A 576,716-nucleotide genomic window follows, 5' to 3' on the forward strand; every position below is an offset into this window, starting at 1 on the left:
AGGGAAGTCGTCCCTAACCTTTTATCATTTTTGTCACCCTTCTCTGTACCCTTTCTAATTCCGCTATATCTTTTTTGAGATACAGCGACCAAAACTGCATACAGTATTCAAGTTGCGGCCATATCATAGAGCAATACGAGGGCATTATAACATTTTCATCTTTGTTTTCCATTTTTTTCCTGTTAATTCCTATTTGCTTTCTTAGGTGCTTCCGCACATTGAGCTGAGGGTTTCAACTTATCCTCAACAATGACACCTATATCCTTTTCCTGGGCAGTAACTCTTAACACAGAACCCAGCATATGTAGCTATAGTTCAAGTTTCTCTTTCCCACATGCATCACTTTGCACTTGCTCAAATTAAACGTCTTCTGCCATTTTGATGCCCAGTCTTCCAGTCTCACAAGGTCCTCTTGCAATTTTTCACAATCCTCTTGCAATTTAACAACTTTGAACAAATTTGTGTCATCAGCAAATTTAATTCTCTCTAGTTAATCCCATCTCTAGATCATTGATAAATATGTTAAAAAGCATCAAATGTAATTGTCATATTATTGGCTGAAAGTGAAATCATCAGCATAGCGAAGGTTATTGATGAGTCTTCCATCAATTTTCATATCCTGTTTCTTTTCAATGAGGGGAGCTCTGATAGAGATGTTTAATTACCTAAGTGGCATAAATGTGTATGAGGTAAGTCTCTCTTAATTGTAAAGAAACTCCAGAATGAGAGGGCATAGAATGAAGTTAAGAGGCTTTCACTTCCTAGCTCCAACCCACCTGCTAAGTACCCATATCTGTCTTGTCTTATTACCTCTGTAATTTCCCACCTGAGCACTGTGTATAGATGTACCTTTTTTTGTCCAATTTGTCTGTCATAGATGTAAGCTCTTTCGAGCAGGGACTGTCTCTTCCATGTTTGATGTACAGCACTGTGTATGCCTGGTAGAAGTATAGAAATGATAAGTAATAGCAGTAATCTAAGGAAATACTCTTACAGAAAGGTTGGTAGATGTGTGGAATAGTTTCCCAGTAGTGGTGGTGGAGACAAAGACTAACTGAATTCAAGAAAGAATGGGAGAGAAGGAGATAGTGGTTGGGAGGGGCTGGAGGGTGGAGTCATGTGTCCTCTTTTTTTTGGTCTTCACTCTGAAAGAAAATCACTTTTTATACTCCCTCCAGTTTTAAACTCGTGTTTTTCTGACCAGTCCTGAGTTAACAGCAAAAAGGCAGAAGTCCATTACAACATGTAACATATTCATTCCATAGACACACAGGCAACACCTTCAAAAAGTCGAAAGAGCAAATGATCATGGTTCAGCAAACAGACAAAAAGCTGTTTTAAAATAGGAGCTTTCACAAAGCCATTAGATGTGACAGCTCCTCAAATCATGTTGGTTTTAAACTCCTGTTTTACTGACCAGTCCTGAGTTAGTAGCAAAAAGGCAGAAGTCCCTTGCAGCTAAAAATTCATGGAGGACATCATACCTAGTGACATCATCAAAGGGGGCAGGAAATGGGTGGGGCTTGGGCAAATCCTCACTTCTAATTGGCTGGTGTGCCCAGAAGTGGGCATGGCCACCTGTCAAAAATATACAAATTATGTTTGACAGAAGCTATACCTTATTATTACTTACATGCATTAAGCATGCTTGGGGAGTGCTGACATCAGCAACTGGAAGCATGTCATTGATTTTCTCACTCCTCCTGAACCTTTTGGCAGCACTCTCAGGCCCCTTCCCATCCCTTCCTCTCTTGGACCTGCCCACAGCTCTAAGTGCCCACCCACTCAGTGTACCATCATCATTTATTAATATGATATACTGCATGGTACCATAAAGTGATTTACATGTAGTTTACAACTAAAACAGAACAAAGAAGCAAGAAAAGAAGGGCATTAAGAAAAAATGGCTGTAAAAGATTAATTGTTAAAGCCTGTTATGAAGGTGGTGTAGGAAGACTCCTGGTGGAGGTGAATGCATTAATGATTAGGGCATGTTTGGATAGTCCTCTAAAAAGAGGACATATCCTGGTAAATCTGGACATCTGGTAACCCTAGGTTATCCCTAGTGTAGGAGCCTTCTAATCTAACTGGACTTACAGAAAACTTTTTTACTTGGTTCAAGCTACAATTTAAGAAGATACCTGGATAATTCCCTAAAGTTCTGAATGATGCTCAAATTCTCCAGATATATCAGACAAATGTTTGTTTGTGTTATGTTCCATGTATAATGTGGCTGAATAAATTCCTACAAACTACAGTGTGTTTTGCAGTGAAACAGGGTTAAATTTCTGCTTCAGCAGTAAAGCTCTAATTCTTTGGTGACATAGGAACCAATTTTTCAAAATTGACTGGAGGTGGGTGCTAAACTGAAGAGTTTGCTTTTGCCATGTATAACCCTAATAATAATAATAACAATAACAGCTTATATACCGCAATACCGTGAAGTTCTATGCGGTTTACAAAAGATTAAGCAAAAGTACAAATTGACTGACTTCAAAAGGGGAAGTAATTAGACAGGAAATTCATTGTTGAGGAGAAAAGTGATCAAAAGGACAGTAGGTCGCTATTGAGAGGAAAGAGAGCGAGTTGGAGCGGTGTTAATAAGGCCACACACTTCTGTAAGGCTTTCTTTTGCAACTTCTGCAAAGCTGCACTTACCACTAGGAGGCGCTGGTCGCTCTGAGAGAGCAGGGAGAGTACCAGCTTTGATCAGGGAACACAATAACGTGTCCATGACGCCACTTCCGGTCTACTTCCCAAGATGGCAGCTCGCAAGAGAAAGCGTGGTGGAGTCTCCGAATCAAATAAAAGCAATAAAAAAGCGAAGATTACAGAAAATGCAGGCAGTGGAACGGCGGAGAATGAGTACGTGATACCGGCGCCTGTGTCTCAGGTAATGTTGAGGAAGTCTCGCTGGGTAAATGTGTCTCGGTAGAGTTTTTTGTATAAGTTGCTTTCATGGAAATGGAGCTTCATAAGATCCGACTTATAAGGAGGTCCAGGTTACCGAGTATGGTAAGCAATAGCCCCATCTGTAAAGTGAGAAAGGTAGTCCGAATGTTGGTCTTCTCTGATGGTTTTTGTGACGTTAGTCTGGAAGGCAACTTATCCATGAAGTAGAACCCAAGTAGTAATGTTGCTTCACAGTCTACAAATTGATATGTGCCTTGTATATATCTTTTTAAGTCAAGGTGTTTTTATTGAAAAGTTTTTAAGACAATTGTGGTAGTGAAAGCATGGTACGTGGGTTAAATTATTACTTTTTATTTCGGTGTTCTCCTAAGAACGTCTATCAATACATTTTACAGTGTTTCGTTAGAAGCAATACTCGTCTAGGATATAATCACTGCTCAGTTGAAATTTATCCAGTTTGGTACCTGTATGCACAAAACCTCTTGTGCAACCCACCTGCCACCTTTTTCTCTCGCCTTAGCAGTTTTATCCTCCCTTATAGTACTGCCATCTTGGGGTTGTCTCCCGCCCCACGTTCACACTTGTGTTTTTCAACCAAAACGAAGGAGAGGCATCTATGTTGTATTCCTCCTGCTAACTTCACTTTAAGTCTGAACATTTGATGTCTGCAGACAACCACCATGAAAGTGAAAATGGCAAAAGAGGTAATATATACATAGGAAATGACAGCAGATAAAGACCTGAACGGGCCATCCGGTTTGCCCATAAGTTAAACCCATTAAAAATACATGATTAGATTAACTTGTCTCTTCTTTAATATTTTGGGGCCGTAGACTGTAAAGTCTGGTATTGTCCTAGGTTCCAAATGCTGAAGTTGCCATCCAAGCTCACTCCAACCATCCTGTTGTTTGCAGGATATCTACCATAAAGTCTGACCAGTAACATCCTCATGTTCCAATTTAGTGAAGTTCTCATTGATGCCTACCCCAGCCCATCCTACACATAGGCAGTTTCCTTTTGCCAGCCCAAAGGGTTCCAACAAGGTAACAGATATTAGAGGAGGGATCAGGCTAGGGAGTGTTGACACTCATGGAATGCAGTGTTCTCCCTAGAGCCTTTTAGCCGGGCGCTGCGCCCGGCTATCATCTCAGTCGCGAATCCTGTTGCTGCCGCTGCTGCTCAAACATTTCTAAATAAAACACCGGCTTGGGGATTCCCTGGGCTGACTCGGCACAGCCTGAAGAGCCACCAGAAGTTGAACGTTTGACTCCTGCCTCTGCTTGACTTTTTTTCTTTTTTAAAGTGCCAGCAAGCGACTTGAACCCATGCTCCAGGGTCCTAACAGTAACACTGTGCGTGCCGGCTTCCCTTATTCCCTTCCGAAACCGGAAGTTATGTCCTGAGGGGGAGAGGGAAGAGAAAGGAAACCGGCACGGACAGTGTTACCTTTAGAGCAGACAGACAGATAGACAAACAGAGAAAAATGCTTTCATACCTGAATACATTTATGTACACTGTTCTGAGCTTCCTTGGGAGAACAGAATAGAAAATTGAATAAATTAATTAATTCATTTGTTAATTAAAACAGATCAAGTATACAATCAATGCCAACAGAAAACCATATCTCTCAAAATATGCAGACTGCAGATCTTCATTCAGTTTAGAATAACTAACCACAATATAAAAATAGAAATAAAAATTAAACTGAACCTCCAATAAGTTAGAGTCTTCATATAGTGCAGTACCAGAGAAAGACTAACATTCCAATCACTACATTACAAATTAATAAATGCAAATTTTTTTAAAAATGGAAAAGGATAAATGTATTTTTCAATTGGCTATTATGATGTCCTGTCCTGACCGGACCTGAGGAAGGATGTTTTGGTCTCTAAAGTTAGTCAAAAAGGTATTAAGATTCCATTTTCTATGTATTTTTACTTACTGTTTATTAACACAGTTGCCACACTACTTTATCATAAAAATAAAATTCTCTTTTTTTTTTACCTTTGTTGTCTGGCTGTTTACTTTTTTTCAATTGTGTTAGTACAAGTCTCTGGTTTTCATCATCTTCCCTTTGGCTTCCCCCATCCATCATTTCTCTCCTCCTCCCCCCAACATCTGCCATCTGGCTTAGTGGTTAGACTAGAGCAACAGCCTCAGCACCCTGACGTTGTAGGTTCAAATCCTACACTGCTGCTTGTGACCCTGGGCAAGTCACTTAAACCCCCCACTGCCCCAGGTACATTAGGTAGATTGTGAGCCCATCATGATAGATAGGAAAAATGCTTGAGTACCTGATTGTAAACTGCTTAGATAGGCGGTATAGAAATACTTAAAAATAGAAATAGAATCTGTCTTCCCCACTTCTATATAGCATTTGCTCCCCCTCTCTTTCTCTCCCTATCCCCTTCCATCCATCCTCTGTGGTGTCTCCCCCACTTCCATACAGCATCTGCTGTGCTCCTCTCTCTTTTCCATCTAACATCTCCCCTTTCACTTCCCCCTTCCATCTCTCCCCACCTTTGTCTCTTCCCTACACCATCTGCCTTCTTTCTCTCCCCTCTTCCATCCTGTATCTGCCCTCTGTCTCCCTATCCCCTTCTATAGAGCATCTGTCCCTCGCTCCCTTTCCATCAGTATCTCTTAATGTTTCCCCCACCCCCTTCCATACAGCATCAGCCTCCTCTCTTTACATTCAGTGTCTTCCTCTCTCTCATCTCCTCCCTGTTTCATCAGATCTCCCTCCTGTCTCTTTCCCATCTGACACCCCAGCTGCTGCTTCTTGGGCCGGTCATGCCCTTCTGACATCCTCTTCTGGTTCTAGAGCAGAGCCAATAGCTGATCATACTGAGAATGTGAGTGGACTCGTGTAGAGAAGCAGCAGAAGCGGCCAGTATGATGGTGGGAGGGAGGTGGGAAAGTGCTGCCCCTGCTGTGTGGCAGTCCTGAAATGCGGCACAGGGTCTTCAAAAGAGGTGCGCGGCTTAGAGGGACCGTCATTCTCTACTCATTCCTAATAATTCCTAACTGTTTGCTTTGTTGGTCACTGCCGAACACTGAGCAGAGGATTTCAGTCTATTGGCCAGGATGTACCTAGATCCTTTTTTTCCTGGATGGTGGCTTCTAACATGGAACCTTACATTGTGTAATAATAGTTTGGGTTCTTGTATATACTGTTCCATATAATGTTATGGTCGAAATATGGGGTCTCTCTTGCAACCTGCTTCTGTAAAAGTTCACAGTAAGTGAAACATACAAGAATACACCAGGATAAAAAGGAATCAGTAAAGCTGTCTGAAAATTACATGTTAAACTAGTGACCTTTTCAGTCTCCAGCATATAATAATGAGTTCTCTCATGAATCTGTTCCTTTAGGGGAAGTGGAAGAACAAGGAAAGAGTACTTGTGTTTTCCTCCAGAGGAATCAATTTTAGGACAAGGCATTTAATGCATGACTTGAGAACGCTGATGCCACATTCTAGAGCAGGTAAGCTGTCATTATTCTGAGCAGACCTGAAGCATACTTTTGTTCTTTGCAAATTAATCTGAGTCAGATCAAGATCCATTGAGCCCACTATTCTATCTTGACAGTGACAAGTCTAGGTCACAAGTAACTGTTTCTCATAGCTCATTTCCAGGAATAAATAATGGCTCTCCCAAATCCACCTGATTAATAATGTTTATGAATTTTTCCTTCAGGAACTTGTCCAAACCTTTCTGAATCTTATGTTAGTTGCCTTCATTATATCCTTTGGCAACAGTTACACTATGGGAGTAATTTTCTATAGGTCACCTAAATTCTCTATAAACACAGGGATTCCTCACAGTGCTTTCCAGGATGCACCAGGAAGGGAAGAGCTTCCATTTTGAAAAGGTGGGCCTGCCAGCAGGAGAGAGTGGGCATAACTGCCGCTGAACTTTTTCATCTAAAAGGTTTTGGGATGGCTGTAGTAGCCCACTAGACCACAGTTCTTCAACCGCCGGTCCGCGGACTGGTGTCGGTCCGCAAAAAAATGTTGCTGTCCGCGAAGGATTCAGGTCCCCAGCCACAGCAAAAAGTGCCGGCATCAGCTGACGTGCAACTTCCTGTTGCTGTCGCTATGCCGACACTCCTGCCTTCCACCTCCTACTCCTGCCGCATATGTCTCCGCACCCCCAGACAAGCAGGGGCAGCTTTGTGTGCTTTTAACTTCGGCCACACAGCTGCCCCTAGGCAGTATTTTAGCGCGGTTTCATGAGGCAGCCTCGGGGCCTTTGATAGGCTGGCCCATATCGCATCATCAAAGCGGGCCGGCCTACCAAAGGCCCCGAGGCTCCCTCATGAAACCGCGCTAAAATACTGCTTAGGGGCAGCTGTGTGCCGAAGTTAAAAGCACACAGAGCTGCCGCTAGCCTACATAGAGGAAACATTTGCTGGAGAGGGAAGGAGGGAAGGGAGCAGTGTTCCCTCTAAGCGGGCGGGTGTTGTGAGCAAACTTTTTTCACTGTGAGCTAAAAATATCGGGCGCCAGCAAGTTATGAGCCAAATAAATATGTTGTCAAAGTTGCTGATACATGAGGACGAGGTATTCAAAGGAATTTTAGGCCTACACGCTAAATTAAATAACGTTAAATAATATTTTTAAGAACACAAAACAACGCATTAATTCTTGAAAGTACAAAATTCTTTATTTTTATTTATTTATTTATTTTTTTTTACCAGAAAAACTCAAATTTATTTTAAAACAGTCTACAGAAATTGTAGGGATGAAATGATATCTTAATAAATGTTTTACAACAAATGTAGTTATGTCTGTTACATCCATATGTGTAAACTGTAAATTAAAAACAGTCCAGAAGACAATACGTTTGATGCTTTCAATTTCTAGACAATCTATCAATTCCAGCTTCTACACAAAAGTATAAATACATTAAAACAAAATATTGAAAACCATTTTATTGGGCACAAAGTTTGCCTTCAGTGAGAAGAGTTCACTCAATATGTTGTAGAATAATTGTTGTGAAACTGGAATGGAATCAATTCTTCACTCAAGTTAGATATCATCAATATCTTCATCATCATCCCCAATATCATCAAACTGGATTTCATCGTCATCACCGGGGCCAAATGTGTCCGTTTCATTGATTTTAGCATGTTCTGGAAGTTCTCCATAGGCTTTTAGGCTCCAAAATTCTTTATTAAGATTGTTCTCTTCTGCCTTTTTCTGATTTCAAAAAATTGTAAACACTGTCTATGTTTACATTATTTCCTGTGGCTAAATAAAGTTTGATTCTAATTAGGCATTCCAAATGTTCTACTCTTAACTTATTACGAGTCTTTGTCTTTATAGCATTCATCAAGCTAAATCCTCTCTCACAATCGGCACTTGAAGCCTGAAAGGTGCCACACACGTCTAATAGAGCATTTAGTCCACTGAACTGTTTATGCTGCTGAGCAAAATTGTACATTTCCTGAAGCGTTTGTATAACCCCAATCCCCCCTCCCACACAGCCGGGCCAGGGTCGGAAACCCCAATCCCCCCTCCCACACAGCCGGGCCAGGGTCGGAAACCCCAATCCCCCCTCCCACACAGCCGGGCCAGGGTCGGAAACCCCAATCCCCCCTCCCACACAGCCGGGCCGCCCAGGGTCGGAAACCCCAATCCCCCCTCCCACACAGCCGGGCCGCCCAGGGAGGGGAAGACAGCGACGCGGCCGCCCAGGGTCGGAAACCCCAATCCCCCCTCCCACACAGCCGGGCCGCCCAGGGTCGGAAACCCCAATCCCCCCTCCCACACAGCCGGGCCGCCCAGGGAGGGGAAGACAGCGACGCGGCCGCCAGGGTCGGAAACCAAACCCCAATCCCCCCTCCCACACAGCCGGGCCGCCCAGGGAGGGGAAGGACTCCAGCCACGCTGAGCAGATGAGACGGCGGCAGCCACACCACCGGGGGTGAAACATACCTGGGGGCGAAATGTGGGGGGCGAAATGTGAGGGGCGAAACTTCCGTGAACCCTCGCACCCCCACCCCGACGTCCGATTCCTCCCCCAGCCTCCCCTTACCTTTGCGACGCGTGTGTGCGCTGTGACGAGAAACTTGTGCGCTGCGATGTAATATTTTGTGCGCCAGCGCACGCCAGCGCAGCTTAGCGGGAACACTGGAAGGGAGTAGAGGTGCTCCTGGACAAGGGAGGGGAAGGGGCTACTGCTGACAGGGGAGAAGGGACCAGAGTTACCGTTGGATAAGAGGAGGAGGAAAGGGAGAAGGGGTACTGCTGGACAAGGGAGGGGAAAGGGCTACTGCTGACAGGGGAGAAGGGAAAGGGAAGGGACGAGAGTTACTGTTGGATAAGAGGAGGAGGAAAGGGAGAAGGGGTGCTCCTGGACAAGGGAGGGGAAAGGGCTACTGCTGACAGGGGAGAAGGGAAAGGGAAGGGACGAGAGTTACTGTTGGATAAAAGGAAGAGAAAAGGGGGAAGGGGTGCTCCTGGACAAGGGAGGGGAAAAGGCTACTGCTGACAGGGGGGAAGGGACGAGAGTTACCGTTGGATAAGAGGAGGAGGAAAGGGAGGAGGGGTACTCCTGGACAAGGGAGGGGAAAGGGCTACTGCTGACGGGAGAAGGGAAAGGGAAGGGACGAGAGTTACTGTTGGATAAGAGGAGGAGGAAAGGGAGAAGGGGTGCTCCTGGACAAGGGAGGGGAAAGGGCTACTGCTGACAGGGGAGAAGGGAAAGGGAAGGGACGAGAGTTACTGTTGGATAAGAGGAGGAGGAAAGGGAGAAGGGGTGCTCCTGGACAAGGGAGGGGAAAGGGCTACTGCTGACAGGGGAGAAGGGAAAGGGAAGGGACGAGAGTTACTGTTGGATAAGAGGAGGAGGAAAGGGAGAAGGGGTACTCCTGGACAAGGGAGGGGAAGGGGCTACTGCTGACAGGGGAGAAGGGGAAGGGATGAGAATTACTGTTGGATAAGGGGAGGAAGAAAGGGAGAATGTACTTCTGGACAGGGGAGGAGGAACATTGGAAGGAATCAGCTGGCAGGGAGATTAGAGGAGGGGAAGGAGTCAGGATGGAGGGGAAAGGGCTACTGCTGACAGGGGAGAAGGGAAAGGGAAGGGACGAGAGTTACCGTTGCATAAGAGGAGGAGGAAAGGGAGAAGGGGTACTCCTGGACAAGGGAGGGGAAAGGGCTACTGCTGACAGGGGAGAAGGGAAAGGGAAGGGACGAGAGTTACTGTTGGATAAGAGGAGGAGGAAAGGGAGAAGGGGTGCTCCTGGACAAGGGAGGGGAAAGGGCTACTGCTGACAGGGGAGAAGGGAAAGGGAAGGGACGAGAGTTACCGTTGGATAAGAGGAGGAGGAAAGGGAGAAGGGGTACTCCTGGACAAGGGAGGGGAAAGGGCTACTGCTGACAGGGGAGAAGGGAAAGGGAAGGGACGAGAGTTACTGTTGGATAAGAGGAGGAGGAAAGGGAGAAGGGGTACTCCTGGACAAGGGAGGGGAAGGGGCTACTGCTGACAGGGGAGAAGGGGAAGGGATGAGAATTACTGTTGGATAAGGGGAGGAAGAAAGGGAGAAGGTACTTCTGGACAGGGGAGGAGGAACATTGGAAGGAATCAGCTGGCAGGGAGATTAGAGGAGGGGAAGGAGTCAGGATGGAGGGGAAAGGGCTACTGCTGACAGGGGAGAAGGGAAAGGGAAGGGACGAGAGTTACCGTTGGATAAGAGGAGGAGGAAAGGGAGAAGGGGTACTCCTGGACAAGGGAGGGGAAAGGGCTACTGCTGACAGGGGAGAAGGGAAAGGGAAGGGACGAGAGTTACTGTTGGATAAGAGGAGGAGGAAAGGGAGAAGGGGTGCTCCTGGACAAGGGAGGGGAAAGGGCTACTGCTGACAGGGGAGAAGGGAAAGGGAAGGGACGAGAGTTACTGTTGGATAAGAGGAGGAGGAAAGGGAGAAGGGGTGCTCCTGGACAAGGGAGGGGAAAGGGCTACTGCTGACAGGGGAGAAGGGAAAGGGAAGGGACGAGAGTTACCGTTGGATAAGAGGAGGAGGAAAGGGAGAAGGGGTACTCCTGGACAAGGGAGGGGAAAGGGCTACTGCTGACAGGGGAGAAGGGAAAGGGAAGGGACGAGAGTTACTGTTGGATAAGAGGAGGAGGAAAGGGAGAAGGGGTGCTCCTGGACAAGGGAGGGGAAAGGGCTACTGCTGATAGGGGAGAAGGGAAAGGGAAGGGACGAGAGTTACTGTTGGATAAGAGGAGGAGGAAAGGGAGAAGGGGTGCTCCTGGACAAGGGAGGGGAAAGGGCTACTGCTGACAGGGGAGAAGGGAAAAAGGGAAGGGACGAGAGTTACTGTTGGATAAGAGGAGGAGGAAAGGGAGAAGGGGTGCTCCTGGACAAGGGAGGGGAAAGGGCTACTGCTGACAGGGGAGAAGGGAAAGGGAAGGGACGAGAGTTACCGTTGGATAAGAGGAGGAGGAAAGGGAGAAGGGGTACTCCTGGACAAGGGAGGGGAAAGGGCTACTGCTGACAGGGGAGAAGGGAAAGGGAAGGGATGAGAGTTACTGTTGGATAAGAGGAGGAGGAAAGGGAGAAGGGGTGCTCCTGGACAAGGGAGGGGAAAGGGCTACTGCTGACAGGGGAGAAGGGAAAGGGAAGGGACGAGAGTTACTGTTGGATAAGAGGAGGAGGAAAGGGAGAAGGGGTGCTCCTGGACAAGGGAGGGGAAAGGGCTACTGCTGACAGGGGAGAAGGGAAGGGACGAGAGTTACCGTTGGATAAGAGGAGGAGGAAAGGGAGAAGGGGTACTCCTGGACAAGGGAGGGGAAAGGGCTACTGCTGACAGGGGAGAAGGGAAAGGGAAGGGACGAGAGTTACTGTTGGATAAGAGGAGGAGGAAAGGGAGAAGGGGTGCTCCTGGACAAGGGAGGGGAAAGGGCTACTGCTGACAGGGGAGAAGGGAAAGGGAAGGGACGAGAGTTACTGTTGGATAAGAGGAGGAGGAAAGGGAGAAGGGGTGCTCCTGGACAAGGGAGGGGAAAGGGCTACTGCTGACAGGGGAGAAGGGAAAGGGAAGGGACGAGAGTTACTGTTGGATAAGAGGAGGAGGAAAGGGAGAAGAGGTGCTCCTGGACAAGGGAGGGGAAAGGGCTACTGCTGACAGGGGAGAAGGGAAAGGGAAGGGACGAGAGTTACTGTTGGATAAGAGGAGGAGGAAAGGGAGAAGGGGTACTCCTGGACAAGGGAGGGGAAGGGGCTACTGCTGAGAAGGGGAAGGGATGAGAATTACTGTTGGATAAGGGGAGGAAGAAAGGGAGAAGGTACTTCTGGACAGGGGAGGAGGAACATTGGAAGGAATCAGCTGGCAGGGAGATTAGAGGAGGGGAAGGAGTCAGGATGGAATGGAGAGATCAGATGAGGGAAAGGGGAGAGACAGAGGAATGACAAAGTAGAAAGAGATTGATGCTGGGAAGGGGGATCAGATGAAAAATAAGGAAAGAGGGACAAAGATGCTAGATCTGGTGTAGGAGAGAGGGGCATAGAAAGAACACAGATACCATATGGAAGGGGGAGGGGTAGAGGGCAGACAGTGGATGGAAGAGGCAGATGCTGGATGGAAGAGAGTGAAAAGAAGATGAAAGCAGAAACCAGAGACGACAAAAGGTAGAAAATAATAATTTTATTTCTATCTTGTGATTAGAATATATCAGATTTAAAATATGTATCCTGCTAGAGCTGATGTTAGACATAACTGGGGAGTGCAAAGCCCAGGCAGTGCATCTTTAGCTTCCAGCTGACTTAGGGCTCTCTCTGACCAGGAGGCAGTTGCCCTAGTTCCACTCCCCTAACACCATTCCTGCCATGTGTGACTGTGGTATTCTGTTAGCATGATATTTGTGTAGTATTCTGTAATAATTTGGCTTATTCAGTTTTCTTGATAGTAGAGGGAATATATGTGAAGGAGAGGGGAGACAGGGATTTTGTTGATCCTTGCCCTGTATTATTTATATTTATAAAATGACAATTGTACAGAATATTGTTTCTTTTTATACTTTAATAAAATATGTTCAATATAAAATCATAACTATTTGAGGCTTGTGCGGATGGGATCAGATGGTTAATGGGACCGAGCTCGCGGGGATGGGGCGACAATGGGGTTTTTAAAAATTTCAGTCTTATTAGTTTGCCGGTCCACAAAATAATTATTTTATTTCCGCTGGTCCATAGGTGTAAAAAGGTTGAAGAACACTGCACTAGACCACTAAGTGCCTTTTTTTTGGGGGGGGGGTTGTTGTGTGGAGGGGAAAGGACACTTTTTTTTCTGCTGCTTTCCCTCTCAGTCAATCAGCTGAGCCAGCAGTAATACCCCAAAGGTGTCAATCAGTAGCTTCGGGGCTTCCCCTACTGCTCAGCTGTTCGGGACTTCCCCTGTCGGCTCATTGCTGAGTTGGCAGGGGAATCCCCAAACAGCTGAGTGGCAGTGGAAGTCCCAAAGCCATGATGGCCTTGGGGAGTCCTGCCGGTGCTGATCGGCAGGCAGGGAGAGCAGCAAAAAAATTTTGACAGGAGGAATAGGGAGGATCTGTGCCTAGCAATTGCTCTACTGAGCAAGCACCAGGCACAGTTCATACCCTTTTTAACAGCGTTGCTCTGCATGAATAGCGTGCATATAATTTGCATACTATTCATGCTGAGCATTAGTCATTGGGAAAAAATTGCTCCTGCCACAGTAATTTTTACTGTGGCATTGAAGCATTGTGTATCTGGGCCTCTGTCTCTTACCCATCTATTCCCCCCCCCCTTTTTTTTTTTCTTTCACCTTACTCACCTTTCACTCTTTTGTAGGTTTTATCACTGAAATGCTTTGATGTTTCAGTTGCATATACTGGCAGTTGTCAACATTTGCTTATATTTGCTAATTTCTGATCTGAAGAAGAGTTACCTTTGAAAGCACTCCCCCTGCCCTGCCCCCGTTTTACAAAACCATACAAGAGGTTTTTAGCGCTGGCTGATGCACTGAATGCTCTGTGCTGCTCCAACGGTCGCACTCTATGACCATTGAAGCAGCACAGAGCAATCAGTTCGCTGGCCAGCGCTAAAAACCTCTTGCACGGTTTTCTTAAAGGAGAGGTAAGTTAGTTCAATAAAAAATGGTATTATCTTTATTCCTTTTGTTTTATTTCTATTTAATTCTATATATTATACCAAAATCAAAAAAATGGAGAAAAAAACCTTGGTAAGATTGAGTGAGTCAACACGTTGCAGGTAAAAAAAAAAAATAATCCACCAGTCATACTGAACAAGAAAACATCAGTTAACATTTATTTAGATTTATTAACCACCTTTTTTATGAAGAGATTCACATCGTTTAATTCATAGAATAGTAATACTTATATCACAGTGACCAACACTTAACTGAGTTCCGTTGTTACTGTCTCTCACTTATCATGTCAGACATCCCAATAGGAAACTCCTGTTTTGCTGCTTGCCATTTTGGAAGGCAAGATTGTGAGCAAAACATGGAATGTTCCTCTTGAGGCAGCATGCAGCAAAACGGGGATTTCTGAGATTACCAAGGTTTTCTTTTCCACCTTTTTGATTATGGTTTGAAATTTTGTCTTGTTTTCATGTTCTATCCTTATTGAAATGCAAGAGGGTTTTGGGGCGGGGGGAGGTTCAGTACTCTACTGTCACATTTTGTGCACTAAACAAACCCTTATGGCAACACTGATCTGAGATAATATCACAGCCTTTTAGAGGATTCATTGTGTACCATGTCTTTTTAACTTTGGAGAATAGCGAGATAGTAATTTGTCTACGATTACATAGTTTGAATGGGAGGTAGGACTAAATCCTCTGTCTTCCAGTGTTATACTTGTGGACTGTAACCTTTCCATTACCAGATTCAACTATTTCTAGGTATCCATAATAAGCCAGTTCAAGCTTTAGGTCTGCTTTACGTTATGTTACTGAGACTTTTTTCCCATTCTTTGTCTCTGAAGAGGTTTTTTGAGTAAGGCCTTTAATTTATGTTTAAAAAAACGTTAAATTTCCCCATTTACTTTTTCTTCTTTTATTTGCAGACACTAAGATGGACCGTAAGGACAAGCTATTTGTGATCAATGAGGTGATTCAATTACATCCTGAAGTTACATTTGGACCCTATGAAAGAGAAATGCGTGTGTGGTCTCGGTGAAATCTTTGTGCATTTTTAGGCATTTTGTAATAGGCAATGCTGTTTATTGTCGAGACTCCATCCTTTGATGTCTACCAGTAGCTTTGTGTGTATCTTCATTGTAAACCGCCTAGAAGTCTTTCGACTATGGCGGTATAGAAAAATAAAGTTATTATTATTATATGAAGCTAGGCCTGTGCAGGACCAACCTAACCATTAGTGGCCGTCTAGGGTGGCAGTCTGCATTGAACTGGTGTTTGTTTGGTTTTTGTTTTTATTCATTTGTTACAAATTATATAACAAATTCAGGAATATCCAGTTATAACCATCAACTTAAACACTTAAAAGGAAAATAATATCATTCAATGATCTAGTCCACATTATCTGGCCGACAGTGCTTTCCTTTTAGCAATATACATTTAATATAAGGGAAAACAGCTAAATAGGCAGAATGTGGCATTTACATCTATGTATTTCTTCATTTATCCTCCCTAGCTAGAAATTAAACAAAAAAAGAAATTCATTCTAAGATACTGTTTGAACCGGTTTATCGTTCACAAAACCTTCTAACTGGACTGGGTCTAAAATGACATATTTAGCACTTAAATATGAGATTAGGCATTTACATGGAAATTTTAAGAAGAAGGTCCCTCCCACCACTAAGGCTTTAGGCCTAAGTGCCAGGAACTGCTCTCTTCATTTGGGTCTGTTTAGAAACATCTGGAAATATCAGGATTCGTTGACCACAAAACAGAGCCTGTTTCATGGTGAAATATAATCTCAAAATAGTCTGTTTTTCTAACTCTGTATTAAAAATTACCAAAAGTGTAGCACGTTTTGTAATTATGTGAACTGGTGTTTTTTTAAAGCTATTAATTCCTGAAAAATTGGACATGGTATAATCTTTCTGTAACATTAGAATCAAAAACAGTATATATAAACTGTTAGATTTCTTTAACCAGTTTGATACAGTAAGTAATTTTCCCAGAAAGTTTGTGAGCGTCATGGCACTTTGATTTTAGTCCTTTATTCTGCCCTTTTCTGTCTAGGTTTGTGAGATAAAAAACTGCAACAAATGCATTTATTTTGAAGCCAAGAAAAAGCAGGATCTGTATATGTGGTGAGTACATACATGTGATTTTGGAGTGATGTGTGTCATGTTGATCCTTTATCATTGATTCTCTTTTTATATCTCTGCAATTAGCCCTATTATTGCAGCTAAGAGTATTTCCTTTTTAAAAAATCTTTATTGAAATTTCCAATGCAATGGGTGAGACATTCTAGACCAAGGATCTCAAATTCCCTCCTTGAGGGCCGCAATCCAGTCGGGTTTTCAGGTTTTCCCCAATGAATATGTATGAGATCTATGTGTATGCACTGTTTTCAATGCATATTCATTGGGGAAATCCTAAAAACCCGACTGGATTGCGGCCCTCAAAGAGGGACTTTGAGATCCCTGTTCTAGACTGTAGGGTTATTTCCCTTTAGTCGCATGGTTGAGAATGCCTCGCCTATACTGGAAAAGAGCTTATCAAGGTATGTACATAATCTCTTTTTCAACATTAAATCACAATACACATTTCTTGTTACAAGTAACTCAGAGAAGGCATGTTTCATAAAAAAGATAAAGAAAAGAAGCATTAATATTATCTCTTCACTAGACCACTATACACATGGAGAGGCATAATAAAAAAAACGTCTAAGTCCCCTTTTGGCCTCTGGCCCTAAATGTTGAGAGCTCCTTTTACGAAGGCGCGTTAGGGCCTTAACGCGTGGAATAGCGCGCGCGTGCTAGCTGCTACCACCTCCTTTTGAGCAGGGGGTAGATTTTTGGCTAACGCGCGCTAATCCGTTGCGTGCGCTAAAACGCTTAGCGCACCTTCATAAAAGGAGCCCTGAAAGTAGCAGCAGGGAAAATGTCCATTCTCAAATAAAACGTCCAAAATGAGGGGTTTTTTTGAGAATGGCCTACCTCTACGTTCAGCAGTTTAATCGCCCAGACCACCACTAAGCCTAAGTTTAGAACACATTATCAACCAAAATATTGCCCAAGTCCCAAACACCCAAAACAAGACCTTTTAGGCAAAGGATGGGTCAGTCCATTACCTTAAAAGCTGGATTCTGTAACCGGAGTCTCTCAAAAACAACACCGGTTACAGAATCCCCTCCTCTAGGCTTTGTCCCACCTCTGGTGGTCTAGTGGTAGGCCAGGACAGGAAAGATCCTTCCCGGCCCGGCCAAAACAAATAATTTTTTTACCCTCCCCCACCCCCCCACCCCTCCACGTACCTTGTCAGTAATCCCTGGTGATCCAGCAGTATATGCTCCTGCCATGCCTACCTCCTTCCAGGCTCGGGACTCGCCAATTGGGGCTCGCGGCGCACAGGCATATAGGAGCGAGCTTCTCGAGCTCTCGCAAGGCGCTGCATCACTAGCTGAATGGCTGCCGCCAAGTCCCAAAAATCTCGCTAGCTGGGTATTTTATTTTATGAGATAAGACAAAATGTTATGGTATAAATATTTCCAGTTAGGTGGCCAAGTGTAAGGTTTGGAAATTTTGTAGATTAGGAGCCTGACCTTCTTTGAAATAGTAAGTGTTCAGTCTTGTTAAATTCTCTGCCTCAAATGTGCACACATGAAATACAGTTGGGATACTAAAGGGAGGTGGGAAAGAGGTAAAAATTCTTAGAATCAGCTGGGACAGAAGGTGGGAGGGATCTCTCCTTCCTAGTCACCGCTGGACCACCAAGAATACTAAAGGTACGTGGGGGAGGTGGGAGGAAGGTAAAAATTCTTAGAATTGGCTGGGACAGGAGGCAGGAGGGACCCCTCCTGTCCCAGCTGCTGGACTACCAGGTCTCACGGCAGGCCCGGCAGAGGCCTGCAACAGGTTCAGGAGGGGGGTGGGATGCAAATATAAACAGAGACCCCCTTTTGGGCTATTTTTTGGCCCCAAAATCTCGGTTTATAATCGAGTATATATGGTATATGCCTACATAGATGTTTTATTTAAACAGCAGTAATTAGGGAGACATTTGAAAGTGGCTGCTGACTAGATTGTAATGTACATATTGAATTTTAATAAGACAATATAGAAGGTAAAGTGGCCAATGGAAATAAAACTAGCATTTTTTATAATAAAATACAGCGCATTTTGGATTTTTTCACTGCATACTATATAGAGCATTTTGCTTAAACAGAAATAAATTTTATACTCCTCTTTCTGTTACAGGTTTGCAAATTGTCCCCAAGGCCCATCAGCTAAGTTCCTAGTGCAGAATAGTAAGTTGAAGCTGCCTTTGAGCTGTTCACTTTTTTGTTTTTACATTTTTTATTTATAAATTTCAAATTTATTACCAAAGTACTCTGTGATATACAGGAAAAGCAACAATAATCCTGAGGAAATATATTATCAATTATGAGAAAACTAACTACAAAATTTCATCCACCAATGAACTGTTCACTTTTCTGCATCAGTACAAAGCATGTCTCGAGATTAGAAAGTCCTTAAAATCTAAGACACTTGTTTCTAAATCCTTGATGTCCAAGTTACTCCTGCTTTTCAACTGTTTGCAGTTCACACGTTGGCTGAGCTGAAAATGACAGGGAACTGCCTGAGAGGATCCAGGCCTCTTCTCTCCTTTGATTCGGTGAGCTCAGGACTCCAGCCACTGATTTTTGACTCTCAGTGCTGTTAAGCTGTCTTTTCCTATAGAAGCTGCAGAATACTTACTCTTCTTATTTTTTTTTTTGTTGTTGTTTCTGTTTATAGACCTTTGATGAAGTGCCACATTACGCTTTGCTGAAAGAACTCTTTATACAGGTTAGTATCCAGCAAAATCAGTGTGTTTGTTTTATTTCAATAGAGGAACCAGAAAGGAAAATGAACAAAGTAACCGTAGAACAGAGAAGATATTTCTACCAATTTTGGTTTAAAAGATACATTGATGCCGGGCCCTGACATTATCGGTGATCGTTAGACTTTTTCTTATTTTAGATGTGTGCAGTGCATAGATATTAAGTAGTTCTGTGCTGTGCTTAGATAGAAGGCAGCTCTGTACAATGCTTGATACAGGTTTTGTGTTCCCTTCTTTTATTTCAGATTAATGCTTCTGACAATTATGTATTACCCTTACTTTTCTCAGGCTGTGAATTTTTTTTATGTTTATGATAATTACGATATATAGTGAAAGATACACCAAACTAAAAATATGATGAAGTGAATTGAACAGAATAGGGTGTAATTTATCTAAAGGTGCTACATAACATTTACTTGTCAATCATGCACACACATGATTAGAATAGGAGCAGGGCTTAATTTGTAGACAAAAAAAAGTGGAGCTGGATGAGGGGACAGGTGAGTTAGGGGCAGCAGCAACAGGAAAAAGGGGGCTGAATTATGTTTTCGCCTCTGCTCCATGCTCACTCCATTGTCTCCTGCCCCCTGCAGGCTTTCTGAAAGGGAGGTACTAGAGCAAACATTCCTGCTACTCTGGAATCTAAAAAGAAGTGGTGGGACTGTGTTCTAGGCTATTCCCCTGGAAATTAAGGGCCTGATTCACTAACCTGCCTGATCAATTCTGGAAGCCAGAATATTATAATGGGGGCGCTCGGAGGCACGCCCCCATCCGCCGACACAGATCGCATGCACAGACCATCTACTTTGCCTATAGATGGTCTGCGCAAGTTTGCTGTCTGTTTTTTGGGGGTTTTTAAGAACTTTTATTTACTGGCCCCGACTCACCTGCTCTCTGCCGCCCTTCCCTGCAGTTTGAACCCGTGGTTTTAACCCGCTGGTTTAAAGCAGGTTAAAACCATGGGCTCGCACTGCAGGGAAGGGTGGCAGAGAGCAGGAGAGTTGGGGGAGGCAGAGAGCCGGGGAGCCAGAGAGAGAGTCGGGGAGGCAGAGAGCAGGTTTATTTCAGAGCTGCAGGGCTGGCAAGACAGTCGGAAAGGACATGAGCGATTGGTTCCCATCAGTTGCTTCTTGTTGATCAGCCAGCCCAGTCGGTGTTCAAGAAAAAGTTTAGTGAATCATGTCCCTGCCTACTTTGCATGCCATTTCCCCTCATTTGCATGCATGGATCAGAAATGGATCGGTACACAAGTTAGTGAATTGGGTCGGAGGGAAATCGGGTTGCAAACCAATCTAGCCCTAAGTCCTGAAAAGAAGTGTATATATATATATATATAAACAAATTCAAGAAAGTGTGGGACAGGCATGTGAGATCTCCTAGGGAGAGGAGGAGATTGTGGATGTTGTGGCTAGGCAGACTGGATGGGCCATTTGGCCTTTATCTGCCATCATGTTTCTATGTTTGTGGGCACATAAATGCCAAAATTCCACACAAGTGCTGTTTTGTAAATATCTACATATCTTACATAGTATCTGCATAGTATCCCAATATCTAGCTCTTTAATAAATCCTATTGCTAGGAGCATCAGAGGGAAAGATAGTTAAAAAGTGGTTGGAACCAATATCTTATGACCCAAATCTTCATTGGTCCATTTTTTAAGTATTATTTATAATTCCATAAACATTCTATATAGGCTTTAAACATTTTTGTGTCATAAATGATGAAAACTTCTTAAACATGTTTCTATTCTTCACATTCAAGCTCAAACATCTTTTGGATTAATTCCAGGAGACTATTATTCCAACATGACATGTTTCGGGGAGGTCTCCTAAAATACAAAACAAGTCTTTGCTATTCAGTCCTATAATTTCTTAAAATATCAACCACTCGGAAGTCATATTTCAGTAGTTCAGTTATCTTGAATCGTACATGGTAAACATTTTACAAGTAGGAATGTACATGGAGTGGATCTGGGTGAGACTTAAAACTGATGTGCATAACTTATAGAAAACTATAAGTTATACATGCATTTCTGGCATGTATAACTTATACAAGCACTTAAGAGGCCTATGTTCTTGTTACACTAGTGTTCCATAAAGGAATGTATGGCAAGGATTTTCAGCTACCCTTATATATTTCCCCTGCTGCCACCTTCCTTTTCCCCGTCATTCATGTTTGATAAATCACTATTATTCTGGTTTGCTCTATATTATACTCTGTTTAGGAGTGTAAGCTGCCTATATGTCCTGGCTTGATAGGTAAGATAGAAAGTTCTAAAATAAACTTGATTAAAGTAGGCTTCTAAATATAGGTGCAGTTATAGATCTGCCCTCAATAAGTGCACCAAGCACTTGTTTCTTGAAGCAGTAAATATTCAAGCATGCTTCCATTAACTCAGAAGGCATTCCAGTGCAACGGGAGCAGAGATCCTGAACTAAATGTTAATGTTGCAACAAGTGGAAGGATTTCTTGCCACGTCTGAACAGCTTGATTGTAAACTGAGCACAGCATGTGATCTCCTTGTTTTCTTAATTTGGTAGATCTTTGCCACCCCACAGTATCATCCGAAGAGCCAGCCGTTTGTAGACCACGTGTTCACCTTCACTGTCGTGGATAACCGAATCTGGTTCCGGAACTATCAGGTGAACCACGCTTCTTTATTCTTCCCTGTTGGAGGACTAGCTGCCTCTCTTGCATTCTTCTCCTGTGTTGAATTCATCTTTGTGTAAAGAGGTAGATGTTTTGAGGAGCAGATGAGGTCAAGACATGCAGAATATTCTGGTCCCTTCTGCAGGCTTGTGAATCGAATCCTTTCATGATTGGGATGTAAGCTGGTGTCTTTACAAGATATGAATCTTGGCTCAAGAACAAATGTTCAAACAGTAACTAAAGTCTTGTTTTCCCTTTTATCACATGCAAAACAAAATACCATCAAGATGATTCAGAGAGAGAGAAAATTACTTTTGGCTTATCTCTTCCTCCCCCTCCCCCCCAAGATTCTTGCAGCCTTCAATTTTTACTTTCTCTACCTCTACCCAAGGAAATGTTAAGCATGGTACTTAGTATCGGTGCTTTAAAATGTGGTCTTTACTCACTGGCTAAGTAATTTTAGCCAGATCTTCAGTACCAGGTTTAGAGAATGACATGGGGGAAAAATTTGTCACAATACAAAAATCCTCACTTGACAGGATTGAAAGTCCACATAAGTAGTAATCAATGAATAATAAAAAACAAAGATGACGGACCAACTTGTGTCATTCTTCACATTTCTTTTATTGTAATATTCTTGCCCCTATGCTAAAATGCCCGACGGGACCCGTTTCGCCAACACTGGCTTTTTCAAGGGTTCCAGCAGGGAGCACTCGTTTTCGGCTTCCTCATACTTTTTATTATTCATTGATTACTACTTATGTGGACTTTCAATCCTGTCAAGTGAGGATTTTTGTATTGTGTGGAGTTTTCCTATAGACCTCACTTCCTATCTTCAATTTTTTTGACTTAGTGATTACTAAGGAAAAATTTGTCCCCATGCCCACCATCCCTGTCACCGCCCCATCCCGCAACCACTGTCCCTGCAGCATCCATACAAGCCTCAGTACTGCAATATTTAGCTTATTCCTTCCTTATAAATCAAAGTTATGGCTGCTGAACTAGAGAAAAAGATGTTCAGCTGGCAGGACTTTGTTTATAAATTTTTATCAATACTGTACAACTAATATACTACTTTATCCTAAAGCAAAAAAAGAATGGAAATAGAAATTTTGTTTCTACCTTTGTTGTCTGGTTTCTGCTTTCCTCATCTTCTCCTCATTCAATTCCTTCCATCCACTGTCTTGCCTTCTCTCTGCGTCTTCCATTTGCTCTGGTACTGTGCCTCTCCCTTCCATCTCTCCCTCCGCTTCCCCCATAGTCTGGCATCTCTGTCTTCTTCCCTTCCAGCATCTTCTCCCTACTCTCTGTTCCCTATTTCCCTTCCAGCATCTTCTCCCCATTCTCTGTTCCCTATTTCTCTTCAGCGTCTTTTCCCCACTCTCTCGTCCCCATTTCCCTTTAGCATCTGTTTCATTCCACCGCCCTTCAGCACCCCTTGCGCGGTACGAGCATCTCCCTCCCTCTTACCTTCGTGGCACGTTTTACTTTACAGGGTAATTTGTTCAAGCCGCCGGAACTTGCCTGAAGTTGCGTGTATCTGCGGGTGGAAGCTTTTCCTCTGATGCAACTTCTAGTTGTTTCAGAGGAGAAGTTTAAGCCCGCAGATGCACGTGACTTCAGGCAGTCTCCAGTGGCTTGAACAAATTACCCTGTAAAGTAAAACGCGCCAAGAAGGTAAGGGGGAGGGAGGGAGATAGATGCGGCCAGTAGGTAGGAAGGAGGGAGGGGGCCGCGTGCGATCGGTGACCGCGTGCATTCCCTCCCTTAACTGCGAAGACAAGGCCATTCACCGCTCCATGGGGCAGTAGATAGCCTTGTCCCCATACCTGCAGTAAGCACTCCCCCCCCCCCCCCACCGTTTTGGCGGGTTAACTGCGGCTACCAGCCACAGTGTCATTCTCTACCAGGTTTTTCAGAATGTGTATAAATCACTGGATTGTTCTGTGTGTTTTATTAAATTATCTGAGAATCCACATTAAACTGAAGCAGTTCTTTTCTGAGAGAACCTAGATAAAGGAAAGTTGCATGTCTGTTTTTAATCTCCCCCTGCAACAGTGTTCATGTCTCACTCTCACACTATTTGTGTCAACATAAAATATTTTTGGACTTGATATGAATGCCTTGTGAATGTAACAGAATTAATAATACACCAGAAACAAATCTAAATTAGCCAACACCATCCAGCTATTCCCAACATGTAAATTCTGTGTAGGAGGTATGTTTGAGAGGATTTTTTTGTTGATGTTGTTTTAATCCTATTTTAAAATTTTTAACTGTAGTTATTGAGCAAAACCCAATGATCAATTTACAGTTCCAGGACTTCCAAATAAAAAGTCACTTATCTGTTTGATTACTGCCATTGGAATCATCCAACAGAATATTCTGTTTGAATTTCCTTCATCAGGGTCTGTTTACCGTCCACAGCGACTTCATTCTTGCATTAATATTGAAACATAGCATCTTCCCTTTTGGTTTCTTTAAATGAGATTTTTTTTTAAGGCAACATAAGCACTAACTGGCAAATTCTGTATAGTCTACTTAAAGTTAGGCACTTAGCCAGAATAGGTGCCTAACTTAATAGGCTTAATTGGCACTTAATGCCTCACAATTGGCTTTAATTGGACTTAGGTGCCTAACTTTCAGTTAACTCAAACATGATTCTTTTTTTTTTTTGACAATTCTTTATTCGTTTTCAAATTGAACAAGTGCACAAAAGAGTATATTACACTAAAATATTCCACAATATCACTTTGATATCTATACAAAAAAATCTAGTACATCAACATCCCCCCTACCACCCACCCTTCATCATATTTTCAATAAAATACACACAAATTATATATCATATTATAACATATTATGTAAAATTATTTCCAAATTCCCCCCCCCCCCCTTTTTTTAGTGTGCCGTAAAAGAAGAAGTGATGACTATTCAGTACAATATTTTGTCAATGGCCCCCAAATTTTTATAAAGTTAGTATATGTCCCTCTTTGAATTGCTATTTGTTCCTCTTTGAATTGCTATTGCTCGTTCCATTTTAAATATATGGCATAATGTATTCCACCAAAAAGTATAACTAAGGTTGCTGTGATTTTTCCAATTGTTGGTTATATGTTGGATGGCAACCCCTGTCATAACTAATAAAATCTTGTTCTCTGGTGATATTTGACTCTTTTTCCTCATCATCATACCAAATAGCACTGTATCGTAAGAGAGTGCCAAATGATTTTCCAATAATGCATTTACTTGAAACCATATTGAGTTCCAAAATATCTTAATATAGGGACAATAATAAATTAGATGATCTAATGTCCCAGGTTCCAGATTACAGTGCCAGCATCTATTGGACTTAGAACTATCTAATTTTTGTAAGCGAACAGGGGTCCAAAACACTCTATGTAACAAAAATAACCAAGTTTGTCTCATAGATGCTGACACTGTACATCTCATTCTCCAAGACCAAATTTGTGGCCATTGAGATGCAAAAATTTGATGCTTAATCTCAATGCTCCAAATGTCTCTCAGACCATTCTTTGGTTTTTGATTCAAGTATCCAGATAATAATTTATACCACAATGCGGCTTGATGTCCTAAGAAGTCTGCTTGGAAGCATAAGAACTCAAGACTATACTGACTCTATACATGATTCTATAAAAAGTAGACAACTACTTAAAAGTAAGCATGGTTAGGGGTGGATCATGGTTCTCTGCTTTCGAGTTGAGCATCTCTTTGTGAATTCGGCACAGAAAACTCTGGCATGAATAGGGTGCACCTATTAAGACACCTAGTGACTCCTAATCATGCTTAAGCAGTGTTAAGTGTGATTCTATAAAGTGTGCCTAACTTATATGGAATCACATTTAGCTCTGCAATCAGCACCAATTTTTTTTAGGCCACATATAAAGATTTGGGCCCTATGTGTCTTTACAGAACAGGTTTACAGAACCAACCCCAATGTATACATCTACCCTGCTTTCAAAGTGTAAATGTGTGTGCGTATGCTACATGTGTACCTGTGTTTTATAAAATTGTGTAGCACTACTCTCAAAGTTTCAAAGTTTATTATTTTTCTTGATTAATCGCTTTATCTAATTCAAAGCGATGTACATAGTAAAATATAATTAAAAGAAAACATACAATACAAACTTTAAATACTTACAATGAATAATAAAAACTACATTACATTGGGTAAGAGGGGTTTATGAAATACATTTGTCGAATAAAAGAGATACATAGGAAAAACACAAAAGGGGAAACATTAAAACGAATGGTACAAAAATATTGAAATCATTGGTCTGAATATTATTAAATTAAGTATTAAAAGCATCATTAAATAAAAATGTTTTTAATTGTATTTTAAATTTTACCAAGTCTTGTTCATTACGTAAAAAAATTGGAAGAGCATTCCAGGTTTGTGGGGCTGTTACAGAAAATATAAATTGTCGTCTGGTGTTTATAAATTTTAATGAGGGAACCGTCAGTAAATTTTGATCAATAGATCTTAATGTTCTAATTGGTTGGTACGGTATAAGTAATTTATAAATGAAAGCAGGTGTCTTATATAGTAATGTCTTGAATGTAAGTAGACAAAGTTTATACCCAGATATGTAAGAGTGCATTTTTCATGCTCATTATGTGTATTAAGAACCCTTTTCTGCATATAAAATAGTCTTTACATGTGGGAAAAGCTTTATAAAATTTCCCTCTTTGCTCCTGCTAGACTTTTCATGGATGTGATTAATGACCATGCAATAAACATTTCTTTCTTTCCTCTGTTAAGCTTCTGCTCTTCCTAGAGAAAGTGAAAAGTAAAATACTCTAGTGATCAAAGTGGTTCACACTTGCATGGAAACTAAAAAGTGACCTTGTACTTCCTTTGCTCTGCATGCAAATTGTAAGCAGGTCCATAGTGTGCCATTTTGGGACAGGAAAGATTGTGCAGTTTGGGCTCCCCAGGGCAACAGGTTGTAGATCTCGGTGCAGCGATATTACATTTTATTCTGTGAGGTGCTTAAGTACATTTGTCTCATTGGTGTGATTGCTGACTTGCATGAAGGAAGAGATTTAGCTTCTGCATTTTTGTTTAAATAATGTTCTTTAGCACTCTCCAGACCAGTAGAGGTTAACTTTACGATTGGGTATATATCTAATCATGACCAGCAGGTGGAGACTGAAAACAAAACTTTGGGACAGTATATCCTAGCCCCTCCTCTCTATTTCCCTCAGTCTTCTTTCAGTCTCCAGCAGGTGTTGAGTGATCTGTACCCATCTCCCTTGGTAGGGCTGTTGGAATTTGTTTAGAGGTTTATTGTCCCTGTTTTTAGCCGGACGGAGCTTGGACGGACTCTGTTTGGGGGTTCGTCCGACCTCGGGGGTGTCAAACCCGGCGGGTCACGAGCGGGGTCCCTCCCCCCACTTCCTCCACCTCCCCATATTTTTTTAGAGGAGCCTCAGCAGTAAGCCTTGCCCCCTAAATCAAGCAAGGCATATTGCTTCGAGAGCCTGTGGAGTCTGTTCTGTAAAAAAAAAAAAAAAAAAAAATCCTGAGGTAGTGCTGGTCTGGAGGGTTGTATCCCTTTAAGAAAACTGTATTTTACTGTATTTTTTCAACTAACCGGCACTTTTTTACAGCTAGGTCGCGTATGGAGCAATGAGCACTTCTAAAGGGAAAAAGTGCTCATTGTGCTCCAGACGCGAGGCACTCGCGGCCGGCCTGTGCAAGCGGTGTTCAGGCCGGTGCGGTGGAGGAGCTCCGTCGGCAGCGGCTGCAGGCGCCCAGAGCTCCCCGCCGATGGTGCCTCGCGAGTCGGCAGGGAACGGTGGAGAAGCCCGGTCTTCTCCGTCCGCCCACGGAGGGATTCCCCGAGCCGCCGACGGTCGGGTTTTAGAGGATTCCCTCTCAGCTGATATTTTGACAGCTGATGCCGGCTTGCCTGTTTTAGCGGCTGAGACTATTCAGGTCTCTCAGCCGCTTCAGGCTGTGGAGGGAGCTGTTTTGGCGGGAAAGACGCCATCTTCTCTGTCTGGCCCCTCCATTTTGTCTTCCACCTCAGGTGACCTTCCCCCTGTTTTGTCTAAGCAGGGGCAGGTTTCTGCTGGGTCCCCTGCTGTGGCAGGGAGTCCCTTGGGACCCTCGGGGGGTTTTTCCCCTGATTTTTTCTTTTCATTATGCAAAGCCTATTTTCAGGCGGCTGGGGGTCCCGGTTGCGCCCAGGGGGTCTCGGGGGGTGGGGTTTCCTCCGCGCTCCCTGCGGCTTTGCCTCTCTCGTCTGACGTGACGTCCCCTCCGCCGCCTCTCTTGTCCAAGCGTCCGCGGGTGTCGTGGGACGAGGATTTGTGGTCGGAGGAACGTGTCGGTATGGAGGAGGACCTGGACCCTTCTGAGGAATTCCAGGACCCTCTGGAGGGGACGGAAGCTGGCGGCGGGTTGTCGGGTTTCCCGTTCTCCAGTGACGAGGCGTCCGTGGTGCGCCTTTTTCAGAGAGATGAGCTGCCTGACCTTATTCAACAGGTTTCTTCGGCTTTGCGTTTTGAGGACGCGCCGCCGGAGACTCCGCGTGTGGGGGACCCTCTGTTACGAGGGATCCGTTCCGTTTCCCGCTCTTTTCCTATGCATCAGGATATTCGGGATATTATTCTTGAGCAGTGGAAAACGCCGGAGACGCCGTTTCGGCTGGCGCGCAGCATGGCTCGCCTGTATCCCATTCCTGAAGGGGATCGGGCTACGTTAGCTTCGCCAGTCGTGGATGCGGTGGTCTCGGCTATTTCCAAGCGGCATACCGTGCCTGTTGAGGGCGGTTCTGCCTTGCGGGACTCTGAGGAGCGCAAATTGGAGAACATCCTTAAGCAAAATTTTCAAGTCTCTGCTTTTGGGGTCCAGGCGGCTATTTGTGGGGGACTGGTCGCTCGCGCCGTGTTTCGGTGGGCGGAGCGGGTCTTGGATCGAGAGTCTGACGACTGGTCTCTGGTGGATCAGGAGGTAGCAAAGATTGAGATGGCTGCCTCATTCCTCTCGGATGCTCTGTATGACTTGGTGCGGATCTCGGCTAAGTCCATGGCTTTTGGCGTGGCCGCAAGGCGTGTGTTGTGGCTGCGCGCTTGGGCGGCGGATGCTGCGTCCAAAGCTAAGCTTACTAAATTTCCCTTTCGGGGGTCGTTTTTATTTGGAGAGGACTTGGATAAGTTAATTCAGACTCTGTCGGACTCGAAAGTTCCCCGTTTGCCGGAGGACCGTGCCCGCCCGGCGTCTCGGGGGGGTGCGGCCCGGGGGCGTTTGCGGGAATTTCGCAAGTATCGCCCTGGGCGTGGGGCTGCTTCTTTCCAGTCTCCGGGGTTTTCCCGGGGTCGGTTCTTCCAGCGCATGCAGCCCTTTCGGGGGGCCCGTCGGGGGGCAGGGAACCCCTCCGCCGGTTCCCCCGCTTCCCGTCCTGCACAATGACGCCTTGCCGGCGCCCCCCTTGGTTCCGGTGGGGGCCCGGCTGCGCGACTTTTTTCCCAAATGGGCCGAGATCACGTCCGATCAGTGGGTCCTGGAGGTGGTGCGGGACGGTTATGCCCTGGAGTTCGCCCGCTCTCTGCCGGATTTTTTCCTCGCTTCTCCGTGTCAGACTCCGGGGAAGAAGCAGGCTTTTCGCCAGACCCTTCAGCGCTTGCTATATCTCAGGGCAGTAGTTCCGGTGCCCCCCCCGGAGTGGGGCACGGGCAGGTACTCCATTTACTTTGTGGTGCCCAAGAAGGAGGGGACTTTTCGGCCCATCCTCGATTTGAAAGGGGTCAACAGGGCTCTCAAGGTTCCCTCTTTCCGTATGGAAACGCTGCGGTCGGTCATTCTGGCGGTTCAGCCGGGGGAGTTTCTCACTTCTCTCGATCTGACGGAGGCCTACTTGCATGTTCCTATTCGGAGGTACACCCCTACCTGGACGACTGGTTAATTCGGGCCAAGTCGTTGCAGGAAAGCTACCGGGTTACGGCTCGGGTGGTGGAGTTTCTCCGGTCGCTGGGCTGGGTGGTCAACCTTTCCAAGAGTCGGTTGGTTCCGGCTCAGCGTCTGGAGTACCTCGGGGTGCTGTTCGACACCTCCTTGGGGAAGGTCTTCCTCCCAGAGGCCCGGGTGAGCAAATTGCAGTCTCAGATTCGCCTGCTTTTGGCGTCCCGGTGTCCTCGGGCGCGAGATTTCCTCCAGGTCCTGGGGTCGATGGCGGCGTCCCTGGACGTGGTGAGGTGGGCGCGGGCCCACATGCGTCCTCTTCAGTATGCTCTGCTCCGGAGGTGGTCTCCCCAGAGGCACGGGATGGATGTTCCGGTTCCCCTGCGAGGCTTGGCGCGCTGCAGTCTGCGTTGGTGGCTCCGGACCCCTCACCTAGTTCAGGGGGTGGGTCTGGATCTTCCGCAGTGGACGGTGCTCCTTACGGATGCGAGTCTCCTGGGTTGGGGGGCCCAGTGTCTGGGTCACTCTGCTCAGGGAACCTGGTCCACGGAGGAGGCCTCCTGGTCGATCAACGTGTTGGAGACCAGGGCGGTCCGGCTGGCGCTGTTGGCTTTCCACTCCCTTTTGTTGGGCAAGTCGGTCAGAGTCCTGTCGGACAATGCCACGGCAGTGGCTTATGTCAATCGTCAGGGGGGCACCAAGAGCACTCTGGTGGCGCAGGAGGCGGCTCGGCTCATGGTTTGGGCGGAGTCGCATCTTCTGGACCTCTCGGCCTCTCACATTGCCGGGGTAGAAAACGTTCAGGCGGACTTCCTCAGTCGTCACTTCTTGGATCCGGGAGAGTGGTGTCTCGGCGCCGAGGCGTTTCAGTTGCTAGTGCGTGCTTGGGGGCAGCCCCTGATGGATCTGATGGCTACAAGTGGCAACGCCAAAGTACCCCGCTTCTTCAGTCGTCGCAGGGACGGTCTGGCCGAGGGTCTGGATGCTCTGGTCCAACCGTGGCCAACGGAGGGGCTGTTGTATGTGTTCCCTCCTTGGCCATTAGTAGGCAGAGTACTGCTTCGCATTGTTCGCCATCCGGGGCTGGTGGTCTTGGTGGCTCCGGATTGGCCTCGTCGTCCGTGGTATGCGGATCTGGTGAGGCATCTGGTGGCGGATCCTCTTCCTCTGCCTCTCGAGTGCGATCTTCTGACGCAGGGTCCCATTCCCATGTTCGACCCGTCTCCCTTTTGTCTTACGGCTTGGCTCTTGAAAGGGGCCGCCTGAGTAAGAAGGGATATTCCGACAAGGTGATCTCTACACTTTTGGGGTCCCGGAGGCTTTCTACCTCTCGGGCTTATGTACGGGTTTGGCGTCTGTTTGAGGAATGGTGCCGAGCGCGGGGAGTGGTCTCCTTTCGCGCTTCTCTGCCTAACATTCTAGAGTTTTTGCAGGATGGCCTGGATAGGGGCCTGGCCTGGTCTTCTCTTCGGGTTCATCTGGCGGCCCTGTCGGCTTTTCGGGGGCTGGTGACAGGTCAGCGTTTGTCAGCCATTCCTGATGTGATTCGCTTTCTTAGGGCGGCCAAGTTGCTCAGGCCTCCCATAAGGCCCTCGATTCCCTCTTGGGATCTCAATCTGGTTCTCTCTGTTCTAGTGCGCCCTCCTTTCGAGCCGTTGGATGGCTGTTCGTTGAAGGACCTTACGCTGAAGTCGGTCTTTTTGGTGGCCATTACTTCCGCTAGACGGGTGTCGGAGCTACAGGCTTTCTCTTGTAGGGCTCCCTTCCTGGAGTTTTCAAAGGAGCGGGTTGTTTTGCGGCCTGTTCCTTCCTTTCTGCCGAAGGTAGTTTCTCCTTTTCATGTCAATCAATCGGTGGTCCTCCCGGTCTTGGGTAGTCGGGAGGGTTCTTCTGAGCAACGACAGCTGCGCAAGTTGGATGTCGGTCGGGTCCTCCATGCTTATGTGCAGCGGACCCGGGATTTTCGGAGCTCCGATCATCTCTTTGTGCTTCTGGCGGGTCCTCGTCGGGGGGCTGGCGCTTCTAAGGCTACTATTGCGCGCTGGATCAAGGAGACGATCGCTTCCGCTTATCTTCTGAGTCAGAAGCCGGTTCCGGAGTTTCTCAGGGCTCATTCCACTAGGGGTCAGGCGGCTTCTTGGGCTGAGTCGTCGCTCGTGCCTCCGGTGGATATTTGTAAGGCTGCGGTTTGGTCCTCCTTGCATTCATTTGTTCGGCATTATCGGGTAGATGTTCAGGCGCGTCGGGACGCGGTGTTCGGTGAGCGTGTTCTGGTATCGGCCCTTCGGGGGTCCCGCCCGTGAGAGGGACTGCTTTGGTACGTCCCAATCGTAAAGTTAACCTCTACTGGTCTGGAGAGTGCTAAAGAAGGAGAAATTAGGTTCTTACCTGCTAATTTACTTTCTTTTAGCTTCTCCAGACCAGTAGAGGTCCCCACCCTGTCTGTTGTTGTTGTTGTTGGGGCTGTTGCGCGGGCAGTTTTTGGTTTTTGCTGCGGGTTCTAGTATTTTTCTAGGGCCGGGGAGAATTGAAGAACAGCGGCTGTGGCTCGGCTGGCTTAGCTGGCGAGCTGTGGGGACCTTCTTCCTTCGGGAATTTCTCCTCTGCATTTTCCAACAGCATTTTTTGGGTATGTTATTGGTTACTCCTTTCGGAGTATTGTTTTTTCTCTCTGTTGTTTCCAGTTCTTGGTTCTGCTTGGCTATTCGGCAGACTGAGGGAAATAGAGAGGAGGGGCTAGGATATACTGTCCCAAAGTTTTGTTTTCAGTCTCCACCTGCTGGTCATGATTAGATATATACCCAATCGTAAAGTTAACCTCTACTGGTCTGGAGAAGCTAAAAGAAAGTAAATTAGCAGGTAAGAACCTAATTTCTCCTTTTTTTCCCTTGTTGAATAAATAGGTTTTGATTTCTGTTTCTGGAGAATGTTACCTGTGAAGAATTTTTATTTTGTTAGTCCATAGATGTGTCACTCTGCTTTTTCTGCCCACCAGCATTTCTAGGTTTCAAACACTAAAGCAAACCTTTTCCATTTGATTGCAGATTCTAGAAGAAGATTCATCTCTGGTTGAAATTGGACCCCGTTTTGTTTTAAATCTTATCAAAATATTTCAGGGCAGCTTTGGAGGACCAACCCTATATGAAAACCCACATTACCAGTCTCCAAACATGGTAAATAGTTCCATTGGTGTGTTATTCTCTATTTAAAATGTTCCTGTGGGGTTTGTTTGTTTTGGGTTTTTTTAGTGCTATGTATCTTCAGTAAAAAAAATAATACGGTAATTTGATTAATTTCTGTTATGTATTTAATAGAAAAATAAGTTATTGCAATGAAAAACTAATTCTATTGCAGTGCTATGCTAGGGTTATACATCTGAACCTCCAAGTTACTTGCAGAATGATATCACTCATCTTTCAACTCTGCCTCCTTTCTAGTATGCTTGTTACTGTCCCCTCAAGTTTTCCTTCTGCAAGCAAGTTGCTCAGATGTGTTTCTTCTCTGCAGCTTTAGTATTTTGGGGGTTTTCCTGACGTTTTAAGCTTGAGGCTCGATGCCCAGAGGTTACACAGCAGAAGTCTGCTGCTAGCAGGATCAGCCCTTGGAAACACCTATCTAGCCAGCCTGCTGTAATATTTTTGAAGTTTGGGAACTATCCCCAGGAGCTTGAGTGCAGGCTGTTTGGCTCCTTCCCAGCTTGGCTGGGATTAATAGCAGGCTGGCTGTGTGGTCCTCCCACCGTCGAGGCAAGAGTTTCCAGGGGTTAAAGCTTAGTCCAACATTGGTCCGACTAACAGCCCAAAGACCAAGTTCTTAGAGCAAACCTGTGAGGCAGAGTTCATCTCCATTTGTTCCAGCTGCACTTCTGAGTTGAGGCAGGCAGGCACCTCAAGGCACAGTGAGTAAGGCTATTATAGCCTATGAGAAAAATCAGGATGTGGGGAATATGAAAAATTAATCTTTGAAGGTTTCTAGAGCCAGAGCTAGAGTCACCCTCCTCCAAAACCCCTTTCCCTGTAGTTTCTGAAAGTCAGAGGAGCCCCCCACGCTGTTTTTGAAGCAAATTCGCTGGCAGTGGCAATCTTAGATTTTAAATATTTTTTTCTAAAGCCTTCATATGTTTGTTTATTAAAATCTTTATATACCGCTATACAGCCAAAAAGAATCAAAGTCTTGCAATACGAGTACATACAGTATGCATGCGTCACATTATCACAACTGAGTCAATGGTTCTTCTCTGACGCTGCAAGTGTAGTGACTGTTCTAAATGAGCGAGGTCTTGCAATACAAGTACGTATAGTGTTTTGTATTAAAATTTTTGGTTGTGGAATGAATCATCCGAGTTTCCATTATTCCCTATGAGGAAATTTGCTTTGAATTACAAGCATGCTTCTGGAACGAATTATGCTTTCAAACCAAGGTTTGACTGTATATAAAAGAACTCCATTTTGAATAGGAAAGAAAAGCAAAAAGAACAAAGAACATAGTTTCTAATACATAATAAAATTAAAAACTATTAATACCAATTTAAAACATGCCTTAAAACCCCTCTATTTTGCTTAAAATTGATAGGGATGGATCCCTCAGGCATTTCCCTGTATAATGCCAGGTTTGTGCTGGATGGTCAGCTGAGGAGCACGCAGGGGAGAGGTGGAAGCCTTAGACTCTGCCTCTTCTAGGGCTGGGGATCCGCAGGAGGCTCAATCCCAGGGGAAGAGGCCATTGTCAGAGCCCTTCAAAGGAGATTTGGTGAAGGGAAAACATGTGAACGCCGCAGAGCCCAGGAGGGTCTTCAGGGAGTTCCTGCTGGGATCATTGAGACCCCCTGTACAATTCTTCACTCCAAATTTTTTGAGCCTGATGTGGAATGCTTATTTAAACTGCTGGGGTTCCCTAGCATCTCCTGGGGTGGCAACAGTTGTGGAGGCACTGGGGATTGGTCCTCGGCCCATGCCACATGCAGTCAGGGACCCAGAGATGGACCAGAGGGTCCAGTCTAACATCGACTTGTAGGATGGAAAGTCCGATTCCATGCCCTTGTTGTCCCAGGATGCAGTTTCCCTGGTAGATTCTGCTTCTTTGTATGAGACCAGTGGACAAGAATCAATGGTGGCCCTGGACCAGGGAAAAGACCTGCACTATTCGAAGACTGTTCAAGGTATCAGCACTCCCAGGCATAATAGCTAATTAGCTGTGTGAATTAAAGCTGGAATTTCCACCAGCCTCCACATCACAATGCTCAGTAATGAGCGGCTCAGTGACTCCAACCACATTCTTTCCCTCATATTCTGACATTACGAATCTAGTTACTGACCAGAGAGGTTGCTGTGAGTGGCCAAGACTACAGCCGAGCTTTAGTTCATGGATCTGGATTTTCAACAGCTATTTGTTCAGCCGAAGGTGAATTCACTGGTAGCACAGGTCACCAAGCGAACTTCCTTGCCCAGTGAAGGAGGTGTGATATTGAAAAATACTCAGGACTGCAAGGTAGAAGTAATTCTCAAGAGGCTATTTGAAGTTTTAGCCTTAAGAATTAAAGCAGCAGCTGCAGCTTTCTTTGTCACAAATATTGCCGCAAATACCAAAATCTACGGCTCTATTGCTTTACCAGACCCAGGCTTTTCGAGGGGAGAGCCCATGCTCATAATTCAGCTACACCATCATCGGCATACACTTTGTGTGCTTAATCATGCTTAAAAATGTGATTAATGCTAATAAATTTCAAAATAATATATAATAAAACAATACAGTGATGCAGCACTCCTACTTGAGTTCAGCCCGACAGAATAACAAATGCAGGAGGTCTGAACCAATCAGGCCTTAGGCCCCTCCCTGTACATCAAATGATTCACTTTGGAGGAGAAAGCCTACTATTTTGGACTAGGGGCAAGGTGATCAAAGACCCTGGGTGAGTATAAGCCCTCAGGTGAGTAAATCACTGAATACCTCTACATAGATGGGAAAATGGGGCAATGTCTAGAAAGCATAAGCAATGCCTCCGCTGGGTCAGACCTGAGGTCCATCATGCCCAGCAGTCCGCTCACGCAGCGGCCCAACAGGTCCAGGACCTGTGCAGTAAACCTCTATCTATACCCTTCTATCCCCTTTTCCAGCAGGAAATTGTCCAATCCTTTCTTAAACCCAAGTACTGTACTCTGCCCTATAACGTCCTCTGGAAGTGCATTCCAGGTGTCCACCACACGTTGGGTAAAGAAGAACTTCCTAGCATTAGTTTTGAATCTGTCCCCTTTCAACTTTTCCGAATGTCCTCTTGTTTTTTTATTTTCTGAAAGTTTGAAGAATCTGTCCCTCTCTACTCTCTCTATGCCCTTCATGATCTTATAAGTCTCTATCATATCCCCTCTAAGTCTCCTCTTCTCCAGGGAAAAGAGACCCAGTTTCTCCAATCTCTCAGCGTATGAGAGGTTTTCCATCCCTTTTATCAAACGTGTCGCTCTCCTCTGAACCCTCTCGAGTAACACCATATCCTTCTTAAGGTACGGCGACCAATATTGGATGCAGTATTCCAGATGCGGGAGCACCATCGTCCGATACAATGGCAGGATAACTTCTACCGTCCTTGTTGTAATACCCTTCTTGATTATGCCTAGCATTCTATTTGCTTTCTTAGCGGCCGCTGCGCACTGTGCCGTCGGCTTCATTGTCATGTCCACCATTACCCCCAAGTCCCTTTCTTGGCTACTCTCATTCAGTAATATCCCTCCCATTGTATAGTTGTACCTCGGGTTTCCGCTTCCCACATGCAATACTTTACATTTCTCAACATTGAACTTCATCTGCCATCTCGCCGCCCATTCCCCCAGTTTGTTCAAGTCCCTTTGCAATTCTTCACATTCCTCTTTAGTCCCAGCTCCACTAAATAGTTTTGTATCGTCCGCAAATTTTATTATCTCACACTTCGTGCCTGTTTCTAGATCATTTATGAATATATTAAATAGCAGCGGCCCGAGCACCGAGCCCTGCAGAACACCACTCGTGACCCTCATCCAGTCCGAATAGTGGCCCTTTACCCATACCCTCTGTTTCCTACCCGCCAACCAGTTTCTGATCCATCTATGTACGTCTCCGTCCACTCCATGGTTCTTCAGTTTCCGGAGTAGACGCTCGTGAGGCACCTTGTCAAAGGCTTTTTGGAAATCAAGGTATATGATGTCTATGGGGTCTCCTCTGTCCATCCGTTTGTTAATTCCTTCGAAGAAGTGCAATAAGTTCGTTAGGCATGATCTCCCCCTGCAGAAACCATGTTGGCTTGTTATCAGAAGTTAGTTTCTTTCCAAATGTTCATCGATGTGTTCTTTAATCAGTGCTTCCGCCATTTTCCCCGGAACCGAGGTCAGACTCACTGGTCTGTAGTTTCCTGGGTCACCTCTTGATCCCTTTTTAAAGATGGGCGTGACGTTGGCTATCTTCCAATCCTCTGGGATCACGCCTGTTTTCAAGGATAGGTTGCAAATTTGCTGCACTAGTTCCGCTATCTCTTCCTTTAATTCCTTCAGAACCCTTGGATGGATTCCGTCCGGACCCGGGGATTTGTCAGTTTTAAGTTTTTCTATCTGCCTGTGTACATCAAGGCTCACTTCCATGGATGTTAATTTTTCTGCTTGATTTTCATTGAAGTTTTGCTCAGGTTCCGGTATATTGGTTGTGTCTTCGTTTGTAAATACAGACGAGAAGAACATGTTGAGTCTTTCTGCGACTTCTTTCTCCTCCTTCACCGCTCCCTTCCTGTCTCCTTCATCCAGCGGTCCTACCTCCTCCCTAGCTGGCTGTTTCCCTTTAACATATCTGAAGAATGGTTTGAAATTTCGTGCCTCCCTGGCTAGCCTCTCTTCATACTCTCTTTTGGCTTTTCGTACCACACGGTGACATTCTTTTTGATACTTCCTGTGCTCCTTCTGGTTCCCTTCAGTTTTGTCCTTTTTCCATTTCCTGAATGAATTTTTCTTATTGCCTATCGCTTCCTTCACTATTTTAGTCATTCATACCGGGTCTTTTGTTCGACTCTTTTTGCACCCCTTTCTGAATCTGGGGATGTGCAGATTTTGCGCCTCGCTCACCATGTCCTTGAAAAAAGACCAGGCATGTTCTACTGTTTGCCATTTTTTGGAAGTGTTCCTAAGTTTCTTCCTTACCATTTCCCTCATTGCTTCATAGTTTCCTTTCCTGAAGTTGAATGTTGTCGCTATGGTTCTCTTTCCGTTCGGTATTCCTACTTCAACCTTGAACTTGATCATGTTATGATCGCTGTTTCCCAACGGTCCCACTAATTCCACTTCCTTTGCAGGTCCCCTTAGTCCATTTAGGATTAGATCCAGAGTGGCATTTCCTCTCGTCGGTTCTCTAACAAGCTGCTCCATGAAGCAATCTTGTATAGCCTCCAGGAATTCTGTCTCCCTAGCGCATCTTGAGCTTCCAAGACTCCAGTCTATCCCAGGGTAATTGAAGTCTCCCATAACAACTGTGTAACCGCTTTTGCATTCTCGCTTCATCTCGGCATCCATTTCTTTATCGCTATCTCCGGTTTACCCGGGTGGACGATAGTATAGTCCCATCTTTATTTCATGCCCTTTCCTACCCGTTATTTTAACCCATAGCGATTCCAGTTTGTTGGTCGTCTCCGCTGTGTCCATTCTTGTCGATTGTATGCTTTCTTTTACGTATAGGGCTATTCCTCCTCCTTTCTGTCCTGACCTGTCCTGGCGATAGAGCTTGTACCCCGGCAGTGCCATATCCCATTTGTTTTCCTCATTCCACCACATTTCAGTGATTCCAATGATGTCTATGTCCTCGCTATTGGCCATGGCTTCTAGTTCCCCCATTTTGTTTCTTAGGCTCCTTGCATTAGTATATATGCAGTTTAGATCCTGGCATTTTGTGGTCTTCATTTCTTTTCCCTGTGCTTCGGTCTTTGGTGTCTTCTCTTTTGCTACAATCTTTCTAACCTCCTCCTCTGGGTTAGTTGACTCCTGTAATTTGTCCCTTGTTTCTTCCCAGCCTTTTTTCCCCTCAGTATCTTCACTGGATACCTTCTTCCGAATCATCGACGCTAGGTCGACTGTCGGCTTTCCCCTTTCTCTTAGTTTAAAGCCTGTTCTAGTCCTCTCTTGATGTTGTTTGCTAGAAGTCTTGTTCCCGCCGTGCTCAGGTGCAGTCCATCTCTCCTGTAGAGCTTGCTCTTGCCCCAGAACGTTGTCCAATTTCTCACGAAGAGGAACCCTTCTTCCTCACACCATCTCCTCATCCACGCATTTATTGATTGTAGTTCTTCCTGCCTTTTCACATCTGCCCTCGGTACCGGTAGGATCTCTGAGAATGCTATCTTCTGGGTCCTCATCTTCAGCTTCCTTCCCAGAATCCTGAACTGTTCTATCAGCGTGCCTCTTCTGTAGTCTCTCCTGCTGACATCATTCGTCCCGATGTGGATCATTACTGCGGTCTCTTCCGTCTCCGCTCCTTCCAGGATCATCCCAATTTTGTCCACGATGTCCTTGGTTCTCGCTCCTGGGAGGCAGGTCACAGGTCAATCCTCTCTTCCTCCTGCTATGTGGCTGTCCACATGCCTCAGTATCGAGTCTCCCACCAGGATTGTTGATTTTCCCTTCTTCAGTTGACGTTTCGGTCTCCCTACAAGAATTCTCATGAGAAGGGATTGACTATCCACAGGTTCAGGAATGTAGTGTCTATCTACTAGAAATATTTCCACAGTAAGAACCTAATATTTCCTTTATGTTGCAGGATGAAAATGAGATTCAGCTTGTATTTTGAAAAATTATAACAAGTCACTGCTCCCCTACCCAGTCCTTGGGTTACATCCAGCCAGGCTTTCAGATTTGCATGCATTGCTTCTTCGGTATACAGATTTATGTCACGCATATTCATTGTGCATATCCTGAAAATTCAACTGGTTAGGTGTGTCCTAAGGACTGGGTTGAGAAGCATAGTCATAGGCCACATCACAAAACGGTTGCTGCAGCACAGGAAACTCCAGTTTAAACCTCCTGTGTGACAGTTTAGTTGGGGCCATACCAGCTGTGGTGAATGTTGACAAAGAATATAGTCTTTTGGAAAAGTCTTGTGTCATACATAGCCAGTGTAAGTTTTATGCTGTATTGGTAGGGGAAGAGAGGCATTGTAGTGCACTTAACAAGCTTTTATTTATCTTCCAGCACCGACGCCTACTACGATTGGCCACTGCTGCTAAGGTCAGAGAGAAACAGCAGATGAAGTTGCTGCAGAAGCAACAGACAGAGAAGATTGTGGTTCTAGCGGACCCTACAGAAGATGTCTTTCAGACACCTGCTGAGAAGAAACCATTGCTAATAGAAACAGTACCACCAGAGCCAAAACGCAGTGTCAGAAGGAAAGACAAAGCGTTCAAGCGACAGAGGAAGATGAAACAACGCCTTTGAACCATTGAAACAATTGTTGGAAGGGAACTTTTTAAAATGTGTGTGTGGCATCAATTGTCAAGCTGTGACACACATGTATTGTACATAATGTTTTTTTTCTTTTGAAAAAAGCATCTTTATAATATTGGAATCTGGTCAATAAGATTAAATAAAAATAACTTAGTAACAGTAGTTGTTGACCCAACCAGTTTGATCAGTAACTCTGGATGGCCCACACAGTCTCTGCTTGTATCAATTCCTCACCCGTATCAATACTTGTGCATTTGTCTTGAGCATGCTTGAAATAGATAAATGGAGCACAGGGTTCAGCTTGCACCTTGCTAGATTGAGGGTTTTGTTTTCTGAGATGCACAGGGTAGCATAGTTAAATGAATATCTGAGAGAGAAAAATATTAAACTTCTTGAGTGGAAAGAATAAACTTTGTATACCAAATCAAATGTTTCTTAAGAAAGTCAAACACCAAGATGAGTATCTGTTAAAGGTGCAGAGCTATGAAAGAAAAGTTCCTCACTTGTATGAATTTTTTCCCCAAAATCTTTTTTTTTTTAACCTCTGGAGAGTAGAGAGCGCTAAATGCACAAACAGCAACTGATATAAGTGCTGCTAGGCAGAACAAAAAAAGAAAAGATTGGTCATAGTCTGAGACTGCAGGAAAAACCCTCTACTCTCATGTACCACATTATGTGCTTTGGCTAAGTGGTATATTTAGAATTTTTATTAAATATGTGCCCTGCCATACTGGCAGTGGAGACTGTTGGCAGTTAAGACTGATTGAAATAGGGTTGGGGAAGAGTTTTAGGGGAGATACGGGTTAAAAGAACTAAGGCCAGTACTGGACAGACTTGCATGGTCTGTGTCACGTATATGGCCATTCAGTTGAGGATGGGCTGGGATGGTTTAAATGAGCTGGAGTGAGCTTTGATGGAGACTCCAGTAAATGCACAATACTGGGCAGAGCTCTGGGTTTCTGGTCCAGAAACATCTAAGAAAAAGAACAAATTAAATTATAGAGAATGTATATTTGGGCAGACTGGATGGACCATTCAGGTCTGTTATCTGCTGTCATTTACTATGTTACTATGAAAAAGTGTGGAAAATTTATAAACATTGCTCTGAGTGTGTCAGAGCAGCTGGTCTAGCTACAATAAAATCATTATAGAGAGTCCTATGCTGCCCCCCCCACCCCCCCCCAGCGTTATTGCTAAGGGCTTTTGGCTCAATATACTTTATACAGCACTGGTTTTCACATTGAAGTCTTTCTGCCTCTGTTCAAAAATAGTAATGATCATGTCATTAGGAAATTAACATCAAATAGAAGAATGTACCGGTATAGCATTCTATGTCACATGCACACTAAAGCTTATCTTTAAATCATTCCCTTTTCTAAATACAGGTATATGCTAATTTAGATACAGTATATAAACCTAAGGTTTAGATTAGATATCTGCTAACGTAATGGGGACTAGAGCTGCCTGATTCTCGATTAAAATCGATTTGCCGATTCACTCTGGCATATAGTCATTGGAACAGGGGGACATAGAGGCCATGGTTCCCCCCCAAATACTGTCCTTTGATTTCTCCTCATTCCTTCCCCAGCAGCCCCCCTTCTACACTCTTACCTTCCCAGCCAGCACTGCTTTGCCTTACATACTAGCACTGCCAGCTGGTTGGCTGGCCAGTTTTGAGTCTCCGCTCTATGGCAGACTGCCATAGAGAGGAGATGAATTGGCCAGCTGGTAGTGCTAGCATGTAAGGCAAAACAGTGTTGGCTGGGAAGGGAGGCTGTGGGGGAGGGAATGAGGAGAGAGAGACCAGCTGGGGGAGGGAAGGTAAAAGAGAAAAGACTGGACTGCATAGGGGAGTGAGCGAGCGAGTTAGAAAGGAAAGAGAGAGACCTGACCCAGGGGGTTAAGTGAGAGACACCACAAGGAGGCGGGGGGGGGGGGGAAGAGAGAGACCTATGGAGAGAAAGGGAGGGAGATGGTAGACAGTGGGAAAGAAACAAATGGATATGGCAGTGGAAGGGAAGATACAGAGAAGGAAGCTGGATGGTGAGCATAGAGAAGATGTCAAAAGGGTAGGAGATCATGTGAGTGAACAGAAGACAAAAACTAGAGCCTGGGACCAACATGATTTGAATAATAAAATGACCTGAAAACTAAAAGGTAAAAAAATAATAATTTTATTTCCTATTTTGTGATTACAATATGTCAGATTTGAAATGTGTATCCTGCCAGAGCTGGTGTTAGCAAGCGTGAGCTAGGACCTAACAGAGAGAGGAAAATACTTCTTTGTATACACCACAGCACTGGGGTAGGGTTGGAGAGGGCAAAAGTGGGTGAAGAGACTACAAAATAAACCCGCCAGGACATTGAAAAAAATGCTCGATTGGGCAGGAAAATAAAATCAAAAAATTGATCAATAGGCCAACTCGAATCGAAACATTTTTCCCTGAATTGGGCAGCACTACTGGGGACTGCGTTGATGTAGAAAATAGACCATTAATCTAATCACTGCATAGGTCTCTACATGGTGTTACTGAGATTGTAATATGAAACTTGGGTGGATTTGTGTCAGATTTTTTGAATGAAAATTATTGATTTGAATAAATTAAAAGCATAAAGTCCAACACTGTAGAAGATGTCAGTATTATCTGTTAGCCTAACCAATGTCAGCAAAGGCCTAATGGCATGTGAGTGCAGATAAACCTTAGGGCTCCTGGTCATTCATACTCAGGAAAGACATTAGAATAACTTCTAGATTATTATTACTTAAGATTAATCTTATATACCTTCATTCATGCAAGCAACCTCTTCCCTGCTTTTTCCACACCCTTCAGCTTCTAAACAAACACAAATCCCTGCCCCTCTCTCTGGATTCTGGCTTATTTCCCTCTCCTTACCTAGCTAATCTTCTTTCTCGTAAACAAGAATGGTAGTCTTGACCAGTGGGTTAAACTCTCACTAGTCGCAAGGGTTGTAGAGAGCCCATTGTTTGTTTTCATGCTCCGCCTCCCATCATGCGGGGATGATCCCACCCCCCTTCAAGCAAGTCCTAGAGTGCAAACAAGAGGGGAAATTCCCTGAAATTACATAAGTCTGTTCTGCTCTAAATGCAATTCCTCCTATTGGGGTGTTTGGTTGTTTTTTTTGTAATTCTTTATTTAAACACTGCAAATGTAACCCAAAGAACATACAACATAATAGTGCATATCTCAGAAACAGCTCTTAAACAATAACTGCCCTAGTACCTCATTAACAGTGTGAGCCAATTTCTTAAGCCCCCAATGAAACACCCCCCTGACCCCTTCCCAAAAACCTCCCTCTCTCCTCTGAGAGACAGTTTATAGAACCCACCCTCCCTTAGTACTACTAATCCAGTACTGCATCATGATAAAATATAGCAATACAAGTACCAAACCCCCAGGACCCCCCCCCCCCCCCCCTCCGAATCAACATGGGTCAATACCCTCTACTTCCAAAAATCTACCCCATATATCCTCAACTTGCTACCATCGATGTGTCAATAGAGCAGAGTCTATATTTCTCACAGACCCACCCCACTTTTTCCCTCATCAAATTCAAGGTGACTCTTCCTAAACGAAGCCAACACCAATCTGGCTGTCGTGAATGTCAGCTGAGCCCCCAATAATGCAGTTTCAGCCCTCACTACCACCCGACATTGTAAATGTTGTCCCACATACCCAAATACCTGGGTCTAGTGACCCAAAAGTCTAGGGTACTCCCACCACATATATAAAAATGTGCATCGCTGGCCACACCCTTTCCAACAGTCATCAGTACATCTTGCTAAGCACCACCGGTGTAATATACCACCGCACCAATAGCTTAATGGCATTCTCTATCAACTGTGGCACCACCGTTACATGGTGAATCCTCAAAGCTATCTGTTCTCATTCCTCCCCAGTAAACGTGATCCCCAAGTCCCCCCCCCCCCCCTTCATATAGGATGTTTTCTGAGCGCTATCGGCATGTAACCATTTATACAAAACTGAAATACAGCCCCAGCAAACTGGGGCCCCAAGCAACAATTCAAATGGGGAACTCCGTAGAACTATAGGGTCCCTCACCTGAGCTTTTTAAAAGTATTTCCCTGTAACTTCATCAAGTGTCCCCCTAGTCTTTGTAATTTTTTTTTTGTAAATAATATTTAGTGGTATTCTCAAATGCAACAGAAAGAAAGCTCAACAAATGCCATAACTCACAAAAGTCAATGTAGATACAGCCACAAACCAAGCATGGAAAAAAATAGCACCCTGTAACACTCCAGAACATTTTTTGCAATGAAACATAACAATTTCCCACAAAGACACATATCCTCCCATCCACCCTGTCCTCCCATTTCCAAACAACTAACACCCCCTCCCCCTCCCCAGTTCTGGATCTTGCTATCCCCCAGAGTACAAAAACCATCAAAGGAAAGAAAAATACAGATTCCATTCAGGGAGTCTTAGAGCAGTAAATAAGACAATCAAAGGTCTCAATACTGAGTGGTCCCCCCTGTGGTATCATACCAATTCCAATAAAGTTCCGCTTGTGCCATTTCTCTCATCTGAGTCAGCCACAGGCCCATCCCTGGAGATGCTTCATCCATAAATAATAAAACTCTAGAGCGCGCATGCGCTCTTGAAAAATCGTGATCCCTGGCGCCGTGTTTTCTGATCCATGGCCGCGTTCCATTTTAGAACGCGGCCAGGGATCACTCTGGCCACTCCCCTCCTCACCAATCCGAAGCAAGCTCCTCACCAATCAGAAGCAAGCACCTCACCTCCCACCCTCGCTCACCGCTGCTGCTGCCGCTGATCCTTCTCTTCGGGGCAGCCTGCGATTGTGGCCGGCTTTGGTGGGCCTCGCGGGCCGCTTTCCGGCCTCGGTAGCACGTTCCCTCTGACGCACGGGATCGCGTCGGGAGGGAGCGTGCTTCCGGGTTGGGGAGCGGCCTGTGAGGTTTGCTGGGGTCAGCCACCACGATCGCGGCCTGGAGCAGGCCAGAAGTCACCGGGATGCAGGGAGGGTAAGCAGGGGAATCAATACAGGGCGCCAGAGGGAGAGGGAAAGGGGGCTGCTTTGGGGGAGGGGTGTGCTTAGGGCAAACAGCTTTGCTCTGGGGGGGAAGACAGAAGGCCATGGAGAGACAGGGAGAGAGAAAGGGGGCTGCTTTGAGGGGAGGGGTGTGCTGGAGGCAGATAGCTTTGCTCGGGGGGGGGGGGGGGGGGAGACAGGACACAGACAGCGGCCAAGGAGAGAGAGATAAAGAAACAGACAGACAGACACACATATATTCTAGCACCCGTTAATGTAACGGGCTTAACGACTAGTCCATAAATAACCACAAAATGGTGCACTTAGCCAGGAGCAGCTCCACCAAGACATTTACACTGAGCAGTGGAAAGATGCTGTTCTTGAATGTCCAAGAAATGTACCAATATAGCATAAGATCTATCCATCTTACATCCCAGTAACTGAGAGATACGATCCAGCACACCATTCCAAAAATCACTCAAACACCTATATTCCAGCAACATGTGAAGAAAAGTGCCCGGGGTGAACTTACATTTCACACAAAGTATACTGTCCCAAAGCCCCATCCAGACCCCTTTGACTCTAGAAATGTATACCCTATGCAGAATCTTAAACTGCATCTCTTAGAATTGTGCATTACGAGACACTTTGGCAGCATTAGTGAAACATTCTACTAGTCCCCTTCCTGGCAAGCCCCCCCCCCCCCCCCGCCCCCCAGATCTGCCTCCTAAGCTGTCACCAGAGAGGGCAACCATTCATTCCCCCTCTCCTCCCTCCCCATCTTATAGAGGGAATATGAAAAAGAATGTGTCCAGTTTGGAAAAAGTGCCAAATCCCGGAGCTCATCGATCCCACTGATGATAACAGAGATGAACCTGGAGATAGCGAAATAAATCCTGGCTAGTAAATCATAATGGGCCTGACATTGAGCAAAAGAGGGGAAGGAGCTGCCACCTACTACCATATAATGGCCCAACATAACATCCTGCCCCAAAAATGCATCTGGCGCCACCCCCACCCCCCACCCCCCTACCTGCCATGTCAGGTAGAAACTTCGGATTATCCCATACCGCCTACCTCACCACCATGTCCTTGCCTTCTTCAGAGAAACGAGATATACATTGGGGGCTCTGCCCAACTCTCCAGGCCAGTGCCCAACACCCATATATGCTCGAAAGCCATACAGGGAAGTCCACAAATCCAAGAGGCCAGAAGGGGCAAACCGGGAGTCCCCCACATAAACCTCATGAATCCATTGGAACAGGGCCACTACATTATAATGCCTGAGGTCCAGTAATTGAATACTCCCCTCCCCATTCTCTGACTCAATTTCCAATAACGGATATGCTCTCTTTTATGCCCCCAAATAAAAGCCCCAATAGATGACTTGAACAACTGCTCATCACATTTACGAATCCAGCCAACATCTGCAAAGGATATAAAATTTTCGGCAACATGACTATATTGACCCGTCCAAATAGAGACAGAGGGAGCCCCCGCCAATGAATGCACAGGTCCTTAAGGTGAAATAATTTGTCTCTTATATTCTGATATACCAAATGCCAATCTACGCTTAAATAAATGTCTCTGATATACCACATGCCATGTCTCTGATATACCACATGCCAGTCCGGAAAAAGAACCAAACTGCTCAATGATGGTAATTAGGCTTGAAGATTTTCTAGCCAGTTGCCAGATTATGTGGGGAGTTTCTGTGAGTATGCACATTACACTGCAGGTTAGTTCTACATTGTTCCTCAATGTTTTTCTTTTTTATATATACATTCTTCATTAAAGTAGTTTCAAAATACAAAAGCATTAAATCTTGCTTCATAACAATCATATACAATATTGTATATTTTCCTTCCAAATTCCCAACATATATCAATTTAAAAAATATATATTCATAATCACACTCTTTCCTTACAATATTTATCATTAATCCTTAAATCTCATCCCTCCCCCCAATAACACAACCCATAATCCCTACCTCAATGTTTTTCTAAATTGCCTTTGTGCCTGTTTATCACTTGTTAATGTTTTGCAGAACAAACCAGTTATGTTGATGGGGATTCTTGTCATGGATTTGTTCAGGTATGTTACTTGGTTTTGGGACTTAACTGGATCTGTTTACTAACTCTCAAGCTAAGAGGGTAGAGCATGGGCTCAGAAAAGTTGATTTCTGCAACTCCTGGACTGCGGGTTGGAATTCACCAGGGACTAACAGAAAGAAGATTATCGAAGATATGTATAAACCTAATCTTCCATTGTCGTCACATTATCTGATAAAACTCAGCCTGCCTTTCTTTCTAGGGCACTGCCCAGGGCTTACAGAATTAACTGTATCATTCTCGGCTCCAAGTGGTTGATTGACCACTTTCTCTGAAATGGGGACCACTGCCTTTGGAGCAGATGTCCCTCGTAATGAGGTCATCAGCCAAACAGATATCTGTCATCAGGACTGTCCACCTGAGGAGTCCATCTACTGTATACTGTTTTCTATCAAAAATATGGGGTATTGAGGCAGATGGAGGCTTTTAAAACAAAACCAGGAAATCCAAGATGGCCACCGCAATAGTCATTTTGGTGCCTAAAAGGGCCTTGTGGAGAAAAAATTGCTAATTCAACAAATGCAGAGAAGGGGTTTGGGGAGGTGGGAGACCTCATCCCTAACTTAAGAAACCTTTAAAAATGACCTCTGTTGAAAATGAGCAACATAGATTCTGAATGACTTCAGCATCTTCATTTTCGTGTTTATTGCACTGACTGCCTGTTAGGGTCCAAGTACAATTTGATATCTTGATTCTCATTTTTCAGGCCTTCAGAGTTCCCCTTACTTGAGGGAGAGACTTATTTACTATTCAGCAATTGCCCTGTATTCAAGCCAAAGAGTGCTGGAGAACATAAGAATAGCCTTACAGGGTCAGACCAATGGTCCATCAAGGCCAGTAGCCCATTCTTATGGTGGCTAATCTAGGTCCTTAGCACCTGGCCAAAACCCAAGGAGTAGCAACATTCCAGGATGTTTTTTTGCAGATCGCCCCTAACTATGGAACAAATTACCAAAGAGATCAGGTAGAAAATTAATTACAATTTCAATAGAAGGTAAAATCTTGGTTATTCCCAAGTGAAGTGGAAGGGTATATTAGAGTTAGACTGGTGACTTGATGTGCCCTAGATTAGTCAATGTATATTTTATGGCAGGTTTTGAGTTTGTTGATTTTATGTAGTTTATTTGGTTTGCATTACCTTTGTTTTATATTTTTATGTAGACGTGCTTATTTTAACATAAGAACATAAGAACTGCCATCTCCGGATCAGACCTTCGGTCCATCAAGTCCGGCGATCCGCACACGCGGAGGCCCTGCCAGGTGTACACCTGTCGTAATTTATGGTCCTGAAACTGAAAAAACCCGAAAAAGATGGGAGCTACAACAATCAAAGAACTAGAATACTCCCAAGCCCCAAGGCGAAAAACTATGATCAGGGGTAGAGACCGCCCACGAGGAGAAAGAAGGAACTAAAGTGTTCCACTATAAATAACCTAAGAGAATATAACTTAGAATTGTGTAGAGAGCCCTCAGTCACACAGCCACCTCCGAATGGAGGCAAAGGCTGTCACTGGCATACACCAAAAGGTGTCAACTGTGAAACATCCTTGGGCTCTCAGTGAATTTAGTGCAAAATAACACAAACAGTGCTTAAAGTGCTTACTTAGTCTTCACTCGTAGTGAGTAGTCTCTACCCCTGATCCAGGGGGGCTAGCAAAAAAAACACAAGTGTCCAAATTCAACCAGCAAAATTTAAAGAAGGTACTTAGCTTCTTCAAAAAGGCGATCAGCGTATCACCACACGTCCTACGGGACTCCGTTTCGGGGGAGTACTCCCCCTTCCTCAGGAACAGCTGACGCTGGGCAGGAGCCGGTCAATCTTACGGCTGCTGCTTGAAAGCAATAGAAGAAAATGGCGCTTGACCAGAACAGACGCCTCCGATTTAAACCAGCAGACTAAGAGGCGTGACCCAGGTAAACGATCACGTGATATTACCCAGGTGAAACACCAGTGCAGATTAGTATCGCACTACCAGACCAGTCCTTGAATTCAATAGAACAAAGCAAAAAAAGAAAAAGTTAAATTGATAAATTGACAGAAAATAAACCAAAACAAGCTCAAAATGTATGATGCCACTCTATATAATCGTTGTGTCCTGAAGGGGTAAGTGTTTGGAGCTCATAAATCCAAAATTGTTCCCTTCTTTGTAACCACGCTGATTTATCCCCTTGGTAGTCCGGGAAGATCTTTCACAGTTGACACCTTTTGGTTTATGCCAGGGACAGCCTTTGCCTCCATTCGGAGGTGGCTGTGTGACTGAGGGCTCTCTACACAATTCTAAGTTATATTCTCTTAGGTTATTTATAGTGGAACACTTTAGTTCCTTCTTTCTCCTCGTGGGCGGTCTCTACCCCTGATCACAGTTTTTCGCCTTGGGGCTTGGGAGTATTCTAGTAATTTATGGTCCACCATATCCTTATATGCCTCTCTTAAGGAGATATGTATCTAGTTTGCTCTTGAAGCCTAGGACGGTCGATTCCGCAATAATCTCATCTGGGAGGGCATTCCAGGTGTCAACCACTCTCTGAGTGAAGCAGAACTTCCTGACATTAGTCCTGAACCTGTCCCCCCTTAGCTTCATTCCATGTCCTCTAGTCCGTGTCAAATTGGACAATGTAAATAATCTTCTCTGCTCTATTTTGTCGATTCCTTTCAGTATTTTGAAGGTCTCGATCATATCCCCACGCAGTCTCCTTTTCTCAAGGGAGAACAATCCTAGTGTTATAAGTCTGTCCTCGTATTCCAGTTTCTCCATACCCTTCACCAGTTTTGTTGCTCGTCTCTGCACCCTCTCCAGCAGTTTTATATCCTTCTTTAGGTAGGGAGACCAATGTTGGACGCAGTATTCCAAGTGTGGTCTGACCATTTCCCTATAAAGCGGCATTATAACTTTCTCCGATCTACTCGAGATTCCTTTCTTTATCATGCCCAACATTCTATTTGCCTTCTTTGCCGCTGCCGCGCATTGTGCCGACGGCTTCAGGGTCCTATCTATCAGTACACCCAGGTCCTTTTCTTGTTCACTCTTCCCCAGAGTTGCACCTGACATTGTATACTCGTATTCCTTATTCTTATTGCCTAAATGCATTACCTTGCATTTCTCCACATTGAACTTCATCTGCCATTTCTCCGCCCATGTTTCTAACCGACACAAGTCGCTCTGGAGTTTCTCTCTATCCTCCTGCGATCTGATCGCCCGGCATAGTTTTGTATCGTCTGCAAACTTAAAAGTGCTAGTCATGTTTTAGACTTGCATTTGCATAAGTGTCTAAATCCCAATTTTATAAATCTAGGATATATGTTTTTAAAACTCAAAAACATGCATAGGGCAAGGGGATTTTGTTTTGAAATGGCCCAAAAACATACATTCTCCGTTTCATAGGGAAATGCAAGTCTATGTCAAAACAGATCAACATAGACCTGCTAGCCAGGAAATCTAGGTTTTATAAAAGTGCTTGTATTGAGCAATGGTCTACTGGAATAGTTAGGGAAGGTCACCCCATAATCCCACAGTGGTTGATGTTCCTCCAGATGCAAAACTGGAAAGGATATTGGACTCTTTGACAGCTTTGGATAAACATGTATGTTTCTGTTCTGTCCCATAAACATCTATGTTTTTTCAGAACATGCATTTGTACATGTTGCACATAAGCATTTATGTTGCTATGCTGACCTCATTAAGGTTGTTTGCGAATGTTCAGCTACGCAGTTCTCTGAGTGATACATTTTTTACCAGTACATTTCCCTTAGATGCTAAGTGCTTCAGTGCGATCTAGTGGATTGCCATCTACACCCCTGAGGCAGGCCTCAGTTTTGAGGCCGAAACACAGACTGTGTTGGGTCTGGGTTGGTTTTGGTTTTTTTTTCCAATTTTCTATACCATTCTCCCAGGGGAGCTCAGAATGGTTTACATTAATTTATTCAGGTACTCAAGCATGTTCCCTGTCTGTCCCGACAGGCTCACAATCAATCTAATGTATCTAGGGGATTGGGTGACTTGCCAAGGGTCACAGGGAGCATCCTGGGTTTGAACCCACAATCTTAGGGTGCTGAGGCTGTAGCTTTAACCACTGTGCCACATTCTCCCTGAAAGGATATACAAGATATGCTGATGATTATTACTATACGTGTTGTATTTAACAAATGATTGTATTCAATAAACTCAATTCTATCTCAGGTTGATGTGAACGGTTCCCTCCCCACTTTTCTTCTTCTGTTTCTGTTCTGTCTCATAAACATCAGAACATGCACTTGTACATGTTGCACATAAATATCATTAATATATTGTTTGTGATTATAAGATGGATCTTGCTGCCGCTGCAGATGAAGGGACATATCAATGTGACATCTAAGTCCGAATTGAAACGTTTTGCTAAAAATGTCTAAAAATCGAGTGATGAATAGATGTCTCTATGCAGCATATCTATACCACTAATGTCATTTTCATCTCTTCCTTTTTTTTCCCCCTCTCACCTTTGAATTACTGTCCACGTACCTTAAGTTCATCAGTCTTTTTATATTCCTATTGATTGTATGTAGCCTTGAACCTAGTCAGGTATAGAGCAACTCATAAATATTAGATTAGATTTTTCTGGTTTGAAAATCACTTTATCTTTTAGGTTTGAAAATTGCCATTATTTGGATGTTTTGGGGCTCAATACATCTTTCTTTAGGTACCATTTTTGGGAAAACATACAGAAACAAGCTGGGAAAGGGGGGGGGGGGGTAATGCTACCTTGTTTCCCTGAAAATAAGACAGTGTCTTATTCATTTGGGGCCCAAAAAAATGCACTAGGTCTTATTTTCGGGTAGGGCTTATTTTTTTCATGTACATGATCATCTCTCCCTTCCCCTCCAATTCTTCCTTTTTGCTTTCCTCCACATGTGCAACATCTTTCCTCCCCTCTCACCCATCCCCTTGTGCCTTCCTTCTGCAGCATCTTTCTATCCCTCCCATCCCCCTATGCAGCAGAACCCTTTGCCCAGCTTCCATCCTTCCCTCTCTCCCATCCCTTGTGCAGCAGAACCCTTTGCCCGGCTTCCATCCTTCCCTCACCTCCCATCCCTCGTGCAGCAGAACCCTTGAGCACCGCTGCCACCCCGCCATGCAGCCAAACCGCCAATGACCCTCCATCCTTCCCTCCTAACCGATCCCCATCGACCATGACCCTAAATACCTTGCTGCAGAGGAGGATCTGGCCAGCAGCACTCACAGGCTGCTTCGCAACCTTCTCGCTGGGGCAGCCTAAGGGGTACTGCAGTGTACACATCTCACCTTATATTGTGTGCTCCAAGAGCAGAATAGGTATTTAGTGGTTTTTGAAGGGCTCACACTCTTCTAGCTTAAGTGTACCACTGTTTGCTGAGAAACCTAGGAAGGGAGAAAGGGACCCTGTTAAGCCCCAAAAGGGGGCAGGAGCAGGACTCTAGAGGAGCAAAAGACTGATTAGTGGGGAGAGAGGACTCACCATAACTATACAAGGGTAACTAAAGAAATGCCTCCAAGCTAAAGAAGTTGGAGACTGAGGCTAGAATGCGAGAGGTGACCCTTGAGGAAAATGAAGGAGCTGAAGCAAGAAGGATCATGGAATGACTTCTGGTTGAAGAGCCAAATCAAGAAGGATCATGGACTGATTTTTAGGCAGAGAAGTGATGCTGGTGAACAAGTTGACTAGTTTATTACTATTTTAGGTTTTCTTTTACTAAGCCACAGTAAAAGTTTCTACTGCGACCAAGAGCACTAAATGCTCCATCGCTCATAACAGTGTCAGAGTATTTAGCACTCTGTGCTGCAGTATAAACCACTACTGCAACTTAATTTAAAAAAAGGGGGGATGTTAATAAATTTAAAAATCTGTATTTTATTCTGGCAAGGATATTGCTTAAAATAGATTGTTAAATAATTGCATTGTTTTTCTAGAGGACTAATTGTAATTGCAATTTGAAGGGTTCCTTTTTTCTATACCTGTATTCTGCATTTATTGTAAATTCCCATAGCATGTGAGTAGAAATACTATAAATAAAATTTTCATTAATCAGATGTAAATTATGAATTGTTTTATTGCTGAGCTATGCAAACTGATCCCTTGTCTAGATTTTTCATTCCCACATAAATTCTTAATAATACAATAGAACATACAGGAGTCCTTTTACCAAGCTGCAGTAAGTGCTAGTGCGTATTTACTATGGTATGCGTTGAGGTGTCCTATGGTAATTTTGCACTCTACACACTAAAAAATTATTTTCTTTTTGCAGAGGGACATGGTTTGGGGTGTTTCTGCACTAACTGATCAGTATGTGATTAGCACTTGAGCTCTTACTGCCTACAAAACAATAGCATGTGACCATTGGCCACTGTGATGATGGGCTACTGGGCTAGATATACCATTGGTCTGACCCAGTAATTATGTTAATTCTGGAAATTGATCATTTTCCAGCTATGAGAAGAAATGGCCTTAGCATGCTCTTCATGTACTAAGGCCACTTTTTCCTGCACCTTTATAATAAAAGAACCCACAGTATTAGGTGCACTATTAGCATCATACAACATAATAGGAAATTTGAAATGAAAATGCTCATACATAAAGGGAAAAAAATACAAATGTCAACATATACTAATATATCAGGATTCGCCTCCACGTCCTCGAGATCTTAAAAAAAAAAACCGGAAAGAAAATTAACAGTATTTGCATACAGAAGGACATCTTTGTTTTAAAGGTTGGTAGTTTTGGCATTAAAATGTTAGAAAGTTAAAAACTGTGCAAAAAATTACGCTCCCCCGCTTTTTTTTTTCAAAGCCGCACTAGTGGCTGCTGCTGCGGTACGTGCCCCAAAGCCCATAGAGATTTAGGGCTCCCTTTACTAAGGTGTGTTAGCGGTTTTAGCGTGCACTACAATGCCGTGTGCGCTAAATACTAACGCCTCCATAGAGCTTGCGTTAATATTTTTCATTTAGCGCGTGGTTAGCACGCGCTAAAAACACTAGCGCACCTTAGTAAAAGGAGCCCTTAGCGGACTTCAGGGCTTTTGCCACGTGGCAGCTGCTAGCGTGGCTTTGTAAAATGAGAGGTAATATAGGAAAAATATAATACTCTGGAACAAAAGTCATGCAATATGAAAACATTTGTAGGCTAAGGTACTTACTAACACATGACTGATTTTATGAAATAATTTTTCCAGCTTTGGCAATACAGAACAATTTAAACAAACATAATCCCCTTTCATAGGAGAGCTTAATTTCCTTCACTAAAAGTTATTAACACAAGACGTAGCACAATCTTTTCAATAACAGCCCCTCAAACCTGGAACAACCTCCCACTATACCTAAGACAAGAAAAAAACCTGTCAAAATTTAAGTCTGAACTAAAAAGTTTTCTATTTAAAGATGCTTTTAACAATTAAATCCTTCATACTCTTAGTTTAATTATTAGGCCAAATGTCTTCGTTTCCCCTTCCTAATGTTTTTCCCTCGAATTTAATGTTTTTAATAGCGATTGTAACCATTAAATAATTTTCCTTTTGTTTCATTATAGTATGTAGAAATTCCCTCTAAAATGTATTGTAATCTGTATACATAAGTTTATTATTTTTTTAATTTAATTATTGTATGTACATTACCAAAAACTTTTATTTACCTGTACATCGCCTTAAATTTTGAATAGGCGATTAATCAAAATATTTAATAAACTTGGATAAACTTGGAAACTTGGTGATTCAAGTATGAAAAATATACAGTTGCTCCCAGAAATTTTGAGAACTACCTGACCAAATTGTCTTATCTAAAATGTTGATCTAAGCAGTAATGAGAAGTAAATGTGTAGACTGAGGACCAAGTGGCTGCTTTGCAGATGTCTTGAATGGGAGTGGGCACAAAAATCCCTAAATGACAGACCACAAAACTAAGTACTTTGTTTAATACTTAAAATTTAAGCAAAAATATTATTTTCTTAATTATTTAAGATCCAGTGATGAGCTGACACATTAAGCTTCGGGCAGTGAGAGGTTATCGAGCCCAAAGTGGTGTCGCTGAGGATCTGGGTAAAAATTATTCTAATGAGGAGTGTGACTGGATGCACTAGAATCAAGTGGAATATAGAAGTTTCCTCATTGAAGCAGTTTTGGAAAGATAAGTGCGATCAGTAAATTGAATGCCATAGCTTTTACTCTTTGAGCAGTGACATAGCCATCTAGCATCAGTCAAGCCTGAGAATATGCAAAGGATATGCAGTCTACTAGCCAGCATGAAATAGTCTTCTTGGTATCTGGAACTCCCAATCTGTTAGGGTCAAAGGAGATAAACAATTGATTCCTATGTGATTTGGTTCAATCCAAGTAGTAGGCAAGAGTTCTTTTACAGTCCAGGGTATGGAGAGCTTACTCCCCAGGATGTGCATGTGGTTTTGGAAAGAAAACAGGTTAAACAATGGACTGGTTGAGATGAAATTTAGAAACCACTTTCAGTAAAAACTTTGGATGAGTAAGGAGGGCAACTTTGTTGTGATAAAATCTGGTATAGAGTGGATTCGATGCCAGTTCTTGACGTGCAGAAATAAGTGCAATCAGGAAAGTCACTTTCCAGGTGAGGTGTTTTAGTGAAGCAGACAAGAGAGGTTCAAATGGTGGCTTCATGAATAGGGAAAGAACATTCAAATCCCATTGCACAGGCAGTGGTCTGAATGGAGGCTTGGTGCGGTAAAGATCGTTCATGAAGCTGGAGACCAATGGATGCATCGAGATGGGTCTACTATTCAATTGAGTATAAAAAGCGCTGAATGCACTGAGATGGGCACGTTCAGAAGAAGTTTAAAGTCCAGAATTGGAAAGATAAAGGAGGTAGTCTAGAAGAGACGGTAGATGACATGTGACTGGATCCAAGGGGTGGAGATCCCACCAAAGAGTAAATTGTGTCCATTTAAATTGGTAACAGCATTGGTAGATGACTTTCTGGATGCTTCAATAATGTTTAAGACTGAAGGTAAAAGGGGAGAGGTATCTACTTCCGGGACGAGAGATACCAAGCTGTGAGTGCCAGTGAACAAAGATTGGGATGAAGGAGAGAACCATTTCTGAGTTAGAGCTGTAAATAACGAGCGGGATGGGATCCCTATTGCTGAGTTGTAGGAGGAATGGAAACCAGGCTTGTTGTGGCCAACGTGGTGCTATGAGAATCATTGAAGCTTACTCTTGGCAAAGTGTGAGTAGAGTTTTCCCGATTAGTGGTACTGGAGGAAATGCATGGAGGAAGTGTCCTTGCCAGTCAAGGAGAAAGGCATTGAATTCAAGACAGTTGGGATTGAACAGTCTGGAGCAGTAAAGCAGCAGCTTGTGATTGGTGGGAGATGCAAAGAGATCTATGTTGGAAGTTCCCCATAATGTGAAAATTTCACGCACAGTCATTGTGTGGAGTGACCACTCTTGAGGTTTGATAAATCTGCTCAATTTGTCTACCAGACAGTTTTCATTTCCCGCTAGATATAATGCTTTAAGAAAGATGTGAGTGTTTGACAAAGTCCAAATTTGGATAGCTTCTTAGCAAAGGGATGAGAGCCTATGCCACCTTGCTTGTTTATATAATACATGGCTATTTGATTGTCAGTGCACATGAGAACTACATGGTTTTGCAAGTGATCCTGAAAGGCAAACAGAGCATTGTAGATCACCTGTAAATCTAGTAGGTTGATTTGCAGTATTTTCTCCTGAGGAGACCAGATTCCTTGAGTGCCAAGGCCGTGTAGGTGAGTCCCCCAACCAAAAAGTGAAGCATTTTTAAAAAGGTTCCAGGGGAGATCCAGGAAATTACAGACTGGTAAGCCTGACTTCAGTGCCGGCCAAAATAGTGGAAACAATTATAAAAATTGTGGAATACGTAACATAGTAACATAATAGATGACGGCAGATACAGACTCGAATGGTCCATCCAGTCTGCCCAATCTGATTCAATTTAAATTTTTTCTTCTTAGCTATTTCTGGGCAAGAATCCAAAGCTCTACCTGGTACTGTGCTTGGGTTCCAACTGCCAAAATCTCTGTTAAAACCTACTCCATCCCATCTAAACCCTCCCAGCCATTGAAGCCCTCTCCAGCCCATCCTCCCCCAAACGGCCATATACAGACACAGACCATGCAAGTCTGCCCAGTACTGGCCTTAGTTCAATATTTAATATTATTTTCTGATTCTAGATCCTAGACAAACATGATTTAATAGGACAGAGCTAGCAAGGTTCTGGTGTCATTCATTTTACATAATAATGAGCTACTTCACATGTGCTTGCATGCTTTGCATCTAATTATTATTAAACCCATGTAGTAGTAAGAAACATGTTATTCATTTAACACACTTCAATAACTTCCCTGTTAATGCGTTGTATCTTACCTCTGTAGCATGTTCAGTAGCTCCCATGTTTCTTTGGTTTTCTTATGCTGAGACCCATAAACTACATTCTGAATCTCCAAACACTGCATGTCAAATGAAAAAAAGAAAAAGAAGCAAGGAAAAGGTGATGCTGTGAAATGTGAAACTGAGTTATCAGATGACTCCATGGGGCTATATAGTAAAGCTGTGGATGCATACACAAAGGCCGTTTTGACACGAGCACAAAGTACTGTGGCATGCAACAATATTGTGATATGCACACTCAACCAGGATCACAAGATCTTAGTTGAATAAGTTAAAATTAGCATGTAGCACATGTAAATGAAGGGACATCATTTACAAATGCATTTTTTAATTCAATTTTCTTTACCATTCTCCCAGGAGAGCTCAGAACGGTTTACATGAGATTATTCAGGTACAAATGAGACTTTAGTGTATGAACAGGAAATAGTGCGATATGCTCTTTCCCACAATATTTAGCCTGCACTTACTGATGCTGAAAATGTAACTCCTGCAAATTAACATGGGATGTTTTCTATGCTTCCAACCTCCCTTTGAATATAAGCCTCTCTGCCCTCTGAGTACCATTTATTTACTGACCCTACTCTTAGGGCTGGATTCACTAACCTGCCCGATCGAGTCCGATCCTGGTAGGTCCGACTGATTCAGTAAACTTAAACATGCAGATGAGGGTGATCGGAGGAACGCCCCCCATTTGTCTGCATGGCTTGCGCATGCGCAAACCATAGGAGCAACGATCTTTTTTTAAAAAACTTTTTGACTTCTGGGAAACGTTGCCACCTCCACTGACCCCTAACCCGCGTGGCTCCTAAAAGCTGATCCCGCTTTTGCCAGCTGCCGCCCTCACAAAAAGATTAATGGAGCCCGTGGTTTTAACCTGCTTTAAACCCGCGGGTTAAAACCACGGGCTCGCTGGGCGGGGAAGGGCAGGAGAACAGCGATGCGGCAGGGGAAGATAGAGGCAGCTCTCAGCATCTCCTCCAAGGTGGGTGATCTAAACCCCTTCCCCCCACGTCCTCCATGCTAATCTTGTGGTGGCCTAATTCTGTTTTGGTACACTTGCTAATTTGAACGATGGCTGTGTGGCTTGTCTCACAATTGGTTTGCTTAGTGAATATAGCCCTTAGATCAGACATGCCACAAAGCCCTGCCCCACCCCTGAGAAAGATTAGGCATAACTAAGCACCTACCTATCACTCCATCCCCAACAGGAAGCACCCAGATGTTTATGAAGACAAGATTTCCCTTTTACCTATCCAGAATGAGGTTCATCCATTGTTAAAGATCTGACTCTTCACAGGCAGCAGGGATTTCAGAACATTTCACCCACATAGCTGTAGCCTGATAAATTATATTACTAGGTGAAATATCACCCATTATGTGGTGATATACCGCTTAGTGGCTTCATTCAGACTGTGGCAGTTTGGGTATACAGAACCAGATCCTCCACAATGGTAGTATCTCAATCGGGAAGAGTGGAAGTAAGGTTAGACCTTCAAGCTGTGAGGGTGAGGGACTCACTGTGAGTAGGGGCTGGAAAATGCTCAGGGAAGCCGGGCTTTCCATAGGAGGTATGGGAGAGTTGAATTGAATAGTGCTCTGAGGACCAAAGAATGGTTGGGGAGCTGCAGATTGTCATTTGTAAGGGATGTTGGGAAGAGAAAGTGTCCCACACTAATTGGTTCTCTTTCTTTGAACAGGTTAGCTTGGGGATTTCAAGATGCAGAATTTGGATGTTAGTGTTGGTATCCATGCCAATATTGTCCACAAGCTAATGATTATTTTTAGCATGAATTCAGTAATATTTATTGCATCAAATTATATTTCTGGATGCATATTAAAACTATAATGATTTTAATGCAGGTTTTATTGCATACATTCCATGTCAACTAAGAGGACAGCATTAATCTCAAATGAAAACATTAATGCCACACAAATGTTTGGTAGCTGAAAATGCACTGTTATCTGGCTTTCTCTGTTATTACCTCTTTCTCTCTCTCTCTCTCTCTCTCTCTCTCTTTGTCTTTATCTGTAAGCAATAAATAGGCCTTGTTTCCAAAAAAACCTTTTTGCCATGCCTCACTCTTTCTGAACATGTGGAAGTAGGGTTACCATATTGTGCGTGAAAAAATCCCAGACACATGGCCATGCCCTGTTCCGCCCCAGCCCAGCCTTGTTCTGCCCTGACCTATTCCACCTCCAGCCCCGCCACATTCTGCCTCTAGCCTTGCCCCATTCCGCCCCCCACAGCCCCACCCCCAAAAGGTTTCATCTTTTCATTCCTAACCTCCGGTCCACATCCGAGGGCCTCCGAACATTCGCGGAAGCATATTATCATTCATGCATGCTCAGAGGCCCTCCAGATGCAGACAGAGCTGTCCAAAACCTAGACAAACTGCTGGGTTTTAAAAAGTCTGTCTGGGCACCTGTACAATCCTCTAAAAAGAGGACATGTCTGGGTTTTCCCAGACGCCTTGTAACCCTATATGGCAGTGGTTCCCAACCCTGTCCTGGAGGAACACCAGGCCAATTGGGTTTTCAGGCTAGCCCTAATGAATATGCATGAAGCAAATTTGCATGCCTATCACTTCCATCATATGCAAATCTCTCTCATGCATATTCATTAGGGCTAGCCTGAAAACCCGATTGGCCTGGTGGTCCTCCAGGACAGGGTTGGGAATCACTGCTATATGGAAGCACCTATTTCAAGCCTATATTATTATTATTATTATTCTTTATTCTTATATACCGCCATACCCAGTGAGTTCTAGGCGGTTTACATCAATTAGCAAATGATCTGCATTGAGTAGCAGATTTACAACAAAATTAGAGGTAGGTTTACAAAATTAGAATCAGATTTACAGCATTGAATAGCAGATTTACAACAATATTAGAAGTAGGTTTACAAAATTAGAAGCAGATTTACAGCATAATTAGAAGAATTTTTGACAGAAAATTGCAGGCCGAATTACGATAAATTACAGTGATTTGCCGCAGTCAGCCATGAAGTTACAGCGATTCTTAACTGTCTGCACAGAGGGCAGGTTTACATCAATATTACAGAAATTGCAGGTTTGACCGAGCTAGGTAGGGGAGGTAGAGGGTGGGGGAGGGAGGGGGGGACTGGTGAAGGAGGAAGGGGGCAGCGGTGGGGTAAGTGTCCTGTGAGGTGAATGGGTTATTAAGGGTCGTGTTTGCTGAAAAGGTACGTTTTTAGTAGTTTTCTGAATGATAGGTAAGTGGGGGCCTCGAGTATCATCTGTGCTAGCCATGGATTCGACTTGGCTGCTTGGAAGGCAAAAGTTCTATCCAGGAATCTTTTGAGAGGGCAGTGTTTAGGCGAAGGGAAGGCGAACAGTTGAGTTCTCCGTGATGTCCTGTTGCTGCAGTAGAGGTTAAAGTGTGTGTTTATGTAACTTGGGGAGGAGCCGTTAACCGATTTGTAGCAGAAGCATGCAAATTTAAAGAGGATTCTAGATTCAAATGGTAGCCAGTGTAGTTGGTGATAGAAAGGGGTGACATGTTCCCATTTCTTTAGGCCAAAGATGAGGCGCACCGCGGTATTTTGGACTGTTTTTAGTCTCCTGGTAGTTTTCTTAGTGGCGTTAAGGTAGATGATATTGCAGTAGTCGAGGATGCTGAGGATGGAGGACTGTACAAGTAGGCGGAATGCATTGTCATAGAAGTGTTTTTTTATGGTGCGAAGTTTCCAAAGTACCGAGAAGCTTTTCCTAATTATGAGGTCTGTATGGTTATCTAGAGATAAGTTTTTGTCCAGCGTGACTCCCAGAATTTTTATGGTCGGATCAAGGGGGAAGGTCTTTCCTTTTAGTTGAATTGTGGTTTCCTTAATTTTATCTTTGGGGGAGGCTAGAAAAAATTTTGTTTTGTCTGGGTTTAATTTCAGTCTGAATGAAAGCATCCAGAGTTCTATCTGGTTGAGAGTGTTTGAGATGTGGTCGAGTAGTTCTTGTGAAAAGTTGGTTAATGGAATGGTTATTGTGATATCGTCTGCATAAATGAAGAATTTGAGATTTAGGTTGTGTAGGAGTTTACCTAGTGAGGCAAGGTAAATGTTGAATAGGATGGGGGATAAGGGGGAGCCCTGTGGGACCCCGCAGGTGTTGTCCCAGCAGTATGAGAAAGAGTTATTCTTGAGTACCTTGTATGATCTATTTTGTAGGAACCCCTGAAACCAATTGAGGACCTGGTCTGAGATGCCTATGTGCGCTAGGCATTCCAGGAGAATGGTGTGGTCGACCAGGTCGAAAGCACTGCTCAGATCGAGTTGAATGATCAGGGCACTTGAGCCTTGACTGAAGAGTGTGAGGAGGTGGTCGAGAAGGGAGGCTATGATGGTTTCAGTGCTGTGGTCCGCCCGAAATCCTGATTGGTTGTCACTTAGAATGTTGAATTTTTCAAGGTATGCGGAAAGTTCCGCTTTTACCAGCCCTTCCGCTATTTTGGTAAATAGGGGGATACTGGCGATCGGCCTATAATTAGAAGGGGAGTTTGGTGGTTCTTTCTCATTTTTTAAAATTGGGGTGATCATTATTTGACCCTGCTCCGATGGGAAGTTACCTTTGGATAATAGGTAATTAACCCATGTCATCATTTTTGCTTTAAAATGGGGAGGGGCCGTTCTCATGATTTTTGGTGGGCATGTGTCCAGATGGCAGTAGGAGTGAGTATACTTGTTGTAGTAAGTATTGAAGGTTTGCCAATCGGTTACTGCGAACTGTTTCCAAATAAGGTCGACTTTGGCTCCCGGGTCTGGGTTTGGTGGATTCATGTCTGTGAGGATGGGGAAGAGCTCGAGGGGGTTGGGGCTGGCTGGTAGAGTTGTTCTTATTTTTTGGATCTTGGTATTGAAGAAGTCAGCCAGGGTGTTGGCGGTTAAGGTGGCTTCTTCGTGTAGGTTTGTGTAGGTTTCTATGTTGTAAAGATCATTGACCAATCTGAAGAGGTTATTGCTATTGGTTTTAGGATTACCGATTTTGTTGGAGTAGAATTTTTTTCTTTTTTCACTAGTGAGGGTTTTGTACTGTTTTAATTTTTGTCTCCATGCCAGTCTGTGTTCTAGCGTTCCGGTTTTTTGCCATGATCTTTCGGCTTTTCTGAGGTCCTTCTTGCATTGCAGCAGTTCAGAATCAAACCAGCCTTCTTGGTTGGGGTTTCTTATTCTGCGGGTTTTTTTTGGGGGCAATCTCGTTTAGTATATTGGTACTATCATGTATCCATGAGGTCATGATTTGTTCCGTATCTTCTATTGGATTGGTGTTGATTTCGAAGTGGGACCAGAATTCCATTGGGTCAATCTTTCCTCTGGTATTGTGGGTTTTGACTGTTCTTGTTTTTTCGCTTTTAGGGGGTTTAAGTTGGCATCCAATGGTGAAGCTACATAGGCGGTGATCTGACCAAAGGGAGTCTGACCAGTTGCCTTGTTTCCAATAAAAAGTGGGATTGGTCTGTTCCTTGGAGGATAGAGTTACCAGGTCTAACTGATGTCCTCTTTGGTGGGTTTTGATCGGGGGGTGTTTGTCAAAGCCTAGTTGTGAGAGCAGTGACCAGAAGTCCGCGGTTTCAGGTTGGTCAGTTTGCTCGAGGTGTATGTTGATGTCCCCACACAGTAGGTTGTATGGGCTTGTTAGCGAATTGGTAAGAAGTAATTCAGCAAAGTCGTCTTTGGTCGTGGTCCATTTTTTGGGGGGTATGTAAAATAGAGTGATGGTTAGTGAGGAGGGCAGAGATGTTGATGCTAGGGCGATGGTTAGCATTTCGGAATTAGGTGAAGAGGTTGTGTTAAGAACGGAAGCGTTGAGATGGTCTCGGAAGATTATTGCTAGTCCTCCTCCTCTTCCCCATGTTCTGGCTAGGGAGAGTATCTTGAATTTTGGTGGTAGACAATCTTTAATAATGATGTCTTTGTCTGAAAGCAACCAGGTTTCTGTGAGAAGGACGAAGTCAGGGTTGTTTTCAGTTAGCCAGTCTTTGATTAGTGTGGATTTATTCCTCATAGATCTGATATTCAGGTAAAAGCCCTGCAGGGACTGGTGGTTGGTGTGATTGGGTGGGGAGTAGTGGGAGTACGCCAGTTTTTTTAGGGTTCTTAGTTTTTTTGGGTGGGACTTGGTCGGTTTGTAGTGGTGGGGGGGGTTGTTGGGCAAGTGGGCGTGTGGGTGGTCTTGTGTGGTGTGGAGAGTGTATGTAATGGTTCTGGGTTTTACCGATCGGTGTAGCGTGATGTGGATGGGAATGGGGGATGCATTGGAGTTGTCTGCGTTGCAGAGCCTGGAAGAGAGCAAGAGGAGTGTAAGTAGAGCTACGCATTGTTGTGTATTTGGCTTGGCCATTGTGAGGGGCTCGTCCCAGCTGTGGTTGGAGACGTTGGGGTGTTTCCTGTGATTGAGGACAGGATTAGTGCAAGGGGGGAAAGAAGAACGGAAGTTGGGGTTTCTAGATTGGTGGGTCAGAGGGCGGTTTGGTATATTCCTGTAAGCTGTCCTGAAGGTTAAGCAGTGTAACAAGGATAAACAATGTGGTTTCAATACAGTGGTGCTATGATCTGTATAGGTCCGGCAGGGTTATACATTAGAGTTTTTTGTAACAGGAACGTATCCGGATTGGGGGTTTCAGGGTTCTGTCCACGAGACCCGGAGTCGGTGCTGTTGGATCTGTCTGGGAAGGAGTTCCTTTTTGGGTTGAGACGGTTGAGTCTTTGTTGGAGTGCTGGGGCTGTGACTGTAGTGGTCTGGGCAGGTTCTGTGGTCGGTGGGCTGGTATCGGAGGCTGCCTGTGCTGGTGTCTTCCCGCAAGTGCTTCGCGGTTGGGTTCCTGCTGGTTAGGGAGGGGTGTCCGGCTGAGTAGGCTGGGTGTTGTTGGGATCCGGGTGAGAGGATCGGGCTCGCCGGTTCAGGAGTCGTTTGAAGTCGCTTTGCAAAGGGTGTCCAATGTCGGTCCTCGAGGGCCGCAATCCAGTCAGATTTTCAGGATTTCCCCAATGAATATGCATGAGATCTATTTGCATGCACTGCTTTCAATGCATATTCATTGGGGAAATCCTGAAAACCCGACTGGATTGCGGCCCTCGAGGACCGACATTGGACACCCCTGCTATACTATAAAGAAAAGTAAGCAACTACTTTCATTTATAGAATACTAGTGTAACCAGGTATATATGCATGTGTTTAGCCATGAGCACTTGTACCAGCCATAGAGCTGCTATAAATTCTCGCATCTAGACTGGATTGATATGTGCATGACATAGTATTCTATAAGCTAAGCACATAAGTGTAAGCGCCATTCATGCTCTTGTAAATGCCCACCTGTCAATTACACACCATTGAAGACGGGTGTGTAATTTTAGAACAGCATGTAGCCAGATTATGAGCATACATAGGCAAATGACTATTGGTATTTACACATGTCCATGCCACCTAAATCTAGATGGTTTCTTACATAATTACTCACGGGATAATTTTACAATAGGGTGCTTTGATTTAGAGGCAAGAAGGCACCTATTTTGGCAAAAGTTTATTTACTAAGCATTAAATGCATTAAATGGACCCATCTACTATGCATTAAAACAGCATAGTAAACCAGCCGCTGTAGCTGCTTAACACAGGAATAGGAAGTGTGTGGGCATGACTTCAGAAGTGCTGAGTAGTGGCCTACTATGACAACTAGTTTATGAGTCATTACTGCATACTAGCTGTCACAATTTCCAGTAGCGTGGCTGAACTTACCGCCACCTCAAGAGGAGGAGGTAGATGCAGCCTCACTATCAACACTATGGTAACATGACTGCTAAAGACGCAACCCCAACTTCTGATCTTGATACAAATCCAGCCTTCCAGTCATCCCCATTCCAATCCCCTTGACACAAACCTGCTCCCTCATACCCCTTTTAGACTTAGATGTTCTGAAGGACTAACGACCTGCAAGATATCTACATTTTTAGTTTTGAAAATCGGCACTTGGATGTTTTGGCGAGCAAAATATCCAAGTGCCAACTTAAGCGTTTTTTGGGATGATTTTGTGTTTTGATTATGCCCCTGTGTGTTTCTCTTTGCTGCCCCCACTTTAAGGAATAACTTACCTTTATTTTTGTGCTCATACTTATCAAATAAAATTTTTCACATGACTCGGACAACTCACTTTTTCAGTAAGGCATATGTCATATCTTCAAAGGATTGCATTCTGTACTCTGTCCAACTTGTCTTCTTGGACAGAACACTCTTGAAAACAACTGTTATAAACTGCTCTGGTGTGAACAAATCTATCCTGGTTGACTGCAGCTTTGTATTTTTTTAAAATGGAGTTCCTTTTTGTTTTCTATTTTATTATGTGCACCACCTTAATCTGTATGTTAGATAAGGAAGTTTAGAAAAAAATAAACTGGGCATAACACCTGAATCAGAAAACAATGATACATAATAATCACCTTCTTCAGTAATTTGTAGGCCTTTTGTAGTTTTCCCTCTGCTAGACAGATACTGCCCATGAGGTGCCGAATTTCAGCCTTTTTCTCACTGAAATCTAGATCAATGTCTTCTTCACATTTGAAAGAATCATTTAGCAAATCATATGCTTCCTAGGAAGATGAAACAGTCCAGATTATGCAAGGTTATTATTGCCAAACTGATGTTTAAGTCCGTTACATTAACGGGTGCTAGAAAGCAGCCCCCTTTCCCTCTCCCCCTCCAGTTCCTCCCTGACTGTCTCTCCGTGGCCCCCTTCTGTTTCCCCTCCCCCAAGCAAAGCTGTCTGCCTCCCAGCATACTCCTCCCCCCAAAGCAGCCTCCTTTCCCTCTCCCCCTTCAGTTCCTCCCTGTCTCTCCTTGGCCCCCCTTCTGTCTTCCCCCCCCAAGCAAAGCTGTCTGCCTCCCAGCACACCCCTCCCCCAAAGCAGCCCCCTTTCCCTCTCCCCCTCCTTTGAGAATTTTTACCTGCATGGGACACCTGCAGCACCGGCATGATACCCTCCAGCCGTTCCTCTGAGCGAAAATGCCACCACTGCTCAAACTGCAGCGAAACTGCCACCACCTGTTCAAACTCCTTCACGTGCCACCCACCTACACGGTGCTGAAGCTGCCATGCACCATCCCCGCGGTCTGGACGGCTCCCTTAGTCCCTTGCCGCCCCCCCCCCCCTTCCCTTCCCGCAGTCCCGACAAACCTCCTGACTCCAGCAGTGGCCGCAGCACTCTAAACACACTGCTTCGCGGCCTTCTATTGCCCTGATTTGCTCTGCCATGTCCCTGATGACATCATCAGAAACGGGCAGAGCAAATCAAGGCAGTAGAAGGCCGCGAAGCAGCGTGTTTAGAGTGCTGCGGCTGCTGCTGGAGTCAGGAGGTTTGTCGGGACCGCGGGAAGGGAAAGGGGCGGCGGCAAGGGACTAAGCGAGCTGGATCCGGGGAGGATCGAATGGGAGGGTCAGACCATGGTGGGAGGGTCGGATGAGAGGCTGAACAGGGGTTAGGGTGTTCTGGGGAGGGGGGTGGGGGGGAGAAGATGACGCCAACAAACTGTCTTACAGGAAAAAAACCCCTAAGCGCGCATGCACACTCCTGCGGCCACAGACCTACAGATCAGGGATCAGGGAACACGCAAGTAGGAGTGCGCATGCGCGCTTAGGGTTTTATTATTATTATAGATGATTGTATCCATCTTCTTTTCTTATTAGGTTCAGATGTGTAACCTGCAATCTGAGCCTGTAAACAAATCAGCACGGCAGGCCCTTTATTTCTAAGGTGAAACATATTTTTTACTAAGATACTTGATGACAGGGGGTAGTTTAGTACTGTGTCTGCATTTCCATCCACCCTATCCGGTGGCATGCGGTGAGAGGATTCAGTGAATCCCCAGCTTTACAAACTTGCTTTCTTATTCTTTTTTTTTGTTTGTTTACTTTTTGATTGGTGCAGTTTGATTTGTTGAGTAGGCAGCCAAACTGCATCAAACAAAAAGTAAACAAAAAAAAAGCAGGGTTCTTGGACTAGGGATTCTCCGAGTCCACCTGAAGGCCATGACAGTACGTATTTGAATTTGATTGGCTGAGCAGCATCTCTGCCTATTGCCTGCTCAACTAATAAAATTCAGAGCAGTGCCCTCAGGACTTTTAGGGGGTGGGATGAATCCCCTGAAGGCCCTAACCAGAAGCCACTGACCCTTTCACAGCTATATCTCATATCCCAGTAACACACTGACTATTATCCCCCATCTCCAAAGAGATTTGAACAAGTCAAGAACTGTATCTTTAAGCCCAATGGAAGCAGGATGGAGTCAAAAGTATATGACAGATCCAAAGAAACCAATATACGGTAGTTAACTGACCTTGATCTAGAACAGTATAGATGTTGCTCAACAAGACAGTTAAGAGAAGCTCTTTGCTGTGACTCTTAAAAACCTGCCTTAACTTAAATTTTTGGTGGGCAAATTTATGTTTAATTTATAGATTTGAAAAAATGAACACGGATATACTGGGACATACTAAGAGATTTAGGTTAATCTGGGGCCCTTTGATATCTTTTATGGAGTCATTGTAATTGTTTTTTCCTTTGTTCCTGTTGGTATATTGCACACACACCCAGGGGGAGGGAGGGCGGGAAGGGGGTATTTCTTTGTATGGTTCTATTCCCTGATGAAATATTGGTTGGGTGGGGGGGTTGTTGTATGGATTGTGATTGTGTATAAATGCATATATGATTAATATTATTTGTATAGATACTGTATTGCATTTTTGTTAGCTTTAGAAACTCAATAAAGATTTTTTTTAAAAACCTGCTTGATGGGAGTGAAGAATCACGGATTTAGTAATAAACTTAGTAAGTTGTAATCTTTGAAAAGATTCGTTGAAAACATAATAATAAGAAAAGATAAGTTGGAAACATAATAATAGTATGAAGGAGAGTAGCTAAGAGTTGCATTATATAATTAAAAAAGAATAGGATCTAAGCCAGAAATCATTGTTCTTATAGAGAAGATGACTCTCTAAAACTAGTGAAGATGTCAAATTGAACATTCCGGAACTTGGAGGCGAGGAGGATGGCAGTTTGAGTGCAGAGCTCCTCTCCCTGGACAATCTGCCTGCTTTTAAATATCAGCAGCAGTGGGAGATCAATTACTTTTACACCTAAGCAGCAACGGGACCAACCCACCAAAAACCCACAGTCCCGGTCCTGCAAAAATATGAGCTCCACCCTCCCTGCAGTTCGCTAGGAAAATCAACTGCTTTTACACCTAAGCAGCAGCAGGACCGATCCAGCCAGGCATGTGAGCTCCTCCCTCTGCAGTCCATTGGAGAGATCAATCTACCTGCTTTTAAATATCAGCAACAGTGGGAAATCAACTGCTTTTACACCTCAGCAGCAGCGGAACTATCCGCAACTACCAAGAGCACACAGACCCGATCCAGCCAAGAGTGTGAGCTCCACCTCCCCCTGCAGTCCACTAGGAAGATCAACTGTTTTTTACACCTAAGCAGCAACAGGACCAGCCACCACTACCGAGAGCCCTTTGCCCTGATCCAGCCAAACAAGTAAGCTCTTCCCCCAGCATTCCGTTGGAAAAATCAATATGCTTGCTTTTAAATATTATCAGAAGTAGGAGATCAACTGCTTTTACACCTAAGCAGCCTATAATAGGAGCCCTTGCCCCGATCCAACCAGGCATGTGAGCTCCTCCCCCTATATCCCGTTTAAGAGATCAATCTACCTGCTTTAAATATCAGCAGCAGTAGAAAAACAACTGCTTTTACATACAAGCAGCAGCGAGACCTACCTCAACCACCAAGAGCCCACAGACCCGATCCTGCCAGGAGTGTGAACTCCTCCCCCTGCAGTCCATTGGAGAGATCAATCTGCCTGCTTTTAAATATCAGCAGCAGTGGAGATCAACTGCTTTTACACCTAAGCAGCAACGAGACCAGCCACAACCACCGAGAGCACACAGACCCGATCCTACCAAGAGTGTGAACTCTTCCCCCCATGCAATCCGCTAAGAAGATCGACTGTCGGCTCCGGGCGGCTTTCCCGCAGAGGAGAGAATCCTGCATTCACCGTGGGCCTCATCTGGGGCAGCCTCCTTGGAGCGGCTGGGGCACGGGCAGTGTGTCTGGGAGGGAATGCATGGATGGGAGAACATCGCAGGGGAGGAGACATAGGCATCCTGGGACTGTCTGCCAAGTCTCTTCCCTGAAGAAGCCCTTTCTGGAAACGTCAATCGCTCCTCCTAAACTTACTTGCTCCACTTCATCACTGACGCTGAAACCGTGGATTGAAGACAAAGTTTTATTTTATTTTTCTTTCCAGCTTATGATTTATCTTTAATCTTATCTATTGTTTTGCCTTTTGTCTTTGTTTTGTTCTATTTCTATCATTTAAATTTCTCCAGAATTCTACTGTTCAACGGCTCCCCCTTCTGCTTCTATTCCTTTCTCTCCTCTCTTCTACCTTCCAAAGTATTTAGATCAATGCTGTCTTGTTAAAATGTTTATTTTATTTTTATTTTTCCTCTAACTCTACTTTTCACTTCTCTATTACCCTCCAGGTACTTTAGTTAGATTGTGAGCCTTCGGGACAGTAAGGGAATTTTTCAAGTACCTTTCTTATTTCTAATCTTAATGTATATTTTCTGTAAACCGCTTAGAACCTAACGGATGTAGCGGTATATAAGAAATAAATTACAAATTACAATTACAAAGACCAAACTGAGGAAAATCTGAAGGAAAGATTATGACTCTCATAAAACATGATGGCAGATAAAGGCCAAATGGCCCATCCAGTCTGCCCATCTGCAGTAATCATTTATCTCTTCCTCTCTCTAAAAGATCCCACGTGCCTATCCCACGCTTTCTTTTTTTTTTTTAATCTTTATTCATTTTTCAAACTTACAATAAGTGCATCAACAAGTACAATCATTTAAACTTAGATAAAACACTTAGAGGGGCATAATCGAAAGGGACGTCTAAGTCCGTTTACGTCCATCTTGCAAGTCGTCCAAAGTTAAAAAGAGCCTAAGACACGTTTTCGAAAGAGAAGTCCAACTTTTTTTTACTTTCGAAAATCGTCTAATTATATGTCCTGCCGATCTGATCATCCAAGCCGCTAAATCGTCCATCTTTATACCACATTTCCGTCCAACTTTCCGTCCAAGTCCAAAATGCCTAGAACAAGCCCTGTTGGACGTGGGAGGGGTCTGCAAAGTGATGGACTGCACATCCAGACATGCCACCTAAATAGTGGGGTACCTGAAAGGGCACTGCTGTGAACTTCACAAAAAGGGTGCCATGGCTTCTCCTCCCTACAGCTCCCTTATAGGTGAAGGTGAGCCCCTCAAACCACCTCCAGAATCCCCTAGACCCACTTATCTACCACCCCAATAGCCCTTATGGCTGCAGGAGCCACTTATATGCCAGTACAAAAGGGTTTTGGGGGTGTATAGGGCAGTGCACATGTTTAAGTATCAATGCAGTGATTACATGGGCTTATGGGCATGGGTCCTCCTCTCTATGGGTCCCTAACCCACCCCCAAGACAACTTAAGCTGCCTCTGGGCTGGCCAACTAGGCTCTCCTATGCCAGTCGGCCAGGTGATGACGGTCTGGAGGCTGAAATTTAAAGTTGTGAATAAAATTTTTATGGGGGTGGGGAGGTGGTGATCACTGGGTTAGTGTGTGGGGGTCTATGTTATGTGTTTGCAGTGCTTATCTGGTGAGTTTAGGTGGGTTTTTGTGACTTAGACCATGTTTTACATGGTCTAAGTCACAACGTCCAAGTTCCGTTGATCTTGGGCTGTATAACTTTTGGTTATACATGCTGAATGATTAACCCACATCCCGCCCAACTCCCGCCCTCGACACGCCTCCCAAAACGCCCCGTTTAGCTTTGGACGTTGAGCAGCACTATGAAGGCCTAGGTTGTTTAGAAATACGTCCAAAACCCGTTTTTATTTTCGGCGCTTGGACATTTTTGAGAAATGTTCATCCAAGTGCCGACTTAGGCCGGTTTTTGGACATTTTTCTCTTTTGATTATGAGCCCCTTAATATTCAGCAATAAATTAAATTATAAAGTTTATCTCCCTCCCTCCCACCCCTTTCATATTATGTATTAAACACATATCATTTAATAAATACTTTCCTATCCTTCTTACCATTAATAAAAGATCATAAATTATCCCCCCTCCCCCTATCTTGAACTTATACTATTAAGGGAAAAATGAAATCTATTCATTGCAATAATTTGTTAATGGCCCCCAAACATCTTGGAATTTTTTTTAATTCCCTTTCTGTATCTAACTTTTGTAAACAAACTGGGGTCCAGAATGCTCTATGTAAAAGAAAAAAACACCTTTGTCTCATAGATGCCGATACTGTACATCTCAAACTCCAAATCCAAATTCGTGGCCTTTGAGATGCAGAAATTTGATGCTTTATCTCAATACTCCAAATGTCCCGAAGACCAGTTTTGGGTTTTTTATTCATGAGTCCAGATATCAGTTTATACCACTGTGTGGCCTGGTGTCCCAGGAAGTCCACCTGAAAGCATAAGAACTCTAAACTATATTGATTATTAAGATTTTTCCATTCAGCTGCAACCATCTAAAACTTTGTGATTTATTAAGTCCAAATTTGTGTTGCAACTGTGAAAATTCAAGCAGCTTACCATTAGATATAACATCATCTAAAATACGTATTCCTGCTATCATCCAATGCTTCCAGATGACCTTAAATCCGCCAATTTGAATCTTGGAGTTTAGCCATATAGTCTGATTTGTTGATTTATGTATTGGGATAGGTGTTAAATTACTGACATATCGTAATGTTTTCCGTGTATCTACTAATATTCTGTTTTCTTTATATAATCTAGGCATTTTGATACTGAGAACATGGCATAGTCGCAGAGGAAACATGAGTCGCCATTCCAACCAAAACCAATCTGGGATATTTTTGATGAGCTCTGGGAGGACCCAAAACATACCCTGGCGTAAAATATAGGCTTGATGATACCTATAAAAATTGGGGAAATTTACCCCTCTCTCTGTAATTGGTTTTTGTAAAGATACTAAAGCAATTCTAGCCTTTTTACCCAGGCAAATAAATTTTGTAAGAATACGATTTAATTTTTTATAAAAGGACCCCAGAAAAAAAACTGGTATCATACCCATTTGATAACAAACCACAGGCAATATCATCATTTTAATAGTTTGAACTTTCCCCCACCAAGAAAGATGTAAAGGATTCCATTGCTCACACATTTCTGTTACCTTCTGTAATAAAAACTTTTCATTCACTTTCATTGTTTCTTCCAGTGTGTTTTTTATCCAAATACCTAAATATTTTATTCCATCCTCCTTCCATAGAAAGGGGAATAAATCAAACAGACCTTTTGTACAATACACATTAAATGGAAGAACTTTTGATTTACTCCAATTTATCTTATATCCTGAATATTTTCCAAATTTCTCAATCAATTCAAGCAAGCATGGAATGGTTGTTTCAGGATTCCTCAAATGAAGCAGTATATCATCTGCATATGCAGAGACCTTGTAATCCCAATCTGAGTATGGAATGCCCTGTATCTCCTTCACTTGCTGAATAGCTAATAACAAGGATTCTAATACAATATCAAAAAGCAAAAGAGATAAGGGACAACCTTGTCTAACTCCCCTCTGCAAATTGAATCATTTTGAAAAATTATTATTAATATACAATCTAGCAACAGGGGAACTATACAAAGTTTGGATCATTTGTATAAATCCAGAACCTATACCAAACCACTCCAATGCTTGATACATGAAGGTCCATTCCACCCGATCAAAGGCTTTCTCTGCATCCAAAGATACAGAAAAGGCCGGATCATTCATGGCTTTTGTTAAATTTAATATATGAAAAGCCAATCTGGTGTTATTAGAAGAATGTCTCTGAGCAACAAACCCTGTTTGGTGCATACCAATAATAAAAGGGAGAGCCTTAGCCACGCTTTCTTGAATTCAGACACAGTCTCTGTCTCCACCACCTCTTCCAGGAGACTGTTCCACACATCTACCACTCTTTCTGTAAAAAAGTATTTTTTTAGATTACTCCTGAGCCTATCACCTCTTAACTTCATCCTATGACCTCTCATTCCAGAGCTTCCTTTCAAATGAAAGAAACGCGACTCATGCAGAAAGGCTGATCCCAAGTAACAGTAAGCACTGGAGTTGAACATGAAAATTCTGTCCTAATGATTTTGATTTTTGAGCGAAAATAAGAAGCCAAGTCAGTTATAGGTGGTAGTTTAAAAGATATGTTGGTTAAGACTAGAGTTAGAGGAAAAATATACATATTTTTAGTGAGTTTCATATTTATCTGGTACTTTTGCTATTGTGCTTTGTAGAACTTGTGATGATAATCTGATTTGGTCTTCCGTTAAAACCACAGTCTACTTTTGCAGATACTTCAATAGTTAAGGATTGGAGTGGTATCATGGTTGACAGGGTATTGTTTTGGGGTTTTGTTTAGTTTTTTTAAATAAGGAACTAAGAGGGTCAAATTGCCCATGTCACTAATGAATAATATTCCACATAACTACTACATCTGATAAAAGCAGAGAGACAAAATTAGCTGGAATTAAGAAGCATTGCATACACAATTTATCCATATTTATGTTTGATAAACTCCTAACCAGATTCAATTTCCACTGCAGCTCCTTGTGACTCTGGGCAAATTATTTAGGGGGATGTTCTATAAACAGTACTGAAACTTAGGCACCTAAGTTAATTAAGAAACAGTTTAAAATGCTGTTGTTCCTCTTTCCCCAGGATTTCTTGCTCATTCTTTTTGAAAAGGACAACTTTGATCTTCTCTCTTCTCTTAGGGGAATACACTGCCATACTTTTGCTGAATGCCACGCACATCTCACACAGGGTTCAAATATGTTGCGATTACAGTACTATTGTACACAATAGCATGTCTTGGTAATCAGAGACAAATGGCATACTTGAAGTGGCTTAAAACTTGAAAAATATCTATTCATTGATATTATAAATAAATTACCACTGGACTTCCGTAAAATTGAATTCTATGAACTCCATCATCAGCTCATATAAGCCCAGGAATTAAAATGCTTCCTTCACACAATAAAAAAAACAAAAAACAAAAAAAAACTTACTCACAGCATTTTTCAATAAAAGAGAAAACCTTGTAAAATATATCCAAGTTTTAACATAACTGCTATTCTTTTTATCATTCTTATTTCCACAAAACTCCATATATTAAATAGACATAGGCTCTGCATTCAACAAGAATTCTTTTAGTTTTTCTGGATCTTGAAAATACCATGGATTTATTCCCGTTTTCCTTTCTGATGGATACATGTATTTTATTGGGGGGAGGGGGGAAATTGGATGATTAATATTTTTATTTAATGATTGGATTTCTGTATGTATTATGAAAATTTTCATTGAAGAATTGTTGGGTAGGGGGAAAGGGTTATAATTTCTACTTTAATGGATTATATGTATAAGAATGTCAAGTGCTGTATATTTTTTTAGTAATGTAATGTTTTAATATTAATCACTTGTTTGTCAGTTTTAAAATGAATAAAGAATTTTTTTAAAAAAGAAACATTACATTACATTACATTAGTGATTTCTATTCCGCTTGTGCCTTGCGGTTCTAAGCGGATTACAAGTTAGAAGACTGGACATTTCCAGGAACGTTACAGTACATAGAATCAAGAATGTATCAAGTTACAATTGTTAGTCTGGACATTTCCAGGAGAATTGAAAGCAAAGAGTAAATATATAATAGGTTATTGTGATGAATAGTAATAATACAGTCGGGATACAGAAGTGAGTTGTACAATGTTGAGGTGTTGCTGTGGTGGTGGTGGTGGTGTTCATGAGAGTATTTTCTAGTGCTATAGTGAGGTTAAGATGATGGGAAGTGTTTTTTGAAGAGATGAGTTTTGATTTCTTTTCGGAATACTTTAATGTCTGTTGATTTGATCAGTAGATTGGAGATGGTAGTGTCAATCTTTGCTGCCTGTGTCGCTAAAAGGCTGTCGTATAGTTTCTTGCGTCGTGTACCATTGAGAGGGGGGTAAATGAATAGGCTCTGAGTTCTCCTTAATCTGTGTGAGAGGTTACGGTAAAGTCTGTTGTTTAGGTAGCTGGGTGCTGTTCCATGTGTTACTTTGTATAGTAGACAGTAGAATTTGAACTGGGATCTTGCTTTTATTGGTAGCCAGTGTGAGTCTAGGTATGCATTGGTGATGTGTTCATATTTGCTGAGGGAGTAGATGAGTCTGAGGGCCGTGTTCTGAACAGTCTGTAGTTGTTTTATCATGTAGTTTGGGCATGATAGGTAGAGGCTGTTGCAGTAATCTACAATACTTAGTACTAGGGATTGTACTAATATTTTGTATTGATCTTTGTTGAAGAATTTTCTTATTTTTCTTAGGTTACGCATTGTGAAGAATGCTCTTTGGATGATTTTGTGGATTTGAGTCTGCATTGTGCAGTTTCTGTCTAGTTGTATTCCCAGGATCTTAAGTGTGTTTTGCATTGGGTACTTGATTGTGTTTAATTCCAGTTCTGTGAAAGATGTTTTTTTTTCCTTCTGTAGTAGTAGGAATTTAGTTTTTTCTGGGTTCAGTTTCAGTTTATGACTTGACATCCATTTTTCTACCGTTTCCATTATTATTTTCAGGTGGTTTGTGGATAAGGGGTCTTGAATGTTAAAGGGGAGGAGGATAGTTATATCATCCGCGTAGCTAAATGATACAGTGTTTAGGGCGTCTAGGGTTATGCCGAGGGATGCTATGAAGAAGTTGAATAGTATGGGTGATAATGGTGATCCTTGTGGTACTCCACATGGGTTTGACCATGGGTCGGATAGGTGCTCTTTTGACTTGACTCTGTATGTTCGAGTTTTAAGGAAGCCTTGGAACCAGTTGTGAACATTGCCTGAGATTCCTATTGCGTTTAATATCTGGAGTAGTGTGGGATGGTGAAAAACGGTAAAAATAAAGCGAGTACTGGCGCCTAAATAATAGGCACCAGAATCATGCCTATGTAGGCGTTTACAGGCCATTATGGACATGGCTAACGCCAGAAGTGGCATTAAGCACAATTCATGGCATAGATGGGTGCTGGAAATGTAGAACCAGAAAACCCTGGCCTACATTTCCGGTGCTATCTTTCATGGAGGCGTGATTCTCTATAGGGCGCCATCTCATGATTGACATGTGCTTGGCAACCGCTTTATAGGCAGCTGCCAATATTGGCGCCCTAAAGAGAATTTGGGCCTTAAGCCTTCATTGTCCCAGAAGGTGGTATATCAAATCCCATCTTTCCCTAGAAAGCTTAATAGTGGGAACAATAGGACGATCTGAGAATTGCATAACAAGGTAGAATCTTATCAAGAAGTGGTCTGATCAGAAAAATGACAGTATGGAAAAATTTTGAAAATCTATGTCAGTGGCATAGTAAGGGAGCAGGGGGGCGGATTGCACCGGGTGCTATCTTGGTGGAGGCGCCGGCACCTTTCCGAAACCATGCTGCTTTTGCCGGATACTGTTTCCTTTCTAAAAATTGGTGCCACAGAACAAGAAATGGTGTGGCTGCTGTCTTACCTCAACTGAATATTAATGTACAACCCAATAATTATCACCTGTTGATTCCTCAATTATTTGATCTTATATCAAGTTTTACTTCCAAAGATGTTTCAATATTTCTCTTCAACCAATCTTATTTATATCAATTTAAGACATTTGTATGGACCTTCTGTTTGTAACTAGGCACCACACTGCCGGTTACTTTTTATTCTGCATCAGTCCAAATTTATTAAACAACTTTATTTTATTCTGTAGGAGGAACTGTCTACTGTTAAGATAAGTGACGGGTTCCTTTTAATCACAGCGCCAACAGGAATATGAAAACTATTAGGCTTGAGTTATATACAAAAATGATAGATACATCGTTTTTTTAAAAAAATTAAATAATGAAAAAATACAGAATAAAATAAAGTTGTTTAATAAATTTGGACTGATGCAGAATAAAAAGTAACCGGTAGTGTGGTGCCTAGTTACCTCAACTGAAGCCATTCTTGTTCAAATCAATTCTTTCCCCTCCTGTCATGTGCTTTTAATATGTGCCCGCTTTATTGGGGAGACCATGTCCTTTTAATATGTATCCCATCCTTCAGGGATGGGCTGTCTATTTTTATATGATGTGGCCATGCAATACAATAACCTGATTTTCTGGGGTGATTCTAATATTAATATGCTTAACACAGTTAAAATTTTTTTTACTTCCATTGACCAATCTGGGGCTTGTATAAAATGTTTCCTTCTCTCCACACTCAGGTGGCAACACATTAGATTTAATTTTCTCCATGAAAATCATGTCCCACAGACAGTGGCTGAATCAAGAGATTCAGCCACTCTTTTATTTTCAAACCATCCAAGCTCTGGAATGAGTTACCGCTTTCACTTAAAAGCCCCTTCATTTTATTTCGGAAAGCTCTGAAAACTTTCTCGTTTACTAAACACTTTGGAAACTAAGCCATTCTAGATTACATTCTTCTTCTATATTTATGTACTATAATTACATTATTGTAAACCGAGTCGAGCACCTTGATGGTTGAAGACCCGGTCCTCTTCTCCACCTCCCGCTCCTTCCCCGCACTCTACCATACACACATGCACCCTTTCGCCTGTACCTTTTTAACTTCCCCGGCACAAGCAGCATCGTCAGCCTGCTGCTCGTGCTGGCCTAGGCTCTCCCTCTGAAGTCACATAATTGGCATTAATGCGTATCAATCCAGGTTAGTAAATTCACCCCTTAGTTTGTAAGTTAGATTTTGTTACCTGTTTTTTTCCAACTTGTATGAGCCATTTGCTGAATTCCACTATGGTGTTGAGAGTGTGACTATCATCTGGTCCCCGTGTCATTCGGTATGCATAGACAGATTCTACAAAATACATTTCGGCAGCCTCTAGACAGAGACACAAGTGACAGTAGATGAAGACCAACTGCCCATCAAGTCACTTATACCCTTCTTAGAAGCCCTTTTAGTAAACCATATCAAGACTAATGAGCGCATAATGTGGAGGAAAAAAGCATTTTGCATTAGTTTTGCTATATGTGTGTTCTAAAGGCCATATTCTATAAATGGAACCATAAGTTAGGCGGTGGTAGACACCCTACCACAGTGGTCTTAAACTTGCGGCCCCCGCCAGGTACTATTTTGAGGCCTTCAGTATATTTATCATAATCACAAAAGTAAAATAAAACAGTTTCTTGATCATGTCTCTTTAGCTATAAATTACAATATTATTATTAAGACTTAGCCAAAAGTCTAAGATTTATAGCCAAAAGTCTAAGATTTATAAACTTTACAGTTTTACCTCTTGCAAAATTGTCATTTCTTTAATAAGACATTAACTATTTTTTTCTGAAGCCCTCCAAGTACCTACAAATCCAAAATGTGGCTCTGCAAAGGGTTTGAGTTGAGACCACTGCCCTACCACTACCTAACTTAATTGATTTTATTGGCTTTAATTGATGCAGTAATTGACTGCATTTAAAGCTATAAAGCTTGCAGACAGTAGAAATGTGGCTGTTCTGCCTGTGACCCATGTGGGCAAGCATTCATGAGTTCCCAGTAGGAAGACATTGTCAAGAAAAAAGTTATGATAAAGGGCCCTTGCTGGAATAATGAAAGTCAGGGAGTAGAAAAAATAGAGCACAAAATGATTTAACCGAGCAGGAGAGTATACACATTGTCAGCAGCAGCATCTTGGCTCACCAAAAATCCTCAAGATGTTTCCACAGTGAATTAATCATAAATGTATTCAATTATAACATTTTAATTTTGTTCCATTGGCTCAGCAGCGGCAGTAATGAACAAGCAAGTGTTAATAGCACAATGTATCTCCCCGCCTTGAAAAAGAGTAGCGAAACGTGTCAGCAAGGGGGATGTGTGGCGCAGTGGTTGGATCTACAGCCTCAGCACCCTGGGGTTGTGGGTTCAAACCCCGCACTGCTCCTTGTGACCCTGGGCAAGTCACTTAATCCTCCATAGCCCCAGGTACGTTAGATAGATTATGAGCCCACCGGGACAGAGAGGGAAAATGCTTGAGTACCTGATTGTAAAAACCGCTTAGATAACCTTGATAGGCGGTATATAAAATCCTAATAATAATAAATATAATAATAATAATAATAATAATAATAAATATGAACAGATACAAAAAGCTAAGTACCTGTATATCTAAATATACCTAATGCTATGAATAAAAAACATTAAAATTTAAAATCATAAAAAATAGTATATACTCCAGCAGGATCGATGAGAAATTAATCCACTTGAAGTTAAGATACTCGGTGGTGGTCTGAAGATCCTTGAAGACTGGAGTTTTATTCTCTGGCATAATAGGGAATGTGTATTATACACTGTTGGATAAAGCATACTGGACTTGATGAACCTTTGGTCTGTCCCAGTATGGCAACTTTTATGTTCTTATAATGTCATATGGGTGCCCAGATTCTTTTATGGAATACTAGCATACCTGATATTGTTTACCTTACATTTACATCAGCCATAGACCTGGTATAACTACAGCCACATAAATGCGTCAGGGATGCACATAACTTGCAGTATGTTGTAAGTTACACATGTAAATGGGAATCCCCTGCCAATGTACCATCCATCCTCCTTCCTTGTATATGTCTCTTCCTCCTTGCATTTAGGCACTATGAAAGTTACACACACTGTTGCTGAATAGCACTTAGAAACCATGCTGGCACTTTCACAGGTAAGTGCAATCTTACACATGCAAATGCTAATATTCTATACATTTACACACAAAGGGGCGCATAAATATAGGCATCTAGATTACAGAATAGTCCCTTAGCTGTATTGACTTTCCACTTTGTTTTCTTATGACCCGTTGCTTATTAGTTGCTCAGGTATTGGTTTGTTTACTTGATGCTGTGCTGCTGCACTCAGAAATATGGGGAAGGGACACAGTCGACCAACTTCAAAGACTATCAAATTATTGAAAGCATATAAAGCTAAAACACATACAAGAAATGCATGTCCCTTCCCCACTCTTTTTCTGTTTTGTATTATTATATGTAGGGTTGTTTTTTTCCTTTTTTTGTGGCATACAGCACTCAGAAGTATACCATGATACTTGATTTAATTATTTTGTTCACTGTAACAAAAAAAATGGTAATGTGATAGTTACTTTACATGATTAAGGTACATCAACTATTATTACTTACGAATATTTTGAAATATTTCTGAAGCAGCATGAGCTCTAGCTAGCAAGATGCCTGTCTGAGCAGCTTCAATGCTTTCCTTCTTGTACAGGGCTACAGCTATTGAATGAGCCTAAAATAATAACAAAAAAGTTGAAAATTATATTTCCTCTACAAGTAAAATCAGTTCAGCTGCATCTAGCAATGCAAAGTGATGTAATGCTTATCATTTGTTTTGAGAAGCCACTGAATAATCACAGTTCACACATTGGCTTAGAAGGTAAGTGCTACTATGAATGTCCATGAGAAAACTCTTGAATCAATCCCTTGGTCAAGATTTCTACTTCCCAGGTAGGCTAATGATGCAGTGTTGCAGGGAAGATGACTTGTGTCCCTTGTATGAAAGTGGACAAATTAGGGGATCATGGTTGTCAAGTTCCAAAGGAATTAGAATGCATGTCCTCCAGGATACAGAAGTTGCTGCAATGACCTAATAAAAATATGGAGAAGAACAAGGTTGTGGGGTCAGAATCAGAAGCAATTTCTTACCTAGGTGTTCCCTCTCAAGAGTAAAGCTGTAAGACAAAAGGGACCTGGGTCGAAAATTGGAATGGGGCTCTGAGTCAGAAGGTTGGGCGAGAGGGGCAGCGGAAGAGGATCTGCAACGAGAAGACGAACCAGATCCACGTACCATGGGTGCCTTAGCCAGTCCAGAGTTACCACTGCTGGGGTGCCGAGCAATGTGAAGGACTGCCCACCATCAGCCACGGAGGAAGCACATACAGGAGGCTCACTGGCAGCCAAGACTGTACTAGAGCATCCAGCGCTTTGGCCTGAACATCCCTGTGCCCTGTGAAGAACCGTGGTGCTTTGGTGTTGACATTTGTGGCCATCAGGACCATGACCAACAGCCCCCAAGACTGCACAATCAACTCAAAGGCTGTGGGACCGAGACACCACTCTCCAGGATCTAGCACATGACAACTGAGGAAGTCCGCCTGACGATTAACATAAGCTACTGCAATATCATTGTCCAAGAGAACCCAAACAGACTTGCCCGTCAACAACATCTGGAATGCTAGCAATGCCAGCTGTATGGCTCTGGTCTCCAGAACATTGATCAACCAAGATGCCTACTCCAAATACAAGCTGCCCTGAGTTGAGCGAACAAGACATTGAACTCCCCAGCCGAGGAGACTGGAATCCGTGAGAAGCATTGTCCACTGGGGCTGATCCAGACTCACTTCCTGCACCAGATTGGAAGACTGTAGCCACCAATGGAGACTGCAATGAACTAACCCCCGAAGAGGAACAGGAAAGTCCAAATCATGCACCTGGGGTGACCACCGCTGAAGCAGAGCATGCTGAAGCGGGCACATGTGAGCCCGGGCCCACCAAACCAAGTCCAGAGAAGCTGCCATCGACCACAAGACCTGGAGAAAAACCTGCGCCCGAGGATACCAGGAAACCATCAGAAGGCGAATTTGCGACTGCAACTTAACTACTCGGGCCTATGGCAGGAAGACCTTCCCCAAGCTGGTGTCAAAAAGAACCCAAAGGTACTCCAGGTGCTGAGATGGAGCCAACCAGCTCTTGGACAGGTTGACTACCCATCCCAGCTACTGCAGGAAATCCACAAACTGAGCCATCACTCTGGAACTCTCCTGAAAAGACTTTGCTCAGATCAACTAGTCATCCAGATAGGGGTGAACCAGAATGCTTTCCTTGCGCAAGGCTGCCACCATGACCATCATAATCTTGGTCCGTTGTGATCTTGGACCACCCCTGGTAAAAGTCTCACAACTAAGCATCCACCGGAACCAAGGGAGGCACCGGCAAGGAGTCATTGGGTGGGACTGGTGGCGGGGGAACTGGCGGAGGAATCACATCCCCCCATATGGGCTTCCTGAAAGGACTGCATGCACTGAAAGAATTTGCACTGGGGAGACCCAGAGGCAGGAAAAGAAGCAGCCTCTCGACCAGGGTAATATCTGCAGAAATCATGCAAAGCCCCTGAGCTCTGCTACCTTGTGCAGCCGGACGGGCACAATCTTCAGGAAGATGGGGAACCTTAGAGTCCTTTAAGGTCTGAACTAACTTGTCCAAATCCTTGCCAAACAAAAAAGACCCACAAAAGGGAAATTTCATCAGCTTAGCTTTAGATGCTGCATCTGCCAACTAAGCCCGGAGCCACAAGGTATGACGAGCGGCCACCCTGAAAACCATGGACTTGGTCAAGGCCCGCAACAGGTCACACATGGCATCAGAGAGATAAGAAGCACCCATCTCAATTTTGGCTACTTCCTGTTCCACCAAGGACCAGTTACACTGCACAACAAAGTTTTTGCTTCCTGAACACTGCTGGGTGTTTCTTATAGAATTTTGGGTGCTGATCATGAATATTACATCAAAAATTACCCATCACGTACCATTTCAGAGAAATCTTCAATTTTGTCGTGATTTTTTCTTATATTTGGATGCAAACAATTTTTTCTCCCATAAGTGTCTTATCAATAACGGTTTGTGCCGCCTGGGTATGTCCATGCATAAAATCTAGCCAGGTTGGAAGCTGTTTTATGGAAGATGACATCCTGGGCATGTCTGGGCAGGTCTGAACGAGCTTGCGCTGTCTCACCATGCTATAATGGTGGCTTCCATACACCGATCCTGCTCATTTGGTTAATATAGATAGTCCGTGTGTGTATATAGTATCAGTATAGTAAAGTATAGTAGTATAGTAGCTGTAGCAATATAACAGTAAGTAAGCTTGATGCTATAGACGTTTTGGTGTCGGGCAATATGTCTCGTCGGTGTCGTAACAGCCGCGACACATTCTGCTATATCTGTGGGGAATATACACTTACGCCTCAGAGACGTTCGATGAGTGCCCTTGTAAAGAAAGCCTATCATCTGTATTTTGGCTGCAAAATAGGTGATCAAGACAAGCAATGGGCGCCTCACATTTGCTGTGCGACATGTGCTGTTAGTCTGAGAGCCTGGCTCAGAGGTACTCGAAAGACGATGCCATTTGCTGTTCCGATGATATGGCGAGAACAGAAAGACCATGTGACGGACTGTTATTTCTGTTTGACTAATGTGTCTGGTTTCTCTGCCAAAAACAAGAAGTCAATTGAATATCCTAATCTGCCTTCAGCAATGAGACCCATGCCACATGATGACAGTCTTCCAGTTCCGAAACCACCAGAGGATTGGACCTTAGACGAACCAGATGAAGAAACTGCAGTGCAGGGTTCTAACAGTGACATTGACCCGGATTTTGAACCATCCTCATCAGGCGATCCACATCTGATAACACAGTCCGAATTGAACGATTTGGTCAGAGATTTGGGTCTGTCAAAAGCAAAAGCTGAGCTGCTAGGTTCGAGACTGCAGGAATGGTGTTTGCTATCACCAGGTACGAAAATTTCTGTGTTTCGAGACCGGCATCATGATATAACCAAATTTTTTGCACAAGTCGACAGTCTCTGTTTCTGTTGTGACATTGAAGGATTGTTCTCGGTCTTTGGTTGTGATCACAACCCGGAAGAGTGGCGTCTTTTCATTGATTCGTCAATGTTAAGCCTGAAAGCTGTTCTGTTGCACAATGGCAACGTTTATCCTTCAGTACCTGTTGGCTATGCAGCACATATGAAAGAAACATATGAGAATATGGAAATGTTACTAAAGTATGTCCAGTATACCAGGTATAACTGGAATATCTGTGGAGACCTCAAAGTCGTTGCTCTGTTACTAGGACTGCAGCTTGGCTATACAAAGTACTGCTGTTTCATCTGCGAATGGGACAGCCGAGACAGAGAGTCGCACTATTCTAGAAAGAACTGGCCACTCCGTAAAAAGTTAGTTCCAGGACAGAAAAATGTAGCACATGAATCGCTTGTTGACCCGACAAAGATATTTTTGCCTCCTCTTCACATTAAACTGGGACTCATGAAGAATTTTGTGAAAGCAATGAACAAGGAAGGGGAAGGTTTTCGTTATTTAAGACAGATGTTCCCAAGAATAACTGATGCCAAGATCAAAGAGGGTATTTTTGTTGGCCCCCAGATCAGACATGTTATGAGTGACAAGCGATTTGAAGATCTGTTAGTTGGGCCGGAAAAAATTGGCTGGAAAGCCTTGAAAGACGTTGTTGACAATTTTCTGGGCAATTACAGAGCCCCAAACTACATTCAGCTGGTAGACAAACTTCTCAAAGCATACAAGAGAATGAAGTGCAATATGTCACTCAAGATTCATTTCCTCCATTCACACTTGGACTTCTTCCCCGCAAATCTCGGTGCTGTGAGTGACGAGCACGGTGAAAGGTTTCATCAAGACATAGCTACGATGGAGAAACGATACCAGGGCAATTGGAATCCGTCAATGCTTGCCGACTATTGTTGGATGCTACAACGTGATGCACCAGACACTGAATATAAAAGAAACTCGGGAGCAAAACACTTTTAATTCTGTTTCATTTAGTCGCTTGTGCGAAACGTAAACTTGACTATATATTTTATTGTCAGTAAACATAAAAATGTCTATTTCTCATAGTTCTTACGTGATGCAGTAAAACCAAAACCATATTTGAGCATATCAAGTTGGTACCTGTCATAATCACCAAAAACTTTTCAGGAATCAAGACTTAACCAAAAAATTGTTGTGCAGTGTTATCAGACTCATAGTCAAGGACACGCTTGGCCCACCGAAAACAAGCCCGAGCTACCGGACCGCCACACATCACCACCTGAACCTCAAGGGCAGTAACGTCAAAATTCTGCTTAAGGAGGGACTCGAACCTACGCTCCTCAGCAACCCTCAAGGCTGAGCCACCCTTAACGGGCACTCTATACTGCTTCATGATGGCCGAGACCACCGCATCCACAACTGGCAACTTCAAGGTATCCCTATCCTCCTCTGGGATACAGGTGAGCCATAGAGCACGCAAAATGAAAGGGTGCCTCCAGCGCATTTCACTGCATAAAACAATATCCCAAATATCCTGATGCATAGGAAAAGAGTGGGATGCTGAGCAGATCCTCCGAAGAAGAGGGTCCACAATATGCGGAGGCTCCTGCACGTCTTCCTCGAAACACAACACCGAGGAGACCTGAAGAATAAGCTCCTGGAGCTCTTCCCACTGATGCATACTCACTAGCTGAAAGACCCAAAAAAACACCAGCAGTGGCATCCATCCCCCTGAGAGGATCCTGGAGGTCTTCCAAAGGGTCCAGGTCCTCATCAAGAGAAACTACTCCCATAGAAAAAATCATCATCTCAAGAGACCCTCGGCTGCTTGAATGAGAGAGGAGGAGACAGGGATGAAACTGGCGCCGAGGGGAGTCGAACCGGAGTGGACGCAGAGGGACCCCCAGGGCAGAAGTAGGACCCCAGCCACCTGAAGATAAGCCTTACACAGGGTGAAAATAAAATCAGGGGAAAACCCCCCTGGCGGCCCAATGGGACTCACTGCCAAAGCAGAGGACCCAGAAGAAACCTGCCCCTGTCTCTCCAATACAGGGGGGAAAGTCACCTGAGGCTGCAGACAAAATGGAGGTGCTTCCCTCCAAAATCAGAGCAAAGCCCGCTGAAAAACATGTCCCCGAGGCCTGTAGCAGCTGAGAAGCCTGAACTGTCCCAAATGCTAAAGCAGGCAAGCCGGCAGCAGCAGTGTGTGTGTGTGGGAACCAAATAAAGCCAGTAAACTAATACAAACACATCAAACCTCTCTGAAACATAAGGAAAAGAAGTATGGATTAATTACAATAAAATCTAGGGTATGGGGCATGGGCGTTCCAGAAAGGTTATGCAGAGTTTTACAGAATAGCACCATTTACATGCTGAAATGCTATGAAGTTTCAGCTGGCATAAATTTCAGTGCTCAACTTTATATGCAGAAATCATTTATGCACTGTTCTATAAAGTGTGCTCATCTTAACAGTACCCTTTACAGAATAGCACTTAGCACCAGTTGTTATCAGCACTGATTTCCGAGTACCATTTACTGAGTCTAGTGTTTTTTTCCCAACTTTGTAATTATAGCAAACATCCAAATTCCTTAATCCTAGACCAGCAACCTTACAATGATGTCATTAGCACACATAAAAAGCCAAGTATTTGATGGAAACTGAACTTTCCCAAGTGTACTCATCAAAATGTAGGAGAATGGGCAATAGAGGTGATCCCTGTTGGATACCATAAGGGGGACACCAGTACAGGAAGTACAACACATGCACTGTTGAGGTGATGAAAGCTTTTATATGTTGTCTGAAGTTTTCCTGCCCCCAGTAACATAGGACGGGAGTGGGGCTGCCAATCATCAGCACAGCAGTGATGTGGCTGGTGAGTATCCCCAATCCCTGCCAAATGAGTCCTGGCATCTCTCCTTTCCCCAACTCCAGAGAGTGATAGTGGGTCTCTTAACTGCACTCCCCCCACAGTACATTTTGAATCCTTCTATGTTTTGCCGGCAGTGAGCAGAAATTCCTATCCACTGCTCATGCTGGCCTCAAGCTCTCCCTCTGAAAGGTATGTCAAGGCTTGAGGGTAGAAGCCCCTGCTTGCTGCTAGTGAAGAACAGAATGATTTAAAAGGTACTGGGGGGAGAACAGTTAAGACCCCACCCCTATTGTTGGGGGGGATGACAGGCACCATCTTCCTTCCATCTCAGGTGCCATCTTCCCTTATTACACCGCTGCCTGCTCCAGACTTCATTGGATAATGTCACCCGCTTGTGTGGATTTGCAATCCCGATTTCCTCAAGAACAATTTTTACTAGATTGTATAGGCCAAAAATGAAAATGCATATCAACTCCCATTTTACTTAACTGCTATAGTGAAATAATTACTCTTAAAAGCAGCCAAACACAATTTTGACAGTGCGTTATCTTTTCAATATTTAAAAGCTGCAGTTATGGTAGCATTGGGTAATCTAGGGTGGGAAAGGAGAGAGGAAGAGAGAACAAGGGAAAATGATCTATTTCAGTGATTACAGTTTCAGACTGGGAACCAGTCAATTTTCCAGGAGACCTAATTTTTCTTCAACCATTGATTCTCTAGGATACTTGCAAAATTAGTTTATCTCACTGTACCCAATTATTCATATGTAGTTGGGTAAAAAGTACTTCCAGCAGTAACTCAGGAGTTATTGGAATTTATAGATAATATAGATTTTTGTCCTTTTTTAGGACCTTTCATTGCTGACAGATGATGACGGAATGTGGTATTTTCTGATGGTTACCTGTAATAAATGTTCTATGGCTTTCTCAGGCATTTTCCTCAGCTGCTCAGCTTTGGCTATATCCTGGTAAAGGTTTATTAGTTCAGTAACTGTATCCCCATTCTCAGATATTATATAATTGATAGCCTTTTCAAAATACTCTATAGCCAAAGTTAATTTGTTCTGCAGCAAACATGCCCTGTGAGAAAATGATAGAGAAAATATTATGATGGACTCATTATTTAACAGGGCAGGACAAACTCCTGCTTGGTCAAATTGCACTCAGTAGGTCATCTGCTGATATTCCGCAGCACTTAAATGGGCAGTGCCACTGAATATTGGCAGAGACTGGCTCTGTCTAGGTAGAGTAAGGAAAGCCCAAGGACAAAATTGGAGTAGAACATGGAAGCACTGATGATATTCAGTGCCCTTGCTCACATACCTAACCAAGTAAGCTGAACCACCTACAAGGGTGTCCTAACTTTGTCTGGTTAAGTATGCAGGTAAGGCACTGACTGGGGAATTCTATAAATGGCGCCTAATTGCAGTCACCTTGCGATGCCTTAGTTTGGTATCCGTGCCCAATTTTTATTTTTTAGTTGACTTAATTGGCATGGTAATTGACCATGCTGGTTTTCAGCCAATCAAAACAATCATTAATTAATCAATTTAATAGTTCATTACCAAACTCTTAGGATGCCTAGCGACACCTAAGGATGCCACATGATGCCTATGTTTAAAAGTAGGCATGGTTATAGACGGAGAATAGGCGTGGTTGATTTAGGAATTGTTAAGCATCCAACATAGGCACCACCAAATTAGGTAAGTGAAAAGCTGGCCAATGGAGCAGCCTCTATGTCTAGGATGCCTAGAAATGCCTAAGTCTGCTTAGGTGCTGCTAGGTGTGATTCTATAAATGGCGCTGTATTTTTGATTGACAACCGTGCCAAGCAGCACCTACAATGTAAGCACCACTCAACACCATTAATAGAATCTGGCCCTAAATGTTGGCCATAATCATATATCTTCCAATTACAACTATTCGTTACTGATACAGCACTGTACACTAAACACGTATGAGAGTCTCTGCTCAACAGAACTGATTATCTATTCAAGACAGACAAACTTATACTTTTTATTTATGAATGGTCTCTGTTATGTATAGGTTTTATGGTTTGGTTTTGTTTTTAAATAAATGATATGTGTGAAGTATATTCTTGTGAGATATTTATATTTTGACCAGAGGTACCTAATTTAATATTTACATGCTAACTCAGATATTCATTTATGCATAGTTTTGACACTGATGCCATTTGATATGCTAAAGGATAGTCATTAATTTATTACCAAGTCACTCTTCAATTCAATTATCGGTTTCTAGCACAGAATCATTTTGGGTTAGTTCTTAAAGATTTTAAGTTTTATTGGATTTTTTTTTAATTGATGTGATAGCTGTTGACTCCTATGTGTTGGTATTATGCACAATTTTCATGATATTTTTGAATATATACACACACACACACACACACTAAAACAGGGGAAACAAATCCACAAAAAACAAGCAAGCAAGAGCAAAGTGGAAATGACCAATCAGAATGGTGCACAAAAGTGTCTTTCAATTCATCTGATAAATCCAAAGGTCTTTATTCATCCAAAATAACTCATACATCCAAAGTAACTCAATGACTCGACATGATCATGTTTCGGCCACCCGGCCTGCATCAGGAGTCTATGAATTATATATATAAACAATAGTGAGTAAATAAACATAATCATACATAAGAACATAAACAACAAATATTAAAAATATATGACAAAATAATATTATGTTAAAAAACAGCAAAGAATAAAACCAAATAACATATAAAAAGTCCAGCATTGTTAAAAACAAAGACCTACTATGTCTGCACAAATTAAAAAAACATAAAAAAGCTTTTTACCAAACAAAATGACCAAACATCTAATAAACTCTGCATCAATGATACATTAAAAAAGTAAGGCTAATCAAAAATACATAGAAGAGATACATTGAAACTAATAATTGCAAATTATTCGATAATAATCACCAATAAAAAAATGCACAATGAAAATATTATAAAGGACTTATGAGTCCAATATGATAAAGAGTATAGATCACAAAACAACTATGCATATGTTAAAAACATGAGCCAAAATATAAAGAAACTCGATGAATACCTAAACATATGAAATTAAATGAAACTAGTTTCAATGTAATAAAATAAATGACAAACAGTTTGTAGCTCAAGTGGTCAGTACTAATACATATAATGGATGGACAAAATAGTATGTTTATGAAAAAAATATATATATATAAAAAATGATAAAAACTTAAAAAATGGTATAAAGAACCTATATTATATCAAACACATATAAACTTGTTCAATAATGCAAGAAAGGGACATACATTTATTAAAAAAGCAAAAATGATCAAATCGTTGCTCCTGCAGTAATAAAAAGAAAAAATGAAATAAAATGAAGAATACAAAAAAAGAGAAAAGAACCTAAGTTGTGCACAATTCTGATTGGTCATTTCCACTTTGCTCTTGCTTGCATTTTTGAATATATGACATGTGAGAAACTCATTTTCGCATTTACACATATAATATTTCTAATGTATGCTTTTGCTACATTCGCAAGGTACATCGGACTTTCATCCACCCAATCATCATGTGTTCAAATTAATTGAATTACATACGAATGTATAAAAAATGTCACCTTTTTGTAATACGTTATAGTGGTTGATTTCTACTTTTTGGCCTATTTAATTGCTTCCAATGGTAATTTACTTGTTTTCTCACTGGCACTTTTGGTTGATTTAAATTTTCTATACATTTTTCATGTAACCAATTTATATTTTAAATTTATTTGTAGGTGTGTCTATTATAAAGCTCTTTATGTGTATGTACAATCTGACACATTGTATGACTTGGTAAGATTATTCAAGTTCATTTAATTTTATTTTGATAGCATCTTATGTATGTATATATTTATTTTAATATGTTTTTATTTTATTTTTTTAGAATTGGACTCCTGATAAAGTCAATTCACTGAAACACAGCTTGTGTTGAGTCCATTTTATGAAAAGTCATAATAAAGAGCATTTTTATCTAAGCACTTCTTAGTTTTAGGCGGCCTAGAAATATTAGAAATAAATAATAAAATAAAATATGTGCCTTGCTTAGATTCCTGCTTATCTTGTTTGCTTTTCGTGGGTTATTTGCTTCTTCTTTGTGTATTGTGGACTTCCCATACTGTATTTACCTTGCCTCTATCTATGATCCAAAACATACAAACAAACAAAAAAATATCAGAGGGAAGGCTGCCAGATGAGGCGTGGGATGCACGTGAGGAGCCGCTTCCCACAGCTTTGTGCAATGCAGCACTCAGGGAGCCGGCCCGAAGACCCTGTGTTGATTGCACAGTGGACCGGCCCAAAGATAACCTAGGGGCAGGCCAGAAGGCAAGGGCACATGGAGGGAGAGAGACAACAACGGTAAGGGAAATGCTTTTATTTTTTTTATTTAGTGATTGATTTGTCTGTTCAGGAAGAAATGCATTTGTTTCTTTTCCTCTGGGGTTGTACTGCTTGCAGAGTCTTGCATCTTAGGGTTTGTTTGTAAATATTAGTACTTTTAGTTTTTGGTCCTGCATTTGCATGGGGTTATCTGTTTTCTGGTAGGAATGAATGTTGAAAAGCATAGTGTGCTTTGTGTATTTTAATTTTGTGGTTAACCATTATGTGTTGTTAATACAATTATATTGTATATGTGTATATATGAAAAATGGATGGAAAAATAGGTGTTACAATTAGTACTATTATGGGGGCGGGGTCTGGGGTGGAGATGGGCACAACTTAGCCCAGTGTTCTTCAACTGCCAGTCCGTGGACCGGTGCTGGTCCACAAAATAATTATTTTATTTCTGCCGGTCCATAGGTATCAAAAGGTTGAAGAACACTGTTTTAGATCATTATCATATTTCTGAATCTTGGACAGTACAGCAAACGGTGACAGGTCAAAAGCGCGTGACGACAAAGGCGCGCCTACAACCCAGCGCAGACAACTGAGCATTCTAATCCCTGTCTAACACCTTCACATCCCACACTGACTTCATGCTTACCTGCCCAGGGCAATTCTGATATCATTTTCAGATGTTTTTAATTCTGGAATCTCATTTCGATGTAATCCCTGCATTTCTCTCATAATTTGTTCCACCTTTTGCAGACTGAGGTAGGATTCTCTTCCAGTTAAACAGTCAAGTAAAAGAACATGAACAGTGTAGCAAGAATTCAAAAAGTTAGAAGTCAGTCACTTTGAAATTACAGACTACTACATCAAACAATGGTTGGGTTCCATTTTGTTTTTGCAAACACTCTACCATTTATTTTGGGGAAAAGATAACCTGTGCTGGAAGTTATTGGTTAAACCAGGAAACAATAAGGGGAAGTATTGCTTCATCCCTTGACTACAGAATTTTGAAACCTGATGTAAATCTTAGCAACCTTTCATAAGTCCCATTTTTTATGTGCTACTACTACTACTATTAATTTGCCTTGAGCTACTATTGATAAGGTGTGAGCTACATCTTAACTATTTCTGGTAGTTTACTCTTACCTTCTTTTGTTTCCATGTATTATTTTAGATCATTTTACTTTTACTTGTCAGTCCTACTAAAATCTGGAGGATGAAAACTGTCCGTCCCTATTTTGCCTTAGAGCATATTCTGGGAATCATTTACTAATAGCATGTGCTATCTGCTGCAAGATCCACTGGAACAAAAGGGGTTCTGCAGCACATAGTGTGTACTAGTTAAATGTTACATTGAGAAGTACTAGGGAGGTAAAATTTCTAGATGTCATAAATGACTGCTTCTTGTTGCAACTGGTCCAATAACCAACAAAGAGGGGATGCTATTATAGATTTGGTCCTTAGTGGAATGCAAGACATAGTACAAGAGTTAACTGTGTTGGGTCCGCTGGGAAAGTGTGATCATAATGTAATCAAATTTGAGCTGATACTGGGAGTAAGGTCGCAAAAGAAATCTACTGAAGGGGCGTTTAATTTTCAAAAGTGTGACTATGATAAAATGAGGAAAATGGTTAAAAAGAAGCTAAAAGGATCAATTGCAAAGGTTAGGACTGTAAACCAAGTGTGGATGTTATTTAAAAATACCATTGTGGAAGCCCAGACTAGAGGTATTCCACTTATCAGCAAAGGTGGAAAGAAGAGGAAACGAGAGCCGGCGTGGTTAAAAGATGAAGTAAAAGTGGCTATTAGAGCCAAAAAACATCCTTTAAAGAATGGAAAAAGGATCTGAATGAAGAAAATAAGAAGAAATACAAGCATTGGCAAGTTAGATGCAAAGCATTGATATAGACAGCTAAGAAAGAATATGAAGAGAAACTTGCAAAAGAGGCAAAAACTCATAGCAATTTTTTTTTTTAGGTACATCAGAAGCAGAAAACTTGTGAGGGAATCTGTGGGACAGTTGGATGATCAAGGAGTAAAAGGGGCACTCAGGGAGGATAAGGCAATAGCGGAAAGACTGAATTAATTCTTTGCTTCGGTCTTTACCGAAGAAGATGTAAGAGACTCCAGAAGAACCTTCCAGTCTTCACCCAGAGAGTGGTAGAAAACTGGAACGCTCTTCCAGAGTCTGTTATAGGTGAAAATACCCTCCAGGGATTCAAGACAAAGTTGGACAAGTTCCTGCTACACTGGAACATACGGAGGTGAGGCTGGACTCATTTAGAGCACTGGTGCTTGACCTGGCGGCTACCGCAATTCTTATGTTCTTATCTACCTGATCCGGAAATGGTTTTCAAGGGTGATGATGATGAGGAACTGAAAAAAATCTCTGTGAATCTGGAAGATGTACTAAGCCAAATCGATTAAAAAGTGATAAATTGTCAGGACCAGATGGTATACATCCCATCAGTGGCATCCTACCCTATGTGACACCTGGGGCCCATCATTTTTTGACCCCCCCCCCTCCATCTGTATGAAAAACATGATTTTTAGTAACAATCCACACGTCACAGAAGAGTGTACCTAGGAAAAGGCAGCATCTTACATACTGCAGTGAACAGTACAACTTCAATACACCCATTGTAAAACTAAACAAGCCAGACTAGTACAGATGAATCCTGCACAGTCAATCCTAACAGAAAATCATATCTTTTGAACACACAGAACAAAGAAAACACCTTAGCCTAGTAAGGAATATGTAATCACAAACTAACCCTTCCCCTTTTACAAAACTGTTGTATAGTTTTTAGCCATGGTGGTAACAGCTCCGACTCTCATAGAATACTGAGTATCCAAGTTGTTACCACCACGGCCAGCACTAAAAAACGCTCTACAGTTTTGTAAAAAGGGAGATAAAATAGAAATACATAGACAAAGATTAAATTGAACCACCATGAAGCTGGACTCTGCATACAATGCAACACCACAGAAACAGCGATGTATCTCCCCTAAAGCAAAAAAATAAATAAATATAATTTTTTTTCTACCTTGTCTTCTCTGGTTTCTGTTTTCCTCATCGTCTTATCACTCTATTCCTTTTATTCACTGTCTACCCTCTCTCTGCCCCTTCTATATGACATCTTCCCTCCTTCTATTCCCCTTCCAGAAACTTTATGCCTCCCCCCTTCCAGCTCTTCCTTCACACCCTTTGGTCTGGCATCCATCTTCTTCCCTTCCCTCCTCCAATGGTCTGGAATTTCTCTCCTCTCCTCTTCTTCCCTTTCCTCTCCCACACCCCCATGGTCTGGCATTTCACTCTCTCCTCTTCCTTCTCCCAACTTCCATCAGCATCTGCCCCCTTTCTTTCCCTCCAACCTAATTCCATCCAGTATCCTTTCCCCTTATGTCTCTCTCTCCTTCCCCTGCTCACCAATTCCATCAGCATCTGCCCCCTTTCTCTCCTTCCACCACCCTTTCATACCACCCTGCCCCTTTCTCTCCCTCCACTACCCTTCCATACCACCCTGACCCCCTTTCTCTCCCTCCACCACCCTTCTATGCTCCTCTCTCCCTCCAAACCAGCAAGGTCCCGTGATGACTGCTTCTGCTGCCTCTGCTCTGGAAGACGTCAGTGACGTTGGAGGGGGTGGGCTGGCAGACGCAGGGAATTGCGGCAAGGTCCTGTGATGACTGCAACTGCCAGTCCACCCCCTCCGACGTCACGTACGTCTTTCAGAGCAGAGCCGGCAGATGTAGTCATCGCAGGACCTTCCTGCACTTCAGCGCAGCTGCCGACTCTGCTTCGGAATAAGTACAGCAGCCATGCTGAGGTGCAGTTGCCATTTAGAGCAGCATGGTAGGTTCTGGACCTGGTCGGCTGTGCACCCCCCTAGGGCTACACCACTGCATCCCAGTGTACTAAAAGAGCTCAAACATGAAATTGTTGACCTGCTGTTAGTGATCTGTAACCTGTCACTAAAATCATTTGTAGTACCAGAGACTTCGGAGCCTTGGGAGAGAGGCTGAAGCAGACAAGTGCGCAGGTAGTCTTCTCATCAATCCTCCCAGTTAGAGGCAAGGGAAGAGCCAGAGATGAATGCATCCGGAGAACAAACGAATGGCTACAAGGATGGTGTCGAGATATGAACTTCGGATTCCTGGATCATAGAGAGGCGCTGCAGGGACTACAGGGACCAGACGGACTCCATTTGACCAGCAGAGGTAAGAACGTCTTCGGACACCGACTAGCCCGCCTGCTTCGCAGGGCTTTAAACTAGGTAAGTTGGGGGAGGGGACCTACTCATATACTGGTGTGGAAAGGAACTATCCTGATGGGACGAGTCGACACTCTGTTTCCGAGGTAAGGACCCAATATGCAAACAGTTCTCTAGGAGCCACACAGACTCAGTCAGGAATAGCCTTACAGGGACTCAGCAAACACAAAGTGTGGAGGGCCATGTATGTTAATGCACACAGTTTAGGCAATAAAATTCTAGAACTGGAAACTGAAATAAGGGATGCCAACCTGGACGTAGTGGCAATATCCGAGACTTGGTTCACGGACGCACATGGGTGGGATATGGCTATACCGGGGTACAATTTACTTTGTCAGGACAGAGAGGGCAGGTTAGGAGGAGGGGTAGCACTATACATTAAAGAGGACATCAAGACCACCAGGATCACTGATGTCAAGTATACCGGGGAATCCCTCTGGGTAAACCTGGCAAGAGGTGGCAAAAAATGCCTGTATCTTGGAGTGGTATACAGACCTCCAAGACAACCGGAAGACATGGACGCAGAATTAATTGAAGACATAGAGAATATAACTCTACGGGGCGAAACTGTACTGCTAGGGGACTTCAACATACCTGATGCAGACTGGAACACATTTTCAGCAACAACCAGCAGCAGCAGGAGGCTTTTGACCTCCATAAAAGGAGTACATCTCAGACAGATGGTAACGGAACCCACTAGAGCCCAGGCAATCCTAGACCTAGTACTCACCAACGGGGAAAGCGTCTCAGAGGTCTCGGTAGGAGATACGCTAGCCTCCAGCGACCATAACATGGTATGGTTCAACCTTGGGAAAGGATCCCCTAAATCAATTACAAAAACAAAGGTGCTCCAATTCCGGGGCACCGACTTCGCACGCATGGGCGATTTCGTTCATCAGAAGCTACAGGACCAAGCAGAGACCGGCAATGTGGAAACCATGTGGTCGTATCTGAAATCATCCATACACGAAGCAACTAATCGCTACATAAAATCAGTAGATAAATGACAAAGAAACAACAAACCCCAATGGTTCACTGAAGAGATCTCGCACCTCATTAAAGAGAAGAAAAAAGCATTTCTTTCCTACAAACGTACGCAGAGAAGAGAAACTAAAGTAGAATATAAGACCAGATCTGCAATGGTCAAAAGAGCAGTTAGGGAGGCCAAACTTCGAGTGGAAGAAACTCTGGCAAAGAACATTAAAAAAGGGGACAAATCCTTCTTTAGGTATATCAGTGATAGGAAAAGGAACACAGACGGTATAGTACGCCTTAGACAACCGGACGGAAACTACACGGTGGCGGATTCAGAAAAAGCAGAACTACTAAATGAATATTTCTGCTCAGTCTTCACCTGCGAAGCACCGGGACACGGACCACAGTTGATGATAAAACAAGACGTGGATGACCCGTTTCAGAATTTTGAGTTCACACCTGGGGACGTTTACAATGAACTGGCAAGGCTAAAGGTAAACAAGGCCATGGGACCGGACAATTTACACCCAAGAGTGCTCAGAGAATTGAGAGACGTTCTGGCAGAACCGTTGGCAGTGCTCTTCAATCTCTCACTAAGTACGGGGAAAGTTCCGTTAGACTGGAAAACAGCCAACGTCGTTCCTCTACATAAAAAGGGCTGCAAGGCTGAGGCTGCAAACTATAGACCGGTAAGCCTCACCTCAATTGTGTGTAAACTCATGGAAACACTAATTAAGTATAAATTAGATACGATCCTGAACGAGGGAAATCTCCGGGATCCCAACCAACATGGATTCACCAAGGGTAGGTCATGCCAGTCAAATCTAATCAACTTCTTTGACTGGGTAACAAGAAGACTGGATTCAGGAGAGTCTTTGGACGTCGTGTACCTAGACTTCAGCAAAGCGTTTGACAGTGTCCCACACCGCAGGCTGCTGAACAAGATGAAATCGATGGGATTAGGAGAGACTCTAGCTGCATGGGTTAAAGATTGGCTTAATGGCAGACTTCAGAGGGTGGTAGTTAACGGTACCCTCTCTAAAATGTCAGAGGTGACTAGTGGAGTACCACAGGGTTCGGTCCTGGGCCCACTCCTCTTCAACATATTCATTGGGGATCTGACTCAAGGGCTTCAAGGCAAAGTAACCTTATTCGCTGATGACGCCAAACTATGCAATATAGTAAACGGATATAAACTACAGGATGCTATGGAACAAGACCTGCGTACTTTAGAAAATTGGTCCTTGACATGGCAGCTGGGCTTTAACGCCAAGAAATGTAAGGTCATGCATCTCGGTAACGGAAATCCTTGTAAAACTTACACCTTGAATGGAGAAACTTTAACCAGAACTACGGCAGAACGAGACTTGGGAGTAATCATCAGTGCTGACATGAAAGCAGCCACTCAAGTGGAGAAGGCTTCATCTAAAGCACGGCAGATGATAGGTTGTATCAAGAGAAGCTTCGTCAACAGGAAACCTGAAGTCATGATGCCATTGTATAGAGCCATGGTGAGACCTCATCTGGAGTACTGTGTGCAATTCTGGAGGCCGCATTACCGTAAGGATGTGCTCAGAATTGAATCGGTTCAGCGGATGGCCACCAGATTGGTCTCGGGGCTAAAGGGTCTCCCGTACGAGGAAAGACTGAGCAAATTGCAGCTCTACACTCTTGAAGAGCGTAGGGAGAGGGGAGACATGATTGAGACATTTAAGTACATCACAGGACGGGTCGAGGTGGAAGACGATATCTTTCTTCTCAGGGGACCCTCGACCACAAGAGGACATCCGCTCAAACTCAGGGGAGGGAAGTTTCGTGGAGACGTCAGGAAGTACTTCTTCACGGAGAGAGTGATCGAGCATTGGAACAAGCTTCCAGTGCAGGTGGTCGAGGCACGCAGCATCCCAGACTTCAAGAACAAATGGGATACCCATGTGGGATCCCTACGAGGTCATGCCAAGGATAGGGTCACTAGGACTTGAATGAGCGGGTCAGTAGAGTGACGGTATAATTACAATGAGCAGGTCAGTAGAGTGACAGTATAATTACAATTATACTTAAGAGGTCAGAAGACCTAAGAGGGTGGGTAAATAGTGTGGGCAGACTTGATGGGCTATATGGCCCTTATCTGCCATCATTTTTCTATGTTTCTATGTTTCTACCTGAAGATTGGAGAGTGGCCAATGTTACGCCGATTTTTAAAAAGGGCTCCAGGGGAAATCCATGACATTACAGACCCGTAAGCCTCACTTTGGTGCTGGGCAAAATGGTAGAAATGATTATAAAAAATAAAATTGTGGAACACGTAGACAAACATGATTTAATGAGATGGAGTCAGCATGGGTTCAACTAGGGAGATCTTGCCTCACAAATTTGCTTGACTTCTTTGAAGGTGTGAATAAACATGTGGATAAAGGTAAGCCGGTTGAAATAGTATATCTACATTTTCAGAAAGCTTTTGATAAAGTTCCTCACAAGAGGCTCCTGAGAAAATTAAAGTGTCATGGGATAGGTGGCAAAGTTCAGTTGTGGATTAAGAATTGGTTATCAGATAGAAAAGAGGGTAGGGTTAAATGGTCATTTTTCTCAATGGAGGAGAGTAAACAGTGGAGTGCCGCAGGGGTCTCTGTACTGGGACCAGTGCTATTTAACTTATTTATAAATGATCTGGACATTGGAACGATGAGTGAGGTGGTTAAATTTGCAGATGACACTAAACTGTTCAAAGTTGTTGAAACGCATGCGGATTGTGAAAAATTGCATGCGGACCTAAGGAAATTGGAAGACTGCGTGTCCAAATGGCAAATGAAATGGACAAATGCAAAGTGATGTACATTGGGAAGAATAACCTGAATCACAGTTACCGGATGCTAGGGTCCTTGGGGGTTAGCGCCCAAGAAAAGGATCTGGGTATCATTGTAGATAATACGATGAAACCTTCCGCCCAATGTGTGGTGGCGGCCAAAAAAGCAAACAGGATGCTGGGAATTATTAAAAAAGGTTAACAAGACTAAGAATGTCATAATGCCCCTGTATCGCTCCATAGTGCAACCTCATCTGGAGTATTGCATTCAATTCTGGTCTCCTTATCTCAAAAAAGATATAGTGGCGCTAGAAAAGGTTCAAAGAAGAGTGACCAAGATGGTAAAGGGACTCCTCTCGTATAAGGAAAGACTAAAATGGTTAGGGCTCTTCAGCTTGGAAAAGAGACGGCTGAGGGGAGATATGATTGAAGTCTACAAAATCCTGAATGGAGTAAAACGGTACAAGTGGAAATACTTTTAAAACCAATAGAGGGGTGTCTACTCTACTGCAGATTTTGTTATCACCAAGAGGCAACTCTTACCTGACAGCCCTTCAGCAATATCATTTATAAAAATGTTAAAAGGAACAGGCCCAAGAACTGAACCTTGAGGCACACCATTGGTAACATCCCTTTCCTCAGAGTGATCTCCATTGACCACTACCCTCTGTTGCCTTCCACTCAACCAGTTGCTGATCCTGTCCGTCACTTTAGTGCCCATCCTGAGGTCACTTAGATTATTAGACACCTTTTTGGAACACTGCCAAAGGCTTTGCTAAAATCTAAATATACCACATTTAGGCTTTCCCTCTTTCTAATTCTAATCAGATTTCTAAATCTAATCAGATTTGTCTGACAAGACCTGCCTCTTGTGAATCCATGTTTCCTTGGTTCCTCTAATCCACTGGATTCCAGAAGTTGTACTATTATATGTTTTAAAAAAGTGTTTCCATTAATTTACATACCACAAAAGTCTTATCAACCTGTAGTTTCTTACTTTTTCCTTACTTCCACTTTTGTGGTGAGAGACCACTCCCAACTCTAGAGAAGCATTGAAAAGGTCAGCCAGTGGAGCTGCCAGAACTTCCCTAAGTTACTTCAGTACCCTCAGATATACTCTTCTCCTTTCTTTATGGAAAGGGTGGTAAATTTATGGAACAGCCTCCCAGTAGTGGTGGTGAAGATGAAAACAGTATCTGAATTCAAGAAAGTTTGGGAAAAGTATATAGGATCTCTAAAGAAGTGAAAGGGAGAGTAGACAGCTTGGAGGGGCAGGCTAGATAGGCCATATTGTCTTTATCTGCCTTCATTTTTTATGTTTTTATGTACAGCATGAGTTAACCTTTAGCAAATGATCTTCTCTGTCATTTGCCCTTTCTCCACAGTACATACATATCTTCTCAGAGAATTACAGATTTTTAGTTAATAGAAGTTATTCAGGACAATTACACTGTGAAGTTTGCTCAGCCTTTTCCTAAGTGTTTCTGGAATTGCTCTGTCATTCTCACTTAAAAGAGGCAGCAGTTTGACAGTTCTTATTTAGGTTACTTCAGTTCAAAGCAGTGGCTCCCATTCTGCCTCCAGAAGAGAGAACAAGATTATATTCAATTTTTTTGTAGTTCTAAAAAAACGAAGGTACTTTGGGGCAGATTCTGTAAAGGACATCTAAAAATCAGGTGTTGTTTAGACATACAGGAGCAGAATGCTGAGCGTGATTCTATAATGCATAGCTGCACTATAGAGAATCGCGCTCAGAGGCACTGAATTAATCTAAGCATGTCTATATTGTTAGATGTCCTTTGCAAAATCGCCTTTTAGGTGTTACATAGACATCCTAATAACGTCTGTAACGTTATCATGTGTTAGCAATATGATGTCATTAGAATGGTGATTTTATGCTGGTTTTTTTACATAAAATTTAATGCAGTAAAATTTACCACTTATATCCTATGTGGTATTTAAATTTGGCTCCTTTATCCTATTTCTCTTCTGTTCCGGTTGCCCAGGGACACAAGGAGAAGTGGGAGATTTGAACCAACAACATTAAGGTGCTAAGGCTGTAGCTCTAAACACACAACCACACACACACACACAGATAGCAAACTGCATAGCAATTCCAAAACCAAGCTTATCCCAGGACAAGCAGGCAGCCTATTCTCACATGTGGGTGATGTCATCCATGGAGCCCGGATGCAGACAGCCTCGCAAGCAGACTTGCTTGAAGAAACTCAGAAGTTTTGAGTCTGCCGCACTGCGAATGCGCGAGTGCCTTCCCGCCCAGCACAGGGCGCGTCGCCTTAGTTCGCTTTGTGCCTTCTCTCTGCGGCTCGTGTTTTATTTCTTTATTACCATGTCACGGTGTTTCTTTTCATTGTTACAAAAAAAAAAAAAAAAAGTTAAGTAGAATTTTTTCGTCGAGTGACGGCGGAGCCTGTCGTGCATCCTCAGCCTGTGGGCTTCAACTTTGAGGCAGCTATTTTTCCTTCTATGTTCCAGCCAGTCACAGGCTTTATGAACTGTAGCCAGTGCCAGCGTGCGATCTCTCTCACTGACCCAAACTGCTGGTGCCTTCAGTGTTTGGGGCCTGACCACTGCCCGGAGTCATGCGTTCACTGTGCTACCCTTCAAACTCGAGCCCTTAAACGTCGTCGAGTGCAAGTGGAGAAGATTTTCAGCAAGGAAACCCCCACTCTGGCCTCGACCTCGACCTCCGACTCGGTCAAGCCTGCCACGGGGTATCCTCTTGCTTCTACGACTTTGACCTTGACTCTCAACAGACCTTCCAATCCTTCGCAGACCGCCCTTCTTCTTCAGGAAGCTCAAGCTCTGCTTTGTCCACACTCTACAACAGGGCTGCCCAAGTCCGGTCCTCGAGATCTACTGGTAGGCCAGGTTTTCTGGATATTTGCAATGAACATGCATGAGAGAGATTTGCATACCAAGAAGGCAGTGTAGGCAGCCCTGCTCTACAAGCTGTTACAGTGCCCCATTTAACTTATTCCAAGCTCTCTCAGTGCCTCCTCTAACCCACCCCTCACAAGCCCATACAGTGCCCCCTTCTGCTGTCCCCAAGTTCTTAGTTTCCCTCTCACCATGCCTCCTTTCTATCCATCCTTTTCCTAGTGCAAATACAATAGCCAGCAGACCTATTTGATTCTCCTCTCCAGTCACCAGTGGCAGGAGAAGCAGCTCTTAATGTAGCATCTGCTTCACTTCCGGTTCACCACACAATTGTTTCCCACATACACACCTTTATAGGACCCCTGAAGAAGACTTTTTGTCGAAACGTGGACCGTGTTGGGTCCTGTATCCCTAGCGGACTAGGTCCTTTAAGGATCTTATGTGGATGATTTACTTTTATGTGGATGTTATTATTTTATGTGGATGATTTTAGTGTACCTTTGGAACTTTGATACTTTCAAATAAAGTCCATTTGGGAACATCGTCACTCCACAGAGTTTTTATGGTTTTCTCTGGATTTTCTTCTTTGTGGATATTTTGGGGTCAATTCCTTTTGTTTTTTGCATCTGCTTCCTTTCCATATAGGTCCAGTCTTATGAACCATGTAAATCTCACATCTTACTGTGAGATTGGCCTCACTCACTCCTCACAGGAAGTGGGCACTGGATTAAGTGCCTCTTGTTTGCTGGGGGCCCTTGGAAGGATCGGGGGGGGGGAGGTAGGAAGGGGGGGAGGGGGGAGGCAGAGCAAGTGACAGCATGGGAGATGTTTAGAGGGAAGAGTTTAGGAGTTTTTCAGTCATGCTGGCTGCCTCAGAGAAACTGAGAATAAAGAAAGCAGCAGCTCTGGCTCTGCTTGCAACTAACTATAGGTGTCTCCCAGTCTATCTAATTGTTGGGATCCCCTAATGGCCACCTTCACCCTGATTATAGGAAAATCAAAACAAGCATGGGGTAAACCCAGGACTGCATCAGTAAATAAGAAACAATGATTTTCTAATGAAGCTTTTGAAGGAGTAAGTAAATATGTCATGGAAAGGATATTTGTCCTGCATAAGATGTGCCATGCCTATAGTATAGTAGATAGTCACAAGAGTCCCTAATATCTCTTTTTTTTCTTCTTCAGATTTGGTTGCTTGAACTGTGCTCAGAAGGATGTCCTTTGCAGATTCAGCATGTGCTTTGGCTTGGGCGGGAAAACCTAAAAAGAGAGGGGGAAACCAGTTAAATCTTCACTATCCTGAATTAGGTGAGAGGGCTTAGTTTAGAAGATCACTCATTCCTCCTTTGAAGATTACTCCAGTGTAGTCTGCAGTCTAATACAGTCCAATATCAAACAGCAGTGTAGTACAAAAAATTGAAAGTACTACAATAGCCAAAAACAAAGTCAGTAATTTCTACATTTTCAAGTTTTTAGCTATGGTATACAACTGAAATATGAAGCACATGGGCCTGCTAAGCAAAAGGACTTATATATATATACTAGTGTTTAAGCCCGTTACATTAACGGGTGCTAGAATAGATGTGTAGACTTTTAGCACAATGGGTCACTGAGGCGTTTCTTTCTTTCTTACTTTATGTTTTTTATCTCTCTCCCTGTCCCCCTTTCTTTCTGTCTCTGTCCCCCCTGTGTGTCTCTGTCTCTTCTCTGGCTGGCTGTCAGTCTTTCTTTGTTTCTGTATCTTCTCCCTTCACGAGTGTGGAGCAGTTGTAGGCGCGCATGCGCACTCCTTCTGGCCACGGACATATGGAACACGCAGGTATGAGTGCGCTTGCGCCGCTTAGGGTTTTATCTAGTCATTAAGCCCGTTACATTAACGGGTGCTAGAATATATGTCTGTATGTCTCCCTCCTGCTGACTCTCTCTCTCTCTCTCCCTGGCCCCCTTTCCCTGTCTGTCTTTCTGTCCCTCTCCCTGCCCCTGTGTCTTTCTTTCTTTCTGTCTCCCTCCCTCCCACTGTCTGCCTGTCATTTTTTCCCATTTCCCTGTGCAGCAGCATTTCCATCCCACTTCCCTATGCAGCAGCAACAGCATTTTCCTCCTATCCCCCCCCCTTTCCTGTGTAGAAGCAGCAGCGGTATTTCCCTTCCCCTCCAGGTCCCTGTGTAGCAGTAGCAGCATTTTCCACCACCCCCCTTTCCCTTCTCTTACCGCGAACTGGCTTGCTCCGTTCGGCCCCTCCCCCTTCTTTTAATGCGTTGTCCTGCTCGATCTGGCCTGCTCCTGACCCTCCCATCCGACCCTCCCACCACCGACAAACCTCCTGTCTCCAGCCGCGTAGGCAGCACTTTAAACACGCTGCTTCGCGGCCTTCTACTACCGATTTCCTCTCCCGCCTCTGTCTCCGATGATGTCATCAGAGATGCAGCAGAGGAAATCAGCAGTAGAAGGGCGCAAAGCAGCGTGTTTAAAGTGCTGCCTACGCTGCTGGAGCCGGGAGGTTTGTGGAGGGTCAACGGGCAGAGCGGGGCTGCTCTCCACCACTCAGTTGCTGGCACTGGAATGCAAAGCGGACTTTGAGTGTGGGGCAGTTGTAGGCGCGCATGCGCACTTCTTCCGGCCACGGACATACGGAACACGCAAGTAGAAGTGCGCATGCGCGGCTTAGGGTTTTATTATAGAGATATATCTATCTAATCAGTCAGTCAGTAAATATATGTGCACTGGCTGCCAGTTTAATTTTGTAAAGATTATTTTTTTTTTACACATAAAACCCTTTTAAATGCATAATAAGGCTTTTCTAAAAGTGCTCTATGAGTTAGGTGCATAAAAGTATGCATAGAGAAAAGAAGGCATGTGCTTTCATATGACCTCTGTGCATGCTTGTTCAGGGGCAGGTTTTGGACAGAGCATGGGTAGGATTGTGATTAGTGTGCATGTTTAATAAATATATGTGTTTGTACATAATTTACATACAAACATTTATACCTGTTCCCAACCGGTTTTATTTTAGTCATGATTTCTTTCACTTTTTGTTTTAATATTTTACAGTACTATATATAGACACATAGGTACCTCTGGCTCTTATTTTAGAAGTTCAATTCATGATTTACACACATACACATACCAGCATATTTAATATCCACCTTAAATAAATGAAAAAAACAGTTTTAGAAAGCTGAGATTATACATGCATATTGAAAGGCAATGTGGTATGGACAAGACTAGGGTGATACTAAACCTTAAACGTGTATTCCCCATTTCAAAAAGGGAATGCACATGGAAAAATTAGGTCTTACACAAACAAATTGGCATTAAATATAAATAAGACCAAATCAATGCTCTTCACCTGGAAAAAAGATATAACCCTGAAGACCTCATTTATTCTTAACAATATTCCTCTATACCTAGTCTCTACAGTTAAAATCCTTGGGGTTATAATCGACGATAAACATATTTCTCTTACTGTTAAAAATTGCTTTTTTAAGTTACGTTTGATCCGATCAATTGCTAAATTTTTGAGTCCCAATTCAATCAAAATACTAATCCACTCTCTGATTATAGCAAAACTTGACTATTGCAATGCACTTCTCCTCAATATTTCCCAAAAAGAAAAAAGGAGACTTCAAATAATACAAAACACTGCAAACATAAGAACATAAGAAACACCCTCACTGGATCAGACCGAGGTCCATCTAGTCCGGCGATCCGCACACGCGGCGGCCCATTTAGGTACTCCTTTTTGGAGACCCGGATTTACCGTATCCCTCAATATGATATGCAAGAAGGTGTGCATCCAACTTGCGTTTGAATCCCAGAACAGCAGTCTTCTCCACAACCTCCTCCGGGAGTGCATTCATACGCGCTGTATGAAACAGAATTTCCTGACATTTGTCCTAAACCTGCTGCCACTCAATTTCAGTCTATGTCCTCTTGTCCGTGTCACATCAGAATATTTCAGTAATGCTTCTTCTTGGTCTATTTTATCAAATCCTTTTAATATTTTTAAAGTCTCTATCAAATCCCCTCTCAGTCTTCTCTTCTCAAGGGTAAACAGTCCCAGCTTCCTGAGTCGATCTTTATAGCTCAAATTTTCCATTCCTTTGATAAGTTTCGTGGCTCGCCTCTGCACTTTTTCCAGCAGAGTTATATCCTTTTTAAGGTATGGAGACCAGTGTTGGATACAGTATTCTAAGTGCGGTCGGACCATTGTTCTATAAAGTGGCATTATGACCTCTTCCGTTCTACTCGTAATCCCCTTCTTAATTATGCCCAACATCCTGTTCGCTTTCTTCGCTGCTGCCGCACATTGTGCCGATGGTTTTAGGGTACTGTCAATCAGTACCCCCAAATCCCTTTCCTGTTCGCATTTTGCTAACTTCACCCCCAACATCCTGTACTCATGTTCCTTGTTTTTCTTTCCTAGATGCATCACCTTGCATTTGTTTATGTTAAAGTTCATCTGCCACTTTATCGCCCACGTTTCCAGCTGGTTCAGATCCTTCTGGAGGTCCTCGCAGTCCCTTAGAGAGCCAACCGCCCGACATAGTTTTGTATCATCTGCAAACTTTATCATATTGCATGTTGTTTCCTCTTCCAGGTCGTTTATAAAAATATTGAACAGGATAGGCCCAAGAACCGAGCCCTGGGGCACGCCGCTAGTCACTTTCTCCCAGTCCGAGAATTTCCCATTTATGCTAACCCTTTGCCTTCTGTTTTCAAGCCATTTGCCGATCCATCTGTGTACTTCTCCTCCTATTCCATGGCTTAGTAGTTTCTTCATAAGCCTTGCATGAGGGACTTTGTCAAACGCTTTCTGAAAGTCCAAGTAAATTATATCCACTGGTTCTCCACTATCCACTTATATACAATGCTAGGAAATATGACCATGTCTCGCCGTTGTTGATAGATGCCCATTGGCTTCCAATTGGCCATCGGATCTTTTTAAAAATAATGTTGCTTATATTTAAAACTTTAGCATTCAACGAACCCCAATTTATATCAAGATTGTTAATACCACATAATACTCAACGCCCACTTCGGTCATCAAGCCAAAATCTCCTTTCTGTTCCTTCTTTGAAAATTGTAGGAACAAGAAGATTGGACATGTTTTCTGTGATGGGCCCTCAATGGTGGAACTCTTTGCCACAATATATTAGAAACGAAAAAGATCTTACATTGTTCAAAAAAATTTTTAAATCTTATCTCTTTAAAGATGCTTTTAATATTTAAACTTTTTAATAAAGGTCTCAAAATGTGCTAAAGTTTAACTACCCCCTCCCTCTTGTTTTTTTCTACCAAGACGAAAATTGTAACTTTTCTACTTTCCCTCCCAACTCATGTTTGTATTATATGAAAGAATTTTGTTAATATGTTAGTCTCTTTGTACTATACTCTATTTTTAATTTTGTTCATCGCTTAGTAATTCTAATAAGCGATTCATCAAATATACTAATAAACTTGAAACTAATTTGCTTTCCTTTAGTTCCTTCAGACTAGCTCAGAGAAGACTGATAAGTTATACACTCCTACCAGCAGGTAGAGACTGAGAATTCTTGACTCCTATGTGAGCCTGTGCAGACCCTCAGAGAGTTAGTATTAACATCCCAAAGCAGAATGCTAATACACTCCAAAACTCTCTTTCCATGCTTTGCTTCTTGCAGCACAGATGCACGCACATCTTGAGCACCTCAGGCCAAGCTAACAGTCATCAAACAAAAACTTCATGAGGTACTCTCCCATATTTCAGCATTTTTTTTATTGGCATTTAAAATTTTACATCAAAGAATAAACTCTGAATAAGAAATATAAAGTAATATATATATATAAAAAAGAAAAAATAGATAAAAGGAAAAATTTACATAATATAGTCCACATTCAGAAGAGATGCCAAGAACAAAATTCCAGTGGAAGTTGGAATAAATCCAGGAAAAAGTAAAAGAAGAAATATATGTGTTTGTACATAATTTACAAGCTATATGGCTTCTGTTGTCAATATTTAAAGGACCATAAATCTGTGTGGCATTATTAGGGGTCCCAGAGACAGCTTTGTCTTCCAGAAAAAAGTGTAATTGTCCTGGCTCAAAGAACACCTATTAACAACTATTATTTTGATTTAAAAAACCCAAAGTATTTGCATAAAAAGCACAGTTGAAAAGTAGTTCCCAAATTCAAAGTCAACTGACATAAAACCAGAAATTTCTTCTAAGTTGCGTCCATTTGGAAACATCAAGAGACACTGCAACTCTATTACCAAAGAAAGCACCCTTCCCAGATCTACAAAATAGTCTTAGAATGGCTTCTTTATCTTGAATAAACACATAGGTCACTAGTAAAGTAAGCTCTATGTACATTTTATTGTAATTTGTTTAGGCATTAAGGCAGGGATGTCCAATGTCGGTCCTCGAGGGCCACAGTCCAGTCGGGTTTTCAAGATTTCCCCAATGAATATTCATGAGATCTATTTGCATGCACTGATTTCATTGTATGCTAATAGATCTCATGCATATTCATTGGGGAAATCCTGAAAACCCGACTGGATTGCGGCCCTCGAGGACCGACATTGGACACCCCTGCATTAAGGGGTCCTTTTACTAAGGTGCACTAGCTGTTTTAGCGAACACTAATGCGTCCATTATAGTCTATGGATGCGTTAGTGTTTAGTGCACGCTAATATTTAGCATGCGCTAAAACAGCTAGTGCACCGTAGTAAAAGGACCCCTAAGTGGAATAGAACATTTTAAAATAAATAAATACCCGTAACCTTCACTTGAGGTGATTCTGGAATCCCCAAGACATCCAGTTCACCAGGTTCTTCTCCCACAGCTTCTTCATTCTTAGATGGATTTTTATAATACAATTTCTTTACTGTTGGAATATTAGTTTCAGGATACTTCAAAATTGATGTAAAAAAAACATCAAAATAACTCCTTAGGTGACTAATCTGGAAAATGAACAATTAAGAAATCTCAAATTAAAGTTTCTATTTGCATTTTCCATATTTTCTATCCTCCTTATAAGTAAATTTATCTTTAGTCTGTTGATTCAATGAAACTTTCACCTCAGAAATCGAAATCGATTTTTCTATAGAGTCCATTCCAGCAGAATATTGTTGAACTCTTTCCTCGATAGCTTTCAACTGAATGGAAGAATTAATAAATAGAGAGCATACCTGATGTAAGTTCTCATTGGTTTCCCATAGTGACTCCATATCTACATCTGGTGGCACCAACTGAAGAAACACCTTCTCCTTGGAAAATTCTAGAAGGATTCCTATATGATAATGCTTGCAGCTTCGATAACCTCCTGGCTGAGATATCCGCAAGAAACACAGCCTTCAAGATGAGATCTTTAGTCATACAGGTGCCAAGTGTTTCAAAGAACAGTCTTACCAAGAACAATAAACACCAAATTAAGATTTCAAGGAGGCAAGAATGGCCAGCAAGGGGGCCAAATAAGATTGACCCCTCTCAGGAATCTGTCAATATCCAGATGAGAGGCCAGCAATTTGCCCATGATATGACCCTCAAAATATGCCCATACCGCCACTTGAACCTTTAAAGGAACTAAGGCCAATCCCTTGTCCAAACCATTCTGAAGAAAATTCAAAACATCAGCCACTGACAATTTCAAAGGGATCACCTAGCGATCCCTATACAAGTATTAAAAAATGGCCAAGACTGAGTTTCTTCTCTTTGCCCCTAAACTAAACCCTTTTCTTCCCCCATTTTCTATTTCTGTGGATAACACGCTCATTCGCCATGTCTCATTATCTCGTAACTTTGGGTCATCCAACAGACTGCTAAAACCTGTCATTTATAACATCACCAAAATTCATCCATTCCTTTCTGAAGACATCACTAAAGCCCTTATTCACAATTTTATCACCTCATGTTTAAATTACTGCAATTTGACTCTCACAGGTCTCCCACTAAACCATCTCTTTCCTTCAATCTGTTCAAAATTCTGCTGCATGTCAAATATATTTATTGAGCTTAACAAAAGAAATGAAATAGGTAAAAATACACATAACAGGTAAAACAAGCCCAAAACATTTTCAAGAAACCCACATCATAGAACAACTCCCCCCCCCCAAACCCCCAAGTTCCCTACCCCACCCCAACCCACCCTAGGTCCTCCTTCCAAGTGAATCCCCAGCATCGGACTGCATGACAACATAAGAAGATAAACTTATAAAGGATATAACAATAGAAAGGAATATCAACAATTAAGTAGGCGGCTACGGGCCACTGAAGTCATAGTAGTCTAAAAGGGCTCCCAAGTAGACTGGAAAAGGCGACCCGGGGGCCAGGAGAAGTTCCGTACCTCTCGACGCTCCCACATCAGAAGAGTAATCATCTTGCACCTCCACAGGCAATAATCTGGTGCCTCTCCATCAAGCCATTTAAACAAAATACATTTCAAGGCAATAAGTACTATCCATTTGAGAAAAGCAGCAACTCCTCGTTTGCAGGGAGAATAATGTGGAACAGCTCCAAACAGGACCAGCGGAGAGCGCTTGACAGTGATACCCCAAATACGTTCCACAAAAAAGAAAAATAGAGCCCCAAAAAGACTGAATGGAAGGGTAGGTCCAGAACATATGTCCCAAATCCGCCACAGAAACCTGACAATGGCGACAGGCTGCAGACATACAAAACCCAGCAAGATAAGCCCGTTTAGGTGAAATATACAAGCGAAGAGTCAACTTATAGTGTTGTTCCCAAAAAGTAGCATATTTACAAAATGCAGACAGCCTGCGAACAGCTTGTAAAATCACATCATCAGGTAGTTCAATAGCAAGATTACGCGCCCAGGCTTCCCGCAACCTTGAGTGGTCAAACAAAGGGGACTCATCTTTTAAGTGACGATGATGGAATTTAAGCGGGACAGGAAGTTGGGAATCAATAGTAAAGGCCGTAGATTGCAACTCCTGGCAGGAAGCCGTTAAGGAACTCAAAGGCAAAGAGTGGAGGTAATGCTGAATTTGAAGGTAAGCAAAATAATCAGTAGGCGGAAGATCAAACTCCTCCCGCAACTGATGAAAGGAGCAGAGTTTCCCATCATCGTCCACCAATTGAAACACATAATGAATACCCTTTGTTTCCCATCGTGCAAAACTGGGCCCATCCACCCCAGGGAGGAAGGAGTTATTAAAGCGGATAGGCAGAAAAGGGGTTACAGAGGCAGTAACAGAATGAAATTTACAGGCCCAATGCCAAACCTTCCTCAAGGGTTGATGGAGCACCCTACGAGAAAGAGGCTCCGGTAAGGTAGAAGAAATAGAATGAAGGTATGCACTAAAATGATCAAACCGAAAGCAGGAAAGTTCTAAAGAGGTGTTGGTGAAGACACAAGTACCCCTAAAAAGGTCATTGATAATGGCACATGCCACAACCAACGGTCAAATACCGAAGATTTAACAAACCTAGACCCCCCTTGTGCCACGGCAAAGCCGCCAACTTATAATGCAGTCGAGGACGCTTGCCTCCCCAAAGAAACCGTTGAACCAAATGTTCTAGGCGTCTCTCATCTCGAGAGATCAAATAAAGGGAGAGAACTTGAAAAACATATAACAATGGGACAATAAGCATGTTATATAAGTGCACTCGACCCAGGAGTGAGAAAGGGAAGCCTCTCCAAAGTTGTAATTTATTTTGAAGGGCTGGAAACAGCAGTTCCACGTTCAAAGGATACAAACGAGAGAGGTCAAACGGGATGAGCACCCCCAAGTATTTCAACGAAAAATCAGCCCAGCGCAAAGGAAATGTACCCTTGCTGCATGACTTATATTCTGACAGTGTCACTATACTCACATTAGCCCTCTCCTCAAGACACTTCATTAGCTCCCTATGTGTTTATGCATACAGTTCAAACTCCTTTTATTGACTTATAAGTACATTCATTCTGCAGCTCCTCAGTATCTCTCCACTCTTATTACTCCAAGTTTAATAAACATTTGATAAAATGCCCATCCAGGGATCCATACTGAGTGGTTTACACCAATACAATACAATAATTAGAAAAGGAAGTACAAAAATAAAGTTACATCATAAATATTGTAGAAAAAGAGATAGAGATGTATAGTTGGACAGTGTCAGTGCCGCTAATCAATGAAGAATGGTACAAAACTGCTTTTATCAGTGGAAATTGGGCCCACATAGCTGTCAATTGGGCTTTTTAGAGGCCTCTTCTAGGTATCCAAAGCCTTACCTTGGGCCTCATTATCTAATATACCCATGTTTACAATGCATGGTTTCTGAATCCCCCTGAAACAGCCAGAGACCTTCGCCTATAGAATGACACAGGGACAAATTTGTCCCAAATTATTCTCTACCTCCACCATTCCCTTATCATTTAGTAACTGAAGGAGATAAACATTACTTTTTTCATCCTGAATATGGGCATTTAGCCTGCCAGAGACTCTGAGACTCATGTATGCATATGTGATTGCAAGAAACAGAAGACAAAATGTTACACAAATCAAAACAGACAGCAGCAGGAAGGATAGAGAGAAGTGCACCTTGTTGATGTTCATATACGTGAATTTATTGATGCACAGAATGACTTAATATAAATCATGTTTCAGCCTCAATGGCCTGTCTCAGGAGTCTATCTGCAGTGCAAAATAAAACTTCTTACCATGGTAATGAAACTGAATATGGGTCAAATAGAAGCATGCTAAAATCCAATTGAAAAGGGAAGCATATAAGCCCTCAGAGAAGAATATCTGCCTCTTGCTTCTAATATACGTACCTAAAAACGTTATTACTATGTGTTTTTGCCTCCAAGGCATCTTCTTTTCAAAGTCTCTCTTTGCCTTTCTTATCAATGCTTTGCATCTGACTTGTCATTCCTTATGCTGTTTCCATTTTAGAACATGGTTCATGTTGCCATTCAACTCCCAGGTTACTATGTCCATCTGTCTTGAAAACCAAAGTAATCAGCAAAATAAAGTAGCTAGCATAATAGAAGGAGTAACTTAAGAACCCAGAGAAGCCTTCAGAAAAGAAGTCAGACCAGTGTCTTCTTTATCCACCATTCATTCCCTGAGGTCCAAAGACCATCCACAGGATTAGGTGAAAGTAGATTTTATAATATGTAAAACAGGTCATAAAGTTTCTTCTGGAATTTTTAATTCCCCCATAAAATGTTTCTTAAAAATATCTTTAGTAGCTGCTTAATGAAGTTTGGGAAAATTTATAAACTTCAAGTTCCTTTTCCTAAAAACATTTTCCAAGTTCTCAAGTTTATTATGAAGTATATAATAATATCTTTAATTAAAGCAACTTCTTTCTGTACCAAAGAATTCAACATCACTCCTACTTCTTACAGGCTTTTACCAAGCTTCTGAGACAGTAACTCCACAAAACAAACTGCCAGAAAGGATGGACATTTGAGAATTGAGCTGGGCAAGCTGATCAGTAAATAACTTACTCAGTCCCTCAATTGTAGAACAAATACTGTTCATGGAAATAACTTCAGGATGCTATAATTTAATTTGCAAACCACTTCACTTGCCTCTGATCTCCAGAATCCTGAAGCCCCAAATCAATTGCTTCAGGAGTGATGCAATTTCATGTTTTTATTTATTTATTTCGGTTTCTATCCCATTCTCCCAGAAGCTCCGAACGGGTTACAAGTAGACATTCACAATCGTTTGAAAGCAGACTGGTTATGACAACAAATAGGTTACAGTAGACAGTAACAGAGCTTATTCTAGAGACCAGACTGGTCATAGAGAAGAGTACTAGGAGAAGTATATTGAGGAAGCAGTTTTTAATGGCCCAATTGGGGGAAGAGGAAGGTCTTTACTGCTCTGCGGAAAGTCATTAGTGAGTCTAGCGACCTAATCTGTGTGGGTAGTCGGTTCCATAGCTGAGGTAGGAAATGGCTGTAGGATCTTTTGTGCACCGTACTCATTCGGAGGGATTGCCCTGCGGGAATGCCGAGTCTTTGTTCTGCTTTGGAGCGGAGGGGGCGGTTAGGGGTGTATAGGCGTAGATGGGATGCTATGTAGGCTGGGGTTTTTTGGTAGAATCTCTTGTGTGTCATGGCCAGGGCTTTGAAGATGCATCGCTTTTTGACTGGTAACCAGTGAGCTGCATAGAGCGCTGGAGTAATGGGATCATGGTAGCTGAGGTTGTATAGGAGTCGAATTGCTGAGTTCTGGACTTATTTACCACAACAGTCACTCTCCAAGATAACATCACGCCAGACTCTTCTTATGTGGTGTAGTATCTGAACTTCCTATGGCTGGGTTGGATAGTTGCTGCCTCTCTTCTAGGAGTTAACCCCCCCTCCACCTGAAAATTATCTCTGCCATAAAGACAGAGACCATAGATTTTCAGTGGGTCACTGAAATAGAGATGAGTCCCAGGGGACAGTGAAGCCATGTGGGAGGAAAGGGAGGGCCCTCCAGATTAGTGAGGGGGGCATATTAAAGGAGAGTGAGGGAGGATATTCCTGACTTTTTGATTGTTCTTTTCTCCTGCCAGAACCCTAAGACAGAGGGAGGGAACTGCAGTTTGGGAGGGAACTGCAGAAATAGATATGACTTGTAATAATTGGATTTGGAGTAACCTGAAAGTGGTTCAGTGTATTTTTATGGACTTTTCAGTTTTGTATCCAGCTGCTGACTGAAACCTGCGAATATGTAAATAGTTGATTGCTACCATCTGTAAGAAAGTTAATAAACTGTTCAATTCGTTTCAGTTTACCTCTTGGTTTCTGCCTGTTTCTTCATCCTGGTGGGCAGGGGAGACTAAGAGAGTGGCTGGAGCCCAAGGATCTGCTTCTCCTCTGGCCAGCTGGACTTTTCCAGCCCTGCTCCCCATGCTAATATCAAGCAGTCAACTTGATTTTTTTTGTGAATCCTGGTCTGGGGCAGGCAAAACCCCTGACCCCAAAGAGCTGGCCGGAGCCCACTATGAGGTGTGGGCAGGTAGGACGCCAGGGCTACAAAGCAATTATGTTATGTCATCAATTTCTATATGGTACGATGCCTGAAATTTTTAAGAATATGATGTCTCGTTATCAACCACAAAGATCCCTGCATTCTGAAAGTGCCACATTGCTGAAAACAAAGGCTAACCCTACATATGTGGAAAAAAATGCTATGACTTTCACATGCAATTGAGAAAACTGACTCGAGTCAATTAAACCTCCAGGAGAAGGACTCATAAACACTGTAACGCTGCTCAGAGACTTGTAACTCTAAAGAGAGGGAGGTAACCCTCTCTTGAAACAAGAGTTATTCTTTCAAATCATAGCATAGTATTTAGTAAAAACGAGTCCAACTCTTGAGGGTGTGCAAAGCTTGAAAAATATATTCAATGCTTGGGTGTTAGTAATTCACAAGATTTTTTAAAAGTCCAAAATAATGATGATTGCATTCAGGAAATGCTAAAAATTGTACTTAGCTTATATGCACATCATGCAACTTTCCAGGGCCCCGACGTGGCCCCGTTTCGGCGACTGCTTCAGGAGACCCCCGCCAACCGAAAGTAAATAGATTTTGTCAAAAATCACACTGAGTATAAGTGCTTCAATTGTAAGCGGTTCAAAAACTGAAAAGTCCCCTGCAGGGAACTTTTCAGTTTTTGAACCGCTTACAATTGAAGCACTTATACTCAGTGTGATTTTTGACAAAATCTATTTACTTTCGGTTGGCGGGGGTCTCCTGAAGCAGTCGCCGAAACGGGGCCACGTCGGGACCCTGGAAAGTTGCATGATGTGCATATAAGCTAAGTACAATTTTTAGCATTTCCTGAATGCAATCATCATTATTTTGGACTTTTAAAAAATCTTGTGAATTACTAACACCCAAGCATTGAATATATTTTTCAAGCTTTGCACACCCTCAAGAGTTGGACTCGTTTTTACTAAATACTATGCTATGATTTGAAAGAATAACTCTTGTTTCAAGAGAGGGTTACCTCCCTCTCTTTAGAGTTACAAGTCTCTGAGCAGCGTTACAGTGTTTATGAGTCCTTCTCCTGGAGGTTTAATTGACTCGAGTCAGTTTTCTCAATTGCATTTCAGCTATTTTCTGACTCTTAATTGCTACATTGTCCCTGTGTATTGGAAACATAGTATGACTTTCACATGTGCAGGAATCAAGCTATGGAATGGCCTTGTTGGCCAGATTCGAAAATGTGGAGAGAGGAATTCATTAAAGAAAATGTTGAAGACAGCTATTTGTTGATGCATTTATCTGACCAATTGATTTTATGTAAGACTGAACTTGTCTGTTTTTATTTTTAATTTTGTATAGACTTTTAATATTTTATGTATGAAACTCCTTGTAAACCGTTTTGGAAAAAAACGGTATAGAAATTTAAAAAATAAATAAATACATGGAGGGGCATAATCGAAAGAAACATCTATGTCCGTTTTCGTCTAAGTCGCAAGTCATCCAAAGTCAGACACAGCTTAGGACACATTTTCAATAAATACGCCCAAAATATTTTTTTCCCCGAAAATTGTCTAACTATACGTCCAGCCGTCTGATCGTCCAAGTTGCTAAATCATCCATCTTTATACCACATTTTTGTACAAATAGTCATCCAAGTCAAAAACGCCTAGAATAAGCCCTGTTGGAAGTGGGAGGGGTCAGCAAAGTGATGGACTGGACACCCAGACATGGCACCTGAATAGTGGGGTACCTTACAGGGCACTGTTGTAAACTTCACAAAAAGGGTGCCCCATAAACATCTCACTACAGCTCCCTTATAGGTCAGGGTGAGCCCCCCCAAAACACCCCCAAAATGTACTATACCCACATGTCTACAACCCCAATAGGCCTTATGGATGTAGGAGCCACTTATATGGCAGTACAAAAGGGTTTGGGGTTTTTTGGGGGAGTGCACATGTTTCACCATGAATGCAGTGATTACAGTGGCTTATGGGCCTGGGTCGTCCTCTCCATGGGTCCCTAACCCACCTCCAAGACGACTTAAGCCGCCTCTGTGCAGCTCTACTAGGTTTTCCTATGACAGGCTGCCAGGTGCTGATGTTCTGGAGGCAGATATTTAAAGTTGTGATTACGATTTTTATGGGGGTGGGGGGGGGGGGGTCGGTGATCACTGGGGTAGTGTGTGGGGGGGTCTGTACTATGTGTTTGCAGTGCTTATCTGGTCACTTTATATAGACTTAGAACATGTTTTAAATGACCTAAGTCACAACGTCCAAGTTCCGTCTAGGCTGTGTTGTAAAACTTTCGGTTATACATTCAGTATGACTAAGTCTAGCAAGCCCACATCCCATCCAAATCCCACCCTCGACATTCCTCCTGAAACATCCCGTTTAGCTCTGGTCGTTCAGCGGCACTGGGAAAGCCTAGGTCATTTGTAAACACATCCATTTCGATTATCGGCACTTGGACGTCTTCGTTTATGATCATCCAAGTGCCAACTTAGGCCGGTTTGTGGACATTTTTCTCTTTCGATTATGAGCCTCATAGGCTATAAGAGTTCTCGACCAAGGGAGAAATTGAACCATCTTGTTCTCTTGGTGCTCTTTACAGCTCCTGAACTAGCTCTCCTCAATGTGGCTTGCTGAACAAAAGAATCCATTGAACTGGAGGATGAGTGCAACAGAACAAAAGAGGGGAGTTCCTAGCTCCTGCCCTTCATCTTCTACTTCAAAAAAATAAAGCAGCAGCATGCAGCACCCACAAAAGCAGAAGGTTTAAACTAAAGTGCCCCATTTTAGTACCATGATCACTTATTTCATATTTTCTTTTTAACTTTCTTTTTATTAAAGTTTAACAAATTTTACAAGCTGAATATATCACTTGTCCAGGAAATAGGATCTATATGAAACAATTGACCATATTTTATTTTTCAAGAAAGAAACAATATAAATTTTCCCTACTCTGGCAACTTTGATATTAAGTTACTTGAAAGGCAATTCTATAAACTAGTGCCTAAAGTTAGGAACCAATAGTGGGCCTAGTTTATAGAATATTAGTGCTTACACACATGATTGGTGCCAATAATTGGCAGTGTGCCTGAACAATGTACCTACATAGATAGCTTAGTGCACAACTAGGGGTGTGTGCACATGGGCGGAGCATGGGACTGTTGCTAAATGATGCTTGCAACTTATAGAATACTATCAGCTGTTCATGTTGAAGGCACAGGTGTTCTTACTTACGCCAGCCATTGACCTTTTTTAAGTAGACACGCCTAGCTTTTGGCCCACCAATGTGGCTTTGTGTTAATATTCTATAGCTGTTTAGGTGCGCCCTTAGGCCATTACAAAATTGGTGCTAAAGTGTGCCCCTTTGTAGTCCCTAAAATAAAGAGTTAATTTATAGACTTGCTGCCTTGCCATGAAGCCTCAGATTGAGCAGCATACTATTGCAAATAAAGTCATGGAAACAGCAACAAAAATATACTATCATCATCTTTGATAGGGTTGTATGTATGGGAGGTAGATAGGGAATAAGGTTACCAGATGTCCGGGAAAACCAGAGGATTGTCTGGGTTCTCGGACAGACTTTCCAAAATCCAGCAGTTTGTCTGGGTTTTGGAAAGCCCTGAGCTCTGGCCGCGTCTGGAGGGCCTTTAACAAGCATGTGCAGATGACATCACATGCATCCGCGACTGCTGGAGGCCTTCCAGATGCGGTCTGGAGGTCAGGAAAAAAAGAGATGTGTTTTATGGGGGTGGAGCTGAAGGCAGAACAGGGTGGGGCTGGAGTCAAAACAGGACAGGGCTGGAGGCGGAACGGGATGGGCTGGAGGCGGAACAAGGTGGGGCTGGGGGCAGAATGAAGTAGGGCCACTGGTTTTTCCAGTGTCAAATATGGTAACCTTAGTAGGGAGTAAAGGAAAGACATGCATGACGTGTAAATAAAGATGTTTCTAGTCTGTTGGCTGTCTTTGTCTTACTGTACTTTAAATTATTAGACAGTTACCTCGGAGAGTCAGATAGCCATGAGCAAGATTGGCAAATGACTGTGCCAGTCTCCAGTGTCCATCTCCATGAACAATTCTGGTGAGAGCTACAATTCGTATCAATTCCTTGTTGGCTTTGAGAATCTGAAAATAACAGAGAAATGGTTGCTTTTGAATCTGAATGGGTTCTAGAAATATCAGCAAAAGGAAGACTAAGTCCTTACCTCGATAATCTTGTTTCTGCTAACATTGCATACAAGTCCTGACAAGCGAGTTTACCACCCCAATCGCGAGCTGTTGCAGAAGGAATCATACAAATTTTCTTCAGCTCCGCCTTCTTCCTCAGTGGGCTGTACTGCCTCTCTTCAGTTTGTATCAAAGCAGTGAATAACCACTAAAATAGGAAACATATGAAGGAGGGTACAAGAAACTTCTCCAACAATACACTTCTGTTCTGCTTTGTAACAAGTATAATAAACAAACTTAATCAAAAATATATCATATAAACAAGGTGGAATAACCTCCACCTATCTGAGTGCAACCAGCACTAAGAAAGCATTTATGAACTTGAAAAATTGAAGGTGGACAAAGTTATGGGATCGAACGGCATTCATTCTAGGATATTGAGGGAATTCAGAGAGGTTCTAGAGGCTCCACTTAAAGATTTGTTCAATAAATCCCTGGATATGGGAGTGGTTCCATGGGATTGGAGAAGAATGGATGTGGTTCCTCTTCATAAAAGTGGTTGCAGAGATGCAGCGAGAAACTACAGGCCTGTAAGCCTCACTTTGGTTATTGGAAAAATAATGGAAGTGTTGCTGAAGGAAGGGATAGTGAAATTCTTAGAATTAAACAGGTTACAAGATCTGAGACAACATAGCTTTACTAAAGGTAAATCGTTCCAAATGAATCTGATTGAATTCCTTGACTGCATAACCGAAGAATTAAGTTGAGGAAGTGTGTTAAATATAATTTACTTAGATTTCAGCAAAGCCTTTGACACGGTTCCTCATAAGAGACTTGAACAAACTTAACCAGCTGAAGTTAGAACCCAAAGTGGTGAAATGGATTAGAAACTAGTTGATGGACAGACACCAGAGGGTAGTGGTTAATGGAACTTGCTCAGAGGAAGGAAAAGTGAGTAGTGGAGTGCCACAAGGATTGGTGTAGGAGCCAATTCTCTTCAATATATTTGTGAGCAACATTGCTGAAGAGTTAGAAGGTAAGGTTTGGCTTTTTGCGGATGATACCAAGATTTGTAACAGAGTGGACACCCCGGAGGGAATGGAAAACATGAAAAAGGATCTGCAAATTTAGAAGAATGGTCTAAATGTTTGGCAACTAAAATTCAATGCGAAGAAGTGCAGAGTGATGCATTTGTGGAGTAGAAATCTGAGGGAACCATATGTGCTGAGAGGTTGTTATACACGGATGGGGAGAGGAACCTTGTGATGATAATGTCTGAAGATCTGAAGGCAACAAACAGTGTGACAAGGCGATGGCTGTAGCCAGAATATTCAGAGGTAGTCATTTCTATTCTCCAACAAGCTACTGTTGCAGCCTACACTAAGACCTGGAAGGCTTTTCAGCTCTGGTGCACCAAAGATGGTGTGGAGCCTTTCAAGGCTCCAATTCTGATGATCCATGACTTTCCGCAGGCTAGACTAGAGAAAGGCCTGGCAGTGGCATCTCTCAAGGTACAAGTGACAGACCTCTCATGCTTTTGAGCCTGAATGGGAAAGCTTTTGCTGGCAAATCAACCAGATGTGACCAGATTTTTGAAGAGAGCGCTCAGATTGCAGCCTCCTTTACACCAGCCTTTTCCAACATGGAATCTTAACATCATCCTGAAGGGACTTTGTAAGCCTCTGTACAACCCCATTCAAGAGACTTCCCCCTGCTGGATCTCACAGCAAAGACACTGTTTTTGGTGGCAATTGTCTCAGCGAGAAGGGTCTCAGAATTGCAGGCATTCTTGTGCAGAGAACCATACCTCAAGATCACAGAGACAGTAATTGTCCTAGGCATACAGATAAGGGTAGATAAGAGTATGGAAAGAGTATAGATGAAAACAAGGGGGCTATAGGGCTAAATCAAGATAACATGACAGGTCATGGACCTGATGGGCCGCCGCGGGTGCGGACTGCTGGGCGCGATGGACCTCTGGTCTGACCCAGCGGAGGCAAATTCTTATGTTCTTATGTTCATAATATTTTCTTTTCTACTGAAGGTTGTTTTGACCTTTCATGTCAACCAAGAGGTCTGTCTACCCATGTTTCAGTATACGAGTTTGGCCAAGCAGGCTAAAATATTGCAGAGACTGTATGTAGGGAGAGTTTTATTCCATATTTGGAATGGACCAATGCCTTTCATTTTTTTAACCATCTTTTTGTTCTAACCAGTCAAGACGAGGCAGATCAGCTTCCAAGGCATCTATTGCCAGATGGATTTGTATGGCAACCTCATTGACATACATTGCTTGTGGCAAACAGCTGCCTATTTCTCTCAAAGCTCATTCAACTAGAAGTGTGTTGGCTTTCTGGGTGGAGACCAGTGCAGTGCCACCCAATGAGATATGTAGAGTAGCTACTTGGTCTACTCTCCATACCTTTATCAGATTCTACAGAGTGAATGTGGCGGCTCGGGAGGATGCCACTTTTGGGTCCTCAGTCATGCAGGCAGGCTCATCTGTCCCACTGCAGACATCTGCTCCTGCTTTGGTATGTCACCTAGAGCAGTGTTTTCAACTTTTTCAAGCCAAGTACCCCCTAAGTCTAACAAATATCAACCGAGTACCCTGCCCAAGCTCCACCCCAAACCCACCTAGGCTCCACCCCAAACTCTGCCCCAGGCTCCACCCCCATAATAATAGTAGTACTAATTGTAATGCAATTTCTTCCATCCATTTTTCATATTCACACAATATAATCTTATTAATACATAATGGTAACCACAAAATAACCCCCCCCCCAAAAAAAAACAAAGTACACTGTATGCAGAGAAAATGTTAATTATTTATATTTGGCGGGGGGGGGGGTCAAAGAAGTCAAGGCAGATGACTTTAAAATATGCAATGTCATCTCAATAATAATTATAGAAAAATATAGTGCAAAATATACACAGCAGATATAAATTCTCAAAACAGACACATTTCGATTGCTAAATTGAAAATAAAATCATTTTTCCTACCTTTATTGGCTGGTGAATTCAAGAGTCTCTGGTTGCACTTCCTTCTGACTGTGCATCCAATATTTCTTTCTTTCTGCCTCCTGCACGCTTCCTCTCCTCCAGATCTCATTCCTATTCCCAACCAACATCTCTTTCTCTGTCCTTCTATGAGTCCAACATTTCTTCCTCTCTCATCCCCAGGATCTAATGTGCAGCATTTTTCACCACTGCCCACCAGCCCTATGCTCATTTCTCCTTCTATCACCCATCTCCAGCACCATGCCACATCTCTTCCTCAATCACTATGTCCAATATTCCTCCCCTTGCATCCCCTTCAATCTGCCTGTTCCTTCTCCACCACCATATCCAACATTTCTCCCTCTCATCCTTCTCTTCCCCATGCATCTCTACCTCTCTCTTCTCTCTATGCCCAATTTTCCTCTTTCTTTCTTTCTCCATGTGCCACCATCTCTTTCCCTCTCTCTCACACACTCATGCCCAACAATTCTTCCTTTCTATTTCCATCCTTCCTATGTCCCAAGTTAGTGCCCCCTTCCTCCCTCTCTTCTGTGTTCCATGTACATGCCACCTCTCTTCCTTCTGAGTCAAGTTCATGCCCCCTATCCTCCCTGCCTTCCAGCTGTTGTCCCAGAATCATGCCCCTCCAATGCTCCAATGCACTCTTTCTCCCCCCTTTCTCCCTTTGTCCCAGAAAGATCATGTCCTCTTACTTGTTCGAGCCACACTTGCTCCATCTGCCAAAAACCGCAAAAATGATTAAAAAAAAGATATATACAGAGAAGATTAGAAAGACTCCTTCCAGCTTGCATACAGAAGGAAAAACTGAAGGGAGCAGAAGCACCCTCTAGTGAAGTAGGATGTGTTGAAAAGCTGTAATGGATTCCTTCTGCACAGCTCGTGAGTATGTGGAGATTACCTGTCCATCCAGAATGACACTACTATTGCACTAGAATAAGCTTTCCACATGAGACTCACAAAATCAGGGGTAAAACCCTGGGTAGGAAGCATAGAGGACCCTTTAGGGGACTAACTGTGTTGTCTCTTGGGCTCTGCAGCATCCATGCATTTGTGTTTCACCAAATCGCTCTCCAAGGACTCTGGGAAGAATTTCCTCCCTGACAAACAAGTCCCTGTGATTCACCATAAGAACATAAGAACATAAGAACATAAGAAGCGCCATCTCCGGATCAGACCTTCGGTCCATCAAGTCCGGCGATCCGCACACGCGGAGGCCCTGCCAGGTATACACCTGGTTTATTTTATAGCCAACCATACTTTATATGCCTCTCTCAAGGAGATATGCATCTAGTTTGCTTTTGAAGCCTAGGACTGTCGATTCTGCAATAATCTCCCCTGGGAGAGTATTCCAGATGCCAACCACTCTCTGTGTGAAGCAGAACTTTCTGACATTAGTCCTGAACTTGTCCCCCCTTAGCTTCATTTCATGTCCTCTTGTCCGTGTCAAATTGGACAATGTAAATAATCTTCTCTGCTCTATTATGTCGATTCCTTTCAGTATTTTGAAGGTTTCGATCATATCCCCACGCAGTCTCCTTTTCTCAAGGGAGAACAATCCCAGTGTTTTAAGTCGATCCTCAGTCCTAGAAGTACCAAAGGAGACTAAGCCCAAGGTCCTTGCCTCCTCATGTGTGCCAAGGCATGTGGGACATGAATGTTCCTTCGTTGACCATGCAGTGCAAAACTGGCATGATACAGGGGTAGAAAGGTCTGAGGACTCTATAAGAAATGATTTTAGGTAAAATTGAGGTGTTTTGAGGCAGATAGAGGCTTTTTAATTCAAATCGGGAAATCCAAGATGGCCGTGGCGGCAGACTATTGACATAAAAAAACAGCCCAGAAAAGCTACAGCAAGTTACAAAAAATTTAGGGAAGGGAATTTTGGAGGTGGTGACCCTTTATCTAGTCTCAGAAACTACCAAAACTGCCTTTTGGAGATCTCCTCACCCCAGATTTTCCTATAGGCTATAATGGACTATGCTGTGCTGTACTGGTGCTATAGCCTGCCTCAGCTCTCATTGCAGCTGAATAGTAGAGAATATCTTTGCCTCAAACAAGTAAATCTTCAGTCCAGGACCCTTCAGTCTTCAGGCTGTCAGTCAGGCAAACGCCAAACTGAGACCTCAGACCCCCACAATCTGTGCACCATTATGAGGGGAGGAAAAACACAGCTGGCACTGTCAAAGCCTTCCCGGACCACCGGAGGGCCAAACAGCCTGCGTTTAAGCACTTGATAAATCAGGGGTGAGCCTTGCTCCCAGGGGAACGATCCCCCGAGCTCCCCAATACCTGATCTCTAGAGCCGCTATTCACTAATTTTAATTTGCCAGTTCTACTCAATTTGTAGCATTTTTAATCATTGTAAATCGCATAGAACTTCATGGTCCTATGGTATATAAACTGTTATTATTATTATTAACTATTAGTGCAGTCTGACTAGACAGGTTCCTTTACGGCTGACTCAACAAAGGGTCTGTATCCTCTCCCAGGCAGACCTGCCCATGGACCACTGGGGATCTTCTAAGCATACCAAATGATAAAAAATTCTCAGAGCAGATCAGAAAGATACTTTCCAGCTCGCTTGCAAAAGGAAAAATTGAAGAAAGGCAGTACAGCCCTCTGAGGAATGTGGTGTTGAAGAAAAATGGTATGATTCCTTCTCCAACAGCTCACGATTGGGGGTAGTAAACCCACTTGTCAGTATTTGTATTCCTTGAGTAACAGAAGCAGCAGCTCTAAATCAACGTATTCTGAGCCAAGGGCTGCACTGTTTTGAAATTATGTCCTTCAAAACAGAGGCCCACATTCCAAAGATCTGTCCAGTTGACTTCAGGAGTTACCTGAATAAATCTTTGATTTTGAAAATCCTTCCCTCTGCCAGCTAATGAGAAACATAATTAATATTAATTAATTTTAACTTCTATTAAGTTCGTTAAAATATCCATAAACCTGAGGCAAGATGGAGGTTGAGAACAGAGAGCGCCTTAAGTTTGTTTAAGGAGGGCAAAAACTTTCTTTTTTTAAAAAATAATTCTTTATTCATTTTCAAATTTGACAACAAATGCACAAAATAATATAATTCAACAAGTTATTACACAATAGCACTTTGATATCTACTACATAAAAATCTAATGATACATTTAACCCCCACTACCTTCCAACCTTCATCTATATTTTCAATCAGAATATACACATATTATAGAGCATATTGTAACATATTATGTAAGATTGTTCCCAACACCCTCCCCCCTTTGGTGTGCCAAAAGAAGAAAAAGAAGAGAAGAAGTGATGACTATTCACTACAATATTTTGTCAATGGCCCCCATATTTTTATAAATTTAGTATAAGTCCCTCTTTGAATTGCTATTGCTCGTTCCATTTTAAATATATGACATAATGTATTCCACCAAAATGTATAACTAACTTTCTGACAACAGTGACCACAGCAAATGAATCAACCAAGTGACTGTTGAGGAATTTCAAGATTGATATATTACTGAATAAAGATTAAAGAGTAATAAAAGACAGTTTTCACTCTACCTCTTTTTCTTGAATGAACTTCTCAACCATTGTCAGTGCTTGGGCCAATTTTTCCTGGGGAACTGAAGTCACCTTCCTATGTTGGAATTTATTTTTGGGTTTAGCTGGCTTTTTGTCACTGTCTTCCAATGTGCTCCCATCCATCGAATTATGAAGATAATCAGGAAGAGATGTGTCTGTCTCCTGTGTCCTGACATAATTGATTACAAGGTCAGAATAATCACATGATGATGTTTATTTACAACCTCCTCTCTCTACTACCTGAGGATAAAGCCTAAAAATGTAGGTTTTTATTTTTCAGGTTTTTCAATTTTCTCATTTGCAATAATTATGTAATGTGACTGGCAAGGGCCCTAGTAAAAAGAATTAGCTAAGGGTTCCCATATAACCCCTCTTTCTTCTGTATCCTTCTCTCACCATCCTTCTCTCACAATGTAATTTAGGGCTCCTTTTATGAAGGTGCATTAGGGCCTTAACACACGGAATAGCGTGCACTAAAATGCCGCACGCGCAAGCCGCTACCACCTCCTCTTGAGCAGGTGGTAGTTTATCTGCTAGTACGCACTAATCCAGTGCATGCACTAAAAACGCTAGCGCACCTTCGTAAAAGGAGCCCTTACTGTTATAGAAATTGAAAACATAAACAGCTATAACTGTAATAGTAATACAGGAACATACAGAAAAAGTAATTAAAGATTAGGTGTTTACCTGGATAATCTTCTTTCTGTTAATCTTTTCAGGAGTCCATATGTTAGGTGATCAATCCATTCCCACGAACAGGGTTTTGCAGAAATGTGATATTTACAACTTTCAGCATATCCCACATTGCCAATATAATGCCTCCTTTAGTTACATCCCAAAGCAATCGAGCTCCACTGGAACAGAATACTAAGAAGGAGGGTTACAGGGAACTTTCCTGCAGACATCACACAATTCTGTTCTGCTCTGCTTGAAGTACCTGTATGTAAACCGCTTTGAGTGTGGTTGTAAAACTACAAAAAGGCAGTATAAAAGTTCCTATCATTTTCCCTTCCCCTTTCCTCTCTGTAACTTAGAAACAAATTAGAATAATGATCAACAGGAATTTAAAACATTGCAGCAACAAAGAACTAATGTGCAGAACAGGCAGGCATCGGTTGTAAAAATTCACCCACTCCATGATTCCAGGAGGCATACCCTTCGACAATGAGTTTCCCTGAAGCCACCAGCATAAGCTGTTCTTCACTGTCCCTGTCCATGGGAGCTGCATCTGAAGAGAGTGCCTCTGAGGGGATCACTGAAACAGAAGAGCATCTTGGAGAGGCCGCATGTGTGCCCTGGCCTAGGGAACAACCTCCAGGGAGGCTGCAATGGAACCGAACACCTGATGGTAATGCCACCTGAAGGATCCAGCTCTGTTGACTTATCAGAATTTGGTGTTACAAGATCTGAGCATTTGGGAAGCTGCACTACCTATGTTTAAATGCAAGAAGAATTTGACTGTTGCACAGATGTTAGCGTTGATTAAACTATGAGACAATCGTCAATTGATGATTTTGCAAGCAGACAAAAGGGGTGCAGTGGTTGTGACAGTTGACAGATGTCATAACTTATAAACTCCTTGAGGGGAACCCTTTGCCTACTATTAAGAATGATTTAAAGTTTTTGGTGGAGAGTGCTGTAAAGAAAGGTATGCTGACCAACAGGGAGGGTGCTTTCTTCTTTCCACCTTATCCATCTACCCCCGTATATATTTTCTCACCAAAATCCACAACAATATTATGTTTATGTTTATTTGTTACAACATCATAGCAGTTTATATAATATAAAACAGGAAGAAGAACTCCCATCATCAAAAGAAAAGTAAAATCTGAAATAAAAAAAATACAAACTAAAATAGAAAACATAAAATGTTAAAAATATAAAGGCTGCAACTGCAAATCTCTCCCCCAGTGTTCACATCAGCATAATAGTAATTCTCCTTTGAGGAAAAAAAAGTAGAGCCTAAGAAAATGTTAATTCAAAAACATGACTTTTTAACAAACTTCTAAATTTAATATAAGATTCACTATATAAATCTATTGGCAAAGAATTCTATAAATAAGGTACAGAAGCAAAAAGCAGAATTACGTGTAGAAGTCAATCTCACCAGGTAGACTGAAGGCAAGGACAATTGATGACTATTATAATGCAAAGTTCTAACAGGTTTATACGGAATCAAAGTTAAGGTCAAAGCGTTATACATTAATCGGAACTTTATCGGAAGTCAATGAGATTCTTTCAAAAGTGGAGTGATGTGATCATATCTATGAGCATTAGTTAACATTCTAATAGCAGTCTGAAATTTTTTGAGAGCTATTTTTGGAAGACCCATATAAACAATATTGCAGTAATCCAACTTTGAAGTAACCAATGCATAAATCAAAGATTCACAGCAAGTTTTATCTATATAATGACGTATTAATCGAACTTGACATAATGATGCAAAGCAAGATCTAACGACAGAAGTTAATTGCAAGTTCAATGACATGAAAATATCTAATTGGATTCCCACATATCTCATATTATTCAATAGTGTGATTGATTGATCACGCAAAAAGAGAGCAATAGTAGGAGAACTAGAAGTATTGGTAATCCAAATACCAGTGGTTTTTTGAGAGTTCAGAACAAGTTTATTAACTATAGTCCATTCGTGTGTTAAATCAAGATTATTCAATCTTTGTGGAACTACTAATAAAATGTCATCTACATAAAAATAGCTCTTAATTTGAAATTCTTGGATCCTTGATGCCAAAGGACTCAAGATGATGTTGAATAATAACGGAGAAAGTACTGAACCCTGAAGTACACCACAAGTAAGTTTGCTAGAATGAGAATTAGAAGATGAGAATGATACTCTAAACGTTCTGTTGGTTAAAAAGAATTCAAACCATTTCAAAACAGCCCCTGAGAGACCTAAAGATGAGCATGAGAGGTTCGCTGTTGCAGCCAGCAGGACAGTTTATTGATTATATTTTGCAACCCAGTGCAAGAGCGGTGAGGTCATATTCATTTTTTGCAATCAATTTCAGCTATTCAAGTAACTAAATTGGATATTTTGGTAACAATGGATATTACTTCACTGTATACTATGATACCTCAACAGTTCGGACTAGAAATTAAATAGGATAATTTGAACACCAGAACATCTAATCTATGTATAACAACAGACATTTTGATGCAATTCTCTCATTTGGTAAACAATAGATATTATTTTCTTTTTTTGTGGTGACTTTTACCTTCAAACACAAGGGGTGGCAATGGGTGCCTCCCTAGCACAATCTGTAGCCATGGTATACGTGGCTCGCATTGAAGAAAAATTGATCTATGGTTCAGAGTGGTTTTAATATGTCAAAATTTGGAAGAGATTCCTGGACAATATCTTTTTTGTTTGGTTTGGAACACAGAGTGAATTGAGCAAGTTTTTACAGTAGATAAACATATGAGACCATCATTTGCAATTTACGGCACAACATCATTTGACTTCCATTGACTTTTTAGATGTCCAAGTGTTTAAAAATGGAAATGCTTTAAATACTTCATTATATCACAGAAATGCATTTTTGCAGTCTGAAAGTTTTCATCCTTATTCTCTTAAATCTAGCAAACCAGTGGGTCAGTTTTTGCAACTTCATTGGATTTATTCATCCTAGGAGGATTTTAAAGTTTTGTCTGATGACCTGGAGCCCTGATTTTTAGATCTTGGTTACCCCCAAAAAATTATTCATAAGGCATATACACGGGAAAGATATGCTCAGCGGGAATTATTGTTACAATATAAGAATAGACCACAGGGAGACATGTTGATAGCTGTGTTTCCTCATTCACAATATAATTCAACGACAATATCTATATGTATGAAACATTGGGAAATTCTATCCTTACATTCGTGTTTTAAGGACTGACCAATGGTTTTTTTTTTGTATAAACTGTTTATTCACAAAAGCAGGAAATACACGCATAACATAGGAATCTCAATTTTGTTTTCCAAGACAAAACAAAAGGCAACCACCCAACAAGAGACCCTAGACAACATTGAGAGTCCAGGCTTGTGTTCTGATAGCCTGGAGCCCTCCAGATCCAATCCGAAAAGCAACCCACCCACCCATCTCAGCCCCAGCCCCCAAAACCCCTCCCTCAACCCACTGGCAATACAGAGACTACTGGCTTCCGCAAACGATTGACCACCTGGCTTTTTATCATAGGGGGCAAAGTATCCAAATAGGAGGCCCAAATGGACAGAAAAAGCTTGCTCCGAGATCAAGAAAACCAAGCGGACATGGACTCCCAGACCATTAAAAGATGAAATTTATTGCGCCAATACCAGATGGTGGGTGGGGAGTCCTGAATCCAATGATTAAGAATACATTTCTTCCCCACAATATAACCCTTACGAATAAGCAAACTGTCGCCTGCAGAAAGTCCACCCAAATAGCCCTCCGCCAAAAAAATAGTCCCTTCCACCGACGAGGGGAGCTGATATCCCACCAAAGATTCCAAATAACACCGGACCTCCAACCAAAAGGCAGAGATAGAGGCACACAACCACACCCCATGTGCCAGAGAGTTAGCTACCCGGTAACATTTCAGACAAATAGCTGTAGGGGCACACCCAAAATAAAAGGCCTGTTGCTGAGAAACATAACCCCGATGGAGGACCCAAAATTGACATTCCTGAAGCTCAGCGCTCTGCACCACCCGAGGAATCAGTTGCACCAAAGGAGCCAAGGATGCCACCCGCGGGCGACATCCCAGGTCCCGGGCCCATAAAGTCAAAAGCCGCTGGTAATCCCGCCTAGGCTGCAAAGCCACCAATCGACGATGATATTAAGAGATAGAAAGCCAATCCCACTGAGCATCAAAGAAAAATTTGTGTAAAGTGACCTCAAAAGACTGAGTTAAAGAGTCTCTGGGCAAAGAGGCTACATAATGAGAAAGCTGCATATAAGCAAAATGATCCGTCGTACCCAAGGACCAGGACGCCTGGAGAGTCAAAAAGGGAACAACACTGCCATCCGTCTGTAGAAACTGCTCCAAAGAGCGGAGCCCCTTCCGCACCCAACGTTTGAAAACAACATTCTCCTGTCCAGGACTAAAGTCCGCATTGCCCACTATGGGCAGCAAAACAGAACTAAAAGGGAAATGACCCCAAAACTAAGAAACACATCTCCAAGCCCGACGGAGCGGCTCCACCAAGCAACTACGGGCCCCAGGGCCCAATCGCACTTTCCCATCCCAATGTAAAAGATAAGGCAGAGCCCACAGAAAGAAATAATCAACCTCCAACTCCCGATCAGTATACTGAGAACTGAGAAAAAGCCAATCCCAGACATGCCGAAGCAAGCAGGCCAAATTATACAGATGAACCGAGGGAAGACCCAAACCACCCAATGCCCAGGACCCTTGAAGAAAAGATCGATGCATTTTACCTTTCTTGCCTCCCCAGCAAAATGAGATCACCAATCTCTGGAGACTCAGGAGATCCTTTTTCAAAAGAAACAAAGGAAGCGTTTGCAAGACATATAACCATTTAGGGAAGATAATCATGCGAAAGAGATGAACACGGCCCAATAATGAAAGAGGAAGATTCAGCCAGCGACACAAGAGCCCCTTAGTCTCCTGCAACAAGCGATCAACATTCAAACGGTACAACGCGGAGACATCCATGGACAACAAAATACCAAGGTACCTAAAAGAGTGACCCGCCCAACGCAAAGGAAAATCCGGTCCCCAATCCACCCGCAAAGAGTCTGGGAACGCCAAAGCCTCCGACTTCTGCTGATTCAAACGGAACCCAGAGAAATCCCCATACTCACGAAAACACTCCAAGAGGGCAGGGAGGGAGGCCCGAGGGTCCGTCAAATAGACCAAAAGGTCATCTGCGAAAGCTGCCAGTTTAAAATGATGAGCCCCCACTACCATGCCCATGACGTCCGGGTTACCCTGAACATCCCGAATAAGAGGATCTAAGGTCAAAATAAATAACAAAGGCGACAGGGGGCAACCCTGGCAAGTACCCCTACAAATTGGAAAAGGATCGGAAAGAGTGTCATTGGCCCACACACGGGCCACCGGGTCTACATAAAGAGTCCGCACCGCCTGAATAAACCAAGGGCCTAGACCATACACTCGCAAGACCTCAAACAGAAAACCCCAATCCACCTGGTCAAAGGCCTTCTCGGCATCAAAGCTGATTATCAAAGAAGGCACCTGATCCTGTGCAGTCCGTTCCAGAGCCGCCAAAATACGGCGTACATTTTTAGCAATCGCGCGGCCCTTCACGAAGCCAACCTGCTGATCGGAAATAAGACTCGGGAGTACCAAGGCAAGACGGGTAGCCAAAATTTTTGCGAAAAGCTTAGCCTCAAAGTTCAACAAGGATATCGGTTGGTACGACTCGGGTCTATTCGGATCCTTCCCAGGTTTGAACAAAACGATGAGCTGAGCTATATTCAAGTGGCGAGGAAGCACCCCCAACCCAACCGCCTCATTAAACACCAAAGCCAACAAAGGCGCCACCTCAGCTCGCAAAATCTTATAAAACTCACTACGTAGACCATCCGGGCCAGGAGACTTACCCAATGCGCTAGCCTGGATAGACCGCTCAATCTCCTCCGCCGTAAACTCAACCTCCAACTGCACCTGAGAAGAATCCGAAAGAGTCGGGAGATCCTGACCAGCCAAATATACCGCCCCATCTAGCGGAGGATCGGAGGGAGCAGAATATAGGTGCTCAAAAAAATCTCGCAAAACCCTATTAATGTCCCTATCAGTAAGCACTATCTCCGAGTTCCACGTCTGAAGAGAAGCAATACGCGTGCTACCCCGCTGCTGTCGAACTAACTTTGCAAGAAGTTTGCTGCTCTTATTCGCAAAACGATAAAGATGAAACCTATAATGCTTCATAGACCTACGAGCATGTTGGTGTAACAGAGAATTAAGCGAACACTGGGCCTCCAACAATCGAGCACGATCCGGGAGTGCCCGGGTACTGCCATAACGTCGACGGAGAGAAGAAACCAATCTCTCCAGCCGAAGCAGCTCTCGCTGGCGCGCTTTACGCTGAAAACTAACATAAGAAATAATCTCACCCCGAAGGACAGCCTTTGCCGTTTCCCACGCTAACGAAGGAGTGGCAAAATGAGCCGCATTAGTATCCTGAAAAAAGCGCCACCGGGCTACCAGATGTTCATGAAATTTGCTGTCACGATAAAGATGGCTAGGAAAGCGCCAACCACGAGGGGTCCCTGGCGTCCGAGATAACTGCCAGACCAGCGCCACCCACGCATGATCAGAGACCTCTATAGGTCCCAGCGTAGAATCTACTATCTCCGAAAACAAAGAGCGGGAACAAAGAATATAGTCTATACGGGATAAAGAAGCATGGGTCCGGGAAACGTGAGTAAAATCCTTCTCCAGGGGATGCAAGACTCTCCAGGCGTCCACCAAGTCGAGGGAGGCACAAAGAATTGCAATTCCAGTAGCAGATTTCCGAGATTCCCTCCCCACCCCAGACGAGCGGTCCCAAAGAGGATCCGCCACCTCATTGAAATCACCCCCCACCACCAGGGGAACATCTCCATAGACAGACAGAAGATCCGCTAAGTGATGAAAAAATCCCACACCCGGGCTATTGGGGGCATAAAGATTGCAAAGAATATAAGGTTTAGAGTTCAAACTAACCGAAGCAATCACATATCTACCCTCTGGGTCTTTAAGGACATCCCGTACCACCAAATGAAGATGTTTACCCACCAGAATAGCCACCCCAGCATTCTTACCCAAAGCAGGGGAGTCCAGGACGTCTCCCACCCACCAGGTTCGCAACTTGGCATGCTCCGCAGCTGTCAAATGCGTTTCCTGCAGAAAGGCCACGTCCGCCCGGTTCCTCCGAAGCTGTCGAAGCACCTTCTGTCGCTTTATGGGGGAATGAATGCCCCCCACATTCCAAGATAATAGCTTAAGGGACATAAAAGTGAAACAAAAATAACCAACAAAGAATCAAAAAATTCAAAAGCCTAGGAAGAGGCGTCCCAGCAAGCCCCCCTCCTAAGGCCATACCCATGCGGAAGCCAGTGCCAGCAGTCACCCTGGATCTAGAAGAACAACTCTCCCCACCCAACCCTCCCCTCCCCCCAAAACCAATCCAAACCCCAGAACCCAACCAACCTGCTCCTACCCCACCAAGCCCCTCCTGCCCCACCCTCCCCATCCCTTCCGGTCCCCGAAGGAAACCAATCACTACAGACGCCCCCTCCCCAGAATCCCCCGGATAACAACAAAAGGGACTAGGCTAGACCCCAAAGAGCAAATCAGACAGCCTTAGAACCCAGATCACTAACCCAAGACATCATATAATACCACAATGTCCCAGGATGGGCACCTCTACCCTGAAGATCCCAATCCCAGAACCCACCCATCCCAAGACAGCCCTCAAAAAATACACACCAAGAACCCCAAAACATGAGCTCAACAAGAACCACAACCCCCCACCCCAACACCACTCCCCCCCTCCTAGTCCAGTGCAACATACAAACAGCCCACCATACATCCCCAAACTCGCACCTCACCCCAGTCATCAAGCGCAACAACGCCCGCTCCAGAAGGTGGACCAGGACCGCCGGCCACCCGAAACAGCCCTGGCCGTTCAGGAGTGGAAAGAGACCCTGGGCCCCTTCAATAAACAGAAAAGCCCCACAAAACTACCCCGGGGCACAGTCACAGCTCAAAGCAAAAAAGCAGAGCAACACCACAGTCAAAGGCAGAGCCGGACAAGTCCAACCAAGGTCCTGACAGAACTCCAATGAGGAGCCCAGGGTTGCAGCCGAGCCCGAAGAAAGAGTATCTCCGAAGACAGACATTCATCAGGCCGGACCAGCAGTAGAGGAGATCACACCAGCAGCACTAGTAGAAGTCAGGTCCGCATTCCACGCACCCAACAGGTTCTGCGCCTCCGCTATGGTAGAGCAAAACTGAGTAGCGTCGTTGTGATGAACCCGCAACCGCGCGGGGTAGAGGAGGGCGAAGCGAACATGACGGGCTGCCAGGGTAGAGCACACCGGAGCAAATGCTCGCCGTTGCTGAGCCACTTTGGTAGAATAGTCCTGAAAACAGAGCACCCTGCCGTTTTGATAGGTGAGAGAGCGCTCGCCCCGAGCCGCCTGAAGAATCGACTGTTTGTGAGCATAGTTCAAGATCTTTGCTATTACCACCCGCGGCCGGGCCTGATGAGCAGAACGGAGGCCCAGGCGATGCGCCCGCTCAATACGGAGCGGGCCCAAATCAGCAGGGAAGGTGACGGAGGCAGCCAGCCAGGTTTCCAGTTCACCCCTCAAGTCCCGCTCCGACACAGCTTCTGGAAAACCAATGAAACGCAAATTGGACCAGCGAGATCTATTTTCCAGGTCCTCAATGCGGTCCTCGAGGGCAGAGACAAGGCGCTGATGTTGAGTCTGGGCGTCCTCCACGTGCTGCAGCCGATCCTCCACAGCACTCACCCGCTGCCGGAACGCTCCCACTTCCTGGCCCATAGCGTCCAACGAGGCTTGGACCATAGCCAGCTTGTGGTCCAGAGGCAGGAGTTTCTGCTCCAATACGAGCTCCATCGCCGCCGTGACTCCCGAAGTGATTTCGGCGATCCATGCCGGCCCCCCGTAGCGGCTCCAGGACTCGGCGGCGCCACCATTTTAAGGTCTCCCTGCTTGCCGCGGTCCTTTTCCTTGCGGGCCGATTTCATCGACATGCCCCTTTAAAATCGGCCCGGAACTCACCCACAGGATCCGGAGGGGTGGAAGTGACGGAGGGCCCAGTCCAAAGGCTCAAAAGCCGAAAAAACCCCCGAGAAGAAAGGGGAAACTGCGAAGGGCAGCGGGAGCGACACAGGCTAGCGTCTGTCCCGCTGCATGGCGTCACACCAATGTTTTTTCTTTCAGACATTAGAACATAGGAGAGATCTTGACTTATAGAAGAATGAATTATCAGCTTAATGATGAGGTTATATCGGGCCAGCAGAAATGTGAATCCTGTCAGTGGTGTGATTGGGACCAAATTGGAGTCAAGTGGAGAGATCCTCAAACATTTTGGATGTTTTCAGCCAGAGTGAATACCACTTGCAACTCTTCTTACTGTATGTTATATACTGCATTACTTTTCCTTGTGGACTGGTATATTTGGGGGAAAAAACTTCTTGTTCTGTAAAGACAAGATTAACTGAGCACAAATCACAAATTAATTAGTCAGTCACAATGGCTCCATTGGTAATGCATTGGATGGAGAAAAAAACATATTATTGATTATTTGAAATGGAGAATTTTGGACGTATTCAGTTGGGGAGGGGGAGTAGTGGATTTTTCAGCTAAACAGTTCAACCTGCAGGACTGAATTTAGAAATTGGATGGATGTCTGCAATCTAATTTCATTCAATCAGCTGGTAGAGTGGGCTGTAGTCCTGATTGGCTGACACACATCATATGATACATCCCCTATAAAAGAATTTGAAACTCAGGTGCTCAGTTCTTATGAAGAAGCTGAGGAGAGCAACTCAGAGCTGAAGGGGATTTTTTAAAATTATTTTATTTATATTCTAACTAATAAATTCACAAGCATCCACTTGTTTAAGAAATATAGAGATTAAGAAAAAGTTACACAAAGAAGAAAAAATAAAGAAGAAAACATAACAGTTACTTACTCTTCATTAGACCAAAATTCTGTAGGGGGGAGGGAAAAAGAGATAAGGAGATCTCTAATAGGAAACTTTATATACTTTAAAGAAAACTAAGCTTAATGTATAACTTCATCTTTTCATCATACCAACCCTATACATTCTGGATTAACTTCTTAGTATCTAAAAATACTCAAAGCTGATCAGGAGCAACAAAAGACATATTTTATCCCTGCATATCTAACTAGACATTTACAAGGGTAGCTCAATAAAAGGTAGCTCCTAAACTTTTTACTTCTTGTCTCATATTCAAAAACAATTTCCTACATTCTTGAGTTGTCTTTGTCATATCAGGGAAAACCCAAATTCTTTGCCCATAAAACAAAGTTTGTGAAAAATGAAAATATACATGCATAATAGCATTCAAGTCTTGCTCAAATACAAAAGAGACAAGCAAGGTAGAATGAGACTCAATTTCTACTAATGAGCTTTTAAGTAGATCAGACAAATTATTCAAATCCATGCCTTATGCATTATTAACTTCTGAGGAGTTTTCTGGTTTCTGTTTTACAGGTAAATAATATATTCAGTTAATAGGAGGTAAAGATTCAGAAGTAAATACAATATTTTTGAACATATCTCCAGATGTAACTCCTGTAGATTTAGGAAAGTTTAATATTCTAATATTCCGTCTCCTGTTGAAATTCTCAATTTCTTCGATTTTCCTTTGAAGAAAGTTTATCTTTCACAAAGTTTGCTGATAAATTTTGTAAAGAAGCTACTTCTTGATTTATCTAGTCAAATCTATTAGAAGTTTCAGTTGTAATAGCTTCAATCTAATATAATAAAACCCTAAGCACGCATGCGCACTGTTACCTGCATGGTTCCGTTTTCCATGAGCTGTAGGGCCCCGCTGGCAAGAGTGCACATGTGCGCTTCTACTCCCTCCCTCCCTCACTGTAAGTTTGCCACTGTCGTTCGCCGCCCTCTCCCCTCCCCCATGCACCCATTCCCGGCACACATGAACCCCCATTGACCCTCCCACCGCGAGACGCACAAACCTCCCGGCTCCAGCAGCGGCCACATCACACTAAAGACGCTGCTTCGCGGCCTTCCCATGCTCTGATTTCCTCTGCCGGCATCTCAAAACATGGGAAGGCCGCAAAGCAGCGTTTTTAGTGTGATGCGGCCACTGCTGGAGCCGGTAGGTTTGACGGTCATCTCGCGGTGGGAGGGCTAGTGGGGTCGGCTGCATGGCGGCGATAGGGGGGGGAGAGGGTTCTACTGCACAGAGGGATGGCTGGCAGGCAGGTTGGCTTCAGAGGGTGTGGGAGGGACAAAGTATGGAAGGCAGTGAGGGAGAGCAGGGAAGAGGTACTGCTGGACTGGGTGAGCAGGGAAGAGGTGCTGCTGGAAAGGGGGAGCATGGAAGAGGGACAGGGGGAGCACGGAAAAGGGACAGGGGGAGCACGGAAGAGGTGCTGCTGCAAAGAGAAGTGGGTTGGGGGAGGAAAATGCTGCTGCTGCACAGGAGAGGGGGAGGGTATGCTTCTGCTGCTGGAAAGGGGGAGCAGGGAAGAGGGACCGTGGAGCAGGGAAGAGGTGCTGCTGGCGGGGGGTGGGGGGGAGTTCTACTGCACAGGGGGATGGCAGGCAGGCAAACTGGCTTCGGAGGGTGGGGGTGGGACAAAGTCTGGAAGGCAGTGAGGGGGGAGCAGGGAAGAGGTGCTGCTGGACCAGGGGAGCAGGGAAGAGGTGCTGCTGGACTGGGGGAGCAGGGAAGAGGGAAAAGGGAGCAGGGAAGAAGTGCTGCTGGACAGGGGGAGCAGGGAAGAGGGGCAGGGGGAGTACAGAAGAGGTGCTGCTGGACAGGGGGAGCAGGGAAGAGGGACCGGGGGAGCAGGGAAGAAGTGCTGCTAGACCGGGGGAGCAGGGAAGAGGGACAGGGGGGAGCACGGAAAAGGGACAGGAGGAACACAGAAGAGGTGCTGCTGCACAGAGAAGTGGGTTGGGGGAGGAAAATGCTGCTGCTGCTGCACAGGAGAATGGAGGGGGAGGGTATGCTTCTGCTGCTACTGCACAGGGAAGTGGAGTGGGGAGGGAAATGCTGCTGGTGAGAAAAGGAGGCTGGGGATAAAAGGGAAAAGATGGGAGAAGAGGGCCGGGGGGGGGTAAAAATGGGTTTGGAGCTGAGGCTGAAAATAGGGTACATGTGAGGGAAGGAGGCTTTACTAGCACCCGTTAATGTAACGGGCCTAAACACTAATATTAGATAATAAACTGTCAATTTTACTCACAATAAGTTTTCCTGTTCATTTAGGGCTCCTTTTATCAATAATAATAATAATAATAACTTTATTCTTCTATACCGCCACAATCTTGCGACTTCTAGGCGGTTTACAATCAAGAGTGCTGGACATTCAGCGAAATACAATAAGTAGATATTCAGAGGAAATACAGAGATCAGAGACCTCAGGAGGCAATAGTATAGAAATACAAGGCGTGCTACGGGGGTTAGCGCGTCGGACATTTCATCACGTGCTAACCCCCGCGGCAGCCTAAAATCCTAACGCCTCGTCAATGGAGGCGTTAGGTACTAGCGCGGCAGGCGGTTTAACGCGCGGTATTCCACGCGTTAAACCGCTACCACGCTTTAGTAAAAGGACCCCTTAGTCATAGCAGATTTGAGTCTTTGAAGAGCCTTCCATATATTCTCCATAGTCACCACTGTAAAGGAGCTTCCTTTCCGAGTTCCTTGGGTGTTCAAAAACACGGCCACTTGATCCGCTTGTGCCCCTCTCTAATTGGGTGTAGTAACCCCTTCTGGGCCACATCCTGCTCCATTATCAGACTCTAGCACCGGATACGGTGGAGGTCGGGTAATCGAAGGTGATAAAGATGTATCCAATTCCAAAACTCCAGAGGCTTTTTCCTCTAAAGCAAATGCGGGAAACTCAACTCCGGTAAGTGATGATTGTCCGGCTGAATAGGGATTCAACCAGACAGTGCTCTCATGTTGAGTATGCGGCACTGTACTGAAGAAAGGCAAAAAAAGAACAAATTTGCCAACTGAAGAATCTTGGCAAGGACAAGACGGAGCACTAACGCTAACTTCTAACACACCACCATCTTAACCATTCCCCCCAGCCTATTCAGTGATGGGGATTTTTGTGAGTTTAATCAAGTGATAGGAAATATATTTTTTAAGATGTTCACTTCCTTATTGTAGGAGCATGTTTAATGCCTTGCATTTTTGTTAAAATGGTGTTTTGTTTTTCTTCTTTTTTTTTCAGGAGTCTGTTTGTTCTGATGCAGCAGTCGGAACATATCTATGTCAGCAAATGGCTCTCCCATGCTGAAATAAGATAAGTTTTGCTATTTTTGAATATTTCAGTTTAAAGCACAAGAATTATAAAACCAATTTTGATAAACAAAATATACATGACTAAGATGAACTCACAATGAACTTTCTGGACGTATGTCCACATGATATTGATACATCTCTGATCATAAATAAACATAGCTATCCTGTTTAGTTAACCATTAAGATATTGTGTGTGATATTGGATCAGGGCTTGACTATGAAGAATTAGATGAACTCTTTGGTTAGAAAGAGCTTTTTTACCTTTTGGAAGCTTCGATCCATAAGGGCTTATTTTGATGCTTCGTCATTTAGACTTTTGGTGCAGTCCCTTATACTCAATCAGCTCAATTACTGTAATATTGCCTATTTGGCAGTATCTCAGAGAAATATGCAGCGACTGCGTATAATTCAAAATGCGGCGGTTAGATTGATCTTTAGGTTGAAAAAATATGACCATATAACACCTTTCTTTCGAAAACTGCATTGGCTGCCAGTGGAGGTGTGGGTGAAGTTTAAGTTTGCTTGTTTTTGTTTCAAGGTTTTCTGTGGTCTTACCCCTAAATATTTAACCGATCTCTTTTCCTTTGCAACTAATAAACACAGAGTTCACATTCCACCTGTTAAAGGTTGTAAACTTAAAAAAAAAAAATCACCCAACATCTTTTGTTGTATCAGGCGGCATTATGGGGCAAGGATTTGGAATATTTGATCAGATCCTCCAATATGTGGAATTTAGGAGGCATTTAAAGACATATCTCTGTTCTAAATATTTGGGTAACTAGTTTTCAATCTACCTATACATCTTAAACTCTGTAAACCGCATAGATCTTTATAGTCCTATCTTCTAAATATTTGAGCATCTAACTCAACTTAATTGAGATAGGAAGGTGGGATCTCTCAGAGAGAGAAAGAGATAATGGTTATTGTGGATGGACAGACTAGATGGGCCATTTGGCCTTTATCTGCTGTCATGTTTCTATCCTACTTTTTGTAAACCGAATAGAACTTCACGGTCCTGCGGAATATAAGTTGATTGTTATGTTATGTTAATAGTCACATCTGAGAAGTCCTTAAAAAGAGCATTTAAGTTGGCATAGTAGGATATACTTCTGTGTCTGACTATAGTTAAGCAGTAGGAATCAAGATCTGTTGCTCGAGTTTCTGTTAGCATGGCTCGGGAAGAAAAACATGGCCCTGAGCCGTGTCAAAATGAATGTCCAGATACTCTAAACCAGGGCTGCCAAAGTCCCTCCTCGAGGGCCGCAATCCAGTCTGGTTTTCAGGATTTCCCCAATGAATATGCACTGGTCGCCATACATGAAGAAGGACATGGTACTACTCGAAAGGGTCCAGAGAAGAGTGACTAAAATGGTTAAGGGGCTGGAGGAGTTGCCGTACAGTGAGAGATTTGAGAAACTGGGCCTCTTCTCCCTTGAAAAGAGGAGCCTGAGAGGGGACATGATCAATTTACTCCAATTTTTTGAGACCGTAAACGAGCAAATTGATAGTGGGAAGCCTGTGGACATAATATACTTGGACTTCCAGAAAGCGTTCGACAAAGTTCCACACGAAAGACTTTTCAGGAAACTACAAAGCCATGGCATAGAGGGAGATATACAAAGATGGATAGGCAAATGGCTGGAAAACCGAAAGCAGAGAGTGGGCATAAATGGGAAGTTCTCCGACTGGGAGAAAGTGACTAGTGGTGTACCCCAGGGCTCGGTACTTGGGCCGATCCTTTTTAATATTTATATCAATGACCTGGAGGAAGGAACATCCAGTGAGATCATCAAGTTTGCAGACGATACAAAACTATGCCGGGCAATCAGATCGCAGGAGGATAGAGAGAAACTCCAGAGCGACTTGTGTCGGTTAGAAACATGGGCGGAGAAATGGCAGATGAAGTTCAATGTGGAGAAATGCAAGGTAATGCATTTAGGCAATAAGAATAAGGAATACGAGTATACAATGTCAGGTGCAACTCTGGGGAAGAGTGAACAAGAAAGGGACCTGGGTGTACTGATAGATAAGACCCTGAAGCCGTCGGCACAATGCGCAGCAGCGGCAAAGAAGGCAAATAGAATGTTGGGCATGATAAAGAAAGGAATCTCGAGTAGATCGGAGAAAGTTATAATGCCGCTTTATAGGGCAATGGTCAGACCACACTTGGAATACTGCGTCCAACATTGGTCTCCCTACCTAAAGAAGGATATAAAACTGCTGGAGAGGGTGCAGAGACGAGCAACAAAACTGGTGAAGGGTATGGAGAGACTGGAATATGAGGATAGACTTATAACACTGGGATTGTTCTCCCTTGAGAAAAGGAGAATGCGTGGGGATATGATCGAGACCTTCAAAATACTGAAAGGAATCGACAAAATAGAGCAGAGAAGATTATTTACACTGTCCAATTTGACACGGACTAGAGGACATGGAATGAAGCTGAGGGGGGACAGGTTCAGGACTAATATCAGGAAGTTCTGCTTCACTCAGAGAGTGGTTGACACCTGGAATGCCCTCCCAGAGGAGATTATTGCGGAATCGACCGTCCTAGGCTTCAAGAGCAAACTAGATGCATATCTCCTTAAGAGAGGCATATAAAGATATGGTGGACTATAAATTACGTAGCAAAAATGGATGGAACACTAGTGATGTATATAACGTGATTTAAATCAAGGGAAAAAAGACCTCAAAATACCCCTAAAATGTGAGCAATAAAGTCACAAATATTTTGGGGTTGGGTATCATCACTGGTCAAAAACCCTTGAAGTATTTTTAATATTTTTACTTTTAATTAATTTTTAATATTTTTAAATATTTTTAAAATATTTTTTCTATTAATGTGAATATAGTGTATATCATTTTTATATTCGCATTTTCTTTCTCTGGACAAATGAGCATATAAATGGCTAGCAACTGTTAGTTTAATACCAAAGTAATCATCATGCTTATATAACCCAAATATAAGCATGATGATTACTTTGGTATTAAACTAACAGTTGCTAGCCATTTATATGCTCATTTGTCCAGAGAAAGAAAATGCGAATATAAAAATGATATACACTATATTCACATTAATAGAAAAAATATTTTAAAAATATTTAAAAATATTAAAAATTAATTAAAAGTAAAAATATTAAAAATACTTCAAGGGTTTTTGACCGGTGATGATACCCAACCCCAAAATATTTGTGACTTTATTGCTCACATTTTAGGGGTATTTTGAGGTCTTTTTTCCCTTGATTTAAATCACGTTATATACATCACTAGTGTTCCATCCATTTTTGCTACATTACATGATTATTTGGACACTATTTTGTTTTCCATTCTTTCATTCAGCTGGGACTATAAATTACGCCAGGTGTACACCTGGCGGGGCCTCCGCGTGTGCGGATCGCCGGACTTGATGGACCGAAGGTCTGATCCGGTGATGGCAGTTCTTATGTTCTTATGTAAAACATTCAAAATACTGAAGGGAATAGACTTAGCAGATAAAGAGAGATTGTTCACCCTCTCCAAGGTAGGGAGAACGAGAGGGCACTCTCTAAAGTTGAAAGGGGATAGATTCCATACAAACGAAAGGAAGTTCTTCTTCACCCAGAGAGTGGTAGAAAACTGGAACGCTCTTCCGGAGTCTGTTATAGGGGAAAACACCTTCCAGGGATTCAAGACAAAGTTGGACAAGTTCCTGCTAAACGGGAACGTTCGCAGGTGAGGCTGGACTCATTTAGAGCATTAGTCTTTGACCTGGGGTTCGCTGCCTGGGCACGATGGACCACTGGTCTGACCCAGCAGCAGCAATTCTTATAAGATCTATTAGCATACAATGAAAGCAGTGCATGCAAATAGATCTCATGCATATTCATTGGGGAAATCCTGAAAACCCGACAGGATTGCGGCCCTCGTGGAGGGACTTCGACACCCCTACTCTAAACTCTGGGTTGGTTCTAGGTGGCTCTTCTTGAAGTTGACTATGCAGCCTTGCTCGCACTCCCTTTTGGACGGAGCTCTGATTAGCCAATTGTCCTGATAGGGATATACATCTGGATTCCCATCTTTAGGAGATGGGCTGCAACCACCACCATTACCTTGGTGAAAATGTGGGGGGGGGGCTGTTGCTAATCTGAATGAGAGAGTTGCAAACTGGAAATGCTCCTGAAGTACATGAAACCTCAGCTATTTCCTGTGGCCCAGAAAGATGGGAATATGCAGATCTGCTACTATTTATAAAAAGCCTGGATTCTCTAACCGGCACAGATTTTTTAGGTGTCGGTAGACACCCAAGCTCAGTAAATATGAGCCATTTAAATTATGTTTTTAACTGAGTTTCAAGGTGCCTAAAAAATCTGCAATGGAATTGCGCCTCTGTAGGTACTTTAGGCTGCCTAACACCACTGTGGGTGTGACTAATGCTGGAAGTAGTGTTAGATGGCCTAAATCAACTATGGAGATGCAATTCATATCAAAGGTAGAACCACTTTTTTTAAGGCATCTGCCGACAATGGTGCTGGTTATAGAATCTGGGCCATACTGCCTCTGCCAAAATAGGTTCTAATTTATATGCCAAATCAGACTTTTCAGAGAAACTTGAGCTTTGATTGAGAAGTAAACTTGCAAGGTGGCTCTCATGGGAAAATCATAACTTGGATTTAGAAACAGATTCTCTGTTGGGAAAATTCAAACAGACATTTTTGAATAGTTTAAAGGAGACAGCAATCACGTTTTAGGAATATCCCCCAAAATATGTCCTGCAACAGCTTCCATATGCATATGTTCCATATGTTTTCATGCAGATTTAAGCTGTCCTTGATGTTAAGTATATCTCTGGACTTCAAAACTGTTACATGGACACAGAGATTCATCCATTGCAGTTTTCTTTCATGATGTTCCACTTTACAAACTGTCTCCTTAGAAAATTTGCTAACTCCATAGTAAAAAAGGAGACCCCCAGGAAAGTGCAATCTCAGAGGTTTTAGGCACCGAGAAGTTCAAATTTCCACCATTATCATGCAAGTCTGATTTAACAGACCCACTTCTTGATTTTTGTTTGGCCCCTTACATTGAATCATATGCTTACAATTGTAAGTTCACCCAATCACCCATGGACACTGTAGGTATACATATCGGGCTAGCCTGCATCTCTGTCCTGAAACAAGAAGAAATATACTGCATGTCATCTCGGGGGGTCATCACTTTTAATTTGGCTAATGTTTTTCATTAACATACATTTCAGCACAAGCACTTTGAGTCACTTTATGGCTATAGTTGTACTTGGACATCTACTATCAACCTCTCATCATACAAGATAAGTGAACATGTTATATTAATAAAGAAGTGTTACTGTATGAGAGGTTTGGGACCTTAAAGAGCTGTGATGGTCCCACTACAATCATAGTTCTGTTGTTATCACAGATGATTTGGGTTATGAGTCTGAGCACTTTACAAATATTTATATAAATTAAATGACTTATTAGAGCTGTGATCAATTAGTGTGAATCTTAATTAATCATCACAGACTATTAGTTTTTTTCCCTATATTGAGTATATATTCCTATCTGACCAAACATCACTCGTCTTCCCAACATGTTAAGCACCTCCCATCTCTGTATCCCTATTCTTGCCTTGTCCAACATAACTGTTGTTTCTCTTCCCTATCCCACGTGTCAGCATCTCTCTGTCTTCCTTCCTGTCTCCCTCTATCTTGCCTCCCTCTCCTCTCCCCCCAGGGGTCCAGCAAATGTTCCTCTCTCTCCCCTCACTCCTGTTCTTTTTCTCCTTTGCAAGATCAGCATCTCTCCCTCTTTTTTCTTGCCTTGAAGATCCTGGTACCTCTGTCTCTCTCTTTATCCTCCCCCTTCCACATCCAGCATATCTTTCCCTTTCTGCACCCTCTTTCTTCCTCACCCCACTCATTGGATCTATCTTTCCTACCTGACTTCTTGTTCAGCACTTCTCTCCCTCATTTTTCCCTGATTTAGATCTGTCCCCTCTCTTCCCTGCCAAACAAAGTCCAGCAACTCCCTGTCCTCTATACCTAATGGTGCAGCAGCCCTGTGTCCCCTCCACTTCCCTTATGATCCAGAAACTCTATATCCCTTCTATTCCTCCACTCCTATTTCCAACAATTCCAAGTCCCCTCTTCCCCATCACCCTATGGTCACGCAACTGTGCCTCCTCTCCCCCCCCCCCAGCTCTATAACCCCGCAGCTCCATGTTGCTTCCCATCCCCATAGTTCTGCATCTCCATGTTCTTTCTCCCCCCTCCAAAAGAAGTGCAGCCTCAGTCCTCTAGCAGCTGGGAAGGGAGAGCTATGGAGACAGCAAACTGCATTTAACAAGGTTTTCAGTTCCAGGTCAAGTGGAGGGGAGGGTGGGGAGAACAAGTCTAGTGGCAGAGAAGGGGATAGGAGAGTGATACTAAACCTTGCAGTAGAAAGAGACAGGGTGATGCAGGTGATGTCATGTGGTGGAGGGATACAATGCGTATGTTCAGGCCCCTTAAACGTGCGAGCTGGAGATGGGGTCCAAATGCATGTGGCTTGGCATATCTGCGGTCCACAGGGATATTTAGGCAATCCAGATCCACAAGGGCCACCACAGACATTTTGAGGGGTGGGGTATATTGTATGGAGAAGGCAGTGTGGAGGGGAGGGGGGCTTACTTGGACCACTAGAGTCTTTTGTAAAGGGCCATGGGGTTTCCAGGGCCATGGGGCCATGGGGTATCCAGGTCACTAGGGACATTTTGAGGGTCAGAGAGTTCCGGATCTCTGATCCTACATTGCATGTTTATGGCAACCGTGAACCAGTGTACAATTTAGAGCTATGATTGTGTGCTAGATTTTAGTGCAGTTTTTACATCAGGAGCAATTTAATATGCAATGATTTGCATGCCCCACTGTCCTACCCTTTAGTGAATTGGTTAATGGCTTTATGTTTAATCTTTCTTCCTGTATCGAGAGCAAGACTAGCAAAGAAGAATCATGAGTAAACAGCTGTGCTAGTGGGTAATGCAGAATTATGGCATCAGCCCCTTAATATAGTGGTGAGAAAGCAAGCCAAAAAATCATTTTGGCATATCATGCCAATCCCCTTTGCATGTCATCTGCATGATAAGGACCACAACGCCTCAAGCAAGGGATATTAAATCCTTGCACAATTATCAGTTTCATGGATCTCTTTATTATTCCTTGTTTGCAGCCCTGCATCCCCTGGTTCCCCCCTCCTACAAAGGTTCCAGGGTGTTAGTTTCCCGTTTGCTTTGAAGATGAGTCACCTGCTTCTTTTGTTTCCCACATGGATCAACCCTCTGATTACTTCTTCCTCTCCATATCAAAAAGGGATCCAGCAAAAATATAATCATAAGATAACTTGCTAGAAATAACAAGTCTATAAATATTTTTCAGTCCTCTGGTATAAGTAAAACAAATTATATTCAAAAAATGGAGGGAAAAGACCTCTCTAATCATTACTCATCAATCAGTTATGAGGGTATGGTATGTTTTAGCTATAATATCATTAAAAAAAAAAACCTCCCCAATTCTTTTATTTTTTTTTTTAAAAAGTGCATCAAAATCTAATGAGTAGTGGCTACTGCGATCTTTCCCGTCATTTTTTTGTTTTTAAATATAATTTGTGCAATGTTATTAGATGCCTAAAATCTATTTCTCCCTTTAGCCACTGTTCACGTCTTCCCCCACCTTTATTGTTGCTTTTTCTCCTTTAAAGTCCGAGTTAGAATGATTGATTTCAAAACCTCCGGGGAAGTGGGGTCCCAAGCACTGCAGCGTTCAATACCTGTGGCCACTCCAGGATGTGGGTTTGGGCTATGCAACTTCGGCTCGCCTCTAGCGCTCTTTCTCCTCTATTCTAGTATACAGCGTCCCGGGTTGCCATGGTGACAGCCTAACCACCCTAGCGGTATCCAAGGTAACCCCACAAGCTGGAAGAAGTTTCCTGTGTCGGGCCGGCTCTAAAAATAGCCCTTCCCCTCTTCCAGGGCGTTTCCGCCCCCCACTGTCACTGGCTTTGCTTCCGCCCTGTCAGGGCCATTCGCTGAGGGGGCGGGGCAGGCAGGGCACTGGAAGGCCGTCAGCATTTGAGGGGCCCGCCTTTATGTTTTCTTTTTCAGGTGAGCAGCAGCAGACTTGGGAGATGTGGAAAAAGAGGTTGACTTAGGGTTTCCACATTTGTGAAGAAAAAAAAAAAAGGACAGCACCCTGCTCCCAGCCTCCCACAAACTGAGCCATATGCAGGTGCCAGTAGATCAGGTGACCTCAGTGGCATACCTACGGTAGTATATTTGGCACCTGGAGCCAATCATTTTTAACACCTTCCTTCTTTATATAAATGTTTATCAAAACGTAGGGGTTGCCAAATTTCCTCTATAATTAAAACAACATGTCCCTGCCCCATTCCACCCAGCCATGCCCCATTTCAGCTCTCCCCCCTGCCCCCCCCCCAAAAAAAACCACCCCAAGCTCAGGACCACGTTTGTGATATCAACATGATGATGCCACACGCGTGTGTGTTACATCGTGCTGACATCCGTGCATCCACAGACGCCATCCAGATGCTGCCCTAAGGTTGGAGATTTCCAAACCTGGACAAACTGCTGGATTTTGGAAATCCATCTGGGCATCCAGACAGTCCTCTGACAAGAGGACATGTCCACGTTTTCCCAGGCATTTGGTAACCCTATCACAACAGCTACAATACTACTTTATCCTAAGGCAAAAAAAAAAATAAAAAATCATATATATATATATATATATTTTTTTTTAATCTTTGCGTCTCTGGTTTCTGCTTTCCTAATCTTTTTACTCCCATCCATCCAACGTCTATTCGCTTTCTCTGACCCTTCATATAACGTCTGTCCTCTGTCTGTGCCCCTTCCATTCAGCCTATGTAAAAAAGAGAGAGGTGCCCCTCTCTCCTTTTCACATGATTCATTCCAGGTTTACCCCCTCTTCATTTTTATCTTTCCTTTCTCTTTCCCCCTTTCTCCCATGCTCTGGGATGTCTCATCTCCCTTCCATCCCATCCCATGGTCTGGCATCTCTTCCTCCTTCCCGTCCATCTCTCCCTCCCTCTCTTCATCCTTACTCCCCCCTCCCCTCCCGTCCAATGGTTTGGCATCTTTTTCTGCCCCCAGTTCTGGTATCTCAGTCTCCTTCCTTTCCATCTCTCCCTCTCACCCCACCCCCTAGTCTGGCATCTCTCTCTTTCTTTTTCCTTCCTATCCAGCTCTAATCTAATCTTCAATTTCTTGTACAACCCCATTCTATTCCTGAACACTAGGGTAATCAATTCCATCTTGCAAGATTCTTTGTAGGAAGCCTCATTACCATAGCTTTTTGCTCCTCCTCTCTTACCTCTAGATTGCCCTCCAACTTGCAGTTGTCTTCCTACAAGCGAGGAGTGAGTCTTTTCTGCTCATGACAATAAAAGCATACAGATAGAGACTTGGAGGATAAGGGGCCTATCGGATTCAGGCCAGCCTCAGATACTGAGGCAGATGTGCACTGAGAGCCCAAACCCCCTTACATGCCACCAGACTGCCCCTGGGGATCTCATCCACCCAGATAAGCTCTCCATCTGAGATTGACAAATTCTGGAGAAAATACCAAATTAGGCAGCACAAAGGCTCCTTTAGCTGACTCTAGCTTGTGGCTCTTGAGCTCCACAGCCTCCATGCTCCTGCGCTTAGAATGACCACCATTCTGGGACTCAGGAAGGAATTTACTCCCAACCGATAGAGCCAGCGACCCTTCCTCAGCTCTAGAGAGCAAAGGGTGGTTAAGCCAGTTGTTCCTGCCCCCCTTCACATGCTGCATGACAGGTGGCACAAGGGCATTCCTTGGGCTTCATCCAGCACAACCCTGGCATGAACTAAGGGTAAAGGAGCCTGAGGACTCCATTCATGCCAGCTCTGAAGCAAAACTAGGTGATTTGAAGGTTCTGGAAAACTTTAAAAATCAAGAAATCCAAGATGGCCACCATGGCAACATTTTGGCTCAAAAAACAGCTCAGAACACTTTGACTAAAAATAAAAAAACAGGGAAAAAGGGATTTTGGAGGTGGGGGAACCCTAAGAGAAGGGGCAGAAACCTGAAAAAAAAGGCTTTTAAAACCCCTTCCCCTAATTTTCCTCATAGGCTGTAACAGCCTTACTCATTGAGACCTATGCTGGAGATGTGCTGCAGCCTGCCTCAGCTCCTAAAGTAGATGTATCTGGGAGAAGAAATCACTGCCTCAACTGGACTGTTCCTCCAATGCTGAATCTTTAAGCTGCAAGTCAGACCAAAGACTGACCGAGCCTCAAACCCCACGGAACCACAGATGTGAAAGATGGTGGCAAAAGACAGCCGGTACACTGAAGAGCCCCTTTGAGCCTCCTCTGGATGCCTAACAGCCTGCGCTCAAGTTCCTGTGACCCAGTGGTCAAGCAGTGCTACAAGAGGAACAGTCCCCAAGCTCCACAAAAGTTTCTGCAGGCTGGCTAACAGGTACAACAGAGGGATTGGGCTGTCAGCTGTAGATCTCAGTCTGCTTCTCCACACAGACAAGAACTTTTCCCTTGAATAGGGAGCTCTGAGCATCAAAAACCACAACAAAAAACAAAAATAAAGAAATAGAAGGAAAAGATCAGAAAGACTCCTTCTGGCTTACATGCACAAGGAAAAACTGAAGGGAGTAGCAGAGCCCTCTGGTGAAGGAGTTGGGATTCAAAACTTGGAGTGGATTCCTTCTGCATGGTGAGATTACTCATCCATTCTGAATGGCACACCTATTGAACTAGAAAATACATTAACTTGGGAAATGTGCATAGCAGATGTCTTTTTATTGTTTATTGTCAATTAAAATTTGAATGAGGTAGAGTTAAAATCAGTAAATTTTTACTTAATAGGACTACCATGAAACTGTTTCAAAAATATACTTATTAACAGTACTAAAATTCAAATAAGAGATATAGTACATACTAAAAGGGAGGCATAAAACATATGATGCATCTAATGAGCACAAATCAGAACATTCAAATAACATAGATATGATGCTACTGCTTATCTATAATACAGCTTATCCTATACTGAGGGGTCAAATGTAGATATTAGATGGGTACAAGATGGGTGGTAGAGTGCTTTGGGATGAGACTGTAGACCACCACCTTCTCCCTTGATCCTCACTTGGATTTCAGGACCCTCTTCCTTCTTGAGTCTCTTCTTATCTCTCATATCGCATCTGTGGATCCTCCTCCACAGCTATCCCACTATCAGTCTGGGTACACCAGGGCTCTTCTTTTCTCCATCTATACTCTGATTTCCTCCCATGGTTTTCAATATCACCTCTAGGCTGATGACTCCCAGATCTACCTCTTTATACCAGAAATCTCAAAAGGAATCCAGGCCCGATTCTCAGCCTGCCTGAATGTCCCAATGCCACTTAAAACTGAACATGTTCAAGACTGAGCTACTTATCCTTCTACCTAAACCTACCCTCTTCTCTCTTACATTACATTCCACAATTACCTTGCGGTTCAAGGCGGATTACAAAATAATTATCAAGGATGTATTACAAAAAGATATTACAAAGAGATATCTGGTCATTTTCAAGGAGAGTAGAAAATGAGTATGGCTAGTTGTTTTAGGTTGGGGGCTTTAGTGAGAGACGGGATTTGAAACTTGTGGTGCTATTCCACTCTTCCACTCTCTATCTCAATGGATAACACTCTCATTCTCCCTGTCTCATCAGCTCGCAACCTCGGGGTCATCTTTTATCTCTTTTTCTCTGCACAAATTCAACCGAGCACCAAAACCTGTCATTTCTTTCTCTACAATATCTCCAAAATTCAACCTTTCTTCTCTAAGCACACTACTAAAACCATTATCCACATCCTTATCACCTCTTGCCTAGACCACTGCAACTTGCTTCTCATAGGTCATAGAAACATAGAAGATGACGGCAGAAAAGGGCTACAGCCCATCAAGTCTGCCCACTCTGCTTACCCACCCCCTGTCTATGCCCTAATGACCCAATTTCCTTATCTTGACCCTCATAGGGATCCCACATGGGTATCCCATTTATTCTTAAAGTCTGGCTCGCTGTCTGCCTCGATCACCTGCACTGGAAGCTTGTTCCAATGATCAACCACTCTCTCTGTGAAGAAATACTTTCTGGTGTCGCCATGAAATTTTCCGCCCCTGAGTTTGAGCGGGTGCCCTCTTGTGGCCGAGGGTCCCTTGAGAAAGAAAATATCATCTTCCACTTCGACACGTCCTGTGAGGTACTTAAATGTTTCGATCATGTCTTCCACGTTACCATCCCTTTCCCCCTTCAGTCTGTTCAAAATTTTGCTGCACAACATATTCTGCCAGAGTCACTATGCTCACATCACCATTGGATCCCTAAAATCATACCATTGGATCCCTAAAATTTCTACATACAGTTCAAACTCCTCTTGGCTTACAAGTGCATTCACTCTGCAGCTCCTCAACATTTCTCCTCTCCCTATACTTCTTCCCGGGAACTCCATTCTTTGGGCAAGTCTCTCTTATCTGTACCCTTCTCTACTGCCAACTCCAGACTACATTCCTTCTCTCTTGCTGCACCATACACCTGGAACAGACTGCCTGAATCAGTATGTCAAAGCTCCTTCCCTGGCAGTATTCACATCCAGGCTAAAAGCCCACTTTTTCGAGGTTGCTTTTAACTCCTAACCCTCACTTGCTTGTAAAGCACCCATTCCTGAGAAACTCCTTAAATCCCTTACTTAGCCTGTTTGATTAGATTGTAAGCTCTACTGAGCAGGGACTGTCTCTTGAATGTTTTAATGTACAGTGCTGTTTACATCTAGCAATGCTATAGAAATGAAAAGTAGTAGTAGAGATAAGTATGCAAACCCAAGTCTGCAACTTCAACAGTCTATCACTCTCTGGGAAGAAACACTTTCCAATTATGAGTATCAAATTTGGGTCCTAGATACTCCAGAGCTTGAGATGGCTTTTGAAGAGGCTGACAACTTCTGCAACATAGCACTCAACTTGGGAACAGTTCTCTCTCTGAAAGACTTCACTCTGATGAGCCAGTCAATCATTCAAAAAAGGGTTGACTAAAATACCTTCTTGCTTTAGAGCACCACTACCACTACTATAACCTTGCTGAAAGTTCTGGGTGCTGTGATAAAGCCAAAGGGAACAGCATTGAAAAGTTGCAGCTGAGGGATCTAAGATGGTGGCAGATCCTGTCAAAACTAGCTCTCAGAAAGAGAGCATCAACAGTCCAAAAGGATCCCCTTGTTACATTTCCAAACAGTCTCCCATGCTGTGCACAGTTTTGTCTTCACATCCACAGCACTGTCCAGCCACCGCCTAGGCTAACTAGTGTGCACCACAGTCTGCATACCACTTACTGTGTTTTAAGAAACCCAGTGGCTCTTCTGTGCACGCAGTCTGTGCCCGATGGAGATTCACCACTGTTCTAAATGGGACAAAGTTTAGCCTTTCTCCTTTCTGCCAGACAGCTCTGAATTTGACACTGACCTGCTGCTATAGACTGCAGTCAAGGCAGATAAACAGAATGGGCTTCTATTTTTTGTCTGCTGTGGAGAATGGACCCCAGGCTGACAGGTAACCTGTCCCAATCCTGGGCAGGGGGCCAAAGCGCAACAAACCAAGTTCACAAACTCACCGGGGGGTATGGGGGCAGGACCTTGCTCTCCCAAGTACCAAGACCATCAAAGCAAGTCACTAGCAACTTTTTATCCCTTTTACAAGGCTCTCTTAGTCACAAAATTCTGCTGAGATGCAGAGAAAGCATTTTATAGGGTCAAATGATCCTTTATGTATAAAGTTATGCAGTGGTTTGGTATGGGCACTGGCTTTATACATATGGGCAGAACATTATATAGCCATCCTAATACTAAAATATCCTATATAATAAAACGCTAGCCGCGCATGCGCACTCATACCTGCGTGATCTATGATCCCTGATCCGTAGGTCCGTGGCTAACGCTCCTTCTCTCGCAGACCGCAAGGTCTTGCCGGCTCTGGCTCCCTTATTTTAAAGTTCACAGCGGTGGCGGTGGCTCCTCTCCCGGCTCCCTTACACTTAGAGCGCCTCCTGCCCCCCTCCCCTCTCCGGGACGAACCGAGAAATGGAGCCGGGCTGGCCTCCGCGACAGACCAGAGACATCCGAGTCTTTTGCCGCCCCCGCCCCCTTCCCTTCCCTTCCTGCGGACTCAACTACGAACCTGGCGATTCAAGCAGCATGTGCAGCAGTCTTCACACGCTGCTTCGGGCCCTTCTACTGCCCTGATTTGCTCTGCCGTGTCTCTGATGATGTCATCAGGGACATGCCAGAGTAAATCAGGACAGTAGAAGGACCCGAAGCAACATGTGAAGACCGCTGCACACGCTGCTGGAATCACCAAGTTCATAGTTGGGCCCGTGGGAAGTGAAGGGTGGGGTGGCAAGGACTCTCTATCCGAGTAAAGAACAAACTCCGGGGAGAACGGCAGAGACCGGGCTTGTACTAACTCCCGTGGACAGGGAGATCAGGAAGAGGTGCTGATGGACAAGGAGGGGGGGGGGGAATGAAGGGAGGCCTACTGCTGGACAGAGAGAGCAGAAAGAAGTACTGAAGAACAGGGGGGGGGGGGAGAAAGGAAGGGAGGCTTACTGCTGGACAGGGGGAGCAGAAAGAGGTGCTGATGGACAGGGGGGAAAAAAAAGGAAGGGAGGCCTACTGCTGGACAGGGGGAGAAGGAAGAGGTGCTGATGGACAGGGGGGAAAAAAAGGAAGGGAGGCCTACCGCTGGACAGGGAGATCAGGAAGAGGTGCTGATGGACAGGGGGGAGGTAAAACAAAGGGAGAAGGGCTGCTGCTGGATAAGGGGAGCAGTGAAGGGGTGGTGGTAGACACAGGGGAGGTAAAAAGAAGGGAGAATGGACAGGTGGAATACGCAAGGGGTGGTGGTGGACAGCCAAAAGAAAGAAAGAAAGACAGAAATACAGAAAGCAGCTAAGGAGACAGAGAGAGAAAGAAATAAAGACAGACACACACATATATTCTAGCACCCATTAATGTAACGGGCTTTAAAGCTAGTGTATTAATAAAGCACTTACTGAAAAGTTATTTCTTTTCTGTGGTGTTAGATAAGGATGCCTTCTCTCTCCACTACTATTTTTGACCTAGTTCTGGAGCCTCTTCTTTTGGCTATTCAATAGTCAGAAGATATCAAGGGTATATCTTATAAAAATCATATGTATAAGATCTTGGCTTATGCTGATGATCATTTGATATATCTTACGGAACCAGAAACATCAGTACCAGCTTTACTGCAGTTAATTGATACCTTTGGATTTTTTTGGGGATACAAGATTGCCTGGAGTAAATCTGAAGTACTACCCTTAAATGTTCGTTGTGTGGAATCTCTCTTAGATCCTTGCCTATTTGTTTGGAAACCTAAGGGCATTAAATACTTAGGAGTAATGCTTTTGCCAACTGTGGCAGATACAATGTCAACTAATGAGAATTGTCTTCTTTCTTAAATACAAGGGTTGTGTGATAAATGGTGTCTCTTACATCTCATCTGGTGGGGAAGAGTTCATACTGTTTAATATTATACGAGTACGTTACCTATCTCTTATTTTGTAAGATTTTACAAACAAGTTAACAGAATATTTACAAAATTTATATGGTCTGGGAAACCACCTAGAATTGCACTTGCAACACCTCAGAAATCTAGAGATCATGAGGGGTGTTAACTTTCCCAACTTTAGGTTGTACCATCATGCTTATATCTTGAGACAAGGAATGTGTTGGATATTACAGGAGTTATGTGAGCGAATGCCTGAATGTTTGGAATCTGCTTAGATGTCACCACTTCGGTTATACCATTTCATGGGTATATGACTTCCAAGTGTATATAATAATAATAATGAAATTTTTCAATCTACATGGCAAGCTGTAGCATTTTTAGATGCTTTATTAACAACTTCAACTAAAGGTTCTAAACAAATATCTTTATGGTTGAACTCTGCAATTATCATTAATGGCTTCAAGATACTCTGGAAAACCTGACTGCAACAGATATTAGAACCTTGAAAGATGTGATGTGTCAGAGACATTTGGTAACCTTTCAGACTTTACAACATAATTTTGCTTTGCCATTTTCACAGTATTCTAAACAGTTGTAGATCCAGCATGCTATTAAAGCCAGTTTTTCATCTCTTGGCAATCTGAATGAACAACCAAGTTTACCAGTTGTATGCTTTACTGTAGGATTTCAGGGCCATGAAGCTTCTAGCTGGTATAAGCTTTTATGTTCATACTTACTTAAGAAACCTCTTTCTGGCCTTCATTCTGTTTGGTCTCAAGAACTGCAATGTTCTGTTTCATCTGAGAATTGGAAAAAAGTGTGGTTTTGGAAGATAACGATGTACGGCCTCAGTAACTTTGCAACAAACCCTTTATTTTGTGTTACACAGAGTTTTGTGAACACCGGTACGATTACAAAAATAGGACACTACCTTGCCCAAAACTTGTTGGAATTGTACGATGGATGTGGGTACACTGGATCATCTTCTATTTTATTGTCCACTAGTTCAAATATTTTGGTAAGAAATTTGGAATAAAATACAATGCATACTGGAAGTTCGTATACCTTTCTCATATGGCATTTTGATTGATCTAAGGTGATATGTGGAACACATGCTGCTTCTGTAACCCTATTAACAGTTAACAAAGATAAACTGTTTCTAATATTGACTGGAGTGGCACTACAGTTGATAGTTAAAAATTGGAAAAGCATCACTCTCTTGCATTTTTATTTTTGGTGGGAAAGTGTCTTTATTATCGGCATAAAGCTAATTTGGCAGAAAAATCTGGGAATATGGCTTCTTTTGTAGATGTGTGTGGCCCTTTAGAGGGCTTTAAGCAATGTGTGTGAATGTGGTTGACCTGCCAGACAAAATGGAAAAGGGGGGGGGGGAGGGGTGTGCTTGGGTAAGGAAGGGTTGATAAGATACTGTATATTATGAGGGTTTTTCTCATGATGTAATTGCTGCGAATTGCCAAACTATTACTGATTATTTGCAACTCTGCACCATTGTGTAAGATGTTAAAAGTTTAATAAAGATTGAACTAAAAAATAAGGAAAAATAAACCATAATACTACCAGATCACTCTAAGCTGCACAGGGAAGCTGTCCTATGGTCTAAGAAATCCTTATTAGCCAAATGGGCTGTACAGGGCTCTTATGGTATGACATCACAGCTTAGTTCTCATTCTCACTACTACAATTTACTCCTAAACAGGTCTTCTGCTGAACTGCCTCCCCCCCCCCCCCCCCCCGCAGTCTGTGCAAAACTCTATTGCATGACACATCTTCTGCCAGCCTCACTATGCTCACATTACCTCTCTCCTCAAATCACTTCACTGGCTCCCTATCTGCCTTCACATTCAGTTCAGATTCTTATTACTAACCTACAAATGTGTTCATTCTACAGCCCCTCAGTATCTCTCCTCCCACACTTCTCTAAGAACTCCGTTCCTCAGATAAGTTGCTTATATGTATACCCTCCTCCTCCACTGCCAATTCCAGACTTTATCTCAATGCCCTGTATGCCTGGAACTACCTGACAGATGACACTTAGGTTCATCCCGAAACAGGTAAAATGTATGAAGTGAAGACCAGAACGGACTATAAATCTTCTCATCTATAATAATAAAACCCTAAGCGCACATGCGCACTCCTATCTGCGTGTTCCGTATGTCCGTGGCAGATAGGAGTGCGCATGCATGCTTCAAATTCTCCCTCACTCACTGTAAGGCAGAGTTCTTCATCATCGTCATCGCTTCCCCCCCCCCCCCGGCACACCCAAACCCCCGTTGACCCTCCCACTGCTGAGTCCAGCGAGGAGAGGTTCCCTCAACAGGAAGCGTCTGGTTGAATTCAAATGCTCCCGGCAGGTCGGGAGGGGGCGGAGCAGGCTCACACGCCCGGCGGGGACAGGGCAGGAATGAGACTCCCTACAGGAGCTGGCCCGATGGCTGGAGATCGCCGGACTGGACAGGGGGAGCAGGTATGGGGTGCTGCTGGATGGGGGAGAGGGGAGGTAACAGGAAGTGCTGGATAGGGGAAGCAGGCTGCTAGACAGGGGGGGAAGGTAAAAGGAAGGAAGAAGACCTACTGCTGGACAGGGGGAGGAGTGAAGGGGTGCTGCTGGACAGGGGAAGACTTAAAAAGAAGGGAGAAGAGTTCCTGCTGCACAGGGGGAACAGGGAAGGGGTGCTGCTGGACAGGGAAAGCAGGCAAGAGGTGGTGGTGGACAGCTGAGGAAAGACAGAAAGCGGCCAAGGAGAGAAAAAGAAAGAGACAGATACACACATATTCTAGCACCCATTAATGTAATTAGATTAGTGTAATATATATCATCCAGTGCCCCTGTCCGAGATTATATGTGGGGCGTACTGCCCGTTCTATTAATGTCAGGTTGACTGAACACAAATCTAGGGTGCACACAGTTAAGGAAACTGCTCCATTAGTCCATCAGTGGACGTTATTCAAACATACTGTTGCAAATTTAAAATGGAGAGTGATAAGACATTGTATGCATTGGGTGGGAGGGTGGAAATATTGAGCATATTTTAAATTTAAAAGAACTACGCTGGATGTTTGAATTAAACAGCATGTTCCCACAGAGTCTGAATGAAACAAGTGATTGTATGACGCTAGCAGCATAATGCATAGGAGGAGGGGCCATAGTCTAAGAATTTCTTTGCTTCCTCATTGGAGGTTGGGCTCACTGAGGTCACAGGGGTTGGTTTTTAGCATGATTAAGAACGCTGCAGCCATATTATTAGTAGCAGCGGCTTTAAGTAAGGAGTAAGCCTAAAGCTTAATAAAGTCTGGTAAGCAATCTCTTTCTGAGTTTTGGTAATTTAGGTAATAGTGTTAGGGTTTACAATCGAGTAATGGGAGTTCTTTACAATGCAGCACGTCCAGTATCCCCGACCCTGAGGCAGAATGAAACGTGGTAGTGGGGACTGGTGCAGCAATGTTAAGAGCTAAGTTCTCTAATTCACTTTAAGAAAAATTTCATATAGAAGTAAACTATGAAATGTTTGAAGATTAATGCTCAAATGAATTAATTTTATACAACAAAATATTTATTAAAAAAAAAATTATATATAAAAAATTTATACACCGGAAAAAGAAGGGCACCTGTGAGGAGTGCTGCCACAACAATCACAGTGATTTGGGTGGCATTCTGAGGTCCCTTGAGGTGAAGAAGCAAATTGCATGCCAGAAGTACAATGTGCTAGTGATTGTGGTGTTAAGGAACTACGTGAGTCCACCTTTTTGAGAGAGCGTTCAGCTCTTAACCCTGCTCCCCTTTGCTCACCATTGTATCCTGTAATAGTAAAACAGTGGACTGAGATCCTGGTGAACTGAGTTCAGTTCCTGCGGCAGCTCCTTGTGACCTTGGACAAGTTACCTACCCCTCCATGGCGCCAGGTACAAAACTTTAAATTGTTAACCCACCAGAGACAGAAGAAGTACCTGCAAAGCACTGTGTATGTCTAGTACTGCTATTGAAATAATAATAATTATTAGTTGTTAGTCTCCAACTGCTGATAGGAGAGCATAACCCAACTATTTAGACTGGTCTGGAGAGCCCGTTAAAAACTAGTTATTGGAGGATAGGCAGAGGCACAGCACAGCACAAGTACTACTACCACTACTATTAATTATTTTTATAGCGCTATCAGATGCACGCAGCGATGCAGAGTCACAAAGAATAAGAAAACAGTCCCTGCATGAAAAAGCTTTCAATCTAAACAGGCAAGACAGACAAACAGAATGTCATAGATAGGGATGGGAAACAGACACAAGGAAAGATTTAACACTATATTAAAGCAACAAAAATCTACAGCTGCTTTTTATAGCATATATCATTATGCAACCTTTTCCACCCAAAAAAAAACATTTTATAGAGTTCAAAGATTGAGGTGTAGTTAAGTGAAATTTCCCTGAGTTATGTAAAAGTGATAATTTATACATTGTCATAGTTACCATACTGTATGTCCTGTATACTGTGCATTTGTACCATTCCATAATAGTCCATTCTCTTCAACAATAAAGCCTGAACAATTTTCATAATTTCAATATTAAACCTTTAGATCACAGGTGTCAAAGTCGGTCCTCGAGGGCCAGAATCCAGTCGGGTTTTCAGGATTTCCCCAATGAATATGCATGAGATCTATTTGCATGCACTGCTTTCAATGCATATTCATTGGGGAAATCCAGAAAACCCGACTGGATTCCGGCCCTCGAGGAGGGACTTTGACACCCCTGCTTTAGATAAATTGGTTTTGTTACTGATTTTATGTTTAAAATAACCATTTAGTACAATTATTTAAAATACTATATTATTCTTTGATGCATCTGCAGTCAGAATTATATACAATAATCTTTAATGCTGTTCTGTAAAATCTAACACATTCCCCTTTTTGCCACTGAGTGGTGCTAGAGTTCCTTTGTCTACCTCTAGCTAGTACTTCCTACTAACCATCAACATACTTTATCATTTACTCTCAGATAAGTAGAAATGGAACATGTGCTATAAGTGAGGGAGAGAAGAAAATAGAAGCATGGAGACATAGCAGAAAATGCATCTTGTATTGTAAACTTGTACTGTAATTATGGCAAATCGTAACCTATTAAATGTATGTTTAACCTGTAACCCATTGAGCTCTTTGGGGAAAATGGGATAGAAAATAAATTAAATAAATTTAGTCACCAGGTACTTGTGATCATATCTACGAGTTCTCATTTTCTCTCAAATATTCTGTATCTAAATGAATTAAACAATACAGCATAACATCATGGTACATATTTAAATGAATAAAACAAAACAGCATAACCTCATGGTACTCATAGAGGTGTGTATGCGATATTAACCAGGTCTTCAAAGACGAATGATCCAGTTTCTCAGCCTGCCATTTTCCAATCACTTTTATTTGGAAAATGCAGAGTAATGCATTTACAGCAATCCGTCCAAGGATGATCTGAACTGCAAAGAGTTCAAAGGGTCTATAAATTGATGTGACATCTGTGATTTAAAACATTGAATAGGAGTGGGGCATTTTCCTATCAGACAAAAGAAGCTTGTAGTTAAGATTATTAAGTCTGCCTAGAATACTGTGGGAAATCAGAAAGATTTATTTTCCTCCAGATGGGAGATCTCATTTCAAAGGCCAGCAGTAGCCAGTAGCTAACTAACTGTGGAGAGGCTGATATGATGCAGTGTCAAAGAGGGGCAGCTAAGCCTTTTTTTCTATTGGGGAAAAAAAGTGACCTTCGGAAGCAGCATTGTGCAAGTCTGAAATATCCAGTTAATTGTATGGCCTTCTGCAACGTTATCATACAATGTGAACTCAAATAGATTTTTCCAGTGTTTTATGTAAACATTAAAATTCTAACACAAAACACTTTTAATACTGGTAGGGTGGTAACAGTATTCTGTTTAAGCTTAGATCTGAAAGGAACGATGACACGTTTTAAGTGGTACAAAAAATGAGGCATTAGTTTGTTAGCATTCTACAGTACAAAGGGTCTAGCACATAATCAAAAATGCCAAACCAAAACTAATATACCAAGCAGAGTATTATAGAGTTGAATTACAACAGATAGAAATATATTTGTGATCTATTTTGAGGGGATGAAGGAAAATTAAGAGTGACAAATACAGATTACGGTGTGAATAAAATTCTAAAGCATGAGTACAAGTGCTTGACATTCAATTTCTTTAGGTTTGAAAGCAGATTAATGGAAAAGGACAATGTGACTGACTCAAATTTCTCTGTGCTTCTTCTTGGGGGAAGACAAGAGATGCATCTGTTGGCTCCACCAAGTGATCTGAACATGTGAGAGATCTGATGCACTGGAGATTCTGCAATAGTGGCTGAAATTTACAAGTTCTTTGTGCACTCAGACAGTAGCTAATGGAAATGTGTTACACAGAACTGGAGCCACTTGGAATCTAATTTTATTCAGAATGACTACAAAACTGAAGCAGTCAAAAGAAAGGTCACATAATAATACTGTTAATTGCTAGGATCAGCATGATAATACAAGTTGTAAGACCAAAATCACCCAAATAAACCATCTTTTATCTTTTTTTGTTATTTTTTAAAATTTTAGCTCATGCCTTTTCAGTAGTAATACAAAACAAAGAAAAAACTGCAGATACAATATACAAGGTGTAAAACCTGATCTTTTTAAAAGAAGATTCAATGTAGCATTCAAAAATGAGTAAAAGTTAAAAAAAAAAAAAAAATTATGGTTCTCAGGTGTGAATCCACAGGACCTGACACAGTCTGTGTTTCACACTCCTTCCTCAGGGGTCTGAGGGCATATGCAAAGACGCAGAGAACCTAACAAAACAAGTGACGCCTGGAGGGCACGTGAATTCTCCTATCCAGCAGCAGCGTAAAATGCTTGCGGACAGCAAAATCAATTTTGATGTCCGCAAGCACTTTACGCTGCTGCTGGATAGGAGCTTTTATTCTGTCCATCTTTTTGCACTTATCCTTTTTCTGCCTTCTCTTCTGCTTTCACATTTATATTTAAATCCTACCTGAGCTTTCAAACAGTGAAAAGCTAATGGATGGATTTGTGGAACATTCTAACACACTGATCTTCCCTCACTATCCCTCCTCTTAACCTTTCCAGTTTTCCACCAGTCTTCTCCTATGTAACCCCTGTTTGTGTATAAAAGTGTACAGAAAGAGAAAGACAAGCCATAGGGACAGACAGTCTGTTAAAAACTGTGTGGCTGGCACTGCTGCTCTATGTAAATTTAAATCAACAGGCAGCGCGGCCTGTAAATGAGCCACTGAGGTGCAAATTGGAAAAGAAAGCCCTGATCTCTGTTTTACTACTAATCAAGGGCTGCAGCAGATTAGTATTGTTGCTGTTGGGAGATGCTAAAGCTAAGCCCTGAAAGAGAAGAGACAGCAACTAATGGTTCACGTGCAGTGCAGACAGGGCCAATCTCTCACAATAAAATAAACTGCATTATGGGGGAAGGGAGAGAAATCCTCACATGAACTTATAGTAGAAGGAAGGGCTAAGGCAGAGGGAAAGCCCAAGTGGGCCTGTGTAGATCAACTGCTGAATCGGATTTCAAAAATAAAATTTATTTGAATCGATAAAAAGATTTATTTGAATCGATTCAGCCAAAGTGAATCAGTGAATTGGGCAGTTCTAGTCTGGACTGGTTTGGTAGGAGCAGGGGTCCCCAAAGTCCCTCCTTGAGGGCTGAATCCAGTCGGGTTTTCAGGATTTCCCCAATGAATATGCATTGAAAGCAGTGCATGCACATAGATCTCATGCATATTCATTGAGGAAATCCTGAAAACCTGACTGGATTCGGCCCTCAAGGAGGGACTTTGGGGACCCCTGGGTAGGAGAATAAAGAAGCTGGGAGTTGTTTACTGATAAGATAATGCTTTGTGCTTCATATCCAGTCCTTGAGGTCTGCCAACAGGTCAGATTTTCAAGATATTCCTAATATGCATGAGAGAAGTTTACATACAGCAGAGGTAGTAGGCATAAAAATCTCTCACCTATATTCATTAAATATCTAAAAATACAAAAAGCTAATATATAACCTATTTCATTTATTATTATACATCAAAACATTTATTATATAACTTATCATTTGCATTATATTCCACCCATACATTCATTAAATAGACAGAGCACTCTTAAAATCTCTTGTTAAAGTGCATAGAAATCTTCAATTGATTCAATTTTTCATTCCATAATGTCATAAATACTTGGATGCCATGAACAATAATTACGCTCAACACGTTTTCGTATTTCGCCACAAAGGAGTCTTCAGGAGCCTCACTGGTTGCAGCTCCACTCCTTGCTCATGACATTATGGAATGAAAAATTGAATCAATTGAAGAATATCTACAATAAGAAATATCAATTGTAAATGTAGTTGCTGCTAATTTATGGACATACGGGTAAACATTTCTATGCACTTTAACAAGAGATTTTAATTGGGTTGAATGAACTGGAGGGCTCTGTTTGTTTAATGAATGTATGGGTGGAATATAATGCAAATGATAAGTTATATAATATATTTTTTGATGTATGATAATAAATGAAATAGGTTATTGTGATATTAGCTTTTTGTATTTTTAAAATGGAGCGAGTAATATAGCCTTACAGCAGGGGCATTTTAGGAAATTTAAGGACGTTTAGAAGCCATTAACAAAATATTGTACAGAATGAATATTGTTTTTTCCCTTTGTTCATACATGTCCAGGGTGGGGAGGGGGGGGGGATATTTTATGTTTTTTTATGTTTAAGTACAATTGTTGGGTATGGGGGGGTTATTTGATGTGAATCAGATTCTGATGGGATATTAAGTGATGTTAAAGTTTAAAATGATTTAATCTTATATTGCACTTATTGAAAGTTTTAAAAATGAATAAAGAATTAAAAAAAGAAAGAAGATAATGATATGTATTAATAGATAGTGTATATTGGTGGACCAATATTCATTAGGGATATCCTAAAAATCTGCTGTGGGTGGTCTTTGAGGACTGGGAGTGAACAAGGGACTAATGATGGCAGGGGCAAAACTGGGATCACAATTCAGAAACACATGGAACAAGTACAGAAATTCCTAAGTAGGAGGAAAACAAGTTAAATAAAGGAGCTTCCCCCTTTTCCTTTCTATCCTAGCCAGAATTGTATAGCTCACCCCTTTTCCCTTCTTCTATGGCTTCTTAGTTGTTGAATTATTCTCCTCTGTAAGCTGCTCAGATAGCTTGTTTGATGGGCAGGGTAGAAAGCACTAAAACATGGAAATGGGAAATGGGCTGACTAGATGGACTTAGAAATCTTTTATCTATTGAAAATTCCTTGGTTTGTGAACTCAGGGCAGTGGGGTTTGGTTATCTGTTTGGTGGTGGTTTATTGAATAAGCAGCAGAGACTATTTTGTATTTCCTAGGGCCTCCAGACCAATAATTCTGAATCTTTTTTTGTTTCCACAATGATCAATGAAACCCTAGTATCCTCTTTCTAAACCAGGCAATTCCAGTCTTCGAGAGCCATAGGCAGGTCAGGTTTTCAGGCTATCCACAATGAATATGTATGAGATGGATTTGCATGCACTGCCTCCTTGAAATGCAAATGTAGCTCATGCATATTTAGTGTGGATATCCTGAAAACCTGATCTGCCTGCGGCTCTCGAGGACCGGAATTTCCTACCCCTGTTCTAAACCATGTGCCCATTAGATCACAGCCTCTGTCACAAAGACATGATTGTAAAACCTGGAGCAGCAGTGTGCAAATGAAGTTAAAAAAAATATAAGTTTTGTTACCATTAGTGTTTACAGTAGACCAGTGCTCAAAACTATGGTTCAGTTGTTGAAAGCACAACAGGCATATTTGTCTGTTTCTGTTCTGGGGAAATTATTTTGAAAACTGTCCTAACTGCCTTCATTCTATCTAAAATGTTTCAGTAAATTGCCTCAGATTTCAAGACCCTTCTCCTTACCTTGATTGACCTCTTTTAGGCACCACTGGTTAAGAACACTGCTCTAGACTAAGGGGGCTGGTTTGGAACATGTCCTTGACAATGGAATATAATTTGACAAATGCACAATGCTGCCTTTTCAATGAAAAGGTAAAAACTAAGTACAGTATTTATTATCTAATCAGTTTTATAATAGGGATGCGGTGGGCTTGGTAGCTTACTGAGTAGAAAGTAGAAAAGCTTGTTTTAGCTACTGGAGCTTCCTGACTAGAAAGGAGAAACTTGCAGCCATGAAAAAGGGGAAAAAGTGGTCATGGAGATAAATATAATTGCTATAAAGATCTCAATATGATTTTATATAATAAAAGCAAGCTACAGAATTTAGGTGTGATCAGAATTAAACATAGCAAACTAGTAAAAAGTGAGGAACAGAAGGGTGAAAATGATAAAGTTTATTTATGTATAAGGAAATATTCGTTTAGATGGTTTTTTTTTCCTGTAAATTACATAGTAAAACAAATGATATGCTAATAGCACTGTAAACTTTCCAAGATTTAACAAACATGGCTATAATAAATACAAAGAAAAAGGGCCAAATCTTTCAGGCAGCCTACAAAAAATTCTGTAGTGTCCAATTTTTGTGCTTGAAAAACATTTTAGCATTGCATGAAGAAAATCAGCTCATACCCATTCCCTTGGAATAGTTTTAAAATATCACTGCCTACAAAGTACAGCCTGGAAATAGCTGGCATCAAAGAACCAAGGAGGGGTGGAGAAAAATTTAACCACAATCTGAAATAGGAAGTTTATCACACTTGTCCTTAGCATTGTGTCTTCTTAGGAGGCACCTGCAGACCAATTATCAATAATACAATGTATAAGGAATGACTCCTTATACAATACAAAAATGAGGAAATTTGCACCACATATACTCCCATCTACTTAAAACTCTGTGAAGCAGCAGATTTAGTTTTTTACTATGTTACACTTCTCCCTCCCCATATTCGTGTTTTCAGCAATTGTGGTTTCGATTGTTTGCGGTTTTTAGCTTGCTGGCTCCTCCCCCCAAGTTATGTCAGCTTGCATAAAGAAAAATCAATGATTCCCATCACTTTCTTTACCGTGTTTTGCCTCTCCTTCAGGAACAGGCCAGGTCTCCCACCATGTTATTTGCGCTTTCACCATATTCATGATGGTTTTTAATAGACAACCGTGAATAACAAATGAAAAAGTTATCCACAGTTTTTCTGTATTCGCGGGTCTGTTAATCCCCTATCACAGTGAATACAGAGGGAGAAGTGTACTATGAAGTGTTTATACCAAAGCACTTTCCTACCATCAAACAGCTGTAGATTAGCAGGTTTTCATATTTTGTACTTTTGGCTGCAGTTTCAGTAAGTCCCATCCTCCCCCTCCATTTAGGATGTAAGTATATGTTTCCAAGCTGCAGAAGTTTCATCATTACCTGTGCTCCATTAGTCTGGAATATATTGACGGACAAATGTATTATTAAGCTCTCTTTTGCTTGTAACTACTGACTGCATAGTTAACTCGGTACTCCTCATCTTGTCATTTTAATTGGGTTAATCTGAGTCATTCATAGAAGGCATGGCCTTAGAACTAATTGCCATCATCTTACAATGCAACTTCTAAATTGTTACACAAAAATCTCCTAAGCTAGAAAAGAAATACAAATTTTGCCGCTGACTATATCAGACAGCCATAAGCTTGACTTATGTTTTAGCCACTTCTAGTTTACTTTGCTTAGTTTTCGTAGATGGCCAATTATAACCTAAAGGTTCAACATTTTCACTCTTTTTTTTCTTTCCCCTCCTCCCCTATCATATGTATCTAGCTGTGCAAACTGCAAATGTTTAAAAGCTAAACTATCATTTCCTAAGTGTGCACTGATAGCCTACATAAGTTGGGGATCTTAGTTATATTTCAGTTGGAAGGGGGAGGGGGAAGGAGGTACAGCTAATTTGGATATTTTCATTAGAGCTGCTCATAATCTAAAAAAATGTATTGCAAATATTAAGTGCACATAAAATTAATGGACAAATTGCTGACTATAGTCAATGCTGTCTACATACAGCTCTACTAGTATACTGAGGCTGCATTTGAACATAAATTGACAGAAAATTGCCCACTCTCAATGCAGATGAAGTCTGCACATTCTTCTACAGCACATATACTTTTAGCCACATCCAGATTGTGGGAGGAAAAGGGTACACATAAATTGCATTTCAGATCTGTATACTTACAAAGCAAAATTCTACTCACAAATAGTAGGTAGAAGTGACTGTGTTTATCTTGTACCTATGGCAATTTTCATGTACTTTCACCTTGAGGAATAGTGCAAAGACCATGGGTATAAGAATGCATCATCTCTGAATCTGTAATGCCTAGGTACACCAACTCAAGTAAAGGGTGGCTTGTGACATGCGCAAATTACTGTTCAAGAGGGGACGCTCAGAACCATCAAGCTTAATTCATTTATATCAGCCAGGATTTGCCACTGAAGTTCAAGTGTGAAAATACAAAAGCATTTAGTTGCTTCTCCTTCACTTTGCCCTTTCATTTGTTTTCTTTTATAAATACACCTTACCGAACAGCTCTTTCTTGAGACTTATTTACAGATGGAGTTGCAAAACTTAGTACAAAAATTTGCTGTTGCATGAAAACTTGTAGAAAAATAAATATGTTTTGGGTACAAAAGGCTTCCTGAAGGGCCTGAGCAGCCATTCACTAGCAATACAGTGCATACAATGGACAGAAGAGACTGGCAGACACTGGTGAAGGCTCCGATTCAAAGGCATGGTACAGTTACTGGCTGTAACTTGAATTTCCCTACAATGGCAGTGTGCAGCAGTGGCAATCAGCAGGAAAGTGAAAGCTCACATCACTTTTTTGGGGACTGGCTTTTACACATGGTTAGTATCTGCTTTAATACTCTTTGAACATCTTCATCCATTTGTCCCTAGGGAAAGAAAGCAAAATAATTTCAGATTCAGGTGAACTAGGATAAATATAAGAACTGAACAAGAAGCATGCCATAGAACAGGACAACCTTGGCAAGAGAAAAATCATTTTCTGCATTCTATTTATAAAAAAAAAAAAAAAAGTGTGACTTTTCAAGGAGCTAGAAGAGTTTAAACTCACTGACCTTTCAGTAAAACACCCCCCAAACACACACACAAAAACAATAAAATGCAACCCCCCCAGTTATAACCATGCACCAATGATCAAACAAAAAACGTCAATCAGCAAGAACAAAATTCTAATATCAAACAAGGGCCCTGCGATGATGTACATTCCTCCAGTTGCATGCTTTGGTTTTCCCAATATGTGATACAGTGATGATAGAGGAGGTGCTATCACTGTGATGCAACCTCCAAATCAGCTTCCTCGTCTCGGAAACAAACCCTCAAAACAGTCACATCTCAGCCATATCAGCATAAGAACATAAGAATAGCCTTACTGGGTCAGACCAATGGTCCACCAAGCCCAGTAGCCCATTCTCACGATGGCCAATCCAGTTCGCTAGTACCTGGCCAAAACCCAAGGAATAGCAATATTCCATGCTACCAATACAGGGCAAGCAGTGGTGTCCCCCATGTCTTTCTCAATAACAATGGACTTTCCTCCAGGAATTTGTCCAAATCTTTCTTAAAACCAGTTACGCTATCCGCTCTTACCACATCCTCTGGCAATGCATTCCAGAGCTTAACTATTCTCTGAGTGAAAAAAAATTTCCTCCTATTAGTTTTAAGAGTATTTCCCTGTAATTTCATCGTGTCCCCTAGTCTTTGTAATTTTTGACGGAGCGAAAAATCGATCCACTTGTACCCGTTCTACTCCACTCAGGATTTTGTAGACTTCAATCATATCTCTCCTCAGCCCATCTCTTTTCCAAACTGAAGAGCCCTAACCGCTTTAGTCTTTCCTCATACGAGAGGAGTTCCATCCCCTTTACCATCTTGGTCGCTCTTCTTTGAACCTTTTCTAGCAGTTAAAAAAAAAAAAAAAAAAAAATTTTCCCTTCTAGTGAAACACAGCATTTTGCAGGAAATTTCAATACAAAGGATGCTCCCAAAGCTTGGATTATTGGTCCATATGCTAAGAAGTCTTTTCTTCTCTTCTGTGTCATTTGAGATATATCTGGAAACAATCGAATTGTCAAATCAAAAAATGTATCATTCATATGTCTAAAGTAAGTTTTAAGAATTAAATCTCTATCAAACTCGAGGGCAAGTGTCACTATAAGAGTAGTTCTTTCAGTTATTACTTCCAGTGAATTCTCCAGAAAATTAGTCAAATTCATTCTACCCTTTTCTATTCCCACTGCTCCAGTGGGAGCAGAACTATCTTGTTTCTTCCCCAGAGAAATATGCTGAGCCCTAATTATCGGTGGTAGACTTTCCATTGATATTAACAAAGTCTCTTTCAGATATCTACAAACCATTTCAACCGCTGGTATTATTGGGGATTTAGGAAACTTTAAACGCCTCAGATTATTCCTTCTCTGTTTATTTTCCATATATTCCTATTTTTCTGAATAAAGGCTCTTTCTTTAACAATCTCCACTTCTAAAGTTTGAACCTGATTAATCTGTTCTTCATGTCTCTTTATATTCTCACTTTGTTCTTGCAACATTTCACCATGGACATTTACTTGGGAGCTGATAGAAGCAATCAGATCGTACCATAGATACTGCCTTTTTGAGATTGGAGTCCATGATTGCAATAGCTCTCCTCAGTTCGTCCATACTCACGGAAGATGAGATCTCTCCAGCCTCCGTGTTGAGTGCCGATGTCTGGGCTCCAGCGGGATCTCTCTCTGCTAACAACTCTCTTCCCACTGCTTCTCCAGGGCTGAACAGCAGCATTTCTTCTTGAGCAGACTGTATTGCCTCTCTCTCCACAGGGCTCTCTCTCTTCCAGGTTGGAGAGGAGCCTGTCCCTGGATTGGGCTAAGGGAAACTTGATCTGAACAAAGGCTCGCCATAGAGTTCGGCGTTCTTCCCAAGGTCGAGAATGTTTCCTTCATTTGGCGCGTTATTCTCATGTCCATTGTTGTCTGTACCAGGTTTCTGGAGCTCCCGGACACTAGAGGATTTGGCTGAGCAGCTCCCTTCCGCTTCCCCGTATCGACTACCAAGGTACATAATGTTGAATTTAAAATCATCTGATATTACCCCAAATCTAGCTGATCTACATTAGTTGCCTATTATATGTAGAACTAGTTGTTTAGCCCGTTACATTAACGGGTGCTAGAAGGTAGCTAGCAACTCCCCTTTCTCCCATCCCCCCATGGTAGCCAGCATCTCCTTTTCCATCCCCCCATTCAGCATCTACCCTTTCTTACCCTCAGGTAGTCAGTGTGCTCTCTTCCTCTCTATACCCTATTTTGAAATGCCGTCCGTGCTCGGCTGCCGCGGCCTGCAACCGCCGACAGCCACCGCGGCCGACATCCACCTTGGGCCGCCGACAGCCGCCTCGGCCTACATCCGCCTCGGGGGGGGGGGGGGGAGAGAGTGTTTCACGCGCATGCGCATTCCTATCTGCGGTGCCCTACATCGCACAGAAAATGGAACACGCGATGGGAGTGCGCATGCGCGGCTTAGGCTTTTATTATATTAGATACAATTTAAGATTCTTTGCCTAGTGTTCTAGGCACTTTAATGATGGGCCCTCTTATTTGGGAACTTTGAATCAAATTTATGAGCCATCAAGGGCTCATTGCAACAATTTTTCTTCAGATTCCAGAATATTAAGCTACAGCCTACTCCTACTCAGTCATGTGCTTTCTAATGAGCATGTAAATTTATCTTGCATGCTTCAGTTAGAGGGGTTAACACAGTTCAACATAAATTCACCAAAAATGAGAGCAACAACTATCACCAGTAATTAATGCGAAAATAATAATAATAAAATAAGTCTCAGTACCTGCACGGCATAGAGAAGATGTGTTCTGTAAACTGATACAATTTCCTGATGTTGTTTTCTGGACTCCTGGAATTGATAAGTCAATCAGTTAGAGAAGAAATTGCCATTAAAAAGGTTCTTTCACTTAAAAAAAATAAAAGGATATTTACTGCAATATCGGTAAAGAATACATGGAAAGAAAATACATCTAGGCATATGCTATATTACAGAATTGCATGATTTATTAAGCATTCTCTCCTTGTCTGTGTTTGCCATAAAAGTGCTCAATGAGCCATCCTCAGTCTTAAGTATGACACTACAAGCATTTTGAGATGAGCTCTCATTATGTATTTACTTGACTTTATTGCTAAACTTCACTCATCCTCAAAAGCTTCCATAATTACTTGCCCTTCAAAGAAAAAAAAAAAAAGAAGGCATAGCTGTATGAAACCTAAAAGCGATAGGATTATTCCCTTATTTAGAGAACTCCACTGGCTGTAGAATGGATTTCAAAAATGTTCTGATTTATATTTAGTCTTGAATACTAACTGCCTTTCTATCCACACTTGTGAAGATTTACCTTACTTTAGTATCCAATCATTCTATCCATATTAATAAACTTGAAATTATGTCTCCTTCATTAATTAGGCTTTCCCCAACAATTACTCTTTAACGTAGTTGATCCTCAAAAATGGAACACTTTTCCTTTTAATATTAGAACTGAAAAACACTATTTGAGGCTTTGTAAATTGCTAAAGACCTGATTATTTGTTAAATATCTTGGATAATCTAGCTATTAATTACTATTTATTTTAAATTGGTATTGTCAAATCTGTTCTTTGGAACTGTTCAGAGTAGTGAAGATGCAGGGGGATTGCATAATCAGGCTCGAGGAATGGGCTGCGACATGGCAGATGAGGTTCAACATGGACAAGTGTAAAGTGATGCATGTTGGTAACAAAAATCTCATGCACAAATACAGGATGTCCGGGGAGGTACTTGGAGAGACCTCCCAGGAAAGGGACTTGGGAGTTCTGATCGACAAGTTGATGAAGCCTTCCGTGCAATGTGCGGTGGCAGCGAAAAGGGCGAACAGAATGCTAGGAATAATAAAGAAGGGGAACACAAACAGATCGGAGAAGGTTATAATGCCACTGTACCGGACCATGGTGCGCTCTCACCTTAAGTACTGCGTCCAGCACTGGTCGCCGTATATGAAGAAGGACACAGTACTACTCGAAAAAGTCCAGAGAAGAGCGACTAAGATGTTAAGGGATTGGAGGAGCTGCCGTACAGCGAAAGATTAGAGAAACTGGGCCTCTTCTCCCTCGAACAGAGGAGATTGAGAGGGGACATGATTGAAACATTCAAGGTACTGAAGGGGATAGACTTAGTAGATAAGGACAGGATGTTCATCCTCTCCAAGGTAGGGAGAACGAGAGGGCACTCTCTAAAGTTGAAAGGGGACAGATTTCGCACAAACGTAAGGAAGTTCTTCTTCACCCAGAGGGTGGTAGGAAACTGGAACGCTCTTCTGGAGTCTGTCATAGGGGAAAACACCCTCCAGGGATTCAAGACTAAGTTAGACAAGTTCCTGCTGAACAAGGACGTATGCTGGCAGGGTAGTGTCAGTTAGGGCGCTGGCCTTTGACCAAAGGGCCGCCGCGTGAGCGGACTGCTGGGCATGATGGACCACTGGTCTGACCCAGCAGCGGCAATTTTTATGTTCTTATTGGGTGGAGAGGGTATATAAAAAAAATAAAATCTGTTATTACTATATGTGCTTCATACTGTATGCCACCAAGTTAACACCTGCTCTCAGGAGCATCCCAAGCTAGAATTACATCCAGTGCAACATGGATAGTTTAGCATTAATTACTTTCCATGAGAGATCTGATATGGCATGGATACCACATCATTCAGGAATTAAAGTGTTTATGAACAATTGGGATTGGACGGCATCCATCCCAGGATTTTGAGGGAGCTCAGGGAGGTTCTGGCAGCTCCACTTAAAAGATTTGTTCAATAAATCCCTGGAGGTGGGAGTGGTTCCAAGGGATTAGAGAAGAGCTGATGTAGGTCCTTTTCACAAAAGTGGTTGCAGAGATGAAGTAGGAAAGTACAGGCAGGTAAGCCTCACTTTGGTTATTAGAAAAATAATGGAAGCATTGCTGAAGGAGAGGATAGTGAAATTCCTAGAATCTAATGGGTTACAAGATCATGATGACATAAATAGTGCCAAACAAATCCGAATTAATTTTTTGACTAGGTAACCAGAGAATTATATTTAGGAAGTGTACTAGATAAAATTTACTTAGATTTCAGCAAAGCCTTTTACACAGTTCCTCACAGGAGGTTCTTGAACAAACCTGACTAGCTGAAGTTAGGACCCAAAGTGTCATGTGTTTTCTTTGCTTTCAAGAATGAGTTGATTGGAGCACTGTTTAGTCAGAAAAAAAGGGTAGCTTTTTAGCAAGAAAACTAAAGCTATGTTTTTCATGTGCTGTGCGCTTCAGTTAATGGATCTTTTCCTCTAATAAGCAAATAGCATTGCTGTTTGTCCACAAAATAGGTTTTGCATGCAATGTGGAAAAATTAGGTTCTTACCTGCTAATTTTCTTTCTGTTAGCTTGTACACCGATATAGTTCCTTTGCGGATGGGTATTATACCTCACTGCTACCAGCAGGTGGAGACTGAGATCAAACTTGTATATTAGTATAGCATCCCCTGTACTAATCCAGTCTGCCGAATAGCCAAGCAGAACCTAGGAAAGTTTATAACTGAAAACAGTATAACACACTCCGAACAGGAGTGGAGAAAAACAACAAATACTTATAAACCACAGTTGGAACATGTGTAGAACATAAACCTGGTATAGAAAAACATCCCCACAGCTCACCAGCAAAGCCAGCTAAGCCATAGCTGCTGTTCTTACTTCTCCCTGGCCCTAGAAAAATACTAGAACCCGCAGAAAAATTCAAAATCTGCACGCAAGCAAAAACCCACAAATATCACACAAAGACAGATAGGGTGGGAAACTATACTGGTCAACAAGCTAACAGAAAGAAAATTAGCAGATAAGAACCTAATTTCTTCTTCTGCATCGCTTGATAGACCGATATAATTCCTTTACAGATGGGATGTACCAAAGCAGTACCCATCAAGGCCCCCGAAGGGCTGACACCAGAACACGTTCACCGAATACCGCGTCCCGACGCGCTTGAACATCTACACGGTAGTATCTGACAAAGGAATGCAGAGAAGACCAGACTGCAGCCACTGGAGGTACTAGAGAAGATTCAGCCCAAGAAGCTGCCTGACCCCTAGTGGAATGAGTCTAGAGAAATTCTGGAACAGGCTTCTTCTTCAGAAGATAAGAGAAAGCAAGAGTCTCCTTGATCCAGCGCACAATAGTAGCCTTAGAAGCACCATCCCCCTTACGAGGACCCACTAGAAGGACAAAGAGATGATCTTATTTCCTGATTTCCTGGGTCGTCTGCACATAAGAGCAAAGGACCAGACTGACATCCAATTTGCGCAGCTGTCTTTGCTCAGAAGAGCCCTCCCGAGTACCTAATACTGGGAGGACTAACGATTGATTGACATGAAAAGGAGAAACTACTTTTGGCAGAAAGGAAGAAACAGGCCTCAAGACAACCCGCTCCCTAGAAAACTCCAAGAAGGGAGCCCTACAAGAGAAAGCCTGTAGCTCAGAAACACGTCTAGCTGAAGTAATGGACACCAAGAAGACTGCTTTGAGAGTAAGGTCCTTCAAAGAGCAGTCGCCCAACGGTTTAAAAGAAGGGTGCACTAGAACTGACAGAACTAGATTGAGATCCCACGATGAACAGAGGGCCACATGGGAGGCCTGATCAACTTGGCTGCCCACAAGAAGCGAATCACATCAGGAATGGCATTCAAATGCTGACCTTTCACTAACCCCTGAAAGGCTGACAAGGCCGCAAGCTGAACCCGGAGAGAAGACCAAGCCAGTCCCCTATCCAGGCCATCCTGCAAAAACTCTAAGATGTTAGGCAGGGAAGCACAAAAAGCAACCACCCCACGCGCATCACACCACTCCTCAAATAGACGCAAAACCCTCACATAAGCCCGAGAGGTGGAAAGCCTCTGGGACCCTATGAGAGTTGAGATCACCTTATCTGAATACCCCTTCTTACCTAGTCGACCCCTTTCAAGAGCCAATCTGTAATACAAAAGGGACCTGGATCAAACATTGGAATGGGACCCTGCGTGAGAAGGTCGTCCAAGAGATACAGAGGAAGAGGATCTGTCACCAGATGCCTCACCAGATCCGCGTACCATAGTCGTGAAGGCCAATCTGTAGTCACGAGAACCACGAGGCCCGGATGGTGAATTATTCGGAGAAGAACTCTGCCCACTAAGGAACACAGAGGGAACACATACAACAGCCCCTCTGTTGGCCATGGTTGAACCAGAGTATCTAGGCCTTCGGCCTGTCTCTGTGACGACTGAAGAAGCTGGGTGTTTTGGCGTTGACACTTGTGGCCATCAGGTCCATGAGGGGCTGACACCAAGACTGCACTATCAACTGAAAAGCCACCTGGCTTAGACACCACTCTCCGGGATCCAGCACGTGACGACTTAGGAAGTCCTCTTGAATATTCTCCACTCCGGCTATGTGAGATGCTGATATTTCATGAAGATGCGACTCCACCCAGACCATAAACAGAGTTGCCTCCTGTGCCATCAAAGTGCTCCTGGTGCCCCCTGATGATTGACATAGGCCACTGCCGCAGCATTGTCTGACAGAACCCTGACTGACTTGCCCATCAGAAAGGACTGGAAGGCTATCAACGCCAGACAGATGGCTCTGGTCTCCAAGACATTGATTGACCAAGAAGCCTCCTCTGTGGACCAGGTGCCCTGAGCTGAGTGACCTAGACACTGAGCTCCCCATTCAAAAAGACTGGCATCAGTGAGCAGCACCGTTCACAATGGCTGGTCCAGACTCGTCCCTTGTACAAGATGGGAGGTCTGGAGCCCCCAACGAAGACTGCCCTGAGCTAAGCCTGGAAGCGGAACAGGGTGATCCAGACTGTGCCTCTGAGGTAACCACCTCCGAAGAGCATACTGCAGAGAACGCATGTGGGCCCATGACCACCTCATAACATCGAGGGAAGCCGCCATCGACCCCAAGACTTGGAGGAAATCCTGCGCCCGAGGACACCGGGACGCCATAAGCAGGCGAATCTGAGATTGCAATTTGCTTACCCAGGCCTCCGGAAAGAAGACCTTCCCCAAGGAGGTGTCGAATAGGACCCTTAGATATTCCAGGCAATGAGATGGAGACAACCGACTCTTGGCAAGGTTGACTACCCATCCCAGTGACTGCAGAAACTCCACCACCCAAGCCATGACCTGAATGCTCTCCTGAAACGACTTGGTGCAAATCAACCAGTCGTCCAGGTAGGGATGAGCAAGAATGCCCTTTTTGCGCAATGCCGCTGCGACAACCACCATCACCTTAGTGAATGTCCGCGGAGCCATGGCCAGACCAAAGGGAAGAGCACAGAACTGATAACGATTGCAAAGCGCAGGAAGCGATGATGGGAGGCCCGAATAGGAATGTGCAAGTAGGCCTCGGTCAGATCTAGAGAGGTCAGAAACTCCCCCGGCTGAACCACTAGAATCACCGACCGCAGAGTTTCCATGCAGAAGGAAGGCACGTGAAGAGCCCTGTTGACCCCCTTCAAATCCAGGATGGGTCGAAAGATCCCTTCTTTCTTTGGCACCACAAAGTAAATCGAGTATCAACCTGTGCCCCACTCCTGCGGGGGAACTGGAATCACCACACGGGAGATCCAACAATCTTTGAAGGGTCTGGCGAAAAGCCTGCTGCTTCCACACCACCTGTGAGGGAGAAGCGAGAAAATGGTCTGGCAAGGACCGGGCGAACTCCAGAGCATAGCCGTCCCGGATCACTTTCAGAACCCAGTGATTGGACGTGATTTCTGCCCACTTTGGATAAAAATCCCTCAGCCGGGCGCCGGCAAAGAGTCATTGGACAGGATGGATGGCAGGGGACTCAGCGGAGGTGCTACCTGCACCTCGATGGGCCCCACGAAAGGATTGCATGCGCTGGAAAAAACCTGCCTCTAGAGAGCCCAGAAGATGGAACAGAGGCAAGCCCCTCTACCAGAGCGGAAGTGGTAGAAATCATACCCAGGGCCATGAGAAGCGCCCCCTAGAACCAGCGGCCTAGGCAAATGAGGCACTTTGGAATCAGTGAGAGTCTGAACCAACCTGCCCAGGTCCTCACCAAACAAGAAAGACTCTTTAAAAGGGAACTTTGTTAACTTAGCATTGGACACTGCATCCGCCGACCAAGCATGAAGCCACAAGGTACGGCGTTCTGCCACTCCAAGGGTCAAAGACTTGGCAGAAGCTCGCAAGAGGTCATACATGGCATCTGAGAGATAAAAAGCACCCAATTCAATCTTGGCCACTTCTTGCTTCAGCAAGTTCCAATTCACCTCGTTACTGACAAGAACTTGCTGGGCCCAACGAAAATACACCCGAGTCACCAGCCTGCCTGGACTGACAGAGCAGTCACATCAAAATTCTGTTTAAGGAGGGACTCCAACTTACGTTTCTCTGGGTCCTTCAAGGCCACACCGCCCTCAACAGGCACGGTGTGCCTCTTAGAATGGCCAAGACCACTGTGTCCACTGAGGGTGACTTCAAAGTGTCCCTATCCCCTTCAGAAATGGGATACAGGCGGGCCATGGAGCGTGTAAAACGAAAAGGGGCTTCTGGCACCTGCCACTAAGCGAGCATATCATCCTGATTATCCTGATGCATAGGAAAAGAGCAAATCCTCTTAAGCAAGGGATCCACCTTATGCGGGGGCTCTGACATGGGGTGCAAAACCAAGGAGACCTGCATAATTAACTCATGAAGCTCCTCCCGCTGAAAAATGCACACCACAGACACATCTTCACCAGTTATGGAGTGCTCGATACCCTCGCTGGCGGAATCCAACTCCCCAAGAGGATCCTGGAATTCTTCCCAAGGGTCCAGGTCCTCATCTATGACATCCTGCTCCTCTGGGAAAAAATCCCCATCCCAAGAGATCCTTGGGCGTTTGGATGAGAGAGGAGTAGAGGGGGCAAAACCACTGCAGTGGGGAGCTGTACCGGTGAAGACGTTGAGGGAACCCCCCTCCCCCCGAGACCCTCGGAGGGGACATGGAACCTACTGCAACCAGCACATAAGCTTTACAAAGTTCCATTAAAAATTCAGGGGGGAAGGCCCCCGGCGGCCCCAAGGGACTACCAAACCTTGCCCCTGTAGTTCCAGAACAGGGGGAAGGTCACCTGAGGTAACTGAGATGAAGGAGGAGGTTCCCACAGAAATTGGACCTGAGACCGCCAAAATCGGAGCTCCTGCGGCCTGCCACGTCTGAAAAGCCTGGGACTTTCCTGACGCTGAGGCCGAGGAACCGACTAACACGAAAAGGGAATCCCCAGCCATTCCGGAGGCAAGGGAAACCTTTTCTCCCTGACCATCAGTGGCTGGGGAACCCTACGCGTGGGCGTCAGAGGAAGCCCAGGCTTGCCTGCAATCCGAATCTGACTCGCAAAGTACATGCGGCGGGGTACCCTAGTCGCCAGCATCCACTGCCGACAAGGCTTCCCACTGCTCCGGTCTGCACAACGCTTACACAGGCCGGCCACGAGTACCTCGCATCTGGAGCACTTTTTCCCTTTAAAAATGCTCATTGTGCTGAAAGCGCCCTAGCTGCAAAGAAAGTGCAGGTTAGATGAGAAAAAACAGAAAAAAGGCAGTTATAAAGGGAAATGAGCTCTTTAGACTGGCATACCTCAGGATTTTCTTTTTTTTTTTCTTACAGAACAGACGCCATGGCTCTCAAGCTGGATGGCTGACCAACCAGAGGGCCAGGCTGCCGACTGAGATTCCTAGAAAAATATGGGAAGAGACCCAGCACGAGACCCGCCGGGTTGAACACCCCCAAGGTTGGACAGATCCCCAAACAGGACCCGCCCAAGCTCTATCCGGCACCAAAAGGGGAACCAGGAGTCCAAAACCAAAGTTCCAACAGGGCTATGACGAGAGCCGAAATTAGCCTATCACCTGCTACTAGAGACTGAGGACAGGGGATGCTATGCTGATATACAAGTTTGATCTCAGCCTCCATCTGCTGGTAGCAGTGAAGTATAATACCCATCCATAAAGGAACTATACCGGTCTATCAAGCGATACAGAAATCTGTTTTGATGTGCCCCGTTTATGTGGTGCCTTATTAAATGTATTTTGAGTTTAATAAAGCAAAAATAAAAACCCAGAGAGCTATTTAGCAGATCGCACTAAGGACATCCAAACTGTGCTCAAGTTCCGGAAGAACGTCCAAAGAGTGCCTCAGTTCCATCCATAGAACTCAGGTCTATCTGAAGCCTAAACTGTGCTCAACAGTAGACTTCCTTACAATGCCTATAAGACCCAGTTTTACAATTGCTATGCAGCTTGCTAACTCACTCTGTAGCACACTGGTTAAATCTATACCCTTCTATCCTAATATTGCTGTTTAGAATCCCAATCACTTTGTCTGATGGAAGAGAAATAAAAAAAGCATTAAATAGATCCAACTCCTAGTATTATAATTATAATGAAAACAGTATAAAATTGCCATTCTAATAATATAATAATAAAATATTATAAAATTAAGGACATTGTTTGGACATCTAAATTTCACCTAAAACCTGATTCTCTAAAGGATGCCTAAAAAGTCAGGTGCCTAAACAGTGTTGAGCGCGATTCTACAAAGGACGCCTAACTTAGGCACCTGAATGGCGCCTAACTTTAGATGCGTTTTGCAGAATCAGGGCCAAAATACTCATTGTGTAGTAACTATAGCTACATGATGCAAGGTTACAAATAGAATATTAGGAGTTATCAGGAAAGGAATGCTATAATGCCTTTGAATTGCTCCATGGTGCAAAAACCCTGCTGAGCTAACTACTTTTACCACATTCTCTAGCAACAAATTAGAGTTTAATTACACATTGAGTGAAGGTAATATGTAGAACTAAAACAAAAACAAAGGGAAAATAATACCTTTTTTATTGGACTAACAATGTAGTTTATGATTAGCTTTTTAAGGTAACCCATTCTACAGATCAGAAATAAGCAAATGTTGGAAAAATCGATATATATATCTATATTAAAAATGAAAGCATTTCAGTGGTAATTGCAGACAAAGAGGAAGAAGGGGTTACCTTCGAAAGCTAATCATAAACTACATTAAGTTAGTCCAATAAAAAAGGTATTTTTTCCTTTATGTTTTTGTTTGATTTCTACAATGTGTAATTAAACTCAAATTCGTTGACGGAGAATGTGGTGAAGTCAGTTAGCTTAGCAGGGTTTAAAAAAAAGGTTTGTACAATTTCTTAAAAGAGAAATCCATAGGATATTATTGAGATGGCTTGAGGAAATCCATTGCTTATTCCTAGGATAAGTAGCATAACATCTGTTTTACTACGGGATCTAGCTAGGTACTTGGAACCTGGGTTGGCAGTTCTTATGTTCTTATATTACTTTGAAGAATGGACTAACACGGCCACCACACCATTTCACATTGAGTGAAGAAATATTTTCTATGATTTGTTTTAAATTTACTTCTTTGTAGCTTCACTTGTACTGTAGCCAAAAGTCAGTGTCCCAATCTCCACCTGCTGACAGAGGAGCGTAAACCCATGTTTCTGTGCCGGTCTGGAGGGATGCTAAAGAACAGATTTTATCCAAGGGAGAACGCAAGTGCAATAAATTTATAACTGTTTATTGTAACTATCTCGCTGTGATATCAAACATAAGCAATAATTTTCAAATGTAAACACACCACCAGTTGACTCTGCAGTTGTTTCACTTGTTGCTGTACAGCCTCCAGCTGCTGACTCTGTCTCTTGGGTGTACTTGTAGAGAAAGAGAGCTGAGACAGGCTGTTTAGTGCTTCCTTTAATTTGCAAACTTCTTTGGTCAGTTCATTAATCTGCAAGGAAAAAAAAAACCTTAAAGAAAGGGATGTGTATACAGTCTTGCCTATGATGAAGAGAAGTCCTCAAAAGCTCATGCCTCAAAACGGCTTTATAAGATGCAAAACCAAATGAGCAGGGGCATCTAGTATGGCCAATAATTAAATACATTAAAACTTTAACGAATACAATTTATATAATTTTATGTACATAATACAAATGCAGGTGGTATGCTGAAACATGACCTTTTGGGGTTTTAACTATTAGAGTTTCAGATGGTTAAGTATTTTGGACATGAATTTATAAATTGCATACTAATTTACTGTTATGATCTTTAACATTTATGCATTATTTACTTGTTTAGGTAAATACTGGCCACACTACATATCCCTGCACATTTGGTTTATCTTTTTGTGGAGGTTTGCCTGGTTGTTTTTTTTTTGTTTGTTTGCCTTTAAGTTGCCATCAGTCTCTGTCATTTTTGCTAATCCAGACTAATATGGCTAACCCTCTGGAAGTTTTTCATTCAATTGATCTTGCCTTCTCTTTCAAAGTCCCACAAGTCTATTTTGAAGGAAAAAAAGTTCCAAAGTTCCAAATTTAACAAAATTTCTCACAGACAGCATTACCTTATTTTCACCCATATACCACGCACACGGGTATAGCGCGCGGGGAACACAAATTTATGTAAAAAAAATTTAATATAGCGCGCACACGCATATACCGCGCATGCTAAAACCTCCTCCCGCCTACTCCGAACCGGCATCCTCCCCCCCGCTCGCTTACCCGCGTTTTACAACTTTTTTTTTCAATCCGATCCGGCATCCCCCCTGCGAACCGGCATTCTCCCCCCCACTTGCGTCACCCCCCCTCCCCCGCGATCCTACATCCCCCCAGCACCGCAAAACATCTCTTACCCGATTGGGCACCGGCACCAGCACCAATGTACAGGATGTGCCAGTGCCCGAAGATCCTCCCTCGTTGGTTTGGGCTGGGCTGGGCTGGGCGGTGTGGGAGAGATCCTCTTTCTTCCTGCGCCGGGCTGGACTAGGCTTTGAGCATTTGTGCATGCTCAAAGCCTTCTGGTCTCGCTCTCTCCGAGATAATCTCGGAGAGAGCGAGACCAGAAGGCTTTGAGCATGCGCAAATGCTCAAAGCCGAGTCGAGCCCGGCGCAGGAAGGAGGAGGATCTCTCCTGCACCGCACCGCCCAGCCCAGCCCAAACCAACGAGGGAGGATCTTCGGGCACTGGAACTGGCACGTCCTGTACATTGGTGCTGGTGCTGGTGCCAAATCGGGTAAGAGATGTTTTGCGATGCTGGGGGGGGGGGGGATGTAGGATCGTGGGGTAGGGGGGGGTGACGCGAGCGGGGGGGGGAGGATGCCGGTTCACAGGGGGGATGCCGATCGGATTGAAAAAAAAAAGTTGTAAAACGCGCTCACACGTATAACGCGCACGGTTATGCACGGTTTGTAAAATCGTGTATAACGCACGCGTTATATGTGTGAAAAGGAGAAATTAGGTTCTTACCTGCTAATTTACTTTCTTTTAGCTTCTCCAGACCAGTAGAGGTTAACTTTACGAATGGGTATATATCTAATCATGACCAGCAGGTGGAGACTGAAAACAAAACTTTGGGACAGTATATACTATCCACCCTTCTCTATTTCCCTCAGTCTGCCGAATAGCCAAGCAGAACCAAGAACTGGAAAACAGGAAGAAAACAATACTCCGAACAGGAGTAACAAATAACATACCCAAATGCTGTTGGAAAATGCAGAGGAGAAATACCCGAAGGAAAATGTCCCCACAGCTCGCCAGCTAAGCCAGCCGAGCCACAGCCGCTGTTCTTTAATTCTCCCCGGCCCTAGAAAAATACTAGAACCCGCAGCAAAAAACAAAAACTGCCCGCGAAAACAGCCCCAACAACAACAACAACAACAGACAGGGTGGGGACCTCTACTGGTCTGGAGAAGCTAAAAGAAAGTAAATTAGCAGGTAAGAACCTAATTTCTCCTTCTTTAGCACTCTCCAGACCAGTAGAGGTTAACTTTACGAATGGGACGTACCAAAGCAGTCCCTCTCACGGGCGGGACCCCCGAAGGGCTGATACCAGAACACGCTCACCGAACACCGCGTCCCGACGCGCCTGAACATCTACCCGATAATGTCTAACAAAAGAATACAAGGAGGACCAAACCGCAGCCTTACAAATATCCACCGGAGGCACGAGCGACGACTCAGCCCAAGAAGCCGCCTGACCCCGAGTGGAAAGAGCCTTGAGAAACTCCGGAACAGGCTGCTGTTTCAGAAGATAAGCGGAAGCAATCGTCTCCTTGATCCAGCGCGCAATAGTAGCCTTAGAAGCGCCAGCTCCCCGACGAGGACCAGCCAGGAGGACAAAGAGATGATCGGACTTCCGGAATTCCTGGGTCCGCTGCACATCAGAGCGAAGGACCCGACCGACATCCAACTTGCGCAGCTGCCGTTGCTCAGAAGAGCCCTCCCGACCACCCAAGACCGGGAGAACCACCGATTGATTGACATGAAAAGGAGAAACAACCTTCGGCAGAAAGGAAGGAACAGGCCGCAAGACGACCCGCTCCCTAGACAACTCCAAGAAGGGAGCCCAACAAGAGAAAGCCTGCAGCTCAGAAATACGCCTAGCAGAAGTAATGGCCACCAAAAAGACCGCCTTCAAAGTAAGGTCCTTCAAAGAACAGTCGTCCAAGGGCTCGAAAGGCGGGCGCACCAAAACAGAGAGAACCAGATTAAGATCCCAAGAGGGAACCGAGGGCCGTAGGGGAGGCCTAAGCAACGTGGCCGCCCGCAGAAACCGAATCACATCAGGAAGAGCCGATAAACGCTGACCTGACACCAACCCTCGAAAGGTCAACAGGGCCGCAAGATGAACCCGGAGAGAAGACCAAGCCAGGCCTCTATCCAGGCCATCCTGCAAGAACTCTAGAATGTTAGGCAGAGAAGCGCGAAAAGAGGTCACTCCCCGCGCCCGACACCATTCCTCAAAGAGACGCCAAACCCGCACATAAGCCCGAGAGGTAGAAAGCCTCCGGGACCCCAACAGTGTAGCGATCACCTTGTCTGAATATCCCTTCTTGCTAAGGCGACCCCTTTCAAGAGCCACGCCGTAAGACAGAAGAGAGACGGGTCGAACATGGGAATGGGACCCTGCATCAGAAGGTCGTCCGAGAGAGGCAGAGGAAGAGGAACCGCCACCAGGTGCCTCACCAGATCCGCATACCACGGACGTCGAGGCCAATCCGGAGCCACCAGCACCACCAAACCCGGATGGTGAACAATGCGAAGAAGCACTCTGCCCACCAGCGGCCAAGGAGGGAACACATACAACAGCCCCTCCGTTGGCCACGGCTGGACCAGAGCATCCAGACCCTCGGCCAGCCCTTCCCTGCGACGACTGAAGAAGCGGGGCACTTTGGCGTTGCCACTCGTGGCCATCAGGTCCATCAGGGGCTGCCCCCAATCTTGCACTATCAACCGAAACGCTCCGGCGCCGAGAAACCACTCTCCTGGATCCAGGAAGTGACGACTGAGGAAGTCTGCCTGAACATTTTCTACCCCGGCTATATGAGAAGCCGAGAGGTCCAGAAGATGGGACTCCGCCCAAACCATGAGCCGAGCCGCCTCCTGCGCCACAGGAGTGCTCTTGGTGCCCCCCTGACGATTGACATAAGCCACCGCCGTGGCATTGTCCGACAGGACTCTGACCGACTTGCCCAGCAAAAGGGAGTGGAAAGCTAACAGCGCCAGCCAGACCGCTCTGGTCTCCAACCCGTTGATCGACCAGGAGGCCTCCTCCGCGGACCAGGTGCCCCGAGCTGAGTGGCCCATAAACTGAGCCCCCCAACCGAGGAGACTCGCATCCGTAAGGAGCACCGTCCACTGCGGGAGATCCAGACCCACCCCCTGAACCAGGTGAGGGGTCCGGAGCCACCAGCGCAGACTGCAGCGCGCCAAGCCTCGCAGGGGAACCGGAACATCCAAATCTTGCCTCCGGGGAGACCACCTCCGGAGCAGAGCATACTGAAGAGGACGCATGTGGGCCCGCGCCCACCTCACCACGTCCAGGGACGCCGCCATTGACCCCAGGACTTGGAGGAAATCTCGCGCCCGAGGACCCCGGGACGCCAAAAGCAGGCGAATCTGAGATTGCAATTTGCTCACCCGGGCCTCTGGAAGGAAGACCTTCCCCAAGGAGATGTCGAACATAACCCCAAGGCACTCCAGACGCTGAGCCGGGACCAACCGACTCTTGGAAAGGTTGACCACCCAGCCCAGCGACCGGAGAAACTCCACCACCCGAGCCGTAACCCGGGAGCTCTCCTGCAACGACTTTGCCCGAATCAACCAGTCGTCCAGGTAGGGGAGAACCAGGATGCCCACCGACCGCAAGGCTGCCGCGACGACCACCATTACCGTGGTGAACGTCCGAGGAGCCGTGGCCAGACCAAAGGGAAGCGCACAGAACTGAAAGTGCCGCCCCAAGATCGCAAAGCGAAGGAAGTGCTGATGAGAGGCCCGAATTGGAACCTGCAAGTAGGCCTCCGTCAGATCGAGAGACATCCAGGATGGGCCGAAAGGTCCCCTCCTTTATGGCCACCACAAAGTAAATGGAGTACCTGCCGGTGCCCCACTCCGTAGGGGACACCGGCACCACTGCCTCGAGATCTAGCAAACGCTGAAGGGTCTGACGAAAAGCCTGCGTCTTCCATGGAGTCTGACATGGAGAAGCGAGGAAAAGGTCCGGCAGAGAGCGGGTAAACTCCAGAGCGTAACCGTCCCGCACCACCTCAAGGACCCACTGATCGGACGCGATCTCGGCCCATTTGGGGAAAAATTTGCGCAGCCGGGCCCCCACCGGAACCAAAGGGGGCGCCGGCAAGGAGTCATTGCGCAGGACGGGAAGCGGGGGAACCGGCGGAGGGATTCCCTGCCCCCCGACGGGCCCCCCGAAAGGGCTGCATGCGCTGGAAGAACCGACCCCGGGAAAAACCCTGAGCCGGGAAAGAAGCAGCCCCACGCCCCGGGCGATACTTGCGAAATTCCCGCAAACGCCCCCGGGCAGCCCCACACCTAGACGCAGGGCGGGCACGGTCCTCAGGCAGACGGGGCACCTTCGAGTCCGTCAGAGTCTGAATCAACTCATCTAATTCCTCTCCAAACAAAAAGACCCCCTAAAGGGAACTTTAGTAAACTTAGCTTTGGACGCAGAATCCGCCGCCCAAGCGCGCAGCCACAAAATACGCCGCGCGGCCATGCCATAGACTTAGCCGAAATCCGCACCAAGTCATAAAGAGCATCTGAGAGGAACGAGGCAGCCATCGCAATCTTCGCTACCTCCTGATCCACTAGAGACCAGTCATCAGACTCCCGATCCAGGACACGCTCAGCCCACCGAAACACGGCGCGAGCGACTAGCTCCCCACAAACAGCCGCCTGGACCCCAAAGGCAGAGACATCAAAATCACACTTAAGAAGAGTCTCTAACGCACGCGCCTCCGAGACCCTAAAAGCAGAACCGTCCATAACAGGCACGGTATGCCGCTTAGGAAGTGCCGAGACCACCGCGTTCCCCATTGGCGAAATTAAGGTAGCCCTACCTCCCTCCGGGACGGGATACCCAAGAGCCAAGGCGCACACCAAACGAAACTGCGCCCATAGGCCACTGCGCCAACACAAAATCCCGCAAATCCTGACGCACAGGAAAAGAGCGGGAACCAGGACAGACCCCCTGAAGCAGAGGGGCCCCCATACGCGGGGTCTCCGGCGGCGCCACTGCAAAAATGCAGCACCAAGGAGACCTGCTACACAGGTCTAAAAGCTCATCCCTCTGAATAAAAAAGCGCACCACGGACGCATCTGCTCTGGAAGACGGGAAACCCGCCGCCCCGCTGCCAACAGGCGTCCCCTCTAGAGGATCCTGGAAGCCCGCCAAAGCAGCCAGGTCCTCAACCAGGCCAACACGCTCCTCCGCCCACCAATTCGCAATCCAAGCCCCCCCGCGGGCGCTTGGATGAGGGAGGAGGAAGAGGGGACGCCAAACGAAAAGAGGGAGGCAAAGCCATAGGGGGCGCGGAGGGAAACCCCCCCCGAAACCCCCCAGGCGCACGTGGGACCCCCAAAAGTCCGCACAAAGAAAGAAAATAAATTGGGGGCAAACAACCCCTGGGGGGTCCCCAGGGACTCCCTGCCCCAGCAGGGGTCCATGCTGAAACCTGCCCCTGTGTTCGCCATACAGGGGGAAGGTCACCTGAGGTTGCAGACAAAATGGAGGGGCCAGACAAAGAAAATGGCGAAGTTCCCGCCAAAAATGCTCCCTCCATGGCCTGTAGCGGCTGAGAAGACTGAACAGTCCCAGCCGCTAAGACAGGCAAGTCGGCATCAGCTGTCAAAAAAAATCAGCTGAGAGGGAATCCTTCGGGGAATCCCTCCGTGGGCGGTTGTGGAAGACCGGGCTTCCCCACTGCTCCAAGCCGACTCGCGAGGCACCATCGGCGGGGAGCTCTGGGCGCCTGCAGCCGCTGCCGACGGAGCTCCACCACCTCACCGACCCAAACCGCCGAGTTCAGGCCGGCCGCGAGTGCCTCGCGGCTGGACTAAAATTGTGGCCTACTCCCCCGGAGAAGGGCACAATTGCTCCAGACGCGACCTAGCTATAAAAAAGTGCTGGTTACATGAAAAAATACAGTAAAATACAGTTTTCTTAAAGGGAAACAACCCTTCAGACCAGCACTACCTCAGGATTTTTTTTTTTTTTTTTTTTTTTTTTTTTACAGAACAGACTCCACAGGCTCTCGAAGCAATATGCCTTGCTTGACTTAGGGGGCAAGGCTTACTGCTGAGGCTCCTCTAAAAAAATGTGGGGAGGTGGAGGAAGTGGGGGGAGGGACCCCGCTCGTGACCCGCCGGGTTTGACACCCCCGAGGTCGGACGGACCCCCAAACAGGGCCCGACCAAGCTCCGTCCGGCCAAAAACAGGGACAATAAACCCCTAAACAAATTCCAACAGCCCTACCAAGAGAGATGGGTACAGATCACTCAACACCTGCTGGAGACTGAAAGAAGACTGAGGGAAATAGAGAAGGGTGGATAGTATATACTGTCCCAAAGTTTTGTTTTCAGTCTCCACCTGCTGGTCATGATTAGATATATACCCATTCGTAAAGTTAACCTCTACTGGTCTGGAGAGTGCTAAAGAATACGGTAATTACAATAGCAGCACCATTTGTAGTAGCTTATTTGCAGACCAGCATTTCATTCAGAATTGTGATATATTACTTTGAAAAAATACCTAAAAATAGGAAAATTCTGAATGTTTTATTCATCTCCATTATTCCATTTCAATGATAGAATTTAGATGCATGAAATTTCTTTGGTGTACCGTCTTGAAGAAAACTATCCTTATCAAATGGCTAGTGTAACTTCAGAACACTACTTGCTAAGTCAAAATGTAATCGCACCTGCAAACATATAGTAAGCACTGCATCTCTAAATATAAACATGATTACTAGACTAGCATACCAATTACACCTGAAAAGGTTTAGAGCAATAGGAAAGAAACTTATCTACATTTCTAAAATAAGGATGCAGCTACATTGGATTTATATGATATACAGCAAATTCAAATCTTTCGGCACTTTGCTGTACTTCCCCAAAATCACTGAACCTTTTTACAAAATTTTAAATACTTGATGATAAAGCTGGAATGTGCAAATAGACATAGCACAGCACAGGAAAATAAAGTGACATGCTTGGGGCTCTGTAATGCCCCTAACAGACAAAATTGAAACATGCCCCAAAATTCCTTCTTTCCATGAAATCTGGTCACTCTTTTGTAAAACTCTGAATATTCCTCTAGAATACATAGGAAACTATGCGGCAAATCATGTAGATGAGAGACTGTAAATTGTTCCTGAATTCTGAGGTGTACCTTAGAGAGCTGCACGGGAACGGGGATGACGGGAATCCCGCGGGACCCGCGGGGATCCCGCGGGTTCCCCCTTTGGGTCACGGGGATCCCGTGGGGACGCCCCCTAGGGTCGCGGGGATCCCATGGGGACGCCCCCTAGGGTCACGGGGATCCCGTGGGGACGCCTCCGAGGGTCGCGGGGTTCCTGCGGGGTTGGATCGCAGTACACTGCATTTGAGCCGCGAGGGTAGTCTCCTCCTCCTTACCTGCACTGTCGCAGCACACAGCCGACCGGAAGTCTTCCCGATGTCAGCGCTGACGTCGGAGGGAGGGCTTAAGCAAAGCCCTCCCTTCCTCCGACGTCAGCGCTGACATCAGGAAGACTTCCGGTCGGCTTTGAGCGGCAGGGCAGGTAGGAAGAAGGCAATGGCGAACGAAAGAGGGGGGAGGGGGCGTTCCGCCCCGAAGAATGTGCACAGCCGGTCAGGTCCCCCGATCGACCGACAACAGGCCCGGCCGACAAACCTCCCTGCCCTGTAGCCGCGAATCTAAATTACCTCTTACAGCAGCTTCAATACTCCAGCTGCTGTAAGAAGGTAATTTAGATTCGCGGCTACAAGACAGGGAGATTTGTCCGACCGGGCCTGTTCTGTTGTCGGTCGGGTGCGGAAACGCCACAAAGGTAAGGGGCAGGGAGGGAGGAAAGGTGGAGTGGAGAAGAAAAGACGCTTAAGGGGGGGAGAAGGCCGCTGAAAGCACTGGGGAAGACAAAGGGGTGGAGAAGGACGCTGAAAGGACATGGGGTAAACGGGAGGAGGGGGGGAGGGATGCTGAAAGCACATGTTGAAGACAGAGGGGGGTGAAGGACCCTGAAAGCACTGGGGAAGACAAAGGGGTGGAGAATGCCACTGAAAGGACATGGGGAAAACAGGGGTGGAGAAGGCCACTGAAAGGAAATGGGGAAAACAGGGGGGGAGAAGGCCGATGAAAGGATATGGGGAAGACAGAGGGGGGAGAAGGCCGCTGAAAGGACATGGGGAAGACAGAGGGGGGAGAAGGACGCTGAAAGGACATGGGGAAGGCAGAGGGGGGAGAAGGATGCTGCCTGACAGGACATGGGGAAAATGGTGGGGGAGAAGGACACTGGAAGGAAATGGGGAAGAGGGAATGGGGAGAAGACCCTGGCAGGGAAGAAGACAGAGGTGCCAGACTATGGGGGGAGTGGAAGGAAAAAGATGGGTGCCAGACCAATTTGGGAGGGGGGAGAAAGGGAGAGGCACAGTAACAGAGCAAATGGAAGACACAGAGAGAAGAGAGGCAGTGGATGGAAGGAATTGAATGAGAATATGAAGAAAGCAGAAACCAGGCAACAAAGGTAGGAAAAAAATTCTTTTTTTTTTTTTTTTGCTTAAGGATAAAGTAGTATATTAGTTGTGTTGATAAAAATTTATAAACATTAGAGGCTCTGGTAGAAACCCGTTTACAAAGTATGTATTCTTCCCAATTAATATTTCCAAATTAATAAAGTCTTTTTGCTTATTTTTAAATGGGTTTCTACCAGAGCCTTTAATTCAGTAGCATAATTAAATGAAATAACTATTTCTGTAGTTTATAGGGACGGGCGGGGACGTAGGGGATTCCTCACGGGGACGGGCGGGGATGGAGGGATTCCTCGCGGGGACGGGTGGGGACGGGTGGGAGTCCTCACGGGGACGGGTGGGACTTTGGCGGGGACGGGTGGGGACGGGTGGGATTTCTGTCCCCGCGCAACTCTCTAGTGTACCTTTCCTAATGTGGGCTATTATTCAGATTAATAAAAATACCACCACTTACATTCTTATCTTTGTCCTCTTTCAGTTTTGAAGTGCTTTCACAGCAGCTTTTCAGTTCAGCAAGGTTCTCTTGAGCTTGATTATACTGAAGCTTGAGTTCACAGACTTCTTGTTCCTTTGACTTTAGGAGAGCCTGAGCAGCTTCCCTTTCCTCCTTCAGATGCAAAATTTCCTTCTTAATATGCACACGGTCAGAGCAAACCTTTTCATTTTCTTCCTTCATCTCTTTTAAACTGGAGGACAAAACATTAATTTCCTCCTCCAAAGATAACTTTAGTTTTTCATAAGACTCTTTAGGCACCATGGTTTCATGAACTTCAGCCTTTTCTTGCAAAAGACGCTCCTGTAGGTTTTCTATTTCAGACTCCTTGCTGATCACATGTGCTTTAAGCTCATTTTTTTCTTCATCTAGGTCGTCTACTCTCTTATTAAGAACAGTTATCGTCTGCAGCTGCTCAGAGACCAACATCGAGTTTTGCTTCTCAGTTTCCAATTCTTGTTTGAGTTGGGCCACTTCATTTAATGCCTTTTCGTTCTGGGATGCTGTGTCCGCTAATGCAGTTTCAGCTTTAATTTTTAATTCAGTTACTTCCTGCATGAGTTTCTCGTGTTCGTCATTACGAATGTAGCCAGAAGACACATCTTGAAGAGCCTCCCTCCTCTTTTTTTGTTCAAGCTCAATTTTAGCTTCATTGTATAAGATAGACAGTTCAGTAACTTGCCTGCTTAGTTCATCTATTGTCTTTGTCATTTGCTTCACTTCCCCAGTTTCATCATGTGATTCTGGCTGTTTTTCCTGTTTCAGCTTATCCTGCAGTCTTTTAACTTCTTCTTGGCTTTCTTTGTATTTTTCGATTAACAAGGCCTTTTCTTGGTTGATGTCTTCTATGATGGAGCAGTAGGACTTTCTCATTTCCTCTTGTTTCTCCTCAGACACCATAGTGGTCATGCTTTTCTCCATTCCTTCAAGTTTCAGTTTTAACTCCTTCAGTTTCTCCTTATCTTTTTCACATTCTACCAGTACAGTCTCATACTCTTCCTTCAGTGCTTTTATCTCCTCATATGAAACTTGAGGTTCATGAACATTTAAATTATTGTCTACATTTTCAGGGGCATTATGACCTAATGTCATCTGCTTTTGTAAACTTGAAACGTCTTTTGTGGTTTCTTCATACTTATTTTGCATTTCCTGAAGCTTTTGGTTCAGATTTGAGCCATTTTCTGAAATCTCCCCACTATTTAGATATGCAGTGCCCAAGTTCCCAGATTGTAGCCGTGCTATCAAGTGCTTCTTTTCTGTTTCTGAATGATCTAATTTCATCTGCAAATCCCGTAAAGTTTCTTGCAGTTGCTGTATGCTAACTTCTCTATCACTTGGTGTTTCATCCTGGAATTCTGTCATAGTTGAAATGTCTAAAGGTAACTTTGTCTCTTGAGTTTTGACTTCAGTGTGTTTTTCCACCGACTGATTAAGCTCAGAATGTGTAGAATGAAAAGAATCAGTGCTGAAATTCATCCTTCTTTCCTTTGATTCTTTCTCCTTAATAGAATATAAAATTATTAGCATGGTTTGTTTACATTTCTTGTAATTTAAATTATAACTATTTTCATAATGTAAATGTAAGCACATTAAACATATCAATGAAATAAGCAATTACTCCAAAATTAATATTTATAGGAGAGATTAATGCAACAAATAAAAAGCTAAATTTATTCTTGTAATTGCACATTTGGAAAGTGACAATATACTGTATAGTAATCTCAAGAGGAGGAATCTTAATCTGAAAGAATGTTCTCTCCTTGGGCTGTTGGAAAGTGGAAATGTAATAAAGGCAATGCTCAAACCTGGGATGAGAATGAACATTTAAGATGATGCATTATGACAACATCCCCAGGCCAGCTCAAAAGGTACCCTTTGTGGTAATCTCCAGAGAGAACTCTGGTTGAGCCCTACTGTGATGCAATAGTCAGCAAGTGCAGCTTGGATAATAAGAGTCTAGGAGCCACAGTGAAGAATCATTGCACCCCACCCATCAATATGATAGTATGCACAGCCAAATTATGTCATGATTGGATTGGATGACACAAAAAGCTCACCCTAATAATGTGTACTCAAAAAAATGATGATAGTAACACCGGGCAGATATCTGCCCCTGTCACTCCCCAGTCTTAAGTAGCAGTATAGAAGCTTTCAATAAATAATTAACAATATTACTGTCACTATTATTTTCATTTTATGTACGCATTATCAGGATGAACATTTTGTGTCATTTATAGTGTTGCTTTTCCCTTGGTTGGGGTATTCTATGTTTAGATTAGAAGCATCAGACGACAAATGAAGGCTATGAAACTTTTACTGCAAAGTCTTTCCTATACACTATTTTATGGGGGTAAAACATGCTTAATGATGTGTGTTATGCATTGTAGTTAATACTGTAAATGAAATCTGTTTAGGTGAAGCTGGAGAACAATAAGGTCTAGATTAGTGTTCTTCAACCGCCGGTCCATGGACCGGTGCCGGTCCGCAGGGCCCAATCTTCAACTGCTGGTCCTTGGTGTGATCGATGCAGCTGTCATCTTCAGTCAGCTCCCTATTCTTCACTGCTGCAATATACAAAGCCACAGGCAGCGGCTCCTACAGGCGTCCTGCGCCTGAACCAGAAGCCTTCTCTCTGACGTCGTAGTGTCAGAGGGAAAGCTTCTAGATGAGGCATGGGACACGTGGGGAACCGCTGCCCACGAGCATGCCTACAATTTCTCCAGCAGCATCATCCACACATTTGGGGACTATATGAGGGAACTCCTAAATGCACTCAGACCCATGAGGGAACACTGGCTGGGGGTATTACACGAAATTGAGAATGTCAGTAAAGCACCTGGGGAGAATGTGAAGACCATAGCACTGGAGGTACTTTGCAGCTGGCTACATTAGGGGCCTGGAAGAGCACAGGGACAGGCTCCTGAAGCACTTGGAAGAGCTGAAATTCCAGAAAAAGACTGCACTGCACTTGCAAAAGTTGCAGCTGGAGCAATGCGCGGTGAGGAAGAAGGAGCCGGTCCGAAGATTACACCAGGGGCAGCATAAAACGGCCAGGGGTGAGCAGGCCAGAAGGAGGGAGGGAAACAACAAAGGTAGGGGGGAATGATTTTATTTCTGAATTTAGTGATTGAATTGTGTCTGAGAATTTACATCTGTTGTCTGTATTTTGCACTTTTCAGGAAGAAATGCATTTGTTTCTTTTTCTCTGGGGTTGTACTGCATGCAGAGTCTTGCATCTTAGGGTTTGTTTGTATATATTAATACTTTTAGTTTTTGGTCCCGTATTTGCATAGGGGTTCTGGTAGGAATGAATGTTGAGAAGCATACAGTCTGCTTTGTGTACTTTAATTTTGTGGTTAACCATTATGTGTTGTTAATATTATATTGTGTGTAAATATGAAAAATGAATGGAAAAAATAGTGTTAGAATTAGTACTATTATGGGGGTGGGGTCTGGAGTGGAGATTGGGCGGACATGGGCGGGATCTGGCCTATGGCTTAGCCCAGTGCTCTTCAACTGTCAGTCTGTGGACCGGTGCCGGTCCACAAAATAATTCTTTTTATTTCCGCCGGTCCATAGGTGTAAAAAGGTTGAAGAACACTGGGCTAGATCAATGTTCTTCAAAATAAGATTGGGTAGTCAGTGGCAGCTCCTCGACTCTCTTCCCTAATTCAAATAGTAATCGCTGTCTTTAGAAATTTACTGAGTAGCTTCCAGAAAAGAAAATCTGTTCTGGTTTCTTGGGCACCATGCAGCTAAGACCAAGTCCGATCTCTGCAGTGCCTTAACACCTGAACTATTCTTATTAGACTGTGTCAATAACACAGGAATGTGGAATTCAAACTCACTCGCATGGTGCCAGAATAAAAAAACAGCTTTTCCAGAAGCAATGCTGGCGGCATGCCTCCAGATATAATAAGAGAGAGATTATCAGTGGGGTAGGGTGGGGAATGAATGGTAGAAATGTGAAAAACAGCTGGGAGACTAGCTAGAATGAATGGGGTTGGGGAAGTGTATATACTGAAAGAAGAAAAATGGGAGGAGAAACTGAGATGAGGAAGTATGTAGGGAGATAAGGGAAGAAGAAATAGTCTATGGGGAACTGACTTCATTTTAGCAAACTAGTTACTACATGCCACTCCTGGGGGATTTCTTTGCAACTGTGCAGCACAGAATTTGGGCAAATTCTCTACATCCATAAAATACACAAAATTCTGCAAAATTGCTGCTATCAGGTTTCTTGGTCAGTCTCTTTCCTCCTCCTCTATAATGATCGCACAGGAGAAGGCGAACGAAAACTGTTGCACTTCCTCTTCTTCTACTAGCCTACACCTGTTTATGTGAACCATGTGGGCCTCCAAACAACCTTACAGTTCACATGAACAGTCTTGTCTAGACAGGCAGAGGAAGTGGTCTGATATGCATTGGATCACTTCCTCTCCTTCTTTGCCTTGTGATCCGAGGATAAACCTGATGCTGGCAGAAAGTGTACCACTGGTGTAGGGGTGGTAGTAGAACAAGATGGTGTAAGAGGAAGATCAAGCCTAGAGAGTTGCGCGAGAACAGAAATCCCACCCGTCCCCGTGAGGAATCCCACCCATCCCCGCGAGGAATCCCCTCCGTCCCCACCCGTCCCCGCGAGGAATCCCCTCCGTCCCTATAAACTACAGAAATAGTTATTTCATTTAATTATGCTACTGAATTAAAGGCTCTGGTAAAAACCCATTTACAAATAAGCAAAAAGACTTTATTAATTTGGAAATATTAATTGGGAAGAATACATACTTTGTAAACAGGTTTCTACCAGAGCCTCTAATGTTTATAAATTTTTATCAACACAACTAATATACTACTTTATCCTAAAGCAAAAAAAAAAAATAAGAAATATAATTTTTTTTCCTACCTTTGTTGCCTGGTTTCTGCTTTCCTCATGTTCTCATTCAATTCCTTCCATCCACTGTCTCTCTTCTCTCTGCGTCTTCCATTTGCTCTGTTACTGTGCCTCCCTTTCTCACTCCTTCCAAATTGGTCTGGCACCCATCTTCTTCCCTCCGCTACCCCCATAGTCTGGCATCTCTGTCTTCTTCCCTGCCAGCGTCTTCTCCCCAATCTCTGTTCCCCATTTCCTTTCAGCGTCCTTCTCCCCCCCATCTTCCCCATGCCTGTCAGTGTCCTTCTCCCCCCTCTGTCTTCCCCATGTCCTTTCAGCGTCCTTCTCCACCCCTTTGTCTTCCCCATGTCCTTTCAGCGTCCTTCTCCCCATCTTCCCCATGTCCTTTCAGCGTTCTTCTCCACCCCTTTGTCTTCCCCAGTGCTTTCAGCGTCCTTCTCCCCCCTCAGTTTTACCTTAAGCGTCTTTTCCTCTCCACTCCACCTTTACTCCCTTTCTCCCTCCCTGCCCCTTACTTTTGTGGCGCTTCTCCGCACGACTGACAACTGAACAGGCCCAGTCCAACAAACCTCCCTGCCCTGTAGCCGCGAATCTAAATTACCTTCTTACAGCAGCTGGAGTATTGAAGTTGCTGTAAGAAAGTAATTTAAATTCACGGCTACAGGGCAGGGAGGTTTGACGGACCGGGCCTGTTGTCGGTCAGTTGGGGGACCTGGCTGACTGTACTGCACCCAGGGCGGACCGCCCCTGCCTTGTACCACTGCCTTTTCCCTGCCTGCCCTGCCGCAGCACACAGCCGAACGGAAGTCTTCACGATGTCAGCACTGACATCGGAGGGAGGGAGGGCTTTGCTTAAGCCCTCCCTCCGACGTCAGCGCTGACATCAGGAAGACTTCCGTTTCGGCTGTGTGCGGCAGGGCAGGTAAGGGAGATGAGCCTCGCGACTGAATACATCCAGCCCCGTAGGAACCCCGCGACCCTCGGAGGCGTCCCCACATGATCCCCACGACCCTAGGGGGCGTCCCCATGGGATCCCCATGACCCGAAGGGGGAACCCGCGGGATCCCCGCAGGATTCCCGTCGTCCCCGTTCCCTTGCAGCTCTCTAGATCAAGCTTGAGGGTGTGCCATGGGGGAGGGTGGTAGGAGAGATACAATGATAGCTAGGGTAGGGAGGAGAAAGAATGAGAGGTGGGTGTGGGTTTGTGCATGCAGGGAAGGAGAATGAGAGGTGGGGATATTGCATGCAGAAGTATTTGGGGGCAAATAGAATTAGGAGTCTTGCTGGGAGTTGAAGGGAGAGCAAGCGGCTGAGGGCAGACAGAGGAGACTGCAAGTAGCAGGAGAAGGCAGGGGACGGTGGGAGCGAAGAGCGGGTAGTGGCGAGAGTTAGCTCGGCTCACCCGCTCCGCGTCACCACCAGCGTCAGCGCCCGGACTCCCCCTTAACCAGGAAGGGAGCCATGAGCGAAGAAAATCAGCGGCCGCGTGGAGGAGGCAGGCAGAGCAAGCGGCTGAGGGCAGATGGAGGAGACTGCAAGCAGCAGGAGAAGGCAGGGTACGGTGGGAGCGAAGAGTGGGTAGCGGCGAGAGTTAGCTCCGCCCACCCGCTCGGCGTCACCACCAGTGTCAGCGCCCGGACTCCCCCTTAACCAGGAAGGGAGCCGCGGGCGAAGAAAATCAGCGACCGCGTGGAGGAGGCAGGCAGAGCAAGCAGCTGAGGGCAGACAGAGGAGACTGCAAGCAGCAGGAGAAGGCAGGGGACGGTGGGAGCGAAGAGCGGCGAGAGTTAGCTCCGCCCACCCGCTCCGCGTCACCACCAGCATCAGCGCCCGGACTCCCCCTTAACCAGGGGAGGCCAACGGCACGCAGCCGTTCGGCGAGCGGCAAAGGCGCCTTTGCGAAGGGCCTCAAGAAGGGCATCAAGAAAGGGCTATCAACTATAGCTGGACTCCCAACTTATAAGACTAGCTAACTAATAAATTGTCTTCAGTCTTTCTTTAGCATTCTACCAAGTCTTTAACTATCAATCTACAACTTTCTACCAAGTCTTTAACTCTCAATCTTACAACTTTCTATCTCACCAACAAGCTACTAAAATCTTTCTCACTAAACAGGCCGACCTCACCAATCACTCTATTCCCAAACCACTTTAACAGGCAGACCTCTCCAGCACGCTAACAAACAGACATCCTTAACTGACAATTAACTAACTGTTAACTAACTACTCCATCCCTCAGACCAAGAACTAACTACCTCTATCCCTCCCTCAACACTTACTAACACCTAACAGCCCCCACCCTAACAAATATCTTAAAATTAAAAAAAAATAAAATTTTTAAATAAAGAAATAATAATAATAACAATAAAGCAGCAAGATTTCAATCAAAACAGGCAGTTCAGTCACCGAGAGCACCCAGGGGATGGCTATGGTCCGAGTACAGATGGAAGGGGAACCAGGACGGAGGGCAGAGGTCTCTGTACAGACCGAGGCCATCCCCTCAAAGATGTCTACATTCTCAACGCAGACAGAAGTAATGGATCAACCGGATGAAAGTCTTTTTATGGAGCTGACGAGCCTGAGAGAGGAGGTTCAGCGCTTAAGGAGCATCCGAGACGACAAGACCTTCATCGATGGAGTCATCCAGGAGCTGTCTCAGATCGCTGAACAGGAACCTGACAAGACCACCCTGGGAACACCCAAAGCATCCAAAATGGCCACCTTGAGACAAACCACCGGAATGCAGGAAGTGGTTGGAGACGATGACTCCTGGCAGCTGGTGACTTCCTCCATAAGAAAACGCAGAGGACCTAACTCTGTCTCTTTTTCTCTCATACAGGACAGCTCTACATCGACACCTCAAATCGCCCTGAGGAACAGATATCAGCTGCTACAGGAAGGTCCGGAGAAAGAGGTACAAGAAGTTGTTCAGCAGACGGTTCCAGCTCTGGAATCAACAGTACGGCCCACCCCTAAGAAGCGCAGAGTGGTGGTCATTGGAGATTCGCTGCTGAGGGGCACCGAGGGACCAATCTGCAGACCAGACCTACAATCAAGAGAGGTCTGCTGTTTGCCAGGGGCCAGGATCTGGGATGTCACTGTTTGCCTTGACAGACTCATCAAGCCCCGAGACCACTTCCCCATGGTTCTAATCCACGTCGGAACCAACGACACCGCAAGGAGCAGCCCGGACAGCATACCTGAAGACTTCAGGGCCCTGGGGGAGAAGCTGAGGAGGATGGATGCGCAGGTAGTCTTCTCCTCAATTCTCCCAGTGAGGGGCAAGGGCAGAGCCAGAGAGGATCGAATACAGAGGGCGAACGACTGGCTGCGAGGACGGTGCAAGGAGATGAACTTCGGGTTTCTGCACCATGGAGAAGCATTGCAAGGACTACAGGGACACGACGGGCTACACCTGACCAGAAGAGGGAAGAATGTCCTTGGACACCGCCTAGCCCGCCTACTCCACAGGGCTTTAAACTAGGTAAGTCGGGGGAGGGTACAGGCACAAACAACATACCTGGTGAACTAAACTGCCAATATATTTTTGAGGCTGAGGTAAGTAGTCACCGAAATTCTAGGTCTGGGTCAGTGGTGAGTGCACACACTTTCGAGTCGGGAGTAGGGTCACATCATATTTATGGGTCACATTGTAATTCCAGGTCTAGGGGGAGTACACACTGTAATTCTTGGTATATGGGGAGTACACATTGTGGTTCTGGGCCTCAGGAAAGCACAAATAATGCTAAAGGTGTTCAAATAGCTCAAGCAGGAATATCCCCATTGAGACGTAACAAAAATACAACATGGAGGGCTATGTACGTCAACGCACACAGTTTAGGAAACAAGATACTGGAATTGGAAACAGAAATAAGGAATGCCGACCTGGATGTGGTGGCGATATCCGAGACCTGGCTCACAGACTCCCACGGGTGGGACATGGTCATACCAGGTTACAACTTGCTTTGCCGGGACAGGGAGGGCAGAATGGGAGGAGGTGTAGCATTATATACTAAAGATGACATTAAGGTCACGAGAATCTCAGATGTCCAGTATACTGGGGAATCCCTTTGGGTTAATTTGGCCAGAGGGAAGGACAAATGCTTGTATCTTGGCGTAATTTACAGACCCCCAAGACAACAGGATGACCTGGATATGGAAATAATCGGAGATATAGAAAATATCACCTTGCGTGAGGACACAGTATTGCTAGGTGACTTCAACATGCCTGATGTGGATTGGGTTACACTTACCTCTGCTTCCGGCAGCAGCAGGAGGCTATTAAACTCTATGAAGGGAGCAAGACTCAGGCAACTGGTGTTGGAACCAACAAGGGATCAGGCAATACTGGACCTGATACTTACCAATGGAGAAAGTGTCACAGAGGTCTCAGTGGGCGACACATTGGCCTCCAGTGACCACAACATGGTATGGTTCAGTCTCAGGAAAGGTTTCACTAAATCTACTACACTGACCAAGGTCCTCAAATTCAAGGACACAAATTTCAAAAAAATGGGAGACTTCGTTCACCAGGCGCTACAAAGCCAAGCAGAAACCGATAACGTGGAAGAAATGTGGTCGACTTTGAAAGCAACCATACAAGAAGCAACAAACCGCTATGTTAAATCAGTAAGTAAACGGCGAAGGAACAATAAGCCACAGTGGTTTACTGCGGAGATCTCAGACCTCATCAAGGAGAAGAAAAAAGCATTCATCTCTTACAAACAATCGGGGAAGCAGGACTCTAGAGCAGACTACCTGACCAAATCAAAAGCCGTCAAAACAGCAGTCAGAGAGGCTAAATTCCACATGGAGGAGTCTCTAGCAAAGAACATCCAGAAGGGAGATAAATCCTTCTTCAAGTATATCAGTGATAGAAGAAAAAACTCAGGCGGGATTGTACGTCTTAGGAATCCAGACGGAGACTATGTGGAAAAGGATTCGGAAAAAGCCCAACTATTAAATGAATACTTCTGCTCAGTCTTCACCCGAGAAGCGCCGGGGCTCGGCCCTCAGCTACAGACAAGGGTTGGCTCAGTTGACCCGTTTAGTAACTTTGAGTTTACGCCCAGCAGTGTCTACGATGAGCTGTCAAACTCAAGGTTAACAAAGCAATGGGGCCGGACAACCTGCACCCCAGGGTGCTTAGGGAGCTGAGTGATGTCTTGGCGGAGCCACTGTCTGCACTCTTCAACCTCTCCCTTAGTACAGGCAGCGTCCCTTTGGTCTGGAGGACGGCTAACGTCATGCCACTCCACAAGAAAGGCTCAAAGATGGAGACAGCAAACTACAGACCAGTGAGTCTAACATCGATAGTGAGCAAACTAATGGAAACTCTAATCAAACACCAATTGGATAAGATCCTGGATGAGGAGAATCTACGGGATCCCAGACAACATGGATTTACTAAGGGGAGATCATGCCAATCCAACCTGATCAGCTTCTTTGACTGGGTGACAGGGAAGCTGGATATTGGGGAGTCCATGGACATTGTGTACCTAGACTTTAGCAAAGCATTCGATAGCGTACCACACCGCAGGTTGCTGAGCAAGATGAGTTCTATAGGATTAGGTGACACATTGACGCAATGGGTTGGGAACTGGCTTGGAGGTAGGCTCCAAAGGGTGGTGGTGAATGGCACCCCCTCCGAAATGACGGAGGTGATTAGTGGAGTACCACAGGGCTCAGTCTTGGGCCCAATCCTATTCAACATCTTTATAAGAGACTTGGCAGAAGGGCTTCGAGGTAAAATAACATTATTCGCCGATGACGCCAAACTAAGTAATGTAGTGGGCAAATGCACAACAGACGAAGATTCAATGCCCGACAACATGATGCACGACCTACTCCTACTGGAGCGATGGTCTAGGACATGGCAACTCAACTTCAATGCCAAAAAATGCAAAGTTATGCACCTGGGCAGCCAAAATCCATGCAAGTCTTATACCCTTAATGGCGAGATCCTAGCAAAAACGGTAGCAGAACGAGACTTGGGGGTAATCGTCAGTGAGGACATGAAGTCTGCCAATCAAGTGGAGCAGGCTTCGTCCAAGGCAAGACAAATCATGGGCTGCATACGAAGGGGTTTCGTCAGTCGTAAGGCGGAAGTCATTATGCCATTGTATAGATCCATGGTGAGACCCCACCTGGAATACTGTGTGCAATTCTAGAGGCCGCATTATCGCAAGGATGTGCTGAGACTGGAGTCGGTGCAGAGAATGGCCACCCGGATGGTCTCGGGACTCAAGAATCTTCCATACGAAGAGCGGCTTGACAAATTACAGCTATACTCGCTCGAGGAGCGCAGAGAGAGGGGAGACATGATCGAGACGTTCAAGTATCTTATGGGCCGCATCGAGGCGGAGGAAGATATCTTCTTTTTCAAGGGTCCCACGACAACAAGACGGCATCTGTGGAAAATCAGGGGTGGGAAACTACGAGGTGACACCAGGAAATTCTTTTTCACTGAAAGAGTGGTTGATCGCTGGAATAGTCTTCCACTACAGGTGATTGAGGCCAGCAGCGTGCCAGATTTTAAGGCCAAATGGGATTGGCACATGGAATCTATTCACGGGGCAAAGGTAGGGGAGGGACATTAGGGTGGGCAGACTAGATGGGTCGTGGCCCTTATCTGCTGTCTATTTCTATGTTTCTATACTACTGCAGTTAGAGTAAGGGGGAACTTGGAAAGCTGATGAGGGAAAAGACAGAGGGGATGTCAGTCCTTATGATAGGGAAATTCTGTGCAAAAACACTACAAATAAACAATACAGAATTTTAAACTATTTTGCATAGGATTTCCTCAGGAGTAAAGTGCACTTAATCAACCAGGCCAACTGTTGATAGAGACTCTCTTAACTCCATGCATAAGAAAGCTTTGCTTTAAATAGTCCTGACACGTGCATTGAAGGAGGTTTTGTGTTTGTTTATTTTGGGGTTTTTTTTTTTGGGGGGGGGGAGGGTTTGGGGGGTATGCGAAAGTGGCCCACCAGGTCTAAGTACATATTAGAAATAGATTTAACATCAATTACTTTCATTGCATGTAATGTCACAGATATAAACTATATAAAAAACAGAAGGGCTTGGTGAAGGTTAAGGAGAACAGCTAAATTCCAGAGCAGTGCTTCTCAACCTTCTCCTAGAGGCACACCAAGTCAGTCAGGTTTTCAGGATTGCCATAATGAATATGAATGAGATAAATTTGCATATAGAAGAGAATTGAGAAGTACAGTACCACTCTATATAATATATTGAAAACCATACTTATTGATTTCTTAAGCAAATCAAAATAAAAAATTAGGGAGGTACCATTAAACTTCTTATTTTTATGCATCCTTCAATTTTTAACTGCAGATACCAAAATACATCACATTAAATATTACAAATTTTTGAGATATATGCTTTCAATGAGTACAAAATCTGGCTTATAGTCATCCTATTTAGTTTTGCCTATTGATTTCTTAAGGAATATTAATACGACATACAGACCAGGTTTTGAAGAGCTTTCCAAAGAATTCACAAACTTTACCAAGAATAAAATTTTATATTATACATACCTGTAATTTATTTTGTAGTTCTCTATTCTGTAACATAAGAGCATCAATTTTTGCTTGCAGTGTAGAAAGAACACCTTCTTGTTCAGCTTCACAACTCATATCAAGTAAGCTATTGGCACCTTCAAGAGATATAAGGGTGGTTACACTCCTCCTTTCTATACCTGCCGATCAACAAATACTGACAGACATACAATCTCAACATCACCAGTCTTGTTCTCCTTTTTCTAATGTATTCAACAACCATTTCTTTACACGATTATTTTAGACATTTTCTAAAGAGAAAACTGCTAAGTTATGGAAAACTATATTTGTGCTATGGATTTCTGTCAGTACTGAATAGGATGGGTATAATTCAGTAATTGTAATCAGTCCTGATGGCATATGGCTTTTTTAAAAGTTATCATACTTATTACTGAATCTGTATTAAAATATTCAAAGAAAATACTGTATAATAATTTTCAAATCTACATAGACACCTTCTGGAACATTTAAAGACCATATTGCTTTTAGATAACCTATGGTTTGTGCAATTTTCTTTTATTCTAGTTAATTAGTTTTAATGGGTTTTTTTATTTTGTTTTATTTTGTTAACACACTATAAACCACTTGATACTTGTTAGGTGGCATCAGAAATACAAAACAACACCTGTGTACAATACAGCTTTAAAATTTAACATAAAGCACAGTTACTTACCGTAACAGGTGTTATCCAAGGACAGCAGGCAGATATTCTTGACTGATGGGTGACGGCACCGACGGAGCCCCGGTACGGACAATTTTAGAGTGATTGCACTCTAAGAACTTAGAAAGTTCTGGTAGGCCGCACCGCGCACGCGCGAGTGCCTTCCCGCCCGACAGAGGCGCGCGGTCCCCAGTTATGATAAGCCAGCTAAGAAGCCAACCCGGGGAGGAGGGAGGGACGCAAGAATATCTGCCTGCTGTCCCTGGATAACACCTGTTACGGTAAGTAACTGTGCTTTATCCCAGGACAAGCAGGCAGCTATTCTTGACTGATGGGTGACCTCCAAGCTAATAAAAGAGGGATGGAGGGAAGGTTGGCCATTAGGAAAACAAATTTTGCAAAACAGATTGGCCGAAGTGTCCATCCCGTCTGGAAAATGTGTCCAGACAATAATGAGATGTAAAAGTATGAACTGAGGACCAAGTGGCAGCTTTGCAGATTTCCTCAATGGGCGTGGATCGGAGGAAAGCTACAGATGCTGCCATAGCTCGGACTTTATGGGCTGTGACAGAACCTTCCAGTGTCAGTCCGGTCTGAGCATAACAGAATGAAATGCACGCTGCCAGCCAATTAGACAACGTACGTTTCGAAACAGGACGTCCCAATTTATTTGGATCAAAGGACAGAAAGAGTTGAGGGAATGATCTGTGAGGCTTAGTACGGTCTAAATAGTAAGCCAGAGCCCTCTTACAGTCCAAAGTATGTAAAGCCTGTTCACCAGAATGAGAGTGAGGTTTTGGAAAAAAGACAGGCAGAACAATGGATTGGTTGAGATGGAATTCAGAGACAACCTTCGGGAGAAACTTTGGATGAGTACGCAGAACCACCTTGTCATGATGAAAGACTGTAAAAGGTGGATCCGACACTAGTGCATGGAGCTCACTGACCCTCCTGGCAGAGGTAAGAGCAATAAGAAAAAGCACCTTCCAAGTGAGAAACTTGAAAGAAGCAGTAGCCAAGGGTTCAAATGGAGGCTTCATTAAAGCGGAAAGAACTACATTAAGATCCCAGATAACAGGAGGGGCTTTAAGAGGTGGTTTCACATTAAAAAGACCCCGCATGAACCTGGACACTAAGGGATGAGCTGAGAGGAGTTTTCCATGGATTGGCTCATGAAAAGCTGCTATAGCACTAAGATGGACTCTGATTGAAGTGGACTTGAAGCCAGAGTCTGACAAAGAAAGGAGATAATCCAACAATGTCTCCACTGCAAGGGAAGTGGGATCATAATGATGGAGAAAACACCATGAAGAAAACCGTGTCCACTTCTGATGGTAACATTGAAGAGTGGCCGGTTTCCTGGAGGCATCCAGAATTGAACGAACAGGCTGAGACAAGAGTGTATCATGAGAAGTCAGCCCGAGAGATACCAAGCTGTCAGGTGCAGAGACTGTAGGTTGGGGTGTAGGAGAGTTTCCTGATGCTGAGTAAGCAGAGAAGGATACAGAGGCAGAAGAAAAGGTTCCCTGGAACTGAGTTGAAGTAGAAGGGAGAACCAATGTTGCCTGGGCCACCTCGGAGCAATCAGAATCATGGTTGCTTGATCCCTCTTGAGCTTGAATAATGTTCTCAACATGAGAGGCAGAGGAGGGAAAGCGTACAGGAACAGATTGGACCAATCGAGGAGAAAAGCATCCGCTGCCAGACGGTGAGGTGAGTAGAGTCTGGAGCAGAATAGGGGCAGCTGATGATTGTGCGGAGCTGCAAAGAGGTCTATCTGAGGGGTGCCCCATTGAGCGAAGATGGATTGTAGAGTTACCGGATCGATTGTCCATTCGTGAGGTTGGAGAACTCTGCTGAGCTTGTCCGCTAAGGAATTCTCCTCTCCCTGAATGTAAATAGCTTTCAGGAATAGATGGTGATTTATGGCCCAAGTCCAGATCTTTTGGGCTTCCTGGCATAAGAGGCGAGAGCCCGTCCCACCCTGTTTGTTGATGTAGTACATCGCAACTTGATTGTCTGTGCACAACAGGACAACTTGAGGAAAAAGAAGATGTTGGAAGGCCTTGAGGGCATAAAACATCGCTCTGAGTTCCAGGAAATTGATGTGACGCTTCTTTTCCTGGGCAGTCCAAAGACCTTGAGTTTGGAACTCGTTCAAATGAGCTCCCCATGCATAAGGGGAGGCATCGGTGGTGATGACTAGTTGATGAGGAGGTTGATGGAACAGCAGACCTCTGGACAGATTTGAGGATACCAACCACCATTGTAGAGACTGACGAAGAGATGATGTCACAGATATGTGACGTGAGCAAGGATCCGTCGCTTGGGACCACTGGGTAGCTAGTGTCCATTGAGGAGTGCGCAGGTGAAGACGTGCAAGAGGCGTGACATGAACTGTGGAAGCCATGTGACCCAAGAGAATCATCATTTGCTTTGCTGTGATGGAACGCTGTGGAAGCACCTGCTGACATAGAGAGTGAAGCGTTTGAAGACGATTGGACGGCAGGAACGCTCTCATGAGGATTGTGTCCAAGACAGCTCCTATGAATTGAAGTCTCTGAGTGGGGATGAGATGAGATTTGGGTAGATTGATCTCGAACCCCAGAAGTTGAAGAAACCTGATGGTTTGGTTGGTGGCCAGGAGAACAGTCTGAGATGAATTGGCCTTTATCAACCAATCGTCCAGGTAAGGAAAGACCTGAAGGTGGTGAGATCGCAGGAAGGCAGCCACCACAATCAGACATTTGGTGAATACTCTCGGAGAGGAGGCAAGACCGAAGGGTAGCACCTTGTATTGGTAATGACAACGATTGATCATGAAGCGTAGGTATTGTCTGGAGGCCAGATTGACCGGTATATGAGTGTATGCTTCTTTGAGATCGAGAGAACATAGCCAGTCGCCTTGATTTAGAAGAGGATAAAGAGTGGCTAGAGAGAGCATTTTGAACTTTTCTTTGACCAAACATTTGTTGAGATCGCGGAGATCTAGAATTGGTCTGAGATCTCCTGTTTTTTTGGGGACTAAAAAGTAACGGGAGTAGAATCCCTGTCCCTTTTGATCTAGAGGAACCTCCTCTATGGCGTTCAAAAGGAGAAGGGATTGAACCTCCTGGAGAAGAAGGAAAGACTGATTGTGCGAAGCAGACTCTTTTGGTTGACTTGGAGGAGGTAGAGTTTGAAAGTTGAGAGAGTAGCCGTGGTGGATGATGTTCAGAACCCACTGATCTGACGTGATAAGTTCCCAACGGCTTATGAAATAAGAAAGACGTCCTCCTATAGGCTGTGGAAGTTGAGTAGGAGGGAGAAGACTGGCTATGTTCTGGAGAACCAAGTCAAAAGGGTTGAGTAGACTTTTGTGCAGGAGTAGATTTTACCTGCTGTTGTTGCTGAGGTTGTCTAGCAGCTGGACGCTGTTGCCTCTGACGCCTAGGTTGTTGAGCAGTTTGAGGCAGAGGGCGAGCCACAAATCTACGTTGGTAGGTTGATTGTGGACGAAAGGGCCTAGTTGGTGGAGGCTTCTTAGGTTTAAGAAGCGTGTCCCATCTGGTCTCATGAGCTGATAATTTCTGGGTAGTGGAGTCCATGGAATCTCCAAACAGCTCATCCCCTAAGCAAGGTGTATTGGCTAGCCTATCCTGGTGATTAACGTCCAGTTCTGAAACACGAAGCCAGGCTAGCCTTCGCATGGCCACTGAGATGGCCGTGGCTCTGGAGGTCAGCTCGAAAGTATCATAGATAGATCTTACCATGAATTTTCGAAGCTGTAAAAGAGATGAACAAGTGTGGTGAAAAGCAGACTTTTTCCTATCAGGAAGATATTTCTCAAAAGCAGTGATATTTTGTATTAAGTGCTTAAGATAAAAAGAGAAATGGAATGCATAATTTCCTGATCGATTTGCTAACATAGCATTTTGGTATAGCCTTTTACCAAACTTGTCCATAGATTTGCCCTCTCTGCCAGGAGGGACTGAGGCATATACACTAGCCCCTTTGGACTTTTTCAAAGTGGACTCAACCAAAAGGGACTCATGAGCTAATTGGGGCTTGTCAAACCCAGGAATAGGAATGACTTTATACAAGGAATCCAACTTTCTAGGCGCTCCAGGAATAGTTAAAGGAGATTCCAGATTTTTATAAAACGTCTCTCTCAATATATCATGGAGAGGGAGTTTAAGGTATTCCTTTGGAGGCTGGTCAAAGTCCAAGGCATCAAGGAAAGCCTTGGATTTCTTTGACTCAGCCTCCAAAGGAATGGAGAGAGAATCACACATTTCCTTCAAAAATGAAGAAAAGGAAGATACTTCTGGTTTAGAGGAGGCTTCTAAAAGAGACGGGTCCTCATCACCAGAAGAGCATTCTCCCTCCGAAAGAAGAGGATCCTCCGAGTCACCCCATAAGTCAGGGTCTCGAACCTGAGAACTCCGGTCTCGAGACTCTGGAGTGGAAGGCTCTAAATGCCGGGACTTGTGAAGAGACTTCCCTGACCTGCCCGATTCGGTACCGGGAGATGCTACAGTACGCACCGGAGCCGAAGTTTGTACAGCTTGATGGTGAGCTCTCGGCTCCGGCGCCAGAATCGGCATGGAGACCGAGGAAACCGACTGTACCGGTACCGATAGAGTGGACGTCGATAAAATAGGACGGTCCACTATCGGTACCGGTGGCTCAGACCGGACTGGTACCGGCAAATTCGATGCCAGGGCTGGAGGTAGGAGGTGCTGTAGCTGTTCTTTAAGTTGTTCCTTCAGAACAGCAGCTATACGCTCCTCAAGGGAAGGCACCGGTACCGTCTTTTTCTTTAATGGTACCTTCGGTGCCGCTCTACGCTCCGAGGATGAGGACCCCGATGTCGAGGGGCTCACCTCTATTGGAGCGGAGCGCTTCCGTGGGCGCCTCGAGGTCGACAGAATTGGACTCGCTGCCATCGAGACCGGAGGACGCTCCAACGGGGAAGGCTTCTTAGCCGGCTTACCTGGAGTCGACACCGCCGCGGTATCGCGTGGTGTCGATGATGTGGGTGCCGACTGCGCCGGTGCCGATGTCGGTGCCGGTGTAGAATCAGACATCTCGGCACCAAACAATAATTTTTGTTGAATCTCTCGATTTTTAAGAGTTCTCTTTTTTAAAGTTGCACAGCGGGTGCAGGTTGACGCTCGATGGTCGGGACCAAGACACTGGAGACACCAATTATGAGGATCAGTTAGTGAAATTGGTCGTGCACACCGCTGGCACTTTTTGAAGCCGGGTTGGGGGGGCATGAATGTAAAAACGGCTTCAGCCAAATCGAAGGCCGAGGCCTCGATGGTGGCTAAAGGCCCCGCCGGGGCAAGGCCGAAAAACAGGCAAAAAAACAAAAAGTTTTTTTTTTTTTTTTTTTAAGAAAGAAAATAAAGAAAAAAGGAAAGGAAATAATATTCCTCAAAAAGTTTACGCGAGCGGGAAGTTCACAAAAAATCCTCTCACAACAGCCGTTGAGAGAGACGCGTCTTCTTAGCTCCGCGGAAACTAAGAAACTGGGGACCGCGCGCCTCTGTCGGGCGGGAAGGCACTCGCGCGTGCGCGGTGCGGCCTACCAGAACTTTCTAAGTTCTTAGAGTGCAATCACTCTAAAATTGTCCGTACCGGGGCTCCGTCGGTGCCGTCACCCATCAGTCAAGAATAGCTGCCTGCTTGTCCTGGGATAATAAAGCGTTTTGACTGTCAAGAGCTTGAAGTCAGCAGCCCTCTGCTAAACCCACAGGAAGTAACCCTCCTGTCTTAGGAACTGCAAATACAGGCTAACAACTGGGAGAACCATTTTAACAAGAACTTCAACAAGTCTGGCATGCTTAGGTTTCCAAGTCAATGCAGATAGTTAAATATCCTCCGAGACAGGAAATTTTTGAGAACGTTTAAAAAATCAAGACTACCAGCTTTATTATGCTTACCCAAATTGTGCACAAGTCACAAGAGAAAACAGCATTAAGATGTTTAGTTATAAAACTGATTAAGATGTTTAGTTATAAAACTGATTAAGGACATGCATGATTTATTCTTACTAAAAGAGAATAAAGGAGTCCAGACACTGGTCTATAGTGAGGATATTATACGAGCCTTATGTACAATCCAGAATATAAAGCACATGCTCTGAAAAATTACAATCAAAAGCAATATATTTCTCAAATTATTTTCTAATATATAAACTTTGTTTCATTGTAATATCATTTCCCTACTAACACTAGTTGTACTTGAAAGCAATCACTACAGGTTCCTCTCATATAGAATATAGTTTCTGCATGCCACAAGTTTGATTAAAATGGTACATCTTCATTATACTCAACAGAGCCTGGAAATTCTTTAGAATCACCTAAATAGTATCTAAGCAAGGGGTGCCCAATACGTCGATCGCGATCGACGGGTAGCTCAGGAAGGCAACGTGAGTCGATCGCAGAGCCCATCCCGGGCTCCGTGATAGACTCGTGTTGCCATCCCAATCTACCGGGCCTATCAGTCTTCCTCTCCCCGACGTCAAAGACGCCGATGCCGGGCATCCACTTTAGGCTGTTTTTTGTCATTTCGGGGAGGGGGGGTGTGGCGGCGGCAGCAGCAGCAGCCTAAAAAAGAAATCATCCTGGCCCGGGTCGATGTCATGCTCCGGAGCTTCTATCTCTTCCAGCAGCCTTCCTATCTGGCTCTCTCCCTTCTACCTACTCCCGGCCACACCCCCTGCTCCGCGGTTCTCTTTGGCAACTCAGCAGCAGCGATCGACACAAGCTTCTGACGTCAGGGCCTACCCTCTGCAAGTCCCGCTTGTTTCAACTTCCTTTTTCTACAAAGGCGGGATTCGTAGAGGGAAGGCCTCGATGTCGGCAGCCTGTCTTGATCACCGCTGCTGACGAGTTGCTGAAGAGAGCCGTGGAGCAGGGGGTGTTGCGGGGTGCAGGTAGAAGGGAGAGGGCCAGATGCAGGACTTGTTGGTGAGGGAGGGGAAGAGAAAGAGAAAGAGAGAGGGGAGGGAAGCAAAAGGAAATATTTCAGGCTGGGCTGGGCTGGAGTGGAGGGAGGATGGAAAGATTCTGGCTACAGGGTGCATTAAAGGAAAAGGGTGGAAAGCTGAAAATGGAGATAGTGACACAAAGAAGAGAAAGGGTAAGCAGGACTTACTGAATAAGGCTAGAGATACAAAGGACATGAAGAGGAGGTGAAATAGAGACATAGAAGTAATGTTGAAAAAGGGGGAGGGAGGTAAAGACATTGAAAGGGCAAATGGTGAACATGGGGTAAAGACAAAGACAGAGACAAATGAAGATTCTGAAAAAGTGGTGAGATAGGGATATAGGTGAGATGGACACAAAGAAGGGTGATGCTGGAAAATAGGTGGAATGGTAATTCTGACAGACACAGAAGGGAAATGCTGGATCAAGGAGAGATGGGGCTCAGGCTGGATGGAATGGGGAGAAATGCCTGGTTGGCCCGGAACTTCCTCTCCTACGTCAGAATTGACGTCAGGGAGCGGAATGCTGGTCAGTGCGACGCTTCTGCAGGGAAAGCTTGGGAACGGTGGTGGCTTGGGGGCTGTTCCCGATGACGGTGGCAGCAAACCGATTGGCTTGGGGGAGGGCACGGAGAAAGAAAGAAAGGGTGCAGACAGGGAGACAGAAAGAAGGGGGAACAGGGAGACAGAAAGAAGGGGGAACAGGGAGACAGAAAGAAAAAGTTGGGGGAGAGAATGAGGTCTGGAGGAGAGGAAACATACAGGAGACTGAAAGAAAGGAAGAAAGATTGGATGCACAGTCAGAAGAAGAAAGTGCAACCAGAGACTCATGAAATCACCAAACAACAAAGGTAGGAAAAATGATTTTATTTTCAATTTAGTGATCAAAATGTGTCTGTTTTGAGAATTTATATCTGCTGTCTATATTTTGCACTATGGCTCCCTTTTACTAAACCGCAATAACGTTTTTTAGCGCAGGGAGCCTATGAGCATTGAGAGCAGCACGAGGCATTCAGCGTAACTCCCTGTGCTAAAATCTACTATCGTGGTTTAGTAAAAAGGGAGGGGGTATATTTGTCTATTTTTGTATTTTGTTACTGAGGTGACATTGCATAGAGTCAGGGGTACAATTAGAGGGTTACTATACAGTACAGAAGGCTGTAAAGTAATAGAGTAGTAGAGTAATAGATCATTACAGGTCATTGACCTGGGGGGCCACCGCGGGAGCGGACTGCTGGGCGTGATGGACCTATGGTTTGACTCAGCAGAGGCAATGCTTATGTGCTTATCTGCCGTGACCTCATTGAAAAAACCCGGAATATGAATAATTAACATTTTCTCTGCCTTTCAGTGTGCTTTGTGTTTTTTTAAAAATTTTGACTTAGTCATTATAAAAGTAGCTCGCAAGCCCATAAAGTGTGGGCACCCCTGATCTAAGCCATGTTTCATGTTTATTAAAATTTGATGCAAACGCTTATAATAATAAATTTCAAAGCGAGTTACACATATATTAAAATCTGGGTATCAAAAAACACTTAATTATACTTACAGGACAAATTTATAGACAAGACTTACAGAAAACAAGAGGAGAGAGGGTAGAACTACAAATGTCTCTGCGAGATTCCTTTATTTTAAATATTTGTAAGAGGGAATGATGTAGTAGGGTTATTTATTGTAATATGTTTTGCAATGAAGATTACGTGAAATATTTTGTTTGTTTTATTGTAATCCACTTAGGTCATATGCGGAAAAGAAATTTTTTAAATAAATAAATTTAAATAATCAGAGACCTTATTTTACCTCCAAGCAAAACAGCATCTGCACACATGACCTCAACTAATGAAAACTGAATCTAAAGGCCACTGTGCTTTTATAATGGCTGAATTTGTATCACATTTGGAGTGACAGCTGATATCACCACAAAGAGGTTAATTCCTAAGGAGCTTATCATCCCATATTTGCAGACTTAAATTCCTGCTAAGAATTTGTATCAAAAGCATTTATTTGGAACACTTTATTTACCATATAAACGATTAAGCAAGATTATAACTGCATTATTTGCAATCACATTACACAAATAAAATTTGGAGTAGTCTCCCCCCCAAAAAAAAAACAACCAAAAACAACAACTACCTTACCATCCCAGTTGACTAGTGGTATAGTCAGAGCAGAAGTGATTCCCAGTTGTTCTTGCCCATGTCAGCTCTACTTTCAAAATGGTGCCGTGACATCTTGCTGCAGTCTCACAAGATTAGAAACATAGAAAGATGACGGCAGAAAAGGGCTATAGCCCATCAAGTCTGCCAACTCTACTGTCCCACCCCATTAAGTCAGAGTGCTGCTCGACCCACGTAGAGATCCCACGTGGATGTCCCATTTATTCTTAAAGTTGAGCACGCTAGTGGCCTTGATCACTTGCACTGGTAGTTTGTTCCAGTGATCCACCACCCTTTCTGTAAAGAAATACTTCCTGGTGTCACCACCAAATCTCCCTCCTCTGAGTTTGAGCGGGTGCCCCCTTGTGACTGAAGGTCCCTTAGGAAAGAATATGTCATTTTCCACCTCGACACGACCTGTGACGTACTTAAATGTCTCAATCATGTCACCCCTCTCCCTGCGCTCCTCTAGAGAGTAGAGCTGCAACTTGCCCAGTCTTTCCTCGTATGAGAGACCCTTGAGTCCGGAGACCATCCTAGTGGCCATTCGCTGGACTGACTCAGCTCGAAGTACATCTTTACGGTAATGTGGCCTCCAGAATTGCACACAGTACTCCAGATGAGGTCTCACCATGGTTCTGTACAGTGGCATTATGACTTGAGGTTTACGGCTGACGAAGTTTCTATTGATACATCCCATCATCCGCCTTGCCTTGGATGAGGCCTTCTCTACTTGTTTGGCAACCTTCATGTCTGCACTTATGATTACTCCCAAGTCCCGTTCTTCTGAGGTCGTAGCTAGTGTTTCTCCATTCAAGATGTATGTTCTGCATGGATTTCTGCTGCCGAGATGCATCACCTTACACTTCTTTGCATTGAAGCCCAGCTGCCATGTTGAGGACCAGTTTTCCAACTTGATCAGACCCTGCGCCATACCATCCGTGAGATCACTTTCACCTACTATATTACACAGTTTGGCGTCGTCGGCAAACAGCGCTACTTTTCCCTGAAGCCCTCGGGTCAAGTCCCTTATGAATATGTTAAAAAGAGATGGTCCCAGGACTGAGCCCTGCGGCACTCCGCTAGTCACTTCCGATGTCTTAGAGAGGGTGCCATTGACTACCACCCTCTGAAGTCTTCCACTCAGCCAATCATTGACCCATGCCGTTAGTTTCTCACCTAACCCCATCGATTTCATCTTGTTTAATAGTCTACGGTGTGGGACACTGTCAAATGCTTTACTGAAATCCAAGTACACTATGTCCAGAGACTCTCCCGAGTCTAGCTTCCTGTCACCCAGTCAAAGAAGCTGATAAAATTGGATTGGCATGACCTGCCCCTAGTTAATCCATGTTGTCAGGGATCCCTCAGATTCCCCTCATCCAATATCATGTCTAATTTCCCTTTAAGTAGAGTTTCCATGAGTTTACACACTATTGATGTGAGACTTACTGGTCTGTAATTCGCAGCCTCCGCTCTGCAACCCTTTTTGTGCAGAGGAACAACATTGGCAGTTTTCCAGTCCAGGGGGACTCTCCCCGTACTTAGGGAGAGATTGAAGAGATTGACACTAGAAATCATGGTAGTCATTTTGAGAGCAAAGCCAGCATAGACAGGAGCAATGGAATCACTCCTGCCCCAACTATACCCCTAGACCAGTGGTTCCCAAACCTGTCCTGGGGGACCCCCAGCCAGTCAGGTTTTCAAGATATCTCTAATGAATATATATGAGAGAGATTTGCATATAATGGAAGTGACAGGAATGCAAATCTCTCTCATGCATATTCATTAGAGATATCTTGAAAACCTGACTGGCTGGGAGTCCCCCAGGACAGGTTGGGAACCACTGCCCTAGACCATCAGGGATTGTAAGACAGACCCAAGGGGGCATCTACAGGTAGGCAAGGAGGGGAGACAAACAGGACAAAGCCAAATTTTCAGCTTCTACCAAAAACACATGGTTAGTTTCGGCCAAAACTAAAACCAGGCAGAAAGGGGATTTTAGGCTAGTTTCGGCACCATAACAGAATACAGATCAGTCTCTAATGCATTCTATAGCACTGTTTAAAATTCCTTGCCCTGGACAACACAGTGTCTTGGTAGCAGTACTATGTCCTCTGGCTCTGCAAATGGAAAGCAAGAAGTGATCCAAAGCACCATTATAGTCAAGAATATCAGAAACACAATCACCTAATTTCTCCACTCAATATCTCAGGAGACCACTGAAGGACCTGATAAGCCTGAATATCAGAGTGGATTTTTTTTCATGTTATACGAGGGATCTTCAAAAAGTTACTGCACTTATTTTTTTTTTAAACACTACAAATTACATCACTTTTCCACATAATCACCCTGTTTTGCGTACATCTTTCCCAGTGTCTTAATACGACACACCCTTTTACCACTTCTCCCACCACAACCATTTCCCGTGAAAATATGAAGAGTATGGAAAACTTTTGCACACTTCACATTACCTGTATAATCACTCAGCCTGTCCTTAATGTTTTGCCTGAAACAACTGTTCTCCTCCTGTGAAAAGGACATACAAAATATGATAAATCTGCTGTTTATAGTTCTAGTTCAAGTTGCACGGAGAAATATTAAAAGGCTGACAGAAGAGGAGAAATGCAAACAGTAAACAATCAGCTCTTAAAAAAAAAAAGGATATGCTGCATTATTTTTCATATACGAGAGCTGTTTGAAAAGTTTGGTAAATTTCCGTGAGATGGCGCCACAGTCCATTAAGTGGCATCACTGTTGACTAGCTCTTCTTCAAACCATTTGTGACAAAGTTTCAGTCAGATGCGATACATAATTACTATTTGATAGCCATTTGAATCAATCATGTTTACATTTATCACAAAAATGGGGGAAATTCAGATACACTCTGTCGCCTCCACCTCTACCTCCACTAGGAGGTTGTTCAAGCATTCACCACCCTTTCCATTAAAAATAATTTTCTGAGGTTATTTCTGAATCTATACCTTTCACCTTCATCCTATGCCTCCTTGTTCAAGAGCTTCCTTTTAATTGAAAGACTCACCTCATGCATATTTATGCCACATAGGTATTTAAATATCTCTATAATATCTCCTCTCTCCTGCCTTTCCTCCAAAGTATACATATTGAGATCTTTAAGTCTGTCTCCTTTGACAGCAGCTTCAGAGGTCGGGAAATGCCATGCAGACTTCTACAGTCTGGATCCCATAAATGGCAAAACAGATTAGGATTAAAGCTGGAGTGGGCTTCATCTCTTTGAAATAGCTTCCCTCTTTGCACCAGAATGCTGGCCAATTCCTAACAAATCTAAATCTCTCTTCCCTGCACCAGTGTCTCATCCATGCACTGAAACACCACAGCTCTGCCTGCCTCTTGGGTCTTGTATATGGAACATGGACCATTTCTGAGAATGCTACCCTGGAAGTTCTGATTTCAGCTTTCTATAGTTAAAAGCCTAAATTTGTTTCCAGAACCTCCCTCCTACGTTTTCCCATGATGTTGGTACCCATATGTACCAAGAAAGCCAGCTCTACTGTAGAACTGTCTAAAATCTTATCTAGGGGATGGTGTGAGGTCTGCCACCTTTGCACAAGGTAGGCAAGCAAGCAAGCAATCAAACATCATATTTAGCAGCCACTCAGCTAAGGATTGAATCACCAGCTAAAATGGCCAACCTAACCTATTCCTCATGGGTAGAAGCCCAAGGAAAATGGTAATCCAGTAAATTCTAGCTTTAAACCCATATCCAAACAGAATTAAGGACAATACATCTTAAATTAGCTTAGGTTCCTTAGTAGCAAAAGGTATTTGCAAATTTTGCTCACATAAAGAATCACTTCTTTCTTAAATAGCCAAGGTCACATCATGGAGGGATACAGGGGCATTATAATATTCTTAGTCTTGTTAACCAACCCTTTTTTAATAATTCTTAGCATCCTGTTTGCTTTTTTGACCACCACTGCACATTGGGTGGAAGGTTTCATCGTAAGATCCTTTTCTTGGACGCTAACCCCTAAGGTGGACCCTAGCATCCGGTAACTACAATCAAGCAATTTGTGATAATTTGTATGTGTTATAGTCTGTTTTGTATGTAATGATTTTAATTATGTAACTTTTGTAAACTGCTGCAAATGTTAAGAGTGGTGATTTATAAATGTACTAGTCTTTAAGCTCTTTACATTAACGGGTGCTAGAATATATGTTTGTCTGTCTTTCTTTCTTTCTGTGTCTCTCCCTCCCGCTGTCTTTCTTTCTGTCTGTCTCTCTCCCTGGCCCCCTTTGTCTGTCTTTCTGTCTCTCTCCCTGCCCCTGTGTCTTTCTTCCTTTCTTTCTGTCTCCCTCCCCACTTCCCTGTGCAGCAGCTGCAGCATTCCCTCTCCCTCCATTTCCCTGTGCAGCAGCATTTTTCCCTCCCCCCACTTCCCTGTGCAGAAGCCGCAGCATTCCCTCCCCCTCCATTTCCCTGTGCAGCAGCATTTTTTCCCCTCCCCCCTTCCCTGTGCAGCAGCCACAGCATTCCCTCCCCCTCCATTTCCTTGTGCAGCAGCATTTTTTCCCTCCCCCACTTCCCTGTGCGGCAGCTGCAGCATCCCCTCCCCCTCCATTTCCCTGTGCAGCAGCAGCATTTCTCCATCCCCTCTTCTCTTCCCGCTGTCTGGCCGTCTCCCTTGCCAGAGTTATTTTTAAATTTAAAGGTGCCACGGTGGCTCCTCTAACGATCCCCGCCTGTATTGGAAGTATTCTCCAACTCAGGTGCGGCTCATGAAAGGAGCCACGGCAGCACCTGTAAACTGAAAAATAACACCAGCAAGGGAGCTGGCCAACTGGCATTTCAATGAGAGCCACAGCTTCCTTAAACACATCCTCCCCCTTCCCTTCCTTCCCGCTGTCTGGCCAGCTGCCTTAGTCCATTGGCAGAATTATTTGTAAGTTGGTTCTGTTGTTCGGTCTGGCCTGCTCCCTGCGTGCCTTGCTGTAGTGTATTTTTAAGTTTAAAGACACGGCGGCGGCCCTCTCACGATCCCCACCTGCGTCGGACTTCCGATGCAGGTGGGGATCATGAGAGGAGCTGCCGCCGCATCTTTGAACTTAAAAAATACACTACAGCAAGGAATGCAGGGAGCAGGCCAGACCGAAAAACAGCACCTTGAGTTCCACGAGTGTGCTTACAGGAAAACAGAACCCTAAGCGCGCATGCGCACTCCTACCTGCCGGGGACCTACTGATCATGGAAAACGGAACACGCAAGTAGGAGTGCGCATGCGCGCTTAGGGTTTTATTATAGTAGATTAAAATCTTAATCTTAAAAATGTCTGCATATGCCTAATCTTATATATGTCTGCATATGCCTAATAGTGTTTTAAAGATGACAAGTCATAGTAATAGTAGTAGCAGCAGCAGCAGCAGGTCTATAATAAAGGAAAGCCAGAAAATACCGTATGTGCCTGCTCAAAGAATAGCTTTTCTCCTTTTCCAGACACGGGAGTAGAAGTTGTTGATTGAGGAGAAGACAAATCACTCAACTGAAATAGAAATTACAATCATAAAAAATAAATTATTATTATACATATATATGTGAATGCATATATCTATACACACATATATACAAGAGAGTTGTGCACAAAATTTCAGGCACCGCTAGTCAAATCATTTCAATTAATCTCTAAGGGCTCCTTTTATCAAGCCGCGCTAGCAGTTTAACGCGCATATTAGCGTGAGTTAAACCGCTGGCTGCGCTAGCCGCTACCGCCTTCTCTTGAGTAGGCAGTAGTTTTGGGCTAGCGCGGGGGTTAGCACATGATGGAACGTCGCGCGCGTTAACCCCGCTAGCGCAGCTTGATAAAAGGAGCCCTAAATGATCAATTAATCTCTAAATGAACAGAAGCCGACACTACCTCCACATGGTCCAAAGTTAAAACATTTCTTGTGTTTTTGATGATTCAACTAAATGCTATGAACACAGACATCTGAAAAGATCAATCAAAGAAAAACTTAATTAATAATAGACAAACAATACACATCCACATACAATGGAGAAAAACAGACCACAATATGTGTGGCTCCTTGGTTTATAAATAAATCACATAAAGCCCTTATTATCATAGGTCTGAAAAACTCCATATAACATGCATAAAGCACAGTTACTTACCGTAACAGGTGTTATCCAGGGACAGCAGGCATATATTCTCACATGTGGGTGACGTCATCTACGGAGCCCCGGCGCGGACAGCTTTTCAAGCAAACTTGATTGAAGTTTCAAGTTTGCACACTGCACCACGCATGTGCATGCCTTCTCGCCCACTAGAGGGCGCATCCCACCTCGTGGTCCTCAGTTCCATAACTAGCAAGGAAGCCATCCCCGGGGAGGCGGGCGGGTTGTGAGAATATATGCCTGCTGTCCCTGGATAACACCTGTTACGGTAAGTAACTGTGCTTTATCCCAGGACAAGCAGGCATGATATTCTCACATGTGGGTGACCTCCAAGCTAACCAAAAAAGGGCAGGTGGGAGGATGGCAATTTAGGAAAACAGATTTTGCAAAACTGACTGGCCAAACCGGCCGTCACTCCTGGATAAAGTGTCCAGGCAGTAATGAGAGGTGAATGTATGAACCGAAGACCAAGTGGCAGCCTTACATATGTCCTCCATCGGAGTGGATCGGAGGAAAGCTATCGAAGCTGCCATCGCTCGGACCTTGTGCCCCGTGACTCGACCCGGGGGAGGAAGGCCGGCCTGAGCGTAGCAAAAGGAAATGCAAGCGGCCAACCAGTTAGACAGAGAGCGCTTGGAAACTGGATGCCCTAACCGATTGGGATCGAAGGACAAGAACAATTGAGGAACCTTCCGATGAGGCCTGGTGCGTTGCAGATAAAATGCCAACGCCCTCTTACAGTCAAGCGTGTGAAGCGCCGTCTCGCCCGGATGGGAGTGGGGCTTCGGGAAGAACACAGGAAGGACAATGGACTGATTGAGGTGGAAGTCAGAAACAACTTTAGGTAAAAACTTAGGATGGGTGCGGAGGACCACCTTGTCGTGATGAAAGACAGTGAAAGGAGGGTCCGCAACCAAGGCTTGCAACTCCCCAATCCGCCTGGCGGAGGTGAGGGCAATTAGAAACACCGCCTTCCAAGTCAGAAATTTCAAGGGGGACTTGTTGAGTGGCTCAAACGGGGGTTTCATCAGTTGAGCCAGAACCACATTCAAATTCCACACGACGGACGGAGGCTTAAGAGGGGGACAAACCCTGAGTAACCCTTTCATGAAGCGTGTCACCAAGGGATGGAGTGACAGAGGGCGTCCCTCCAGAGGTTGGTGGAAAGCAGAAATCGCACTGAGATGAACCCGCACCGAAGTGGTTTTCAAGCCGGAGCGCGACAAATGAAACAAATATTCTAAAACCGAGGATACCGGAACTGATACCGGATCCAGGTGGAAAGACGAGCACCAGGTGGAGAACCTGGTCCATTTCTGCGCGTAGCAAAGCCTCGTCGAGATCTTGCGGGAGGCTTCCAACACCTCCTTCACCGATTGAGACAGGTCCGGAGGAGTCAGGGAACAAGAAACCAGGCTGTCAGGTGCAATGACTGCAGATTGGGATGTAACATGGATCCTTGACTCTGAGACAGCAGAGAAGGAGAGACAGGCAGGGGAAGAGGCTCTCTGGCGCTGAGCTGGAGCAGCAGGGAGAACCAGTGCTGACGCGGCCATCGAGGTGCTATGAGAATCATCGTGGCCGTGGACGATTTTAGGTGTACCAACGTTCGCATGATCAGAGGGAACGGAGGGAATGCATACAGGAACCTCCCTTCCCAGTCGAGTAGGAAGGCATCCGCTTCCAGACGGTCCTGCGAGTACATCCGAGAACAATATAGTGGTAGTTTGTGTGTCTCCGGAGAGGCAAACAGATCCACCTGTGGCGTTCCCCAGCGAGCGAAAACCTCGCGTAGAACTGCTGAGTGTAGAGTCCACTCGTGCGGTTGCAGAAGTCGACTCAGTTTGTCCGCCAGGCAATTCCGTTCTCCCTGGATGTAGACCGCCCGGAGGAAGATGTTCCGGGAGGCCGCCCACTCCCAGAGGCGAAGAGCTTCGGAGCAGAGGGGCCATGACCCCGTTCCTCCCTGCTTGTTCACATAATACATTGCCACCTGATTGTCCGTGCGGACGAGGACCACCTGGTCCTGCAATATGTGAACGAAGGCTCGAAGTGCTAGGAAGATGGCTCGCAGCTCTAGCACGTTGATGTGACACTGACGGTCTTCTGTCGACCACAGGCCCTGCGTGCGAAGACCGTCGAGATGGGCTCCCCACGCGTACTCCGAGGAGTCCGTGGTCAGGACCTTGCGAAAAGGCGGAGTGAGGAACAATAGCCCCATGGACAGATTTGAAGAGTCTGTCCACCAACGCAGCGATTTCCGCAAGGGCGGAGTTACCGAAATGAGGCGAGACACCGGGTCGTACTCCTGACGCCACTGGGACGCGAGGGTCCACTGAGGGATCCTCAGATGTAGCCGCGCAAACGGCGTGACATGTACCGTCGAGGCCATATGGCCCAGCAGCATCATCATGCGCTTGGCCGATACCCTCGATAGTTGAGAGACCTGGCGGCTCATCCGTACCAAGGTTTCCAACCGCTGGGTCGGCAGGTAGGAGCGTAGGCGCACCGTGTCCAGCACCGCACCTATGAATTGAAGAGACTGAGACGGCCTCAAGTGAGACTTTGGAAAGTTTATCTCGAACCCGAGAGTTTGCAGGAAGGTAATAGACTGTCGGGTCGCTGAGATAACCCCCTCCCTGGTCGGGGCTTTGATGAGCCAATCGTCCAGGTAAGGGAACACATGGAGTCCACGTGACCTCAGGGCTGCCGCAACCACCACCATGCACTTCGTGAATACTCGTGGGGACGCGGCCAGGCCGAAGGGCAGTACCCTGTACTGGAGGTGGAGGTCCCCCACCTGGAATCGTAAGAATCTTCGGCAGGCGGGGTGCACCGGAACATGGGTGTATGCTTCCTTCAGGTCGAGGGAGCACATCCAGTCCCCTTCCTCCAAGAGCGGATACAAAACCGGGAGAGATAGCATTCGAAACTTCTCCCGGGCCAGGAATTTGTTGAGCTTCCTGAGGTCCAGTATGGGGCGCAGGTCCCCGGTCTTTTTTGGAACCAAAAAGTAGCGGGAGTAAAACCCCGTACCCCACTGGTCCTTGGGGACCGGCTCGACCGCCCGAAGCTTCAAGAGGGCTTTGGCTTCGGTTATAAGGGTCGGTAGCTGCGAACGGTTGCAGGGGACTAAACTTGGAGGACTGTCCGGTGGCGAGGACACAAAGTTGAGCGAGTAGCCCTCGGAGACGATCCGGAGCACCCAAGCGTCTGAGGTAATCCCGGTCCATGCCTCCCGGAAGGACCGCAGACGGCCCCCGATAGGAAGGGGTTCCTGTGAAAGTGCGGAGGGGAACCCGCCCCGTCCGCTCAGCCCGTCAAAAGGAAGGCGCGGGCTTAGAAGGGCCTTGCGCCTGGGCTTGGGTTTGTCCCCCTCTGCCTCGCTGAGACGGACGTCTCGGAGGCGGTCTCGAGAAAGCCGGGGTCGACTTCTGAGGGTATCGGCGCGGCGGAGGCCGAAAGGGTTTCTGCGGCGGGGGTCTAGGTTTGGGGCGGACCAGGGATGCTAGAGAGCGCTCCTGTTCCGACAAGCGTTTGGTCGCCGCATCCAATGACTCGTCGAATAACTCGGACCCCACACAAGGCAAGTCAGCCAGGCGTTCCTGCAGGTTTGGGTCCATGTCGAGGGTGCGAAGCCAGGCCAAGCGGCGCATGGCCACCGAGAGGGCCGACACCCTCGAAACCAGCTCAAAGGCGTCGTAGACTGCGTGGAATAGGTACAACCGCAATTGAGACAGGTTGGACATAAACTTATCGAATCCTGCTCTTTGGGAGTCCGGTAACGAGTTTCGATATTGAGGAAGATCCTTCACCATACCACGCAAATAGGAGGAAAAGGTGAAGGCGTAATTTAGAACCCTGGTGGCCATCAGGGAATTTGAATAGAGGCGACGGCCAAATTTGTCCAGGGTCCGCCCCTCCCTGCCTGGTGGAACCGCCGCAGAAACCCGTGAGGGTTGTGATTTTTTAAGAGCAGACTCCACCAGAAGAGACTGGTGGGAGAGCTGCGCCTTATCGAACCCTTTAGGGGGAATCGTCCTATACTTCGATTCCATTTTCGAAGGCACAGACGTGACTGTAAGAGGGCTTGACAAGTTATTCAGCCAGGTTTGCAGAAGGACACTGTTGAGAGGGAGTCTAGGCACCTCCCTAGGAAGAGTAGGGAGGTCCTGTTCCTCCAAAAATTCTTTGGAATACCGAGAGCCTACCATGAGGTCAATCCCCAGGGCTTGGGCCATGTCCTGAACGAAGGATGAAAATGAGGACGGCCTAGCCTGGGGGGACGGGGTTCTCGACCGCCCCACCGAGGAGAGGGGGGAGGCTTCATGGGAATAATGAGGATCCCTAACCGATCCCGAATCCCAGGATCCCCTCTCGAGGGCCCTCGAGGGGGAAGGGGAAGTTGTCCTCCTCGCAGAACCCTTGGGTGAGGACCCCGGGGTTCGTGGGACACTCTCCCGTTTCCTCGGCGAGGCGGCCCGGGAAGACTTCCCATGAGGTGAGCGGAGGAGCCTCGGGTTGTCGAGGCGCAACTCCGACACCTGCAGCGCCTCGCCCCCGAACGACGAGGAACGGTCGCGCCGAGGCGAGCCTCGGGGCCGCTTAGACTTCCTCGATCGACGCCCCGTCCGAGGTCGCGTCGAGGGCGAGGCGTGTCTGGAAGACCCGGAGGAAGAGGAGGAAAGACGGCGCACTCTGCGCAACTTTTCCTTGGGCCTTACACTCCGCTCAGGGGGTTCCCCCGAGGTCGAGGTCCGGGGCGGGGCCGAGACCGAGGTGAATGGGGCCACCGTACCCGAGACCGAGGTCGCCGAGGTCGGGGCAGCCGGGGCCTCCGAGACCGAAGGCGTCCCGGCCGAGGTCGAGGCCGCCGGAACCGCAGCACGCTGCAACACTTCCAGGGCTCCCGACAGCTCCGATGAGATCAGAGCTCGGAGGAGATCCTGGAAGGCCGGAATCCCCACGAAGGTGGGGAGTTCCGAGTCCGGGGCACACTCCCTGGAGGGCGACCTCGGTTTCGAGTATTCCCTCGGGGTGTGCGGAGTCGAGGTCCGATGCGGGGCCGGGGTCGACCCACCCGCCTTGGCCTGACTCGAGGATGGCTTCTTTGCTGAAGGGGATGGAACAGAGGACTTACCCGAAGCTTGCTTCACTGACGACGCCTTCGAGGAAGAGGGTCGAGGCGAGGCCGAGGCCCCCGAGGGCGCCGAGGCCGAGGTCAAGGCCGGGGCCGAAGCCGAGGCCGACGTCGAGGCCTTAGGCGGTGCGTTGACGGCGAACAATTCGGCCATTCTTGCCTTACGGCGACGGAGGGCCCTGTTTTGGAAGGTAGCACAGCGATCACACGAGTCTGTCGGATGTTCGGGCCCAAGACAGACGATGCACCACCGGTGAGGGTCAGTGATGGAAAGCAACCTCTCGCACCGGCTGCACTTTTTGAATCCCGTAACAGGACGGGACATCCACTAAGAAAAAGAAGAAGGCCGGGAACGTACCAACGTCCCGCGGCCACGGATTCCGGGAGCCCCCGGAGTCCGATGAAAAACGAAAGACTTTTTTTTTTTTTTGAAGGGAAACGAAAAGAACAAAACAGCACCGCGAACTAATTCGAAGGAAACCAAACTAAACGCGGCAGCTAGAAGGCAAAAACACTGGAGCTCAGATCCACAGGGCTTTCTTGCTCCGCGGAAAAATTTGAACTGAGGACCACGAGGTGGGATGCGCCCTCTAGTGGGCGAGAAGGCATGCACATGCGTGGTGCAGTGTGCAAACTTGAAACTTCAATCAAGTTTGCTTGAAAAGCTGTCCGCGCCGGGGCTCCGTAGATGACGTCACCCACATGTGAGAATATCATGCCTGCTTGTCCTGGGATAATTATTTCAATTATGGTATGTCCACAATAATGCACTTAAGTGAGGCTCTTATGTCATAAGGATGAACTGCTCATAATATTCTGTGCAAACACTTCACAGAATACCTTAATACCATCAATATTTCATAATGGGAGTACTTAGCTGAAATCCTTCAAATGGTACACCGGCTATAAGGGCTCCTTTTATTAAGGTGCACTAACCAATTTAGCGCACACTAAATGCTAAGGTGCCCATAGAATATAATGGATGCCTTAGCATTTAGTGCATGCTAAATTGATTAGCACGCCTTAATAAAAGGACCCTTAAATCTCAAAAAGCAGCACTCAGTCATATAATCCGCTAGATGTAAATGCAATTAAGCTCTCGACAGTGGCACTCTTGTTTTGCCCATCCAGGCTAAAAAAATCTGCTCAACAGTACACCACTCGAAGAGTGGGGTGTTATTGAGCAGTTTTTCCCCCCTGTTAACACAACAGAAGTACAGTAAAACCTTGGATTGCAAGTAACTTGATTTGCAAGTGTTTTGCAAGACAAGCAAAACATTTGATTAAATTTTAACTTGATATACAAGGAATGTGTTGCAATACAAGTACATACAGTATACACACATCACAACTGAGCCGGTGGTTCTTCTCTCTCTGGCGCTGCAGGGGTGTAGTGACTGTTCTAAATGAGTGAGGTCTTGCAATACAAGTACGTATAGTATTTTGTATTAAAGTTTTTGGGTTGTGGAATGAATCGTCTGAGTTTCCATTATTTCCTAAGGGGAAATTTACTTTGATATACGAGTGCTTTGGATTACAAGCATGCTTCTGGAACGAATTATGCTCGCAAACCAAAGTTTTACTGTACGTGTTTTCCACATTTCCTTTATCCTTATCACTCTCCACATAGCGGTTTACAGTTTCTTTCAGTCTCGCAATTCCATTTTTCGCCCTCTTCCTTTCACTAATATACCAGAAAAAAATAGTTGTCTTCATATTTTTACATTTCTAGCCATGTGCTCTTCTGCTTGCACTTTTGCCAGACGTCTCTCTCTTGGCTTCTTTCAGGTTCATCTGGTATTCATTTCCATGCTTCTCTTTTTGAGTTTTTTTTTATATTTCACAAATGCCAACTCTTTTGCCTTTATTTTCTCTGCCACTAGTTTGGAGACCCATATCAGTTTCTTTTTTCTCTTCTTTTTCTTTATTTTCCTTACCTAAAGGTCAGCAGCCATTTTTGTTGCTCCTTTTAGCTTGGCAGTCACACAAAGGACAACTGTGGAACTGATGATCTTGATAAAATCTTTTATTCAAGTCTTATGCTCAATCAATCTTGGCGTACATGGTGCAGTCCAGAAAAAACCCCACAAACTGAGAATACACAGTAAATGGATTGTGGTATAGACCCAACATGGGTCGTATTTTGGTCAAAAAAAAGACCTTCTTCCAGGGTCCGATGCTTCTATAAACCACAACTGATAGAATGCAATTATGCAAAACATGTGTTCTTGCCAAATAAAATGTTGCCAATCAAGCGATGTCCCAACTCAATCAGCTCTTTCTTCAGGCACTCCTCCATTTTACTAAAAGTCCTTTCTAACCTAATCCACCACAATCTCCATCTAACTGAGTAGCCTCCTAACTTCGACAATCTGATTGAACTCAAGTACTCAGTTTCCTGAGAGGTAGTACATACCTTGGAGGTGTAAAGTTTCTTGTAAAATTGTACAAAACAGTGTTGCATTTGGGCTGGGTCTTTCGCCAGAAGGTTTCCCTCATCTTTACGAGAAACTACCTGTCTAGCCTTAGGTTGGTGGGCTAACAGCTTATTGGCCTTATTATCCTCATCAAAATATCTTTGATTAATTGCATTTCATAATGGACCTCTCCAGACCACAATTTCTGTAAACAATAAGGTGTTCCGAGAATGAAATCAATTTATTCAGGTCTTAACCATCTCCTCCTCCTCTAGAATACTCTTACTGAGCTCCAAAATTGGAGCTTATTACTATCAAACCTAGTTTACAGCTCATCCAGACTGGAGTGGGGTCCGACTGTAATATAGCCTGAATTTTTGAGTATTCAAGAAGCTATTATATAAATACTATAAATTCCATTCAATTACACAATTACTTTTAATAATAATATATTTTCACAAATCAAAAAACATATTCTTACCATACATTCAATATCAAACCACATTACCTCCATGAGCCCCCCACACAAATAAATTATTAAATAATACTGTAATACAATACATAAATAGTACAAATGTCCACTGATTTTCACTTTCAGTCCTGGAATATGGACTGCTTATGACCTAATAAAGAGACGCAGTGGAGCGTGAAACACTGTTATTTGGGATTCAAAAAAAGAACCAGTGGAACGTAATGTGAACAGTACAAACTGTTTGTCTATTTAAGATGAAGAGCAGATCCATATTGGATAGATATTGCATTCCAGGACTGAAAGTGAACATCAATGGATGTTTGTCCTATTTATGTATTGTATTATTGTTTAATAATTTGTTTGTGTGTGTGTGTTTGGGGGGGGGGGGGCTCACAGAGGTATGTGGTTTGATATTGAATGTATGTAAGAATATGTTTTTTGATTTGTGATAATATATTATTATTAAAAGTGTGTAATTAAATGGAATTTAAAGTATTTATACAATAGCTTCTTGAATATTTAGAAATTGATGCTTTTGGAGCTATTTAGTTAATTGTATCTGATCCCGATTATTTGAGTGATTGAATTTTTGAGTGGGATAAACATGGTACAAGATTCCTATCACAAAACAATAGTGTTGCCTAAAGGTTTAGTGCAGCAAACTGTGATCCTGTGGAACTGGGTTCAATTCCCACTGCAGCTCTTTGTGATTGTGGGCAAGTCACTTAATCCTCATCGTCCCATGTACAAAAATTTAAATTGCGAGTCCACTAAGGACAAATTACCTGCATATGATTTGTAAAGCACTGCATATGTCTAGTAGCGCTATAGAAATGATTAGCAGTAGTATACATCTATTTGTAATTTTCATTCAAAATGTAACTAGCGTTTTAAGTGCACGTACACAATTAGTGCGCGCTATAGCACGTGCTAGCCAAAAAAACTACCACCCTTTTAAAAGGAGGCGGTAGCGGCTAGCGCATGCGGCATTTTAGTGCACACTAAAACCATTAGCGCACCTTTGTAAAAGGAGCCCTAAAAGTTGGAGGAGATAATGCCTAGCTCAAATGATTAATTTGCCCTGTGAATAAATATTACTGTTTTAACTTACATTGTTCCACTCATTCCAGCATGCAAAGAATGAATGTATCTTAGAATATAACAAGAAAAGTTTCAGTAAATTATTTTTCAAAGCAACTAAGATTTGACGTGTACAAGAAATAAAAATAAATCCTTGTCAGATATTTCCAGTTGTTTGAGCCCATGACAGTCTCTTCTTAGTTCTCTTAGACCAGGGGTGGACAATTCCGGTCCTCGAGAGCCGGAGCCAGGTCAGGTTTTCAGGATATCCACAATGAGTATGTATGAAATGGATTTGCATACACTGCCTCCTTGAGATGCAAATCTATCTCATGCATATTTATTGTGGATATCCTGGAAACCGGACCTGGCTCCGGCTCTCGAGGACCGGAATTGCCTACCTCTGTCTTAGACAATTAATGGATTTCTTGGTTCATAGACAACGGCGTGAAAGACAAAGGCGCGCCCGGATAATTGAGCGCAGCACGGAGGCGCGCGCCACTCTAAATTACAGTTTTTAGGGCTCCGACGAGGGGGCATGGGGGGTGAACCCCCCCCACTTTACTTAATAGACATCGCGCCGGCGTTATGGGGGGTTGTAAGCCTCCACATTTTACTGTAAACTTAACTTTTTCCCTAAAAACAGGGAAAAAGTGAAGTTTTCAGTAAAATGTGGGGGGGTTACAACCCCCCAAGCCCCCCACAACGCCCCCACAATGCAGCGCGATGTCTATTAAGTAAAGTGGGGGGGTTCCCCCCCACGCCCCCCCGTCGGAGCCCTAAAAACAGTAATTTAGAGCAGCGCGCGCCTCCGCGCTGCGCTCAATTGTCTGGGCGCGCCTTTGTTCCGGCGCGCTTTTGACCTGAGACCGGATTTCTTTCTATATGTTGCCCTGAGCTCAGTGCAAATTCAATGACATATACTGTTATTAAGTAATACTGCCAAAGTGAATTTGGCTGCTTCACCAATATTGCGTTCTATGATTTTCTTATCCACCCCATCTTCCCCTCACTCCAACCAGATCTATATAAATTCAACACATTCAAATTGTTATTTATTTATTACCTGTGAAGGACTGAAAGGAGGTGGTGGTGGAGCTTTGCGTTTTTTAGGAGTCCCACTTCTCTCTGAACTTAGTTTACTGACTTGGTCATGCTGAAAGTTTCACAGGTCAGAAAATGGAGGTTTGTTAGTTTTGTTAGTAAAGTTAGAGCAAGATTATATATTTAAAAAAGCTTTCATCCACCAACTACAACTTATAATATATGACTTTCTTCATTCAGTTTGGTTCAATGGCAGTGAAGAGAAGGTTTTACACATGCTTGAGATCTTTCTGTTGCAGTTCATGCACCAATATAAAATAGTAGTAAACAGGTTCAGCAAGGATGGTAAAGATTTAGAAGCTATTAGCAGTTCATAGCCTATATGCAATCAAATCTCTTTTTATGCAGGCAGCACCTTAATATAAGGCTGGCCACATAACAAGGTGGTTAGAGACATTTATGAAAACCAGACGACTCAGGTTTAGATTTGAACTGTATGGTGTGACGGTTAAGAGAAGCTGCTTTGTAAGCATTTTGGGTTTTGGTACATCACTACAAACAAAAATAATGTAATGAAAACACTATGCATAGTTATAAAAGAACTTCCAACAATTTCTCCTAACAGCTACTTAAAGAAGTGTGGTGAAAGGAAAATCTTAAAAAAAGAAAAAAAGAAATTCCAAGGAAATACTGCTTGAAAAAGAGAGCAAGTTTCAGAAACCATTTATCCAGGTACATATTGCTTTAATTGGGAAGACTGTCTTATATTAAAGGATCAAAAATAAATGTCTTTTTTGACAGGAGATGGACCTAGGACTGTCTTTAGGTGAAAGAGGGGGTAAACAGCACATGCAGATCATATTTCAAATTTGTATGTTAATTTTCAGTGAAAATTTTAATTTTACTATTGATAGTCTGCGTAACCACCAAGTTTAAGGTAGGTATTATCGAAAGTCCAAAACTCACTTTTATATTTTTAAAACCCAAATATAAAAATTACATTCTTCCCCCACTAAAACATTCTCAGAAAAAGGAGGCACAAATCTTTACCATTTCTTTGTCTTGGGGCCATTTTCAGCATTAAAACATGCTTGTATTTTCCCCAAAGTCCAAAGAGACTTTGCATCTATGCAGAAACGTCTGAACAGTGGCCTTTAAAAGAGCACTTTCTTTTACATAACTAGGCATCTGTAGGATTTTTCAGACTCTCTCTTCCTTTTCACTACCCTCAATACCAGTTAAGTGCCATGTCAAAAGTATCCTATGGGAAATTAAAGGCAAGAGGAGGATCGTAGGCAAAAAGCAATCTTTTTAAAACTCAATTGAGCCTATCACAAAAACATAAAAGGCATAAAAAGCATTCTTAAATACATGGCTATTCTATTGATCATTAACTCTGACCCTATTAAAAATGTTTTCTCTTATTGGATCAAGGTAATCTTCAACAACTGGTAAATACAAGGCCCATGCACCAACTTCCTTCTCTCTCCACTCCATGTTTGAAGTTCATCAATAATGTTTTACAGAACTTAGGCAAATGGATTCAAATCACTGCTAATGTTTTTAGCCCTGCTTTTAAAGCACTAAAAAAAAAAATGGCACAACTGGTTATTTTTTGCCATGGCTAGCCTTATCCCTTCCACTTACAAAAATTTAAGTTTAGTTTTGAGCTCATGAACAATATGCTATTCTGTATTGCTGGTCTACCTGTTGTCATTTTTTTGGCTTACAGTCTTCCCCTGATTACTTACTAGAAACTACTTTGCATACTAATCATTGCCATTTACAATGGGAGTGACTGAAAATATGGTTAAAAATCATGCACCTTCAAGACAAACAGGATCTTTTTTTTTTTTTTTTAATATAATTTTTATTGTAAAAGGAGTCAAATACACACAACCGTGGTCCGACATACGACCACATAACAGGTATAACAACAAAGCAAAACAGTACCTACCACCATCAACAAAGAGCACAACTGCTGTCTTCTATATAAGGACAAAGACTTTAGAGACCAGCAGGAGCAGATAGTGTAGCTAGTTTTAAGAAAGGTTTGGACAATTTCCTGGAGGAAAAGTCCATAGTCTGTTATTGAGAAAGACATGGGGGAAGCCACTGTTTGCCCTGGATCGGTAGCATGGAATGTTGCTACTCTTTGAGGTTCTAGAATCTTTTGTTACTCTTTGGGATTGCAGAATCTTGCTATTCTTTAGGATTTTGAATGGAATGTTGCTACTCTTCGGGTTTTGCCATGTACTAGGGACCTGGATTGGCCACCGTTGAGAATGGGCTACTGGGCTTGATGGACCATTGGTCTGACCCAGTAAGGCTATTCTTTTCTTATATCACTTGAGCTCCCTGGTATGTGTTACCCTGAACTGATCCTGATTCTCTGCAGTACGCAGTAGTGACAGACCTCAATCCCACTCAGTTTGTTTTTTATCTTCACATCTTATTTGACATCAAAGTTTCTCTTTATTTGTTTTAAAGAACTATAACAACAGTTAACTATTCTTGATCGGTGGGCACTATTTACCAAGATTCTCCAATCTGAAGGATCTGCTCAGTATAAAACTCTCCCCCCACTCCTGTTTGGTTATTCAAATGGCACAGAGTTCTTCAACGTAGACCTTTCTGGGTCCTTAAAATAAAGACCGTCTTTCTACTCCAAGAATGCTGCTACAGACTTATTTGAGAAAAATAAAGAAATTGGTCTAAGATGAGACATCTAGCAAATCTATTACATTCTAGCATCTCAAACCCATAAAATAAGATTTATGGCCTATAAAATGTCATACATTTAATTGAATTGCTTTAAGAATTTGCGTTATATGCTGTTTTTCAAGAATACTTTGAGCCTAAAAAATAAATTTTTGGAAAGTATATTATAGAAAAACTGAGGAGAAAATACCTGTTTTGGCTTTGTTGGCGTCTTTGTACCTGCAAGTGAAAATATAAAAAAAAATGTATTATACCTAAACTTTAGAACACTACCATTCCCAACCATTCTATCTATTTCCTATTTTGCATAAGCCCATTGTTTCCCAACTCAGTTCTGCAGTTGCACCTAACAAATCTCGGTTTCAAGATAACTCTCTTGAATATGCACCAGAGAAATTTGTATACACTGGACACTCAGGACAATTCTCTAAAGAGCACTAAAGTTAGGCACCAAAAATTTGCGCACTAAGATAGTATTCTATAACAGCCTCTGGGTACCCAGATTCCGTTACAGAACAAAGCTTAAGTCAGCACGTGCACGCAGTGGTATAGTAAGGTTGAGTGGCGTTCAGGTTGGTGGCACCCCTCCCCCGCCCTCACCTGCTGTGCGCGCGCCGCCTAACCTTTCAACGTACCTTTTTAACTTCTCTGACGTGAGCAGCATGCCCACGTCGGTGTCAGCTCGCCCTTTGGTGTCACTTCCTAGGTGCAGGTCCTGGAAGTGATGTCGGAGAGAGTGCTGATGTCAACGTGGGTAGCAATCTTGCGCTGGGGAAGTAAAAAAGGTACAGGGGAAGGCAGGGGTAATGTAAGGGGCATATGGCATGGAGAGGAATGGGGTTTCATGCCCTTAGGAAGACTGCACCCAGGGTGGACCGCATCCCCCTTACTATACCATTGTGTGTACGTCAACTTTTAGGCCCAGATTCACTAAGGTCATGGATTGGATCTGATCCGTGTCCGGGGGGGGCTGATTCACAAATCGCCCTCATGCTCTATAGCGATCCCGATGCATGTGCAGACCATCTGTAGATGGTCTGTGCATGCTTAAAGAGCAGCAACTTTTTTTAAAAATCTTTTTTATTTTTGCGAGCCTAGCGAGCCCGTGGTTTTAACCTGCTTTAAACCCGAAGGCCGGGGCAAAAGCAGGGCAGTGCTCAGGGCAGAGAGAATAGGAGAGTCAGGGGCAGAGAGCGCAGGAGAGTCGAGGCAGAAGCAGGCAGCACTCGGGGCAGACAGAGCAGGACAAGAGAGCTGGAAAGTTGAGGCACACAACCGGAAAGTTGGGGCGGAGAGCAGGAGATGCAGTCGGAAAGCAGTGAACGACTGGTCCCCCTCATTTGCATGCGCAAATCGGAGGATGATCGGGACAGAGGTTAGTGAATTGGGTCGGAGGGAAATCGGGTCGCAAACTGATCAGTTTGCTTAGTGAATCTAGCTCTTAGGCATTATCACTTATGCCATGTAAAAGGGAGGTGTAAATTTTAGCAACTAAATGTTGACACTTGTTCATGCCACTTTGAGCATTCTATAAACTTTATATGTTACGTGTGCAACTCACCCTTGGCCCGCCCATGTACACATCTCCTTGCAATTGTATACTAAAGCACTTACATGCTATCTTAAAGGATAGTGCCTAAGTCCAGCTATACTGTACACATAACTGCCATTTACCCCATTTTGAAGCTAAACTTCATTTTGAGCTCCAGAAGTTATATGCCAAATTGGTATATAAATGCGGGGGTTAACTTTTGCAAGTGTCTTTAATGCATATTCATTGTGTAGGAAACACTATATTAGCTATTTTTAAATCTTTATTTTACTTCTATACATATACACACAATAAACAAATCACATCCAAACACCAGCAAAGTATTTGTTTTTTTCAACCAACCATGTAACAATTTATCTAAAATAACAATTCTGTTATTAACTTGAATTCTTTGCTTTAATTTTTAAAAGACATCTAACTGGGGAAGAGGCCTTAGGTCTCTGGGCCAGTCACAGCCTTAGGCCCCTTCCCAGTGCATCCCAGGATGCACCGGGAAGGCCCACCATTCTGAAAAGGTGGGACTGCTGGCCGGAGGGAGTAGGCATCCCTCTGGCCGGCCTTCATTGTAGAGGTACCGGGGTGTGGGTGTGTGTTTGGGGGGGGGGGGTTGGGGGGGGACGCTAAGGTGGGACTCCCAAAGAATAACATCCTTCCTGCTGAGAGTGTCAGGGGGCTATCGGAGGTGGGGGGGGGGGGAATTGGCAGCTGGAGGAATGGAATTCCCTCTTGCCAAGTGTCAGGAGGCTGTAGAGGGGGTGGGGGACCTTGGCGGCAAGAGGGAGTATACATCCCTCCTGCTAATCTTGTACATGGTGTGTGTGTGTGTTGGGGGGGAGGTGCTGGGCAGAAGCAGATTTGTGGGTGTTGTTGTCAGGAGGGGGGGACATTTCTCTCTACTCCTCTCCCTGCCAGTCAATCAGCTGAGCTGGCAAAACTCGGGGAGACCTGCAGCTCAGTTGATCAGGACAGGGAGAGCAGCTTGATTATTTTGGTCTGAAATTGTAGAATATGCTATCTTTTCCAACTCATGAGAAACTAAGTTGGTTAAAGCATGGCTTCTTGTATAAAATAGGGATAATGTAATTAATGTATTTAGTTTTTTGCTTATACATTTTTACAAGGATTAAAACATGATGTATAATTAAGATGTGCACCGAAATAGATTGATATTATGTTCTCTCAGGATTTCCGCTGTTGGCACTGTGCTTGTTGCAGGTTTCTGGGTCTCACTGCCTTCTTGTCAGATAGAACCAACTTTTCAGTCATCATGCTGTGGCTTTCTTCAGGGTCTGCAGTTTATCTTTGTAAATAGTGGGTTCACTGACCTGATTGGAATCAGTCCACAGGGCAGTCCACCAAATATGAATTTTGGTAGGAAAGTCAGCTGGTCTCTTTTTCCATAGAATGGAAAAGTCTCTGGTGAGTTTAAATATGTTCTGCCCATGAAGCTGGGTTACATGTTGTCTCAGGGTTTCTGCAGTGGACATTGTGCTTATTGCAGGTTTACAGGACTCGCTGCGTCTTGTCAAGTAGAAACAGACGTTTCAGCCATGATGCTGCGGTTTTCTTCAGGGTAAGCTCTGAGATCGGCACAGTGCGCAGCGGACTCAAAGAAGGCGAATAGAATGCTAGGTATCATGAAGAAAGGTATTATAGCCAGAATGAAAGAAGTATCCTGCCGTTGTATCGGGCGATGGTGCGCCCGCATCTGGGAGTACTGCGATCAGTACTGGTCGCAGTACTTTAAAAAGGACTCGAGAGGGTCCAGAAAAGAGCAACACGATTGATAAAAGGTATAGAAAACCTTTCATATGCTGAAAGATTAGAGAAACTCGGGCTCTTTTCCCTGGAAAAACGGAGACTTAGAGGGGACATGATAGAGACTTACAAAATCATGAAGGGCATAGAGAAAGTGGAGAGGGACAGATTCTTCAAACTTTCAAAAACTACAAGAACGAGAGGGCATTCAGAAAAATTAAAAGGGGACAGATTCAGAACCAATGCTAGGAAGTTCTTCTTCATCCATAGGGTGGTGGACACCTGTTATGCACTTCCAGAGGGTGTGATAGGACAGAGGGGTTCAAGAAGGGATTAGACAATTTCCTGAAGGAAAAGGGGATAGAAGGGTATAGATAGAGGATTACTATACAGGTCCTGGACCTGATGGGCCACCACTTGAGCGGACTGCTAGGCATGATGGACCTCTGGTCTGACCCAGCAGAGGCACTGCTTATGTTCTTATGTTAGGTCTGCAGTTTGTCTTTAGTAAATAGTGGATTACTTTGAAGAATTATGGTTTTCTTTATTTTAATAACATACCTTGGGTAACCAAGTAAAAGATATAATCAACGCAAATAAAAATGTTTAGTTACAATTTTAAGAAAACTTTCTCTAGTAATAATTTTGTAAATGGGCGAGTTTTAAAATTTTGCCTTTTATCTGCTCTGAACATGGGCTTTCTTCGGAACACATATCTCTGAATTTGCATATATTCTTGGTAGAATAACACCATGAACACACTCAGAATAGTACAAGAAACGTGTTCATAAAAGCAGGGCATGTACCGGTATCCTGAGAAATCTTTGAGAGCAGGAGGTTGTAAATCTCTGCATTTTCTGAGAGTTTGGAGTAGTGGAGAACACTGTGGCCTAGAGCATCTACCAGCTTCAAATCAGCTCCTTTCTTTATCAGAAGTTCTACCAAGCTAAGGCTCCCAGTTTCGCATGCCAACATTATGGCAGTCCTAGAGGGAAAAAAACAAATATTATAAGAAAGATAAAATCAAATAAGGACCAGGTTTCAGACATGGTTAAAATGTGACCCACTGAGCAAAATGGTAGCAAAAAGTGGGGTATGCGACTTAATACAAGATAGAGGGATATCAACTGCTTAACTCTGTAAAAGTTCAGCTTTAGGTATGAAGACCACGCACCATTTCAGTAGCCTTCCTCTGGACTAAAAAGCCACCTATACAAAGATGCATACGAGTAATAGATTGGATAACTTTTTCTATCAACAATCTTAGGATCAAACAATTAAATTTAACCAGATCCGTATATAGGTCACAATCTCTCTAATTCACTCTTAGACCTAGTTTTATTTAAAATATTTTTAATTACTCTCCTAATGTTGTTTCCCCTTAATTGTTTTCTATTCCTTAAAAAATTGTAGTTCACCCCCTCTTTCCTTATGTTTCACTATCTAGTATGTATATTAATTGTATGTTTATTGGTATAAATTGTTTTATCTTGTACCCTTAAATTATTATTGTTATACGCATTGAAAATATTTGATATTGCGTTTATATCAAAATTTTAATAAACTTGAAACTTTTTATATCTTTTTGAAGGTGCAGTCTCCAGAATTGTACACAATATTCCAAATGAGGTCTTACACAGGGGCATCAATATCTCCTTTTTCCTACTGACCATATCTCTTCCTTTGCACCCTAGCATCCTTCTAGCTTTTGCTGTCGCCTTTTCAACCTGTTTGGCCATCTTAAGATCATCACATACAATCACACCCAAGTCCCACTTTTCTGTCATGCATTTAAGTTCTTCACCCCCTAAATTGTACCGTTCCTTTGGGTTTTTGCAGCCTAAATGCATGACCTTGCATTTATTATTACATTTTAGCTGCCAAATTTCAGACCATTCTTCAAGCTTTGCCAGGTCTTTTCTCATGTTATTCACACCATCCTGGGTGTCTACTCTATTGCAGATTTTGGTATCATCCGCAAAGAGGCAAATCTTACCTGACAGCCCTTCAGCAATATTGTTTATAAAAATGTTAAAAAGAACAGGCCCAAGAACAGAACCTTGAGGCACACCACTGGTAACATACCTTTCCTCAAAGCGATCTCCATTAATCACTATTCTCTGTCGCTTTCCACTCAACTAGTTTTTGACCCAGCCTGTCACTCTGGGACCCATCCCAAAAAATCAGGAAAGGTTAATCTAAGTGTTTTCCTTTTACAACTTTTGTGTCCTTCAAATAGGCAGTTCTAATACATCTCTAAAGCAAATCTTCCTGGCTAAACAATGGTTCAAAAACAAAAACTATTTTCTAAAACACTAGCATGAATACCTAGCTGCTTGGCCTCTATTCTTTCATAAGCCAGGAAGTAGAGCTGTCTGCCCCTTCAGTACATTAGGTATGAAACTTGTGTAATAACAGCAGGGGAGCCATAGAAAATATACAAAATAGATTTGAGTATCTTTATAGCATAAAAAGTAACTTAAATAACCAAACATGGCCATGTTTTGAAATTGAGTACATCAAATTCATAACTATAAAACTAAACCTTGTGAAACTTACTTCTTATGAAGTAATTATTCTTGTCAAAAATATAGTTGTATACCATAAAATTCAAAAGGTATAGTGGGCAGTGGTATTTTCTATGCTAAATGAGCATCAGCATTTGAGACTGTGATTTGCACCAAGTTTTAACTATAAACCTGAATGATCTAGACTAGTTGCAAGTAGAATAGTTTAGAACAAATTTAAGAAATATTTTTTTCTATTCATGCACAATAGAACTATGGAATTTGTTGTATAGAATATAAGTCCCAGACTGTCAGTTATTGGAGTAGGACACTAGGCTTGACAGGTCATTGCTCTCACCCAGAATGGTGTTCTTAAGAAAAAAACAAGTAAAAAAAGAAAAAAGAAGGAATCAAAAAGTTAGTGCAATTATAACATGTCCTACTTGTGAAGAACATATGACTTTGCAAGGCTGGAGGAAGTGAGCATCTGTTTTAAAGTGGATACATGCAAAGAGCTGCACACATGGGAAATAATTCTGAATTTCCAGGTATATATTTACACAGTTCTGTGATTTTATATATGATTGGATTTTATTAGTTGAAAACCGTTTTAAATAGCTGTTGCCAAGAAAACAGCGCATACATTTTATAAAAAATATCTGAATTTTTTTCACATTTGCAAAAATACATCTTATATATAAAAGGTCACCTGCCTATTATTTGTGACATTGACAGTTTAAAAAAAAAAAAACCCAAACCCATTTACATACAAAATGCAATTTACCTTCCATTTTTATCCCGGGAGTTGATATCGGCACCATGAGTCAGAAGATACCTACATACTTCAATGTGGCCGCTCTGCACCGCTATCAATAGAGAACTATTTCCATCCTGGAAAACACACAGCCTGTTTCAGAAACTACTTATGGCTAGTAATACAACAGGGTATGATCATGCTACTTAACATGGCAGGCATTACAATTAATCATCTAAGACACTTAGAATATTCAGTAAAAATGCTCAATTCTAATAATAAAGAAATAGAACATGGCAATAAAAAGCTGCAAAATATTTCAAAGTAGAAAGTAATTCCATTTATAGCTTTATGTCTAGTACAAAGTTGTACAGTAAACCTAATATTACACTCCAGTAAACTTTGCTAGGGATATCTGCCTACACAATGCAACCCACTTACTAAAGTGCTTAAAGAACTAGGATAAACAGGCCTCAGAAGCCACAGGGCAAAACGTTGCACCAAAGCTATGGAAGTTGTACCACAAGTAGACACTATTCCTGACAGCCAGTACTTTCAAGGTTCTTAACTTAGTAGAATATGAAAAACTTTGAGAAATCAGGAGGAAATTGCATGATTTTGCAAAGACATCACAACAATTTAACTCCACCAAACATAAAATAAAGGACAAAGCAGGGGATGCACTAAAGTCAGTGATCGCCGCTAAACCTGTTTTCTCACTGAGTGATTGATTGGTCGCGATTGCATGCATATGATTTGCACCTTTGTACAAATCATTTGCATGCAAACTTGATAGTGCATCGATCACTGCTGGAGAATCGGCCAACAGAGATCGAGTGGGTATCTTTAGTGCATCTAGCCCAAAATCAAATACTGTATTAGGAGTTTAAAAAAACAAAACAAAACACTTTTGATATGGTTTAAAAGTGAAATTTAAGATGTATCTGTTCCTCGGTGAGTCTGATTAGAACAGATGGTGTTGCAGATACTGTACTCGTGGCTCCCAGTGAAGTGACATGCTAGATATTGTGTAGGGACCATAGCAATACATGACAATGCTTTTTTCTAGATTTTTCCTGGTATTTTTTTTTTTTTAAACATCATTTTGAGTTCTAATCATTCTATTTTGACTTGCTGTTGACTAAAGTGTGACATTTTCTCATGAATATTTTATGAAACACCCAAGCACAGATGTGGAAATATCTATGTCCCTATTCAGAGTGTAGAATAGTAAGAGAAAGTCACAAAACATATATGGCCCTTAACAAGAATGAAGTTTATTACAACACATTTACAGTAACCTATCAATTAAAAGGATATGGGCAAAGCATGCGGCCTTGTCATAACAGTGGTGCATACTTTCCCTATACCTGTTTAATTTATATACATAACAAACCATCAGAAAAGCCAGACTGTATGAAGAAATCAGAGGTATAAAACTGGTTGAAGACTACAATTACTAGACTGATACTGGCTGAAAGTTAAGATGATCTGAAAGTCTGCTTATCAAAATCAAGGAACAGACTCAAAATGGGCCCGCAACCTAATAAAGACCCCAACAACTGGTAAAATCAATTTCAACCTTGATGGAGAAGCAACAGTGGAAAATGTCAACCTGCTTAAATCAATCAATAATGAGAAAAAGAAGCCATCAAGAAATCTAACAAATCAATCTTTGCGGAACAGCTATAAAGGACCTACAAAAGATCTTCAAGTGCAAGGGATGTATCTCTGCATACATAGATTCAACTTGTAGCAGTTTCGGTGCTCTCATTAAATGTCATATAGATGCAGAAAATAGACAGTGAAGATAGAAATTGATACTTTTGAAATATGATGCTGACAAAGAATACTGCGTATTCTTTGTCAGCATGACTACACATAAGAACATAAGAATTGCCACTGCTGGGTCAGACTGGTGGTCCATCGTGCCCAGCAGTCTGCTCACGTGGCAGCCCTCTGATCAAAGACCAGCGCCCTAACTGAGACTAGTCCTACCTGCGTATGTTCTGGTTCAGCAGGAACTTGTCTAACTTTGTCTTGATCCCTGGAGGGTGTTCTCCCCTATGACAGACTCCGGAAGAGCGTTCCAGTTTTCTACCACTCTGGCTATCCCCTTTCAATTTTAGAGAGTGCCCTCTCGATCTCCCTACCTTGGAGAGGGTGAATAACCTATCCTTATCTACCAAGTCTATTCCCTTCAGTACATTGAATGTTTCGATCATGTCCCCTCTCAATCTCTTCTGTTCGAGGAAGAAGAGGCCCAGTTTCAATAATCTTTCACTGTACAGCAATTCCTCCAGCCCCTTAACCATCTTAGTCGCTCTTCTCTGGACCCTTTCAAGTAGTACCGTGTCCTTCTTCATGTACAGCGACAAGTGCTGGACGCAGTACTCCAGGTGAGGGTGCACTATAGCCCGGTACAGCAGCATGATAACCTTCTCCAATCTGTTTGTGATCCCCTTCTTTATCATTCCTAGCATTCTGATCGCCCTTTTTGCCACCGCCGCACATTGCGTGAACATCTTCATCGACTTGTCGATCAGAACTTCCAAGTCTCTTTCCTGGAAGATCTCTATAAGTACTGCCCCGGACATCCTGTATTCGTGCATGAGATTTTTGTTACCTACATGCATCACTTTACATTTATCCACATTGAACCTCATCTGCCATGTCAATGGCCATTCCTTGAGCCTGATTATATCATGTTGAAGATCTTCGCAATCCCCCTGTGTTTTCACTACTCTGAATAACTTCGTATCATCTGCAAATTTAATCACCTCATTTGTTGTACCAATGTCCAGATCGTTTATAAAGATGTTGAAGAGCACGGGTCCAAGCACTGAGCCCTGTGGCACCCCACTGGTGACGCTCTTCCAGTCTCAACAAATCAATCAATATTTTGGAAGCTCAAATGTTTTGAGTTTTTATTAAAATTTGATAAATCACCTATCCAAATCCTAAGCGATGTACAAGCAATAAAAGGAAATAAACAAATAAACACATCCAAGCATATTATCACAAATTTTTCTAACCCCAAAAAACAATTTACATGATCCGAGAGGAAAGGGGGAAGAAATACATTTTATAATAGGATAGGGAGACTCGTGACATGAAAAACTGGTCATTTTCAACACTCTGGATCTACTATTTTAGTAGTACCGAGAGCCTAAAAAAAGCTTGTACCAAGAAGGCATAAACTGGAGTCCTGTATGCGTTAACAAAAAGATATCTCTAAGGGTTTTAAAAAATTTGTCATGTTTGTCATCATCTTAATCTGAGCAAGGAGTGTATGTTTTATTCCCTGGTACCCTAAATAGAAAATGCACATTTCCTCAAGTATGGTATGGTTAAGTAAATGGTGCCTTCTGACCTTAGCAACCTAGGTGGTTTATATACAGCATTTTCAAAATGTCAGCCGAATACTGTAGTGCAGTGTTTCTCAACTCAGTCCTGAGTACCCCCTTGCCAGCCAGGTTTTCAGAATATCCACAATGAATATGCATAAACTTTGATTTGCATACACTGGCTTCATTTTATGCAGATTTCTTTCATGCATATTCATTGTGGATATCCTGAAAACCTGACTGGCAAAGGGGTACTCCAGGACAGAGTTGAGAAACAGTGTTGTAGTGCATCATACATTAAAACTATATGAATGATAAGCAAAATTTTAAACTTCATTGTAGCTTGACAAGCTAACGTAAATTAACTAACTGTGGAGCAATGTGCTGAACTTGGAAGTGTTGGTAATTAAATGGCCAGCAGCATTTTGTACTACTTGTTTAATAAAAATAACAGGGGTTTCAAAGTCCCTCCTCGAGGGCCGCAATCCAGTCGGGGTTTCAGGATTTCCCCAATGAATATGCATGAGATCTATTTTCATGCACTGCTTTCATTGAATGCTAATAGATCTCATGCATATTCATTGGGGAAATCCTGAAAACCCGACTGGATTGCGGCCCTCAAGGAGGGACTTTGACACCCCTGGCTTATAACGATGGTAAAAAAGCACCAGTTAACAACAGTATGTGATGAATATGCTGTGTGTTATAGCACAAATCACCCTCCAATCCCAAGTGTCAGAAATGCTTAGAACATCTTAATCTTTAGTACAGACCTCGGAAACACTACTCACCGCTCAACATACTTTCATAGCAGTTAGCTTAATGTTTTTTTTAAATCTTCACTGATCCAATTATAACTTCATGTTAATATACTATAATAAATCTTCAGTGTTTTAAAGTGCTCTCAACTTCCAAAGCTTATTTTAACTTTATTACTTATCTTTATATCATTATTATAATGATTAGGGAATCTCAGATCTAAGCATTTCTGACACTTGGGATTGGAGAATGGTTTGAGTTGTGTACGTGGACCCAAGTTTAAAGGATTAAAACTAAGGGAAGTGTGTTACAGCACAGCACATGCCTAGTGAAATTTTATGAGAATTGCTTTCATACTCAAATCAATTCCTCATGGTCAGAGATGAATAAGAACACAAGAGTATTACATCCAACAGAGTAGAAAAAATTCAAATCTGCTCTGGCGCTATTAATCAAATTACATTTCAAATCCCACATGAGTTCTTTTCAAGGGATCAAATAACCTGTACATCTACTCCTGCTGCCAAATGCTAGACCTAAAAACATTGTTATGATCAATGGAAAATCCCTTAAGTGCCAATCTACATTCACAAATGTGTTTTAGTCCACATTCTGCAGGTGTAGAATATCAGCGATGATTTAACTATTTGGTTTGAAGATTTAGGATCTTCCTCCATTGCTCTTAGAGCTCATGCATGGCAAACTGGAGAATATATAGAAACTAAAGCTAGCAATGGTGCAGATTTTTTTTTTTTTTTTTAATTTAGATCCTGGGGATTTTAATAGTGTCACACAAGGGTCTAATGTACAATATCTAATTAATGTGCTAGAAAAGTCTGTAGCATTACAATTACAGAAATTCCTTGATAAAGGGACTTTTCTTGATTAAAACCATGCATATTTTACTGTTGGTTTGGAGACAATAATTGCATTATCCAATGACAAAGGGAACAAACTAGTGAGTCTCTTAGAGCTAAACTTGGCTTCTGATACAGTAAGTGATTATTTTATTTATAGAAGTGCAAAGAATGAGGACTGAAGGCCTATCCACAAATGACTTACATCTTTCCTGACATACAGGCACACGTCAGTAATTGTTAGGCAACAGTGTCACATGTGTGTCCTGTAATCTAAGAAGTCTCCCAAAGGTTTTATCACCAATGTAAAATTTGCTACTTCTGGGGAAATGGATTTTACAGTTTTTTTTTAAATTAGGGAAAGGGATTGGGACTTGTATACCGCCTTTTTGTAGTTTTACAACCAAACTCAAAGGGGTTTACATAAAGGTACTTTAAGCATTTTCTCTATCTGTCCTGGTGGGCTCACAATCTATCTAATGTATCTGGGGCAATGAATTTAAATATTTCCTTTTCCAAAGTAGACAATATTCAAGCTGTAGCACTGGGAAAAGAATGCAAATTTTCTTTCTACTGAACTTGATGGCGTGATTGGTATCTAATAAGCTGAAGTTGAATTCACTGAAGCTATAGCTCATATTTTATATATAAACCTGAAACCTATCCAGCCAAATGGGGGAGTCATTCCAACAAAAACGAGAGGCTTATTTTGGATAAAAAAATTGTAATTACTCTGAATTCATTTATAGTACATAGGTTTTTTGCAACTATGAATATGAAGATTTGGGCAGACATATGGTTGGCTTGAAGGAAGCTGAGGTGGGAAATGCCAAGGGGGTGGGGGAAGGTATGCTCCAATGTATTGGGGGAAGGGACTGAAGTGTAAAACATGAGGGAAACTCCAGGGCGTAATTACAGTATGTAGCTCATAACAAATTGAAGAAAATATTTTCTCACGCAACTAATAATTAAGCTCTGAAATTCATTGCTTTCAGATGTGGTTAAAGCAGTTAATGTAGGTGGATTTAAAATAAAAAATGAAGTTCATGGAGAAAAGGCCCCCAAAGCATTATCCAAACAGACTTGGGGTAGAATTGATCCCCACTTGCTCCTGCACTACTGACTGCCTTCTTTCAAGTAGTGCCACTAGGGGGTAACAGATTCAATTTATCATATAAAAGAATAAAGCCCTTATATGGCAGCTTGAACCCCCTAGTGGTAGTACTGCAAGACTGCTGTTAGGGGTCAGTGACACCATTTCAAAGGCGGCTCTAGTCTAGAACATGAAGACACCTACTGGAAAAACTAAACATCCCTATATAGAATCTCTGTGCTAATAAAATACCTGCTGTCATTCACACACTGAATTTGTAGACCCTCAGAGTACAGAATAAGTGAGGACAAATTAAATATAAAATATACATAAAAATTAAAACTGAACTCCCAAAAAGCAACATTCTGCATGCAGTCCAACACCATAAAAACAGGAAATACAGCTCCCCTTGTACTGTGCAAAATATAAAGTTAACAGATGTAAATTCCAAAAATCAACATATTCAGATCACTAAATTGAAAATAACTTTGTCTGGCCATTTTATTTTTCTAATATTGTTGGTCTTAGTCTATGGTTTCTGCTTTACTCTTTCTTCTCTCAACTCTTTTCAAAGTCTTCAGTCCATCTGATACTCCCTCTCTCCCCTCTTGTCAACAGCAATTTCTGTCTGTGACAGCATGGTTAGAGGCCATCACAAATGTGGCAGGAGAAAAATCAGCCCTGTTTCCTCACAGTATTGGTACTTCCATTTCAAGTCTCTCACAGTCCTAATTCTAGAAGCCTTTTTATGACTTGGCTACACTCTTCAATATGCAATAACTTCCTTTATTACAACTATAATTCCAATAGCCAAGGGAAAATTATCCTACCTTCAGTTACCTCACTTGTGATCACACAATCCTGGAATCCCTTGGAGGCATAGACTTAAGACATCATCACACAAGAATGCAAGGGTTTGAACTAGGGCCACTCCACTTCCCTGGAACTCTCCTCGGGTACTGCAGCCAGGCTACAATGTGGGAGGATCCATACTCAGGCTTCTCCTAGAAACCTCTGCCTTCAGGGCCTCCCTGATCCATTCTCCTCCAGGGCAATTAACCACCTACCAGGCTGAGCCCTACCGCTCTGACATGGTAGGTTAGCACCCCTCAAAGATAAGAAAAAGAAATCCCTAACGGTCTCAATAAAGAGATTGAGTGGCTGACCTCCCATTGAGTATATGGTTGTCAGTTGTCTTTCTCTTTGGATTCATTAAAGTTATTTTTGTTTTGGCTTTAGCTGCTACTTATTGCCTTGCCTTTTTTCAGTCTCCATACTGTTGGGTGTGGCAGCTGTGTACTCAGCATTGCTCTTTGCATTTAGTTTTGGCTCCCTGCCTGGTATGTTTGCCATTAGTCAGTTTATATTTTGTGTTTTATGATATGCCTTTGTTTCTGCTCATGTCAGTGTAGTGTACACTTGTTTTTGTTTTTTTTTTTCATTTTAGTTGCTTTCTTCCTCTTGACAAAGATTTCATCGAAACACGGCCTGTGTTGAGGAAGTGAGGAAGTGTGAGGAGATGTTAGAAGATTGGTTGCCTGTTATGGCATTTCACCTCTACTTGTGAAGACTTTGAAAATGCTCTCTGTCCTCTTGGTCTGAGACTTTTTTGATTATCTAACTTATTATACTGTTTACTGACAGCACGTTTGCACTTGCACGTCTGCACTTTGTGATATGGAGGTTGGATTTGAACTCTGATCTGTTTGGGATGTTGGTTTTTTTATTTTTTCCTTTCTGGATGGCCCACAATCATCTTGCTTGCTTTATTCCTCGTGGACATTGTTCCAGGAAGACTTTGAACTTTCAAGCTAAGTCATTTACGAACTTTTGAACACAGCTATATTTATATATCATTGTATGATCTTTTGTGTGGCATTTTCCAGCCTGGTTTGATAGTGCTTGTTATATGTTGTTATATCTTGTCTGGTTTGTTTGTAGTGTTTGTGTGGTGTTCTGTGTATGCTATTCTATGAAAATTTTGTGATATTTTTGCAAATTTTAAATTAATATGTACAATATTTCTAACTTTGTAATTTGAGTACATTGTTCTGATATTATAGTATTTTTCTGTGGTATATACCCTTCAGGGATTTCTTTTTCTTTTTATTATGAATTTAATACTTAACAATATCAGGTTATATCAAAGAAAAAAAGGTATTCTCATACAAATTTAAATACATATATAACACAACAATCCTTTTCAAGCCCACAATATTGGGGAGACATGCTACTTTTCTACTACATATTTAAAGGAAAACAAAGAAATGGGTTGAATTCATATGAATCCTAATCATTCCCTACTGTATGGAACTCTTTGACATCCTACTATTTTCTCAGTGATGAATCTTTAAAGCAAAGAAAAGAAAACTCACTTCTGTTCTTGAGCTAACAAAAATTGTTGCAATTGAATGTGATCCCAAAATACATATTCAATGTCTTGTATCTTAACAAGACATTTACATGGAAATTTTAAGTAAAAAGATGCCTCAAGAGCTAAGACTCTTATTCTTAATTTCAAAAATTCTTTCCTTCTTAATTGTGTAGCTCTTGAAACATCGGGAAAAATTCTAACCAAATCTCCTCAGAATTTAGTCAGCCTGTTTTTAAAGTAAAGTTTCATTATCAACATTTTATCTGTCTCACTCATGCATGTTATTACCGTGGTGGACCTATTCTGGATAACATCCTGAGTATCTTCCAGAAACTCTGTCAAATTTACTTCATCTGTTACCAGATGGTCCACCTCCTGGTCGGATTTTATTTTCTTTTGCGGAATATAATAACAGTTATTTATTGGGAAATTTTCCGCATTGGGTAAACCCAGTATTTCTTTGAGATATTTCTTTAACAATATTTCCGAAGATAACAAATGAGTCACTGGGAAATTAACCAAGCGGAGATTCCTCGATCTATACATATTTTTCAACATTTCCATTTTGGAATGTATCACCGTAGAATCCTTAACAGCAGATACTGAGACAGCTTGCAAAGTATTACTTTGAGTTTCAACCACTCCTAATCTTTTATCCAAACAATTTAAGTTAGAATCCACATTCTCAAACTTTTTAGCCACAGAATGTGAATAATCCGATTTTTGTTTCACTGATTCTCTGAGAAACCCTTCAACTCTAGTAATACCTAACCACAAATCTTTAAGGGTAATATATTGCTTGTGGTTGCTCCTCTACTACCTCCTGATACTGGATGAAGAGGGGGTGTCCTTTCGAGGGGGCTTAACGATGCTCCGGATATGGGAGAATTCGAATCAAGTAAAGTTTGTACTGGAGTTTCTGTAGGAAATGTCAAATGTCTGTCCATAGGACCAGAAACAGCAGGTGTTGAGCTCTTAGGCTTAATTTTTCTTTTACCCATAATGTCAAATTGAAGTTATACAACCTGGCCTCCCGCTCCTCGGCTCCACGGTGCTCCAAGGGGCGAGTCCTGCCCCTTAGGGCACACTCCTTCAGCCACGCCCTGCGGCCGCAACCACGGCAGCAAGCTCAAATTTAAGGTTGAAAGGCAGGGAGGATGGATCCGATGACGTCAAGGGTCCGTCTTCCAAAGTGCCTGTCCGATTACAGCTCCGGGCTTTTACAACTGCTGCGGGCAACACGGGGCAATGTCCAGGTCTCCTCCAGCGTCCACACAAACAGGCAAGCAGCTCCCCTCTTTTTCTTATCTTTGAGATTTACCGTTGTTTATTGGTTGTAGCTCTCTGTTTTATTTTTTAGGTTAGCACCCCTGTCATAAGTGATTAAACTGCAACCTCGGTGAGAGAGTGTTCTTAGGGACACTTGCCATTATATCACTCTATCCCCTCACACTCTCCGACATCCATCTCAGACACTTTTCTTTCCCTCATCCTAGCCACCATTCCTCATCTCTCTCCTTTCAGTAACTTCCCTCTCCCCTATGACTAGCATCTCCCCTTCCATGACCAGCATCTTTTTTCTTCCCCACCCCCTGTAGGGGTGAGTTCTGGGACATCTTTGTGGGCCTGAAGCCTTACATATGCTCTAGTCTAAACCATTCCTTGCAGTTTTGTGGAAGATATGCTGTGCCATCAAAGACACTGCTTGCCTGAATACCATTTTTGTCTATAGTTCACTATAAGGACCTAGGGCAAGTGAGCTGGTTTATTTTCTGCTCAATTATTTTTTCCCAATTCTTTATTCATTTTTTTTTTTTTTAAACCATCACAAAGTGCAACAGAATAACAGCAACCGGTACAATAGACAGCACTTATAACATCAAATAATAAGATAAGTACATATCACACCCCCATCCCTCCCTTCCTCCCACCCACCCTGAATGTGTCTGAAACTCATTCAAAAATCAAAGGGTAATACTAATGATCAATTCTTACAAAATTTCGCTAATGGACCCCAAATCTCTTTGAATTTATTATAGTGTCCCAATTGTATCGAGTTACAAGTGAGGTTTGTTAACACTGGCTTTAATTTCATCACCAATCTTAATGATAAAAACAAGATTGAATTACTTTATCAATTTGTATTTGAAAAGACAAGTGAACATCAGCGGTTAACAAATTAGAAGATGTTTCTAAAGTTAATTCCATTGATATTTCAGCATATCGAGTTATCAACAAAACCTCAGATTTTGCTACATTTAACAGCAATTTATTATTAGATATCTATTCATTTACAGAATCATTATCTCCTGTCCTAACAGGAAAGAAAAGTGTAAATCAGCTGCATACATTTGGTAGCTAACCTGTAAATTGCCAAATACAATACCCAATGGTGACATATATAGGTTGAATAGCAATATGGATAGCACCAACCTTTGTGGTACTCCCATACAAACTGGGTATCGGGCTGAACTTTTTCCATTCACTTTAACTTGAAAGGATCTTTCTGTCAAAAATGAGTGAAACCATGTACTAGCCACATCTCTTATCCCTATTACACTCAGTTTTGGGGTTTTTTTAGGTTTTGGTTTTTTAGGTAAAAATTCAGTATTCACAGTGTCAAAAACTGATGAAATATCTAATGACACCATTCAATAATTCACATCATCATCCATACCTCTTCTAATCTCATCTAAAATGGTGTGTGGTCTTTGTGATAAGGCATATGGGGCCAGACTTAAAGATCTCAATCTGTATAATTTGGAGGCAAGGCGGGAGAGGGCAGATATGATAGAGGCGTTTAAATACCTACGTAATATAAATGTGCATGAGTCGAGTCTCTTTCATTTGAAAGGAAACTGAGAGGGCATAGGATGAAGTTAAGAGGTGATAGACTCTGGAGGAAATACTTTTTTTACAGAAAGGGTGGTAGATGCGTGGAACAGTCTCCCAGAAGAGGTGGTAGAAACAGAGACTGTGTCTGAATTCAAGAGGGCCTGAGATAGGCACGTGGGATCTCTCAGAGAGAGAGAGAGATAATGATTACTGTGGATGGGCAGACTAGATGAGCCATTTGGCCTTTATCTGCCGTCATGTTTCCATGTTTCCAATCTATAATTGATAACAGGGTTTCTCCCCAAGGCCTCTCTGAAATCCAAATTTTCCTGCAAGATCTAGCTAGAAATGATAAATTAATAATATACAGTAATTTATTTTGAAAATTAGTGATACCTACCAAATCCTTGATGTTGACAGGACATTTGTGCTCACACAAAAGTTGAACTACTTGAAGGCATCCACTTGCAGCTGAAAAAGAACCCAAGAGTAACGCTAAGCTTCAACAGATCATAATGCTGCCTAAGTCAAAAAGCTAGCTGTGTCAAATTCTTTTATCTATTAAATATATTAGATTTGAACTAACAGTAAGCAATTAGTAAATAAACACAAGAAATTTCAAAATGATCGATTCTCTTCCCCCCACTCCAGGTCCTTTGCTGCCTCTTCCTAATCCTCTTTGTTAATCTCTCCAAACTCTGGCTTGGTAGATAATAGTATCTAAATAACTCTGATGGAAAAGGCCAGTGGTATATCAAATTTTTTAATAAACACCCCTCCATCCTTCTGTTTTACCTGTAAATCCAACCCACTCCATTACCTCCCTCCAGATTCTCCCCCATCAAAGCACCTATTTTTCCTTTCTGGTTTTCATTCCACCCGTCAATCTTCATTGATATTAACTATAATTTACACATTAAACACATCATCCTTACAATTAGACCCCTGGCCCACCTCATTCGAAATATAGCCCGGCATCTCCTACCAACTGTGCTACCCCTTTTAAAGGCCAGTCTAACTCTTGGCTATAGTCCTCCTTTTTGAGTATTCAATAATATCCATTCTCAAAAAGCCACACTTAGATCTCGCTGATCATGCAAGTTTTCACCCAACACTAATCTCCATCTTCTCTTCAAACTGTTGGAAAAAGTTTTCTTGATCAAGTTTCTTTGTTCTTGGACAAATTGTCCACACTCCCACAAGGCTAGAGGTTTTCTCAAGGTCATAGTACCAAATCCCTCCTAACAACCTTAAATAATGAAATCAGGTATGCCATTGATCAAGTTCATTCTGATTGTTTCCCTTGATCTTTCTTCTGTGTTCGATTTTTATTAAAGATTTTCTTCATTTTCATTACCTTGGAGTTTCTGGAAATGTCTTCAAAAATACTCATAAACAGATTGGCAATTAAAGGAGTCATAGTGACCTCCATTGCGACTTCAGATAGCTGTTGGAAAAATAATTTATAACAGAAATAGTTCTTCTTCATGGCAATAGATGCTAAATCCCTTAAAAAGATGGGGCAATGCCACGATCATTAGGATATCGTTCCCAAAAAATTTTCCATTACTTTCAAAGCCTCGCCCTGTAGAATAGTATAAAGTGATTTCACATCAAAAGTAACCATGAATGAGATCTATGAAACATCATAGTACTCAGACAAAATCTCCCCAAACTGCATAAAATCCTGATGTAGAAAAAGGTTAACATAACCAGAGGATAGGGGTTCTAATAAAGAAACCCTGTTACATACTATGGGCCAACCTGGAGAATTAAGGTCTTGTGAACTTTAGGCAATAAATAATATGGGGAATCTTTGGATTTTGTGCATTCAAAACTTGTTTTCTTAAGAGGTCAAAAAACAGCAAAGAGTCCTTCTGCGTTACTTGATGAATTTTGCTCTGTAGTGTTGATGTTGGGTCAATAATTAACTCCTTGTATTCAGACATAATTATTTCATCATTTCTTGCTCATAATAATTTATATTTAAAACCACCACAGCAACCCTTTATCAGCTCTTCTAATGGCAATGTTCTTATTAACAAGTTGGGTCTTAATTGCTTTAAACCCTTCTTGAGTACAGTTATGAGTATGAAACACTTTTTTCTTAAACAAGTTAAAAGTGAACATTTGAACACGTTTTGGTAAAGGAGACATTTAGGTTGCTATAAGAGGTTTATTGGTGCTTTTTTGTGTAGGTATAGAGTTCCTTTAGCCCTGAAGCAACTGACCAAGCGAAATGCTGGCCACCATCGGCAATAGGACATTAACCCTTTCAGGACCAAGGGACATATTTGTCCCATAACTTTAAAATCCTATAAATTTTGATTGGGATAGTCTACAGTTCTAAATTTGATATGTACGGATTCCATATGATACTGCCTTTATGTAAACAAACTGGTTCCGACATTCATTCATTAGCGTCGTTGCCAGATTGACGAGAAGATTCACTTGCCACACTGTCCATAAGCCAGAAGTGTGATTTAAAAAAAAAAAAAATAATGATATTTCACAAAAAAAATCAATTTTTTGGCATCTGCAAGCCCTTTTTACCATAAAAATGTCATCAAAACCACAAAAATTGGCCTACGATCCTTATGGTCCTGAAAGGGTTAATAGCACAAATAGAAGAACTTTGAAGGCACTAACAAGATACGTAAGTGTGAGGGCATAGGCTGAAATTAAGAGGTGATAGGCTCTGGAATAATTTGAGGAAATACTTTTTTTACGGAAAGGGTGATAGATGCATGGAACAGTCTCCTGGAAGAGGTGGTGGTCTGTGTCTGAATTCAAGAGGCCTGGGATAGGCATGTGGGATCTCTTGGAGAAAGAGAAAATGGTTGCTGTGGATGGGCAGACTAGATGGGCCATTTGGCCTTTATCTGCCATCATAATTCTATGTTTCTATGTGTTACATTTAAAATACTGCATGAAGTGAACTGAACATTATATTGTTTAAAAGTGAGCTGAACATTATACCTTTTAAAAGAGCACAAGGTTTTTATGCCTGTGTGGACAATTGGTCCTAGGCTGTGCCTTGAGCTTTTCTTCCTATTTTGAGTTTATATGGAGAGATATATTTATTTTTTATCTAGCGATGCTGTGGAAAATATTTTTGTGTTTGACTGCTGTGTGCAGTTTCTAAGAATTGCTAGATTATTGAGTTCAAATTGGGTTCAATTCCTACTGCAGCTCCTTCTGACACTGAGTAAGTCAACCCTCCATTGTCCCAGGTGCAAAAACTTTAAATTGTGAACCTACTAGGGACAGAGAAAGTATCTGATGTGTACAGCAATGCGTACATCTAGAAACACTATAGAAATTATTAGTAGTAGCATGGGGAGATTTTGAGGAAGAGGCAGAGAAATGCTGGATATGCTCTCTAGAAGGGAGTTAAAAGGATTGTTTAGGCTTGGACTGAGATTTTTGTTGTCTCTGTTGTCTTGAATGGGACTGTTGAGTGGAAGGTCTAGGTGAAGAGAAAGGCGGCAGATTGTAGCGAAGTTTAGTGTTGTAATAATAAGAACATCTAGAAGTAGAGGATTATCTCCTGGATAATGTAGAAGGTTGAGAGGTCTGCACCTTAGATAAAGTTGCCATAGTATCTGTATGTTTCTTGATTTTATCTGCAGCTTCCTCAATTTTATCTCTAAACAGATCATTGCCCTTGCATGGGACATTAGAAAGGTGCTCCATGATTAAAGTTCAAGATCTGAGACTCACAGCCTGGTCAACCTGTGCATTGCTATGGCTACCACAGATGTTCCTTGAAGAGACACTAAATACATCAAAGGCTGCTCAAGCATGAACTTTCTGGTTGTTAATAAGTTATTTGTTTCAACAGTTCTGGAAGAAGGTATTGCTCAAAATCCAAGCATTGTTTGAGTAAAGATTTTAAATAATGGACATGTAAAATTGGTAGTCCATGATTCTGTTAAGAAGCATAATAGATTGAAATATGTGTTTGTTAAAGGAGTCCAATGTTCTGGCCTTTCTTCCTGTGGCGTGAATGCTTGAGGGCAGACTCAATGACTAGTGAGTGGTGGTGTAGTTGAGTTCTATCAAATCCTGGGCATGTTTGTATCCTATACATTATGTCTATTTTTCTAAAAGTCACCTGAACTGATAGAGGAGTCTACCAGTTCTTAAATAAAGTGTCTTTCTTGCCTTTGTGTAAAGGCACCTTAATACATTCGTTTGGTGGAGATTTTGAAAGTCAGATTGAGGTTCCTCCTTAATGTTTCCATCTTAATGGGTTGTGCATGTCCTATTTATTGATTGAATCCAGTAAAAGAGAGCCTTTCTGATCTGAAAGGAGCTGAGGGAATATCATAAGATTTTATGCTGAAAATTCTGGTAAGTCCTTCCTCGAGTATAGGGAAATGTCAGTCAGATTCCTCAAAGTATTGTTTTCTAGGTGAATCTGGGGGCATGAGTTGAGGGGAAGTTCATTGCTGTTTCTATAAGTTAAAGATAAGATCTTTAGTTCCTCTCTTTGACCTTAAATCTCTCCAGATTTTAATTCATTCCCTTATAATTTCTAAAATCGACTACTGTAATTCACTATATTAAGGTTTATACCAAAAGGATATTAGACACCTTCAACTAATACAAAACACAGCAATAAAAATTATCACTAACTCAAAAAAAATCTGATCACGTTACTCCTCTGTTGAAAAATGCCCACTGGCTTCCCATTCATCAAAGGATCATCTATAAAATCGCCCTCCTTACTTTCAAGACCCGGCAGACTAATGCACCAGCATTTATTGACAGATTACTTATTCCATATGACCCCTAGAATTTTAAGATCCTCATCACAATTTACCCTTAATGTTCCATCTCTAAAAATAATTGGTACTCATCGTTCATACATTTTCTTTGTAACAGCACCTACTATTTGGAACTCACTACCTTTACAGTTAAGAGTAGAAAAAAACTTGGTTAAATTTAAGAGCACTTAAAATGCTTCCTTTTTAAAAATGCATATGATTAATGTATCTGACTTAATTTTGATGTATCTTATACAATCTTAATTTACTTTTATTTTTTTATCAATTTTAAAATTCTCCCCTCTCCTTTCCCTTCGTTTCTTCCCTCTGTTTTTAAATATAAAAAAATTGTAATTTTATTCCACACTTCCCTTTTGTTTTATTCCTCTTTCCCACCTTAGTATGTCTGTCCTTGTATTGTCTTTACTTATTATTTATTTTTGATTTTAATTGTACAATGCTTTGAAATATATTGTAAAGCATTTTATCAAATTTTAAATAATCTATAAACTATACCACTACTAATGACTGGGGAGCCAATTCAGAGCATCAAGGTGAAATATGAGATAATTCCTCTATCACTGATGATGATGCATGCCTCGAGTGGGCTCATGTCAACTCCAATGCTCAACACTGGACATGAGTATGAGATCTTGACCTTCGATGCATCCTTGGGCTAGGTTGAGCTGAGGCAGGCATGGTAGTCTTTATAGTCTGCAAAGACTGTGTGCAGTAATCCAAAAAGTTCCTGTTGGAGCATGGAGAGTCAGTACAAAGAGAGACAATTTTGCATGGGAGCAGTCTGCTGTACCAGTTGGTGTGGTGTGGGAGACCTCAATGTCGAGGTATGCCTCTGTAGAGGTATCATCTGAAGAGATGGGAGAACAGTCCTCTGAGCATTGATTCAATGAAGTCAATGCTTGGGATGACCCAGTGGTGTGCCTAGCAGGGGAAGAAATCTTGCGCTTCTTCTCTTTCTTATGTGATATGTCCCCTGACACTTGAGGAATCGATGAAGAGGAAGTAAGAGTCTTGGCACTGCGTGAAGCCCAATGCTTGCAACTCTCAATGCAGTGAAAATGCAGGTGGTGGTGATACAAGGCCAAGGCAACAGGTGTTTTGAGCATCAGGATCCAAACCCCCTGCCACATTCAATGTCAAAGCCAACGTGTTACCTAAAAGTTTCTCGAACTTAAGTTTGTGGGCTTGAAGTGACCTCTTTTGCATACACCAACAGAGGACATAGGAAATGTCCTGATGCTCAGGACCAAAATACCAGGCATACCAATTATGCAGATCAGAGCCTGAAATGGTCTTATTGCATTGAGAGCATATTTTGAAGCTGCTTGGTACCAATCTTGACATGGAGGGGAAAACAGCCAACGCAAAGTCAAAGGGCTCAATGGTCCAGTGCTCAGGACCAAAACACCAGATGCATCAATTATGCAGATCAGAGCCTGAAATGGTCTTACTGCATTGAGAGCATTTTTTGAAGCTGCTTGGTACTAGTTTTGACATGGAGGGAAAAACAGCCAGCACAAAGGGCTCAATGGCCTGGTGAGCTTGAGTAGAAATGAAACTGAAAATGATTGAGGCTCCTGGGTAGAAAAAAGGGCTCAAAGCAGCCCAAAGGCCAAAAATGGAAAAGTTGACAAAATTAAACGAAACACGAAGAAAAGAAAGAATTATGACTAAAATTGAGAAAAATAATGACAGGAAGGAACCTAAAAAATTGAAAAGGTTTGACACTCTGAGAACACTGGAGACACAACTTCTACCTCCATGGAAAACAATGAACTGTAGGTCCCACAACCTGATAGCAGACGGAAAGCACTGACACATGCACGGTATGGGCACTGCCTTAAAAAATGTAGTATCTGTACCAGATTCCACGGATACCACCACCCACATGTGAGAATATAAAGCCTGCTTGTCCTCAGAGAAGTATTAAAACAGAGGCTTGTGGAATATAGTTACCTGCATAATGTAAAGCCGTTTTTCCAGAACTGTCTGTGCTCTCCGCTGGACACTTGGACTATAAAGTGTTAAAAAAATAAGATTAGTTTAATTCATAATCTATATATTAAAAACAGCATCTTTAAAGCAGACATCTTTGCAAAGCTCATTTTATGGTTCTCCAATTTTTACATAAGGAACGCCATTGAATATACTGTATTACAATTTTATAAGAAAAAACTATTGTTAACAGTTTGATTCCAGTTTCTGATTTTTTTTTTAACCCTCTCTTTTGCTATTTCCCTTACTCATCTTATTTACTTTCATACATTATTTTTCAACCTCCACTTCCTTCTCGGTCCTGTCTATGCTACTTGACTTGCCTATGTTACTTGCACTGTCTCCCTGAATATTGTTATATATTATTTTTTTAGATTTGCTTATCGCTTTATATTAAGATTAAGCGATTCATCAAATTTTAAATAAACTTGGAAACTTGATCTTTTTTATAAAAGACATTGATATGCATATATAAAAACTGAAAGCATACACCTGTGCAAACATCCCAAGTTTTCAGATGGTTTTAAGGCTGACAGGTACTGCAGGCATATATTATGCTTATACATCTCATGAAAGGATAAAGGCAAGGACATATGGAGAATGAGGAACCAATTTATATTAATATTGCCTGATAGTTCAGGAAATTAAGTCTCTTCAGTACTAATGAAAGTATAAATACTTCCTGTTAAAAAAAAGGGTATAACTGTTTGAAACAAATTATGAAGACAGTGTGTTGATGTGTGTTGAAATTAAAGGATTAATCATTTTGATGCAATACTTAAAACAGCAGCAACCCAAAATTGAAAAGTGACCCATATTTTGTATTCCATTATTTCTATCTCCTTGTAACAGTGTGAGTGATGTTTGGGTTTTGGGGCCTGTGCGCACGTAGTCAGACAGTCATAAAATGTGCAACAGAACTCTATTAAATCAGAAACCTGAATTTTGTTACTTCACAGGGTCAGGATAAAGGAAATAATCTCTTAATTCAAAGACAAAAAGTCTTGATATGAGCCAGTGACTTACAAGATATGTTCGTAGCTGGTAACTGCCATGTCCCAAACACAGGTTGCAGTGTCTCTCTCAGCCAGGTAACCAAGCCTGGCCCCAGCCAGACCCCACATGGCTCACAAGTACTCAACAAAAAATACCGTATTTTTCGCTCCATAAGATGCACTTTTTCCACCCCCCAAAAGGGGGTGGAAATAAGGGTGCGTCTTAAGGAGCGAATATAAAAAAACTCCAAAACAAAACCCTTACCTCTTTTTGGCATCCTGGCGGTATAGCGTGCTTTCCGCGCTCCTGCCTTGGTTCCCCTGACTCTCTTCCAGCAGCGTCAGCGGTACAGTGGTGCATGAGGCAGGCGCATGCTTTTTGCGTGCCTGCTTGTTCCCTCCCTACACTCTGAATGATTGCCTGCCAGTTCTTGTGGGATGAGAACTGACAGGCAGCCATTCGGGGTGTGCAGTGCATTGGGGTGGGTTGGCTGGTTGCCTTGGGGCTGGCTTGGGGTTGGACAGGCTGGCTTGGGGGTAGGTTGGCTGGTTCGGCATTCGCTAGGGACTGGGAGCTGGCTGGCTGGCTTGGGGTTGGCTGGCTGGCTTGGGGCTGGCTGGCTTGGCACTGGCTGGGGGCTGGCTGGCTGCCACTAGATGTGCCTACCATTAGACGTGCCAACAACTAGACGTGCCCTGTACCCTGTCCCAGCCTACTACTATACCATCAGAGGGGGGAACAGGGTTCACCATTTGGTTCAGATTTTTTTTTCTTGTTTTTTCCTCCTCTATAGGTGGGTACATCTTATGGAGTGAAAAATACGTTAGATTACCTCAGGCAAGCCGGATGTCTATTGGTTGTAGTCAAGGTGTGGTCAAGGTATCACTTCTCCCAAGGGCTTCCTTAACCCAGCTCTGGCCCTGCCTCTTATACTTCCTGGCAGTTACTTCCTTGACTCCTCCCCTCCCATGTCACTTTCCCCTAAGGAGGGACTTCAAACGTTAAGGTAGCTCCAACAATGTGAGGAAGTATCCAGCAGGGGGAGTGGTAGCATCCTACAGGCTCCCTCACATTCCTCCAAAAAAGCCTTCCATCCATCTTTATTCAAAATCATTCTATATCATCACTATATAACTCACTGAACTGGAACTGATAGATGGAAACCAATGGGTAGCAAAAGACAAAATTTACAATTCCATCCACCCTTTCACCTGAAACCATGCACTTAATTGAAATTCAACATTTTAGAAAATAAAAGCTATTTCTGTAGTATTAAAGAGGTCAATAAGCTTTGCTTGCTAAAGCAGCAAGATCCATCTTCAAGAAAAAACACTGAAGTTTTCAATCAAGAGAATATTGAAATTTGGCCAACACACGGCAGCTTGTGATTACTATCGGTTACAAAGGATGGTAAAGATGCAGACATGGGTTCAGCAGCATAACTAAAATATACAGATAATCAATGTTTTAACATTTAAATGGAAAAGCTCACATTTCTCAAATTTAATTTCAAAGGCATAACTCAAACCTACACATTCCTTAGCTTTGCTGTTTTTCATTACAAGACAAACTTCTGCAAATTGAGTGTAGGAGGAAGGCTGTCATTGGTGCATGAAGAGGCTTGTGAATGCAGCCACATAGTTCTTTCATCTAGAATATCATAGACCTTGATTAATTGTAAGGTGTCCTTTTTTGTGTGATCTCATACATCTCTCTGAATAGCAAGCCAGCTGCATACCATTGAAAATAATGTCATAGGTGAGGATTTCAACACTGAGAATCCCACACTGACAGTGAGTCTTGTTACTTTTGCTATAACTATTTTTTGTGATTTTTCATTAAACCTTCATTTTTATTATTTTTTAAGGCACAGGCCATGAATCTAATACAGAAAGACAAGAATTAAGCATGGAACAGTAAACAAGACCAACCACTATGCCACACCTTGATGGCCCTGTTTTTGTTTTTTTTTCTATCATCTAACACAAACAAACAAACATTCAACTACCTGAAGCAGTTTCTTGGCATAATCCAGGTGACTATTCTTTGCTGACAGGTGTAAAGCGCTGTGTCCTAGAAGAGTATATATATTACCAAAGCAAATTTAAACATATCAGTTATTTACTAAATCAGTCTTCCCCACTTCTACCAGAAACCCGCCACCATACCATGGAAAACGGTCATGAAAATGACCTAATATTTAAAAGAAAAAAAAAAAGCAAAGGAGTAAGGGTCGGACACTGTTTTTAGCCAATATACAGTTTAATCAAGACTCTTTTTTTATCTAATGTAAAGTTTAATCAAATCAAGACTCAACATGGAGCCGTGTTTCGGCGGACACCCGCCTGCATCAGGAGTCACAAATTCTTATATCATTTAAACATTAAATGATCCCAATAAAAACAGGAAAACCAATTTGAAAATCTCTTAGCATGTTTCACAAAGAAGCATCCTGCAACAGCAAACGCCAGTTTCCTGTTTATATTGGGACCATTCAATGTTTGCATGATATAAGATTTTGTGGACTCCTGATGCAAGCGGGTGCCTGCTGAAATGCAGCTCTGTGTCAAGTCTTGATTTCTTTAAACTTTACACTGGATAAAAGAGTCTTGATGGACTACTAGCACAACTCAGGCAGCTAAGCTAGACCACCATCTCTCCCACATACTGATAATGCCTGATTACAAAATCCTCCAAAGGGAAATAAAGACCCTGCAATTCAGGAACTTTGTCAAGACATACTAATGCCGTACCTAAATATCCCTTATTTCAGACTAAGTCATAGAGTCACAAAGAGTAAGAAAACAGTCCCTGCTCGAAAGAGCTTACAATCTAAACAGGCAAGACAGATAAACAGGATGTCATGGATACAGTTATGTCTTGTAATTGTACTTGATCCTGTAATTCTCCTGGAAATATCCAGTTTATCTCTTTTGTAATCCGCCTAGAACTGCGAGTTTAAGGTAGAATAAAAGTCACTAATGTAATGTAAATTAAACTTCATATTGACTGGAAGACATTCTGTCAGACTCCTTACTCCTTTGCTTTTTTTGTTGGTTTTACATAGGGGCAATCCTTTTTTATCCCGCTGGGTTTTTTTCTGTTAATATTTTCAAAACATATCAGAACAGCATTTCTTCTGGAAAAATCAGAATGTACCTTGATTACTTTTAAACTGAACTGAAACTAATCTTATATTGCTTGTAAAGCTTTCATGTTATGCAATTGACATTCAACAATAAAAATCATTAGAATTCCCCTCCTACGGAAAATGTGCTGCTTAAAGTTTTTGAATGCTTTCTTGCTTAAGGCATGCAAGAGTGGAAATGACTAAACCTAGTTCTTCTATGCTTATCTTCATGAGAAACCCATGCAGACATTACACTGAACACAGGACAGAGAACTGAAAAGAGATATTTATAACCAAAGTAAAGCTCTTAACAACTGCCTTGCGAGTTCATTGTATATTAATAGTATATAAACCTTTGTTTATATTATATACTTTATACAAACAAATTAATTCAGTAATGTATTTAAAAACAGAACACACACAGAAAGGTGGACTGACCCAGTGCTAGTGTTCTGCATAAAAAAATAGAAGACCTATGTTCCATTTCCACAGGTCTTATATTCCCCAGGCCAGCACTAGGGACAATATGTAGGCAGCATCCACTATCCACACCCCTAAAAAAACAGAGAGGGGGAGTCCCAGTCATTGTGCAATAGCCATTCCTAGTGGCCAGATTTAACGAAAGATTAGGTTCTTACCTCTGCTAATCTTCTTTCTTGCAAATCCTCACTCTATTCCTGGACAAGTGGGTTATGCATCCATGGTCACCAGACAGCTTGTAGGAAGCCTCAATTACATAATGTTTTCAATCTCTACTCTCTTGCCTCAGGACTGTCCCCAGAAATCCAGTTTGTGCAAAAGCAGACAGTGACATCTGTATAGCAGTGGTCCCCAACCCTGTCCTGGAGGACCACTAGCCAGTCAGGTTTTCAGGATAGCCCTAATGAATATGCATGAAAGATATTTGCATCTAATATAGATGATAGGAATGCAGATCTGCCCCATGTATATTCATTAGAGCTATCCCGAAAACCTGACTGGCTAGTGGTCCTCCAGGACAGGGTTGGGGACCACTGCTGTAGAGGACAGAGACAAAAGGGAGGGGTATTGGGACACTCCCCGAGAAATAAGTCTGATCTGCTCAAAATATAACAATTCATAACAATCATAAACAATTGAAACAGGTCAAACATAAACCTGAACAAAACCATGCTATAAGGAAAGACAGCCTGCACGGACAGAAGGGGGTTCTAAAACAAAGACTCTCAAGGCAAAGTGCTAAACATATTTGGATGGTATTCTTAGAAAGGTCGGTCAGATATCAGAAATCCAGCTTACCCGTACTTGTTAAGGCAGACAATCATCAAATCAGTAACTCCCAGAGCGGGTTCCAGGAAGAGTATGAGGATTTACAAGAAAGAAGATTAGCAGAGGTGAGAACCTAATCTTTAGTTCTTGTACAATCCTGCTCTAATCCTAGACAAGTGGGACATAACAGAACAGTCCCGTAGAGTCAGGGTGGGACTGATGAGCCTGATGCCAAAATGGAGGAACCAAAAGCAGCATCCTGCTTGGATGCCACATTGATCCTGTAAAACCTGGTGAAAGTATGCAAAGGGGACCAGGTAGCAACCCTGCAAATCTCCTCCAGAGATCGCCGACGATTCTGCGCTCAATAGTCAGGCCATAAGACCAAGGTGGTCCAGGTCTGAAAGCACAATTGGGACTGAATGAGAAGATGAGGATGACAAGGAAGCCTGAATCCCTGATCCAGCTGCAGACGAACCAGGTCGGCATATCATGGACATCGCGGCCAATTGAGCATCATGAGAATCATCCAACCCCTGTGAGCCACAATCTGTCTCAGCAGACGGCCGTTCATGGGCCATGGAGGAAAGATGTAAAGACCATCCAGTGGCCAAGGCTGCACACATCCAAGCCTTTGCTGCCGGCTTTGCAATAGCAGCTGAAGAACCGATCTGCCTTCTTGTTGACCACAGATGGCATGAGGTCGAATGTGGGGCAACCCCAGCACTCCACTATGCAGCTGAATGCCCTCCGGGAGAGGGACCACTCCCCAGGGCTCATAATCTGACTGAGATAATCCGCCTGGAAATTGTCCAACCTGGCCATGTGTGCAGCTGAAAGAGCCACAAGGTAGTTTTCCACCCACCAGAACAAACTCTGCCGGGGGACGATAAAACTCGAGCTTGTAGCCATACTGAAGAACCTCCAAGACCCAACAGTCCGAGGTGATGGCCTGCCATTCAGCCAGAAAGACCGAGAGCCATCCCCCCGATCTGCAGAGGAGCAGCCAGAGGTCTGGCATCAGAACTGTTTCTTAGAGTCTGCAGCCGGATGGCTCCCTGTCGATGGCTGGTGCCAGGAACCACTGAACCTCTGGCTGCCTGAGACGCACGCTGCCCCGAGGAGCCCCTCATAGAATTGGCAGGAATATCTGGGGAGGATGAAACTAGGATGTCCCGTTCCCCTGGAGGGTCAGGGCCTATAATCTGGCAAGGACTTGGGTTTACAGTCCTGCACACTAGCCTTAAGGTCATCCAGACCTTTGCAAACAGCAAATGCCCTCTGAAAAGCAATCTGCTCAGGGTCGCCTTAAAGGATGAGTCACTGGACCACTGACGGATCTACAACAACATCTCATGCGCCGAAACAGAATAGGCAGATAGTTTGCTGATCACCTTGAAAATGTCATACAAGGCATCCGTGATGTAATCCACCTCTGAGATCTGAGGACAAAGTCCACTCTGCAGTCCTGAGATTTCTTCAGCACTATCCTACCATCATTGGGGAGAGAAGTGCGCTTAATATCCTGCGCCACCAAGGAATCAACTTTCAGGGACTCAAAGCACTAGTTAAAGGCGTCTGCCATCAGGAAGAGCCAGGACATGTATCTAGCACATTTCAAGGGACCCTCAGGCACCTCCCAAGTCCATGAGCATCTTGACTATGTCCGGATGATCAGGAAAGGTGGCAAACTGTGGTTTCTTGCTACTCATAAGAGAGCATTCTGGAGAAGCAGACTGGCCAACCTCCAACTTCAGCTCCTGGAGGGACTGAGAGATCAATTCAACCAGGTTTGCAGAGAGATGGCTTCCAGGTCAGCCATGTGTAGCATGCAAGAGTCGCTACACATGTCTCTGCAAAAAAGTGCTGCTGAAGGCAGAAAGGAGCAGCCCAGCTGGAAGGACTGTTGAGGTAACTAGGATCCCAGGCTGACCCGGAAGGCTTTCCTCCGAAGTTAGCGGCTGTGAAAGCATTGGGTATGATGGTGGGGAACTGCTCGACCCGCGATAGGGAGGGAGGGTGGCTGCTAGATTTGCGGGGAGGAGGGGGGTTGCTACTGCACCTACGATCACAAGGGGTCTGCTGACCTGGAGGGGTGGAAAGGCAACTCATGACAGATCATTAACTGCGGGGACAAGTCCATTCACTGCTCCATGGGGCAGTGAATGGCCTTGTCCCCAAAACCCGCGGCAACCAATTGATTTTTCCCCCATTCCCGTGGGGTACCCATGCCTAGCTGTGGGTAACAGTTATCGTGTCATTCTCTGGTGTGAATCGTGAACAAAACAGCTGACTTTAAAGAAAAATAAACACGAGCAGAAGAGACAAGCTCCTACTACTATATATCTTGTAGGAATGCAACTGGATTCCTCGAAGCAGTCCTGAGGTAAGAGGGGAGGGATTGAAAACATTATGCAAATGAGGCTTCCTACAAGCTGTCTGGCGACCATAAATGAATAACCCACTTGTCCAGGAATAGAACGGGATTGTACAAGAATGCCTACGATTACAGGATTTTTGGAATAAATCCCAACACATGGCCTCTTGACCAGAACTGTTTCTGTGATGACTGAAATGAATGAGCTGGGAGGAGATACAAGATAGGGGAGAAATCCCCTTTAGCTTTGATTTTGATTTAGTTGGAAAGTCAAAAATTATGAGTATAAAACTGCCAGCCTAAAACAACACAGTACCTGTAATATATTATGTAAACCATTTTAGTTGTACTACAGAAAGCTGGTACATCAAGAATCCAACAAAACAAAACATCCCCCATAAAAAAACAGATGGGACCATAGGTAAAAATCAACAAAATTGTGATAAATTTATCACTTTGAACAATCCATACTGCAGTGCTGCTTTAAAGGCAGATTCAGGTTTTTAAGGAGTGCCAAAGTGTCCATCTTTAAACAGACAACAACAAATTTTTTGAAATCTCACAAGAAATACTCTTAAGTAGCAATTTACCCATTCCATCTTGAGCCATCACATCCACACCATGCGTCAGCATAATCCTCAGGCATTCCATGGATCCCTTCATGGCAGCCACATGAAAACTGAAAAAACATAAGGAACCATGCAATATATTATATTTATAGACTGCCTTCCTTTACAATCTCTAACCACTGCAGTTACCTTACACCACAATCAGAGTCACAAATGTTTCAAAGTTCATTTCAAACTATTTTTATTGTGCACAGCATAGAGGAAATATTTAACTGTACAGAGGAGCTTTAACAGGAAAAAGAAATCTGGAATTTATTTATATTCTGCTTTTTCCTGTAAGTTATAGAAGGTGAGTAATTACCATTGTCCAGCCCTTAGGAAGAATAGGAGTCAGTAAAAACAAGGTCTTTCTAGGAAGTACACAAGGAAATCCAAGATATGCTCAAAAGCACACTTTGCTGGAGCATGAACAGGAGGGAGAAGAATCTCTGCAGACAATGAATCTCCTTGAAGGACAAACCTACATAAAAGACCTCTAAACTAAGGCCCTCTTTTACAAAGGCGCGCTAAGCGTTTTAGTGCTGATTTAGCACACCTAACATGCACACTTTAGCATTAAGGGCACGCTAAAAAGCTTAGCACACCTTTGTAAAAGAGGAGATAAATGTATGACAAGTAGGTAAACAGCAAAAAGTCAAAGCTAATAGAAGAAACAGCTGCCATTTCAACATAATCAGTACCTTTTAAGAAATAGGTGAAATCTTTCTAATCTAATCGATGGTTCGGGAAACGGTATACCCAGAGGATACCGTGCAGGAAGATTGCAGGGAAGACTCAACAGATCATAGGCAAGGCAAAAACGCAAGGGAAAGAAATGCAAGAAAGTAAAAGGCCGCAAACTCAAGTGTATGAACACGAACGCAAGAAGTCTAAAGAATAAGATGGGGGCAATTGGAAGCTATGGCACAAAAACATAACTTTTGACATCATCGGCATCACAGAAACATGGTGGAACGAGGAAAATGTCTGGGACACCGTGCTACCGGGATACAAGCTATACTGTAGAGACAAAGTGGGTCAAAAAGAAGGGGGAATTGCCCTATACATCAAAGAGGGAATTGAGTCTACCGAAAAGAACACGCCGGAAACAAAAAATAAGGTAGAGTCTCTATGGGCCAAAATTCCGGAAACAAATGGAACGGAAACAAAGATCGGCATCTACTACCGATCCCCAGGGCAGTCCGAAGAAACTGATGGAGAAATAACGGACGAGATTAAACACAACTGCAAGGGAGGCAAAGCATTTATCATGGGCGACTTCAATTATCTGGGGATAGACTGGAACCTAGGCACCTCCGGTTGCAGTAGAGAGACCAAGTTCCTGGATGTTGTAGGCGATTGCTTCCTGGAACAACTTGTCAAGGAAAATATGGGAGGAAATGCAATTCTGGACATAATTCTAAATGGACAATGAGGACCGGCGCAAGGTGTAGAAGTAGAAGGGACGCTGGGAAGCAGTGATCACAATATGATCCACTTCAACCTGGACATAGGGGCAAAACAATATGATCCACTTCATCCTGGACACAGGGGCAAAACATCAATCCAGAAAGACGGCCACGGCAATGAATTACGAAGGGATGAGACTCATGGTGGGGAAGAAGATTAAGAAGAGGATAAGCACTGTAAAAACGCTAGACATGGTCCTTTTTTAAGGACACAGTCACCGAGGCGCAAAATCTATACATACCGAGTATCAACAAGGGATGCAAGAGGAAAAAGAATAAGGAATTGGCGTGGCTCACTGAAGCGCTGAAAGAAGCGATCAGTGATAAGAAAACTTTGTTTAAGGAATGGAAAAGGTCAAAATGGACGAAAACTGGAAAAAGCACAATCATCATCAAAGCAGGTGCCATAAGGCAGTAAGAGGGACCAAAAGAGACCACGAGGATAAAATAGCCAAGGAGGCAAAAAACTTCAAGCTGTTCTTTTAATATGTTAAGGGGAAACGACCCATGAAGGAAGCAGTGGGGCCATTGGATGACCATGGAATAAAGAGGGTGCTAAAGGAGGACAAAGCCATCACCGACAAACTGAACACATTTTTTGCGTCTGTATTTACTGAAGAGGAAATACACAACATACCGGAAGCCGACAGGCTATATGCAGGAAATGAAGACAGGAAACTGACTGGGTTGACGGTCAGTCTAGAAGAGGTATGCAGGCAGATTGATATGCTTAAAAATGATAAATCCCCTGGACCAGACGGCATCCATCCGAAGGTAATCAAGGAACTGAAAGGGGTTATAGCTGACCTGCTTCAACTAATAACCAATCTGTCGATCAAATCAGGAAGGATTCTGGATGACTTAAACGTGGCGAATGTTACTCCAATCATCTAGAAAGGTTTGAGGGGAGATTCGGAAAACTACAGACCGGTGAGTCTGACCTCAGTACCGGGAAAGATGGTGGAGGAGCTGATAAAGGACTGCATCACTGACCACCTTGACGGACACAATCTGATGAGGACCAACCAGCACGTCTTCAGCAAAGGAAGATCTTGACAAACTTGCTGCACTTCTTCGAGGGAGTTAACAGGGTGACCCGGTCGACACTGTATATGTGGATTTTCAGAAGGCATTCGACAAGGTCCCGCATGAACAACTACTTTAAAAAATTGTGAGCCATGGAATCAAGGGTGAAATACTCACGTGGATTAAAAACCGCTTGGTGGATAGAAAACAGAGAGTGGGGGGTCAATGGACAATACTAGGACTGGAAAAGCATCACGAGTGGAGTGCCGCAGGGTTTGGTGCTTGGACCCATGCTCTTCAACATATTTATAAACGACCTGAAAATTGGTACAAGCGAGGTGATAAAATTTGCAAACGATAAGAAGTTATCCAGAGTAGTGAAGACACAGAAGGATTGTGAAGACCTGCAAGTAACAAACACGCTCGAGAAATGGGCCGCAACATGGCAAATGAGGTTTAACGTGAATAAGTGTAAGGTGATGCATGTCAGTAACAAAAATTTTATACACGAATACAGGAAGTCCAGTGCAGTACTCGGAAAGTCCCCCCAGGAAAGAGACTTGGGAGTAATGGTCGACAAGTTGATGAAGCAGTCCGCGCAAAGCACGGTGGCGGCGGTGAAAAGGGCGAACAGAATGCTAGGAATGATTAAGAAGGGGATCACGAACAGATTGGAGGTTATCATGCCGCTCTACCAGGCCATGTTATGCCCCCACCTGGAATACTGCGTCCAGCACTGGTTGCCGCACATGAATAAGGACACATTACTATTCAAAAGGGTCCAGAGAAGTTACTAAAATGGTTAAGGGGTTGGAGGAGTTGCTGTACAGTGAGATTAGAGAAACTGGGCCTCTTCACCCTTGAAAAGAGAAGACTCAGAGGGGACATGATCAAAACGTTCACGATAATGACGGGAATAGACTTGGTAGATAAAGACAGGATGCTCACCCTCTCCAAGGTAGGGAGAATGAAAGGGCACTCTCTAAAGTTAAAAGGGGATAGATTCCGTACAAACATAAGGAAGTTCTTCTTCACCCAGAGAGTGGTGGAAAACTGGAATGCTCTTCCGAAGTCTGTTATAAGGGAAAACACCCTCCAGGGATTCAAGACAAGGTTGGACAAGTTCCTGCTGAACCAGAACGTACGCAGGTAAGGCTAGTCTCAGTGAGGGCACTGGCCTTTGACCTAAGGGCCGCTGCGGGAGCGGACTGCTGTGCAAGATGGACCACTGGTCTGACCCAACAGCAGGAATTCTTGTGTTCTTATGTTCAGGTAGGATACTCGTATAAGAAAAGATATACAAACTTACATCGAACAAGTTATTAAAGAATTATAAAAAATGTTAAACATAAAAATTAAGATAACAGCATTAAAATTCCTATTCAAAATATTTATAAAATAACTAGATTTTTAAAAACTAATCTTCAGAATCTCATACACCCCCCCAACCCCTTTTTATTAGGCTGCAGTAGAGGTTTTTAACCACGGCCCAGAGAACAAAATGCTCCAATGCTCATAGAATTCCTACGAGAGTCGGAGCATTTAGTACCCTGGCCTATGGTAGAAAACTTCTACTGATGCTTAGTACTAGAGGGCCACAGTTGGAAATATACCTAATATTAACAAATCTCTGAACTTGTACTCACATTAGAGCAAAAAAATAGCCTTACTGGGTCAGACCAATGGTCCATCTAGCCCAGTATCCCGCCTTCACGGAGGCCAATTACATTACATTACATCAGTGATTGTAATTCCACCATTATCTTGCGGTTCAAGGCGGATTACAGAAGAGGATTTCTGGACATGCCCAGTGGTGTTACAGAGTAGAGCAGGTTGCTTCAGAGGATTGAAATGTTTCATACGGTGTTAGTCTTCATGGATTTCTTGAATAGCAGGGTTTTAATTTATTTTCTGAAAGTTTTGTAGTCTGGGGTCACGATTAGTAGATTGGAGAGTTGGTGGTCTAGTTTTGCTGCTTATGTGGCTAGAAGGCCATCGTACAGTTTTTTCCGTTTGATGTCTCTGATTAGAGGGTATGTGAATGGTGTCTGGATTATCCTGTGTCTGGTTGTGGTAGTTTGGATTAGGTGGTTGGTCAAGTAGGCTGGGCTGTCATTATTTATGGATTTAAATAATAGGCAGTAGAATTTAAATAGTATTCTTGCTTGAATTGGGAGCCAGTGTGAGTCGAGGTATGCCTTGGTGATGTGGTCGTGTTTTCTTAGTGAACAGATTAATCTCAAGGCTGTGTTTTGTACTGTTTGTAGTTGTTTTATCATTGTTGCGGGGCAAGGGGAGATGGAGGATGTTGCAGTAGTCGAGAAGACCTAGGACTAGGGACTGGACCATGAGCTGGAATTGTTTTCTGTCAAAGAATTTTCAAACTTGCCTTAGGTTTCTTATGACCGCAAATGATTTCTGTATTGTTTTGTTAATTTGTGGTTGCATGGTGCAGCATCTGTCTATCGTCATTCCCAGAAGTTTTAGAGTGGGTTGAATGGAGTATGTGATTGAGTTTATTACTAGGTTTGTTATGGTTGGGGTTTTTATTTTTTTTGAGAAGTATGAATTTTGTTTTGTCTGGGTCCAGTTTTAGTTTGTGGTCTTTTATCTATGTTGCCCCTATTTCTAGAGTTGTGTAGTGTGTCTATCATGGTGGGTGTTGCTGATCAAAAGGAAGGAGAATGGTGATGTTGTCTGCATAGCTATTGGAGGTTAAGCCTATTTTGTCTAGGAAGGTGCCAAGGGTGGGGTACGCCACAGGGGTTGGACCATGGTTCTGATTTTTCTTTGTTTTTCTTTACTTTGTAGGTCCTGGATTGTAGGAATCCTTGAAACCAGGTGTATACTTTGCTTGTGATTTCTATTGTATCTAGTATTTGTAGCAGGATGTCGTGGTCTACCAGGTCAAATGCTGCGGTGAGATCTAGTTGTATAATCAGCATTTTTTTGCCTGTGCTGATGTGTTGTCTAGCTGTGTTCATAAGGGAGCCTAATAATATCTCAGTGCTGAAGTTGGTTCTGAATCCAGACTGTGTAGTGTGGAGCAAATTGTGGTTTTCTAGGTAGTTGGTGAGGAGTTTAGTTATGAGTCCTTCCATTAGCTTGGCATATAATGGAATTGAGGCTATGGGTCTGTAGTTAGATGGTTCATCTGTTGCTCCTTTTGGGTCTTTCAAGATCGGGGTGACGATGATTTCAGAGAGGTCTTGTGGGAAAAGGCCATCTATGAGCATGGTTTGTATCCATTGCATGAGGAGAGTGCATAATTTTAGGATGGATGTTTTTAATAGGTATGGAGGGCATTAGTTGAGGTCGCAAGCTGCATGGCTGTATTTTTTATAGAGTTTGTTAAGGTTGGACCATTGTATTATGGAGAAGTAGGACCAGGTTCTATCTGCTGCAGCTGATTCTTTTTCTGTGGGGGGAATTGTGATCTCTTCTAGGTGGGTTGGGGGTTCCTGTGAAGTTTGTCCTGGCAGTTGTAATTTTGTTTTTAAAGTATTCAGCTAAAAGGGTGTCTAAAGGGGGAGGTTTGTCGTTTTTGGCTAGGTAGAGTTTGGTGACTGTGAGTTCTTTTAGTAATTAGAATAGTTTTTTTGTGTCTTGGGCCTCTAAGCCTATTTGGTTTGTGTAGTATGTCTTTCTTTTAGTTTTAGTTTGTATTGTTGGTTTAGTTTTTTCCATGCTGCTTGTGTGTTCTTGATTACTCTTTCTCCATTTTCTTTCTAGTCGTCTGCATTGTCTTTTGAGTAGGAGTAGTTCATTGTCGAACCATTTGTCTGATCGTCTGCTGATTCTGTTTTTTGTTTGTATTGGGGCTAGCTCGTCTAGGGTAGTTGTACTTATATCGCACCATTGTGAGATGAAGTCTTTGGGGGTCACATTCTTGGATTGTAGCATCTGTTTTATTCCAGAATTTGGAGGGGTAGATATATGTATGTGATTTGTAGGTTAAGCTTTGGGATTTTGGTTTGGTTTTGCCTTTGGCCCAGTTGATATTGAAGGTGTATGTGTAATGGTCTGAACAGATGGATCTGGACCATTTTCCATTTGAGGTGTGAATCTCTGGTAGAATGGCTGTTGGGTCATGAAGGCTGCAATGTTTAGTTGGTGACCTTTCTCGTGTGTGGTTTGTGGATCTAAGATCTTGTAGGTTAAGGCTTCAAGATAAGATAGTAGGTTTTCTACTTGCTTAGAAGTATGGTCTTCAAGATGGAGGTTTAGATCTCCTAGGATTAGTTTGTAAGTTGCCTTTAGTGAGTTTCGGTATATAAATCTTTGAATTCTGGTCTTGCTGTGTTCCAATTTCCTGGTGTTATGTAACAGAGCATACAGGTTATGGATCCTTTTAGTGTGGTGCATGAAAGTTGGCAGTCTAGTAGATCCATGTATGGGGTGGATGTTTTATCTAGTATGTTTAAGTTTAGGGAGTTCCTGACTAAGATGGCTAGACCTCCTCCTCTTTTTTTTCCCTGCAGACCACTGTTATCTTGTATCCCTTCGGGTAAACTTCCGTTATCCTGGGGTCCGAGTCTGAGGTTAGCCAGGTTTCAGTGAGGAAAAACCAGTCTAGATTTTCGGTTTTTATCTAGTCTTTTATGTGTTCTGTCTTTGGGCCTAGAGCTCTGATGTTTATGTAGGCACATGTTAGTGTAGTGTATTCTGTTTGCGCACTATTTGTTGCTTAGAAGTATGGTCTTCGAGATGGAGGTTTAGATCTCTTGGTTGGGGGTATGGTTTAGTCCTGGAAGGGTTTGTTGGTCTTCTCCATGTTGGTGTGATGATTTGGTGTATGCAGGTCTGTAATTGTTCTCCTGGCTTGGTGGTGAATTCTCTTTGTAGTTTGGGGAGATGTTTCCTGCAGCTTTCCAGTTGGTTAGGAGCAAGATGATCAGTAGGATAGTTTGTGTTTGTGGTATAGCTTTCATTGTGAAAGATAGGGAAGAACAAAATGGCAGAGCCAAAGGAACTTTTAAACAAGCAAGGTTTCCCGCTGAGCCCTCCAACTGGCTCAGTGGCTGGAGGGTCGGTGAGGGGCGGAGTGCTCTCCCACACCCGAGGGGATCCTCAGTTGCTCCAGGAAGAACAAAATGGCAGAGCCAAGGAAAGGGGAACTTTTAAACAAGCAAGGTTTTCCGCTGAGCCCTCCAACTGGCTCAGCGGAAAACCTCAGTGTCGGTGAGGGGCGGAGTGCTCTCTCATGCCCTAGGGGATCCTCAGTTGCTCCTGGAAGAACGAAATGGCAGAGCCAAAGGAAAGGGGTACTTTTAAAAAAGCAAAGTTTCCCGCTGAGCCCTCCAACTGGCTCAGTGGCTGGAGCGTTGGTGAGGGGCTGAGTGCTCCGGGAAGAACAAAATGGCAGAGCCAATCCAAGTCAAAAGTACCTAGCAAAAACCCAAATAGTAGCAGCAGGGAATCACCTGCCAAGCTGCGGCAACGGGGGCCTAGGAAGAGCTGGCTTCAGCGAACTGCCGAGACAGGAAATGGCTGATCCCTTGGTCAGGGGAAGCTCCGCCTTACCCCCAATATCCGGAATCAACACCCCGTGTTCGGTGCAGTGCTATTCGCCACCTCCGCCTATCTCCTGCATACCTGGCTTCGGCGACAACGATTTGATCATCGTTTGCCCGAAAGGCAGGGCAGGGATCCCCTGTCGACCCCGGCTCCAGCAGCGCCGACACACATCGACTGTCGGCTCCGGGCGGCTTTCCCGCAGAGTAGAGAATCCTGCATTCACTGTGGGCCTCATCTGGGGCAGCCTCCTTGGAGCGGCTGTGGCACGGGCAGTGTGTCTGGGAGGCATGGATGGAAGAACATCGCAGGGGAGGAGACATAGGCATCCTGGGACTGTCGGCCAAATCTCTTCCCTGAAGAAGCCCTTTCTGGAAACGTCAATCGCCCCTCCTAAACTTACTTGCTCCACTTCATAACTGACGCTGAAACCGTGGATTGAAGACAAAGTTTTATTTTATTTTTCTTTTCAGCTTATGATTTATCTTTAATCTTATCTATTGTTTTGCCTTTTGTCTTTGTTTTGTTCTATTTCTATCATTTAAATTTCTCCAGAATTCTACTGTTCAACGGCTCCCCCTTCTGCTGCTATACCTTTCTCTCCTCTCTTCTACCTTCCAAAGTATTTAGATCAATGCTGTCTTGTTAAAATGTTTATTTTATTTTTATTTTTCCTCTAACTCTACTTTTCACTTCTCTATTACCCTCCAGGTACTTTAGTTAGATTGTGAGCCTTCGGGACAGTAAGGGAATTTTTCAAGTACCTTTCTTATTTCTAATCTTAATGTATATTTTCTGTAAACCGCTTAGAACCTAACGGATATAGCGGTATATAAGAAATAAATTACATTACATTACATTCCATTCCACCGATCTAGGGCAAGCAGTGGTTTCCCCCCATGTCTGTCTCACCAGTAGACTATGGACTTTTCCTCCAGAACTTGTCCAAATCTTTTTTAAAACCAGCTACATTAACTGCCCTTACAACATTATCTGGCAACGCATTCCAGAGCATTACTATTTCCTCTTATTGGTTTTAAAAGTATTACTCTGTTTTCAGGGCATTGAGAATCTATCAGGTTGATATGAAATGTCTTTTCTCGAGCAGACCACAGCCTCTGAGTCCGGAGGCCATCCAGATGAGCATACGTGGAGGCATCCATCATGAGTACTTTCTGATGTAGAGGGATGTGAAATAGCAAACCTCTGGAGAGATTTGCTGGATTCAACCACCATTAGAGAGACTGACGAAGAGGTGAGGTTACTTTGAACCATTGGGATAAGAAATCCATGGCCTGAGACCACTGAGATGCCAGGCTCCACTGAGCTGGTCTGAGATGAACTAAGGAACTGCAAGTCAATGTAGGGCAGGAAGGCACTTGTGTGTGTAGTACGGGCAGTCTTAAAGCTTCTTAAGTAGTTAAAGTGACAGTACACTTTTAGCATTGTCCGTACCAGGCTCCATGGATGACATGTGAGAATATGCTGCCGGCTTGTCTAAGGATAACAGCAATAAGCATATTGTACAATACAATATACTTTAATTTCAATAGTTAACTAATTGAGAAAAAAATGAGAAAATCCCTGGTTAGAACTGGTATACAAAAAAAAAAAAAAAGTCAGTCTACTCACTTATTCTATTTTCAGAAAAAAAAAATTAAAGAAAAATATCTACAATTTTCATCACAAAAGGTCAACTGATTAATAAAAATGTTACTCAAAAACAAGATGCCTGCACTGAAAGGTGCAAGATGGGGCAATTCTCAAGTATATGCAGGGGTTGAAAAGTTCTGCACAGCTTTTTTATCTTTGCAGCTGTTGCCTTTTTGCCTACTGCCTCACAGAAACCTCATAGAACCACTGCTCTTGGGGCTGAGAACAGGCAATGGGTGCTTGTCCAGCAACCCATGCTTGCACCCAGGGACAATGGCCATCCTGTGCCCACCCTTACTAAGTCACTGCTAGAACCAATTTGGGAACTGGGCTACACTGAATCAGCAAAAGAGCATTGCTGCTGTATGGCATCTCCTCTAGTTTGGGATCTTCTCACCATTTACTTCTATTACACTGTCTTTTTTCTCCACCATTCTACTTCTTTGCCCTATTTTTTAAATTTGTTTTCCCAATTCTCTGATATATTTTACTTTTGTCAACCACCTTTCTGTCCTCGACAAAAGGTGGTATATCAAACCTAATAAACCACGAAGTATCTTACTCTAAGCAAGCTTGAAATTCCCAATTCGAATAAGGAAAAATTATGTTCTACCTGGTAATTTTCTTTCCTTTAGACGCAGCAGTTGAATCCAGAGACCAGTGGGATAGCACATACCTACCAGCAGGTGGAGATAGAGCCCTGATTTTCAGGAGTATAATGGAGTATAATAATAATAATTTTATTCTTATATACCGCCAAAGTCATAGTAGTTCAGGGCGGTTTACAATAAGAGGAGCTGAAACAATCAGCGAGAATAGGCACACTATAAAGTCATCAATACATGTAAGCAGAGTACAGAGAGCATCCGGGACAATTCAGCTGCAGCTCAAAAACTTTCCCATAAGAGAACAAGAATAGCCAATCTACACCAAACATAGCACTCTTCCCCTCTACCCCTCCTCCCCCCATCCTCCCCATCCCCCCGCCAGGAGAGTCACTGCAGAATTTAGCCCACATGGGGCTCTGGATTCATCTGCTGCATCTAAAGGAAAGAAAATTAACAGGTAGGACATAATTTTTCCTTCCTTTGTGCCGGCAGCAGATGAATCCAGAGACCAGTGGGATGTAACAAAGCCAACTCATACTGGGTGGGACTAAAATGTGGCCTCTGCAATGACTGAAGCCCCGAAGGAAACCTCTGCTCACTCAGCCACATCCAAGTGGTAATGTCTAGAGAAAGTGTTCGAGGATGACCATGTGGCCGCTCTGCAAATTTCCTCCAGAGAAAAACACCTGGACTCTGTCCAGGACATAGCCATTGCCCTGGTCGAGTGAGCATGGAGGGCTTCCAGCAGCTGTTTGCCCACTACCAAATAAGCGGAAGCAATAGCCTCTCAGATACACAGAGCTACTGAAGCTTTTGAGGCCGCCAGGCCCTTCCTAGGTCCTGAATATAAAACAAAGAGATGATCCGACTTTCGAAAGTCATTAGCAACCTGAAGATAGTGCAAGAGAACTCTACGCACATCCAGCAAATGTAAAGACGGAAACTGCAGCCCCACTCCTCTTCCCTAAATGCCGGAAGGAAGAGAGCCTGATTGACGTGAAAAGGCAAAACCACCTTAGGCAGAAATAAAGGAACCGTTCGAATTGAGACCCCCAATTCCAAAAAACATAAGAACAGATCCCTGTAAGACAAAACTTGCAACTCTGACACATGCCTCGCTGAGGCCATAGCCACCAGAAAAATTACCTTCAAGGTTACATCCTTGATCGTCACGGTACTCCAAGGTTCAAAAGGAGCCCTTATCAACCCCCCAAAAACCACCTTCAAACTCCAATCTGGACATGGTTTCCGCAGCAGCGGCCTAATATGGTTTACCCCCCCTTAAGGAACTTCACCACATCTGGCTGAAACGCTAAAGAAGTATTTGATACCTTACCTATGTAACAGGCAATAGCTGCCACCTGAACTTGAAGGGAACTGCATGCTAACATTTTGGAAATGCCTTCTTGCAAAAAAGAGAGAATATGAGATAAGGAAGAGTCAAACACTTGCCAGACCCTAGCATAGGCCATAGATGTAGACTTTTTCTTGGCCTGTAGAAGAGTAGAAATAACCTGCTCTGAATACCCCTTCCGCCTCAGACTCGACCTTTCAATAGCCAGGCCATAAGACCAAAGATGGAGGGATCTTCCATCTGAACTGGTCCTTGTGTGGGGTTACCGGGAACCGAAGTGGATGGCCCTGTGATAGCTTCATCAGATCCGCATATCACGGACGGCACGGCCAATCCAGGGCTACGAACACCACTAATCCCGGGAAACAAGCAATCTGATCTAATATCCGACTTATCATCGACCAGGGAGGAAATACATACAGCAGACTTTGCGGAGGCCATGGAAGAACAAATGCATCCATCCCCTCCAAGCTCCGTTCTTTGAGCCTGCTGAAGAACCGTGGGACCTTGGTGTTGCAACCCGAGGCATAAGATCTATCTCTGGGAGCCCCCACTTGCAAACAATGAGCTGGAACACCTGTCGAGACAGCTCCCATTCCACGGGATCCAACCGATTCCTGCTGAGGAAGTCTGCCTGAATGTTGTCCTTTCCTGCAATATGCACCGCTAACAGCAGCAGAAGAAATGCCTCCGCCCACAGAAAAATTTTCGCCTCTCGTGCCAACAGCCGGCTCCTTGTGCCCCCGTCTGTTGATAAAGGCCACTGCAATGACACTGTCTTGACAGGACCCTAGTCGGTTTGTCCTGAATCAGTGGCTGAAACTCCTTCAGAGCTAGCCTGATCGCCCTCAGTTCTAGAAGATTGATAGACCAGTGAGCCTCCTCAGGCTCCAACTGTCCTGTGCTGAGGACTTCACTGGAGACACCGAGCCCCCCATCTGGTCAGGCTGGCATCCGTCGTTATTACCATCCAATCTGGAGTTGCCAGCGGCATGCCTTTGAACAAGTGTTCCTCTTGTAGCCTAACCTTCTCTTGTAATCCTGAGAAACCAGAGACCACCTGGACAGAAAGGACTGCTATAAAGGCCTCATATGGAACAGAGACCAAGGAACCACCTCTAGAGTTGCTACCATGGAACCCAGGACCTGAACATAATCCCAAACTCTTGGCCGGGGAACCCGTAATAGAAGACGGATCTTAGCCTGCAATTTCTCACCCCTGACTCGTGGCAAAAAGACTCTGCTCTGTATTGAAGAGGACACCCAGATGCTCCAACACCTAAGAAGGAACCAAGGAACTCTTTGGAAAATTTATCACCCATCCTAGGGACTGCAGAACTAAAATCACTCTCTCCATGATCCTTAAGCTATCCTGACGGGATGAAGCCCGAATCAACCAGTTGTCCACAAATACGGGTGAACCTGAATGCGCTCCCTGCGAAGGAAGGCTGCCACTACTATCATCACTTTCAAAAACGTGCAAGGTGCTGTGGCCAAGCTGAAGGGCATCGCCCGAAACTGAAAATGCTGACATCGTAAAGCGAAGAAACCGGTGATGTGGAGGCCAAATGGGAATACGCAGGTAAGCTTCCTTGAGGTCCAACGCCATGAGAAATTCCCCTGGCTGAACAGCTGAAATGACTGACCTCACTATTTCCATTCGGAAATGTCTGACATTGAGAAACTGATTTACTCTCTTGAGGTCTAGCATGGGTCTGACCGACCCCCCTTTCTTGGGAACCACAAAATAAATTGAATAGCGACCATGGCCCCTTTGTTCCTGAGGAACCAGGACCACTGCCCCCAGCTACAACAACCCCTGGAGCGAACTTTTCACTGCCTTTATTTTGTCCCCTGAACCCCAGGACGCCAAGAAAGAATCTATGATGGGACAGAACTCTAACTTGTAACCTTCGCGAATAATTTCGAGGACCCATTGATCTGATGTTATTTTGGCCCATTCCACCAGGAACGAAGACAGCTGCCCCCCAATATGACCGACTGAAGGAGCCAATACCCCATCATTGGGTTGGACGAGAGGCCTGGGCCGAGCTGGCTGGGCAGAAGCAGGTTTGACTGGGCAAAAGGACTGTCTCTGAGAATACCTAGACCTGAAACTGTATGAGGCATTAAACAAGGCTTTGTAAGCCGCTTTCCCTGGCCTATACCTCTTAGCATCTCGAAAATGTGACCTAAAGGAACTACCTGACTCTCTAGGCTTGTCCTCCTGCAACCTGTGAGACTTAGCATCACCAAAATTCTTAACCAGCTTATCCAGGTTTTTCCCAAACAGAAGCTGACCTCTAAAGTGAAGCCTCATCAAACGTGCTTTGGAGACGGCATCTGTTGCCCAGTACCGCAGCCTAAATGCCATCTGGAAACCACTGACAGAGCCATTTGCTTTGCTGAAGCCCGGACCAAATCATATAAGGCATCCATCATGTATACCAGCCCTGACTCTACTTCCGGAAACTCCCAGGGTAAAAAGTCCCCTGACTCCATCAAACTGTCAGTGATCCGCTGGACCCACTGAAGACAAGCTCATGCCACATAAGAACTGCACACGGCTGCCTGTAGAGTCAGAGCTGCCACCCCAAAGGACGCCTTCAAGGTAGATTTTAATCTCTTATTCTGGGGATCCTTAAGAGTCACTCCCCCTTCTACTGGTAACATGGTTTTTTTAGCCACTGCTGCCACCAGTGCATCTATCTTTGGCAGCCCAAACTTCATCAACTCTTCCTGCACTACTGGATACAGCTGTTTCATAGCCTTGGCTACCTTAAGACCAGACTCTGGTGTAACCTATTCTGCATAAATCAATTCCAGAATGGCCTCATGCACTGGAAACGTTTTGGGAGGCTTCCTAGTGCCTGCCATAAGGGAATTAGGTGTCGCCGACATCCCTGGGTCTGGTGGAAAAATATGAAGACATTCCAAGGCCTTGGAAATGAATGCCATGAGTTTCTCTTTATGGAACAGCCGCAGAGCCGAGGGATCCTCCCCTTCAGCCCCCTCCTCCCTCCCAACTCCTCCAACTCTGCCTCTGGCCCACTGGAATCCCCAGTGGCCCCAAACATAGTGAGAGCTAGAGAAGGGCTGAAGTCCTGCGCTTCTTTTGTCTCCAACACCACCTTGCGCCATTTGGCCTTCTGCTGAACCTCCCCTCATCAAACTGAGGATAGACCTGGTGAGCCAGGACCAAGCCACTCCCTGCCCCTCCTCTCTCTTTACCGGAGTTTGACTTATGCAACAACAACGTCTTGTGAAGCAATAGTACAAACTCCAGGGAGAAAGGCAAGGAACCACACTGCATGCCTTCAAAACTCGGTTCTAACTGCACCATCTCTCCTCCCCCCCCTACCCCCCCTACCCCCCCCACCACCATTTGATTCGCCCGGGCAAACTTCCATTGCCAAAGCGGCTCGTTCCTGCAGCGGAGCTTTAACTTCACCAGCTGTTTCAGATACGTGGGAAACAAACAACGCACCCTCCAACGATGCCAACCCAGCTCCTGCATCACCCGAACTGACCACGCAAACTCCTGCCGGCGTTCTCCGCTTTCCATAGCGGGAACACCTTTTCACTGCCTCCGCTGCCATGCGAGCCCCCCTCCGGCCAATAACCTGGCAAAGTAAATAACAGAAAAAGTCCAAGTACTCATATTCTCCTGCTCTTACTGGAAGGCACAAAGAGAAATGCTTGTGCTGCAGCACACAGCGAACTGTGCCATCACCTGGGGTCGGGCTTCTTTTTTTTTAAATGGGAAATAAATCTCTGACCACTGCAGCCTTCTCTTTCTCTCTCTACTAGCAGGGCGAGTGGGGAAGGGACCTGGGTGGACCTAGGTGTTGCCCACCAAAGTTGGCTCAGTATGGCCATCACCCCTAGGCTCTACTGAAGCCGCAGCAACAGGGGCAAACAGCCTTCCATCCTCAGGAGCTGAAAACCAGGAACCAGAAAGATAGCAGCCATCCAACTTGCTGGAGATAGAGCATACTAATTGGCAAGAGGAAGTGCCATCCAGATATACTCCTGAAAATCAGGGCTCTATCTCCACCTGCTGGTAGGTATGTGCTATCCACTGGTCTCTGGATTCATCTGCTGCCGACGCTAAGGAATGTCTAATTCTAATAGCTTTAGAACTACTCTGAATGAAAATCTGATAATTTTATAAGCTGCTTATGGAATTACAATACTAATTTTTTTATGTTACTTTTTTTCAAGTTATTTGACATACTATAAGCTTCTTGGAATACAAATGTTTTTAACATGGTATTTCTGATCAACAAATTAAAGTAAATATTCAGTTAGGCTGGACTCCCAAAATTTTCTGGCGGTTTCTTTGTTAGTTATCTTAAATAAGGAGACAGAAGGAACATAAAGTTCCCACTTATTCTAAAAAGAACATGAAAGAAAAGAGAGAATTTAAGGATCAGCACAAGAAGGTTAAGCAACAGGATACAGCTATTGATAATTTAGGCAATCTAGATAGCACTGGTACATTATATAACAGGAATGTACATGCGTGATGTTTCACTCTGGGTTTTATTTATTTAAAAATTTATATACCACATATAACTATGCGGTTTCTATATCACATTGTCTATGTAATATACACCATCAATCCACAACGGCATATAATAAACTTCAAAGTGCCTAATTTCTAAGCAATCATTTTTTCTTCAGATAATACATTTGTAAGTACCTCTATGGTCTTCAGTTCCAGCCAACCACCAGCCAAATTATTTCAAGGCTTGTTTCTCTTTCTGGCTTTTATTCATCATTAGACCTTAGTTTTGTTTTGTTTTTTTTAAAGTGCTTGTGCTCTATACACTATGTTTTGTGCAAATCAATAAACTTTTCTAATACAACTTTAAAACTTATGTACTTAGCTTTAGCTATTTCTTCATTCTTTTTTGAACCTCGGGAAGGACCTTAAGGTTCAACAAGTTTTGCCCGAAGGCTATTTCAAGAACAGGTTCCCTCCCTTTTGTTTTGCTCCACAGCATCCCGACGTTGGCATAGACAACGTCATAAACAACATTGGGCTATTTTAATACATCAGTTTCTATATCACATACATAAAATCTTGTTTCCCTGAGATTACTAAGCTCATGCATCACTCATTTTTTAAATACCAAAAAATAGTAACTGAACATGTCTAAATATATTTACATTTTTGAAAGTGAAAATATTTAACCATTATTCTGAAGTATTTTCATTTTTATTGATGCAAACAAAAAAAAAAAAAAAAAAGAAAGAAGAGAAATCAAATCTTGCAAGAAATGAATACGTTTTGCATTTAGAAAGTAGCCTGGAGGTAAGTTAAGTCCAGCCAGCATCCTGATATAATTAAGTGCACTTTCAAACCAGAACGGCAATGAAAGGGGATGGGGGGGCGGAACACTGCTCAATCTACATAGGGAGTTTTATAAAATGTTTTCTTGTAATTTTAGTCTAGTACATAATTATTCTAGATTTATCATGGAAAACATGGAAGTATTTCCAATGAAAAAAGAATAAAAGGTGCAGAACAGGAACACGTTTTGCATCCAAACAAGTACAGATAATCCAACCCATTGCCAGTAACTGTTTCCTGCAAACATAGATTTCTTTGTAGAAAAATAATTAGTTTGGTTAAAAGCTGGTTTGTTTCCTATGAGTATAAAACAGGGATCACTTACGCTGTTTTACCCTCACTGTCTTGTTTGGTGGCACCAACTCCCTTTTTTGCCAGCAAGGAAGCAACTTTTTCTGAATCTCCATGCTCTACTGCCTGCAGCAGACGCTCATCATTCTTATTCCACTCATTTGTCTGTAAAACAAAACACACACAAAATAAAACAAATGAATCTAATTATTTACTCAGCGGCTAACACTTTACTATGCATAACAGGAACACAATTCAGCAAGAAATTGTAATACAGTATTCACTGTAGGAGGACATCATGTTTGGGAAGATCAAAAGAATTAGGCGAAGAGAGTGTGATCTGCAACTAGGTGGCTGGATACATTGACAACTACTACGGGGATGACGCTGGAGGACCTTGTTGGACCAGCCCTTGACAGACTTCTCTTTGGGTCTTTAACTCTTCAAGTAGCTAGAACTCGAACCTGAGTCAATAGCACCTAACATAACATACTAATATAGTTAATGACAATAATGATGCACCGGGGCGGGGCCTAAGGCCTCAGAATTGTCGCAGGAGGCATTGGAGCAGGAGGGATTGAGCACCTCTCCTGCTCCATTAAAGGTACAGGGAGGGGAGGGGACTGGGAATGGGGAGGGGGTGTCCATGGGTGGCAGGAGGGAGTCGGCATCCCTCCTGCCGTTTCTTTTTTTTGGGGGGAGGAGGGGAAGTTGGGAGTGGGACTGATGGCAGGAGGAAGTAGGAACCGTGCTGCCATAATTTTAAAGGACGGTGGCAGTGGGGCACTTTTTTTAGGGGGTTCGAGGGAGGGAGGGAGGGAGGGAGGACGGGGCACTTGTCGGGAAAGGAAGGGGGGGTTAATTTTTTTTTTAATTGGGCTGTAAAACATGCAAAATATCTGCCCAATTAAAAAAAAATTAAAAAGCCAGCAGAAGTCCTGACAACAGTGACAGGAGGCTGCTTCTCCTGTCAGGGCTCTGCCCTGACTCAATCGGTTTTGAGTTAGAGTTTGCATGCAAATGATTTGCATCTCCGTGCAAATCATTTGCTTGCAAACAAGATAGTGAATCACCTGCCCGATCACGGATTGGATCGCCACGGATCGGATCAGTGAGCTTAGTGAATCTAGCCTTAAGTATTATGAGATAAAAATGATGCCTACTCATTTCAAAGAGAGAAAAAAAAAAAGACTACAACTCTTAACAACCCCCAGCATGCACAAAAGGAGGATATGATATGTAAATGACTTGTATATTATAGGCATTTTCATATTCTGATATATGCTTGCTGTTGAAGCAATTTGTATATTACTTGTATTTTTATACTTTGTATGTATGTGTGTATTTTGGTTAAAGTGATGGTTGTGTTGATGTGATTTGTATGTTAAATGTAATGTATTATTTTGTATGTAAAAGTATTACTTGCCCTGGAGAAGGGAGGGAGATAAACAAACAAACAAAATAAAGGAGAAGTACTAGAATTTCCTCTAATATGCGCATTGTAGATGAAGGTAATTCCAACCTCACATCTTCCTTCCCTCAGTTTGGAACAGAAAGAAAACTCAGAAGGGCAGGCTTCACAAAGAAAGATTTCTCCCCTGCCTTCATCCAAGTTTCAGAAAGACAGACATTCTAAAATGAAGTCCTTTACTAGAGGGCTTTTCCAGCAAATTGATTTCACATTAATAAGGCCATCTTACACTAAATTAAAGGAAAATGAAGGCTCAAGAGATTTAGTAGAGATTGGAGTGCATAGATAAGACTGGAAAGATGTCCTTTGTTTAACAGGCACTGATGCCACCCACATGGGGGCAAATGTGAAGACTAAAGCAATCCAAAAGGAATGATTAATAAGATGAACAAAACATAAATATAAAAAAAAGTCTTCAAAACTATATGACAGACTTGGTCAGAGCAATGTCCTTAGACTCACTCAAAGGAGCATGTTGTTCTCCTTGGGCATACTCCTTTTGGCATACCCCTGCATGACAGTATTACAGGCAAGTTCTTTTAACCCCCCTCCCTCCAGGACTTCACAGTCATCACCTCAGCAACAACCTTAATGCTAGTCAAATGACTCACAGTTCCAGATGATTTATGGACCATTTTCTCTGATGGAGAGACCATTGGCCCGGTACCAGATGCCCGCTGCAATGGGCCCCTCAACCTAACAGGCTGGCATTGGTTGTCAAGATCACCCAGGAGAATATTCGAAGCCACCAGTGCAAGCTGTTCCTCGCTTCCACTGTCCAGGGAAGCTCCAATTGGAGGGAATGACACTGGGGGGGGGACCACTGGGAGAGGAGGGAATCTTATAGGAGGACCCATATGTGTTCTCACCTAGGGATAACACACCAAAATTACCTGGACATAGGCTAATGCCAGAGCAAACTAATCTCAATAGCACTCTATTAGAGACCGATGATAGCTCGCATTTAGGCTAGCAAGCCTAGACAAGTTCAAGTGGCTACTAGCTATGAGCACTTGAGATCCATAGTCTCTAATAGAGTGCTATTGAGATTAGTTTGCTCTGGCATTAGCCTATGTCCAGGTAATTTTGGTGTGTTACAAATAAGTAAGGTAGGGTTTAAGTTCTCATCTAGAGAACCACTTCAAAAGGGTAGCTGCCATCTTGCAGAAGGAAAGACTGAAGAGGGCACTATACTCCACTGAAGGAGGAGGAGCTGAAAGATGTGATTTGATATCCTTCTGCAAGCAGCTCGCAACCAGAGGATAGTCACCTAGATTACAGACTCCAATGTCCTTGCTACAGAATTAGAGTTACCCTTTCACAAGCTGAGCAGGAAAGAGTAATCTGGTCACTATATTTTGTAAGATTTGTAGGTATGTACATCAATGTGAACTCGTCTAGTATTTTTTAACTCTATTAATTTTCCATTCAAAAACTGTGTATTAAAATATACATACAATTGACTTCAAGCCAGCACTTACAATTGATCAAAGAAATACTACAAAACATTTCCCCCTTCTCCCACCCTAAGTCAAGAACAAAAACAAAGTGGATACATACAGTAAAAATCATAAACAGCAAGAAAATAAATCAAACATACAAGAAAAAATAATTTCCCTCTCCCTCCCACCCTCCCTGTATGTGTAAATCAAATAGGAAATAAGGGGATAATCCAGCTAATCAGTGTTAACAAAATTTGTCAATGGACCCCCATGTTAATTTAAATAGCTTATTATTGCATGTAATTTCTGAATTCATTTTCTCATAGTTGTAACAAAGAGCCCCACGAAAAGGAGAAATTAAGTCTATCCCAATTTTTCGTAACCATTTGCATAGCTATCCCAGTCATTATGGCAAATAGTCTACTTTTATATCTATCCAATGGAGATTTAGGTGACAACAATGTACCACAGATCACCACCTCATCAGCTCTAGAATTACCAAATACAGCAGCAAACTGCCCATTAACTAGGATAGCCACACCAGCCTTTTTCCCCACTGCAGGTGCAAAAAAAACATTGTTTGACCCCCCCCCCCTTCCAGCTTGGCGTCTAGTATTTTTAAAATTTGATAACATATTGCTTTTAATTCACCTTTTTTATTTCTTTTTTAATCTCATTATAATGTACACAGTTTAGACACTTGTTTTGATAGATGGTATATCAAAAATAAAGAAACTTGAAACTTGCAGTAGCCCAAAGAGAACAGCTCAATTACTTGTTGAACTTAATTTAGATGATCAGGTAAAATTTGTAAACCGCTCTGCTATTACTGCGAAGGGCGGTCTATAATTACTAATAAACAAACATGAAAGAATAATTCTTTGTTTCTAAATTTCAGAGTCTGTATCTATCCTGATAAAGGAACAATTTATTTTGTTATAGCCACAGTTATTACAAACAAATTTTTTAAAAAGGGAAAAACAACAAAGACTTTGGAGCCCATGCACAGCAGAAGCATGGTCCTTGAGGTCCTCTAAAGATCTCTTTTTTTCACACAGGAGACTTCAGAATCATTCCTGCTGCTGGTGTCATAGTGGAAGAGTGGAGCACCAGTGCCACAGGAGCTGGCATTCCTGTGGCACTGCTTAAGCCCAGGCTGTCTGCTCTTTCTGCAGGAGCATGCCTGCTGCTAATTTTGCTGGGGATTACAATTGAATAATATAGTAACACTAGTATTTAAGCCCGTTACATTAACGGGTGCTAAAATAGATGTGTAGACTTTTAGCACAATGGGTCGCTGAGGCGCTTCTTTCTTTCTTACTTTGTTTTTTATCTCTCTCCCTGCCCCCCTTTCTTTCTGTCTCTGTCCCCCTGTGTGTCACTATTTCTTCCCTGGCCCCCTGTCTTACTGTCTCTCTCCCTGACTGTCTGTCAGTCTTTCTTTTTTCTGTATCTTCTCCCTTCGCGAGTGTGGGGCAGTTGTAGGCGCGCAAGCGCACTCCTTCTGGCCACGGACATACGGAACACGCAGGTAGGAGTGCGCATGCGCCGCTTAGGATTTTATTATGTAGTCATTAAGCCCGTTACATTAACGGGTGCTAGAATATATGTCTGTCTGTCTCCCTCCCGCTCTCTCTCCCTAGTCCCCTTTCTCTGTCTGTCTTTCTGTCTCTCTCCCTGCCCCTGTGTCTTTCTTTCTTTCTGTCTCCCTCCCTCCCGCTGTCTGTCTGTCATTTTTCCCCATTTCCCTGTGCAGCAGCATTTCCATCCCACTTCCCTATGCAGCATTTCCATCCCACTTCCCTCCTATTCCCCCCCCCTTTTCTGCGCAGAAGCAGCATCGGTATTTCCCTTCCCCTCCAAGTCCCTGTATAGCAGTAGCAGCATTTTCCCCCACCCCCCTTTCCCTTCTCTTACCGCGATCTGCTCTTCTCTTACCTGCACCGTTCAGTCCCTCCCCCTTTTTTTACTGCCATTGTACTGCTGATCTGGCCTGCTCCTGACCCTCCCGCCGCCGACAAACCTCCGGGCTCCAGCCGCGTAGGCAGCACTTTAAACACGCTGCTTCGCGGCCTTCTGCTGTTGATTTCCTCTCTCGCGACTGTCACCGATGATGTCATCAGAGACGCAACAGAGGAAATCGGCAGTAGAAGGGTGTGAAGCAGCGTGTTTATAGTGCTGCCTACGCCGCTGGAGCCGGGAGGTTTGTGGAGGGTCAACGGGCGGAGCGGGGCTGCTCTCCACCACTCGGTTGCTGCCACTGCCCCACAGGGCTGTGAGTGTGGGGCAGTTGTAGTCGGGCATGCGCACTTCTTCAGGCCACGGACATACGGAACACGCAAGTGGAAGTGCGCATGCGTGGCTTAAGGTTTTATTAAAGAGATAGTAAATGATGGCAGATATAGACCTGAACGGTCCACCCAGTCTGCCCATTAGTTATATCCATTAAAAATACATGATTAAATTAACTTGTCTCTTCTTTTTCATATTTCTGGGTCGTAGACTGTAAAGCCAAGTATATAAAAATCATAGTTCATCAATAAAACAGACACATTAGCAATTATTAAAAACACTATCCATAAACTGTCTGAAGATATAACTTAAGCCAACCCTACTGTGCTGAGGCTGGAATCGGTCCAGAGAATGGCCAGAGAATCGGTCCAGAGAATGGCCACCCGGATGATCTCGGGACTGAAGGATCTCCCGTACGAAGAACGGTTAGATAAATTACAGCTATACTCACTCGAGGAGCACAGGGAGAGGGGAGACATGATCGAGACGTTCAAGTATCTCACGGGCCGCATCGAGGTAGAAGAAGATATCTTCTTTTTCAGGGGCTCCCACGGCAACAAGAGGACACCCGTGGAAAATCAGAGGCAGGAAACTGCACGGTGACACCAGGAAATTCTTTTTCACCGAAAGGGTGGTGGGTCGCTGGAATGGTCTTCCACTTCAGGTGATTGAGGCCAACAGCGTGCCTGATTTTAAGGCCAAATGGGATCGACACGTGGGTTCTATTCGCAAAGTAAAGGCAGGGGAGGGTCATTAGGGTGGGCAGACTGGATGGGCCTTGGCCCTTATCTGCCGTCGATTTCTATGTTTCTATGTACCCTGACTAGAGAAGGATAAGCTATTTCTAACTACAAGTAAAAATAAGTAAATAAATAAAATATAGGGAAGCCAGATTTATTTGTATCTACATTCCAAGAATAGTTGACAGGAAATTTCATTTTTAATCATTTTTCTAAAATAAAGAGTTTCCTGTTCTTTGTTTTAAACAGGGAAGGTAGTAGTAGTTCAGCAATAATTGCAATTTTTAGACTTCTTGGAAAAACTATAAATAAATGAAGTGGTAACATAATCCTACCAAAATTGCAAGGAACAGATGACTCAAACATATGGCCCAACTCCATTAATGTGTTCTGTTCCATAATGTGAAATATGATGCAATGTCAGCATGCTCCCAAGAGAAACAAGGTCTGGATATATTTGACAAACCCAAACACCAGTAAAGTCCCTTAGGCCAATAATTAATGAATGAACAGCTATACCATGTTTTACAATGCCATACATAACAAAAGTATACAGTTATACTATCCTGTATTGCTCAAAAAGAAAACAAAATGATCGCTAGAAAAAGTGTCGTCTATATAGAAGAGTTTCCTGCTGTTTCTACCATCAATTTGTCTTCCTTCAGCTGTATCTGCTTCCACTGCTGCCGGAACACAGCTGGCCCCACCTACTGGAGACATTATCGGTAGCGCAAGGGTGAACAAAAAGGGTAACACACTGGAAAAGATGAGAGAATCCTAAGTACCATCATTCGGAAGAGTTTCCTGTTGTTTCTACCATCAATTTGCCTCTCTCCAGCTTATTACCAACACACCAATGTATCTTTGGCCTGCGTTGAGGTTGGTGCAAGCACCTTATAAGCCTGAGAAGACTGCATAAGTAGTAATCCTGAAAGCTCTTCCCTGAGCATAGCTTTGATCTCCTCTTGCAGAGAAGGAATCAAGGCTAGTTGGGATGCCAGCCTGCAGGAAGTTGAGGAGCGTGTGGCGCAGTGGTTGAATCTACAGCCTCAGCACCCTGGGGTTGTGGGTTCAAACCTCGCGCTGCTCCTTGTGACCCTGGGCAAGTCACTTAATCCTCCATAGCCCCAGGTATGTTAGATAGATTGTGAGCCCACCGGGACAGAGAGGGAAAAATGCTTGAGTACCTGATTGTAAAAACCGCTTAGATAACCTTGATAGGCGGTATATAAAATCCTAATAAAACTTAAACTTAAACTTCAGTACTGCCTGTCTAGGTGGGAGATCTTGACGTTCCTGAGTACTCTGGAGGAGTAACGAGTTGAAGAGAGGAAAAGCGTTCAGTGAGGCATTGACACCTATCATGCATCAATGATGCTGATGCAGGTTACATGCCTAGAGGGAGAAGAATGAAGAATATTGCTTAAATTTTTTGTTTTACATGACTGGTCCCTAGATGCAGGTGGTATGGATGAGGGTGGAGTCCTCCACTAAAGCAGTACCGAGTCCAATGTTAGATGCTCTCAATGCAGCACTGGTTCACCGAATGTCGATGCCATTGCCAAAGCTGGTTCCATGTCTAGGGCCGAGTCCCCTGCCACGATCAATGCTGATGCAGACCCCAAAAAAGTATGTCACACTGGATTCTATGGGCTTGAAAAGTGATCTCTCTTCCATGTGGAGACAGAGGTCACAGTGAATGTCCCGGTGCTCAAGACCCATGCACTTCAAGCACCAGTTATTTGGGGGGGGAGGGGGAGAGGTCAGAGCCTGAAATGGTCTTATAACATCAAGAATATTTCTTAAAGCCATAGGCATCCTCTCTGACAAAGAGGGAAAAATGGCTAAGACAATGTCAAAAAGCTTAATGGCAAAAGGAGTTTAATAATGGGTATACGGACAATGATTGATGTTCCCCAGAGAGAAAAGGACAAAGACAGGAAACCCAAAACCCACAAATTTTGAAAAAAATATTTCAACAAAACTTAAGGAAATATTAAAGGCAAGGAATAAAATACAATGAAGGAAACAAGGTAAAAGGAAGGCACTAAAAGACAAAATATGTTTGAAGTACTGAGGAGAGATTGAAAGGACATCTCTGGTCTGCAGAAAATGATAGACTGCTGGTCCCACGTATGCACAATGGGGGCACGCCCTCAAAAATTTAAAGTGATAGTGCACTATGGCAGTGTCCACACTGGGCTCCATGGATGATGTCACCCACACGAAATAATATTATGCCTGCTTGTCCTCGGAGAAAGCACTTTTCAAGGCAGATTAAATGTGAGGTTCACACTCTATATGCATAGTCAACCCAAACCATGTTCAGTGGACAGCACACATGTAAGTATCTGTGATCTTGTCAATGTCTGTATATGCAAACATGTGGCTACTCTGTTGTATAAAAGTAATTACACCTTTGTGTTATTGCCATCTTCTTCAATAGACTTTACAAGCAGAAAAAATGTTTATAAATTACCTCCTACAGTATGTAGTAATATCATGCACTCACTGAACAGTTGATTAGCATATCTTTTAAATGCAAAAAATGCCAGAAGAGCAGAATATTGACCTGTCTACATTCACTCACTGTTAGCATATGTAGCAGAAGTGGGTTATGACCCAATAATTCTCTTTTGCTCATGAGATCTACAGGTCTATGAAGGCAATTTTCAAATGGCTCCTTTCAAATTGGCTAAGATTTAAGGCCTATAGATCCTAGGCTCAAATTTAGGAGCCCAAAATACACATGGCTATGGGAACAGAATTAGGGAAAAGGAAAGAATTAGATACTTTGAACTAATTTTTAGCAACAGATACCCAATGTAGGATCTTAAATCTAGACAAATAGCAGGCCTTAATTTAGGTTATTTATATCTTAGGTATTTAAATTTAAAAGAATTATTTAACTGGGGAAAACCCCCCCCCCCACAAAAAACTAGGCTCCTAAGATATTTAAGATTATCCCTTCATCTCACATCTAATCAAACCATTAGAGCAGGGGTGCCCAAAAAGTCGATAGCAATCGACCAGTAGATAGCAAAGGCAATGTGAGTCAATACCGGAGCCCATCCTGGGCTCCGCAATAGACTCGCGTTGCCTTTGCGTTCTATTCTCCCTGCTTTCTCAACGCCAGGCCAGGCGTGTACAAGCGCCGGGCCCACAGCCCCCCTCCCCCCTGTCAATTTAGACGTTGGAGAGGAAGTTCCGGGCCAGCCAATTGCTGCCTGGCTGGCCCGGAACTTCCTCTCCGACGTCAGAATTGATTGGGGGGGGGGAGGCTGTGGGCCTGGTTTCGAGGAAGCAGGGAGAAATCAGTAGCAGTGGCTTGGGCGGGTGGCAGGGAGAGAGAAAGAGAAACAGACAGAAAGAAAGGAGGGTAAGGAAAGAGAAAGAAAGAAAGATAGACAGAAAGGGGGGCAGGGAGAAAGAAAAAGAAAGAAAAGAGAGGGGAAATTTTGGGTTGGATAGTATTGCCTTATATTGAAGAATACCAGTATGACTATTTATGTTTTGGGGGTGGGGATTTGGCTACCTGGTATATTTGCCATTGTGAAAATTCAATAAAATTTGTTAAAAAATTTTTTAAACACAGGGGAGGGGACAGGGAGAGAGAAAGAGAGAAAGGGGAGGGGGCAGGGCGAGAGGAAGAAAAAGTTGGACTCATGAAGGGATATAGAGCGATGTTGGTTGGGGAATGGAATGAGGTCTGGAGGAGAGGAAACATGCAGGAGGCAGAAATAAATAAATATTGGATTTACAGTCAGAGACTCATGAAATTATCAGACAGCAAAGGTAGGAAAAATGATTTTATTTTAAAAATTTAGTTATCAAAATGTGTCCAAATTTATATCTGCTGTTTGTTTTGTTGCACCCTAAAAATTTGTAATTTTATTGATGTGAATATCGCTTAGAATTTTGAATAAGCGATCAATCAAATTTATAATAAATTTGAAACTATATTTTGCACTACGGCCCCCTTTTACTAAACCATGATAGCTGTTTTTAGTGCAGGGAGCCTATGAGCATCAGGAGCAGTGCGGGGTATTCAGCGGGGTATTCCCTGTGCTAAAAACTGCTATCACTGTTTAGTAAAAGGGAAGGGGGCATATTTGTCTATTTTTGTCTATTTGTTACTGAGATGACTTTGCATATTTTAAAGTCATCTGCCTTGACCTCCTTGAAAATCCCCCTCCCCCGAATATAAATGATAATTAACATTTTCTCTGCGTAGTGTCCTTTGTGTTTTTAAAAATTTTGTTGTTGGTAGATCATTTTGACTTGGTCATTTTAAAAGTAGCTCGCAAGCCAAGAAAGTGTGGGCACCCCTGCACTAGAGCAACAAGTGGTTAGAAATCGTACTCTAGAGCACCATGACTCTTGCCCCTAGGAGCTACTATAATGTGGCTGCGACTCCCTCTGTTATAGGGTTCTTTGCACAAAGCACAAACAGCCAAAGGAGCAGAAGGTGAAATTTACTCTTACCCGATTGTTTCCTTTCCTTGAGTCCTGCTAGACCAGTCCAGACTGATGGGTTATCTACCCCTATCAGCAGGTGAAAACAAAGACTTGAAGATTCCAAGGTCACTATGAATTCCAGCCAAGCTATTTCCAACGAGACAGGCAACTGCTGCATTAAAAAAAAAAAAAAAAAGAGCCCTGGCTACAGCCACTATAACCAGAAGCCTAGATGCCAAGAGCCAAAGTCTTGCTTGAGAAACTGCTACCTTGCAGTAATGGAGAAAGAGGGCTAATTGCCCTCCATCATGACAGTCTTCAGAGTGACTGCTGTCACTAGGGCATTAACTCAAGGGAGGGGGAAGAAACTTATTGAGATCCTCCTGTGAAATAATAATAATAATTCTTATTCTCCATTAGTCAATGGAGGCGTTAGCGACTAGCATGGCAGGCGGTTTAACGCACGGTATTCTGCATGTTAAACCCCTGCCATGCCTTAATAAAAGGACCCCTTAGTGAACTGTTCTCGGTGCCCTCAAAATAACACATTACACTCCTGTGTGAAGAGCGCTGAAGGTTAGGTATAGAACATGGGAGTGTGTGGTGCAGTGGTTAGAACCACAGCCTCAGCACTTTGAGGTTGTGGGTTCAAATCCCACACTGCTCCTTGTGACCATGGACAAGTCACTTAATCCCCCATTGCCCCCAGGTACATTAGATAGAGTGTGAGCCTGCCAGGACAGATAAGGAAAAATGCTTGAATACCTGAATGTAAACCACTTAGACTATAAGTGGTATATAAATGCTTAAATAAATAAATATACTCTTGGCGATTCTGTTAGATTTCCTGGATTACTTTAATCATCATATAAACTTTGAATACCCACTTTCTGCATCTATCTCTCCCCCTACTGCTGCCATCTCTCTTTTTATGCTTTATGTTAACTTTTTCCTCATTTAGCATGTTCTTTTTAAAATGTCCTTATCAGCTAACACCACACATCCTGCTATACAAAGTTCTCACTGCTGGAAAGTATTTTCATCACCATTAACTTCAAGGTCATAAGTTAGGAAATAAGAATGAAGAGCTAAGATATGAAAGTTCAGGCAAATACAAATATAACTGTGCCTTACAGTATGTTATGAAACTGTACTGAAGCCTATGAATTTATATAAAACTGCTTTGAAGTGCTTTTTCCTATGTTGTCAAGGTTTTTCCTGTTTGCAAGCTCTCTCTTTTATACAAAATTAGACTTTGCCTTGTACTTTTAGCCCATTTTACCAAGGCTTTATTTCTCCTATTCTGGGTCCAAGGGGGGGGGGAAACCCTGTAGTAAATCAGACACCCCCATCCCCCATTTTGTTCTGTGACCACACGAGCTGAAGTCACAATGCATTCCACACCCATCACAGAGGATAGAATGGATGTAGTGATCCATTTTCCGGTCTATTTTCAATTGAAATGGAGAACAGTGGAATTCCAATGTGACCTTGTTTCATGTTAGAAAAAAAACGCTCTAACTTTCTATATTTAGCTAAAATATTGCCGACACTGAAATGGAAATTGTTTTACTGTAGCTAAGCCCATGTCTATGCTTGGATAGTTCCCGTGTATCCAGGATTCCACAGATAACACCTGAATCTTCACTACAAGAACAGACTGTTAAACACAATGGCCTACATAATTCATAAAAATCAAAACAGTTTTACAAATTAAGGCAATGGTACAATTCTCAAATATGGTAGGATGTGGACATAAGATTGCTACATTCTTGGACAAAAATGAAAGAAGATCCCTACTATAACTGCTATAAAAGGTCATTCTTTCCAGATACTAAAGGAACAAAGCAGATGCAATCAAAACACCTAAATACCACCTTCACCAATTTCACACAAACAGAGCAGACAGACCTTACACCACTATCTCCACTCCCCCCCCCAAGTTTTTCATTCTGACTGGCACTTTAATGATGTCAAAAGGTCTTAGACATCCTATCTGCTTATGAGCAGATGGACAAATGATCACTTATGTGAAACAATTATATATGTCATCCACAGCTGTGACCTCTGTTAAGTGATCACACGTCAGAGCAAGATGAGTAGTATTAGTCCATGCCAACATTACTATTGAAGAAATGCCTTGATATTAGACCCTGAATGAATATCAATACATGTGCAGAAGAAGCACCATCCACATTCTCATGGCTACTGCTGTTGCTCCCAACTCTTAACTTCATTAGATTTTTACAGGTGGGAGTTGGGCAAGGAGCTAACCAAATGTGCACTGCTTTTAGCAAGCAAATTACTTGTTTCTTATCCAATTTATTAACTAGCTTTAAATTTAAAGGCATCTGTGATGAGTTCTCCCACACAGGGGTCTCAACATCAACAAAATGCTCTTTAAAATATATTAAGAGGTGAGCTATTTGAAAAATGGGTCAAAAAGTGTGCCTTAGAACTAGCATTCTACATATTTTATAGTTAAAAAAAAACAAAAACCCTACACCTTACACTCCTGATCGAATAAACTAATGGCATGCAACTTATAACAGCACTAAAGCGTTTACTGTCAGCAGAAAAACAAACCACCACCAGTGCATTTTACCATAGTAACTTGCAGCAGTTTGTTACATCTCCATTCATACACTGCATAAGCAGGGATTAGCTCAAGCACCGACAGGAAGGGTGAAACAGAAAAAAGTTTGTTGGATCAGACTCCACTATTCCCACTACCTCCTCTAAGGTTTTCTGATCCAGAACACCAAGCATAGAGGCCATGAACCAATGTGCCTCTGACCCACAGAGTAATAAAAATTACAAAGGCATTACAACACTCATAGTCTTCTTTGTCATCCTTTTCTAATAATTCCTAGCATCTTCTTTGCTTTTTAGGCTGCTGTTGCACATTGGGCGAACGTTTTCAGTGGAAAAGGTTCAAAGAAGAGCGACCAAGAGGGTAAAGGGGATGAAACTTCTCTCGTATGGATCGATTTTTCACTCAGTCAAAAATTACAAGACTAGGAGACACGCGATAAAGTTGCCATTCCATGCTACCGATCCAGGGCAAGCAGATTCTTCAGACTGTGGGGAACGACAAGTACAAGGGGGCACTCGGAGAAATTGAAAGGGGACAGGTTTAGAACCAATGCCAGGAAGTTCTTCTTCACCCAGAGAGTTGTGGACACATGGAACGCACTCCTGGAGGTTGTGATAGGGTAGAAGACACTACAGGGATTCAAAAAGATTTGGATAAATTCCTGAAGGATAAGGGGATTGAGGGATACGGATAGAAGTAGTGATAGGTTTTTTAGGATGAGGCAGGGAACACTTGACAGGTCATGGACCTGATGGGCCCCCGCGGGTGCAGACCGCTGGGCGCAATGGACCTCTGGTCTGATCCCGGTGGAGGCAACTTCTTATGTTCTTATGCCTGTCTCAACAGCGGACTATAGACTTGTCCTCCAGGAACTTGTTTACACCTTTGGCAATGCGTTTCAGAACTTAACTATTCTCTGAGTGAAAAAATATTTCCTCCTATTGGTTTTAAATGTATTTCCCTGTAACTTCAAGTGTACCCTAGTCTTTGTAATTTTTGATGGAAGTAAAAAAAAATCGATCCTCTTCTACCCATTCTACACTACTCAGGATTTTGTAGAATTCAATCATATCTCCCCTCAGCCGTCTCTTTTCCAAGCTGAAGAGCCCTCTTTAGTCTTTCCTCATATGAGTAAAGTTCCATCTTCTCTATCATCTTGGTTGTCCTTCTTTGAACCTTTTCTAGTTCTACTATATCTTTTTTTAAGATAAGGCAACCATAATTGAATGCAATACTCAAGGCTCCTGAGAAAATTAGAGTCATGGGATAGGAGGCAATGTTCAGTTGTGGATTAGGAATTGGTTATTGAACAGAAAATAATGGGTAGAGTTAAATGGCTATTTTTCTTAATGGAGGAAGGTAAATAGGGGAGTGCCACAGGGATCTATACTGGTACTTGTACTATTTAAGTTTTTTAGAAATGATCTGGAAATTGGAATGATGAGTGAGGTGGTTAAATTGGGTCAGTGCCCAAGAAAATGAGCTGGATGTCATTGTAGATAATAAGAACATAAGAATAGCCTTACTGGTGATAAGGTCCGCAGCCTCCCTTATCACTGGGTCAGACCAATAGTCCATCAAGCGCAGTAGCCCATTCTCACAGTGGCCAATCCAGGTCACTAGTACCTGGCCAAAACCCAAGGTGTAGCAATATTCCATGCTACTGATACAGGGCAAGCAGTGACTTCCCCCCGTTGTCTTTCTCCTCCAAGAAGTTGTCCAAACCTTTCTTAAAACCAGCTGCACTATCCGCTCTTACCATATCCTCTGGCAACGCATTCCAGAGCTTAACTATTCTGAGTGAAAAAAAATTTCCTCCTATTGGTTTTAAAATTATTTCCTTGTAACTTCATTGAGTGTCCCCTAGTCTTTGTAATTTTTGACAGAGTACAAAACCAAACCAATCCACTTGTACCCGTTCTACTCCACTCAAGATTTTGTAGCCTTCAATCATATCTCCCCTCAGCCATCTCTTTTCCAAGCTGAAGAACCCTAACCATTTTATTCTTTCCTCATACGAGAGGAGTTCCATCCCCTTTACAATCTTGGTTGCTCTTCTTTGAACCTTTTCTAGCGCCACTATATCTTTCTTGAGATAAGGAGACTAGAATTAAACGTAATACTCCAGATGAGGTTGCACCATGGAGCGATACAGGGGCATTTTTAGTCTTGTCATCCCTTTTTAAATAATTCCTAGCATATTTGCTTTTTTGGCTGCCGCTGCACATTGGGCGGAAGATTTCATCGTATTGTCTACAATGACACCCAGATCCTTTTCTTGGGCGTTAATTCCCAAGGTGAACTTAGCATCCGGTAACTGTGATTCAGGTTACCGGATGCACATCACTTTGCATTTGTCCACATTAAGTTTCATCTGCCATCATACGCCCAGTCTTCCAATTTCCTAAGGTCTGCCTGCAATTTTTCACAATCTGCATGCATTTTAAGAACTTTGAACACTAATAATAATAATAACTTTATTCTTGTATACCACCATACCCAGTGAGTTCTAGGCGGTTCACATTAATTAGACATGGTTACATGCAGTTAAGTATTAACTGAACAGATTTACATTAATTAAACATAGTTACGTGTATAGTGTCATCTGCAAATTTAATCACCTCACTCATCGTTCCAATTTCCAGATCATTTATAAATAAGTTAAATAGCACTGGTCCCAGTATAGACCCCTGTGGCACTCCACTATTTACTCTCCTCCATTGAGAAAAATGACCATTTTACCCTAACCTCTGTTTTCTATCTGATATCCAATTCCTAATCCACAACTGAACTTTGTCACCTATCACATGACACTTTAATTTTCTCAGGAGCCTCTCATGAGGAACTTTATCAAAAGCTTTCTGAAAATCTAGATATACTATAGCAACCGGCTCACCTTTATCCACGTTTATTCACACCTTCAAAGAAGTCAAGCAAATTTGTGAGGCAAGATCTCACTCAGCTTAACCCATGCTGACTCCGTCTCATTAAATCATGTTTGTCTACGTGTTCCACAATTTTATTTTTATAATTGTTTCTACCATTTTGCCCAGAACTGAAGTGAGGCTTACCGGTCAGCAATTTCCCGGATCTCCCCTGGAGCCCTTTTTAAAAATCGGCATAACATTGGCAACCCACCAATCTTCAGGTACTACAGACGATTTTAGCGACAGATTACAGATTATTAAGAGCAGGTCAGCAATTTCTTTTTGAGTTCTTTTAATACCCTGGGATGTATACCATTCGGTCCTGGCGATTTATCACTTTTTAACGTGTCGATTTGGCTAAGTAACTCTTCCAAATTCACTGAGATTTCTTTCAGTTCCTCCGCATCATCACCCTTGAAAACCATTTTGATGCACCTAAAAAAATTGTTATGAGTTTTTGCCTCTTTTGCAAGTTTCTCTTTATATTCTTTCTTAGCTGTCTTTATCAATGCTTTGCATCTAACTTCTCTCCTACTCTCCCCCATCATGATTTTCCTTTTCCCCTTCTCTTGCCACTCTCCTTTTTTCTTCCCTTTCTACTTCACTTCATCTTATATGCTTCTCCTAGTCCTATTTTGCTTTCTCTGCTGTAGTCTCTTTTCTTCTTTTTCTTTGTTGCTCTCCACCTGTGTCGCAAGAAGCCTTCTTTCTATGCAGCAGCAGCAAACCTGAACACAAAGATGCTAAGGGTGGACCAGCTCAAAGAGCAAGACTGAAGGCCAAAGTGAGATTTTTAAGATGATGTACATTTAGAAAATTAGTGTCATGTAGTTTTGCAAATGAAAAAAAAGCCTAGCTTGATATATATGACATTAGTTCCTCTGAAAAGATTTACCGATATATAGAGTAGAATTTGTCCAGCTAAGTTATTATCTGGGTAAATTCTCAAGGCTGAAAATTGACCTCTAAACTAAACTAAACCTTAGGTTTGTATACTGCGCCATCTCCGCAAGTGCAGAGCTCGGCACGGTTTACAGAAGTTAAGAGGAAAGGAACTACAATGAAGGGATATGGGGGAGGGACTAAGAAGATAGAAAGGGACCGGGTGCTAGAGAACGGGAGGTGATTAGATTTTTGAAAAGAGCCAAGTTTTCAAGTGTTTGCGGAAGGATTGGAAGGAGCTTGAATTTCTGAGCGGGGATGAGAGGTTGTTCCAGAGTTCTGTGGTTCTAAAGGGGAGGGATGTTCCAAGTTTTCCTGCTCGGGATATGCCTTTTATAGAGGGGAAAGATAGTTTCAGTTTTTGGGAGGGTCTAGTGGAGTGTGGGTTTGAGGAATTCCAAAAGAGTGGGATAACAGGAGGAAGGACGCCATGTAGGATCTTGAAGGCTAAGCAGGCACATTTATAGAGGACTCTGGAGTATACTGGGAGCCAGTGAAGCTTGGAGAGGAGTGGGGAGACGTGATCGAACTTGCCTTTTGCGAAAATAAGCTTGGCCACTCAGTGGCTAAAAAATGTACATAGGTTTCATGCACTTTTAGGTGCAGGGAAAAGGGATGAAATGAGAAGGGATTGGGGGGAGGGCAGAGCAAAATACATGGAAAGTTATGCTCAGACTTGACTCTCTAGAAAGCAGCAATCAGGATCAGTAGTGAGTGGCAAAAGGGGTTCAGAGTAAGAAAGATTTCAAATGTGTGGGAAATACTGTCTTATTTAGCTGGCTGATCCATAGAAGTGCATCTAATTCACTGCTAGGAGTTAGGCACTACCAGTTTTCAAGATGGTAGCAGGACTGTGACAATGTTGGATGCCATATAAATATAATCAGTCAAGTAGGCGTGAAGCCTAACTGCATCAGAAGCGAGTGGGAGGGAGGTGAGGGTTCAGGGGATATAGGAGGGGGTTTTTCCCCTTTAATGGCTCCCTTTATGTGAGCATACAAGCCATTCCCCACTCAAACACTAGCAGAAAGGGAGACATCTTACTCCAGATGCAGCAAACCACTGCAAATTACCACAGTGGTGTAAGCTGAACATAAGAGCGGCTTTACTGGGTCAGACCATGGGTCCATCTAATAGAAAACATGATGGCAGACAAAGGCCACATGGCCCATCTAGTCTGCCCATCCGCAGTAACCATTAGCTCTTCCTCTCTCTAAGAGATCCCACATGTCTATCCCATGCCTTCTTGAATTCAGACATAGTTTCTGTCTCCACCACTTCCTCTGGGAGATTGATCCACACATCTACCACCCTTTCTGTAAAACAGTATTTCCTTAGATTACGCCCAAATCTATCACCTCTTAACTTCATCCTATGCCCTCTCATTCCACAGCTTCTTCTCTTTCCAACAGTGGCTAGTCCAGGTCACACAAATCTCAAAAGTAGAAAGATTCCATGTTAACTTAACTCTATGGCTTTCCCCAGGGTCTGCCTTAACAGTGGTTTATGGAATGTTTGGGGGGGCTTTCCTGTCAATTCACACTTTTTAATACTGAGGTAATTTAAATATTATTAACTTAGGCCCCCTTAGGGTTTTTTTTTAATCGCAAGCCACTGTGGTAAAAGCTCCGATACTTGGCTGGCGATAAAAATCCCTAACGTGGCTTGATAAAAGGGGGTCTTACTGCATTGGGAATACAAGCTTTTTCAGCATGTGCATTAGAATGCTGTACATTGAAACTTAACATATCAAGCGCTCAGAAATATACTCACAAGTAACAAAAGAATATATAATAGAGTCTCTCTTATCTGACCACTTATCCAACATTTGGATTATCAGACTACTTTGGTTATCGAGATGCACACAGGTTTCTCTTTCCCGGCAACATGTTTAGTTAAAAAGCAGCAGTACTAAGTAAGATTCTTGGGCACATTAAGTTTTAAACTATTTTTACTACTTCTTTTGAAACGTGTGTAATATGCTTCTATTTTATCCCTCATCCACTTTTTCTGTATTATTTGACTTTTCAATTTTCCAACAACCTGTCAGTCCTATTTATGTTGGATAATTGTTTCTATTATACTTATGTACAGAAAGTGACAGACTTTTAGAATGGGAAACCTAGCTAGGAGTAACTGAGGCAAGAAGAGTGACAGAAAAAAAAAAAAGCACAGAATAAGCAAATGGTTCAGTGTCAAAGGGCAGGATGGTAAAACCCCAGAGTTCAAATAATCTTTGCAGCGCTGCAAAAGGAAAAAGATAATGGACTTGAGTCATTTGATCAACCTACAATTGTTACAATATGGCCACTGCCTAAAATAAACCATATAATGAAATCAAATGAAGGTAGAAAGAGGCAGGGCTTTTAGGGGGAAATTTTGTATAAGATGCTGGTCTCAGCAGCCGCCTAAGAAGTAGCTGAGAATCACAGACTGGCATCCTTTACAGAATCACATCTGCCCTAATAGACAAGACACCTAACCCTACCTAACTACCCCAGATTCTCTAACCAGCACCCATGATACAGGTGCTGGTTAGAGAATCACGTTGCTATCAGCTGATTGCGACAATGGAATCCCCTGATGTGATCAGCCGAGTGGCTGCAGCAGGGAACCCCCCCCTTGCAAAGTCCTCCGGCAGGAGGGATACCCACTCCCAACCGCCGGACACCCCCCCCCCGAACTCCTCCAACCGGCGACACCCCCTCCAGATTCCCCCAGCTTCCAGACCCCCCTCCTTCCTGTACCTCTTTGTAAAAAGTTCTGCCAGAGGGATGCTTACACTCTCCGGCCAGCAGGTTCCCCACACCAAAATGGCAGGTCTTCCTCTTCCCGGTGCATCCCAGAATACACTGGGGAGGGGTCTAAGGCTCTGATTGGCTCAGATGCCTAAGACCCCTCAGCCAAACGGAGCCTTAGGCCCTTCCCCAGTGCATCCCTTGCCGCAATCATCTCAGCGGCTGCATCTTTTTGAAATGTAGGCCAGGTATTAGAGTATCTCCTTGTTACTTGAGACAAGGTTGACTTGGAGGATGACAAGGTATTCATGCAGTCAAGTGTATCTTTTGATCTTCTGTATCGCCTCTTCTATACAATCTCCAAAGAGATGTTTCCTATTCAGGGAATGTTGGACAGTTGGTCCTCTATGCTGGCGTTTTGGTCCAAAATTCCTGCCTACATATGGCAATTGAGATTGCCAAAGCGCAAAGACTATGTCAAAAGCATCAAAAGTAGAATCCACCATAGGCAGCGGAACGTTTTTTTGTTTGGGGGAGCCCAAAAGCCCCGCCCCAGACCTGCCAAAGCTCCGCCCCAGGTCTCACCTCCATAATAATAGACGGGGGCGGGGGGAAGGGGGGTTAAGAAGGGAATTGGGAGTTATCTTTAAAGGTCTGGGTTGGTGCATTACAAAAAAACTGAATGCCCGACACTGGGGTCACCATCTCGGTTACTTAGCCAGAACAAAAACATGCATTATTCCCACTGCAGCAAAACAAATTTCAATTTACTACACAATTCCTTATTTATGGTACTGAGGTGGTATTACAGGTAACTGAATAGCATAGTAAATTTTACTGTATGATAGCACATCATATAGCACAGCTTGGAAAATAGGGCTTTTAGAATTTAAGCCCTCTAGGGACAGGGAAATACTTTCTGTATCTGCATACAAAACTCACCTTGAATTACTACTAAAGGCTTAAGCTAAATTCAAAGTAACTTAAACACACCTTCACATAATCCCAGCCCAATTCATATGTACAATAAAATACAGGTTTTCTATTGACAACATTTGCTCTAACATTTATTGGTTGCACCCTGAATTTGGGGCTTTCATTATTATTGAAAGCTGCAGAGGAAACAGATTTGTTTATTTTATCGTCTGGAGTCAGCCATTAGACTGTAATCATCTTCCATGTAAAAACAAACATGCTTGTGAAGGAGCTGGGGAAGGAATGGCTGTAAATTTGTCCATGTGGGATCTTAGCAAACTTAGCTTGAAAAGAACAAATAATATTGTTAAAATCTGAACCTACTTATACTTTTGACTTCATAGAAAAAAAACAACAAAATGATTCCAGATGACCAGAATAGTAATCTTAAGCAGTCTGAATACCCAAGAAGGAATGCACCACAAGTCTTGTTTGGTTAACCAAAGGCATACTTGTATTTTGAAACTTAACATCTTATTTCATTCTAGCAATTATTTAATTCTAATATTGTATAAACTATTAATACTTACAAATACGCGAGGAGATAGCATATGTGAAGAAAATTTTTAAGTGTCAGACTAAAACTTTTGCTACTACATCTAACCTGTTTAAAGCATCTGGTTTCCCTCAAGCATAACAAGTTGTAAAGTACATGCATTGCACAATGGTATGTTTCGAGAATCCGCCTGCCCACTGCTTCCTTCAAATCATTTCCTGACCCAGTCAAATACAGCGACAACCACTGAGGCAGGGCCTGGTTCTTCAACAATCAGCTTGCCTGCTTTTCTGAGCAAAAGGACATGGGGAAACCCTGCATCATCAGCAGCAATGGCATGGGTTCCTCCCTGGTCCAGTATAGGCTTGTGTACATAATGCACAAAGCTAATTATCAACAGTGTTTATGCAATTTGACTGGATAGATGAACAAATCTTAAGTGAAAATGAATATGCATGTATTTTTTTCCACAGATGCACTTCCACAAGCAGACTTCACAACAATCTACAAATAGTAACATCTGTTACAAAAGATCTCTTGCATTTCTTATGTTGATTCCCAGTGAAGCTCCTTGTGACTCTGGGCAAGTCATTTTAATCCTCTATTGTCCCAGGTATAAAATAAATACCAGCATATAAATATCTAAACCACTTTGATTGTAACCACAGAAAGGCGAAATGCAGGCAGTTCCTGGGTTAAGAACGAGTTACGTTTCTCAAGCTGTTCTTAAATCGGATTTGTTTGTAACTCAGAACTTGTAGATTTTAAGATTCTTGCTGCTTACCTCTGTTACTAGCTAACAAAAGGGTCAACTGCCCCTACCAGCGATCCCTCTAAGGTACAGTATGCACAACCACACACTGTTCTTAATGTGGCCATGCATCACTCATGAACCTGCTGAAGGAGAAGTGTAGCAGTCTATGCTACTGGATATATTGCTCCAGTGAAATTAAATGAAGCCGCAACTGTGTTCTTAAGTACAAGTCATAGTTTAGTCATGATTCTTGTGCATACCTTTAGAGGCATTTTATAGCATCACGCTAAGCCCCATCCTTTTCAGTGCCTAGGTGGACGTGTCAAGAGAAGCAGCTGCCAGAAAATATAAAAGGCAGGGCCAGAGCTGAGTTAAGTAGGCCCATGTGAGAAAAAGGAAGATGTGATCCCAGTATAATTCCTTGACTATTACAGCTACATATTATAGTTGGCTTAGGTAAGCCAACTTCTTTTGCCGAATACTTGTGAAGCTTTGTTCTGAGGTCTGGCTGGAACCATATTGGGTTACCTGACTGAAGAAAGACTTTTGCAAGACTGTTTGGGGCAGGGCAATTACAAGCCACAGACTGCTTTGTCCAATCCAACTGTCTCTTCTGGCATTTTACCTCTCATTACTGTTTGGAACAGAGGTATGGATTGATGACCAAATACTGTAGTCGCTTTGCAGGATGTCCTCAGAGCAGAAATGAGCTACTGAGGCAGCCATAGTTCATACATTTATGGCTGTCACATGACCTTGCAGCATCAGCCCAGTCTGAAAATATGTAAAGGAGATACAATCTGCTAACCAAGTGGAGATGGTTCTCTTGGAAAAAGCAACCCCTAGTCTGTTAGGGTCAAAAGCTACAAAGAGTTGAGAGGACTTTCTATGAGGCTTAGTCAAGTCAAGATAGTATGCCAAAGCATGCTTGCAGTCTAAGTTGTGGAGGGCTGTGTTTCCAGGATGGAAATGTAGTTTGGAAAGAAGACAGGCAAAACTGTGGATTAGTTAAGGTGGAATTCTGGAGACTACTTTAGGGAGGAATTTGGGAGGAATCCGGATATTCTGGGATGTGAGGGCTATAAAATATGGCTTTCAAAGTGAAAAGTTTCAGAGAGCAAGACTTCATAAAAACTATACAAAAAATGAATTTTTTTTCAGAAAGGTAGCTGGAAAACAATGACCATAAATGCTCACAGTCTAAGCAATAAAAATCATGATCTGCAAGCACTGATGTTAGAGGCAGACTTGAATATTGCTGCTATCACAGAGACATGGTTCAGGATGGGATGCAAACATACTGGGCTATAATCTTTTTTTTAGGAAGGTCAGAGACGGTTAAAAAGGTAGAGGAGTAGCTCCCTATGTAAAGACCAATATCCAAGTGACTGAAATGCAGCGGGCCAGGGGAAAGGAAGACGCAATATGGATTGCTTTGAAAAGAGATGGAATGTCTATCCACGTGGGTTTTGTCTACAGAGCTCCAACTCATTCCCAGGAAATTGATAAAGATCTTGTTGCAGATATACAAAAGTTAGGAAAGAAAGGGTGTCAGGTCAAAAGCGCGCCCAGACAATTGAGCGCAGCACGTGCTGCCGCACCACTCTAAATTACTGTTTTTAGTGCTCCGATGGGGAGGCGTGGGGGGGAATCTCCCCCACTTTACTTAATAGACATCGTGCCGCATTGTGGGGGCGTTGTGGGGGGTGTGGGGGGTTGTAACCCCCCCACATTTTACTGAAAACTTCACTTTTTCCCTGTTTTTAGGGAAAAAGTTCACTTTACAGTAAAATGTGGAGGGTTACAACCCCCCAAACCCCCTATAACGCTGGCGCGATGTCTATTAAGTAAACTGGAGGGGTTCCCCAACAAAACCCCCCGTCGGAGCCCCTAAAAACTGTAATTTAGAGCGGCGCGGCGGCACGCACTGCGCTCAATTGTCGGCGCGCGCTTTTGTCTTTCACGCCATTGTCTATGAACCGAAAGAAAGGGGAGGTGCAGTGGATTGGTGATTTCAACATACCAGATGCTGACTGGAAAGTTCCATCTGTGGAATTGGAAAGAAGTAGAGAGATAGTGGATGCCCTTCAAAGGGCTCTGCTCGGACAAATGGTGATGGAACCAACAAGGGAAAAAGCGATACTGAATTTGGTGCTCACAAATGGGGAAAGTGTCTCTAATGTCCGAGTGGGAACCTACATGGGTTGTAGCAATCAAAAGGTTTGGTTGGATATAATAGCTAAAGTGGAGTGTGGCAACACAAAACTCAAAGTCCTGGATTTCAAATGTGCGGACTTTAGAAAAAAGGGGGCAGTATCTGAAGAAAAAGCTGATAGGATGGAAGAACATAAGAGAAGTAGAAAAACTGTGGTCCAAGCTAAAAGGAGCAATAAAAATGGCTACTGACCTTTATGTGAGGGAAAATAAATAAAAACAATAGAAAAAGAAAACCAATACAAATCTCCAAACTAGTAGCGGGGAAAATAATGACAAAAAAGTTGGCAGTTGTGAAATATAAAAAAAAAAATTCAAGAGGAGGAGCACAGAACAGGAATATCAGACGAAACTGAAAGAAGCCACGAGAGAGATACATCTGGCGAAAGAGCAAGCAGAAGAGCAAATGGCTAGAAATGTAAAAAAGGGAGACTAAATTTTGTTCAGGTATATTAGTAAACGAAGGAAGATGAAAAATGGAATTGTGAAGCTGGGAGAAGTCATGAACCACTATGTGAAGAGTGATGAACAAAAAAGAAAAATGGGCCAAACATCTATGTTCATGGAAGAAAATCCTGGAAAAGGACCGCAACTGGCTGGCACAGTTACACATGAGAATGGAATGGATACACGCCATACACGGAAGAAAGTGTTTATGTACAACTTGAAAAACTGAAGGTGGACAAAGCCATGGGACTGGATAGGATCCATCACAGGATATTGAGGGAGGTCAGAGAGGTTCTGGACAGTCCACTTAAAGATTTGTTCAATAAACCCCTGGAGATTCTGTGTGATTGGAGAAGAGTGGATGTGGTCCCTCTTCACAAATGTGGCCGCAGAGATAAAATGGGAAACTACTGGCTAGTAAGCCTCACTTCGGATCTTGGAAAAATAATGGAAGCATTGCTGAGGAAAAGGATAGTGAATTTCCTAGAATCTAATGGGTTACAAGATCCAAGACAACATGGTTTCAAATGTAAATCATGCAAAATGAATCCGATTGAATTCTTTGACTGGGCGACTACATAATTGGATCATAATTGTGCTAGATGTAATTTACCGTATTTTCGCGGATATAACGCGCGCATTATACGTGTTTTTACGTACCGCGCATACCCTTCGCGCGTTATATGCCTGAGCGCGGTATACAAAATTTTTTTTACATATTTCACACCCTGCCCGACGCCCGATTCATCATCCGGAAGGACGCTCGCACCCCCACCCCGAAGGACCGCCGACTCCCCGACAATATCGGGCCAGGAGGGAGCCCAAATCCTCCTGGCCACGGCGACCCCCTAACCCCACCCCGCACTACATTACGGGCAGGAGGGATCCCAGGCCCTCCTGCCCTCGACGCAAACCCCCCTCCCCCCAACGACCGCCCCCCCAAGAACCTCCGACCGCCCCCCCAGCCGACCCGCGATCCCCCTAGCGACCCCCACGACCCCCCACCCCCCTTCCCCGTACCTTTGGTAGTTGGCCGGACAGACGGGAGCCAAACCTGCCTGTCCGGCAGGCAGCCAACGAAGGAATGAGGCCGGATTGGCCCATCCATCCTAAAGCTCCGCCTACTGGTGGGGCCTAAGGCGCGTGGGCCAATCAGAATAGGCCCTGGAGCCTTAGGTCCCACCTGGGGTGCGGCCTGAGGCACATGGGCCCAACCCGACCATGTGCCTCAGGCCACGCCCCCAGGTGGGACCTAAGGCTCCAGGGCCTATTCTGATTGGCCCACGCGCCTTAGGCCCCACCAGTAGGCGGAGCTTTAGGATGGATGGGCCAATCCGGCCTCATTCCTTCGTTGGCTGCCTGCCGGACAGGTGGGTTTGGCTCCCGTCTGTCCGGCCAACTACCAAAGGTACGGGGAAGGGGGGTGGGGGGGTCGTGGGGGTCGCTAGGGGGATCGCGGGTCGGCTGGGGGGGCGGTCGGAGGTTCTTGGGGGGGCGGTCGTTGGGGGGAGGGGGGTTTGCGTCGAGGGCAGGAGGGCCTGGGATCCCTCCTGCCCGTAATGTAGTGCGGGGTGGGGTTAGGGGGTCACCGTGGCCAGGAGGATTGGGGCTCCCTCCTGGCCCGATATTGTCGGGGAGTCGGCGGTCCTTAGGGGTGGGGGTGCGAGTGGTCCTGCCGAGGGGGGAGAAGAATCGGACGTCGAGGGGGGGCATCAGGCTTTCAGGATGGGGACAGACCTTCAAGGGGGGACAGGACTTCAAGGGGGGACAGGCAGACCTTCAAGGGGGACAGGCAGACCTTCAAGGGGGGACAGGACTTCAAGGGGGACAGGCAGACCTTCAAGGGGGACAGGCAGACCTTCAAGGGGGACAGGCAGACCTTCAAGGGGGACAGGCAGACCTTCAAGGGGGGACAGGACTTCAAGGGGGGACAGGACTTCAAGGGGGACAGGCAGACCGAAGGGAGTGAAAAAGCTATAAAATAAACCCACTAGCGTGTCAATGTGTTGAGAGGAAGAGGTGGTCTGGGAAATTCTGCTGAGAAAACTCCGGGTCAGGACAGCGCACGGAGAGGCGGGGCAGTGCACGGAAAGTCATGGCAGGTGAACGGAGAGTCAGGACAGCGCACGGAGAGGCGGGGCAGTGCACGGAAAGTCAGGGCGGGTGAACGGTGAGTCGGGGCAACCAGAGGAGAGTCGGGGAGGGCGAAAGGAGAGTCGGGGTGGCCAGAGGAGAGTCGGGGAGAGCGAAAGGAGAGTCGGGGTGGCCAGAGGAGAGTCGGGCAGCATGCGCGGTATACCCATGAGCGCTGTATACAAAAGTTTCCGTACATACAAGTGTGGTTTCTGCGCGCTATACCCGTGTGCGCGTTTTACACAGGTGCGCGTTATATCCGCGAAAATACATACTTAGATTTCAGCAAAGTCTTTGACACAGTTCCTCATATGAAGCTCCTGAACATTATAGTTAGAATCCAAAGTGATGAACTAGATTAGAAACTGGTTGATGGACAAACGTCAGAGGGTGGTGGTTAATCAAATTCATTCTGAGGAAGGAAAGGTGAGTAGTGATATGCCTCAGGGATCGGTGCTGGAGCAAAATCTGTTCAATATGTTTGTGAGCAACATTGCTAAGGGTCAGAAGGTATGTTTGCCTTTTTTGAATGATACCAAGATTTGTAACAGAATGGACACCACAAAAGGAATGGAAAACAGGAAAATGGATCTGCAAAAATTGGAAGACTGGTCTAATGTCTGGCAACTAAAATTCAATGCAAAAAAGTGCAGAGTGATGCATTTGGTGAGTAGAAATCTGAGGGAGATGTATGTGCTGGGAGGCGAGAGGTTGATATGCACGAACAAGGAGAGGGACCCTGGAGTAATAGTGTCTGAGGATTTGAAGGTGACAAAACAGTGTAACAAGGTGGCAGCTGTCGCCAGGATTATAGTTAGGATCTTGTTTAAACTGCTGTTATTGTAAGCGTTGTGTAGTTTTACACTAATAAAAATATTTAATGTTAATAAAAAATTGTGTGAACAAGGATGTCTAGTGTTTGTATATTAGCTCACCAGGATAACTCAAGTTTCTAATCTCGGTTTATATTGGAGACAACCTTTTTTCCTCCTTTTTGGGGGGAAAGGGGTCAGCTCGGTTTATATTCAAGTATATACGGTACACCACCCCCCCCCCAGTGATTTTATTCACATTATCAAGGCTGGGGGAGAGGAAGGGATAGTAGATGGCATGGTTTTAGGCAGACTAGATGTCCATATGGTCTTTATCTGCCTTCATTTAAAATAAGTGTTTCATTGATCCTGCAAATAAGCAACAATGACAAAAATAGACACATTGTTGTATTGAACTGTTTAGAAATGAATTTAAACCATATGCTAAAGTTTACTTTCTAACTATACGATGCTTGATGAGAATGATTACAATATCAAACAGAGCACAAAGAATAGCACAAATCAACAACAGCTGCCAAAACTCTTGCCTGTAAGGAACTTTTTCTGTTCAACTTTGCAGGAACACAAACTAGAAAGACGACAGGAACACAGGCCTCACCCAATCTAGCACACTAATGATTTATGCATTCTGGGCTTTTGTGTCATGAACCAATTATTCACTCTTAATTGTATTCTATGTCAAGAATCTGAAATCTTACACTCGACTAGTCCATGTTAAATTACTACTGTAGGTGTTTTGGATTCACAATCTGAGATCCTAAATTGCTTGGTCTAGCTCTCTGGAAAAATTACTGTTTACTCATACTGTACCTCCCTGTAAACAATTAATGTACATCATAATTAGTGGGAGAGACGAATATGTACATAGTTGTTAGAAAGCTGTGGTTCTAGAGGGGAAAAAAAAAGTATCTCCCTCCCGTCTTTCCAGTATCAAAACTACTACTGCAGCAGTCAATCTGCTGGAAAATCTTCCTAGGTAAACACTGAAAATTTCTGGTCTATAAAACGCAGTATTACCACAATGGCATCATTTCATCATAGTTCAAATATTTTGGGTTAATATCAAAGTCTGAAAAAAAAAAAAAAGAAAAGAAAAATTACTGAAACATTGACTTTTCTTACTATTTAAGGATATTTTTGTAACTATTGAAGATCACGTGTAGGGTTTGAAATAAGTCATTTAAAGAAGACTGCAAAGGAAAACAGTACATACTGAATGCTTTCACATTACACTTTTTGCTTCACACTACACAGAAAGCATTCAATCTATATTTTAAAAATACATCAAGGAAAAGCTGAAAATGCTACAATTCCTGAACCTGCACCAAAACTTAAAAGCGATCTCTGATCAGTTCTTGAAGTCAAAGATTGACAAATTAAACCCCTCCTTTTATGGAGCCATGTTATGGGGTTTTTGGGGTTTTTTTTTTTTTCCAATCACCAGCCATGGTGGTAAAAGCTCCAACGCTCCTAGGAATTCTATAAGCGTCGGAGCTTTTACCGCCACAGCCTGCGAAAAAAAATCCTAACACATCTTTATAAAGGGTTGGAGGGGGATGTTAAATTAGGAATAATGGAAAATCATGCCTCTATGAAACATGTCCCAGAAACACAGAACTTAAGCATTCAAACTTCTATTGTTGTTTCAATTAAACTCAGGGTGATCCTACAGTAAGAGAAATACAACACAAAACATATAGTTTTCAAGATTAATACTTAGAATAAAATCGTCATCATCTCCCAATCCATAATGTGCAATGCTCCTTAACAGTTCAGTCTCCATTACCTCATATTGCAAGCTGGGTCCATCTTAGAAGCAGGAATTCCAGAATAGAGGGCACACTTCTGAGGCCCCTGCTATACCAATGAAATCTAAACTCCATGATCTCAAACCTTTTGACTGACTCATGAGCATCAAGACAAGTTACTTGTAGTAATTTTAAGAATTTATTGTGGGATCAGGGTTGGGACCAGATAAACAGGGAGATACCACAGAACAGTGTTCTTCAACCTTTTCACACCTATGGACCAGCTGAAATAAAAGAATTATTTTGTGGACCGGCAAACTACTAGGACTGAAATTTTAAAAACTCGTTTCCGCCCCGTCTCCGCGAGCTCAGTCCCGCAAATCATCTCATCCCATCCGCACAAGCCTCAGTTATAATTTTATATCTCCTTATCATTTTTTTTTTTTTGCTACTTCGGTTTGTCTGGTGTTCTTTGCTCACATGTTTAAAGACAATAGACTGTTTTCAGTCCAATTCTTTATATGTGAATTTGCAAACTATTGGACCCCTGAGGAAGGTGTGTTCGCCGAAACACGGACCGTATAGGGTCCGGTTGGATTATCAGAGTTTTTTTTTTTAATCAGATTTTTATGGTTTTATGTGTCAGTGTTTAATAAATTATAGGGACAGATTCTTCAGGCTGAAGGGGACAACAGGTACGAGGGGGCATTCGGAGAAACTGAAGGGAGATAGGTTCAAAACGAATGCAAGGAAGTTTTTTTTCACCCAAAGGGTCGTGGACACTTGGAATGCGCTACCGGAGGACGTGATTGGGCAGAGTACGATACAAGGATTCAAACAGAGACTGGACGGATTCCTGAGGGATAAAGGGATCGTGGGATACTGAGAAAGCTAACCAGAAAATAAGTATAGAAACCCGACCAGGTCGTGCATGTGCAAGACCGGAGGGCTAGGACTTTGATGGGAAGATAGGACTCAATAGGAAACCAAGGTGGCATGGGGGCCCCTTCTGGTGATTTGGACAGGTCGTGACCTGTTTGGGCCGCCGCGGGAGCGGACTGCTGGGCAGGATGGACCTATGGTCTGACCCGGCGGAGGCACTGCTTATGTTCTTATGTTCTTATCTCCAGAACATCTGTATCCACAGTTTTTGTTTTCATCGGTGGATTGTTTTCACTGTAGATCATTGGGTCTCCCCATTTTTCTTTATAATTTTATATTGAACATATTTTATTAAAGTATAAAAAGAAATAATATTCTGTACAATTGTCATTTTATAAATACAAATAATATAGAGCATGGATCAACAAAACCCCTGTCTCCCCTCCCCTTCACATATATCCCCTCTACTATTAAGAAAACTGAATAAGCCAAATTATTACAGAATGCTATACAGAAATATTATGCTAACAGAATACCACAGTCACACATAGCAGGAATAGGGTTAGAGGAGTGCAACTAGGGCAACTTCCCCCTGGTCAGAGAGAACCCTAAGCCAGCTGGAAGCTAAAGAAGCACTGCCTGGGCTTTGCAGTAGAGAATGACACGGTGAAAAAATTGGTCCTCGTCACCGCCCCGTCCCCGTCTCACCATCCTCTGCACCGCCCCTTCACCGCCCCGTCACCGCCACTGCCACCCCATTCACCGCCCCGTCACCGCCACTGCAACCCCATTCACCGCCCCGTCACCATCACCGCTGCATATATAAAAGCCTCAAACGGGTACGATTTTAAATACTTTTCTTTATTTACGTATAAAGGAAACATTCTTTAAAACTTTAAAACTTAGTTAAATATTAGCTAATAACTATACAAAAACAAACACGACATGTACTTTTAATGCTTACAATGCTTACAATGTTAGCCTACATGGTAAGTAGACGCGGCCGCTGTACTTAATCGCGGCAAATCGTGTACCTAATCGTGTACCAAATCGTGTACCTAATCGCGGTCACTATGCTAATCGTGATTAGCATAGTGACTGCAGCTACGGCTGCAAGTCTCCCCTCCCCCCAGCGATCACGGCAGGAGGGCACCCAACCCCTCCTGTAGACCCCCCCCAACGGCCCTCCCGACAATCGCAGCAGAAGGGTACCCAACCCCTCCTGCCGGTCCTCCCAATGGCCTCCCCTAAGATCGCCGGCAGGAGGGTACCCAACCCCTCCTGCTGGACCCCCCTCCCCAACGAACCCTCCCACCCCGGAACCCCCTTAGTCTTACTTTCCAAGTTGGACCGGACGGCTCCTCACACGTATGGCCAGCAGGCTTGCCTCCGTCCAAATGAGGCGGGCCCGCCCCTACCCTGCCCAACCCACAGGATCCTAGGGCCTGATTGGTCTAGGCACCTAAAGCCACTCCCGCTATAGGAGGGGCCTTAGGTGTTTGGGCCAATCAGGCCCTAGGATCCTGTGGGTTAGGCAGGGGAGGGGAGGGGCGGGCCCGCCTCATTTGGACGGAGGCAGGCCTGCTGGCCAGACGAGCGAGGAGCTGTCCGGTCCAACTTGGAAAGTAAGACTAAGGGTGGTGTTTCGGGATGGCGGGGTTTGTTGGGGGAGGGTCCGGCAGGAGGGGTTGGGCACCCTCCTATTGGCGATATAGGGGGCCGTTGGGGGGGCCGGCAGGAGAGGTTGGGCACCCTCCTACCAGTGATCATAGGGGGGCTGTTGGGGAGCTGGCAGGAGGGGTTGGATATCCTCCTGCTGCGATCGTCGGGAGGGCCGTTGGGGGGGGTTGGGGTAGGCAGGAGGGGATGGGTACCCTCCTGCCGCGATCGTTGGGGAGGGCTGGTTCTGTCGGCATGAAGGGCTGAGCACCTTCCTGCCGGCGATCGTCCGGGGGGGGGGGGGGCGGGTTCTATTGGCAGGAAGGGTTGATCTGACAAATGAGGAGCCAGTATATTGGGGGGCGGAGTCAATGCGGCAACGTGCAGGTGAAACACAGGTAAATAGCGGTTCCTAGAAGGGGGGACATTGGCCTGCGGGGACAAATCTATTCACCATTTTTGCGGGCGGTGAAAGGATTTGTCCCCGCGTCTGCGGCGATTTGCTAATGAGGTCACCATAACCCGCAGCCAAACCGCAGCCACACAGCGGTTCGCTGCGGGGATCGCTCCCCGTGTCATTCTCTACTTTGCAGACCTCAGTTATGTATAACACCAGCTCTAGCAGGATATATATTTCAAACCTGATATATTCTAATCACAAAACAGAAATAAAATTATTTTTTTCTACCTTTTGTCGTCTCTGGTTTCTGCTTTCATCTTATTTTCACTCTCTTTCTTCCAGCATCTGCCCCTTCCATCCACTGTCTACCCTCTCCCCCTTCCATATGGTATCTGTCTTCTTTCTATGCCCCTCACCCCTTTCCATCTAGCCTGCGCTCCCTCTCTCCTTTTTACATGATTCATTCCAGCTTCACTGCTCTCTTCATTTTTATCTCTCCTACACCAGATCTAGCATCTTTGTCCCTCTCTGCTTATTTCTCTGCTGATCTCTTCCCATCATCAATCTCTCTACTTTCTCATTCCTGTCTCTCCCCTTCCCTTCCTCTAATCTCCCTGCCAGCTGTTTCATTCCTTTTTTCCTTCTCCCTTCCCTCCTCCTCCTGTTCAGTAGTAACTCTTCCCTTTTCTTTCCCTCCTCTCCTCCCAGCAGCATCTATCCTTCTCGTTCCCTCCTTCTCCTTCCCTCCAGGTCCAGTAGCAGCTGTCCCTTTATTTTCCCTTGTCCAGCAGCTTTCTAGACTCCTTTCCTTCCTCCCCTCCCAGCAGCATCTCTCCTTCTCCCTCCCTCCAGGTCCAGTAGCAGCTGTCCCTTTATTTTCCCTTGTTCAGCAGCTTCCCAGCCTCTAACAGTGACTTTCTCCCTTCCCAGCAGCTCTCCGTACTTGCCAGCACAGCGATTCACTAAGGCAGCCTAAGGTCCTTTGATGGGTCACACCACCTCTGAGGAAAGAGGAAGCTGCATCATCAGAGGCGGCCATGACTCAGCAAAAGCCCCAAGGCTGCCTTAGTGAATCGCTGCACTGGCAAATACCGACAGCTGCTGGGAGGGGAGAAAGCCACTGTCGGAGGTTCCCCATGATCTTGCCAGCCCTGCGAGTACCGGCAGGAAATTGTAGCTCAATCAATCTCACCGGCCCTGCGCGGATTGGCAGGAAATTGCAGCTCATCGATCTCGCCTGCCTTGCGCAGACTGCCAAGAATTTTCTGCGGACCAGCACCGGTCCACGGACTGGCAGTTGAAGAACACTGCCATAGAAGACAATTTAACCTATCTACTTTTCATTCAATACGTCAGTACAGGCCTGAAATTCCATTATATTGGACACTTATGCCCAGCACATACCATATATACTCAAATATAAACCTATCAATATAAACAGAGGTAAACTTTTTTCTCCTAAAAGGGGAAAAAAAGGTCAACTCAAATATAAACCCAGGATTTATATTCAAGTGCTCTGCCCAGCTCTGCACCCAGCCCCCCTCCCTCCCTGACAGGCTCTGCACCCAGCCCCTCTTCTCTTCCTCCCCAGCTCTGCACCCTGTCCCCTCTCCCTCTCTCTCCTAATAACTTGCAGGCCTATCTCCATGCCTGCTGTAAGCCCTGGTGGTCCAACAGTGAGCCGGTACAGGAGCAATAGTCCTACACTCCTGCCCCATGCAGAGTAGCTATCTAAAATGATTGCCACAAGTTTCTGTGGCAACCTCACGAGACCACAGGAACTCACGGCAGCCATTTTAGATAGCAGTTCTTCATGGGACAGGAGTATAGAAAGATCGCTCCTGCCTAGGTTCACTGCCGGACTACCAGGGCTTTCAAGGTAGGCTTTCTAGACGTCTGGGAGGTGAGATGTTTCAGAGTTCGGCAGGACGGATCCCTCCTGTCCCGGCTCACCTGGGCTTAGGGGAGGCCTGCAATAGGTCCAGAAAGGGAGGGTAGGTGCAAACTCAAATATAAACTGAGGCTCCGGGCAGTGTTCCCGCTAAGCTGCGCTGGGGTGCGCTGACGCACAAAATATTACCTCGCAGCGCACAAGTTTCTCGTCACAGCGCACACAGTGTAGAGCACAGTTCTTCAACCGCCGGTCCGCAAACAAAATCTTGCCGGTCCGCGAAGGATTCGGTCCCCGCCGCAACGAAAGGCCGGCGTCAGCTGACTTGCAACTTCCTGTTGCAGTCGCTGTGCCGGGACTCCTGCCTTCGCCGGGACTCCTGCCTTCCACCGCGTTTGCCTCCTGCCTTGTCTCCGCACCTCCAGACCAGCAGCGGCAGCTGTGTATGCTTTTAACTTCGGCACAGAGCTGCCCCTAATCAATAGTTTAGCGCGGTTTCATAAGGCAGCCTCGGGGCCTTTGCTAGGCCGGCCCACATCGCATCATCGAAGCGGGCCGGCTATCAAAGGCCCCGAGGCTGCCTCATGAAACCGCGCTAAACTATTGATTAGGGGCAGCTCTGTGCCGAAGTTAAAAGCATACAGAGCTGCCGCTGCTGGTCTGAACTCTTGGGCCGCTGAAGGAGGGCAAAAAGCAGCTGTCCTGGAGGTTTCCCTTCCTCTCGCCTTTACAGGTTCCTTTTTTCCACCTTTTTTTTTTTTTTCCTTCAAACGGCAACGGGCCCCAGCATCGACATCAATCAAGTAAGTTCCACTGTCAATCAAGCGGTTCTGCTCGGCCAAAGCTTCCCCTGTGACATGAGCCACCCTCAGGGGAAAGAAAGTGACCCACAAAGGTGAGGGGAAGGGGGGCAGATGATGGAAGTTGGGGGGGGGGAGAGAGAGAGAGAGAGAGAAGGGGCAGATGATGGAATGGAGGAGATGAGAGAGAGAGAGAAGGGGACAGATGATGGAAGTGAGAAGAAGGGAGAGAGAGCAGAAGGCAGATGGATGTCAGTTGAGAAGGGAGAGCAGATGCTGAATGGAAGTGGGGAAAGAACACATACTGGATGGAAGGAGGAGATAAATAAAGGGGGAAGAAAATAGTAAGATAATGGAGGGGTGAGGGAAAGGGGTGACAAGCTGTGTGTAGACACAGTGAAAAGAGGGAAACGGGACTAAATAGTAAGAAAGAATTTAATTTAGATGGAGGCAGAAAATAGAGAAGGAAGACCAGAGAAGAAAAGGGAAGAGAGAGCAGAGAATGATCAGATCTGAGTGGAGGAAATGAGAAGAGAGATATGCTAAAAACCACAGGGGGGAGGGAAGGATAGAGATGCCAGACCATGAGGGGAACAGAAGGAAGATGATGGATGCTAGACCAAATTGGGGGGTTGGGGGGGCAGGAGGAGAGATGGCAGGGAAAGACAGACAGTGAATGGAAGGGGCAGATGCTGGACTGAAGAGACAGAGAAGGTTATCATGCTGCTGTACCGGGCCATGGTACGCCCTCACCTGGAGTACTGCGTCCAGCACTGGTACTTTAAGAAGGACACGGTACTACTCGAAAGGATCCAGAGAAGAGCAACTAAAATGGTTAAGGGGCTGGAGGAGTTGCCGTACAGCGAAAGATTAGAGAAACTGGGCCTCTTCTCCCTTGAGCAGAGGAGATTGAGAGGGGACATGATAGAAACATTCAAGGTACTGAAGGGAATAGACTTAGTAGCTAAGGCAGGGAGAACGAGAGGGCACTCTCTAAAGTTGAAAGGGGATAGATTCCATACAAACGTAAGGAAGTTCTGTGGTAGAAAGCAACATATTTATTTGGCTCATAACTTGCTGGCGCCCGATATTTTTAGCTCACAGTGAAAAAAGTTTGCTCACAACACCCGCCCGCTTAGAGGGAACACTGACTGAGACCCCCATTTTTGGACCCAAAAATCTCAGTTTATATTTTAGTATATACAGTAAATTAAGAGTTAATCTGTGTTCATATTGTTTAAAGTTCTTTCAAAAGGTTTAACACATGCCTCTTCATAATTGTCATCTGATAAGTAAACCTAAAATAGTACACTGAAACTCCCTCTTGGATTGGAGTCATTTCAAAATTTTAGCTCTACAACATACAGAAAGGCACAGACAGAAGGAAATGTTCAAAAGAATCTTCATTGTAACATACTATTTCTTCTCTTTCTTCTTTTCAACCCAACAAAATGCCAAAAATAAATTATACATGAAGGGCCAAGAATGATTCTTTGTTCTGGACCAAAGTAACTTAATGGAATGGAACCTAAATTTGGCATGGAGGGAAAACCGTGGAAACCACAGACCAGTTCAATAATAGATCAGACTGAACTAGGCGTTCCAGAGGAATAAAATCTGCCCCTTCCCTCAAAATATGGTTCAATGATCTACAGGGGAGAAATATCCAGTGCATTCAGCATAGGAATAATGATACTGTACATTGACACATAGGGAGTAACATTCGGCACACGGCAATAAGCGGTTTGTAAGCACTCGCAACTGTGCACTAGATATTCAATGTCGGGACATGCATAGCTCTCACCAACGTATATCTGGGTATGTGCACTGATATGGAAGGTAGTTGGACACCAGCTAGAGTCCAGTACTTGGCACATAAAGTTAAGGCAGACCTGTTGCTGTACTAACTTCATATGCTTACTTAGCTGGTTGGTGAACCAAAATGTCACTACCCTAGCCAATAAGAAATAGACAGCAGAGATATTTAGTGGAGCTATTCAGTTAAGTGCTGCTGAATAATCGGTGACAAGCCAGATCAGCGGAGTATAGCCTCTCGTGCCTAGTTCAAACCCTTTTAAAAATATTGACCCCATCGTATCGTATCAAGCAGCCTTATGGGGCAAAGACCTAGAAAAACTAATCACACTCACAAACAACTATGGAGAATTTAGGAAACACCTAAAAACATTCCTGTTCTCGAAATACCTAGGTAACGAACAAGAACAACAGCCCCCTTCGCAATCCCACCCAAATCTGATCTTGTAAACTGCTAACCCCTAATCACTAACAATGAATGCTCCATTCAATTTATGGAATTTTCTAATCCATTGTAAACCACATGGTACATCATGGTCCTGCAGTATACAACCTATTGTTATTATTGTTAATGCTGTTACTATCAGATGAACACTGCCATACTCTGTAAGTAGCTGTCTGTTCAGTTTCTCTTTATTGTAAACCGCCTAGAAGTCGCAAGATTGTTGGCGGTATATAAAAATTAAGTTATTATTATTATTATTATAGTTGTTAGGGGCCTCAAACTCCTCTTTTCCTCCTCTATTCTTCCAAGTCACAAACACAGTTCCAACAGACACATAGGTGCACATGGGCTGGAAATAATGCTAAAGGCATTTATTTACTTAAATGTTTAGATTTAGTTCATACCTTTTCAATAGTAGTTCAATGTGGTTTACATTCAGGTACACCAAGTGTTCTCCCTGTCCCTGGAGGGCTTACAATCAGTTTGCATCTGAGTCAAATGAAGGTTAGATGAATTGGCAAAGACCACAAGAGCAGCAGTAAAATTTGAACCAGGCTTCCCTCCAGCACATTGCTATTCCTCACCTGATTCCCCATCGCATGCCCTTCCTGCTGCTACCTCACCACTATCACTGTATGGGCTGGTTTTTACCGATTCTGATGTATATTTCATTTTCATGTCTAGTAAATTATACTGTGAAACCTAGAGACTTCACCCAATATCTTTCTTAATGGTTGTTGTGTACAGTGACATCTAGTGACTTTATTGTGGTTTTTTTATTCCTGGTTCCTATGTGTATAGTCTCCCAATAATAGAGCAGCATAGCAATACTTATTGTTTGGGTATTGTGGCACCCTATGGCTTAAATGAAAACATTATTTGAAATCTATTGACAGTGACTTCTAGAGGTTTGATATATTATTGCACTTTGTTTTATTTTATTTTCCTTTCCAAATCAACAAAAATGTTTGAGAACAGCTCCATTCAGCTTCCCTTCATATAAGAGACAACACAGATACAAATGCACATGCATGTATATATACATACATACACCGTCATGTGAAAAAATTAGGACACTGGACACCCCATGAAATATTCAGTTCTTTCTTAAGAAATGTTCACATATCGATGTCAAATCTTTTTTTTATTTATCTCTGGAAAAGAAAGTTTCCTTGATTTACTCATGAAACAAAATATATATATATATATATATATATATATATATATACACACACACATACATATACACACACACATACATACACACACACAGGTCTTGGGAAAATATTCTCCGAATCATGCTCTGCATGCTTTTCCCACTTCACCATTTGTTTTATCTTCTTTTTTTTTCAACCCTATCCTGGAGAACCACCAGGCCAGTCGGGTTTTCAGGTTAGCCCTAATGAATATGCAGGAGAGAGATCTGCATATAATGATGGATCCAGGCATGCAAATCTGCTCCATGCATATTCATTAGGGCTATCCTGGAAACCTGACTGGCCTGGTGGTCCTCCAGGACAGGGTTGGGAACCACTGCTTTAAAGAACAAGAGAAACATTCTCAGGACAAGCCTGACACAGTGTACATCTGCTGCAGGGCTTCAGGCGAGCACCAAGTTCAAATACGAAGCCCTGCTTCGGCACCCATGGACAAAGTGAACTAAGAATGCTGAAGCCTCAATGCTCACCACCCCTCTAGATGTGAAATAATCCTAGATATTGTTTAAAGAACTCATACTGCATTCCAGAAGGCATTCCATTCCATGCCACAAAGCTGCTGCTGGGCTAATTAACAGAAACCTAGGGTGTGTAGTTATCAAGGTGGGCTACTGTAAAGATGTGTTATTTTACTGTCTACACATGCTTTTCAGCACAGGTCTCATTTTATGAGACCTAGTTACTAAAAAAAGGGGTTAACACTAAAACAGTGTGTCTAACAGTAGCCCATATTGGTACTTTCTCCTCTTAATATGGAAAAACCATTTCCTGGAAAGAACAAGAATGAAGGACAGAGGTTCCAAGTTGAATAAACTTTGTTGAGCGCAAGCCCCTGCCTCCTCCTCTATTCCCAAATAAATTATGCAATTTGCCCTATTATAAGACAATTTCCTGTCCAACATAGTTGCCAGTTTTAAATTATATTCAGTTTGGGGTTTCATATTTATAAATACCTAATTAAAATTAAACAAATCGCATTTAAAATCCAGTTACCATTTTCAAACCAAGAGAACTTATACACTGCTGCCTTCCCTCCCAATTAGTGTCAGGGCATTATTTTTTCTCTCCTCTTTAATAAGCGCTTTGATTTTTCTTGGGAGACAAGGTTACAGACTAGGGCATTTCCTGTCTGCAGCTGCACAGTATCCTCATATATATATACAGACATAAGCCTTCCGACAAGGGAGTGATGGATTTCTAAGGGGTCAGCATGATCACTACATAAAGCAGTATCACTTTTTTTTCCTGCTTAAAGATTTAATCAGTATAGGTTTTCAAAAAAATATGTTTAATTTGGAGGATATGTTCCAGCTGTGCATAAAGAGTTCCAATTACAGTATATATAACACACAAGGACACTTAAATTCAACCCAGACAAGAAAAAAAAAATAAAAAATAAAAATATATATATATATATATATATATTTCTTGTCTGTCTATATATAAAGTGTAGTTCTGCCCATATAGAAATAGCAATGGGTGCTTTTAGAGTAATTTTATAAAGGCATTTTTGCATATAAAGCTACATACATGTGCAGATGGTCTCTTACAGAATAATGACCAGCATAAAAGTATGCATGACAACACGATGGTGTATCACAAATTGTAACCTGTTAACTGGATATTATGTTAACCTGTAACTCGTTCTGAGCTCTTTGGGGTGAACAGGATAGAAAATGAATTAAATAAATAAATATATATTTTCCCCGATAGGCATGTGCAGAGCATGGGCATAGTTCAGACGCATGTATATAGATTATAAAATATGCACATCTATGCACTTACTTGAATAACCTCACCAGCAAGTTGTAAATGTCTGACTGCAAAGAAGGCATGATTTCTGCTTACACTAGTATTTTATAAAAGGTATGTGTCTATAAGATAGCATCTAAACCAGGGATCTCAAAGTCCCTCCTTGAAGGCTGCAATCCAGTCGGGTTTTCAGGATTTCCCCAATGAATATGCATTGAAAGCAGTTCATGCACATAGATCTCATGCATATTCATTGGGGAAATCCTGAAAACCCGACTGGATTGCGGCCCTCAAGGAGGGACTTTGAGACCCCTGATCTAAACATACCTTAAGCCAGATACCCTATTATAAAATGACTCTCCACAGGTTTAAAAACTAGGAAACACCTATAATTATATCAGTTTCCGATACATAGTATGAACAAACTTTTTTTTTAAAAATAAATTTTATAATTTGTTTGTATTTTCAACAAAAACAGTACTAACAATGCTTCCCATATCTCACATCATTCGTTTATCTCCTATTTCAGAGTAAATTTCTCTTCTTCACCTTCCCCCTCACTCTGAGTTCCCCTTCGTTGCACTATGATGATAGCTGCATTCTTTACTCAAGACCCTCTGGCGAACCAAGTCCCCTAATACCCCATAAAACCCTGAAGACTCCCATCAATCACTACCACCCCAACGTTGCTTATTGAGCTATATTCCCCTATCCACTCTTTTCCTGGAACCAATGAAGGTTAAGGTTCCCAAACTATTTAGAACTTATTCACATGACCTCTTCAACAGACAAGCTTTCTAATGTGCTCCTCCTCAACATGTTTACAGTAAAACCAAAAAGCAGGGCACATGAATGACACCAGGTCCAGTGTCCTACTAAATATATATGAATATAAACGTCAATTTACTGTATTGAAGATGCTTCAAAAATTTACTAAATGGAGAACTTCCCAGCTGTCCTCATCAATGATTTCTAGGATTTTATTTTAATATTCTTTTGCAAAATTGCTTACAATATCAAAATGTCTAACACATAAAATACAGTTTTATTAATATGATTATTCAGAAACCTAACAAGAGAAAGATGGGGAACAAGTGACTGCTTCTAAGAAGAAATGCCTATCATTGGATTCTTCTCCTTATCAATTACCTAGTCCAGGGATGTCAAACTGAATCAGATTAAAGGGCTGAAATCTAAAACACAGACCAGACTCCGCCCCCATAAAACAGTACTAATTGTAATACCATTTTTCCATTCATTTTTCATATATACACACAATATAATCTTATTAACAACACATAATGGTTAACCACAAAATTAAACTACACAAAGCACACTGTATGCTTCTCAACATTCATTCCTGCCAGAACACAGATAAAACCCTATGCAAATACGGGACCATAAGAATTGCCGCTGCTGGGTCAGTCCAATGGTCCATCGTGCCCTGCAGTCCACTCACACAGTGGCCCATAGGTCAAAGACCAGTGTCCTAACTGAGACTAGCCTTACCTGCGTACGTTCTGGTTCAGCAGGAACTTGTCTAACTTTGTCTTGAATCCCTGGAGAGTGTTTTCCCCTATAACAGCCTCTGGAAGAGCGTTCCAGTTTTCTACCACTCTCTGGGTAAAGAAGAACTTCCTTACGTTTGTACAGAATCTATCCCTTTTTAACTTTAGAGAGTGCCCTCTCACTCTCTTTACCTTGAAGAGGGTGAACAACCTGTCTTTATCTACTAAGTCTATTTCCTTCATTATCTTGAATGTTTCGATCGTGTCCCCTCTCAGTCTCCTCTTTTCAAGGGAGAAGAGGTACAGTTTCTCTAATCTCTCACTGTACTAATACCGTGTTTCCCCAAAAAAGGCACTAGGTCTTATTTTCGGGGAGGTCTTATTTTTTTTTTTATGTACAATGATCATCTCTCCCTTCCTCTCCCCCACCCCAATTCTTCCTATTTCCATCTATCCCCCACATATGCAGCATCTGTCCTCCCCTCTCACCCATCCCCTTGTGCAGTATCTTTCTATCCCACCCTCCCTTCCCCCTGTACAGAACCCTTGCAGCTTCTGTCCCTCCCTCCCCCTCCCTTCCCCACTTGTGCAGCAGAACCCTTGCAGCTTCTATCCCTCCCTCCTTTCCATCTCTTGTGCAGCATCTTTTTATCCCTCCCATCCTCCCTTCCCCCCCACCAATGCCAGATGAGGTGGGGGAGGAGTGTTGCAGGATGAGGGTTGGGGAGCTGGGAGAAAAGGGAGCAGCACTATGAAGATTGTGGGAGATGGGAGGACAGGAAGACAGCATTGCCAGATGAGGGGTGGTGGGATCAAGGGGAGGGGTTGGAAGCAGTGTTGCCAGATGAGGGGTGGGGGAGCAGCACTTTGAGGAGTGTGGAAGCCGAGGGGGAGCAGCACTATAGAATGAAGAGTGGGAGAGGGAGGGAGTGCTGCTATTTGGGGTGGAGGGGGGCGATAGGAGCAAGTGGAGCAAGTCAGCACCACCCGGCTCAGCTCTTTCACCTGCGGTGCTGATGAGGTGTTGTTGAGTAGGCGATTCAGCTTATGGAACTGGGTCGACAGCCTCGGCAGAGACGGAGCAGCTGAGCGAGGTGCACCAGACACTGGCTCAGCACCGCGCTGCCGTTCGACACCTCTTCGAGCCAATGCTGACAGGCGGGGTCCAGGTCTGGCATCTCCGACGCCTCCAGAAGTTCTATCCAGTCGTCGCTCGTGCACAGTGCTGGGAGCAACGTGACCAGCAGCAGCAGCAAAACTATCAGGGAGAGGGGGGAAGAAGCGCTGCTGCTGCCGCCAGTGACTAGGGCTTATTTTCAGGGGTAGGGCTTATATTAAGACCTACCCCAAAAATCATGCTAGGGTTTACTTTCGGGGTAGGTCTTATTTTCGGGGAAACATGGTATATACAAATTAATCCCTAAGATGCAAGATTCTGCATGCAGTATAACCCCAGAGAAATAGAAACAAATGCATTTCTTCCTGAACAGTGCAAAATATAGACAGCAGATGTAAATTCTCAAAATTGACACAATTAAATCACTAAATTGAAAATAAAATAACTCCCCCTACCTTTGTTGTCTGGGAGGTCACTAGTACCTGGTCAAAACCCAGAGTAGCAATATTCCATGCTACCGATCCAGGGCAAGCAGTGGCTTCCCCCATGTCTTTCTCAATAACAGACTATGGACTTTTCCTCCAGGAACTTGTCCAAACCTTTCTTAAAACCAGCTACGCTATCCGCTCTTACCACATCCTCTGGCAACGCATTCCAGAACTTAACTATTCTCCGAGTGAAAAAAAAAATTTCCTCCTATTGGTTTTAAAAGTATTTCCCTGTAACTTCATCGCGTGTCCCCAAGTCTTTGTAATTTTTGATGGAGTGAAAAATCAATCTACTTGTACCTGTTCTACTCCACTCAGGATTTTGTAGACTTCAATCATATCTCCCCTCAGCCGTCTCTTTTCCAAGCTGAAGAGCCCTAACCGTTTTAGTCTTTCCTCATACGAGAGGAGTTCCATCCCCTTTATCATCTTGGTCGCTCTTCTTTTCTAGCGCCACTATATGTTTCTTGAGATAGGGAGACCAGAATTGAATGCAATATTCCAGATGAGATCGCACCATTGAGCATTATAACATTCTTAGTCTTTTTAACCATCCCTTTTTAAAAAAGAATTCCTAGCATCCTGTTTGCTTTTTTGGCCACCGCCGCACATTGGACAGGTTTCATCGTATTGTCTACGATGATACCCAGATCTTTTTCTTGGCCGCTAACCCCCAAGGTGGACCCTAGCATCTGGTAACTGTGATTCAGGTTATTCTTCCCAATGTGCATCACTTTACATTTGTCCACATTAAATTTAATTTGCCATTTGGATGCCCCATCTTCCAATTTCTTAAGGGGGTGGGACTTGTATACCATTTTTTCTGTGTGGCTTATACCAGTGTTTCTCAACTCAGTCCTGGAGTACCCCCTTGCCAGTCAGGTTTTCAGGTTATTAATGAGAATGCAAAACTTGATTTGCATACACTGCCTCCATTATATGCAAATTTCTTCATGCATATTCATTGTGGATATCCTGAAAACCTCACTGGCAAGGGGGTACTCCAGGACCGAGTTGAGAAACACTGGTTTATACAATCAAAGCAGGGTGCTGAAACAGCTGCTTTAACCACTAGGCCACTGATCTATGCAATACACACAAACTTCCAATCTGAAAGAATAATTACAGAAATTGTCTAAATTAAGAATAGAAACCCAAATTTTAAAAAAAATTTTTATATATGAAAAATGTTTAAATTAACAATCAAGTAAATTACTTGTACAGAAAAAAAAAGAAACAGGCAAACAATCCTGTTTCTCCATATTCGGTCGCAGTCCACTATTGGGGGGGAGGAGGAGAGAAGAGACAGGAAATAAAATATAAAAAAAAACACACTGCGCTTCAGCTCTAATACACTGTATAACCTACTCAAATGCAGCTTTATCTCAAATTAGTCCAGTGGCACTCCTCTGAGCATTTATGATGATTCAAAAAATATATATTGCACAATTTGAAACGTTACAATACAGTTATTAGAAACATAAGACTCAGAGGTAGCCGTTCTGGAAACTCTTAGTGTGACCTTGGCTTTGTCTTCTGTTCAGGTCTGGCTTCTTTGAAAAAAAGAAAAAAAATCTTTCTGCTATCACCAAAACGAAAAATTTAGGATCTGTTCTGTGAGAATATATACAGATGTATCAAGAGATTCACTGTAGACAGAAGCAATTCTTGCTAATGAGACCAAGGATTCTTCAGTTAGGAGCTCTGTTCTTTCTAAAATTTCCTTGTAAATGTATTGTAAAGAACCAGAATGACTTGATTGCACCTCTTCACATCCTTTGTCATAGAGACCTCAAGTTAGATCTGGTCCCCAAAAATTTCAACAGAAGCACACCTATGTACAATCAGAGCAGCTGAGCTGATTTGAACCCACTGGAATGAAGAACCAAGCAGTGTGTTTGAAATTCACTTCACACAACAAAGATCTAAATATGCCAAAATTCTGCCAAAGGGACTCTAGGATAAAATTAGGCTTGAAGAAGAACAGAAGAGAACTGGGTCTATCACTGTAAAGTGGAAACAGGTAGTGTTTTGCTGGTTCTAAACTAGGATGAACTTTCAAAGTTAGTAGGGCAGACCGCCATAAGTCCTAAAATCACTTCAAAAGTACTCCAGCTAATATCAGAGAAGCTGAACTATTCAACATTATTTTAAGGTAATAAGAAGGAAGTCAGGCCCTGATTTGATAAAGTCAGGCACCGATATCAGCACTGCTTCTATAAAACTTAGGCATCTCTTTTAGAATCAGTGCTCAAAATCCTAACATTTAGGTGTCCCCAATTTATGCCAGGGTTTTCTATACCTAAAGTTAGGCACAGATATCAGAGTTTAATGGCACCTGATTCACAAAGAGGCACCTAACTCAAAAATACATCTATGATCCACCCCTAACCATGCACACTTTTAGTATAGGTGCTTTGGGTTAGATGCCTACTTTTTATAAAATCATGTTTTTCAAGTTAGGTGCCTAACTTTCAACTAAGTTCAGTTATGGCTGATAGTGAGGCATTGAGGTCCTGATTCTATAAAGAGCGCCCAAGTCATGCCTACATTTAGGCGTGCTTTAGACATCCAATCTGCTAAGCTATCATATCACAGGACAGTCAGAGGCACCTGCCTGGAAGCTGCTATGGTTCAATAAGTAAAAGCCCTATGCTCCTCTTTCAAAGTTCATGAGTTCATATTTTAATTGTGACATTCTACCTTGCACGTGCACCTTGATGAACTCACAATGAGGTCACCATTGTGCAGCTGCAAACCTCCATTTGCAATGAATTAGAAGCTATGCTAACTAAGCTCAGAATTAGAGAATAACACAGGGAAAAAATTTGTCCTCATCCCTGACCACCGTCCCTGTCACCGCCCCGTCCCCGCGACTACTGTCTACGCAGCATCCATACAAGCCTCAGTACTACAATATTTAGCTTATTCCTTCCTTATAAATCAAAGTTCTGGCTGCTGAACTAGAGAAAGAGATATTCAGCTGGCAGGGCTTTGTTTATAAATTTTTATCAACACAACTAATATACTACTATATTCTAAAGCAAAAAAAAAAAAAGAAGAAAATAAATACAAATTTTTTTTCTACCTTTGTCATCTGGTTTCTGCTTGCCTCATTTTCTCATTCAATTCCTTCCATCCACTGTCTGTCTTCTCTCTGCATCTTCCATTTGCTCTGTTACTGTGCCTCTCCCTTCACCCCCCCCCCCCTCAATTGATCTGGCACCCATCTTCTTCCCTCCGCTCCCCCCATAGTCTGGCATCTCTGTCGTCTTTCCTTCAGCGTGTTCTCCTCACTCTCTGACTCTTGTGTTCCCCATTTCCCTTCAGTATCTTCTCCCCACTCTCTGTCTTCCCCATTTCCCTTCAGTGTCTTCTCCCCAATGTCTTCTTCCACATTTCCCTTCAGCATCTGTTCCTCCCCACCCCCTTCAATGTCTGTTCCATTCCTTTCCACCACCACCCCTTCCCTCTCACAGCTCGCCACCCCCCTTCAGCACCCTTCGTGCAGTCCAAGCATCTCCCTCCCTCCCTCTTACCTTCCTGGCGCGTTAGTGTAATTTGTGCAGGCCGCCGGAGCCTGCCTGAAGTCGCATGCATCTGCGGGCGGAGGTTTCTCCTCTGACGCAACTTCCAGTTACATCAGAGGAGAAGCTTCTGCCCACAGACACACGCGACTTCAGGCAGGCTCCAACGGCCTGCACAAATTACACTAACGCACCAAGAAGGTAAGGGGGAGGGAGATAGATGCAGCTGGTAGGTAGGAAGGAGGGAGGTGACCGTGTGCGTTCCCTCCCTTAACTGTGGAGACAAGGCCATCCACCGCTCCATGGGACTGTGGATGGCCTTGTCCCTGAACCCGCAGTGAGCACTTTTTTTCCCTCCACTGTTTTGGCAGGTTACCCACGGCTAGCCACGGGTAACAGCCACTTTGTCATTCTCTAGTCTAAATCTGTTTTGTTTTTTGTTTTTAAGCTTTAGCAAACAAAGTTATGTATGCAATCTATATATTTTTGTCATGTGCTTTCTTTGCTTTCAAGAATGAGCTGATTGGAGCACTGTTTAGTCAGAAAAAAGGGTAGGTTTTTAGCAAGAAAACTAAAGCTATGTTTTTCATGTGCTATGCTTCAGTTAATGGATCTTTTCCTCTTATTAGCAAATAGCATTGCTGTTTGTCCACAAAAATAGGTTTTGCATACAATATCAAGTTTCAAGTTTATTAGTTATTTGATTAATCGCCTATCACAATTACTGTTTTGATGTGTCCCATTTATGCGGTGCCTTATTAAATGTATTTTGAGCTTAATAAAGCAAAAATAAAAACCCAGAGAGCTATTTAGCAGATTGCATTAAAGACATCCAAACTGTGCCTAAGTTCTGGAAGAACGTCCAAAGAGTGCCTCAGTTCCGTCCATAGAACTCAGGTCTATCTGAAAACTAAACTGTGCTCAACAGTAGACTTCCTTACAATGCCTATAAGACCCAGTTTTACAATTGCTATGTAGCTTGCTAGCTCACTCTGTAGCACACTAGTTAAACCTATATCCTTCTATCCTAATGCTGCTGGTTCGAATCCCAGACAGTCTGTCTAATGGAAGAGAAATAAATAAAAGCATTAAACAGACCCAACTCCTAGTATCAGAATTATAATGAAAAACAGCATAAAATCACCATTCTAATAACATAATCTAATATAATAAAATGCTAGGCCGCGCATGCGCACTCAAAAGTTGTGTTCCCTGATCCGTCGCGATGACACGAGTGCGCATGCGCACCAGACAAGCTTCCCTGCTCTCCACCTCACAATACGGAAGTTTCTTTACACGCTGACAATTGCCTCCACAAGCCTGCTCCCAGCCAGCCGATGATCGCCTCCACAAGCCGGGACTGGGGTACAAAGAGCGCCTCCTCCCCCCCCCCCGGGACGAAACGAAAAACTGACCCCGCCGCCCAGGACCCGAGTCCTTTGCCACCCCACCCTTCCCTTCCCTTCCCGCGGACCCGACTACAAGCCTTGCGATTCCAGCTTGTGCAGCAGTCTTCACACGCTGCTTCGGGCCCTTCTACTGCCCTGATTTGCTCTGCCGCGTCTCTGATGATGTCATCAGGGACTTGCCAGAGTAAATCAGGGCAGTAGAAGGGCCCGAAGCAGCGTGTGAAGACTGCTGCACACGCTGCTGGAATCACCAGCTTTGTAGTCGGGACCGCAGGAAGGGAAAGGGGGTAGAGGAAACGCTAATGCTTCTGCACAGGGCACCCATTAATGTAACGGCCTTGCTTTCGGGAGGGAGTAGGGAGTCAGAAGGGGTTCACGGAGAGACAGTCAGGCATGGAAAAACAGATAAATACAGGTAGGCAGGGGGCCAGGGAGAAAGACAGAGAGACATACAGAAAGAAAGACAGGGGGCCAGGGAGACAGATAGAATAAACACAGACAGACAGCAGAGAAAGAGAAAAAGAAACCTCCCCCTCCCCAGACAAACACTAGCCAAGGATAGAGAGAGAGAAAGAATGACAGACAGGGGGCCAGAGAGACAGACAGAAAGAAAGAAAGACAGACAGACATCTATTCTAGCACCCGTTAATTTAACGGGCTTAAAGACTAGTAATAAAATATAACATTAAGGATATTGTTTGGACGTCTAACTCTCACCTAAAACCTGATTCTCTAAAGGGCACCCAAACAGTGCTGAACTCTGCTGAGCACAATTCTACAAAGGACACCTAACTTAGGCACCTAAACAGCGCCTAACTTTAGATGCATTTTGCTGAATCAGGGTCCGAGTGCCAATATCAGCACTGATTAAGCCCATTAACTTTAGGCAAACTTTATAGAATCAAGGCCTTACTATTGATGTGCCACACAGCATTTGTGCATAAATATTTAGGGACATCAAACCAGGGTGAATTTGATTTAAATTAACTCACTAGTCCAGGGGTGTCCAATGTCGGTCCTCGAGGGCCGCAATCCAGTCGGGTTTTCAGGATTTCCCCAATGAATATGCATGAGATCTATTTGCATGCACTGCTTTCATTGTATGCTAATAGATCTCATACATATTCATTGGGGAAATCCTGAAAACCCGACTGGATTGCGGCCCTTGAGGACCGACATTGGACACCCCTGCACTAGTCAGAAAGATGATTTAAATCATGGTTTTCTCATATTCACTGCCCATAAAAGGAATATTTGCTTGTTTCAACTCTATTTCTTCATAACAATTGTATCAAATTGACAGTAACATGCAGTAACAACAAATATAGTTTTGCTCAAATATGACAATTCCTCAAGGTGGTCGTAAGAAATATGATGAAATCAAAATATTTACCGATCCAAAAATCCTGCCTGTTCAAACATGTTCCTTTTGTCATCTTCATCAAAGCACTTCTCATAATGTTGTTTCATTCAGTCAACCAGGCCTTGCATTTCTTTGATATACCGTATTTTCGCGGATATAACGCGCGCGTTATACGTGATTTTACGTACCGCGCATACCCCTCGCGCGTTATATGCCTGAGCGCGGTATACAAAAGTTTTTAAACATAGTTCCCACCCCGCCCGACGCCCGATTCACCCCCCCAGCAGGACCGCTCGCACCCCCACCCCGAACGACCGCTCGCACGCGCTCCCACCCGCACCCGCATCCACGATCGGAGCAAGAGGGAGCCCAAGCCCTCTTGCCCGGCCGACTCCCCGACGTCCGATACATCCCCCCCCGGCAGGACCACTCGCACCCTCACCCCGAAGGACCGCCGACTCCCCAACAATATCGGGCCAGGAGGGAGCCCAAACCCTCCTGGCCACGGCGACCCCCTAACCCCACCCCGCACTACATTACGGGCAGGAGGGATCCCAGGCCCTCCTGCCCTCGACGCAAACCCCCTCCCCCCAACGACCGCCCCCCCCCCCAAGAACCTCCGCCCGTCCCCCAGCCGACCCGCGACCCCCCTGGCCGACCCCCACGACACCCCCACCCGCCTTCCCCGTACTTTGTGTAGTTGGGCCAGAAGGGAGCCCAAACCCTCCTGGCCACGGCGACCCCCTAACCCCACCCCGCACTACATTACGGGCAGGAGGGATCCCAGGCCCTCCTGCCCTCGACGCAAACCCCCCTCCCTCCAACGACCGCCCCCCCCCCAAGAACCTCCGACCGACCCGCGACCCCCCTGGCCGACCCCCCCACCCCCCTTCCCCGTACCTTTGGAAGTTGGCCGGACAGACGGGAGCCAAACCCGCCTGTCCGGCAGGCAGCCAACGAAGGAATGAGGCCGGATTGGCCCATCCGTCCTAAAGCTCCGCCTACTGGTGGGGCCTAAGGCGCGTGGGCCAATCAGAATAGGCCCTGGAGCCTTAGGTCCCACCTGGGGGCGCGGCCTGAGACACATGGTCGGGTTTGGCCCATGTGCCTCAGGCCGCGCCCCCAGGTGGGACCTAAGGCTCCAGGGCCTATTCTGATTGGCCCACGCGCCTTAGGCCCCACCAGTAGGCGGAGCTTTAGGACGGATGGGCCAATCCGGCCTCATTCCTTCGTTGGCTGCCTGCCGGACAGGCGGGTTTGGCTCCCGTCTGTCCGGCCAACTTCCAAAGGTACGGGGAAGGGGGGTGGGGGGGTCGGCCAGGGGGGTCGCGGGTCGGTCGGAGGTTCTTGGGGGGGGGGCGGTCGTTGGAGGGAGGGGGGTTTGCGTCGAGGGCAGGAGGGCCTGGGATCCCTCCTGCCCGTAATGTAGTGCGGGGTGGGGTTAGGGGGTCGCCGTGGCCAGGAGGGTTTGGGCTCCCTTCTGGCCCAACTACACAAAGTACGGGGAAGGCGGGTGGGGGTGTCGTGGGGGTCGGCCAGGGGGGTCGCGGGTCGGCTGGGGGACGGGCGGAGGTTCTTGGGGGGGGGCGGTCGTTGGGGGGAGGGGGTTTGCGTCGAGGGCAGGAGGGCCTGGGATCCCTCCTGCCCGTAATGTAGTGCGGGGTGGGGTTAGGGGGTCGCCGTGGCCAGGAGGATTTGGGCTCCCTCCTGGCCCAATATTGTCGGGGAGTCGGCGGTCCTTCGGGGTGGGGGTGCGAGTGGTCCTGCCGAGGGGGGAGAAGAATCGGACGTCGAGGGGGGGCATCAGGCTTTCAAGGGGGACAGGACTTCAAGGGGGGACAGGCAGATCTTCAAGGGGGACAGGCAGACCTTCAAGGGGGACAGGACTTCAAGGGGGGACAGGCAGACCTTCAAGGGGGGACAGGCAGACCTTCAAGGGGGGACAGGACTTCAAGGGGGACAGGCACGGAGAGGCGGGGCAGTGCACCGAAAGTCAGGGCGGGTGAACGGTGAGTCGGGGCAACCAGAGGAGAGTCGGGGCAGTGCACCGAAAGTCAGGGTGAGTCGGGGCAACCAGAGGAGAGTCGGGGAGGGCGAAAGGAGAGTCGGGGTGGCCAGAGGAGAGTCGGGCAGCATGCGCGTTATATGCCTGAGCGCGGTATAGAAAAGTTTTTGTACATATCATCGTGATTTCTGCGCGCTATACCCCTGTGCGCGTTTTACAATGGTGCGCGTTATATCCGCGAAAATACGGTAGTGTTTGCATTTGGTATACATACCTGCCTTACCCATAGGTAGAGGAATTTCATTAAAATATTCCCAAACTGAGGTCGCTTTTACAGCCTGCTGCCATTATAGATTTTCTCCTCCAAGGACAGAATAATATGATAAGCCTCGGGCTATACACATCAAAGCACTGTTCCATTCCAAGACTTGAGGAGTATTCTGCTCAAAAGGTTTCACTGTCATTTTTATTGCTTGCCCCTCCCTCCTCACACTTAGCTCCTTGTGCAAATATATAAACGTAGAACTTAAGTGGTAAAGGTTGATTTTGTGTACATCAATTTGCAAAGGAACAATGGTGGCCAAGGTCTTTTTCTCAACTCTGTATATTTTATAACATTTTCACTGTAAAGAAGCATGTTATCTCTACAGACATAAATTCACAATTTTGAGAAATGCAAAACCAAGCATCTATGATAATATCTTCTAGATAGAAAAGTTGAACGTAACATTATGAATGGATTAATGGAATTCAGTTACCAAAAAATTTAAAAACATTGCATGAATATACAGACCCATGCTACATAATTAAAAACTAATCCTTATTTCATAATGAATAATTTTTGGACTATAATGTAACAAACTATCTTTAGATACATTTTCCCTCAAAAAAGCATTTTATTTAAAAAAAAAAAAAATCCGATTTAAATTTTTAAAAATCATATTTAAATAAAATCTGATTTAATCCTATTTGAATATAATCTATTTTTATTTTTTTAAAAATCATCGATTTTTATCCACCCTGCACTGCACACGTTAGAGAATGTTTTGAGGGGAAATTCAGCCTTCACCAGGACAATAATCCCGAGCACAAACCCAAAAGCAACAAAGGAATGACTCAGTAAGAACATAATGACCTCAAGAGACACAGACCTGAATCCAAATGAAAACATGGAGAAAGATTAAAACTGTCACTACAGGGCACATAAGCATCAGTAAACTTTAAATAGCTACTCTGCCGTGAAGAACGGACAAAGAGCACCATCCTACTGTGCAAAGTTGGTATGTAGATACCCTAAAACTCATGGCTTTTGCTGGAAGAGGGACTTCAGCCAAGTATTGAATCAAGGGATGCAGAGACAGGAAATGACAATATGACTTTTTGAATATTTAAGTTATTGCTCTTTCACCGAGATGTTCAAACAAAAAACAGTCCAAGGTCTGCAGTGAAACAAACAGCACAAAACAAAAGACACTGCAGACAAGCATACAAGATGCAGGCTATGTTTATTAAGACAATTAATTATTGCAGTTAGTGTCATCACTTTTTTACAAACCAGGGGACTCGACACAGTCCGTGTTTCGGTTAACATGTCTTCATCTGGGTCCCTAATTTGTAAGGTATCAAATCAAACCGCAAGCCAAAATAAACATAAGCCTGTGTAGTCTGAAAAAGATTGCTGTCCGAAGGTTTCTGAGTGAACTTGCTTTCTAGCAAGTTCTTTCACTGAGATGTGACATATGTTGTATAGATCTGTGATACCAGCACCTTCAATACATTTATGTACTTTGAATTGTATTTTTCAGACAGTATAGTATAAAACAATAAATAGTGTGAAGATGATTTTACAAGGCCCTAACTTGAAGCTAGGCAGGAGTCAATCCTTTCATAATTTACAAAGATCAATTAATAATTTGCTTTTCAAAACTGAGTTTGTAGTTTAACAAGTCTTTCTACCTTTGAAGCCAGAACACTAGTGTTAAGTAAATGCTTTGCAGAAGACAACATGGACAGCTAGCATGTGTGCCAAGCATACAATGTAGAAAAACAGACTGACTAAACAGTAATGATAATGTTTGACAGTGAGAAGAGAGTGGAACTACTGGTATTCAAAAAATGCTCAGAGAAGTGAAACCCTGAAGAGGGGGTGAAAACCACCTCTTGAGAGGAAGAGTTTACCATCCAATCACTGCATTCACATGTAGAAAATCACTCTCTGGTCACTGGTAAAAATGTGACTTCATGACTCTTATATAGTATTATTCCAAAAGTTGTGTCAGAAAACTCTCTATACGGACAAAATAAGATTGCACTTAGCTTGCAAAAAGACTTAGAAAGGTTAACAGTCTCAGGGGTCCCCAGTCTCAGGGGTCCCAACGTGGCCCCGTTTCGAGATCTTCTGCTTCAGGAGACCCAAACGTGTTTGTTTAAAGCCCTCTGTGCAGACTCAGTAGAAACAATTTTTTGCCAATGTAAGCTACCTTTTGCCTGCTGGGTATACTGTGCTTCTCTCCTGCTATTTTAGATCATTTTCAAAATGATTTCCATGGCTAAAACAATGCTTCATTCACAGAATTGTGAATTTTACAAAGTTGTCTATGCTGTGTGAGTGTGCATTGTACAAGCAAGTACATAGTCATCTAATTAATTCTTACCATTCAAAATCAATATATAGATTGTTAATTATTTGTCTAACATTAAAAAAAACTTAAGAAAATAGAAAAAGCTTGCTCCTGTGGAATAGAATTCCACAAACTTTTACCTGCAACAAAAAATATGTTCAACCAGTAGTCATTCGATCTAATATATATGCTGAAAGGAAGGTTCGTGGTTAGCTCACATGGTAGATATTGGCACACAGCACATTAAAATATATGGTAGGTAGATTATCAGTTACTCTGCTGCAACGCAGAGAAGATTTAAATGGGAGAGCAACGTAAGCACACCACAAGAAAATTACTACCAGGTCTGAGGCAAGGTAGAAGGGTTCGTTCATACTCTGCATCAGAGCAGAAAAGCAAATTAGGTCCCTCAGGCCTCCCAGACTCCAGACCTTCGGTACCCCCAATAAAATCCAATATAACCCAATATAAGAAGCCTCCTTCCATTTCTTCCATGACAAAAAACAGCACTTTAATGTGAAAAACTGACACGAAATCACCTTTTCAAAACCTACCATGCTGCCCCTGAACTGGCAATGATTTTCAGCATTACGAGTCATTGTTTCCTTTTATGCATTGCAAATGAGTGCTCACTGGCTTCGTTATGATCCATTTTTATATACTTCAATACAATTTGCGGGCATCTGGAACATGCATGTTAAGACCCGCACTTCAGCCCTCTGAGCAATTGGAAAACAATAATATGCGTCCAAATCTGACATTAAACATATGTTAACACCAGCTGTAGCTTTGAGCTTCAGCCCCTCACGGAGACCAAAAAAGGTTACATGTCCTATACTATAAAAAGAGCAATAATTGTATGCTTGTTAGAAATTTTATCTTGAAAACGGCTCTAGGATTTTGATAAAATGGGGAGAGGCTACATTTTAGGGTACCAGAAAGATTTAGCTAGGTGTCAAGTTTTGGAAAATTCATTGGGTGGGGGAGGGAATCTTCTTGGGGTTTGAAAAGACATTTGGAGAAACACCAGAATGAGGCTTGGAACACACAAGACTGCTAGAGCACCAGAGTGAGATTTGAACGGCTATTGGAGCACCAGAAAGCACAGTTACTTACCCTAACAATTGTTATCCAGGGACAGCAGGGTGACGTCATCCACGGAACCTGGATGCGGACAGCCTCGCAAGCAGACTTGCTTGTAGAAACGTAGAAGTTTCGAGTCAGTCGCACCGCACATGCGCGAGTACCTTCCCGCCCAGCGCAGGGCGAGTCTCCTCAGTTCAGATAACTAGCAGAGAAGCCAACCAGGGGAGTTGGATGGGTTATGAGAATAGCTGCCTGCTGTCCCTGGATAACAACTGTTATGGTAAGTAACTGTACTTTATCCCAGGACAAGCATATGGGTTACCTCCAAACTAACCAGAATGGGATGGTGGGAGTGTTGGCAACTTAGGAGAATAAATTTGTAACACTCTCTGGCCAAAATGGCCATCCCGTCTGAAGAAAACATCCAGACAATAGTGAGAGGTGAATGTATGAACCGAGGACCAGGTAGCAGCTTTGCAAATTTCCTCAATAAGTGTAGATCTGAGGAAAGCCAATGTTCCCTCTAATTTGTCATAGGCTGTGTGTGCAAAAAATTTCATCTGTGCGCATTTTAAAGAAAAACTAAATTTGTGTGCGCTATAAAAATGATTGCCAGAGGGCCCGGAGTTCAGTTATGGGCAGGTCTTTGAATTTAGTCTGAATTAACGAAAACACAATGTAATGTTAGTTAAACTTTATGTAACAAAGTCTCATTTCATAAGAACATAAGAAATGCCTTCACCGAATCAGACCTTAGGTCCATCTAGTCCGGCGACCCACACATGCGGAGGCTAATCTAGGTGTTCCCTGATGAAGACCTTTTTACCCGTATCCCTCAAAGTGATTTGCAAGGAGGTGTGCATCCAACTTGCACTTGAATCTCATAATGGAGGTTTCCGTCACAACCTCCTCCGGGAGAGCATTCCAAGCATCCACCACTCACTGTGTGAAACAGAACTTCCTGACATTTGTCCTGGGCTTGTCGCCCCTCAATTTCAGTCCATGACCTCTCGTCCGAGTCACATTTGACAACGTGAATAACGATGCTTCTTACTCTATTTTGTCGAATCCTTTTAGTATTTTAAAAGTCTCTATCATATCCCCTCTCAGTCTTCCCTTATCAAGGGTGAACAAGCTCAGTTTTCCGAGGCGTTCTTTGTAGCTCAAATTTCCCATCCCTTTTACTAGCTTCGTGGCTTGCCTCTGCACCTTCTCCTTCATTGATATGTTTCATTGAGCGCTACCCTATAAATGAGGTATCATTGTACTTTATACTTAAAATTTAGAAAACAACAGCAATTTAGTTTACAAAGTTTTTCCCTGCAAACTTTCATATTTATCCAGTCCGAATAAATTCTGTCAAGATTAGAGAGTTGTGCGGGGACAGAAATCCCACCCGTCCCCACCAAAGTCCCACCCGTCACCACCCATCCCCGTGAGGACTCCCACCCGTCCCCGTGAGGAATCCCTCTGTCACCACCCGTCCCCGTGAGGAATCCCCTCCATCCCCGCCCGTCCCCGCGAGGAATCCCCTACGTCCCCACCCGTCCCTATAAACTTCAGAAATAGTTATTTCAGTTAATTATGCTACTGAATTAAAGGCTCTGGTAGAAACCCATTTACAAATAAGCAAAAAGACTTTATTAATTTGGAAATATTAATTGGGAAGAATACATACTTTGTAAACGGGTTTCTACCAGAGCCTCTAATGTTTATAAATTTTTATCAACACAACTAATATACTACTTTATCCTGAAGCAAAAAAAAAAAAAAAGAATTTTTTTTCCTACCCTTTGTTGCCTGGTTTCTGCTTTCTTCATGTTCTCATTCAATTCCTTCCATCCACTGTCTCTCTTCTCTCTGTGTCTTCCATTTGCTCTGTTACTGTGCCTCTCCCTTTCTCCCCCCTCCCAAATTGGTCTGGAACCCATCTTCTTCCCTCCGCTCCCCCCCATAGTCTGGCATCTCTGTCTTCTTCCCTGCCAGCGTCTTCTCCCCACTCTCTCTTCCCCATTTCCTTTCAGCGTCCTTCTCCCCCCTCTATCTTCCACATGTGCTTTCAGTGTCCTTCTCCCCCCTCTGTCTTCCCCATGTCCTTTCAGCGTCCTTCTCCCCCTCTGTCTGCCCCATGTGCTTTCAGCGTCCTTCTCCCCCCCTCGTCTTCCCCATGTCCTGTCAGCGTCCTTCTCCCCCCTCTGTCTTCCACATGTGCTTTCAGTGTCCTTCTCCCCCTCTGTCTTCCCCAGGGCCTTTCAGCGTCCTTCTCCCACCCCCTGTCTTCCCCATGGCCTTTCAGTGTCCTTCTCCCACCCCCCGTCTTCCCCATGGCCTTTCAGTGTCCTTCTCCCACCCCCCGTCTTCCCCATGGCCTTTCAGCGTCCTTCTCCCACCCACCCCCCATCTTCCCCATGGCCTTTCAACGTCCTTCTCCACCCCTTTGTCTTCCCCATGTGCTGTCAGCATCCTTCTCCATCCTCAGTTTTACCCATTTCCCTTAAGCGTCTTTTCCTCTCCACTCCACCTTTCCTCCCTTTCTCTCTCCCTGCCTCCTTACCTTCGTGGCGCTTCCCCGCCCGAGCGACAACAGAACAGGCCCGGTCCGACAAACCTCCCTGCCCTTAACCGTGAATCTAAATTATCTTCTTACAGCTGCTGTAAGAAGGTAATTTAGATTTGCGGCTACAGGGCAGGGAGGTTTGTCAGACCGGGGCTGTTGTCGGTCGGTCGGGGAAGCGCCACAAAAGTAAGGGGACCTGGCCGGCTGTGCTGCACCTGGGGCGGACCGCCCCCCTCCCTTGGTACGCCACTCGAGCCGCGAGGCTACTCTCCTTCTCCTTACCTACCCTGCCTGCAGCAGGGTGCCAGAGAAGAGAGACTTTATTACTCCACTTAACCTTGTCGCCTAAGTATTGCATTCGAAGTTTGTTCAATTTATCCTGTGCAAGATGATAAGCTTCCAATGGTGTCAAACCACGTTTTTGAAATGTCATGGTTAAGGAAGCCAGTTCTGATAAAACATCATTCAAAACTTCAAGTGTAATATGAAATTGTTCACTGTTCAGCTTCTTATAGCAGTACTTTGCAATAGGATCATTATCTTTGTCTTCTTCAAAATATTTTAACAGGGGATCATAATTTCGAATAATTGCTTTAAGTGCAAAGTGTCTAGATAACCAGCACACTTCATTCAGAGGTCTGAAAGCAATTGATTCACATTCAGATGCATCTTCTATTTCTTGAAATTTGCATCGTTTAGTAGAAGACTGACAGAACACCGTGTACACAGTTCTCATTACAGTTTCTACTTCTTTCATCAATTTTACTTCTTTCCATGAATCAGAAAGTCCCAAATCTTCCCGATGTGCAACACAATGTTGCTGCACTAAATGTGGAATGTCTTTTCTCAGCTGTGCTGCAACACCATCTATTTTGCCCAACATAACAGAGGCACCATCAGAGGTGAACATAACCATTTTATTCAGGTCAAGTTCATGTTTCCTATAGAATTCCCTAATTGCTGTTACTATTGATGTAGCATCACATGCTTCCAACTGTAGCATCCCACCAAATGATGTCCTATACTCATTTGAATTGACTGGCCAATACTTAAAGTAGAGTATTAAGTACTTGTTGACAGAAATGTCTGTGCTTTAATCAACAGTTAACATATGATACGTTACTAATTTAATATCTGCCATACGATCATCTTGCACGATGCCATTGATAATTCCAAGAAATTCAAACGCATAGTTTTTGCTTCTCCAGCTATCAGGTATACTAACATACTTCGCCATGTGCTCATTGATATCTTGAACAGAGAGCATTGAGATATTCATCTTAATGGCCAGCACAACACTGTCGACAAGAACTTTAATTTCATCAGGACTGGAACGGTTCCGTTCATTACTAATTTGCAAGTTTTCTTTTTTGGTTGGGCTTTCAAGCAACATGTTAACCAGTCCCCCTCTTAAATTCGGATTTTTACTTCTGAGTTTCCTAATACTGTCGGTATGAGATTTACTTGATAGATGGCGTTTCAGAAAGTCCAGTTTCCAAACATCATCCCATATTTTTCCAGTAGAGAATTTTCCAGTTGCTTTGGAATCTTGACAATAACAACACACAACTCCATCATCTTCGTCATAGGTAAATATTTCACACAGTCGAACACGCATTGTATTTCGAGATTCCGGTGTCTTCGTTTCAACAATTTCCTCAAGCCATTCAGACCTAAAAGCTGTTGCAGCTCTCTTGCGTTTTACATTTTTTACCATTTGCAGTTTAGACATTTTAAGAGTTATATCTGGCTGCAATTTAATAAACGAATACAGTTATACAACCGCAGTACCACGCTGCACACTACAATTCCACAAAATAAACAATATGGCGGAACTTCAGGAAGTCAAAGAATCGGAAGTGTTTCATATCCTATGGGCCATAGGCTATAGCCCTATGGGGCACGTGACGTGTCAAGTTCAACTGCCAAAGATAACGTAATCACGTGAATGACTTAAAATTTATATTATAGCGCTTCAATAAATGTGATAAATGGAAATCAGAACAGCTGGTCTTCTGCAACATTTCATTTTAGCAGTGAAAATCATTTTAGGCAAAAATTTATTTTTTTTGTGCGCGCTATTTTAATTTGTGTGCGCAGGTTCGGCAAGTGGTGTGCGCACACACAAGTGCACAGCTTAGAGGGAACAGTGGCTGTGACTCGACTCTATAGTTGTAATCCAGCCTGGGCATAGCAGAAAGAAATACAAGCAGCCATCCAGTTAGAGATGGTACGCTTAGAGATGGGATGTCCCAACTTGTTTGGATCGAAGGAGACAAAAAGTTGAGGAGCAGTTCTGTGTGGTTTGGTGCGTTCCAAGTAGAAGGCCAAAGCACGTTTACAGTCCAGAGTATGAAGATATGATTCTCCAGGATGAGAATGAGGCTTAGGAAAAAACACTGGAAGAACAATGGATCGGTTGAGATGAAATTCTGAAACCACTTTAGGTAGAAATTTAGGATAAGTACGGAGAACCACCTTGTCATGATGGAAGACAGTGAAAGGTGGATCAGCAACTAAAGCTTGCAGCTCACTGACTCTTCGAGCAGAAGTGAGGGCAATGAGAAACACCACTTTCCAAGTGAGATACTTCAGATGAGCCGTATGAATTGGTTCAAAAGGAGGCTTCATCAATTGAACAAGAACAACATTGAGGTCCCAAACCACAGGAGGCAGTTTTAGAGGAGGTTTGACATTGAAAAGTCCTTTCATGAATTTGGAAACCACCGGATGAGTAGAGAGTGGTTTCCCTTCAATAGGCTGATGGAAAGTTGCAATTGCACTGAGATAGACTCAGATGGATGTAGACTTGAGGCCAAAAGTGGATAAGTGCAAAAGATAATCCAAAACAGAAGATAAGGAGGAATGTTCAGGCTTCTCATTGTGAGAAAAACACCACGCAGAAAATCTAGTCCATTTTTGATGATAGAATTGTCTAGCGGTAGGCTTTCTAGAAGCCTCTAAAACGTCTCTTACAGACTGAAAAAACTGAAGAGGAGTCATGTTGAGAGGTACCAAGTTGTCAGGTGTAGAGACTGCAGGTTGAGATGAAGCAGAGATCCCCAACTCTGTGTAAGCAGAGATGGAAACACTGGTAGAAGGTATGGCTCCCTGCTGCTGAGTTGAAGTAGAAGGGAGTACCAAGGTTGTCTCGGCCACCAAGGAGCAATCAGAATCATGGTGGTGTGATCGTTCTTCAACGTGACCAGAGTCTTGAGGATGAGAGGGAATGCATAGAGGAAGAGATTCATCCATTCCAGAAGAAAAGCATCTGCCTCAAGACGGTGAGGAGAGTATATCCTGGAGCAGAACTGAGGCAGTTTGTAGTTGTGGGGAGCTGCAAAGAGGTCTATCTGAGGTGTTCTCCACTGTGAAAAAATGTGATGAAGAGGCGAGGAATGGAGTGTCCATTCGTGAGGTTGCAGAAGATGACTCAAGTTGTCCGCCAAGCAATTCTTTGCCCCTTGTATGTAGACAGCTTTGAGGAAGGTGTTGTGGTGGATTGCCCAATCCCAAACCTTCAGAGCTTCTTGACAAAGGAAGGCAGATCCTGTCCCTCCCTGTTTGTTGACATAATACATAGCGACTTGGTTGTCCGTCTGAATGAGGACTACCTGGTCGTGAAGAAGATGTTGAAAAGCGTGAAGAGCCTTGAGGATCGCTCTCAGTTCCAACAGATTGATACGACACCGACGATCCGTAATGGTCCAGTGGCCTTGAGTACGGAGACCATCAAGATGAGCATCCCAAGTGTAGGTTGAAGAATCTGTCGTGAGGACCTTCTGATGGGGGGGCGTTTGAAATGGAGAGACTGCTTCAATGAAGGAGTGACTAGTATGTGTCGAGATAGCGAGTCGCAACCCTGCGTCCATTGAGATGCCAGGGTCCACTGAGGAATTCTGAGGTGAAGTTTGGCAAAAGGAGTCACGTGTACTGTGGAGGCCATGTGACCTAGGAGTACCATCATGTGTCTTGCCGAGATGGAAGAGCGGGAAGACACTGTTTGACAGAGTTGAAGAGCAGCTTCCAGACGTTGTTGTGGAAACAATGCTCTGAGTTGGATAGTATCCAGAACAGCTCTGTTGAATTGTAGATTCTGTGAGTGCTGAAGTTGAGATTTGGGAAAGTTGATTTCTAATCCCAAACTTTGTAGGAACCAGGTAGTCTGTTGGGTCGCTACAATAACCCCCTGAGATGTTGAATCTTTGATGAGCCAGTCGTTGAGGTAGGGAAACACCTGAAGACCATGGTTCCTTAGAGCTGCTGCTACCACTACCAGGCACTTGGTGAACACTCTGGGAGATGAAGCGAGGCCGAAGGGCAGCACTCTGTATTGATAATGCAGATTCCCCACCCAAAATCTGAGATATTGTCGGGAGACCGGATGGATGGGAATATGAGTGTAGGCCTCCTTGAGATCCAGAGAGCATAACCAATTGTTCTGCTCGAGAAGGTGATAAAGGGATGCCAGGGACAACATTCAAAATTTTTCGAAAATGATAGGAGGCTTGCGCCAGAAGACGTATGAGGAGAGACTGGAAGCCCTGAATATGTATACCCTAGAGGAAAGGAGAGACAGGGGAGATATGATTCAGACGTTTAAATACTTAAAGGGTATTAACGTAGAACAAAATCTTTTCCAGAGAAAGGAAAATGGTAAAACCAGAGGACATAATTTGAGGTTGAGGGGTGGTAGATTCAGGGGCAATGTTAGGAAATTCTACTTTACGGAGAGGGTGGTGGATGCCTGGAATGCGCTCCCGAGAGAGGTAGTGGAGAGTAAAACTGTGACTGAGTTCAAAGAAGCGTGGGATGAACACAGAAGATTTAGAATCAGAAAATAATATTAAAGATTGAACTAGGCCAGTTACTGGGCAGACTTGTACGGTCTGTGTCTGTGCATGGCTGTTTGGAGGAGGATGGGCAGGGGAGGGCTTCAATGGCTGGGAGGGTGTAGATGGGCTGGAGTAAGTCTTAACAGAGATTTCGGCAGTTGGAACCCAAGCACAGTACCGGGAAAAGCTTTGGATTCTTGCCCAGAAATAGCTAAGAAGAAAAAAATTTAAATTGAATCAGGTTGGGCAGACTGGATGGACCATTCGGGTCTTTATCTGCTGTCATCTACTATGTTACTTTGACCAAAAATTGGTTGAGAGTCCTAAGATCCAGAATGGGCCGCAGATCGCCCGTCTTCTTCGGAACAAGGAAGTAACGGGAGTAAAAATCCCTGTTCCGCTGTTCCAACAGAACTGGCTCGATGGCATGGAGATGAAGCAGAAATTGAGCTTCCTGAAGAAGGGCGGTCTGGGATGGATTGGAAGGATACTCTCTTGGAGGAAGCTCTGGTGGAACCTGAGTGAAATGAAGAGAGTATCCTTCCTTCCTTGATGATGATGAGCACCCAGAGGTCGGATGTAATTGTCGTCCATCGGTGGTAAAAATGATGGAGACGACCTCCTATAGGGGGAAAAGAATTCAGAGTCAGAACGGTGGAGGTTATGCTCTGTTTTAAATAGTCAAAAAGACTGAGTTGCCTTAGGTGCAGCAGAAGGTTGAGATTTTTGTTGCTTCTGAGGCTGCTGTTTCTTAGGAGGAGGACAGTTGTAAGGACCCATCCTCGGAGCAAAACGCCTCTGATAGATAGGAGGAGGGCGGTAGGTTTGGAAGGAGCTGGCTTTGGCTTAGGTCTTACAATAGAAGCAAAGGATTTTTCATGTTCAGACAATTTCTTGGTGGCTACCTCGATAGATTCATCAAAGAGGTCATTGCCTGCACAAGGAATGTTAGCCAAGCGGTCCTGGAGATTAGGATCCATGTCAATAGTACGAAGCCAGGCATGATGACGCATGGCTACAGAACAAGCTGCCGCCCTGGCAGACAACTCAAAGGCATCATAAGATGATTGAAGGAGATGTAATCTGAGTTGTGATAGAGAAGCGATTACTTCTTGAAATTCAAAATGTTTTTGAGTATCCAAATAACTCGAAAATTTAGGCAAAAGAGTAATGAGGAACTCAAAATAGGTAACAAAATGAAAATTATAATTAAGGACTTTAGAGGACATCATGGCATTTTGATAGATGCGATGTCCGAATTTGTCCATAGTTTTCCCTTCCCTTCCAGGAGGAACGGTGGCATAAACCTTGGAAGGATGGGACCTCTTTAAAGATGACTCCACAAGCAGGGATTGGTGAGATAACTGAGTTATCGAATCCTTTGCGATGAAGAGTTTTATACCTAGTCCAATTTGCCTGGAACAGCTGGAATGGTATAAGGAGTCTCCAGGCATCTGCCAAAAGTCTGAGACAAAAGCTTATGAAGAGGTTGAGGAAGATGCATAACTTCTAGATACTCTTTAGAGTATTTGGAACCAGTATCTAATTGAAGATCCAAGTCAACAGTCATCTGACGAAGAAAAGATGAAAAAGATAGCTGATCCGCAAATACTTTGCCTCGAGAAGGACTCGAGGTCGTCGAAGCAGCCTGGGTCGAAGATAAGGCTTCGGACGAAAAAAAGGCATCAAAAGAATATGGCGACTTGGACGAAGCAATCGAAACCGCTGCATCCTCGAGGTTTGGAAGGGGAGACCTCGATCGAGGAGTCGGCGGTCTAGTAGAAGTAGGGGTAGATCGAGGCTTAGTTGAAGAAGGATGTTCTTTAGAAGAAGAACTATGCCTGGAAGTTTGCCTCGATTAAGGCCTCGATCGTCGGTGAGAACGATGCTTGGAAGTAGATCTCGTAGATCGAGGAGACTTCGCCTCTGAGAGCGAAGCAGCCGATGCTACCAAAGAATGGATAGGACTGGAGGCTGTGGATCGAAGCTCCGAAGGCTTGGTGGAGGAACCTCGATGCACTCCCAAAGACTCTGCTCCTTGGATAGAGTGTGAGGATTCCTGCCGAGGCACTTGCAAAGATTCTGCTCCTTGCTTAACATGCTTAGATGCCAGACCAGACACTCGCAGAGACTCTGCTCCCTGCAAAGAGTGTTCAAGCTCAGACTGAGGCAAAGGAAGAGGCTCGACCTTGCAGGAGTCTGCAGAATACCCAGGCTGGATAAGAGGAAGAAGCTTCGGTCCCATATTAGTAAGGAACTGAATGAATTGCTTCTCCAACATGGTCTGGAAAGAAGCCGGCAAGGATGGATCCACGTCTGAAACCGGACTACCTGCTTTGGCTGGAGGTTCCACAGAGGCAGAGGAAATGTGCTTCGACTTGGAAGTCTTAGGCACCTTAAGCACCACCACTGGAACCTTTTGTTGAGCTATCTGATCTGAGGATATAGGGGAAGATACAGCAGGAGTCGTCGAGGAGAGAGACGTTGCAAATGAAGAAGCTCTGATAAAGCTCGAGGTCGAAGCAGTAGAAGCCGGATGAGTCTCGGTCGAAGGTGAGGTCGAAGCCGTCTTCAAATTCGAGGGATTGAAGGAGGAATCTATCCCGAAGATCTTCTGGACCAAAATTCGACGACGTTTAAGGGCTCGAGGTTGAAGAGTAGCACAGCGCTCGCACGACTTCGGTTGATGGTACGGCCCAAGGCACCAACGGTGTGGGTCCGTGATGAAAATTGCACGCTGGAGGAAAAGTCCATAGTCTGTTATTGAGAAAGACATTGGGGGGGGGACTGCTTGCCCTGTATCGGTAGCATGGAATATTGCTACACCTTGAGTTTTGGCAGGTACTAGTGACCTGGATTGGCCACCATGAGAATGGGCTACTGGGCTTGATGGACCATTGGTCTGAACCAGTAAGGCTATTCTTATGGTCTTATGAGCGGAGCTTGGTCTTCCAAGTACTCTCTCTACTAAAAACCAAAAGGCCACAAATATTAGCCACTTTGGACACTAAAAAAAAAAACCAAAAACTTAATTCCCATGAACCTCAACTATTGAATAATTCAGATTATCAAATCTAAAATATTTGTCTGATCATAGCATAAGTATCAAGGTATTGAGGTTTGGCACAAGATACTATCAATCCATTTTGAATGGAAAGGGGAATGTTTAGGTAAGAAAAGAATCTAATTACCATGAAAAACAAATCAGGATTTCTTGGAGGACAAGAGGAAGTCAGATGATGTCTTAGTACTCTCTCTGGTCTCTCCCACCCCTGCCCTTTCTGAAAGGTTCCTAATAATCAGAACCCACTTAGCAGTACCAGGGCTGAATGACACTTCTGGAGGTGTACCCTCAGTATCACTAGTTTGTCAAAAGAGAGTATCACTATATATATTAAAAAAAAAAAAAGCCTGCCCCCCCCCCTTGCTTTCCTCATTATTTTAATTCTGGATCACTTTTGGACTCCTCTACCCCACCCAGATTTTTTGGCATTTTTTTTTCTAAAAAAAATTTAGCACACAGACCTTTTAAGCATGCACAAATTGATCTTATGCATGTTTTAATTAACAGCTTTAAATTGATTTAAATCAATTTTGCATGCATTAATGAAGACACTAAAACGGAATGCATGTTAAATGTATATCCTTACTAGGCCTTAAAGCAAGCAAGTTATAACAGAACCTCTGGGTTTGCAAGAGTCATGCTATAAAGTAGAACCAACCTAATAGTAAATTGCATGTCAAGTAATTACAAGAATGTAGAATTTTAAAAGAAAACACACACTAAAAGAAATAAATCTGCCTGCTCTCAGTTGATCATTAACCCGAAGCCTTATCAAGGTAGGAGTAAAGGACTGGTTTTCTAGTACAAACTAACAAATATTAATCAGTCAGACTGAGTCACAGGGTACTTACATCACTCTTCCTGAACTTTGCTTTTAGGCTCTTCATCTTCAATCTATTCAAATTTCCAAATGTTACAAGTGACTTGTTACACACCTGAATGGGACCAATAGAAAAAAAAAACATTAAGGGCAGGATGCACAAAGCTCTGACACCACAGTAAAAAAAATACTGTGGTGGGAGCAATTTTTCAGGAATGAGCAATGCCCAGCATGAATAGCAAATTATATACAAGCTATTTGAGCAACGCAGCACTGGTAAAAAGGGAAAGAACTGTGTCTAGCGCCTGGCTCAGAAGAGCAATTGCTAGGCAAAGCTCCTCCCCCACCATCCCTCCTATCAAAAGTTTCTTCTGTCCTGCTGCTATTCTCCCTGCCATCTCATCTGATCACGGCAGGGGAATCCCCAATCCGCTGAGCATGCAGGACTCCCTGAAGCTGCCAATCGGCTGAACCGGCAGGGAGAGCAAGGCGTGAAACCCCCCCCCCCCATTTCTCCTGATTCACCCCGAGCCCTCCAAAGATAATCCTCCCCCCTGCCAAGCTAGACACCCCCGTACCTTTGGTTGAAAGATTGGCATGAGGGATGCTCATTCCTTCCCTACCTCATGAACCAACATCTTTAAAATGATGGCTCTGCCAGGTGCATCTTGGGATGCACTGGGAGGGGCCTAAATACCATATTAGGAGAAAATTCATTATATGGTATCTAGGCCCCCCTCCTTGCGGATGACACAAAGTTATTCAGAGTAGTGAAGACGCAGGGGGATTGCAAAGATCTACAACGTGACAATCAGGCTCGAGGAATGGGCATCAACATGGCAGATGAGATTCAACATGGATAAGTGTAAAGTAATGCATGTCGGTAACAAAAATCTCAAGCAAGAGTACAGGATGTCCAGGGTGGTACTTAGAGAGACCTCCCAGGAAAGGGACTTGGAAGTTCTGATCGACAAGTCGATGAAGCCGTCTACGCAATGTGCGGCGGCAGCAAAAAGGGCGAACAGAATGTTAGGAATGATAAAGAAGGGGATCACGAACAGATCGGAGAAGGTTATAATGCCGCTGTACCGGGCCATGGTGCTGGAGTACTGCATACAGCACTGGTCGCCATACATGAAGGACACGGTACTACTCGAAAGGGTCCAGAGAAGAATGACTAAGAGGGTTAAAGGGTTGGAGGAGCTGCCGTACAGCAACAGATTAGAGAAACTGGGTCTCTTCTCCCTCGAACAGAGGAGATTGAGAGGGGACATGATCGAAACATTCAAGATACTGAAGGGGATAGACTTAGTAGATAAGGACAGGTTGTTCACCCTCTCCAAGGCAAGGAAAACGAGAGGGCACTCTTTAAAGTTGAAAGGGGGTAGAAAGTGGTGGAAAACTGGAACGCTCTCCAGGAGGCTGTCATAGGGGAAAACACCCTCCAGGGATTCAAGACAAAGTTAGACAAGTTCCTCCTGAACAAGGTGGTACGCTGGTAGGGCTAGTCTCAGTTAAGGTGCTGGTCTTTGACCAAAAGGGCTGTCGCATGAGCGGACTGCTGGGCATGATGGACCACTGGTCTGACCCAGCAGCAGCATCTCTTATGTTCTTATGTATCCCAAGATGTATCAGGCAGGGCTGCAATTTTGAAAAGGCAGGCCTGGAGGCAGAAGGGAATGGACATTCCTCCTGCAGATCTTTCAACAATAGGTATGAGTGGTGTTAGGCTCAGTAGGAGGGGGGGAATATCTTTGGAGGATTTGGGGAGGATCGATGGGAGGAAAGGGGGGGAGGAGGGGTCACTACTTGCTCTCCCTGCCAGTTTATCTGATCAGGGATTCCCCTGCTGTGATCAGCTGATAGCGGCTAGCCACGGATGACTTTTTTCTTTTTTTACGGGAAACAGCTGTTTGTGTATTATGTGAGCACACTCACACACACAAAAGCTGTATCCATTTTTAAAAAATGGGCACAGCTGTTGTGTGGGTTGTGCACACACACACCAGCTACTGGCAGCTCCAGATCTGCTGGAAAATTTCAGCACCAATTATTTGGTGCTGGGGGGTCGGGGGGAGGGTAGTATTCCTGTTAGAGCATCACAAGGAAAGCTCATTAGAATACTAATGAGCTCCTTGAAATGCACTAGCATAGGATTCTCAGTAGCTAATGCAAGGATTGTTAGCAGCCACGGAGAACCCTTTTGTGCATCGGGAGGGAGCTTTCCGTGCCAGTCTAAGACTGCTTTTACAAGTCTTACTGCCATGGAAAGCTTTTGAGCATTGGGGCCTAAGTCTTTACTATTAAATACTAGCTATACTTACAGTGAAACTGACTGCACTGAACTCCATTGTTTGTAAATTTTGCTCAATGTCCTATAATCTACACATCTCCATTTCAGACTACAGTATCCTAGGTTCCACAATTTACAAAAATAAATGTCACTTTCATTACCATAGTGTCCAATATTAAAAAAGGGTTCAAACAGCAGAAATATGATTGTTGGATCTTTAAAAAGAAGTTAAAATGTTTTCTTCTTTAAAATTAAGCAAGATGGCGTGGTAGCCATATTAATCCACTTTTAAAGATAATAAAGAGAAATGAAACAAAATAAAAGAAAAATGATACCCTTTTTATTGGACAAAATACATTTTTGATTAGCTTCCGAAGGCATCATCATCATCTTATTATCTTTTGGGGTTTTTTTTTAAATTAGTATTTTTATTCAGAACTCTCTCTCCTTTTTAATTTAATTTAATACCATGCCAGTTCTGTTTCAGTTTCTGGTTTATGGAGAGAGCTCTTTGATTATAAGTTAACTTTATTTTCCTCTCTTTGAATATTGTAACTTAAATATCATTACTTCACTTTATCTTTTGCAAACTATTTAGGGCCCCTTTTACAAAGATACAGTAGTGATTCTCAAGCATCAAATACACCGAAGTCCAAATGAAACAAGTGGGCTTCAGTGCATCTGCCGCGGGATAATCACTACCACAGCTTTGTAAAAGGGGCCCTTAAATGGAATTACCGATTAGCGGTATATCAAATTTAAATAAATGTGAAACTTGATGGCATATAGTCTCTCACTTCTCTCCATTCTGGTTTCGTACATCTCTAGTCTTCCTGCAGAAAAGTAACAGAGTACAAGTCTACCTTACAAGAAGTGACTACCCACAACAGACGCATATAAAAAGAATATAATTCAAAGCAAGCTTTATGTAAGGATTGGAATAAGGGAAGACAGAGTGGATGGCTGAAACCAGTACTTAAGGGTACCAATTGCTTCTTCTCCTCTTTTCCCTCACTCCACCTCAAGTTCTCATTTTATCCCCACTGCACTGGTAGAAACATAGAAAGATGACGGCAGATAAGGGCTACAGCCCATCAAGTCTGCCCACACCATTTACCCACCCTCTTAAGTCTACTGACCCCCTAAAATCAGCTTCCTCCTCCGCTGGGCCTTGAGTATCTGAGCATGCTCAAGGCCCAGCAGAGGAGAAGGCCAATTTTCAAGAGTGCCCAGATGAGGGTAAAAAGCGGCGGGGGGGGGGGTGCTCAATTGTGTCGGGGGGGGGGGGGGGTCGGATCATGGCGGGGGGGTGCCCAATCGTGTCAGAGGGGGTTGGATCGTGGCAGGGGGGGGTGCCAGTTCGAGGCAGGGGGGGTGCTCGTAAATCGAGCCATGCTCGGTTTACGAGGCACCGATTTTGCAAATGTTTTGCTCGTCTTGCAGAACACTCGCAAACCGGTGCACTCGTAAACCGAGGTACCACTGTTTATGTTTCCTAAAGACAGAAAAGGGCCATGTGGTCCTAAGAATGAACAAGTTCCATTTAGTGATCCTGCAACTAATGATGCAAGTTAACACTTGCAGGACAGCCAATGAAAACTACTGGAAATACCAGAAGACAAATCTAGTCTGAATGTAGGATTTACAGTAGTTACCAATTAAGTATGAGACTGTTACTAAATTGGATAGATTGGCACAGGCTACGCTCACAACATCAAACACCCAACACTTTAGGAACCAAATCTGTTCTACGGGAGCAAGACACCTTTTTGGTTAGAGGAAGGGAACGGGACCCTAGTCTCTGGTGCAATTTGGGGCAAAAGGCTAGTTGAGCCTAGGCCACCCATTCTACTGTCTATTTCCTATTCCATGTGATGAGATTTGTGACACCGCTCCTCACATCCTCTGATGAAACATGTAAGAAAAATGCAGGGCAGTCACCAAAAGATTTTTCAAGGTAACTAGAAGTGGGGGTAAAGAATGTCTCCTTCCACTAATAGTTGGCAAGTTTTGCTATGATTATGGCTTTAAAATACTGTCCAGTATACAAAGTGGGGTAAAACTCTAGAGTATTTACGTATAAAGCACAGCATCATTGCAATATGCAAATGGAATGAAACAGTAGTAAAGAAATAACAGCTACTGAAGATGCAGGAAAACACAAGATAGGTATCTGTTTTGAAAAAAACAAACCAACCCCAAAACCTTGTGCTTAAATTTTTGAAAGAAATCTTATAAGTGTGTTAAAAAAAAAGCATCTTTTTCAAAATGTTTATGTTTTATTAACATTTGATATACCACTTAAGCATATTACAGATCTAAGCGGTTTACAATAAAATACAGCTACTTCCCTATCTGTCTCGAAGGCTCACAATCTAGCTAAAGTACCTGAGTAAACAATTATTAAAATACAAAAGATATAACAAAATTCCAAGAATTGTGAGGGAAAAGTACAATTCAAATAACAAAAAAAACAAGAAAAAGATAAAAAAAATAAAATTAAAATATACAAATAAGTTTAAGAGTTTGGAGATTAAGCAACATAAATTCCAATCTGGTGCTAAGTCCAATCATCAATCCGGTCCAATAGAGCTCCACATTTGTAAGGAAGGATCGAAACAGAGAAGTGATGGTGGGCTGTGGGGCCATCCCTGCCAGAGGTGAAGGAATCAACGGCTGCAATCTGGGCCCAAGAACAGAAGGCAAAGAAACCAGGAAGAAGAGGCAGGCCATGAAAGGTCATCCGACACTGTCACCAATCCACTGCACACCATCCAGGCAGGCCCCACCAATGCACACCAACAACACAGCTTCCGGCAACTGTTCTTGGTCCCGGCCCGCCAGAGGAGTGGTGCACAACAATCGCTGGCGCCGAAAGGAATGACCTAACAGTGCAACCATCAGGTACAACGCAGTCCCGTCAGCACGAGAGGGAAGCTGTGGTCCCCAAGAACCACTCCAACTCAGTGCCTGATGGAAGCAGAAGTAACAGCAGCATCCACAGCACAGCCAACAAGCAGAAGACGAGAAGAGAGAGCGCAGGGCAGAACTGGGTCCAAATACAGCAGCTGCTCTACTCACAGTCACAATCTCGGCATCCAAAAGAGAGAAAAGAAGAGCTGCGATCCTGCAACGATCCTCAGCCGTCACCAAATGCAAGTAGGAAAGGCCTCGGCTAAAGATTAACAGTTCAAGGCCTTTAGGTTCTATAACTGTCAAACTCCTACATTCAGAGATGTTAGTGATTTTCTCACTCGCCCAGGGTAAAATTAAAAGTAAAATGAACAGAACCTCATAAAACTATAAATAAAGTAGACGAAAGAAACAAAATAAAGTTAAAACCAGCAAAATAAAACTAAAAATTAAAAAACATAAGAGGGAGACACTGAAGCCCAGGTCTTAATCGGACAAATGGTTGATGAAGGCATAAATTTTCCTCAAAACAAGAAGCCAACCGAAACTGCTTCAACCAAAATAATGTACAATCCAGACTGCTACCAGAGATCATAGTCTTCATTAGGAATTTAATCTGGCCTTTAGAAGAACGTTAAAATGTTATCTGTTTGATAAATATGTATAATCTTGATAAGTTAATAATTTCTTAATGTTATATTTTATATATAATGTACTGTATTTTGTGGTGTAAATTTGCTGTGCTTTTACAGTTCTTACCTCTTTTTTTTATTTTTTTATATTTTTATTTATCAAATTTTATATTTTACAGATCAAGTATCCACTTGTACAGAAAGTTGAAGAAAAGCAAGCAAATAAAACTCAAGAATTAAAATACATAATAATCAAATAACATAAATATTTAGCTTAAATTCAGCTCAAGTCCTCCATTTAAATCCAAGAAAAAATAGGCGAACATTTTAACAAATATTAACAAAATATTTGAATCAAATATATAAGAAAACAAGATCCCTTTAGCTGAGAGAGGATACCATTAAATTCAATTTGTACTTCACTTTTATTTCCCTTCATCTAGTCGAGTTCCTGCCAGAAAGGCTGTCAACTGGAAGGGCTCAAAGAAAACATATTTTTTCATACGATATTGTATTACACATTTACAAGGGTGCCGTAGAAAAAAAGTCCCTCCAAGGGATGTAACCCCTGGCTTCATCATAAGAAATTCTCACCTTCTTCTTTGAGTATCCCGTGCCAAGTCTGGAAACATTAAAATTTTATATCCAAGAAATTCTTTCATTTTATTTTTAAAGAAAAGTCTAAGCAACCAGTTTTTATCTGGTGCAAGAGCTACAGTGAGAAGCAATGTTGCCGCAGATGCGGTCTCTCTATCCGAGAGTTCCAGCATTGCTGAAACATTAAGTGGTTGATTATCTTCCTGTGGTTTAGATGGTGATTTAATAGCTTTCATCGGCAAATAGTAGACTTGAGTAAGTGGTGGTAATGTATCCTCTGGAATACCTAGAATCTCCAACATATAACGTTTCAACATATCCCTAGGTGTCACAGAACAGTTCTTACCTCTTATTGTAAACTAAACTGAACTGTGGGGTATTATGGTATATAAATAAATGCATTATTATTATTATTTCTGTATAGCGATAATGATGTTGTAACCCGCCTCGAACTCTGCTTCAGAGGATTTGGTGGGATATAAGATCACTAACATAGTGGCCATTTTGATGGCAGAACCAACTAGAGATCACTTCTACCTCATCTGCACCACTAGGACCACCATAGCTTGTAGGTAGGCCTGGGGTGTAGAATTCCTCTTTGAGGAAGGTGGCGGGAGACTGGGAAAGCTGTAGAAGAAAGCAAAACATTTCAGTTTTCACTGAAAATACGAGGGCATTTTTGGCCAAAACTGAACAAGCTAAAAAGAGATTTCAGCCCAGTTTTGTTGCCAAAGTCAAAACTCAGTCAGCCTCTAACTCAAACACACTCAGAATACACGTGAAAAATGGAAACCCTATTGCCCTTTAAAACAAATGCTCTCATAGCCAAGTTTTTGTGATGACCTCAGACTGTAGGTCATGAACTCTTGCTGCTTGACAAGTTCTCCAAAAATAAGTTAGCTGATTTCTTCATCTACTGTGGCTGCCAAGAAAAAAAAATTCATTGAAAGCTGCACTCATTGATAACAGGTTTGGCTTGTTACTTGTAATTTCATTCTATTTCTTCAACTGAAAACCAAATTAAATGAGAACAAATAAAAAAACGGACATGATTATATGAGCTACATCCTTTAGGCCCTACATCCAACCAAAATACCATTGTTGGAATGAATGCTTCTGCATAGTACTCACAAAATCTTCGACATTTTAAAACGTGTATCATATTACTTAAAATTAATGCACCTCTCACAAATTATTCTGGAAATTTTACTTTTATTGGTATCAAGGGCTACTGGATTAATGCACACTAACACAGTTAGTGTACATTATTGATGAACTAAACTAAACTAAACCTTAAATTTATATACCGCATCATCTCCACAGAAGTGGAGCTCGACACGGTTTACAGGAATTAAAAAAAAGAAAGAAACTCCAATGGAAAGAAGAAGGGCTTGGTAAACAGGAAGGAAAGAGGGGACTTAGAATAATGGAGAGAGGGGGAGAAGTTACATTTTGGAGAAAAGCCAAGTTTTCAAATGTTTTCTGAAGTGTTGGAGGAAGGTCGAACTCCGAAGATGGGCAGTAAAGCTGTTCCACAGCTCGGTGATCCTGAAGAGGAGGGATGTTCCAAGTTTTCCTGTGTGGGATATGCCTTTTAAAGAGGGGAAGGATAGTTTGAATTTTTGAGTGGATCTGGTGGAGTCCGTACTCGAGGAGAGCCAAGAAAGTGGAAAGAGGGGAGGGAGGATGCCGTGAAGAGATTTGAAGGCAAGACAGGCGCATTTGTAGTGAACCCTGTGGATGACTGGGAGCCAGAGAAGTTGAAAGGGGACAGGTTTAGAACAAATGCTAGGAAGTTCTTTTTTACCAGAGGGTGGTGGACACATGGAACAAGCTTCCAGAGGAGGTGATAAGCCAGAACTCTGTACAGGGGTTCAAGAAGGGTTTGGATGGGTTCCTGGAGGATAGGGGGATAGAGGGGTACAGATAGAACTTGAGGTAGGTTATTGAATTGGTCAGTAACCACTTCACAGGTCGCGGACCTGATGGGCCGCCGCGGGAGCGGACCGCTGGGCAGGATGGACCTCTGGTCTGACCCGGTGGAGGCAACTTCTTATGTTCTTATGTTCTTAGACAGAAGCGGGGAAACATGGTCGAATTTGCCTTTTGCGAAGATTAGTTTAGCTGCGGTGTTCTGAATCCGCTGAAGTCTGAGAAGACTTTTCTTTGTTAGGCTTAGGTAGATGGAGTTGCAGTAATCTAGTCTGGATAGAATAATGGATTGCACAAGGACAGCAAAATGTTGTTGGTGGAAGCAGGATATGACTTTTCTTAGCATATGAAAATTGAATAAGCATTTTTTTACTAGGGAGTTGATGTGGTCGTTGAAGGACAATGTAGAGTCAATGATGATTCCCAGAACTCTGCTAGAGTGCTCAAGCTGCAGATTGGTGCCAGAGGATAGTGGGATGAGGGTGGGTAGCTGATCTAATTTTGGGCCGAGCCAAAGTAGTTTTGTTTTGGTCTCATTTAGTTTCATTTGAACGGTGAGAGCCCAGGATTGGAGATTTGTTATACAAGATGAGATGTTATCAGAGAGGTTGGTGAGGTTAGAGTCGGTATCGAGGAGGACAAGGATGTCGTCGGCGTAGGTGTAAAGTGTCTCTGAGGTGGATAGTTGGAGGAGTTTCAGGGAGGACATATAAACATTGAAAAGAATCAGGGATAGAGGTGAACCCTGAGGGACTCCGCAGATCGGTTTCTAAGGGGAGGATGAGGTTCCAATGCAGAGAACAGGTTCCAATGCAATGAACAGGTACCAATGCAGAGAACGGGACCTGCAGTAAATCTAGGGTCGGTGTTGGGAGGGGAGGGGCAAACAGGGCAGTTGCACTGGGCTCCACAGCGGCTGACATGTTTCTCCCTTTTCTCTACCCTCGTCTGGCATCCCCCTGACCTTCCCAGTCTAAAAAAAAAAAACTAATTACGGTTTGCAGAGGATCACCGGCGCTACAGCAAATCTAAACAGGCTGCTCACAGCTTCCGCTGCACTTTCCCTCTGCCACAGTCCCACCCCACCTCTAACATAACATCCTGTTTCAGTCTGGTACAGACCGTGGTAGAGGGAAAGTGCAGTGGCAGCCATGGGCAGGCTGATAGATTCATTGTAGTACCGGCGATCCTCTGCAAGACCATAATTACTTTTTAAAGTTAGACCAGGAAGGTCAGGGAGATGCCAGACAAGGATGGAGACAAGAAATATGCCGACACACAGGATACTCCTGGAGTTGCTCTTCTTGAAGTAGATGGGACAGGGAGAGGGGTTTTAAAGAGAGGGGAAGAAATAATGGACTTGGAAACAGGAGAGGGAGAGAGATGGTGGACAATAGGATGGAGAGAGGAAAAAGAAAGGGAGAGAAGTTGGACCCCAAGAGGTGGTGTGGAAGGAGGGGGGATAGCGATATTGGATAAAAGAGCAGTTGGGAAGAGAAAGGGAGAGATGGTGGATCTGGGGATGGTGGGGAGAAAAGGAGAGATACTGGATGAGAGGACAGTCTGGAAGAAAGAGGCATATGGAACTAGGGATGAGAAAGAGGGGAAAATGTTGAATTTGGGGGTGGAAGAGAAGGACAGATGCTGAACAATGGGATAGAGGGCAGAAATAGATGCTGCATCAAGGGAGTGACGGAAGAACAGAAAAGAGAAGGAATAATGATGACCTTGGAGCAAGAGGGATGAGAGATGGGACAGGAAGATACTGGAAAATGTCAGGCAATGAGACTGGGTTAGACCTCAAGAGAGGAGAGATGAATTATAGAAATAGGGAGAGGTCAAAAAGGGGTAGCAGTATGTAGACAAAAGTTAAACTGAACTGACAAGAAGCTAGACTGCATACAATACACCACCACACCCTGCCATGATCAGTTTAGCAGCCGCAGCAGGGAACCCATCCCCTCTGCAAAGTTGGCCAGCAGGAGGGATACTCACTCTTTCCTGTCGGAACCCCTCCTAAAAACTAGCCCCCAGCCGACACCCCCTAAGCCCACCCAGATCCCCCACACCCATACCTTTTTCTTGTAGGCCGGCCAGAGGGCTGATTATTCCCTCCGGCCAACAGGCCCACCTCCACAGAATGGCAGACCTTCCCCTTCCTGGTGCATCCAATTGGAATCATGGGATGCACTGGGAGTGGTCCAAGACTCCGATTGGCCAGATCCCTTATACAGGACGCCCGTGTGCAATTCTCAAAAGCCGCTTAGGCGGCTGCTGAGACTGGGTGTCCTATACAGCAGTGGTTCCCAACCCTGTCCTGAAGGACCACCAGTCACTCAGGTTTTCAGGATAGCCCTAATGAATATGCATGAGGCAGATGATATGCATGCCTGCCACCTCCATTATATGCAAATCTCTCTCATCCATATTCATTAGGGCTATCACGAAAACACGACTGGCTGGTGGTCCTCCAGGACAGGGTTGGGGATCACTGCTGTACAGAATCCAGCCCTAGAAGTCTATTTTTTATTTATTTATTTTTCTATCCCATTCTCTCCAAAGAACTCAAAATGGGTTACAGGATATTATACAGTTAACAGGTTACAATTTGCCATAGTTACAGTGCAGGATATTTTGCAAAATATAGACAGCAGATATAAATTCTCAAAATTGACACATTTTGATCACTAAATTGAAAATAAAATCATTTTTCCTACCTTTGTTTGGTGATTTCATGAAGTCTCTGATTGCAATTCCTTCTGACTGTGCATCCAATATTCCTTTCTTTCTGCCTTCTGCATGCTTCCTCTCCTCCAGACCTCATTCCATTCCCCAAACATCTCTCTCTGTCCCTCCATGAGTCCAACTTTTTCTTCCTCCTTCTCTCTGCCTACTCCCCCCCTGAAGCCTCCACCGCCGATTTCTCCCTGCCTCCTCCCCGAAGCCAATCCTGCTACCCGACGCACTCCATTCCCCCAAACTTTTTCTTCCTCTCTCCCTGCCTGCTCTCCCCTCCCCCCCCCCCCGCTGAAGCCACCACCGCCGATTCCTCCCTGCCCTAGCCCCGAATACGACCCTTCTATCTAAACGCTCTATTCACACTCCCACCACCTCTGTTGCTGCAGCAGCAATAGAGACGAGCCAGGAGCATGCGACTGCATGTGGCCAGCCCACAAGCCTTCCCCCCTCCCCCCAATATCAATTCTGATGGAGAGAAGGTTCCAGGCCAGCCAGGCAACGACTGGCCCATCCCTGTTGCTGCTGCGGGGGGTGGGGGGGAATGGAGCATGTCGGGTGGCGGGATTGGCTTCGGGGGTGGGGCAGGGAGGAGTCTGCAGCGGGTAGCAGCTTCAGTGGGGGGGAGGCAGGCAGGGAGAGATCCCAGGCAGTGGCCAGCCCGCATACACCCCAACAAGCAGCCCACATACCCCCTGGGGTATGCTTACCTCAGGTTGAGAAATACTAGTCTAGGGTATAGAGTAGTTGGGTGAAGTCAGACTCAGAGAAGTAGTTCCATATTTTTCACAGTTGACATAGGTAGTAAAATGAGGAAGATATCACTTGAGAGATATGGTTAGAAAATGACAGGTTGGAGTCAAGGAGTATTCCTAGGCTGTGTGCTTGGTGCTTCGCAGTTATGCTAGTTGAGTCCCAGCATAGCAAGAAATGGGCATGGTTGCAGTGTTCTTTGCAGATCCAAAGGAGTTCCGTTTTGGAGGCTTTTAGTTACAATTTGTTGACATACAGTTGACAGTTGACAGACAGACAGTTTTTGATTTCAGAGAGGCAGTTTAGGAGTTTTGTGATCTGGGCTTTGCATCGTTGAACAGTACGCTTTGGGATCTATTATTCAGGAAGGACGCAAACCACTGTAATGCAATGTCTCGGATTCCAATTTCAGAGGGCCATGCAATGAGGAGAGAATGGTCAATAGTGTCGAACACCATGCTGAGATCCAGCAGCACCAGAAGGACATCATTACCCTTATCCATTAATTTTCAGCAGTTGTTGACGATGTCGAGAAGGCCGGTTTCAGTACTGTGGAATTTCCTGAATCCCAACTGGAAGGTGGTTAGTGCTCTTGGTTCATTGATGAAGGAGTGCAATTGGTTTAACAATGTCTTTTCCAGGATCTTGGAGATGAAGAGTTGGTAAGCAGACTCCTGAAGTGCTACATGAAGATTTGGAATGGACTCAGGAGAAGCAGTGTCAAGTTGTTGAACGATTGAATGTTGAAAATGCAGGATTTGAAGCTGATGAACTATAATCCTAGATGAAAGCATAGAGCCCCGATATCCATTCCTGCTTGCGGAATTCAGGAGATGACAATCTTTTCCTGGGGGAGCATTAGCAGGAAATTTTGCTGCTTTTGATTTCTTAATAGCTGACACCAAAACCATGGAGTGGTGAGGGAGTTGAAGCAAGTCATGACCAGGTGCCTCTTTCACCTTGTATTTTAATTCAAGTTTCTTAGAAGCTGTGAAGACTGATAGGAGTTTTTGCCAGTTAGCTAGTTGTAGGTCTTGTAATATCTGATGTACTGGCAATGTAATAATGGAGTTTTACAGGGCTGAAAGATAGCTTGAAAATCCTTACTGCATGTGGGCACAGTGGCCTGATGAAGATTCAGAAGAGTAGAAACCTTTTGTAAGAACTTAGGATAAGAAAACTCCTCTGTTGGGACTGACTGCAAAAGAGGTAAAGAAGGCTGGTTGGGGTCCGATACAAGGACATCATCATGCTCTGATCAATCTTTAGGAGAAACTGTCTGCACTGGAGATGAACAGATAAGGGTGCAGGGACCCCAATCCATGCTCCGAGGAATAGCAACAGAGTTTGATAAAACAGGATTGTCTGATGAAAGTTGTTCCACACAAGCAGGGCACTGCTATGATTCGAGGAGAGGCTGAAGTAAAACAGTACTATCCTGCATAAATTTTAGTAAAAATTAGAAAGTGACTGAATAAACTCCAAACCCAGAAAAGGAGGCTCTGGAGCTAAAACAGGCAGAGCAAGACGTTTTGGTGATACCAGGTCATGGTCCAAAGGAGCTGGAGAGGCAACCCATTTAGTCTTAGCATGGATTTTTGCCGATTTTGACATGGTTTTCATACTTGCAGCCAAATCTTTCAGCATTGAGATGGGAGAGGACCATAAGGCCCCCAGGAACCTTCCGAGAAACATTCACTGTTAACAGTGACGTCCCGTGTCTTTCTGTGAGGGATGTGCCACTAAAGTTGCCACTGGTGGCGAGAGAGTAACACCCCTCTGGATAGGCTTCTTTTTATATCCTGCCGCAACTGCCGTTTTTTTCTTCTCTGCCAGCATCCCCAGCAGAATGGAAACAGGGCCCTGGAGGGAGGGAGCAAGCGGTGAAGTTGGCAGCATCAACGCCTCCGCTACAGTTCTGGCCGAAGGGAGAGAGAGCCGCTGTCCATGGTGTCAGCCTTGAAGGAAAAAAGATTTTTTCCCCCACAGTCTTAAAGCCCGCAGTATTTAGGCAGTTTATAAAACCATATATATTGTCGTTGATTTTTTTTTCTGTGAGAGGCTTTCTTCAATCTCTCTTTTTTTTCTTCCTTTTTTTTAATTAATGGAAAGAACTAATGCTCTAATGGCTAGAAAGCCTTTTGGCTTTCTTATTTCTCTCTTTTTTTTTTTTTAATTTCCTCCGAAATAGACGGGAGAGCTGCAACTGTACAGGAGCAATTGAAGAAAAAGCTGACAGGATAAGAGTCTCCAAGTATAGGGCATCCTGCACATGCTCAGTAAGCCAAAAGCTTACTATAGCTAGGAGAGAGCACCGACACACAGGCTCAGTCAGTCAGAGGACTTCACCAAGTGTGCCTGCATATCCCCTGCTTATCTCCGGAGAAGGAAGAAGTAGGGAACTATAGGCTGGTAAGTGACTTCTGTGGTAAGTAAATTAATGGAAACACTTTTAAAACAGAGAATAGCAATGTTTCTGGAATTCAGTGGATTACAGTACCTGAGGCAACATGGATTCACTAGAGGCAGATTGTCAGACAAATCTGATCAATTTCTTTGAATGGGTGACCAGAGAATTGGACAGAGGGACAGCGCTAGATTTTAGCAGCATAAAATCTGTTTACTTGGGATCTACCATTTTTCCCCCAAAATAAGACAGGGTCTTATATTAATTTGTGCTTCAAAAAACGCACTAGGGCTTATTTTCGAGGAATGTCTTATTTCCGGGGAAACACTGTATCAACTCTTGACACTTGCCATGTTATACCTATCCCTCCTTCCCATTCCTTTGTGCACCGAACACCACCGACCCTCCCACCGTGTTATTCCTATCCCTCCCTCCCATCACTTTGTGCACCGGAATACCACCGACCACCATACTTCCAAATCCTCAAAACCAGTGGCAGCGCTCTGAACGGGCTGCTTCGCAGCTTTCCACGCCGGGGCCTTCCCACTGCCACATCACTGATGACATCATCAATGTTGAAAACAGGGTACTGGGCTTGATGGAACTTCAGTCTGTCCCAGTATGGCAATTCTTATGTTCAAAGCTTTTGACAGTGTTCCACCCAGGCGTCTAATAAACACAGTGAGTGCCCTCGGTATGGGCCCCAAAGTAATGGGCTGGGTCAGGAACTGGTTGAGTGGAAGGCAGCAGAGAGTATTGGTCAATGGAGATCACACCAAGGAAAGGGATGTTACCAGTGGTGTGCCTCAAGGTTCAGTTCTTGGGCCTGTTTTTTTTTAAACATTTTTGTAAGCAATATTGTTGAAGGGCTGTTAGGTAAGCGTTGCTTCTTTGCAGATGATACCAAAATCTGCAATAGAGTAGAGTAGGCACCCCTGATGGTGTGAATAACATGAGGAAGGTCCTAGCAAAGCTTGAAGATTAGTCTGAAAATTTGACAGCTAAGATTTAACGCTAAGAAATGAAAGGTTATGCATTTGGACTGCAAAAACCTTAGGGAACAGCACAGTTTAGGAAGTAAATAACTTTTTGAATGAAAGAGGAACAGGACACAGGTGTGATAGTATGCGATGATCTTAAGGTGGCCAAACAGGTTGAAAAGGCGATGGTGAAAGCTAGAGGGATGCTTAGGGAGATGTATAGACCAGTGGTTCCCAACCCTGTCCTGGAGGACCACCAGGCCAGTCGGGTTTTCAGGATAGCCCTAATGAATATGCATGAGAGAGATCTGCATATAATGGAGGTGTCAGGCATGCAAATCTGCTCCCTGTCTCAAAAATGCCTGGATGTCAATAGGGATTATATTGAAAAGTAGTTTAAGACATATTTTCACTTTAATTAGAAAGTTTTTGAGTTAAGAACATAAGAAGTGCCTCTGCTGGGTCAGACCAGAGGTCCATCGTGCCCAGCAGTCCGCTCGCGCGGCGGCCCATCAGGTCTAGGATCTGTGTAGTAGTCCTCTATCTGTACCCCTCTATCCCTTCAATCCTTTTTATTTTATTTTTTTTTAATCCTACCTTATCTATATCCTTCTAACTGTACCCTTCTTCATCCTATATCTTCCCTATCTATATCCTTCAATAACTTCTTCTTCCAAGAATTTATCCAATTTCTCTTTGAAACCCTGTAAAGTACTCTGTCCTATCACACCCTTCGGAAGCGCATTCCAGTTATCCACCACCCTCTGAGTGAAGAAGTACTTCCTGGCATTGGTTCTAAACCTGTCCCCTTTTAGTTTCTCCGAGTGCCCCTTGTTCTTGTAGTTCCCAGTAGGCTGAAGAATCTGTCTCTCTCCACATTCTCAATGCCCTTCATGATCTTATATGTCTCTATCATGTCTCCTCTGAGTCTCCGCTTTTCCAGGGAGAAGAGCCCCAGTTTCCCTAGCCTGTCTGCGTATGAAAGGTTTTCCATACCCTTTATCGTGCATGTAGCTCTTCTCTGGACCCTCTCAAGTATCGCCATATCCTTCTTCAGGTACGGCGACCAGTACTGAACACAGTACTCCAGATGCGGTCACACCATCGCTCGATACAGCGGCAGGATAACTTCCTTCGTTCTGGTCGTAATACCCTTCTTGATGATACCCAACATTCTGTTTTCTTTCCTTGAGGCCGCTGCGTATTGTGCTGATATTTACAACAAAATGATTCTTACTTTAAAAATGGCCCTCGTATTTAAATTTACTGTAATCCATTTAGGATATGAAACAGGCAAAATATAAAAAACATTTAAATAAATCTATGAGTTTCCTTAATACATAGCTGATCATTTGACAACAGAACTATCCGAATCTACAATAGGAACCTTAGATCATTTGTGAGGCTGGTTTAAATTTCTGACAATTATTTACTAGTGGGGGGGAGGGAAGAAATTCTGCACAAATTCTGTATTGTATGTTTGAACAAAAGTCCCCCATCTGTGCAGAACAGAAAACAAAAGGATCTCTGATCTCCTTCCTCTTTACACAACCATAGCTCTCTTAAGCCTTTTACACCCCCCCCCCCCCAAACTCTCGTTCACACACAAGGCTACATTGCATTCTTTTCTTCCAGTTTGGGTCCCACTGCTTTTTTGAACTGCAAGAACTTCGTAGTCCGTACAACCTTGTGGCTCAAATAACTGGGCTAAAGAGGAAGATGCGACTCAATGTGTGGCTGCTTGCTTCTGCTTCTTCTTGTTTAACTGTGAGGAGAACACAGCAAACTGGAGAGTGTGTGGGCTACACAGGGAAGCCCAGAGCAAATTGAGGTCTTGTGTCAGGGAAGGATGAAAAAGTTGGGGGATGAGTGCCATGGTGGAGGGGAGACAACTTTGGGAGCAGAGAAAAGGTTGAAAGGTGGGAGAAACATCTACCCACTCAAAAGACAAAAAATGTTACTCAGTGTAGTCAACCCTGTGACTAAGAGTGATATAATTTCCTTTGCTGGGGTAAGCCTCAGAGCTGGAAGGAAGCAGAGGCTTAGTGAATAAGGGTTAGATTCTCAAAAATTTGCGTTAAAAACAGACGAGCTGCTGTTACAGTCGTTATAGTAGCGATTTTTTAAAAAAGAGTCATTCTCCAAAATACGCTCATGCAAAGAGGTTGGCGGAGAGTAGTGAAGATTTGCTAAATTTGCATGTGCCCATCGCTGGTAATAACGATGGGCACATACGCAGAATAAATGCAAAAAAAACCCCTAAAAACCCCACAACAAATCGAGCTGCTGAAGTCAAGCAACCCTCCACCTAGCAGCAGGAGAGATGTCCACTCTTTCCCACAGCCAAGCAACACACTTCTCCAGCATCCTATCAGCAGAGGGAGAGATGCCTACTCTCTACCCCTCCCAAGTTTTTTTCAAGTTTATTTTTGATTTGTTGGATCGCTTATTTAATTTACTAAGCGATTTACAAATAATAATGCAAATAACAGGTTAGTTAAAATTTAATACAAGCAATAACCCCTCCCCCGAAACCCCCTCGGCATCAGGAGAAATGCCCACTCTCAACCGCAGCCAAGCAATATCTCCCCCCCCCAACCCGACAGCAGGAGATATGCCAACTCTTTCCTGCCACCAATCAACACACACCCCGACACCCCCTTAGCAGCCGGAGAGATGCCCACACCCTCCTGTCACCAAGCGAAGCACCGCAGACACCCCCTCAGAAGCAGGAGAGATGCCCACTCTCTCCCACCACCAAGCAATTTACCCCCCCCCCCCCAGTGCCTCCGATGACCTCCGCTCTCTCCCCCTTACCTTACTTAGATGGCTGGCCAGAGGGATGCCTACTCTCTCCACCCAGCAGGCCTGCCTCTTCAAAATGGCGGACCTTCCCCTCCCCAGTGCATCCTTGGATGCACCAGGGAGGTGCCTGAGGCTCTGATTGGCCCAGGTTGTTTAAAGCCAGCCATCTAAGAAAGGTAAGGGGGATAGGGTGGGGTCATCTGAGGCACGGAAGAGATTGGTCATCTCTCCCACTGCCAGGGGCTGTAAGGGGGCGCTGCTTGGTGGTGGGAGAGTGGACATCTCTCCCGCTGCAGAGGGGGTGTCAGAGGTGTGTTGCTTGGTGGCAGAAGTGGGCATCTCGCCAGCTGCCAAGGGGAGGGGGCACTGCTTGGCAGTGGGGGGGTGTGCCTCTCTCCCGATGCAAAGGGATTGGGGTTGCATCACTTGGTGGCGGGAGTGGGCATCTCTTCCGCTACCAGAGGGGTGTGGGAGGGGGTGTTGCTTGGCAGCAGGAGGGAGTGGGCATTTCTCCCGCTGCTGGAGGGGGTATTGGGGGTGTTACTTGGCAATGGGAGTGGCGGGAGTGAGGTGGGGCGTTGCTTGGTGGTTGGAGTGGGCATCTCTCCCGCTGCTTGGTGCCTGGGGTGCGTCGCTTGGTGGTGGGAGAGAGTGGTAATCTCTCCTTCTGATCTTCAATTTGTTTTTGGTTTTTATTATTTTAATTTTCATGGGGACAGGGTCTGAGCTGTCAAACCTTACTTTCTTGTCAGTGCCTGAGACAATTAGCGCTCAGGCACTGATCAGAAAGTAAGGCAACAACAGCTTAGACCTGTCAGTAAATTTTGGCTGCAAATGTGGCGCAATGAGGTTAGAGAATCGCTCAGAGTGATCATTTTAATATTAATGACCTCGTTGTACTACATTTGCATGGCAGTATCGGAGACTGCTAGAAAACTCGGAAAACACCTCAGTAAGCCATTTTAATAATCCACCGCTAAAATACTTGAACGCTAATCCAACTGGAACCGGTTTAGCGAGCATGTTAAAGGCAGATTTTAGTTGTGAGAATCGACCCTTAAGAGGCACTTCTGCTCCTGCAAAAAAACTGGGAAAATCTCTCCTATGGAATAGAAGTACCATAAACTGAACTTCCTGGGAAACTAATTGACCGTCTAGGATAAGGATAATCCTATTTATTTATTCATTCCTTCATTTTTCTATACCATTCTCCCAGGAGAGCTCAGAATGGTTTACATGAGTTTATTTTTCAGGTATCTAATAATAATAATAATAATAACTTTATTTTTATATACCGCAGTACCACAAACAGTTCAAAGCGGTTTACAGTGTAAGAGACTGTACATTTACAGCGAAGATACAATGCGAACTGTACATATTCAGTAAAGGTATTTATACAGCAAAGAAACAGTGTAGATTTACCATGCAGGAGACTGTACATATACAGCAGAGATGTGTATATAGTGGAGAGGCAGTGCGAGAGGCATTATAAAGAACAAAGCAGTGTACAAAACCAATGCAGGGTGGTGAATGTCAGGAAGACAACTAGTATCAGTTATAGGATGGTAGTATTTGATTATTTGGTGATGGGGGAGGTTCCAGAAATTTGTCATAGAGGAAAGATTTGAGAGATTTCCTGAAAGATGAGTAAGATGGGGCAGATGAGATGAGGGTGGTCAGGCAGTTTGTCCATCTGCCAGCTTGGTATGAGAGAGTTCTATTAAAGAATCTTTTGTAGGTGCATCCCTTTGGGGAAGGGTGGGTAAACAGGTTGGCATTACGCGTGCGAGTGGTTCCAGGGAACACGAAGTGGTGAGACAGATAAATCGGGGATAAGCCAGTTAAGGTTTTGAAGCAGAGGCAGGCGAATTTGAAGATGACTCTCGCTTCTATTGGCAACCAGTGCAGTTTTCTATAGTAAGGGGTGATGTGGTCTGACTTTTTGAGGCCAAAGATTAGGCGGACCGCGGTGTTTTGGATAAGTCTCAGTCGCTTGAAGGTTTTCTTGTAGGAGCCTATATAAATTATATTACAGTAATCCAGTGTGCTTAGGATATCTAGGTATCTTCTCATCCCTGTGCACAGTGGAAATGTCTACAGTGCATGGGTTCCGCTAGAGAACACTGACTGAACTTAATACTAGGCAAGTCTGAACTAAAAAGAACCAGAAAATCTGTAATTGTGATTAATTGCAAGATTCGCCTTAAAACTTCAAAGAGCAGGGTAACAGTTTTATCATTTGATAAACTGGCAATTCATTTTGGATAAAATATGTTACTATCCTTGGATTATGATTTCTTTACTAAAGTCTGGACAGTTTCTAATTACAGTACTTGGATGTACTGAATGTAACAAGAACGGTGAGTATTTAAGCTTTTAAAAACAGATGTCTGCATTTCTGATTGTAACAACCTTTAGTTTTGTTCCAGTCAGTTCCAGAAGTACTTGGCAAATAATCTTGCATTAAGTGGGATCTGGGAAGGGAAGGGGAGAAAGACTACTACTGTGCTTCCCTGAAAATAAGACAGGGTCTTATATTAATTTGCGCTCCAAAATACACACTAGGGCTTATTTTCAGGGAATGTCTTTTTTTTTTCATGTACACCAATCATCTCTCCCTTCCTCTCCTCTACCCCAATTCTTCCTCTTTCCTTTCTTTCTCCCCTCCCCCATTGTGCAGCATCTTTCCTCAACTCTCACCCATCCCCTTGTCCAGCAGTACTCTGAACGGGCTGCTTCGCAGCCTTCTCTAACAGCCTTTCCTCTGCCGCATCACTGCATCAGTGACGTGGCAGAGGGAAGGTCCCGGTGGCGAAGGTCGCGAAGCAGCCCATTCAGAGCGCTGCTACCACTGCTGTTTTAGAATGCTTCAGCGTGGAGGTAGGTCAGGCTCATGGTGGGAGGGTCGGTGGGGTTCCGCTGCACAGAGGGATGGGAGGGAGGGATAGAAAGACGCTGCAGAGGGAAGGCCCGGCCCCAGCAGGGAAGGCTGCAAAGCAGCCCATTCAGAGCACTGCTGCTGTTTTGGGAGGCCTCGGAGCTGTTGCACAAGAAGATGGGCGAGAAGCAAGGAAAGATGCTGCACATGGGGGGTCGAGGAGGAGAGAAAGGAAAGAGGAAGAATTGGGGTGGAGGAGAGAAAGGGAGTGATGATTGGCAAATCGGGCAGCACTAGTGTCAGGGATGGAGTCGGGAGTGTCTGGGTGGCTTCAGGGATTGATCTTAACTAGGGCTTATTTTTGGGGTAAGGCTTATTATATTAAGAGCCTCTTTAGACATCATGCTAGGGCTTATTTTCGGGGTACATCTTATTTTAGAGGAAACACGGTAGAGGTATACTTATGTGCATGCACATTCAGTTTGTGCCTATAAATTTGAAGTATTTTTTAAAAAGTTATTTTTTTTGTTTGTTTTTTATGTATACTGTTTGAGGAAATCAATTCAGTCAAGCAAAAAAAAAAAAGAACTGAAAAATCAGGAAGTTGTTTAAAAAATTAACACTAATTAAAATATCTTTGACCATACACACTCCTAAACAAAAAAAAGATCAACTTTTAAACCAGCTTCTTATCTAAGAATGCATTGGGGGTTAATTTTCCTCCGTCTATACTTTAGTACCATAAAAAACTGACAAAATACATACCACCATCAAGTGCATGAAGACTAATTTGATTGGGGTGGGGGAGGTGAACAAAAAACCTGATACTTAAGACTAGCAAAATAGAGGAGACCCAAAATTTTCCTGTATCATCTGAAAAATTGGAGAGCATGTGGGTGTGAACAAAGTCACTCCCTTTCAGTGGGCACACACTAAAATTAAGCAAATGTTTACCAAGATTAGATTAAATGCAGGGTAACTTCAACTAGCACAACAAAGAAAAATGGGGAGACCCAATGATCCACAGTGAAAACAATCCACCAATGAAAACAAAAACTGTGGATACAGATGTTCTGGAGATAATTTATTAAACGCTGACATATAAAACCATGAAAATACACGTGTAGGATCCGGTTGGATGCTGTATTTTTTATCATTGTACTTTTTTTTTTTTATAATTCTTTATTCATTTTTACATATTACAACAAGTGTAACATAGAAACACAGTTGAACTTATACAACAGCACTTTTTTAATTGAATTTTTATGGTTTTATTATGTCAGTGTTTAATAAATTATCTCCAGAACATCTGTATCCACAGTTTTTGTTTTCACTGGTAACTTCAACTAGCAACCATAATAGTAACAAATCAGTAGTGATATTTTGAAACTGAATGGAGTTTAGCCCAAAATTTAACTTATGTAATCAGACTGTACATTATTCGCAGCAAATGAAGAACATAAGAATAGCCATACTGGGTCAGACCAATGGCCCATCTAGACCAGAATCCTATTTCCACAATGGCCAACCCAGGTCACAAGTATATGGCACAAACCCAAATATTACTACTACTATTTATCACTTATATAGCGGTGAAAGGAGTACGCAGCGTTGTACATTTTGACATTTAGACGATCCCTGCTTACAATCTAACTTGGTCAGACAGGCATGACATTTAAGGGTTGAGGATGCAGAACCCAAGGTGAGAGGAATTAAGAGTCGAAAGCACTCTCAAAGAGGTGGGCTTTTAGCTGTACCTTGAACAATGCCAGAGACTGAGCACGCTGTAGGGATTTGGGCAGCTTGGTCCAAGCATATGACGCAGCAAGGTAGTAGGGACGGAGTCTGGAGTTAGCAGTTGAAGAGAAGGGCACAGAGAGGAGGGACTTACGAGCAACATTCCATGCTGCCGATCTGAGGGCAAGCAGTAGCTTCCCCCATGTCTGTTTCAAAAGCAGAACAAACAAATACCAGTCACCAGATGACCAATGTCCAAATCATTTGTTGCTACTAATCTTATGCTCAGAGATACGCTGGATCATGAGACCGTTATGTGAGCAAACAACCTACCATAGAACAGCTCAGTTCTTAATCACTACACAGATATTTTGCTGTTCCTTATATTTTCTTGTGCTAGCTATTTGCTAGTAAAAAGTGCTCAGAAAACTTTAAGAGTGCTCCAAAGGCAAATGTACTTAACTTGTAGTTTTGAAGTTAACTTTGGGATTCAGTACATTAAGTGATGTAGCAGGTCCGACACAGACATCAGAGGGAAGTCTTCCTGGTCAGTGGACCGCATGCTGGAGCCGCCAATCACGGCTTTATGAAGACCAGCGGACCACATGAAGAAGCCACAGCTCACAGCTTTGCCAAGAAAAGTGCAGCTGGGAGGAGGGAGCCAGCTGGAGGAGGTAAACACCTGCGGGAGGCACAAATTTGGGACGCTGAACGACGATGAAAGGGTACATTGGGACACGGAAGGGAGAAGGAGGGTCGCGTTGGGACACAAGAAAAGGAGGAAGCACAAATTTCATACAAAGAATGGAAGGAAGGAGGGAAGGAGCATGAACTTAAGTTTAAGTTAAGTTTATTAGGATTTTATATACCGCCTATCAAGGTTTTCTAAGCGGTTTTACAATCAGGTACTCAAGCATTTTCCCTATCTGTCCCGGTGGGCTCACAATCTATCTAACGTACCTGGGGTTATGGAGGATTAAGTGACTTGCCCAGGGTCACAAGGAGCAGCGCGGGATTTGAACCCACAACCCCAGGGTGCTGAGGCTGTAGCTTCAACCACCGCGCCACACACTCCTCCATGGGAGATAGGATGGAACAATCGAGGAAGTGAGGGCGGGAATAGAAAGGGAGAATTGTTGGGCATGGGGAGGGAAAAAATATTGGACATAGTGGTGGGAGAGGTACGAGGTACAGATGCATGGGGAAGAGAGGGAAGAGGGAGATGAGAGGGAGAAATGTTGGTTGTGGAGACAGAGGGAACAGTGGGACCGATGAAGAACAAAAATAAGTGTAAACCTCCTATCTTTTCTTTCTCTTTAAACTATAGTACTTCATTTTGAGGACCATTTCTTTAATGTTTAATGCTTTTATAGACTGTGTACTGTACAGGATCCGAGTTGCATACAAATTCAACTTAACGGTTAAAAAACGAAACTCGTTCTTAACCTGGGGATTGTCTGCAACTGCATCTCATCAAAGCTGAGTGCTCAAGAGCCATGCCGTAAGACCAAAGCGCTGTGGGTTCTCCATAAGCACTGGACCCTGACTGAGAAGGTTGCGATGAAGAGGGAGTTTGAGCTTCCTGTCCTGCTGAAGACAGATGAAATTTGCATATCACGGGCGACGAGGCCAGCCTGGAGCAACTAAAATTACGAGGCAGGGGTGCATCGCTATCCAGTGGTTGAAATGACCAACCAGAGGCCATGGAGGAAACACATAAAGGAGCTCGTGAGCTGGCCAGGACTGAACCAAGGCGTCTAGCCCTAGGCTTCTGCGTTCTATTCTTTGACTGAAGAAGCACCTGACCTTCACGTTCTCTACTGAAGCCATCAAGTCCATCTGGGGCTGACCCCAGCACTATATGATCAGACGGAATGCTTTCCATGAGGGACCATTCTCCCAGGTCCAGGACCTGTCAGTTGAGGAAGTCTTTTTCTAAGCTGTTGACACTGGCCATGTGTGCCACCAAAAGAAACAGATGTAACTTCGCCCAGCAAAACAGCAAGCGAGCTTCCTGGCCCAAGGGGGTGCCTCTTGTGCCCCCTTGACAATTTAGATATGGTACTGCCATGGCGTTGTCTGAGAACGCTCACACCACTTTTCCTTCCAGAGTGGGCTTGAGAATGAATAACATCAAACAAATCACCTGAAGCTCCAGGCGATTGATCAACCAATGCCTCTGACAAGGACCCACTGCCCCTGTATAGAGCAGTCTCCGCAGTGAGCACCCGAACTCGACAGGCTGGCATTCATCATAAGAGTTATCCACTCTGAGATCCGAAGAAGCTTGCCCTGGCGGAGAGCCTCTCGCTGAAGCCACCAGCACAGACTACTACGCGCTGGTTTCTTCCAGGGGAGCAGCATTTGAAGGAGATGCTGCTGCAGAGACCATCAAGAGAGGAGGGATTCCTGTAGAGGGTGCATGTGCGCTCTGGCCTAGGGGACTGCTTTCAAGGAGGCTGCCATGACCCCTGCACCTGCACATAATGCAAGGTTGTGGGAGCTGGAAGGTCCAGGAGGTCTCTGATCTGCTGCTAAAGTTTCTGTCAGCGTGGCTCAGAAAGAAACACACAACCCCACCAGGTGTCTACGAGAAGGCCCAGATACTCCAAGGTCTGTGATGGTGTCAACTGTCTTGAAGTTGACAATCCAACCTAAACCCTGCAGCAGAGACACCACCATCTCTACCACATGTTTGCACAGCTTTTGAGACAGAGCTTGGATCAACCAGTCATCCAAGTAAGATGGACCTGGACACCCTGCCTGCAGAGAAAAGCCACTACAACCACCAACAACTTGGTGAAAGTGCGAGCAGCTATCGCAAGCCCAAAGGGAAGAGACGTGAATTGGAAATGTTGTTGCAGAACATGGAAATGCAAAAACCTGTGATGCTCTGGGAAGATTGGAATATAGAGGTAAGCCTCCATGAGATCCAAGGATGCTAGAAACTCCCCAGGAGAGACTGTGTGCACGGTTTCTATTCGGAAATGAGGAATCCGCAGGAAGTGATTGACCGACTTGAGATCCAGAATGGGTCTTCAGTCCTCCGAGCCATTCGTTAGCACAATGAAGTATAAGGAATATCTACCTAAGCCTGATTCATGTTCTAGTATGAGTTCTATGGCTCAGATATCCAGGAGTAGTACGGACCTTTGAATCCTTCTCCAGCTAACCTGCTGGCGAATCCGGCAAAAGAAATCTATCTTGTGCTCTTCCCAAATGATGTCCAGCACCCACCAATCCAAGGATATGCAAGTTCACTTCTGGTAAAATTGAGAAAGTCACCCCCTCCCCACCCCTCCCAATATGAGGAAGCCACACCTGATTTATGGTGTCACTGGGGCTTTTTAGGAGCAGAACATAAGAATTGCCACTGTTGGGTCAGACCAGTGGTCCATCGTGCCCAGCAGTCCGCTCACAAAGCGGCCCTTGGGTCAAAGACCAGTGCTCTAAATTAGTCCAGCCTCACCTGCGTATGTTCCGGTTTAGCAGGAACCTGTCCAATTTTGTCTTGAATCCCTGGAGGGTGTTTTCCCCTATAACAGTCTCCGGAAGAGCGTTCCAGTTTTCTACGACTCTCTGGGTGAAGAAGAACAGTCTCCGGAAGAGCGTTCCAGTTTTCTACGACTCTCTGAGTGAAGAAGAACTTCCTTACGTTTGTACGGAATCTATCCCTTTTTAACTTCAGAGAATGCCCTCTCGTTCTCCCTACCTTGGAGAGAGCGAACAACCTGTCTTTATCTACTAAGTCTATTCCCTTCAGTATCTTGAATGTTTCGATCATGTCCCCTCTCAGTCTCCTCTTTTCAAGGGAGAAGAGGCCCAGTTTCTCTAATCTCTCACTGTACGGCAACTCCTCCAGCCCCTTAATCATTTTAGTCACTCTTCTCTGGACCCTTTTGAGTAGTACCGTGTCCTTCTTCATGTACGGCGACCAGTGCAGGACGCAGTACTCCAGGTGAGGGCGCACCATGGCCCAATACAGTGGCATGATAACCTTCTCTGATCTGTTCGTGATCCTCTTCTTAATCATTCCTAGCATTTTGTTCACCCTTTTCGCCGCCACCACACATTGCGCGGATGGCTTCATCGACTTTTCGACCAGTACTGCCAAGTCTCTTTCCTGTGGGGTCTCTCCAAGTACCGCCCCGGACATCCTGTATTCGTGTATAAGATTTTTGTTACCAACATGCAGCACCTTACACTTATCCACGTTAAATCTCATTTGCCATGTCACGGCCCATTTTCGAGCATGTTTATGTCCCGTTGCAGGTCTTCGCAATCCTTCTGTGTCTTCACTACTCTGAATAGCTTCGTAACGTCCACAAATTTAGTCACCTCGCTCATTGTACCACTTTCCAGGTCGTTTATAAATATGTTGAAGAGCACGGGTCTAAGCACCGAACCCTGCGACCCTTTACTCGTGACACTTATATAATATCTGTATGACAACTAATGCAATTGAGCTCTGCCACAGCCAGAAAGGGCTCCTGAAAAAGGATCTCTGTCACTGGTGCAACTGGCTTATAAGAAACCAACGCGACCATCAGCTGCATCAAACGATCTAGGCCCGAAGAATACACTTTCCAGAGGAGCCAAATAAAAGTCCAGTGAAAAGTCACACCCCTTGTCCACTGTAGGATCCTTCTGAGGCGCCTGCATCATGCCAAGAGAGACCCCAGACTTGGAATGCAGGTGTTTGGTGCCATACTCCAGAACGGTTTCTGGGTGAGACTTTTTCCTGAAATCATGGACTCAGACTGGCTTCCCAGCCCTGGAGGACCAAGAGGAGGCAAAACCCAATGCTCTTGCCCCCTCCCCCCAGCGTGCTGTGACATGGTACACAGTCGCTGATCCAGCACAATCAATGCACACATTTGACAGATTAGGGCTGAGGAGTCCATCACAAATTATTTTTAATCAAATTGAGGGGTTTTGAAGCAGAAGTAAAACTTTGAAGAAAAGATCAATAAAAATCCAATACGGCCACTATCAGCAAATTCACGCTAGAAATAAACAAAACCCGAAAATAAAAAAATAGCAATTTGGGGTTTGGGGAGATAGTAGACCTGAACCTTACACTTAGAAACTATAAAGAGAGTTTTAGTGCATTCCACAGACCACCCCTGAAGCTCCCATAGGAAATAATGGAGGTGTACTTACAGTCTGTGCGGTGCCTGCTTGTCAGGTCTGTTTAAACTGCAGCTGAATGGAGGAAAGGATTTTTCTGCCTCAGAAAGTGTTCCAAATGACTGAAGATCTTCGGACAGCCAGTCGAACTGACTCCAACTGTAACCTCTGCCCCCACAAAACTACTCCACATGACCAGGAGCGGGAAACACAGCTTGTGTCCTGAAACCCAGAGGGTCTTTTACTCGGGATGCATACAGCCTGCGCTTAAACCCTTGACAAGGTCAGAGGGCCAGCTAACTCCCAGGGGAATGGACCCCGAGTCTGAGAAGGGTGGCACACAGCAGGCTGGCTCCACAGATCCAAACTTTCTCTGTGAAGCAGCAATCCAGTTCTGCGGACTGAGCCCTTTCTTCTGACAGAGGACTACCGGAAAAGGGTCTCAAAGCACTCAAGCTACCAAAAAAGACGAACCTAAGTGAAAAAAAATAAGAAAAAGAAGCAGAGCAGAAGACTTCTACATGAATTGCTTGCAGAAATTGAAACTGTAGGAGGCTCTAACTCTCTTTCTGAGGTGGAAAGAACATGTCCTCAGAAAAGTGTTAGGATTTCTGCAACTCTCGGATCGCGGGGAAGTGACTGAACATCTAGCGTACTAAATCCAAAAGGTATGTAACAGAATTATTCTTCCCAATGTGCATTACTTTGCATTTGTCCACATTAAATTTCATCTACTGTTTAGATGCCCAGTCTTCCAATTTCCTAAGGTATTTCTGCAATTCCTCAGAATCTGCATGTGTTTTAACAACTTTGAACAGTTTAGCGTCATCTGCAAATTTAATCACCTCACTTATCATTCCAATTTCTAGATCACATATAAATACATTAAATAGTACGGGCTCAGTATAGATTTCTGCAGCACTCCACTATTCACCCTCCTTCATTGAAAAAAACAAACAGCCATTTAACCCCACTCCCTGTTTTCTGTCCAGTAACCAATTCCTAATCCACAATAGTACACTGCCTCCTATCCTACGACTCATTTTCTCAGGAATATCTTATGAGGAACTTTGTCGAAAGCTTTCTGAAAGTCTAAATACACTATATCAACTGGTTCTCCTTTATCCACGTTTATTCATACCTTCAAAGACATGCAGCAAATTGGTGATGGTAAGACCTCCTTTAGCTGAACCCATGCTGACTCTCCCAATAAAAGCATGGTTGTCTATGTGTTCCATAATTTTATGTTTTTTATAAACATTGTCATACATTACCAGGTAGATGTTTGCTTTTCCTATTCAAGTCTAGTAAACAGTTTCTTAAATATACATCCATTAGGGAATAATTCAAGACTTCTGTATACTTTGATAAAGCAATTAAGAACTACTTATTGACCCATTTTCCAGTGTACAACTACAACGGTCACCTGCATACTAGAGTTCAATTATGCCACCGATCACTTTACTGCTAGCATGAAGATGAGAAAGAAAGTATCAGTCATTCAGTATCACAATATCCTGAAATCACCAGTGTGTTTATTCTATCAAAAAAGGTGCAGAAACTCAGATAGGCCATCCTTCAGGAGTAGGGTGATCACTGAAAGAGCCATCCCACAGCAGCCAGGTCCCCTGCAACTAGCCACAAAATGTATGAAAAAGCAGAATTATTGTTAAGAATCTGGGCTCTTTCATTAACACTTGAGGACTATGGGCCAATTTTAGCAGGCAATGGAAAAGGTAGGCTGGCACTTAATACCTCTGAGCTCTAAAGACAACCAATTTCAGCACTTCCATGACTGCTAAGACAGGCAAAAGGCTCAGAGGCATACACAGCTGCTAATGATCAAAACAATCGTCCAGCTGTGAAGGAATCTAACAAGAGAAATACATTTTCTAGAGCAGCCAAATATTCTCATGACTTTCTAAAAAGCCTCATGTTTGATTGTGTCAAAGGCTATGATCAAATTGATAATGTTTTATTCTCAGAGACAATGTCTCCAAATGGGTTATTTTTGTGCATTAACCAACATAAACAAAACCCAATCTGAAAGAGATTACAACAAATCAGATGCTGGACAGAAAAAGGGTTTGGGGAGGGGGAGGTTTGTAGAGAAAGACCTCAGTGAATCATTCAAGATGTAAAAGGGCTTTTACAAAAATCACCCATGACAGGTCAAAACACTCCATTGTAGGTTTGTTTGTTTTTATATAATTTATATTCCGCATATACTACAATTCTATGCGGATTACAAATTATTCAGGTACTCAATCATTATTCCCTAACTGTCTCGGCGGCCTCTAACCACTGCACCACACACTCCCAACATTTGAGTCCCAAATCTGAAAACATCAAAACACAAAATACTAACATTTAGTTAATTTTTAAACTATGCTTAACAATGCAGTCTTGGAATCCAAACTTAACTTTTGAGGTGTCTAACAGAGAAGAAAAAGCTGGAAGAATCAAACAAGCCTGGCACTAAGGTCTTTTTCTCTTAAAAAAAACAACAACAAAAAAAAAACCCTAAACAAATACACACATAAACAAAAAAAACCCCACACACATTCTGTATGGGATATCTGACTTATAATCTCTTTAACAGATTGGGTTTTGTTTTTGTTAGTTATTGTTAAAACCTTCTGCTCCCAGATTTCATATTTTTATTTTTTTACTTTTAGAGAACCTCTCTCCTACAGAGTTCTGTGGAGTACGATCTTACACTCTCAAACTGACTAATTGTGTGCATCATGCTTACTTCTGGAGTTCACAAAATAAAGGCTAGATAAAAGGTCTTGAGTTATTACTAAGATTCTAAGTATTTGCCTACCTGCAAAAATCCCTTTGTGGGTACTATATGACGGCCTTAAGTTCTGTAAATATAAACAAACAATACTTCTGCCATTATCTTTTCTCCAATTAGGCGCACACAGAACCTTCCAGGTCATACCTTTAATTTGAAGGGCAATCATTTGCCTTACTCAACTTCAATTAAAATCCTTGAAGTCACATTGGACTTCACTTTGTCTTCCACTCTCATATGTCAAAAGTAGTTTCATCTTCTTTTCTATGGCTTCGTCAGCTCCGCTCAGTTCGGTCACTGTTAAATCGAAATTCTTTGCGAATCTTTTTACACTCATTGGTCATTTCTCATTTGGACTTTTGCAACTCATTACTGGTTTTTACTTCCATAGTACCAACTGCGTCAACTCCAACTACTACAAAATACTGCACTTCAGCTTCTCTATCGTCGTTCAAAATTTGACCATATTTCTCCGCTTCTCAAAACTGAGCAGATGCTTCCCATCTCCTTCAGGATTCTTTATAAATATAACCTACTTACTTTTCAGATACTGGATTCTGGTCTCCTCTATTTTTATTTTCTCATCTGATTCCATACACTCTTAGCAGGGAGCTGCGTTCCTTCAATCAATCTTTACTGACCATCCCATCAATTAGACCTGTACAGAGATTCTAGTTTCTCCGTAATGGCCCAAAGCTCTATAACTCCCTTCCACCATATCTGTACACAGAAAAATCTCTTAAATCATTTAAATCACATTTGAAAGCCTATTATTTCAAGCTGGTGTTTGACTCTAGTTCTTAACACTTCAGTTTAGTTCTTCCTTTGCTTTCTTCTTCTCGCATTTTTTTTCCTTTTTCACCTAGCCTCCTGTTTTTACCTTATTTGTTCTTACCTCTTGATATTGTAAACCTTTCCTGCCCTTGATTGTCATTTTGTGACTAGTATTGTTAATTGTACAGTATACATTTCCCTGTTATGTTTATTTTATTGTTTTTTTTAAATAATTTCCCTTTGATTTATCTATTGTTAACCGCTTTGATTTGACTTTTTTTGTTAATAATGGCGGTATATCAAATAAAATAACTGTAAAGAGAAAGATGTCTCAGTACTTCTTGCACACAACTTTATAATTGTTCTTTCACACTGAACATGCAAATTATGTTGTACGGACCAGTATTTCTCAAGTCAGTCCTGGAATACTCCCTTGCCAGTCAGGTTTTCAGGATGTCCACAATGAATATGCATGAAAGATTTTAATACAATGGAGGCACTGCACGCAAATCAATCCCAAATTCTATAATAGTTCTTCAAGTGAACACTAAGGGAGATATAGAATCCACTCACACAATTATATCACTATCCTATATAATAAAACGCTAGCCGCGCATGCGCACTCAACTGCGTGCTTCTATTTTCCCTGATCTGTGAGATGTAGGTCCTTGGCCTTGCAGGAGCGGGCATGCGCGCCTAGGGTTCTTTTCAGTTCATCTTCGCCCCCCCCCCATCTGAATCCCCGTTGAGCCTCCCACCACGGTCTGACCCTCCCATCCGATTTTCCCTTCTCGCGGTCTGGCCGGCTCCCTTTGTCCCTTGCCGCCACCGCTGCAACCCCTTCTCTTCCCGCGGTTGACAAACCTCCTGGCTCCAGCAGCGGCCGCAGCACTGTAAACATGCTGCTTCGCGGCCTCTACTGGCCTGATTTGCTCTGCCGCGTCTCTGATGATGTCATCAGGGACACGGAAGAGCAAATCAAGGCAGTAGAGGCCGCGAAGCAGCATATTTACAGTGCTGCGGCCGCTGCTGGAGCCAAGAGGTTTGTCGACTGCGGGAAGGGAAGGGGGTTGCGGCGGCGGTGGCGGCAAGGGACTAGGGCAGATGGCCAGACCGCGGGGATGGCGCGCATCTTCAATAAAGTGTAGGCGGGAGGCGCGTGAAAGAGTTTCAGCTCAGAGGAACGGCTGGAGGGTGCTGCAGGTGGCCCATGCAGGTAAACATTCTCACAGTAGGGGAAAGGGAGCTGCTTCTGGGGGAGGGGTGTGCTGGGAGGCAGACCGTTTTGCTTAGGGGGAAAAGACAGAAGGGGGGCCACGGAGAGACAGGGAGGAACTGGAGTGGGAGAGAGAAAGGGGCCTGCTTTGGGGGAGGGGTGTGCTTGGAGGCAGACAGCTTTGCTTGGAGGGGGAGACAGAAGGGGGGTCACGGAGAGACAGTCAGGGAGGAACTGGAAGGGCAGAGGGAAAGGGGTCTGCTTTGGGGGAGGGGTGTGCTGGGAGGCAGACAGCTTTGCTTGGGAGTGGAAACAGAAGGGGGGCCACGGAGACACTGTCAGGGAGGAATTGGAGGGGTAGTGGGAAAGTGAGCTGCTTCGGGGGAGGGGTGTGCTGGGAGGCAGATCGTTTTGCTTAGGGGGGGAAGACAGAAGGGCGGCCACGGAGTGACAGTTAGGGAGGAACTGGAGGGGGAGAGGGAAAGGGGGCTGCTTTCTAGCACCCGTTAATGTAACGGGCTTAAACACTAGTAAATAATAATTTAATGATTTGGAAGTCCTCAGTGTGAGTTGCATAAGTCAGAAAAACGCAAAGCGTTCAATACTTATCTCATGCAAGAGCACAAGGCTCAATGCAGCACACCATCACAGGATCTTCCCGAGTGCATAATAATAATAGTGTAGAGTGTAAACCCACTCAAATAATAATATAAACAAGTAAATAATAATAGAATGAGTGGATACCAATCTCAAAAGTGCTACAACACTGCATAACCCGCTAAGAGTACAAAAATGAAAAAAAAAAAAAAGCATACAAAAAAAAACAAAAAACCAAAAACTTATCTTTGTGCTGGAAAATATTGCCATAAGTGAATTTGCAGCTCCCGGATCTACTGAGCTCAGTTTCGGGATCACCCCTTCATCAGGAACCTCCAATTTGCTGCTTGAACAATAACTCTCGGTTTTAAAGTAGAATTTTCAGCAGAGCAAAACTGGTACACAATTTGTAGACTTCTCCCACTCATTCAAAAATCACACAGCCCACCCACCCCTCACAGTCATAGACACTCCCATCTAAATCCTCTGGATCACACACCCTTTGCACATCCCTAGCATTCACTCACATACACACTTTCAGATACTTCACTTACATGCTTACATGTAACTTATCACGTCCTTCCCCCACTCACAGCTGCAACCTAAAAAGTGGAAGGCTAGACCAATCAATGGTTAGTGGCTGTGCTGTGGGAGAATTTGAGAAACTCAGTCTGCATGTTGTAAGCTTGAGCATCTCAAAATGGTGAAATATCAGATTCTTACTTTAACAAATGAAGATTCAATAGCATATAAATGTATAATCTATAATACACGTAGAGGAGCATAATCAAAAGAAACATCTAAGTCCATTTTTGGCCTAAGTCACTAGTCGCCCAAAGTCGGCTAAGTAAAATGTCCATTCCCGAAAAATACGTCCAAAATATTTTTTTTCCGATAATCATCTAACTGTACGTCCAACCAATTGATTACCCAGACTGCTAAGTCGTCTATCTTTATACCCCATATTCGTCCAAAAATTCATCCAAGTCAAAAACGCCCAGAACAAGACTTTTTGGATGTGGGCGGGATCAGCAAAGTGATGGACTGGACACCCAAACATTGCACCAGAGTAGTGGGGTACCTTACAGGGCATTGCTGTGCACTTCACAAAAAGGGTGCCACATACACATCTCACCACAACAACCTCATAGGTCATGGTGAGCCCCTCAAAACACCCCCAGAACCTACTAGACCCATCTGTCTACCACCCCAATAGCCCTTATGAAGGATATAAAACTGCTGGAGAGGGTGCAGAGACGAGCAATGAAGCTAATAAAAGGTATGGAGAACTTGGAATATGAGGAACGACTTAAGAGACTGGGATTGTTCTCCCTTGAGAAAAGGAGACTGTGAGGGGATATGATAGAGACTTTCAAAATACTGAAAGGAATCGACAAAATAGAGCAGGAAAAAAATTATTTACAATGCCCAATGTGACACGGACAAGAGGACATGGACTGAAGCTAAGGGGGGGACAAGTCCAGGACAAATATCAGGAAGTTCTGCTTCACGCAACAAGTGGTGGACACCTGGAATGCTCTCCCAGAGGAGGTTATTGTGGAATCCACCGTTCTAGGATTTAAAAGCAAACTAGATTCACATCTCCTTACGAGAGGGATAAGGGTGACTAAAATTATGCCAGGTGTACACCTGGCTGGGCCTCCGCGTGTGCGGATCGCCGGACTTAATGGTCCGAAGGTCTGATCTGGAAATGGCAGTTCTTATGTTCTACAAAAGAGTTTGGGGGGGTGCACGTTTCACCATGAATGCAGTGATTAGAGTGGCTTATGGGCCTGGGTCCTCCTCTCCATGGTTCACTAACCTACCCCCAAGACCACTTAAGCCACCTCTGTGCAGCTCTGCTATGCTTTCCTATGCCAGGCTACCAGGTGCTGATGTTCTGGAAGCAGATATGTAAAGTTGTTATTACGATTTTTAGAGGGGGGTCAGTGATCACTGGGGCAGTGTGTGGGGGTCTATACTTTGTGTCTGCAGTGGTTATCTGGCCACTTTGGATACCTTTTGTGGACTTAGACCTGGTTTTATCATTACATCCCTTAGCCTAGAGCAGGGGTGCCCAACCCAGTCCTTGGGATACACCTAGGATATCATGTTTTCAGGATATCCCCAATGAATACGCAAGAAAGAATTTGCATATGATGAAGGCAGTGCGTGCCTACGCATTGTTGTCAAATTTTTGGTTATACATGCAGTACGACTAAGTCTAGGACGGCCTACATTTCGTCCAAATCCCGCCCTCAACACTCCTCCTGAAACACCCCTTTTAGCTCTGGGCATACAGCAACACTTTGAAGGCCTAAGTCGTTTTTAGATACGTCTAAACCCGATTTGATTATTGGCACTTGGACGACTTGTGTTACTGATTGTTCAAGTGCCGATTTAGGCTGGTTTTTAAACGTATCTCTGTTTCAACTATGAGCCCCACAATGTTTATTTGTGTAACAATTGGCTTTATTTATCATCTGGGGTCACATGAATTTTCAACACCTAAAATTAGATCACATCAGAAAAAAATTTGGGAAGTACTGCTTTAGAATTTACAACAGTAGACCAACATCAAATGAAAAAGGGCATCTTCAGCCTTTTTAACAAGATATTTTAGTACTAGGTCACCAATACCACTCCCTGATCAGCCAACATCTGCTGGAAATCTTCCATATATGAATTAGGTAAGAAGGCTCAACGTCGCTTAATTTCTGAGATCTGATGTTAATATAGCCAAAAGGTGGTTTGTTCTTATTATGGTGCTGTTAAAAGCAGCCCTCAGATAAATCACAGACATGGCTCCATTTAAGGCTGATTTAGATGAAAGAAACAAGAACATTTTGCCTTCTATTGCTAATCCTGAAATTCAGTCAGTTTTTATTGGCTGTACTCCTCTTTCATGAGCAGATTTATCTTGATCTCCAACATTGCATTTTATAATGTTGTTGAATGTTTTCCATTATTTGCATCATTAACCATAACAAAAACTCCTCCTGCTCCAATTTTCAGAAGAAACAACTGATATTACAATAAAAAGAGACCATAATAATTATGAAATAATAATGAAAACCAAGTTGCTATTTGCATATACTGGTTTCCTTAAAAATTAAGAAAAGAGAGTGAGAGCATAATAAGAGTGAAAAATCAGAGTACACTGTTTGATGAGTGAAATTGATAGAGTTTATACTTGGATGCCTTGTCATCATCATGAAGTGAATCATTAAATACTTCTACACACATAGGGAAAAGGGGCAATATCAGGAAAACAGTATATTTTCTAAATGCTCAAAGTATGGGAAACAAAGCTGGCCTGATGGAAGAGGCCGAGTTGGATTTAGTGGCAGTAGTGAGACATGGTTCTCAGAGAACCATGACTGGGATATAGTTATACCAGACTATAATCTGTTCAGAAAGGACTAGGTAGGGGAAAAAAAAAAAAAAAAGATAGGGGAATGGTGTTAGATCATATTAAAGCCGTACAATTGCAGGATATGCAGGGCAAGGAAGAGGCACTGTGGGTCAATCTGGAAAGAGGGAATGGAAAATGTATTTATATTGCTGCGATATATAGGCCTTCTTCACAGACGGAAGAAGACAGAGATTTAATAAAAGACATTCAAAATATAGCCATAAAAGGGAAAGAACTAATAATAAGCGAGTATGTTGGGGGGGGGGGGGGATCTCTCATCTTATAACTTGTTTTAAAAGTTTTTTTCTTCTATGAGGCACCCTTCTGATCCAATTGAGAAACCCCCAGCGTACCTAGATTGGCTGGCTTCCCCTCCTCCACCTCCCAGGATCACATGACAAGGTAAAACGGGACTACACAATTAGGACTGATCTTTTGAGTGTGCTAGGGTTACCAGACATCTGGATTTCCCTGGACATGCCCTCCTTTTGAGGACATGTCTGGGGGTCTGGACGGCTTTTCAAAACCCAGCACTTTGTCCAGGTTTTGAAAAGCCTCCTCTCAACCGTGTCGGGCAGGAGGCCCTTTCGCCCAACCAAAGCAGGCTAGGGCTGGACTGAGGTGGAAATGTGCGGGCTGGTCTAAGGTGTCTGGATTTTACAACTGTAAAATCTGACAACCCTAACCCTCCCTCATCTAAAAACTTGTAGGTAAGCATAATTTCTCTGTCTGATGCTATATGTAACACTTAATTTTCTCTTAGCTGAACTCTAATGCACATATATCTGTCTACAGGTTTTAAAAGTTCTCTCTTCTATGAGGCACCCCTGCTGGTCCAATTGAGAAACCCCCAGCCTACCTGGCTTCCCCTTCTCTACCTCCCAGGATCACATGACAAGGAGATTAAAAAAAGGGACTGCACAATTAGAACTGATCTAATCTAATTATCTAACACTGGTTCTTATTTTCTGATAAATCCCATAAGAACATAACACAAGAAATAAGAATCACCACACTGGGACAAATAAAAGGTACATAATGCCCTGTATCCTTTATCCAACAGTGGGCAATCCAGGTCACAAGTACCTGGCAAGATCCCAAAAGGACAAAACAGATTTTTATACTGCCTATCCCAAAAATAAGCAATGGATTCTCCCAAGTCCCAACATGGTTCAGAGCAGATTATAATTTATAACAAACATTAAAATATGCACATTTGTAATTTACTTTCATGTAATGATGTATTGTGTTTTTTATTATGTTAACATCATTTAAAATAAACACTAATCTTAAGAAATAATTTTTTTAAAAAAAGAGTAATTTAATAAATACGTTATATTTCACCGGTTATTAAAAAATTAATTCCCTTCTTAGATTTAAAATGTATAGAATCAGGAAAGTGCAGAATGATTATGTGATCTAAATTATCTGGTTTGTCTAGGAAAGGAATATGTTCTTACATTTTAGTTGTGAATTGACAGACCAGCAGTTAATGCTCACGTCACTACCATGGAACCATGGAAGTAACCAATAAAAACTCACTATAGGCCAGGGGTTCTCAACATAGTCCTTGGGACACACCTACCCAGTCAGGTTTTACTATCCTAATGAATATTCATAAGATATTTGCACACACCGCCTTCATCATATGCAAATTCTCTCTTGCATATTCATTGGGGATATCCTGAAAACATGATTGCCTAGATGTATCCCAAGGCAGTCCTTGAGCACCCCTGCTCTAGGCTAAGGGATGTAATGATAAAACAAATATAAATGTGTGTATGTAAAGGGATGGCTATTTCAAGCACCTCAGAATGCTGAATTGAATCCAGTTTCCCAAAGCAGGAGATGGACAAGGTCAAACCCTGAGTGACAATGGATTGCAAGATACTGTACGACCTTATTATTTATGACATTTGTCATTAATTTTGAGAACTAAACACAAAAAATTATTTATCGACTATACAAGGATTTACGATCAGGGGATTGATCAATGATGTCTGAATTAATCATGTTGAAATAGTCACCTCAAGTGACAAATTCAATACAATGTAGGCTCGTATTCTAGTTTGTTTTGAGAATGTGGACCCTTCTTACCAATGGTCTTCCCTTTACATATTGTCAATCATAAGGCCAATCCTAAAAAAAACAATCCTGGATCCAAACGAACCCAGCAAGAGAGTCTCCAACCTTCCCTTCATCTCCAAGATCCTTGAAAAGACCGTACTATTGCACCGCCACACTTTTGTCAACAGAAAGAATGCCCTCTCCCCATACTAATCTGGCTTCAAAAAATTCCATAGCACAGAAACAGTCCTGGCAGACATTATCAATGACTGCTGGAGTATACTAGACAAACGAAGCGATGGGATCTTGGTCCTCCTAGACCTCAGTGCTTTCAATACAATCAATCACCCCGCCTCCTCACCAGACTCACAAATATTGGAATCGGCAATCAAATGCTCCGGTGGTTCTCATTGTTCCTGAGCCATAAGATCCGCCAAAACCAAAAGTATGGAATACCACAAATCCGCCAAAAGTATGGAATACCACAAGGCGCTCTCATGTCCCCCCCTGTTTTTCAACCTCTATATCAGACTGGTGATAGACATCACCTTAAAATACCATATAAAGATCCACTCATTTGTCAAAGATGTACAACTGTACCCACCACTAGGCTCAACCCGAGATGCTCAAATCTCTAAACTTATGCCTCTCAGAAATAAAAGTTGGATGACTAAACAAGCTACAACTAAACATGGCAAAAACCGAGCTCCTCTGGATACACAGAAATGTCCCAGAACTTGCCCGCCCGATCACATGGGAATCCATCATCTTGATGGTCAAAGACAAAGTATGCAGCCTGGGAGTGATCCTTGATGGCGACCTTTCGCTCTCTGACCATATCTCCCAAGTAGTATCTACCTCATTCTACTATCTCCGACCGCTACGGAAAATCAGACAATATTTCTCAGTAAGAGAAGATAGCGTTGCTGATTTAACAAAGGTTTGAACAATTTCCTGGAGGAAAAATCCATAGTCTGTTATTGAGAAAGACATGGGGGAAGACACTGCCTGCCCTGGATCAGTAGCATGGAATGTTGCTACTCTTTGGGTTTTGGCCAGGTAGTAGTGATCTAGATTGGCCACCGTGAAAAAGGGCTACAGGGCATGACGGGCTATTGGTCTGACCTAGTAAGGCTATTCTTATCTTTTTATTTTCTTATAAACTGGACTTGTACTCTATGCTTTCATCCTCTCCTGTATGGACTACTGCAACGTGCTCCTAAATGGGCGACTTACTACAAAAACCTCAGTCGACTGAAATAAGTACAAAATGCAGCCATCTGACTCCTGAAGAATCTTCACATAGAAAATCCAGTACCCCAGTGTTGGCGCTGCCCACTGACTACCGATTGACAAACAATGTATATTCAAAGGCCTGGTGATGGCCTACAAACTCTTCCATGGTACTGGCCTATATGGCCTCCAAACTTCCACTCCATGGCTTGAATTGATTGCTTCGCTCGCAAGAAAAGCAACTACATGCGCCCTCCGCCTTGAGAGTGCCTGAAAAAGATCTTACTCACACTACCTATCCCGCCTCTGAAATAAACTACCTACCAGAATAAGATCATTGGAAGGCCTACTGAACTTCAGGAAAGCTATAAAAACATAACTCTTCTCCTGATCCTGCATTAATCCAAATCCCCTGGACCTGCCAATCCAAATCCCTTGGACCTTCTGACAAAGGGCTCTGATTGATCCACTATCATGAGTCTCACAAGCTGATAAGCTCTGTCCTATGTGTGAACATACCACATTCTATCATACAGTGTTCTACCACACTACGTCATACTGTTTCACCACTGTCCTCATATATCATACTATACGCACTACACTGTCTGCTATGCTACAATCTCTCAAGCCATGGTTGCCACACAATGTTTGCCGTTCCATGTCTTCCATGCCGTCTGTCATGCACGCTTGCCTTACCATTTTATCAAGCCATGTCATACTATATTAACCATGCTTTGTAAAAGGAAAGTCACTTGCTAACCCACTGTCTCAAGGAACATTAGATAGACTGTGAGCCCAATGGGACAGACAGGGAATTATGCTCGAGTACCTGAATAAATTCATGTAAACCGTTCTGAGCTCCCCTAGGAGAACGGTATAGAAAATTTAATATATAAATATTTTGAAAGAAATAACATAAGTCAATAAGATATGAATACACCATTTGAATGATATCAGGGCAGTCTGTGGCACAAAACATATGCACCGTTTCATACTGACTGGTATTGCATCTTATTAAAGTAAGTGATATTCCAGCTAAAACAACAGATCATAAGCACAAAAAGATGAAGTGACAGAAAAATGATATGAAGGAAAAGAAAGGGAAAGAGAAGAAAGATGGAAAACTGTGAAAAACAGTAAAATCAATCAAGGAGAATTTGTACTTGTCAAATACCACATAAAAAAAGAGGGAAATATTTTACACAGGACAAGTTGTTCGTGTTAGCACAGTGGAGCTATCATTCCTGAATAAATAGGATCACAAAAGGTCATGTATTTCATTCCGCTGGCAAAGAAAACAGAAGTTGAGTGACAGTTCTCAACTTGTCAAGAATCATCAACACTGATCACCGATGCCTGGAATTGTGTTCACTTTGCCTCACCAGTTGTTGCAGAATAACTTATTCTGTAATAGTGCACACAAGCAGTCCTCCTTCATTGGGTCTTACTTAAAAATTATCTGTAGCTCAGACATGCTTTATGGTAGTTGTGGATTGGACAACTCCTGTAACCCGTTCCGAGCTCGTTAGCAAGAACAGGGGAGTGTGTGGGTTTGAACCCACAATCCGAGGGTGCTGAGGCTGTAGCTTTAACCACTGCGCCACACACGAGCTCGTTAGCAAGAACAGGGGAGTGTGTGGCGCAGTGGTTAAAGCTACAGCCTCAGCACCCTCGGATTGTGGGTTCAAACCCATAAGCACATAAGCATGGCCTCTGCCGAGTCAGACCATAGGTCCATCATGCCCAGCAGTCCGCTCCCGTGGCGGCCCCCCAGGTCAATGACCTGTAGTGATCTATTACTCAAGAGCATTTTGTCTTGTATAATAACCCTCTAATTGTACCCCTGGATTCCCTTACCCTTCAGGAATTCGTCCAATCCCTTTTTGAAACCCAAAACCGTACTCTGCTCAACCACCCCCTCTGGAAGCGCATTCCAGGTGTCCACCACCCTCTGGGTGAAGAAGAACTTCCTAGCATTTGTTCTAAACCTATCTCCCTTCAATTTTTTTGAGTGTCCTCTAGTTCTTGTTGCCCCCGCCAGTCTGAAGAATCTGTCTCTCTCTACCTTCACTATACCCTTCATGATCTTATAAGTTTCTATCATATCCCGTCTAAGTCTCCTCTTTTCCAGGGAAAAGAGCCCCAACTTCTCCAGCTTCTCAGCATACGAGAGGTTTTCCATGCCCTTTATCATTTTTGTCGCTCTTCTCTGGACCCTCTCGAGTATCGCCATATCTTTCTTTAGGTACGGCGAGCAGTACTGGACGCAGTACTCCAGATGCGGTCGCACCATTGCCCTGTACAGCGGGAGGATAACTTCCTTGGTTCTGGTAGTGATACCTTTTTTGATAATGCCCAACATTCTGTTCGCCTTTTTTGAGGCCGCTGCGCATTGTGCTGCCAGTTTCATTGTTTTATCCACCAAAACCCCCAAGTCCTTTTCTAGGTTGCCTTTTCCCAATGTCATCCCCCCCTATCATGTAGTTGTACATCAGGTTCCCTTTCCCTATGTGCATAACTTTACATTTCTCCACATTAAAACTCATCTGCCATTTATCTGCCCACTCACTCCATGCTGCTCCTTGTGACCCTGGGCAAGTCAAGTCACTTAATCCCCCCATTGCCTCAGGTACATTAGGTAGATTGTGAGCCCGCCGGGACAGACAGGGAAAAATACTTGAGTACCTGAATAAATTAATGTAAACTGTTCTGAGCTCCCCTGGGAGAACGGTATAGAAAATTGAATGAATAAATAAATAAACAGGATAGAAAGCAAATTAAATAAATAACCCCCCACCTCCCCTTTTACAAAACCATAAAAATGGAATGCTCCGCACTGCTCCAGACGTTCATAAAGTTTCTATGAGCGTCGGGAGCAACACAGAGCATTCAGTGCGCTAAAATCCGCTTTCACGGTTTTGTAAAAGGGGAGTGGGGTAAATAACCTGTAACACCTGACAAAGACACAGCGAGACCCGGAAACCTGCAACAAGCACAATGCCAGCTGTAGAAACCCTGAGAGAACATCTAACCCAGCTCCACAGGTTACCCTTTACGTTCTCTTTTCTTTTAAACTGTAGTTCCCCCCACTTCCCTCTTGTTTTACATCTGTCTGTTTTGTGCAGTCATTTTAGAATGATAAATGTATCCCCTTTTTTATTGTTAAACGCTTAGAATTTATGATAAGCGTTTTCTCAAAATTTTAATAAACTTGAACATCTTTAAACCTACCAGAGACATTTTCCATTCTATGGACTTTCACAGCAAAACTAAATTTCTGACCAACTGACTTTCCCGCCAAAATTCAAATTGGTGGACTGCCCTATTTCCAATCAGGTCAGTGAACCAACTATTTACAAAGTCACACTGCAGACTTCAGAGCATACCCTGAAGAAAGCCACAGCATAGTGGCTGAAACATCGGTTTCTACCTAACAAAGACGCAGCGAGACCCGAAAACCTGCAACAAGCACAATGCCAGCTGCGGAAACCCTGAGAGAACAATCTATAACATGTTCTGAGCTCGGAAACCCTGAGAGAACAATCTATAACATGTTCTGAGCTCGTTGGGGAGAACGGGATAGAAAACAAACTAACTAAATAAATAAATATTCAACAGTGTGCACTTGTCTGTCATTCTGTTACTATAATTTGCATTTTGCAAATATTACAACATTCATACAGTTATTACTTTGTATAAACTGCCAATTCAACTTAGGTGTACTCGCAGCACAGCTGCGTGTGACTGGGCTAAGTTATGCAACCTCAAGCTGATGTCCAAAATTTTTGTCATTCCATTGCCAGTGCTATTCATGATAGATTGTTACAATTTTTAGGAAACTAACACACAAAAGCCAAATACAATGTACAAAAAACATGTGTCAATCTGTGTATCTATATCACTATCTGATAAAATATTCCAGAATAGAGTGGTATCTTGGATTACGAGCATAATCCGTTCCAGGAGCATGCTCGTAATCCAAAATGCTCGTTTATCAAAGCAAGTTTCCCCATAGGAAATAATGGAAACCCGCTTTGATACGTTCCCACACCCCTCTCGAGGCCAGCGGCGCTGCTCTATTCCCCCCCCCCCCGAGAACCGGCATTGCTCCCCCGAAGGCCCCCCCCCTGCGATCCGGCACCCTCCCCCTCTGCGATCCGGCACCCCCCCACCGCTTCTTACTGTGATCTGGGCACCAGCATGTCCTGTGCGTTGGTGCCAGTGCCCGAAGATCGGCCTGCTCTTCTTGCTGGGCCTTGATTAATCTTCTACTTTATCCAGGTAATACTGAAGATTTTTTTGATGATGTATTAATATTGTAACACAATTTATTAATACATCCCTCTATACTTTAAAGTCTTCACAGACCTCACTGGTGTTGCTGTGGAATTCAAACTTTATCACACAGATTGAATACACCAATATTGTCACTGGTCCCAATTCATCTTTTCTGTCGATTCTCTTTCATGTGTATAATATAAATTATTTCTATAATTTTATTGACATAAACATATACTTCAGATGCCCCCTCCTTTATTAACATGTAATGTTAACATGTATTAACCAATATTGTCACTGGTCCCAATTCATCTTTTCTGTCGATGATCATCAAATTCTCTGGTCATGTTATGAAGAGTAATTCTTAAGCAAGCAGGATATAGCAGGCCAACTTATGCTCCATGTTTTTCATCCAATCTCTCACAGCCAAAAAGTACTTTCTTCTCAGAATTGTTGACACTCAACTTCAATTCTGATGTCAGAGAGGACGTTCTGAGCCAGCCAATAGCTGCCCTGCTGGCCCGGAACTTCCTCTCCAATTCTTGATGTCGGGTGGCGAGAGTTGGTCGGACCTGCGAGAAAGGGAAGCAGGGAGAGCTCAGAACTCGGCGGCGGCCTGTTCCACAATGGCAGCAGTGAGAGAGAAAGAAAGAAAGAAAAAGGGGGGGGATAGGAGACAGAAAGAAAGAAGGGAGACAGACAGAAAGGGGGCATGGAGAAAGAATGAAAGAAAGAAATGGGGCACAGAGAGAGAAAGACAGACAGAAAGAAAGAAAAAAAGAGGGCACGGAGAAAGAAAGAAATGGGGCACAGAGAGAGAGAAAAGACAGACATACAGAAAGCAAGAGGGCAGGGTGAAAGAAAGAAAAAGTTGGGGGAGGGAATGAGGTCTGGAGGAGAAGAAGCATACAGGAGGCTGAAAGAAGGGAAAAAATATTAGATGCACAGTCAGAAGAATAAAGTGCAACCAGAGACTGATGAAATTACCAAAGAAAGGTAGGAAAAATGATTTTATTTTCAATTTAGTGATCAAAATGTGTCCGTTTTGAGAATTTATATCTGCTGTCTATATTTTGCACTATGGCCCCTTTTACTAAACTGCAATTGTTGTTTTTAGTGCAGGGAGCCTATGAGCGGCGGAAGCAGCGCAGGGCATTCAGCGCAACTCCCTGCACTAAAAAACGCTATCGCGGTTTAGTAAAAGGGGAGGGGGTATATTTGTCTATTTTTATATAGTTTTACTAAAGTGACATTGCATAAAGTCATCTGCCTTGACCTCTTTCAAAACCTGCGGAATATAAATGATAATTAACATTTTCTCTGCGTACAGTGTGCTTTGTGTTTTTTTAAATTTTATTGTTGGTAGGTCATTTTGACTTGGCCACGAAGGTAAGGGGGAGGGAGGGGAGCTGCTGAAAGACATCTAATAATCCTTGCAGGTAAAATCATGTTTTGTTATGTGACTGGCATTATTTAGACTTTAATTTTTATGAATGAATAGAATGAAAATTATATAAAATTGCTTGCTTGTTTTTATGTGTATGCGCTGAAGGGAAGTAGAGAGAGAGTGGGCAGAGGACACTGAAGGGAAATGGGGAAGAGAGAGTGGGGAGAAGACGCTGATTTATAAATTGACAATTGTGCAGAATATTGTTTCTTTTTATACTTTAATATAATAAGTTCAGTATAAAACTATTCAAGGCTTGTGTGGATGGGTTCAGGTGGTTTGCGGGGATGGGGACCGAGCTCACGGGAACAGGGCGGGGACAGAGACAAATTTTTTCCCCCATGTCATTGATTTTGACTATGTGCGGGCAAGCGGGGTGTCAGTCGGGTTGACGTAGCCGTCATAGCGCAAGCGGGCACGGGGTATGGCTCTCAAAAAAAATCTTAATCTTTGTACTGCTGATTTTGGCTCTTTTGACTAATGAGTTTGCCTACCACTGTACTAGACCAATATGTCAATTTGAAACTGGGTAGAGGGGGGTCCACTGGACCAACAGAGCATTTTTTTTGTTGGCGTCATGATTGTCTAGTGGCACCCATCCCAGCCAGACATACCCAACCCCCCTTCCCCCAAAACTTTAAAAAAGAAAGAAAGGATTGTTGCAGTTTTCTGGGTCTTTCTGCTTCTGACTTAAGAATATTTTCTACATTTTAAAGAACAATGGATATTCTATTTGAACACTGTAACCCCTTTTGGTTTAAATCTTGAATTGGATGGATGACATTAATTTGATTAGGTTTAGACAGAGGCGGGATTTTTGGGATTAACTTTGAGATGATCAGTTAACTATAACAATCAGGGAATAGATGACAACGCCATCTTTGCATGAAAGTGAGTTTTTGATGGATGAAGATGGCTGATAGAATTAAAATAAATACCTTTTTATCTTTTAGCATTAATTCTTGAATGAGATTTGAAAGCTATAGTTGATCTAAAATATATATACATATATACACACCCACTTTATTGCAGGGGAATTCCTAGAAAAAGAATTATTCCCCTCCTATGAGCGTCGGAGCAGTTACCTTCGCTGCCGGCACTAAAACCCACACTACATGTTAATAAAGGAGGGGGCATCTGAAGTATATGTTTATGTCAATAAAATTATAGAAATAATTTATATTATACACATGAAAGAGAATCGACAGAAAAGATGAATTGGGACCAGTGACAATATTGGTGTATTCAATATTGGTGATAAAGTTTGAATTCCACAGCAACACCAGTGAGGTCTGTGAAGACTTTAAAGTATAGAGGGATGTATTAATAAATTGTGTTACAATATACTCTATACATTAGTTATTGAAGTGCAAGATTTAGAGTTGGAATGTATGATTTTTAATGTGGCATGAATTTGCATACTTATTACGCAGAGCATTTATTTATTTATTTAAAACATCTATATCCCGCCTAAACATAAGTGGGTTACAAAAATACATACATTTTGTCAGTGCTAGTTTCGTGATAGAGTTTCACTGTATTGCAAATCTTTGAGCATTGGCCCTTTGACCCCCAAATCAGACTATTAGCTGTGCTAAACTATATCAGAATATGCTCATACTCGGAGAGTCTGATGGCACTCCAGAGTTCAGCAGGCCGGAAGAGACTGGGAGGTATGATCCAATGACAGATCACCCCCTTCCTACTCCTACTTCCTGCATAACAAGCTTTTATGGAAATTTTGAACACAGACTGATTAGAACAATTCAAACTGCTGTTTGCTTGTCTATTCAAAGTATTGTGACTAATTCACTAGAAATGTGTGGGCAAACAAGTTGCAGCAATTCATTTTTACTAGATTCATCTTCAAAGGCCGATAAAGTGAACAGTCCTTGAAACTTAGCTAATGATGCTCATTTTCGAAGCACATTGGACTTACAAAGTTATACAGTAAGGGCTCCTTTTACTAAGGTGCGGTAGCCATTTTAGTGTGTGCTAACCACTAACGCATGTTAACGCGTCCATTATATCCTTTGGACGCGTTGGCACGCATTAGCATTTAGCGTGCGCTAAAACGGCTACCACACCTTAGTAAAAGGACTACTAAGTCTATGCTCTGAAAATGAGCCTTTATATGTACTAAATCAGTAAAAAAAAAAAACACACACAAAAAAAGACCACACTGTGCTGACCCAGAAGTCATCATCCTTGCCTCTTTTCAGCTCGTTTTGGTAGTATAATGCTCAAAAGGTAGTTACAATTAAGTTATTGTTTACTATTCTATTATTTTTGGTGTTGATGTCTAATGAGGCCTGACACAGCAACAAAAAACACTTTTTTGTTCAGGAAAGTGTAGCCCAAGAGCTTGTCTCGATGGGTGGAAAGTAACACGAGGCTGGGAGGCCCATGTGTTGCCCATTGAGACAGGCAGGTAGTTAAGGGGGGGGGCAGCGAGTGTAGAGGGCCATTGGTGTTAGGTTTTCTCGCTGGGAGGTCGCATCGGGATTAGGTGGAAAGGGGGTGGGGGGGGGTCGGCGTCGTGGGGGGGGGGGCGAGGCTTTAAAGCCAGGACCTTGGAGGACCCGGTTCCTCCAGCGGTCCTCCAGGGCGGCTTTTGTCCGAGGCGGTTTTGTGGTGGTTTTCGCCCCAGCGTGGCTTCTCCTGTGTTCTGGGTCCCGTGTCTCCTGCTCGTCTAGGATGGCGGCGGTCGGTGCGGCAGTGGATTTTTCCTCGGAGGCCAGGGTGAAGCTTCCTTGCATGGCCGGTGAGTCGGTGGTTGAGGAGCTGACAGAGCGGGGGGAGGTGGGCCAGAGGGAGGTGCACGAGCAGCCTGAGCGCCGCTCTAAATCTGCGGCGCACGCTGCACTCGTCCTTGCTGGCTCTGGCGGGTCCAAGGTGGACGGTCTGTACTGGGTACGCTAAGCAGCCTGCATCTCCGGCGTCAAGGTGTAAGCGGGGCAAGTCGGGCAGTGCAATTTCAGGCTGTTCGGCAGGCTGTAGCTCGGGTGCTTTGGTGGGGGGCGGGGTTTTGGTGGAGCTGCCGGTGCTGGATTTTGCTGCTCCGGAGGGAGTTGCGGCAGTTGGTTTGGGAGGGGGGAGTGCTCGGGCTGCCCAGAGGAGGGCTGCAGGACTTCTGCATCAGGTAAAGAGGCAGGGGCAAGTGGTCAGGGAACTGGACAACCCGGGGGCCTGGGGGGCCCAGCCCTTGTGGGTTCCCCAATGCATTGGGGCCAGGGTGGGATTCCCCCCTGGCCGCCAGCATGGTCTTCCTGGTGTGGGCCGGGTGCCCCAGTTCTTCCAAAGAGTGGGTACGTTCCATGAGGCTGGGTGGTGGGCCCGGTTTCAGGCAGGGATTATGGGCCGGGATGGGGGGTGCTGCTCCTGCTCTCAGTTTTTCTTCACAGGTGTCAACGGCATTTCCAGAATGGGTGGCGCGGTTGGCACAGCCTCCGGCCCAGACATTTGTTGGCGATTCAACAAGTCAACTTGCTCCTTTCCGGCCTGTACAGACATGATTGTTCGCTCTGTGGTCAACAGCATTCTGCTCTCAAGTGCCCTAAGCATGGCTCTGGGGATCCTTCCTGAGCCGGGAAGTGGGGGTCCGCGGCCGTGGATTCGATGTTTGGGGGCATGCTTGGGTTGCTACACGCTTGGTTAATGGTTATCTTTGTTGAGCGTTGATTGTTGTAGACTTTTCGGAGGAGGTTACTTTTGAGTGGGTGTTTTGAGGTGTTGCCAGCTGACAAGGTAAGTCTATGGTTCGAGCAGGGTGGCTGCTGCTGGGGGCGCCACTGGTTTGACGGTTCACCCTTGCCAGCATGCTGCGGAATTGGGGGCGCTTACTCAATTATTTGGCGGTGGGCTGATTTGATGCAGCTCTGTTTATTGGGGGGGGGGCCTGTAATGATTTACAGGCCTGTGGCGGTTCTCCTGAGCTACGGGGTGCTGGGGCTCACCCGGCGATAAGCGGTGGGGCCAGCTGGGAGCCCTGCCTTGGGGTCAGGCGATCCGGTTAAAGGGGCATCTGCTCATTCCACCCCTCAGACTCTTGCTGCTGTGGCGGGGGTCGCGAGCAATATAATGCTATGTATCTGGTAGCTCGGGAGGAGCTTGGTTTGGTTAATAGATGTTAAGTAATTTGAATATTATGCTGATAATGTTATTTGTTATCATGATCAATAAACAGAGCTGCGGCTATATTCACCATAAAGCACAGTTACTTACCGTAACAGGTGTTATCCAGGGACAGCAGGCAGATATTCTTAACGTATGGGTGATATCACCGACGGAGCCCTGGTACGGACATTTTTCACTAGAAAGTTCTAGTTGGCCGCACCGCGCATGCGCGAGTGCCTTCCCGCCCAACGGAGGAGTGCGTGGTCCCCAGTTAAGATAAGCCAGCTAAGAAGCCAACCCGGGGAGGAGGGTGGTTTGTAAGAATATCTGCCTGCTGTCCCTGGATAACACCTGTTACGGTAAGTAACTGTGCTTTATCCCAGGACTAGCAGGCAGCATATTCTTAACGTATGGGTGACCTCCAAGCTAACAGAGAGGGAGGAGGGATGGTTGGCCATTAGGAAAATAAATTGTGTAACACGGATTGGCCGAAGTGCCCATCCCTTCTGGAGAAGGTATCCAGACAGTAGTGAGTAGTGAATGTGTGAACTGAGGACCAAGTGGCCGCCTTGCAGATTTCCTCGATGGGCGTGGAACGGAGGAAAGCCACAGAAGCAGCCATAGCTCTGACCCTGTGGGCCGTGACAGCACCTTCCAGTGTGAGACCGGCCCGAGCATAACAGAACGCAATGCAGGCAGCAAGCCAGTTGAAAAGCGTCCGTTTAGAGACAGGACGACCTAGACGGTTAGGATCGAAGGTCAGAAAGAGCTGAGGAGACGAGCGGTGAGCCCTGGTACGGTCAAGGTAGTATGCAAGGGCACGCTTACAATCCAGCGTGTGCAACGCCTGTTCCCCAGGATGAGAATGGGGCTTAGGGAAAAAGACAGGCAACACAATGGACTGGTTGAGATGAAAGTCCGAGACCACCTTGGGAAGGAATTTAGGATGGGTATGCAGAACCACCTTGTCATGGTGAAAAACAGTGAAAGGTGGGTCGGCAACCAGTGCATGCAGCTCACTAACCCTCCTGGCAGAGGTGATGGCAATGAAGAAAAGCACCTTCCACGTCAGAAATTTGAGTGAAGTTGTGGCAAGAGGCTCAAACGGAGGTTTCATGAGTGCTGATAAAACCACATTCAGGTCCCAGACGACTGGAGGAGGCTTCAGAGGTGGTTTGACATTGAAGAGGCCTCTCATGAACCGGGAAACCAGGGGATGAGCCGTAAGAGGTTTTCCGAGGATAGGCTCATGGAACGCAGTGATGGCACTGAGGTGGACTCTGATTGAGGTCGACTTGAGGCCAGCGTCTGAGAGAGAGAGCAAATAGTCCAGTACGGTTTCCACCGCCAATGAGGTGGGATCGTGATGATTAAGCAGACACCAAGAGGAGAACCGGGTCCACTTCTGATGGTAACATTGGAGGGTGGCCGGTTTCCTGGAGGCATCCAGAATACGACGGACAGGCTGAGATAGATTCTCTGGAGAGGTCAGCCCGAGAGAAACCAAGCTGTCAGGTGGAGCGAGGACAGATTGGGATGCAGTAGAGACTGATGCTGCTGTGTAAGTAGAGTAGGAAACACAGGAAGAGGAATGAGCTCCCTGGAGCTGAGCTGGAGCAGGAGGGAGAACCAGTGTTGGCGAGGCCACCGAGGGGCGATGAGAATCATGGTGGCTTTGTCCCTGCGGAGTTTGAATAACGTCCGCAACATCAGAGGCAGTGGAGGAAAGGCATAGAGGAACCGATCCGTCCAGTCGAGCAGGAATGCATCCGGGGCCAGACGATAAGGAGAGAAGAGTCTGGAACAGAACTGGGGCAGCTGATGGTTGTGAAGAGCTGCAAAGAGGTCCACCTGAGGGGTGCCCCACTGAGCAAAGATGGAGCGGAGTGTGGGGGGATCCAGAGTCCACTCGTGAGGTTGAAGATGCGGCTGAGATTGTCGGCCAGGGAGTTCTGTTCGCCCTGGATATAGACAGCCTTGAGGAAGAGACTGCGGGCCTTGGCCCAGGTCCAGATGAGGATGGCCTCCTGACAGAGGAGGGGAGATCCGGTGCGGCCTTGCTTGTTTATGTAGTACATGGCGACTTGGTTGTCTGTGCACAGGAGAAGAACCTGAGGGTAGAGAAGGTGCTGGAAGGCCTTGAGGGCATAGAACATGGCCCTGAGTTCCAGGAAATTGATGTGATGTTGACGCTCCTGAGGCATCCAGAGTCCCTGAGTGCGAAGTTCTCCCAGGTGAGCTCCCCATGCATAGGGGGAGGCATCTGTGGTTATGATCATGGAGTGAGGGGGTAGATGAAAGAGTAGACCCCTGGAAAGATTGGATGAGTTCAACCACCATTGAAGAGATTGCTGAAGAGACGATGTCACAGAGATGGGATGAGAAAGAGGATCGGTGGTCTGTGACCATTGGTTGGCTAGAGTCCATTGAGGTGTCCTGAGGTGGAGTCGCGCCAGAGGAAGCACATGGACCGTCGAGGCCATGTGGCCCAGGAGGACCATCATCTGCCGAGCTGGAATGGAGTGATGAAGGAGCACCTGGCGGCAGAGGTGGAGCAGGGTCCGTTGGCGGTCGGAGGGGAGAAACGCCCTCATGAGAGTGGTGTCGAGAACGGCTCCAATGAACTGAAGTCGCTGTGTGGGAAGCAGACTTGGGGTAGTTGATCTCGAACCCCAGGAGATGGAGGAAGGAGATGGTGTACTGAGTGGCTTGTAGCACAAGTGGAGACGTAGGTGCTTTTACCAACCAATCGTCCAAGTAGGGGAACACCTGGAGGTTGTGAGACCTGAGAAAGGCCGCCACCACAATAAGGCACTTGGTGAACACCCTGGGCGATGATGCGAGGCCAAATGGTAGCACCTTGTACTGATAGTGGCGGTGCTGTATCTGAAATCGGAGGTAGCGACGTGAATTCAGATGGATTGGAATGTGAGTGTAGGCCTCTTTGAGGTCCAGGGAACATAGCCAGTCGTGTTGAGAGAGAAGAGGATAAAGCGTGGCCAGGGAGAGCATTCTGAACTTTTCCTTGACCAGACACTTGTTGAGGTCCCGGATATCAAGGATGGGACGAAGGTCTCCTGTCTTCTTGGGAACCAGGAAGTAGCGGGAGTAGAATCCCTGACCCCTTTGGTCTGTGGGAACCTCTTCGATGGCATTGAGAAGGAGGGATTGGACCTCCCTTAGGAGGAGAAGGGACTGGGAGGAGTGGGACGCAGACTCTATAGGAGGGTTGTCTGGTGGAAGAGTCTGGAAGTTGAGAGAGTAGCTGTGGCGGATGATGTTGAGGACCCACAGGTCTGATGTGATGACCTTCCAACGGTTGAGGAAGAGGTGGAGACGTCCTCCGATTGGCTTAGGAAGAGGTAATGATGGTGGAAGACTGGCTATGCCCTGGAGAAAGGAGTCAAAAGGGCTGAGATGGTTTTGACGGAGGAAGAGGCTTGGCAGGTTGGTGAGATTGAGGGCGAGCCTGAGTGTGTTGTTGTTGACGAGGTCTGCGAGGCTGCTGTTGGGGCGGGTTGAGAGGCCTGGCCGAGAACCTGCGCTGGTAAGAGGACTGTGGTCTATAAGGACGAGCAGGTGGAGCCTTCTTTTTAGGTTTTACCAGAGTGTCCCATCTGGTCTCATGTGCCGAGAGCTTCTGGGTGGTTGAATCCAGGGACTCCCCAAAAAGTTCGTCCCCAAGACAGGGTGCGTTAGCTAGGCGGTCTTGGTGGTTGATGTCAAGATCAGATACCCTCAACCAGGCCAGACATCGCATGGCAACAGCTATGGCAGGCGCTCGGGAGGTCAGCTCAAATGAATCATAAATAGAGCGCACCATGAATTTCCGCAGTTGAAGGAGGCTGGAAATTTGTTGTTGAAAGAGTGGAACTTTGCGTTCAGGGATGTATTTTTGTAGGGCGGATAGTTGTTGTACGAGATACTTCATATAAAATGAGAAGTGAAATGTGTAATTATTCGCCCTGTTGGCTAGCATGGCATTTTGATAAAGGCGTTTGCCAAACTTATCCATCGTTTTGCCTTCTCTGCCAGGAGGGGTGGAGGCATAAACACTGGAGCCCTGAGTTTTCTTTAATATAGACTCAACTAGGAGAGACTCATGGGGCAATTGAGGTTTGTCAAAACCCGGAATTGGGATGACCCTGTATAGGCTGTCAAGCTTACGAGGAGCTCCGGGGACAGTGAGTGGATTTTCCCAATTTTTATAAAAAGTTTCCCGCAGTATGTCATGGACGGGTAACTTGAGGAACTCTTTGGGAGGTTCTTCAAAGTCTAAGGCATCCAGAAAGGCCTGGGACTTTTTGGAGTCGGACTCTAAAGGAATAGAAAGAGCCGCTGACATCTCCCTGAGAAATTTGGTGAAAGAGGATTGCTCAGGCTTGGAAGTGGTATCGGTCACTGAGGGTTCCTCGTCTGTGGATGATGCGTCCTCCTCGTACCGGGTGGGGATTCTTCCCATAAGTCCGGGTCCCTGATATCAGTGTGCACACGCCGAGATGTCAGGGTGGAAGGCTCAGTGTGGCGAGTCTTAGAAAGAGACTTGCCAGAGCGCATGGAGACGGTACCGGGAGAGGAAGACCGGTGCTGATCCCGGTCCCGGGAAGAGCGGTGACATTCTGGGTCCCGGGGAGACCGGCGCCCTTCCTGGTCCCGAGGAGGATCGACCTCAGAGCGGGTCTGTACCACAGGATGAGAACGGGGTGGTTCAGCCGAGAGGACTGGCATGGAAGTGTTGAGTGGCACCGAAGGGGTGGACACCGGTGGGATGGTGCGAGGCTCGGGCCGGTCTTGTACCGAAAGAAGTGGTGCCAAGAGGGTCGGTAACAGGTGCTGGAGTTGTTACTGCAGCTGTTCCTGCAATTTGTCATGGAGTATGGCCGCGATGCGGTCATCCAGGGGTGGCACCGGGACCGCTTTTTTCTTTTTCGGTTCCATAGGTGCTGCTCCACGCCCCGGTGATGAGGAGGCCGATGACGAGGCACTCACCGAGATCGGGACGGAGCGTTTGCGGGATCGGCGTGAGGCCGGGAGGACCGGCGTCGCCACTGTGGCAGGCGGGCGCTCAAGGGAGGTGGAAGGCTTCTTAGCCGGCTTACCTGGTGCCAGCGACCCCGAGGAAGGATCGGGCGTCGAAGTGGTCAGTGCCGTCTTTTGCGGTACCGTCGACGTCGCTGCAGGTTCCATAGCAGATCCGGTACCGAAAAGGATGTTCTGCTGGATCTGCCGATTTTTTAAGGTGCGTTTCTTAAGAGTGGCACAACGGGTGCAGGTGTCAGCCCGATGCTCTGGACCCAAACACTGTAGGCACCAATTGTGTGGGTCAGTGAGGGAGATCGGGCGTGCACACCGCTGGCACTTCTTAAAGCCCGGTTGAAGAAGGCATGAAGGGAAACACGGCCTCCGCAAAATCAAAACCGGAGGCCTGTATGGTGACAACAGGCCCCGCTGGGGCCGGTTTCAAAAAAACAGAGAAAATTGAGAGATTTTTTTTTTTTTTGAATCGAATAAAAAAGAGAACCCAAAGTGGGGAAAAGAGAAAAAACGAGAAAAAAGCGTGAGCGGGAAGGCAAAAAGGATGTTTTCAACGGCCGTTGAAACCACATGCGTCTTCTTCGCTCCGCGGAAATGAAGAAACTGGGGACCACGCACTCCTCCGTCGGGCGGGAAGGCACTCGCGCATGCGCGGTGCGGCCAACTAGAACTTTCTAGTGAAAAATGTCCGTACCGGGGCTCCGTCGGTGACGTCACCCATACGTTAAGAATATGCTGCCTGCTTGTCCTGGGATAACTGGAGGCTGCGTGCTCATTTTGATAGAAGGGGTAATGGGGCAAGTGGTTGGGGGGAGGTGGATGGGCAACGGTCAGAACTATCCAGATCCTGATGTTACTGGTTAGATGCTTATAATAATAATTAAAAAAAAAAAAAAAACCAAACACACCATAAAACATACTTGTCACTGACACCAGCACAAAAATATTCTCCAGCTCTGCTGACAAGAAAGCTTATCCTTTAGGATTTTTTTTATTTTAAATCTTGGATCTAATATCCTTACTTGCTACCCACAAATATGAATGGAAAACCCAGAATAGAAAAATAAGATCCACTACTTCCAATACTTTTTCCACAATACCCTAAGCTCAAACTTGAAGAGAGTCATTCTGATTCCAGCAGTTCAACCCACAGCTATTTTGGAACAGTCTTTGCTCCAGTCATCACTAGTTTAAAGAAGCCCAACGGAGCATATATACAATACAGTTTAAATGATCTTTTATGAGCAAACCCCAAAGCAATCCAACTAAGATAAGGCCCTTAAGATAAGACATAAACCCTGAAAATCTGTAGTGAGAGGGACATGAGAGTGTGAATAAAATCTTAATCCCACAATGTAATGCACTGAAGAAAGACAATAAACCACCAAGATATTCACACAATCCTCTAACTTTAAAGAGTTCGTAATATTTTCTTAAAATAAATAAATAAATTTTGGATCTTCTGAGTATGCCACCTTAGACCATAACAAGAACAAAAAAAAAAGTCAGCAAGGGACAGAAATAAGCTTAGAAATCACAACTTCGGCCTCGCCTTTCCCGCTAAACTTTTGCTCCAATCTCTGATGCAAAGAGATCTACACTTTCCCCAGCAAACCGCTTTCTCATTCATTTCTTTACAAGCCCTATCAAAATTTCTCGCTTAACATTATAATGCTCCCCAGAGCGCTTTCCGTTACTCCCTCTGCTCCGTTACTCACTCTGTCGGGTGACTCTGTCAGTCTTTCTTAGCTGCTCACAGACAGTGACACACACACACAATACTGTACAGTACTCTTGTCCCTCACTCGGAGCAATGTCCTGCATACAATTAACAGGCATCGTCCAACAAACAAAAGAGAAGGGGGGAGGGGTTTTGGTGACAAACAGCTTTACAAGGACGGGCCATTATTTTTTTTTAAATGCATGGTTAAACACTATTAATAAGCAAACCCTTTACCCCATCCAAAAACGTCCCTAACAGCAAACGAGCTGTGGAAGTGGTAACAGCGCCTGGCAGCGTCAGGAGGAGGAAAAAAAAAACTCGCCTCGTAGAAAGTTCTTCCTTGCCGGAGCTCGCGGGGTTGCTCCTGCCGGCGCCGCTGTGTGTACATGTGCGCGTCTTCCCCACTGGCCGCCACCGCCGCCCTGGTGAGCGCGCACGCCTTCCCCCTCCCTCCCACCCCAAGAATCAACCCGCAGCCTCAGCACTCTGAATCCACTGCTGGGAATGCTTCCTCTGGGCCCGCCCCTTTGATTCTGCACTATTTGCCCTCCGCGTGGGCTTCTTATTAGCCTCTCCACTCGTAGGGAAAAGCCATCTGGCTGCATGCACTTTTGAACAGGACTAGAAATGTGTTTACAAACTGGCAGCCAAGTGAGGAGAAAGAGAGTCCAGATGTCAAGGGGCTCTGTTCATGTTCCTGATAGGGTTACCATATGGGCTCCAGAAAATGGAGGTCGGATTGAGACATCCGGGTTTTACTTCCATTGAAAGCAATGGAAGTAAAACCTGGATGGCTCAATCCGTTTTCCTTTTTCTAGAGCCATATAGTTCCTAGCCCTAACTCGACCTCTCTGTCTCACGGACACTCTCTTTCCTCCTCGTTCTGCCCAACTGGGATCTAGGAGAACTGGACGATTCCTCCTTCCCCAATACCCACCCCAGGACAGAGGCCTATGCAAATAAAAGAAGACCTAATGCAGGTCCTGCTCCTCCATTCCTTGAAGGCCAGGGGAAGAAACAGAGAAACATGACAGCATAAAGGCCAGCTTTGCTTCAGTACTAATATTAAGAGTGGGGGGCAGGGGCCAGAGGAAGCTTTTATATCCATCTTTAAAACCTCAATAACCATCTCCAACAGTAAGGACAAGTGAGGAACCCTGAGAGGTTAGCTCCTTTGTTCCACATGGTCCACATAGTCCCTCAGAAGTTCAGAGGACCCCCATCAACTTCCTCCTCAAGCATTCTATGGGGAATGAGGATCCTATCTAAAGTCTGGGGAAGGGATGGAGGCCACTTGAAAGCCCTTTCTCTTCCCCAAAACAGGTATCTGCTGGCCCTGGGGTGAGGGGAGGCCTAGCCATTCCTCTAATCTTCCCTGAGGCCAGCTTAGGTTCCCTTTGCATTTCTTTCTTCTTGACTCAAGGCAGGATCTTCATGGACTCTCTCATTTGCCAAAAATGGCAGGTGATGGGTTAGAGGTGGGGGAAGGGCAAGGGAATAGGTCTTTGGTCAATAAAAATCAGGAAGAGGTGATGCTCATGCTTCTTGCCTCTCCTAAAGCAATGGGTATTTCACAGAGCTTATTTGGGGCAGGGGGAGAGGTGATGGCAGAACAGCTGTCACTCCTGCTCCCTCATACTGACTGATGACAACAATTTTCTCTCTCGAGATGCTGACATGGATGGAGAAAGGGGGAAAGTAGGGGTACCACAAGTATCCTTAGTAGGGCCTTCTTGCCCCGATGCTTGCTTTTGAGCTGGGGCTCTGTATCCCTCTCTGCTTTGATGGTGGTGTGGAGGGCCTGGAGATGGTAAAACTTGTGGCAACAGTGGAAGGGATACCAAGAGACGGTGTGGTGTGACCAGGAGTGGTTAGTCCAGTAAGCTCTGGGTTAAGTCCGTGCCAGTAGTACCTGATGGCAGGTATCAACCATTTCTGGACATTCCCTATGAATTTGTGCAGGTTGGCAGCACTGAAAATAATACTTAAAAGCTCCTTGTAGCAAAAGATATGCTAAAGCTTCCCTTACTGTCCCCAACCTGCAGGATCTTTAGACAGGTTGCCCCGGTTGAAGAGCTGAAACAACTGTTAACTGCCCTAGACTGCACAGGTATTGAAGAAGCATGGCATATGGGAGACAGGGTGGCACACTTGAGAGGCCTACGCTGTTTCCTTGTCCCTGAAGATACACCGCTCCAGGGTACTGTTGCCAACCATGAGGGAACTGCAAAAAAAAAAAAAAAAAAACAACTACGGTACATGGTTTCTGCATATGTTTTAGCAGCCAACATAATCTTCAATAAAACCAGGAATTGTGGTTGTACACTCTGAATGGGCAGGGGGGAAACTTAAGCTGTGCTTGAGAATCCTGCCATGCTCCTGCATTTGATGATCTGTCCTCCCCAACATAAAGTAATGGAAAGTGAGGTGACAGCCATGACTGCTCTGTAGGATATTCCTTTTGGGGAACTCAACTGGGAGGCAGCAGTAAACCTTCCTACTCTCACTAATAGAAGGGGGAGAGGGGTATATGTGCTTGGTTTTACAAATTGATTATCCCCCTAATATCTGCTTCTCTGGAGATAGCAAGATCCCAACCCCTATGCTGTAAAGTGGAGGGGTAGGGTGGATCATGGATGTGGGAAAAGAAACAATGCTCTCATTCCTTATATATCCTATCTTATCCTTTGTCACATTTTAGCTAGGGAAAAAAAAGCCTCCTCCATTCTCTCCTCTCCCTTCCCCACCTCAGCATGGTGTCTTGTCCTACTATCTCCTTCCCCTCCTCCCCCCCTAGCTCTCTGCATTGTTGCTCTGGTTAGAAAGCTGGGTGGTTTTGACGAAGGTGATGGGAGGAAAGGGAACAGAAGGCATCTCCAAGTGCTCCTGGGGTTGAGGGGGCCCAGGAGGCTTTAAGCCTTGTGGTTACAGTGGGACTACTTATGCCCCACTCCTATTCTTCCCAGCAGGCAATTCTGGAAAATGAAAGAACTCAAAACCAAGGGTGGTTAGAGCACTGAACTAACAACTAGGGAAGCCCAGCTCAAATCCCACGGCTCCTTGTGATCTTGGACAAGTCACTTAACTCTTCCTTGCCTCAAGTACAAATAGATTGCGAGCCCTCTGGGAACAAGGAAATATCTAGTGTACCTGAATGCAACTCACCTTGAGCTACTATTGAAAAAAAATGTGTGAGATAAATCCAAATAGATAAACTTTTTCCTTTTTTTTTTTTTTTTTTAAAGAGGGAGGGTGCAAAATGCAATTCCTTACTAAAGTCACTATGGCTGCTTCAGTCTGGAAGATGAGCAAGGGCTTTTTCAGCAGATGTGTCATAATGGGGAAGAGGAATGAGAGGCTCACACTATGAGATGGTCAAGGAAAAGAAAACCTCTCAGGCTGAGCCCAGTACTTTTCATCTTAAATCTTAAATAAAATTATAAAGCCCTCCCAAGAAATCCTGCTTGGGGGAAATAGAAGACAGTGTTTGACATATACTTCATACACAAAAGTAGAACTCCACATTTTGGACTCTCTGAAATATATAAAGTAAGAACTATAAAGGACAAAAAAAAGAAGAAAAAAAAAATGGCCAGAGCCAGTTAACCCTGCTCTGCCAATAAGAAATAAAGTCGGGGGAGGGCAGACACAGAAGGAAAGAAAAAAACAAAACTAAAGCAACAAGAAATTCCACAGCTTACTTAAAGTCTGCAGGTAATGGAGGAGGCTCATACCAACTTCATGCCGTAAACAGTCACCTGACAGTGGCTATTAAAGTGGTTTTTGACCAGGGGGGAGGACTGAGGAATAGAGCTGTAGGGACGGGGGGACAGAAAGAACTGTCATCCTCTGCAGGCTTCCCAACGCCACGGGGAAGGGTAAGACCGTACTTATAAAGAAAGAAATAAAAACCAAGCACTTTGGAAACTTAAAAGCTATGCGCATAACAAACCGAAACTTACCTCAGCCTGGCAGCTGGTCTTTCCCCTGTTCCTGAGCCGGCAGGCATGGAAGAGCGGCTTAGCTTCCTGGACGAGAAAGAGACCTTACTACACACTCTTTTCTCTCTCTGTGGGGAGGAGGAGGAGGAGGAGAGAGTGGGAGGGGGAAAGGACAAACTAAAGCTATGGCGAACAAACCCAGCCCAGAATAAGGAGTGAGTGGAGGTGAACGGAGGTTTCTCTGACCTGCTGGGGGGTGGAAAAAAACAGATGAATCTACCGACGAGGGAACGGCGTGGCTAGACTCAGCCGTTCAAAGGAAACTAACACCATGTTCCAAATTTTAGGTTTGCAGAGATTTCCAGTGCTGGGGAAGCACACTTACAACCCCCCCAAAAAATAAAATAAACCCCCCAAACAAACAATTCAGCCCCTCCCACCCCAAATTCTCTAAAGAGAAGAAGACAAGAGTGGGGTGAAATCTTAACTCCCCACTGTAATGCATTGAAAAGGGCTCTTTTTTGATGAAAGAAATTCCGAGACATTTACTCTCCCCTGAGATAAAAGGGTTCGCAATGTCTTTGATTTTTTTTTTTTTTTTTTAAAGTCTGGTCTTTTGTGTATGCCTAGACCATAACAAAAACACGTCAGCAAGGGGGCAGGGGAAAGTCTGGAATCACTTCTTCGGGGGCCTTCACGCTAAACTTTTTGCTCCAATCTCTGAAGCAGTAACGCTTGCCACGATCCTGCCAGCTCTCATTCATTGCCCCCCCCCCCCCCCGAGCCTTTTCTTAATCCATGCTAACATTTCTCCCCTCGCGGGGTACTCCCCCCCCCCTCTTTTGTTCCCACCGATGCATCTAATACTTGCAGGACTTTATCTCCACTTTTCTTTCGCGCTCACACACAGGGGCAGACACGCATTCCCTCACAATACCTCTATTCATTGCCCGAAGAATGTCCTGAATACGATTAACGGGCATTAATAAACAAAGGACAGAGCAATACAACATTTCACTTCTGAAAAACACCAATTTTACAATTACAATGGTGTGAACGCAAAACGGCATTTCAAAACTATATGCAACCCCTTTACCCCGTATAAGCCTTTTCCTGGCAGCAAACGAGCTCCGGGAAGTGTTTACAGCGCCTGATTACACCTGACAGGAGCTGGGAGACAGAAAGTTCTTCCTTGCCGTGTACAAGCACGTCTGTGAGTCTCTTTTTCCACTGGACAGCGCGGGCTATCCACTAGCACAGCGCTCACTAATTCCATTCACAGCTAGCCGCTGGAGGCTGAAGCTGGGACATTACGTCAGCCGGCTGCTCCGCGCTGGTACCAATTACACTCCTGCTTTCCTTTTGTCCAGTTGCTGGATTTTTTTTTCCACCCCGGGTATTGTCTTTCGGCTCCGGCTGCTGGCTGCTAGGACAAGTACAAGTAAAATCAAAAAGTGCTCTGTTGTGGGGGGTGCATTGTTCTCAGAGTAGGCTAGGAAGAGGTATCATGGGCGTCGTGGTTGCAGTTGACTCCTTGGCTGTTTGTTTTGTTTTCTTTTTGGTGGATACTTGACCTTGCCAGTGAAGGGTTTAAGCCAAGATGAGAGTGACAAAATATACGAGACCGTGACATTGTTTCAAAAATCATATAGCAAATCTGATAGCAGTGACTTTATAGATGCCAAATTTTCAAAATTATCCCTCCATGGACACAATTATGAAGCTTGTTTAATATTGAGGGTGTTCAACACCCAGTGGTATCCTGAATAAGGAATACTCATTAGATACCTATTAGAAACTTGATGGCGGATAAAAGCCAAATGGCCCATCTAGTCTGCCCATCCACTACTACTACTACTATTAATTATTTCTATAGTGCTACCAGACGTATGCAGCGCTGTACAGAGTCACAAAGAAGAAAATAGTCCCTGCTAGAAAGAAGACAAACATGAATAGGGATGGAGGAGTGATAGACTCTGATCGATTTTCAGAGGGTTGTGTTCGCGAGAAGCTAGCTAAAATAAAAGTAGATAAAGCGATGGGGCCAGATGGGGTACATTCGAGGGTGCTGAAGGAACTTAGGGAAGTTCTGGTGGCTCCGCTTACTGACCTTTTCAATGAGGTTCTAGAGTTGGGAGTGGTACCGGAGGACTGGAGAAGGGCGGATGTGGCCCCTCTCCACAAAAGTGGAAGTAAGGAAGAAGTAGGGAATTACAGGCCAGTAAGTAAATTAATGGAAATGCTTTTAAAACAAATAATGGTCAAGTTTCTGTAATCCTGTACACTTCTCCCTCGTCATTCGCGGGGGATACGGGCAGAGCCGGACTGCGAATGCCGAAAAACCACGATTATCCAGCTCTGACCCACCCCCACCTCCCTGCCGCCTTCCTGGCCTTACCTGGTGGTCTAGAGGGCTTTCGGGGCAGGAGCGATCTTCCTACACTCCTGCCTCGTGCAGATCGCCATCAGGAAATGGCTGTAGGGAGTTCCCGACGTGCATCGCTCCTGCCCCGAAAGCCCTCTAGACCACCAGGTAAGGCCGGGAAGGCGGCAGGGAGGAAAAAAAGATGGATTTTTTTTACATTAAGACTGTTTTTTAAATTTTTTCCCCCCCTCCCAGAAAAAAATTGTGATTATATGAAACCGCGAGTGCAGGAACCGCGAATGGGGAGGGGGAAGTGTAAATTACAGGACCAGAAGCAACATGGATTTACTAGAGGTACGTCTTGTCAGACAAACCTGATCGATTTCTTTGGGTGACCAGAGAATTGTATAGAGTGTGCACTAGATGTGGTATATTTAGATTTTAGCAAAGCCTTTGACAGTATTCCACACAGATGTCTAATAAATAAACCAAGTGCCCTCAAGATGGGTCCCAAAGTAACGGGCTGAGTCAAGAACTGGTTGAGTGGAAGGCAACAGAGAGTAGTGATCAATGGAGATCGCTCTGAGGAAAGGGGTATTACCGGTGGTGTGCCTCAAGGTTCTGTTCTTGGGCCTGCTCTTTAACATTTTTATAAACAATATTGCTGCAGGGCTGTCAGGTAAGATTGGCTTCTTTGTGGATGATACCAAAATCTACAGTATAGTACACATTCAAGGATAGTGTGAATGACATGAAGAAAGACCTGGTGAAGCTTGAAGAATGGTCTGAAATTTGGCAGCTAAAATTTAATGCTAAGAAATGCAAGGTCATGCATTTGGGTTGCAAAAACCCAAGGGAACGGTACAGTTTAGGAAGTGAAGAACTTAAGTGCACAACAGAAGAGCGGGACTTAGGTGTGATTGTATATGATGGTCTTAAGGTAGCCAAACAGGTTGACAAGGTGACGGTGAAAGCTAGAAGGATGCTAGATGCATAGGAAGAGGTATGGCCAGTAGGAAAAAGGAGGTATTGATGCCCCTGTATAAGACTCTGGTGAGACCTCGTTTAGAATATTGTGTACAATTCTGGAGACCGCACCTTCAAAAAGATATAAAAAGGATGGAATCGGTCCAGAGGAAGTCTACTAAAATGTGTGTGGTCATTGTCATAAGGCGTATGGAGACGGACTTAAATATCTCAATCTGTATACTTTGGAGGAAAGGCAGGGGACGGGAGATATGATTAGGACATTTAAATACCTAAGTGGCATAAATGTGCATGAGTCGAGTCTCATTTGAAAGGAAGCTCTGGAATGAGAGGGCATAGGATGAAGTTAAGAGGTGATAGGCTCAGGAATGATCTAAGGAAATACTTTTTTACAGAAAGGGTGGTAGATGCATGGAAAAGTCTCCCGATGGAGACAGAGACTGTGTCTGAATTCAAGAAGGCGTGGGATAGGCACATGGGATCTCTTAGAGAGAGGAAGAGATAATGGTTACTGCAGATGGGCAGACTGGATGGTCCATTTGGCCTTTATCTGCCATCATGTTTCTATGTTTCTACCTACCCACACATCCATCCAGTCATTCAAATGCTTCACCCAGTCAATCCCCAGCAAACAATGCAATATGATCAACAACATAAACAACCAGGCCATATGAAATAAAAGAAAAAAACAATCAAAGAGAAACATGGCCCTCCAGTGGAAGAATGCGAAGATCTATCCAGGAATCATTCCCCACTGTAATGTAAAATGGGAGGTTATGGAAAAAAAGTCAAGATTACCCCACAAAGCCTAAGTTCAGTGGATCCCGACAACTGGGAACAAGCCATCCCAGTCCTGGTCAATTCCCTGTCACCCTGGCAAACACGGGATCAGACAAAAACAAAATGAGATCCCTCTCTGGAAGAACCAACTGGGCAAAATATTACAGGCCACATCCAAAGCAGCTAAAGTCTGCAGCCACAGGTCTCCATAGGTGGTCAAGATGCAGAGTCCGTATTAAAAAAAACGCTTAGCTGCCTGTACTGAGTTGAACAGGTATGCCGTGCCGTCCTTCAGGATTTTGAGTTTAGCAGGATAAAGGAGACTAAATCTGATCTTCTCCACCAACCCGGAACAGACAGGAATAAAGGCTCTTCTTGCCGCGGACACCGTGGCAGAGTAATCTTGAAAACAAAGTACAGTATTTTTTTATGCTGGTTGGTCAGATTGTTGCCAGCTCTGAGCACCTTTAGAATGTCCATTTTATGTGAGTAGTTGAACACCCGCAAAAATTACCACCCATGGGCGCTCAACAGAGTTCTTGCATGGGCCAACACGGTGTGCACGCTCTATAAATAAAGGCACTGTGGTCTCCGGCATGCCTAAAGAAGACTTGAGCCAGGTTTCTAGGAAGCGTTTGAGGTCAGCATCCACCAGCGTTTCAGGCAAGCCCACCAACTGCAAATTGTTGCGGCGTGAGCAATTTTCCATGTTATCCAATTTAGATTCTAACTGTTCCAAGCAAGCAGCATGCTTTTTCTGTTCGTCCACTAGTGGATGTAGTATGTCCTTCACCATGCCTACTAGAGTTTGCATTTCTTTCAGATCATTGGAAAAGGCAGCAAAGCGCTGATCCAAATGTTCAAGTTTGTCCAGCAGCTGCTGAAATTGGGAGCTAATGGTGTTCTCCACCATTGAGGTGACTTCTGCAGTGATTTCGGCAGCCCAGGCCAAGTTCGATGTGGGCAAGTGCAGCACATCTTTCTCCACCATTTCACTAACATTTTTCTTTTGCGGTCTCACTGCCATTAAACCATCCCTCAAAGCACTCTTAGGGTGAGGGTGGGGGTGGGGGTCGATCAAGAGTCCTTCCAGGCCGATTAAGGAAGAAAACGGGGGCTATGAGCCAACAATAAACTGGCAGGTAAATGGAGGAGAGTTCGGATTTGTACTTCAAGATCATCCTGATTTTTTCCAGTTAAAGGTTGCAATCCATAAATTCATGAGAAAACTCCAAATTAAAATATTCTTTCAAGATAAACATGATATAGAACCTCAGGAGGATCTCTCGGTGTGTAAGAAAAACTCGAGATTTTACCAACTTTCACCCCTATCGGCTGAAATACAGCCTTCCAATAAGCCAATTCCTAAGAGCACGACAGGTACAGTACAAGAATTTAAAATAGTAGCAGGGGAATGCAAGAACGTTTCCGAGCAAGGGGTTACCCCGAGAAAGCTATCCGTAAAGCATACCTACGTGCCCGGTATGCACAGTGTGAGCTATTGCTTCAGGATAATTTGGCTTCATGACAGAATACGGTGAATGGTGACAGACTAATATGCATGTTACCCTATTCTGATGCGACCAAAGTTACAATTTGTCTTATTAAGGAACACTGACCGATTTTACAGACTTTGAGAGGATTTGACAAATCCCTGATATTTGCCTTCACTAAAGGGAGATCTATAGGCCAGGTTCTGGAACATCGGAGAAGAGATATTGGCATTGAGGATGGGCAGGGGGTTCATTCTAAATGTCATCATTGCCAATGGTGTAAGAATACTATTGAAGGCCACCAATGGCAGTACCCGCAGACAAAGCGGATTATAAAAGCTTGTTGAAACACCAACTGCAGAACGAGCAGAGTGATCTATATTAAAATCTGCCCCTGCTCACTAGTTCATGTCAGTCGTACTAAACATTCTATTCAGATACGCCTAAATGAACACAAATCCCACATAGCCACAGGAGCTCTCCAGGCTCCACTAGTCCAACATTGGATCCAACATCAACACACCGTTAAGCAGTTAAGATGAAGGATAATAGAACATCTTGAGGAGGGGAGGGAGGGTGGTAATTGGGAAGAGAAACTCAATTTTATTGAACAGAGATGGATTTATTATTTAAGCACAGTTATACCATGTGGGTTAAATATGGAGTTAGAGTGGGCAACATTGGTATGAGAGGTTCTGTTGGGGGGTTGGGCTCCAGGTAAGAATGTAGAGGAGTGCGTGTTTATTTTTCTTTCAATAGTATATGCTTTAAGGCAATTCCCCACCGAGCCGGCGTCTGTATAGTGACATCATTATCAGCTGTTCGGCTTGGAGGGTGTTTTAAAGGTAAGCAGAGAGACGCCGCGGCCATGTTCAATTACATTCAGTGGCGCTAAGCTTTTAAAACGTATGATGAAGAGGGTGGGTGACAGTATAATGTTTGTTGTAGTCACTGCTTAAATGATTTTTCTCACCTAGCATGGAGTATTTTTGAGAATGAGTTTTAGGAAAGTACTAACGTTAATATTGAGTGAGGTCTAGAAATGTTTTTTCAGTTTCATTAGAGATAAGGAGCCTTGAAAAAAACCTTTTCGGGTGAAATATGTTGGCAGTTAAATCCCTGAAAGGAAGACCACATTTATAAGCTAAATATTTGCAATACATACACGCTGAAATGGTGTTTAAATAGATAAAATATTGAAATTTAATCAGCTATAAGTTCCGGTGAGGAAGTAGTACATAAAGCCTGGGACAGTGAATATATGTGAGTCCTAGGTGGTACTTCTGAGGATCTGGGGATATAATACCTGATGTGAGTAATACATTGGAGGTGTTAAATCTGCACACTATGCTCAAAGGTTAGATTAATAACCTTCACAGAAGACTTTTATTTCAAATAGAGTGCTGTTTGGTAAATTGTACATCCCAAAGCTAACATATTCCAGTTAATCAATTCAAAATAAAACAATTTGTTCTACCTTGTCTGGAGATTTTGTTTTTCCGGCAAAAAACAAACAAACCCAACTGTGGACAAAACACAATGTCAGTGGCGTACCAAGGGGGGGGGGAGGTCCGCCCAGGTGCAGGCTTAGGGGGGGTGCACAGCCGGCCGGGTCCCTATCGCGCTCTCTTCCTCCTTACTGCTGCCCTCCTTCTTGGTGCATTCACAAACACCCCCCTTACCTTCGTAGCGCTTTCACCCCCCCCCCCAGGCCCGGTCCGGTCCAACAAACATCCATGCCCTGTGGCCGACGATGTCTAAACTGTCTTCTTAAGGCAGCCACAGTGTTGTAGTTGCATATGGCTGCCTTAAAGGTTGTCTCTGATGCAACCGGAAGTTGCATCAGAAATGACCTTTACGGCAGCCATATGCAACTACAACACTCTGGCTGCCGTAAGAAGGCAGTTTAGACATCGCCGGCCACAGGGCAGGCAGGTTTGTCGGCCCGGTCTTGTTGGGCGGGGAGGTGAAAGCGCCACAAAAATAAGGGGGGTGAAAGTGCCACGAAGGTAAGGGGCAGGGAGGAAGAAAGGGAGGAAAGGTGGGATGGAGAGGAAAAGATGCTGAAGGGAAATGGGTAAAACAGAGGGGGAAGAAGGACGCTAAAAGCACATGGGGAAGACAGACGGGAGAAGGACGCTGAAAGAACATGGGGAAGACAGAGGGGGAAGAAGGACGCTGAAAGCACATGGGGAAGACAGAGGGGGGAAGAAGGACGCTGAAAGCACATGGGAAGACAGAGGGGGGAGAAGGACGCTGAAGGGAAATGGGGAAGACAGAGGGGGGAGAAGGACGCTGAAGGGAAATGGGGAAGACAGAGGGGGGAGAAGGACTCTGAAGGTAAATGGGGAAGACAGAGGGGGAGAAGGACACTGAAAGCACATGGAGAAGAAAGAGGGGGGAGAAGGTGCTGAAAGCACATGGGGAAGATAGAGGGGGAGAAGACGCTGAAGAGAAATGGGGAACAGAGAGTGGGAAGAAGACAGAGATGCCAGACTATGGGGGGGTGGGGGAGAGGAGGGAAGAAGATGGGTGCCAGACCAATTTGGAAGGGGGGGAGAAAGGGAGAGGCACAGTAACAGAGCAAATGGAAGATGCAGAGAAAAGAGAGACAGTGGATGGAAGGAATTGAATGAGAAGATGAGGAAAACCAAAACCAGACAACAAAGATAGAAAAAAATTCTATTTCTTTTTCTTTTCTTTTTTTTTGCTTCAGGATAAAGTAGTATATTAGTTGTGTTGATAAAAATTTATTAACAAAGTCCTACCAGCTGAACATCTCTTTCTCCAGTTCAGCAGCCAGAACTTTGATTTATAAGGAAGGAATAAGCTAAATATTGCAGTACTGAAGCTTGTATGGATGCTGCGGGGACGGGGACGTGGTGGTGAAGGGGACGGTACAGTGATGGGGACAGATTTTTTCCCCGTGTCATTCTCTAGTGCTCACGTCAAAAGCTTCCCTCTGACTTAGCTTGCTGTTTCCACTTTTGACTGAGCACCGCGTTGCCGATCTGAAGTTCTGTTGATGCTTGGGGTAGAAGGAGGCCCGTTGCCAAGCTTAATTGTCATCATGGGGGGAGGGGGAGGGGCATTGCCGATCTTGTTGCCAAAATCGTAAAGGTAAGGAAGGGAGAAAGATGGGCCTGTGGTGGATGGAGAGATTGAAAAAAGGGAGCAGATGATGGAAGCGAGGAGAAGGGGCAGATGATGGAAGTGAGGAGAGAGAAGAGGGCAGATGATGGAAGTAGGGGAAAGAGAGAGAAGGGGCAGATGATGGAAGTGGGGGAAAAGAGAGAGAAGGGGGAGAGAGAAGAGGGCAGAAGATGGAAGTGGGGAGAAAGAAGAGGGCAGATGATGGAAGTGGGGAGAAGGGAGAGCAAATGCTGAATGGAAGTGGAGAAAGAGAACACATACTGGATGGAAGGAGGGATAAAGAAAAAGGACATATGCTGGATGGGGGAAGAAGATAGAGATAGTGAGATAGTGGAGGGGGAAGGAAAAGGGTAGTATGCTGTGGGTAGACAGTGAAAAGAGGGAAACTGAGGACTGCATAGTAAGAAAGAATTTAATTTAGACGGAGGCAGAAAATAAAGAAGGAAGACCAGAGAAGGGAAGAGAGAGAGATGCCAGAGAACGGGGAAGGAGACAGAGATATCAGATCTGAGCGGAGGAAATGAGAAGAGAGAGATGCTAAAAACCACAGGGGGGAGGGAAAGAGAGATGAAAGGAAAAAGATACCAGACCATGAGGGAACAGAGGGAAGATGATGGATGCCAGACCAAAGGGGGGGGTCTAGAGGAGAGATGGCAGGAGGAGGCAGACAGTTGATGGAACGGGCAGATGCTGGACTGAAGAGACAGGGCAGGCGCTGGAAGGAAAAGAGTGAAAAGAAGATAAAAGCAGAAACCAGAGACAACAAAAGGTAGAAAAAATTCATTTTATTTCTATTTTGTCATTAGAATATATCAGATTTGAAATATGTATCCTGCTAGAGACATAACTGGGGACTGCAAAGCCAGGCAGTGCTTCTTTAGCTTCCAGCTGGCTTAGGGCTCTCTCGGACCAGGGGGCAGTTGCCCTAGTTGCACTCACCTAACACTATTCCTGTCATGTGTGACTGCAGTATTCTGTTAGCATGATATTTCTGTGTAGCATTTGGCTTGTTCAGTTTTCTTGATAGTAGAGGAGATATATGTGAAGGGGAGGGGAGACAGGGGTTTCGTTGGTCCTTGCTCTGTATATTTATAAAATGACAATTGTACAGAATATTGTTTCGTTGTATACTTTAATAAAATATGTTCAATATAAAATCATAACTGAGAGAGGGAAGGAGAGGAGAGAGATGCCGGACTAATGGGGGTGAAAGGAAAGATGGAAGGGGGAGCATATAGTTTCTGGAAGGGGCATAGAAGGAGAGAAGATGCCATATAGAGGCAAACAGTAGATGGAAGGAAGAGAGTAACAAGATGAGGAAAGCAGAAACCAGAGAAGACAAAGGTAGAACAAAAATTTTCTATTTATTTATTGCTTTAGGAGACATGTGTCACTGTTTCTGTGGTGTTGCACTGTATGCAGAGTCCAGCTTCTTGCTGGTTTAATTTAACCTTTGTCTATGTATTTCTATTTTATCCCCACTTTTACAAAATTGTGGAGCGTTTTTTAGCGCCAGCCGTGGTGGTAGCAGCTCTGATGCTCAGAATTCTATGAGCGTCAGAGCTGTTACTACTGTGGCTAAAATCCATACTACAGTTTTGTAAAAGGGGGAGGGGTTAGTTTGTGATGATATATTCCATACTAGGTGAAGGTGTGTTCTGTGTGTTCGAAAGACATGGTTTTCTGTTAGGATTGACGGTGTAGGATTGATCTGTACTAGTCTGGCTTGTTTAGTTTTACCATGGGTGTATTGCTGTTGTACTGCTGCCTTTTCCTAGGTACTCATGTGTGACATGTGGCTTGTTACTAAAAATCATGTTTTTCGTACAGATGGGGGGGGGGGGGGGTGCCAAAAAATGATGAGCCCTAGGTGTCACATATGCTAGGTACGCCACTGCACAATGTTCTTGACTTTCCTTTATTTCTTCAAAATATCTTCAACCAATGATAAAAAAAAAATATCCACATAAACCGTATTAGAAACTATAATATGGTTGATGTGGATATTTTTTTTATCATTGGTTGAAGAAATAAAGTGTTTCATCCAGTTTGTTTGAAACTGTGTTTCATCCAGTTTGTTTGTTTTTTTGCTGGCTTGCTCCTTTTTCTGTGGAACACTGGGTCTTCTTGTTTTGCTTCTCACGATTTTGTTTTTCCATCATCTTGGTCCCAGTTTCTCTTTCTGCTTTTTGTCTATCTTTTACTAACTCTCTTTCCAGTGTCTACTGTCCATTTTTTTCTCCTCTTCTCTCTTGTTCCATTCCCTCCTAATGCCTGTCTTCAACATATTGATTTCTCCCTTTCAGCTTTCCTGACTTTTTCTTTTCTGCCTCTGTCCACTCAAATCTTGCCCTCTTTCTTATCCCTTTTAAAATTTTGAGGTACCTCTCGATTCTCCATCTGCTCTCAGTCCCTAGCTCTTCCATTTCCCATCTCACTCCTTTCCCAGCCTCCTATTTAATTCTATCTACTTCCCGTTACCACATTTCTACCACTGTACTCACTGTTCTCTCATTCATCTTGTCATCTCCCTTTTGACCTCATCCAAATGACTCACCACTTTCAGAATGCTGCCTTTCTCTTTCCCTTCCACCCATCCCCAGGTCCAACTTCTCTCCCTTTCTCTTCCCAACAGTCCTCCCTTCAAGTATCTCTTTCCCCAGGTCCAACTTCTCTCCCTTCAGACCATTGCCCACCATCTCTCTCCTCTGTTTCCAGCCCTATAAGCTCTCCCCCTACACCCAGCCTGGCACTTCTTTTAATACTCTCCCCCCTTTGTACTAAAAAAAAAAAAAAAAGTTAGTCCAGGGGGGCTTCTTCAGCCCAGCGTGTTCTCCCTCTTCTCTCACTGCCAGTCTGATGTTGCCCTCGCCTTCTGTCTCGCTGAAAAATCTGCCGGCCTCAGCTATGATTCAGAAATGTTGCCCACAGCTTCCCTTCCTGCTTTCCATATGCCGCGGTCATTTCCCCAATGACTCAACTTCCTGTTTCCGCCCAGGTGAACCACGACAGATGGAAAGCAGGAAGGGGAGCCACTGGCAATGTTTCTGAATCACTGCCAATGCAGGAGGATTTTTCAGCAAGACAGAAGGCGAGGGCGACATCGGACCGGTGTGGAGAGAAGGGGAAGACATGCTGGGCCACAGGGGCCCCCCAGAGCCTTGGGCCCAGGGCCGCTGCTCTGTTTGCTCCCCCCTAATGCCGGCCCTGCCTGAATATCACACCAATGTAAATATATTTACCATTCCCTTTTTCCAAATTGATCCACAGTGCCTCTTCCTTGCCCTGCAGATCATGCAATTGTGTGGCTTTAATATAATCTTTAACATATAACACTGCTCCCTCTCCTTTTCTTCCTACCCTATCTTTCCTGAACAGATTATAGCCCCATATAAGTACTACTCTATTGAAGAAGTTGTGCATATTTGTAAACTTTGTTTTGCCATTTTTGTCAGACTTGTCCTAGGTACATTAGATAGACTGTGAGCCCGCCGGGACAGACAGGGAAAATTGCTTGCGTACCTGAATAAATTCATGTAAACCATTCTGAGCTCCCCTGGGAAAACGGTATAGAAAATTGAATAAATAAATAAATTTGTCAGGGCCAGTGCAAGGGTATTAGGTGCACTAGGCAAACCTTCAGCCTTGCACCCCTCCCATTAACTCTTAGGACCCTTGGAAAGCCCCCCTCCAACACTCCCCCCTTCCCAGAATAATATGGGTAAATGGGCTAGTAAAAGTACTCAGGTTGTTTCTTGGTGTGGTTGTTAAGACCTACTGTTTGCTCTGACTGTAGCTGCTCTTTGGCACCTCTCCCCCCTGCCTAATAGGCAAGTCCTGGTGTTTGCCTTCATATGGATAAACAAACTCGCAGCTCACTATTAATAAGCACTAAAGTGTTAGCATGTGTTCTAGTGCAATAAGTGTGTCCAGGGCTGGTTTTAGGCATGCTGGGATCCAGGATAGAAATTAAGGAAGGCCCCCCCCAATCCCCTCTCCTCCTTGACACTCCCCCAATCTCTATATCTGCCATTACTATATCACACATAAAAAAAGTTTAGGAAAAGGACTTCTTCACACACAAAGCACAGACACATTCATGACATGCCCATGTGTATGACCCCCCCCCTCTCCTCGACAGACACTAAGCAATTTAGGTGCACTGTTACACACATAACTGCCAATTATTGGTATTAATCATGTGCTTAAGACTACTATCATATAAACCAGGGATCTCAAAGTCCCTCCTTGAGGGCTGCAATCTAGTTGGGTTTTCAGGATTTCCCCAATGAATATGCATTGAAAGCAGTGCATGCACATAGATCTCATACATATTCATTGGGGAAATCCTGAAAACCCGACTGGATTGTGGCCCTCAAGGAGGGACTTTGAGACTCCTGCTATAAACTATGCACCATAAAAACATCTGGAAATACATATACTGTATTTTCTAGCCCAAAGAAAATCAAAGAATATTTTTAACATCCATAACTTATTGAGCTGAAATGCAAAAGTCACCAGTAAATAAGTAAAACACTATTTTAAACCATTGCAACCAGCCAGGAATAGCCCCTAGCCAGATACAACATATGGCTAAAACCTGTCGCTTCTTCCTCTATAATATTACCAAAAATTTGACCCTCTTTGAGCACACTACCAAAACCCTTATCCATGCCCTCATCACCTCATGCTTAGACTACCGCAACTCATTGCTCTCAGGCCTCCCACTTAGACATCTTGCTCCTCTCCAATCTATTCAGAATTCAGCTGTATGACTCATATTTTGTGAGAGCTGCTATACTCTGTGGAGGGCTTCAATGGCTGAGAGGGTGTAGATGGACTGGAGTGAGCTTTGACAGAGACTTCAGTAGTTGGAACCTAAGAACAGTACCGGGCAGAGCTTTGGATTCTTGCTCAGAAATAGCTAAGAAGAAGAAGAAAAAAACAAACAAACACATTTTTAGATTGAATCAGGTTGGGCAGGCTAGATAAACCATTCGAGTCTTTATCTGCTATCGAGTCATCTACTATGTTACTATGTTACCCTTCTTTTAAAGTCACTTCATTTGCTTCCCATCCATTTCCGAATACAATTCAAACTCCTCTTACTGACCTACAAATGCACTCACTTGGCTGCCCCTCACTATCTCTCTGTCTGTGCCCTTCTCTTCCTCCGCCAACACCAGACTCTGTCCCTTCTACCTTGCGGTGCCATATGCTTGGAACAAGCTGCCCGAATCCCTTTGGCGGTCTTCGTCTCTGGCAATGTTCAAGTCCCAGTTAAAAGCTTTCAACTCCTAACTCCTCTCACCTTGGGTTCTGCATCCTTTACCCTATTTGCAAACAGTTTTTTCAAGGTATATTTGTCAAATACACTATCACTAGTAAACATTCATCTTGACAACATTCACACACTGTGTTGAGTATGGCAGCTGGAAATCACTCACATTTTACTGAAATCGAGCCTCAGAAACAATGGCAAGGCATAACAAGCACTCACCAAGCTTAGTTCAGCCACACAGGCAAAGACACATCAATCATAGGCGTCTACAGTAAAAAAACTCAAATTTGAGAAAAATCTGCGCTGGCCTCGGTTGCAGAGCAAAAAAATCACAGTGCACATCAACACAAAACAGTGTGTAGAAACGTGGTCATACAAAAAACACAAAGGCCACAAAAACAAAAAATAGAAAAATCCAAAAAACACAGTCAAGCCAAGTACCTAGCTGGAGATAGTTGGAGCGCACTATCATGGAAGACTGAAGACGGGCTCACTTATCCCAGTAAATTCCACGGTTCATAATCCAGTGCTCAACCTGCATTAATCCCTCCAGTAGTTCAAGTTGTAAATCCTACACGCTTTATTCTTTCAACTTCACCGCCAGCAAGCAGGTATACTTTCCATTCCGGCTGCCGGCCACACCCCTCACTGCTTCCAACCATCAGTCCAACAGTATATACCATAGCTGCTATCAGTACTACCAGCCCATGGTAAGAGACATCCAACAATAAACCCTTCCTCGACAAGAGTCTTGTTTCACTTCATCACGCTGCTTCAGGATAAAAGGGCTCAAAACAAAAAAATCTGAAGCGTTTTTTCCATCACCATGGCAATGGCTCCGAAGTGGCAGGCACATTTAAATGCACCTCCTTAGACGTCACAAGCATCATCACAACATTCCACACCATAATTAAAGGCACACAGCCACTGCATACATCAGTAAAAAGCCTGCCATTCAATGGCATTAAGTCCTCTGGGTTCCAGTTTTTGTAAGGTATAAATCCAGAATTGTTCTCTCTGTCCTAGCTTTTTCTTCCCTTAACCCTATATGTCATGTTTTTCTGTCCAAGTTAGATTGTAAACTCTTTTGAGAAAGGACCACCTATTAAATGTCAAAATGTACTGCACTGTCTACACCTTTCAGCTCTATATAAGTGATAAATAGTAGAAGTAGTAGTAAACACACAACACATCTGCCTCTCCCTATCATGCACACAACACATAAATCTGTCAATCACCAACCCATATACCTCTCCTGTGGCATTTATACCCAGCCCCTCCCCAGGAGCTGTCTCCCAATGAGGACTCCTTCCTCATACTAAATTCTCTCCAGCTTTTTTATCTTCTCCTGCACCTGCACATATTCCCCAACTCCCTCCAGTAGCCCCCACCCTGTTGGAAGCAGTAACTGCAGCAACATGGGATTGTAAAGCCATGTGAGACAGCCAGTACCTATTCTTCTCCTAGGTTCCACCCCCTCCTAGTTTATGTATGAGAGAAAAGGATTGGGAGAGGAATGTGCAATGAATGCATCACATGCTTTTACAGTCCCATGTAGCTGACACTACTATTGCTGTTGGACCTTTGACCAGTCCTACTTTAATAATAAAGCTGCCAAGTTACCCAATTCCAGGCTGGAGGTTTTGGGACAGTCTTGAATTTCTCACTACCCTGCCCTGGTGCATTATGGGACTTGCCACACTGATTTCAATGGGCAGCATTCTGAACTACAATTCCACAATGTTTTAGGATGTAAGTTCAAAGCCAGGAGCAGCCAAAAAGTTTCCAGCCTGGAACTAGATAACTTGGCATCTCTGTAATAAACTTATATTTGCGGGGAAGGAATGGGAGGTTGTTGGGGAGCTATCACAGAACCAGGGAAATGCACCATTATGCTTCACTATGGAGCCAAAGCATAAAGCTACCATGGGTAGAAACATGTGTTTAATGAACAATTTGCATGCTCATTAATAGCTGTTGGACATAAAAATTAGAGCTTCCAAGTTATCAGGTTCTAGGAGGGAGACCTTTTAGCCATTTCTGGTTTTAAACTTACATTCAAAAGCACTGTGGTAGTTACTGATTCTACCTATTGAAATCGGTGCTGCATGTCCCATAATGCCTCAGGATGAGGTTGGCAGAAATGTAGGACTGGCCTGAGTATCTTGGAAGCGCTGAAAAAGGATTTCTGTGCCGAAGTTAACATGTGCAGTAGACATCAACACACAGCATATTAAAATGCTTATTAAGGAGCCTTTTAGCTAACATGCATCAATGCAGAGCTGCGTGCTGATATCTGCAAAGCAGGCATAATGTAATAGACTACCACCAGGTCTAAAGCAACATAGAGAGGTCCTATCTAGGGTTACCAGATGTACCCAGACATGTCCTCTCCTATACCCTAACAATTCTTCCTCTCTCCTTTCTACCCACCCGGTGCATCATTTCATCCTCTCTCACCCATCCCCCTGTGCAGCAGCTTTCCATTCCTCCTTCCCATACCCTGTGCAGCAGCACTCCACCGATCCTCCCACCATGAAACCTGATATACCTCTGAGGCCTCCTAAAAAAGCAGCAGCAGTGGCGCTCTGAATGGCCGCTTTGCAACCTGCCCCACTAGGGCTTCCCTCTGCAGCGTCACCGATGTCATCAGTGACACAGCAGAGGGAAGACCCCGGTGGGGAAGGCCGCAAAACAGCCCATTCAAAGCGCCACCACTGCCGCTATTTTAGGAGTCCTCTGAGGTATATCAGGTCTCACCAGGGTGGGGGGGGGGTCACTGAATCAGTGAGTCTAGTTTCATATGGTGGAGGGGAGGGAGACATGCATGAAGAAGAGAGAGGGAGAAATATTGGACAAAGGGTGGAGGGCAGGGAGAGATGGTGCATGGGGAAGTAGAAAGAAATGTTGTACATGATAATGGAGGGAAGGAAAGGAGAGATGCTGCATGGAGGGGAATGGAGAGGTTTGACCCAGGGCACAAGGCAGGGGGAGACAGAAAGAGATGGTAGACAGTGGGAAAGAAACAAATGTTAGATATGACAGTGGAAGGTAGAAAAAAAAATTTCTGTTTTGTGATTACAATATGTTAGATTTGAAATGTGTATCCCGCCAGAGCTGGTGTAAGACAGTGAGCGTGAGCTAGAGAGAGTAAAAGTATTTTTTATTTTGTTTACACCACAGCACCGGCGTGGGGTTGGAGAGGGCAAAGGGGGTGGAGTGGGTGGAAAGACTACAAAATAAACTTGCCAGGATGTTTGAAAAAACGCCCGATTGGACAGGAAAAGTGAGTCGAATAGAATCGAAAAATTGATTCAATAGGCTGAATCGAATCGAATTGAAAAAAATTTTCCCTGAATCGGGCAGCACTAGTGCCTACCAGTGTTTAAGAATGGGTGATTAGGGCTGCACAGAGTGATGGGCATGGCTCTGGCCACCTTGGGCTAGATTTACTAAGCAAACCAATCATATACCGATCAGTTTGCGACCCAATTTTACTCCGGCCTGATTCACTTACCTCGCTGCCGACCATCTTCCGCATGCAAATGAGGGGAACGGCATGCAAAGTAGGCAGGGATGCGATTCACTAACCAAAACTCTGCAACACCGACTGGGCTGGCTGATCACAAACAAGCGACTGCTGAGGACCAGTTGTTCAAGCCCTTTCCCGACTGCCCTGCCTTCTGGTGCCCTGCTCTCTGCCCTGTTTTTCTGCTCACTGCCCTGAACTCCTGCTTTCAGCCCTGCTTCCTGCTTTCAGACTCTCCCACCTGCCCCAAACTCCTGCCTGCCACAAACTCCTGCAGCCCTGACTCTCCCGCTGCCCTGACCTCCTGCCTGCCTGGATCTCCTGCTTCCCCTGATTGCCTGCCTGCCCCGACTCTCTCACCCTTCCCCGCAGTGCAAGTCCATGGTTTTAACCCGCAGGCTTAAAGCGGGTTAAAACCATGGGCTCCAAAAAAGTTAAAAAAAAAAAAAAATTCTCTGCCAGGCCCAGAGGTCCAGCGCATGCGCTGGGATCGCTACAGAGCGATCCGGGCAGGCAGTTTGGGGCATGATTCTGATTGCCCTCATGATTTGTGAATCCGATCTGATCTGTGCCCTTAGTGAATATAGCCCTTTGTTGGGCAGACTGGATGGACAATGTGGATCTTTATCTTCCATCATTTACTCTGCTGCTTTATTATATACAGGTACTTAAGCCTGGATTCTAAAAGCGGTGCCAGCTTCTAAGTTAATTGTTTTAATTAGCTATTAAGAGAAAGGTAAATGATTGCGCCATTAAAAGTCAATTAAAAAGAAAGGGTGGAAGGAGTAGTACTGCCCGATTCGCGATTCAAATCGATTCTCCGATTCACTTTGGGTGAATCGATTCGAATCGGTTTGTTTTTTAAGAAAATCGGACTTACCAATTTGTTGGCCCCCTTGTTAGAGACCCGTTTAGGCTTTCTGTCTGACACCGGATTCCTTGCTTCTGGTGTAACTTCCGGTTTTGCAAAAACGGAAGTTACATCGAAGCAAGGAATCCGGTGGCAGAGGGAAAGCCCGAACGGGTCTCTGGTGCAGATCAGCGGCAGCAAGACTCCCTCCCAGCCGCAAGTATTTCTCTTCTCCACCCTGTCCAGGCAAAAGCAGCGGTAGCAAATGCAATTCACTACCCTGCTGCTACTCTGGCCGTCTTCTCTCCATTCGACCGCCCAAGTGGAAACAGGAAATTTTCACTGAGGGCGGGTCGCAGTGAAGAGAAGACGCAAGGAGTAGAGGAAGGAGTGGATCGCTACCGCCACCAGCAACACATTGTACAATAACGTCAAAATAAAGGTAGTTAAAGCTTTCTGAACTTTGCAAGAAGCCATCAAATGGAACTATGAGCACTGGCAGATTTGGGGAAACTACATTCTTACCAGTACTGATATAGGAGAGTTTTCAGAAGCTATTAAAGCTTATCACTGACTTATGGATTTACAGGACAAATAGAAAGATATTCAGGTACTGAACATTCTGATGAAGGCAGTGATGGATGGAACAGTTGATTGAAAGGGAGAATTGGCAACAAGTTTAAAGGGGAAACTGCAGGAGTTGTTTGAAAGATTGACTGCTAGAGAGACAAATGATGGAGAAATCTGGAAACTATATGCTAAGCTATATGGCAGTGGAAAGAGTGATAATGAAGATGATAATGAATGTATATTCCCCTATTCATGGAAGCTCAATTGTTCATTGAGGATTTCTCAGTTGGTTGCTCATTTCTTGGAGTTCTCTGATTAAGATGACCATTGTTCTGACATCATTAGCTAACTTGATGCAGACGTCACTCCTTCCAACATCTGTGAATAGTTGCTTTGCTTTGGAAGATAATCCTTGGAGGTTAAGTCATGCTGAAGAGAGAATTCTCACCATAACAAAGGTAGATGGAAGGAGAGGGGAGATGGGGGAGTTGGTGGACTGAAGGAGAGATGGGGAGAAGATAGATGGGAGAAATGAACTTGGTGGAGGGGGAAGATGGATGGTGGAGGGGGGAGATGGACTTGTGGGAGATCATGGAGAGGGGAGATGGGGGAAGGATAGAAGAAATAAGGATCTAAAAACAGAAGAAGGAGAGAGATGGTGGACAATTGGATTTAGGGAGGGAAGGAACAGAAAGGAAGAGAAGTTGGACACAAGAGATGGTGGGGGGATAGAGATACTGGATAGGAGGGTAGTTAGAAAGAGAAAGGGAGAGCTGGTGGGGAAGGAGGGAGAGATGATGGATGGACAGGGTAGTTGAGAAAAGGAGAGATGGTGGATCTGGGCAAGAGACCCTGGCAAGCAAGTTATCAGAAGAAGATTGTTGCAGAGCCTGGGACCAACATGATTTGAAAAATGACCAGACAACAAAAGGTAAAAAAAACAATAATTTTATTTTCCGTTTTGTGATTATAATGTGTCAGATTTGAAATTTGTATCCTGCCAGAGCTGAGCTAGGATTTAACAAAGAGGAAAAGTCTCTTTTGTTTGTTTATACCATAGCACCAGTGTGGGTAGGAGAGGTCAAAGAGGGTGAACAGGCTATAAAATAAACTCACCAGGATGTTTGGAAAAAACACCCAATTGTGCAGGAAAATCGAATTGAATCGAAAAATCGATTCAATAGGCTGAATCGAATCAAAATATTTTTTCCTGAATCGGGGAGCACTAGGAAGGAGACATACACAGATGGATCAGAAATTGGCTGGCGGATAGGAAGCAGAGGGTAGGAGTGAAGAGCCACTACTCTGACTGGAGGAGGGTCACGAATGGTGTTCCGCAGGGGTCGGTGCTTGGACTGCTGCTATTCAATGTATTTATAAATGATCTAGAAAAAGGTAATAAAATTTGCAGACAAAACTAAACTATTTAGTGGGGTTAGGACTATAGAGGAATGCAAAGATTTACAAAGGGACCTGAACAGACTGGAGGAATGGGCGACGAGATTGCATTTCTCTACATTGAACTTCCTCTGCCAAGTCTTGCATGTAGGAAACAGAAACCCGAGATACAACTACACGATGGGAGGGCTTTTATTGAGTGAGAGTACCCAAGAAAGGGACTTGGGGGTAATAGTCGACAAGACAGTGAAGCCGTCGGCAGTGCGCAGCGGCCACTAAGAAAGCAAATAGAATGCTAGGTATAATCAAGAAGGGTATTACAACCAGAATGAAAGAAGTTATCCTGCCATTGTATCGGGCAATGGTGTGCCCATATCTGGAGTACTGCGTCCAATATTGGTCGCCGTACCTAAAGAAGGATTTGATGATACTCGAGAGGATCCAGAAGAGAGTGACACGTTTGATAAAAGGTATGGAAAACCTTTCATACGCTGAAAGACTGGAGAAACTGGGGCTCTTTTCCCTGGTGAAGCAGAGACTTAGAGGGGATATGATAGAGACTTACAAGATCATGAAGGGCATAGAGAAAATGGAGAGGGACATATTCTTCAAACTTTCGAAATCTGAAAAAACGAGAGGGCATTCGGAAAAACTAAAAGGGGACAGATTTAGAACCAACGCTAGGAAGTTCTTCACCCAACAGGTGGTGGACACCTGGAATGCGCTTCCAGAGGGTGTGATAGGACAAGGTACAAGATTGGAGTTCAAGAAGGGTTTGGACAATTTTCTGAACGAAAAGGGGATAGGAAGGTATAGATAGAAGGTTACTATACAGGTCTTAGACCTGGTGGGCTGCCACATGAGTAGGCTGCTGGGCAGGATAGACCTCTGGTCTGACCCAGCAGAGGCACTTATTATGTTCTTATGTTAAATTAAAAGAAAAAAAAAGGCACCTCAACCATGGTGCCAGAATCGCATCTATAGAGAAGCTTTGTGGTGCCATACGTCAAAAGAGGTGTGGGTTGAAGTTTGGCACCACTTAGCATGATTCTATGTCGAGGGTAGGTGCTGGAAATGTAGGCCTGTAAAACCTTGGCCTACATTTCTGTCGCCTACCTTCGACACATGCTGCAATTCTGAAAATGTTGTCATAATGAGTGACACCACTGGGTCCAGCGATAAAAAACTGGGTCCAGCGATAAAAACGCTGGGTCCAGCGATGGAATGGAAGGTTAAGTGACTTGCCCAGAGTCACAAGGAGCTGCAGTGAGAATCAAACCTGATACCCAGGATACCGCACTAACCATTAGGCTACTCCTCCATTCTGTTTTATCTTTTATCATGTTGCCTTCTCTTTCATATTGTATACTGCCAAGATATTATGTTTATTGGTGGTATATCAATAAACTTGATCATGACTTGACCTACGTATTGCAAAAATACCTACATGTCATATTATATTGCTCTGATACACTAACGCCCCCCCCCCCTTTTACGAAGCCGCGTAGGAGTTCTATGAGTGTCGGAGCTATAAAAAAGCCTAGCGCGGCTTCGTAAAAGGGGGCCTACATTTGTTTCCCTCAGACACAGAATGTGAGAATAGCCTTTCTTGTAAATCCAAATACAGATTTGATTCTTGCAGATCAGCTGTCTCGGAGACTACTTAAAATGTTGTGTTTAAAATGATAATGCTTTGTGCCCTAGTGAGAGCCCACTGATTCTGCCCACTTTTGAAAAACCTCAGAATTTAAATTGGTAGGGCATGACTAAACAGTGACTCATGGCTGAAATATTTGGGCTTTTGTTATGACTAAGATTCTTTTACATTTACAGAAATTGTTGGAACAGTTTTGCTAAATCACACAACATTTAGGTCAGCAGATACAGCAACATGTAAGGACAAGAAGAAATAATGCAAGTTGGTAGGTATTTCTCTTTTCCTGAATCCTCATTCTTTCTTGTAAGCCTCAGCTTGCATTCCAGGTCCCAATTTGTAAATCAATCGCCTCATTCCCATTTAAACCACAGCAATTCACATTCCTGCATATTTTGTATAGCAGTTTGTACTGTAAGAAAATCTAGCACCTGATAAGCGACATTTCTCAGGCCAGTGTTTTCTGTTGTAGGTCACTGTGGCTTTTGACTGCACTCTAAAATAACATTTTAAAACCACATTAAAACAGGTTTTTATTGTTGTGAATATAAATAAATTTTCAGTTTTCAGGCTTATCAGTTTCTGATTTTGCAAACAAGTTCATTATTACATATATTAATAAAAGTGATCCAAATTACTAACTCCCCTTCTGCGAAGCTGCGTAAGGCTTTTTTATCGCTGGACCCAGTGGTATTAGCTCCAGCGCTCATAGGAATTCTATGAGCCCTGGAGCTAATACTGTCGCGGCCGGTGATAAAAAAGCCTAATGTGGCTTCGTAAAAGGGGGATAATTTTGTCAGCATTATACACTCATGTGTGTATATATATGAGTATATATTTATATATATATAATATATATATATACTGATATATACGAGTGTATGTGTGTGTGTATATATATCATATATATAATATATATACACACACGAGTATATAATGCTGACAAAATTATCCCCCTTTTACGAAGCCACATTAGGCTTTTTTATCACTGGCCGCAACAGGCCGTGCGCGCTAGCCGCTACCGCCTCCTCTTGAGCAGGTGGTAGTTTTTCGGGTAGCGCACACTAATCCGGTATGTGCACTAGAAACGCTAGTGCATCTTTGTAAAAGGAGCCCTTGGTTTTTTCTGTTATATAGGATTTTTTGGACCCCTGTTTGTTTGCAAAAATTAGATAGTTCAAAATCTAATAGTTGCTGGCATTATCATCTTGAAATAGGGACACTGGATCATCTGTTGTTCTATTGTCCCTTGATACTCAATTTTTGGAAGTCTATATGGGGTAAAATCAATAGGATATTGTAAGCTTCAATTCCATTGTCATATGACATAATATTATTCAGGACTCTGTTAAAACCTAAGAGTCCAAATAATGCAAGTAATACAGGAATCAACTGCAACAACTGGGATAGACTAAATTATATCTTTTGATGGGAAACTCGATGCCAAGTTTATAAATATGAATGAATGTACTCAGAACAATTGGGCCACTATAATAAAATTAAAGAGATTTGGGATCCATTAGCAAATTTGTAAAGAATTGATCTCTAGTATAAGCCTTTGATTTCTGAATGAATTTTACACACATCCAGGGAGGGGGGAAGGAGGGGTGATGTGTAATTATATTATTATTTGTTAGATATAAGTGCTGATTATTGTATCATTTGTTCATATGTTCTATTGCATTTTATGTTTGCTTTTGAAACATAAAGATTTTTGTAAAAAGCAAAAAAAAAAAAAAAAAAAAGTAGTGTCAGGAGGGGTTAGATGTCTTGTTTTTCAATGCAGCCTGCACATAGGATGAGAAAGAAGGAGAGGCTGAAGGAGCACTGGGTTAGGGCAAATGTCTGGAGAGTGTATCCTGAATTTACTAGCACAGTGATTAGCTTAGGAGCACAGTACCATAAGCCTACATGACTTAAAACCAAAGCTATCAGATTTAACATACAGAAGAAGGTAGATTGGTTTGGTTTATCAGTGCTTGATATACAGTACAATATTGCATTTTCCAGCACATATGTTTCCAAGTTTATTTATAATTTAATATACCGATCATCTACATGTATCTGACCGGTTTACAAAGCTACGGTAAAAGTATAAAAAATAAATGTATAGTGGGGAACAAGAACAATTTGAACAGAATGAGGACTAGGACATTGACATAACAGGACATGAGAGCAGCTGGGGGTGAGCAAAGTTAATAATTACATCATAAAAATAAAAGTAAAAGAAGATACGAGGGGTGGGAAAAAACAGAGTGGAATGGGGGTCTCTTCATAGAAGCCGTTCTTTATAAAGTATGCTACAGTTGAAGAAAGGTTTTTATCTAGTACTGTGGAATGCGTCTTAGAATAAAAAGGTTTTGAGTTTGGTTTTGAATTTATCGAGAGAATTTTCGTGGCAGAGATGAGATGGCATGGCATTCCAGAGTGCAGGGACTGTGGCGGAAAAAATTGTATTTTTAGTGTAATAGAGTTCTTTGATTGGAGGAACAGTTAGTAAGTTCTGGTCTGCTGATCTGGCGGCCCTAGTTGAAGAGTAGGGAATGATGTGTTTATCGAGAAATGCTGGAGAGTGCATAGATTTTATTTTGAAGATGAGCAAAATAATTTTATATGTGGTGCGATGTGAGACAGGTAACCAGTGTGCTTCATGGAAAAGAGGGGTGACATGGTTGTATTTTCTAATTTTGTATATTAGTTTTATGGCTATATTTTGAATAAGCTGCAGATGACATGTTTCCTTTTGAGTGATCCTGTAACATAGAGAGTTGCAGCAGTCAAGATGATAGATGATTAGTGAATGAATTAGGGTTTCAAGCGACAGAAGTTAAAGAATGGATGAGACGAAGTTTGTAGAAGCATTTTTTTGTGACAGAACTGATTTGGTCAAGGTATGAGAGATCTTTATCTAGGATGACTCCTAGTAGTTTTATTTTAGATTCCATTTGAATAGGACAAGATTCGATGTATAGTTGTCTGTTTAAAGTTTCATTGTTTTTGATCGGGAAAAGTAGACCACGGGATTTGGCTGTTAAGGGATAATCTATTTGTTCGGAGCCAATCACTGATTTTATCAAGTTTAGTGTTGATTTCCTGTATGTCAATGGGATTTGCGGGGTAAATGGGATGTAGAAGTTGGATGTTGTCTGCATATGCAAAGGTGGTGAATCTGATGGATTGGGCTAGAGTCAGTAGAGAGACCAAGAAGATATTGAAAAGTAAAGGGGAGAGAATTGAGCCTTGTAGGACACCGTAGGATTGGGTAATTGGGGGGAGAAAAAGTTCCTTTGGAGTGGACTTTGAAATTTCGGTCTTTGAAATAAGAGGTGAACCAAAGAAGAGCAGTATCTGAGATTCCGCAATTTGTAAGTCGAATAAGTAGAAGGTTATGGTTGATGGTGTTAAAAGCTGCTGATAAGTCAAGAGATATTAGAAGAACGGATTTACGATGGTCATGAAAGTAGTAGATGGTGGTGGTGAGACTGAGGAAAGATAGTTCTGTGGAGTGGTTTAGGCGAAAACCAGTTATGCACTCATTCTAAAACAACAACAACAACAAGATTGACCAATTGTGTATCTCCAATAACCAAGAGGTTCATAACTGCTAAGCTCACTGCAGGTTGCCAGTTCTGAAAGCCTCATGAAAAAAAAAATGATTTTAGCAATGTTTTACATTTGAGAAAGGAATGTTCAAAACAGATATTTGGGGGAAGGCTGTTCCAAAGTTTTGGGGCGAGAAAATTAAAAGTTGATGTATGAGTCAATTCATAATTAGTCTGTTTGGATTTGGATTTGTAAGGACCAATCTATCAGGGAATAATCAAAACAGCCAAATAGGGGGGTTGTCTAGAATAAAGTGTCTTATGAGTAAGACATAAAATCTTAAATAGGAGGCAAAAGCAAATGGGTAACCAATGTAAATTTGTATAAAGAGGTGTCAGTTTGGATAACAGGGATTCTTTTTGAATTATTCCTGGGCACTGGATAGAAATCTTGTTTTGGTTTTTTTTTTTGCTACCTAGTTATATACACTAAAAGAGCAAAATTCTAAAGGACTTGGGGTATAAGTACAGAAGCCTTGGGACTGAGTTTGTAGATTCCTTGTTGAGGAGAAAGGACCCAATAAGGATTCACCACAAAAGAAAAGAACCCCCCCTCCCCCCCCGAGGATCAAGGATTCGGTCTGAGAACTATGAGTACTAATTTGTTTCTTTGCTTCTAAGAACATAAGAATGTAAGAATTGCCATACCAAAGGTCCATTTAGTCCTACAATTTGCTTCCAACAATCATCAATCCAGGCAACAAATACTTGACAGAATCCCAAGAAGTAGCAGAGGGAAGCCTTCCGGGTCAGCTGCGGGCAGTGTATTGGAACCGCTGCCCATGGCTTTGTAAAGAAACACATGCCTGGAAGGAAGGAGGAGGAGGAGGAGGCCGCCAGGAGATAGGTACACACTGCGGGATCCTTACAAGAGAAGAGCCACAGCTATGTGGTCAAATGGCCGCATGCGGCTCGCTAACCACAGGTTTGGTTTGAGTAGAACAGGGGGTCTCCAAAATATGGCCCGCGATATGATTGTATCCAGCCCGCAGAAGAATTGTGCAAAAATGCGCTAATTAGATTAATTTTCCAATGAGAATCTACAAAAAACATGGGGTGTTGAAAATTTCAAATGCATTAATTAAAATTGTGTTAAAACTATATTGATATTCCATATTATGTTAATCTTTATATTATTTACAACTTTATTTAATACTGAATCATAATTGTATACTTCACAGTATTTCTTTGGCCTCAACTGACAGTGTCAATTTGCGGCATTGTAGGTAGCTCTGGCGCTGTGACTAATCTTTAAATTGAATTCGGAAGTTCATAACTAGTCATTACAGTTTATTGTCCATAAGAAGACTTGCAGTGGTGTAGTGTAATGCTCAATTTGTAATTGCATAAATTTACATTTAAAAGGTGCATATTCACTTATTTACATATTTGCTTGTACGGAGTTCTCGTGATTTTAATAATTTCATAATTATTTATAAATTTATTCTCTTATACAGTTTTAACATGGATGGGAAAAAGAAAAGACAGTTTCGTCATTCACATTAAATGATTTTATTTATGATGAAAATATGAGAATTTGCTGGTAGTGTTCATCGTCATTAATATATGATAATTTAATCTCACAAACTCTGTAATTAGTTTATAAAATTTTCGGCTTTCAATAAAACTCATATCTAGAGTTATTCATCTTTTTTTTTTTTTTTGCTATGGCCTGCTGAAAAGTGCTTTAGTATCCAATGTGGCCCTCGTGGCAAAAAGTTTGGAGACTTCTGGCGAAGAGGAATAATCTATCTCTGTTCCCCTTGCATTAAGTTTAGATTTATAGCCCTGGTGTTTCCAAGCTCTAGCTGGTTTCTCCTCTGGGCCAGTGATTCCCAACCCTGTCCTGGAGGAACACCAGGCCAATCGGGTTTTCAGGCTAGCCCTAATGAATATGCATGAGAGAGATTTGCATATGATGGAAGTGATAGGCATGCAAATTTGCTTCATGCATATTCATTAGGGCTAGCCTGAAAACCCAATTGGCCTGGTGTTCCTCCAGGACAGGGTTGGGAACCACTGCTCTGGGCTATGCACAATTCGATCACTTGCAACCCAATTTACCAATCTCAGCAGGCTATTTTAAGAGTTTCTGAAGGAAAGGATTTTCTCCATTACTGGAACTTAAGACTAGAGACTTCATATTGCTTCTTTTTTTAGGACCAGGTTTTAATAGACTTTTTATGACATCATTCACTCAAATACTTGTAACATCATCAAGTAGCCTGCAGAGACATCAATGATAGATTCAGTATCTCAATTAGATACCTCCATTTTTATGCATGGTATACAAGGTTTTTTTTTACGTTCATCTAAAGTTATTAATTTTGTGCGGTTTCCAAACAATGCGGTTTCATCATACCAAATCGGAGTTTTCGTACGTGTAATGATTACGTGTTTCACCATATGGGTCATCACAATGTTGCTTTTAGTCACATGATTTAAAGTGGTTTTATTTGATACATTTAATACCTTTAACGTTAATTTATGACATTAATGGTGTACCCTTGATTTCTTTAATGTTTCCCATGGCTGTTTTAGTATTTTAGTTTTTATTTTATTTTAATTTTATTTGGTATACATTATGGAGTTTTTTTATATACATTTTCTCATGTTTTCTTTTTTAACAAGTTTTTTCATCAATGTTTTATCATGATTGTGCTTTTCTTTCTCTCATGCAACAATCACAGACAGCACATATCTGCCATCTGCTGGACAGGTTTGTTTGCATAGTCCATTTTCATTTATTTGTTCCGTCATCTTTACCTACTCACTGGTTCGCGCATTGTACTCATCACAGATTTTATCACATCCACTGATTCATTCATACTTAAAATATATTTTTATTACACTTGTCATGTGGTTTACTTTAGCGATTCCCAACCCTGTCCTGGAGGACCACCAGGCCAATCGGGTTTTCAGGATAGCCCTAATGAATATACAGTGGTGCCTCACACAACGAACGCCTCGCACAGCGAACGCTGCACACAACGAACTTCATGTCTTGATTCATACAACGAACTTCGTTTCACACAACGAAGTCGCCCGAGCTGCCGATGTATTGCATCCTTCCGCGCAGGCACTGCAGGCAGTCGTTAGTCACTGCACTTAACTGCCCTCTCTCACAGCCCTTCGCCTGGCTCCCTGTGCAGTGGCGGACCGTCGGCTCGCCTCCTTTTATGGAGGGGCCCGGCACCTACTGCTGATGCGTTGGGGGGGGGGGCGGAGCTACTCTCGCCACTTCCCCGATGCTAGAAAAAAAAAAGAAAGAAAAGTTAAGTCCCAGTTTTTGCCGCTGAGACTCTGCCCTCTCTCACTGTATACAGTCGTCCTTTTAAGATAAACTCAATATTTTTTATATATCATGGCTTCTAAAAAAAGCAGGAAGGTGATTTCTGTTGAAATGAAACGGGAAATAATTAGAAGGAGTGAATGTGGGGTAAAACAGTGTGACCTCGTCAAAGAGTTTGGCCTCAGCAAGACCACCATTTTCACCATTTTGACAAATTTATCTTTTTTTATGTCATCTTAGCATATTTTATGCTGCAGAACGAATTATTTTTTTTAACATAACGAACTTTTCGCATAACAAACTTGCTCCTGGAACGAATTAAGTTCGTTGTGTGAGGCACCACTGTACATGAAAGAGATCTGCATATAATGGAGGTGCCAGGCATGTAGATCTGCTCCATGCATATTCATTAGGGCTGTCCTGAAAACCTGACTGGCCTGGTGGTCTTCCAGGACAGGGTTGGGAACCACTGGTTTACATCATCATAAGTAATCGTTTTTGGGTTTTTGAAGTCAGGTATGCATATTCTTATTCACATGCTTCACCCTCTATTTATATTCACTATATTTATTCATTTTAATTCATATCTTGATTAAGGCGCTTTATTTGGTTCTATGTTTGTTTTTTATTTGATTTTCTACACAATCATCATTGTTTCTATAAAACATTTTTGCATGTGTCCATGCATTTCCAATTATGATATCTCTGCATAAGTACTTATACATTACTTTGTGTTTGACATTATCAATATTGTCACACCCGTGCTCTCTGTAGACACCCTGAGCCATCGGGTAGTGACACGATGTATGCTACTGGCATGGTCCCTTTAGAATTAGGATGTCCTTTCAAGTTGGCCGCCACTAGGCAAATACCTAACTAAGCTTACTCCCAAGGGCTTTGAAGAAAACACATTTGTCAGAATGGCCTTGGTGCAAAAACATAAGTTTTTATTCAGCCACCGGCCGTAGAATCACTGTGCCACTCCAGGTTTCTCTGGTAGTATGAACATAATACAAAACCAAAAAGAAAAAGTTCATTTCACTCACTATCACTATCAGCTCTGAGCTTGCTTGGCAAATCATATACAGTCATTTAGCTCTTCATAAGGCTTAGAGGTGAAACATTTGGCAAAAATAACTTTTCACTGTAGAGCTACAGAGGAGACATTCATATTCATGCCTAAGAGACATTCTGTGCTTTTCCTATAGTGCACTCACTCTCCAGCTGGGCTGGACTTTCCATGCAGAAATGGAGCAGGCTTTAGCTGAGAGGATTAATCTCCTTTTCCTAAGAGACATGCAGGCTAAGTTAATTACCTAGTTGCTATGGCAATCAATTCATAGCTGGGCTCTTTAACCTGGCTAGAATTACAGCCTAGCGTTTGGTTCAACTGTGTACATTTCCTGAAGAGGCGATTACTGTGCCTTTCACAAAGTCTAGCAAACTAGCATGTGAAAACTGCAGTACAGGATTATGTTCCTTTGATAATTCCCACAGTCATTAGCTCAATGAGAGGAACAGAAAACACAACCAGAAAGAAAAACCTTTTCCCAGATCTTTTCCCAGTGTGTTCAGCTCTCCATTTCCTCTGGCCAGCTCTCCTCCACAGCACTACTCTCTTTCACCACCATTGGCTCTGGGGGAAGGAAGTCTGTAGCCAAATTACCAGCCTGCTCCTCAGTCATCTCCCAGTCCATGCTGATGAACTGCACTGCAGGGTCTGAGGCAAGCTCAGCCCCGTTCTGCACTTCCTGCCTCTGCTCTCATCCTGCTCTTTCTGCCAAGCCTCGTTCTCCTCTTCCTTGCTCTCTGACGAGCCTGGCTTTAAGCTAAGGGAAAGAACCACTCCCCCTTGGCTTTGGATGGGGGAAGGGAATTCCTTCCTCAGCCTGTGCCGTTTTTCTGAGGGGAAACTGTTTATGAGCTTTCTGCCTTATAGGCACTGGATAATAGCAAGGCAGATTCTTCCTGCCTGGCTTTGGGACTGCTTCAGGTAAGACTAAGCTTTCCTGTTCTATTTCCATTTCCTTATCCTTACTCACAGGGTAGTCAGCTAACTTATTGTCTTGGGCACTAACCTGGTCAGTCCTTCTGCACCAGGATTTGTATACTTTCCTACATTTACCTGTGGCAAACCTTGGGAATGCAGTAGGTTTGTCACAATATGTGTTAATGTTTTAGATGTCTCTGTACTCCTGAGGCAGGCTTCCATAAGCCGAAATAAGGACTGTGTCGGGTCTGCAATCAATATTTGAATAAAAGACTGTTTTATTGACTTATTGACTTTTAATAAATATTTATTTTTTAACAAATATTCATCTACCGTATTTTTTGCTCCATAAGACACACTTTTTTCCACCCAAAAGTGGGTGGAAATGTTGGTGCGTCATATGCAGTGAAGATAAGTTTTTTTTAACACTTCCACCCACCCCGTCGTACCTTTTTTAATGTCCCGTTCGTTGGGGTTACATGGGCTGACCACTGCCTACCCCCCGCCGCTGCTCCCTGCTGCTGTTCCCCACTCGCCTGCCGCTGCTGCTCCCTGCTCACCACCGCTGTGATGCAACTCCAGGAAGGTAAGGTAAGGGCCAGCGTGGGTCGGGGCTGAGGCACAGGCTGAGGAAGGAATTCCCTTCTCCCATCCAAAGCCAAGGGGAGTGGTTCTTTCCCTTAGCTTAAAGCCAGGCTCATCAGAGAGAAAGGAAGAGGAAAACGAGGCTTGGCAGAAAGAGCAGGACGAGAGCGATTGCACGCCGCTGGCCCACAAACCTTCCCCTGACGTCAGGACATTGGAGAGAAGGTCTGGGCCAGACCTTCTAAACTAAACTGTGTTTTTCACTCTTTGCTCTCCCTTTCCATATGCAGGCAGTATTTCAGAAAAAGCTAAAGTCTTTACAAAAGGTTTCAAACCTTCACCAAGCTCCCGAAAAGCTTTCTGTGCTGCAAGTATGGAGTTGTTGGCCAGGTCATTTGTTCCCAGATGGATAACAACATCAGTGTTAAAATCCTTAGTTTCTTCCTTAATTATAGTCTGTATTTGCCTGGAACCCCTGGTAGCTGAGGATCCTGGAAGACATTTCACTATTTTGGTCTCCTCGCCTTGTGTTTCAATGTTAATGCCTCTGATGATGGAATCCCCCAACAGTAATAGTTTTCTGTTTTTGGCTTTTTTATTTGTGCTTAGGGTGTGCTTGTTCTTTTGAGTTACCTTTATTGGTTCCAGTCCCACCTCCCTTCTGTTTTCTTGAGTATCACAGTGCACTAGTGGAGCGAAGGAATTCTGTAGAGGTAATATTTGTGATGGTGGATATTTCTGTGTTACATGTCACAGTCTTCCTGAGCCTACTGTGACCCATTTATTCCTGGGCTGTTTTATTCTTTGAGGTAGAGCTGGTAAGTTGGTATGATTTTGTGGAGTGATGGAAGCTGCTTTAATTGTATTCAATTCCTGTTTCAGTTTGCAGAGCTCCTCCTTAATACTAGCAAATTGAAGATAGATGGGGCAAGCCTTAAGCCTCCAAATAGTGTGTCTTGAAATTAAAGCACCACAGTGATTGCATAGAATAAAGGTCATCTTGATTGGTTGTGAAGTGACTTGATTTGAGTAGTCCTGATTATTTGGGTCTCTATATATGAAAAGTGGTCCCTGGGGTTGGTGGGACTATAAGTCTTACCCTTATTCCTATGAAGGAAAAGAGGAAATAAGTTTTAACAAAGGAAAGAGAAGGGTTTATTTTTTAGTGTTTTTTTAAAGTAAGAAACAGGGAGGAAGAGAAGAGAAATTAAGCAGATATAATGCTGAAAAACAGTGAAAAGAGCAGAATATGAAATGCTGAGTAACTTAGCTTTTAGAAGTTCACAGGGCAGAGTTGTTCACAGCATTGTCCCAAAGATAATGCAGTTAACTTTAGTAGTAAATCAGAGCCCCTCCCTTCTACAGTGGTCTAAGCTGAAAGGAGTGATAAAAATGGCTACGGACCTTTATGTGAAGAAAATCAATAAAAACAAGAGAAAAAGGAAGCCGATACAGTTCTCCAAACTAGTGGCGGAGAAAATAAAGGCGAAAGAGTTGGCGTTCGTGAAATATAAAAAACCCCAAGAGGAGAAGTGTAGAAAGGACTACAGGGTGAAACTGAAAGAAGCCAAGAGAGAGATACGTCTGGCGAAAGCACAGGCGGAAGAACAATTGGCTAAAAATGTAAAAAAGGGAGACAAAATTTTTTTTCAGATATATTAGTGAAAGGAGGAAGATGAAAAATGGAATTGCTAAACTAAAAGATGCTGGGAACCGATATGTGGAGAGTGATGAGGAAAAAGCAAATGTGCTAAACAAATACTTCTGTTCTGTGTTCACAGAAGAAAATCCTGGAGAAGGACTGAGATTGTCTGGCAAAGTTACACCAGAAAATGGAGTAGATTCTGCGCCGTTCACGGAGGAAAGTGTTTGAGCAACTTGAAAAACTGAAGGTGGACAAAGCGATGGGACCAGACGGGATCCATCCCAGGATACTAAGGGAGCTCAGAGAGGTTCTGGCGAGTCCTATTAAAGACTTATTCAACAAATCTCTGGAGACGGGAGTGATTCCTGGGGATTGGAGGAGAGCGGATGTGGTCCCTATTCATAAAAGTGGTCACAGGGATGAAGCAGGAAACTACAGGCCGGTGAGCCTCACTTCAATTGTTGGAAAAATAATAGAAGTGTTGCTGAAAGAAAAGATAGTGTACTTCCTTGAATCTAATGGGTTACAGGATCTGAGGCAACATGGCTTTACAAAAGGTAAATCGTGCCAAACAAACCTGATTGAATTTTTTGATTGGGTGACCGGAGAGCTGGATCGAGGACATATGCTAGATGTAATTTACTTAGATTTCAGCAAAGCCTTTGATACAGTTCCTCATAGGAGGCTGTTGAACAAACTTGAAGGGCTGAAGTTAGGACTCAAAGTGGTGACCTGGGTTAGAAACTGGCTGTCGGACAGACGCCAGAGGGTGGTGATTAATGGAAGTCGTTCGGAGGAAGGAAAAGTGAGTAGTGGAGTCCCTCAGGGTTCGGTGCTGGGGCCAATCCTATTTAATATGTTGGTGAGTGACATTGCTGAAGGGTTAGAAGGAAAAGTGTGCCTTTTTGCATATGATACCAAGATTTGTAACAGAGTAGACACTGAAGAGGGAGTGGAAAATATGAAAAGGATCTGCAAAAGTTAGAGGAATGGTCTAATGCCTGGCAACTAAAATTCAATGCAAAGAAATGCAGAGTAATGCATTTGGGGATTAATAATTGGAAGGAACCATATATGCTGGGAGGAGAGAAGCTGATATGCACGGACGGGGAGAGGGACCTTGGGGTGATAGTGTCCAAAGATCTAAAAGCGAAAAAACAGTGTGACAAGGCAGTGGTAGCTGCCAGAAGGATGCTGGGCTGTATAAAGAGAGGCGTAGCCAGTAGAAGGAAGAAGGTATTGATGCCCCTGTACAGGTCATTGGTAAGGCCCCACTTGGAGTATTGTGTTCAGTTTTGGAGACGAAAGAAGACTTGAAGCGGTCCAGAGGAGGGTGACGAAAATGATAGGCTTGCGCCAGAAGACATATGAGGAGAGACTGGAAGCCCTGAATATGTATATCCTAGAGGAAAGGAGAGAAAGGAGAGATATGATTCAGACGTTCAAATACTTGAAGGGTATTAATGTAGAACATAATCTTTTCCAGAGAAAGGAAAATGGTAAAACCAGAGGACATAATTTGAGGTTGAGGGGTAGTAGATTCAAAGGCAAATTCTACTTTACGGAGAGGGTGGTGGATGCCTGGAATGCGCTCCCGAGAGAGGTGGTGGAGAGTAAAACTGTGACCGAGTTCAAAGAAGTGTGGGATGAACACAGAGGATCTAGAATCAGAAAATAATATTAAAAATTGAACTAAGGCCAGTACTGGGCAGACTTGCACGGTCTGTGTCTGTATATGGTCATTTGGTGGAGGATGGGCTGGGGTGGCCATTTGGTGGACATTTTGGTCTGTGTCTGTATATGGCCATTTGGTGGAGGATGGGCTGGGGAGGGCTTCAATGGCCGGGAGGGTGTAGATGGGCTGGAGTAGGTTTTAACGGAGATTTCGGCAGTAGGAACCCAAGCACAGTACCGGGTAGAGCTTTGGATTCTTGCCCAGAAATAGCTAAGAAGAAAAAATTAAAAACATTTAAATTGAATCAGGTTGGGCAGACTGGATGGACCATTTGGGTCTTTATCTGCCATCATCTACTATGTTACTATGTTTCTTACTCTCCACCTGACATACAGTCTAATCACTTCTGCTGTCAATGCTTCCCAGCCTGCTAATCTATATTTCCTCACCTGACATTCTTTCTGCAGTGAAAATACTCAGCAAACTTTTGATCCTTCTTGGCATGGAAGTGCCTTCACACCTACTCTTTTATGGGATCCCCTCTTTGGATCTTTTAGTACCTCTCTCCGGAGCCAAGAGTTAGAGGAAATAAGGTGTTAATTACATAGGAGTCTTCCTGGTGTGTGGCAATCTTGGTCTCAGCAATATGGGCTATCTCCACAGTTCTGCCGCCCTGTTCACTAGAAATCATCCCACTGGTAACCAGGCTCTCCAAACCCTCTGGAGTTAGTGTGTAAATCTCCTCTTTCTTTGAATCTTCCAATCTCAAATTTGAGTCATCTGAAACAGAAGATTCAATTAGGTTCTCTAGCAAGGACTGCTCAAACATGGAACTCTGCATTAGCTTTAGCTGTTGCCTATGTGGTGTTGTTTTTTCATTTCACACTTTAATTTCAATAAAACCTTTTAAATGCTCACTATAACTTTTTAACATGCATTAATTGACTCAATGTATGTTAAATTAATTTAGCATACAATGTATTGGTATGCTAATGAACCAAATGCACACTAATAAATCCCTACTTACTGCCTCTTCTGCTACTGACAGCCTCTTCCAAACCTTTTTCTTTCTACCCATGTGCATTGAAAGGTGAAGGATATAGCAGTGGTACCACAGAAATTAGCTTACCCCCTCCTTTATAAAGCCGTACTATGTTCTTAGTGCCGGCCGCCTTTGTATCAGTTCCGACGCTCATGAGCATCTGAGCTGTTACCATGGCGGCCGGCGCTAAGAATGCTAGTGTGGCTTTGAAAAGGAGGGGGCTAGTTTGCTACTTTTTGCCTACTAAACCTCTATCTCTATCCGATTTCATTGTCTTCCTTTTCTAAAAAACAAAAAAACCCTACTTGATGTTGGCTTGCAGGGGGGGAGAAGACTGCCCATTATTGGCTACTGCTTGCACTGCCACAGACTTGTTTCCAACATGATTTTCTCCAGTGTTTCTCCAGTCAACTGCTTTTTGATGACTTTCTTAAGAAAGATATTGGTTGGGGAGATATCTGGTTTCAGTGCACTGCTGATGCTGCTAGATAACTGGCTTTAAAAATTGTTCTACAGCACACTACAATGTATATACAGTAACATGAGACTGTCATACTGGGTCAGACCAAACATTTGTCAAGTCCAGCATCCTGTCTCTCACAGAGGACCAATCCATATTAACATTACAAGTATCTGGCAGAATTCCAAGGAGAGCAGATTCATCCATTATCGCTTATGCCCAAGGATAAGCTATGGCTTCCACAAGGCTATGTGGATAAGGATGATTTATGAACTTTTTCTTCAAGAACTTGTTTAAATCCTTTTCTAATTCCAGATATGCTAACTGCCTTAACCACATTTTCTGACAAATTCCACAGCTTTATTGTATTTGAGGTAAAAACAAAAAAAATTATTTAATTTGTTTTCAATGTGCAGCCTACTATTTTCATGACATGTCCCCTTGTCTTTCTATTTTTGAAAGGATAAATGAGCTTTACATGTCGACCTATTTCATTCTACTCAAATTGTTATAGCCTATTATATCTTCTCTCAGTCCTTTCTTCTCAAAGCTGAGAGAAATAGTGTGGCAGGGTGTTAGTCCACTCTTAAAGATAATATGTAGAAATAAAACAAAACAAAAAGAATCCAAGTAATACCATTTTTATTGGACTAACTAGAGCAGTGTATTGCAAACTGTGTGCCATGGCAGATTCCAGGCGAGATGCCGGCAAAGAGGAGAGGCACTGCTTACAGGACTTTTCTCTCGCAGCGAGAGGCATGTCCTCTAGTCCAGTGTTCTTCAACTGCCGGTCCACGAGATCAGTGCACAAAAATTTCCTGCCGGTCCGTGCAGGGCTGGCGAGATCAGGGGGACCCAATTCAGTATTTGCCTGCAGCAGTGCAGTGATTCACTTAGGCAGCCTTGGGGCTTTTGCTGAGTTGTGGCCCGCCTCTGATGATACAACTTCCTCTTTCCTCAGAGGCGGTGCAACCCATCAAAGGACCCAAGGCTGCCTAAGTGAATTTCTGCTGCAGGCAAGTACTGAGAGTTGCTGGGACAGGAGTGGAGGGAAGGGGAGGAAGCCACTGTTGGAGGCTGGGAAGCTGCTGGATAAAGGGGGAGCTGCTACTGGACCTGGAGGGAGGGAGAAGGAGAGATGCTGCTTGGAGGGGAGGAGGGAAAGGAAGGGAAGAGAGTTACTTTTGGATAGGGAGAGGAGGGAAGGGAGAAGGGGTACTGCTAGACAGAGGAGGAGGAAAAAAGGAAGGAAACAACTGGTAGGTAGATTAGAGGAGGGGAAGGGGGTCAGGGTGGAATTGAGAGATCAGATGAGGGAAAGGGGAGAGACAGAGGAATGAGAAAGTAGAGAGAGATTGATGCTGGGAAGGGGGGCAGCAGAGAAATAAGGAGAGAGGGAAAAAGATGCTAGATCTGGTGTAGGAGAGATAAAACTGAATAGAGCAGTGAAGCTGGAATGAATCATGTAAAAAAGAGAGAGGGGGTGCAGGCTGGATGGAAAGGGGAAAGGGGCATAGAAAGAAGGCAGATACCATATGGAAGGAGGAGAGCACAGACAGTGAATGGAAGGGGCAGATGCTGGATTGAAGAGACAGAGAGGGAAGACGCTGGAAGGAAGAGAGTGAAAAGATGAAAGCAGAAACTAGAGACAACAAAAGGTAGAAAAAAATAATTTTATTTCTATTTTGTGCAATAAAAAAAAAAAAAAAATATATATATATATCTTCCCACTAAGACTTTTGAGCCACACGCTTTAAATGTTTGGAAGATACATAACTTTGTCATTCCTCTCCGACGGCAGAATTGACGTCGAGGGAATGCTGGTCGGCCCGACGGTGGGAAGCAGAGAGAGCTTGGGGCAGCCACGGTGGTGGCTTTGGGGCCTGTTTCCCCCTGATGGTGGCAGCAGTGGCTTTGTGGAGGGTAGGGAGAAAGAAAGAAAGAAAGAAAGAAAGAAAGGGGGCAGGCAGGGAGAGAGAAGGGAAACAGAAAAAAAGAAAGGGGGCATCAAGAGAGAAAAAAAGAAAGAAAGGGTAGGGAGAGAGGAAGAAAAAGTTAGGGAAGGGAATGAGGTCTGGAAGAGAGGAAGCATACAGGCTGAAAGAAGGGAAGAAAGATTGGATGCACAGTCAGAAGATGAAAGTTCAGCCAGAGACTCATGAAATCATCAGACAAGGTAGGAAAAATGATTTTATTTTAAATTTAGTGATCAAAATGTGTCTGAATTTATATATGCTGTCTATATTTTGCACTATGGCCCCCTTTTACTAAACTGCAATAGTGTTTTTTAGCGCAGGGAGCCTATAAGCGTCGAGAGCAGCGCTGGGCATTTAGCGCAGTTCCCTGCGCTAAAAACTGCTATTGTGGTTTAAGAAAAAGGAAGGGGGGTATATTTGTCTATTATTGTATGGTTGTTACTGAGGTGACAATGCATAGAGTCATCTGCCTTGACCTCTTTGAAAAAAACCCAGAATAGGAATGATAATTAACATTTTATCACTGTATAGTGTGCTTTGTGTTTTTTAATTTTATTGTTGGTAGATCATTTTGACTTGGTCATTTTAAAGTAGCTCGCAAGCCCAAAAAGTTTGGGCACCCCTGAGCTAGAGCGTTGAAGCTGTGTATTTCTATTTTATCCCCCCTTTTACAAAACTGTGGAGTGTTTTTTAGTGCCAGCTGGTGTGGTAGCAGCTCTGATGCTCAGAATTCTATGAGTATCAGAGCTGTTACCACCGTGGCTAAAATCCACACTACAGTTTTGTAAAAGGGGGAGGGGTTAGTTTGTGATGACATATTACATACTAGGCGAAGGTGTTTTCTGTGTTCTGTGTGTTCGAAAGACATGGTTTTCTGTTAGGATTGACGGTGTAGGATTGATCTGTGCTGGTCTGGCTTGTTTAGTTTTACAATGGGTGTATTGATGTACTGCTCACTGCAATATGTAAGATGCTGCCTTTTCCTAGGTACTCATGTGTGATGTGTGGCTTATTACTAAAAATCATGTTTTTCGTACTATGCAGTCTTTAGTTGCCAAAAAATGATGGGTCCCGGGTGTTACATATGCTAGGTACACCAACTGTATATAAAGATACCAGAAAGCTGGCGAAGCAAAAACTTTAAGTAAATTGTTATTCTTCTAAGTTTTGAGTATTTAACCCTCCCACAATCTCACGGGCACTCGTCCTCCGTGCCTGCTCTTAAATTTGTGGAGTATGTAACTTGTCGCTCATGCATATTTTTTTTTGCACACACCTCATCAATCCTTAGAGGGAACATTGATCATAAGAGGTTCTAAAGACTGACGCCTGAAGAGTTATGATATGCCCACCTCAGGTTTCATTGCTCAAAGAGGAAATAAGAAAGATACTAAATAAGGTGTATGGTAAAAATTGATATCAAGAATTGATGACAAGAGTCCATTCGTTATCACAACGATCAAAATTTGATTAGAAATTGATCATTAAGAATTTTATTTCCACCATCTAGGTACCCCATATCTTCACTATAACTATAAGGCTTTATCCTGTAATATCCTTATGGTAACTGATCCAGCGCAAACAGTGGCTTTCTCCATGTCTTTCTCAATAATAGAGTAAGGTAGAAAAAATATATTTGTTTTCTCAGGGCCACGGATGGAGACTATCCGCACATTTCCAGGTGCCCTCCAGCGGCAGCCGTGAGATTAGAGTGCCACACTTTAAAAAGTTTGCAACACACTGGTGTAGAGGAAATAGTACTACTATGAAGGCTAGGTTGCCTTTACAATATAGATGAATAGAGTAAAGTGTTATATTAAAACAATGCAATCTGGAGACATGGTCACTGTTAAAATAGAATGACAGAAAATAAGGGTAAAATATATGAAGAATTTACTTGATGATGATGATATAATGTTACAGTGAAAGTGCTAATGTGTGAGCATGAAAAGTTGCCTAGACCCTAGAAGGAATGGGGACAGCATAAAAGTGCCCTCTGAGGACAGAGAAAAAATTATTTCCAGGTGGTATGAGAAATCAGTTTTTGTTCCTGGAGGGGGTGATTGTGACTCTCCTGAAAAATGCCTCTGCCATAAAGGCTGTCTAATCTCAAGGTTAACAAAGCAATGGGGCCAGACAACCTACACCCCAGGGTACTCAGGGAGCTTAGTGATGTCTTGGCGGAACCGCTATCCGCGCTCTTCAATCTCTCCCTTAGTACAGGTAGAGTCCCGTTGGACTGGAAAACGGCTAACGTCATTCCACTCCACAAAAAAGGATGCAGGACGGAGGCTGCAAACTACAGACCAGTGAGTCTCACATCAAAAGTGAGCAAGCTAATAGAGACTCTAATCAAACGCCAATTGGATACGATCATGAACGAGGAGAATCTACGAGATACCCGTCAACACGGATTTACCAAGGGGAGGTTCTGTCAATCCAACCTAATCAGCTTCTTTGACTGGGTGATGGGGAAGCTGGATGTTGGGGAGTCCCTGGACTTCAGCAAAGCATTCGATAGCGTACCACACCGCAGGTTGTTGAGCAAGATGAGCTCTATAGGATTGGGAGACACATTGACAGCATGGGTTGGGGACTGGCTTGGAGGTAGGCTTCAGAGGGTGGTGGTGAACGGCACCCCCTCCGAAACGACGGAAGTGATCAGTGGAGTGCCACAGGGCTCGGTCTTGGGCCCGATCCTTTTCAACATCTTCATAAGGGACTTGGCCGAGGGGCTTCGAGGTAAAATAACGCTATTCGCCGATGACGCAAAACTATGGAATGTAGTAGGCAAGAACACAACAGACAAAAAAATAGTGCCTGTCGATAACTCAATGCCTGACAGTATGGTGCACGACCTACTCCTACTGGAGCGCTGGTCCAGGTCCTGGCAACTAAGTTTCAATACCAAAAAATGTAAAGTCATGCACCTTGGCAGCCAAAATCCATGCAAGACTTACACCCTTAATGGTGAGATCCTAGCGAGGACTGTAGCAGAATGTGACTTAGGGGTGATCATCAGTGAGGACATGAAGACTGCCAAGCAAGTGGAGAAAGCTTCATCTAAGGCAAGACAAATTATAGGTTTTATACGTAGGAGTTTCGTCAGCCGTAAGCCCAAAGTCATTATGCCTTTGTATAGATCCATGGTGAGACCCCATCTGGAATACTGTGTACAATTCTGGAGGCTGCATTACCGCAAAGATGTATTGAGACTTGAGTCGGTTCAGCGAATGGCCACCCGGATGGTCTCGGGACTCAAGGATCTCCCGTATGAGGAACGGCTGAATAAATTGCAGCTGTACTCACTTGAGGAACGCAGAGAAACGGGTGACATGATCGAGACGTTCAAATATCTCACGGGCTGTATTGAGGTGGAAGAGGATATCTTCTTTTTCAAGGGCCCCACGGCAACAGAGGGCATCCGTGGAAAATCAGGGGCGGGAAACTACACGGTGACACCAGGAAATACTTCTTCACCGAAAGGGTAGTTGATCGCTGGAATAATCTTCCGCTACAGGTAATTGAGGCCAGCAGCGTGCCTGATTTTAAGACAAAATGGGATCGTCACGTGGGATCTCTTCACCGGGAAAGGTAGGGGAGGGTTATTGCGGTGGGCAGACTTGATGGGCCGTGGCCCTTATCTGCCGTCTGTTTCTATGTTTCTATGTTTCTGAAGGCAGTGTTTTTGGATTTTTCAAGAGATCACTGAGAGTTATGTGTGTGGTTTGAAGAAAAACAGTGGGAGGAGTAGGAGATCCCTTTTCCCAAGGGGAAGGGGAGGTTATAAAAGGAGAGTGTGAGCTAACTCTAGGCTTTTGGTTGTCCTGTTTCTCCTTCCAAGGCCATATAAACGAGGAAGACTCCTGAATGGTTCCTAGAAGAGGACAGAGAATAACAGATCAAGAATAAAGTCTTGATATCCTGAAGAGAGTTTGCCAGAAAATACAAGCTTTGGTTTATCTTGTTTCTCTCACTAAGGGAGATACTGGTTATGGAGAGGTAGGGTTACCAGATTTCATGGAACCAAAAACTGGACATGTGGCCCTGCCCCCAGTTCCACCCATTCCTACCCTGCCCCCCACACAAACCTCTTCTCCTCTCTTTCCTCGAGCTTGGGGCCATGTATGGAGGGCCTCTGAGCATGATTGGAGAGTGTGGCACAGTGGCTAAAACTACAGCTTCAGCACCCTGAGGTTATGGGTTCAAACCCAAGCTGCTTCTTGTGACCCTGGGCAAGTCACTTAATTCCCCCGTTGCCCCAGGCATATTAGATAGATATTGTGAGCTTGCTGGGACAGACAAGGAAAAATGCTTAAATACCTGAATAAATAAATTAAAAACTGACAAGTAGGGGGGTTAAAGAGTTTCTCAGAGAGGGAGTGATAAAACAGTCATGGGTACTTTACAAGCGAGTGGAAGTTAGGAGTTAAAAGGAATCTAAAAAAAGTGGGCTTGCAGCCTAGATTTGAAAACTACCAGAGAAAGAGCTAGACAGACTCGGGCAGTCTGTTCCAGGCAAAAGGTGCAGCAAGAAAGAAAGAATGCAGCCTGAAGTTGGCATTAGAGGAGAAGGGTACAGGTAGGAGAGACTTGCCCAATGAGTGGAGTTCATGAGGAGGAGTATAAATACAGCCAAATATTTTTTTTCATTACAGAAGATACTTGGGAAAATATTCAGTCACTGCTTAGTGGAAGGCCAGATCTCAGACTGGGGATGAATCAACCCATATGTTACCGTGCAAATGTTTTAAATGTGTTTTATTTTTCGCAATTCTCCTCAAAGTTCAAAATGACAGATTTTCAAATAAATAAGAAAGCTGGCAACTTGGGGTTTTGAAGGGACAGAGATGTTTTTCCAGGAACCATTCATGAAACAAAGAACATGAGTTTTCTAGATAAAGTGCTGTAAATACGTGTCAGCCTAGTCATTTTTACATGCAGTTCAGCTCTGGGCACTTGAACTGTTTAACTATAATATAACCGCTTTTTAAAATTTCCACTCATCAACAGCAGGCTACATATCATTTAAATTTTTATGTGGCTAGAGAACTGGATTCCTGTCGGTACATTTCTACTTCTGGAATAGCAGAACGCGCCATCAGTTTAAGCATGCAAAATGAAAATATACAAACTGGCAGCTTAACTAGCCAGAAGCAGGACATTTCTGATCCAATTAGATATTGCAAATGGAAATTGAATAGTTAGGTAAACATTTTAAATACATCTGTGTGTTTTCACTTGTAAGTTCCAAAGAAAACTCAGCTTTATAAATAAAAAGTGGGGGAAAAAAAGCCACATGTACAATCAATCGTCTACTGAAAGAAAAGACAAAAGGCAGATGATTAGAGGAAGGGTAGGTCTTTATCATCTCAATTAATCTAATCTAATCTGAGAGGCAGGGCATTCTAGGAATCTATCAACCTCTCTGTGAAAAAATACCTTCTGATATTACGCCCTGCAAACTCAGTTCATGATCTCTAATTCTACTGCTTCCCTTGTCTCTGAAAAAGATTTGTTTGTATATTGATACCTTATATCACCCCATCCCTCCTTTCCTCTAGGGCAGGGGTGTCAAACTCACATTAAGGGGCCAAAATCCAAAACACAGGCTAAGTTGTGGGCCAGACACCGCCTAATCTCCGCCCAATCTCCACCCCAGACCCCGCCCCCATAATAATACTAATTATAACCATTTTTTCCATTCATTTTTCATATATACACACATAGAATTTTTCTTTTTTCAACCATCTTTATTTTCTCTTCTTTATTAATTTCCAGGTACTTTAGTTAGATTGTGAGCCTTCGGGACAGTAAGGGAATTTTTTAAGTACCTTCTTACTTCTCATTTATAATCTTAATGTATATTTTCTTCAAACCGCTTAGAACCTAACGGATGTAGCGGTATATAAGAAATAAATTACATTACATTACATTACAATATAATCTTATTAACACATAATGATAATGGTTAACCACAAAATTAAACTACACAAAACACACTGTATGCTTCTAAACATTCATTCCTACCAGAACACAGATAACCCCTATGCAAATGCGGGACCAAAAACTAAAAGTACTAATATTTATTTTTTTATTTTTTTTTAAACACCCTAAGATTCAGGATTCTGCATGCAGTACAACCCCCAGAGAAAAAGAAACAAATGTATTTCTTCCTGAGCAGTGCAAAAGATAGACAGCAGATTAAAATGCTCAAAATTGACACAATTCAAATACTAACTTGAAAATAAAACCATTCCCCCTACCTTTATTGTGTCCGTCCCTCCATGCCAGTGGTCTCAATGTTGCGGCCCGGGGGCCACATGCGGCCGCAGGTACTATTTTGAGGCCCTCGGTATGTTTATCATAATCACAAAAGTAAAATAAAACAGTTTCTTGATCACATGTCTCTCTAGCTATAAAGCCAAAAGGAAAGATTTATAAACTATAAAGAGTTTTACCTCATGCAAAATTGTCATTTCTTTAATAAGACATTATTTTTTCTGAGGACCTCCAAGTACCTACAAATCCAAAATGTGGCCCTGCAAAGGGTTTGAGTTTGAGACCACTGCTCCATGCTATGCCTCCCTCCGGCGGGTGTCCTACCTTCTGGCTGTTTTATGTGGCCTGTGGTCCAATGCCCCCCGGTGTCTTCTTGTGGCCAGCTCCCTCCTCCTCACAGCCATAGTGTGCACAGAGCTGCGTACAGCACCTCCTCGTGCGTCCTGCACCTGAACCGGAAGCCTTCTCTCTGACGTCGCAACATCAGAGGGAATGCTTCTGGATGAGATGTGGGATGCACGAGGAGCAGCTGCAGGCGACTCCGTGCATACTACGGTTGTGAGGAGGAGGGAGCCGGCCACAAGGTAACACTGGGGGCATCGGACCATGGGCGACATAAAACAACCGGGCGGGCCGAATTTGAGTTTGACACCTGTGCTCTAGGGTATATATATTCACCATATTTTTACTATATTACCAGGTTATCATATTACCATATTTTTCTCCAGGAAACCACAGACACAAGACCCCATCCTATTCTGCCTCCAGCCCTACCCCATTCCATCCCAGCCCTGCCCAGTTCCACCACCAGCCCTGCCCCCACAAAGACTCCTCTCTTCTTTCAGACGAGCTCCAGCCACATCTGGAGGCCCTGGAGCATGTGTGGTGTCACATCCAGGCGTCTACCAACCTCAGTGCTCTGGGTTGTGGCAAAACTTTACCCCCAGCGTGTCCTCTATAACCAGAGGATCCTTCCAGGACTTAGTAAAGCACTAGGCCACTACCTTAAAGTACATGCACCAGTAAGTAATGGTAATTTCTTCTTAATAACCAAGCAACAAGTCAGCTTGTCCAAAATGAACAGAAGTTTATTGAGGCCACCGGCCAAATTAGGTTGCAAAAGGTTCAAGCCTGCTTTATGTTCATGGCATACAGCACAGATGAGAAACAGAACACCTTTCATAAGTGCCAAAAAGAAAACAATTCAGTTTCTGAAAATAGTTCTTAACAGCCTCTGGTCTCAGGGTTGACAAAACTGGCTCCGATAACTTCACAGAGTCAGCAAAATAAAAAAGCAAAATAATACTGATAACAAAATTAATTCTTATCACAAACAACTGTATTTCTGATTCTCCTTTATCAGGGTAGTGCTGGAGCTGGGCTGGAATAAGGTTAGTATGATAATGAGAGTCTCTGTCAATAATTAGCATTAACACGACAGCAACCTGAGCACAAGGCTTCAGCCACAGTTCTTTCATTGGACTGAAATAAACATTTCCTTCACAAACTTCAGCAGTACTACTGAACCTACAGTTCTTGGAAAATGAGGTGCTTTTCGTACAGAGGACTCAGCCTAGGCTTTAGCAAGTTAGGGGTTAATTCAGTAGCAAGCTTGCATAACTTAATCTCCCCTAACTCCTTGGCAACCACCAAGAGCTGCCTCAGCTGGACAGAGCACATTGATTGAAACAAACGGCAAACAAAAACTGCTTCAAACTAAAACTGTCTCATACTCATACATTTCAAAACAAGACATTTTCAAAAATGCTTTGGTTTCTGAACACAAAGAAAGTTCAGCTTTTCAGTTTTCAGGTAAGTGAGAAAGCAATTTGTCATACCAGAAAAACACAATCCTCTCTGCAGCCAACCCAGCACCATTAAAGAGAATAGCAACATAAACTCACACTGGTTCAGTTGCCCTGCATTGCCTCAGGGAAATCACAGACTTCAGACAAACATTCTTGGATTTCCACAGTCTCTGGGAGCATAGTCAAACCTTCAGATGGGGTTGAAGAAACTTCCTGGGTTTCATCCACCTCCTGCATTACCCAGTCTGCTTTCCAGCATCTTTACTCTCTATGAGCTCCGGCACTTCCTGGGTTGCCTGTGCTCTCGCTCCTGAACAGGAAACCTGATCCTATCTTTAAACAGCTATAAGCCAGGCCCCCCTAAATCTGAGGAAAAAAAGGAACAGGCTCTTCAGAATACTGAGCAGGCTTCACCCTCCTGTTTCCAGCAGCTCTTTGTCTTAAAGGAACAGGCACACAAACAGGCACTAGAGAAAATCGTGCCTCTTCTTGGGACAAACCCTGAGCTGGCAATGGGTTTGTCACAGTGGATGTATATGATGTTATCCGCACATGCTCAGAGGCTCTCCAGACACAGCTGGAGCTCATCAGGGCTTTCCAAAACACGGACAAATGCCAGGTTTTGGAAAGTCTGTCCAGGAGCTTGGACAGTCCTCTGAAAAGAGGACGTCTGGGTTTTCTCAGATGTCTGGTAACCCTATTCAGGTCATCAAGTCCTCTTATATGTTTTGTAGTGCAAACCCCATACCCTTCTTGTCACTTTTCTTTGAACTGCTTCAAGTCTATTTATGTCCTTAGCGAGATATGGCCTCCAAAACTAGGGTTACCAGACATCCAGATTTACCTGGATATGTCCTCTTTTTAGAAAACTGTCCAGGCATCTGGACGGCTTTTCAAAACCTAGCAATTTGTCCTAGTTTTGAAAAGCTTTGAGCTCGGGGCCGCATCTGGAGGGCATCCGCGCATGGGTAGATGCAATGTGGTGATGTCACACGTATGCGTGTGTGCATGTGATGTTATTACGTCATACCCATGAATGATCGGAGGCCCTCCAAATGCGTCTCTGAGCTCGAGGAGGTTTGGAGGACAGAGCTGGGGGCAGAACAGGGTGTGACTTGGGCGGAGCAGGGCGGTGCTGGTTGGAACTGGGCGGGGCAGAGCAGAGCCACATGTCTAGATTTTACTATTGTAAGATCTGGCAACCCTATCCAAAACTGAACACAGTATTCCAAGAAGGGCCTCACTTGTACAGGGACATCAACATTTCCTTTCTTTTGCTGGTTATACCTGTCTCTATGCAGCTTAGCAACTTTCTGACTGTGGCCACCACCTCCTCATATTGTTTTGTACCTTGAAATCCCAAGACACTATTACCCTAAGGTCCTTCCGAAATGTGCATATCAATCTCTCACCTCATATATCGTATATCTCCTTTGGTTTTCTACATCCCAAGTGCATCACTCTGCAATTCTTGGCAAATGTAAAGATTTGAAGGTAGCTGATGTAGATTTCAAAAACATACATATTCCACTTGCTAAATTAAAACTAATAAATAACAACAAAACCCAGAAAATAAGGGATAGCTTTTTATTGGATATAAGAATTACCATACTGGGACAGACCGAAGGTCCATCAAGACCAACATCCTGTTTCCAACAGTGGCCAATCCAGGTCCCAAGTACCTAGCTAGATCCCAAGTAGTAAAACAGAGTTTATGCTGCTGTATCCTAGGAATACCAACTAAACTACCGGGTAAAAGTAGAACACTGAAGTTCCCAAAGTGTAGAACTCAACACCAAAACAAAAAATAGGAACTTTGACTATTTTAGCCTTTGTAACTAAAGCGGTGCTCAGAACCGTGTAACGGTGAGAAAATCACGAGTTGGGGAATGCTCCCCTGTGAGTGTTTTCAGTCGTCTATCATTGCACCATCTTCATTTGGTAGAAAGGGGATGAAATAGACTCCACCAAAATCTCAAGTGTGCTTAGTAGTGTAGAACAAACTCCCCAAAAGTTCTAATAGGAAGTGATGTAATTTTGGGAGCAGAGGAGAAGTTTTACTCTTGATCAAAGCCAGCAAATGGGGGTTCTCTGAGGAAGCCACTGGTGAAACGTGTCAGGACCCGCTGGAGTGAAACAACTTCCTTTCTCCTTTATTTCAGGTAAGTTAAGTTAAAAAAACTTTTTTTGTTAATTTATGAGCTTCATTTAGAACTTTTTTGGAGTTTGTTCTACACTACTAAGTACACTTGAGATTTTGTTGGAGTCTATTTCATCCCCTTTCTACCAAATTAAGATGGTGCAATGATAGACGACTGAAAACACTCACAGGGGAGCATTCCCCGACTCGTGATTTTCTCACCATTACACGGTTCTGAGCACTTCTTTGGTTACAAAGGCTGAAATAGTCAAAGTTCCTATTTTTTGTTTTGGTGTTGTATCCTAGGAATAAGCAGTGGAGTTCCCCAAGCCATCTCAATAAAGGCCTAAGGACTTCTCTTTTAGGAAATTATCCAAACCTTTTTTAGACTCTGATAAGCTAACTGATTTCGCCACATTCTCCGGCAACGAATTCCAGAGTTTAATTACACATCGTATGAAGAAATATTTTATCCGGTTTGTTTTAAATCTACTACTTAGTAGCTTCATGTTGAGACCAACTTCCAAGCTGGGTGCTCACAGCAAGCATGCACAAAATGATCTCCTCAGTCCTCCAAGAATTCGGACCACACCAGGTATTTAGATCCAAAACTCAACTGTACGCCTTCTGTTTGACACAGAGGCACTCTGCTTGAATGTCCTTTTTCAAAATTTCAAAAAGTACAACTTATATACAGTTTTTCCAGACCTTACTAATTACAATGGTCAATTGGAAGGAGAAAATCTAAAGACCCCTTTTGGCATAAAACCCAGATCTAAGGCTGTAGCTAATGCCACTATACCATCCCCCTTGAGAATTCAAGGGCAGCCCTTGCTTCTATCATGCTTGGCTTCCAGAAACTACCAGAAACCCCTTACAGTTTTTCCAGTGCCAGCAGGCTTGCACAATGTGTATAACCCCAACCTCCCCCCTCCCCCCCTTTAACTTCCTCTGACTTTCCTATCTCCAGGTGCAGGTAGATTAAACAAACAGTTATCCCAGACAGCTCTGAACGCCATGGCTGCTACCCTAAGGCCGCAGAGAGCCCACAGCACTGCAATCTAATCTAATTTAATCTTTGGTTTATATACCGGGTCATCTCCCAGTGGAGCTCGACTCGGTTCACATATAATTAAGACTAGAGTACATAGCAGAAAACATAGGAGAAGGAAGAACTAATTTAAAACTAAAGTACATAAGAAAAGCATAAGAAAAATAAGTATAATATTATCATTTCGTTGAGGCTGTAGTTAAACCATTTAAAAACTGCGAGAACAACAAAGTTTTCAGGAATTTGCGAAATAATTGCAGCTGGCCTAAAAACCTAATGGAGTCAGGAAGTTCATTCCAGATCTCTACAAACTTGAAAACAAAAGATCAACAGAGCTTCCCAGCAGATGTAATTCCCTTAAAGGAAGGGAAGGCTAACATATCTTTATGTGTCTCTCAAATGGCAAAGTCTAAGGGTATTCCATAGAGAAGCTTGAAGATTATGCATGCGCATTTAAACTGGATCCTAAAGCAAAATGGGAGCCAGTGAAGGTTTATCAACAAAGGGGAAATATGATCATACTTTTGTTTCTCAAAAATGAGCTTAGCTGCAGTATTCTGTATTAACTGAAGTCATTTTAGACTGCTCTGCTTAATGCCCAGATAAACTGAGTTACAATAATCTAGCTGAGAAAGCACAGTGGATTGTACCAATACTGAGAAATGTTCTTGATGGAATAGTGATCTGACCTTCCTCAACATGCGCAGACTAAAAAAACACTTTTTTGTCAAGGAATTTATCTGTTCATGAAATGTAAGTGATAAGGCCAAGATGACACCCAGGACTCTAGATGAAAAATCTATATGTAATGCAATACCTGTTTTTAATGTAACAGAGGAAGGGAGGTTTTCTAATTTTGGCCCAATCCAAAGCAATTTGGTTTTGGCAGCATTCAGTTTCATTTGAATAGACAAAGCCCACAGTTGAAGTTTAGAAATGCAGCAGTCTATACTAGGGACCAGGTTGTTAAGATCAGGATCAACTTCTAATAAAATGAAAATATCGTCTGCATAGGTATATATAGTCTCTGCTGATGAAAGGCACAAATTTTTCAGAGAAGTACCGTAATATATACATTAAACAAGACTGGCAATAGCGGAGAGCCCTGTGGCACTCCACAGCTGGATTTGCAAGTGGAGGAAGTCTCACCCTCCAAATATACCTCATAAGATTGCAATGAGAGGAATTTACTAAACCAATTCAGTACAACTTGGTTTAAACCAATATCTGATAACAAACGAATCAGGATGTCGTGATGAACGACATCAAACGCAGCCGACAGATCAGATTACAACAATACCACACATTTATTTTGTATCTTTGAGATTAAAGATAATAGGAAAGTCTCCGTACTAAAGTTTGGTCTAAATCCATGTTGAAATGGTAACAAAATAGAAAATTTCTCCAAGTAGTTGGAAAGTTGGCTAGAAATAATTGACTCCATCATTTTTGTCAAAAGGGGTATACTTGCGATCGGACGATAATGAGCGGGAACTTTAGGGTCCAGATCGGTGCTTTTCAATAACGGTGTCAAACTTATGTTCCCCATACTCAACGGAAAGTAACTATTTTCAAGAAAATGATTTCATAATGAAGTCAGCCATATAATAGCTTGTAAAGGAGTATCCCCGAAAAGATAAGACTCAAACAATCAGCCATTGGAAACACGTACACACTTAATGTAGTGCATGTATTTCCCCATGGCTACACTCCCCCCTTTCTACCCAAAACAAATGATTTCCTCACTATAAGGGAATCATTTGTGGGCATCCTCACCCTAATACCTCTTCTACCCACAACTGTATAACATCGTAACATTTCAACTTCATCACTGATATTTTGGAATCCCTCCCATACCTGCATGGGTGGTCAACCCATACTAGGGTTGCCAGATTTTCTAATCAAAAAATCTGGACCCCTAGACCTGCCCCCAGGCCCACTCAGTTCTACCCATCCTTGCCCTGTAATGCTTGCCCCCAGTCCCGCCCTACTCCCTCCCTAGTCCAGCCCTCCGCTGCCTGCCCGATGCGATTTAAGGAGGCTTTTCAAAATCCGGACAGAGTGCCGAGTTTTGAAAAGCCATCCGGACTTGTCCTCAAAAGAAGGACATGTCCGGGGAAATCCGGACGTCTGGTAGCCCTAGCCCATAGAAATGCATGGGTGTCCATAAGATGGAAACTTAAATTGTATTTACTCCCTAATTTTACCCATACTGCTTATAAATCACAAGACATGTAAAACAAGCTACCTTACTTATGAGTGGCAGCAAGTTGCTGACCACTATGGCCTGTAATGGTGCACTCATTACAGGGATATTAATAAGTCAACTGAATATTATTACTACAACCACATTAAACTCTGGAGCTGAGCATAACAGAACAACTCAAAGGTATTTTATTGAACATAATTAAACATGCCACAATCATTTGATACACCACTCCTTTCTCCTATCAAGTTTCAAAGTTTGATATACCGCGTTTACAAATCAAAGCGGTTTACATCTTTACAATGTTAAAAAAATTAGTTAAAAATCAGGGGAATAGACAAACAAAATGAAGGATTCCTTTTACTAAGGTGCGCTAGCGTTTTTAGCGCGCGCTAACCACCCGCTAAACGAAAAATACTAATGCAAGCTCTATGGAGGCGTTAGCGTTTAGCGCATGTGGTATTGTAGCACGCGCTAAAACCACTAGCACACCTTAGTAAAAGGAGCCCTTAAATTAACTATCGAGACAAAAATTGAAATGAAGGGAGAAAGGATAAGGATACAATTTAAAAATAAAAGGAAGAGGTACAGGGAAAACCATCAGGGAAGTGGGGTTGACTGGAGCAAGAATCTTTGCTTTTTTTTATTCATTCATTTATTTATTATTATTTTTTCCATTATCAATCGTAAATCTCATAAGGTCACTGAATTACAGACCCTCCCATCAACTGATATAAATTTTATCAACTTGCCCCACAAACATCCAAAAAACAAATGGGGCACAAAGTAAGGTGGTCTATGGAGAAGACCAAATTAATGTACCAACATGTAACACAAAAATATTGAAAGGCACAAAATATGCTTTTTCCTTTTCTTACCATCCAATATACCACTAGAATGTAAAATTTATTACTACAAAAATAAATACAGTCATTCCTCGGTTTGCAAGTGTTTTGCTAGCCGAGCAAAACACTCCCGCAAATCGTGCCTCGCAAAACGAGCATTGATTCGCAAACTGCACTCTCAGATATAAGAACATAAGAACATAAGAAGTTGCCTCCGCTGAGGCAGACCAGAGGTCCATCTCGCCCAGCGGTCCGCTCCCGCGGCGGCCCATCAGGCCCATTGCCTGAGCAATGGTCCCAGACTATCCCTATAACCTACCGCTACTCTTATCTGTACCCTTCAATTCCTTTATCCTCTAGGAACCTATCCTGGTGGCCCAGGGGTGGTTACCTGCCTGTGGGTGCCGCAGCCCCTTCAGCAAGGTGGCTTCCTTTCCTCGGGGTCCCCGTGTGGCTGCCCTCCCACTTTGGCCGATGCCTCAGCCGTCTGCCAGCACCTCCTGGCTCCCGATTCAAGTCGGCCGCTATCCTGTAGAAGCATGCGCATGACCTCTCAGCTCCCGAGCCAAGCTGGCCGCCGCCCTGACAACACATGCCACGTACAAGCAGGGACACTGCCTTAACTTCAGCCAGCAAGCAAGCAGAGAAACACATCAAGCACACTACTGAACTTGCAAAGTCTTTATTCTTAGCTCCATGAAATCTCAGGGTGAACCAAAGAATGAGCATTTCAGAAGCAGTTCTAGATAAACAAGCTTCCAGTTCTGTCCTCCTCTCTCAGAAGTTAGAACTCAAAACAGGCAAATTAATTCAGTTAGGAGTGTTATGCAAATTAGTTGGGCAGTAGGATCTACTGGCTTTCTCAAACACAGTTCCTGGTCACTATACTCTTTCTTGTTGGTGTCATTCTTTAACTGCAACTTAATATTCACTCTCTGAATTCAAGCATGTAGCCAGACTTGGCCTCTTTAACTACATCCAAAAAAGGATTTCTTTTGGTATTTACAGGACTGGCTGGTATTTAGAGTATTACAGCACATCCCTGAACAACCCTGCCCCTTAGGATATTCAAAGATCCACAATAACACTATCCTCCTCCCCAATCCCCCCCCCTCAAAAAACATTCATCTGACTCAGGGCAGGATTAAAGGGAAGGCCAAGTAAGCATGTGCCTCGGGCCCAGAGAGTTCAGGGGCCCCCAGAATGCTGCCTGCTCTGATGACATCAGTGTACCTGCCTCTGTATCCGGCTTCAGGTGTCCAAGTATTGCCTCCTCCTGCCTTCTGGGATTTTGCATTAGAGAGAAGGCTTCTGGGTCAGCTGTGGGCAGCGTGTAGGAACCACTGCCTGTGGCCTTTGAAGACTGCAAATTCAGCTGCACTGAATAATGAAGGAAGGAAGGAGAAATTGCTACTTGGATTTCTGGAGCTTGGGGGACATAGGAGGGCAGAGTAAGGGAGGGGACAGGGCTATAGAAGGGCAGGTCCAGGGGGCCCAGTGTACTTGGGTGCCTAGGGCCCACTAAATAATTAATCCTGCCCTGATCTGACTTCTATCTTGTTTTAATTTACTCTCCTGTCAACATTGTCAGTGTCACAGTGCTTTCTGCCCAGTTCCATTCTTATTTCTCCCAACAAAACTTAAGGCTGTCAAAGTCCATAGCCTGAGCATTTCCTTCCTCAGCCATGAACCTGGGCAAGTGAGGGGCTCCATCTTCTTTCCCTTCAGTTTCATGGAATAGAGTTTATATCGCCTTCTGGGAAACTGTGCAGGTCCCTTTTCTTGGATCTGATTGGATTACTGGTATCCCTGGGTGGAATTATAATAGAGAATGACATGGGGACCGTTTACCGCAGTAAACTGCAGGTCACCGCAGTAAATCTGCAGGAATCGAGACATTTGCAACTGATTTACCGCAGGAATGGGGAAAAGACCTTTCACTGCCCCGCGGCAATGGGGACAAGACCTTTTACCACCCTGTCTTACTCCTGTGGTTAAAAAAATTGCACCCCTGTCAGACTCGGCATCTTCTCCCCAGCTCTTCTTGCGCCTTTTTTACCTTCAGGAGCCAGCCATGCCATAATGAAAACAGAAAGAACCTAAAACCAAAGCCTGAGACCAATGTGATTTGAAGAATAAAATTACCAGACAACAAAAAGAAAAAAATAAATTTGGTTTTTTGTTAAATAATTGTCAATTAGTTTGTTCTTCCTTGTACTTCTATTGTTAATTTATGATTCTGTACATCGCTTAGCATATTGATTAAGCGATTAATCAAATATTAATAAACTTGAACTTGAACTTATTTTATATTTTGTGATTAGAATATTTCAGATTTGAAATATGTATCCTGCTAGAGCTGGTATTAAACATAAATGGGCACCCCAAAGCCCAGGCTGTGCTTCTGTAGCTTCCAGCTGGCTTAGAGCTCTCTCTCTGACCAGGGGGCAGTTGCCTTGGTTGCATTCCCCTAACATTGTTCTTGCCATGTGTGACTAAAGTATTCTGTTAGCTTGATTTTTCTATGTAGCATTCTGTAGTAATTTGGTTTGTTCAGTTTTCACAATAGTGAAGGGGATATTTGTGAAAGGGAGGGGAGATGGGTTTTGTTGAACCTTGCTCTGTTTTATTTGTGTTTATAAAATAACAAGTGTCAGAGGAGAAGCTTCTGCCCACACACAGGGTGGCACAGGCAGGCTTTGCCGGTATCAGTTTCTTTTCTAAAGCGCCACGAAGGTAAAAGGGAGGGAGAGGAGATAGATTTGGCCGGAGGTAGGGAGGGAGGGAAAGGATGGCATGCCATCCCTCCCTTAAGTTTCTTTACGCCGTGAAGGTAAGGGGGAGGGAGATTCTTGGACCGCTGAAGGGCAGTGAGGTGGCGATAGGGAAGGGTGGAAGCTGCAGGGGTGAAGGGGTCGGCGGGGACGGGGCGGTGAAGGGGACGGTGGGTTTGGAGATGGGGCGGTGAAGAAGACTGCAGGGACGAGGCGGTGAAGGGAACGGTGTTCCGGTGACGGGGCAGTGACAGGGACAGATTTTTCCCCCGTGTCATTCTCTAAATTATGACTCTGGCTTTCTAAAGCACAAGGATGATGGGCTCCAATCCTCCACCTCTTAATGGGACAACATTTTTTAAACCATTCTTTGCCCTCTGAAGAAATTTCAGCGCACACCAGTAGTTTACACAGCTAACTAGGGACTATTTCTGCATGCATTACAGACTTTATACTCACTGCTTCTCTAGAATCAGAAGTCTACAGTATATCCCTCTCAACTTGGGTATAAACAAGTAAAGCTTCTTTTTCTTTCTTCTAAAGAGGGGATTTTCCAGGCATTTGGAAAATCCCCAATGTTTTTTCTGCTGTACTGCTTTCTTGCACATATCCCCCCCCCCCCCTATAGTTCTGGACCCTTCCATATGACAGAACCTATTTTGTTTTTCCTACCTCTGCCTATAGCTTTATTAAGATTGTGAAGAATTGTTCCTTTGTGCTTAAAGACTCTTTTGGTTCAAAATTCCAGTTCTGGCCTGGACTGAATGTGCAAAGTAAGTGTGCAGACTTTGGGTTAATTTTGCCAGTGCCCTCCTCTTCCAAAAGTACTTAATTGAATAATTAGTGGGAATGCCCTAGGGGAGGGTCCTTAAACAACTTGGGCCCGGATGCCCCATAGGATGGGTCATAGGCAGGGCCGGATTTAGATGAAAAGAGGCCCTAGGCTATTCCACTTATGAGGCCCTTTCACCTCCCATTTTTAAGTTTGTAAATTACATGAGAGATAATAAAATATATTATTACTGTGATATATATCAATATGTTAAATGAAACATGTTGTTATTGGTACTAACCTTTATAAAAAATGTGACATGGATCTTGAGGCCCCTGGCTGAAGCCTAGTTAGCCTATAGGAAAATCCGGCCCTGGTCATAGGCGTCCGGGCCAATCAGAGCCTTAGGCCCCTTCGCGTTGCATCCCTAGATGCACTGGGGAGGGGAAGGCCCATTTTAGATGACGCAGGCAGCTGGGAGGAGGGAGTCTGCATCCCTCCAGGTCATCTATTTTGAGGTAAAGGGGAGGGGGTGGTGGATATGGGGGGGCCATCTCTCCTGCTGTGGGGGGAGGGGGGTTGGGTCGGGTCATGGCGGGGATTTTAGGGCAGCGGGAGAGTGTGGGCATCTCTCCCGCTGCAGGGGGGTGGTCGTGGCGGGGATTTTAGGGCAGCAGGAGAGTGTGGGCATCTCTCCCACTGCGGGAGGGAGGGAGGGGTGTTCACCGCCCCTGTAGGGAAGGGATGTCATGATGCAGTGGAGGGAATGGGCATCTCTCCCGCTGCATCACAAAACAGGGGTTTTCTAGCAGTCTCCAACACTGACCAGCACCCCTGGACCAGTCGCTTATTTTTGTGCCAAAAGCCGCCACTGCGTTTTAAAAATAGCTTGGCATTTTTGAAGAATCCACTGGAGGGCTCATTTCAGTGCTGAAGAGCCCATTTGCATGTCCATGTCAGAGACTGCTAGAAACCTTGCTAAAGACAGAAATAATTTGTTTTGATAATCCACTGCTAAACTGCGTACAGGCTTAACCGCTGGAAAACAGTTTAGCGATGGCGTTGAAGTTTTGAGAATCTGGGCCTGACTCTTTCAATATCAATGCGGTTCCCATCGGTGATGTAATAAGGGTGAGCAGCGCCCGAAACAGTGGTGCTCCTCCCCGCGCCCCATGCCGCGCACGTGCCCCCTTCCCTTTCCCCGTACCTATTAACTTCTCTGCGTGAGCAGCATTCCCACATTGGTGTCCATTTACCATTTGATGTCACTTCCAAGGCGTGGGTCCCGGAAGTGAAGTCCCGGAAGTGACACCAATGCCAATGCAGGCAGCAACCTCATGCCATGGAAGTAAAAAAGGTTTGGTGGAAGGCAAGGAGAGGAGTGGGGGAGGCAGAGAGAAGGAGGGTCATGCTCTTAGGAAGACTGTACCTGCACCCCCTTACTGCACCACTGACTCCCATGTTTTCTCCTTTACTATACGATGAGTGTCCAGTTTCTTTGCATTGAATCTATCAGTTAAAATGTGAAGTCCTAAGTAATGTCATCCTCTTTGTTTTCCAAGAGGCCAGTGCTTTCCTGGTACAGCAATCTTGTGGTGTTTAGTGTCACTTTATTGTGCCTATCATTATAGAAATTTTCTCACATTAGAAATTTACAAGGACATATTTCTGAGTTGGACTATGTACCGTATTTGCTATGTCCTTGGATACTGTTTGGTTGTATTGGCATTGTCTGTCTGTTTGCTTCTTAATAAAAAACGTTTCAAACCAAAAAAAAAAAAAAAAAAGAACTTTACAATCAGCTACCAGATGAGTAACCATTTCCAGCTCTTCCTTACAGGATCTATATGTCTGGAATTTTTTTATTTTTTTTTTACCAGTTTCTTCTTTGCTCACTGTGGAACCATCTTGTCCATAATCCATTTTCCTGGACTGCAACTACCAATCTTCATTTTTAGGTTTTGGTTTACCTCTCCTTAATGTGTCCCTTTTTTTTGACTGATGTAAGGGTAATTTTCTCTTGGGAACAATGTCTCCAAATGTGTTTGTTTTGTGCATACTGTGACAGTAATGAATTCCAAAGCCAGGGAATGTGAGTACGATCTCACTCGCTCAAATTTACAGCTAGCGTTCTGCATAGTACTTGCGTTGTTGCAAGAGAGACCTTCATTCTGGAGTACATAAGGTGTAACATGTACAGTATAGGCAACTTACCAAGGTGTGCTTGAAAATTATTTTTAAGACTTTTTTTTTTCTTTTTAATCTCTTTAAGTAGGTAGTATTAGTAGCTTAGCCACTGATCATTCCACCCTAATAAATCTCCTCTGTATTCCTTCATCTGTAATATCTTCTACCTGTAACATGTAGCTTGGGAGAGTATGGAAGAGGCAGGAAAGTGTCTCTTTCAGTTACCAGGTTAATGGATTTCTTCAATTGCATTCATTGTGAGTGATAGTATTCTGAGTAAGAAGGAGCCTACTTCAGTCCTATTCCAGACAATGTGAAGAATATTTATCTACCTACCTCTCTCCTTTTTTTTAAATAACGCTCCCCTGACCTTCATTTAAAAAAAAAAAAAAATTACCTAAGCAATTCCTTCACATTCCACTAAGACATATAATAGGTTCTCTGTATTCAATGAGATGGCATTATTCTGTTTTACTGTTGATACTAGCATTCATGCTAGCTTGCCCAGTTTTGCTGCCGAACGCAACAAATAATTATAGTAAACAGAAGCAATACGGCATTGATTCAATCTACCTGACTATCATCTGTTTGATGGCACTACAGCTTCTGCAAAATATACTGAATCCCAGATTCAGGGGTAAAGAACTGAGGTTGTGAGTTTGATTTCCACTGCAGCTCCTTATGACTGTGAGCAAGTCACTTAACATTTAATTGCCCAAGTACAAAATAAATACCTATCTAAAAGAATATGTGTAAATTTGATTGTGCATACCACACAGAAAAAGCGGTATACAAGTCCCATCCCTGATGGTGTGGAAAACATGAAGAAGGACCTAGTGAAACTTGAGAAATGGCCTGAAATTTGGTAGCTAAGATTTAATGCTAAGAAATGCAAGGTCATGCATTTAGGCTACAGAAATCCAAGGGAATGGTTCAGTTTAGGGGATGAAGAACCTTTGTGAAAGGAAGAGGAGCAGGACTTGGGTGTGATAATATGTGATCATCTTAAGGTGACCAACAGGTTGAAAAGGCGATGGTGAAAACTAGAAGGATGCTTCAGTGCTTAGGGAGAAGAATGGCCAGTAGGAAAAAAGGAGCTATTGATGCCCCTGTATAAAACTCTGGTGAGACCTCATTTAGAATATTGTGTATAATTCTGGAGACTGCACTTTCAAAAAGATATAAACAGGATGGAGTCAGTCTAGAGGAGGGCAACTAAAATGGTTGATGGTCTACGTCATAAGGCTTATGGGGACAGACTTAAAGATCTCAATATATATACTATGGAGGAAAGGCGGGAGAGGGGAGATATGATAGAGATGTTTAAATACTACATGGCATAAATACGCATGAGACAAGTGAGAGGACATAGAATGAGGTTAAGAGGCAATAGGCTCAGGAGTAATCTAAGGAAATACTTTTTTACAGAAAGGGTGGTGGATGCATGGAATATTCCCCTGGTAGAGTTTGTGGAAATAAAGACTGTGGCCCAGATGCACTAAAGCCAGTGATCGTTGCTATACCTGTTTTAACAGCTTTAGCGATGATTGCATTTGCTGACCTGATGCAGAAAATGACTCACCATGTGATTTTCTGTGCGATCGCTCATTCCCTGATCTGACCATGCAAATAAGCTCATTAATATTGAAATGCCATGTAAACTAGTAGAGTGATTGATACTCTAACATGGCTTCCCAATGCACTAAAAAAAATGATTGCTTTTAGCGATCCAAAAAAAGCAACTGGTGAAGACCAGTCGCTTACCTGTCTATTCTTTTTTTTTAATTAGGCACAAATGCTTTGCATGTTACACATGCACCACATCAAGGTCATTGTCAGGAGCAGAAGCACAGTTTTCACTTTTTCCCTTACTCTTTGTTGAATCAATGGGGTAGAAAATAAGAAATGTATTTTCTTAGATTGTTTCAACTATATGCATCTATTTATTTCCCCCTTTTAGTTATAAATGTGATGCCATTTGTAAGAATTTGGGAAATCCTGATTGTTCTAACATTTTAGGAAGAAACATAAGGGGATTTGACATGTGTGTCTGAGATTAGCAAATTTGACCCACAGTTTTTATAAATCATAAATCCAGATGTTAATACTCCCTTTTAGGATAATACCTCTGTCAAGATGATTTACTAACCCTATTGATCCCCAGACCTAATGCCAAATATACTAAAGGAGTTTTTGCATCTTGTCTCTTCAGGGAAAATAACACATCCGGCTCATAAAATGTCTTCCCAGCTCAGCCATAATGCATCACATTAACCTCAGGATAACCCCTGAAACAGCCTCATCAGCATTTTGTAATTCACTCTTGGTACAGAATATGTTCTATGATGTGGTTTAAAATTATGCATTGGAAAGGTAATCACCATGGTTACATATATAATAAATAAATCCTCACATCAGAGAAAAAAATGTTTCACTATTTTATGAGGAGAAAAAGATCAATGTGTCTTCTCCCTGAGTGCCTGAGTTATTTAAAAGCAGTTTAAGCTATTGGACAGTCAGGAAGAAGTATATGCTGGCGTTAATTCCATCCAATAGCAAGGAAGGTGCAAGTTTACAAAAAATAATAATAATAGAATGAATTGTATGAGTGGAATAACAAACTGTGGTCCAAAAGTGTATTATAGGATCTTTTTACTAAATACGGTAAGCACTGCAGGTAAGGTGATACCTGCAGACATAAGGGCTATTGGTGTGGTGTACAGTTGGGTGTAGTAGGTTTTGGGTGGGTTTGTAGGGCTCATCATATAATATAAGGGAGTTATGGTGATATGTACACCTGGGACTTTTTATGTGAAGGTCACTGCAGTGCCCCCTAGGATTCCCCACTGCTCTGCTGGGATATCTGTGTGTCCACTCTACTAAAATTTCTGGCCCCTCCTACATCCTAATGGCTTATGTGTGGTTTTCTTTTGGACATGTTTTTTCTCAATGGTTCAAAATGATAGACGCATTGAAGATGAACACATCTGAGAAATAACCGTCTTTGAATATAAAAAGATAGGCATTTTTGTTTCGAAAATGGTCATGTTCTCTACTGGAATTTTGAGTGTGATCTGCAAAACATCCAAACTCGGATTTGGACGTCATATCGAAAATGACCTTCTACATCTGAAATATTAAGAATTAACTTTCAAATATAAACTAAGGAAGCAACATGGTTGAGAGATGGTGACTACTGACTACATATTGAGGAGACTATCCTTGAGAAAGCTTAGGGTAAAATACGTTGGCAAAACAGTCTCTGTATTGAAGCTGCTAATGGGCTTTTAAACCCGTGGAGGGGCATAATCGAAAGGGACGTCTAAGTCCGTTTTCTTCTAACTCGTAAGTCATCCAAAGTAAAAAACAGTCTAGGACACATTTTCGAAAAATACGTCCAAAATTTTTTTCTTTCGAAAATCGTCTAATTATACGTCCTGCAGATCTGATCGTCCAAGTCCCTAAATCGTCCATCTTTATACCAAATTTTCGTCCAACTTTTCGTCCAAGTCAAAAACGCCTAGAACAAGCCCTGTTGGACGTGGGAGAAGTCTGCAAAGTGATGGACTGAACACCCAGACATGGCACCTAAATAGTGGGGTACCTTATAGGGCACTACTGTGAACTTCACAAAAATGTTGCCATGTTTTCACCTTACTACAGCTCCCTTATAGGTCATGATGAGCCCCCCCAAACCACCTCCAAAATCCTCTAGAACCATTTATCTACCACCCTAATAGCCCTTATGGCTGCAGGATCCATTTATATGCCAGTACAAAAGGGTTTTGGGGTGTATAGGGGAGTCAGTGGCATACCTAACATATGTGATACCCAGGGCCTATCATTTTTTGACACTCCCCCATCTATATGAAAAATATGATTTTTAGTAACAATCCACATATCGCACAAGAGTGTATCTAGGAAAAGGCAGTATCTTAAACACTGCAGTGAGCACTAGAACACCAACACATACATTGTAAAACTAAACAAGCCAGATCCTGCACAGTCAATTGATCCTGTACAGTCGATGCTATCAGAAAGCCATGTCCCTTTCATACACACAGATAGATACACCCTTGCCCAATATGGAATAATCACAAACTAAAAATAGAAATATGTAGACAAAAGTTAAACTGAACCGCCAAGAAACCAGACTCTGCATACAATGCAACACCACACCACAAAAACAGTAATACATGTCCTCTAATACTGTGCAAAATATAAAGACAGTAGATGTAAATTTGAAAAACTGATACATAACAATCACCACTTTACAAATTAACAAATAAAAATAAAACAAATAAAGAGAAATAAGAAAATACCATTTTATTGGACTAATTCCTGTAAGTTCGGTCCCCATCCCCGCAAACCACCTGTTCCCATCCACACAAGCCTTGAATTGTTTTATTTTGAACTTATTATATTAAAGTATAAAAAGAAACAATATTCTGTACAATTGTCAATTTATAAATCAGCGTCTTCTCCCCACTCTCTCTTCCCCATTTCCCTTCAGCATCTTCAGCCCACTCTCTCCACTTTCCTTCAGCGCACGCACATAAAAACAAGCAAGTAATTTTATATCATTTTCATTCTATTCATTCATAGAAATTAAAGTCTAAATAATGCCAGTCACATAAAATACATGATTTTACAAAAATAATTCTCTGCACAGTCAAGCCTGCAAGGATTACTAGATGTCTTTCAGCAGCTCCCCTCCCTCCCCCTTACCTTCGTGGCCAAGTCAAAATGATCTACCAACAATAAAATTTTAAAAACACAAAGCACACTGTAAGCAGAGAAAATGTTAATTATCATTTATATTCCACGGGTTTTCAAAGAGGTCAAGGCAGATGACTTTATGCAATGTCACCTCAGTATCAACTATACAAAAATAGACAAATATACCCCCTCCCTTTTTACTAAACCGCGATAGCGGTTTTTAGCACATGGAGCTGTGCTGAATGCCCCACACCGCTCTCGACGCTCATAGGCTCCCTGCGCTAAAAACCGCTATTGCGGTTTAGTAAAAGGGGGTCATAGTGCAAAATATAGACAGCATATATAAATTCTCAAAACGGACACATTTTGATCACTAAATTGAAAATAAAATCATTTTTCCTACCTTTTGGTAATTTCATCAGTCTGTGGTTGCACTTTATTCTTCTGACTGTGCATCCAATATTTCTTCCCTTCTTTCAGCCTCCTGTATGCTTCCTCCTCCAGACCTCATTCCCTCCCCCTACTTTTTCTTTGTTTCATCCTGCCCACTTCTTTCTTTCTCCATGCCCCCTTTCTTTCTGTATGTCTGTCTTTCTTTCTCTCTCTCTCTCTCCGTTCTCCATTTCTTTCTTTCTTTCACCCTGCCCGCTTCTTTCTTTCTCTCTCCGTGCCCCATTTCTTTCTTTCACCCTGCCCCCTTCTTTCTTTCTCTCTCCATGCCCCCTTTCTTTCTGTATGTCTGTCTTTCTCTCTCTCTCCATGCCCCATTTCTTTCACCCTGCCCCTTCTTTCTTTCTCTCCATGCCCCTTTCTTTCTCTATGTCTGTCTTTCTCTCTCTCCATGACCCATTTCTTTCTTTCTTTGTTTCACCCTGCCTCCTTCTTTCTTTCTCTCTCCATGCCCCCCTTTCTTTCTCTATGTCTGTCTTTCTCTCTCTGTGCCCCATTTTTTTTCTTTCTTTCTTTGTTTCACCCTGCCTCCTTTCTTTCTAGCTCCCTGTCCCCCCTTTCTTTCTTTCTTTCTCTCTGCCCTCCCCCATGCCACTGCCATTGGGAAACATGCTGCTGCAACCGCCGCCGGGGAAAGACTGCCACTGCCGCCATCAGGAACAGGCCGGCGCCGAGTTCTCCCTCCCTACTTTTCTTCCTCACGGATTGACCAACTCTTGCCGCCCGACGTCAATTCTAACATCGGAAAGGATGTTCTGGGCCAGCCAGGCAGCGATTGGCTGGCCCAGAACGTCCTCTCTGACGTCAGAATTGACGTCAGGTGGCGAGAGTTGGTCGGCCCCGCGGGGAAGAAAAGCAGGGAGGGAGAACACGGCGCCGGCTTGTTCCCGATGGCGGCAGTGGCAGCCTTTCCCCGGCGGCATCCTATTCACCAGTGGATGGCCAGCTGTGCACCCCCTTATGGCGTGCACCCGGGGCAGACTGCCCCCCCCTTCGTACAGCACTGAGGGGAGTGCACATGTTTAAGTATCAATGCAGTGATTACGGGGGCTTATTTGCATGGGTCCTCCTCTCTAAGAGTCCCTAACCCACCCTCAAGACGATTTAAGCCGCCTCTGTGTTGAACGACTAGGCTTTCCTATGCCAGGTTGCCAGGTGATGATGGTCTGGAGGCTGAATTTTAAAGGTGTGATTAATATTTTTATGGGGGTGGGGGGGTCGGTGATCACTGGGGTAGTGTGTGGGGGTTATGTGCTTGCAGTGCTTATCTGGTGATTTTAGGTGGGTTTTTGTGACTTAAGACCATGTTTTACATGTTTTACAAGTTCCGTTGATCCTGGGCTGTATAACTTTCGGTTATACATGCTGTACGACTAAGTCTAAGCCAGCCCACGTCCCGCCCAACTCCCGCCCTCGACACTCCTCCCAAAACGTCCCGTTTAGCTTTGGTCATTCAGTGGCACTATGAAGACCTAGGTCGTTTAGAAATACGTCCAAAACCCGTTTTTACTATCGGCACTTGGACGTATTTGGGAAATGTTCGTCCAAGTGCCGACTTATGCCGGTTTTTGGACGTTTTTCTCTTTCAATTTTGAGCCCCTTAAGCTCTCAAGTTGCTACAAATACTGCTACTACTCATGATTTTAAGCCTAGTGAATTTTTGTTTAATATTTGAGGGATTAAGTCTTAATCCCCCTCCTTTACTAATACGTAGCACGGGTTTTAATGCCGGCAGCAGCGGTAACTGCTTCAATGCTCACTATGAGCATCGGAGCAGTTACCGCCGCTGCCGGCGCTAAAAAGCACAGTTACTTACCGTAACAGGTTTTATCCAGGGACAGCAGGCAGATATTCTTAACGCATGGGTGACGTCACCGACGGAGCCCCGGTACGGACACTTTTAACTAGAAAGTTCTAGATGGCCGCACCGCGCATGCGCGAGTGCCTTCCCGCCCGACGGAGGAGAGCGTGGTCCCCAGTTAAGATAAGCCAGCTAAGAAGCCAACCCGGGGAGGTGGGTGGGTCGTAAGAATATCTGCCTGTTGTCCCTGGATAACACCTGTTAGGGTAAGTAACTGTGCTTTATCCCAGGACAAGCAGGCAGCATATTCTTAACGCATGGGTGACCTCCAAGCTAACAGAGAGGGAGGAGGGATGGTTGGCCATTAGGAAAATAAATTTTGTAACACAGATTGGCCGAAGTGTCCATCCCGTCTGGAGAAGGCATCCAGACAATAGTGAGTAGTGAACGTGTGAACTGAGGACCAAGTGGCAGCCTTGCAGATTTCTTCGATGGGCGTGGAACGGAGGAAAGCCACAGAAGCAGCCATAGCTCTGACCCTGTGGGCCGTGACAGCACCTTCCAGTGAGAGACCGGCCCGAGCATAACAGAACGCAATGCAAGCAGCAAGCCAGTTAGAAAGCGTCCGTTTAGAAACAGGGTGCCCCAGACGGTTGGGGTCAAAGGACAAAAAGAGTTGAGGTGAAGAGCGGTGAGCCCTGGTACGGTCCAGGTAGTATGCAAGGGCCCGCTTACAGTCTAGCGTGTGTAACGCCTGTTCCCCAGGATGAGCATGGGGGTTTAGGGAAAAAGACAGGCAATACAATGAACTGGTTGAGGTGGAAGTCCGAGACCACCTTGGGAAGGAATTTAGGGTGGGTACACAGAACCACCTTGTCATGGTGAAAAATAGTAAAAGGTGGGTTGGCCACCAGTGCATGCAGCTCACTAACCCTCCTGGCAGAGGTGATGGCAATGAGGAAAAGCACCTTCCACGTCAGAAATTTGAGTGAAGTAGTGGCAAGAGGCTCAAATGGAGGTTTCATGAGGGCTGATAAAACCACATTCAGGTCCCAGACGACTGGAGGAGGCTTCAGAGGTGGTTTGACATTGAAGAGGCCTCTCATGAACCGGGAAACCAGTGGATGAGCCGTGAGAGGTTTTCCGAGGATAGGCTCATGAAACGCAGTGATGGCACTGAGGTGGACTCTGATTGAGGTAGACTTGAGGCCAGCGTCGGACAGAGAGAGCAAATAGTCCAGTACAGTTTCCACCGCCAATGAGGTGGGGTCGTGGTGATGCAGGAGACACCAAGAGGAGAACCTGGTCCACTTCTGATGGTAACATTGGAGGGTGGCTGGTTTCCTGGAGGCATCCAAAATGCGACGGACAGGCTGAGACAGATTGTCTGAGAGGTCAGCCCGAGAGAAACCAAGCTGTCAGGTGGAGCGATGACAGGTTGGGATGTAGTAGAGACTGATGCTGCTGCATAAGTAGAGTAGGAAACACAGGAAGAGGAATGGGCTCCCTGGAGCTGAGCTGGAGCAGGAGGGAGAACCAGTGTTGGCGAGGCCACCGAGAAGAGATGAGAATCATGGTGGCTCTGTCCCTGCGGAGTTTGAATAGCGTCCGCAACATTAGAGGCAGTGGAGGAAAGGCATAGAGGAACCGATCCGTCCAGTCGAGCAGGAATGCATCCGGGGTCAGACGATGAGGAGAGTAGAGTCTGGAGCAGAACTGGGGCAGCTGATGGTTGTGAGGAGCTGCAAAGAGGTCCACCTGAGGAGTGCCCCAGAGAGCAAAGATGGAGTGGAGTGTGGGAGGATCCAAGGATGCGGCTGAGGTTGTCGGCCAGGGAGTTCTGTTCGCCCTGGATATAGACGGCCTTGAGGAAGAGACTGCGGGCCGTGGCCCAGGTCCAGATGCGGATGGCCTCCTGACAGAGGAAGGGAGATCCGGTGCCGCCTTGCTTGTTTATGTAGTACATGGTGACTTGGTTGTCTGTGCACAGGAGAAGAACCTGAGGATAGAGAAGGTGCTGGAAGGCCTTGAGAGCATAGAACATGGCCCTGAGTTCCAGGAAGTTGATGTGATGTTGACGCTCCTGAGGGGTCCAGAGTCCCTGGGTGCGAAGATCTCCCATGTGAGCTCCCCATGCATAGGGGGAGGCATCTGTGGTTATGATCATGGAGTGAGGGGGTAGATGAAAGAGTAGACCCCTGGAAAGATTTGAGGAGTACAACCACCATTGAAGAGATTGCTGAAGAGACGATGTCACAGAGATGGGATGAGAAAGAGGATCCGTGGTCTGTGACCATTGGTTGGCTAGAGTCCATTGAGGTGTCCTGAGGTGGAGTCGTGCCAGAGGAAGCACATGGACTGTCGAGGCCATGTGGCCCAGGAGGACCATCATTTGCCGAGCAGGAATAGAGCGACAAAGGAGCACCTGACGGCAGAGATGGAGCAGGGTTCGTTGGCGGTCTGAGGGGAGAAACGCCCTCATCAGAGTGGTGTCGAGGACGGCACCAATGAACTGAAGTCGCTGTGTGGGAAGGAGATGTGACTTGAGGTAGTTGATCTCGAACCCCAGGAGATGGAGGAAAGAGATGGTGTGTTGAGTGGCTTGTAGCACAAGCGGAGACGTAGGAGCTTTCACCAACCATTCGTCCAAGTATGGGAACACCTGGAGGTTGTGAGACCTGAGGAAGGCCGCCACCACAATAAGGCACTTGGTGAACACCCTGGGCGATGATGCGAGGCCAAAGGGTAGCACTTTGTACTGATAGTGGTGGTGCTGTACCTGAAATCGGAGGTAGCGACGTGAAGTCAAATGGATTGGAATGTGAGTGTAGGCCTCTTTGAGGTCTAGGGAACATAGCCAGTCGTGATGAGAGAGAAGAGGGTAAAGCGTGGCAAGGGAGAGCATCCTGAATTTTTCCTTCACCCGACACTTGTTGAGGTTCCGAAGATCGAGGATGGGACGGAGGTCTCCTGTCTTCTTGGGAACCAGGAAGTAGCGGGAGTAGAATCCCTGACCCCTTTGGTCTGGGGGTACCTCTTCAATGGCATTGAGAAGAAGAAGGGATTGGACCTCCCTCAGGAGGAGGGGGGATTGAGAGGAGTGAGAAACAGACTCTATGGGAGGATTGTCTGGTGGAAGAGTCTGGAAGTTGAGAGAGTAGCCGTGGCGAATGATGTTGAGGACCCACAGGTCTGATATAATGACCTCCCAACGGTTGAGGAAGAGTTGAAGGCGGCCTCCTATCGGCTGAGGAAGAGGCAATGATGGCGGGAGACTGGCTATGCCCTGGAGAAAAGAGTCAAAAGGGCTGAGATGGTTTTGACTGTGGGAGAGGCTTGGCAGGTTGGTGAGACTGTAAACGTGCCTGAGTTTGGTGCTGCTGACGAGGCCGGCGAGGCTGTTGTTGCTGAGGCGGGTTGAGAGGTCTGGCCGAGAACCTGCGTTGGTAGGAAGACTGCTGTTTGTAGGGGCGAGCAGGTGGAGTCTTCTTTTTAGGTTTGATTAGGGTATCCCACCTGGTCTCGTGTGCTGAAAGTTTCTGGGTAGTTGAGTCCAGGGACTCCCCGAATAGTTCATCACCAAGACAAGGTGCGTTAGCCAGGCGGTCTTGGTGATTAATGTCGAGGTCAGAAACTCTCAGCCAGGCCAAGCGCCTCATGGCAACAGCCATGGCAGATGCTCGAGAGGTCAGCTCAAAAGAGTCATAAATGGATCGCACCATAAATTTCCGGAGTTGGAGCAAACTGGAGATTTGTTGTTGAAAAACCGGGATCTTACGCTCAGGGATGTACTTTTGTAAGGAGGAGAGTTGTTGCACCAAATGCTTCATATAGAAGGAGAAGTGGAAGGTATAATTATTAGCCCTGTTGGCAAGCATGGAATTCTGATAAAGGCGCTTGCCAAATTTATCCATTGTTCTGCCCTCTCTGCCAGGAGGGGTGGAGGCATAAACACTGGAGCCCTGGGTTCTAGTGGACTCCACTAGAAGGGATTCATGGGGTAGTTGAGGTTTGTCAAACCCCGGGATAGGAATGACCCTGTATAAACTATCCAGTTTTCGAGGGGCACCCGGTACCATGAGAGGATTTTCCCAGTTTTTGTAAAAAGTTTCCCGTAAGATGTCATGGACGGGTAACTTTAAAAATTCTTTGGGAGGTTGTTCGAAGTCCAGGGCGTCCAGGAAAGCCTGGGACTTCTTAGAGTCGGATTCCAAAGGGATCGACAGAGCCGCCGACATTTCCCTGAGAAATTTTGTGAATGAGGATTGTTCAGGTTTGGAACTGGTATCGACCATCGATGGTTCCTCGTCCGTTGAGGAAGCCTCATCATCGGTACCGGGTGGGGATTCTTCCCATAAGTCCGGGTCCCTGACGTCGGTGTGCGCAGGACGGGACGGTGGTGCGGACGGCTCAGTGTGGCGAGTCTTAGAGAAAGATTTGCCAGAGCGCATCGAGACGGTACCGGGGGAGGAAGATCGATGCTGGTCCTGGTCTCGGGGGGACTGGTGTCGGTCTCGATGTCGGGGAGGGTCGGCATCAGAGTGTGTTTGTACTGGAGGATTAAGTGGTTCAGCCGCGAGTACCGGCATGGAGGTGTTCAACGGTGCCGATGGTGTCGACACCGGCGGTATGGTGCGATGCTCGGGCCGGTCTGGTACCGGAAGGAGTGGGGCCAAAATTGCAGGCAACAAGTGCTGGAGTTGCTGTTGCAGTTGCTCTTGCAATTGGCTTTGGAGTATGGCCGCAATGCGGTCGTCCAGAGAGGGCACCGGTACCACTTTTTTCTTTGTCGGTACCATAGGTGCCGCTCCATGCCCCGGCGATGAGGATGCCGATGACGAGGCACTCACCGAAATTGGGGCGGAGCGTTTGTGGGGTCGGCGTGATGCCGGGAGGACCGGCGTCGCCGGTGTGGCAGGAGGGCGCTCAAGGGAAGTGGAAGGCTTCTTAGCCGGCTTACCTGGTGCCAGCGACCCCGAGGAAGGATCAGGCGTCGTCGAAGTAGTCGGTGCCAACTTTTGCGGCGCCGTTGACGGCACGGCCGATTCCATGGCAGATCCGGTACCGAAAAGGATATTCTGTTGGATCTGTCTATTTTTCAAAGTACGTTTTTTAAGAGTAGCACAGCGGGTGCAGGTGTCAGCCCGATGCTCTGGACCCAGGCACTGTAGGCACCAATTGTGCGGGTCAGTGAGAGATATCGGGCATGCACACCGCTGGCACTTCTTAAAGCCCGGCTGAGGGGGCATGAAGGGGAACACGGCCTCCGCAAAATCAAAACTGGAGGCCTGTATGGTGGCAACAGGCCCCGCTGGGGCCGGCCCAAAAAATAAAGAAAAAACAAAGTTTTTTTTTTTTTTTTTGCAAGTTAGAACGAAAAACGAAATCCGAAGGAAAAAGAACAAAAAAAAGGAAGAAAATAGCGCGAGCGGGAAGGCAAAAACAGAGATTTCAACAGCCTTTGAAAGAACATGCGTCTTCTTCGCTCCGCGGAAACGAAGAAACTGGGGACCACGCTCTCCTCCGTCGGGCGGGAAGGCACTCGCGCATGCGCGGTGCGGTCATCTAGAACTTTCTAGTTAAAAGTGTCCGTACCGGGGCTCCGTCGGTGACGTCACCCATGCATTAAGAATATGCTGCCTGCTTGTCCTGGGATAACCCGCACTACGCGTTAGTAAATAAGGGGGGTATATTTGATCTAAGGTAATTCAAAATAAAAAATAAATAATTAGATAACTAGAGGGCACAGGGTGGTGGATATCTGGAATGCGCTTCCAGAGGGTGTGATAGGACAAAGTACGGTATTGGGGTTCAAGAAGGGATTAGACAATTTCCTGAAGGAAAAGGGGATAGAAGGGTATAGATAGAGGAGTACTATACAGGTTCTGGACCTGATGGACTGCCGCTTAAGCGGACTGCTGGGCATGATGGACCACTGGTCTGACCCGGCAGAGGCACTGCTTATGTTCTTATGTTCTTAATGTTGGGAAGCACTTTTTCATGGAGAGAGTGGTGGAGATGAAAATACTAACAGAATGGTAACAGACCTTTAGAGCTGCTGGACTGGTATCACCGAGGTTCTTGAGCAAGCTTTGTAATGTTCTGCGTAGAGTCTAGGTGGCTATTTTTATTAATTTAAGTGCTGGCACTTAAATTAATATGTACATCCAGTGCCCTTGACTATACATACAATGGCACTGAATATACAAGTATGGTCATCACTACCCCATTAACTGATTAGTGTATGCCTTACGGTTTCAAGTTTATTATTTTTTGATATTCTGCAAATCAAACCATGTCTAAGCAGCTCACAATATAAATTGATATTTAAAAAATTATAAAAATCTAATAAAAACATCACATAATACAAAATGAGTATAGGGGAAGGACTACAGTTTATGATAGAAAAGAAAAGAAGACAGGATAACACAAAACGTCAAAGGGCCAGGTGTATTCTGTAGTACAGTGCTTTTCAATTTCTTCAAGACAAGTACCCCATAAGCCTAACAAATAGCAACCGAATACCACTGCCCAAGTTCTGCCCCAGAGCCCACCCCCATAATAATAGTATTAATTGTAGCGCAATTTCTTCCATCCATTTTTCATATACACACAATATAATCTTATTAATACATAATGATAACCACAAAATTTAAAAAACACAAAGCACACTGTACACAGAGAAAATGTTAATTATCATTTATATTCGGGCAGGGGAGGGGTCAAAGAGGTCAAGGCAGATGACTTTAAAATATGCAGTGTCACCTCAGTAACAACTATAGAAAAATAGACAAATATAGAGCAAAATATAACAGCAGATATAAATTCACAAAACTGACACATTTTGATCACTAATTTGAAAATAAAATTATTTTTCCTACCTTTGTTATCTGGTGATTTCATGAGTCTCTGGTTGCATTTCCAATATTTATTTACTTTTGCCTCCTACACGCTTCCTCTCCTCTGGACCCCATTCCCTTCCCCAGCCAACATCTCTCTCTCTGTCCCTCCATGAGTCCAACTTTTCTTCCTCTCTTCTCCACCCCTATTGGCAATATGTCTCCCTCTCTCTCACTGTCCATCTGTCTTGAGAGATCCAGGCATCTCTTCCACCCCCTCTACTGCCACATCCAACATTTTGCCTTCTCTCATCTCCTGATCATGTGTAGCATTTTTTTTTGCGACTGCCCACCAGCCCCATGCCCATTTCTCCTTCTATCACCCCTCTCCAGCACAATGCCAAATTTCTCCTGCCATCACTATGTCCAACATTCCTCCCCCTTGCATTCCCTTCAATCTGCCCTCTCCACCACCATATCCAACATTTCTCCCTCTCATCCTTCTATTCCCCATGAATATCTACCTCACTCCTCTCTCTATGCCCAATTTTCCTTTCTTCCTTTCCCCTTGTGCACCATCTCTCACTCACACACTCATGCCCATAAAATTCTTCCTTTCTATTCCCTCCCTCCTATGTCCCAAGTTAGTGCCCACATGTGTCGAGTTTTTGTCCCCTCCTCCCCCCCTCTTCCCCCGAAGCCGACCCATCCACAAAAGCCGCAGGCAGCCAGAGATCCCTGCCTGCCCCTGCTGAAGCCGCCACCACTGGGGATCTTTCCTTGCCTCCCTGTCTGTCCGCCCACTGCATCACCCCCCTCCCCCGAAGCTGACCCTGCCACCAAGCTGGAGCCGACACGATCCATCCCTCCCAGCAGCAACTCCGCACATGGATGGGCCACAGTGTGTGCAGTGACTCAAGCTGCATGCGGCCAGCTGACAAGCGTTCCCCATGATGTCAATTCTAACGTTGGAGAGAAGGTTCTGGGCCAGCCAGGCAGAGATTAGCAGAATTCACTGAATCCCCTGAAAACCCTCACCACATGCCATTGGGTATATCAAAACCAAGACCCTTTGTCACTTCATTCAGCAAGCCAACACATAACTTATCTCAACAGAGGCTGAATTTAGCTGTTGTCTGGCTAATTTTCACAGCCCATCCTTAGTATGTCCTTCTTCTACCTCTTTACTATATAGATTAGGGGTGAGCAACTTTTATACACAGAGAATGCCAGTACTAACCCTGGCAGCCTGCAACTTTATGTAATATTGGAACTAAAAATGCACAAAGCTCCATAGATCTGAAATAGAAAAAATAAATAAACAAGTAAAAATATAACTAAAAATGATGGAAACAAACTTAGAGAATGACACGGTGACAGAATTTGTCACCATCCCATCCCTGTGGAGAACCATGGGAAACCATTCCCATGTCATTCTTTAAGGATAGAGGGAAAAATCAGAGTATGAATGGGTACAACCATTGACCCTCAAGCCTTGCATTAAAGAATGCTAGTGTAGAAGGACTGAGGTTGAGATAGACACTAGAGAATGACACGGGGAAAAAATCTGTCCCCGTCACCGCCCCGTCCCCGGCCCACCATCCTCTGCACCGCCCCGTCACCGCCATTCCATTCACCGCCCCGTCACCGTCACTGCCATCCCTTTCACCGCCCCGTCACCGCCACTGCCATCCCATTCACCGCCCCGTCACCGTCCCCGCAGCATCCATATAAGCCTTAGTACTCTAATATTTAGCGTATTCCATTCTTATAAATCAAAGTTCCTGCTGCTGAACTAGAGAAAGAGATGTTCAGCTGGCAGGGCTTTGTTTATAAATTTTTATTAACACAACTAATATACCACCATAATGTTTCCGACAGAGGACAAGTATGCAATAAATGCATTTTGCTGTTTCAATGCCAGTGCTCAGCAGAACAACAGACAGCAATATGGACATTCACCTTATGTAGTACTTTTTTAATATATAAAAATAGGCAAAATTAGTTGCTGTTTTATCATTATATTTTCTTGCCATTATAGTATTCTTCATTGATCATTTTTCTTTTTAAATTCAAAACAAATTCAACCTATCTTGTGTCCCAGCATGAATTCATGTTTCACTCAATTGGCTGTTTCAAGGGAATTAACCCTCCAACTTCCATTTGCAAAAATACCCAATGTTGTTCCTTCTATGAGCAATATTTAAATTATGAGGAACAACATTGGGTATTTTTGCTGAATTGTGTGACACCATTTGGGCTGAACATGAAGATTGAAAATGCCTGGTTAGCCCTGGACAGATGATTTGAACAGCCAGGAGCCTGTCCTGGCCATTTAAATCATTTTGAATATCTAGTCCAATGATAACAGAATTAGGGTGATTATAGAAACATAGAACTTTGTTGATCACTAAAAACAGTGGAGACTAAGGGTCTATCAAGCTCAGCATCCTGTCTTTGACACTGGCCAGTCTTGGTCTTTGGAACTGCCCATTGTGTCAGAAGCAATAGGGATTAAGTGACTTGCCCAGGGTCACAAGGAGTGTAGTGTAGCTCTAACCACTGGATTTAGAAGTTGGCTTCTTTTGGGATCTTTAACTCATCATCGCTAGGACTCGAATCTGAGTCCGTGGCACCTAACATAGAATGGAATTAGTATGGCAAAGTAATGAAGAATGGTCCAGCAGCCCCCACTCTCCCTCCACCTCACCTTATATTCGTTCCGAGTTTGCCGGCTTCCTTTTTCCCTAGCCGCACGCGTTCAAAAAGCCGTGCATTTAGCCAGCTCCCTCCCTCCACCTCACCTTAAATTTCGAGTTTTCCGGCTTCCTTTTTTCCGAGCCGCACGTGTTCAAAAATCCGTGCACGCGCGGCTGCGCGAGTCAATCAAACTTCTCCTCTCCTGCAACTTCCTGTTTCCGGTTGCGTCAGAGGAGAAGATTGATTGACTCGCGCAGCCGCGCGTGCACGGATTTTTGAACACGTACGGCTCGGAAAAAAGGAAGCCGGAAAACTCGAAATTTAAGGTGAGGTGGAGGGAGGGAGCTGGCTAAATGTTACGGGCGGGCGGGCGGTGGCTGCGGGGACCGCGCGATCCTTGATACCTCACTGCGGAGACAAGACCATTCACCGCCCCGCGGGCGGTGAATGGCCTTGTCCCCGTCGCCGCAGCGACTGCTAGTTTTCTTCCCCGTTTTCGGCGGGTGACCCGCGGCTAAAATGCGGTGGCCGCGGGTAAACCGCCACCGTGTCATTCTCTAATAGACACTAAAGAATGACAGTCTCTGGTATTCAGAGCAGATATTGTGATGCCATAATGCCTCATTCCACCAATGCCTAAGAGCCAACCTCAACAGTGATGTCACAATGGCTTCATTATCCTATACTTGGCTCACATAAGAATCAGATCCACTGACCCTCAAGCCTTGCATTGAAGAATGCTGGTGTAGAAGGACTCAGGTTGGCACGGGATGGTTTCCTGCAGTTATTCACAGGGACAGGAATGGTGATGAATTCTGTCACCATGTCATTCTCTAGAGTTGCTATTCTGAAAATATTTATGAAATATAGTATTGAAAATCACCAAAACTCTGGTTAATGAAGTTTTCTGTGTATACTTCCTATGGTGTCTCAGTCCACATAAACTTCAACAGTGGGCCACAGGCTGTTCATCCCTCATATAGATAGTATTCGGTCTCTAGTGTACCAAAGGTGGGAGTTGTCTACCCCAGGTGCAGAGAGTTGGGGGTGCTAGAGTGGTTGCGAGTTCGTGATCTGCATGAATGCAGCCACCAGTCCCCGCCCCTTCTGATGTCAACTTCCTGTTCTGGGGTGGAAGGGTCTTGCAGAGCCAATGGCTGTGCACATGCAGACTGCAGCCCCGTGACCACTCCATGCAACCCCCTACTGCCTGGAGGAGGGGGGATGCTCTAACCAGAGAAGGGGGTGCTCTGCCCCGGGTGGCCAGCAAGCTTGATACACCCCTGTATTTGGCTGTTTAGTTGGATTTTTGGCCTAATATTATCCATAGAGCAGCTGAAAGTCTGCAGATAGCTATGTTATACTGGAATTCACTACCAGCTGGTGAATGTATGACTTGCTTATGAAATTAAACTTTAGAAAAGTTTTCATATGTCCCAGAAAGGGTATATGAAATGGTTCTGAATAGTACAGTGTCTCAGTTGACTTTAATTCCTTGAGGTGCAGGCAAAGTGGTCAGCTGACTATATTTAAGGACAAGCTAGAACTGCATTTGTGAGTTATTTACAAGAACAACAGACAGGAGTATTTCATTATTATGCCAAGGCCTGCATGCCATTATTCATCTGATATGAAAATAAAAAACGGGAAAGAAATTCGGGGAAAGTGCCAAGAAACACTAAAATGTGTTCCCGGAGTAGGTCTTAATCCAGAGGAGACGTGAACTGCTGGGAGAAACCACATGGAACCTCAAATTCCTTAACTACTTTCCTGAGCTGAATTATAATAATATCCTTGAATTTATTTCTGAAACAATTTATCAGTAGTTAAATAATTTGGTTTCACAAACAAATGACTTCACTCGTTTCTACACTAAAGTATGTGTATAGAAAATTTTTCAACTACATGTGGCTAAGAAAGGAGATGAGAAGGTATAGACCAGTGTGTGAGAGCTGGAAGACAAGAGACTATGGGCTCCTTTTACGAAGCCATGGAAAACTACCGCCTGCTCAAGAGGAGGCAGTAGTGGCTAGCGTGCGCTATTACGCACGTTAAACCGCTAATGCGCCTTCAGAAAAGGAGCCCCATGAGAGAGAAATTTATAGCACTTAGGATCATCACTATCTATCAACAATGTACAGGTAACCCAGTCAGTGCTTTAACAGTCACTTCCCAAAACAATAAAGGGATTTGGAAGTCAGGGAACTCTTGCAGCTTGGAGGAAAAAATGGTGGCATTGTTAGCCTGGTTGTCTTTATTTTATACAATTTTTTTTCTATACCGTTCTCCCAGGGGGGCTCAGAATGGTTTACATTAACTTAGTCAGGTACTCAGACATTTTCTCCTGTCTGTCCTGGTGGGCTCACAATCTATCTAATGTACCTGGGGCAAATGGGGGGGGATTAAGTGACTTGCCCAGGGTCACAAGGAGCAGCGTGGGTTGGAACCCACAACCTCAGGGTGCTGAGGCTGTAGCTTTAACCACTGCGCCAATCTAGAAATCACAATGTAGTAGAAGTGACCCAAGTATAGGACAATGAAGCCATTGTGACATCACTGATGAGGTTGGCTCTTAGGCATTTATGGAATGAGGCATTATGATGTCACAATACCAGCTCTGGTTATCAGAGGCTGAATCTTTCACACTATTTATTTATTCAATTTTCTATACTGTTCTCCCAGGGGAGCTCAGAATGGTTTACATGAATTTATTCAGGTACTCAAGCATTTTCCCTGTCTGTCCTGGCAGGTTCACAATCTATCTAATGTACCTGGAGCAATGGGGGGATTAAGTGACTTGCCCAGGGTCACAAGGAGCAGCATGGATTTGAACCCAAAACCTCAGGGTGCTGAGGTTGTAGCTTTAACCACTGCGCCACACTCTCCCCTTCGCCCTTAGCCAGGTCCAAAGCCTATCAGGGTGCATAATATTCTAGAACTCTGAAACAGTGTCAGGCATAGCGAGGGTGAGAGATGCCCGGGGCGGTGATGCCCCCCTCTCCCGCCCTCTTCTCCACCCCTCACCTTCCCTGCCCCTTCTGCCATGCAGGCGCCACTTCTCTTCCCCCGTACCTCTGTAACATTCCTGGCATGAGCAACAACCCCCGAGCTGCTGTTGCACCAGCGTCGGCTCTTCCTCTGATGTCACTTCCTAGGCGTGGGTCCAGGAAGTGATGTCAGAGAAAGAGCCGACGCTGGTGCGACAGCAGGTATTGGGTTGCTGCTCGCGCCCAGAATGTTACAGAGGTAAGGGAAAGGGAAGCAGTGCATACGCATGGTGGCAGGGGGGGAGGGGAATGGGGGAGGGGAAGGAGCAGGGGGCAGAAAGGAGGATGGGTGACTGCGCCCTCAGCAAGACGGCGCCTGGGGCGGACTGCCCCTCCTTGCTACGCCTCTGGTGTCAGGGCTGCTGCACAGCATACTAGGTGGACCTTTAGGTTTGTGCCAGAGCCTTCCCAATTAACTTTCAAACCCATAGATTCTGATAAGGTACCTCACCAGTTATGATTTTCGCCACTATCATAAAACTGCAAAAATGTTACTCAGAATCTTTTCCAGAGAACGGTGAGTGGTAGAACTAGAGGACATAAATACAGCTTAGGAGTAATGGAAATGGTAATGGATGCTGGAATGCCCTCCCATGGGAAGTGGTGGAGATGAAAATGATAAGAGAATGGAATCAAAACCACTTAAACAACAAATCCAGTAGTTAGTGTAACCTGAGGTAAATATTTTTTGGAATATAGTAAACAAGCCCCAGAGGAGGCTGGGAGCTTTGGGGGGAGGTTCAGAAATGCCCAGAAATGACCGTTTATGACACGATTTCCCGCACATGATCAGTGCAGTCAGTGGAGCCTGGCACTGACACCTGCAAGTAATTTAAAGGGTTTAAAGAGCTTGGAAAATAAAATTAATTGCATAATATAGGTTAATGCAATGCTATGACATAATTTAAAGCGGTTTTATCCAAAAATTAGAGGTGTATAAGGCTTCATTTTGTGTGTTTCTGTGAGTATGAGCTCTCTACTGTAAATCTGCAGGCATGAGCTTACTATAGAATCTCAATGCATGAATCTGATTGGCTGCACAAGTCATTTGGGAACTTTGGTGGAGAGTAACTGTCACAGAGAAGAGGTTTATGAAAGGAATTTTTGACTGGAAAAGTGAGAATTTGAGAGTTGTGTGAGCAAAACCAACCGGGATAAATAAACTCGGAGTGCTTGTAGCGTAAGAGAGTAACCCTAGAGTAATTTTCGTCAACTTTCTTTGAAAGTAGGACAGTTAAGAGCAGGGCTATGCTGTTCCTGGCAAGGGATTTATGTCTGTAAAAGCGGCAGAGACCCAAGAAAATTAATTCAGTCATTTACTGTTTGCAATTTTGACTATTTGGTCAGTTGACTTACTTTGAAGAAGAGAACCTAAATAGGGGAAATTGCTACTGCAATTACTGTTTAATAAGGATATAAAAGAATATGGCATGGAGGGCCTCTCGTATACTGACAGACTGAAAAAGCTAGGGCTTTTCTCCCTGGAAAAGCGGAGACTTAGAGGAGACATGATAGAAACCTTCAAGATCATGAAGGGCATAGAAAAAATAGACAGGGACAGATTTTTCAAATTAAGGGGATCAATAAGTACAAGGGGGCACTCAGAGAAATTGAAAGGGGAGAGGTTTAGAACAAACGCCAGGAAGTTCTTTTTCACACAGAGGGTGGTGGATACATGGAACGCGCTACCAGAGGATGTGATAAACAGGAGCACGCTACAGGGGTTCAAAGAAGCTTTGGATAGGTACTTGGAAGACAAAGGGATTGAGGGGTACAGATAAGAGTAGAGGTAGATTATAGGGATGGGATTAGATGTAAGTTACAAAATTAATCAGGGACCACTGTTCAGGCACTAGGCCTGATGGGCCGCTGCGGGAGCGGACCGCTGAGCAAGATGGACCTCTGGTCTGACTCAGCGGGGGCAACTTCTTATGTTCTTATATATATTGATTACGGTCTCTAAAAAAATTCAATTGGCGGTGGTACTGAACAGTATCACTAATTTAATTGAGAATTGCTTGTGGAAAAATGTCCTTACAGGACTTGGAGTTTAGAGACAAGAGTATCGTTTAGTGAGAAGCAGGAATATAGGTTATTCCAGAAAAGAAAATGTATACATCTATGAAGGTTTCCCTTATTCTCTGAAATCTATGTGAGTGAGTGTGACAGTGGGTTCCAGAGCCGCTGAAGACAGCAGCCTCACAGAATTCCAGACTCTCTCATAGAGAAGTTAGGGAACAAAACCCATAGTGCAGTTAGGTAAATTTAGATAATGAAAAGTAGGCTAATAGAGTGCCACACTGAGGGCGATAGTTTTCCTTCTGTTATTTTATTTACGTCAAGTGTCCTGAAGAGGTGCTAAGGGAAAGAAAAACTCCATTTTGGAATATCTTACCTGCTGGCATTCAAACTTGGGAAAAGGTACATTTGGATTTCAGTACAAGTACTTCTGCTGAGTATGGCTGAGAAACATCGTGTCACCAAAGCTGTTGCTCAGGTTACAGCTTTTGTCTTTGTTTAGACAGAAAATGTTATCCGAGCAGAGGGAGTGGTTCCATGTGCAAGCTGTCTTCAACTTGAATCCCTCATGAAGGAAGTAAAAGAACCGAAAGAGGAGGTGGCAAGGCTGAGAAGCATCCGTGAGAATGCTAGGAATGATAAAGAAGGGGATCACGAACAGATTGGAGAAGGTTATCATGCTGCTGTACCGGGCCATGGTGCGCCCTCACCTGGAGTACTGCGACCAGCACTGGTCACCGTACATGAAGAAGGACACGGTACTACTCAAAAGGGTCCAGAGAAGAGCGACTAAGATGGTTAAGGGGCTGGGGGAGTTGCTGTACAGCGAAAGATTAGAGAAACTCGGCCTCTTCTCCCTCGAACAGAGGAGATTGAGAGGGGACATGATTGAAAAATTCAAGAAACTGAAGGGAATAGACTTGGTGGAAAAGGACAGGTTGTTCACTCTCTCCGAGGTAGGGAGAACGAGAGGGCACTCTCTAAAATTGAAAGGGGATAGATTCTGTACGAACGTAAGGAAGTTCTTCACCCAGACAGTGGTAGAAAACTGGAATATTCTTTTGGAGTCTGTCATAGGGGAAAACACCCTCCAGGGATTCAAGATCAAGTTAGACAAATTCCTGCTGAACCAGAACGTATGCAGGTAGGGCTAGTCTCAAGGCGTTGGTCTTTGACCAGAGGGCCGCCGCATGAGTGGACTGCTGGGTACAATGGACCACTGGTCTGACCTAGCAGTGGCAATTCTTATCATTTAAGTGCTTCTTGAGGCATCAAAGATTTCCAGCAGTGGAAAAAAAGAAGCCGTGCTGAGGGAGGACAGCTGGATTCAGATTACAGGGCCTTGCAGGATTGACACTGTGACTGCCCTTGAACTGAAGAACTGGTATGCAACCATGGAAGCAGAGGAGATGAGAGCATCCCAGGGAGAGGAAGGACCAAAGCTTGAAATCCCCAAAGTTGCTGGATCCATGACCACTAGGAGACATAAGGTAGTGGTGGTTGGTGATTCCCTTCTGAGGTGTACAGAGGCGTCCATCTGCAGACCAGACATGATGTCCCAGGAGGTATGCTGTCTACCTGATGCCAAAATCCAAGATGTTACGGAGAGCTTGCCAAGATTCATTAAGCCTAATGACTATTATCCAATGCTGCTCATCCTGGCACTAATGATACTGCCAGGTATCCCTGTGAATGTACCAAAAGTGACTCTGTGGCTCTGGGAGGGAAATTTCCAAGCTTATTTAAAATTTGTTAATCCACTTATCAATTTTCTAAGCAGAATACAAAGTATTTAAAATTAGGGTATTATATATAAAATCAAACAGACATACTAAAACAGACAGAAGGGAAGGTAATGGCGAAAGCTGGGTGCATAGGATGCTTAGGGAGAGGTATTATCAGTAGGAAAAAGGAGGTATTGATTCCCCTATATAAGACTGTTGAGACCTGATTTAGAATATTGTGTACAATTATGGAGACTGCACCTTAAAAAAATATAAACAGGATGGAGTCAGTCCAGAGGAAGGCTACTAAAATAGTCAGTGTCTTCATCATAAAATGTATTTGGACAGATCTCAATATATATATATGTTGGAGAAAAGGTAGGAGAAGAGAGATATGATAGAGAAATTTAAATTCCTACATGGCATAAATGTGCATAAGGCAAATCTCTTTCATATGAAAAGAAGCTCCAGAATGAGATGGGATAGGATGAAGTTAAGAGGTGTTAGGCTCATGAGTAATCTAAGGAAACACTTTTTTACAGAAAAGCATGGCAGAGATGGTGAAGACAAAATGTGTGTGAATTTAAGAAAGCATAGGATAAGCACATGGGCTCACATAGGGAGAGGAGGAGATAGTGGATGCTGTGGATGGGCAGACTGGATGGGACATTTGGCCTTTATCTTCCATTATGTTTCTAGGTGTAGGGAGAAGATCAAGAGAAAATCAACTCAAGAAAGAAGAAGCACTGAAGAAATCCAAGAAAGTGGAAAGAGTTCAGGAATGAATGATTTGGGGATTGATAATGTAAAAGAATTCTCATAAAGTTGGGGTTAACTCAAATCTAGTATAGTGCCAGACATCTCAGTCTGTAGAAGTTCTTGATATTTTTACTCAGTCTGTACTAGTGCTGCCCGATTTACGATTCAAATCAATTCACCGATTTGAATTAGGTGAATCGATTCAAATCGATTCAATTTTAAGAAAAATCGGCCTCCCGATTCGATGGCTGACCCTTCCCCCTGTGCCTTCCTAAAGTAGGAGTGGCAGCGCTGCCTCTTGCTGGCCGTCCGCTGCCACTCATGCCTGAGGGGGGAGGGTCAGTTGGAAAGGCCTGCATGTTTCCCTAGCTTCCTCGCTCTTATTGGCTTAAGCTAATACGGCAGCCTGCAGGATCGCTGGTGCTATAGTGATCCCTGCAGCTGCCCGTCGTCCTCAGTGGCACGTTCTTTCTGCTACGGTCCCGCCCCTTGTCTGATATCAGGGTCAGTATCGCGGCAGAGGAAACGTTCCGCTGAGGATGATGGTAGCTGCAGGGATCACTATAGCACCAGTGATCCTACAGGCTGCCGTATTAGCTTAAGGTAAACGCGGGGATGCTGGGGGGAGCAAGCCTTGGCAGTGGGGAGGGTTGGGGGGGAGGGAGGGGAAGCAGGCCTTGTTGGCGGTAGGGCAGGCCTTCATGGCGGGGTGGCAGGACTGTGCAGAGCGAGGAGGATGAAACAGTAAGAGAGGGGAGGAGAGATGCCAGACCTAGGGGTGAAGGGAAGAGAGAGACCAAATTAAAAAGAGGGGGAGGAAAGCAGAGGAGAGGTGCTGGATTAATAGAGAGAGGGAGAACAAAATGCAAGACCACATGGGGAAGGGTACAAGAGGGACAGATAATGGTCCAAAAAAGGTGGGCAGGGTGCAGCATGGCAGGAGAGATAGTAGGAGAAAGCCTGTACCTGGAGAAAGGGATGCAGGAGGTAAGGAAGAGAGAAAGAAGAAGCTGGATATGGGGAGAGATAAGATGCTGTATATGGAGGGAGCATAAGAACAGGGACACAAGGGGGACAGTACTTGAGAAGAGAATAGGGACACAGAAGAGAGATGCTGGATGAAAGGGTAGATGAGAAAAGGAGAGATGGTGGATCTGTGGATGGTGGGGTCCATCGATGCAGCTGCGGGGGGATGGAAATGAAAAAAAGGAAAGATGCAAGACCTCCGGGGGAGGAAAGGGAAACAGAAAGGGAGGACAGACATGGAAGGTTAGCATGGAGAAAGAAGGAGACCCTGATCAGAAGACAACCAGACCAACATGAGACCAACAAGATTTGAAAAATGACCAGACATCAAAAGGTAGGAAAAATAATTTTATGTTCTGTTTTGTGATTACAATATGTCAGATTTGAAATGTGTATCCTTCCAGAGCTGGTGTTAGACCACGAACAAGAGCTAGGATTTAACAGAGAGAGGAAAAGTATTTTTTGTTTGTTTACACCACAGGACCAGTGTGGGTAGGAGAGGGCAAAAGGGGTGAAGAGGCTATAAAATAAACCCACCAGGATGTTTGGAAAAAACCACCCAATTGAGCAGGAAAATCGAATCGAAAAATCGATTCAATAGGCTGAATTGAATCAAAATTTTTTTTCCTGAATCGGGTAGCACTAGTCTGTACCTAGTGTTTCTTTATAATAGAAATTTTGTCACTTCTTAGCCAAACGAGCTGCGTTTTGAAACATTGTTCCAGCTTTCTGTTTTCTTTTTTTTTTGGGGGGGGAGAGGGTTTAGATTGTAATACTAATCAGCAGAGACTACATATTAGAGAAATTGTTCTTATAACTAATTGAGGCAATATTACAATCTTTGAAAAATTCAACATTTCTTTAACTGGTTTGAAAGTAAGAGCGCAATAAATGTTTGCATTTGACTTGCGTTTAGTAATTTGGGGTCTGATTCACATTTGGTCTCACTCAATTTACAAGTTTTGCTACAAGTATAACTTTATGTCATTTGTTTTATTAAAACTCTGGGTGAAGTTTAAATTTTCATGTAAGCCTGGCTCTTCTTTTTGGGAGAATTTCTGCTAACTTAGCTAAATGACTACAGACAATTTGGAGAACCGTAGATCTCTCTTGGGGTGAGGCAGGTTACATTAGGAAGCAAGGCTAGTGCCGGGTAGACTTCTACAGTCTGTATCTTGATTATCGCTAGATCTGGTTGGGCTGGAGTAGATTTCAACAGCAACTCCATTAGTTGAACATTAAGCCAGTGCTCTGTGCCCTTCAAGAACAGCTCAAGATCAAACCGGCAAGGACAGTTCAAGATCAAGTATGTACTGGTATATGTTATCATATACTAGGAATTTATCTTGTTAGGCAAACTGGTTGAACCAGATGTTGTTATCTACTTTGTTACTATGGCGCTCATTTTCAAAGAATATGGAAATCTCAAAAGGCCAAAATGGTTGTCCATATGCTTGGGACATCCAAATCCCAAATTTTCAAAGGCAAAATAGGGACGTCCAACACTGCAGTATGGTCAAATAGCAAGGGGACACGTTCTGGGCGTGTCTTGGTTGAGACTAGGAAGCAATGGCATATTAAGGGGGGTGGAATGCCCTGGGCACCCTTTTGGTGGGGGCGCTGGCACCTCTCTGCTCCCCCACACCACACTCATTCCTTCCCTTCCCCCCTCCCTCTTTAAATCTTTGCCAGTGCGAGCAAATTCGGTCTGCTGCTCGCGCCAGCCTTGTTCCCCTCTGAAATCACTTTCCGGTCACGGGGCCAGGAAGTAGCAATGATTAGAGGGAAAGCTAATGCTGGAGGAAATATTTTTTCACTCAGAGAATAGTTACGCTCTAGAATGTGTTGCCAGAGGATGTGGTAACAGTGGTTAAGTTGTAGCTGGTTTTTTAAAAAAAAGTTTGGACAAGTTTCTGGAGGAGAAGTCCACAGTTTGCTGTTGAGACATACAAAGGGGAAGCCACTGCTTGCCCTGGGATTAGTAGCATGGAATGTTGATACTATTTGAGTTTTTGCCAGGTACTTGTGACCTAGATTGGCCACTGTGGAAACAGGATACTGGGCTAGATATATCATTGGTCTGACCCAGTATGGCTATTCTTATGTTCTTATGAATAAGCAGTGGATTTCCCCAGGTTCATTGTAATAATGGCTTATGGACTTTTGTTTTAGGAAATTAGTAAAACCTTTTTTAAAACCCTGCTCAGCTAAATGCTTTCACCACATTCTCCGGTAATGAATTTGAGTTTAATTACACATTGAGTGAAGAAATAGTTTCTCCAGTTTCTTTTAAACCTACTACTTTGTAGCTTCATCGTATGCTCCCTAGTCTTAGTATTTTTGGAAACAAGCGAGTCACATTTACCCATTCCACTCCACTCATTATTTTATAGACATTCTCCTGAGCTGTCTCGTCTCCTTGCTGAAAAATCCTAGATGCATGGATGTCCATCTCATGTATTTTCAAACAGGCTGTTTGAAAATATGTGTGAGATGAACATCCATTTGGGGTGTTCTGACTTGGAAATCTTTTTGAAAACACTCTTCCATGTAGTTCCATTAATGCAGATTAAATATGAAGGAAATGTGAAACATCTGCATTCAAGCAAGCAGCCATTTTTTTGTACTATCTGTAAAGGTCTGATTGTTGACAGTGGTAAATCTACCACTGCGCTACCGGAGGAAGAGATCAGGCAGAGTACGGTACAGGGATTCAAACAGGGATTGGACGGATTCCTGAGGGATAAAGGGATCGTGGGATACTGAGAGAGGTGCTGGGATGCAACACAGGTATAGAAAGCTAACCAGGTAATAAGTATAGAAACCCAACCAGGTCGTGCATGTGCAAGACCGGAGGGTTAGGACTTCGATGGGAAGATAGGACTCAATGGGAAACCAAGGTGGCAAGGGGGCCCCTTCTGGTGATTCAGACAGGTCGTGACCTGTTTGGGCCGCCGCGGGAGCGGACTGCTGGGCAGGATGGACCTATGGTCTGACCCGGCAGAGGCACTGCTTATGTTCTTATGTTCTTATGTTCTAAGAACAGTGAATTACAATAATTGAGATTTTTAAGATAAGACTTTGTAGAACTGTTCTAAATCTTTCTTAGATAAAATCAGCTTCACTTTCTTTAACAAATGCAGTCTAAACCCCCCCCCCCACCCCACCTACCCATCTTTTGCTATTGCTTAAATGTGTGGCTTCAAAGTAGGAGCAGAATCTAACACAACTCCAAGACTTGTGGGGAAACAGGAATATGGTAGCCTGATCATAATGATGAACCTGTATAGGATTGTAACTTACAAGCTAAATTTCTGGGGTCCTTTTACCAAGGCGTGCTAACTGATTTAGTGCATGCTAAATACTAAGGTGCCCATAGAATATAATGGGCGCCTTAGCATTTAGCGCGTACTAATCTTTAGCGTGTGCTAAATCGGTTAGCACGCCTTAGTAAAAGGACCCCTCTGTTTCTGCTGCATTCAATGCAAACTTATTGTTATGCATCCAGATGGCTTATGCGAGTGAAAATCCTACACAATCTACACTTTGCTTAATAAATAGCAGTATTAGGGGAGAAAAAGAGCTGGATGCCTTCAGCATATATTCGGGAAAGGCTTTTTGGAAAATCTTACTCTTACTGGAGAATGTACTGTATTTCAGCTCTTGCAGAAAGTTCATGGGACCAGGACCTTGTACTCTAGTGGGTGTTTAGTCTGATCATCCAGAAGAGGGGCTGCACTAACTACTCAGGTCCTGTCAGCAGTGTGTACACATAGGATTTCCCAAAGATTAACAGGCCATTTCTGCAGAAAGTTTGAAGTGGATGAAAATGAGCTTCAAAGCAAATATTTACCTCAAATAAACATTACTAAAGGGGAGCTGGCAAAAATACAATTACACGTCACTGAGGTATACTGCAGTTATACTTTAAAAAAAAATGAAAATTAGCCCATGAAGACATCGTCACATGCCAGTGTGCATTTCATTCTGCATAACTGAGCCGCTCGGTGTAATATTAATTCACAGTTTTCATGTGTAGTGATCTAAAGTACCAGCATATAATAAAAATGTAAACCACTCTGATTGTACCATAGAAAAGTGGTATATCAAATCCCATTACCCTAAAGTTTTCTACTGGTAAAGGCATAATTTGTGACCAACATTTCAAAAAAAAAAAAAAAAAAAAAAAGTCTTCATATTTCTCGCCATATTGGTGCATTCTGCACATTGCATCTCTTAAAGAACCTTTGTGAAATAACTTTGCATTTTATGTTATCAAATTAACACACAAAATCAAGTCTTGGTGGAAGTTCTTATTTGACATGCCTGTTGAGATGAAGTCAACAGAAAAAAAAAGCCCATTCTTACATTTCAGAACCTAGTTTTTTTTAAATGTTTGACTGTGGCATTTAAATATTTTACAGTTATTCAATCCTGCTCTCCTAAGATGCAGCAGTGCTAACCCTACATATGCTGTACAGTGGCATTTTGAATATTGGACTCTAACTACAGAGCCTATATTCAAAGCAGTTTAGCTGGCCGTTGGTTGGTTAACTTGCTTGGTTTGAGCTAACTGCTAAGGGCTCCTTTTATCAAGCCGCGCTAGCGGGGTTAGCGCACGTGACTTTTAATCACGCGCTAACCCCTGCGCTGGCCAAAACAACTACCGCCTGCTCAAGGCAGGCGTTAGTGGCTAGCGCAGCCGACGGTTTAACGCGCGCTATTATGCGTGTTAAACCGCCAGCGCGGCTTGATAAAAAGAGCCCTAAATTTCAGTGGCACTCAAACTAAGGGCTCCTTTTACAAAGGTGCATTTGCGTTTTTAGCGCACGCTAGCTGAAAAATTACCGCCTGCTTAAAAGGAGGTGGTAGCGGCTAGCGCACGAGGCATTTTGGCGCACGCTAAGCACGCGCTAAAACCACTAGCGCACCTTTGTAAAAGGAGCCCTAAAATGTTGGTGAAGTTTGTGGTTAGTAGCCTAATTCAAAGCTGGCTATTTTGAGGGAGTTTCAGGGCAAAGTCCTGATATTTAGTCCTTTAGCAGCCAGGTTTAGTGCATATATAGGACTGAATAAAAGTCTGTCCTGTTTTTATGCACTAGCTCATGGACGTTTAAGTGATGAATATCATCTTAAGTGGAAAATAGCTGGATATTCAAAGCCAAAACCCACATAGGTCCTGGCACTGAATATCGAGGAATAACTCCACTAGCGGTGAACAAAACACTCACCTCTGCTGGCAAAATATCGAATCCCATGTTTATAGAATAGCGCTTAAGTACATTTAAGCATGTTACTGCAAAGCGTGCCAATGCCAACTAAGGGTCATTATTGGCACTTAAGGCCAATTAGTGCCTAATTTATAAGTTCAGTTAACATACAGTAACTACCACTGTGCTAGATTATAGGAATAGTCAGGGACCACTGCACAGGTGATAGGCCTTAGGGGCCGCCGCGGGAGCGGACCGCTGGGCGGGCTGGACCTCTGGTCTGACCCAGCGGAGGCAAATTCTTAGGTTCTTATAATACCACTTCCCCCTCCCCCACCTCAGCAGTGTTAAACTTTGAATTGGATTGGTTCTGTCTAGTATAATGCTGACCCCTTATTGGTTAAGTTTACCATGTGATAGTTTGATGTCTGAGTTCAGCACCATTTTTAAGGCATCATTAAAGAGTCTTTCTGCTTCATAGGTAGGTGTAAGTAAATTGCTGTAGTTGCAGTGTTTCATTAATGTTTTGGTTTATTAATATAATCTTTTTTTTTTATTTAGGACTGCGCCCTGAAGCAGCAAGTGGTGTCGCAAAATATGGCCCATGATGGCACGCAGATCCTTTTCTTAAAAGTTGAGCGATGCATTATAATTTTTTCAAATATAAATTTTTTCCTTAGAAAATTACTTAACAATATTGAGACCGATGATGTAAATGAGTCATGAGGTATTTAGCTCCATGTTAAATGAGTTGCTCCTGAGGTCTTTTGCTATAGATTATATTTTATAGTAAGAGCGTTGGTGTTGGATCTGTTACTTTTGTTGACTAATCTGTAACCTGCATGCACACTAGTCGCAACTTTGTGCATATAAGTTTATAGAATTAGGAAGCTAATGGTTAAGTTGGCTCCTTCAATGTAAGGGTATGTCATGGATGTTACAAGAAAACTTTAGAAATACATAAAGGGGTAAATTCTCTATAATACGTCTAAACTCAGGCGTGCTTTAGACATCCAGAAAGCGCAAGTGTCAATCAATGGTAGTTAGGCATCTGGTAGACGTCTGTACAGACGTTGAGCGCAGCATAGATACGGCTTTTTGAAACGTCATCTAGACGTCTCCAAATGGCTGTGCTTAGACGCCAGATAGACGTCTGTAGGATGTTTTTTAATATAAGTATATATAAAGTAGTACTCTTTATTGATTTATTATCAGTCATTCAGCATTGTAAGCTTTCACATAATTAACCCAAACTATAGGATGATGAAAAGGATAATCAAAACACAGTATACCATTTTGTAAACTCTATATTTTTTTGTAATATATTAGTTTTAGTGGGAGTTGATCTGGGAACATCAGTGAGTATATTGAAAAGGATGACATGCAGAAAACACTTCTGTGTTGTATCTTTTTTCTTTATGATTTCAGAATTGTAGAGTTTACCATTAATACAAACTAAAACAATATGTCATGTTTAAAAGGAGAACTAGAAGATGAAACGTACCGAGTAGGTGTTGAACTTATACTATCAAGTACGGAAGGTGGGAAACTGTAAATTGCCTAAATTAGGCTACCTTGGATGTTTCGATTCTAGATGTTATCTGTTCCCATGAGGGTTAAAATACAAAAACTGGTTTTTATAGTTTATTTTTTCTAAACACCTAATTTATTTTAGGTAAAGGGCAGGCGTATCATAATTAAAGGTGATCAGATCATAGGACCTCCTATAATCTATATATTATTTCAGGTCCACATCCTGATTCCAAGTTGTAATCACCTACGCTGGTCCCACCTCGCCTACCTCACCTGTTTCGTGTAATCATTCAAACATACCTATTACAGATGTATACTTAATAAATAATATAACAATGAAAAATATTATATATATATATATATATCTAACTCAAAATCAAAAAAGTGTGCAGATTCAAACCATCAGGCCATATTATGAATAGAGCAAGCAACACTTATCTTAAGTGGTATAACTCATGACCCAGCGCTGGGTAAAGATGTGTTGCTCCCAAAGCCCTTCTAACAGAAGAAACAGGTGTTTCAATGAACAGCGTTGCCTCTCTATCATAAAAAAACATAAATGAAACATGCAAACACAGAAATAACCCCTTTGCTCTCGTCTACTGAATGTATAAATAAGTTCATAAAATCTACTAACTCCTTATGTGTGAAATTTAGGTTAAAAACACATTGTCTTTACTACACCTCCAAGTTAGCCTACTTTAGGCAGTTTATGTATTTCTAAAGTTTTCCTGTAACATCCAGTACTATATTTTGGTTTGGGTAGGTCCGAGGATAATTCAAATCTTGAGTTTATAGAATACTTTTATAGTTGATAGTTTTTGATAACTGCATTACATGTTGTTTATATTTGTTATTTTTAGTTTATACTTTTTCCTCCTGATGAAGCAATCCGTGGTGAAACACGATCGGTGTTGAGGAAATTTTGGATATTCATTCATCTCATGTTGAGGGAGTTTTTAGCACATGATTATTTTTGTTGAGTTTCAGCAGTTTTTCTTGTTTTGGGGACTCACTTATATTTTGCCATCATATCAAAACCAGCAATACAAACTTGGAATAGCTCACTGCATGATTGTCGGCACCTGCAACATTAAAGAGTATGCATACTTCCACTTCCATCTCGTGAAGATATGTTCATTGATCCTGGACTTTATATTTCTTATTTGAACATCAGCATCATCCTTATTCAGCTAAGTACTTTATATATTTTTTTTGAAGTATAAGCTGAATACATTAGTCCAGTTTCAATAAGTGTCAAAAGGTTGGTAGGTAAATCAGACATGGAGGGAGCTTCAGGTTTGTCAGGTGTCTCCAATGTTGAGGTTTTTGCTGGGGATGGAGGGTCAGGCTTGTGCCTTTTGCCTTTAGAGGCTGTAGCCATGATTTAGTAGTGCGGATGGAGCTGGATGGAGATTGCAATCACCCGAGTAGAGCAGCCAGGGAGAGAAAATGTGGCAAGGGTTGCTGGAGCTGAAAGTTCAGTCAGCCATCTTCATCGGGCTCAACAGCGCCCCCCAGGAAATAGGATTACTGTATTGAGGTAAAAACCTAATCCTTCCTTACTTTTGAAATGTTTAAAATATATTTTACAAGTCATTTGTTAAATGTTTGACTATATAATTTGGACTGTACTAGAGTGGACTTTTGTTATGATTTGTTTGTTTGGGTTATGGGAGGGGGGTGAGAGTGGGTGGGATGGGGGGGAGGGCTCAAGACTGTGTTGGTGAATTTGAGCAGAATTTTGGTATTCATGACACTTGTTGTACACCATGTGCACTTGAGTGCCTTGTTCTTTTCTTATTGAAAATTTAATAAAATATACTTTTCAAAAAAAAAAAATATATATATATATTTTACATTTTAAATTAATCTTTCCATAGAAGCCCCTTAAACAGTTGCTAAAGGGCACTGACCACTCTCTTTTCCTGAACATCTCCAGAATCAGCTTGATTCAAAGCCATCGTATAAAAAATTCACTGGTAACCATCAGATAGAAACATAATTATTGATGATTAACATTTTCTAGCAACACTGAACTCCTTTATATTTACTTGTTATTGTTGAGAAGTGTGTTGAATATGATGACCCCTCCCCCCCCAAATAAAAATAAATAAATCAACCGCTTTTCTTATGCAGCAGCTTGGTGTAATGCATTCATTTTAATGACAACAGCTTGTGACGCCTTTGGTTCAAAAAAGACCTTGTTTACATAAGCTTAACAGTGATACTTTCTGCATGGAGTAATTTTATGAGGTCTTTCTATGCATGTATAAAAGAATACCTACATGAAAAAGCCTTAATGAAATTACTCCCAAATTGGTGACAGGGAGGAGTTAATCCCCCTACACAGAAATTGGGGTTATAAAAAAAAAAAAAGAAAAGTAACATAGGGATGCCAGTTTTAAAGATAAAATCACTGGGCTGAAACAGTTCTTTCCTCAGTGGCTCAGACTGTGTGCAATTTCATTGTATTCATACTTTTCACTAGGGTGAAAAAGATAGTGTTAGGATAAAGGTGACAAAATATGCACTAGGATATAAAAATTAAATTGCCTGGATTTTCCCTTTGATGATTAACTTTTAGGCCCCATTGATTTCAAAGATGCCCATGGGATTTGAAAACCACTGCTTCAAATAATTTACAGACTCAATTAGTCGTGAAAAATCAGGTGAAGGAGAAGAGAAGGCAATGGAAGGGATAGGATATGGGAAATAGTGTCTGCCCCTAATAAGCATTCATGCTTCAGTAGAATTTTCCATCTCTCATATATGGTAAGGAATACCCTTTAGCTATCTTATTCTAGATGTGTGACTACCATCTAGTGGCCATTTCGTTTTGTGCTTCATACAATTTTCATGTGCTAAAGTTCTTTGGATTTTTTTCTCTCCTTTTTATTATAATTACAATAGCAAAAATGGAAGAATCGATTTAAAAAACAATTCTTAAATTTGGGGCTAAATATTGGGATTTAGTATGGTGGGCAGATGTATGAAACACCACTTAGACTTAGGAGGAAATTCACAAAGCAATGTTAAGGCCTTTGCACATGTTAAATGCTCAAAAGCTCATAGGTTTAGCATGTTAATTTCCTTAATGAACGCTAAAGCCCAAATATCCACGTGAAGGTCCTAATTCTGCTTGATGAATTCCCTCCTCAGCTTCTTGTATCAGTATTGGGTGGTGGGAGCGCAGATAACCTGATAGGGTTTTGCAGGTAGATGATTCCATTCCTGGGAAGGAAACTATATCAGCCCTTAATACTTTGAGGGCAGAACAAAATTCTGTGTGTTCAGTGTTACAAAGATAGGATAAGCTGATATTTAAGCATGTGGTTGGTATTTGTTTTAAAAGTTGACTGCGGCTTTAAATTAAGTCATAGATTCAGCCCGCTATCTGGAAGCTATCCAGATAAACTTAGGTCAGCCTTTATTGTTGACTCTGATACATTGAGGTGGAGGAAAGCATCGAGGAGAGCATCAAAAAGTGCTCCTCGATGATCTGTGGTTCCAATCCAATGAATATCTGAAGCAGGATGAAGAATTTCAACATTGAGATGAAATAGTTCTCCTAGACCTCGAGCAACATTGATGTGGAGTAAAAGATCTGGCTTTTGGTGTCAACTTAGAGCTCTGCTCAGACTGGGATGATACCAATTGAATCAAGGCTTGTGTTGCCTGGGATTGTAATATGCCAGCCAACTCCCTCTGTGCCAGAGGTTGTGGTAAGAGCGGATAGCGTAGCTGGATTTAAGAAAGGTTTGGACAATTTCCTGGAGGAGAATTTCATAGTCTGTTGAGAAAGACATGGGGAAGCCACTGCTTGCCCTGGATTGGTAGCATAGAATGTTGCTACTCCTTGGGTTTTGGCCAGGTACTAGGGACCTGGATTGGCCACCGTGGAGCAGACTACTGAGCTTGATGGACCATTGGTCTGACCCAGTAGGGCTATTCTTATATTCTTATGATACCTCAACAGTGCATCTCGACAGAGGCAGCTGGTATCCAAATATTTGTGTGAATGGCTGGTGTTACTGAAAACCCTTCCAGACTGCCTCAGTACTATCTGTATAACTTTTTGATGTTCTATGATTATCTGGCTAGCTATCTGGATAAAAATAGTACTTCAGATAACTTCCAGGAACATTCATGCTCTGTCCTAGCACAGTGGGGTTAATTCTATAAGGAGATACCTAATTTTAGGCAGTAAAGTAGCCAGAAGTGATTTCTAGGTGGGCCTATGCATTTCCTCCCAGCATCCCCCTACACACACATTAAAAATGAATTCTTTTGCTGGTGGGGATTCCCAGCCCCCAGCCGTAGACATCTACCAGAAACCCCTAAGCCACTCTCATTGTTCCTAATAACAATGTAAACTGTAATTTTTACATGACATTCTATTGAAATCTCTTATTCAGCAGATATCTCTTTACAACCATCAGAGCACCTTCCTTCTTATCAACATCTGATGCATAACTTTTTGGGGATCAGAAATTAGATGGTATGCTCCATGTTTGATGTTTTTGACATAACCTCTCAAACCTCTGCTGTTTGAATAGCCATGCAAAGTCAAGCCTGTCTCAGAATTTCAGATTTAGACACCAACGTCCAAGACCATCTAGCTAACATACTCTGTGCATGGGATGATCTGTTTGGGGACAGTAGATGAAGCCACTCAGAAGATCAAAAGACATACTGACTACATGATCACCCTATCTTCCTCTAAATCTCAACACCCTCAGCCAACACGCAGATATTCAGCTACCTCTAAATGATCGACTTACTATCCCAGACACAGATATCATCAGCCACTTGACCATCAATGCCCAGACAGCACAGACAACAGACAGCAAAAATCTTCTGCTACATTTCAATCCAAGCAACACCAGTCCTATTGACTTCCTTCTAGAGAGCATAGTATGTATTCTTCAACCTTTACCTCATGCTCTACCAATTGGAGGTCAACTCACCCATTACCACCAACGTTGGTTCCTATTAACAATGGATTACTGGGTCTCTCAAGTGGTGAGTCAGGGCTATGCCTTTCATTTCCAGTAAACACCTCCAAACCAACCTTGAAGAGAGTCCTCTTTAACTCTCATCAAAAGACCCTCCACCAACTCAATACAATAGAACGGGTACCTCTCCAGGAGAGAGGCTGAGGGTTCTTCTCAAAGTATTTCCTCATACTAAAGAAGACCGGAGGTTTCCATCCAATTCTGGAGCTCAGCAAATACTTGGTGAAAGAGACATTTTGAATGGTTTCTCTAGGAACTCTATTGCCACTATTAGAGAAAAGTGACTGGGTCTACTCTCTAAATCCCAAAGAAGCCTACACACACATTTCCATTCCCCCCAGCCACAGGAAATATCTTCACTTTTGAGTGGGAACACGCTATTACTAGTACAATGTACTCTTATTTGGACTAGCATCAGCATCCAGAGTATTCACGAATGCTTAGTAGTAGTGGCTGCAAACTTAGATGACTGGTTGACCAAGGCCCTAACACCTCAAGAAGTTCATTGGGCCATGAATTCAATAGTGCATCCCTTAGAACTTCTTGGATTTGCAGTGAATTACGAAAAGTCTCATCTCCAACCCACTCAGATTCTAGAGTTCATTAGAGCACTCTTAGACACAACTCAGGTTTGTGCCTTTCTGCCACAATAGAGGTGTCACACTCTGATATAGATTTTGCCAGAAAGTCTCCAGTCTCCAACACATCACTGCATGCCAAATGCTGCACCTTCTTGGTCACATGGCATCCACAGTTCACATGACTCCTTTCACCTATCTACATCTCAGAGAACCTTAGTGGACACTCTCAACCCAGTGGTCTCAGTCCACCGGAACACTTTGTCAACGCTTACGAGTAACTCCCCAGCTCTTCGTCAGTCCCTTCAGTGGTGGTTATCACAAGACAATCTTTCCAAGGGGCCTTCTATTCCAAATTCCACCACATCAAAAAATATTAACAACGGATGCTTCCTTGCTTGGTTAGGGAGCTCACCTTGATGGCCTATATACTCAAGGCAGCTGGAATCCTCACAAGACAGCTCTCTATGTCAATTTCCTGGAGCTTTGAGCAATCCGCAATGCTCTATACACATTCCAAGATCACCTCCTCAATCATGTAGCACTCATTCAAACAGACAACCAAGAAGCCATGTACTACATGAACAAACAAGGAGGTACAGGGTCTCATCCACTTTGCCAAGAGGTGATGCAAACCTGATCCTGGGTAATACTTCACAACATATTTCTGAAAGTTGTTTATCTGGCTGGGAAACAGAATATCTAAGCAGACAAGTTGAGCAGACTCCTACAATCTCACGATTGGTCACTCAGCTCAACTGTTTTATGTCAAATATTTTCAGTTTGGGGGACTCCAGAGGTGGATCTCTTTGCTTCCCCCCACAATCACAAACTTCCAGTCTTCTGTTCCAGACTCTACACTCCCAATCGCTTAGAGTCGAATGCCTTACTCCTCAACTGGCAGGAAAAGTTTCTTTATGCTTTCACTCCAATATCTCTAGTCAGGAAAATAAGACCTACCCCGAAAATAAGCCCTAGCATGATTTTTTCGGGTAGGTCTTAATATAAGCCCTACCCCCGAAAATAAGCCCTAGTCACCAGCAGCAGCAGCAGCAGCGCTCCCCCCACGACCCTTCCATCTCTCCCACCCATCCGAACCCCAACCGCGAGACCGAAATACAGTACCTTATAACAAACCACATTGTCGGCAGCATAGGCCCCATCGCGGCTTTCTCACATCTGGATATTCCTCTGATGTCATCAGCAATGTGGCAGAGGAACGCCTGGGTGTGAGAAATCTGCGATGGGGATCTGTGCTGCCGACGTTGCGGTTTGTTATAAGGCACTGTATTTTGGTCTCGCAGTTGGGGTTTGGATGGGTGGGAGAGATGAAAGGGTCAGCAGGGAGAGGGGGGGGCACGGCGGCAGGGGGATGGGAGGGATTAAAAAATGCTGTACAGGGGGATGGGAGGGAGGAAGGGAGGGATATAAGCCGCAAGGGTCATGGTGCACAAGGGATGGGAAGGAGGGAGGGATAGAAGCTTCAAGGGTTCTGCTGCACAGGAGGATGGGAAGGAGGGGGGAGGGATAGAAAGATACTGTACAAGGGGATGGTTGAGAGGGGAGGAAAAATGCTGCACATGTGGGGGAGGGAAAGGAAATAGGAAGAACTGAGGTGGAGGAGAGGAAGGGAGAGAATCATTTTACATGAAAAAAAATAAGACCTCCCCAAAATTATTATAATACAGTGTCTTATTTTCGGGGAAACACGATATGTGTATTTTATACCACAGCCATTTTGTATGAGTTCAGTTCTTGCATATCTCAGTGGGGGAGTGGAAGACATCTTTGCCTTGATAATGAATGTGAGTATTGGATATACTGGATGGACCACAAAGGATTTTATCTGGTGTCATTTACTATGTTACTTTGTGAAGGGTTAAGAGTCTAAGCCCTTCATGTATTCACTGTTCTGAACAGTTAGGGAAGATTGGGGAAGGGGGAGAGGGGGACTGTGGTTAGCTTAGTTTGATATATTTCCTTTCCTTCGAAGACTATGTAGGGGATGTTAACATGGAAATGGGTATGTTTTGAGGCTCATTATTCTTGAAGTGTCAATGCTTGTGCTGTTCGATATTCTTTATGTGTTTTTGGGATGTGTTAATATATTCTACTTGTGTTTTTCAATTTAAAAAAAAAAAGATTTAACTAAACATAAATGCTACAGGGTATTCGAAAAAAGCATGTATTCTTACACATGTGACACTCATATATCCTGCTTGGGTCTTTCTGACAATGGTACAAGTATTTGCAAAGTCACAAGGAAAATGCCAGTTTGGAAATTATTCAAAAGATATGCCTGCAAGGTTCACTCGATGACTGGAATGTGTGTGAGTCTGTTTGTGTCACAAGGCTTTGCATTTGTAACTCGTGAAGCCCTTCTGAACTGATGTTGATATTACAGCACAAAGTTTAACCAGAAGCTGCCTGCTATACTTTCTCACAATGGAAAAGCTCCTACAGTTCACAAAAACAATTCTACTTTACATCCCATTTACACTTTTGGTATTTGCTTTCCATCATAAACATGCACCATTTCCAAACATTCTCCATAGCATCCATAAGAATAACCTTACTGGGTCAGATCAATGGTCCATCTAGCCTAGTAGCTCATCCTCACGGTGGCCAATCCAGGTCACTAGTACCTGGCCAAAACCCAAAGAACAGCAACATTACATGCTACTGATCCAGGCCAAGCAGTGGCTTCTCCCATTTCTTTCTCAATAATAGACTATGGACTTTTCCTCCAGGAACTTGTCCAAACCTTTCTTAAAACCAGCTACGCTATCTGCTCTTACCACAACCTCTGTCAATGCATTCCAGAGCTTGACTATCCTCTGAGTGAAAAAAATATTTCCTCCTATTGGTTTTAAAAGTATTTCCCTGTAACTTTATCGAGTGTCCCCTAGTTTTTGTAATTTTTGACAGAATAAAAAAAAAAAAATTAATCCACTTGTACTCGTTAAGCTCTAGAATGTCAGAGGTTGTGGTAAGAGCGGATAGTTTAACTGGTTTTAAGAAAGATTTGGACAATTTCCTGGAGGAAAAGTCCATAGTCTTTTATTGAGAAAGACATGGGGGAAGCCACTGCTTGCCCTGGATTGGCAGTATGGAATGTTCTTTGGGTTTTTGCAGGACTAGTGACCTGGACAGGCCACTGTGACAATGGGCTACTTGGCTAGATGAACCATTGGTCTGACCCAGTAAGGCTATTCTTATGTTCTTATGACATGACAAAATATACAATAAGCACACCTATTACAATAGGCCAATGACTGGTGAAAGTTGGCAGCAGCACCACAACAGCGATGGCCAGCATGCAACCAAGAAGCTTCCTCAAATGCTATAGAGGGATCAGAAAAAACACAGTTCCACTACGTGATATAAACTTTCTGGAGGAGAAGTATAACAAAGATTATATCACATAGTGGGACTGTTATTTTAGGTTCCCCCTATAGCATTTGAGGAAACTTCTTGGCTGCATGCTGCACGCTGGTCTCTTGTCATCTCTGCTGTTATGCTGCTTCTATCTGATCTAGGGAGATTGTTTCTTCCCTTTTGTTGCTCTTTGCTTTACGTTAACACCATACAACACATGTAACTGATAACGCTCCATAAGCTGTGTGTATCACTTGCCAATACAGCCATGGCCATCCATGCTCCGCCCACATATACACTCCCTCACAGTTATGCATTAACCCTTAAGTTCTGTATAGAGTGCCATAAGTTGCGTGTGCAAATCAGCGCGCACAGTTAATTTCCGTGCAAATAACACCTTGGTGCTATCTGACAATAATTAGAAGTTATGCGCACAGCTTGGTAGGTACATTCTATAAAGTGGTGTGCTTTGCTTCTAATGTGTGAATCTCAAAAGGGGATGTGACCAGGGGAGGAGCGCGGGCAGATTGTGAGCATTCCTAAGTTAGGTGCACTGTTATAGAATACGCCAGATCTGTGTACAACTTAGGCGCAGGCATTTAGGACTCCCTTGGCCTAAATGGGTATGCCTAAATCAGGGGTGCCCAAAAGGTTGATCGCGATCGACCAGTAGATCGCGAAGGCAACACGAGTCGATCGCAGAGCCCATCCCAGGCTCCGTGATAGACTCACGTTGCCTTCGTGTTCTCCCTGCTTCCCGACACTGTAAACAGGACAGCAGAAACATTGGGCCCACCAGCCTTTCCCCCCTCTGACGTCAATTCTGATGTCGGAGAGGAAGTCCTGGGCAGCCAATCGGTGCCTGGCTGGCCCGTAATTTCCTCTCTGATGTACAGTGTGCTTTGTGGTTTTTAAAAAAATTTTATTGTTGGTAGATCATTTTGACTTGGTCATTTTAAAAGTAGCTCGCAAGCCCAAAAAGTGAGGGCACCCATGGCCTAAATGTTATAGTACATAAGGGGCAAATTCTATAAGAAGCGCCCAAAAGTTAGATGCCAAATTAGGCACCATTCAGTGTGATTCAAGTAAAATTGGGTGTTGTTTAGTGAATCAAGCTGAGCGGCACCTATTTTGGAGGTGACCAATAAATAGGCCAGCCCTAGGCATAACTAAAAGTTAGGTGGCCATGCGAGAGCTTAAGCACGCTTAAGAGCAGCGATTCTGTAACAAGGTGCCTAATACGAAGCCATGCCCACGCCTAACATGCATAGCCCCTATTTTTTTGAAGGCCGCCTAAATTTTTAGAGGCGCCTTGTTATAGAATCGCTCTTTCTTGATAGGCGCCTAAGTTTCAATTTTTGCTAAAGCTCACTTGAGCTTGTTATTCAATTTAGATAGGCGCTTATCTAGTTGGGCGCCTCCACAATAGGTGCCTAACATTAGGCGCCAGTTACAGAATAGGTACTTATGGTATATGCCATAGGTACTTACGGTATGGGCCATAGGTACTTATGGTATATGCCAGTTTAGTAACATATTAAATGATGGCAGATAAAGACCCGAATGGTCCACTCAGTCTGCCCAAACAAACACTCTATAATTTATGATTTAATTTAAATTGTTCTTTTTCTTAGATATTTCTGGGCCAGAGAGATTTGCTACGTTTTAAGAGAGAGATTTGTGACATTCTTAGGAAGATATTAGGTATTACATCATTCTACTAATAGGCATGTCTTTATTTATTATGTATGGTTTTATTTATCATGAATGTAAAAATTATGATTTTATGCTATCAGTTCATTTACTATATACAATAATGCTGCCTTCATAATATTCTGCTCTAAAAGTAGTCTATTTATAATGATGTATATACATTAGTTATAGTTTTAGGTCATTCACGGTATATGTTGTTTTTAGTATGTTTTTTATACATTTTATAGTTTAATGGATACCTGATGTTTATATACATAAGAAGCATTTTTAGAATATACAAATCTAATCTAATCTAATCTAATCCTTAGGTTTGTATACCGCATCATCTCCATGTTCGTAGAGCTCAACGCGGTTTACAGTAGGAGAAATATATGTTTTCAGTCCAGTTTCTTTTGTTGTTTACATTATTTTAAGTGTTTCATTTATATTCTATATTTTTATGAGACTATTGATGTTTGGGGGTTTTTTAAGAATCATTTTTATTTTTCAAAATAAATGTACAAAGTATACAGATAATTATTATAAATATACAAAAGATAACTCAAGCATGAAACAGACTAGTTGTACATATCACAGTTAATAAACAGGGAGATAGCATTGATTATAAGCCAATACAACCAGTGTCTCATGTCAAACAAATCCAGCAGGGCCAGTACATATAATTTCAGCTGAAAGTATATATGCGAAACATGGAAGAGAGTTCCCAATGAGCATCAGAAATGACTTAATTAAATGATAAGAAGTGACTCAATATAGGTTTTATGGATATTACATTGAAATAATTTATGTCAACGGTCTAAATCACAATAAAGTTGAACAGGTCTCCATACTCTGAGAAATGAGCTAATAGAATAATGTGTTTCAGCTATTACATTTTTAAATTTGTTGGTTATGCATACATGTGTTCCACCATATGATGTATTCTACCTTAGATTAGCCCTTGCAAGATATTTTTAATAGGCAAAAATAATAGGATGTTAAGTAAACGGGCATTGGACTCGGACATAGAGTATATGAGATCATGTTGTCCAAGGATAATAATTTTAAGATGTAAGGGTTCATTAATAGAATGGTGGATATGGTGTTCCAGACTTTATTCCAATACAATTTAAGATGTGAGCATTGATATAACATATGTGGCAGTGTACCTTCAAATTTTCCACAGGACCAGCATAGATTGGAGCCTTCTTTAGAAAATTTAGCGAGTTTATGCGGAGTCCAGTGAGATTGATGTAATAGAAAGTATATTGATTGAAGGACTGGAACCGATCTAATAGACTTGAATACTCTGGTCCATACATTTTTCCAAAGCTCATCATCAGCGGAAATGTCTAAATCTAGATGCCATGCACTCATCAGTAGTGATATAGACACAGGTGAGGTTTGTCTCAATAAAGCGTATCATGTAGAGGCAACACCTTTAAGTGGAGCTATAGTAATAATATTTTGAAGGAGATCAGGTATGGATTTCAATTTTAGAAGTTCTGGAATTGAAGCACAAACACAAAGTTTCAATTGAAGCCAATTAATATATTGATTAGCTGGTAGATTAAATTTATCACGTACTTCTTCAAAGTCAACCATTGAGTATTACACAGAAGATTTTGCAGTGTCCAGATATCACATTTTTGCCAAATAGGCCAATTCAAGGCAATGTTATTCATTTTAAAAGTATTATTGTTCCATAATGAAATCAATGTAGTGTCCTTCCATTTGATTTTCATAATGCTATCAAAATGTAAGAGTACCTTATACGTTGAACGGAAAATACAATTATATTTTTTCAGAGGAGGATATTGATAGGGAGAGAGCAAGATTATTGGTATCATTATAAGATTTTTTCCAAAGACAGCCAAGGCGCCAGGGGGGAGGGGGGTCAGATGTAGTTTTAACACATTACACCTTAACACCTTCCAATTAAACAAATACCATAAATAGATTGTAACCTACCCTCTCTAACTGAATTCCATATGTATTTTTCATACAGTTCTTCACTGTCAGTTTAATTTCCATCCTATAAATTCACATAGAATTTTTCTTTTTTCAACCATCTTTATTTTCTCTTCTTTATTAATTTCCAGGTACTTTAGTTAGATTGTGAGCCTTCGGGACAGTAAGGGAATTTTTTAAGTACCTTCTTACTTCTCATTTATAATCTTAATGTATATTTTCTTCAAACCGCTTAGAACCTAACGGATGTAGCGGTATATAAGAAATAAATTACATTACATTACATTACATTTTATTAAGAAGTCATAATGAGCCCTGATGCAGTATGAAGGCTTGATGATATTTTTAAAAGTCTGGAAAGTTGACTCTACCATTCAACTTATCATTTTTTAGTTTGTGCGATGCTATCCGTGGTTGCCAATTTTTCCACAGGAATTTGCTCAACATGTTTTCAATATCATGTGTAATATAAAGGGCAACATACTTAATATGTAGTTGATTTTGGGTTGAATCATCATTTTAATTGTGGCAAGCGCCCCCACCAGGTAATTTTTAATGGTGACCATTTATGTATAGCATGTAATCCTCGTTTAGTTTTTCTATATCCTCCAAAGTTGGACCTATGAAAAAAACCTTAATACTTCAATTTGTTTGCATTCCAAACAAAACCAAAGGAATTGATATTTTGCTTATCTTCATTGCAGTTTAGAGGCATTAATTCAGGTTTAGTTGTATTTAATTTGTAGCCAGAGACCCGCGTATAGAATTCAATTAACTTGATGATGTGGGGGATAGAGTCTGGTGTTATGCAAAGTATAATATCATCTGCATACACAGCAAGTTTGATTTCACAACCACAGTATTTTAATCCTTGAATATCTGATTTTGCTTTTATAGCCACTAGTAATGGTTCTAATGATAAGTTAATGAGTAACGGAGACACCGGGCATCCTTGATGAGTGCCTCTAGAGCAGGGGTGTCAAAGTCCCTCCTTGAGGGCTGCAATTCAGTCAGATTTTCAGGATTTCCCCAATGAATATGCATGAGATCTATTTGCATGCACTGCTTTCATTGTATGCTAATAGATCTCATGTATATTCATTGGGGAAATCCTGAAAACCTGACTAGATTGCAGCCCTCAAGGAGGGACTTTAACACCCTTGCTCTAGAGGGTTTGAAGAAATCAGAGAGATGACTATTAATGGAAATTCTTGTTCTAGGATATGATATAACACCATTATCATGTTAATAAAATGAACAGGAATGCCAAATTTGTGTAATGTAGCATAAATAAAAGGCCATTCCACTCTGTCAAATACCTTTTCAGCGTCAAGCCCTATAAGTGTAAATTTTTGAGCAGAAGATTGAGATGATGCAATAACATTCAATAACTTCAATACTAATAGGCTCTGGATAAATAATTATTTCTATATATATGTCTCAAGGAAGCCTCAGCCTCACCACCTCATATATATAGAAATAATTATTTATCTAGAGCCTATTAGTATTGAAGTTGTGATTGAGTTGGGCTGGATATAAGAGGTTGCTTACATATTGCCAAAATTCGGGATGCAATAACATTCAATAGCATACGAGAGTTGTTAAAGGAGTGTCTGCCATTAATAAATCCAGTTTGGTCTGTGGTAATCAAGAGTGGTATGACTTCTTGTAATTTTACCATATTCTACAGACAACCATAAAGTATGTCAAATTGTTAGAAAACATTGGTCAGTTTTACAAATTCACCCTAGTTTAGTTGATGTCCCCAAGTTTGATTTACGAGGGGACACAACTTAGGGGAACTGTTACGTCATAGGGATTATCAATATAAGACCAGTAATGGACGGAGTCATCTCGTATTTGGCCATTGTGTTTATTGCAGGTACATAATAAATAGTAGGAAAATAGTAATACCTAATACTGGCGGGAAAAACTTTTTTTGAAACCCAATACTGATTGTAATTCCATGGCAGTGATTTATTGTGTGGTTTGTCCCTGTTATAAATTATACATCGGGTACACTAAGCGATGTGTCAAATTAAGAATTGCTGAGCATTTGAGCAATATTCGGTGTGGCCGCATTACTGCGCCATTGATCCCTCACTGGTTGGAGGCAGGGCATGAAGTGGATGAATTACGTTATACTGTCTTGCTTCATGCTGCCTCTGTCTCTGGTGACATTTCTCAATTTTTTATTAAAGAAGGAACATCGCTTTATCTATAACTGGCAAACTTTAAGCCCTGATGGGCTTAACAATGAAATCGATTGGCTTCAGTTGTAGTGGCTTGTACTTTCTGTCCCCAGATGTGAGGAATGGCCATCTTGTCCAATAGGGATTCATTCCTGTTGAAAGGTGACGGCAGGCTTCCTCTTTAGGTTATTATACGGGGGGGAGGGGAGAGGGGGATATGCAGTTCTTTAGTACTTGGTTAGTCAGCCATGTGCCTCAGATTTGATCTCTCCCCAGATTGTTTATTGTTTATATTGATTATGGTGAAGTGATATATGATATTTAGATTGTTTATTTGAGTTATTTTGTGAGGAAGCATTCCATTGTGAAACTCGAGTTGGGGGAAAGACTTGTGTTTCACGGCTTCAGGAGTTTTAAGTTATTTGCATTGGCACTTATATACATGCGGTCGGCCCATCCTCCATGACCTGCACCAATTCAGCCACAAGCTTGCAGATAAGTTGTTTTATGTGTCTGCTTCTCATTCATGTGATATCTATAGTGGCGATTAGTCAGTGTACGTGCTGTGATGGTCTGATTGGGCAGCCTAAGTGTGGTTAACTTTACATGAAGTTTTTTGAGTTTAAGTTTTATTAAAAATTTGATATTCCACTTATCTGATTTCTAAGCGGAGTACAGATAAAAAATATACTTTAAAAAGTAAAATCAGGGGTACACGGACAAACGGACATACAGATACACTAGGGGAGAGGGGTAGAACTACATGGTCTATAGAAAAGAAAGAAAACAAAGGATAGAACAATTGCATGGGACCCTTCTGTAAGCAATGATCATAAAAAAAGAGTAGAAAGAGGTTAAAGGGAAAATTCTATAAGAAGCGTCCAAAAGTTAGGGGCCGAAATAGGCACCATTCAGCGCGATTCAAGTAGAATTGGGTGCTGTTTAATGAATCACGCTGAGCAGCACCTATTTTGGAGGCTCCCAAGAAATAGGCCAGCTCTAGGCCACTTAAGATGCTCTAGGACACTTAAGACCAGCGATTCTAAAAAAGGCGCCTAACATGTAGCCACGCCCAACCCTAACATGCATAGCGCCTATTTTTTTGAAGGCTATTTAAATTTTTAGAGACGCCTTGTTGCAGAATCGCTCTTTCTTGATAGGCGCCTACATTTCAATTATTTCTGATTAAAAAGCTTAATTGAGCTTGTTATTCAATTTAGATAGGCGCCTATCTAGTTGGGCGCCTCCAAAATAGGTGCCTAACATTAAAGGATTTGGGCCTAAGTGACTATGTTAACTTAAAGATTGAAAGTGTCTTTGAATAAGAACGTTTTTAATAGGTTGTGGGTCTGAGCGCTACATAATTATTTATACATATTTTTTAGACTGTGATTTATTTTTTATTACATTAGTTATTATCACAGATGGCTATAGTTTTGCTTCCATAATATATTTAGCTATAACCATGGAAGGGCCATGGATGGGTCAGAGGCGTTTACTGTAGATATGCACAGTATTATAGAATGCAGGAGATCTGTGCCTAATTTAGGTGTGAGATTTTACACCAGGTTTCAATTGATGTAAATCTTTGTGCCCAAAATGGGCACGGATCTTGGCACTATGGCCTGAATTTTCTTGGCGGCTGCCTTAAAAACAGCCACTGATGTCATGTCAATCGTGCAACAGCGCCGTTTACAGAAATGCAGCTATGAGGCACTAGAAATATAGGCCGGGGTTTGAAAGAACTACATTTCCGGCGCCTATCTTCCATGACTTTCAGTGATAATAATAATAATAATAACAGTTTATATACCGCAGTACCATGAAGTTCTATGCGGTTTACAATAATTAAAAAGTTACAGATTGAGTAGTGCTAGTGGAGTTGAGATTTAGCCGTCAGTTATTGTGGGGAAAGATTGTTTAGTGTAACTGCCTAAGTACTTTAGGAACAAATATGTTTTTAGGTTTCTCCTAAATTCCCCATAAGTATTCGCAAGCATAAGTAATTGTTTCAGATCTTTACCCCATAACGCCGCCTGGTAAGAGAAGAGAAGTTGATGATGCTTTTTAAATTTACATCCTTTAACCAGTGGGGAAACCAAATTCAAGTTTGAGCTTCTCTTAAGACGATTGGTTGAGAAAGAGAGAAGGTCTGTTATATATCTGGGGGATAGGCCGGAAAGTACCTTAAAGCAGAATCATCCAAATTTAAATTTCACCTGAGCCTCCATCGGCAACCAATGCAGGAGTCAGTAGGAAGGAGTTACATGGTCGAACTTCTTCAGACCCAAAATCATCCTGATCGCCACATTTTGCACCAGTTATAATCGTGATATGAAATGAAAGTGTTGAAAACCCATCTATTTCAGAAATTTCTGACTGATTGATTCCTCTACTTCAGTGTTTTTCAACCGCTGTTCCGCGGCACACTAGTGTGCCGCGAGATGTTGCCTGGTGTGCCGTACGGTGCAGACACTGATTAGGCCTCAGGCCGGGTCCCGCACGCGCTCCCATGAGACTCCCCCGGTCCCCGCTGCTGTTCAGTTTCGATCATCTGCTCTGACGCAACCGGAAACAGGAAGTTGCAGCAGAGAAGAAGATTGAACACTGAGCGCGGCTCTTTGGGAAAGCGTGCATGTCGCCGAAAAACAAAACCTACAAACTAAGGTGAGGCGAAGGGAAAGAGCTGGCTAAACAGTAGGATCGATTGGACAGGCGAGTGGTGGCTGCGGGGACCGTGCGATCGCTCGTGTTCCCGGCTCAAATTGGAAGGAGGGAGTGAAAGGGAAAAGGATTCTGGGCCAAGGGGATGAAGACGGAAAGAAAAACCCACAGCAGGAAAGAAAGGGAAGGACAGGCAGGTGAGCCAGATGCTAGAAGCAGGGGGGGGAAAGAAAGAGGGAAAAAAGCTAGATGGGGTTGAAAAGAAGAGACACACTGGTATGGAAGAGGAAGATAGGGGAAATCTGGACACAGGAAGGTAACAGAAAGAGGGGAAATTATGTGCATGGGGCATAGGGACAGAGACATAAAGGGGACATGCCATGGGGATGGTATATGGACACAGGGGGGGGGGCAATGACAGATACATAGGGGAGATATTAGAAATGGAGAAAATAGGAGCACAGAAGCGAGATGGTTTGTGGGGATGGGACAGGGACCGAGCTCGCAGGCTCCAGTGGCTTGCACAAATTACATTGTAACGTGCCATGAAAATAAGAGGGAGGAAGGTAGATAGATAAGCCACGTGAGAGGAGCTGAAGGGTAGTAGAAAGGAACAGATGGTAAAGGAGGGAGGGAAGGGTGGTGGTGGAAAGGAATAGGACAGACATTGAAGGAGGGTGGAGAGGAACAGACCCCGAAGGGAATTGTGGAAGACAGAGTGGGAAGAAGACAGATGCCAGACTATGGGGGAGCGGAGGGAAGAAGATGGGTGCTAGACCAATTGGGGGGGGTGAAGGGAGAGGCACAGTAACAGCAAATGGAAGACGTAGAGAGAAGACACACAGTGGATGGAAGGAATTGAATGAGAAGATGTGGAAAGCAGAAACCAGACAACAAAGGTAGAAAAAAAAATTATATTTATTTATTTATTTTTTGCTTTAGGATAAAACAGTATATTAGTTGTGTTGATAAAAATTTATAAACAAAGCCCTGCCAGCTGAACATCTCTTTCTCTAGTTCAGCAGCAGGAACTTTGATTTATAAGAAAGGAATAAGCTAAATATTACAGTACTAAGGCTTATATGGATGCAGCGGGGATGGTGACGGGGCGGTGAATGGGATGGCAGTGGCGGTGACGGGGCAGTGAAAGGGATGGTGGTGACGGTGACGGGGCGGTGAAGGGAACGGCTGTTGACGATTCCAGCCAGAATATCAGCTTTGTGTTCAGCCAAACAGGCCCAGGTTTCGCACTGAATAAAGTATTTTATAATTTTTCACTATTCTGTTTACTTAATATTTCATAATAAAGTAATTATAAAATACTTTCTTTGTGTTTATTTGATTCCTATTCAGGAGAATTACTTTATATATAGTCAATATAGGCACAGAGTTAAATTTTTTAACATTTTCTAATGGTGGTGTGCCTCGTGATTTTTTTCATGAAACAAGTGTGCCTTTGCCCAAAAAAGGTTGAAAAACACTGCTCTACTTCAAACTAATGATTAGAGGTTGAGGTCTTATCTAACTCTTTTCATGTTCTTTGACTATTTTGTTAACCGAGTTGAGCCCTATTGGAGGGATGAATCGGTATATAAAATCAAGGATTGGATTGGATTGAAGTTTTGTGGCTCCACATCATTCTCGTCTTGGTTGGGCTGAGAACTTTTCAGCGTCCCCTCGAATTACTAAATGACCCCCGAGATGTGCGCTTTTGAAGACCATTAGAGCTTAAAGTATTTACAATTGTTACAGAAATACAAGGCAAATGGACAGTTTATCTACCCAAGTTATTTCATGTTTTTTCACTTCCTTTTCTAAGGGTTTCTGGGAATACATTTCACTTGGCTGTTATGAGGTAGGAATGTGGATACATGAAGGAAAACACAGTTGTGTGCCTCCTGAGATTTCAGGTGTCCCGCGGTACACTGGGGAGGAGGAGAGGCACCGGCGCCAGCTGACTGCCTACAGGAAGTGTCTCACGTAGCAAGAGACAGGTCCTGTAGGCAATCAGTGGGCGCCAGCACCTAACCCTCTCTCTGGCCCTCTTCCCTTCTGGCACCCCCCATTGGCATCTCAGGGCCCGCCTGGAGGGCCTTCACACACACGCGGACATTGACATGATGATGTCTCGCATGTGATGTCATCATAGCGATATCCGTGCACTTTCATTCGGCCGACATTTTGAAAGAAGGTACAAAATATCTATAATTATGGTGTATGCTTGCGCATCTAACATATTCCCTTGTTCTTCCTTACTACCTTCTTTCACTTTTAATAATGTAGTTCTTTCCCATTTTCCCTAACGTCTCAGTTTTAGTCTTTGTCTTATGTGTTTCATTACTACCTGCTGTCCTATTGATCACATATACAGTTTTTATGTTTCCCCCTTTTTTTTTTTTTTTTTTTAATTGTCTTTATTAACAATTGCAAAGGGAACATACAACCAGGATCAGAGGAAGCATAAAAACAGAATAGGCAGAAAAAACAGCACTTGAAAACTATGATAGCAAATGTTGCACAGTACAAGAACCCAATGGATGGATGCCCATCACAATTGCCATTTTGAAATACCAATCCCCCAATCAAACACACACAAACCCCAAGCACTCGGCCTCAGACCACAACAATCAGACAGCACACACTCCATAATCATACCTCCAGACAGCCAAGCACCCAAATGCTCACACACACACAAGTGCAGCCACCCGGTGAAAAAACAAAAAGAGAGCAACAGCCCCACCAAGAAGTAAACCACCTTGAAGCCTGATAAGGCGGTTTATCAAATTTTTTAATAAACTTGAAACTATATATATGGATGAAGGGATAGACACATTCTCAACAACAGACACTCTCACTTTTCTTAAAACACAGCTAGAAAAGCAGACTCACTATGAATTAAGGGCCAAAGTTTTAAAAGCTGCTTTTCTTTTGGCTTCTCTTGTATTTTACTTACATGGTATATTAAGAGCATTTCATAGAAGCTTGACACAAGATAACACTAGAAAAGCCGCAGCGGAATTACAGAATTATCAGCGAAACGTTTCCAAAATGATTTTGTAAATGAAATGTCGACTTCTCATCTGACTTCTGAAAGGATCATTTCTATTTGGCAGTTTAATGAACAGATTATAAAAAGATGCTTGTGCTTCCAGCCTGATTGTTCTGAATGGAAGCTTATGATATCAGTTAATGTACTCTTTTATATACACATCAATTAATTACATTATGGAACGTCCTTCCAAGCCAAGTAAGACAAGAAACATCCTTACTAATATATAAGTCAAATCTAAAGACCTTTCTGTTTAAGGATGCATATATTATCTAAGAAGTTCTAATTTACTAACAGTACAGAACATTAGCTTTACCCTCTCCTATGTGTGGCCTTTAAAATTTTTTTTTAATGAATATTGTATTTTTCCCTCTCCCCCCTTTTGTTTCCGGTCAATGTTTCTTTTTGTTTGTGCATTCCTGTAATGATGCTTTTGTTTTTTAATCCCCTGTTCTAACAGATATGTTTTTTAAAAAATTATTGCAAACTGCCTAGACGTAATGACAGTTTTCATATCAAATAAATAATAAACTTGAAACTACACATGTTTATGCCTGATCTAGCTCAAACATGTCAGGCTGCCATTTCTTTTTGACTGCTCTACTGTAAGAAGATAGTCAAAAATGTTAACTTGAGACTGAATGCCCCCATTGAGCTTAGGGCTCAATTCAATTAATTTTGCTTCAGGAAGAAACTTAAAGATGTGGCTGTTACCTATATTTGGAGGATGCTGAAAGGTGTTTATCATAATGAGAAGTGTGCTTACATTATACTATTAGATTTCGTGGTAGACATCAGAGTTTATTTTATGTCTAGTGATAGAGATAATTCAGTGTCCAGATGATATTATAAAGGCTTATCTTGTTTAGTTTATCTTGTTGAGTGGTAACTTAATGCACTTTTCTTGTTTTTGAAGTTTGGGGAGGGTGAGTTGTAATGCATTTTTTTTTATTGGTTAAATGACCTGATCTTATTGTACTGTCTGTTTTTTTGGACGATGCTCTGAGCTGCTTATCATAAATGCCAGGGAAGCAGTAGGTTTATTAAACAAATGACAAGAGCTAGACAGAAAGAATCTTTAAGCTATTTTATATAACCAGATGTTTAAAGAGTTCACCCCTTGCTTAGAATCCTCTGGGTTTCCACTTCCCCTTCCTACAAACATACACTGCCTGCTTGCCCTGTAACAGCGCATGGTTCTTGTCCTCAGTAAGCTTAATTGTGGACTGTGTATTTCACAGAGACTCAGAGGGAGATGAAAAATGGGAAAGTAGGAAAAAGTACAATAACCAAGCACCATCTCTCTAAAAAAAAATCCCAAAACTAATAATGTCACTTGCTAAATATGTAAATGATTCAAGACACAAAAATATTAACAAATATGTCATACTGCTACATGTTAGATGCCAGATATTAAACTTGGAACTTTTGTCTTAGCAGGTTATGGGGAAACAGCAAGGCAGATGATCCACTAGGGTAGTGGTCCCCAACTTTTTTGACTCCAAGGACCGCTTTTATAGAGGCAAATTTTTTCAAAGACCAGTGGGAGAGGGGAGCAGGGGGAATTCGGGGTGGGTTCATAGGGCAGTTTATACACGATATACATTGCATTTCTAGCAAAAAAAAAGAAATAGAAATTTCTACCTTTATTGTTTCTGCTTTCATCTTCTTGTCATTCTCTTCCTTCCATCCACTGTCTACCTTCTCTCTGCCTCTTCCATATGGCATCTGCTTTATTTCTATGTCTCTACAAGAAACTGTCTCTCCCTCCACCCCCCCCTCCCCACCCCCAAATTGGTCTGGCACCTATCTTATTCCCTCCGCTCCCCCCATGGTCTGATATCTCTATATTCTTCCCTTCCATCTCTCACTCCCTCCCCCAGGTGGTTTTTAGCATCTCTATCCTCCTTTCCTCCCTTCAGATCTGGTATCTGTCTCATCCCCCTCCACCAATGCTCCAGTATCTCTCTCTCCTCTCCCTTCCTTTTCTGCTCATCCTTTTCAATTTGTTTTCTACCTCTTATCTATTTACTTTCCTGTCCTCAATTTCCCTTTCATTGTGTCTACCTACAGCTTGCCACCCCTTCCAGTATTTCACTAAATCTATACACACACAGTTCTGCTTTCCTTCCTTCTTTCACTCTCAAACCCACCTCGTGGTCTGGCATCTCTGTCTTCTTCCCTTCCATCTCTCTCTCACCTCCCACTGTGATTTGGCATTTCTATTCTTTCCTCTGCTTCCTTTCACTTCCCTCCCTCCCCTGGGGTCTGGTATCTCTTTCTCCTCTTCCCTTTTCTTCCCTTCACCAGTTTTCCTTATTCCTTCCTCCCAATTTGGTGACTTTTTTCTTTACCCCTCCCTTCCCCCAATTAGATGTGACATTTCTCCCTCCTCTCCCCCTCTGGAATGGATATCTCTCTCTCTTTCTTTTCTCCTCCAGGCTGCAGCCTGCAATCTTTGGGCTTCCAGCTAAACACGCTGCCTTTGGCAGCCCCAGAAGCTTTCCTTCTGCTTAGACTTCCTGTCCCCGCAGACAGGATGCTGCAGAGGAAAATCTTCTGGGTCGCTGAAGGCAAAGTGTTCAGCTGACTGACATTATCAGGGCCCAAAGATTGCAGTCTGCAGCATGGGGAAGGGACCAGAGCACCTTCCATCTGACCCCCTTATTATGCCACTGCTTATTTCCACAATTTAGTAAAAAAAAAAAAAAAAAAAAGCCCCCAATTATTTTCCAATTGAACTGGATCCCAAAACACAAAACTATTGATAAGTAATCAAACATTTACATAGAAATTTTAGGAAATAAGTAGCACCCAAGGCTACCACTTGTGATTTCAAAAAGTCATAAAGGTTTTTCTCCACATTTGGGTTGCCCTGGATACATTAGGAATAATCATAGTTCTAGACACTATAAAACTGTATTCCTTTCTTCCTAATGCAATTTTTCAGTACATTAATCTTTTTTTTTTTTTTTTTTTAATGTTATAGAAAAAGAAAACAAAAACTGACTAAAAAAGTCAGAAAGCCGCATGAGCGGGAAGGCAGCAGAAAGAAAAGATCAACAGCCATTGACAAGACACGTCTTCTTAGTTCCGCGGAAACTAAAAAACTAAGGGGCTGCGTGCCCTACGTCGGGCAGGAAGACACTCGCGCATGTGCAGTTGGGCTATTGCAAACTTTCTAAAGACTTAAAGTGGCGATACACTTTTAAAGCGGTCCCTACTGGGGCTCCGCCTGTGACGTCACCCATACGTGAGAATATGCTGCCTGTTTGTCTTGGAATAAAACTGTATTTCTTTCTTCCTAATGCAATTTTTCAGTACATTAATCTTGTTTCTCTCATCTGATAAACTTACAATAAGTGTTACCCTTGAAAAACTGAAGGTGGACAAAGCCATGGGACTAGATGGGAAGCATCCCAGGATATTGAGGAAGCTCAGAGAGGTTCTGATGGGTTCTCTTAAAGATTTTTTCAATAAATCCTTGGGTGGGGGGGGGTATATCTTTTGTTTTGGTATTGTCCCTGATGGTAATGATGGATGGGGGAGGGAATTTTTATCTTTTGTATAGATACTGATTGATTATAAGTGCTTGGTTGATTATTATTATTTGTATATAAATTGTATTGCACTTTTTGTTGGCATTAAAAACTAATTACAGTTTAAAAATCCACCCAAAACAATATATTCTTGGAGATGGAAGAGGTTCTATTGGACTGAAGAAGAGCAGATGTGGTCCCTTTTCACAAAAGTGGAAGTGTTGATGAAGGAAAGGATAGTGAACTTCCTAGAATCTAATGGGTTTCAAGACCTGAGGAGCATGGTTTTACTAAAGATAAATTGTGCCAAATGAATCTGATTGAATTCTTTGACTGGGTGACCAAAGAATTGGATCAAGGGCATGTGCTAGATGTAGTTTACTTAGATTTCAGCAAATTCTTTGACATGGTTCTTCATAGGAGGCTCTTGAATAAACATGATGGGCTGAAGTGGTGAACTGGATTAGAAACTGGTTGACAGACAGACGCCAGAGGGTAGTGGTTAATGGAATTTGCTTGGAGAAAGGAATAGTGAATAGTGGAGTGCCTCAATCGGTGCTGGAGCCGATTCTTTTCAATATGTTTGTGAGCGACATTACTGAATGGTTAGAAGGTAAGGTTTGCCTTTTTGTGGATGATACTAAGATTTGTAACAGAATGGACACCCCAGACGCAGTGTAAAACATGAAAAAAGATCTGCAAAAGTTGGAAGAATGGTTTAATGTTTATAGCGATGCATTTGGGTATTAGAAATCCAAGGGAACCGTATGTGCTGGGAGGAGAGGGGCCAATATGCATGGACAGGGAGAGGGATCTTGGGATGATAGTGTCTGAGGATTTGAATGTGACAAAACAGTGTGACAAGGTGGTGGCTGTAGCTAGAAGGATGCTATAGAGAGAGAGGCATAACCAGCAGAAAAAAAGGAGGTGTTGATGCCCCTGTAAAAGTCATTGATGAGGCCCCACTTGAAGTATTGGAGGCCATATCTGTTTAAGGATATAATAGGACTTGAAGTGGTCCAGAGAAGGTGATGAAAATGGTAGAGGGTTTGTGCAAAAGATGTACAAGAAGAGACTAGAAGACCTGAATATATAGAGAAGAGGAGGGATAGAGGCGATATTATACAGACGTTTAAATATTTGAAATCAAATTTTTTTCAGAGAAGGGAAATTGGTAAAGCTAGAGGGCATAAATTTGAGGTTGCGAGGTAGTGCCGCTATATCTTTCTTGATATAAGAAGACCAGAATTGAACACAATACTCCAGGTGAGGTCGCACCATGGAGTGATACAGAGGCATTATAATAGCCTTTGTCTTGTTAACCATCCCTTTTTTAATAATTCCAAGCATCTTGGTTGCTTTTTTGGCCGCCGCCACACATTGGGTGGAAGATTTCATCGTATTGTCTACAACGATACCCAGATCCCTTTCTTGGGCACTAACCCACAAGGTGGACCCTAGCATCCAGTAACTGTGATTTGGGTTATTCTTCACAATATGCATCACTTTGCATTTAGAAACATAGAAAAAGACGGCAGATAAGGGCTGCGGCCCATCTAGTCTGCCCACCCTAATGACCCTCCCCTATTTAACTCTGTGTAGAGATCCCACTGACGATCCCATTTCTTCTTAAAATCAGGCACGCTGCTTGCTTCGATCACCTGAAGTGGAAGTTTATTCCAGCGATCAACCACTCTTTCGGTGAAAAAGTATTTTCTGGTGTCGCTGTGCAATTTACCGCCCCTGATTTTCCATGGATGTCCTCTTGTCGCCATCGGACCTTTGAAAAAGAAGATATCCTCTTCTACCTCGATAAGGCCCGTGAGGTATTTGAACGTCTCAATCATGTCTCCCCTCTCTCTGCGTTCCTTGAGTGAGTATAGGCGTAATTTATCCAGCCATTCCTCGTACGGGAGATCCTTGAGTCCTGAGACCATCCGGGTGGCCATTCGCTGGACTGACTCAAGCCTCAGTACATCCTTGCGGTAATGAAGCCTCCAGAATTGTACGCAGTACTCCAGATGGGGCCTCACCATGGATCTATACAACGGCATAATGACTTCAGGCTTACGGTTGATGAAACTCCTACGTATACATCCTATAATCTGCCTAGCCTTAGATGAAGCCCGCTTTACTTGATTGACAGTCTTCATGTCTTCACTGATGATTACCCCTAAATCCCGTTCCGCAACAGTCCTTGCTAGGATCTCGCCATTTAGGGTGTAAGTCTTGCATGGATTTTGACTGCCAAGGTGCATGACTTTGCATTTTTTGGCATTGAAATTCAGTTGCCAAGTCCTAGACCAGGGGTGCCCAACGCGTCGATCGCGATCGACCAGTAGCTCAGGAAGGCAACGCGAGTCGATCGCGGAGCCTATCCCGGGCTCTGTGATAGACTCGTGTTGCCGTCCTGATCTACGGGCCGATCAGCCTTCCTCTCCAGTTTTCTTTCTCCCTAGGGCCTTTTAGCTGGGCGATCCGCCCAGCTGTCATCTGCCGCTGCTGAACAAAAAACCGGGTCCTGCCTTCGCGGAAACAGAAAGTAGGCAGGACCCGGCAGGAAGAAGAACAAATGCTTGTCTCCCGCATTAGCCCGTAGCGAACGCTTGCTTCAGGGCTCTCAACATGTGCGTGCCGGCTTCTCTTCTCTTCCCTCCGAAACCGGAAGTTATGTCCGGGGGGGGGGAGGGGAGAAGGGAAGCCGGCGCGCACATGTTGAGAGCCCTGAAGCAAGCGTTCGCTACGGGCTAATGCGGGAGACAAGCATTTGTTCTTCTTCCTGCCGGGTCCTGCCTACTTTCTGTTTCCGCGAAGGCAGGACCCGGCAGCATTTCCCCTAATAGGTCGATCGCGATCTTGGGCTGATCAGCCTTCCTCTTCCCGATGGCAGAATTGACGTCAGGGAGAGGAATGCTGGTTGGCCGAAGCAGGGAGAGCTTGGGGCCTGTTATTGGTGGCGTTTGGGTCCTGGTCCCCGATGGCAATGGCAGTGGCAGTGGCTTGGGGGAGGGCAGGGAGAAAGAAAGAAAAAGGGCAGGCAGGGAGACAGAAGGAAAGAAGAGAAACAGAAAAAAAATGAAAGGGAGGCAGAGAGAAAGAAAGGGCAGGGAAGAGGAAGGAAAAGTTGGGGGAAGAAATGAGGTCTGGAGGAGAAGAAGCATACAGGCTAAAAGAAGGGAAGAAAGATTGTATGCACAGTCAGAAGAAGAAAGTGCAACCAGAGACTCATGAAATCACCAGACAAGGTAGGGAAAATGATTTTATTTTAAATTTTGTGATCAAAATGTGTCTGAATTTATATCTGCTGTCTATATTTTACACTAAGGTCCCCTTTTACTAAACCGCAATAGAGGTTTTTAGCGCAGGAAGCCTAGGAGTGTCGAGAGCAGCGCTGGGCATTCAGCGCAGCTCCCTGCACTAAAAACTGCTAACGTGGTTTAGTAAAAAGGGAGGGGGTATATTTGTCTATTTTTGTATGGTTGTTACTGAAGTGATAGTGCATAGAGTCATCTGCTTTGACCTCTTTGAAAACCCTGGAATAGGAATGATGATTAACATTTTCTATGCGTACAGTGTGCGTTGTGTTTTTTTAAAATTTTATTGTTGGTAGATCATTGTGACTTGGTCATTTAAAAAGTAGCTCGCAAGCCCAAAAAGTGTGGGCACCCCTGTCCTAGACCATTGCTCCACATTAAATTTCATCTGCCACTTGGATGTCCAGTCTTCCAATTTCCTAAGGTCTGCCTGCAACATTTCACAATCTGCATGCATTTTTACAACTTTGAACAGCTTAGTACCATCTGCAAATTAAATCACCTCACTTTTGGTTCCAATTTCCAGATCGTTTATAAATAAGTTAAATAGCACTGGTCCCAGTACATATCCCTGCGGCACTCCACTGATTACTCTCCTTCATTGAGAAAAATGACTATTTAACCCTACCCTACCCGATAACCAATAACTGAACCTTGCCTCCTATCCCATGACTCTTTAATTTTCTCAGGAGCCTCTCATGAGGAACTTTGTCAAAAGCTTTCTGAAAATCTAGATACACTATATCAACCGGCTCATCTTTATCCACAAGTGTATTCACATCTTCAAAGAAGTGGGTGGACTTCTATGGGCTAGCACCCAGTAATATCAAAGAAAAAAGATGATTCAAAGTAAGCATGAATTTATAATGAGTGTAACTGTTGGGCAGACTGGATGGACCATTCAGGTCTTCATCTGCCTACATTTACTATGTTAATATTATCTTGAGAGTCCTCCAGAAAAGCTGTTAAATTAACAGGAGGAAGTACTAGGGAATCTATTTCTTGTACAGTTCCAAATTCAGCAATTTTTTTTAATGAAATGTAATTGCAGTTAGAAATCTGAATGGCATCAGCAATAGATGGTAGCAAAACTTCTTTAAAATATTTTCTTAGGAGAATATTAGTTGCCAGCAAATGTGTAATAGGAAAATTTAAAAAATGCAAATGTGTTGGCCTTTCATTATTTTCCATCTTTTTCAATTTAAAGTGAATTTTACAGAGTCTTTAATAGCAGAAATAGAAGCTGCTTGAATAGAGGACACTTGAATTTAGTAAATGTTTATGAAGAAAAGCACAATTTTTATCTATGCTTCTGAATTTTTCTACAGTTTCTAAGGAAAAAGTAATCATCTGTACCGATGAAGATTTAAGCATCCCCTCTACTCAGTTAATTATAAACATTTTCTGATCGTGAGGATTATCACTGGATAACTGTAAACCATCAAAAGAATTTATAGCCTGTGGTAAAGTTGCCATTTGCGGTGTAGTATACAAACTACCACCTATATCTAATTGACAGGTAGGGGTAGAATTTAAAGAAGCAACGGTTTCAGATTCATCTCCAGGAATCCTTGATAGTGGGAGAGGAGTTTGTTCCACAGAGCTTAAAGAAGCTCCATGAGAGGATCTAGTAGGTGGGGCAGGGGGTAGGTCTGACCATAGTGGGGAAGGGGGTCACATGTTTGTCCATAGTCCTGACAGTTGAGGTTTCAGCAGCGTGTGTTTTACTTTTGCATTTTACAATCTCTGAATAAAAATGAAATAGTCACTTAAGTTCTGAAGACCAACATGGACATAAGATGTTAAATTCCTCCCATTTCTCCAAGGGGTACCCAATGGGCAAGGTGTGCCCTTTAGGGCATGCCCTGCGGCTGTGTGCTGGAGTACTGCTGAGCTCTTCAAACACAGGAGGCCCCTTTGATGATGTCAGGAGAAATTGGCCAGAACAATGCCTGCTGCACAACATACCAGATCCTTGAGAACGTCATTCTGTTGGAGTTCTCACTGTTTACTTTGCAGGAAGCCACCTTGATGATGTCAGGGGGATGTGCCTGGAACAATGCCTGCTGCATTTTTTAACGCTAGGTTTAATATCCCATAATTTTGCTTTTTTCCCTTCCCTGAGTTATTTTTTCCCTTAAATGTATATTTTCCTCTACTAATATATTGTAACTTTATGTGTGTTAACCCAGTATGGTTTTTTTTTTAATTTAAAGGTCAGTGTATTTGTATTTCTATTTTACTTGAATTGTACATCGCTTAGATATTTAATAAGCGATTTATCAAGCACTAATAAAACTTGGAAACTTGCATGACACATCACAACCTCAGAAACTTCACATTAGGAGGAGAGTGTGGCGTAATGGTTAGTGCTACAGCCCAGTGGCGTACCTAGGGGGGGGCGGGGGGGGCGGGCCGCCCCGGGTACCAGCCCTGAGGGGGTGTTCCCGGCCTTGCCGCTCAGTCCCCCCCCCACGCCCGAAGGACTGCTCGCCCCACTGACCTTCCAGCACACCTATGAAGCAGCCCGCAGCAGGATCGCGACGTCAGCAATCCCTCAGCTGCTTGGGCGCTGCTTCCTGCGCCGCGGTCCCATCCCTCCTCTGACGTCAGAGGAGGGGGCGGGACCGCGGCGCAGGAAGCAACTCCTAAGCAGCGCAAAGATAGCTGACGTCGCGATCCTGCTGCGGCTGCTTCATAGGTAGTGCGGGGAGGCCAGGGGGGCGAATGGTCCTTCGGGGTGGGTCGGGGCATCAGGCCTTCAGGGTGGGGCGGGCGGGCGGGCAGGCAGACTTTCAAGGGGGAGGGGGGGTGACAGGCAGGCAGGCAGGCCTTCAAGGGGGGGTGCAGGTCTTCGGGGGGGGGGGGGGGGGTGCAGACCTTCAAGGGGGTGCAGGCCTTCAAGGGGGGGACAGGCCTACAAGGGGGGGGGGACAGGCCTACAAGGGGGTGCAGGCCTACAAGGGGGGGGAAAGGCCTTCAAGGGGGGACAGGCCTTCAGGGGGGGACAGGCCTTCAAGGGGGGACAGGCCTTCAGGGGGGGTGCATGCCTTCAGGGGGGGTGCCGACCTTCAAGGGGGTGCAGGCCTTCAAGGGGGGGACAGGCAGGCAGGCCTTCAAGTGGGGGGACAGGCCTTCGGGGGGGTGCAGGCCTTCGGGGGGGGTGCAGACCTTCAAGGGGGTGCAGGCCTTCAAGGGAGGGGACAGGCCTTCAAGGGGGGGACAGGCAGGCAGGCCTTCAAGGGGATGACAGGCCTACAAGGGGGTGGGACAGGCCTTCAAGGGGGTGCAGGCCTTTGGGGGGGGTGCCAACCTTCAAGGGGGGGTGCAGGCCTTCAAGGGGGGGACAGGCCTTCAAGGGGGGACAAGCAGGCAGGCCTTCAAGGGGGGGACAGGCCTACAAGGGGGTGGGACAGGCCTTCAAGGGGGTGCAGGCCTTTGGGGGGGTGCCAACCTTCAAGGGGGGGGACAGGCCTTCAAGGGGGGGTCAGGCCTTCAAGGGGGTGGGACAGGCAGACCTTTAAGGGGGGACAGGCCTACAAGGGGGTGGGACAGGCAGACCTTTAAGGGGGGATAGGCCTTCAAGGGGGGACAAGCAGGCAGGCCTTCAAGGGGGGGTCAGGCCTTCAAGGGGGGGGACAGGCCTTCGGGGGTGCAGGCCTTCGGGGTGGGTGCAGGCATTCGGGGTGGGTGCAGGCCTTCGGGATGGGTGCAGGCCTTCAGGGGGGGACAGACCTTCGGGTGGGGGGTACAATCCTTCGGGGAGGGTGCAGGCCTTCAGGGGTGGGGTTTAGGCCTTCAGAGGGGGACAGACCTTCGGGTGGGAGGTAAAGTCCTTCGGGGGGGTGCAGGTCTTCAGGGGTGGGGTGTAGCCCTTCGGAGGGGGGACAGACCTTCGGGGGAGGGGGGTCCTGGTGTAAAAGTACACAGAGGGAGAGAGGGAAGGGGGGGTTCAAAGATACGTGCATATGCCAGACTTTGGGGGTTAGAAATAATGGGTCTAAAAACAGAGGAGTGGGAGAGAGATGGTGCATAATGGGATTTAGGGAGGGAAGGAACAGAAAGGGAGAGAACTTGGAAACAGGGGATGGTGTGGAGGGGGGATAGAGATACTGGATAGGAGGATAGTTGGGAACAGAAAGGGAGAGATGGTGGATCCTGGGGTGGTGGGGAGTTGAGAAAAGGTGAATCTGTGGATGGAGACAAAAAAAAGGAAAGATGCCAGATCTCCGGGAGAGGGAAGGGAAACGGAAGGGGAGAACAGAGATGGCAGACGGATGGTTAGCACGGAGAAAGGAGACCCTGGCAAGCAAGACAACAAGAGCCTGGGACCAACAAGATTTGAATATTGATCAGAGAACAAAAGGTAGAAAAAATAATTTTATTTTCTGTTTTGTGATTACAATATGTTAGATTTGAAAAGTGTACATGAGACAGCTTGAAATGGGAAGTTTTCTATTTTTGTGAATGGCAAGGCTGAGTTCAGTTAAAATATATGCTTTATAAGAAAATATAATAATGTGTTTTATAAAGTTTATAAGCATTGCTGGCATACTCGGTGAGGTGTTCCTAGTGTTGGTGGTGGTGGTAGCATGTCAGTGTGTTGAGAGGAAGAGGTAGTCTGGGAAATTCTGCTGAGCAAACTCTGGGCCCATTTCCACCCCCAGTTAGTCCACTCCACTCAACTGGTTCACACACTGAGTGAGTCTTTGGGTGTTATTTCTGGGTAGTTGTTTTAGAATCTCTTCCAGTGGTTTGTCAGTATCTCCTTCTGGTCCAAGGAAGGAAACTTTGTCAACCTTAGCATTGACCTTCAGAATATGTTTGTAACAGCGCTGCTTGTGTGGCATTAGGCTATGTAGTGATCGAAAGAAAAAAACAGACCTTTGCACATTTTTGCACTATATGGTGGGTGTATGAGGAGATTCATTTCCTGCACAGTTAAGTCCATGTGAAGTTACCTTGTGCTGTATTTGACATCTAGCAAGGTCTCTGTTTGGAAGGAAAGATCTAAGCTTAAAAATGAAGTGGCCAGAAGTTATGTTAAAAGTAGATAGCGTAGCTGGTTTTAAGAAAGGTTTGGACAAATTCCTGGAGGAAAAGTCCATTGTCTGTTATTAAGACATGGGGGAAGCGTCTGCTTGCCCTGGATTGGTGCACTCAGCAGCAACAAATACTAGTTTTGGCTGGCTCTTTCCCCGCATTTCTCCTCTCTTCCCCACGATTTAATATCCAGTTCAGGCAGTAAGTAAATGCATCGGCAGGGGGGGTCTGGTAAGTCTTGGGGGCTGGGGATGGAAGGTGAGAATCAGTTCTGTAGGCTATCAGAAATTTGCTTAATTATCTACTCACACAGAAAAGCAGTAAAGTCAATAGGTTCTCTGAGTGGGAACAACCTGTTTGATCTTGCACTCTTGTGATTGACCAATTGTTTATCACTGTTTAATTTATCACATTGATTAATTTGAGCACACCTGAGGTGTCCTATGATGGTGTGCACTGCAGGCAGAGGAGCCTTATTGTGTAAAGCACTGGAGAATTCTCTCCTCTCACTTACCTCTCACACTGAGGACACCCTGCTTCAGTATAATCATTTATATGATTTATCTTATAAACATTATTACGTGGTCTTTTCCTCAAGTGCTGAGACATCAGGTTGTTCCCACTTGGAGAACCTATTGACTTTTACTGCTTTTCTGTGTGGCTTTAACATTTTTGCTATTCAGTATACCTAAACTATTATTCAGTAGAAAAAATTTGGTTTGTTCAATCAAATCCTGTGTGGACATTGGACTTCTATGAGTGAATGTTCTGCTTGATTGAACAAACTAAATTTTTTCTACTGAATAATAGTCTAGGTACAATGAAAGTAAATAGCAAAAATGTTTGAGTAGATAATTAAGGAAATCTTTTTCATATTGCTTGCTTATGGACTGGGAAAAAAGACTGTTCAAGCAAATGTCTCCAGAACTGCTTTAATGGAAAAATGTGATTTTTTTTTTTTAAGTACTTTGTGAAATTTATTGTTGTTGTGAAATTTATTGTTATACTTTGTTTAAACTTAAAAAGCGGTGTCATTAACAGTGAATCTAATCGAAAAATCGATTCAACAGGGTGAATCGAATCGAATGAAATATTTTTCTCTGAATCGGGCAGCACTATTGGCTACCATGAGAATGGGCTACTGGGCATGATGGACCATTGGTGTGACCCAGTTAGGCTATTCTTATGTTATGTTCTCATCTGTAGGGGCCTTTGTTTTCACTTCTTATTTTAATGTATTTTTTTCCTGGGAACTTATCAGTGTTTTTTTATAATGGGAACAAAAATGGAAGAGAATTAATGTGTGTGGAATGGGGGGGTAACTAATTTCTTCAGCTAAATAATTCAATCCACTTCAAACAGACATAGGAGAACTCACGCACCATTCACACACCCTCCAACCAAAAACGTCAAAAGAAAAAAACTGTTCGACAACCTCCTAGCCATTCGAGCTGCAACACTTGACCCCCAACTCTACAACCTATTGACCTCGACCACAAACTACAAAACCTTAAAAAATGAAATAAAAACCCTTCTATTCAAAAAACACATAAAACCAAACTAACATAATCAGAACTGTCCCAAGCATCACCTGCAACTACTCCATATGTACTTCTGATGTCATGACAATTCAGACATAATTTATGTTATGTTATGTTTGGAATAATGGTTACATAAATGAGGTTCAATAAAAGAAAATTTTCACTGCCTGTTTCTATTCTGACCATTTATTCCATTTCATGGTTATTGCAAAAAAAAAAAAAAAAAAAATTTTACATGGGTGGGGGGGGGGGGGTGTCAAAAAATGATGGGCCCCGGGTGCCACATACCCTAGGTACGCCACTGCTACAGCCTCAGCACCCTGAGGTTGTGGGTTTGAACCCCATACTGCTTCCTGTGACCCTGGGCAAGTCACTTAATCCTTCACTGCCCCAGGTACATTAGATATACTGTGAGCTCACTGGGACAGTTAGGGGAAATGCTTGAAGCACCTATATGTAAACTGCTTTGAGTGTGGTTGCAAAAACTACAAAAATGCAGCATATAAGTCCCAATCCCTTTCCCTTGTCGGAGTTCTCACTCTTTCCCCAATCTTTGTTACTTCATATTAACAGTTGCTCTCACACTGCCTACCTAAAAATAGTAATATTTAGGGGACATTACATTGATGTCTTCTATCCCGCCAATACCTTTCAGTTCTGGGCGGTTTACAACAAGAAATTAGCCTGAGCATTCCCAGGGAGATTACAAGGTTGATAGCTATAGTATGCGTCGGGATCTGGAAATGGTCGATACGGTTTGGTTAGATCATGTGACAAATTTCATGAACAGTATGGTTTTCAGTTCTTTCCTGAATGTTTTGTAGTTGGGCGTCGTGGTAAGCAGATTTAAGAGGTGGTGGTCTATTTTTGCTGCTCTGGTGGCTAGTAGACAGTTATGTATTTTTTTGCTTTGCATTGGGGGGTGGGTAAAGTGTACTTGAGTTCTCCTTGGTCTGGATGTGTTTCCTGATTACGCGGTTAAGAACATAAGAATTGCCACTGCTGAGTCAGACCAGGTCCATCATGCCCAGCAGTCCGCTCACGCAGCGGCCCTCTGGTCTAAGACCAGCACCCTAACTGAGACTAGCCCTACCAGCGCACGTTCTTGTTCAGATAGCTTGGTCCATTTCCATTTAGGGCTTTGAATAGGGTGCAGTAGAATTTGTGTTGTATGCGTGCTTGTACTGGGAGCCAGTGAGAGTCTTGGAAAGCTGAGGTAATGTGGTCGTATTTTTTCATCGAGTATATTAGTCTTAGGGATGTATTTTGGACTATTTGTAATTGTTTTAGCATGTTGGCAGGGCATGATAGGTAAAGTATGTTACAGTAGTCCAGGAGACCTTTTATTAATCCAGTTTAAGCACTTAACACCTGATTTATGCCATGTTAACTGCCAGTGCAGAGCTGTGTTAAGGAACTTGGTGGTATTTTCACAGTTAACATGTGGTAAGCTGTGAATTAACCCCCAGATTCTATAGAGGGCATCCAAAAGTGCACGGCCAAGTTGCTCACACATTTTAATAGAGCAATGACGATAACTAGCAGTAATTGGATACTAGCAAACAATTTTTGCAGTCACTTGTCTCCGGTTAAGATTTACACGCGCATTGTGCTAAGAGCTATTTCTATAAAGATCTGCGCATAAATCTTATAGTGCACAACTGAAAAGAGAATATGGTTATGGCAGGGGCAAATTAAAGGCATTCACTAAAGATGCGTACAGTATTATAGAATTCAGGGGGATCCGCGCCTAATTTACATACCAGGATTTACACTTGGTTTCTGTTGGTATAAAATCCTTGTGCCCAAAGTGAGGTGAGGATCTTGGCACTATGTGGTATTCTGTAAATGGCATGAAACACGGAGCACCGTTTATAGACTAGCGCTCCGCACGGATTTTTTTCGGCACCCAGATTTGGACACCATTTACTGAATGTAGTCCTAAATGCTTTTTGTGCTGGGGGAGTTGAAGGCATTTGGCAGTTAACATACTACACTTATTGCATGATAACTCCTAGAAATAAAGAGGGTCTACTTATTGCCTCCATAATAGGAGATGCCCTAATAATTAATACAAATGTTAACGCATTATACAATATGAAATAATAGAAACTCCTTCAGAGGTTGCTAGGGCCCCATGTTAAATTGTGGTAACTGCACATTTCAGTGTAGATATGATAATAATGATATCTCTTTTTAAAATACTGCATTTCACCACAAGATAAACTCATTCAAAACTGGGGCGAAGTCCGCAAAATCAACACTGTTGGTAAACCTCCAGAGGTTTCTGCTTTTAATGGATTGCTCCAGGTCTGATGCAGACCTGCTCAACGTTACCTAACCTGCTCAACTAATCACAATTTTGACTGAACCTTAGAAAGCTGTCTCTGTTTATCATAATCAATTTTCATGACTTGAAGAAGGTGGAAGGCATGCAGAGTTAATTTGCCTTGGAAAAATGATTTCACCCAGTGGCTTTATTCCGGTTTCTTGCACAATCTCATAACTAGGGGTCATAGAAGGGAGTGAGGTTATTGGCTCGACTTTAGTCTCTTAAATGAAATGTTTTATATACTAGGGTAGACCATTGGAACTTTCCAGCACATTAGAAAGCTCCTTTTCTAGGTCAATGCATTTAATTTTAATTTGTTGCAATAATGGTCCATAATATTTTGATGTCTGCAGTTCTACCTGCTAAGAAGGATTACAGATCCATCGCATTCAGCTACTCTACTATGAATTGGTCATTTCCTTGAAGCCTGTAGTAGCTATATGAAGGGCAATTTTATAATCTAGGTTCCCAACACTTACACACCCCATATACATATAAATGTTTAGAATGCATAGCACATATGTGCAGGGCTATAGAGTCGAAGTCGGAAGCAATTGTTGGATTACTGTAGTTGGTGAAAATGTGCTGACTTTACTCCATCTACTACTAGAGTTAAATTGTATGTCATGCAAATATTATAATGCTTAAATTTCTAATTTCACAGATAATAATTTGATTAACCCATTTTTTCAGGATATGTTTTACTTTTATAATATATTATGATATCAAGCTCTTTGATGATTACAGCACCCCCTTGTATATTACATTTTGTAGTTCTCAACCAACCAACTTCTTAAATTCTGTGCGTCATTTTGCCACTGTAGCTGAAAAGAATATTATCTTATTTCAATTTGCAGAAACGAAAGTCTACATTTTGACATTATTTTAGATCCACTGACTAAACCATATCCATGTCATTCTCTTCCTGTTTGGGCTGAGAACGTTTCAGAACCCCCCTCATATTTTATGATATTTATATTAGGGAAAGTGGTATCCTATGAAGAAAATCACAATGGCAAAAAAAGTATCAACAAAGTCGGCTGTTTTTGAACACTTCACAAAAAGATGGGAAGTATTTTGTGTGTCAGTGTATTATAGAAGATGATGATGAAATAACGTGATACAAAAATTAGTGGCTTTAGCGGTTCTGGAAAAAAATGCACCCACAAGGGCATCAAATTTAAAACGACACTTAGCAGCATTTTCATTCTAAAGTGTTAGAAGCTGTGAATCATAGCGATAACAGTACTACCATTCCTATCTACTTCAGGGCATAAGAAAGAGAAAATATTTACTGGAGGCCAAACACAAATATCAAGATTCTTATTATTACATATAATTGGAAAAACTGGAGTAGATTAAATTATAATTTTTGGTGGAATTCCTTATGTCATATATATAAAATGGAGAGATTTCTGGCAATACAGCAGGGTAGTTTCAAGAAATTTCAGGATGTTTGGGAGCCATTAACAAAGTATTATACTGATTAGATGAAATTTTCTTTTCCCTTAAATTTACAAGTTAAATTGTGAGGGAAGGGGGGAATTTTATAGTTATGTATTGTATAAGTATTGATTATTTGATAGGGGGGAAGGGTGGGAGTTAAGTATTTATCACTGTTACCATTGATGATTATTAAGTGATATAGATATTGTTAATTTGTTTGGACATTTTATCACACTTATTATAAGTTTGAAAATGAATAAAGAATTTAAAAAAAAAAAAAAAGATTCTTTGCATCAAAGTTACTACAACAATGATACCAGAAAAGTTCAAAAACCAAATCATTGAAATGGCAGTGAAGAATAGTGTACCCCTATCCTTTTTTTCCCACAACCACCATTTTTAGGTTTAGTTGGAGAAATGGCTAGAAAACTTGAAGTTTCTCTTGAAAGAGGAAGAATAACAGTTGAAGAGGCCAAATGTATGAAGAACGAACTTTGACAATTGAAGGGATGCTTTGTCTGTATTAAAATGGATGCATGCACACATCAGAGTCAATTATTTTGCTATTAATGTTAGAGATGAAAGTAATAGTGTGATAAATCGGACATTAAGAGTAAAGGACACCCAGGCACATCACACCAGTGAATATCTTCACTGGAAGGTGTTTTAGAAGATTTTAAAATTGAAAAGGAACAAGTCCTATGTATTGTAACAGATAATGCTTCAAATATGTTAAGCTCAAATTGAGAAAATGAAGAAAGTTGATGAAGAAACCACACACATATTAGAAGATGAAGATACCATTCCTGCAAATGATCTACAAATGGCACAAATAGATGAAAGCAGTAAATCTCAAACTTTAGATGATATTGTTGAAGAAGCACCTAAGTTCATTACAATTCAACATATGTGTTGTGCTGTACATACTGTCACCTGCCGGGGTCTCTAGAAGCTTGCGAAAGACCACCAACAGGTGGCAGCACGACCCTGGCGTGGCTCCCAATGTGGAAGACCTCACTGGTGTCCCAATACTTTGGGCTTCGCAACAATAAAGCACAGCGAGCCAAGTCAAATCAAAAACAATGTCCAAAGTTTAATTTGTCTCCAAAACCCCAATCATATAAGGAAGCACTAGCGCATAAGCTTCCTTTTTCTCCAAAGAAAAAAAACAAACAGATTTTTATCTTTCAAACAGTTCAATGAAAGAACAGCAGTGTTTAGGTTAGGTAAACTAAACTAAACTAAACCTTGGGTTTATATACCGCACCATCTCCACGAATGCGGAGCTCGGCACGGTTTACAGGAAGAAGGATGAGAGAGGAACTACAGTGAAGAGATTAAAGAGTTAAGTGTAAAGGGGGAAGGTGAGAGGCCTAAGAGGAGGGAAGTGTTACAGTTTTGAGAATAGCCAGGTTTTTAGGTGTTTGCGGAAGAGTTGGAGGGAGCTTGAGGTTCGGAGAGGGGAGGTGAGGTTATTCCAGATCTCAGTGATTCTAAAGGGGAGGGATGACCCAAGTTTGCCTGCATGGGAAATACCTTTTATGGAAGGGAAGGATAGTTTAAAAATTTGGGAGGATCTGGAGGAAGTAGGGGTTGGGGAGTTCCAGGATAGAGGGATAACGGCAGGAAGGATGCCATTTAGGATCTTGTAGGCCAGACACGCACATTTGAAGTGGATCCTGGGGATTACTGGGAGCCAATGGAGCTTAGACAGGAGTGGTGAGACGTGATCAAATTTGCTTTTCGCGAAAACAAGCTTAGCTGCGGCGTTCTGAATCCACTGAAGTCTGTGGAGGCTTTTCTTGGTTAGGCTGAGGTAGATAGAATTGCAATAATCCAATCTGGAGAGGATGATGGATTGTACTAGGACTGCGAAGTGTTTTTGGTGAAAATAGGGTCTGACTTTCCTTAGCATGTGAAGGCTGAAGAAGCATTTCTTCACCAGGGATTGGAGATGTTCGTTGAAGGATAGAGAAGAGTCTAAGGTGACACCCAGAACTAGGTAAGTTCACAGTCAAGGTTCTAGGGCTTCACCCTGCCCTGAACCACAGTCTCAGTAAGAGCACACAACAACTAGTCCCAAAAAGAAGTCTTCAAGAATACTCTTGAGTCCTGGACTTTCAATCCCAAAAATCTGGTTTCTTCACCAGGCACTCACATTTCACATTGTAAAGCAAACTTCAATCATGAAAAGAAAAAAAGAATTGCAGGCTCTTGTTATTCCAGCAATAATCAGTTTCCAGTCCTTTTCACTGTTGAGCCACAGAATTGCTGGTTCCCCTTTTTATTACTCAGCTTTAACAAGCTCCCTCTGAATCCCAACCCTCAGATCTTCGGGGCTCCTACCCCAATTCTGTGAGTCCTTGGAACTTAGATAGCTAACAGGGAAACTGCTTCACAAGCCAGAAAACTTCCTTCAGTTTCTCTGGGCTTTTGCACAGCTGGAGTGTAGCAACGTAATCAAGCTGGTGCAGCACTGCTCTGAGCTTGGCTTTACACACCAAACAAAAATAGTTTTCTATCAATCTTCATCACTATATTCTTATATAGCCCCGTACCTGCAGTACTTAGTGAGAAGCTGCCAAGCTCACATCCATGGCTTCCTCGATGTCAGCTTCAGGCATCGTCCAATCATCCGTGTCCATATTTTCTGGCATACCCAGTTGCTCTGCTGGCTCCTGAGCAATGGAATCCTCACACTCCATGGGTTCCTGAGTGAGGTCTGGCCTTTGCCTGGCCCGGAGAACCTTCCCTGCCAGGTCCTCGTGTGCAGCCTCTCTTACTGCCTTGGAGAGCTGCTTAAGAGTCTTTGGGCCACACCCTGTACTAGGTGTGTGTGTGCCTGGCTTTCGTGCTCTTGGGCTCCCCCCCAGGTTGCTGGGCAGAATACCATTGGGAGCCTGATTAAACCTCTTAGTGTAGCTGGGGTTTTTACTGGGCCGTAGAGCTAACTTGTATTCTGCCTCCTGATCAGGTTCAGATGGCTCAGGATAAGCAGCTCTGCTTTCAGTATCCCCTGCCTGATCATTCTCGGTCAGTCTCTGGTCTCGGGCACAGTATTTAGGCTGGGGTTTCACTCTGACATGACCGTCTCGGGGAGCGGAAATGTCACAATACGCTGCAAATAGCAATAAGAGATGGATTAAAACATTGTCATGCAGCTACGCATATTGGCAAGTTGAGGCAAGTGGCTATTGCAGCCAAGACCCCTAAAAAAGATGCTATTCTGTAGAGACATGCTGGAAAAGGAGCCATTTTGGATCAAGCAACACGCTGGGGAAGCGTTTGCTTGAACTAAGACTTTCATGAAGATTTGGACAACATAAATGTTTCACTATCTGAAAGTGGGTGGATGTGGCGGATATAGAAAGTCTACTTTCTCACTCTTTTACTGTCACCAAAAAGCTGCAATCTCAGGATTTAACACCTGGTAAATTCTTGGAATGGAAAAGCTTGATGTATATCTTGAACCAAAGAATATTAATTGAAGAAAAGAGAGGGTCTCTTGCTGGAAAATCAAATCATGTTGGCTGCTGTTTACATTGACCCAATGAGCCAAGTTTTGTTAAGCAAAGACCAAGTTGCTACAGGAAAACAGGCACTCTATGAAGTAGCAGTTGGCATGAAAGGGTTACAAGTACAACTAGAAACACCTCAACCACCATCATCCTCTTCAAATGAAGAATTAGACTTTGATAGAATAAAATGTTCTAAGTAAAGCAACAATGCTTAATCACAGGAAAACAACTAAAGAACCATGAAAAATCAGGTCAATTCAATGGTTCTTAAGGGTTTTCATACGCTCTGGAAATTAAGAACAATCAGAGCTTACTTTGATATAAACTCCTTTAGACTTCTGGTACAATCCTAGGTAACATAGTAACATAGTAGATGACAGCAGATAAAGACCAGAATGGTCCATCCAGTCTGTCCAACATGATTCAATTTAAATTTTTAAATTTTTTTATTTTTTCTTCTTAGCTATTTCTGGGCAAGAATCCAAAGCTCTACCCGGTACTATGCTTGGGTTCCTACTGCCGAAATCTCCGTTAAAACCTACTCCAGCCCATCTACACCCTCCCAGCCATTGAAGCCCTCCCCAGTCCATCCTCCACCAAATGGCCATATACAGACACAGACCGTGCAAGTCTGCCCAGTACTGGCCTTAGTTCATTTTTTAATATTATTTTCTGATTCTAGATCCTCTGTGTTCATCCCACGCTTCTTTGAACTCAGTCACAGTTTTACTCCACCACCTCTCTCGGGAGCACATTCCAGGCATCCACCATCCTCTCCGTAAAGTAGAATTTCCTAACATTGCCTTTGAATCTACCACCCCTCAACCTCAAATTATGTCCTCTGGTTGAGTCAACTCGATTATTATAATATTGTTCATCTCGCCAGAACTCAGTAAAATCTCCAAAGATTGCGTATCATATAGAATGCAGCTGTTTGTTTAATTTACAATCTAAAGAAGTATGACCATGTTACACCTTTCTATAGACAGTTGCATTGGTTACCAGTGGATGCTTGGGTCAAGTTTAAGTTTGGATGTATCTGCTTTAAGGCTTATTCTGGTTTATTACCTGAATATCTTTTGAACTCATTTGTATTTACTATCTAAAAACACTCCAGGAAATCTCATGTACTATTTGCGTTCCTATCTGTCAAGGGTTGTAAATCTAAGAGATTTCATCAGCATCTTATGTCCTTTCAAGCAGCTTCTTGGGACAAGGATTTGAATCATTTAATTGTGTCCTCTGTCACTTATCGCCAATTTAGATGTGCTTTAAGAACTTATCTTTTTATTAAATCTTTTGGAAGTTAGATATATTTTCTTCATTTTACTTAATTTGTAGATCCTTTATCTTTTGTGATCTGCATAGAACTTAACGGTTTTGCGGTATAAAAGTGTGTTTTTATGTTATTAAAGAAGTTTCAGAAAGAGATTTTGAAGGATAAAGGAAGTAGAAAGTATGGCCACTCATCAAAGTTGACCTTAGAAGAAATCATTCTTGTTTATCCAGAGGTTATTAGTGATGTAGCTAGAACTGTAACAGCAATGTCACCCACCCAGTGTTGAGAGACTGTTTTGGCACTAAAAAATAATCAAATCCGATTTAAGGGCTTTTATGAGAGAGGATTTGGCAAAAGCAATTCTATTTCTTAGAACAATGTGTTAATCATTTGGCAGAGGTAATTCTATTTCCTCAAACCTTGATGCTGATTTTCTTTTATATCCTACTATTTTACACTTTATAGTTTTTCAAATGTCTGCAATTTCATTAATAAATAAATAAAAACCCCACAATGGTATAGCTATGGAGGGGCATAATCGAAAGAGACAGCTAAGATAGATAATGGTGAGCCCCCCAAACCACCTATTAAATCCCCTAGACCCACCTATCTACCACCCCAATAGCCTTTATGGCTGCAGGAGCCACTTATATGCCAGTAAAAAAGGGGTTTTGCGGGTGTATAGGGGAGTGCACATGTTTGAGTATCAATGCAGTGATTACAGGAGCTTATGGGCATGGGTCCTCCTCTCCATGAGTCCCTAACCCACCCCCAAGACGGCTTTCCCCCAAGTCCAGCACTTCTGTGCTGGACGACTAGGCTTTCCTATGCCAGGCTGCCAGGTGATGATGGTCTGAGGCTGAATTTTAAAGGTGTGATTACAATTTTTATGGGGGTGGGGGGGTCGGTGATCACTGGGGTAGTGTGTAGGGGTCTGTTTTATGTGTTTGCAGTGTTTATCTGGTGACTTTAGGTGGGTTTTTGTGACTTAGAGCAGTGTTCTTCAACCTTTTTACACCCGTGGACCGGCAGAAAAAAAAAATATATTTTGTGGACTGGCAAACTACTAGGACTAAAATTTAAAAACCCCGTTTCCGCCCCATCTCCGCGAGTCGGTCCCCACAAATCATCTGATCCCACCAACACAAGCCTCAGTTATGATTTTATATTGAATGTATCTGTCTTCTTTCTATGCCCCTCTCCCCTTTCCATCCAGCTTGTGCCCCCTCTCTCCTTTTTACATGATTCATTCCAGCTTCACTGCTCTCTTCATTTTTATCTCTCCTACACCAGATCTATCATCGTTGTCCCTCTCTGCTTATTTTTCTGCTGACCCCTTCCTATCATCAATCTCTCTACTTTCTCATGCCTGTGTCTCCCCTTCCCCTCCTCTAATCTCTCTGCCAGCTATTTCCTTCCTTTTATCATTCTCCCTTCCCTCCTCCTCCTGTCCAGCAGTAATTCTCTTCCCTCCCCTCCCAGCAACATCTCTCCTTCTCCCTCTCCAGTAGCAGCTGTCCCTTTTTTTCCTTGCCCAGCAGCTTCCCAGATTCCTTTCCCTCCTCCCCTCCCAGAAGCATCTCTCCTTCTCCCTCTCCAGTAGCAGCTGTTCTTTTTTTCCTTGCCCAGCAGCTTCCCAGATTCCTTTCCTTCCTCCCCTCCCAGAAGCATCTCCCTCTCCAGTAGCAGCTGTCCTTTTTTTCCTTGCCCAGCAGCTTCCCAGATTCCTTTCCCTCCTCCCCTCCCAGAAGCATCTCTCCTTCTCCCTCTCCAGTAGCAGCTGTCCCTTTTTTTCCTTGCCCAGCAGCTTCCCAGATTCCTTTCCCTCCTCCCCTCCCAGAAGCATCTCTTCTTCTCCCTCTCCAGTAGCAGCTGTCCCATTTTTCCTTGCCCAGCAGCTTCCCAGCTTCCTTTCTCCCCTCCCAGAAGCATCTCTCCTTCTCCCTCTCCAGTAGCAGCTGTCCTTTTTTTCCTTGCCCAGCAGCTTCCCAGATTCCTTTCCCTCCTCCCCTCCCAGAAGCATCTCTCCTTCTCCCTCTCCAGTAGCAGCTGTCCCTTTTTTTCCCCTGCCCAGCAGCTTCCCAGACTCTGATAGTGGTTTTCTCCCCTCCCAGCAGCTCTTCTTACTTCCCAGCGCAGCGATTCACGAAGGCAGCCTTGGGTCCTTTGTTGGGTCGCACCGCCTCTGAGGAAAGAGGAAGTTGCGTCATCAGAGGCAGCCGCGACTCAGCAAAAGCCCCGAGGCTGCCTTCGTTAATCGCTGTGCTGGGAAGTAAAGGAGAGCTGCAGAGAGGGGAGAAAGCCACTGTCGGAGGCTCTCCAAGATCTCTCCGGCCCAGCGCACGCTTCACATGTTGATCTTGCCGCCCCTGCGCGGACCGGCAGGAAGTTGAGTGAGTCAATCTTGCCGGCCCTGCGCGGACCGGCAGGAAGTTGAGTGAGTCAATTTTGCTGGCCCTGCGCGGACCAGCAAAAATTTCCTGCGGACCAGCACCGGTCCGCAGACTGGCGGTTGAAGAACTGTGACTTAGAGCATGTTTTAAATGGTCTAAGTCACAACGTCCAAGATCCGTTGATTGTGGGCTGTATAACTTTCGGTTATACATGCTGTACAACTAAGTCTAAGCCAGCCCACGTCCCACCCAACTCCCACCCTCGACCCTCCTCCCGAAACGCCCCATTTGGCTTTGGTTGTTCAGTGGCCTAGGTATGAAGGCCTAGGTATGAAGGCCTAGGTCATTTAGAAATACGTCCAAAACACGTTTTTAGTATCGGCACTTGGACGTATTTGGGAAATGTTTGACCAAGAGCCGACTTAAGCAGGTTTTTGGACATTTTTCTCTTTCAATTATGAGCCCCATAGCCTTTAGATCCCAGCTTTATCAGGTTAGGGTTCTAAAAATAGCCTGATAATTTACGTTGACAGTGATGAAATGCCTTGTATGTTGCAAGCTTGCAGTCGATACAGAATATATTTAATTAGTATATTATTCATTTCCATATTTGTGAATTCAATTATTCGCAATTTTTTTTCGTCTAATTTTTCTTCTATTTTTAGGCTGTCCGAACCTCCCTGGACCTTACCTGGTGGTCTAGCGGTGATGTGGGACAGGAGCACTCTTCCTATGCTCCTGCCCCGTGCAGAGCCATCATCAAAATGGCTGCTGTGAATTCCCGTTGCGCATGGTTGTGAATGCCTTCTGGATCGTTTTGCTGATTTGAAGTTGCATGGTGCAGCCTTTGTCTATCATTGTTGTCGAATGTTACCGATTGACTGATTCTGCTTTGAAAAGGGTGGGATGAATAAGCTTAGATTTGTTGCATTCTTGGATTTGAAATTATGTTTCCTTGGCAAGAGCAGGATTCCTAGTTCTTGCATGAAATTAAATGTCAAAAATGACATTGGGTCATCTGGCTCCTGATGACACTGAACCATCTGGTAATCTCGCAGTTAATATTTCTTTATTAGCGTTTTGCTATTAAAATAACAACTAATTAAAACACTGTAATTGATGTGACGTGGGATGCAGTCCTTGTCACCCATATGTTTTGGGATGTGTTCTAAATTAGTTCCATTTTGGACTGATGTCCACGGTTCAATTAAAATTAGGACCAGCTTCAACAAACCAGATGGTCCTCCTTCTCCTCCTCCTCAACTGAGACTAAATATCTTTAATGACCTGGATCTGAAAAGTCATCAATTTACTGTGTCTTCATGTTGGCAAGAAAATCAGTTTTATAGATCAGCTGATATGCTATAAAAAAAAATAATGAGTTTGCTGTTTGTCATGGTCGAGTGGTAGCTAATGACTCTTTTCTGCTACTCACTGCCCCCCTCCTAGAAAGAAAAAAAGAGATATCTGGGCTGTTTTTATATATTTTACAAGCATTTTTACCCATCTTTGCCTCTTTAAATCTCACCTGATCCTCTCACACAAATTATACAGTATTTATAACTGCTAAAAAAAAATCAATTAAAAGGGTGTAAAGGGCTTGCTTCAACCACATTACTCCTTTCCTTTGCAGGCTGTAAGGTAAACAGCAGGAATTTATTTGCTGTCATGAATATTCAGCTGAAAATAATATTTCAGCCTCATGGGATGGGAATGCCCTTGAATTTCCACTCTGCCCATTGATTTACTCAGAAAGATAATGTGCTCAGGGGTGCTTTACTAAGCTTCCGTAAAAAGAGGACTTAGCACGCCATTAATGTGTGTCAATTTTAGGGGCAGATTTTTATTTTTTCAAACTTTACAAACTGCTAGGGGCCAAAGTTTGCAGTTTTGCATGCTGGTTCTAAAGCTATCTTCAGAAACTGCTTAAAGCGAATCTTAATCTACATCAAATCACAGTTGAAATATGTAGAAATTAACGAATATTTATAGTCTGAACCAGGGCAGAATTAATTCTTCGACGGCCCCTAGGCACACAAGTACACTGGGCCCCCTAGCCCTGCCCTGCCTTCGCCCCACCCCGCCCCGCTATACCCCGCCCATACCCCACCCCTGCCCTCATTTAATTACCTGTTTTCTTATTTACTTCTTTATTTCCACTTGTATTTCTTTTTTTCTTTTATTATAAAATTCAAAACAACAAAGATTACCATACCAGCGCCAGTGTACAGTTTTAGTTCTATGCAAGCCCGAAACATCTCTGAACAAATCCCACCTATTGCCCAGGACTTTAATTCTGAACTCTTTCCTTACGTATATAAAAGTGTTCGTCTGTATTAATAACCAAGTTTGCAACTCCTCTCAATTGCCTCACTCTATGGGCTCCTTTTATCAAGGTGCGGTAGGGGTTTAAAGCGCAGAATACCGTGCGTTAAACCGCCTGCCGCGCTAGTCGCTAACGCCTCCATTGATGAGGCATTAGTTTTATGGCTTGCCGCAGGGGTTAGCGCATGATGAAATGTCTGACACGCTAACCCCGCTAGCGCACCTTGATAAAAGGAGCCCTTTGTTGTCCAACTTTAACCCATATGTATGTATAAACAACCAACTCTATAACTCCTCTGGTACGTTCCACTCCATGTATGTTAATTTGTAAAAAAAAACAAAAACCAGCAAACAAGGCAAGTGGTCCATCAAAGAATCCAATGTGGAACAAAAGAAGATCGACAGACAATAAGGAGATTCAAATCAGGTTTATTCAAGGTGCTCCCAGGAGCCATGCCTGATGCATTTTGCCAAACAAAGCTGGTCAATGCTAACAGAAAACCATGTCTTTCATACACACAGAACACCAGAACCACCCTCATCCATTATGAAATAAGTAATCACAAAATACCCACCCACCCCTTTTTACAAAAGCATGGAAGAGGTTTTTAGTGCTGGTGGGCTGAATGTTCTGTGCTGTTCTGCCGATCAAAGGAATTCTATGACCATGGGAGTTGTGCAGAGCATTCAGCATGCTGGCATGTGCTACAAACCGAAGGAACTGTACAGTTTAGGGGGTGAAGAAACAGTGGTGCATATCCTCCAATACTGAACAAAATATAAAGATAGCAGATGTAAATTTGAAAAAAGAGAAATAACAAATCACTTTACAAATTAACAAATAAAAATAAAACAAAAAATGGAAAACAAGATAATACCGTTTTATTGGACTAATACATTTTTAAATTAGCTTTCAGAGGTCAAACCTTCTTTCCTTAGGTCAGTAAAGTATTACAGTATCCTGTCCTGACCTGAGGAAGAAGAATTTGGTCTCTGAAAGTTAGTCAAAAATGTATTAAAATTAGTCCAATAATACAATTGTCTTATTTGCATTTTCTATTTATAAGTTACAATACTACTTCATCCTATAGCAAAAAAAAAATTAAAAAATTGAATTTTTTTTCTACCTTTGTCGTCTTGATTTTCATATAGGCTCTCCATCAGCTGAATGATGTGTTTGGGTATTCCCATTTGCACTAGAGTTCTCCATAGTTTATTGTAATCCACACAGTCAAAAGCTTTGATGTAGTCAATGAAGCAAAGGTATAGGGGGTTTTGGTATTCTTTGCTCTTATCCAATATTCATCTAATATTGGACTAGGACTCGAGCACAAGTTGATGGCACCTAACAACCTTTGTCTCCCAGTATCTGCTTTCCTCATCTTGTCATTTTCTTCCTTTCATCCACTGTCTGCGCCTTCCAGAAACTGTCTGCCAACCTCCTTCCATCTTTCCATTTCTCCTCCTGCCCTCCCCCTTCCCCCTTGGTCTGGCATCTCTCTCCTTCCATCTTTCCTTCCTTCCCCCCCCCCCTCTTCTCATTTCCTCCACTCAGATCTGATATTTCTGTCTCCTTCCCCCTTCCCCCCATGCTCTGGCATCTCTCTCTTCTCTATTTTCTGCTTCTGTCTAAATTAAATTCTCTCTTACTATTCAGTCCTCTGTTTCTCTTTTTTTTTTTTTTTTTTTACTGTGTTTACCCACAGATTGCCACCCCTTTCCTGCACCCCTCCTCTATCTCACTAAATCTCTTCTTCCTCTTCCCCTCCTTCCATCCAGAATGTGTTCTGTCTCCACTTCCATTCAGCATTTGCTCTCTCTTCTGAACTGATATCTGTCTGCCTCCTTCTCTCTCTCTCCCCCTTCTCCCCACTTCTATCATCTGCACATGCTCAAGGCCTTTTGGCTCTCACCCTCTCTGAGAGTCTCATGAGATAATCTCCTAAGAATCTTGGAGAGGGTGAGAGCCAGAATGCCTTGAACATGCGCAGATAATCATGGCCCCGCAGCAGCCCAGCAGAGAACCGGCAGCAGGCACTTTCAGCACCATTGCACTGGTAAGGACAGGGACGGTCAGTGGGGGGAGGAAGCGATCTCGGTAGTGAAGGGAGGGAGCAGCGCCAGTGGCCTCGGGGTAGCAGCAAAGCTGGTTCCTGGGGTGCAGTGAGGGCTCGCAAATCGAGTCAACGCTCGGTTTGCGAGTTACAGTTTGCTCGAGTGTTTTGCTCGTCTTGCAAAACACTCGCAAACCGCTCTACTCACAACCCGAGGTTTGACTGTATTTAGAAATTAAGCAATACAGTGGAACCTTGGTTTACGAGCATAATTCGTTCCAGAAGCATGCTCGTAAACCAAATTGCTCGTATATCAAAGCAAGTTTCCCCATAGGAAGTAAGGGAAACTGCTTTGATTGGTTCCACCTCCTCCCCCCCCCTCCACGAGGCTACCGGCGCTGCTCTATTCTCCCCCCCCCTTGAGGAATCTGACGCTGTTCCAAACCCCTCCCCGCGATCCAGCTTCCCCCCTTGTGAACCAGCATCCCCCCCGCTCGCGTTGCCCCCCCTCCACCGCGATCCTACTTCCCCCCTCCCGAGCAGTCAATGACACCCTTTACCCGACTTGGCACCAGTGCCGGTGCCCGAAGATCCTCCCTCTTCTGGCGCGGCTGGGCAGTGCGTCGGAGATCCTCCTTCTTCTGGGCTGGGCTGGGCTGGACTGGCTTTGAGCATTTGCGCATGCTCAAAGCCTTCTGGTCTTGCTCTCTCCGAGATTGAGAGCGAGACCAGAAGGCTTTGAGCATGCGCAAATGCTCAAAGCCAGTCCAGCCCAGAAGAAGGAGGATCTCCAACGCACCGCCCAGCCCAGGCCGCACCAGAAGAGGGAGGATCTTCGGGCACCGGCACTGGTGCCAAGTCGGGTAAAGGGTGTCATTGACTGCTCGGGGGGGGAAGTAGGATCGCGGTGGGGGGGGCAATGCAAGCGGGGGGGATGCCGGATTGCGGGGGGGATGCCGGATCGCCGGGGGGGGGGGCGCTCGTACAGCGAGGCAAGCTCGGTTTACGAGGCACCAAGTTTGCGAATGTTTTGCTCGTCTTGCAAAACACTCGCAAACTGGTGCACTCGTAAACCGAGGTACCACTGTATTTGTTTGAACTATATCTGTAGCCACATAATTGTCTTTAAAATGTCATTTATGCAGTTAATTTAATGCTATTTAACAAAATCTAGCAGAGACCTTATCTTGTTTGCTTCTGTTTCAGCTCATGAACTCCCTGCTGACCATCTGACCTTTTCTGATTATTATACACAGGACCAGAAGTCTTAGTTGTCATTTTTATACACCTTTCTATGGACTGGGTGTATGATGGCCAGTCTGGAACCACCATGGGCTTACTCAGAAATTCCTTGATCTCTGCTGTTGTAATGGTACAGGTAAGAGGAGGCTCAGAGACTCCAGAGCTCCAGTCAAGTAATTGGGTGAGTGTAGTTGCCTCAGTGTTGATGGATGGTGTTTTCCTGGGTTTCACCCTGCTGTGTCTTCTCATCTCTTTCACCTATAATCTTTAGTATCTTCTCTACTGCATCTTGTCTCTCCTGTTCCTCTTCACTGCACAATATAGATTCCAGAACAGAACATACCAAGCTAATCTTCTTACTGTAGGCATGACTATATTCCTTATCTCTTCACACTGGAAAAGTAGATGTCTGGGACCTTGTATCCAATTGCTATCTATCTATCTATCAGGTTACAGGTTACAGGGTCACACACATTATGTACAGTTAACAGGTTACAATATGCCATAGTTACAGTGCAAGATTTTTCACTAAAAGTTTTTTTTATCCTAACATGACTGTCATGCTCCTTGCACCGCCCACCCAAAAGGTTAGGCTGAGTGTCCATTCACCACCTATCAGGGAATAGGCCGAGTGTTTGTTCCACTGGAGCTCTGTCATAATCCCAGCAGCGCCTATCTGAAGGGTTAGGCCAAGTGTCCGTTCACCGCCTATCAGGGAAAAGGGCTAGCATCTGCTCCACCGGAGCTCTTATACTCCAAGAGGGTTTTGGGCTTCCCTCAAGGGTCGCCAGAGCTCCCTCTATGCTCCTTCCTGCTGGGAGTCTATTAATGACTCCCCCCTGTCAGTTCAGGGTGAGGTCTCTCTTGACCCCCTCAAAAAGTCCCCCCAAGGATTGAGGGAGTCCACCAAGAGCTCCTCTCCCCATCAGGAATCCAGTTTAAGGTTCTAGGAGTCTCTTTTCTTTACCAATCACCACTTTCAGTCTGCTACTCGGTTCTTATGCAAATTAGGATGCAAATTAATTATTCAACACCAATGGCATGGTCATTCAGTATTTACTATTGGACAACAATATACTCCTGGGTAATAGGGGTAGCTGGTTCCTAACACCATCCACCTAGTCTTCCACTATGACTAGAACCACCCCAGGTAGGAACGAGCTGCACCCAGCTATTCCCTCTTTACTCCTGGGTTGTCTATTGCCCTTGAGCACTCAGGGTAGGGGTCTTTCTGAGGTAGCCTGCCCTTGGGATGGTACTCTCTCACGTGAAGGGACATACACCCATCACAATGACATATACTGAGAATAGGAAGTGATGTCAGAGGGAGAGCTGACAGGTGCATGAGGAGCACATTGTTGACCACCGCAAGCCACAACTTCAACTAGAAGTACATGGGAAGGGAAGGAGGCGCATGGCAGGTGGGATCAGGGAAGGAGCAGGAGAGGGGCGCGTGTGGCAGGCAGGATCGGGAGGGGGGAGAGGAGATAAAGGTGGGGAGGGGCGCCAACCCCCCGTGCGCCTCTCACCCTCGCTATGCCACTGACTTGAAGAGGCTCTCTTCTCCAGTGAAAGAAAACATGCCAGGTTTTTCAGGGTGACAAGGAGATTGGAATCTGAATCCTTGACCCTTTCTGCTTTTATTTATTTAATTTTCTATACCATTCTCCCAGGGGAGCTCAGAACAGTTTACATGAATTTATTCAGGAACTCAAGCATTTTCCCCTATCTGTCCCAATCTATCTAATGTACCTGGGGCAACGGGGGATTAAGTGACTTGCCCAGGGTCACAAGGAGCAGCATGAGTTTGAACTCACAACCTCAGGGTTCTGAGGCTGTAGCTTTAACCACTACGTCACACTCTCCCCCTAAAGGGTGTGCCTGGCAGGGGTCTTACACGACCCTAAATGGAATGGTACTGTGGTAACCTGCAAAGAGTGGCAGTTACAACCTTAAATACCCTGCTGGGTGGAATGGATGAGCCATTTCAGCCTTTATTGGCTGTCATGAATATATTACTATCTTCCTACAAAGGACTCTGTTTTTTGCTTTTCTATTGCAATTCATTTCAATAACTTGTGTATTCACATCCCCTTCCTAACCTATTTTTCCAAACATTATTGATAACAATAAAAGACCAATTAGCCCATCTAGTCTGCCTATTTATTCCTCTCCATGCTGCCAAAAATAGATTTTCCTACCAGTCATAGTGTGCTGGATTTGTTAGGGGATGGCAAACAGGGTAATTGCCCTGGGCTCCAGTGCCAAAGAAGGCACCAAGCTTGTCTCAGGCTTAAGGAGGCATAGCTTTCAGGAACGTTTTGGCACCCACCCCCTCCCCAGTTTCTGTCATGGCCTCCTGCATGTCTATCACCAGCCCTGACAGAGCATGACCATTTGTAAGATATCACTCCTGTTAATATGTCATTTGCTGATGATTGTGAGAGGCTTCAGTGCACTCTGACAACAGCATTGTAATAATTAGGGCTAAATCTGAATGAGCGTCTGTCATGCCACATTGTTGATAAGTATAAGTAACCAGCAGCACCAAGTTTAAAATAATTTCATGTCATAAACTCAGATGATGCGTTATGTGTTATCATGAATACAACTCCAATATTCTGTGGTGTGGATCTGTGTCCAGAGTGATTTAATTAAACTAGTTACATTGGATCTTTTGTGATTTCATTCTGCATATTATTAATACTTCACCATCTGAGACCAGATATCCAGACTCTCTGAAAAGAACCAGTTTGGCTTACTTTGAAAAAGCCTTCCTTAGACCAACATGATTTAAATAATTTTCCACTTATTCCTAATCTATCTTTTCTAACTAAGAATACTGAATGCACAGTAAATGAACATATCAGTTCTCAGATGAACATCCATATGAACATAAGACCGAAGGTCTTTCAAGCCCAGTATCCTGTTTCCAACAGTGGCCAAACCAGGTCCCAAGTACCAGGCAGAAACCCCAAAAGTAGCAACATTCCAAAGCTGAGATTGTGATGTCATAATGCTTCGTTCCACCAATGCCTAAGAGCCAGCCTCATCAGTGATGTCACAATGGCTTGATTATCCTATACTTGGCTCACATAAAAACATAAGAATTGCCATACTGGGACAGACCGAAGGTCCATCAAGCCCAATATCCTGTTTCCAACAGTGGCCAACCCTGGTTCCAAATACCTAGCTAGATCCCAAGTAGTAAAACAGATTTTATGCTGGTTATCCTAGGAATAAACAGTAGATTTTCCCAAGCCATTTCAATAATGGCCTATGAACTTCTCTTTTAGGAAATTATCCAAACCTTTTTTAAACCCCGCTAAGCTAACTGATTTCACCATATTCTCTGGCAACAAATTCCAGAGTTTAATAGATAAATGACAGAGGAGGCCTAAATAGAAAGAGGATGGAAACACAACATGGTTGTTGAGTTGTGGTGTTAGATTAGAGTAGCAGGAACTAAGACTTTTTGGACTCTGGATTCTGGTTCTCCTCTATTTTTATTTTCTCATTTGATTCCATATTCTCCTGGAAGGGAGCTGGATTCCTCCAATCAGTCTTTACTGACCATTCCTTCAATTAGGCAGCTTTTTCTAGATATCTACAGAGATTCTAATTTCTCTGTAATGGCTCCAAAGCTTTGGAACTCCCTTCCGCTATATCTGCGCAGAGAAAAATCTCTTAAAACATTTAAATCATACTTGAAAGCCTATTATTTCAAACTGGCGTTTGACCCTAGTTCTTAACAGTTCAGTTTAGTTTTTCCCTTGCTTTCTTCTTCTCGCATTTTTTCCCCTATCCTCCTGTTCTTACTCTATTTGTACTTACCTTTTGATACTGTAAACCTTTCCTGCCCTTGATTATCACTTTGTGTCCAGTATTGTTAATTGTACAGCGTACATTTCCCTGTTGTGTTAATTTTACTGTTGTTGTTTTTAAAAATTATTTCCCTTTGATTTTTATCTATTGTTAACTGCTTTGATTTGACTTTTTTTGTTACTAGAAACATAGAAAGTGACGGCAGATAAGGGCCAAGGCCCATCAAGTCTGCTCACACCAATGACTCTCCCTTATCTTTCTCTGTGAAGAGATCCCATGTGTCGGTCCCATTTTGTCTTAAAATCAGGTACGCTGCTGGCCTCAATTACCTGTAGTGGAAGACTATTCCATCGATCAACCACCCTTTCGGTGAAGAAACATTTCCTGGTGTTGCTCTACAATTTCTCGCCCCTGATTTTCCACGGATGCCCTCTTGTTGCCGTGGGACCTTTGAAAAAGAAGATATCCTCCTCCACCTCGATACGGCCCGTGAGGTATTTGAACGTCTCGATCATGTCTCCCCTCTCTCTGCGTTCCTCGAGTGTGTAAAGCTGCAATTTATCCAGCCGTTCTTCATACGGAAGATCCCTGAGTCCTGAGACCATCCGGGTGGCCATTCGCTGGACCGACTCAAGTCTCAGCACATCTTTGCGGTAATGTGGCAGTATATCAAATAAATGACTGTAACTATAACTGTTCTATGGTCTGTATCCCACAATAGCAGAAGACTGAAAGATTTGCAAAATCCAGCATGGGGTTGCTAAGGCCGATGCCAGGCAGACTTCTACAGTCTGTCTCCCACAAATGAAAAGAGGATCTAAATTGGTAGAAAACTATTTTTTTTAATCCCAAACTGAGAATAATATTCCTAAATGCACCTTCCAAGTTCTCAAATTATTCTATAATGCAAAATGAATTTAAACGATCCTTCTCAAAATAAACACAATTCTTCAATCAGCTAAGCCAAGATAAATACATAGCCATTTGCATATAATTGCAGTGAAAGCAAATGCTCCTCAAATATAGTGCTTTTAAATATCACTACACCATGCAATGAGCCAATCTTTTTAAGTATGCTAAATATTAAATATTCACAGAAGAGATCGCTCATCTATTCAAAAATCAAGGAATAATTTATATCTCATCTATGTTGATATCTATGCTGCTTTCATACCAGCAGCAAGTTTTAAAATAAGCCAGCAAACTGCGGCCGTATTTTAAAAAATGCTTCCTGCAACACTACGATTGATGGTCGCTGTTCTTTGGTTTTTCTCTTGTGAGCTCTGCCAGAAAACACAACTTATTAAAAAAAGGGGATGAGAGAACCAAAAGTTAAACCAATGTAGGTGCTTCATAAATAAGAACATAAGGATTGCCACTGCTGGGTCAGACCAGTGGTCCGTCGTGCCCAGCAGTTCGCTCACGTGGCGGCCCTCTGGTCAAAGCCCAGTGCTCTAAATGAGTCCAGCCTCACCTGCGTACGTTCCAGTAAAACCAAACCCCAAAAAAACCATCTTTAGTAATAACACAGATATACAACTGTCAGTGATAAACGATACTTGAATAGAAAAGCCAATATAGCAAGTTATGCATAAAAAGGTGCATTGCAAATGTTAAACATATATAGAAAAGAAAAGTTATTGAATATTTATTTATTTAAAAATTTTCTATACCGTTTTAAAATTAAACAGTTTACATAATTTACATACATAATTTTGTAAAAACATTATAAAACAGACACATTAATCATAAGAACATAAGAACATAAGAACATAAGAAATGCCTCTGCTGGGTCAGACCCGAGGTCCATCGTGCCCAGCAGTCCGCTCACGCGGCGGCCCAACAGGTCCAGGACCTGTGCAGTAATCTTCTATCTATACCCCTCTATCCCCATTTCCAGTAGGAATTTGTCCAATCCTTTCTTGAACCCCAGTACCGTACTCTGCCTTATAACGTCCTCTGGAAGCGCATTCCAGGTGTCCATCACACGTTGGGTAAAGAAGAACTTCCTAGCATTTGTTTTGAATCTGTCCCCTTTCAACTTTTCCGAATGCCCTCTTGTTCTCTTATTTTTCGAAAGTTCGAAGAATCTGTCCCTCTCTACTCTCTCTATGCCCTTCATGATCTTGTAAGTCTCTATCATATCCCCTCTAAGTCTCCTCTTCTCCAGGGAAAAGAGACCCAGCTTCTCCAATCTCTCAGAATATGACAGGTTTTCCATACCTATTATCAGACGTGTTGCTCTCCTTTGAACCCTCTCGACTAATGCCATATCCTTCTTAAGATACGGCGACCAATATTGGACGCAGTACTCCAAATGCGGGCGCACCATCGCCCGATACAACGGCAGGATAACTTCTTTCGTTCTGGCTGTAATACCCTTTTTGATTATACCAAGCATTCTATTCGCTCTCTTAGCGGCCGCTGCACACTGTACCGACGGCTTCATTGTCATGTCCACCATTACCCCCAAGTCCCTTTCCTGGGTACTCTTATTCAATAACATCCCTCCCATTGTATAGTTGTACCTCGAGTTTCTGCTCCCCACATGTAATACTTTACATTTTTCAATGTTGAACTTCATCTGCCATTTCGCCGCCCATTCTTCTAATTTGTTCAAGTCCCTTTGCAACTTTTCGCAGTCCTCTGTAGTCCGAGCTCCATTAAATAGTTTGGTGTCGTCCGCAAATTTTATTATCTCGCACTTCGTTCCTGTTTCTAGATCATCAGAAATCATATCTACAAACTAATACCATGGCTTATATAATAAAAATCATGAATAATTCATCAACTGTGCAGAGAGGAAAATTATTGGCTAAAAAAGGCATCTGCAAATAATTGCGTCTTGAGTAATTGTCTAAACATGCCCTTTTCACTACAGTTTTGTATTTGGCCTACAAGGGAGTTCCATATTTTAACTCCTGCACAGCATAAAGGGCTCCTTTTACTAAACTGCGCTAGCGGTTTTAGCACGTGCTGCATTGCCGCGCTGAGCTGGCGTTAGTTTTTACATTTAGTACAGGGGTTAGCACGCACTAATTGGCAGCGCCCGCTAAAAACGCTAGCGTACCTTAGTAAAAGGAGCCCAAAGTCATTTTGCCAGTCTCAACAAGCCTTGGGTTTACATTCATCTTCATTGCAGTTTAATCTATATTTTCTATTTTTTTTAAATATGGGACTTTGCTACATGCCAAGCCTAGATTTAACAAAACACTTTTTTGAGTTTCTAAAATATTTTTACAGGTCATTCACTAATGTTCCTTTTAGAGTGCAGTACCTGCAAAAAATTAACACAGGAGCACTTACCGCCTTTTCCTTAGGAGAAGCTAAGGCCCTGATTCTATAAAAGACGCCTACAGTAAGACATCTAGATTGGCACGTTTAGCTGATCTAGGCAGCTAACTTAAATTTTTTAATTGGGTTAATCAGTGCTGATAATTGAAAGCGTCACTGAAAAAACAAACAATTAAAAATTAATTTGCCATTAGGTGCCTACTTCTTCGATGTAGGCGTCTACACTGAGGCGCCTACCGATAAGTAGGTTTTTTCTCCTCCCCCTCCTCTTCTCTCAGCCTAGAAAGTTTATATATCCTATAGGAGAACAAGCATCTCTCCTCTGTGATTGGGGACATTAAATCTCCCGGGTGGAGCCAGGATGACCAACTTGCTAGAATATTCACCAACTGGGATCTGCCTGGGATTCCTTCCCACCCTCCTGTAAAGGGACACATACACACTTCATTCCATTACCATAGGGTCTATTGGGCTGCCCCTTTCCAGTAAGGAAGTACTGCCTCAGATTTTCCTCAGCCCCTGTACTCACTGGGCTGGTGACTCTAGTGCAGACATGTCAAACTCTGGCCCGCGGGGTAATAAAATTTGACCCACCAAACAATTCCTGCCATTGCAGAGATTTGACCCGCTGTTCCTTCCCTCCCTCCATCAGGTGCAGCACAGCACCGCCAATGTGAAAAGGAGCTGCGTCAAAATCAGAGCCATGCCGCAGCATGTTCCCTGCGATTTTGACGCGGCTCCTTTTCATATTGGCGGAGTTGCACTTCACCTGATGGCTGCACCTGGAGATGGTTGTGCACTGTTGGGCCCCTCTTTGGCTTGTGCCTGGCTCTGGCGCTGCACGTTTATACCAACAGTTGGGCCATGCAGATCCGTGGCGGCGCCCATGAGGCGGCTCGTGTAGCTCGGAGGCAGTGCTTCAGTTTCCTGGGGCCAGTTGGTACCACCTGCTTTAAAAAGTATTAAAATGCTGCCGGTAGGTTGGAGGAGCCTGGAGAATGAGGTGTAATAGACTGCAGGAGCCTGTGAAGCAGAGACGGGGGGGGGGGGGGGGGGAGGGAGTGGGGGGAGGGGTGCCTATCTGCTCCAGTACTGTCTACTTGTCTGTCATTGTTCTCAGCCCTCTTCAAAGTGCTCTCTACCTACTTGTCATTGGGGCCCTCTACCTACTTGTCGTGCTGCCATTTCTGTGTTCCTACTTGCCTCTCGCTGTTTTTATTCCCGATTCTCTGTACCCTCTAGCTGTCTGTCACTTCACTGTACTTCTCCTTATAGTGCTTTCTCTATCTGCCTAACTCTGTCTTTCTCCTGCTTCTCGGTGTTCTCTGATTGCATGTCACTACCTTCTACCCGCTTCTCAGGTCTGTTGTAAGTCAGGTAAACTGCTTTAGTTGTACCACAGAAAGGCGGTGTATCAAATGCATGACCCTTGACCTTACAAAACTGGTGTTAGACAGCAGGTATGAACTAGGTCCTAAAAGAGAGAGGAAAAGTTTAAAAAAAAATTATTTTGTTTACATCACAGAGCCGGCATGGGGTTGGAGAGGTTGTAACCCTATACTTCTACAAAGACTAAGGGGTCCGTTTATTAAGGTGCGCATTTAGCATGTGCTAAATCAGGTGGAGGGGCATAATCGAAAGGAACGTCTAAGTCCGTTTTCATCTAAGTCGCAAGTCATCTAAAGTAAAAAAACAGCCTAGGACACATTTTCAAAAAATACGTCCAAAATTTTTTTTCTTTCCAAAATCGTCTAATTATATGTCCTGCTGATCTGATCGTCCAAGTCGCTAAAGCATCCATCTTTATACCACATTTCCGTCCAGCTTTTTGCCCACGTCAAAAACGCCTAGAACAAGCCCTGTTGGACGTGGGAGGGGGTCTACAAAGTGATGGACTGAACATTCAGACATGGCACCTAAATAGTGGGGTACCTTACAGGGCACTGCTGTGAACTTCACAAAAAGGATGCCATGTCTTCTCCTCACTACAGCTCCCTTATAGGTCATGGTGAGCCCCCAAACCACTTCCAGAATCCCCTAGACCCACTTATCTACCACCCTAATAGCCCTTATGGCTGCAGGAGCCACTTATATGCCAGTAAAAAAGGGTTTTGAGGGTATATAGGGGAGTGCGCATGTTTAAGTATCAATGCAGTGATTACAGGGGCTTATGGGCATGGGTCCTCCTCTCCATGAGTCCCTAACCCACCCCTAAGATGGCTTAAGCCGCCTCTGTGTTGGATGACTAGGCTTTCCTATGCCAGGCTGCCAGGTGATGATGGTCTGGAGGCTGAATTTTAAAGGTGTGATTACGATTTTTATGGGGTTGGGAGGGGTCAGTGATCACTGGATTAGTGTGTGAGGGTCTGTTTTATGTGTTTGCAGTGCTTATCTGGTGACTTTAGATGGGGTTTTGTGACTTAGAGCATGTTTTATATGGTCTAAGTCACAATGTCCAAGTTCCGTTGATCCTGGGCTGTATAACTTTCGGTTATACATGCTGTACGACTAAGTCTACGCCGGCCCAAGTCGAGCCTAACTCCTGCCCTCGACACTCCTCCTACAACGCCTCGTTTAGCTTTGGTCGTTCAGCGGCACTTTGAAGTCCTAGGTCATTTAGAAATACATCCAAAACCCATTTTTATTATTGGCACTTGGACGTTTTTGACTGATGATCGTCCAAGTGCCGACTTAGGCCGGATTTTGGACATTTTTCTTTTTCAATTATGAGCCCCTTAGTGTACCTTAATAAAAAGGACCCCTAAGTATCTTAATAAAAAATTCGACCTGCGAAATAGCCTATGTTTTAGATTTCGGCCCCTTATGTGATTGAGTTTGGCACTCCTGCCCTAGTGCCTTCTGGAACATGTAGTTTCTGACTTTCCTTGTTACAGTGACAAGCAATAGCCACTTGTTTGTCACAAGGGTTTTTCATATTTACAATCCTGTACTCCTCTGAGGACAGTGTAAATATAATTTTCGATGAGTGATCTAGATTGCAGCTACTGACAAGTGCATGGCCACTGTTGCCACAATTGCACTGGCTTCCCAATGGAAAATGATGATGTTTTAAACCAGAGTATTTTAAGGATCATGCACAACGATATGTGCCAGGGAGATGTTTGAGGTTCTGGCAGAGAAGCCTGTTGGTGGTCCCTAGCGTGAAGATAATGCAAAAACATAATAAGGCAACATAAACTTTTGGAGTGGCCACCCCAGAGGGGCGAAATATGCTCATGGATAATTTATGAGGGGGGTCTAACTAGTTAGGGTTAGGTAACAATTGAAAATATTTTTATTTTCCTGAGGCTAATTGGTGGTTGCAACTCAGGTGGAGCTGAAGAGGTTATAGGGGTTATGGTATTGAATGACAGTAATATTATTCTTACTGTATTATGTTATGGCTATATTGTAAACCTTTTTTTGTATGGAGTGACTGGATTGCTTTTTTTTTTCTCTTATGTGTGTTTTGGCTATATTGAATTAATATTCAAGAAGATGTCATAAAAGCTTTATAAATAAATAAGTAATGGTATATTTATGAGCATTTTTTAAAAACTTTGATGAAATGTAGAAACCAGGTCACCTCCATTTTTTACATTCGGTGGACAGATGTATAAGTGAGCCATCAAAGTAGGCCATACCTTAAGGGCATCATCTCATTGTACGCTTATCACAGCTTCGAATGTACCCATTAGGCTGATCAATGATAGCAATGTTACTCACTGCGGCTTCTTCACACTGAGGGGCCAATTAAAGCTTTGCAACTGACAAGCATCACCCACATGGAGGATGTTCTGCACCAGAAATGAATAGACTAATTGGATTAATTGATTAGATCTTTCCAGGGCATTAAGCTCCTCCTCACTGAGTGATAAATGCCAACCCTGAAAGTTTGAATAAATTTACAAGAAACACATTGGCCAATCAGACCTTAGACTTAGTGGGGATGGGCGGACCCGCTATGCCTAAGGCCTGATTGGTCCAGGCTTCTAGAGCCTGGGCCAATCAGGCCTTAAGCTTCGGCGGGATGGGCCGGGAAGGGGCGGGCCCGCTTCATTTTGACGAGGCATGCCTGCCGGCTCAAGACGTGCAAGACCCATCTAAGAACAGGTTTGGTGGAGTGGTTTGGGGGTTGTTAGCGCCGGGGGGGGTGCGTCTTCGGGCAGGAGGGATTGGGCACCCTCCTGCCAGCTATCGATATTGTCGGGGGGGAGTTCGGTAATGTCGGGGGGGGCGGTCGGTAGTGTTGGGGGGGGTGCGTCTTCGGGCAGGAGGGATTGGGCACCCTCCTGCCAGCTATCGATATTGTCGGGGGGGAGATCGGTAATGTCGGGGGGGAGGGTCGGTAGTGTCGGGAGGGGAGCGTCTTCGGGCAGGAGGGATTGGGCACCCTCCTGCCAGCTATCGATATTGTCGGGGGGGGAGATCGGTAATGTCGGGGGGGGGGTGGTCGGTAGTATCGGGGGGGGGGGTGCATCTTTGGGCAGAGGGTTTGGGCACCCTCCTGGTCAGGGGGCCGAGGCCCGCTATACTTATAGCGGCAGAGAGATCCCTTGCCGCGATAAGTATAGCGGCCGCGTCTACTTACAATGTAGGCCAGCATTTTGCTGGCCTACATTTTAAGCTTCTCCTCTACTAGGGAGACGCGTAGGGCCGCCTAGGTTCAGCCTAAGGCCCGCCTAAGGCCCTTAGACGAGCTTAGGCATCTTGCGGGTCTCCCTAGGCTTCCGGAGGCACCTTCAGGCTTGCCTGGGGAGCATTTTTTTTTAAAAAACGTGCATCCCGATTGGCTGATTAGACAGCTGTAGGACGCCTAAAATCGGGATGCACTTTGGAGAATCAGGGCCTTAGGGTTTCGTGTTCCCTGCCGCCGTGGTGTGTGATCCGTGGCCGTGTTCCATTTTAGAACCCAGCAGCAGGGAACATTCTGACCACTCCCCTCCTCCCGCCCTCACTCACCATTTGGCCAGGCAAGCTCTGTCCCTGCCCGCGTTCTCGGCAGGGAACACACCTCCCGCCCTCACTCGCTGATGCTGCCGATCCTCCTCTTCAGAGCAGCCTGTCCTGCCCTCACTCGCCGCCGCTGTTGCTGCCGCTGATGCTCTTCTAAAGAGCAGCCTGCGATGGTGGCCGGCTTTAGCGAACCTCGCAGGCCACTCTCCAATCTCGATAGCACGTTCCCTCTGACGCATGAGATCGCGTCAGAGGGAACGTGCTACCGAGTTGGAGAGCGGCCTGTGAAGTTCACTAAAGCCGGCCACCACGATTGCAGGCTGCTTTGAAGAGAAGCAGGCCAGAAGACGCCGGGATGGAGGGAAGGTAAAAAGCGGATCAATACCGGGGGCCAGGGGGAGAGGGAAAGGGGGCTACTTTGGGGGAGGGGTGTGCTGGGGACAGACAGTTTTGCTCGGGGGGGGAGACAGAAGGGGCCATGGAGAGACAAGGAGAGGGAAAGGGTGCTGCTTTGGGGGGAGGTGTGCTGGGGACAGACAGCTTTGCTCTGGGGGGAAGACAGAAGGGGCCATAGAGAGACAGGGAGAGGGAAAGGAGGCTGCTTTGGGGGGAGGGTGTGCTTGGGGCAAACAGCTTTGCTCTGGGGGGAAGACAGAAGAGGGCCATGGAGAGACAGGGAGAGGGAAAGGGGGCTGCTTTGGGGGGAGAGTTGTGCTGGGGGCAGACAGCTTTGCTCGGGGGATGGGGGGTGGGAAAGACAGAAGGACACAGACAGCGGCCAAGGAGTGAGAGATAAACACAGACAGACAGCCACATCTATTCTAGCACCCGTTAATGTAACGGGCTTAAAGACTAGTAATACAATAAAAGCACATTTTAACATGCTCATAATCAACCTTTTTTCCCCACCCACCCAATAATCATTCAATAGAACACAAATACATATATTACCATAAAAACTTTACCCTATTTTAGATAGAACAATTTCTATCGGATGAAATATGCTCAGGGTCCACCCAGTCTTTGCATATGTTTCAATGATATTCAAAAACATTTTCTTTACTGCATCACACAGTCAATTTTTTTCTACTCTTCATATGCCTTTGAATTGTTCTCAAATCCCAGCAGGTACCCTCTGTTCAGCCATCTATTTTATTTAAAGTTCTTATAAGTATGCATGTAAATTTTTTTAAGATTATTTAAAGTTTAAAATTAGTTCAAATTGTTTTGTTGTATGCTTTCAGAGACTGCACCACCATTATAGTTTATTCAAGTTATCATCTCGGTTCCCTGATGCAGGATCGAAATGGGCCACATCAGAACCCTTGACAAGATAAGTGTCTTGTTAATAGTGCATATGAATAGTAGAAAAAATTGATTGTGCGATGCAGCGAAGAAAATGTTTTTAAATATCATTCAAACATATGCAATGAGTGGGTGGTGAGGCGATATTCTTGGGGTTCGCCCCTTGTTTTTGCCTTCGAGTCTCTGAGCATATTTCATCCGATAGAAATTTTTCTTTCAAATATAAAAGAATTATACATTATGACGTTTTTTGAATCTCTAATAGAGGAGTGACTTTTTTTTTTAAACTGTTGTATAGCATTATTTTTGTTCAACCTCATTAACAGTTTTTGTTTAGTATTTGGTTTCCCCACTGATTAATCAAAACATCATGGCAATCGACATCATGCTCTAGTCACTAAGGCCAGCATCCTGCACATGCTCAGTTGAATGAACTGAACATGCGTGAGAACTGACCTTGTGCAGGGTTCTGGCATCTTCAGCTGGGATCACAGCTGCTGACTGACACATATTCTATCAGCTAAAATGAGTAGAAACCACAAGACAGATACCCAATTGCAACAGCAAAATTGTAGAAAATGCCTCATAATGAACCTTAAGTGATTTAAAACAGGAAGAAAAAGAATTCAGCAATCAACAGCCAGAGACCCTTTTTCACTCATCGGTCTTAAAAATAAAACCTCCTTGTTGAATAATGTTTTTCATTTTTTCACTTTAATGCTGTACCGCTTCAAATATGTACAGTTTAATCTCGTTATAACGGAATATCGTTTATAGCGGACGAGGTCCGCCGGTCCTGGCCGTGTACCTTTATGAACATGCTGATAATCACTGCAAATAACGGACTCGCATATAACAGACTTTCGCATATAATGGATAAACAATTTGGTCCCCAGAGCCGCTTATAGCTGTAGTTTTGTTTGGCTATAACGGACATGCAAGCTCCGCCTACAAGGCGCGTAGCATGCCGGTGATACAGTATCAATATGCAGCCCAGAAGAAAATGACAGATTATTTTTCTTTACAGTACAGTACGACATAATGCTTTAGAACATCTTTTAGTGTTCTGGTTTTGCAATCATTTTGTGCCATACCAATGTTTTGCTGAGTTTTGTTCTTGATGTTGCTGATATGATTGTACAGTGACTGTTATTCATTAACAGTACATTGTTTCAAGTTGACCTAAATAAAGTTTTAAAAAATGCAACTCTGGATATAATGGACTCTGGATATAATGGACTGTTTTTCCAGGTCCCTTGAAGTCTGATATTACGAGATTATACTGTATTAATACGTAAATTCCACTGAACACTTTAAAGTCACCATGAGCACTTATCCTGCATGGTACTGCAATCCCAATGGAGGCCGTTTCACTGTGGCTTCTTCAGGGAATGGGCAATCTCAATGCGATTTTTGACATATTATGCTCACAATTCAGTTTTGTGTTTGCTTTCACTTTCTCAAACATGTTTTAAGGAGCCTCAGTTTTTTCCTCATAGATACTCTTAGGTGTAGTCATCTTTTAGACATAAGATATACTCTGGCCTCTAATCCCTCACTCTTCTCTCTTGCTCTTCATGGATTGTGCAGTCTTTCAGTACTTAGGAAGGTCCTTTCTCTCCTCTCTAGGGCTTAATTCTCCTCACTTGTTATCGCATGCTCCTCCTACGCATTTACATTACATAGGTATTTAAACGTCTTTATCATATCTTCCCTCTCCCGCCTTTCCTCCAAAGTATACAGATTGAGATCTTTAAGTCTGTCCCCATAAGCCTTATCTTTTTGAAGGTGCGGCCTCCAGAATTATACACAATATTCTAAATGAGGTCTCACTAGAGTCTTATACAGGGGCATCAATACCTTCTTTTTCCTACTGGCCATACCTTTCCCTATGCAACCTACCATCCTTCTAGCTTTCGCCGTCACCTTTTCAACTTATTTGGCCACCTTAAGATCATCACATACAATCACACCCAAGTCCCGCTCTTGCGTCGTGCACATAAGTTCTTCACCCCCTAAACTGGACCAGAAACTGGGTTAAATGGACCAGAAACTGGGCTTGATGGACCAATAGTCATACTGGTCTGACCCAGTATGACTATTCTTATGTTCTTGTGTTTTGGGGATATCTACAATGAATATGCATGAGATAGATTTACATATCAAGGAGGCAGTGCAAGTAAATCTATTTCATGCATATTCGTTGTGGTTATCCTGCAAACATAACTTTCTGGGTTGAGAACAACTGCTCTAGAGAATAAGAAATAATTTATGTTAATTGGTTGCTCTGGTCGCTTTTCTTGCTTAGACAGCCTGAATTAATTGATATTTTCAATCTGTTTTATAATGCATGGTTTATACATGCTGCGAATTTTGTGCCAGAGACAGAGAAGTGTAGACATTCTATTAAAAACTGAGCCTTATTCCATCTTATTGAAAGCAGGCTTGTGTTAGAATAATAGGCAATATACTACTTATTATCTGCAAGTCATCTCTACATCTAATCTTTCCTGGCCTCAACGTGGATCAGTGCCCTGCTACAGTGCATGAATATTCTTATATATGCTGGAAGACAGCCAGTAGGATCATTATACCCACTTCTTCAAATGTTCTTGTCCAGAGAAGCAAGCGGTGTTGCTGACATAAAAAGAACTAGTTGTACTTGAACGGATCAGTGAAAACTGGATGATTTGTTTTACATCCAAATAAAGGGGCCCTTTCAATAAAGGACGTTAAACCCTTAATATGACAATAGCATGAGAAAACAGGCTACCATAAAATGCAATAAAGGGTTTTTGTGCTATTTTGTTTGTTTTCCCATGCTGAGCGTATAGTGGGGCTGATTCTATAAATGGCACCTACATTGGCGGTGCCTAGCAGCGCCGAACCAAATTCCATGCACAATCCCAAATTTTTAAATTGACTTTAATTGGCGTTTTAATTGAAAACCCCACTAAAAGTCAATCAAAAACAATTTAACTTTAATTGAAGTTGTGCGCGTAATTTAGCGTAAAGTCTACTGATGCCTATGTCGAGGCTATGGACACCTACCTGAAAAGTAGGTGTGGTTAAAAGCAGAGACTAGGCATGGTATGGCTTAGGTGCTGGTAGGAACTGGTAAATTAGGCCAGGAATGTGAACTATAATTTAAAAGGTATTTTTTATTTCTTTTTATATACTTTGTATTTACCTGAAATTGTTATGTGATATAACAAATATAATTAAAAATAAAGATAATTTTTTAAAAAAAATAAAATATCTGTGCCGTTGGGGGAGGGGGTGGTTTCTTTAGTTTATGAAAATTTGGTCTGTGCTGCTTTGTTGTCATTGTGGCTCTTGATTGTGCTTTTGACCAATAAACAGTTTTGAATATAATAAACCTGCGCCTAACATTATGATGCTTGCCAATGTATAAGTCAAGCTAAACGCTGGTAGGCACGATTAAATGGTGCCGAGCAGTTGATTGACTCCTGTGCTGAATGGCGCCTAGGAGTTTGGTGCTACCAGGTGCCATTTATAGAATCAGCCCCATTATGTTTTTATAAATATTTTTTTTTAAGTGGCATGTCATGGGCAGGGGTGGTCCTTCATTATCCAGCTCAGCATTTTGATTAGTGCATGGTAACTGGATAGTACAGAGTTAACACGGAAATGCTTAGCGCATCCTACATAGGTGGTAAGTGCTTCCACATTATTTTTTGTGTGTGCAGGTGCCATGCACTTATGGGAACTTTAGTGTATGCTCTACAAAGAAAAAGGAGAAAGACCAACTTTAATGGCGCAGTAAATCTTTCTAAAAGTGCCCCTTAGTAAACTAACTCAGAAAATATATGATACAATACAGAAGAGCTAAGGTCAACACACAAGATAAATCACTGATGTATAATGAGCTTGCAAATATAGGGCCCCCTTTATTAAGCTGCGCTAGAGCAGTGTTCTTCAACCATCAGTGCCGGTCCACAGAAATTTCCTGCTGGTCCACAGGGCCAGCACATGCATCAGGCTCAAAACAGTGTTCTTCAACCACCGGTCCACGGTGCGATCGATACGGTGTTATCTTCGAGCCAGCTCCCTCTTCCTAACTGATTCAGTGCACAAAGCCACGGGCAGTGGCTCCTATGGGTATCCTGCGTTTGAACCGGAAACCTTCTCTCAGAGGGAAGGCTTCCAGATGAGGCACAAGACGTGCAAGGTGCAATTAGTACTATTATGGGGCGGGGTCTGGGGTGGAGATTGGGTAGAGATGGGCAGGGTCTGGCCCACGACTTAGCCCCGTGTTCTTCAACCGCCAGTCCATGGACCGATGCCGGTCCACAGAATAATTCTGTTATTTCTGCCGGTCCATAGGTGTAAAAAGGTTGAAAAACACTGCGCTAGAAGCTTTCAGCACATGCTGGCACAGTAAATGCACCAACACTCATTAGTGTCAGAGCACTTACCTCACTGGCTCATGCTAAAAACCTCTAGTGCAGTTCGATAAAAGGAGGGGATAATGAAATTAGAATTTGTGCACGTCAGAAGCTGCTGTCAGTGAAATAATTTTTGCCCATGAAGCAGACCGTGGTTGCCGAAATACTGAGGCCAGAATATGGTGTTGACCATAAACGGAAGAGTTTTTCATCCAGAAGTGACCTCAGGGATAATTAAAGGAGCCACAATGATTTAGGGGCAAGTACATTTATAAATGCCATTATTCTAATCATTTACATATGAATGTGAACACACATAAATCCAAAACCATAAAAGGAAAGCAGCAGACCCCACAGTGGTAAACCAGTCAAGAAGAGTAGGTAAATGGTCTTCCAAAAAAAGGGGGAAGAGGCCTGAAGAGGTGTTGATCCCACTAGAAAGCTGGAAATCAATACAAGGTTGTGCTTCGACACTTAAAAAGTCTGTAGCAGGAGTTGCAATCTTATGGTAACTGCACAATCATATAGATATTAAGTGAGAATACACAACCTCGGAAGCACAAACAGGCACAAACTTTTGTGGCTGTAATCTCAATCACTGTTGTTACAACCCAAATGGCATTCCCAAGCAGAATATGATTCAGACTCCTGATGCAGGCTTTTAAGTGCTGAAACATGGTCCTGGGTTGAATTGTAGCTTTGTGGTGGACATTGAGAGCTCTCCTAAACTGTTACTTAATAAAAATATTGTTTGGATCTCTTCAGGCCTCTTCCTCCTTTTTTTTGGAAGACCATTTATTTGACTCCACTCTAACCTGTGGCATAGGATGAAATTAAGAGGTGATAGGCTCCAGAGTAATCTGAGGAAATACTTTTTTACAGAAGGGTGGTAGATGCGTGGAACAGTCTCCCAGAAGAGGTGGTAGAATCAGAGACTGTGTTTGAGTTCAAGAGGCCTGGGATAGGCATATGGATATCTCTCAGAGAAAGAAAGAGATAATGGTTACTGTGGATGGGCAAACTAGAAGGCCATTTGGCCTTTATCATGTTTCTATGTTTCTATAAATGACAAAAATCCAGGCTTTGTGCTATTTGCAAGTATACACCTATTTTATTTTCGATTGCGCATATTTTTCAGGTGGGTGTTCACTTGCAGACTTTTGACAGAGGATGGGCATCTGGGTAGGCCACACATTTTTGTACATCACTTATGGACTACTATGAGTTACATGTGTATCTCCCCAATCTAGGCATTTTTACACCAATTTTATGTCTGGCATAAGTGCTCAGGCTTACATGCTTTTCTACAAAGAAAAAGTGCCTACTTCTCTTCATTGAATAGGCTCCAAATAGACTGTTTTCTAATTACGTTTTCTTTAAGTGACCACATGAAACAAATTCTCTAATAGCACAGAAATTACACTTCACCAAGGGTAATCAGTCAAAATAGTCCAACTCAAAGGGTGAAAAAACCATAGTCACTCCTACAGTGCCCTTAAGTGCATATAGGTTTTATCACGATCCTCAGCGGCACCACTTGGAGCTCAAAACATTCACATTGCTCCAAGCTTTACGTGTCAATTTGTCATCGGATCAGTATTTTATATTATATTTTTATATATCTTTTCTTAACTTTTGATATTTTTTACATTATTAAGACTTCAAATTTTAAGCATATCACTTAGCTTAATCATGTGGTCTCTGGCAGGGGATTATAACACCGACATGTTTCGCTATGCAAGCTTTATCAAGGATAACCCCTGTTAAAGAACAAAAGTTAAAATTAATATTTAAGAAGATTGTTGTCAAAGTAACCAATCATACTAGTACCCGAACAACATTAAATTTCTCACCTCAGTGTAATATACCGCCAAACTCTGTGACCACTGTATGTGCAGAGATGGCGGCGGCGTCTTTTGCAGAAATTAAATAGAGCAGAACCCGGGACAATTGCTTAAAATTTGAAGTCTTAATAATTAAAAAATATCAAAAGTTAAGAAAAGATATATAAAAATATAATATAAAATACTGATCCGATGACGAATTGACATGTAAAGCTTGGAGCAATGAGAATGTTTTGAGCTCCAAGTGGTGCCGCTGAGGATCGTGATAAAACCTATATGCACTTAAGTGCACTGTAGGGGTGACTAAGGTTTTTTCACCCTTTGAGTTGGCCCATGAAACAAATGGCACCTCCCAGAGTTTGGAAGGAGATCAGAGACATGAAAAAGCTAGCAACTGAGAATTTCCTATAGGCATTGGATTATCCACGTGTGGCTGAAAAGATAACTACAATGTCAGAACAGGTTGATATTTGGAATACACACTTAGCTAAGACTTTAGAAAAAACAGCACCACTCACCAACACTCACCTTGATTTTTTCCAGAACTTCAGACCCTTATGTGCGAAGGCTGATAAAGTAGCAACAAAGAATGAAGATATACTGGAATCCATGAGTAATAGGCCCTAGGTACTAATAAAAGATTTATAGATTTTATGTGTTCCCTCACAGGGATCCGGTATTGTTCCTATAGTAAAGGTGTTACGTGATCTTTATAGCTAGCATTATACAACAACTTAACTGCAGAATTTTGGATCAGCTGTAGGCATTTTGTCTGTTATTGGGGACAGCCAACTAAAAGTAAGTTGCAGTAGTCTATTCTGCTAATCACTATTGTATGCTTTAAAGTTTTTTTAAGTTCAATCTAATAAGTGCTTTAAAAATTGGAAACTGGATGAGGATTGGCCAAACTGTAGGAAACAAATGCAAAGTATCGTCAAGCCTTAATATCAGCCAAAGCACAATGTTTCTCTTAATGCATTGAACAGACTACTAATTCAACCAAGCATCTGTTCAGCATAATAAACAGCTTACTGCAACCTCCACACAGAACCAGCCTGCCCAGTACAATTGAACTGCAATGATTTTGCTGCATACTTTGTCAACAAAATTTAAGTTTCCACCAGGATTTGCAGTCTCCAATCAACTAACCAAGCGTGCACAAACTCACCACTCCTGACAGAACTCTTTTCACCTAATAATAGAGGAGGGCCTTGACAAAATCCTAAGAGGCCTTCGATTAACTATCTGTTCCCTTGACCCCTGTTCATCAAAGATAATGTAGCAGGAGCCTCATGAAATGTGCCACAATAATCATGAATTTTTCTTTTTCTAATGGGCAATTACCAATAACAACGGCAGTGGTGCATCCTTTGCTAAAGAAGAACAATCTTAAGAACATAAGAACATAAGCAATGCCTCTGCTGGGTCAGACCTGAGGTCCATCTTGCCCAGCAGTCTGCTCATGCGGCGGCCCAACAGGTCCAGGACCTGAGCAGTAATCCTCTATTTATACCCTTCTATTCCCTTTTCCAGCAGGAAAATGTCCAATCCTCTCTTAAATTCCAGTACTGTATTCTGCCCTATAACGTCCTCTGGAAGCGCATTCCAAGTGTCCACCACACGTTGGGTAAAGAAGAACTTCCTGGCATTTGTATTGAATCTGTCCCCTTTCAACTTTTCCGAATGCCCTCTTGTTCTTTTATTTTTTGAAAGTTTGAAGAATCTGTCCCTCTCTACTCTCTCTATGCCCCTCATGATCTTATAAGTCTCTATCATATCCCCTCTAAGTCTCCTCTTCTCCAGGGAAAAGAGACCCAGTTTCTCCAGTCTCTCAGCGTATGAAAGGTTTTCCATCCCTTTTATCAGACGTGTCGCTCTTCTCTGAATTCTCTCGAGTAACGCCATATCCTTCTTAAGGTATGGCGACCAAAACTGGACGCAATATTCCAGGTGTGGGTGCACCATTGCCCGATACAGCGGCAGGATAACTTCTTTCGTCTTGGTTGTAATACCCTTCTTGATTATACCTAGCATTCTAATCGCTCTCTTAGCGGGCTGCTGCGCATTGTGCCGTCGGCTTCATTGACCTGTCCACCATTACCCCCAAGTCCCTCTCTTGGGTACTCTCATTCAATAACATCCCTCCCATCGTATAGTTGTACCTCGGGTTTCTGCTTCCCACATGCAATACTTTACATTTCTCAACATTGAACTTCATTTGCCATTTTGTCGCCCATTCCCCTAGTTTGTTCAAGTCCCTTTGCAATTCCTCACAGTCCTCTTTAGTCCGAGCTCCCCTAAATAGTTTGGTGTCATCTGCAAATTTTATTATCTCACACTTCGTCCCTGTTTCTAGATCATTTATGAATATATTAAATAACAGCGGCCCGAGCACCGAGCCCTGCGGAAAACCACTCTTGACCCTCCTCCAGTCAGAGTAATGGCCCTTCAACCCTACCCTTTGTTTCCTACCTGTCAACCAGTTTCTGATCCATCTATGTACGTCTCCATCCACCCCATGGTTCTTCAGTTTCCGGAGTAATCATTCATGAGGCACCTTGTCAAAGGCTTTTTGGAAATCAAGGTATATGATGTCTATGGGGTCACCTCTGTCCATCTGTTTGTTAATTCCTTCGAAGAAGTGTAGTAAGTTGGTTAGGCACGATCTCCCCCTGCAGAAACCATGTTGGCTGGTTATCAGAAGTTTGTTTCTTTCCAAGTGATCATCGATGTTTTCTTTTATCAGTGCTTTCGCCATTTTTCCGGGAACCGAGGTCAGACTCATCGGTCTGAAGTTTCCTGGGTCACCTCTTGATCCCTTTTTAAAGATGGGCGTGATGTTGGCCGTCTTCCAATCCTCCGGGATCACGCCTGTTTTCAGGGATAGGTTGCATATTTGCTGCAGTAGTTCTGCTATCTCCTCCTTTAGTTCCTTCAGTACCCTTGGATGGATTCCGTCCGGACCTGGAGATTTGTCAATTTTTAGTTTATCTATCTGCCTGCGCACATCTTCAAGGCTCACTTTCATGAATGTTAATTTTTCTGCTTGATTTCCATTGAAGAATTGCTCAGGTTCCGGTATGTTGGTTGTGTCTTCGTTCGTAAATACAGACCATGATAAACTTGAAAGTTACCAGCCAATATCTAACATCCCATTTCTAGGAAAAGGTCAGTCTATATTGTTTGGTAGCACTTCATTATCACCAAGGGGCTACCACATAGATTAATTTTGTCACCTATTCTGTTCAATATCTACCTCAAGCCATTAGCCGAGCTGATATGGTCGATGGACACTCAGTTCTACATCTATGTGGATGATGTGCGGCTACTCAGACCCACTGAATCTTACTTATTCACAGTCCTGCATAAACTGACTACTTGTCTAACTTTAATTCAAGAATGAGATGACAACAACAAGCTTTGCCTAAACTGAAGCATAATTGAGCTAATACAAGTGGACTCATACCTGGCATCAATATATCTTTTTGGAAATATGAACTCCCCCTCAAATACAAGTCAGGAGCCTTGGAAGGCGACTAGATTCAACACTTATTTTGAGCACCCAAATCCAAGCAACCTTCGAGAGCTGTTTCTATCATTTCCAACAGCAATGTTTCCTTTTTCCTCACATTGGAAAGGCAAGTCTTGTTTCAGTTGTGCTTGCCATATTAACATCAAGATAAGATTATCGTAATGCACCAGTTCAAACTAGTTCAGAATGCTGCAGCAAGACAAATAGAAGGTTGTAAATGACGTGACAACATCACACCATTTTTGCAAAAACTTTACTGGTTATCAGTACAATATAAAGCTATATTTAAAACTCTATGGGGGCTGATATTCAGACTGTAGGAGGCAGCTGGTTATATCCCTTGTTCGGTGTCAAAACCAGAAATTCAAAACCAGCATTTTACCTGGTGACTAGCATTGAATTTCTGGTTTTTTTGAGGGCTGGCCGAGATATAGCTGCTTTTTAGGCAGGTCTATCTGGCTGCTGAACTTAACTGACGAACCAATGAGTATTGGCAGTAGCCAGCTATGTCGTGTGATATAGTCGGTCACCGGCCAATCCCCCAAATGGGATATTCAACGGGAGATAGCTGGACATATATTGAATATCAGTGAATAACCTCTATGTGCTATTTAGCCAGCCAGGAGCCATTCCTGGACGCCAAATAGCGCTGAATATTGGGCGGTATATCTGATCTTCAAGGCCCTTAAAGGAAATAGCCCAGAGTATTTGAAGAAATTGAAGAACAGGATCTCTCTCTAAACACCCTCAAGATCAATAAGTATTCCTAACCACATCATCTCCAAAGAACTTCACACAATATCATTCCCACCAGCAAGCCTTCTCTAGAGTAACCCCCATATTCTGGAATGCACTCCTTAAAAGGCTTCTCTTAACATAAGACTATCTCTGCTTCAGTATAGGGTTGCCAGGTTTCCTCTATTTTAAAAAATATATCTGGTCCCGCCCCATTCCATCCCCATCCTGCCCTGTTCCACCCCCAAACAAACCTCCCCCGAGCTTGGGACTACATCTGTGCATGTGCAAATGTCGAAGCAATGATATCACACGTGCATGCATCAACAGCTGCACATGCGCAGATGCCTTCTAGACATGCCCCTGAGGTCAGGGGACTTCCAGAATCCAGACAAACTGCCGGGTTTTAGAAATCCTTCCAGGCACCCAGACAGTCCATTAAAAAGAGGACATGTTTGGGTTTTCCTGGATGTCTGGTAACCCTACTTCAAGAAGAAGGCAAAAGTTTGGCTCTTCAACTATAGCAGGACATGCTTATCCACTCTTACCCTAGCTACGATAATATTCAAGCACTTCTCTGAGCTTGTAGCATGGTATATTTAATTTTGCTGACTAAGGCCTAGTGAAAAAGGTGGACCTGCCTTTTAGGTGGGCCTCTCTGGCCACGTGCCTTGGCTGGACAGCCAATGAATATTGGTGATGAACCGCAATGTCAAATGATATAGCCAATCACCGACCAATTCAGTAAACCAGATATTCAGCGGTAAGCTAGTAGTACTTAAAGCCAAAACCACAAAGAACTATGTTTATATATAACAATTGCACAACCATAAAAACTTATAGACAAACTCTACAGCTAGAGAAGTATAGCTGCCTTAAAACATCCAAATTATAAAATCGTGGAGAAAAAGAGACCTCCGAAACCAGCAACCCTTATAATAAATCCAAAAAAGACGTAGCTGGGTCTAATAATAGCCATCAATCTCAGAAACCTCCCCACGTATTACCAAAATGGCATGAAAACAAGAAAATGAGCAGCAATGCACTTATCTTCTTAGTTGCAGACTGAGATCTAAGTCAGCCAACTTAGCACCATTGAATTTCAAGGGGTTGGTGCTTAAATAGGTACCCCTTTGTGAAACTGACCTCACGGGGGAGAGGGGGGAAGGGTAATTCTCAGAAGGATACTTAAATTTAGGGGCTGGGATTTCAGAAATTGCAAGCATAATTGCCATTATAGAATGTTTGCATAAGTCTGCATATTCATGCACTTGAACCCCCTCCACTGGAACCCCTGGACCATCAGAACACTGTGGCTGATAGTGGCCACAATCCCAGCCACCCATGCTGTCACCTTACACATGCTCAATTCATTCATGAGAAATGGGCATAAACAGGATGCCAGAGTTAGTGGCTGGGAGCACGGCTGTCAACAGCCTATGTTCTGATGGGTTGGGGGTTCCAGCAGATGTCTTCAATGCCAACTAAGATATTAATTTTTTACATTTGGTGGTGGTAGTGGTAGTGTGCATGGAGAGGGAGGAAGCAGAAATGGAGGGGAAATGTGTGTGCCCATCCGTTCCTGGGCCCGCCCAAAAATTTCCTTCTGGCTATACCACTGCTCTCAAATGAAATGAAATATAAGAATTACTTCCATCACAGTTTTTGAAAACGTAGAACCCAGATAGTTTCATTACATTTTTAAATTTAATTTTCAAATACATGCCTGTCTCTAATTCCCAACTAGAAAGACACAGCAGCAAATGCAAATTTTAATGTGCCTTTGAGTGTTCCTGGCTTTATTTCTAATTTCTGTCCTTAGCAAGGGGATTGTAGTGGATTATAACATTATTTGTTAGAAATTTGGGAAACTATGCCCAATTAAAGGCTGCTTTCACAGGCTAACTGAAGTGACTGGGATAAAGACAGAAACTGGTGGATCAGGTCAAAGGGGTCTTTGTTCGACTGGAGAAGACCAGCTGTTCGTTTGTACTGTATGGCATCCGGAGACTGAAGATTAGCAGCATCCAGAGAAGAGCTAACTGAAAGATATCTAATAAAAATAAAAAAGAGAGCATGAAAATCATACTGGCTGGGAAAAGTGGAAATCTTACTAGCTGTGCAGGAAGGAAGCAGTGAATGGAGTTTGGATCTGATT

The 576,716-nt window shown here is 43.5% G+C and overlaps 3 protein-coding genes across 11 annotated transcripts; 1 reads left to right on the top strand and 2 right to left on the bottom strand.

Annotated features, from left to right (window-relative positions):
* Nucleotides 1-2,761: 2,761 nt before the first annotated feature.
* On the top strand, nucleotides 2,762-40,102 carry BRIX1 (biogenesis of ribosomes BRX1). The gene is made up of 10 exons (XM_033933034.1): nucleotides 2,762-2,893; nucleotides 6,289-6,400; nucleotides 14,974-15,017; nucleotides 16,115-16,185; nucleotides 18,298-18,347; nucleotides 18,642-18,715; nucleotides 18,838-18,888; nucleotides 21,463-21,564; nucleotides 32,546-32,674; nucleotides 39,689-40,102. The coding sequence occupies exons 1-10, from the start codon at nucleotides 2,762-2,764 to the stop codon at nucleotides 39,929-39,931; spliced, it is 1,008 nt and encodes a 335-aa protein (XP_033788925.1). The 3' UTR covers nucleotides 39,932-40,102.
* Nucleotides 40,103-53,128: 13,026 nt separating this feature from the next.
* Nucleotides 53,129-147,948, bottom strand: TTC23L (tetratricopeptide repeat domain 23 like). 4 transcript variants are annotated; one of them, XM_033933045.1, is made up of 12 exons: nucleotides 147,781-147,947; nucleotides 145,159-145,227; nucleotides 126,040-126,229; nucleotides 119,313-119,436; nucleotides 103,493-103,649; nucleotides 92,089-92,214; nucleotides 87,971-88,148; nucleotides 80,755-80,863; nucleotides 78,333-78,460; nucleotides 65,922-66,071; nucleotides 57,458-57,540; nucleotides 53,129-53,736 (listed from the first exon to the last, which is right to left on the bottom strand). In XM_033933045.1, the coding sequence occupies exons 2-12, from the start codon at nucleotides 145,218-145,220 to the stop codon at nucleotides 53,709-53,711; spliced, it is 1,335 nt and encodes a 444-aa protein (XP_033788936.1). In that variant the 5' UTR covers nucleotides 145,221-145,227; nucleotides 147,781-147,947; the 3' UTR covers nucleotides 53,129-53,708. The 4 variants fall into 4 exon arrangements, with proteins under 4 accessions (XP_033788936.1, XP_033788963.1, XP_033788954.1 ...); XM_033933072.1 differs by lacking the exon at nucleotides 145,159-145,227 and having other exon boundaries at nucleotides 147,878-147,948; XM_033933063.1 differs by lacking the exon at nucleotides 145,159-145,227.
* An 18,131-nt stretch (nucleotides 147,949-166,079) lies between these two features.
* On the bottom strand, nucleotides 166,080-410,040 carry RAI14 (retinoic acid induced 14). 6 transcript variants are annotated; one of them, XM_033933107.1, is made up of 18 exons: nucleotides 409,893-410,040; nucleotides 349,469-349,552; nucleotides 283,005-283,135; nucleotides 265,679-265,767; nucleotides 260,342-260,406; nucleotides 257,299-257,356; nucleotides 250,950-251,020; nucleotides 239,315-239,421; nucleotides 236,830-237,008; nucleotides 232,904-232,932; nucleotides 230,015-230,104; nucleotides 219,124-219,210; nucleotides 216,163-216,217; nucleotides 203,875-203,993; nucleotides 191,390-192,928; nucleotides 181,475-181,624; nucleotides 171,597-171,662; nucleotides 166,080-168,628 (listed from the first exon to the last, which is right to left on the bottom strand). In XM_033933107.1, exons 2-18 carry the CDS (start codon nucleotides 349,502-349,504, stop codon nucleotides 168,551-168,553), a joined length of 2,949 nt encoding a protein of 982 aa, XP_033788998.1. In that variant the 5' UTR covers nucleotides 349,505-349,552; nucleotides 409,893-410,040; the 3' UTR covers nucleotides 166,080-168,550. The 6 variants fall into 6 exon arrangements, with proteins under 6 accessions (XP_033788998.1, XP_033789025.1, XP_033788978.1 ...); XM_033933134.1 differs by lacking the exon at nucleotides 409,893-410,040 and adding an exon at nucleotides 407,970-408,141; XM_033933087.1 differs by lacking the exon at nucleotides 409,893-410,040 and adding an exon at nucleotides 406,253-406,364.
* Between the last annotated feature and the right edge of the window lie 166,676 nt (nucleotides 410,041-576,716).

The sequence above is a fragment of the Geotrypetes seraphini genome, chromosome 1, assembly GCF_902459505.1.
Source record: "Geotrypetes seraphini chromosome 1, aGeoSer1.1, whole genome shotgun sequence".
NCBI classification, from domain to species: domain Eukaryota; kingdom Metazoa; phylum Chordata; class Amphibia; order Gymnophiona; family Dermophiidae; genus Geotrypetes; species Geotrypetes seraphini.

What these genes read in the sequence shown, in the direction of transcription:
- TTC23L (XM_033933045.1), bottom strand. Translation starts at nt 145,220, where the DNA reads ATGCAGGCTAGCCCGATATGTATACCTACAGTGTCCATGGGTGATTGG. An exon ending in AGTTCATTCAAGAAAAAGAG is followed by an intron (nt 119,437 to 126,039) that starts GTAGAGTGAAAA and finishes TGTTATTTTCAG; the next exon opens with ATTCTCAAAGCCAACAAGGA. An exon ending in TGGCTATCTGACTCTCCGAG is followed by an intron (nt 103,650 to 119,312) that starts GTAACTGTCTAA and finishes CTCTCTTTTTAG; the next exon opens with GTTTTCCCGCCCAAGCCAAA.
- RAI14 (XM_033933087.1), bottom strand. Translation starts at nt 406,318, where the DNA reads ATGTACACACAGCGGCGCCGGCAGGAGCAACCCCGCGAGCTCCGGCAA. An exon ending in CGCCAACAAAGCCAAAACAG is followed by an intron (nt 230,105 to 232,903) that starts GTATTTTCTCCT and finishes TGAAACTTTCAG; the next exon opens with CATGACCAAGTCAGTAAACT. An exon ending in ATCTTCTCTATGCCGTGCAG is followed by an intron (nt 168,629 to 171,596) that starts GTACTGAGACTT and finishes TTCTTTCCCTAG; the next exon opens with GGACAAATGGATGAAGATGT.
- BRIX1 (XM_033933034.1), top strand. Translation starts at nt 2,762, where the DNA reads ATGGCAGCTCGCAAGAGAAAGCGTGGTGGAGTCTCCGAATCAAATAAA. An exon ending in AAGCAGGATCTGTATATGTG is followed by an intron (nt 16,186 to 18,297) that starts GTGAGTACATAC and finishes TTTCTGTTACAG; the next exon opens with GTTTGCAAATTGTCCCCAAG. An exon ending in TGAAAGAACTCTTTATACAG is followed by an intron (nt 18,889 to 21,462) that starts GTTAGTATCCAG and finishes TTAATTTGGTAG; the next exon opens with ATCTTTGCCACCCCACAGTA.